Source organism: Arabidopsis lyrata (assembly GCF_000004255.2).
Source record: "Arabidopsis lyrata subsp. lyrata unplaced genomic scaffold ARALYscaffold_7, whole genome shotgun sequence".
NCBI lineage: Eukaryota > Viridiplantae > Streptophyta > Magnoliopsida > Brassicales > Brassicaceae > Arabidopsis > Arabidopsis lyrata.
Window position 1 is genome coordinate 6,364,466 of NW_003302549.1, and position 510,436 is coordinate 6,874,901.

Below are 510,436 nucleotides of genomic sequence, written 5' to 3' on the forward strand. Positions count from 1 at the left end.
TACTTCTGTGTGTATGAGATTTATTTCAAGGGTTGCGGGCTGACCTTTCCTCTTCCTGAAGCCTTAGTTTTATACCTAGCGGCTCTTGAAATCGCTCTTCCTCAATTAACCCCCAATCTTCTTCGTACTATTCTTGGCCTTATAACAATCGCGGCGGAGGCCGGTTACGTTATCGGAGTTGCTGAACTAAATGAGCTTCTGAGTGTGAGAAGTTCATCGAAGAAAGCGGGGTACTTCTCAGCATATCCTAATGCCAACAGGAACATCATTTCACATCTTCCGAACAAGGATGAAAATTGGCATCATCCTTGGTTTCTAATTAAGAAAACTCCCGCTTCGATTGGAAATCTCGCATATTTTCTCCCTTCGAAGTGGTCTGCGAAACCCGGTAGTCATTAGGTTGCCCGTATCTTTCCCGGTTGTTTCTTTATCTTTATTGACTAACACCGTTGTTTCTTTCGCAGCTTTCATCGCTTCCATTCTCCCATCTGAAGAGTTCATCGAATTCTTCAAAATAATTCTTGAAGGGGAAACCCTTTGGAATTCCTTCACTCTTGAACGATTCCTAGAGGCTAACCACAGACTCAGGATGAGTCCGCCTGGTCATCTTCACCAAATTCCTCCCCCTCCCTCAACTCAGGGAATGTCATCTCGGGCCCTTGCGGCCAAGCGTAAGTTGCTTTCCAAGCCGATGGCTGAGGCTTGCGAGGAGAAGAAAAAGTTTCTCGCGACTTCTATAGACAAGAAGGACTATAGTAGGACCTTGCTGGTTGATGATGGCAGTACCGAGGGAGCCCGATCTGTTGCTTCCTTCAGACTAACTCCTCGTCGCGACCGCCGCGACTCACGTTCTCCTCGGAGGGATCAATCTCCTCGCCGTGATTCACCTCGTCCTCCCCGAGATGATTTTAGTAACGAGCCAATTAAGAACTTGGTTCGCCGGAAGAGAGACAAATCCTCTCGCAGTGATCCTTCCCCGCAGAGGGAAAAGTCAAGGGCCCGGACTGACCGCTCACCTCGGTCATCCCCTCCTTCTGAACCAATGGGTCCTCCACGACCGGTTGACATGTCCTCCTCTTCCCAGCCTGATAGTGGAAAGACTGCCCGGAGCGCGTCTCCGAAAAAGGGAGACTCTGAATCTCGAGATGCTCCCTCGAGGCTGAAGCCTGCTCTTGTCCCTCAAGTCAAATCGCTTTCAGGTTTGGTGATTTACACATACTTAAACTTTTTGTCTTTATTAAAATTCCAATTTTTACAACTCTTCCTTCTTCGCAGCTATGGAGAAAGAGGACAGCGTCTTCCGATGCTTCAAGACCCGATCGGGTTCGATCTTACCAGACTTCGACAAATGGCGTCCTGCAATTCGTGAACGTTATTTGCTTCATGCGCATCACTCATCTCGGGTTAGTTCCGCTTTCTTTTATGTATATTTTTTATTGTATTGCCATTCTGCGAACTGACTCGTCATCCCGGGTTCATGTATAACGCCAGGCTCATAGCGAATTTAACGACATGATCGAACATTACGAAGGGTTGGTCATTGGCCGGGAGAAGGAGATTGACATGTGGAAAAAGAAACTCTCTGCCCTTGAGGCCGAACTCAGTTCTTCTGCCGGCTCCAAGCACGATCTGGAGGACAAAGTCGACAATTTAACATCCGAGCTAGCGCAGATAAAGGGGGAGCTGCAGGGTCAGTACGACCAGAACTTCAAACTCCAGGAAGAGTTTTCTGGTATTCAAGGTAGGCTTCAAGAGTCCGAATCAAACGCTGATTCCCTGAACAACCAACTCATCGAGCTCAACGCGAAGTACAAGGCGATCGCCAAATTGCGTGACTCCGAGTTGGCGAGGTCAGCATCAAAAGCCAGAAAAGAGGTTAAGGGACGCGGGATGGAGTTGATCCAAGGGGCCATCCGATTCATGCAGACTGAGAAGGCTAGGTCTGACTTGGAATCAGACATCAAGGAGCACGAGAGCAACCTGATCCTGCTGGATCAAATCCATGATGCAGATTTCTCCGAGGATCAAGAGAGAACCGAACTATCGGCTAATCTTTCTGAAAAGCGGAGTCGCTTGGCAGCTCTTCCTACTTCGACCTTCAACCCTCAGGACTTCGAGGAATTCTTCACCGAATCGCCTCCTATAAGCGAATCAGGTCTAGACTGGGCAGGTAATGCTTGGCTCCTGATATTTATTACCTTTCCTTTTCTTGCACCTTTGATTGACTGGAATTATTATTCCTAGGCTCAAGTGAGGCGGAGGACGTTGTCCCGCCCGTAGCTCCTATGGTATCGGAGGTCACTCCGGAGGTTGGTTGTACCGCGGAGGGTGGTCAGGGAGCTTCATCTGATCAAGCAGCTGCCAAGGACGCGAATGAAGCTTCGACTGTTGAGCCGGACTCCGAGGTGGCTGCTGCTCCGTAGTGGCTGTGTCCACTTTAAATTGGGGATTGTCCCTTTATTTTTAAGATTTAATTTCAAACTTATTTTTGCCTAAGGAGGCTTTATTATTTTCTTTTGAACAAGATATTTGCCTGAGGAGGCTTTTAAACCTTTCTAGGTTGTGACCCAAGGGGGTTTGGTTAAAATTATATGCGGGTTTGCAAAGTCCGCTTTTAACCTTTTGTGGCCTTGTGGCTATGCTTTTGAGATATTTAGGCTGATCAGACCTTTCTCTTTTAGAATGCGAGAACTGAGCCCGGCTTAAAACGAGTTCCCCACTTCGGGTTTAGTCAACTCGATAAACTTGTTGGGCTTGGGCCTTAGAAACTTTTGCAGTTAATGCGACGGTTGCTCTTTCCCTTCTTAAAGAAAACGGCTCGTCTTTTAATGTAATAATTGCCTTTTCTCGATTTTCCAAAAATGGTTTAACCCACTCGGAAACGCTACCATTAATGGATTTATGGTTCCAAGACAAACCCTAAATCATTATAAATAAAGGCTTACCTACCTCTAGGCTTTATTAAACATGACTCTAGAGTCTTACTTGAGAAATATTTTAAGAATGGAGAACGAAACAGCAGCCCCCGTTGATCCCGGCAGTCCACTCTTCTTATCCGGCGACGGCTTTGAACCGGCCGGCGTTCTCTTCCCTCACGCCGTCTTTCACTTTCCTCCGAAGGAGAAGAAAGAGGCTTGCGATTTTATTGACAAGGTAAATGTTAGAGTTTTTGGTTTAAAACTTCTTATTTCGTTTTATTCACTCATTTTTATGCTAGGTCGCCGACAAGCACCGTCGCTTGTGTGAAGAGAGGCAGCGGCTGGGACTCAAAAGGCAGACGCTCGAGGCTCGCATCGCTCGGGTGGAAAGGAAGATACGGGCTTTGGAGAGTGATCCCTTTCAATGGGAGTGGCGGAACTTCGATTCTGTTGCTGAGATCCCGAAGATGCTTCAGATGTATCTCCGCGCTAGAGGAGTCCCGGGTCCCGTGAACGCCCCTGTCTTCGCCGTTCCATCCGACAGTGAAGAGGAAGAGGACTTGGAGGAGGAGGCCAGCAACTGCCGGAAACGCGTTCGGGATCGCTCCGAAGTGGATGCCAAAAACAAGGCGTCCACTTTGAAGACTGAACCGGCGATGAAGGAGCCTGTTCCTGAGCCTCTCCCATAAATGTTCTCTAATTTCTTCACTTCTTCTTTTTTTTTTTTTTAAACTCGTAATGGGCTTCGCCCCCTTTTTATTTATGGAAATATTTGCTACTTTCCTTTCTTTCCAAATATTCTTGGAGATGCGTCTTTTAATGCAGGATCCGTTCGAGGGCATAAATCTCTCCGCGAATCATTCCATTCCTTGGATAGAATCCGCAGCTTGCTAGGGATATGGAGTTCCTATAAATTATAGGTTCAATTCCCCTTTACTCCTCACCACTCTTTTTTTTTTATTTTAGCAGGTATGGAGTTCAATCTACGCTGTTCAGAATCTATGCCCGACTTCTCCAGAATCGGAATGATGAATGAAGATGTTCCAAGTGAGCCCAACAGGCAGCCTCCTCCACTTCGTGGCTTCTTGAGATCTCAAATCCGAGCCCCATGTGCTTTGATCAGGGATCTCCCAATCAGAGACCAAGGAACGGCGACGGTGTTCATTGAGGCGCTCAAGCTTCAACACCGGAAGCTTACGTCGGAAAAGAGGAGACTTCGGAAGAGGATTAACCGAATGCAACGCAGGCTTACTACAGTGTCAAGAAGTCTTCACATCCTTGAATCTCACCCCGGAGAGTGGATTGAGCTTGGAATTTCTGACTTTGCTCGAATTCCGGACTGCATGATGCCGATCCTTGATCTTGCTGGTCAAGGAGTTGAAGTGTTCTGCTCATCAACAAGATTTCCATAATCCGAAGTGTACGATGAAGGACATTCTGTTTTTTTTTTTTTTTTTTTAAATAACGCTCTATTTCCAATTCCTTGTATGTTCGTTTAGCCGAACCTTCTATTTGCTTCACTTGTTCGCACAGTCGAACCTTTCTCCTTTAATAAAGAAATAAAACAAATTTTTATTAATAGCTGAACTCGTTTTCGAGCTGCCTACGTACCCATCTTGGGATCAAGCCACACCGTAGTTCATGTACATAAACAATGCATGTAGCTTTAAACATAAAATTTCTTTAGGTTGATCACATTCCAAGGTCGCTTGACTGGATTGTCTTCTAAGTCTTTCAACCTATAAACACCGTTCCGAACCACTTCGGTAATAATGTAAGGTCCTGCCCAATTAATACCGAGTTTACCGGCGCCTTCTTCTTTTCTGTTATCAAAGACGCGCCTTAATACATAATCTCCCACGAAGAACGGCCTACTTTTAACCTTAGAATTGTAATACCGGGCTGCTGCCTGTTGGTAATTCTGGATCCGGACTAGAGCTTGATCACGCCTTTCATTTATGGTATCCAGTGAATCATTAAGCATTGCTGAATTTTCTTCCTCATTTAACGGTGCTTCTGTTCGACGAAGTCCGGGCACATTGAGTTCAGCTGGTACTACCGCCTCCATGCCATAAACCAAAGAGAATGGAGTTTCTCCTGTAGGTCGCCTAGGAGTCGTACGATAGGCCCACAGGACGGGTTGGAGTTCTTCATACCATCCTCCCTTTAGATGACTTAAGCGTTTCTTGAGATTGCTTAATATTGTCTTGTTCACGGCTTCAGCTTGTCCGTTCCCTTGCGGATACCGTGGAGTAGAATAACTAACTTTGATTCCCCAGTCCGCACAAAAGGCATCAAACTCGTGTGAAATGAATTGTGGCCCGTTATCAGTGACTATTTCGTATGGAACTCCATGTCGACATATAATGTTTTTCCAAATAAAGGTCTTCACCGCCGAATCCTTGATACCAACATACGCCTCAGCTTCAATCCATTTTGAAAAGTAGTCCGTAAGGACTAAAAGGTACTGTACACCTCGAGTTGATTTGTGCAATGGCCCAATGATGTCCATTGACCATCTCATAAACGGGTATGGGGCGGAAATGGAGGAGAATAATTCCGACGGTTGATGGATCAATGGTGCATGGAGTTGGCAGCGCTTGCATCTTTGGGCGAACTTAACACAATCTGTGATCATAGTGGGCCAAAAATACCCCATTCTTTTAACTTTAAAAGCCATAGCTCTTCCTGATGAATGACTCCCACATAATCCTTCATGCACCTCGCTCATGACGATTTCTTCGGGCCCAAAAATGCATAATAGGTAAGGGTCACTGACACCTCGTCTATACAACGCATCCTTTGACAGACAAAATTTTGCGCTAACGACTTTCATTTTCCTGGCCTGTCATTTATTCTTTGGGAGCTCACCTGTCATGATGTAGTGCTTTATTGGCTCCCTCCAATCAGCCCCCCAGTCTTTAGCCGGAATTTGATCAACTTTTTGGAATATTCGTGGCTCTGGTTCGGGATGCTCGTTTGGTTCAAGAACATCTTCCTCGATTAATGGCTTGGTTTCTAACATCGTTTCTGGAACCACTTCTTCAGCTAAGACAACGGGTTCCTTGTTAGATGTATTTGATCCCTTTGACTTCCTGCGTTTGTTGGGTGGCGGTTCGATCTCTGGTTCGCCACGGTTGCGTGCCGCTGCTCGAGACCTTGTAACGACGAGGGTTTCCTTGCTGTCTTGAATGCTTCGCTCCGAGATGCACTCTACTGGAATAACTCTCTTTAACTCAGGATATGATGTTGACGCCAATGCGGCAAGTGCATCTGCAGTTGTATTCTCTCCCCGAGGTATGCGGATTAACTCGAATTTCGAGAAATTTTTAGATAGATCCTTCACCACTTCGAGGTACGCTTCCATTCTTGAATCTTTGGCTTCATAGTCTCCATTAAATTGGTTAACTACTAATTGCGAATCGCAATAAGCCAATATTTCCTTAGCTCCAACTCCTTGTGCTAGTCGAAGTCCGGCAATAAGGGCTTCGTATTCTGCCTCGTTGTTGGAGGCATTGAATAACAATCGGAATGATTGTTCTAGAATTTCTGATGTCGGAGATTCCAACCTAATTCCCACTCCGGATCCTTGCTTTGTTGAAGACCCATCTACGTGTAATTTCCAAGTTTGGTTCTCCGGTTGATCTATCGTTCCAGGTATTGGTAGTTCGGTCAGGAAGTCTGCTAAGACCTGAGCCTTCATACTGATCCGGCTTTTGAACTCTATGTCGTACTCGCTTAATTCCACCGCCCATTTCGCCAAACGTCCGGATTGACTTGGACTATGAAGTATTGTTCTGAGTGGTTGGTTAGTTAATACTTCAACCGGATGGGACTGAAAATATGGACGCAGCTTCCGAGCCGAAGTTACCACCGCGAGTGCAAGTTTTTCCATCATTGTGTATCTGGTTTCCGGATCCGTCATTGACTTGCTCACGTAGTAAATTGGTTTCTGCTCCCCACGGTCTTCCCGAACCAAGACTCCACTAACCGCGTGGTTTGAAACTGAAACGTACAAGTAGAGTTTTTCATCCACTTCCGGTTTGGACAGTATAGGTGGAGTGGTTAAGTATGCCTTAAGCTGCCCAAAAGCTTCTTCACACTTCTCATCCCAAAGAAATCCTTTGTTCCCTTTTAGAATTTGGTAGAAAGGCAACGACTTATCTGTTGATCTCGAGATAAAACGATTCAAGGCCGCAATCCGCCCAGTCAACCGTTGTACTTCTTTGAAGTTTCTCGGAGATGGCATGTTTAGAAAGGCGTTAATTTGATTTGGATTGGCTTCAATCCCTCTTTCTATCACGATATAGCCAAGGAATTCTCCGGATGGGACTCCAAATGTGCACTTCGCCGGGTTCAGCTTCATTTGATATTTATTGAGAATATCAATACATTCTTCCAAATGTTTAACATGATCTTCTTTCTTCAACGATTTAACCAACATATCATCTATGTAGACTTCCATAGTCTTCCCGAGGTGATTGTGAAACATTTTGTTCACCAACCGTTGGTAAGTCGCTCCTGCATTTTTCAATCCAAAAGGCATTACCTTGTAACAGTAGATACCTCTATCTGTGATAAATGACGTCTTTTCTTGATCGTCGGGGTTCATCATTATCTGATTATAACCCGAGAAGGCGTCCATGAATGTTAACAGCTCATTTCCAGCGGTGGACTCTACAAGTCGATCTATATGCGGGAGCGGGAAACTATCTTTGGGACATGCTTTATTTAGGTCTGTAAAGTCGATGCAAACCCTATCTTTCCCATTCTTTTTCTTGACAACGACAGTGTTTGCTATCCACTCCGGATATTGCACTTCTCTTATGGACCCCATCTTCAAAAGATTATCCACTTCGTCGTTTACTATTTTTGCCCGCTCCACTCCAAGCTTTCTTCTTTTTTGTTTCACCGGTTTGAAGCTTGGATCTACGTTTAGTTCATGACAAATTATACTCGGATTTATGCCCGGCATGTCCGCTGCAGACCATGCAAATGATGCTTTGTTTTTCCTTAAGAGTTCGATCAAAGCTTCTTTTATTTGGCCAGTCAAAGTTGCTCCAATTCTAATTTTCCGGTCCGGCTTGTCTTCTTCCAGTACCACTTCGACTACTACATCCTCTTTTTTCTGCCCACTAGGAAATTTTGTTTTTAGTCCTTCTTTTGCGGGCTTCGTTAATTGCTATTGAATCTTCATACGGTGGCTAGCTAAGTAACAAGTCCGCGAAGCTTCTTGATCTCCCCGAATCGTTTCCACCCCATTTGATGTTGGAAATTTGATACATTGATGGTATGTAGAGGGGACTGCTTTCATCCGATAAATCCAGGGAGTCCCGAGGATGATGTTGTAAGCTGCGGGCTTATCGAAGACAACAAAGTCCACGATCTTCGATACCTTCTTGGCAAGGACCGGTAGCTTGATTGTTCCGAGAGATATGGCTGACTCGCTTGTGAATGCAACTAACGGAGATGGGGGTCCTACTATGTCTCCTCGGCTGATTCCCATTTTTTCTAGAGTACTTAAAAAGATTAAGTCAACCAAACTGCCTGTATCTATAAGGATCCTCGATACTTCGAAGTTGGCGACATCAAGGGTAATGACTAGAGCATCATCATGAGGCCTTTTGAGGTACCGCGTTTCTTCTTCATCGAATGATATTGATGCACCTTGAAAATCGACTTCTTCGCTTAAGCTTGCTTTGAGTAAGACATTTCGTCTATGCTTTTTGATTGAACTTATTGAATCTCCGCAAAATCTGGATCCCCCTAGAATCACATTGATCTTACCCTTAGAACTCCTTGGTTCTTCCTCGTTGGACAATCTTGGTCTTTTGGAATTTTGATCTTTGGAGTTTTCCCTTGCTTCGTGGTATTCCTTCACAAAATCTTTTATATCGAATTTAGAAAGATCGCCACTAGCCCAAAGCTCTGCGAGGTGCTTTTTAAGAACGCTGCAATCCTTAGTTAAATGTCCGGTTACTTTATGAATGTCGCAATATAGACTTTCATCACGGACCCAAGTGTTTGATCTCCCTTTCCCTTGGAATTGCTTTCCAACGGTACTGTTGAAGGGTTGCGACCCAAATTTCCTTGGTCCTTTGCTTTCCCTAGGCTCGAACTTCTTGGCAGGGACGGTGATTGCTGGCTTTTCTTGCTTACTTCTTTTGGCGAAACTTTCTTTTTCGTCCTCTACCTCCATCCAATTGTTCGCGCGAAAGAGTGCATCCTGAATTGTGTCTGGTTTATGAAGTATTAAGTCTTCTTTAAACTTTGAATCATGTCGCAATCCTTTTCGTAGGGCAGATAAAGCTGATTGCTGTGAGATTCTTGGGAGTTTTGACAGCACTCCTTTGAATTTGGTGATGAAAACTCGAAGTGACTCACTAGATCCTTGCGATAAGTTCCAAAGATCAGCATCCGAAACACTTTTATCCATAAGAATGGAGTATTGCTTTAAGAATACGGCTGATAGTTCGTCGAAATTGCTGATCGAACCTGGCTCTAATTGGGTGAACCACATTAGAGCTTGGCCACACAGATTCTCCGAAAAAAGCTTGCAGTAACCTGCATCCTCATCAGCTTCATCCAATTCGACTCTTCTAGCAGCAATCAGAAAAGCTGCGAGATAGCTTTTTGGATCCTCCAATCCGCTGTAAGGGTCCAACTTGAGTTTCCGGGAATCTTTGATCCTCAAACTTGCAATTCGCGGGATAAAAGGGGTTCGCCTAGCTTCTTCAATGACTGGATTGATGTCTGGCTCCGAACTTGTAGCCTGATAAAATTTTGATTTCATTTCTTTTAATTCCTGGCTAACCTTCCTCATGGTCTCGAACTGGTCGAGGTTCTCCTGCTCGTACTGAGCTGCAAGTTGTTCTTCATCCCCGAGCTGCATCTCTTCTTCCGACGTCTGAGCTACATTATTAGTAGCACCGGGAGTTGTTTGTCCGCTGGTTTCATTTCGTGCAGCGGAACTTGGCGAGTTGAATATCCCTCTTCGGGTTCCCACCGGGTTTCCTGCACTTAAAGAGCGAACACGAGTTTGTATATTATTGACGTTTTGACTAAGAGATACCTGGGATGTTTGCAACGTATCGACGGCCTTCTCCACATCCGAGAACTTTTGTGATATGTCCGACATGGTTTGCTGCATAGCTTTGAGGGTTTCGGCCAATGATGTCTCAACGGCGTCTCCTCCGGACATTGTCGCTTATCTCGGAAATGTAGAAAAGAAGAAATCTGACCACTCAAGAATCCTGATATCCCCACAGGCGGCGCCAAAATGTGGATGTCGGATTCACACACTCAAGTATTTTGTTAAGTGGGAAAGATTATTCTTGAGGGATAAAAATGAATATATAAAAACTTATAAATTGATACGAAAATTGCTATAGTATTTCTCTCTTGAGAGGAAGATCCCCTTTTACATGGCCATTGGCCTCTATATTTATACATAGAGAAACGACATTAAAATGAATAATTAAGTACAATTATTCCTTCTTAAATGTGTCCGTTTTGATTCTTCGATTTTAATGCTCAACGTTTGAATTTGAGTTGACTCTGATCTTCATGGGCCTCGCCTTTTTGGCCCAAGTGTCCTTGAACCGACTTACCCGTGTCTTCTACACTGAACTCGTATCACAGTGCAGTCACTTCGGATTCTCGATGTGGTGACAACCACTTCGACCGTCCCCTCGGTTCACGGGTCCAATGGGCTTCATCCTTTATGGGCCACCCACTTGACTATGTGGCAATCTTTGGTTGGTCTCGTACTTCTGGTGCGAGATCCGACACCAACAACATACAAAAGTATTAATAAAATAATCAATATTCTTATTTAAATATAAAAGTCTCTTAAAAAAGTCGAGATAGTCTCTCACTTGAAATATTATGAAAGACTTTCTTTACTTTTTTGAAAGACTCTTGTATTTAAATAATAATATTGATTATTTTATTAATACTTTTATATGTGAAAAATTTTGGTGAGAGACTTCTATTACACATGCTTTTAGGTTTTTATCGCGATTAGGTGTTGGAAGAGAGTGACAAGTGACGAACAACTCCAGCCTCTGCGTCTGCATGCTATATATGTGTGATTTGTAGCTCATGTTCTGACGTGACATCTTGTGAACGATTTTTAAGAAGAAGCCAAAAAGATTATTAAAACAGAAATACAGAATTAATTTGGTTTCAGCGGAATATGTGAGAGTCAATCTTTTGGTGGTATAGTGCAATTGGAAAATATGTTTTGGGAGCTTAATCTGAAATGTAGATGTTAGAAAATGATTCTATATATATAGTCACGGTGCACGACCCAACAGTGTTATAAATATGTAAATGATCAGGGAATACAACTCAGAAGACTAAAGTATTATTTTATAGAGAAATTGGCCAAAATGGCTACAAAATATAGTGAAATCGAAAAAGAAAAAAAAAAAAAGAAATCGAAATTATAGCATAGTGACAAATTGAGACTTTTTTTTAGAACAAATTGACTCATATCTCTATAACATTAACAATTTATAAAAAAGGTTGTGTATATACTATATAGTAGTTTTCAATGTGTTTATCGGTGTTTAATTTGTAACCTGCGATGCGAATGTCTAGTAAAATATTTCGGGAATTATCTCAATTTGTTCTTCTCTTTGGTTCAACTTTTATCCGGTATTTTTTACTCTTTTTTGACTACACGTTTTAGGTCCATTAGACCATCCTTATTGCAAGGTTCTTAACATGGTTCTTAAAGAAATTGAGATTAAAATTAAATGTTTAATTGTTGATTTTGGTAAGAAATGGCTCTTAACTAAGAGTCAAAATTAATGTTAAGAGACGGACACGTGTCGCGTTTCTCTTTCTTCTCCTCCTCTCTCTCTTTTTCGAGATTTTTATTCTTTTAGCGACAACGGAGGCAAAATCCGGCTCTTATTTGGGATAAGACAAAAATAGGCAATATTATGCAAGCATGTATAATACTTCATAATATGATAGTAGAAGACGAACGAGATGGGTATACTCTGTTTAATGTAACCGAATTCCAACAAGCGGAATCTGCCGGAAGTTCACAGGTGGATTTCACCTATTCTACAGAAATGCCTACAAATTTCGTCGAAATGATGGCCGCTAGAACTCGAGTTCGAGATCGAGGTATGCATCAAGAATTGAAGAAGAATTTGGTCGAGCATATATGGACTAAATATTCCAGAAATCAAACTTAAATTTTTTGTGCTTTATGTTATGTATGTTTTAAATTGTATCTCATGTATGTTTTAAATTTTTAAATTTGCAACAATTATTAAGTTTTATAAAATTTTAGTTTTGTTTAAAAAAAAAAATTTCTAAGAACCATATGCTAAGAGACTACCATTGGAGATAAATAAAATTTGAAAACAAAATACAAGCTCTTAAGTAAAATTTTTACAATTTTAATACTAAAAAATTACTAAGAACCATCGGTGAGCTACTGCCTTCAAAAAATAACTAAATTTTTTCACTACGAAAAAAATCTCATCAAATCATTTTTCAGATGGACTATTCATAAACCAATCTCAAACTCTAGTTATAGTATAGTCGTTTATGGTGTCATACCATTCATAAACAAACTGTATACCATTCTCATATAGATTATCAATCTCAAATCGAAGATTGTACATCATTTCGTTTATGCAAGTTATAGTTTTTTGTTCATTTATATGCTTCGTTATAGCTTTTTAAAGAAGAAATTTGGACACCAGTTTTTTAAAATGGTACTTTTAGCCACAAATTAATAATTAAAAACATTTTTTTTTTTTTGACAAAGACATGTATACCATTTGTTAAAGTAGCAAGAAAGATCAAACTGCAAATTCATTCCCTTGGTCTCTACGCACTTGAAGTCTTAATTAGTTACAATTTACACATTATATCTCTGATGAGTAGTAGTCTATGATCTTTCCGTGGAGCAGTAGCCTATGATTTTTCCCGTTCATTGTAGTAAAGTTATTTTTATCTAACCGTCATGAATTTTTAGAGAGCAGCAGCAAATTAAATTTAGCAAACCAAAAACATAAACAAAACTCTTATTTATTAAGGAGTAGTGCTAATTACATTAGCCTCAAACATACTAAAGCTTACATTTTCATAAAACACAAGATGAGGTGTGGTATCAACAACCACACTCTCATACGCTTTGAGAGTTTTGTTTGGAATTTAGTAGTAAGAAGGGAATGAAGGGATCTTGAAGGGGCAAACATCAACTTGCGGGATGTTGCAAACTTTAGGCAAGTTCTTAGCTGTCTGGAAAATTTTCCTAACTTGCATTGGTTGGTGCTGTCCCTGGAGTCTAACGGCCCTGGCAGCTTGTTTCAAGGTGGGGCAAACACAATATGGCTCTTCCTGGCGAAGCTCGTTGCAGCACTGCTGGAATAGCTTCTCTTCCTGCTGGGGGCCCTGTGGGTTCTCCATGTCGTCTTCGAAATCGAGCTCATCGTTACGGCCTTGCCTTGCTTGCCGGCGCATCAATTGCTGGCAAGCTCTTAGGTGTTGTTCTTCCTGAAATTCCTTCTGGCATTTCCTTACTTTTGGGCCTATGGGGTTGGTGGCGTCATCCTCGTCGAACTCGACGATGGTGCGGTAGATGGAAGCGTTGGTGAGGAGGAAGCAGAGGGCGAGAGCTGCGCAGACGAGGAAGAGTTTGTTTGCCATTTTTTTTTGCTAGTTGTGTATGTTTTCTTGTTTTTGGTTTGAGTGAAGAGTGTAGTGAAGGTTTGGTTGGTATTTATGGGTGAGAAAGGGGACTTGCATGGAGATCACGTGTAAGAATGCATGCATATGCTTGTTGAACTTGGTCTGCGGCATATAGAAGCTATATGATTGTTGTCGTGATTAGGTGTTGGAAACTCAAATGTGGAGGAGTGACAAGTTTCCGCGTCTACATGCAATATGCAACCATGCATGTATGATGTGTAACTCATGTTCTGACATGTCAATTATTTGGAAATGACCGGGTGAGAGTCAATTGTCAATATCGAAAAAGTTGGCAGTCTTTGGAGTTTGTAAATAACTGTTTTTTGGAGGTTAATTCTGAAATGTACATAAGGTTTTAGCATCTTGAAGAATTAGTATTTCACTAATAATTTCTTATACCCGCAGGTCACGGCCCATTGGAATATTGGATGATGTTATGACAACATATGGGGAAAATGTAAGCTTGATAATTTTCCACTCCAAAGTAATGTATGTCTAGCAGAATTTAGCGGACGATTGTGTAAATATCCTCTTAATAGCCTACACAGCTGTGGTCTAGTGGTAAGAGAGAATTGGGAAAATGTTGGAAGGAACTAACCCAGGTTCGATCTACCCTGGAAACAAAAATCACATTTGTGTGAGAAGTCTGGGTTTGGGCTTTGGCCCAAGCAATTCACATGGTATCCGGGATTAGGCTAACTGGATACCCCGGGCATTAGTCGGACAGCATTCCAAACTCGGGGTTAGGCAGTGTGGTAGTCCAACACCTAGGTGTTGGCGACGAGTCCACATGGTATCACTTCGGTGCGTTTCCGCCAGAACTGACCAGATCATCCGATCGGGTATATATATATATATATATAAAATATCCTCTTAATAAGGCAAACTAGTCCTCTCACGTCTCACAGTGACAAAACATTTCTAAACTAGTCCAACTTAACTTAGTAGCGAGTGTAGTACGGATACGAGTAGTTGGTTATTCATTCAGGTATCAAATGGGGTACTTTTATGATTCACATATTTGAATACACTATGAACTATCGCTAAATCGGATAAAAGTTAGATTTTGATTAAGAAATCTCATATTTCGGAACACTAATTTTTCCACAAATGCTTAACAATCGATTTTTTTTTTATCGAAAACGAACGAATCTTGGTTCAATTCGGTACCAAAAATATCATCTCTGAACCGAACCAAAATCTACCACATCGTAACTAAAACAAAGCTTTGTTTCGTTCGAACTGGTAAAAAGAAAAAAAAGTACCAAACCGAAAATTGAAATTCCAAAATTTCCGATTAACCGGAAATCCTAGCTCTAACCATAAAATAAAATATATATAAAAAGTTGCTAAAGAGACTGTGAGACAAAAATATATTTTCCTCTTCCTCTCTCATAAACAGAAGTTGCAGACTTTATCCGAATTTAGGGTTTCATCAGCTCGTTCTCTCTTCTCCGATAATCAGATCCACGAAACTCTACTTTTCGGATCAGGTATAATTTGTTCTTTTTCTATTCGCGTTTGTTATGTTCTTATAAGCTGATTACACGAATTGCTTCTCGCTGTTTCTTCGATTTCGGTATTTTCGAGGTGAAGTTTGTTTTCATTTTCCGATCCATAATTTTGGAGTTTGTGATTGATTTGTTTTCGTTCATCAGCTGGGTAATATCGTTTACGAATGTCCCTGTAGACTGTACGCGAGATTTTGTTTAGGATCTCATCGGATTTGCGGCTGACTTTAGAAAGTTGGATCTTGCTTTGATCTGCTGTGAAAATTAAACGTCAAATCATGTAATTGAGCTAGATCTGCTTAATTAGAATCCTGGGATTTGGACGACGAATCAATTTGATGAAGATGATATCTTGCTCATTTCGAATCTTATGTTGCAAATGGTACTTCTGGAGTTGGTTTCTTAGTTGGGGTTGTAGTTTCTCATCTGGTTTATGTATCATTAGTCTCTAGATGAGCATGGCTCGTATTGGAATTGTGTGTGTTTATTGGTTGTTATCGTGTTATGTGTTTCCTTCAGTTCTTTGACTGTTTTCTAAGACCTAGTTAATAATCATTTTGCTTGTATGGACGTTGTGGTTTAATACTTGCATCTTCTATTATGTGTGCTTTATCCTTCTGAGTGTGCCAAATTCTTTTGTGACGTTGGCTTTCTTGTTCAGGTCTCAGCTTCTTTATCGTTTGCCCCTCAGATCAACAAAGTTTCATGTCTGAACTTGATTCCCAGGTCCCTACTGCCTTTGGTAAGTGTCAATCATACCAATGCTTTAAACTCGATCTATAATACATCAAAGTAACTTTGCTTATTTGTCTCAATAGTTCGTATAGACATATTTCAGATGTTTGGTAGCAGTTCTGAATTTTGATATTTGGAACATGGGCTTTTGTAAATTTGTTTAAGTCTTGGATTCTTCAGGTTGTGATTTGCCGTATCTCATGTGGGAACTGACAGGAGCTAATCAGTTTCTTTGTGTTGCTTGCAGACCCGTTTGCTGATGCGAATGCTGAGGACTCAGGTGCAGGAACAAAGGAGTACGTTCACATTCGTGTCCAGCAGCGGAATGGTAGGAAAAGCTTGACAACGGTCCAGGGGCTAAAGAAAGAGTACAGCTACAGCAAGATACTTAAGGACCTCAAGAAAGAATTTTGCTGCAACGGAACTGTGGTTCAGGACTCAGAGCTCGGACAGGTACATGCTTTGAAACACCATGGTGCATCCATGTGGGTAAATTACTGTCGGTATAGTTGGCAATTGGCATGTTACCATTCGAATAGTGCAACAAAGGGATAGATATACAGTATGTGCTGTCTGTCTCTGGCTACTGTCCATTGCTTATGCGACTGTGCAAAATGTGCAGGTTATTCAGCTTCAAGGCGATCAGAGGAAGAACGTCTCCACATTCCTAGTCCAGGTAAAAAAAATACACAAACAGGTTAACAAAAAAGATTGTTGCTTGATCTTGTTTCTCATACTTGTCATGGAACAGGCTGGCCTTGTGAAGAAAGATAACATCAAGATCCATGGTTTCTGAGCTGCTTCTGTTGCATTGTCCCTAGGACGTTTAAGTGGATCGTTACTGTGTTGTGCAGTTCCAAAACAAATCTTCACCTTTCTCTTTGATTGCTTGTTGGTGATTTTTGTTGTTGTTTTTTTAAATATCTTTGGTATGATACTAAGAGACTATCATCGTCTTCTTCCACATGCTACTTGTGTAATATGAAGCATTCTCTCTCTATTAATGTTTGCCTCTTCTCTCAATATCTTGTTACCAAGATGGATCACACAATACTTTTACTATTATTATTCTTGTGTTGTGCCAATCTGAATTTGGATCCGGAAAACAGATAATACCTCAATGAAAGCAAAAACATGAGGCTATTTTTTAGCTAAAAAAAACATATGAATTTGATATCGCCAATGGATTACATTGACCAGAGGACTTGAATACTCTGACGGGTCCAGAGGTTTTCAAAGTCGCAGGAAATTACGAATGAACCAACCGCTTGTCTTCTCTATCGAGTCCAAAAAGTGGAGCTCTGCAAAATCCTCGGGGAAGACGATTTTAGGTTAAAGATAAGAGAATTTGGAAAACGCAATTAGGTTAGAGTTTGGACTAATCTGAATCGATATTCTTTGAATTCGTAATCGAAGTAGCGTTTTCTCTACAGTTTCCTCAAAATCCGCTTTAGAAATCGCAGGTAAAAGATGGAGGAGATTTTCGCTTTGATAGTCTCAATGATTCTCATAGTTGCGGTGATTCCTTTGTTCTTTTGGAAACGTCGGAGAGATGCTAGATCACGGGAGCAAGTTGCAGAACCGCCACAGGTAAATATGCGAAAATGGATTTGAATTTTTGATCAATCTGGGGCTTGATGTTGGTTGTTCGTGTGAAATTGAAAGGTTCAGGCTCGTGAAAATGTGGCACGTGCTACTGGTGGACGTAGGATGCGTCGGAGACCTGCAGCAACTTCTGGTGCTAGCTCCTCCTCTACATCCAATGTTCAAGGTTGGTATTTGACAGGACAGCTTTTGTTTCTCTTTTTCGTTGTTTTTATGTCAGATTCTCTCGAAATAGTGTGTGTGTGTGTGTGTGTTTTTAGCTGCATCAACTGGATGAGTTTTGAGGATTGAGTTTCTGCTATCTTTGTAATTTGAGGCAACCTTATGTAAATAGGTGTGTTATTGGTTAGCTAGTGAGAACTCAGAAACCATTTTTATTCAAGATTAGTCAATAATTTTTTTTAGTTTCATTTTGTCATCTATCTTGCTGTGAATGTAGTTTAAGATTAGAAGCGGCTTGGAATTAGGTGAACTATTGGCTTTGGAATAATTCCTTGGGTATATGTGAAACAGAAAACGTCAGTGGGAGTGAAGATGAAGATGAAGATGAAGATGAAGCTGGTGGATCTCAAGCCAGAGCATCAAAGAAGAAAGAGAAGAAGCGACAAGAGCGGGAAGCACAAAGACAGGTGACCAACATTCTCTATTTCTGCTTACTTCTTCTATTAGAATTTTTGGTATGATTAAGGATGAGAAATTCTAGGAATATCAGTAAGATGTTAACTTAAGGATAGAGCATTTTGTTTTGAGCTCGGAATAGTACATCCCTTTTTGGCAAGACTTTCCTGATTAAGTTCTGTTCTTATTGTCGAGTAAAGGCTGAGGAAGCTACACGCGAGTCAAGGAATACAAAACAAGATTGGTATGCAGAAATGCGGAGGAAGAAGGATGAAGAGCGCGAGGCAGAAGAGCGGAAGTTGGTGGGTCAATTAATTTATTTCAGATTTCGTTTTGTTTTAGGCTTCCTGCTTTTTATATACTGGGCTTGGCGAATTGTGACATTGTTGTGTAGGAAGAAGAAGAAAAAGCGCGACAAGCCAAGGAAGAAGAGGCAGCTGCGTTAGAGTTTGACAAATGGAAAGGGGAATTTTCAGTTGATGCTGAAGGTACTACAGAGGAAGTGCAAGGTGGAAATCAAGATTTGCTTTCAGAATTTGTTGAATACATAAAGGTATATTATCTATCTTGAATAACCCTTTACCAAAGACTTTTTGATCTCCGATTCTAATCGTTTTTCTGCGAATATAAACAAGCTAAGAATAAATTATAGGTACAAATGTTGCGAATGAAACAAATTAACAATAAAGTATAGATGCAAATGAAATGTTGTCTCAGCCCTATGAATGTACCGACATGTTGAGCCTTCCTTTTGCTGTGTGATGTGATTGCAGAAACAGAAATGTGTTCCACTTGAAGATCTCGCTGCAGAATTTCATCTACGAACTCAGGTATCATCTGGCTACATATTCTATGTGGAAAATAAATGAATACATTTTGTCATGGTTTTCAAGTCTGATTCAACTGTTGGTCTTCTTAGGAATGCATCAACAGGATCGCCTCTTTGGAGAGCATTGGTAATATTCTCTCTGTCCAATATAGCATTCCGCATTCATCTCATCTTGTAGTCTGTAATCTGCTATGGGTATAGTAAGCCCGAAGCTATATGAATAAGCAGATGAGAAACTGATGTGAAACCGTAATGGGACACGTTTAAGATCTGAAACCCTTCTCTTTTATTCAGGACGGCTCTCGGGGGTCATGGATGATAGAGGGAAATACATTTACATATCAATGGAAGAGATGAATGCGGTTGCGGATTACATCAAACGTCAAGGGAGAGTTAGTATCTCACATCTAGCAAGCAAGTCAAACCAGTTCATCGACTTGGAGCCCAAAGTACAGCATCAGCTGACCGAAGAAATTAGCGGCATGGAAGAGATCTCAGTTTCTTAGTTGTGTTTCTCGGGTAAAATCGTTTGTCATAAACAAGAGTTAAAGCCTTAGGGAGTCACTGCAACATGATGGTGTTTGGGTCATATACCTTCTTCTTTTTTACTACAATAGTTTGAGATCCTTAGGCTTGCATCCATATACAGTACATGAAAATATATAATCTTATATATCATCCATATGTTAAATTTGTTGTTTGTCTTACCATTAAATTTTATTTACATCGTCTGTCTTACCATTAAAAATAAAATAAACACAAAAGAAATGGATGGTGTTGGTAGATCACAAAACAATGGGTGTACTCTGTGTCTGCAAACTTAAATTCCTCTTCTTTTATTTATTTCTAACTCCATTCTCACAACCACCATATCTCTCTCTCTCTCGTGGTTCCTGTATCTTCCATGCGTGCCATTGGTGTGTGCTTCCACGATTCTCTAAAGTTTAGCCTGTGAATTGAGTTGACAGTAAGATTCTTTCTTTATGCGTATAAACTTTGAAGAAACGAGGAAGCACATACCAGTGGCAGCGCATAAACTCTCTTTGGGTTTCTGTACCCAGAGAATTTTCTTGAATAAGTTTCTTGTCAAGGATGGAAAAAGAGTTTGTTCACTTGTCTGCTTCATTTTGTGTGGTTAACATAACCTTAATTGCTTAAACTCTTATTTTTTGCTGGTAATCAAACACTCGTTTGCTTTAAGAGACTTATGTAGTTATGTATGTAGCCGTCAACAATTTCGGAGCCACCATTAAGTCAAGTATTTTCCATCTTTTAACTGGTTCTCGTGAACCAATTTCGTCCAACCACATTTCCAAACAAATACTACTCGCGCTTCTCGTTGAATCTGACCCATATAACTAGATTCTGAGATCTCACCTTAAACAATGTTTGTGCCAACAAGGTGTTCACACAAGTCTTGTGTAAGAATAAGATCATGGTTGCTTATCTTGGTAAGCGGAATTTTTGTAAAAACTTTCATACAAATTTTCTAATGAATTAACTTAGGAATATGCGGTTTGTCTAATCCAGATTTTCGGTAAAATATATAAAAAAATAATAAAGAAACTAGTAGTACGTATACATTTATTGATTTACGTTATTATTTTGTTCTCTTTTGTATTATCTCTGTTTCTCCGGAGAAACAGGGAAAAACTAGAGGGAGAGAAACCGTTATGCTCTGCCTCTCTAATTCGCTTAAGTTTTATTACCAATTTCTCTCTTCTTCTCTGTTTTCTCTTTCTTGCGTCCTAAGAAACTTGGGAAACACGATAGAGATGAAGAAGATACCTTACGTCCATCTAAACCTCCTTCTCCTTCTATTACCTCTGATCAATCTTCAGTTTCCGACATTATCATTGGCTCAAGACTACGATGAACCAAAGAAGGATGATACTCCACCGCCAGGCCTTGCCCGTTGCAACGGAGTTTACATGTCTTACAGTTCCGGCGGCCGCGAAAAGTTGTATCCTCGCACCACAAACGCGACGGCTCAAGCTTGGTCGTTTAAATCAACGGCCATGATCGTGAACACCGGTATCGAAGAGGTCAAAGGTTGGCAAATGTTCGTAGGGTTTCATCACAGAGAGATCATCGTTTCCGCGACCGGAGCTGTCTCATCTGACGGTGACTTTCCTGTCGATGCAACCAACGGGACTACGTTTATAGGGTCTCCGAACACGGATCTAAAGACCTCAATCCTGACAGCTGGCGATTACACTCAGATCTCAACCAATATCGAGATAACCGGAACGGTTTTCGGCGGGAAAGGTACGGCTACGCCAATGCCGAAAACCATCAAGCTCACAAACGATGGATGGCAATGTCCTGCAGCTACTTCTAAAGGTAACGAGACCTAACTCATGAAAAAACCCTTAATTTCTTGTCCGGGAAGAAACAATAGGTCATGATCGGTTTTTCGATTTGTTTGGTATGTTTTCATCGGCAGGTGATACAATGCAAGTTTGCTGCAAGAGGAACCCAAAGTTTAAAGCTAAAGAAAAGTTGAAAACCAAGTTCATGCCTAGACAACACGGTGACCTGAATATAATCTACGACGTTCTTCAAGCCTATGCTAGCAGCTACATGGCGCAGGTGAGTCGCCGGATCCATCAATTGTATCAATATAACCTCGAGAGATTCATATATACATAAAGTAATCCAAAATTGATTTGTTTTGGACAGGTGACTATCGATAACACTAGCCCGCTGGGACGGTTGGACCATTGGAACTTGACATGGGAGTGGATGCGAGGAGAGTTCATCTACTCGATGCGTGGAGCCTACGCGGCCGAGAAAAACACGTTGGAATGCTTAAGCAGCAAGGCGGGACAGTTCTACGGGGATCTTGATTTCTCCCAGGTTGCTAATTGCCAGAAGAAACCAATTATCAAAGATTTACCGGCTGAGAGAAAAGACGATAATGTCACCGGGAAATTGCCTTTCTGCTGCAAGAATGGTACTCTTTTGCCCACTCACATGGATCCTTCTAAATCCAAAGCCATTTTCCAGTTACAGGTTTGCCTCAAAACGTACCATTTATAGTTTTTGGTGACTAAATTTAGGCGTAAAGACTATTAAACCGGTTTTGATGTTTGGTTTAGGTGTATAAGGTGCCACCTGATCAGAACAGAACAGCATTCTTTCCTCCTCGAAACTGGAAAATTGACGGTATAGTGAATCCGCAGTACAAATGCGGACCACCTATACGGGTAGACGCGACCCCGTTCCCTGACCCTAGCGGTCTCCAAGCCACAACCTACGCTATCGCCAGCTGGCAAGTCATCTGCAACATAACCAAGCCTAAACCAAAAGCTGCACGTTGCTGCGTCTCTTTCTCAGCCTTCTACAACGACTCAGCCATTCCTTGTAACACCTGCGCTTGCGGCTGCAAAGATATAGATACCGACACTTGCAACGCCAATGCCCGACCGCTTCTCCTCCCTCCAGACACGCTCTTGGTACCGTTTGATAACCGGACACTCAAGGCAAAAGTATGGGCAAAGCAGAAGCACATGGCTGTTCCAAAGAAGCTTCCTTGTCCTGACAACTGTGGAATCAGCTTAAACTGGCATCTTAACTCGGATTACGGTAATGGGTGGTCCGCGCGAGTAACGTTGTTTAACTGGGGGAATAATGCAGTGGAGGATTGGTTTGGGGCATTGGATTTAGGCAAAGCTGGTTTAGGGTATGAGAATATTTACTCCTTCAATGGATCAAGAGTTCCACCAAAGAACCAGACCATTTTCTTCCAAGGACTTCCCGGTATGAACTACTTGATTGGTATCACAAACGGAACGAATCCTGCAAGAGACCCGCAGATTCCCGGGAAAATGCAGTCGGTTATCTCGTTTAAAAAGAAGAATTTGGGGAGTTTGAATATCATAGGAGGAGATGGATTTCCTAAAAGAGTTTTCTTCAATGGGGAAGAATGTGAGCTTCCCAATTATTTCCCTAAAAAGAGTTCCGGGAAGAGATTATCCAGTACCCGATTCTTGCCCTCGATTCTTCTCGCGATCACAACAGTTCTTGCGATCACTGATCGCTTTTTAACCGGTGTGTAGATGCTTTAGTTAATTATGTAAATTGATTTTTGTTTAGCCATGCCATGATCAAGAAACTTGAAGAGAACGTTTTGTATATGTATCTCTCTATTCACAGTTTTGGTTGACCAAGAAACTTGTATATATAATCGAGAGGAACTAATGCAGATTGATTCTCCCTTATTAGTTATTATTACACTCTTGGCCTTTACTACAAAATTGTGCTTCGTTCTTGAGGATACGATTATGCAAGTCATTTGGGCGCCAATTTCTTTACTTCATAAACCGATTTCCTCTGTTTTTTGTTCTGTTTCTGGTACAATAAACACGAACCAGATATTATTACCTGAAACACTTCTTACTCCTAGTTTCAAATATTTCGACTTTTAGAACAGAAATAATCATTGTAAACTTAAGAACAGTCTCTTTCCTTATTCTGTTTATTTTTCCAGTTGGTAAATACAAAAAAAAAAAACTTATGTTTGTTTGTATATAAAGGGATTCAATGTCAACTTTTATGAACAGCTTAAAAAGTATATTTTTCTTGTGTGTGTGTGTATGTGTATATGTATTAAGGGTGATTCAAGGCTCCAAGATTCATCCAGCTTACTTTTCACCCATAGAATCGTTAGAAAAAAAAGATAGAGAGCGTCGGTTCCTCCCCAGATCTTTTCATATCAAAATGTGGAATATAGCAAATCACAAAGCTTCTCATGATTCAGCAGCAGAATCATGAATGTTCACCAATGCTATTTCTTAGCCTGCAATAAGAGAGAAGACAACAGAAGAGAGAACTTTCAGGCCAAACTTTGAGAGAGACACAAGCCCAGACAGATCAAAGAAACATAGAAATAACCTTTCTTAGATATCTCTTGTGAATTTTTATGGCCCCAGAACATGTTTTCTTGGCATCCAAGTTCCCAGTCATGTCGTTAAGTATCTTAACAACATCGTCAAGTCCACGAGCTTCAGTCATTAGCTTATAACTCTTGTCTTTCAAGACACTGGCCACTAGAAATACCGATATAGGCAAAGGACCTTCCGCACTTTTCCCTCCATTCCTCATGTTTTGCCTCTCATACTTTCCACATTGCTTAATTGACTTCGGTTTACCTTTTAACCCTTCGGTTTTCTCACTCCCGCATTGATGTGCCTCATATACGTAAAAAAGATCGGGGTCATACTCGAGGGCCCACATCATCTGGAGGAATAGGGTTTGGCATGAGATCAATCCAAGAAAGAAAAAGACTATTATACATATAAGAGACAGTGAGACACAAAAATCAATCATTACCTCCCAAAGGTACAGAGAGTCGCAAAATGAGAATTCTCTTCGGAATTGAACCATTAGCATCCGAATAGCAAAGAGATAGTCACCTCCCCCCAGTTTATCTGCATTTATGACTCACAGCTCGATTAACCGCTGGATATATACATATAGGCAAAGAAATTGCAGTAGTAGTAGTAGTAGTACCTAGATGTTGGTGAAGTTTGGGGTCAACAATCTGAGTAATCGAAGACAAATGAGTAAGTTGAGCTTCAACTCCAACAGATCTCCCGGTGCTACGGAAATTTCCTCGCTTTTCAATTCGAAAAAATAAAACACGTTTAATACATCCTGATTGCAGAGAGATAGATGTAAACAGTCCATATCAAAAACACAAATACATTGAGAATATGCATAAGGTAAGTACCAATCGACGCATAAGCCGTTCAAAACACCAAAAGGCATCAGCTTCGTCTTCAAGAAGAATAATCATTGGGGAACAAAGATCACTCATTCCTGATCAGAGCACGAGTACATAGATAAGAATTTCTCAAGTAAAACTGGTTTTCAAACAAATTATACAATGATATACACATTCGGTTTTACCTTGACAATACCCGACATCGTTGTCTATCCAGGCGTAAATAGACAGAATATCCCAGAGCTTCGATAAGTTCTCCTTTTTCTCATAAAATACCAAGGCCCTGTCTGTACGGTTCACATCAAGACCTGAAAAATATAAATTAAGCAACTGAGTGAACCAGCAGATATTCAGTATAGTCTAGCCGCTGATAGAGGAAGCCATGACCAGTCACTAACCTATCTGGTGAAGTGTTAGTAGCCACTGGGTAACTTTCTTATCGAGAGGTCCACGACTGGTGAGCTCTTTAAAAAAATCTGAACCATTTGAGTTTGTACCTGAGAAACCCACATGAATACTTCAAATGCCTATTACAAGTTTATGTAGAGTTCAACATTAAAATTTCCGTTATAGAAAGGCAAAATTTTACCTAAATTTATTTCCTGAAGTACAAGAGGATCATAGTTGGGTTGGCCATTTTCAGAAATTACAGGTGCGGTCATAAATCTTCCACTTCCAATGACAGGAAACATTTGCTTACACTCCTCCTTCCAAGAAGCATACTGCAGTCTGACAGAAGAGAAGTAGCGGTAGGATTCACAAAACTGAATTGATGGTTTATGAATTAAAAGTAATAACCATGTAGTTATGCCAAATGTGATACATATATAGAGGAAATGTGGACAAAAATCTACCTTCTGCGTTGCCGAATTTGCTCTCTTTCTTCGAATGTGCTCATCGGGTCATAACAACCAAGTAGGAATTCCCATACTTCGCCTCTAATTGATGGATGGATTCCCTACAGATTGATTGTAAAGGAATTAAAGTAACAAATGAAACGATAAATGAGTTGTGACAAAGACTTATTCAAACTAACATACCCCTCTTCGGATTCGTCTTAGAGTCTTGCCAATATCGAGAGACCCTTCTTGTACAAATACAGCCCGCCATTTTCTTACACTTAGAGTTTTGCCAGGCTGCACAAACATCATAAAATTGACCCGTGTTGTCAGCAACAAAGCAAGAAATTCATGGCCCCAACATGATGCAATTATTCATGATACATTAGTTATGACCACAAGACATGGAATGATACAGGCTTTTCTGGCCTGTAATGTTAAGGTTCAACCAGAGAAAATGATTCAATCTAGTACCAACATAGTAGCAATGAAGCACATAACCTATCTTCCTGTGTTATATGTATCTTCCTGGAGTCGAGAAGTTAAATCCCCTCAAGCTTCTTTCAGGAAAAAGTGACAATCTCACTAAACAATCATGTGATGCTACTGAGAAAAGATCCAACGAGATCAAGAATAGATTAGAGAGCCTTAAACAGCTCCTAAGATCAATATGTCCTAAGTAGGAAACAGATTTCTGAGCATAACAATGGCAATAACTTTCGTTCAAGGAGAAATCAAACGCTAAGCTGATGAGGCGATCGATCTTACAGAATCAAACAAATTCACAAGAGGGACAAGTGCAATCACCAACGAAGAAGCAAAATGAGGATGAATGCATCGGAAGAGGTGGTAACCTTGATTCTGAATCTGGTCTTGGGGACATCGGTGCACTCGGGACGAACTTGGTAATAAGAATCTGCTGGCTCAGCTGCGCCTCCCCACATTCTATCAAACTTTTTTCCCGGGAAAAAAACAACCAAGGAAAAAATCCAGAGGAAACCAGATACAGTGGATCGGGATCCCCTCAAAACTCAAAAGATCGATCAACGATTAATGAAGAAATTAAAAGATATTTAGGGAAATTTTTTTTGAGAATTTAAGGAGGACCCAGCTTGGAGCTTAGTGGATCGGAGTCTAAAGACAGAAACTTTTTGTGTTTCTTTCTTTCTGTCTTCGTATATTTATTTTTTTGTCGTGTCTATCTATCAACTAAGTTTCTTGTATCATTCTTTTTCTGGAGATGATGATTGATGAGCTGGTCTCATTACACAATAGTTGTTGCCCACAAATAACGGAGTTCCTCCATCACTTCTCTCTATCTTCTCCCACATAGAGAGAGAGACACAGAGAGTCTTTTTTTCATTCATTCGTTTCCCAAAAATATCCAACATAAAACGACGCCGTGTTATTGATTTTCTATATTGGGCTTTTAGTCCTCATGGGTAGCTAATGTTTGTGGATCTTATCATGTTGGGCCTTTTTGATATTTATTTACTAATATCAAAAATACCAAACCCTAAAAATGATGGTATATATATTGCAAAACCTAAGCGCTTTCTTCCTCTGCTGTCGCTCGTCTACATTTACACTCGGAGCTTAGAGACCTTCCAATCTACCGGCGGCGAAAATGGTGAGATATACTTTCTGCCTGAGCTTATATCTTGGTTTGTTCGTCTGTGTTATACGTTATTATCTCCTGCTTTAGCTCGTGTTCATAGCACATTTCTGATTTCTGTCTTCTAGATCTTTTTGGTGGGGATTAGGCTTTAGATGTTTTCAATCAAGTCGCGTTTGTGTATTAGACAGAGACCAAAGGGTTGAGATTTAATATTTTGTGGTGGTTGTTCAGGTTTTCAAGAGGTACGTTGAGATCGGGAGAGTAGCACTTGTGAACTACGGCGAAGATCATGGAAAGCTCGTCGTTATCGTCGACGTTGTTGACCAGAACAGAGTAAGTTCATTTCATTTCAGCTATTTTACTGCTAGATTCCGCAATCTTACTGTGTTTGATTCGGTAAATTGTTTTATTAAGGAAAATTTTGATTTAGCTTGAGACTTTGGTTGCATATTTGGTTGAATCATTGATTGGAGCCGATTGCATTTCCTTGGTGATTGTTGGGGCTTAATATATTGACTTGGTGCTATTGAGTTCTGATTATGTTCTCGTCATTTAGGCTTTGGTGGACGCCCCTGATATGGAGAGGATCCAGATGAACTTCAAGAGGTTGTCTCTTACCGATATCGTGATTGCCATCAACCGAGTGCCAAAGAAGAAGGCTTTGATTGAGGCAATGGACAAGGCTGGTGAGTACTGTGCAATGTAGTGTTTGAATTTGTCAAGTGTTCCAATCTAAACCGGAAAGTCTTGCAGATGTGAAGAACAAGTGGGAGAAGAGCTCATGGGGTAGGAAGCTTATCGTGCAGAAACGTAGGGCTAACCTCAATGATTTTGATAGGTTCAAGATCATGTTGGCCAAGATCAAGGTCAGTGTGTTAAATTGTCAGATGTGGGAAAATCTGTGGTCGTGTTGGTTTATGTTAGAACTGAAATGCTAATGGCTTTTTTGTTTGTTTGCAGAAAGCTGGTGTTGTCAGGCAAGAGCTTGCAAAACTCAAGAAGGAGATCACTGCCTGATCAAATATTATCTACAATTCTGTTGTCTTTCTTTTTTAATTTTGGATTCGGAAATTAGTGTTTTTGGAACTATCATCATCAGTATGTGCTCTATTATCCGACGTTATTCAAGTTTGAAACCTTGTTTGAAAAACTCAAAGTTTTTGTTCTTTTGATCTTAGTCTTACTTTCTTTTCTATGGTTCTATGTTAAGTTTCGATACCAAGCTTAAAATTGAATCAAGCTAAGCTAACTAAACTAACCATTAGTTTGAAGAGAACTCATAATTGTTACAAGAACAAGATTTTCTTTTACAATTGGTACATACTTAACGTAAGTTAGTAGAGGATGGGGAAGGACCTTCACAAGTCTAGTTTCAAACGTTGAAAGTTGAAGTTATTGGAACGAACTAACACACAAGAAGCTGTATTTTGTTATTGGAATTTGGAAGTAAATTCCCCTGATTTAAGTGATAACAATTTGTTTTACTAAAACTCCCAAAGACTTCAGAGACATCGCTAATACTTATATATGTTCAAAAGGACAACAGTTTGCGAAAATATAACTGAATTATTTTGGTGACGTCTGGTTGTGTATATATGGCAAAACTTTCTGACTCGTTACAGAGGAAAACGAAATAAAACCCTTAGGAGAGCTTCAGAAGTTTTTACCAAGTTCTATCTTTTTCATCAGTGTCATGGAGTGGTGGAGAATAGAATCCAAGATTCCGGCCACCTGAAAAGAGGCAAACACACAGAGTCATATGGGAATACATTAATGAATAGTAACAAGAAGAAGAGGCTTTCAAACTTCTTTACTAACCGTGAAGACACCACCGATAATGGCGCATACGTTGGTGATGAAATGTGAGAAGGACTTGGAGTTTTCCGTTATGAGAACCTGCATAGAAACAAAGAGAAAGATAAGCAGAGTGTAATTTTGCCCCACCTTACCATCCCACACATATGTGAGTAAGGCAGTAAAAGAAAATGTTGAAGCCTACCTGCATCGGTGATAGCTCAAAGTGAAACTTGGCAACTGGTAAATAGTAACTATGAGCAACGCTGCTATGTGCTGTGTACTCATACGCCTCAACCAATGCCTGTCCATTGCTTTTCACTACCTCAGTCTTTACTATTTGAAGATAATGCTCGATCTGTCCATGGAAAACAACACCTTAAAGCATGCTAGAAAGCATAATTAGACGATTTGAATACTATTTTCTGAGTTATACAAACTTACGGTAACATTTGGGCCGAGATCGCGTTGGTTTATGAAGGGCCGGCCGTCCAAACGGTCATGGCTTAGGCCGAGATAAGGTGACAAGCGCTTTAACTCAGAAAATTTCTGAGGCATAATCCTCTGCCCAAATGATAGATGGTTAACAACATGGGACATATTCATCTGAGAAGAATCAAAGGAATGAGATCCCGAGCGAGCTGAAACCATTAAGTTGCCTGGAACCTGCAATGACCATATAGTAGTAACTATTAAAGTGTTTGAGCGGTCAAAAAAGCCAGACAGACAAAGCAATAGTAGTTTCTCCCATTCAAATGCTTACCTTCTTTACACGTATGTATCCTTCAATTCGACATCCTCCTGTAGAAGGTGCCTTTTTTAGAGTTCTCGATGAATTGTCTGATTTGTCCTCCAATGCTAGATTATGGGGCTCTAGATGGATTGGTTCAACCACACTAACCACCATCTATAGGAGAAGGAAAATATTCAGAAACAAGCTACCAATGAGGCGCAAACAGTGACTCTAGTCTAACTTTTCTAAGGGGCACGGAATAGAAGTTGAAAAGAAACTTAGACCAACAGCTACCTTCACTAAGCTTTCCGTATCACGATCTCCATAGTAGGATTCATGGTCGTGGTGTGCATTGTCATCCCTATTAAGCAAAGGAAAGAAAAGAGGAGAAAATAAATTTTAGGAGAATCCAGTAAATGATGGTCATGCATTAGATGAACAATTAAACTTTCTCTTACTTAAGATCACTGCCTTTGCGGAAAATACGAATGGATGGATACCCTTGTATGTGATTCCTGGATATTATTCGCAGAGGACATTTCTGAGCCTGGAGCTAAATAAGAGGCTGACCCTTTGAAATCATAATGGTAAACCGGGAATATGTTTTTTCATTCATGTTCTTACATCTTTCCCTATGTATGGTATGTCTTTTTTTTTTTGGTTTGACCATAACTATCTTTTGACGAGGTACATGCTAATATATTACATAAAAAAAGGGTGTTTATACGAAGCCAATACAAACTTATAAAGTAACTGACAATCCCTCCCTCTATTTACGAATAGAAAATGCATCTTAGACTTAAGTTACAGACAAATGAGTTAACGACACCTCATATCCACATAGTCACCAATACATTACTGGCATATTAGCCCACACTCTTGAAGACCCTACAGTTTCAATTCAAATTTTTTTGCACAAATTCAAATGACATATTCGGTGGAAAGGACTCTAATAGCTTCTCTTGGTTATTACTTTTTGCATTGTAGTGGATATTAGTTAAGTTTAGTAGCTTAAGAAGTCAGGATGGAAAACCAGATAAAATGTGATAGGATATACCTCCGACAGAGATCACCTTCTTGGGTGCAGTCAACTTTTGCCAAAATAACACGTCCGTCCATTTCTGGATCATATCTACCAAAAACAAAAAAGTTATAAGGAGAAATAGTATCACATATTCTTTCTCTAGAGAGAGTGTAATGGCATACCTCTCTTTTATTTGTTTCGCTGCTTTCTCCCATGATGGTTTCTGACAATGGAGACTAAAGTTAGAGTCTTCGCGTAAAGATCAGCAAAATTATCACTTTATTGTGCATAAATATCACCAGATACTAGTCTACTTCATAAGTTTGATATTCAATATCAAATTGATCCTTAGATAAGTCTAGTCTTTCCATGAGGAAATTATTAAGACTACAGGAAAGATTGACTGAGTTACTGTAAATTGCAATATTAGCGCGTCTAAGGCACCAAACATGTAGAATTTCCTCAAGTGAGAAGGCTAATATGAGTCATATAACCCTTGCCAACAGGCACCAAAATATGCTTCTGGACGGAAAATATGCTGTGACATCTAGAATTTGTAGGAGACGAAGACAGAAGATAAGGGAGTTACCAGGAGATTACACCAATAGCACCACGGAGCATAGAAATTAACAACCAAGATTGGAAATCTGCAAAATGTATGCTTCATATGTTGTCACCAGAAGCAAACAAGTACTTACTAGAAATACATTCCTAGTATTTTTGTATGTACGTATAAAATGCACAATACAGACTTAAACTCCTTACTGATGTGTAAATGTGTCAAAGTTGCGCCCAGTAAGTGGTACCGAATCTTCAACTACTTCTTCACCAGTTTCATCTCCATGATTAATGAGCGATAAAACTTCCCCGACGTGAAACTCAGAACCAGTGGGTCTCATATTCGAATCAATAGAAAACTTCCGAATTGTCTTTGTTACATTTAGCCTGTTCTGAAAACAAAAGTTAGCAAAATCAGGAGAGGGAACAACCGATAATTTTGGGTGACCTAATGGACAAATGTTCAGAAAGAATAACATTAATTTCAAAGCCCACATATACGATAGACTATCTTTCACAGTTTGACATTTTCGGATTTCCCTTAAAAGAAAATATTGTACAGTCCAAACTTGTTGGACGTACATGACAGAAATTTAAATACTTTAAAAACAAAGAATTTTCAAGAGCAATAGGAAAAAGATAGAGACTTAAAATGAACAAATTATGAAACCAAACTTACAGTTCCTAATACGTCACTGACATCCACAGATGCGAATTCACATGAAAGTGACGGGAAGCTGCCAAAAAATAGAATCTGTATCTGGTTAGCAATCAGATAGATGCTGAACTTTGCATGACTTTGATTGGGCCACACATGACATTCTGAAGAGATAAGGTATGCACTCAACAAACAATGGTTGCACAAGATAACATAACGTTCTATCATACAGAAGAGTAACATTATACATACACTCTTTAACCTGTTAGAATATTGAAACTATAAGATTTGTATTGAGAAACAAAGTTGAGTATAATGTACCTTATGTTAAAATCTAAGCGCAAGAAGTCTCCGTCAGCGCTCCTATCAACAATGACCGATGTGGAAGTGCTGACAGCCAAATAATTATTCAATTCCTGTAATATGAAACTTGCAAAATCAAAATAACATTCATTTTTGCTAATAGTAACAAATTGAGCATTTATCAAAATTAACGATAAAATGAAACTTGAACAACGCCACAGAATGGTCAAAACCAGCAAGTCCAAACTTACCATTCCAAATAAAAATATCATAGAGAGGGCTGCTATAATGGACAATCCAGCACCAGACAGAGACGCTTCTGTCAAATCCCTCGGGATTTTCCTGCAGGCACAGAAATTCCAAAGAATATATATGAAATTTCTAGCATTATCGTCCAGAATCACAAATCTCAGATTCTATGGAACTTCGAAACAATTTCCCCAAAAATCTAAACTTAGCAAAAAAAAAAACGAAATCGAAGTGACTAATGATGATCTTAAACCCCAGATAATAAAACACTTTTGACAGTCCAATTTCACTAAGATAAAATGACAACTTGACAATGCACATAAAAAAACCTACAACTTCAGGATCGCCTGTTCACAGCTAAACCCTATCACTAATGAGCAAGAAAATCCAGAAAATGAAGATACTCCCCAAGTAAAATTCAGAGTAAACTATCACTACAAATCCTGTCACTGCCTAGATCGAGGAAATTCGAAATCTATGTAACAGGAGAAGGAAGCTGGAGGAATCTAGGAAACGAATACACAAGCAAACAAAGAAAGAAACCTATAGAAATCAACGGATTTGATCTTGCTCGTGGACACCATTATCGTCGGAGAAGGAGTCAACTGAGAAACAAGAACTGCTTGGCTAGTTCTCAAAGCTCCGAGGACGAAGCACCTCCCTTGTGATTTATCTTCAGCGTTCAGATTTGAAACTCCTCAACAATTTACTAAATTACAACACTAGCCCCCTCTGCTTTGACTCCATTTCCCATTTGACCCAAATACTTTTATTAAAGCGAATTAGGACCTTCTCAGTTCTCGCATGTTTCTATCAAACCCATTTATTATATCTCTATATTCGGCGCAAGACTGCAAACGAATGTGCAACAAACAATACACAAGTTTGAATTTACAATGATCACCATTCGAGAGCAGAGTTGTTTTTTTTATGCATTGGTGAAATTAAGATATGAAAGGGAAAACAAGCTAATTAAGTCAAGAACAAAACAGTTCGAATTGCTTATAAGAACATCATACGTTCCATAGAACATTCTTATTATTTATAGGATACATTCATAACATTTATTCTCTTCTTTTAACCCTCTGATCCAAACTTTTGGATTCCCGACCATAAGCAAGAACTAACAAACTACATGTAGAAGAAATATCACTATGTGAAAATGAAAGTAATCTACTCTTTAAACTTCGAGATACTTGATTGCAGTCTGAACATCCTTGTCGCCTCTCCCACTGAAGTTTAAGACCACTCTGGTTCCATCAGATAACGTCGGACAAAGCTTCTCTAGATGGGCCAACGCGTGCGATGTCTCTAGTGCCGGGATTATTCCCTCCAACCGAGACACTCTCTTGAAAGCTACAAGAGGAGATAAGGAAAACACGAATGCAAGTTCTCATGAGATGTGAAAGAAACATATAAAGTAAGAAAATGATGTGCTAAGTAAGTACCTTCTAAGGCTTCTTCATCGGTAACGCTATAGTACTCAGCCCGTCCCATGTCTTTAAGGAAACTATGCTCAGGTCCGACTCCAGGGTAATCCAATCTGATAACATGAACTTTTACTCTTTAGATACAGGTGACCAAGTAAATGTGGTTTAAAACCAACTTTGAACAGAGAAGAATCTCTTACCCGGCACTGATGGAGTGTGGTTCAATGATTTGGCCATCATCATCTTGCAGCAAGTAACTCATAGCTCCATGGAGTACACCGACATCTCCTTTTGTCAATGTGGCAGCGTGTTTGCCGCTGTCCAATCCAAATCCAGCGGCTTCCACACCAATCATCCGAACCTCTGCGTCATCGACAAATTCATGGAAGAGTCCCATGGCATTTGAACCACCACCGACACAAGCAACCAGAACATCAGGCTTCCCGCCCCATTTCTCCATAGCTTGTCTCCTTGTTTCTTTACCAATCACGGCATGAAAGTCCCTGACCATCATAGGGTAAGGATGAGGACCCGCAACGGATCCCAATATGTAATGTGTAGTCTCCACATTTGTCACCCAATCCCTTATAGCTTCAGAAGTTGCGTCCTTTAAAGTGGCTGTTCCAGAGTGGACTCCCCTTACCTCAGCACCGAGAAGACGCATCCTGAACACATTAAGAGCTTGTCTCTCCATGTCTTGAGCACCCATGTAGATAATGCACTGCAACCCGAAACGTGCACACACTGTAGCTGTGGCTACGCCATGTTGACCAGCCCCTGTCTCAGCAATAATCCGTTTCTTTCCTAGACGCTTGGCGAGAAGAGCCTGAGCCACAGCGTTGTTGATCTTGTGAGCACCGGTGTGGTTCAAGTCTTCCCTTTTGAGGTATATGAGCGGTCCTTCCCCGTTTTCTCGGCGGTAATGCTCTGTGAGCCTCTCTGCAAAGTAAAGAGGACTTTCCCGACCCACATAGTCTTTCAAGATCTCTGCCAATTCTCTCTACAGTTTCATCAGAACATTAATTGGACATTGTATAACAAACGAACTAACCAAAAAAGACTTCTAGATTACATCACACAGAAGCATGTATTGATGAAGAAACTATGAATATGAAATGAATGTCGTTTCCAGATTTCTGGGTAAATTACAACTCTTTCCCAGAATTACATCCTACATCCTACATCGCAAACAAATCGATTTGGCCCAGAAGCCTTAACATTGATTAGTTTTTCGAAAAAATCCGCTTTTTAAACATTTTCATCACTCATGCCAATGACAACGCTTGAATCAGATACTCACAAAGCCAAATCATTTCGAATCAATCAAAATCGATGAACAAGATGGAAACAAAATCAGCCGACATACCTGGAAATCTTCGTCGGTGGCGAGCGAATAGAAAGCCGTTTCGAGTTCAGAGAGGGCGTGCATTAGAGTTTCGGGGACATACTTCCCGCCAAACTTCCCGAACCGACCGAATGAATCGGGTCGTTGCCACATGGTCGGATCAGATCCAGCGGCCTCCGTATCCGCCATGAAAACAGTCGGGTCCTTAGCGATGGTGCAAGAGACGGAAAAAGAAGAAGAGGACCGTGAGCGAGACGATGGCAGAGGCGTAAATTTGGGGCGTTTGGAGGGCGATCTCAGACGGGTTGCTTTGGAAGAAGCTGAAACGGAGGGTCTGAAAGTAGCAGCGGTGCCTGCGGTGGCCATTAGTGAATCTTTATCTATCTCTCAAACTCAAAGACAAATGTTTTGCTGACAAAAACCTTGAAACTGTGGTTTTGTTTTATAGATTCGTTATGTGACACTTACCTTTTTTTGACCAGAAATTCAATAAAAAAAAATAGAGGAGGAAATCAGTACCACGTTAACTTATTTGCGAACAACAAAAAAAGGTTGGTGAGAATATGGCGGTGTAACATCTTTGGGGGTTGGATGTGTTTATCACATGCCTAATTTGGTGTTATCTAATTTTTTTTTTGGTAAATGTCCTCTTTGGACCAAAAGACGTATATCAGTTTTTGCAAAAATGATCAAGGCTTTCAATAGTGCAAAAACGACGTACTATTACTCCATTTCGAACTAAAATCATATACTTATGGCTAAATTAATACAAGTAAACTAACTATATAATTTTAGTTTCATTTTATGATTTTAAAAACTTTTTTCAATTTTTTTTTATAAATTTCCTATATTTTCACTTTGTATTTAAAATGTGGTTGATCTTTTAATGACCAACATGAATATTTATGAAAGTAAAACACTATGGAATTGGAAAATAGCCAAAATGACATCCATCGATGTAAATATTCGAACTAAAAAATTCTCAAAACCGGTAAGGTTTTGTCTCTCATCGAACTCACCGTCTCAAGACAAGTCAAGAACTTGACTTTTGATTTTGCATGACCCCTGTTGGTCCGATGAACCATCAGCCTCTCATCCATTTATGATTGACTCACGTGCATTAAACAACAGACGACGACCTTCGAGTCGTTGAAGCTACATGAATCCTATAAGCACGCGGACATGAGTTTTCAAAGTTAACACTCACTGAGAAGTCTCTCACTCGGTTGGATTGAGCTCAGAAAAGTCTAATCTTTTCTATCAAAATGTCCATTGCTCGACTCTTTTTTTTTTGTTCACAAGTCCATTCCTCGACTCTAACTCCGGACTGTTGATCTTAAAGACACCAACAGCTAAGAGCAATTACAATTCCTTATAAGCATTCATTAATCATTAAAGTACTGTTGTAAATGTTGTACCATGTAAAATTCCTTAAACCATTCAGTAAACTACACGTATATTATTAATTAAGCCATGTTTTTTTTTATATACAGTTACGTCAACACAAGAAACCAACTTGACATTTTGAATAACAAATTCTTTACTTATTTTGAGGTTTTAATTAAAATTTTGAAATAACAAATTCACAATTCATATTGTAGAACGTGTTGTCTCTAAATGTGAAAATGTTCTAACTTATTTGCATGTATGTTTATATATTACACGAAATCTCGTAGCAGAAGATTAAAAAATCAAGCAATCACACAAGAATCCTCATATTATTACATTTTTTCGCCGCGATTATTAGTTTAAACTATTTTTTCATACTTTTGTCTTTCACACCCGATTTTCCGCGACCAATGGGAAAAACCAGATACTGAAAATATATTAATTATTTTATGTTAAGAATTTGAAAAAACTTGAAAAAGTTAATACTGATAAAATTGAGCGACACATTTCTTTATTATTCCAGTCTTAACTGTTACACTTTCGAGTGACAGATCTCGTCTATCTTCTCCAATTCGTCTATCTTCTTCTCCGATTAATCTCATCTCTCGTCGGAGATTTCGGAATGAGCACACCTACAACTTCCGGTTCGGCGGCGAAACCGACGAGACCAGCAAGGTCGTCGAGTTTAGCAACTAGGTCATCTTCCAATTCCGGTTCCCTCACTTCATTCCAAGCAATGGTGGAGCTGAAGCAAAAGATCCTTACCTCAATCTCTAAGCTCGCCGATCGAGATACATACCAGATCGCCGTCGAAGATCTTGAGAAAACTATTCAATCTCTCACTCCCGAAACCCTACCGATGTTTCTCAATTGTCTCTACGATTCGTGCTCCGATCCGAAACCTGCAGTGAAGAAGGAGTGTCTCCATCTTCTCTCTTGCGTTTGTAGTCTCCATTGCGATTCGACGGCTGCGCATCTCACTAAAATCATCGCTCAGATAGTTAAACGGTTGAAGGATTCTGATTCTGGAGTTAGGGATGCTTGTAGAGATACGATTGGTGCTTTGTCTGGGATTTATCTCAAGGGAAAAGAAGAGGGGACTAATACTGGTTCAGCCTCATTAGCGGTGGGTTTGTTCGTTAAGCCGTTGTTTGAGGCAATGGGAGAGCAGAACAAAGTGGTACAATCTGGAGCTGCAATGTGTATGGCTAGGATGGTTGAATCAGCAGCTAGTCCTCCAATTACTTCTTTTCAAAAGCTTTGCCCTAAAATTTGCAAGCTATTGAGCAATTCTAGTTTCCTTGCTAAGGCTTCTCTTTTGCCAGTTGTTTCAAGTCTCTCTCAGGTTTGCGCATAATCATTTTAATCTCCTTTTCAGGTTATAGACAGTGCGCACTATGTTTGTTGTGTTGGATGGAAGAATATGTTGCGTTTTGATATTAGTGTGAGTAAGTAGAACACAAAGTTTTAGTCTATAACACCTGACCTCACTACTTGAGGTTTAGTCTTAATCCGACACTTTTTCTTTTAGTTGTTGCTGAAGTTTAGTGTTTTGATTTGAGCTTACAAGTTTCAGTGATGGGTTTAGCATCGCTCCCTCTTTACTTTTGGTAGTTCAATGCTAGTAGGTTCATTGGTTTAAGTTGTCTATGAAAAAGAGAAGTAAAGAGTAATAAATTTGATTCAGGTGGGAGCCATTGCACCTCAGAGCCTGGAGTCATTGCTAGAAAGTATCCATGATTGCCTTGGAAGTACAGATTGGGTAACACGAAAGGCTGCGGCTGAGACCCTGACTGCATTGGCATCACATTCAAGCGGTTTAATTAAGGAAAAAACCGATTCCACTATTACCGTGCTTGAGACCTGGCGGTTTGACAAGGTAGCTATCTTCTCTTTCTCTAATTAATAAAATTCTACTATTACTGTGTTTGAGACACATTTTATTTTACAAGGTAGCAACATTTTTCAAGTAATCTAAAGTCGTCCTGTTGTGAAGTAAACTTAAACCTCATAAGCTCTTCAATTCCGTGTGAATGTCATCAGACATATTTGTTAGTGGTTATAGTACTTTTGGGACTTTCTCCTCATTTGCTATGCAGATGAAACGCACAAGCAAGTAGCTTGAAATTCCCACGAAGCCTTCCCTTTTGATTGTTTACTATAGGATTTACATATCTCAAGGATTTTCAGTCATCTATAATTTTCTTTCACTACTGAGCGTTGAAATGGGTGGATGTTTTGTGAAATGGTGGATATTATTATAAACTATGATGGATAGCTACACATTCATCAAAATTCTATTACTTAGGATATTTAATGATCTTCTCAAGACAGTTTAATGATGGAATTTTCTTGGACAGATTAAACCTGTCAGGGAAAGTGTGACAGAGGCGCTGCAGTTATGGAAGAAGATTTCTGGAAAATATGTCGATGGTGCTACAGATGAGTCAAAGCTTTCATCTGGTGAGCAGCTTGGATCAGAGAAGAACGCAGAGAAAAGGTCTAATCTAGCTGATCTAATGAAAAATGAGGCATCCGATGGTTCCACACTTTCACCAGACTCTGCTTTTAAAGGAAAAGGATGTCTTCCTGAAAAAGCAGTAGGACTGTTGAAGAAGAAAGCTCCTGTCCTAAGTGACAAAGATTTTAATCCTGAATTTTTCCAGAGACTAGAAAGAAGGCAATCCGTGGAAGTAGTAGTCCCTCGTAGATGTAAAAACAATTATGAGGAAGAATCAGGACTCGATGATCTCAATGCCATGGGATCTTCCAATCACTTCAAGAACACCCAAGCAGATGATAAACAGGTAAAAGGTAGGTTTGATGGGAACGGATCACAGGCAGGGACATCTGTTGATGATAAGGCTGGTGTTGTAAACGGAAAAGAGGCACCTGGAAATCACGCTCCTGTCTCCAATACTGATAACCAATCTGAAGGATCCTTCACAAGTAATAGAGGAAATTGGTCAGCCATCCAGAGGCAGTTGTTGCAGCTAGAGAGACAACAGACAAATCTTATGAACATGCTCCAAGAGTTTATTGGTGGCTCACATGACAGTATGGTGACCTTGGAGGGCAGGGTAAGAGGTTTAGAAAGGATTGTTGAAGACATGGCAAGAGATCTTTCGATATCATCTGGTCGTAGGGGTAATCTCACAGCTGGATTTGGCAAATATAATAGCTTTGCTAACTATCCAACTGGAAAGTATAATGGTAGAGCTCCAGGGGACAGAGGCTCACAACCAGATGGAGCTATGAGGGGAAGAATGTGGAATTCGGACATGGCGGATGACTGGTTCATACCTCCACATGCTGCTTCCAGAAACGGACAAGCCGGGCCAAGAAGATCACCTCGGTCAGAACAATATGAGAATGAGCACATGGGTAATGGCAGGAGAGGGTGGGATAATAAAGCATCTGGAACTATTAGATTTGGTGAAGGCCCTTCAGCAAGAAGTGTGTGGCAAGCATCAAAGGATGAAGCTACACTTGAAGCTATTAGAGTAGCCGGCGAGGATGGTGCAGTCCCTCGTCCGACCCGAGTGGCTGTTGCCCCTGAAGCTGAAGCCATGGGAGATGATGAAAACGAAGGGCAGGAACGTGACCCGATATGGGCTTCATGGAGTAATGCAATGCACTCACTCCGGGTTGGTGACATTGATGCTGCTTACGCAGAAGTCCTCTGTGCCGGTGACCAGCACTTGATCATCAAGCTGATGGACAGGACGGGACCTTCTCTTGACCAGATGTCAAATGAGATTGCAAATGAAGCTTTAAACTTCATCGCTCAGTTTTTACTGGATCATAATCTCTACGACATTTGCTTATCTTGGAGTCAACAGGTACATCTCTTAAGTACATTGGTTGGGTTCCAAAGCATCATACCTATGTTTCGTCTTTAACCTCTCTTTCTCTCTCTTTTTTTTTTTTTTTGCCATTTGCAGCTGTTGGAACTGGTTTTACAAGACGGTGCAGACACGTTTGGAGTTCCAGTGGAACTGAAGACAGAGATCTTGTACAACTTACAAGACGCGTGTTCGACGATGGATCCACCTGAAGACTGGGAAGGTCCTGCGCCGGAACAGCTCGTGGTGCAGTTGGCATCAGTTTGGGAAATCGATCTCCAACAGTTTGACAAGTAAACATGAGCTTGTGATCAGAGCTTTAACTTGAGTACTGTTGTTGTTTATAATTTTAGTACAGACATGATTCGACATCTAGAGTTTGATTTTTCTTATTAAAATCCCCTAAAAGATGACTGGAATTGATCAAATATTGCTTTGTATTTGAGTTTAACAATATTTTGTTATTCTTCCTTTTCCTTAATTGAAAAAACCAGAACTTTGAAGAACAAATAATTAAATAAGATGAGGGAAAGTGGGAAATAAGAACAAACAAGTTTCCACCGTATGTTTCTTAGTAATTTTAGTTTATTTATATATGAATTACTTTAAAAAATATCATTAACAAATCCCTAATGTTTATAAAGATTTATTAAATAAAGTTTTGGCCAGATAAAATTAATTAATTTAAAATAGCTCTGTGGAAGCTTGGTGGGCCCATAACCACATATTTTCTTTTTTCTTTTTCTTCTTCTCTCTCGCACCAATTTTGTGAAATCGAATTAGAATTGTTTTCGAGTTGGGGAAAAGATCGAGCAAAGATCACTCTGAATCAATCGATTAGCTATTATGGGAGTTGATAAAGGAAAAGGTTTATCGGAAAACGTCTCAAGTTCCGGTGATTTCTTCTTTCGTGCTGGTCCGTCCTTGACCCGTGATAGTGCCATGACTCCAAGTAGCTCGCATGGTTAGTTCGCTAATCTTTTTTGAAATCGATTGATTTTGTAATAGACGGATGATTCCAACTAGTTCGTGTGGTTGGTTCTTGTATTGCTAGGGTTTCCGGGTTCTTGTAGATTGGTGTTTTGAGTATATGTTTTTCTAGTATTGGCTTAGACTGTTGCTTGCTTGCTTTGTGATCCTTCTTTTGGTACAAACTCTCTCTGTCATTCTTTAATAGAATTGTCAAGTACATGCTAACAAGTTTACTTTCTTCTTCTTCTTTTTCTTCTTGTTTTATCACAGTTCCCTTTCTCAGCACACGATATCCATTGCGCATGCCGCTGCGTTACGGATGTGCATTGTTCGGATGCTCATTGCCGGTGCCCACTTCAGAAAAAAGATACTGTTGCGAGAGTCATGAGATCATGGCTACTCAAATGGATGCCATGTCCGGTGCGTGCATTTTCTTCGATGGTTTGAAGACTGTGGACGTGAGCCTATGTACTGCATTGCTGCACAGAACAAGGGGTGGAACAGGTGTAGGAGTTCCAACATCTCCTGAAGTATCTTCGCTGTTCTCCCATGGGAGCTCGGCCCTGAATTCCACCTGCAGCCTCTCCCTGGCGAAGCATGTAGGAGCTGGGCGTTCTTCTGTAAAGACCCTCCCAAAAAGATATACCCTACAATGGGTGAGACTTCATTTTCCTGGAAAATGAAGGAATACTTTGATATAATGGTTGATACAGCTGAAGTGTCTGTTGTCAGACACTCCCTCACTGCCACTGCATCTTCAAAAGCTCGAGTGAAACAGGGCGACTGGGGACTTCTCCGATACTCCCACATGGGTGTCTACCTGTTTTGCCTGACTCTAAATGCATCCAGATCAACTCTTACGCGAACTGCAGCAGCAAAGGAGGGCAGTGGATTACAGGTTATGTTTGATAGTTTTGTTTCTTCTTTACTGAACATTGGTAAAAGGAAACGTAAAGAGCGAATTGCCTTGATGTCTGGCAAGCGATGGGGCTCTTTGAAGATCACTGAGGGGTCCAAAAACTCTGCAGAGTCTAAGTCTGGAGTCGAGATGTTTAAGGAAATAAGGGACTATATTGTGAAACTAGGGTCGGAGGCGCTCACTGAAGATTTGGAAATAGAAGTGAGGTACAAAATTCAAGCACTCTCAGCAGATGCAGTTGCGTGGTTTGATCAGAATGAGGCTGCAGACTTAGATGATTGGAGGGCAAAAGCCAATGAGTTCGAGACAGCTTTGCATGAACTCAAGAGGGCATGAATCAATGTCGGTGTAAGTGAATATAAACTGTAGGTGTAGGCAGAACCATAAATAGTAGGAGTAGTAAAACCAATCAGGGTGTTTCACGTTGGTTACTGCAATTTTTTTTGTTTAGAGACCAGATTGTGGTTATTTTTTTTTTAGGCCAGCCCATTATTCATTTCATTTGGAACGCTTTGAACATAATGATGTTTTGACGCTTTAATCAACTTGGGAATTGGGATCTTGATCAAATGGTTTCAGTTTTCCAAATTTTTTCCATCTCACTCTGTTTTGTTGTGTAGACAAATATGCATATATGGCTTTGGCAAACAAAATTTCTAAACTCCAACCCGTTTGTAAAATAAATAAGAAAAATGATGAAATTAGAGAGGCTGTGAGAAGGGATAATAAACAGCGGTTTAGTCTCATAAATGAGAATGGAGAGCTCTTCATTGACGCTTACCGGCTGAGTCAGAAAAGTTACTTAAACCAATACTGTCACCAGAAGAAGCTCCACTGTGTGTACATGGAACTTAAAGGAAGAATTTGGAATCCATCTTAGCATCGGGCTTAAAGCGCATGAGTAGAATGCATGTTCACTTCTCTTGTGGCTTACGAACAGATGGTGAAGTGATTAGTGGCATGAGAAGGAATGTAAATTTTATAATCTTCCTCGACATCAAGAAAGATCTTGAAGATGGGATTGCGTTCTAAATTTCAGACAACAAAGTGATTTTGACTGAAGGCATTGATGGTGTAGTATCCGTCGATTACTTCCAGAAGATCGAGAGTCTTGGCCTGATCGGCAATCCATACCTTTGTGATTCATATAATTCAACATCACCATTTTAAATGTAGAAAAAGGAATTCTCTTCTCACAAACGCAGGGATTCTCTTCTCCGACAGGTAACAACACAATGCTCTGTTATTAACTCACCAATTCCTGCAACTCTTTTTCTTACGGCTTTTCCCGAAACTTTTTTGCAAAATTCTTTTTAAAGATGGTTCCTTTTGGGGCTACCGGTGGATTTTTCAAATTCAAATAAAGTTTTAGAGATGAGGTTAAGTTTAGTTACAAAGAGTTTTAATTTCATTCTTTGTATTCTCTATTGGTAAAGTTGTTATTTCTTCAAGACAGAAATTGTAGTTTTTGTACTATGGACAAACGTATAATCTCTACAGACAAAATCAATCATCGTGCCTCTGATGAACGGGTGCGATTAGAAGATCGTGAAGGTGTGACTGAAGATAATTGTCTTGGAGCTATTAGGAAGCTAGAGGTATATGAGTTGTGTATTTCTCAGCTAATGTATAGTTATTATTAGAATTTGAATACATTAGCTAATGTATAGTTATAACTAGACTTTCTGTTATCTGCATCTCTTCTTTATACCTTTCATCCCCGTCTATTTCCTTACGTTTTAAGATAAGCATGATCTAGATGCGATGAAGTTATGCATAGGTGGTGTTTGTGTGTGAAACAATGTTTATAGTTAAAGTTAGCCCTGATGTCCAAACAAGTGATTAGCAGTCACTAGTTAACCATGGTGCAAAGAACTCTACCAAAACAAATCCATTAGAATTAAGAAACTGCAACAAGGAACAAATTAAGAACACTAATACAGTTTCACTGATTTCCGACCGTCCGATTGATGTTGAGATTGGTAGTGCAGATGACATTGAAGAGAGAATCTCCGGAATCTGTGAGGCATTGCAGGGGACGAAGAAAGCTCTGAGAGAATCAGAGAGCTGAAACTTGTCGAGGAAGAAGAAGAGAACCTGCGGTTCTTTTGCTACAAAATGAAGTCATTCCCACAATGACACACGAACCCTTTTCCGGGCGAATCCAAATACTTGAAATTTGGGCATTGTTGGGCCTTAGGAAGCCCAAACTTGTTTATAAAGCTTCTGTTATTTACATTCTGCAACGTCGTTTCTTAGACTCCTACTACCAAAAAAAAATCGTCTCTGGTTCTCTTTCTTTGTTAACAAACCCATCGAAAGAATTGATCAATGGAATGAAACTTTATTCCTCTTCTTCCTCTAAACTCTTTGGTCAATTCCTTCTTCTTTCAATTCGATTGTGTGCTAAGATCCATCTTGGGGTATAATCAGAATCTTGTTGCCCCGGATCTGGACTGGCATCATCATCGACATCCTTCTCTTTCTTCAATTCGGTAAGAGTTCTTCGAGCAGACTCTAGATTCGGTTTAAACCAATTGTTTTTTTGTTGTCGTGTTCTTGCTCTCAATTTCTGGGTAACCAAGTTTGAGCTTATTCCTTTTGATTCTGCTCGGATCTCTGATTCTTTTAGGTGAGATTCCTATACATGTCAATTACAGCTTTTTTTTTTAACATTTCTCAATTTTCTTGAGTTGGTAACGTTTTCGAGATTTTGTTGATTAGTGCAAGACGACAAGTGATGAAAAGACAGAGACAAAGGCTTCAAGTTTGTTGATAACCCTGTCTAAAGAGTTACCTTGAGAGATTCTGACATAACAGGAAAAAAAGTTAAAATACTCAACACTTGCTTGGAATTTAAAACCCTTAAAATAGTTTTTTAGTGATTTGGTTTTGAAAATTTTCTATTTCTTTTGCAGGTCATAAGAAGAAAAGACTTTATTAGTCTGTCTCTATGGATACAGATCTGATCAGCAGTCTACCCGATGATGTTCTTGGCAAAATCCTGTCTTTAGTTCCGACAAAGCTTGCTGCTGCAACGTCGGTTCTGTCCAAGAGGTGGAGGAATCTGCTTCCTCTTGTAGATAGCCTCGATTTTGATGAATCCATGCTTTTTTATCCCGACAACAAAGACGGAGAAGACGAAGCATCTAGTGACGAGAGTGGTCTACGTCGACGTCATCGCTTCTCTCATTTCGTGGACAAAACGCTTGCTCTGTTAAACAATGCTCCGCTTATCAAGAAATTCTCTCTGAAATGCTTTTATGAAAATGATGAAGCTCGTATCAACAGTTGGATTCGCACCGCTCTAGAACGTGGCTGCTTGGAGCTAAAATTAGAGGCAGCCAATTATCTATGTATAGATTCTCAGTATTTCACTAGCAACACACTGGTTAAACTCACCATTTCCGATGGATTTTATCCTGAAGGCCATCTTCCTTTTGGGGGTGTGTTTTTCCCTGCGCTCAAAACACTTACTCTCGTTGAAGTTTCGTTTGCAAGTCGTGACATGCTTGAATTCTTCATCCATGGATGCCCTGCGCTTGAGGAATTATTCCTATGCGTTTGGATGCAATACTTGTCAAGTCCAAATGTCAAGCGAGTTACCATCACTAGTGATTTTGATGATAATGTTTACCAACTTCCTAGCATTAGGATTAAGACACCGAGTCTTATGTACCTTGACTACTCGAGTTATGTCGCGGGAGATTATTATGTTGTTTTGGATTCGCTAGTCGAAGCTAGACTGGATCTTCGATTATATGAGTCAATCATCTATGATGATGATGGTTCATTGTGGAATGAAGAAGTTTTTGGCAATGTTACGAATCTGATTGAGGGGATCAGAACCATTAAGAGCCTTCACTTGTCTCCTAATTCTCTAGAGGTCAGTTTTGCTACTTCTTCTCTTGAGCCCTCACATGCAGGAGAGAGCCAGTCTAGTGCTAGCTAGCAAGGTCTATAACTTATTAGTAATATGGCTTATATATATATATATATATATCAGGTGTTTTACTTTTGTTGTGATTCGGATTTCATGCCGGTGTTGGAAGATCTCGTTAATTTAGCTATCGAAAGTGACAAGGAAAAAGGCTGGGAAGTAATGCCAAGCCTGCTCAACAAGTCCCCAAATCTACAAACTTTAGTCATCAAGGTATTATCATCTTTTGAAGAAAACACACATAATTCTTTTCTTTGCTGTCATTGTACATGTCAAATGGTGGTGTGGTTTCAGGGTCTTGTGCACAGAGTTACAGATTGTTGTGGAGACGCGTGCGCTTGCATCCGTATGAAGGACAGGGAGATAGTATCCTGTTTGTCGAGGTGTCGAGTGAAGGTGCTTGAGATTCTTGGGTACGGAGGAAGTTTTAGAGAGCTGAAACAGATGAGGCATTTCTTGGGGAAGTTGAGATGTCTTGAAACTGTGAAAGTTGGCGTTAAAGAGGACAGCAAAAAGAGTAACTACTTGGTAGCTAATGTAATGGCTCTCCCCAGAGTTTCATCAAAATGCAAAATTCAGTTCATCTGATTTTTCCCTCTTTCTCTTTCTCTCTCGTGGTTATGCATTTGTTTTATAGTTTAAAGTTTAGAAATTTGTTTTTGCAAAAGCATATATGCATTCTTTTCAAAATTTCGTTTAAAAAAGATGATCTAGAGAAACAGTAATTATGATAGTTCAAGCTGCGTTTAACAGTGAGAATAAAATAGAAGGACAATGATGAAGAAATGTCAAAAAAAAAAAAAAGAAAATAAAAGATTCGGATATATCAGAACCAGGTTTCGATCCTGGGACCTGTGGGTTATGGGCCCACCACGCTTCCGCTGCGCCACTCTGATGTTTTGATTACCTTGAAAGTAAAAACTATAAATATATTTCGTATTCTCAAATTCCAATTCTTTTCTCGAACATTATGTTCCCCCAACCGGAAGAGAAATTCAAAGATCTGAAAACAGTGAAAGATGCGACGACGACCAGGAATCGGAGGATTGCAAAAGGCCGCAGCTGCTAGGGTTTCACTCCTAAACCCAATTTCATATTTTTCTCTCGATTCTAAGTTGATTTTTGCGCTTTTTAACTCCTTATCTATCTATCAAAAACAGGATCAGTACAGGTTACTAGGAGAAAATGTAGCCAAGTTACGCACTGATATGATGAAAGAACAGCTCGCCACGTTCCGTTCCCAGCTTGAAGAGTTTGCTCGTAAACACAAGGTCGTTATTTGCTCTTGTTATGTCATCGTCTTGATTTCGTATTAAGAACTTGTAGTTCATGTTGGAATTGATAAAATTTGTGGTAATTTTGTCTTTGGTTGCAGAATGACATTCGTAAGAATCCAGCCTTCAGGGCTCAATTCCATGAAATGTGTTCTAACATTGGTGTGGATCCTCTTGCTTCCAACAAGGGTTTCTGGGCTGAGCTCCTTGGAATTGGTGACTTCTACTATGAACTTGGTATGTTTCCTCTCCTTTCTAGCGCCACTGAAGAAGATGCTTCTTCTTTTTGGTTAGCTATGATTCATAAGTCCATGTCTGGATAAGGGAAATAGAAATCTCGTGTATGGAAAATGGCATATGTGTGTAGTTATCTTTTTTTTGGTTAGCTATGATTCATAAGTTCTTAAATTAATCAAACAGGAGTTCAGATTATTGAGGTTTGCATGCTTACAAGGTCACACAATGGAGGTTTGATCAGCTTGCAAGAGCTCTGCAACCATCTTCGTCAAAGAAGGAAGAAGGATCGTGAAGCTGTGACTGAAGATGATTGTCTTCGAGCTATTAGCAAGCTAAAGGTATCTATCTATCTGAGTTGTGTTTTTCTTTTTCTTTTAGATTTTTGATAAACTGGAAATATTTGAACTGTTCTTGCTGGTATCTTGGGATTTTCTCCTCAGGTACTGGGTAGTGGATTTGAGGTTATCACAATTGGGAAGAAAAAGCTTGTCCGTTCAGTACCCACGGAGTTGAACAAAGACCATAACCAGATCTTGGAGTTGGCTCAGGTTATAATCATAATGATACATATTTCCCCAAACGAAAACAACTTTTACATGTTTTACATTATATCTTAGAAGTTCTACCTGAAGTGACTCAAGGATTTCTGTTGCTTTCCACACAGGGCCAAGGCTTTGTGATTGTGGAAGAGGTACAAAGACGCCTCTCATGGACATCTGGTCGGGTTATAGATGCTCTCGAAACTTTGTTAGAAGTATGCATTTGCATTTCATTTCCCCAATTGGATTATGTGCTTTGATACTTATATTATACTGATAGATGCAATGCAATCTATGAGAGTCCTGAAACCTTGCAATATTATAATTCATTTTCAGGAGGGCCTTGCGATGATCGACAACGGCCATAAAGACGGAAAGTGTCGGTACTGGTTTCCCTGTGTTTCTTCTGTTTACTCATCCATCGGATCTGATACTTAACCTGGTACATGCTCTGTTTTTTTTTACTTGTTTTATATTAAATACAGTCACACTTTATTACATACTGTATAAATTATGAAGAAATCTCTTCATTATATTACTTAAATTTTCTTGTACATTTATCAAGAATTGTTTATTTCATAGACCACCTTGTAAAAAAATTATTTATGCTTGGTCGTTGGAGATCTCGGTTTCTTCTGTCCAGTCAGAGTTTGGTTCACTCCATGACCTAGGTCTCACCCCAAGCTGGAAATAAAACACCATCTCCAATGCCTCAAAGACCTTACTCTCATCCAAAACACTGTTCCATGCCCCACTCACGATGCAGTAATTGTTGTTATACGGTGCTCGATGATGTTCTGCGTGCTGTCTCCGTGAAACAAGCAACCCCATGTCCTGCAACGCCACCACGAGAGGTGGAAGCTTGCTCTTGGTTCCATGTGCCCAAGCATGGAATTGCTGGCTAAACATTATGCAAAATGCAAATGTGCACACAAAGCCGTGAAAGACAGGGTCGTTAAATGCAAGGTCTAGTGGGAGAACTGTAAAGGTTATGACTTGAGCCAGAGCGTGTAGATTGTTGGCAAATTGCCGTCTGGTGATTGTCCAAGGCCACTTGTGGTGACCCTGAAATGCTTCGATTTGGCTTCCTACTACTGGTGTTGACTCATCACCGTAGTTATCAATGGCCCAGTGGTAGACACCAGAACCTAGATCAGCTAAGATGTACCCTGCACAACCGGCTAAAGCTGGTTCGAGCCAGAGATGAGAATCAAACCCTCCAATGACAGATTTAGCTAAAGAGACAAACAAAGTGGTGCAGCCTGCTGCAACCCATAACCGGTGGGTCCATGTTGATTTCAAAGTTGGGTCGTTGGACAGAGGAGGACTCGCAAGACGTTGCTCAACCACAAGCTTCTCACGGTTAGGCTGAGGCTTGGACGATTGCAGAGTGTGGTTGTTGGACAGAGGAGGTTTCACAATGTGTTGCTCTACCACAAGCTTCTCACGATTTGGCTGAGGCTTGATGGTAGTAACAGAGCAGGTGACACGTACACGGAGAAGCGACGGACGGTAGCTTGTTGGGATGTTGGTGATGGGTCTTAGAGGGTACTTGGTTTGAAGTGATACAGCCATTGAGAGAGATTGCAGGTGAAAGAATTCAAATTTTCTAGTTTTCTCGAAGCTATAACCACAGGATATGATAGAGGACGAGATTACGCATAAGTTATGTTGTGGTGTACGTTAGTGTTGCGTGGGGCTATTCTGATCGCTAGCACATTACCAAGTTGGTTATACCAACTGTCAAACTTATTTGAAATTTGGATTCTTAGTTTCTAAAAGTTACAAACTAAAACCCAACATTTCAAAAATGTTCTGTTAGCCCCCCAACCCAAAAAATAATTTTAGTTCGGTTTCTCAAAATCAGTTATTCTGGTTTAGTTTCGAATTCGATTCAGATTGGTATATTCGGATTGTGTTTGTCTTATTCAAAATTTTATATGCGAAACTGGAATATGTTAGAACGTTTGACCAACAAAAATGGTATGATGTGGAGATTTAAAATAACTTGACTTCACATCGTTACATGAATCTGGAAAGTAGACAAAATAAATAAATAAAATACGTTAAGAAAAGAAACTCATGGACGATCGCAAAATCGAGACTTGCGAATTCGACACGGAAACGAGACAGTAACCGACTCAAGGGCGTTAACAATGGCTGCTTCATCGTCTCCGTGCGTCTTCTTCACCACTACCTTACTGCTGCTTCTCTCTATTTCATCCGTGAAATTACCATTTCACCCTCGGGACCTGCTTCCGCTTTTGCCCAGGCAAGTCTCGTGGCCGGTTCTTAATTCTCTCAACACAGCCGTCGATCTCCTCCCTACTTTCATCGGCTCCGCTTCTGTTAAAAACGACGCCGTGGAGTGGAAAGGTGCTTGCTTTTATGAGAACAAAGCTTGGTTAGAGCTCAATAACAAGTCCGGTTCCGAATTCGGCGGCGGCACACTTCACATTAAGGTTACGAAATGATGAATTGGAGCTCTAAAATCTTTGCTTTTCATGTTCTGGGTTTGATTTTGAGCGAATACGTTTGAGGTTTTTGTTCATGGGTTTGTTTATGTTCTCACGCTGTTAGATTTTAGATATTAGACTTCTGAGCTCCTGAAAAATTTCGGAGAACATTTGAAAATTATAGGCTTAAGAGTTACATTTACTCTTTACCTTGGATGTTTCTATGGAAGCTCACAGATTTTAGATTATTCCATTGTTAGTTACTACCTTTTCTATATGATCCTGGGAAGCTGTTTTTCGAATGATGAATCCTAAATTGATCCAGTTATTACGTGTTTTGTGCAGGTCGATAAGGCACATAGTTGGACTTGCATGGATATTTATGTCTTTGTCACTCCATATCGTGTGACATGGGATTGGTACTTTGTTTCGAGGGAGCACACTATGGAATTCAAGGAGTGGGAGGGTAAAGCCGAGTATGAATATGTAAGCTGCTCTTCTTCCGTTGTTATCTTTTTTTTTTTCATTTTTCTGTTAATATAGCTAATGGATTTTTTTTTTTTTGCCTTTCTGGCTCACGTTTGATCAGGTTAAGCAGAAAGGAGTTTCAATATTCCTCATGGAAGCAGGGATGTTGGGAACTCTTCGAGCGCTGTGGGATGTCTTCCCTCTATTTACCAATACCGGTTGGGGGGAGAACTCTAATATCGCGTTTCTTAAGAATCATATGGGTGCTAATTTCTATGCTCGTCCTAAACCTTGGGTTACAAATATTACTACCGATGAAATTCACTCTGGAGACTTACTAGCTATCTCCAAAATCCGTGGGCGGTGGGGTGGTTTTGAGACCCTTGAGAAGTGGGTAAGTGGAGCCTATGCTGGTCACACTGCTGTCTGTTTGAGGGATTCTGAAGGGAAACTCTGGGTTGGTGAATCCGGGAATGAAAATGAAAAGGTAAAACTTAAATTTCTGGATGAATTAGTTTTAAATTATACGTGGGTTCTATTAATGATGGTATAGCCATTGAGTACTAGTTCTTGTTCTGGGTATCATTAGATGATTATCTCTGCTAAGAACAAACTAAACTGATTTTGTTGAACATCATCGAAATGCTTGATTAGTAACATTTTATATAGTTTCTCGGAACTTGATATGACATGTTCATATAAAACCAGTGACTTCTTTCCAAGCCAGTCTTGTGGAAACTGATTCTTTTAATGAAACTGCATTTTCCTTCCTATTTTTTATGCATCTCATGGTTTTTTTTGCTGTCTTCTCCTTTGAACCTTTGGGTCATAGGGAGAAGATGTAATAGCGATATTGCCATGGGAAGAGTGGTGGGAGTTTGAACAAACCAAGGATGACTCAAATCCCCACATTGCATTGCTACCGTTGCATCCTGATTATCGAGCCAAGTTTAATGTTACAGCTGCATGGGAATATGCTCGTAGCATGGATGGCAAACCATATGGCTATCACAACTTGATCTTTAGCTGGATCGATACCATCAGCGGAAATTACCCACCTCCTCTGGATGCTCACCTTGTAGGTTTTCATTTCTCAGAATTTTGGCATTGATGAATCTCTTTCTTCTTCTTTCTTTAAACAGCTTCTATCAGTTAGGTTATGGGTGACGTTGTGATTGTTTTTTTCCAGGTTGCTTCTGTTATGACAGTTTGGAGCAAAATCCAGCCTGATTATGCTGCTAACATGTGGAATGAAGCCCTTAACAAGCGACTCGGAACAGAGGTATTAGCATTTTGTTCATTCATTTCACTTTTTCATAATGCTTGATCAAACATTTTACTCTTATCTTTCGAGTTCTATGGATTAAAATAAGTAGAAGCTTTTAGAGTAGCATTGGCTCTTGGCACACGGTACCATATGCTTTCTATTGTTTTTTTTCTCTCTTTTCCGTCAGTAAATTGGTCATTGATTTCTTCTCTTTAGTTCTTTTGCTGAGATTTGCCAAAATGGCAGGGTCTTGATCTTCCTGATGTACTGGTGGAAGTCGAAAAGCGTGGATCCTCTTTTGATGAGTTGCTGGCAGTTCCGGAACAAGATGATTGGATATATAGTGATGGGAAATCAACTTCTTGTATCGCTTTTATCCTCGAAATGTACAAAGAAGCTGGGCTTTTCGATCCAATCTCTAGTTCCATTCAAGTCACGGAATTCACGGTGAGAACCAACCTGTACACACCCAAGAAGATATACACCCATACAAAACACATACACACACTGACCAGTAAAATTACTTTTTACAGATCAAAGATGCTTACATGCTCAAGTTTTTCGAGAATAATGCAAGCCGTTTTCCCAAATGGTGCAATGACAATGATGATGTGAAGCTTCCGTACTGTCAAATACTTGGGAAATACAGGATGGAACTTCCCGGTTACAACACAATGGAGCCATACCCGCATATGAACGAGCACTGCCCGTCTCTGCCTCCAAAATACCACAGACCAAAGAACTGCTAGAACCGAAAAATCAATTGTATTGTCTGTTTGTTAGGAATGACTTAGTGTTATATGCACGAATTAAATTAAAAAGGTCAGTGTCTTTAAATAGACAAAAAAAAACCTTTGGTAAGATTCTGTATATTTTTGTATATATAAATCACAGACATATCTTCCATGGTCTGTCTCTTTTGCGGAGAAATTTCCCGAAAGTAATCTAGGTCGGAAATTTGGCTGCGGCGAGATACCCTGATTTATGTGGACTCTGACTCATATAACATTTCTCATTGATACAACAAAAATCAACTTTGTTTCACGTGAATGAATCAATAACTCATGTCATTGATATAACAAAATTGTTTGATCTGGATGATACAATCCTGCAATACAATGACTAGTGTCTAGGTCTCAACTAAACTTCTTTCCCATTCGAATACATGTGACATGTCAAAACTTTTACGAGGCAACATCTGTTGAGATTCCCATGGCGTTTCTCCAAGCATATCAGAGAATATCAGCAAAAGGTGTTGGCACGCATGGAGTTCATTGATCTTATCCAGATCTGTGGCTTGTTCTGATGAAAGATCCCTCCACGCTTGATAATATGACCTGTGGAGAAGGATTCAGGTCAAGCTTTGGAGTGATAAACAATGCAAAGCTTTGGAATGATGAACAATAGCGGAATCGTTTACCATCTCCAGCCCGGAATAGCCTCAGGAGGACTACTAATTTTAGAACACAAAGATTTTATGAGCTTGTAATCGCCATCGGACTCTAAAAAGAAGAAAGAAAATTTTTAGCTTCAGACTCTAGATGTGATGGCAGAACAAGATGCAGCTTAAAACACCTAAGAACAAGCCTGAATAATTCTATAGTTTCAACAGATCATTTTTTTTATCTCTAACCAGATGAAAATTCACGCAGAAAGCTTGATTCCAATATCAAAACCCAAAGCTAATCTAGTCAAGAGCTCAATTCTCAATCAAAGCCACGTAATCCGGAGAACAAGAGTTTTGTATGTCAGTGAAAAGCAGCATACCTCCAGTCCCGAGGTCATTGTGAAGAAGCATGAGAGAAAGTGCAAATACAACAGAGGGAAGAAGAACCCTGTAGTTTGTACACAGGAGCTGTTGGAGGTGTACAATTACTTCCCCTATTATGTGCTCTGAATTTTTCATGCTGTCTTCGAGATTTCTTTTCTTAAAGTATCCTAACAATGTCAGCAAAGTTTCTGGTTTTGTTTTACTTAAGACTGTCTGGTCAAAATCACTAGCTTTAGAATAAAGCTTCCCAAGAATAACTGAAGCCGACAGCCAGCGTAGAAACTTTGCTACCAAAGTCTCCTCTTGTGGATCTTCGGTGAGTATTTTAGTATCTTGATGAGACTCAATAGGTTTAGATCCCTTTTTAAGGTCACTCTTTAGTGCTGTGGAGGTTCCCCACAAAAGAAACCTTCTCAGCTTGTCCACGTCCTGAAAAGATATCATATGATACAAACACTTTAAGCTCTTCAAAACAAAATTGGAGGGATGCTCAATAGTCAGAGAAAGGGAGAGAGATACCATGCATATTATGTCAACTGGCGGGGTGCTCATTAATATAGTAATAAGCCCACTCTCTGCACTAGCTTCGACTTGAGGAGAACCAAAATTAGCAACACCCTCAAAGAGTTGGAATATTCCCTCGATTGTGATGGTGAAATGTGGCTGGTACATTTTTCGTTTCTGTGAAATCTTTAGAGTAGCAGATAGTATCTGCAAAATTAAATCAACTGAAGTACCATTTGCTTGTACTGATACCAAGCCACCACCTAAAAGTTTGTATAAACGCGATGAGATTTCCATTAGCCCTTCGAGGCCAAATCGTTGCAACCACTCTGTAATGTTTCTGGAGGCGAGAACATCAGTTATGATCTGATACAACAATATCACAAAGTAAGTCAATTAACGAATACACTATTCTACATAAGGACTCTTGATGCAAAACAGACAACAATCCTGGTTAACCATTGAGAAATTTGATTCAATTTTGCATTCATCATCATATTTATAAAACAGAATCTATATTCTTAAACAGAGTGCACACTTGTCCATGACTAAATTAATAGCATTAATGGATATACTGTACATACCTCCAAGACAACTACCAAGTGCAGATCTTTGTCTCCAATCGGCTTTGTAGTAAAATTTGAGATAAACGATGAACACCATGAAAACAGACCACAGTTTTCAACTAGATGTCGGGCCATCTTATGGAATTTGACTGACTTTCTCACAACCTGAAAAGTGAAAGAAAGACAGTTTATGTCGCGTTGAATTAAGAGCTTGAAGGTTTACAGAAGATACCCCATAGTTTACAGACCAAATAAATACATTCTCAGCATTAACCTTATATTGATATTGAATAAGGAACTGCATATAAGTGCAAAATAAACACTAAATGACATAAAGGAAAGAAAGTATCACCTGAAGGATTAGTCTTTTAGTTTCATCATCAGCAAGAGGAGATGAGGAAAAACTAATCACTGTCTCAAGGATGGAGTTTTTAATGTAAATTTGAACATCATCATCTGATTTCAAGCCCAGACACACTAGGCGTAGTTCCCAAAACCTCTGCGATCTAAAGTTAACAGCGCTGCTCCAGAAAAAATCATGAAACAAAGGTATTCCCTAACAAAGAGAAAAATCAAAAGTCGTTTGAATGCTGGCATAGTGTAAAGGATAAAGACAAAAGTTTACAGTTTTCAGAGAATAAGTACCCTCAGTTTCAGTGTAGATGAACTCTGCAAAAGTTTATTTATGGGAACATAATGTTCGTGAGAAGGATCCAACAATATCAGAGATGTCTCAGCAGCAAAAATAGCAGAAACAGTTGGGATTCTTTGCCATGGTTCCTCAACTCCATTTTGTACATACATTAGCAGAAGCCTAAGCCCTGTTACATGCTTGTTCTTCCTACAATTCTACATCAAAATGTTCTAGTTAAACAAAGAAATTTTCACTGGTGTGTTCAGAACCAATTTAACTTTGGAATAATCGAGAACAAATCTGACCATTAAACCTCTGCAAAACCAATTACTTAACGAAAAGAAAAGCATTGGTAGGATTAGGACCCAAAACTCCCAACAAAATTAATACTTCTGCTATGTAGCAGTTGAAAATTAATATCTTTTCCCATCTTTTTGTAGAATTTAAGTTACTGAAAGTACCATTCACAAAATAACTATTACCTCAAGGGCATCCAGAAATATTTGAAGAGTTTCATAACCCAATTTTCTCATCCCAAGATCTGCTGAAGACATGCTCACAAATGCAACTGCAAGCAAGCCTAAGCTGGCGAATTCCACAGGTTCAATGTAACCCACGGACAATGAGTCTATCGAGAAGTGCAGGATGAAAGCCGGATCATATCGTTCAATGTCCTCAATAACAGGTGAGCATTTCTACACAGGGAGGAGGGATTAATTTGATAGATGTTTAAAAATGCAAGTATACGAACTTTTAACTGAAAATTAAAACTAAAGACGGGTACCTCGTTTATTGGATCATCATATAGGTAAAAATTGTCCGATTTCTCTGTAGTCCGTTGATAAGGAAAAAACAAAACAGTTGAAGCACAGATTTTGGGATCAACACAAAGATTCTCTTTAAAAAGACTCTGCTGGACATCTTCCACTAACTCAGCTTGACCAACATTAGATGCATCCTGTTTGAAACGCAGTCCCTCTCTTAATTTCAAGGCAGCTTTACCCCACAAATCTGTTTCAGAAACATTTAGTGTCTGTTCGGCATCAATCAACTTGATATCATGCATCAGCTTGTAGATCTCCAAGTCGATTTCGCTCAGAGTTGCACCATAAGAACACAAAAGAAAAAAATGCAGTTCTTTGAGATTGATGCCTGGATCTTTTCCACATTTGAAGAGCAGCACTCTGAGAATTTTGACAATTTCTAACTGCTTCGCATAGTTAGGTGCTTCGAGACAACACCTTTTAACACCGACAGAATTCGGACTTGAGATGATAAGATGATTTAGGATGCTGGAGACAGGCCTGAATAATTCACCAGTATGTGAGGATGATATGGAGAGAGAACTGATAGTTGGTGTAAACTGAGAGTGAGATATTAAGAGTTGGATATATGGTGCATATGAGTACTTCCCTCTACACAATAAAGAGAAAATTTCTCTCAGTATCTTCAGTGTCTTCGAGTCCTCAAATCTATACAGAAGCACTGATTTCATCAATCTCTCCAGGAAGGGAAGGGAATCCAACTGAACGAGCTCCTCACACATGTTTTCCAAAAACTGTAGAATACTTCTCAAAATGAAGTTTTCAAGGCTTTTGCACAAGGACCAACATTTGTCCTGTTTTCCTTCAGAATTCCCTTTGAAAGATCCATCAGATTTCTTGACAACACATTGCCAACTATTAACTAAAGCATCTAGCAACGGGTTTGATAAAATCGCTCTATTGGATCCAATTTTTGAAGAACTTTTCTTCACACAAGTACCTGCTGCACGTTTAACTTGACACAAACTGCTATCCTCAGGAAACAAGCAAATCCTTGAAAGTGTTACTTTTGCAACCACACGGATAGCAACATTTAACATTTGGTCTACTGACTGAACGTCCACTTCCTTTATCTCGTAATCCAACATCTCCTTGCCAGTACTAGTGTGAGGAAACATGGAATCAAATACCTTAAAGAGATCATCTTCTTTAGTTGGACTTTCAGTCAAGGAAAAGTGGTACTGAAACATACGTACTGCCTTCCCAATAAGACTCGCATTAAACATAGTGTCCATATCCTCAGTCGTTGACAGAAGAATCTCTTCATACTTCTCTTCAAAGATGCACCTAGACAAAAACCTCGGCCACTGAAGAAAACCATTTATTAGTATATTTGAATAAACTGAAGTTATATCCAAACATCTATTAAACGGCTTCTCGAGTTTTGCAAAAACTGATGTCAGATACGATAGCACAGCAGGCAGGAGCATGATAAACTGATCATCTGTAAGCGCAGAGACATCCTGTTTCTTACTTAGCATGCTAAAGAAAAAGTTTCCAAAGACTAACAGATGCAAGGGACTGGACTCCACAAGGTAGAACAATATCTTGGCTCTGGTTATGCTTGCCCGGTTAATGCAATGGATAATCAAGTCTTCAGGGGTTCTTCCAACAATCAGTGAAATTTTCAAAACCAACGGGTGAACACTATAATTTTGATTATGTTTCCCCCTGAAAATACCACCACAAACTTTAAGCAAACAAATATCTGCCGAATCCAAATCAAGAGAGGTAGAAAACTTGCATGCCATGCTATATACTTTCTCAATGATGTTACTGGCATAATTCTTTTCTTCTAATTCCCACAGCAAATCATATACCCCTCTCTTAGCAGTCGGCTGGTGTGAATATAATACAAGCATTTCAAAAGCTCCACCTGCAATACCCAATCCCAAACTGAGAAGAATACTTGAATTTGGGCTTGCCAACCCTCCCTCATCAATTTTACTCAGCATGGAATGAGCAATAATAAAAAGTTTAAAAGGTGATATAAATCTTAACAAAGCATGAATCAATTGTGATGGTTGGAGAAGAGAAGCGTAACTTTGAGAACAACCACAAAGCTCAAACTTGACCCTAAATTCCAAGAGAAGCCTTTCAACCAAGTCCTTAAACGCTATAATTGACTTATTTTCCCTGAGGTCCTCTTTCCACAGATTGTGTTTCTCATCAAGCAAAAAGTGCTCACAAGTAGAAACCAAAAGATCAAGGATGTGTTGATCTATTTCACTATATACTAGCCTGCCCGTTGTCAGCGATGTTTCTGAAAAAATCTCAACATTCTGCACTGGAGGTAATGTGCCACAATCCAAGGGACTCTCTAACAGTGCCATCACAACTGGGTGGCAAAGAACTGTCAGGGCCACTTGATGCTTCCACTTTGCAAAAGAAGCAAACAACTTATTTGAAGAGGATCCAGAAACAAGCTCCGGTTCTGATATTTGAGAGAACAAGTTCTTCATGAGATGTAAGCAGATCTCAGAGAGTTGATGGAGTACTGGAGCTGGTTGAACCTTGTAAGATGATCGTATTTGGAAGAGCCAGAACATTATTAATTGGATATTTGAGTCAATACTACCACTTTTAGGCTGCGAAACTTTTAGCAGGAGTAGCTCTGATATTCTTGGAAACTCTGGTAAGCAAGATATATCCATGCTCATAATTGCGTTAAGTAATACAGGAAAAGGAGCCTGCTCTAAGAACATAGAGAAGGCAGAAGATTCAATATCACAATTGTTCATCTTACTTCTGATTTCTTCAGTTACGGACGAGTGGCCAGAAAAATCAATCTCACTATCTACTGTTGCTTCACACAGATTCCTTGACCCAGTAAATTCTGAACCTGGAGCAAACAAGTCAGGCGATAGTTTTGAAAGGTTTCCAAGGAAATTTTCCTCTAGAAAGGTGATGGACTGTAAAAATGAGAATGGTGTTCCATAAAAGGCCCAAGAAACATCCATCACAGGAGCAAAATTTTGCAAGATCGATTCAGGTGTTGCACATATCAATGCAGAAGAAAACGCTTTAACTATTCCTGCAATTTCATCCGGAGAAATGCTTCTAACTAGTCTTTTGATCTCATCAAGAGTCTCTGTAAAAGTACTATCAGTAGGAAGACCCGTTGTCCTTCTGGAATGCAAGATGATAGGTTTTTCGTTTGACAAGGATTGTGAGAAACGAAGCAACCTTCTCAATGGCCTCCATTCACATAAAGAATCCTTAGATCCATCAACCACATCAGATAAAACTGACTGGATCAAACATGAGAGTAATTTGGAATCTACCTACAATATTGAATTTATAGGAAAGATATTGGTATCTTAAGCGGTGTAAACTAGAATATAAACCATATTGCATGGTAAAGGTTAAATACATACACCTGCGTTTGCAAAGATATTTTACCTGAGTTTGCAAAAGATATTTCAGTGTGCTGCAGACGTACAGAGATATTGCTGACTTCTCCGGTAAAGACGTTTTAGATTCAGAATTTAGTAGCCTCACACACTTCTGTAGTAGACAAATAATTAGGGGGCTAAAACCAATTGATACACCTGCAACCAACGCAGAGAAGATACACACAAGTCAAAAAATACTTCTAGGTCTATAACAAGTAACTAGGATAAAACTTGCATGAGATTAATTGAATCGTGTTTGATAATCAACAAGTTTTCATCAATTCTATACCAAACCATTGATCTCGGGGGCAAAAATACATATACCTTTTAAATGGGACAAGCTACTTCTGACAATGTCCCAGTGCTTGAATAAATTATTTCCAACAGTCGAAACTGCATCACATAAAAAGGAGATGACAACTGATGACATGCTCTGTACAGCCTCCTGAACCTCATGAGGTAGTTTAATCTTTTCAAAACATGGTAGAAACAAGAACCATGCACCAATTTCACTTGGATTGTTTTCAAATGCACCGGTACTGTTCATAGCTGCCACTGCTAAATTGTACGCTAGATCCTTCACCCCGTTGTGTGGTGAAGAAAGTAACAAATTCATGAACACACGCAAATGCTTGTGCATAAGTGGTGGAATTCTTGTAGGACCTCTGTCACTTTGAGACTTTGGCGTCCAACTGATGTACTCATTTAGCAAAGACAAGAGAGCTCTCTGCAATTCAACTGGCAAACCTGAAGAATTGCTCAGAAATTTCATGAAGACATCAAACGATCCTTCAAGCTCATTAGGTACAGCACGCTGCAAAGATGAAACATGTAGCTTAAAACCAGAACTCATCAAGTACAGATGAGGAACGTTTAAGCCACCAATAATGCATAGATATCTTTACATTAATAAATAAACTATAACAAAGTGACACAAGAAAGAGACATTTGACCAGAACTGGATAAGCAACGTATGAATATTTCCAGTTCTCTAGCTGTCAACTGGACAAACCACTACAACTCAAAAATCAAACTTCAATTGGTATACATTACAAAGACTTCAAAACTAATATTTGACAAGGAGAATTTTAAAGGACAGTGCAAAACAATAGACATCCTGTCACTGGCTATATATCATTATAGCTAGAGGATTTTAAACTAATAACTTTTCTGTAAAGGTTCGGCTTTTTCATTTTTCAACAACACAAACAAAAATAATGATAAGAAAAATCAACGTACCACATAAATCTTGAGGGCATCCAGAAGCTTTATGTGAAAACACATCTCTGCTTCTTCGACCGAATCAATAGGCTTAGAACAAAGCTCTGAAACCCAAATTTCTGAAACAATCCCAAGATATTCTTTTTCAGCATCTTCCTGATCTGTCATATGAGCATCCATATTATCCTCTGCCAAAAAGATATCTTTATCAGAACCTACCCCACCAATGACAATATCACCAGCCTCTTCTTCCAAAACATCCTTCTCAGATCGCTTAAAGCGTTTTTTTCTGCCTACTAATCCACTATCCAACTCTGCTTCTCTCTTCAATGACAGCTTTTGAGTTCCACTAGAACCGTCCAAAGACTTCAGTACAATCAATAAGACCTGGGAATCTGGAAAAAAGCTGCTCACTTCACCCATGACGTTCCGCTCAACAGAGCATCTATGAGATGAACAAAGGTTCCAAGCAGTAACAAAAGAATCCAACAGCCTCAGCGTCTCCAAGAGAAATCTCAAGGTCCCATGTTTCACAAGAAAATCAGAATGGAGCATTCCTTTAGTGATCAGTGACCGGCTAAATGGTCGGGGGCATATGCATTTCATGATAGTCTGAACATCCGAACCACCAGAAGGAAGTGTAGCACGTTGATCTGGATTGAGAAAGTCAAAAGAACATGAAGTTCTTACTGACGATACCAAATTTGCTGCCACGGAAATAGAAGAAAACCTGCAATGACTTCAGTTACTATGCAAAAAGAATGACAAAACAGCAAAAATTGCGTAGTAAAATAAAAGATATATACACTTTCGTGCTCTGAAGAAGACTAACCAGGATGGTGATGCAAAATCTTCCACATTGTATGGAAACTCGTCCAAGAAAGCTGAAGCTAAAGACGGTCTACCCCTAACAATGGCTAGAAGCAAATCCCTGTGATAACCAATTTCTGCTGCTCTCAACCTCTTCATGAGCATTAGTAGTCTGTCTGAATTGCCTCTCAAATTTCTCTTTGCATCTGGCATCAATCCATTACAGGGGTCTGTGCAAACTTTAACAAGAACATCATGGGCCAACTCATTCACAATCCCACCATCCTCTCTTGCTGAAATGCTGGCTAGCTGCTCTAGCGTCGCACTTCCAAAAAGAACACTCCTTAGACCAGGAGAAATCAATGATTCTTCAACAAGGATCTTATCCTTTAACGTAGACAAGACAGAAGCCACAGTGTCTTCATCGTCTTTCCCAAGGCCCCGCAGGACTTTCGAATACATTTCTTTCTGCTGCAAAACTGATCTTAGCAATCCAGGCTTCCCAACTTCAAGGAATGATATTGCAAACCCAACAAAGGCCTTCCTTGTTGAATGTTTCTTAACCTTTTCAGTCCCTCGCGTTTTATACTCTGCTAGTTTTGCAAAACTCTTAAAATCAAACTTCTTAGCTATTTCTGATGCCATGCCTGGACCACGTCTAACAATCGAAGCTAACAATGAAAGTGCAGCAGACTGTTGTTTTCCCTCTTTTCTGTTCAATTCTTTGTAAATGTCATCCAGTTTATCTTCAATAAGTAACCTACCAAACTGGTCTATAGCTCTTCCTATATCAGTTGATCTATCTTTTCCATCTGGATGACTCAAAATCGTCTGGATAAGCGAGAATATGTAGGACAGTCCTTGTTTTTCATGTCGAAGCTTCCATGCCTCCAGAAGCTCAGCAAAGTTGGGTGAGCTCTGGAAATAAAGACGCAACAAATCGCCACCAGTTTCTCCCTTGAGTAACTTAACAAATTCTTTTGCAGCATCAGAACATAGCTTAATCTCATGTAAGCAAATCTTATGCAACAATTCTCTAAGTTTAGCTTCGTGGGATGGTCTGAAAGCCATCACTGGGATATTTTCCACCTCAACATCTCTATTCCCTCCGTCCACCATCATTCCTGATATATCAAACAAATTATTCAATCAGAGAGTAAAAACTACTTCTCCACCAGCCCACACTGTTCAAGAGAATTAAAGCTACTCAAAGACAAAAACTTTACAGGGAAATACAAACAAGAGATACAAGTCTTCAATATAATTGACTCAAAGATCCCAACAAGTAACAGTTTTTACTACTTTTCCGCAATTTCCAATGGTTAGTTTTTTTTTTTTTGGTTGGAAAAAATCAAACAGATATTGCTAAACGAGTCTGCACATGTCAAGCTCTTATCGTACCTTGATCTTCCAAGTCTGATATTGATTCCGCCATTAAAAGAACACTACAGAGAGTTCTTCTCTCTTCCCGGGGTTTTAGGGTTTAACAGGACAAAACATTTCGGCGACGCTGAGATGTTTTGAAATTAGGCATCTCAATCCCAAACCGATCCCGATCGGTCCGAATCGATTAGACTTTACTTAACCGGGTTGTTCCAGTGCTCTTATAATGGGCCGAGCCCAAGCCTTTTTTATTGGGCCATGAGAGGTTCATATCACAAGCAACTTTTGACTATAAAAAGGAAACAGAGACAGGAAATCTTTCTCTCCCTCTTTTGCCCTTTCGTCCTCGAGCTCATCCCTTAAATTGCATCGGCGACATTCGTCCCTTCTGCTAGGTTATCGTCGTCATGATGCAGCAGCCACCTCCAGCTTCTAACGGTTCTGCCGCTGGGTCAGGTCAGATTCCTTCTGACCAACAAGCTTATCACCAGCAGCAGCAGTCGTGGATGATGCAGCACCAGCAGCAACAGCAAGGTCAGCCGCCTGCAGGATGGAATCAGCAGTCTGCACCGTCTCCTGGTCAACCTCAGCAGCAGCAATATGGTGGTGGTGGTGGATCTCAGAATCCAGGATCAGCTGGTGAGATCCGGTCGCTGTGGATCGGTGACTTGCAGCCATGGATGGAGGAGAACTATCTCATGAACATCTTTTCTCTTACTGGCGATGTAATTTTTAAAATCCTGTTAATTCGTTGCTCCGAGTTTTTGTTTTAATCTCTTGTTTTTCTGTTAAATGTATTGAAAGTTTCATCCTTTATGGTTGCAGGCTACATCAGCTAAAGTTATCCGCAATAAACAGAGCGGATATTCAGAAGGTTATGGGTTTATTGAGTTTGTGAACCATGCTACAGCTGAGAGGATTTTACAGGCTTACAATGGTACTACAATGCCCAGCAGTGACCAGGCCTTCAGGTTGAACTGGGCTCAGCTTGGAGCTGGAGAGAGACGCCAGGCTGAAGGGCCTGAGCACACGGTTTTTGTTGGAGACTTGGCGCCTGATGTTACCGACCACATGCTTACTGAAACGTTTAAGGCTGTGTATTCCTCTGTCAAGGGAGCTAAAGTTGTGACAGATAGGACTACTGGACGGTCCAAAGGATATGGATTTGTCAGGTTTGGGGATGAAAGTGAGCAGATTCGTGCCATGACTGAAATGAATGGTCAATACTGCTCATCAAGGCCTATGCGTACTGGTCCAGCTGCCAACAAGAAGCCTCTTACAATGCAACCAGGTATGTTTTGATATTAAGGAGCCTGATATCTGATCACTTATGAATATGTTTAGTGGTGATATGACTCACATTGTCCTTAACTTTCTATGCTAGTTGATTGTCTTTTCTTTGGGTTATTCTTTACCACTATCTTTCTGGTTAGTGAAGCTTTTTCTGTTAGTTGGTGCTCTAAGATTAAGAGAATGTGTCTACCCTTTTCTTCCGCTTCTTGCCTTTCAGCTCTTCAAAGAATTTAATATCGCAAAACATCCTAAAACTTATAAGAAAAAACTCATGTTGTCTTAAAGCAGGAGAACAAGGGGCTCTCTTTGGGGGGGGCCTGGAACTGACTTCAGCTGAAAATGATTCCACCTTATTGCGTGGCCTCATTTAGGTCAGTTGGTTATGTTTTCAGAAGAAGTTAATTACAAAGCTTTTACTCCATTCGCAAATTATTTTCCAGTTCCTTACTTATCAAGCATAAGTCTTTCCTTTTAATTTTAAGCCCTACCTTTAAGTTAATTCTTTTCATGTTACAGAGTTCATTACTCCATTTGCTTTTTATTCCAGTTTGAATCCTTAAAGAGTGTTTTGTTATCTTTTTCATACCTCTCAATTCATCTTTTTCCAGTAAATAGTGCTGCAATTTTTTTCCTTCTTTCAGTTACATTGCGCCTCTAAATTTATACTTGCAACCCTTTTTAGTGTTACTTTTCTTCTTTCCTGAAAAGTTGATTACAATGGTAAGGCAGTCAGACTTTCGCAGGAATTTAGGTTACTTGATACCCTAGAGAATTTTAGTCCCATTCTCTAATTTCTCAAAGTTGGATCGTGCAGGCACTTTCCCCTAATACATCTTTAATGATTTTTGTATCAATTATCAACTAATTTCAGAATCACTCTTCTAGTTGTATCATATATATGTCATTTGCTTATATGCTGATATTTTTGGGTCTTGATTTGGATAAGTTCTGCAACTGCTATTGTTGTGTTACTTGTGTATGTGTGTTTGCTTTAGTGTCTGTTTCCTTGCACTGTCAGCTGGATTATAAGTAAATAGATGTTTGAGTTTTTTTTCCTTACTGTCTCTTGACTGCTTTCTTGCAGCTTCATATCAGAACACTCAAGGAAACCAAGGAGAAAGTGATCCAACTAACACAACAGTGAGTACTTTGTTTTGGTTTCCCTAAGCCTTTTTTTTTTGACATCGCCTAAGGCTTTTCTATGTGGGGTATATTGTTGAATTTAAGCATTATGTTTCCTATTCCAGATTTTTGTTGGAGCTTTGGATCAAAGTGTAATAGAAGATGATTTGAAGTCAGTTTTTGGTCAATTTGGTGAACTAGTTCATGTGAAAATACCAGCAGGAAAACGTTGCGGATTTGTTCAATACGCCAATAGGTAGTGTGAATTTGGAGACGAACTTCATCATATTTTGAGAATGGTTTTTCACATATTTTATATGTCTGTGTGCTTCAGGGCATGTGCAGAGCAAGCCCTCTCCTTGTTGAACGGAACACAACTGGGTGGACAAAGCATTCGTCTTTCATGGGGTCGCAGTCCTTCCAACAAGCAGGTTTGTATCTGTTAGACAAGGCACCAAGCTTACTATGCTCTCAGATACGTTATGTGATCTGATGACTTGATCCATGGATTTCACAGACTCAACCTGATCAAGCCCAGTATGGTGGTGGTGGTGGTGGAGGATACTATGGGTATCCTCCTCAGGGATATGAAGCATACGGATATGCACCTCCTCCTCAGGACCCTAACGCCTACTACGGTGGTTATGCTGGGGGCGGCTATGGAAACTACCAGCAGCCTGGTGGCTACCAGCAGCAACAGCAGGTAATTCTTTGGTTTTTATCTGAAAATCTTCAAATGAAAAGTATCCATGACATGCTAAATGTTATTTGCGAGCTTACTGATTCTTGTTTATCCGAATTTGCAGTGAAGCATGATGTGTAAGTCGTGATCGACCTGAAGTTATAGAAAGCTGTCACCGTTTGAAAATGGTGAATGAATGAATTATTGAAGTGGATGTGTATTAGCTCTTCTCGTCTCAGATTCTCTCTTGAACTCTTTTTTCTTTTGGATTATTTTTTCGTTCGCGTGGCTATTGTTGAGTGTCCTTGCAAGTCATAACAAGAGGCTTAACCAAAGTGCTTTTTGTCATTTGACTTGACCATTATGTTTTCTTCCTACTCTTGCTGTAACATTTCTTATTGTATCACCACCCTTTGACTACTTTTAACACTCAAATTATTCAGTACTACTAGCTACTACCCTCATAAATTTTCAATAATACTCATTTGGTGATTCTATTTATAATTTTACAATGATAATTGATTTTAGTAATTGTGTGTGTTTGCTTTAAGCTTTAAACTGTAAATATAATATTTTTAGTGCTAAACGTAACAGTTTGTATTGAGAGCAATGGAGTTTTTAGTCTCAAGTCTATTGTCAAAGACTGGAAAAATCGACGTGGGCCGTGTTATACCAAATAAGGGCCCATCAAGCCTCTGGAGAAGAAAAAAAAGAGAGGAGAGATTTGCTGTTACCGGTTCCCTCGTATTTCTAGATCTGTTCTTTCATTTTCTTCACCTTTTAATTTTTTTTTTTCTAAGTAGGATGATATAAATTTAGCTCCGAATAGACCGTGATTTGATAGAAACTTCTAGAGATTTGAATTCTTTTCAGAGAAAATCGAACATTGAAAGGTCGTCAAAAAAAGGATGGGAAACGCAAGGAAAGTGGAAGACGACGACAACAACAACTCTTCATCATCATCATCATCGCTGTTAATAGCAGCAACCATGTGCATAATCGGATTGCAAGTTCATGTTCACGTCAAGGATGGTTCCGTCTTTTCTGGGATTTTCTTCACCGCTTCCGTCGACAACGGCTTTGGTAAATCTTTCATTCAGTTTCTGTTTCGTCGATCATTATGTTTCGAATTGATTTCATATGTTTTGCGTGATTATGTTTTCCTATCGGAATGTGTTACCTGTTAGAGATCTGAATGGAATCTTTTACTATTGAATCCTCCTAGGTTTTGTTAATTTCAATTCAAATAGACAGTTTAAAACAGATCAAGGACATGTACATTTTTTGTATAGTTTCTTAATATGTCTGTGTATTTATCGGTGTTATTTCATATTATTATGTGATACAGGCATTGTTTTGAAGAATGCAAGAATTACTAAGAAGGGGACAAGTAAATCCAATGTAGCAAGCGGGACTGTGGTCGATACACTTGTTATTCTGTCTTCCAATATTGTTCAAATTGTTGCGGAAGTGCGTTCTTTTGTCCGTAATTTACTTACTTCTCTCTTAGAGGTTCATTTGTAACAATCTGTGTGACATGCTTCTGGATTTGTTTTCATAGGGAGTCTCGCTTCCATCGAATGTTAGAACATGCAATAATGAGGTCGGATCAGCCACAGAAACATTACCTTCTGAGCCTCGTTTATGTGCTGCAAATGTTTCCACTCAAGGAAGGGGATATAATCATAAGAGGTAAATTACTTTTAGAAATTTCTGAAACAGAAACTAAACTACTGGTGAAGGGGTTATGGGTTTGAAAGCACCAGATGATAATTGGGATAATCTCTTAAACTTCCGAAAACAGGATTACTTACAATTTATCTGAAAAAATGAAGTAAATATGTTAACAGAATCCTGATTTCCATATTGATATTTTCATTCTGTTACCAATTTTCTATTTCCATGTCAATCTTAGAAATCTAGTTTAGCATCTGCATCAAACATATCAATACTGGCACAAAGCACTTACTATCTTGGGCATACCAATTAAACTTTGCCTAGATAAATTTATTCATTTTCTCTGATTCTTGTATGCTTTTGTTGACAGGCAGGCTGGAGCCAAGATTTTGAAGCCTAGTGTACAAATTCCAGACATTCATCAAGAGGATAATGTTAGTCTTGTAGAAAGATAGTTCATTTGTTTATTTCGGTTATTGCTTAGCAGCTGCTTACTTGTTAGTTTCCTATTGCAGATTGATATCCAAAGCTCAAGTTCTAGCTGTGAGTTCATTGTCCCTGGAATTGTTTGTTTTTTTATCTTTGTTATAACTATGGTATACTTGTTTCTTCTTCATTTTGATGGTGAATTGTTTTCTAACATGCTTATCCTCAACTTTCATTCATGTGAAATAACAAACATCCAGTGGATAGCATATCCGAACGAGTTAAACCCATAGAAGAAGATAACTTGATGCCGGAACCTTTTAGTAATGGTTTTCACGATGCTTCTGAAAGGCCCTCTTCAACTGACAATTCATCATCACAAAGTACAACTTTTGATGACACCTCGGAATTGTGTCGGGGTAGAATGGCATCTTCAACTGCATCAGTACCTATCCAGGCCGTCAAAAAGGCTAAGGTAATTCCTAAGTACAGTTTAGATTGATTGTAGGGTCCTAAATATTTGTTATCCATTCTTTCTCTTATATTCAAACTAGGCGTGTTCATTGGAATCGTTGTTATGTTGTCAATCAGTCTGAGTGTTTACATTACTTTATCTGTTACTCAATTACCAAGTTTCTATTTCTAAAACTTCTACCACATACAGGAGTTCAAGCTGAATCCAGAGGCAAAGATTTTTTCTCCGTCTTATACAAAAAGGCTTTCACCGTCTCCAGTTGCTGTGCCTGATGTTGGAAATATTGCTTATATACCAAGCAACACTCCCATGCTACCAGTTCCTGAAGCTATTTACCCAGGAGTTGGAAACAATGCTTATGTGCCGCAAGCACCTCCACCTTCTAAGTTTGTACCATATGGTAATTTGACTGCTGGACATGCTGTCAGCGGATTTCAATTTCCTCAACACGTAAGTATTATCTTTTCAATATCGTCCCTGCCTATCTTACACTCTTCAGGCATGTTATGTCAAAGGGCTTTTATCACCTAGTAATTGAGGATACTGTTTCTCTCACCAGTAAGCGCTTGCATGGTTAACAACCATAAATGTTAGTATTGAAGACCAGATTGATCATTTTGAATTGATATGACTTAGTTTGTAGTGTTAAAATGCTTCCATTTACTTTCTACCACCAACTTTTGTTTCTTTTGCCATCGATGAATCATACTTCCATTTGCAACCCATTTTCTTGCAGATGATTGGACCTACCGTTAACAGGGCACAGCCTCAGAGATTCACCTCTCAGTACCATTCTGTTCAAACTGCACCGATGCTTGTAAATCCAAGTCCTCAGGTTATATTTCATGGAGGTTCCCAAAACTTACTTTTGTTAAAAGCGCAGTTGTAAGAAAATTTGCTCTGTATTGAGCTATATTGGTGTAATTGTTTCTAAAGACTCTTTTTACTGTCCTACAGGTGATGGTTGCAAGATCGGGGCAGCTTGTATATGTCCAATCAGTTTCTCAGGTTAGAACTTGATGTATATAGTTTCTTGATTATTTGTTTCTATTTTAAAATATATGCAATTTGGTGAACCTTTAATGATGTTATATTAATCGAATGTATGTCCTGTATTGCTGAGTGAAAGAAGAAATATTATTACGCAGTCAATTGGTTTAAGTTTGGTCGAAAATCTCCTCTTATTCATATCTTTATAGTCATTTTTAGTAATCGTCTTTCTTATTTTTCCAGGATCTGGTTCAAGGAACACCGCCTCTCTCACCTATGCTCTCTCGTCCTCTACCTACTGCACAACATGTCCAATACCTGAAGCATCACGGTAAATACTTGAGTCTACCTTGATTTGCCTTTTTGGGCCAAACCAAAAGGGTGGGTCGTAACTAGAATGAATTATTCTGTGATGCAGGTGTAGTAGCAGCTGGCCAGCTGCTACCGCTATGTGTCTCCCAACCGTTCACGACTGGTGGACCGCAACCTTATGGCATTCCCACCCAATTCCCGGTTATGGAGCAGCCTCCTTTTCCCACAAATCAGCCAATGACATTTGCAGTTGCTAATGGTTTCTACACAAAGTTTCCATAAACAAAGTCTCATTGTTTTTGGTTTAAATACCTTTATTCTTTACCTCTCCAACCTAATAAGGGTTAAGAAGGTCCTAGTTTTTTCCTATTTTTGGGTTTTGTATTATTTTGTTTTGGGTGTTTTGCTCTGTTTTGGCTTATTATATTGGGGGGGTTTTCATTGGTCTATCGATTTGAATTGGGTAAAAACAGTTGTGGAATGTGAAAACAATATGATTCTTTGGAAAAGTATAGCAGATCACATATTGGTGATCTCAATAAATTGCACTGGAAGAGAAATTACGTCTAAAACAGAGCAAGACTAATCATGTAACAGTTACACGAGAGAGAGAGAGACAAATGAAACATTAGAGAGGGTACATAACCGTAAAAATTTGATTTAGCCCATAAAGCAACGTTAAGTCGGTTTATTATTTTAATTTTGTTTTTGTTTCGGTTTCAGCTGACCAAAAAGTTCTCCGTCCGCAAAATATTCACCGATTCGAATCTCCGGCGATCAGAAATCTCGCGGTGAAATTTGATGGAAGAACAGCTGCCAAAATCGCTCAAGAATCTCGACTTGAATAGGAATCGTGGACCAAAGAAGAAGATTCTTGTTTCAGCTTATCTATCCTCCTCACGTAAGCCTCTCTTTCGACGTTCTTTTCTCGAGCTGGGTTAAAATTGAGAATGGATTTGCGGGTACTGAATTTGGGGATAAGCATGGCTGGTGATGTTTAGGAGTTGGAATTTGACAATGTTTTTACTGGTTTGCTTCAATCGCAGGAATAATGTCTCCACTGAAATCAAAACCTCCATCTCTTGTGAGCTTATGTCTTGGTGTTATTGGGAAGCATTTGGAGGAAATGATTCCTTGTTTAGCTGATATCTCTGTTATATTTCCTGCCGACATCAAGGTTAATTTGGTTTCAGTGTTTTCTTCTTTCAAGCTGTTTAGTACTATCTTTTTTGCTAATCGAAGGCATAGTCATGTGCAACAGATGTCGATTGCAGCAATTGCTAGAAGAAAAAAGCTACTGGATGATGATGTGATTACCTCTTTGGCTGACAGTTCCTGGGAAATTCTAGACGTTAGCGGTTCAGATGTTACGAATTCTGGCTTAGCTAAAGTGGCGGAAATGTGCAAATCTCTCCGAGCTGTGGACATTAGGTATTATAGTTGCTTACTGAGAATTCAGTTGACGTATGAGTTGGGCTCTTGATCTTTTGTGCTCGTATCTCATGGTATGCATGACTTTTAATTGGTAGTACTGACTTAGCTGAGTAGCATGATGCTTTCTCTATGTTTATTCTTAAGTACCGTTGATCGAATTTCTGTATAATCTGTTTCCCTTGAGATGGGAAGAAGATAAGCTACCAACACATGGGTTTCGTTCGATTTTTGCAGGCTGGAATGGTTATTTTATTTGTAGTTATGGTCTTCCTGGTTCTTTAGTTAGGAGCTTCTCTATGTTGTTTAAGTGGTGCTCGTTAGACCGTAAGTATCATATAGTTTCCTTGTTTTGTTATGCAGCCGGTGCAACAAAATCTCATCCATGGGCGTCTTAGAGCTTGTACAACACTGCCGTTCATTGGAGACTCTTAGATGCGGGTAAATTTTTCTTCTCCAGCTAACTGCAGTAAACTGGCCTTTTATGTGTTGTTGTTGGGGTGGCTTGTCTGTTTATTTATGACTTAATAAGTGATCATCTGGGTAAAATAAGATATTGAACCCATAGTGTGTGGGTTTGACTAGGGCTAACAAAGTTTTAAAAACATGCAATGAGAGAAAATTTAATTTTGCAGAGGATGCCCAAGCAGTGAGTCCACCGCACGCAGATCTTTGAGTTTTTTTAAGCCAAACTTGAGTAATGGTGAAGGAGAAACATGGGAAGAAATAGACACTTCAGAGATTGGCCATGGTGGTCAATCATTGCGTTGGCTTGTTTGGGTATGTATCGTCCCTCTGACAGTCTGACTAATAAGCTACCAGTAAACAAAAAGAATCTACTTTCTCCACCTGTGTCTTTCGCCACTCAGTGTACTCATTTAATTTGCTTTTTCTGCAGCCACGAATTGATAAGGATTCATTGGAGATGTTATCCTTGGAGTGTCCAAGAATAGTGGTAAATCCCAAACCATCACTTGTCGCGTACAGAGCAGACGAGGTTCCTCGAGAAGCACTACCAGATGTTGCAGTGGACGAACCATTTGTCAAAGATATTGATCCTAAGACGTGGGTTGTAACTGGAGTTGTGCAGAAGCCCACATCTTTCCTGTTATGCAATGAACTGCCAATAGCAGAGAAGTTCAGACTAGCATTTGCAGAGAGAGATGCAAGATTGGCCCCTAAACGTGCAAAGAATGCAAGGCAACGTCAGCGTCGTGCTGAGAGGGATTGGATGATGTCAAGCGACGAAGCCAAAGCAATGGTTTTGGCATCAAAGGCCACCAGATCTTTGCACAAGAGTTAGCAATATGAATTCTCTTCATCAAATATATGTCAAAGAAAATATAGGAGGAAGATGAGTGGATTTTCTTATGAGGCATGCCTCTTCTCTACTGTGGTCGAGTTGAATTAGTTCACAGCAGTTTTTGGGAGGAAAAGTGAATAGAAAAGAAAAGTGGCTGGTTACAGAAAAGTGTTTGTAACAGTTTAATCTTGTTTCCAGATCTTTCAATTGGTGCTACAGTCAAAGATACGTTAAACTGTTTATAGAATGAAGTGTGTAATTTTGCATTTTCTTATAGCAACTCTTGCCGATAAAGGTTTAGTGTAACCTGAAAGAAAAAAGATGCTCACAAAACTTGCTTTATTTGGATCTTAACATAAGAAGAAAACAGAAGGCGAGAAACACTCTGAGATCACTTGGCGCTCAAACTCCGGATGACGTATGGTAGAATACCGCCGTGATCATAGTATGCCAATTCGACCTGTGCAACGTTCCCAAGAAAACAAGTCTCAGATCAATTGAAAGTTTTGATTTTACAGATTTTGTTTGCTATATAACCAGTTTACCTCTGTATCAAAACGCAGGGTGCAGACAAAGGATTTGCCAGTGTCAGTGGTTACAGTGACGTCTTGACCGGGTCTAATGTCACTGACTTTTGTAGGAAGGTGGACTGTGTAGCGTTCATGACCGGTCAGTCCAAGGGTTTCCGCGTCCTCCCCGGACTTGAAACACAGAGGAATGATCCCCATACCAGCCAGGTTGCTGCGGTGGATTCTCTCAAAGCTCTTGGCAATTACAGCTTTTACTCCCTAATTTGTGCTTAACTGTTACGATCACAAGACATAACCAAAATCTGACAACTGTTGTAAACAATGTAAAACTTACCAAAAGCAAGGGGCCCTTTGCAGCCCAATCGCGAGAGCTACCACTTCCATACTCAGCACCAGCCAGGATGATCGTATCCTGTTCAGCGGTCTTGTATTTCTGAAAGCATATGTGAATTGAGTTAGCGACTTAAAAAAGGATCTATATATATATATATATATATATATGTTGAAGCTGTCTGACGATTCTACTTACACTTGCTGCATCAAAAACGCTAAGCTTCTCTCCAGTCGGAATGTGAACAGTCTTGGGGCCAACTTCTCCTTTCAAGAGCTTGTTAACAATACGGATATTGGCAAATGTACCACGAGCCATAACCTCGTCGTTTCCCCTTCGACTTCCATATGAGTTGAAGTCTTCTGGAATCACACCACGGTCCATTAGAAACTTTGCAGCAGGACTAGTTTTTTGAATGTTTCCTGCTGGAGAGATGTGGTCTGTTGTTACGCTGTCCCCAAAGTTCAACAAGCAGTAGGCATCCTTCACTTGACGAGGACCAGGTGGATTTGCGGTCATATTCTTGAAATACGGAGGTTCATGAATGTACGTGGAGTTTGGATCCCAAGAATATAACGTGGAACTCGGTGCAGAGAGTTCATTCCACAAGGGGTTTCCCTCTGTTATTGTTTCGTACGAGCTTTTGAACATGCTTGGTAGCACGCTATATTGAACAACCTATGGAAGAGTATGAGGAATTTTAGCAAGGAACATTTAAAGGTGAATAACTTATCCTCTAAGCATGTCACCAATGTACCTGAGCAACTTCCTCATTGCTTGGCCATACGTCCCTCAGGTACACACTTTTGCCATCTCTTCCGGTTCCTATAGGCTCTTTCTCAAAATCAATGTCAACCTGTATTCATAGGAGATCAATATATAGAAACAAACTCGAGATTGATGAGACTACTTAGCGAATAAATACTCAATCTTGTTGATGATGAACTATGATGCCAGACCAATTAAGGATATCCAAAGGAGACAAACACAAACATTTCAAATTTGAACTGAAAGTTGAAAAGTACAAACCGTTCCAGCAAGGGCATAAGCAACAACTAATGGTGGTGACGCAAGATAGTTAGCTCTTGTCTGTGGATGAACACGACCTTCAAAGTTTCGGTTTCCAGACAGCACAGCAGCCGGGATGATATCTGTGACACAGAGAAAGCACAATGGATCAGCCAAAAAGTGACCTTCAATTTGACGATGTAAGGCACTGATTTATCGGTGGAGAAACACAATTGATGAGGATTCCAGGTGAAATGGAAATGAAAATGGCAGAAGGAGATGCTTAGAGAAACAAAAAAAAAACACGTTTTGACAATTTTATAGTATGTTCGTATTGATGAGGATGTTGTTACCAGTTCCTTCTATAGCAGATGCAACTTCTGGGTCAAGGTTTCCAGAATTCCCAATGCATGTTGTGCAGCCGTAGCCGACAATTTCGAATCCTTGCTTGGTCAAGTACTCTCGGAGCCCACTGCAGAGAAGGTAAACGTTCAGTATGGATGTTCCATGATCAGATAAGTTATCCAGATGGAAATAGCGTTGACTCCAACACACCTTCGATCCAAATATTTCTCGACAACTCTAGACCCTGGAGCAAGACTTGTCTTAACCCATGGTTTTACCTGAATTGAAAAGTCAACTACAGTCAAAACAGGATTCATAACCCAGTGATCTCAGGGCAAAGAGAAAAGGTGGAAAACTCACCTCCAGGCCAAGATCCGAAGCTTTTTTTGCAACGAGTGCTGCCCCGATCATGACACTAGGGTTTGACGTGTTTGTACAACTGGTAATTGCCGCAATAACAACACTACCATGCTTGATCTCAGCAGGTTGTCCGTTGTACGAGAACTTCACAACTTCTTCTTGTTTTTCTTTTGGCACTGCAAAACCCTTGAACAAAAAGCAAAGTCTTACCAATTATCCAAAAAAAAAAAGAAATCAACGTCATTGGTTGTTTTATGATTTTTGTTGTAACCACATCTTGCATCTCACCTTGAATCCAACAGGATTGTCAAGGCATGCATGCCAGTCAGCCTTCATGTCTTTCAGAGGCACTCGGTCATGAGGCCTATTGAACAGAAAATATAGTAATTAATGAAACCTTAGGGAGGTACGGGCGATGGATCAGAACGTTCAAAAAATATCAAAACGAAGTGAAAGTATACCTTTTAGGCCCAGAAATACATGGTTCAACATGTCCCAAATCCAACTGCAAATAAGATGTGTATGCTCTTTCTTGCTGGGGCTGCAATAAAGTCCCGATATTTGGAGTTAAGAATCTTGTCGACATAATAAAATACAGTAAACTGATCAAGGATGTCCATACCTCGTTGTAGTCAACAAACATATTGTTTGCGCGTAAATATGATTCTATCATTGACACCTAAAATAAACCAAGTTGGCGATCATGTGAGTCACAGAAACCAGAGGAAACAGGATAGATGTTTAGGCATAGGATACAGAAAAAGTAAGCCACGTGATAATGCACACTGAAGAACATAACAACCTAAGTCTACAGATAGCTTGCTAAAATGTTTTGAAACAGATTATGCAGCAATAGTCAGCCGCAGCACACGTAAACCACAAGAACCAGAACTTGAAACTAAAAGCACATTTTATGCATGATGATTCTACTTTACCAAAAAAGAAAGAATGAAAAAGTAGAGAAAGTGGAGAGAGAGAATTCACAGTTTCGTCGCTTCTTCCTGTCAACTTCAGGTATTCCAGTGTAACATGATCCACTGGGAAGAAACCCATAGTTGCTCCATACTCGGGAGACATATTTGCAATTGTGGCTCTATCAGCCAGTGAAAGTTCACTCATCCCCTCACCTTCATATCAAAATAAATAAGTTAAAACATGGATACTGACCAAATAATAGTCCATCAGAAATTCAAAGTTACGCAGCCATGGTTCTCACCATAAAATTCAACAAACTTGCCGACAACACCATGCTTCCTTAATATTTGGGTCACAGTGAGAACTAAATCAGTAGCAGTAACCCCTTCCTTCAACTTTCCATCCAACTTAAATCCGACCACGCCAGGTAACACCATGCTCATGGGCTGACATTGAAGTACCATATGACTATATGAGTGGCAAAACAAATTTGACACTTACAAATAAACAGTGAAGGTGTACAGACGAAATGAGCTCACCTGACCAAGCATTGCTGCCTCTGCCTCAATTCCTCCAACACCCCACCCAGCGACTCCTAATCCATCAATCATGGTTGTGTGGGAGTCGGTTCCAACAACGCTATCAGGGTAGAGAAATCCATTCGAGTTGAAAACAACACGTCCAAGGTATTCCAAGTTGACCTGCAGTATCAAATAATAACAAGCTATCATAACAGAACCCTTAGACAGCATTATGAGATTCATGCACCCTTGAAAATCTAGTAGTCTACCAAACAGATTAAACAGGCTAATACTCTAATCACACTTATGTTTTAGAAAACCTGTTCAAAATTTTCAACAAGGCAACCAGAATTTACTGTCATCACATGTTATACCCTAATTATACATCTCTAGATTAGAATGAAAGTGTCATCTTGTACCTGATGGACAATCCCAGACCCAGGAGGAACGACCAGCATGTTTTGGAAGGCCGTTGAACCCCACTTAAGGAACGTAAATCTTTCTTTGTTCCTTTTGAATTCAAGCTCCAAATTTTTCTGTGCGGCATCTTCTGACCTTGCAAAGTCAACTTGGATCGAGTGATCAACGACAAGATCCACAGGAACCTAGATATATACAGGAAAATATGAGAACTGCAGGATTAAACATATTACAGCCGCAAAGCAATGAGAAACTTCACTAACCAAGGGGTTGATCTTGCTAGGATCACTACCAAGATTCTTCACTGCATCCCTCATAGAAGCAAGATCAACTAGAACTGGTACTCCAGTGAAGTCCTGGGCAAAAATTACAAGTTAGGATAGAGCTGAATCAATCGGTACCGGTCTTAGAGGCCTGGAGAGGGGTTTTTGGTGTAGAACGGTAGAAGTAAAGAAAAAATATGCTACAAACCTGTAATATAACACGGGCTGGCTTGAAGGCAATTTCAACCTGCTTAGTAGATGTATTCTCCCAGTCGAGGATTTTCTCAACGTCATCCTTTGTGACTTGATAGTTGTCACAGTTACGAATCGCTGATTCCAATAGTATCCTTACAGAAAATGGCAACTTATCTGCATTATCACGAAAAGGTGTTAACTTCACCAAAAATCCATTACAATACAAACAGAGAGAGGCTCGGGGAAACATACCAACTCTTGGATCGTTTAAAGCTGGTAACGAGTAGTAGTTTCCATACTCTCCACCACCAGGTTTAGGAAGACTTGTCAATATATCCTTGTAGGCATGCTCAGAAGCTGCGTTTTTCACATCAAACGTTATAATCAAAATTCAATTGACACATACCACATGAATTTGCTTGTTCATCTAGTAGACTAAATCTACAAATATATCATAAACAAAATGCAAGAGCAAATCAAATGTTCATCTAGCTAGTTTAACATGGATCAGAACATATCAGAATTCAGTAGATCCTCATTCTAAAGCGAAATCGATCAAAGCAGATATGCGGTAATCACGGATTCTTGTAATACAAGTTAAGAGCAATCATTCTTAGAACGTCAGAGAAAGCAAACAGACATACCCATGGTTGCGTATGTCCGTTCAAATTTCTCCATAACCGGAGCGGAGTTCCTAGATTGAGCACGAAGGCTAGCAGGCGATCCCCAGCTCACACCATGGCTCCACCGCGTGGAAGCAGAGCAAACTCGAAACGAGCGGAGAGCCGAAGAAAAGCTCTTAGATCGGTTCATCTGATTGAGAAGCAATGGCGCTGAGGGAGCCGAAACCGAAGCTGTCTCGGTAGAGGCGATCTTCGTGAGGGAAGAAGAAAGCCTCGTGGAGGCAGAACGCACGCCGGAAGTGGCGCGTCGATACATGGCGGCAAATCAAAACAGTTGAAGAGATTGGAGAAATCTCCAGAAGAAGGAAGAAGGATCAAAATGAAAGCCCAGAAAATAGGATATTTGAGATTGGAAGAAGATCGTGGAAGGGACGAGGAAGAGAGAGATTTCGTCAAGCTTCTGAAAGAGGCGAATCAGAGATTTTACAGAACCTTCCAAGGACACACTCACTAATAATATACAATGCCCAAGGTCACGTCAGGAGTGTCGCGTTTAACCGTTGGATGACCTCGAGACGAACAAATGGACGGCTTATGATTCACTTTGGACCGTTGACCATTTTATAATTGCATTTTTTTATTAATTTGAAATACTTAAAAAGAAAATTTGTTCTTGCAAATTATGTAACATCTTATCTTATTATATACCGTATAAAGGTTACAGCTAAAGACCAACGTGAGAACATTCGAATAATTGGCTTTTCGTCGAAAGATGGGAATATTTTCTTTTTCCAGAAAGTAATTTTTATATTCACAAACTAAAAATGAGTAATTTAGAACTATAACATAAACCAGAATAAAATTCAGAACTACACTTATTTTGGTAATTCTACGTTTGATTGGGTTGTTTGTGTCTGGCAAAAGCCAAGTAGGATTTCTCCTCTGAACATAAAACAATTATTCTATATATATTTTTTTCTTAAATCCACTTCCATGACATGAAAATGAATACTATACTATTTTCCAATCAAAATGTATGATAAAGTCAACGAAGAAAAACGAAGGGTAGCTGCTAGGCTCTTCTTCAGCTATGAAGGACAAGGCAAGCTAAAAGTCTCAAGCATTATGCCAAGAGACAAACACCCTAAACAAAACAAAGCATAAGAAGATGGCTTCTCATTTTGACTCTTCTAAGTCCTCATTGACAGCGTGAAAGGCCACAAATTTAGGGTCTTGAAAAGCTCTCTGGTCTTATGGTTCATCGGTAAGGCTCAAACCAATCGGTATGTGTGGAGTACAACAAACAAAATAACTGGACGGAAAATTCTGTTGATTGTTTTTTCTGCGTGAAGAATGATGTGTTTAGGATGGTGGCTGCCATGTCCCAGGCCTAAATGATGATCCAGATCCTGATGGCTCTGTTGTCCTGCATCATCATCAACACCACCATTAGTTTGCATTTAAAGCATACCAAACACCATACATACAATATGTTCATAGATAACAGATTGAGCATCGTAGCAGTCAGTCTCTAACAATCGGAAACAAGTGTCATGTTTCATATCTGTGAGCCAGAATGCGAAACTTTAGGATTAAAAATATGTAAGTCAGCTAGACTTACTTTGGTTCGGGTGGTTCTGCAGAAACTATCTCGGGTTCATGTTCCTTGGCCCTGTAAAGCAATGTGAGAGCATTTGATTATGGAGGTCTTGTGAAAGATGATGTGTTTTGCATCCAGAAAAAAAAAATAGAATGTAAGAAGATTTAACACAGATATGATTGGTGCGGAAATATTATGAATCATGATGACTCACCTTGATTTATCTGCTTCTTCACTAGCTTCCTCTGGTTCACCACCTTAAAGCATTAACAAAAATAAGGAAATAAACTAAAACTGTCAGTCTTACTTCCACGAGTTTATGGTAGAACAATAATCTCTTTTACGGTTATAATCTGAAATCTAGCAACTGTAGTAACCTCAGTCCTTGAATTAACAAATGACATAAAGGATATATAATGGTGAATGTGATCAATTTTGTTGCCCTTCTAAGCTAACGCAATCATTATGGTTGGGAACATTTTACAATCAGAACTTACAAACTTCACAAGGCAAATTCAAAAGATGTTTCTGATTCACTTTCACAAAACTATTCTAATGATCAGTCAATAGTTACATCCGGAAAAGTTAAACAAGAATCAACAAATTCCCTCAAAACAATTCTTATGACACAAATTGTGTCATTCCAAAGACACTTTATCAAGTAGATTTAGCTCCCGAGCGAGAAGTTTCAGTGGACACCATTTGATGAGTCAAACACCACAACAATATAAATGCCTATCCATAATAATTTCTATCAAATTTACACAAGGGGATTTCAGAAAAAGGGAGTATACAATTCCTAAGAAGTTAGTCATCCGCATCTATGGTGACTCCCTTAATCTATTGGCTGAGAAAATGTAATACCTTTTGAATCCGGTGGAAATTGGCGAACAAAGCTTGTCAAATCTGGACCGTCAACTTTACCTTTACACAAGGAGACCGCACATTAAGCTACCAATTCAGAAATGAAAGCAAATTTTGTGGGCTATACTGTTAATTACCAATGGTGATTTTGCGTCCCGTGCCTTCTCTGGCTTTCTTCTCCTCCTCTTCTTTCTTGAGAACTTAACAAGGAATTGAAGGCAAAAGAAAAACGATAAATGTTTTGCATTGAACTTGAAGCGACATATTAAATGGAAAAATGCATACGAATTTCTTGACTTGCTAACACAGAAGCGCAAAAATAACTTGTTGACTTTGTTCATTCAGAACTTGGAAGTTTGAAAAATCAAGTCCTCAAAGTGGTAAACTGTTTGCAGTAAGGATCAATGACACCAGGAAATAATAATGTTGAGACGTTTTTAAAAATAAATAAGTTCTGGAAAATGTATTAATAATCTGGAACACCTACGAGCAACATTAAGCTTCACACGCTCACGCCTTGCTTCAAGTTCAACCATTTCCTGGACCAACAAACAAACACCAATATCAATTTAGTTGCCCTTCTATGCTGACGACAAATAATTCTGGTTAAAGAGAAGTTCATCTTACCTCAGGAGTAGGAGCCCTTTTCCGCTGCCCATTCAGCCAACATATCCATTCAACTACAACATTGATCAAACAAAAATGTAACTAGATTCATGCATGCATGCCACATATCTTATAGATGTGCTTATGTTTCAAATCTAACATCAGACAAGTAAATGAATATATGATCATATATAAGAACCCATTTTATATGTTTTTAAGAAGAGTTACCAGGAATAGAGGTTGGGTCCTCCTCTCGTCTAAAGACAACCCATCTTTTCTCCTTCACTGGATAGTAGAAAGAAGCACATCAGAACATATTACTCTACAAAAATGGAGTCTACAAGAGTCTTATTAATCGTTCTGAGCATCTAAATAAGCTCTGTTAGTTTTCATTTGGGTATCAATTACATAATTCCCCGTACTCATGACACGACCACACTTAGCTGAATCATTTCATGTATGAAAAGAAAACAATGTTAAATTTCTAAATTTATTTGCTTCACTGCAATACGCGATAGGCAAAGACAGCTGATTCATCTAATCGAACGGAAAAAAACCAAAGAAATTCAGCAACTTGACAAAAAGAAGGAATTAAGGAAAGAAGAGGTTGGAAGAACAATACTCGCCCAATCCGTCAATCTCCTCCATTCTGGAAAAGTACTTGTTACCAGTCTTGTCTACTCCAATGAAACTCTTGCTACTGAACAATCCGGCAACTCTCGCCCATAGTCTCGACATAGCTTCTCCCGCCGATTACTTCTCCGTATGATCCACAAACTCAACACCCAGAATTGTTCCCCGATCGAGTCTGCTCCGTCTGGATCAAAAATCCGACCCGGTAAACGGATATTTAAATAGTGTAGAAGAAGATCCGACCCGACTAATCAGAGGGTCTTGGTTTAGAGTATGATTAAATGAACCAGGGATTGGAATACGCCGGTTTAAGTGTCAGGAACAATGACAAACGTACGCATCGTATATTTTCAAAACAAAACCCTAATTTTAATTTTCCCACCTCTCGAATCCCCAATTCCAGTTTTCCCGCCTCTCCATCACACCCGCTCCTTCCTCTACAAAATCCCTCCTTTCATCACAATACTCTTCTTCTTCACCATGAAAGGAATCTCCAGATCGCCGGTGAGAAGAAACGACGGTTTCCACCGTTACTTGAAACCAGGGGCTCTGGCTCAGATCCGTAATTCTAGAATCAACGCTAGATCCAACTCGCCCCTGACTCGTTCTCTCACGGATCCAGTCCACCCGCTTTCATCTTCTACCGAGAGTCCTGTTGCTGCGCCTCCGCAGACCATAACTATGGACCAGATGCCCCATCTCTTGAGCAAGATCTATGGTCCGTATCGAATCGGTAGGAAGAAATTTGGCCCTGCGAGATCTGCGATGATGAATTTGAACCCTTCCCAAACTCTATACTTGAATCTACGAATGGTAATAGCAACGTCTTGAGTAATAATGATGTTTTAGTTGCTCATTGAATTAAGCTTAAGTTCATTTCCCTTCTTTATGTAGATTACTTTGTAACTGTTACACTTTGGGGAAATATCTTCAATACTCATCAGACTTATATAATTACAGTTCAAAAATCTCAATAAATAGTGTTTCTTTCTCAATCTATCAGAAGAATGATTTCACTTTATTAATTGAATTCATTTTCCCATTTGGGCTTAGTTCATAAGGGGACACAAGCTTTATCTCAAATATCATGTCTATCATTCCTCTGCTTGCAAATCTTTATATGGATCTCATTTGAGTTTCATAGGGTGAAAACATATATATGTCCTGCTTTTTATAGCCTGAGCCTCAACATCTCACTGTTGCATCTCCTTTATGAGGATGATGTTTTGTATCTATGAATGTGGACAAATTTATTGGTTAGTCAGTAATGGTGATATATGCTACTCAATTTCGTGTGAGATGTTGGATTTTTCTTGACAATGTAGTGTGGAATACCGAGTAACAGCCAGAGTGGCCATCTAAACAATTCAATATATGAACGGATGAATGATTAGCCTCAGACTAAAATGTGGTTATGGTATAGACTATACCGTATAGTAATGATATAATCACAGCATTATGCTATACCTTATCAAGATTGAGCATCCAAATTGTCTTTCACTTAAGGGATGTGACTTCTAGAAAGGTAACATGGATAATAATTGGGATATAATTCGCTTTCACTTGATATAACCACTTACGAATTGGTACAAATAAATTAGCTTTATATAAGAAAAACAGATTTGCTAGTCATAAGACTCATAACTAATAAAGATGTAATCACTATCCTTTTTTTAGTTCAACTATAATCACTACTCAAACATAATAAATGGCCTTCAAACAAATCAAAAAGTTTGGTGGTACAAATATTTTGCTTGTTGACATGTATCTGTTTTTGTACTTTGGTTGTTCTAACTCATCTTCTTTTTCATCGGTAGCAATTCTTAGACAAATCACATGAGAGAGCTTCTTGATTTTGAATTTGGACCACAAAATGTATTGTTGATGAAGGCCCAGAATATACAAAACCTTTACTTTTCACAAATCGTGGCTCAAATTGATTAGGTCAGCAAAGATAAGTTGAAATCTTGAAGTGAGTGATATTGTTTTTTATACTCCTATAAGAGAACAAGAAAGTTCGATGAATGACGGCTACGCAAAGGGCCCAAAGCGCTCGTTAACCATCGAAGAATCTTCCTTTCAAGCTAAACGTTTTGTTTGTTCTTAAAACACAAATCAAATTACTAGTTTACTACTTTCCTTCTTTTTTTAACTTTCTCAACTCTTTCATGCCTAGATTAGCCGCCATGGATAATATATATTTCCCCTAGTTCTCTTATGAATATTTACGATTTATATATGGAGATCTCATAGGATGATCTTTTTAGATGTGCAGTTTTGTAGGAATTCTACTGCAATCAAATATACGTCTATTAATTAATAGGAAAAGAAAAACAATAGCACACAAGTAAGACAACCACTTATTCTGTTTAAAAAAATAGTTTCTCAAATTGTTATAAACAAAAATTAATGTTTTTGGGTTGCTTTTTGAGTAGGATATACGAAATCCAGATTAATTTTGAGATCTAGAAATGTATGCTTCATTAAAATAAGCTATGAGCATGACCAACTATGTAAGTATGTAACATGCATGGATGGTCGCCTTTCCGTGTCAATAAAAACGCTGATGACTTGTAGCTTTGTCTTGTCAGGGAAAATAACACTATTACCAAGTCAGCCGTCTGAATTGGACCTTTGTCAAGCCACAGGCTCCAAATTTTCTATCGTTCAAGGGGATGAATCTGTGAAACTTTTTGACTAATTTAAGTAACAAAAAGTGGGATATCGACACTAATAACTTATTAGTAATAACATGTGGTACCCATTTTATAATAAAAAAAAAAAAACAAAACTTCGAGAGTAAATTCAATTCATGAATTACTTTCCGTGATGAAAGAAACTAAAAGTAAAATTGGCTACATATGCTTTAGTGAAGTAAGGTAGTGTACTTTGTTGACCGTAAAAACTCATCTTCTCATTATGACACAACGCACCAAATGTTGATGATCATAATAAATGTCCGGACGTATAATGAATATAGATTCCCGCGTCTTTGGATGATATCTATAAAGACAAAATAAGAACCAATCTACGTATTCGTTCTTCAATCCCACACCTCTTGTGTCACTTTCTACCTTTCTCTTCTCAAATTTTCAAGCTATTTTGCTTCTCTTGACACAGATTCCACTCTATAAATCTCATTATATTATTATATTCTCTAAGCTTCATTTTAATCAAACGTCAAAAGGTAGGTTCGTAGATTTTCTTACATTCTTGTCTCTTTTGCGAGTTTGTGACTACTAGCTTTAGAGTTTTTGTATAATCGAAGATCTTTCAATGGATTCTTCGTGGTCGTCTGTTATGTTTTGTAGAAGCAGCTGAGTATCAATGGAGCAGAACTACATGAGGCATGAGCTATGGAGAGATGGAGATTTTCAAGAAGATGATGTGTGGGATGTTCTTGATGCATATCAATCACCGTTTATGAATAGTATTAGTAACCATACCACTAAAACTTCTTTCTCAACCCAAACTTTACTTCCAAGCGAACCTAGAATGATTCCTGAGAGGCAGAGGATAGAAGGAATGACACCTATGAGACAACAGTCGGCTCCTGTCAATGTCCCTGATTGGTCAATGGTTCAAAGAAAAAAGACAGAGAAAGTTGATGATGATGAGAATGTGTCACCTGAGGAATATTTCCTGCGGCGCAGTCGATCATCGTCCTCTTCAGTTATGGAAGGAGTTGGAAGGAAACTGAAAGGAAGAGATTTAAGCAAAGTAAGGAATGCAATATTGAAGCAAACTGGATTTCTTGAGTAGACCAAGATTGTATAAATGTTTATTAGGTGATTTCATTTTTTAAAAACTCTAGTTTGCTAAGATGTATACATATATATGTATATAGGTGGGTTTTTTTCTTCTTTTGGTTTTGATATATGTATAGGTGATTTGATTCGGCATAGTAATATAATAAAGAAGAATCTCGAGCGGCTCTGCATCTGCAACCACTATCACAAATTCGGGGATCAAATAATTTACAAGAAGATTAGGATTTTAGAGGGAACGAGTTTCTCGACTTGAAGATTCTCAAAGAACTCTTAAGGCTAAGCAATGTTTCTTCTATGTATGTGTGTATAATGGGCCTGCGCAATAGATTTCGGCCCAATTTCATTTAACGAGAGGGTTTGTGTATGATTCAGTTCTTATGTGAGCAAGCTTTGTTTGTACCACCAGTTATTTTGTCACCTATTTTGTCAACGAGTTATTATTTTTATTTTATTTTTGGTAAACTTGTCAACGAGTTATTATAAATCGAAACCATGGGAGACCTAACAGATCTGAGTGATTCTTCTTATGATTTATTTCATTTTGTTGAGACCATGGAAAATTCCTTTGCATGAATGTTGATGAATTTAGTGTTTTTTATTCTTTCTTTTTCCTTGGCAGTGAGAAATTAAGCAATAAAGTCTTATAGAAAATTATTTATATAGGAAAGCATATAAAGTTTAAGAATTTTGAACTCTTTTTTCTCTTCTAATATGTTAAGTAATAAAGCATTAAAATTTTAGCAGGATCACTTAATTATAAAACTTAAAACCATAAATAATATATTTTTTTGTTGCAAAATTTTTTGGTATTAATACACAACGGACCATGCATAATATTCTATAAAAATAAATAAAACAGTCAAAAATTTGTATTTGCGTTTGCGTTTACATAAAGAGAACAAACTTCAGTGACATGCATTGAAATCATATAGATAATTACATAATTTTCTCTCATCTTAAAATGTCCACGTCAACAACACTATTTTTTGCATTAAAGTATATTTAAAATATTCGTTAATGAGATGAGACAAATTAAGTCACTAAAAATAACATAAAGACGATGTTAAAAGACAATTTAAGTACACTAAAAAACCATAGTATATAAGTAGAGTTTTCTCTCATCTTAAAGTCTCCACCTAAGCAACACTACTTTGTGTACACAAATTGTCCTATAACATCCACAACATCGTCTTTTTGTTATTTTTAGTAATTTTAGAGTTTTCGTCTTCTCAACAAGTTTTCATACCAAATTGTCCAATTGAATTGAACCGGTTAAGCGAACGATATGGTTATCATCAACAAAAAGAAAATAAAAAAACGTCGCATAAGCTTTTACCAGAAATTTCTAATGGCCATTAAGTTTGTTAGGTGGAGAGCATCGTCCTCACGGAGTTGGGTCCGATCACATCCATCTTCGGGAGGACGGATATGACCGCGCGTGAAGAAAGTATAAACAGCTACTTTTAGTCCTTTGTACTTCAATTTCAAGTTTTAGCTGTCGTCCTCTCGTCAAAATATTAACAGACATAATAGGTTTTGGGTTTAATTTGACTTCTTTTAAAAAAAAAAATTCGGCTGGATATGTATAAATTGAATGTCTATTGTTATTAGAGAAAAAACTCTTTGAGAAAAAAAAACAAATTATTAGATGATTTCATTCATTAAAAAAACTATTTTGCTACGATGTTTACATATATATAGGTGAATTTTTTCTCTTTTGGTTTTAATAAATAGGTGATTTGATTTGGCATAAATAAAACAAATGTCTGAACTATTGTTGAAAATGGATGATATAAGGTTAAATTTTTTACCTAAAGTTAGGTTGTGAAAAAGACTTGCAAGTAAAGATGGTATGAGCTTTAAAATTCATTGAATTACACGATTCGAACCGTCGATGACAAAGACTATTGATCTTAATAAAAAGAAAATTTCGAAAAAAAGTAGAGGTGAGTTGTTGTTAGTTGGAAATCGTTGATTGAGGATCATGTGCAGCACACGTGGTCAATGTTGATTCCCTTTGTCGCCATTCTTCGACAGCTTGGGAACATGCATGTGATTGCTAATTGAGTTTAACTTTCGTACCCAAACATATTCATTCATCATCGTTCATGTTGAGATTTTTTTGTTAATATGACTTCTTTATACACAAATATCCTAGTTACGTATCTGGTTACTCAATTTTTGTTTATAAATCAGAAAGAAAAAGAAGAATTCACCTAATATTTTGTCAGAAAAAAAAAACTAATTAAATCTAGTTGTATAATTAATTTGATTTGTGGAGTTTTGACTAGGTTCGCTGGTCAACTTTTGCGTAGAGTGGTCCTGTCGGTAGCTTCAATTTTAATTAGTTTTTTTGCTTAATCCAATCTACTTGGTATTATTACTGTAAAGTGAAAATTAACTAATAAAGCAAAAAATAATAATTTTAATTATCCCAACACAAAATAAAGATTCCATTCATCTTCTTCCAGCTTCGAATTCCGCGCACCAAAGGCAAGAACAAAGCCACGGCTTTTCTCTCTTGTCGTTTTCTTCATACATTCGTCTTTTCATAGGATCAATCTACACTTTCTCTGTTAACATTTTCGTTTCCGAGGAGAAAAGTCTCGATCTTTTGGATCTGGGAGGTTTGGTTTGGGGTTGACTCGGTTTTGACTCGGGACGAGTCGTCTCTTGAGATGGATGTCTCGTGTTTAGTAGCTCTTTGAGAGTCTGCCTTTCTGGGTTCAATAGATTATAGTTTCGCTTAGAAACACACACAAAGATGTCGTTGAAGCATCATCACAGAGGATTAGAGCTCTCTGCTTCGAAAAGTTTTGTCTCAAAGAAATGGACTTTATTTCTATGTATCGGTTTCTTCTGCGCAGGAATTCTCTTCTCCGACAGGTAACTAAACAATGCTCTGTAATTACCACTCACTAATTCCTGTCTTTATTTCTTCTGTAAATATCTCTTTTTGGACTGTCGGTGGGTATAATTTTCTCACTCTCACAACACCCAGATTTGTAAATCTAACGATTTTTTTCGTGCTGTGAAAGTTTTGCATATGTCGAGGAAGACAAAGATAATGGAAATTTTTTCTTTTTCTTTCCGGGAAAATGTCGTTAAGTTTTCCTGTTTCGATGAAAAAATTACAATGATTTTAGTTTCATTCGCTGTTGGCAAAGTTGTAATTCTTCTTCATTTAAGTAATGAAAAGTACATCCTGAGATTCATTTGTAGACAAAAGGTATATTCTTTATGGACAAAATGCTTGAGATGTTTTTGTAGTCCATGGAAGAACCAAAATCAATCACAAGCCGTTGATAGTCTAATTGTACCCTAATCAGACTGTGTTTGTTAGTAGAATGTGGCCAGAGCCTGAAGCCAATGTTGTATCAAGGGACACAGTAGCGTCAGATGAGCGGCTGCGGTTAGAGTCTGAGGACTGTGATTCATCAAAAGTAAGTTTTCTAATTTAGGTGCATTGATAGTCATGAGCCCTAGAGGAATTCTTGATTCCTGAGTTGTTCATACCATTCTTAATTGTTTATCAGAAGGGTTTGAAGCGTGAATCGAAAGACATCCTTGGAGAAGTTTACAAGAGTCCAGATGCCATTCAGTAAGTGGGAAATATATGATATGGAACTTCACTTCTTCTTTTTAATTTTTGGTTGCGGTTTTTCGTTAAACTTTATGGTTTTTCTTGAATGGTGCTATGCAGAACGCTTGATAAAACGATTTCAAATCTGGAAAACGAATTGGCGGCTGCAAGAGCTGCGCAAGAATCCATCATGAATGGTTCACCAGTTTCTGATGACTTTAAGCTTCCTGAAACTGTCACTAAAAGAAAGTATCTGATGGTTGTTGGGGTAAATACTGCGTTTAGCAGCAGAAAGCGTAGGGATTCAGTCCGTGCTACTTGGATGCCTCCCGGTATGTTGATCTAAGCAGCGGTTTCAGCCTAAAGTATCTTTTTTCGGGACTAAACATAGGTCTTCTTTAGGTGAGGAGAGAAAGAAGCTTGAGGAAGAGAAAGGGATTGTGATGCGGTTTGTGATAGGCCATAGGTAAAACTTGTACCTTAAGAGTGGCACGTTATTTGCTAGGTTGATTTAGTTATATATTTCCTGATTGAGTGTTTTCTGTGGGCAGTGCTACTCCTGGTGGAATTCTTGATAGAGCGATTCAGGCTGAAGAAAGTAAACATGGAGACTTCTTGAGGCTGGTAAGACTTTTACGGGTCATGTTTCTCATCGAATTATACTTTTTGTGGACACTGGACAGGTTCACGGCAGTCACATTTTACCGATATCCAGGCTTTCTGTTTTTTAATTGTTATGTTTGTTTGAGCAGGATCATGTTGAAGGTTATCTCGAGCTGTCAGCAAAGACTAAAACTTACTTTACCACGGCTTTTGCAATGTGGGATGCAGACTTCTACGTGAAAGTAGATGATGATGTGCATGTAAATATAGGTGAATATAAACCCTCTTAAAGTATCTGAATTGTTTTGTTTCTTGCCATCTCAAGTTTGCGCCTTTGCTCACTTCTGTTACGGATATTTCTGCAGCCACGCTCGGAGCAGAATTAGCAAGATACCGGATGAAGCCTCGAGTCTACATTGGTTGCATGAAATCTGGACCCGTTCTTGCTCAGAAGTAAGTTGTTCACCTTCAAGAGACCACTTCTCATTGTAAATGTTTGTCTCACTTCCATTTCTCTCTGAAATTTCCATTTTTAGAGGAGTGCGATATCATGAACCCGAATACTGGAAATTTGGAGAAGAGGGTAACAAGTACTTCCGCCATGCCACTGGTCAGCTCTATGCAATTTCCAGGGAATTGGCGTCTTACATATCGATAAACCAGTGAGTTCTTTCCCACTGCCTTGGCAAATCCGAAAAGTAATCTGCTTTATGCTTAAACGCTCATACGCTGATTGTGTATTAACCAAAGACAAATTGTGTATACAGAAACGTACTTCACAAATATGTGAATGAGGATGTCTCTTTAGGATCATGGTTTCTTGGATTAGATGTGGAACATGTAGATGACCGTAGGCTATGTTGTGGTACAACAGGTAAAAAATTTCAAGTTCCCTTATCTATTTCCAAGTATGGAATTTTTCTCGATTCCAATTTTAATCAATGAGAAACTGCAGATTGTGAGTGGAAAGCGCAGGCGGGCAACATCTGTGTTGCCTCGTTCGATTGGAGCTGCAGTGGGATTTGTAGATCAGCGGATCGGATGAAGGATGTTCATCGGAGGTGTGGAGAAGGTGAAAAAGCTCTCCTGGCTGCATCTTTCTGAACACAATAACTAAAGAAACACACTGAGGAAGAAGAGTACAGAGACAAATCCGCTCGACACAGTAGTATAGACACACATTCAAACTGCTCAACACTCTCTCTATATCTGTATGTATGTATGTATCTTGTGAACTGAGATGAGAAGGGTGCTTTTTGCCCTCCTTTCTTGTTTCTTTATGCCTTTTTCAATTCTCTGAAGGTCTGGAGTTCTTTGCACCCAGAAAATGCAGATTTTAGCTGCAGAAGGCAGACTCTATGAGTGCACCTTCAGAGCACTGCATTGAGGCGATTTCTCCGCCCTTTGAGCTTTTCTTCTTCATTTCTTTTTGGATTTTGCCTCTTTTGTTCCATTTTTCTTTTGCCATGATTGTGGTGAAACAAGGACTGTACTTATGCGTGTACTAAGAACACAAAACTATCCAATAAAGAGTAGACCATGTGAGAAGAAAATTATAAGCATAGAAGAAACTTTTCTTGGTTAATAGGAATGTGCACACAATGATTTCTGGCAGGTATATTCCACTTTCAGGAGATGCAAAGAGGCTGGTAGATCATTTGGGATGTCCGTTGGCATGTAACCGATGAACAATGCCAAGATCTCTATACTTGTTATATCTCAAGCATGAGGATCATAAAACTTTAATAATTACAACATATTTGACAGATATCATAATTCAGGATTTTAATTGTACAATCAAGAACATGTTTCCATTTAGTTGTCCATTGATCTTTCGCCTTTCTCTAGCAGATCCCTGGCAAGTTGTTGGTGTCATCGTCAACTGGAAACAGCAAAGCGAACTGGTGATCGTCAAGGACAAGGCTGTCCTCTGTTGTTATCGCAGAGGAATGCCCGTTTGAGATCTCTTCGCTTTCACTTCCCCAGTCAAGAAGCTTTGTTATGTCCTCATCTTGCATCGTATTCATCTGGAGACACTCGTCTTCCTTTGGTGTTAAACCTGTGTGTCAATCAAAACAAAACATTCAAAAACACTTGTTTTTGCAGATTGAAGCATTTTGAGCTGTCTGATTATTACCTTGCAAGGGAAATAGATTGTTGGAAGAACCACAATGTCCAAAACTACCCGAGAAGAAGTTGTTGTTGTTGTCCTGGAGAGCAGCCATGAGTTGTCTCCGCTTAGGAGCACGAAAGCTATCAGCTAAAGCCTCGGCCTCCTCCATAAGATCCTCTAACAGCTGGCAGGTATTTGTATGCAAACTGGTGTTAAGGTTTTGGTTACAATCACCATTGTCTAAGAACTTGCTCACTTGATAGACTCCTAAAGAGGTGGAGAATGGAATGTGGTTTGAAGAGAGCTCATGTTTCATGGAGTAAACCGGATTGGTAGACTGATAGGAGGAAAGTGGGAAATGGGTGTTAAGAAAGGTCGGAGAAGAAGTATAAGAGGCCTTGGGAGAGAAGGCAGTGTTGTAACAACGTTTGGGACACAGAGAAGGCGGTTGGAGAAGAGGAAAGGTAAAAGAAGAAGCGGGTGTTGGAGACGGGAGAGGTGAGGAGGGTGTGTTGGGCTGTTGAGGATACATTTGTTGTTGATGATTGCTTGGGGAAATATCTGGAGGGTAGAGAGGGAGGCCTTGGCGTTGGAAGCGTTTCAACCTCGTGTTCCAGTAGTTCTTGATCTCGTTATCTGTTCTTCCTGGTAACTAATAAAAAGAAACAGTAGAAGAAGACAATGGTTAAGTTTTTTGAGAGTTGGAAGAAGAAGTCGAAGCCTAGAAAACAGAGAGAAGCAATGCAGTTTTATGAGATTTATAAGTGAAGGATTGATAACCTGAGCAGCCATGCGAGCCCATTTGTTGCCGAGCTGAGAATGGAGTTGTATGATGAGACGTTCTTCCTCAGGGGTGAAGGAGCCTTTCCTGAGATTAGGTCGGAGGTGGTTAGCCCAGCGGAGGCGGCAGCTCTTACCGCACCGAGCCAGCCACGTCTTCTTCTGAACAGCATTCCAGTTCCCTTCACCGTATTCCCGTACATAAGCAGCCAAAGTCTCGTCCTCCGCCACCGTCCATGGCCCTTTCTTCAGAACCACCCGTCCACCTCCACCGTCCTCGGATGCTCCCCCACCGTATACGATCATTGCCCCCTCTGCGTCCCCGGTGAAAGGTTGAACGTCAGGGGGTTCTTAAAAAAAGATTTGGAACCTACAAAATGATATTCACCCCCTGAGTTCTTCCATACTCGATCTTTGTTACCTCCTCCTCTCTAACAAATGACAAGAGCAAGAACGTTAAAGGAACAAAGATTTAACTTTGGTAATTTACGCGGAACCTAAAAATAAAAAACAGAGGATATACGATATTAGATAAAGACAGTAAGAGAGAGAGATATATCTGCCAGAGTTTGTTTCTCTGGAGAGAACACAAAAAAGTCCTCTTGAGTATATTTGGCTTACTTTCGTATAAAGCCAACTCATCATCAAATAATAATCTCAAGATCTTTTATTTTATTTTTATCTACGTAAAACTATGTTTACCATCTATTTTAAGCACATTTTTACGGTCTTGTAGTGTAAATGCATGTGAATTGTCTTCTTTGGATTCATCAAAAAGGTATCGTTTCCTTTGGATAAAATATAATTATTTATTGTAATTAACTTTGTCATCAACACCCACGGACCACGTTGATGTTTTGCCATAATTAAGCAATAGAAAAATGAAAAGACTCGACGTCGACGGTACAATAGATAATGCCAATATATATTAAAATTAAGGTAGAATAAGTTTGCATGTGAATACATACAAGTTGATATAATATGACTTATAAGTTTCAAACTTTTCCAAACAACACAACTAAAATGCCAAGTTCATGAAAGCTCTAAAATGGGGTTACCAATTTGCTGCTAAGACATTCTCGAAATTTGTAAAAGTATCAGATAAAGTCTTCTCCACATTACTCATCATTGTATTCGCTACAATCGCTTCAGTTACAATCGCCTGAAATCCAACCGACACAACACATCCAGCTTCTTCATCGCCTGAGTTTTGGCCGGGCATTATGGTGAATCCACACGGATAGGTAATGGAGAACGAACTATCACCGTTTATAATTTTCCGAAGAGATGACTCGTCAAGAATCGAGTGGATCACCATCGACGATGATGCCTCATTGTATGCTTCTTGAAGCAAAAACACCTCCGTAGAATTATTCAGCTGCATGCATTAACGTGTTAATAATGTTTATGTTAGTCAACAATATATATAACTCGTTTTTGGTTTTTCATAAGAAATAAAATTATCTACGTACCCGGAAACTGAATAGGGAGACGTCATTCCTCGGAGTAGTGTCGTCTCTTGTGATCCGAAGCACTTGTTTTAAACCATTTCCAGATAATCGTAAGTGGTTGAATATCTCTCGTTTCTTCACACCGTAGATGAAAGGAAATAGCATTTCCGGTTTAGCATGTATTTTAGCCAAACCGCTAGCGCTAATAATACCACAAGGGTGCCTTATCATGTCTGGACTCTCTCGAGTGAAAACTCTGACGTCAAACGTTCGACCCGCACCGAGCCGCCTCCATTGGTACCCGATTACCCCACACGTACCGGAGCAAAATAAGTGAACCATATGCCTTGATACTTCGAGCAAGTTGTCACGACCGGTCGAATTGACTACTGCGTGAGTACCATGCATGGTAGTTGTGTCAGTAAGAAAACGGTTAATCTGAACTAATCAAAAACAAAACAGAAAAGCTTTTACTACTTGAGACAAGTTGGTTCGTGATATCCATTAATGGAACATAAGTAGTTTTGGAGCAGTATCGTTGTAGAGCGACGAGCCATTTCTTTGCACCAAATCCTATACCATAAGAGAGGTAAGGCCTCAACCGGTTTAGAATTGCATCCTCCTTGTAAACCCAGTGTTCCAAAATTGTTACCTACGTATGTTTAACCGATTAAATTAAGTCTTCTCGCCAACATCAAATTAGATAATAATAATAATAATAATAAAAAGTACTGTACCTTTGAATATCCATTTGGAAGATGTTGAATAATAAATCCAGAAGGAAATCTGAGAAACTCAGGTCGTAAATCGTCTGAATAGGAGCTTAAATACATGGAGATATCTGCTATAATCCATGTATCATTTCCTATACGGTGACAATATCGGAGAACTTTTATTTTTCGGGTCGGAATTACCGGGGTGATTAATGTTAGAAACTCCATATCAATCTACATGTCCACAAACGAAAGCTATTATTAAAGATAAAATGAATATAATTGAAAATAATAGGATAAATACATTAATCGAAAAACATTTTATACCATCTTAACATCGTCGTTGCTTGATTCGATTGACACATTTCCAACGAGTGATGGGAAAATACTCACCCAACGCACCTAAAAAAAGTATAGATAGAAAAGAAAAATAAAATAAATCCTAATTCTAATATACATGTAATAAGAAATTAACATGATTCATTCTAGTTAGTTGTTCTTGAAGTTATACACTTACAGGATTTTCAAGTTTTCTCACAAGCCATGAAGCATCAACGCGGATTACTGCAGAAGCTCTTGACGCCTCATGGAAAAACCTTGGGACATTTTTTGCATACCAAGGAAAGAATTGAGAGTAGTACTCGTTCAGATTCAGCATCTCTATGTTTTCACATTGTGATCTACTCCACAAAGGAGACTCGGGCGTTGCCAAAGCAATAATTTCGTTGACTATACATGCCAAGACCCCCATTAAGTTAAGCGAGTACGAGGAAAAGTTGGGTAATTGTTGTCCCAAAAAATCCGATAACATTGTGAAGGAAGTGAGTGTCTCTCTGTCAGACCGCGAAAGAGCATTCTCGAACTGCCATGGTTCGGTTTGGTTGATGCTTTCATCTTCAGATATCAAATTTTCTTGAGATGCCATGGTCTACCTTAAGACTTAAGGGTAATTCGTGTGACAAACATATAGTAAGGAATTAAATTTTTTGAATAACATAGATATAGCTACATGGCCTGTCCTTGGATTTAAAGTTACTCGAACTCTAATTTACATAACACACAACCACTAGACTAAGCAAGTGTTTTAATAATGTGGCCTTAAAAACTGGCTTAAAACATATGTTTTGGCTGCTTTATGGGTGGACTGAGCCTGTATAACTACTTTTTTTTATTCTACTTAAGAACATGTGTGAATATGACAAAGTAGATCTTATCCTAATAATTTCAAATACGCTAATTACAAATGTATGTATAATTTTCTTTCCTTTTGTATAGATGTAAGATTCAAATATAATTACAAAAACAAAAAAAAAACAAAAAAATTGCAAAGGTTGGAGATTACTAATCAAAGCCTTTGAAAAAAGTTCATTTTAAAATTAGATATAGTAATAAATATTGGATCTATATATTTATTACAGATGCTTCTAATTTTTAAATTAAAAAATACAAATTATCAAAGATCAAGGAGATGAATGAAAAGTTGTCTATATTTTACTAACCTGTATCAAATATTTGCGATGCAAGAACTGGTGTCTTTGGTGAAGCGAACTACAAAGGGTCTGATTGGCGAGGATGCAAGAAGGAATAATTTTTTTTCTAAATCTACTGCAAAAAGGAGAAGTTTCTTTGTTATCCTTTTTTTTTTTTTGTCAAACAGTTTCTTTGTTATCCAAGATTTATTTTTCAATTAAAAAATTTTCATTACATAATAAAGAAAAAACTTGTATACTCTACATCGACAGAGCCAAAAATTAGTTGGTATTTATAGAAAATATAAACCGCGTGAAAATTCTCATATCAAAATTGCATATTTGTTTCTATGGTAGTACTCTTATGATCATTTAATTTGTACATTATTTTAGTAAATAAATTGTATCTAAGAAAATAGTTAGAACTTAGTTAACTTCATAAATAATAAAATAAGTGCGACCAGAAGACAAGAATGAATCAAGTAATTGAATAAAAATTGTAAAATGGTTTTGACATTTTTTTTTAGTCATGTTCAACGCATTAAATATACAATAAAGAAAGTTATGAACTTAATTCATTTTAGATCTTCTTTTTAGGTATTTAAAAGCTTCAAAGTAAATTATTACTCAAGTAATTATTTATCAAGTAAAACTTTAGAGCATCTTTATCCATAGTTTTTCAACATGAGTCTCTCACAATTGGAAATTTAAAGAAAGTAATACTTTGGAGAAAAAAAAAAGTAATACTTTATGGAGTGGGTATTTCAAATAGTAGAGAAATTCACTCAAAAAGTTAATCAACTCTTTCTCAATTATGAGAGACTCAAGTGAAAGACCATCAATAAATATGCTTTTAGTTCTTCATTGTTTTAATCTTTAAGTAATCATGGTGATGAATAAAAAGTAGATACATTAGAAAAGCAAACACATAACGGAACAAATTGAAAATAACATGATTTAAAAGTTGCATATGTCGTTGATATTTCCATTGTTGATTAACATTGCTTATCTTATGGCACTAACTAGAACATCATAGTGATTTTTAATTGCTTTAGATCTCTAAAACGATTTAAATAGTGGTAAACTGATCTTCATTTCGATTTCATGATAACACCAAATGTTAGGCTGTATTGTATATCCTCTACTCTATATATCGACAATTCGACATGCATTATGAATTGACATAATATCATTCTACGGTCTACAACGACCCTAACTAATCTTTTGACGTAATGATTAGTGATAAGATTTTTATCTCGTAAAATTTTGTTTTATTTATTTTTTAACTACCGTATCACATTATAATTTATAATCTTGCCAATGACCAAACACCGTTCCATAGAATATAGATGTAAATCTAATTGATGCATTAGTCATAGACTCATAGAAATAGTAAAAAAAAACGACATGGTCGTAGACCAATACTCTCACAGGTTAACAGTAACCGGAACCACAATATGGAATTGAAAATCATTCAACTCAAATTGCAGATCTTTTTTAGTTTGTCAAAATTGTACAACTTTCTGTTCATACATTCATCAAAAAAGTAAAATAAAAATTCGACGAATTATAGTTGGACACGTGTAAATATTCCGGTGACTTGCTCAAAAGTCTCTCGTATGCGTTTGCCGATCTTCTCGATTCTCCAATTCCAAACCCTATCATTTTGATTCGTCCTTCCGGGTTTCCACAACGCTGCGGTTAGATTTTGTCAATTTCGCTCTTTCTTGATTCATTTTTGTTTTCGGTAGCGAGAAATATCTGTATCGGAAAAAATATGAATCTGAGTTTGGTTTTTGGTTTGAAAGTTCTTCAATTTAGCTGATTAACTATAGATGAGGATGAAAAAATCCTTCCTTTTTGTATTTTTTCCATTTTGCTGATGAATTTTTTCGACCTGTGTTCTTAAAAAAAAAAACAGAGATTCGGTACAAATGATGTTGCGTGCTGTTATCAGGAGAGCTACCACTAAAGGCTCTTCTCCTTCGGTTAGTGATCAATTGTGATCTCATCTGGTACTTACTTGATCGAAATGTGACAACTTTATCTCTATATATTTTATCAGCTATTCGGAAAATCACTGCAATCTTCTCGTGTTGCTGCATCTTCCCCAAGCTTGCTAACAGGTTCAGAAACAGGGGTACGTTTTGTTTTTGTTCTCAATCGAGATGGTATTATATGGTTATGAATCTTATCATCCAATTTCTATGTATCTGTCTTTTTTCGATGAACAATCTAATTAAGTTTCATTTGAGAATCTGAACAGGCATTTCTGCATTGTGGAAATCATGCTCGTAGCTTTCATAACCTTGCTTTGCCAGGTTACTTTTTTATATGTGACTTTTGGGTTATTTTTAGTTTCTTAAGATTTTTGTGCTCTTATATGTTTGTATCCCTCTAGCAGGGAACTCGGGCATCTCGAGATCAGCGAGTTTAGTTTCCTCTACCCTGCAAAGATGGGTCAGGCCTTTTTCATCTGAAAGTGGTATGTATCTTCTACCTGAGCTCTTTCTCTCTCTTTTAGTTGAGGTATTAGGTTTGCCATATCTGGGAACCTATGATTGTTTAGAAGTAGAAATTCAGGAGCTCACAATTTTGACTCCATTCTGATGCAGATTCTTGTGAAACTTTAGTTTTGCAATCTGCTATTACTGTAGCTTTGATTGAATTTGTAGGGATTTCTCACTCGCTTTCTTTTTAATGTTACTGAAGGAGATACTGTGGAAGCTGTTGTGCCTCATATGGGGGAATCAATCACTGATGGCACCTTAGCCACCTTTCTGAAGAGTATGTCTCTTTTGCATTATCTTTTTCGGTTCTTTCTGATGCGTAAATATATATCTAAAAGTTCTTTTGTTGGTGCATCTGATGATTACCTTTCAGAACCTGGTGAGAGAGTCCAGGCTGATGAGGCTATTGCACAAATTGAAACTGATAAGGTATCAATATTTATTTTTTCTTGCTCTTTTATCTAAAGACATTTTGGAAAATTTTGAGTTAAAAATTTCAAATACTATCATTTGATATATCTTCTGCAATAGGTGACAATAGATATTGCTAGCCCAGCAAGTGGTGTAATCCAAGAGGTAAATATGTTTGCTAGTTGTGTTGTTTTATTTTCACTCGCTATTATTATTCTCTTGTTGGTGTCTCTATAGTTAGTCTTCACTGAGTAGACCTGTTTGGATTGGTCTTCTAATGCAGTTTCTAGTCAAGGAAGGAGATACTGTAGAACCAGGAACCAAGGTCGCTATTATATCAAAGTCTGAGGATGCTGCATCTCAGGCTACCCCCTCCCAGAAGATACCAGAGACAACTGATTCCAAACCTTCTCCTCCTGCTGAAGATAAGCAGAAGCCTAAAGTGGAAAGTGCTCCTGTAGCAGAGAAACCCAAGGCACCATCCTCACCACCTCCACCCAAACAGTCTGCTAAAGAACCGCAGCTTCCTCCTAAAGAAAGAGAAAGACGGGTATGCAAAATCTATCATTTTTCCTTGCTTCCGTCTGTAAATTTTAAAATGACTGTGGTCAGAGGTTAAATAAAGTTATGTTTGTTCCCTAATGAGAAGCTTTACAGTCACATGATTGGTGATATGACATCTGACAACACTGCAGGTTCCTATGACAAGACTTCGTAAACGGGTTGCAACAAGATTGAAAGACTCTCAAAATACTTTCGCATTGCTGACAACTTTCAATGAAGTTGATATGTGAGTAACAGCTTAAACCCGTCAAGTTGATATGTCTATATCAGTTATGCGAGTCCTTTTGGTGCACTGAATTATACTAGTCAGTTTGATTTTGCTTGCTAATTGTGGAGCTCTTTTCTTCGTGAAGGACAAATTTGATGAAGCTCCGGTCCCAATACAAGGATGCGTTTTATGAAAAACATGGAGTGAAGTTGGGGCTTATGTCTGGATTCATTAAAGTATGCAGTACCTACTTTTTTCTCGATGTTATTACAATTCCAGAGTTAAATGGTAAGAAATAAAACAATGTTCTTTGGTATCTGTCTCAGGCTGCTGTTAGTGCCCTCCAGCATCAACCAGTTGTAAATGCAGTTATCGATGGGGATGATATCATATACAGAGACTATGTGGATATCAGTATCGCTGTTGGTACCTCTAAGGTTAGTTCACATTCACGAGCTATCGTTGGTTTGTGCTAAATTTCATCCTTAATACATTCATGTATGTGAGGCTGAAATTTTCTTGTTGTGGTCTCTTTTCCAGGGACTTGTAGTACCAGTCATAAGAGGTGCTGATAAAATGAACTTTGCCGAGATAGAGAAGACGATAAACACACTTGCGAGGAAGGCAAATGAAGGAACCATATCCATAGATGAGATGGCTGGAGGATCATTCACCGTTTCAAATGGCGGTGTCTATGGAAGTCTCATAAGCACTCCGATCATTAACCCTCCTCAGGTTTAAATTTATTTCCCATCTCACCGGGTCTCAATCAGAACCACTTTTTTGTTTACAAACAGCAACCTGTGGTTTTGCAGTCTGCTATACTCGGTATGCACTCGATTGTGTCGCGTCCAATGGTTGTAGGAGGAAGCGTAGTGCCAAGACCAATGATGTACGTCGCACTTACGTATGATCACAGGCTGATTGATGGTAGAGAGGCTGTCTACTTCCTGCGCCGTGTCAAGGATGTTGTGGAGGATCCACAAAGGCTTCTTCTTGACATATAAAAAAAGTCGGTTTCGGGGAGTCAGGAAGTGTATGGCTTTTTGCCAGTTATAGACCTGCAGTGTCTTTAAAACGTTTGGGAGGGTAACAACAATTTTTTCTCTTTCAAGTTTCTTTACAGTTTCCTGAATATTGCCGGATGGGAAGGCTTCAGTGTCTAAGTTCTTATTTGTTACACCATATGTTCAATTTTGACTGAATAAAATGACCCTTTTGAGGTTCTTCGACTTGAATGATTTTTCATGACTCAGAACATACCTTCGGAATTCTTCCTTTTCTTTTTTTTTTGTAGGCCTCATATGTTTTATAAATAACATCTAGACGAGAGAGAAGCAATATGCTTTCTTTGTATTAAATAGAAATTAACATTTTATAAGAGAGAACTGAAACGTAAATAATTTTAGCATACTTTGCTTTCTTACTTTCAAGGGAAAAATCCATAAATTGTATCATAGTCTTACTGTCAACAAAAGGAAATCAACTATAAGAGGATTCACTCAGATCTGTTAGATCTCCGATGGTTCCGACTTATAATAATTTATTGAAGGTAAAGATTCTATCTTCTTGTTGAATGTGACATGAATCATGGTAACACGCAGACCAGGAAATTCTCAGATCCTGACTTCTATGCGCTCCTCTTGTAAGTGTTCTTTCACAGATTGGATTGGTACCTTAATAGAATAATAGTGTTACCAGGTATAAGATTTTGCCAATAGGTTTTAACAAGAGTAAAAACGGTTACCTCTTTCCGGTGGAAAATGCCGGCAGCAAGCGCGGCAGATGCGTTTGTCTTCTCAAACACCTCGGAAAAGTGCCTGGGAGTACCTGCTCCACTGCTTGCGATCACCGGTATGCCTACTGAATCTGAGATGAGCTTTACTAAGTCTATGTCAAATCCTTTCCCTTGACCTGAAACTCGCAGAAAAGGAAGGCATCATAAGGAGATAAAATTTTTGAATACATTGATCTTTAACTCCAACAGCAGTGGCTCAATAGGTGGTTGTGTGTGCTTTTGATTTTCGTGGATCATATTTACTTCTCATTGCATGTAAAGGTGCTCCAAAATTTCAGATATGAAACTAATTCAAAGATTGAAGGACTTTTCGAGTGTACCATCACAGTCTATGCAGTTCAATAGTATTTCACCAGCACCTAATTCTTCAACCGCTTTCGCAAGCTCAAATGCTCCAATAGGCCGACCTTCTCGTCCTCCACTGACCTTTTAGTTGAGAAACCAATAGTTAAGGAATGATACAAACCGATTATAAACTGTAAAGGGTGTCTCAAATTTTACCGTGCACTGATACCAGGCATATTCTTCTCCATTTGGGCCTAACACCAGCAAGATTAAATCCCGGTTATTACATGTATGCAAACTTATGGGGAAACTCTAGTCAATGTGACTGTGCTGTTTGTATAGTTCAAGCAGCTCAAGGCTATTCAACGAAAACTAAAATAAGATTGACGCAAGATGAACCATATCATGTCCCTTAGGAAAATAAAGTTCTCAGTTGACATAGCAATAATAAGTTAATAACATTTGCCTTGTAATTTTAATGCATAAGAACGCTCAACTTTTTCCATCTAATGCATGATATGTAGCCACCCTACATAATATTCCTTTGAACCATGAAAAAGTAAATATAAGAGAGGTGGGAACACCAGCATACCTGGATTAGTTACTCTGATGACTTTGTATGGCACATCATCCGGATGGTTCACATAAACTCTACGAGGATCAATACTTACAACCACTGCCTGTGGAGAGAAAAACTCTATCAAATAAGTGCAATTTCTCACAAAAACTAGGGAACATGAGAAACAACTATCTAAACGTAGTCAATTCACTGTTTACTCCATCTGTAACTAAGATATTGATATCCTAATGTAAAGCAACTAGTATCCCTTTATTTTCTGCAAGCTGAGGTCTAAGAAAAAAGAAAGCCAATTGTTCTGAACTGTTAAGCAATTACCTGATTTCCATAAACTCTGGATATCTGTTCTAAACTACTCTTTCCTGTCTTCACCTACAAGAACTCGGAAAAAGGGATAAAATGATCCTTCCATTTTTAGATACTATAGCATGAACAACAAGTCGGATAAATTAGACGGGCAATTACAAACTTACCCCTGATTTTATGAACTCCTCTGCAGCGTAAACAGCGTCACTTCCTATGGAGATCTTATCAGCACCGGATCTGAAATACTCAGCAGCAACTTCCAAGCTAGAATAGTACCTGAGTCAAAGTAACTTGATATTAAATTGTTGTAGAGAATAAAAATTGCAAGGTCCTTGCTGAAATAAAAAAGAACATAATGCTTGCACAGACATGTTCACAGAAACATGCTGAAAAGATTAACATGTACCTGCCACTAGCATCTGTAAAGTCTCTAATACCACCTCCAACAGTTAGTGGTACAAAGACATTCTTTGATGTGTGCCTCAACACCTATAAAGTATGAAAAGTGATCTAAATCGGAAATTACAGGGAAGGTGCGGAAGTAAGACTTAAATTCTACTGAGAACGGAAAAATTTTAGGTACCTGAATCATCGGCAAATCCCCTAGAGGAAAATCGCGGAATCCAGTGATGTTTAAAAAGCTAATCTGAAAACCCACAAGCAGCACGGTAAAGCGCCAAACCAAATCTAGAAAAAGGTGTCTTGGAGCCATTCACATAATATTGCAAGGAGATCATATACTGTCAAAGTATACCTCATCTGCACCATCTTTGTAATACTGCCCCGCCAAATCAACCGGTTTGCCAAGGTTTCGAACCTGCGCAAGAAAAAGGAATGAATCCAGAGCATTGTTACAGACGTTAATAATTAGCTAAACCCAACAGCTTTAAGGTAATATAAGGACGTATCACAAAAACATCCAAATATCAACAATGTTTTATATTTTCACAAAGAACACATCCCAGGATATGACATTTAAGCAACAATTTTCAACAAACCTCATTTTCATTAGATTGCTCTCTCACATCATACTGATCCCCTTTAGTAACTACGAGATCTCCTTTATCATTCGTCCTCACATCAAGACAAGCAATCACCTAAAGAAAAACAAAATATTAATAGAAAAACTCCCTACCAGAATAGTTAAGAGAAAAGACAGCAATGTTGTAGAGGAGACAGACTTCCAATGATAACAGGACAAACTTATTACCCTCTTTGCAAGTTTTGAGGCCTTCCCTTCCATTGGCTTCTGTCTTCAAGTGAATTGTGGTTTCCATTAGACACCAAAAAATCAGGAATTACATTGTACATGTAAGGCTAGAGTGAAATCTACCTGTGTTGCAGGTAATTTTGGATGCAAGAACCTTCTCAAAACAGAAAGCCCCACCTCTGAATAGTTCCAGATTCAGAATTAGTACGATACCAAATATGAAAACAGACTCTGAATAAGAGAAAAAAGATGTCAACAAAAAATTGACTAGACTATCATACCCCCGCTCTTCTCAGGATGAAACTGGACTGCATGCACATTTCCCCTTCTTATGGAAGATATAAATGATTCACCATAATTGCAGGTAGACGAAATCCAGTCCTTATTTTCATCTGACTACAGAAATTATGGAACTATAATTATCACATGCATGTAGAAGAAGAGAAAGACAATATGGTACATATACGAAAATGAAAGAAAAAAAGAAGAGATTATTTAGATCCATACTGGAATGGCCCGGTACGAATGAACAAAATATACATGACGATTTCCAACATCATCCAAAATTTCAGAATCCTTCCCCACTTGCAACGCATTCCAGCCAATGTGGGGTACTCTTATACCAGCTGAAGAATCAAAGCGTCCAACTATTCCCGGTATCACGCCAAGACCTTTGACTGGCAAAAATATACACCATGAAAACACATACTATCATAATGTAGATCATGTTGAAGGAGAGATTCCTGAAGAAATAATATGAAGAAGGGGCAATCGAGCTAAACCTGGTCCATTCTCCTCACTAGACTCGAAAAGTAGTTGTAGCCCAAGACATATGCCGAGAAAGGGACGGTCATTCTCAATATATGTGCACAAAGCTTCAGCCATCCTGCAAACGTCAAAGAACCAAAATCGTATATGAAGAATTAGAGAAGACATGTTCATTGTAAGTTTTATGAACAACTCGGAATGAAAAGCACTTAAAATTATGAGTTAAGCATGAAATGTGGTTCCAAATTTGCTACAATTAAAAGACCTCTCTAACCTCGGACAGTAACAAGTAAGCTACTTCGAGCAAATTGATAACATACAATTAATCAAAGAGAGAAATCCACAGAGCTTAGTAATAAGTACCCAGTTTTGTTAAGTACATCCATGGCGGGTGCAAAAGCTCCAACGCCGGGAAAGATGAGGCGATCAGCATTCAGAATGTCTCCCGGCGTTTGAACCTAACATTTCAAGTTCCCAAATGTAATCACTTTCATATCATTCTTTCCCTAACGACGCATAAGAGATCACTACATTTCCCAGAAATAAAATTGGATTCAAAAGCCTACGTCTTTGATGCTGAACCCGAGATGACGAAGAGCATTGCGGATGCTTCGAACATTCCCAGCTCCGTAGTCAAGCAAAGTCACTGCTACGCAACAAAGAGACAGAGTAAAAAAAACAAAGCTTCAGCATAAAAAGACTAATCAAAATTTTAGTATAACAGGGCAAAATAAAACAATAGCAAATACCAGAATCGGAGGAAGAAGATGCACGGACGGAGAGGCTTCTGGGAGATTTGAATTTGCGATTACCATTGCCAATGTTCTTCTGGAAGAGGAATAAAGAAGCCGGAGAAGAAGCGCGAATCGAAGAAGATGAAGGAAGGTTTTGTCTGGAAGAGACAATTGACGAGAATGGCGCCGCCGTAGCCTCCATTGATATCAAACTCACTCACTGCTTCGATTGCTAATTCAAAAGGTCGTCGTCTCTCGTCACTTTGTCAACACTTCACTGACGACGTCGTTTTCCCTCGTGTAGCGTTGTTATGGGCTTTTATGAACTTCTCTTAAACGGACATAACGGGCTTGGGCTTCATTTGACTTTTACAAGAGTGAGTATTTTAGATCCCATGCTCTAGTTATTTATAACGGATAAAAAAGTGGTTACTAAAATAAAATACAAGTTATAGAAGAAACAAAAAACTTACAAGTTATGTATACGGTATACCATACATAGGAGATACATGTCTCTTAGAAACAACAACAGCAAAATATTATTTCAAACACCAGTTTGAATTTGAAGTGAAATTAAATATTGGAATGGATAAGGGCTTAGGGTCTATGTAGTACACCAACTCCAGCCATCCAATGCAAGGCATGAAAGATGAGCAAAACAAAAAAGGACAAAATAAAAGGTTTACATATGATATTACTATTATTGAGTGTGTTTGCCAACAATAACTCTTCCCATCCTTTTTCTCAAGTCAACTCTTTTTAATACATCTTCTATCTGAATCATTTCTATATAATGATTTCGTAACATGTTCTAGTTCTTACAAGACATTTATATTACATCGTACATAAATTGAAATTTTGATGTAGGTTTTTGGATCGGTTGAATTAATATATTTTGGATTGGAGAACATCATAACATGTGCTTTGTGTAGGTAAACTTAATAACCTTTTTCACCATAGAATTTAATTGCACTAGTTGTGGATATTTGTGTAATGTTGGGATGAGGTGGTCAAATTTGGGCATTCACCGGCCCTTGCTACTATCAACAATTCACAAACCACTACGCAAGGCCGGCTCTGAGTCCAGCAAAGTGACACATAGGCTTAGGGACCCCATAATTTCCAGTTGTTTTTATTTAAGAAATAGGCTCCAATTTTATAATTTTTTTTGCAAAAGAAGCCACCAATTTTAAAAACCTTTAAACTACTCTAAAATTTGTTTGGGCCTCCAAATTTCAGGACCGGCCCTGCCACTACGAAAATCAAAAGATAGAAAAAAAATGAGATGACAAGTCATTTTGGTATGTTATGCGTTTGATGAATGTCATCAGGACGTCATCAATGAGTCATCAATCATCAGCATCAACTCTTAAGTCACAAAGAACTTATTTCTACCTGTGATCAGTTTTCATTTTGTAGGTAAACTATATTATATGTTATGCGTTTATGAATATTAAAGATATTGGCAATGAGATGGTAAGACAATGGTTTGTATATTATTATTTTATTTTATTTTGTAATATTATTAGCTTACAACAGTTCAGATCAATATGTTTTAATGATTTAAAAGGAGACATATACTTAAATATAAAATAATCAATTCAAAGTAATTGTACTATACATAATACATTTATACAAGTGAAAGTGATTTAGAGCTTTTGTCGACCAAATTAAAGATATTATTCTATTAAGTGGTGTTCTTAAATTGTTGTATTTGGATAAGTACGGGAAGAAAAACATAATTTATGTTTCAACAAATTTCCACAAACGGTACCTAATAAATTGTACGGCATTGATATAAACTAATTTGTTTTGTTAGGTATCGGTGTCAAAGTAGGAATGTTCTGCTCCAATGATCATGTATATAGAGTAGAACTATCAACTATCAAGACCGACGAGATTGTCAGTGTCGGTGTATGTGTGCTTTTAGATTTCAGACGGTGAAAGTTGACGAAAGTGATTAGTCCAGTTTATTTACTTCTTCAAAGATGTATTTTAGTAAGTAAACGTGGACTTTGATTTTGTACTCCCCCAAAGAGTCGTCTGCGTTCACATAACGGGGTCTTATGCGGTTTAGGTAAACACACAAGAATTTGTATTGAAATGACTTCGCCTCTAGATAATTGTTGGACCAAATACAGATTGAATTCGTCTATTGTCAATCTCATTGATTTAAGCTCCAACAAGACAAGTTGAACAAAAAAAAAAAAGATATAATTTGAATTGTCTTACACAGTCGTACGTATAATAGTAATCGTTAGCACATACCCTAACGGCTAACGCATATGTTGCATAGGAAAGATTGAGTAATGTATTTACATATTCTTTAATTTTGAACACATGGGCATTGTTCATTGTTTCATAAGACTTGGTTAGTGGATTAAAAATGAGCTTGCAATTTGGAAAACAATTATTTTTTTTAGTATGAAACAAATTCTTTATGGATACATTTTTATCTTCATCACTAAAATAATAAAATGCAATTAAATTTCCTTGAATAGCAACATTAGAGTAGAAATTATTAATGATGTCGTCAGAGGAATATTCCGAGAACAAGCTGTCTTGATTCGAAATCCAATCTTCATCTTCTTCCATCGACGACGTTGTTTCAACGCAAATCACGTCATCGTCGCCGTCGCGTTTCTCGGTTTCTTCATATTCATCGCCTCTCACTTGAATCCATCCGTCGTCTTCTTCAGTAACCCAATCGGGTAAGCTTAAAAATTCATCTCCGGCGAGTTTCTCGATCCGTTTAGCCGGTGAACCCCAAGATTCCGAGTAATCAGCAAAAGGGTCTTCGTGATCCATCGAAATTAAGTGAGTTTTCGAGGTTTCGCATGAATCCCAGAATCGTTGATCCAACACTGTGCTTGGAGAAGAAGTCTTGTTCTTCAAACAATCGCTTGTCTGAGATTCTTCTTCGTCGTTGAGAAATGAATGTTTAAGCAATTCTTCCACAGTCCATCTCTGTTTTGGATCTTCCTTCAAACAATTATTCAAAAAGTCTTTAGCTTTCTCCGATATCCACCCAGGAATCTCCGGCGACTCACCAGAGAATCCAATCTTATACATTGCAGCAACGACGTCGTTTAGCTCCGGCCAAGGATTTGATCCAGTCATCATCTCGATCACTGTACATCCCAAAGCCCACACATCAGCCGGAAACCTCTGTTCTTCACCACGAGCAACTTCTGGCGCCATAAACGCCGGTGTACCGGAAAATCCCGACTTGCCAACTGATTTAGCACATCCCATATCGGCGATTTTCAAAACGCCGTTTTCCTCAACCAGAACGTTCTGGCTCTTCAAGTCGCAGTGAACAATCCCTCTCTCGTGAAGATACACCAAACCGTTAAGAATTTGACGCGTGTGTGATCTTATCTCCGGCTCCGGCAACTTCCCGCCGGAATTTTTGATTAAATCGTGAAGACTCCCGCCGGAAACGTACTCCATCAGTATATTGTACACCAATCGATCGTTCTCGTACGTTAAACCAGAGCCGATGTACTTGACTATGTGAGGAGAGCTCAATGTAGACAAGAATGATTGCTCTTTCTGCAAGAACGATGAAGAAGATAAGTCGGCAGATTTAACGGCGAAGATCTCACCGGAGCTTGAGATTGCTACTGAGACAGTGGCGGTGGAGCCTCGACCGATGATTTGTCCTCTTTTCCAATTAATCTCCATTGGAACAGAGCAAAAAACAGAGAAGAATTTAGGGAGTGGGGGAAATTGTTGGGACTAAGGTTTTTTTTTTTTTGACTTGAGATTTGTTTAAGCAAATGGCTTAGAAGAAGCTTATATATATATATATATAAAAGAATTATGTATTTTTGTGTGTGTGTGTTTAGGGTATGTAGAAGTGTGTGTATGTGACTTTGGCATGGGGCTTTGGTTCAAAGTCGGAGAAGACATTCTTTATTCTAAGTTCTTGATTTCTTCTCCTCCAATTATGAAGCGCCATTACTTTTAGCTTATCTTTCACTTCTCTATTTTCAGATAAATTATTTTACTATTTGTTTACTGTTTACAGCAGTTTAATCTATATGAATTATTGTGACAAGCGTCACTTAGTTTGAGTTTTGGAAATATTTATGTAGCATGATTCATTTCATACCAAGGACAACTATACTTAATAGAAAATATATAGTACAAATGGAAACTTAAGTATATGGTTTTACTAATTATTTTGAAGTATATATAGTAGAGTATACTATCCCAACATGAGGATGCTGATAATGCGTTCACTGCAATATATCATCATGTGAGTGCAAAGTCCTCAATGTTGCAAACAGCTGCATGTTAAGTGATCTGCATTAATTTATTGTGTAATACTTAATTGAGAAGTTTGTTTTGAATTTAATTGCATTGAACACACTAACCACACATATACGTTTTTGGAAACGCACTGATCAAGTCTGGTAAGCATTTTTTGTGTGGCAACAATATAAAAGTAAATGCGTGAAACAAGCACGAAGCCAGAGTGGACGGCGCCGTTACTTCAATCTCACGTGACGGAGGCGCGTGGATCAAATCAAGTTTCAGACCATTTCAACGTGGGAACGGGATTAATTCACTCTACTTAGAAAAGGATTTAAGTAACTGATCAAAGTTTAAATTTTAATTATTTGTTTATGAGGCTGTAAAGTAAAAAAAAAAATGTGTGGTCGAATCACAAATGTGAATGCAAGTGATAATGTCTTTAATTAGAATGCAAGCTGGGAATATTTATGGGAAAAATGTCGTTAAAATCCCCAACTTATTCAAAACGTTGATTTAAATCCTTAACTCATGACGAAACGAAATAAATATCAAATTTATGTTGACTTTCCAAATAAATATTAAACTTATGTTGACTTTCCAAATAAACACCAAACTTTCATTAATAAATATCAAACTTCCGTTGACCTGACCATATTAGGTACGACGTTAAGTGGGTTAATAAATCTTCAACTCATAACAAAACGAAATAAATATCAAACTTATGTTGACTTTCCAAATAAATATCAAACTTATGTTGACTTTCCAAATAAATATCAAATTTCCGTTGACCTAGCCATATTAGGTACGACGTTAAGTGGGTTAATAGATCTCGTTAACGGAGGTAATTTTCTGTTAACATATGTGTTAATTGATAACGACATTGTTTCATATAACAACAAAACGACGTCGTTTTGTCGTAACGATTGAATTAAATCCCTAAAATCAATCTTAGATCCCCAAATCGAGCAAAATCCCTAACCCTAAATAGAGTATGATTTGAAACTCGGGATTTTATTGAACAGTTATGACAAAACAACGTCGTTTTGTGTTTAGAAGGAATACTTGTTAGTATTTTGATCAACACTAACAGGTGTTAACATTGTTTGTTAACTCACTTAACGTCATGCCTAATATGGCCAAGTCAATGAAAGTTTGGTGTTTATTTGGAAAGTCAACATAAGTTTAATATTTATTTGGAAAGTCAACATAAGTTTGATATTTATTTCGTTTCGTCGTGAGTTGAGGATTTAAATCAACGTTTTGAATAAGTTGGGGATTTTAATGACATTTTTCCCGAATATTTATTCGTCTTTGCTTTTTGCTCCGAGGATACAGTTGGATTTCAGAGAGTTTACTTTTTCTTTTCTTTTTTTCGGTTATGGAATGTGTTTAATAATAGACTTTAATATATAGTTTGTGAAATATAATAGTAATAATAATATGGGAGTTTTTGGGGTTGGATGGAAAACGCGGATTCATGCATGTGATTTGGACAAAATGCGTGTCTAAGATTGAGTGTATAATGTGTATTTATTTAACGGCAAGATTAAGTGTATAAGTGGAAAACTAGGGAAAAACATTTTAAAATTATGAAAACAACGCGTATATCTTACTTACTATTTATGTTGGTATTTATGTTAGGGTCAGTTATTCATGTGACTTCTTTTAAAAAATTGTGAAGAAAAATTTGATAGGTTTTTTTGTACTTTTTACTGTTAATATACTTTACTATATATGGCGACGGGTTTATTATTAGTAAGATACTAATTAAGCTATGAAGATGATTCATATTACTGAATTTCAGGCGTAGAATACACAAAATGAACTAATTTGAATTGTCTCTTAGATCATCTGTCGAAGTAATGACAATGTGCTTTCGAACAAAACTGATAAATTGCGGTGTAAAAACTAGAAACCAAAATATATAAACTGTGAACTGATGAGAAAATTAGCTAAAATCACTGAGCAAAGGGACATATATATTAAGATAACTCAGACTTGCTGCAGATTCCTTACTAACCACTAAACTTTGCGGCATAATTTTAAAATAAAGTGGAATAAAGAAAGATATGAGAAAGAAGGGTTAGTTGCATCAACATAAGCATATTGAAGAGAACTTAGCAGACAGATTTTTTCATAAACTAAGTTTAGCTTACTAAGCTATGATTATAAACTATAATAAGCTCTTGAAATTAAATTTCTTGTTCGGTAGGAGATTTAATCATTATATCAAGCTAAAATTCTAGAAAGAACAAATGGGCTAATGTAAATACAGTTATAGTATACTACTATTGGGCCTTGAGTTTAGAAGTCAGTTTTTCTGTCTAAATTGGTTAAAGTGAAGGGTGGGGGAAACCCAGTTTATAATGTTGGGCATCAATATGGGCCTTTAAGCCAGTCTTTAGATTTCACTTCACATGATAGACTTGAAATAATGGAACCTTCAGATTTATTCATAATGAGAGGTACATGATCAACAAAACTATTGTTTTTTTCTTTTTTGGCAAACAGTTTTTGCTTTGTTTAAATAACATTAAAATGTTTACACATCCTTCGTATCCGACTAGCTAGGAAAAGTATACCACTCACTATACGCGTGGTATAAAACTTCATTATAGGTTGAGTATGGGCGTGTTCGTTTTGTTGTGTTCTTCTCTACTAAATACAAATCCAGCGACAACCCTCTTTTTTCCTTTGAATTTTGTGTTGCCGATGTGTGCCGCAGCGACACTAAAACGAACACGCCCTATATTAACACAAAAATAGAAAAATCAGAAGACTGACGTATGGTATAATTAGTAGAGGTCAAAATACAGCCAATAGGAGAATGACGTTGACTTTAGTGACGTACAGTTGAAGTGTGTATTGTGTAACAAGAGAGAAGAGTTGACCATGCATTTGACTTCTCGGCTTGCATCACTCTTATATCTTCTTAAGTTGTTTTCTGAAATTTAAATCTTTAACAGATTGTAATATTTAAAATTTGTCATAACTGAGAAACTAAATTTAAAATTTTAAAACTAATATATCTAATTTCTTATTAATGAATTATATTATTTTTCATTACTCCTCGTGTTTTTGTTCTTTTGATCAATTCAAACATTTGATATTACACACCAAAACTGATTTGTATAGTATTTATGTTATATATGTATATACAAAGATACTTAATAAACTCGTCCTTCTCTCTCTAATCCTAAAAAAACTCTCTCCCTTCTCTCTTAAAAAAATAGCCGCCGTTGTGTTTTTTTTTTCGGTTCCGGTGGCTTCCACAGCACTAGAGCCGGAGAAACTCTTCTCTAGTCTTGTTTTATCTCTTTTCTTTAGTACATCCATGTTTTTCTTCTAACGGAATCAGATCTAGTTTTCCAGATCTAGGTTTTTAAAACTTAAATCTTTTCATCCTTGTGTTCTTGCTGTTTGGCTCTTTTGTCTCCGCCTTTCTCAGCTTCCGATTTGGCCGTATCTTTCCTTGGCAGAGGCAGTCTTCAACCGGTTCTTCACTGCCTCAGATGAAGAAATTTCACCTTCGTAGATCTAGATCTTCTTCCTTTCTTCAAGAGACGATCCTTGAGTCTCTAGGTTTTTGATGTGTCTCACCGCCTCCGTGGCTCCTCTCTGGAGCATTATAAAGAGGATCGCACGACACTTTCATTCGGTTCCAAATTGTGGTAAAAGAGATTCTTGTACTGTAACCCGTTTGTGTGTTTTTCTTAATCTCAGATTTGATTTAATTTTTTAAAGTTTAGGTTTTATAATTCTTTTTTTGGGATTCTAGCTAGATTCTGATCCGGGAAGTATTGATGGTTGTAGTGTAGTTGGTTTGTTTGGGTTTTTTCTCCTTTGTTTACCTTGTTTGGTCTTTGTCTCTGGGAGTGTTCTTGTACTCGCCAGCTTATGTCTCCAGAAGTGTCTTATACTTGCCGGCTCATGTATTTTATCTTGAATCTTATCAATAAAATCCTATTGACGAAATATATATATATAAAGATACTTAATAGCGCATACACGACCTATTCGAAATGAGTGGCAATACAAAAACGTGAATGATGAAATTGAGTCAAAAGCTAACAACCATTTCGTGTCAAGAAGAGCGTATATATGGTAACTTTATCTTTTTGAATCTTACAATAGTCAACGTAACCATGCATATGCACATTCTTTTCTTCTATATAATAGTATATTTATTTTTTCGAACCTATATAATTAAAATTTCATATTTCGTGTAGATTGCTGGCTGATTAAGTTTACAAGGAGGAACGAGTTATATGATACACTCGTTAAAGCTGGCTTGTCGAATAAATTTGCGTATATTAGAAATAGAAATCAATGTTTCTTGGCTCTCACAACCAATGAAATCAATTTTAGGAAAAATAATTAAAGGGATAAATTAAAGAAATGGACGACTTTGCTTCTCCGTTCAACTCGCCTGAATTGCCTCAGGTCGTCCCATGGGGCTATGGATTCATTCATGTCTATGTAAATCATCTCTTGCGGTAAAAATCCATTTCGTTTGCTTTTATATTTGTTAGTGTATGTGTATATATATTTAAAGGCGTAACGCACGCACCATATGCCATAGCAATGTGCATGCACACAGCTCTATTCCTGTTTCCTTTCTACTTCAAATTTTTATCTTCAAGAAAACTAATCATAATCAAAAATATATATAAAAAAAGTTAAACGGAAAAGATCTAATCACCTTTTTCTCCGCATATCCTGCGTCAACTACTCGACGACAACTATATAAACCCTAAGTCCACATCTCCTTACACCAATCACAATCTCTCTCTCACTCTTTCTAACAAGAAAAAAAAGGAAGAACAATCTCCCTCTCTCTCGAACCCAAAAGCACAAAAAGAAAATGGCCCTCATGAAGCTACTCGTGTCCATCGCAATAACAACCGCAATCACAATCGCAGTCATCACAACCAGAACCAACACTACAACCACCACCATTAGAGAGTACACAAGCTTTGATGCACTGAGTGCGCCGACTATAAGGCCGAACCGGTTCCTGGCTCAAAAGGAAGTTGGCGAGCGAAACCCTAACGCCGCGGACCATTGCACAAGAACCCTGAGATATGTACCCTATATGGAGGGGGAGGAAGCAACTCGACGATGACATGCTGCAACAACAAGTGCATAGACGTGGCCAGTGACAACGATAACTGTGGCGCGTGTAAGAACAAATGCAAGTTCTCACAGACGTGTTGTCGTGGCCAATGTGTTTACGTGGCTTATGACAAACGCCATTGTGGACAGTGTAACCATCCGTGTGAGCTCGGCGAGTTATGCGTCTACGGTCTCTGTAACTACGCGTGAATGATCGATCCATCACACGAGAGCGAGGGGGTGTATATTACATTATATATTACACAAGAAACTAAAGCTAATTAAAAGTTTATTACTCTTTTATTAAAAAAAAAAAAAGAAAGAGAAGAAAAAAGACTCTAATACATACATATATATACAGATTGAACAATTATGTACTACATGGTACATGGATGATGATATGTCCAATTAATAAGTGGTGGGTGTAATTTTGAATCCCATAACGTTTATATATATTAAAAACAATTTTGATTTTGTTTATACAGTAAAGATTCCAATAATCTCGTGAAATTATGACTATATGTCTCTCTGGCTATTACTTGGAAATTTGATAAAACGAAGATAATACTAATCGACGAAATTAGTATTGAACGTGTGGACCGTGAATTATCCAATGAAAGGCCATAAACTAAATTACGTGAAAAAATTGTGGCCCGACATAATATTATTCCCGAAAAAGCCCAAATTGCTGCAAGGCGTCTCTAGCGAGTGGCGATGGCAGCTCCTGCGGTGGAGGCAACCGTCGCAACTGCTCTCCGCTCTGTGATTCTGAGGGCTCGGAAGGCGGCGGAGCAAGTTGGAAGAGATCCCGAGCGGGTCAGGGTCCTTGCAGTCTCCAAGACTAAACCCGTCTCACTTATCCGCCAAATCTACGACGCAGGTCACCGTTGCTTCGGCGAGAATTACGTTCAAGAAATCATCGATAAAGCTCCACAGGTTCTTCTCTCCTATCCTTGTTATTGAATCTAATTTTCATATGCTGATTTTCACTAGGGAATATATTTAAGCTCGAAACTATGTGTCTCTCCATTTTCTGGGAATTCGTCATCTGATATTTTGTGTTGGTTTTGTGCTTTGATACTAATGCCAATGGAGATTCTCCTTTACTTTGTTTGATATACAGCTTCCGGAAGATATAGAGTGGCATTTCGTGGGGCATTTACAGAGCAACAAAGCCAAAACGCTATTGAGTCTGACTTTTTGTCCCCATCTTTAATTAAATGAGACTCTCCAAGATTCTTTTGATTTAGGGGTTAAGTGAAAGTGAAAGTCTTTTAATCCAATGCTTGCAGCTGGAGTCCCAAACTTGGCAATGGTTCATGGTGTGGATGGAGAAAAGGTAACTTCACTCACTGTATGATAGGATTCGTCAATGATTACCAGAAAACTCAGATATGTAGATGTTCTGTGAGATAGTCTTGCTATCCCTATGCATAGCTTATTATATAGATCAGAGGTTGTTGTGGCGTTTAACTTGCACAATTCATTTTACTAAGAGGTTTTGGTTGGATGTTATTTTGGTACAATCACTTGGTATTGATTTCACTCGAATCACAGGTGGCTAACCATCTAGATCGAGCTGTTTCAACCCTTGGGAGACATCCACTTAAGGTTTTGGTCCAAGTTAACACAAGCGGAGAAGTTTGTGAGTATATTACCACTCTAAGCTTCCATTCTCCGGCTTCATCCATTTGCTAACCGTTTGTTCATGAAATTAATGCAGCTAAATCTGGAATCGAACCTTCCAGCGTTGTAGAGCTAGCAAGGCATGTGAAACAGCACTGTCCAAATCTGGTATTCTCCGGGTTAATGACTATTGGGATGCCTGATTATACGTCTACTCCAGAGAACTTCAGGGTATGCTACTGAATCTACTCGATTGGATACTTGTTTTCCGTGTTCTCAGGTTATGTCTACAACTTTTACTTACCAAGGTTTATTCTTTCCCCCATAAACCGGGACAGACACTTTCAAACTGTAGAGCTGATGTATGCAAGGCACTTGGAATGGCTGAGGATCGATTTGAACTGTCGATGGGCATGTCTGGTGACTTCGAGCTAGCGGTAATGTCTTTGTCTCTCTTGTAATACCGGAGATGCAAACAACTTAATATAGAATCATTGAATGTGTTCTTACTTTCATCCGCGGAACCAAAAATGTGGAAGATGATCTTTGACTGTGTTTCTTTGAACTTATGTAACTGCAGATTGAGATGGGAAGCACCAATGTGAGGGTTGGTTCCACCATTTTTGGACCAAGAGAGTACCCCAAAAAAGCAACTTAGCTACTATTTCCTCAAACAGTTATAGTAAAATTCATGTATAATGTTATTTTGTCGACTATTAGAAATATAATTATTCGTTTGTGATAAACTGATGTGTATTCACAAGTTACTTTATAGAAATCAATACATTGCTAAGGGCTCTGTATAGGGTTTTCACTAAGTTGTCTTTTTTTCCTCTGACTGATTGGCAAATGACTTTGCACAAGATATATAGAATTACTGATTGGCAAATGACTTTGCACAAGATATATAGAATTTGCAACACCTGATATTTGCATTTTGATATAGGACTTGTTCTCTCGAAATTGATGTTTACAGACGCATGAGTTATTGGGAATTTGAGACTTAGTGGTGTACCAATAGCATCTTAGCTTTCATGGTTACGAAGAGGCTTGATCAAACTAGGATCCGTTACTTGCACTGACTACCACCGGTCCACCGCCGTAACTATTCAAATCTTATATGCAATACTAATTCGAATTACATATCGAGGTCTTAAAACATGATAAATGGTTGTTTAAAGAAAAAAAAAACGATAAATAAAACAAATGGTGATGGAAGGAGGGACGTACAATCGTAGTCGTAGAGACTGCCAAATAAATACCGGACCACTATTATGTGGTTCAAGAACTATATCCTTTTCTTAGATTCCGAATCTTAACCTCTGTATCTTAGAGCATGATTAACAGCAATATCTTAGAGATATCTTAGTATTAAAGTTGATTAAATATAATCAAACCAACAAAATTAATCTAAGATTTATATCTTAGGTAAGATGTTTTTGTTGGTCTAAGATGTTCATACGTGTCAGTATCTAACATGTTAAAAAAACAAATAAAAGGAGAATTTTTTTTTTCTCCCGTGTTTTCTTTCTCCAAGCCAAGCGATTTCACATCTCTCTCTCTCTCTCTCTCTGTTTTGTAAACGCCGACGATTTAAGCTCTCCGACGGTCTTGTTCCGTCGAATTGAGAGTAGCACTTGAAAGGAATTTCGTGTTTGAGCAGTCGTTATGTTCACTCTTCGATGTTGTCTCACTCTCCCTCAAGTTCTTGAAACTTCCGCCGGAGAAATCTCTATCAATCGGCTTCCTCCGTCGAATAGAGAGGTTAATTGAGTGGGGATTGCAGTTTTGATCCGTCTGTATCATCATCTGCGGGATAAATGGTATGTAACTCTTTGATTTCACTTGTAGATCGAAAATCAGGGTTTTAATTATGCTTCGAAAATTAGGGTTTTTCACAATTGGAAATTGACTGTATCAAAATTAGTGTTCTCTGATGTTTGCATGTCGTTTTCAAACCAAATTAGGGTTGGGTTTTGTTAGCAGAAAGTTTTATAAAAAATTAGGGTTCATATGATGTTAAAAGATTGGGAATTCGTAATTTATCCGTTTGTTTCCATTTAACATCGCAGATAGTGTCGTTTTGAACCATAAAATTGATCTGTTTGATACGTGTTCTCTGTTATCATTGCTTTGATTTGAGATGATTTGTTTTTGATGAGTTTGATATGTTTCTCTGTTTTTGGCAAGGTCAATTGGAGAACTTGCGACATATGAGGTTTATTAGAGATGAGGTTCATTACATGGAGTACGGAGTAACAGCTCATTGAAGGTAATTCTTGTATGAACTTGTTTGTTTTAGTCTATGTGAAGATATTAAATCATTGAATGAGTAAATCTTGTTTGTTTTAGATTAGGTTAAGATCTTGAAATGCTTTAATTTGATTGTCTACATCATATTTAATTTTGTTTCATATGTCAGTTAGTCTTATTTATGTGTATGTTATTAGATCAATGTAATGCTTGAACTTGCAGTTTTTTAAAATGATTGAATTTGGTTTGAATGTGTTTCTCCAAGTGTTTATTTGGTGATCTCTGCTCAAGTAGAATACCTAATCTATCGCACAAATAACATGAGCCAATGCTAATAGAAGCATATGTTTATTTGTCTTTAAAGTTTAAGCCTGAAATGCTTTAATTTGATTTGATTGTTTTTATTGTTGTCTTTGTGTTTACTCAATGCTTGGTAGTTGGTATTGATTGCTTGTTGTGTCACACTTAAAACACCTAGCACTTATTGTCTAATTCATTTCTTATCTGTCAAACTTCTTGTCTAATTGATTTCTTCCCTTTTAATAAAAACCTAAACACTCTATCTCTCATTATGTTCTATCACGTACACTTAAACACACACCCCTACTCTTTTTTAATAATGCCCTGCCTACTCAACAACAAATCTTTGTTATCAATGCCTATAGCCTCTGTGTTTTATTTGATTAGGTAAAGAATTTAGTGTCACACTTAACACAAACCAAGCGTTTCTCTTGTTATATATGAACCTCTTCTTCTCTAACTTAATACTGATTTACACACACCAAAAACACTTCTTCTTTTTTTATCCTGCTTCCTTTCAACACCAACCAGAGAACTAGGCTATGGATTCATATCCATATAGTCATGGATCAGGCTTTGTGAACCTCTTAACTAGTCAACAAGAGGTTCACAATCTAGAAGCCAATCCGTATGATGATGTCCCTGTCTTTCCAAGCCAAGCTGACTCTCCAAGCCAAGCTGCACACAAACCCAAGGTGAAAAGAGGGAGAAGGAAATGGTCTCCCATAGAAGACGTGGTGCTCATCAGTGCTTGGCTCAACACAAGTAAGGATCCAGTAATAGGCAATGAACAAAAGGGTAATGCTTTTTGGTCACGCATTGCTAACTATTATGGTGCAAGTCCAAATCTGAAAGGTGTGGAAAGGAGAGAGCCAGATCACATAAAGCAGAGGTGGGCTAAGATCAATGATGGTGTATGCAAGTTTGTAGGGAGTTATGAGGCTGCGTTAAAACAGCAATCAAGTGGCCAGAATGATGATGATGTGATGAAACTGGCTCACCAAATCTTCACCAACGACTATGATGCAAAATTCAATCTTGAGCATGCTTGGAGAGAGCTTCGCCATGATCAAAAATGGTGTTCAGCTCCTACTACTAAACCGACTGGACAGTCTAAAAGAAGAAAGACTAAGGAGTCTGTTGAGCCTTCAAGCTGTCAGCCACTGTCCCATGGAGTAGAGGAAGCAATGCATCGTCCTATTGGTGTTAAGGCTGCAAAGGCCAACGCAAAAAAGACTGTGGGAGAAGAAGGCAATGGTCTCTCTAGGTTGCAGGGCATATGGGAGATCTCAAAAAAGAACTTTGAGTTAAAAGAGAAACAGAGCAAGCATAGTATGCTTGATAGTCTACTTGCAAAAACAGAGCTTAGTGACACAGAAATTGCCTTAAAAGACAAGCTCATAAATGACATGTTGTCAAATGCTTGAAGGATTTCTTTTGTTTCATGTATCATAAGTTCGGCTTTCTTTGTTTCATGTATCATAAGTTTGTCTTTTTGTTGTATTTCAATTTGTGTTTTCTGTCATAAGTTAAGTCTTTTGCTTGTATGAACTTGTTTGAATCAATGAATCAGTGTTTGTATGAATTTGTGTTTGTATGAATCAGTTTTGCTTGAAATAGTTGAAGTGCATGACAAACAAGTGGAGTTGTGATATTGTGATGGTAACACGTTTGTGTTTTTGTGCAGGATAGACAAGTTGCTTCACTAGCAACACGTGAAGCAAAAAGACAAGTTGACAAGAAGGGGACATGTTAAAGAGGACAAGATTCCAGCAAGTACACGGACACTACAAGTCTTGATTCTAACCACATGTTTGAATGAGTTTTCTTTTTACCACAAGTCCTCTCTGTTTGTTCACGGATACAAGTATTCATTGTAGCCACATGTTTCACTTTGCTTCTTAACCATGTATATGTTTTGTGTAGTCCACTATAAATATGACCATGTAATATCACTTTGTAATATCAATTGTCCAGACTCTTTCCTTCTTACTTTGCTTCTATTTCTTTTCTACTCTAAAAACAGTTACTTGCAACAAAAATCTCCAAGGCTTCTTTTTCTTTTCTACAACTAAAATCTCCAATTTCTTTTCTACGCCAAGGCTTCTATTTTTACTCAAAAAAATCCAAAACAATTCTACATTGTAAATGGCATCATCTTCCCATGAAAATTTAGAAGAAGCGTTGGACGAAGAATTTAGTAATATTTTACAGCAAGAAATAGATAATTCTTTGTATTCTTACGGTGATCGTCCACAAACCGCAAAACCGAGGAAAAAACGAGTCCATATTGAAAGAAATCGAGAAGAAGGACACATCCAGTTATGGAACGATTATTTCGCAGAAAATCCAACTTTTCCTCCTAATCTATTCAGACGCCGTTTTAGAATGAACAAGCCATTATTCATGCGTGTTGTTGATCGACTCTCCACAATTCCATTCTTTCAACAAAAAAGAGATGCTACAGGAAGATACGGTTTTTCTACACTACAGAAGTGTACAGCAGCAATTCGTATGCTTGCATATGGTTTAGCAGCTGATGCGGTTGACGAATATCTCCGGATTGGTGCAACCACTTCGATGAAGTGCATGGAACATTTTGTTGACGGAATTATTGATTGCTTTGGAGATGAGTACCTACGACAACCCACTGCAGAAGATCTTCAACGACTACTCCATATTGGAGAGATTCGAGGATTTCCCGGGATGATGGGAAGCATTGATTGTATGCATTGGGAGTGGAAGAATTGCCCTACCTCTTGGAAAGGACAATATACACGTGCCTCTGGAAAACCAACGATCGTTTTAGAGGCTGTAGCTTCCCAAGATCTTTGGATATGGCATGCGTTTTTTGGACCGCCAGGTACTTTAAACGATATTAATATTCTAGATCGCTCTCCGGTTTTTGATGACATCTTAAAAGGGCGAGCACCAGCAGTGAATTATACAGTCAACGGGAACGAGTATAATTTGGGTTACTATCTCACGGATGGCATTTATCCTAAATGGGCTACTTTTATCCAATCTATTTCACTTCCACAAACTGAAAAAGCATCTTTATTTGCAACCCATCAAGAAGCTTGCCGTAAAGATGTCGAGCGTGCTTTTGGAGTTTTGCAAGCTCGATTTGCTATTGTCAAAAATCCGGCTCTTCTTTGGGATAAGGTAAAAATAGGAAATATTATGCGAGCATGTATAATACTTCACAATATGATAGTAGAAGACGAACGAGATGGGTATACTCTGTTTGATACGACCGAATTCGAACAAGCGGAATCTGCAGGAAGTTCACGGGTGGATTTCACATATTCTACAGATATGCCTTCAAATTTCTTCGATACGATGGCCACTAGAACTCGAATTCGTGATCGAGGTATGCATCTACAATTGAAGAAGGATTTGGTCGAGCATATATGGACAAAATATTCTAGAAATTAAGTTTAAAATATTTGTGCTTTATGTTATTTATGTTATAAATTGTATCTCATGTATGTTTTAATTTTTTTAATTTGCAACAATTATTAAATTTTCTATAATTATAAATTTTATTTTTGTATTAATATTTTTTTTTCTAAGAACCACATGTTAAGAACCTACCATTAATCACACAAAAATCTTAACCCAAAAATACTATATCTTAACTATCACTTTTACAAATATATTACTTAAATATTCCTAAGATTTATTTCTAAGATACTACCAATAATCATGCTCTTACCTTCTTTGTTTTTCTTTGTTTTTTTTGTTTATTTTGTAAATTTGTCTCATAAAAAAAGCGAAACCCTCCAAAGAGCCATGGTCTAAAAGCTATTCACATTATTTGGGTTTTAATTATTATTTTTTTGACATCTTTGGATCGACAAGACCCGATCCATAGTCAATCCCTACTACGCGGGGTAACGTTATTTAGTGGAGTCGAACTCCGATGGAGAAGGCAAAGTCAAGTGGTTAATTTGTATTTTAATTTTATATCATACCTTCGCAAAAAACCGACCGAACGAACGATGGTCGTCATTTTGCCCAAATTGAGCCTCGTAGTAGTTGCTACGACCATACACCCACCCGTCCCATGAGTAAACACGACCATGTAAAAATTATCTATAAAAGATAACATAAAATCACAAAATAATGTTGTTGAACAAACAAACAAAATTTCACAAAATAATAATAATGCTCTATGTCTTGTTCATAAACATTTAAAAAATAAACGAAAATGTGGCATAACACACGAGACACGAGTTATGACTTATGACATGAGAAGACATATGCCGCATGAACTCTTTATGGCCTCCATATTTAGTCTCTTATTTACATGCAGAAAACTACGATCTGCGATTATATAATGAATTTCAAATTTATAACCAGTTCGTTCTGATCTATTTTTCTCTCAAAAAGAATGTAGTGCTCCAACTTTTCTTGCAAGACTAATAAAGTTTCTTAATTGCATGCAATAATATTTTTCCTACTCTAATCTTATCAAACTTATATCTCAGTAATCTTCCAAATAAGAATCTTTTTGGTGCTTTGCCTAATCAAAAACAACTAATTAAACTAGAAGAAAAATCATCTATCAAAGAAAAATACAATTAGACAAAATAATATCGAAGAGAAAAAAAATTCCACAAGAAGGACCAAAAGAAATTTCACGTCCGAATCACAACCACAGAAAAAGAGAAGAATATAATTTAATTTTTGTCGTGTGTCTTCTCTGGTTCACTCATCTCCTATCTATTTAAAGCCCATTCGATATCCTAAAACACTGTATCATCAAAAAAACACCTCAAAGAATTATTTAGGCATCTCTCAGTTTTTGTGAAACCCACATCAAAAGATCTCTCCTTTTCGTTTCGTGTCTGCTGTTTTGAGTGTCGGGTTCGTTTATCTGTAATCATTCTCCGGCGTTCGATTTGGAAAAATCCGGGAAACAGGTGATCGGAATCACGGCTATACACGGGATATCACGGGGTGTTTGCTCTCATGTCCATATTGTTCGACAGAAGGGTTGTTTAATCGAAACTAATCCTTTGCCGCACGGAGGACGTGGAGCTCTGCCGTCTGAAGGCGGCAGCCCTTCCGATCTCCTCTTTCTCGCCGGAGGCGGTTCCACCTTCAACTTCTTTTCCTTTAGGTTTTAGGAGTTAGGGTTGTTGTTAGAGTTTTTTCCTTTTTTTTTTTTCTGCTGTTGAATCGCTCTTTCTTGGGGGAAACTTTTTTATTTTTGCTCTACGAAAGTTTTTCTTTTTGGAGAATGTTGAAAATCAAGAGAGTTCCGACCGTCGTTTCGAACTACCAGAAGGACGATGGAGCGGATGATTCCGTCGGCTGTGGACGGAATTGCCTCGGCGCTTGTTGCATTAACGGTACGTTTCGAAAGCTGAATCGTCTTTTTTTATTGTTAAATTTTATCTCTTTGATTTACCTTTGTTGCGTTTGTTCAGGGGCTAGGCTTCCATTGTATGCATGTAAGAATTTGGCAAAATCCGGCGCCGTAGAGAAGCTTGTAATCAGTAATGAAGCTAAAGAGCCTCCTGTGGCTTTTCTCGAGTCCCTCGTTCTCGGAGAGGTAATTCATAGAGTACTGATTTGAAATTCTGATTGTGGATTCTGTTGCTTTGAAGATTCTAATCAAGATTATTTATGTTTCAGTGGGAGGATAGGTTCCAAAGAGGACTTTTTCGCTATGATGTCACTGCCTGCGAAACCAAAGTAATTGTCTTTCTTACCTTGTTTGACAAACTAGTGATGTTTGTATGTTACTAAGGAATCCGAGATGTGTTTTACATTGTTCTTAAGATTGTTTCTCTTGATGTTAATATAGGTTATCCCGGGGAAGTATGGTTTCGTTGCTCAGCTTAACGAGGGTCGTCACCTGAAGAAGAGGCCAACTGAGTTCCGTGTAGATAAGGTGTTGCAGTCTTTTGATGGCAGCAAATTCAACTTCACTAAAGTTGGCCAAGAAGAGTTGCTCTTCCAGTTTGAAGCTGGTGAAGATGGCCAAGTTCAGTTCTTCCCTTGCATGCCTCTTGACCCTGAGAATTCTCCCAGTGTTGTTGCCATCAATGTAAGAATCTTGTGCAGAGAGCTTGGCTTTTTTTTTCCTTTTATTGGTTTTGATGCAAAATATTAATTCTTTATTGTTGTTTTAACAGGTTAGTCCGATAGAGTATGGGCATGTGCTGCTGATTCCTCGTGTTCTTGACTGCTTGCCTCAGAGGATCGATCACAAAAGCCTTTTGCTTGCAGTTCACATGGCTGCTGAGGCCGCTAATCCATACTTCAGACTCGGTTACAACAGCTTAGGTGCTTTTGCCACGATCAATCATCTTCACTTTCAGGTATACCGAAAAGTGACCCAAGACAACATTTTTTCCCTTGCTCATCTAAGATGACTTGTTCTCATTGTTTTGATGGTGATTGTTTTTGGAAACAGGCTTATTACTTGGCCATGCCTTTCCCCCTGGAGAAATCTCCTTCCAAGAAGATAACTACCACTGTTAGTGGTGTCAAAATCTCTGAGCTTCTAAGTTACCCTGTGAGAAGTCTTCTTTTTGAAGGTGGAAGCTCTATGCAAGAGCTATCCGATACTGTATCAGACGCCTGTGTTTGCCTTCAGAACAACAACATTCCTTTTAACATTCTCATCTCTGATTGTGGAAGACAGATCTTCTTGATGCCACAGGTATAACTTTGGCTGGACCACCGTTGGATCAATAAATGTTTTGAATCCACTTAATAAAAGTGAATAAGAGTTTGAATGTATAAATTGCAGTGTTACGCAGAGAAACAGGCTCTAGGTGAAGTAAGCCCGGAGGTGTTGGAAACACAAGTGAACCCAGCCGTGTGGGAGATAAGTGGTCACATGGTACTGAAGAGGAAAGAGGATTACGAAGGAGCTTCAGAGGATAACGCGTGGAGGCTCCTTGCAGAAGCTTCTCTGTCGGCGGAAAGGTTTAAGGAGGTTATTGCTCTCGCCTTTGAAGCCATAGGTTGTAGTAACCACGAGGAGGATCTTGAAGGAACCATAGTTCATCAGCAAAACCCAAGTGGTAATGTTAACCAGAAAAGCAACCAAACCCATGGAGGTCCGATCACAAACGGGACGGCCGCGGAGTGCCTTGTCCTTCAGTGAACAATATTGTGACTTGGTGGTTTGTATGTATAATTAAAAGCCTAAATAAGCAAACTCTCTTTGTAGTTGCATTCGAAGCTTCTTCGTTATTGTATAATGGTTGTGGGCATTTTGTGCCTCTAGACTCACTGGTTCTTTGTTTTTGTTATAAGTTGGTGTTTATGAATATATATGTTCTTCGCGAGGATGATTATTATTTGTATAGATTTGATTGTTCGAACTCGTGGTTGATATATCTTAACAAGAGTTCAGTGTCAACCAATTACTTGTAACGAAGAAGTCTTTCTACAATCCACAAACATGTTAACGATTCGGAAAATGTAATTTATACAACACGAGAGATAGTAATAATACTGATCATTGATCACGGTGGTCTTGTCTATAATCACCAGAAGTTTTGTTTATTAAGCACATCGTCTATATAGACTATAATCACAAACTCAATGCTCGTTCATGGTTTGGAACTATATATGGTTGACAAAAAGAAAGTTACACTTTGCTAATTCATTATGTCAGTTAAGCTAGTTCTTGATTTAATAATGTTCTGTTTAATCGACTGGTTGGATTTTGTCTTAGTTCGCCCATTAGCTCAGTAACGTATACGTTAAGGGTCAACTTTTAATAATTTATAGCTTTTTCATCGTTACCATACCAACAAACTTTAGATAATCGGGTTAATAACACCTTTAAGCCGAAGTAGTAGTATCATAGGATCCAATACCAAACGAACAAGACAAAAAATCAACCAAAGGGCGAACTTGTAGTTTCTAGAGAGAATGGTCACAATAAAAACAAGTCTGCAATTCCTAATGCCGAATACTCCTTAACCATTCATATCACACAAGCCCTAAACCCGGAGGAAGTGTCAGGCCATAGCACCACCACCTCTGCCACCAGTCTGATGGAGCATCGCATCGATCTCATCACCGTCCTCCATGTCAAGCTGTAGAATTCAAGAATTATTAGCATCAGAAACTATAAACCTCAAAGGTAAAAAAAAAAGCATGTAGATTGAATGTTATACCTCATCGGGAGTTTGCTCAGCACGCAGACGACGGCCATCAAACAAGAAAGCAATGGAGTTCATGTCCACAGATTGCCGGTCACAGTAAGCATTCATTAGCTTCTTGAGCTGGGTGCTTCTCTTGATCCTAAAGAACACCTCGTTTCCATCCTATACACAAACATATACAAGGAACAATATGATTCTGATCTTGGTGGAAAAGACATTGTCAATAAAGGTTAGAGACATCATATGAAACAATAACTAAATCTCATGGCTCTCTTTTGATAGTAACATGAAACAGTCTTAAGTACATATCACCAGTTCATTCAATGTAAGGCTTTGTCTTTGAGAAGTCCAAGCATACACATCAGCCAAAGCATTTGAAAACTTCATCAGAAGATATATACATTCAACAAGTTGCTATATACTAAAAAAGGGTTTAGCTTGAAACATAATTATTTGACTGCATCGTTCACAATCCTTAGAACATTCAACAACAATTTCAACTTTTCCCTACCAAAACTAGGAAACCCTCAAATAATAACAGAACCACAAGTTTTATAAGCAACTTACACCTAAAACCAAACAAAAAAGACCTAGATTTACGAAACCAGAAAGCAGCCAAATTGGAAAGAAAAACCCTAATCTCTACAAGAGACCTTGAAATCAGAAACCCAAATCGTCACAAGGATGGGAACAGAGAGAGAGATACCTGTCCCTTGACTTTCAGGTTGATGTGAGCTCCTCCGTCTCCTGGCTTCTTGTCTTCTTCCTGGTTTGCAGACATCGTGAAAGATTCTCCGTCCGGTGATAAAAATACGAAATTTGAGATAACGATGAGAGATTCACACAATCAAAGAATGATGCTGAGAGACGAATATAAACAAAAAATAAAAAGACTGATGAAGAGAAGAAACTCTGAAAATCTCTAATTTATTGGCCGTGGCTTTTGTACTTGGACGCATCGGATTCCTCATTATCATCAACTCGTAGGGCATCTATCCAACGGTTCATATTCTCTCTAGGTTGCCTTTTAATCCAACGGCTGATAGTTTGTTAAAATCTAGCCTTTCATTATAATGGGCTTCTATTTTATTGGGCCATTCGAACCCATTAGACAATTTGATTTTTTGGTTTACAAGTTCCTGATCTCACTCACGTGAGTCCTTTTTCATCTGTTAAATCTATTAGAACATAAAAAGAACAAGGTCTTGTTGAAGGAACAAGAAAACTCCTTTTTTTTTTTTGGTTTCTTAATAACCAAAATTAACTATGAACACAATCAGTTTAAACATTCTTATGTATTTTTAAACACATTAAAATTTTAGAAAGTTCCTTTACCTGAATATCATGTTAAGTATATCTTTTTGCTATAAATAGAGCTTTAAAATTATACAGTTTCAGTTTAAATCTTTTTATGTCAGCTATTCTTCCGTGACCCACATCCCCCACTTAGCACTTCTCCACACCTAAATCGTATAAATACGGTAGAACAGCTCCGTCACAAAGGCAACAAAAACTTTCCTTCGTCTCCACAACTACTATCAAACGACACTGCTTTATGCGTTTCATGCTCTGTTTCTGAAGAAAAAACCATGGCCGTTTCTTTCCTACCTTGTTTAATTCTCATTGTTTCCCTCTTCTCAGCCATTGACGCACGTTAGTTTTTCATCTCTCCACACTAGTTTTCATATAAGTATATGTGTCTCTGTATTTGCCGTGTCTACTACGTTCTTCTTATTGTGTTTTGTTTCCACAGATTCTGGAATGATCGGAGTCAACTATGGCCGGATAGCTAACAACCTCCCGTCGCCGGAGAAAGTAGTGAACCTCCTGAAATCACAAGGAATCAACCGTATCAAAATCTTCGACACCGATAAGAATGTACTAACCGCACTTGCAAATTCCAGAATCAAAGTAATCGTAGCTCTCCCCAACGAGCTTCTCTCCTCCGCCGCCTCCCACCAATCATTCGCCGACAACTGGATCAAAACCCACATAATGTCATACTTCCCAGCGACAGAGATCGAAGCTATCGCCGTTGGTAACGAAGTATTCGTCGATCCGAAGAACACGCCCTATCTTGTCTCTGCGATGAAGAACATTCACACCTCTCTGGTTAAGTATAACCTCGACAAAGCCATCAAGATCTCTTCTCCGATTGCTCTTAGCGCGCTGGCTAATTCGTACCCGCCATCTTCCGGTTCTTTTAAACCGGATTTAATCGAACCGGTTATTAAACCAATGCTTGCTCTGCTACAACAAACGTCGTCGTTTCTCATGGTAAATGCTTACCCGTTTTTCGCTTACGCAGCAAACGCCGATAAAATCTCTTTAGACTACGCTCTGTTTAAACAAAACGCCGGGAATATAGATTCCGGTACCGGATTGAAGTACAACAGTCTTTTTGACGCACAAATCGACGCCGTTTACGCGGCATTGTCTGCCGTCGGATTTAAAGGCGTTAAGGTGATGGTGACGGAGACAGGGTGGCCTTCCGTTGGAGACGAGAACGAAATTGGTGCAAGCGAATCAACCGCGGCGGCGTATAACGGTGGACTCGTGAAGAGAGTGTTAACCGGTAAAGGAACGCCTTTAAGACCGAAGGAGCCACTTAACGTCTATTTATTCGCTTTATTCAACGAAAACCAGAAACCGGGGCCAACGTCTGAGAGAAACTACGGAATGTTTTACCCAAACGAAGGGAAAGTGTACGACGTTCCGTTCTCCAGAGTGAGGTCAACGCCGGTCAACGGTAACAGAGATCATGTCCCGGTGACGCATGAGGGACACACGTGGTGCGTTTCGAACGGAGAGGTTGCGAAGGAGAAGCTTCAGGAGGCTCTTGATTACGCTTGCGGAGAAGGAGGAGCTGATTGCCGTCCGATTCAGCCAGGTGCCACCTGTTATCATCCTGAGTCGTTAGAAGCTCACGCTTCGTACGCTTTTAACAGTTACTACCAGAAGAACTCACGTCGTGTTGGTACGTGCTACTTTGGTGGAGCTGCCCACGTCGTCACGCAACCTCCTCGTACGTTAATCTAATCCCTCCTCTGTTTTAATCATACGAATATAAGATTACATTTATTTTGCTTTAATTGAATTCGCAAGTATAGACTTAGCTTATGATAAACAAATTTTGATGCGTTTATTTGGTATAAGTTTATTGAAAAAAAGAAGAAACATAGTGGCAAATGGTTTAGTAGTTGGCGGTTGTGAAAGTTGAGCTATATTGGGTCCTTTTGGCATTTTAAGATGTTCACGTATCTGTAAGATATATGGTGACGTTTAATATTTTCTATAATTTTAACCTTTTTTTTTTTTATTGCACAGGATATGGAAAATGCGAGTTTCCCACCGGACATTGAGGCGGAATAGTTATCGGCATTTTTCTTCTTGCCTGATTTATTACTTTGTTTGCTAATCAGGAATATATTTTATATCGTGTATAAAATATATTAACTTTGTTGAACTATTTCATATATTTTAATTTAAAATTTATATCATCACTAGATTATCCTCAAAATGTTGCTTGAAAGTTGGAGTTTCACATTATACACAGCCCCGGCTTAGAGTGGTAGGGCGGAAATGCGACGGTCCGGGGTTTTTTTTTTTTTAAGTTTAAGGTTCAAATATTTTTTAAAAATATTATTAATATGAGAATTATATTTCAAGAGGCCTAATTATTTATAAGAACATGTATAAAAGGCCCAAAATTTTTAAAATAACAATTTTTACTATAAAAGATACGAAAAAGTTTTTAAAATTAAGTAAATTTTCTCTTTATATATAATAATAGGCAAAAAAAAATTTTTTTAACCCTAAAGCTCTCAAATATATTGAGCCGGGGCTAATTATACACAGAGGAGATAAAATGAGTTTCACATTTTACTATTTAGTCTTTTATCATTAGCATTTCAGAGTATATACTACAAGGAATGAAATCTTGTAAAATGGATAAAATCTTTAATTTCTATAATCTCAACTAGAAAAATATCTATCCTTTTTTATATCTAATTATTTTGGGGAGAGATAACATCATATAAAGTTATAAACAAGGTAAACATCATCACCACTTGCATATATAGCCCACCATGGATGATGAAATAAGCTTCGTTGAAGAGATGAATCAACGGCTTCTAATAACCGTCACCGATACCGAACAAGTCCCCGAACTCCAATCAATATCATCACGAAACGACCAAGAATCCGAACCAGCTAACATCTCACAATGGTCACTACTCTTCAAACTCTTTCTAGCCATCACCATCATGGGTGCTTGCGTAGCATGTGTCTCGTTTATCATATTGATTACACCAACTCCACCCACCGTTCACGTACAATCCATGCATATATCCTTCGCCAACCACAATCTACCGGTCTGGTCCGCAACGTTCTCTATCAAAAATCCTAACGAGAAACTCCACGTCACGTACCAGAATCCTTCGGTGTGGTTGTCTCACCGGGGAAGACTTGTGTCGACGGTAAGAACCGATTCGTTCGGACAGAAAGGCGGAGAGGAGAACAAGGTGATTGTGAATGGAGACGAAACCAAAGTTATCGATGAAGAGGCGGCTTGGGAAATGGAGGATGAAGTGGCGGTGACAGGAGGTGTGGTAGGTTTTGATATAGTGTTTTCTGGGAGAGTAGGGTTTTATCCAGGAGTTTCTGCTTTATGGGGAGAACAGTACATGTCAGCTGTTTGTGAAAATGTAAGAACGAAGTTGTATAATGTTGATGACCAGATCTATGGGACAAATAGATCGGTTTTGTCGTTTGATGGTCGACTAGATTGTCGTGTACGTCTCCCGAAATATCCTTAGGTTAATAATGTCGACTAGATTTTGTTTTTGCATTTGTTAGGGTTGTATGCTGTTCGATGAATTATGTCTGATTAACGATGTTATGTTACTTTTTTTTGACGACTAAAAGCTATTAGTGAAGATTAATGATGATGATGACAAGAGATTCAACAGTTGTGTGAATCTTAATGGCAAAACATAAAGCCAGCGGAAATTGAGCATACAATCTCTCCTATGAATTTGGTTTTAAAACCATTTTGGCTATTTAGTATTTTATCTATAACGAAAGCAAATGAATACATTAGTTTTAATGTTTTTAACTGCCTGGAAAATAATTATCACGCAGATTTGTTTTGGATTTTTCAATGGATTTTGACAAACTAAACGGAAGAATTGAGATTTTGAAGATTTGGACTCAAGAAGAAGATATGGTTAACAACCTAAATTATTGCATTACACGTCATCCACTGCAATCAATCTAAGTCACAAGGATAAAACTCGGCCCGAATGTAAAAGAAAACTCGGCCCAATATCAATCACAAGTAATCCAAAACACACGTGGCAGATGAAACTCTCTTCCTTGGCTAGAAGGTATGCTTCTGTTTTAATATGACCTTTGGCCATTTTTTCGACTCTATCACAGCTCCAGCGTTTTAAACGCCAGAATACCTACAAGGTCGAAGCGCAAAAAAACGCCAGTATTGCAGTTTAAAAGCTTCAGTTGTTTTTTACACTGACTTGTTGCTTTCAGTTTCCTCTACCATTTCCACGGGTAAGCTTTTTAATGTAGGTTCGTTTGTTTTTCATTTGCACGCCACATGCTCGATGAAATTCCCCAAAGGGACTCAGTGGTAAATAACGTTTTTTTTTTTCCTTTGCTTTCCCAACGGCAGTCGAATTTCGAGTGTTTGTGGGGTTCAGAATTAAGATGCTGCCGCAGAGGTTGAAGAAGGCTATAACGGATAATCCAAAGAAGCTTGGGAATTTGATTGACCTCGTTAATCTTCCATCGACTCTACGTGAGTTCGTTGGTCAATCTCAGATTTCCCGTCTGGGTTGTTTCATGCGTGTCTGGTCCTATATCAAGACCAACAATCTTCAGGTTTGATAATGATGTTAAGTTATTAAGTTATTAAGCTAATCATGTTTTTAATGTTTTGTATCAATAGACTGATTGGTTTTGTTTCTTATAGGATCCTAAGAACAAGAATGTGGTGATTTGTGATGAGAAGCTCAAGAGCATTTTGCTCGGGAAGCAGCGAGTGGAGCTAGTCGAGCTTCCTTCTCTTATCAAGTTGCATTTTCCTAAAGAACCAAAGTAGAATTGTCAGAATATGTAACAGAGTTCAACATCATTGGCTTCTTTGGGGTCGTTTGTTCTGTGATGCTTAAAGATATATGATTGATACTACTTCTAAGTTATGGATTCTCGATTCAATTCCCTTTCTGCTTTCTTATGTAAACAGTTTCTCCTTGTCGAGTGCTGTGTTCGTATAACATTAAAAGAACATCTTTAAGTACTTACACTTCCACGATATAGTGGGAAAATTTGGTTCTTTTACAACAATATGGAAGCTTGATTCAAACAATATCAAGCAACCTGAGAGTGATCATTGGTAGATTTGTAACAAATACAACACAGAAACAGAGTTTAATTAGTAGAAGAAAGAATGTAGCATCTTACGGAACATGTTTGCGGTATGGGCTGCATATGACGAGTCCCAAAATCCATATTTGCTTGCATCCAAACATGTGAAAAGGTCCAATCTATCATCTCCTAGTATCCAGTTGTAGATTGGAAACCTGCAAGAGAATTAAGAACACAGTGAGAAGAATTCTAGATAAAAAAGAGTAGTTGATACTCATTCAAACTTTGGCTATGTCTTTGGAGGGATACAATGCTTATTACTAACCATATACTTCAGGATTTTTCGTGGATCTAAGACCATGTCATGTGGATTGTTCCCGCTCATTGTTCAACGTTGCGTTTGAATTTTCTGGCCACACTGTTGTATTCTTCGATGCGCTGGCTTCCATCAAAGATTTGTGTTCTTGCATCCGATAAGAGGGAGCCTGAAGAGAGATATCTTGCAAGCTCCGAGTCTGTAAATGTCCCTCAAGAAAAATCCCCTAGGATACTTCAGCTGATGCGCTTTCGTTTCAGTGCGCGTGCCTTTTGGTAAAATCTATTCAGCGCATTTGCTTCAGTCCGCATGCCAGCCCTATTCAATCCTGAGATCATTGTCGTGTATGCTGCACAATCAGGCTCAACTCCTTTGAACTTGAGCTTACAGAACAAATCATATGCTTTTTCCACCATACAAGCCTTGCACATCCCATGAATCATGATAGTAAATGTAATAATATCAAGATCATTTCTAGTCTTTTGCATATGTTCGAAGCATTTCAATGCTTTCCCTACCTCCCCATTAGCAAATAGACCAGCTAACACAATGTTGTAGCTCCTAATATTGGGAGGCAGACCATTAGAAGTCATATTTCCAAAAACGCCTAGAGCGAGATCTATATCGCCTGCTTGAAAATAGCCCTGGATAAGCGTGTTGCAAGAGACTGTATTTTCAGCCACGCCTCTTTGAAACATCTCGTATAAAAGATTAATCCCATCATGTACCCTCGCCGACTTGAAATATCCATTTGCAAGAGTACTGTAAGTGACTACATTTGGGGCGCACCCCTTGCTTATCATCAAGTCAAGCATTTTTCTGGCCTCATCTACACAATTGTGCACACAAAGCCCGTTGATAAGTGAACTGTAAGTGAAAACATTAGGATCTATAGACAATTGGATCATCTTCTCGTACACAGCATCAGCCTTTAAAAGCTTCCCACATTTCACATATGCATGGATTAATGCACTGAAAGTGATAACATTAGGGTTGACTTTCCTGGAGATCATCTCGAGCAGTAGTCTGTTGGCGTCAGTCAATCTACCGGAATTACAAAGGCCAGTTATGAGAGAGCTGTAGGTAACAACGTTCGGTGAAATTCCTCTGTTTTTCATACGTTTGAAAAGCTCCAGCGCGCTATCCACAAGTCTCTTTTTGCAAAGACTATCAATGAGTATGGTGTCGACAACAACATCACGTTTAATTCCCATTTCCTCCATTTGGCCAGCCACATAAACAGCATCGTTAATACTATCCCTGAGACAGAATCCATTGACCAGAGAGCTAGCAGTTACAATATCAGGCTCAATACCAAGTTTCATCATCTTCCCAAAATAAGATAAAGCCAAAGAGGGTTGAAAGCAGCGGCAGAAACAATTCACCAAAATATTACAAGTATAGAGATCAGGTGAAATTTCAATACCTTCTGCATTTTCCATACATTTCCAGAGAGTAATCACAACATCGTACCTCTCCATCTTAGAAATAGCAGTCAATACTTTATTGAATTCAACAATTGAAGGTAGGGGATAAGAATCAGCCATGAGTACAAACAAATCAAATGCATCTTTGAACTTAATACTTTGAAGCCCACTTCTCAATACCTCTCGATAATCAGTAGTAGCATCAGAAAAAGCTCGTACCCAGAAACGAAATCTCAACGACGGAGCAAGAGCAATCCCAGGATTACTGTTCTTCAGAAAATGCTGATGAAGATGGAGAAACCCCTTAGCCGTTGAAGCAATCGCAGTCGCAATCGACCACCGCATCCAATCGTTTCGACTTCAGCTTGATTTGGGTTCGTTCCCATATACTGTCTCAGGAATTTTGACCATAAACCCTAAACCCTACAGTGTTGAAGTGTTTGAGACTTTGAGAGAACTGGGAAAATTGAACAGAGAAGAAATAAAACTTTAACCGGTTTAAGAACAATCGAGCTTTTTAGGTATTTGGTTTATTATAATCGGAAACCGTACAAAGTAATAACCAATCGCTTAAAACGGTTTTCCCAAACCGAACCGGATTGCACAAATTCGATTCGATCCTCCTCTTCTCCAACGGCATCCTCTTCTCTCGTCACGACAAGGATTTGTCGAAAATGTCGCATTTGTTCTCCACTCTCTGTGATTCTTTGATTACGTTGATCTTCTTAGCTCTTGGCCACTCCTAGCTGATTTTGGTGAGGAAAATGGTTGATTTAGAGAGTCACAAATGTCAGCGTTTTTGGTTTGTGGCTTCATGATTCAATTCCATTTCTGTATTATTTTCTTAAATGTTTGATCTTTTCCATCTTTATAACATCACAGTAGCATCTTTATGTAGTTACAAGAACACAGAGTAAGAAGAGTGGTTCTTTTACAACATTCTGGAAGCTTAATTTGAGTGAAATCTAAACAAGAAACTTACAGAAAAAAAAAATATATATATATATGTTGTAGAGGAAAGAATGTAGTAGGTTAACTAATAACTGTTGTGCTTGTGGTGTGGCACTTTTCGTATTTATCACTGAAACCGAGATAAGTCGTATTTCAGAACATGACTTGCTACGATGGCGTTTGTCTTCTCTGTTGGGTGAAATGAGTCCCAAAATACATATTTGCTTGCATCAGAACATGTGAATGGGTTCATTTTATCACACAAGTAGCTCATCTCATAGTACCCCGTTCCGCAACACGCACTCCTTACATTTTGGAAACCTGCAATGCAATTAGGAATATCATCAGAAGCATTCTTCATTTAAGAGCACTTGGTACGTATTGAAACTTAGCCCTTTGTCTTTGTAGGGTTGCAATGGCTGGGAAAAGCTTCTTGTTAGAACTTTGTACTAACCGAATGCTTCAGGATGGTATATGATTTCTGAAACCAGGTCATACGGATTTGAAAACACAAGCTGGATTCCGTCCAGTTCTCTGTTCAACTGGTAGACTTTCATTTCCATTTTGGTGTTGAAATCTCTAGCCACAATGTTGTATTCTTCGATACATTTGCTTCCATAAAAGAGCTGAGTTGTTCTTTCCAGGGGCAAGCATCCAAAAGGAGAGAGTCCCGACCAAGACATCTTTCGAGCTCCGAGTCTGTAAATATCTGTCACGAAATCTGCTGCGATTCCTATCAGGAAATTTTGGTACTCATTCACAGCGTACTTCCGTAACTTACGAGGAAGAAGATAGTAATTCTCCAGGAAATCGTTGGTTCCGATACTAATCAGGTAAAGGGCTTCACTAATAATCTCATTAGCATTCTCTTCACCCAAGTAGCTTCTTAGCCTGATCTGGTATTCTTTGTAGTACTCTACTTCCTTCCAAAGCGGCATCACAGACTTTAGAAGTCGATGGCATTTCAAAAAAACCAAGCCATTATTAGCTTAACTAGGAGTATGAAATCTAAATCCACTGCAATAGAATATATATGTTATGTTGTAAGATATATAACTATGCTTGACTTACTAACACAGCAGAGGTTGCATTGTCTAAGCCGGTTCCAGCTGAAGCGAAACAGACACCAGTGGCAAAGTCTGCAATGTTGTATGCTGGATCTAGATAGGCAGGGACTGCGTTCTTGAGTCCCAAACCTTCAGAAATGAAGTCTGGTGCAATCCGACCATTTGAGAATCTCCCAGTGGCTTTGCCGTCAAAGTAATCCCGGCCATAAGGCTGAAAATTACTCTTCAGAACAGTAGAAATCTGGTTGTTGTTGCCTGAATCCACAGTTGAGTCCCCAAATACGATAAGTGCAGGAACTTTTGCACACGATTCAGGTATTTGCACCAAAAGCTGAGCTGCTAGCAACAAGAACGCAAGAACTCTGTTTCGCTGCATGCTTTTTTACACGAGTTTTCAATTCTTTTGCTTCTGCAAACAAGAACCTCACGATTAAGAGGTATCTTCTATCAAACCTGACTAAAACAGATTTCGCTCGTGTAGTTAATAGCTTGGCCCTTTGTTAGATGAAGCTTATTAAATACTCCTTAGTCAGATTTGTCTCTGTTTACTTTTGGCCACAGAGAGTTAGTTGAGGTGAGTAATGAGCTGAATATGATTGAGAGTTTCAATAATAGTTTTGCAGCAGAGAGCCGTATTTATAGCTACTAAAAAGGAGAGACAAGACAGAATAATTTAAAGTAGAAGGATTCGTACTATTGCAACCTTCAGATATATGTAACGCATCTTCCTTTTTACCGGATTGACGCTCAAAACTCTACTCTCTGTTCGAGTCTCTTTAACTGTTTTATTTTTTTGCTTATGAGTCTGCAATGTAAAGATTGTTTGCACTTGTCAAGCAAAGCTTTAAGTCTCGGAAGCTACAATGGAGTTTCATTTGATTAATAAATTTGGGTAAACTGTGTCGCACGTTTTGGGGCTTTTTAGTTCAACCATAGTTTTGGTTGTTGCAACGAAAATAACAAGTAACGGCAAGAAAGTGTCTCTCATGCGTCAAATGTGACATTTCCGATAAAGTAACTTTGTTTTTTGAGTCTCAACTAGTAAAGATTACATTTATTGACAAGTGGTTCCTAACACAGGTTTGCGTTTTGAATTAACTAGAATACAAGTAAAAGTGTAGTACTAGGCTATTAGCAATTAAGTGGTCATTTATCGTTTGCTGAATTATAGATCAAGTAGTTGAACATTAATTTCCACATTCTCCCATCCAAATGACGTCAAATCTACACAATCCAGCAATTTTTATTACTATTGCAACTAATAGTGATTCTATTTTTTTTTACGGAGTATTTGAGAAGCAAAAGAGTAAAACTAAAAAAAGCCAAACAACTTGGCAACAGTAACATACTACTAATGCTTGTTCTGTTTAGTAGGACTGTACCAATCCGGCCCATGAGATGTTAGGACTATGTCTGTCCCAAAACATACAAGTGCCTTTGGTTCTTTCTAGAGGCTTCTCAGATTAGCTTTGAAAATCTCCCATATGCAATAATGACAGTAATACCCTCACAGACTCGCCGAATCAGTCACTGCTCGTGCACCGGTAAGGGTATTTACGTAAATCGCTAAAACCCCGAAAGAGAGCATTGAGAATCCTCTTCTCCACCAAGCACGTCTGTGTGCCTCTCTGCAAATAAGCAATTTCCTCAGAACAATTACATTTCGATTCGATTCTCTTCTCCTCTTGATCTCTGCTTGTTTCTCTGTGGATTTCCAGATGTTGGTTTCGAGAATTTTATCGCGAGTAACCCGTAACGCGGGCTTACGCTCCTATCTCTCCGCCGTCACTCTTCCGGCGAGGAATCAGATTCCTGTTTTCTCGAGCCGCTTTCACTCCCGCGATCACGAATTTTCGCATAAGGTTCGATTTTCACTCAAATTAATCAGTATTCATGCCGAATTTCAATTCAGGGTTTTGTTAGGGTTTAAGGGTTTCCCTCATTTGAGTTTTTAGATATGATTGCTATCTTCTGATACTGTTTCCTTAATCTCATATGTTTGAATCTACAGATGTATGTATAAATGAATGGATGCTCTCTCACGCTTGCCTTAGATTCTCTCTATAGGTTTTTTGCTCTGTATCATTTCACTGAGATTCACCCATTTTGCTTGTTTTTTTGGGGGCAGCTTGTTCCAGCTCAGGTGTCTATGGATTCGGTTGCACTGCAAAGGTTCTCCTTTTCTTCGACTACCTCGCCTGAATCAGATGAGAAGAAGAGCAACACTGAGGCCTCAAAGACAAGTGAAGAGAAACCTACAGCTGAGGCTAACCAACCAGGTCTTGACACTGAATCTATAGATTCTGTGACCGATTCTACGAAAAGAAAGCGGAAAGGTGCTAAAGGAGCTGCATCTTCTGAATCAGATTCTGAGAGTGATGACGATGAGTTGTCAAAGGATGATTTGGTGAAGCTCGTAGCTGAAAAGGAAGAGCTACTGTCTGAGAAGGAAGAAGAGATTAAGAAAATGAAAGATAAAGTTCTTCGCACTTATGCTGAGATGGAGAATGTCATGGACAGAACAAGACGTGATGCTGAAAACACCAAAAAGTATGCCGTACAGGTTAGTCTACTACAAGAACATTTTTTCCAGCTATTGCTTCCTTCATATACTAGTTTTCTGAAAATATATATGTACACTATATGTATGCAGAATTTTGCAAAGAGCCTTCTGGATGTGGCTGATAATCTTGGAAGAGCTTCTTCGGTTGTCAAAGAAAGCTTCTCAAAGCTTGACACCTCAGAAGATTCTGCTGGAGCAGCTCCACTATTAAAGACCCTTTTAGAAGGAGTGGAGATGACTGAGAAACAGCTAGCTGAGGTAAATATCGAGAAATGTAGTTATAAGACCTTAAGTAAGAAATGTAGATGAGCCCTGTTAAACATGTGTGCCGCTGCAGGTATTTAAGAAATTTGGTATGGAGAAGTATGATCCTATAAACGAGCCGTTTGATCCAAACAGACATAACGCAGTGTTCCAAGTCCCTGATGCTTCTAAGCCAGAAGGCACAGTTGCTCATGTCTTGAAGGTAATATACAAAGCCTGCTCAATTCTTTGTCTCTTCTTATTCCATATTGTATAAGTCTTAACCAGTTATTAATGATGGGTGTCAATATGTGCAGTATGGATACACGCTGTATGACCGAGTTATAAGACCAGCTGAGGTTGGTGTTACCCAGGCAGGAGAGAACCAAGAAGAAAAGAAAGAGTCTGATGCTTAAGAAGAAGTCAGCTGGTTTCCATAAATTTTGTTACGGTTCTATGTTTCGAGTTACTCATTTACATCTTCTCGAGTCTTTGAGTCATAGTTTTCTCTTGTGGTTTGGTTATTCATTAGATGAACAAGATCTCCCATAAGTTCCTGGATGCGGCATTTGCAGGGGAAATCCTGCTTCTGTGTCTGTTTTCTCTATCTACATGCTTTAATTGCACGAGGAAAATATCATTTTACAGTTCTTCTACTCACGCTATACCAAGTCTCTGTTTGATTAATTAATCAGATACAAATTAAAGTTTTAGATGGTCTGATGCAGCCAGAAACTAACCATAGGGAAAGAAGCTGAAAACAGAGTCACACAACTTGCACTCACTTTTTAAAACCTGCCCTGCAACTTATGTTGAAGAATATCTCCGAGCTTTACATAAAGCATTTTCTGCTCCTCGTGTCCCAGGCTCCTCGATATCTGCAGGTATGATACAATCAAATATTTACAATGCCTCTGTAATCTTGGGTGAATGATGAATCTTACCTGGTCTAGGATCATCTCGACACTGTAGTCCTGATTAACAATGAATGATTGGATGTAGATGTATGCGAAAACCGCCATAACCATCTGAATTTAGGCAACGCGATTTGGTTAAAACGGTGTCAAATATCATATTGCACTTTTCGACATTAGTGGCTCTTACTTGGCAATCCATTCTATCGGTAAATCCTCCGTGTCCTGGTATGCTGTCTCCGAAATCCTGTCAAAGCGACAGAAAACTAGTAAATATTTGTTCTTGGATCTGTGGATACAAAACCTTTTAATGTTTGGACAAATGTCTAACCTTGATCTTGAAAGCTCTTTTGAAACCGCTTGCGAAGAAACCACCAAAAGGTGCCATAATGGATGCGAACAGACCGAGAGAGAAAGCATGCCATTGGACAGGCAGGGTCGAGATCCCTTTCCATGGAGACTGTTAAGCATAGTTCACAACGGAGCTCAGTTTCAAAACGAAAGACATATAAGACAACATCATTGGCTGGTTTTCATGAGAGTAGACAATAAATTGCTTACAAATGGAGCAATCCAAGAGGGCAATGGGTAATACTCGGGCCTGAAGAGAGGGCCTGGATCACAATGAAGCCAACCAGTTGATAAATCCTGCAAAAGATATGCAACAAACCGATGAAGTTAAGGCCGAGACAAAATATTGTGATGAAGATTTTACTTTTTGTTACCTTTCTTGGACATGTAAGCCACTGGAACTGGCCTAAGACATTTGCGAACTGTAGTAAGAAGCAGATAATCTATCAGTCTTGAGACCAAAAGAAAGAGTTATGAACGAATGGATACATGATAGAAGATGGTTATTACAATAAATGCAGAGATTATAGTTGCAACTGATGCTCCAATGAAACCTTCCCATGTTTTCTTTGGAGACAACTTGATGAGTGGAGTTTTCCCGAAATAGAAGCCGAAGAAATAAGCCGCTACATCATTCATAGCAATCAGTGCTGCTGGCAGTAGAAACCTGCATATTTATCCATTAGTTAAAAAAAGTTAGCACTAATTATGCTTCAGTGGATATATATAAACCCATTTTACCAGAAGATCCCTTCGAAAATATTGGCGACGGTGAAAGAAGATTGAGTAAAGACGATGATAAGGATCATATGTGTCCAAGCGTATTGCCCAAACTGATACTTATACATCTTATTCTTCAATGTAAGGATAAACCATATGAGACCTGAATCCAACTTAAGCTGTTAATAACTCAAGAAAAAGAGTAATGTTTGTGAAGAAGAAGAAAGAAACACACAAACCTGCGATGTACAGGAAGTAGCAAATAACCATCTGGTACTTGATAAGACCACTCACAAGCTTGTAGATGAATCTGTCTGAAGAAACCGTGTTGACTAGCTGCTGTTGAATGATACGTCCATATACAAACAACATAGCGGTGAAGAAGAAGTGCCAATTCAAGAGCCAGAAACCGGGTAAGCGACGTTCTTCATGAGCTCTTCTACGAAGAAAGAAGAGCTCTTTAGCCATGAATATCTGTATAACCACAACCATAGCCCAAATGTAGAGATGACCCATGTAGATTATAAAGACAACTCCACCGAGCATCCACAGAGATGAGCATGTCCTTATCCACATGGATCTGTACTTGTTCTTATCACCAAGCAACAAATTGCTTACTCTGCTTACATTGCTTCTGTTCACCTCAGCTAAATTCTGAATATTTAAAAAGACAATCAAATCACTGATTAAACCGAAAAAGAGAGTATAATTTAACAATGTATAGATACCTCGCTTGATCGCCTGCGGTGTCGAATGCGGGCTGTTGGAGAGCTAGGAGTATAATTGTAATCCCTTGGTGAATTAGGAATGTTGGGATAATGGTTATCTCTTTGGTTATTACTACTCATTCGAGACGTTGGTGTAGTAGGATAACTATTATCCCTTAGCTTTCTAATCCGTGGAGAATTCGGATTGAGATCTTTCTCCATTGCCATCGAGATCCCTAAGAAATGCTCTCAGTTCCTGGATTAAGTCCTTCAAATTCAGTTAATCAAGATAATCTGGGTTTCTTATCGTTCCGAGGAAATGAATCAATAAAGATTCTCTGATCTATAATTTCAAAATGTCAACCATAATTAGAGCTTATAATGAACACAGACATATCCATAGAGATTACTTGTGTAACAAGCATTAACAGAGGATTTAGATTTGAATGTGTAAGCCTAGAAATCTAAATGATGTATCAAAGCACAACGAGATGATCAAATTCAAAGGATTAAAATGAATAAAACCAAATTTCTGTTATAAACAAATCGGATCAAGAGAAGTAGATTAAAGAGAATGAACTTACATTAACGAATATGTGGCGGGATGATAGTGATTGAAAATGCGAAACCCTAATTAGAGAAAGAAACTCAAAAGGTGAGGTAAGAAGGAGGAGGAGGATGAAGGAGGAAGGTGGTGGATGAGCACTTAGCGGTGAGGTTTCATCAAATCATCAGAAGACAGAACCAATAAACTATTCATGTCGCTGCTTCATGTTTACACCCGGAATGGATGACACGTGTTGTCTTAATACTTCTTGGCCTGGGTCAGATATTTAAGCCCATTAAGGCCTTTTAACCATTAACAATTTTTATTCAGCCATGAACAAATGTTCATTGAACATGATGAGTCAACGAGGTCTGTGCTCACAGTGGTCAATTCAGTAAATAACGCGAAAGAAGAGGGTCTCTTACCTTTTTGTTGTTGTTTTCTTTCTCATTAATTATTGAGTTCCGTAAAATGGGTCCCACTTTTTCCCATTTCCCAACCTCCATAACCATAGTTGGAGATTTCTCTGTTTCCTATGCTCTCTCTCTCTCTTACTCTCACAGTGACTATTCGTCGGAGAGCTTCAGATCTAAAAGAGGGAAGATAAACCCTTTGGATTCAATATCGATATCGGTAAGAAAGCCATCGTCTACTTGTTGGATTCGATTAGTTTCAGGGCTTTGACTTACTTCTTCAATGTTGAGTTCTTGCTTTGGCTTTGGTTTTATCACCAATGCTGTTTGATGTCTTTGAAGTTCATTTCGAGCTTTGCTTCAGCTTAGTTTCACATTCTTTGCTTCACCATGCTAAAAGATGTGTTTTTTGTTCCGAAGTTCAAAATTTTGTTTCTGATTCAATTTGGTTTTCCGAAAAAGATTGTAACTTTGGTTTCTTTTAGCGTATAATTAGTTTGGATCTTCACCAAAAATGTTCGTTGTTTCTATATTTGTAGGAAATCTTTTGACTTCACAAGAATGGCAGTGACAGAGGTTGAAAATCCTCTTCTTGGTGAAATCACTTGTGGCACCTTACTACAGAAGTTGCAGGTAGATTTCGCAACATACACACTTATCCTTTTAAAGTATGGTTCCACGAACTCAATGGACAAACTTGTTACAGGAAATCTGGGATGAGGTTGGGGAGAGTGATGAGGAACGAGACAAATTGCTTCTTCAGATTGAGGAAGAGTGTCTTAATGTTTACAAAAAGAAAGTTGAGCTGGCCGCAAAATCTCGTGCAGAGCTTCTTCAGACTTTGTCGGATGCCACTGTTGAACTTTCCAATCTCACAACTGCTCTCGGGGAAAAAAGCTATATTGACATTGTAAGTAAGCTCATGTCTTACAAGTGGGAAGAATGAGATGAGATGGTTATAGTGTGATTCAATGGTCTTTGTTTCAATTGCAGCCAGATAAGACTTCAGGAACGATCAAGGAACAACTTTCTGCAATAGCACCTGCGCTTGAACAACTTTGGCAACAGAAAGAGGAAAGGGTCCGGGCGTTTTCCGATGTACAATCACAGATTCAGAAAATATGTGAAGAGATCGCTGGTGGATTGAACAATGGACCTCATGTGGTTGATGAGTCTGACTTGTCTCTGAAGAGATTAGATGACTTCCAGAGAAAACTTCAAGAGCTCCAGAAAGAGAAGGTAAACTATTAGTTGGGTTATGGTGATGTGTGGCCTATGATTGCCTTCAGACCAATACTAAAACTGCTTTGTGTTTGTGCAGAGTGATAGGTTACAGAAGGTGCTCGAGTTTGTGAGCACCGTGCATGATCTATGTGCCGTCCTTGGTTTAGATTTCTTAAGCACTGTCACTGAAGTTCATCCGAGCTTAGATGAAGCAAATGGTGTTCAAACCAAGAGTATTAGCAATGAAACACTTGCGAGGTTGGCTAAGACTGTCTTGACTCTTAAAGAGGATAAGATGCAAAGACTTAAAAAGGTTAGTCAGAATCATGGTCTTTGAGATCTCTGACATGAGCTTGGTCAGTTTGGGCTGCACATATGCTGAAATCCCTTCTGATTAATTGCAACTCTTGAATTTCGAATAGATGGAGAAATTTGAAGTTTGATCATTTGCGCTGAAATCTTGTTTGTGGATTCTGTTAATGAATCTTGGTTTTATGCAGCTTCAAGAGCTAGCTACTCAGTTAACTGATCTATGGAATCTCATGGATACTCCTGATGAGGAAAGGGAGCTTTTTGATCATGTTACCTGTAACATTTCAGCATCAGTTCATGAAGTGACTGCCTCTGGTGCTCTCGCACTTGATCTGATCGAACAGGTATTGTAAATTTATAATGTATCAATCAATGCATATAATAAGTAACTGCTTTTAAAATCTCCTGTGAACTCTTGAAGGCTGAGGTGAAAGTGGATAGGCTTGACCAACTGAAATCTAGCAGAATGAAGGAAATTGCATTCAAAAAGCAATCTGAGCTTGAGGAGATATATGCTCGTGCTCACATAGAAATAAAACCAGAGGTTGTTCGCGAGAGGATCATGTCGTTGATTGATGCTGGAAATACTGAACCTACTGAGCTACTGGCTGACATGGATAGCCAGATCGCAAAGGCCAAGGAAGAAGCCTTCAGTAGAAAAGAAATTTTGGACCGAGTCGAGAAATGGATGTCAGCTTGTGAGGAAGAGAGCTGGCTCGAAGACTACAATCGAGTATGCTAAAATTGGCAATGCTAATTAACACATAACTTAATAAGCATAAGTTTCAATGTGATGATTCTTTTTGGTTTTGTTCTGGAAAAACAGGATCAGAACAGGTATAGTGCAAGCCGAGGTGCGCATTTGAATCTCAAGAGAGCTGAGAAAGCTCGGATTCTGGTCAGCAAGATTACTGGTAACTTCCAAAATTCTCTCTTAGTTATCTGTACTAATAGAATTAAACTGAGACTGAATGATATATCATATTTTGTTTGTGCAAGCAATGGTTGACACATTGGTTGCTAAAACCCGGGCATGGGAAGAGGATAACAGTATGTCCTTTGAGTATGATGGTGTTCCTCTGCTCGCCATGCTAGATGAATACACTATGCTTAGGCAAGAACGAGAAGATGAGAAGCGGAGGCTGAAAGTAAGTTTTCTCATGCTATGATAATCTGATTCTTGAACCAAACTTCTTTTAAACTAATCTTGCCTTTTCATTAACAGGAACAGAAGAAGCAGCAAGAACAGCCACATACAGATCAAGACTCCGCCTTTGGGTCAAAACCAAGCCCTGCAAGACCCGTTAGTGCCAAGAAAACGGTGGGAACACGAGCCAACGGAGGAGGGCTCAACGAAACTCCTATTAGGCGTTTATCAATGAACTCAAGCCAGAACGGAAGCAAGTCGAAGAGAGACAGTCTGAACAAGATAGCTTCACCTTCGAACCTTGTAGCCAACACAAAAGAGGATGGTGCATCTCCAGTCTGTCGTGTTGACCCAGTGATGGCTTCACCGTGAGAATTATCAAAGAAAGAGAGTTGAAATGCTTACTTACACTTTTGGTAGTTGCTAATAGTGCTGTCTAAGAAACAAACACTTGAAACAAAGACATTGAGAGTAGAATGTTACTTAGATGTTTATGTCTCTGTATTCAGTGACTCAATTGTTTTTTCAGAAATGTCGTAGTTAAGCTTTGGTAGCATGACTAGTGTTGAACTTGAAGTGAAGTGACCGGTTTAGCTAAGGAAAGTCAGGGTTCTAATTGGAGTTACATAATTATATTTGGGCGAAGTTGTAATATACTTAAAGATGTTATGGGTGTGATCTAAAATTTTGAAAAGGTTGTGAAGAGATGTAAATATTAGAGAACTTGGATTTGGGATTTTAGAGGCCCTCTCTGCGACGTCGTTTATAGTTTGCAATCAGAAGCGCGTCAAATAAAGGAAAATTTCTTGAGCTCTTGTCTGTCTTAACAAATCAATCGGAGAAGAGAGAATCTATGTCGAACGCAAACGAACCAGCCAGGGCTCTTCTACCTTACCTGCAACGTGCCGACGAGCTGCAGAAGCATGAACCACTTGTTGCTTATTACTGTGAGTTTCGTTTTCTTATCCATTATGTAACCTAGATGATCGATTGAGAGTATTCATGATCCCTCTGTGCTAGTTTTTGTTCAGTTTGACTTCGTTTGGTGGGTTTTTTTTTGTAATCGCAATTTTTGTGATTGATGATTAGGTCGGCTATATGCCATGGAACGAGGATTGAAGATTCCGCAGAGCGAGAGAACTAAGACCACCAATTCGATTCTTATGTCTCTCATTAATCAACTTGAAAAGGTATTAACTTTAAGTTTTTAATTCTGAGTTTTTTCAGCTTGCTTGATTTTTGACATGTTTAGGATTGAACGAACTGATTCTTACATTGCAATCTCTGGTCATTCTCTCTGTTCTATAGTAGTTCCAGTTTCTTATGGCGATATTTTTTGTGTAACTCCAGGATAAGAAATCATTGAATCTGTCCCCAGATGATAATATGCATGTGGAGGGGTTTGCACTAAGTGTCTTTGCAAAGGCAGACAAGCAGGATCGTGCAGGAAGAGCTGACTTGTAAGAATTTTTTTGTGTCTTATGTTTTGATTGTCATATTGAATGGCATATGACAATGGTAAGTTTCTAATAATGTTAGGGTCACTGTCAACACGAGTTGAATTATCATGTTTCCGTAGATTCATTCTCTGTCTAGTATTATTTTGTTTGCCAATACTGGACATAGCATATAAGTAAGTACACACAATTAGTATTCGGTAGACATGTTTTTAGGTGATACTTTCCTCTTACATGTGACTTCGTTACAGAGGCTTGCCATGGATAATCCATATTAACTTTGTTGTGCTTGTGACAGGGGCACTGCCAAAACTTTTTATGCTGCGACAATCTTCTTTGAAATTCTGAGCCAGTTTGGCCCTGTACCTCCTGATGTGAGTTCCTACTTTTTTCATTCACTTAACATCTCAAACCGAAAACTAGCACCTTAAGAGGCAGCTGTGTTTGGAGATTGATATATGTATATGTAATGCCTCCCATTGACAGATAGAGCAGAAACAGAAGTATGCTGCTTGGAAGGCTGCTGACATAAGGAAAGCCATTAAAGAAGGAAGGAAGCCCACTCCAGGTGATCCTGTTGATGATGATAATGATTTATCCATCCCATCAAGCGGTCCTAGTGGCTCCTATGTAAGTTTCTCTTCTTGGAAATTTATGGGTTGGAAATATCTTGATATTGGCTTAGCGTGTATTCTGTCCATTAATATCGAAGATTGTTTTGGTGCGTAAATGTTTATAGAATTTGTATTACGCTGACTTTCTAGCTAGAGACACACAAATTCACACCCACTTGTGTACTTATAGGTTTTTGCTTTCTCAACTGTCGAAACACTATGATAGAACATCTGCATCAACTTAATCGATTCATCGTTTGTGTATGTTAATTATCTACAGGATCACGGTGCAAGTGATTCCAACTCATCAAGTCATCATAGAACAGAGCCTGATCCATCCCATGACTCGAATGATGACTCCAGCCACCATCACTTCCCTGAAGTGCCACAACACCCTCTACCTCCCAGGTTTCATGACAATCCTACCAACGATTATCCCATAGATGTCCCGCCTCCACCACCTTCTTCTTACCCTTCCAACGATCTCCATCCCCCTCCCACGGGACCATCAGACTCCCCTTACCAGCATCCTTACAGTCATCAACCATACCACCAAGACCCGTCACAACACATGCCGCCACCACAAAACTACTCAGCCCATGAGCCTTCTCCAAATTCTCTCCCCAATTTCCAATCTTATCCTAGCTTTAGTGAGAGCAGCCTCCCATCCACTCCTCCCCACTACCCTTCTCACTACCAAAACCCAGAACCTTACTATTCTTCTCCGCATTCCGCACCTGCTCCTTCTTCCACAAGCTTCTCCTCTGCTCCTCCTCCTCCACCTTACTCATCAAACGGGCGTATCAATATTGCTCCTGTGCTAGATCCTGCACCGAGTCCAGCTCAGAAGTACCATTACGACAGCAGCTACCAGCCAGGGCCTGAGAAGGTTGCAGAGGCACACAAAGCTGCTAGATTCGCGGTGGGAGCTTTGGCTTTTGATGAAGTCTCGACTGCTGTAGAACATCTCAAGAAGTCACTTGAGTTGCTAACAAATCCATCGGCCGGTGCCGGTCACTGAATTTAATATTTAATCTATGAAACTTGGGGTTGTTGTTAGTGTGTGTGTGTGCTGACAATCACATCGTGGGTTTGGTTATTTAACTTTTCAGGCTCAGACTTCGTGTACAAAGAAAAATTGTGTGAATTATTCTTTTTTTTTTTATTTTTTTTTCATCGTGAATTATTCTTATTATCATAAACTTTTCCTTGCAACTTAGTGTGGATACATACATAGGCACAAACAGTAAATAATGGAGTTCCAATGATCAGGCCATCAGGGCACGAAATTAAGTTTTCTTCCTTTTGTATTACTCTTCAGTCTTCACGTAGAGAGCGAGTGTGGGACACGCACTCATGTAGCGGATGGTGTTAGTACTCGAGGTTGGGCCTATATAAAAAAAAGCCCATAGAGGCCCGAATTACTGAATTTAAATTTAGCAGACAAGAAATTGATGAAACATGGAAGTAAACGTGTCTCTAGAGTCATGTCAAGTGTAAGACAGAGGAAGAGAGAAGAGAGGTGCGTCAAAGACAAGCAAAAGAGATGTCAATCGCTGCTTTCGTAGGCGCGTGCATGTCCGCCACGCACATCAATCAAATCCATTCTTATTATTATTACCTCATTGTACTCTTTTCTCTAAACAAACACGTACATTGCATTCATTCTAGAGAGAGAGATGGGCTCGAAGACGGAGATGATGGAGAGAGACGCAATGGCTACGGTGGCTCCCTATGCGCCGGTCACTTACCATCGCCGTGCTCGCGTTGACTTGGATGATAGACTTCCTAAACCTTGTAACACCTTTCTCTCTACTTTTTATGCCTCATTGTTGTCAATACACGTATATACATATCACATATGCATGCGTAGATATTTGATATATGGTTAAATAAAAGAAACCCTTTTGGATAGAAGGAATTATCAACCCTCAAGTTTTTTGAATGCATATAGATTATAGACTCTATATGCATGTTATGATGTTCATGATCTTAAATCTTATAGAAGCTATAAATTGTAAATTGATATATATACATATATTTATTCACGTATATGATGGTAATCAATAATGTATTTATTACACATGAACGTGCATGAATAATTGTATACACACATTACACATACGTGGAAATTATACAGATTTTGATCTTTATAGATATATATACGTTATGCATAGATATGCCAAGAGCATTGCAAGCACCAGACAGAGAACATCCGTACGGAACCCCAGGCCATAAGAATTACGGACTTAGTGTTCTTCAACAGCATGTCTCCTTCTTCGATATGGATGATAATGGCATCATCTACCCTTGGGAGACCTACTCTGGTATGTCTATACTAGTATATATATAGATATTTTAACTTTCATCTTTTTTCGTTAGTGCACGTATAAAAATTTGATTTCAACCTGTGTTTAGGACTGCGAATGCTTGGTTTCAATATCATTGGCTCGCTTATAATAGCAGCTGTTATCAACCTGACCCTTAGCTATGCTACTCTTCCGGTAACACCTCTCGTCCTCTGATGACATATATCGAAATTTTTTGACTGATTTTACTCGACTCAGAAATTATTGTGATCGATCATCCAAGATCGATGTTCATTTTGTTAGTGTACGACCTGATTATGCAGGGGTGGTTACCTTCACCTTTCTTCCCTATATACATACACAACATACACAAGTCCAAGCATGGAAGCGACTCAAAAACATATGACAATGAAGGGAGGTGAGTGACCATTATCTTGAAAAATCGGTTAATTGATAGAAAATATGATGATTGATGCATATGGTTTAACGTCCGTATGCTTTTCAGGTTTATGCCGGTGAATCTTGAGTTGATATTTAGCAAATATGCGAAAACCTTGCCAGATAAGTTGAGTCTTGGAGAACTATGGGAGATGACAGAAGGAAACCGTGACGCTTGGGACATTTTCGGATGGTACAATCACAGCATAAGGCCATAAGCCTTCCTTTTCTCACCCTTTAACTAGTTTATTGAATGCATGTGCATGTTAAAGTAAAGTACTAATTAATGTTGTTGTAATTCTAATGTTTGGGTCTACATATGTTTTATGTATTAGGATCGCAGGCAAAATAGAGTGGGGACTCTTGTACTTGCTAGCAAGGGATGAAGAAGGGTTTTTGTCAAAAGAAGCGATTAGGCGGTGTTTCGATGGAAGCTTGTTCGAGTACTGCGCCAAGATCTACGCCGGTATCAGTGAAGACAAGACAGCCTACTACTAAAGGTATCCTTTATGTTAAGTAATTGATCGAGCCATTTTAGGCTAATAATCGATCAATGTGAAACTTGTGCCTATACGGTAAATGAAGGCTCAGGTAGTAGTACGGACTCTTGGCCTAAGAGATCTATGTTTGTTTTGTTTTTGTCAAATTCTGTATGGTATACTCTATAGAAAAGCTTCTGTATGTTTTGTTGCCATAGTCTCTGTTTGTACCAACCCTTTTTCAGTTATTTCCAATTTTACACTTTTAGTTATTATTGCCAACTTACTCTATAGTAGTGTAACGAAAATATGTGTTCACATAAACAAAATCTTTAGTAAGAGCCTTAAACAAAAAGAAATCTGCTTATACATTTTATTCACCAATCAGAATAATTTTTCTTTTCCAGAATACAAAATGACCAAAGACCTTAATATTTTGCTTAACTTACAAATAGTACAATGGAGCTCTTAAAGATTGAAGCATGAACGTCACTTAATCACACTAAACTAAGACTATTTAAAAGTAGTTAAAAATTCTTTACTTGTTTCAAAAGCGACCAAAAAAGTTCATACTTTTGTTTTTGATAGGAGACCAACGTCAAAAAGAAGATATTCACCTGTAGAAAGGTTTTGTTGTGGATCTTGAACTCGCAACAAACATTGCAGCTTCCCTCAACAAACATTGGTTTAGCATCGAAAACAAATATGGTCATGGTCTTTGAACAATGTTACCACATAATCTGTTGAAACTCCTGTTTGTCTAACATGGAAGTGAAATTCAACAGACACAAATCTCATTAACTCAAATTTAGCTCCACTCTATGAACATTGAAGCAGTTTTCTGAGAATCCAGAAAGGACCAATGAACCAACGCAATCAAAAGAGAAGAATACAAACTAAAACACCTCATGTCGGAGAGTCTTGAACTTTGAATAGTATACTAGTCCTTTTGGATCCTTCTAAGGTTACATTAGCAACATCAACGACTTTCGATTTATGAAAAAGCCTAGCAATGTCTCTAACATCATCTCCACCACATTCATCAACCGCAACCACACAAAACCCACCGCGTCGCACAGTCCTCTCCATTTCCTCCACGAACCGCCACGGAAACAGAGCTTCAGCTAGATGTGCAGTGAAGGCAAAATCAAAAACACCGTCGAAAAACGGAAGGTTATGAGGATCAGCTCTTTTCACAAGAGGAATCGAATCAACCAATTCAACGGCGGTAACGTCAGCTAATCCGATATTAGAAAGCGCCATCGGAGCGTGGCCTGCGCCGGCGGAGAGACAGAGAGCTTTGGTGTGCTTTTGAAGGAATCCGAGATCGCGAAATCGGAGGAAGTAATTTGAGAAGGAGGAGAGACGCGATTTCCAAGCTTTAGAGGACCAGATTCGAGCGTTCTTCTTTGGGAGAGGAAGATGCTGACGAGGCGATGAATCGCAGGTGGATCTCGGAAAATGCGTATGAGGTTTCGATGGAGCTTCTGGTGAAATACAAGTTTTCGGCGTCTGGAGAATCATAATCACCATTAACACTGTTCCGATGCTTATGAACACGACTGATACTCTGTTTAGCATCTTCTCGACGTTTCTCTCCATCGTCGCCGATCAAAAACTCCGATTGCCGTTATCTTCTCTGCACTGATGCGGTGCGCGTGGGACGTACTCGCCGTGGAGGAATTCCGAAAAATGGCCGTTTCAGTATACGTGGGCCGGGCCTTATATTGTAGGCTCATTATGTGAAGTTATAACATTCTGGGCGAATGTGTAATTTCAGAAAAGAAGTGGGGCGATTTTGAATATAATCGAAAACATAAGGAGGGAAAAAGCATTCCTGCGGAGAGGAGCTAACCTCTCTCCTGGGGAAGAAGACGACGAACTTAATACATTCGAGAGTAGAGAATTTTCAGATTTTTTTGGCGAAGTTTTGGTTGATTACTTCTGATTCATCAGATTAAGGATCGTTTCCGGTGACTGAAGAGGAATAGGAGGAGGAAGAAGAGGAGAGGAGAGGTGAAAATGTCAGACCTAGATCGGCAGATAGAGCAGCTGAAGCGATGCGAACCATTGAGCGAATCGGAGGTGAAGGCTCTTTGCCTCAAAGCCATGGAAATTCTTGTTGAAGAAAGTAATGTTCAAAGAGTTGACGCCCCTGTCACTGTGAGTTCTTGATTTACCTTACTTCTCTCGATCTGGGATTCGGATTCATCTCCAGCTAGCTAGAAAGATTTGGATTTCTTCTATCTTGAAAGTAGAATTATGAGCTTATTAATCAAGAAACTTGAAGAAATTAGGCGTGGGGATTTCGGGTCTTTGAAATTTTGATTCGTGATCTTTTATCAAATGGTATTCATTCGTAGAAAATCCAGTGAACGACTTGTTTTTGTTTCTTCCCATTGTTACAAGTCTAAAGATTTCATGGGCAGTGAAGTTATAGCGTTAAGAAGTGAGAGTAGATACTAGTATCGATGTTCTTATGATTTGCAAGAATTGCTAATCCTTGGAATTTTGTCTTTCTTTTCCATTGGGATAGTTATGTGGTGACATCCATGGGCAGTTCTATGACATGATGGAGCTTTTCAAAGTTGGGGGTGATTGTCCTAAGACCAACTATTTGTTTATGGGAGACTTTGTTGATCGTGGATATTATTCAGTTGAGACATTTCTACTTCTACTCGCACTCAAGGTATCTCTCAGGACTGTGTTTTAATTTGTTGTGGTTTATGTTACTTTTCATAATCGTTTCTGCTAAATGGGTTCTTAGAATCACTTATGTAGATTGCTTTGATATTCTTAGGTTAGATATCCAGACCGCATAACTCTCATCAGAGGAAACCATGAAAGCAGGCAGATCACACAGGTGAAGGCAGTCTCATTTGAAAATTTGCTTTTGTGTATATATATTCAGACTATTCATACAGTCTGCTTTTAGTAGGTTTATGGATTTTATGATGAGTGTTTGCGTAAATATGGCTCTTCAAATGTCTGGAGATACTGCACCGACATTTTTGACTACATGAGGTACACTCCAAGCAGCATTTCACTTTCTCTATGTTCAGTTTTTGGCTTGTCTTTGGAATGATCCGACTCTTTACTCTGTCTTTGTTATATGCACAAAAGTCTTTCAGCTGTTGTGGAGAACAAGATATTCTGTGTTCATGGTGGTCTCTCTCCAGCTATTATGACTCTTGATCAGGTTGATATTAGAGCTCTCTCTACTGATTATTAAAAGTTTCCAACTAGAATGAGCTGACTGACGGAACCATACCTTTATGGCAGATTAGGACAATTGACCGGAAGCAAGAAGTACCACATGATGGTGCCATGTGTGACCTCCTATGGTCTGATCCTGAAGATATTGTTGATGGCTGGGGATTGAGCCCTCGTGGTGCCGGATTCCTTTTTGGTGGCAGTGTTGTCACGTCTTTTAACCACTCAAACAACATAGACTACATAGCCCGAGCCCATCAACTAGTTATGGAGGGTTACAAATGGATGTTTGATAGCCAGATTGTGACAGTGTGGTCAGCCCCGAATTACTGTTACAGGTAAATAAGATTCTCAGAGCCGTCTGTTTCGGTCTATGTATCTTCTTTTCTTTTAGCTTGATTTTTGCATTTACTACCATTTCACTTATGCTCCAGATGCGGTAATGTGGCTTCGATTCTAGAGCTCGACGAGAATCTAAATAAAGAATTCCGTGTGTTCGATGCAGCCCAGCAGGTATGACCCTTTTAGTTATATGTTACTTCCCGTTCTGATTCCCGAGGAGCAGATCAGTAGACTGACATATTCTAAATGCAGGACTCGAGAGGGCCTCCTGCCAAAAAACCTGCCCCTGATTACTTCCTATAATGGACAAAACTTCGAAAACCCTATTCCCAAAGTAGAGCTAGCGTCGATTCAACTCCGTTGAAGAGAAGAGAATTACAATTTGTTGAGTGTTTAGGTCGCAGTGCAGAAGAATATACAATACAGTTGTTTCAGGCGATTTCTACCTAGGCCACGGGGACTGATCGAACTGGGGTTGTCTAAAAAAGATATTGTTGTTTCCGGTTTTGGTGTAATTGTAGGCAAAAGAGTGCTTGTGTATTGGTAGTTAAAGAGTGATTTTGCCCTGATTCAAGTTTGTACTTTCTTAGGAGATAAGACCTCAAAACAGTTTTGGAGCTCACAGTTATTTCAGTATAATTCCACAGGGAACCATTAGGACAATTTGACAGCCATGTCAGATCGAATTGGTTCATGGTTGGTCTATTGCCGTTTGATAGAAACTTGCCAAGAACAATAAGAAAATCCCAAAATTCCTTGGTAGAAGATGAAGATGGGAAATGGCGAATATTCTGACCAAATGTTTATTTCATCAACAATACACTCACTCTCTGGTTTAGTCTTTGAGTATATGAAGACTGTTCAAGAATTGAATGAGAGACAAAAGAGTCAACAGTAAAGAGGGGAAGAGTTTCGGTTGTTCCACACCGGGATAAGAATTACAAAGGGGAAAACAAATATGTTTGAAGAGGATACAGAAAGAGCAGCAGGGCTCTTACTCAAATTTGTGCATTGATTTCCTAGTTTAAGAACATGGATGGGTTCTTGTTTGAGTAGATTAGTTTCTACTCTACCTCGCTTAGGATAGGGACAATGAGAGGCTTCATCTGCGCAATGTAAACAATTGCCCACCTGCCAATGCGAAGAAAGAAAAACGATGCAAAGATAAATTAATCGCATATAAGGACATTTGCACAGCGTTTAGTAGAAGGCCAATAATGTTCATGTTTTAGAAGCTTTCTGTTAACATGAATGCTAATTCATTGACTTGAGATAAGTTCAACAGATAAAAGACTGATATCCACCTAGAACTGTCAAGATATTACATTGTTCTATCAACAAGAAAAATGGAAGTAGTAAAGCCAAGAAGGATCTCTATCCTGATAGTTTGATGGTTAATGTTGATGAAGGTGAGGCAACAATCAAACAAGAGAGGGTTGGATAAACAAATAATGGGTTGGATACAAATCAAAGGAACCATGGTTGTGAATGCAAACCAGTGGCTAGCAAGTAAAGGAAAAATAGTGCATCAAATCATAAACTTACATCATCCAACAGCAGACAGTAGCGGTGATGACCAAGGTAAGATGTAGCCTGTTTCATAGAAACAAGACAAAGACTTGAGATATTTACTCCAATTATCAAATGTGTGTCCAAGCAAAGAAGTACAGAAGAAGTAGCCGGATGAAAGATAAGAAAGAAGGCAATCATAATAAGAGAAACTTTTTCCAGCACAAGAGTAAGAATCGTGACACTAGTTGTTCTCATTGAAGAAACTATCACAGGAAGGAAATTCAGAAAAAAATTAGGAGATTCCTCAAAAGTCAATCAGCAGATTAGATTTGGTCTACCAGTTATCGATTCTAAGCGTAAAAAGATAAATTGATAATTCGAGCTACTCAATTGATGCCGGAGAACCAAACCTTTGCACATTCACCTCGACGAAGCAATCGATCAAACACATACATACCTACGGCAAAATGATGACTTAAACAAAAGAGGAATGAAGTAAACATACAGATTGGTGGAGGGGCCTTTGTTGAAGCAGATTCTAGTGCAGATTGAAGCAATGATGCCGACGACAGCGAATATTAGAGATGTTACAAGAAAAGCCATGTCTGATCCCAAATGAGATATATATATATCCTGCGACGAGAATTACAGAAATCAAAAGCGATCGGGAGATTTCGATTGAAAGAGAGACAAGTTGTTTTGCAGAGATCTCACGGGTTGGAATTGAAGCTCCTCGAGGAAGAGGATGATAGAGGATCGTCGCTAATCGTATTCGTGCGAAGTGATCTCTGTCAACAAGGCCCCAGATTTTCTCAGGGGCATTTTTGGCTTTTGTATCTCTATTAAATATCAGTTATCCAATTTCTTCATGTCAAATTTCGTTAAAATCTTGTTGATTCCAATTTGAAATTTGATAAAAACTTTTTTCCTGCTAAAGAAACAAAATTTGGAAAAATTATTGTGCAAGTCATTTTTTGCGCAAGATTTATCTTTTTTTTTTTTTTTTTTTTAATAAATTTACACCAAAAAAACCAGTGTTACATCAAGTGCATCTTTTTTTGAGGTTTTTGACATTGAGTTTACAATTTAAAACTTAGTGGAAAGCCAAAATGTGAAAAGGTCTTCATACTTTGCGTTTCCGGTTTTTCGAAGAAGAGTGATCCGGTTGCGAATGTTCTTGTCGATGGTTTTCCCAAAGATCGATGCTGTGATAGGGTCTTCTCCATGCCGTCGATTGTTCCTCTCTCTCCATAAGGTGTGGACTGCGATTTGAAAGGCATATCGCAGAAGCAAACGTGCCTTCTGTTTGAGCGTGTTACTTGAAATGAGCAACATGAGTTGATCCCACTCCAATGTGTATATGTTTTGAAGTAATCCCTTTGCCAATGTCTCCCAAATCTGTCTTGAATAGCTGCACCGGAAGAAAAGGTGGTTTCTTGTTTCTACCGGTTCATCGCAGAGTTTACACGAGACGTCTACTTGTGCATTCCACTTCCCCATACGAACCCCCGTAGTTAATCTGTCATGCATTGCAAGCCACGTGATGAAGGCATATTTTGGTGTAGCTTCGGAGAACCAAACTCCCTTAGCCCAACTGCAGATAGGTTGCTCTACTTTCAAGAGTTTCCAAGTCTCATTTGAAGAGAATTTCCTTTTAAAACCTGTTTTCCATCTCCATAAATTCACATCATCCTCCTCTGGTTTCCTCTTTAATCTTATTTCTTCTATTTCAACTTCAACCTTATTGAGATTTTCCACACGGTGCGGTCTTCCTTTGATTTTTTCTTTTTCTTCTATCGTTCCAATTTTTTTATAATTTTCTTTTTGTAAAATGTAAACATATATGGAATAAAATCTGAATTGGTCTTTGGTGTTTGTAAAGATTGTGATTCTGTTTCAATAAAACAGACTAAATCAAATTCAAGCAAACATTGAAAGATTGTACTATATAAGAAAAACAAACACATGATCTCAACTAAAGATACAAACAAAAAGAGTTTATTCAATTTCATTTTTCCAATGACTAAATTTCAAGAAATTAAAATATATATATTTTTAACTATATAAACGTATAGTGTAGCCTGCTTGCTCAGTTTGAGAAATTCTCATCAGCTGCTGCTGCTGCAGTGCATATTAGAATGTGAAGTGAGGTTCTACGTCCATTGCCCACGCAAATTTCTCCAGCAGAGACTTGTTGAATATCTATATTAACGAAAAACCAGCCATTAAAAAAAACTTTATATATAAGAGGTCTCTCTTTGTTTCTTGTTAGATCAATGCATTATTATTTAAGTTTTGTATAACTACCTTTTCAATGGGTACTTCATGGCGTTTGCACCACGCGACCGTGATCCTAGGATCCATGTAGTTGATCTTAGACGTGCCCAGCGCCACGGTTTTCAAGTCCTCCTTTGTCTGCATGTCTCCTTCCATCTTCTCTATCTTCATCTTCTGTTGAGCTATCTTCTTCTCCCACCTACATTTATTTTTACATCATACTTTAAAAACAGTTTAATCTAGTTTTCAAGTCTCTGTGTAAGTGAGAGAAGGTTTGTTTTATGTTTTACGCTTCTGGAGTTATGTTTCTTGTTTTCTTTCCATCTGAACCTTCCAATGGAGATTTTCCCTTTTTAGCCCTCTCCAAATTGTTTTTGAGTTCTTTAAGACCCTCCTGTGTCAAAAAATCAAATGATGATGAAAATCAAATCATATTTTGGTCTTCAGATCTTATGTACAGTAGGCAGATTTTTACCTTGAGTTCTTCTATTTTTCCAGCCAATCTCTGGATTTGTGCACCGTGAGACTTTGAAACGGTACGCTGGTGATTACAAATTAACGCTACCTCCTTGTTTGCTTGCTGATAAACTACTACTTTCTGTTTAACATCACCCTCTCTGGTTTCTTGCCTCAACTGTCACAGCATCCAAATAGAACACAACAGTCAAAATTGTAACACAAGACTAAGGTAGATTCGACAATCGGTTTTGGATCATACCATTACATCCAGCGTGATGGATGCATTGTAAGTACGGAATACTTTAGCTGTGAGGCCAGTTACAAGCTCCTTAAGATGAGCATTCAGTTTGCTTGTGTCTAACTCATCAAAAAGATCGTCTGAATTTGATTTACCTAAAGTGATTAAACAAAAGAAACCAATCATTGGTTAAACCATGAGATACGATCAAATACTGTGTAACACTCAAAGATCAAGTCCATAACTCACCAGCCCGGAACTGTGCAATGGCTTTGTAAACAAGAGGTTCAACTTCGACGGTATTCACATATTGGATTGAATCTTTACCAAGGAAGTCAAACTAAATACATATTGGAAGAAACAAGTAAAAGTTTGTAAGACTAACAAATGTGTCAAGACTCAAGATCAAGAGGAGATTACATAATATGCACTTTTAGGGATTCATATGATACCTTTAGCTTATTTGGAGGAACACACTCCACATTTCCTACTTTTAATGTACAGCAACCAACTGTGTCCGCCTCATCATCATCCTTCCCCAGAACAAAAAACCATATGAAAATCTCTTTATGCATACTTGTAATCATTCACTTAGCAAAAATCAGATGTTACATATTACCTTCTCATTTCCAGCTCTAAGTGCCAATTTATCAATGAGATAGGTAGCCACAGCTATTTGTCGATTTGAAACATCCTTGGCAGTAAAATTCTTGGTGTACGTTGCTCTTATATTTTCTATGTGGTCCTGAATTCAAAACAAAAATGTGTAGCGAAGAAAGGAAAGTGTGATAAACTAAACCACAAACTTCCTTCAAAAAGAAACCTGACTTATTAATACCTTAAGATTCCTGGCTTTCTCATACTTCTTCTTGTCGCTTTGACCTTTCTGTGAACTGCTAGCTGACAGAGAAACATACTTGTAGCGTCCCGGGTGAATAGGATCTTTCCAGATAGCTAGCCAGATGACTGTGTTATCATGCTTTACTTCTTTCCATCTGCAAAATTAGTAGCATCTATCATTGTTAGCATAATACTATTAACATTTTCAGAAAAAACCATGGAAGAATATGACCGACCTTTCACCAGGGATGGGACATTCAGGTATAGGAGCATCTTTCCCGATATTTAGAGTGATGTCACTAGGATATATACGCCTTTTCAATTTTCCTATCTGAACACACAATAATTGCATTTTAGTTGAAGAAACCAAAAGCAAAATGCAACTTGGTAATGAACTATCATGCATGGACGAAAAACAAAGCTATAGCAACCTTGGGATGTTCTCCTCGACCTCGGAATAGCCCGGGAGGTTCTACACTGAAATTCCCAACCTGAAAAGAGAGAAAAATGTCACAGTAACTAAACCTATCCCAAAAAAAATGGAGGACACATGCGATGAGGAAGCTTACCTTCTCTTTGACACCGTCCACAACAGCCCACATATATTTCTCCCCCTGTTTCGGGTTTTTCTCTGGCGAAGCTTTTTTCTTCTGCACATTATCAAAGAAATGATATACTGAGAATTTTCGAATGGAAAAAAGTGTAGATGAAAGATGAATTTATCTAAACAACAAGACAAGTTAAACTGAGATCATCATCCTAAAGCAATATGAATTGGTTGTTAAGTGCAAGAACTTTACCTTCTTTTCTTCCAAATGCCAATCATATATTGGTGTAAAGTCACAATCATCCAGCTTCTGTATCACATGATTCTTGCCAAGTAGTTTTCGCCAATCATTCCAGAAATTTTCCCTAAATCGAGGTTTATTATAAAAGTCTGTCTCTCTCATCACAGCAAACATCGTTGCAACCTACAAGTAAAAAGAAGCAAATCATAAGCACAAAATGAAGATTCTCCCTTCGAAGATCTTTTAAAAATCACAGAAGAAAACACTCTAGATATCGACTAATAGTACTGAGGGCATGGATGGAGGGGTAACCTCTTCTTGGTCAGGAGATAAGTTGACTGGATTCCCCTTATATAAAATCTGAACCCCATGAGGTTTATATGGAGGTGGAAAAGTGACACCATTGTGTACCAAGGTTGTCCATTTCTTTTTACCATCGCCAGTAGGTAAGGTTTTTGAACTCTTAGCAAACTTAGATTCGTTCATCACTTTCTTGGACTTTTTGCTCCTTGTCTTGGACGGAGGAGAAACTACTCTTTTCACTTTGGACTTCGTAGCTGATGAAGTAGAACTCTGTTTTACCACTTTAGGCTTTGCAGAGGGTGTTTTATACTTGGAGGATTCTGACTTGATTCTCTTGGCAATGGGAACATCATCATCATCATCATCATCATCTTCAGTTTCATCTTCTTTGACTGACAATTTTTTAGGTGATACTTCAACCTTCCTCTTATCACCTAGTTTTTTCAAAGAATCTTGTTTCATGGCAACTGACGTAGATGAAGATGATACCTTGAGCTTCTTCATAGAAGATTGATCTGCAGAACTGCTCTTCTCCAGAATTCTCTTGCCAGATACCTTGGAACATTCATGCTCAAGTGTGGAGCCATTCTTCAACTTATTAACCAAAGATTTATTTTCATCAGTAGAGTCTTGTTTGCTACCTGAAACCCCATTACCATTCTTCTTTCGAAACCTTGACGATATTGGAGCTTCATCATCATCAGACTCATCTTTAATAATTTCACTTGGCCTATCCAAAGGGGAATTCCTGAAAAGTATTGAGCTTAAAGGTCTAACATCCTCAGAATCTCCATTATCACTTCTCTTGAACACTATAGGCTTATCATCACCGTCATCACTATGCCCATCATGTGCAGCCTCAGTGGCCATACCCGAAGATATTATGTTAACAAATACTCCGACCAAACTTAACTTCTGATAAATAGACAAAACAAACAAAAATAGAAAATGTCAGAGGTTCCAAATAAAGCAAGATTTTTGACTATAGCAACGACTACAGAGCTTCAAAATAATAAAGCCAATCATAACCACAAGGGACCAAAGCAAACAATTTTCATCGTAGGTGTTCATATATCACTATGCATTATTCCAATACGCAACCGTACGCATCAAGGTAACTTATAATTCTACAAGAGTGTCACCTACGTCTTCTATGTCCCTCCATGAAAAAAATATCTAAACAGAGACTTCTCTATAAATAATTTACTACATCAGGCATGGAAATTTGATATTAGTGTGCAATAGAATTTTTTTTAAAAACCCCAAATTCATACATGAAAACCCCTATTTTGTGTTAAAACACCACAATGATGAAAATTTGTGCTGAATCAAATCAAATTGGATTTGTAGAATTCAAAGATTACTCAAGAAACGAAAATTTTTTCGATTAACCTACCTCCTTGTCTCTCTTTCTTCTCTCCTTGTAAGTTTTGTTGGTCTCTCCTTCGCTTCCAATGCCGAATAACGCTGAGAGCCTAAGGCATGGAGAGACTCTCTCTCGTAAAGAGGCTTTTATCTATTGGCGGTTTCAACTCTCCACGACGTCGTATCAACTCGCGCGCTTTTAACCTAACCGACCTATTTCAGTTGATGTACATATTTCTTAATTACACAAGGTTAAATAAATCTTCGAAATACTTGAAAAAATAAAGATTGGCTTCATGCGCCTTCATCGTTTTGGGGTCAAAATGTTTTATTTTATTTGTAAAGGGAACAAACACAAATATCCACAAATACAGATTACAGAGAAGTCACTATTACAAAAGCTACTTTGCTCTACCAAGAGATGTATATGTATGATATATCTCGCTCTCTCTATTCGATGGATGCTTCCTCTGAGATAGTGGTGATGTCTGAAACCGCATCTGCATCGTTATCATCAACGGCCAAGCTCGAGACTTCACTCCTCAATGAGGAGACTTCCTCCTCTTCTGTGACTGATGGGGCAGGGGACGCGGCTGTGCTGGTGCACGTCGTTGTGGTGCTCTGAGTTGACGACGAATCTGAAATCTCTGGTGAATGTCTCTGAAGACTCCAGTACATTATACTTGCCGTTAAGATTAGGATCATCTTCTGATTCACCTGTCACAACATCCCAAAACACATCTCATCTAGACAATTGCTGTTTCGGCTATATACCAGAGAATAATTACATCATAGATCTTGGTTCGTACCTCCACAATATCTTCAGGCAACAAGAAAACCGAACAACCGAGCTTTCTTGCGACGCTAACTATGTATGTAGCATTCAACCTTTTCTCATCATCTGTATGTTTCAATAACCATAAAGGCCAAATAAGCTTTGATTCGGGTGAACAGAGAAAGTAACTAGACCCTAGTAAAAAGAGTAGTGAACCTGTTTCACCCTTGGTGACAAGATTCCAGTTTACAACTCTGGGCTCAACCGCCCATAAAAGGTTGAGGAAGAATAGCCCGCTCGATAGACTCTTGTCCTGGAGAATTTTAATTTGATTCACTAGAAGGTGATGGGTGGACATATTTTATAAATAGTATTGTGGTAAGTGTTTGAAGTAATTGTAAAGAAAGAAACCTTGAAACTCTCGATTTGGAATTTTCGCCCCATGGTTCGTACTTTCCTGTTGGCCCAGCTGAGGATATCCGCATCAGTCATCTCTTTACCTTGTGTCCGAGATCGGAGACTCTTGAGAAGTTGGAGCATATGGAATCTCATCAACTGCCATAAGAGACCTGAGATAGACAACCATATCTCTAGTTTGTAAGGCGATCATCTTCTTGCATCAAGCTAAGAAAACTGAAACATGAGCTCTCGGGTAATGATTACCAAGAATGAGTTTCTTATTCCCTTGAACTATGTCATTTCCAGCTACATTCACAAGTGAGAATTTTAGCTGTTTCCCGATCTTTACGACTTGATTGCAGTTCTCTACTTTTCTAAACGGCATCTTAATAGGCGGTTTGGAAGCATGCTTCCAGTTGACTGAACCGGGAGAGATCTTGTCAAGAACTTCAAGAAGAATCCATCTGCATAAAATAGTAAATAGAACCAGCAAAAGGCTTCAGGACCAAAGAGCGTTTTCAGTATTTTCCAAATGCAACATCATCAACTGCAGGTACAATTTCTACTAGTTGCTTGCTTTACTATAAGCTAAAAATATAGCTTACCCATTTCTAACATCTTCAAATACATTATTGACATAACTGCCAATCCCGAGGCTGTTGATCCATAGCCGGTAGCATCGTTCCTCTCTACAAGTCTGTACATCTTCGGTCATCATCTCCGCAAATGAATACTTACCATCGGTATTTAGACCATTCCTGCAAGAGGTACAGACAGCTAGAGTAAAATCGGCTGCATAGAAAACAAAACAATTAACATCTTAAGTGGAAAAATCTCCAGGTAAAGGGATTTCAGGTAAGAAGCTTATGCGTCATTGGTAATAGCATTGTATGAAAAGTTGAAAACTATTTCCCCATTCTTTTTTCTGTAACATTCAAAAGTTTGTTCTTTGATTAAACCATCACCAGCCTAATCAAACAGGACAAGCCATCATCTACAAATTTTTTGAGAGATGAAAGTGTATCACGATACAAACCTTTCATGGAATATTTGTGCCACAAAGGCAAGATTCAAAGTTGGAGATCCTTCAACGATCTCTTCTGCAGTCAAGTATCGCTTGCAGTTCATTCTCTCTGCATGACTGAGAACCAGTTCAGCCCTTTCAAGAGGATCCTTTGCATCTAGTGTAGCCGGGTCACAGTGTTCAGGTGCCAGAACATTGAGCAGCAAGGCATAGGCTTGTGCATCCTGCAGATTTACCAGCAACACGCTTTATCATAGAGAAAACTTAATGAGGAACAAATTGCATTCGTGAAATAACGAAAACCTTGAGTAAGAATAAAATTTCTGTTTCTTTTATGGCTTATATAGTTCATATTATTTCTCTTATTCAAGAATAGATATTGCTTCTGCATGTTGAAAGGAACAGTAGCACGTAAGTACTATCTTGAATTGAGGATCGCCTAACTAAAGATTTGGATAAGCAGAGAAGAGAGGTTTCATCCAAGTTGTACTTTGAGAAGCCAAATACCTTCAAATCTGCGGAAAAGTTCGAGACAGTTTTCTTGTAACCCCCTTTCTTAAGATGGAAGTTCATCCATTTCAGTAAGACTTTCTCAGGGGGTAATCTCAGCAACTCCTCGACATCCTGCAACAGAGAGAAACTTGTTATCACTTATTATTTTACAAGACACATATACATGGCTGAAAATGTGATTGATATAAGATCACTTACATCGCTGTCCTCAACCAACTCAACAAGCTGAGGCGTCTTCTTTAAATTGAGATCAGCTAGTAGTTGAATCTGCAGTTACCAGCATTATTTAGTTAATACTCGAGCCCAAAAATGAAAACTAAGATATACAGATCGGACAAGTAGATGTGTGCGGACCTTTATCAGTTGTGAAATCAATCCAAGCACCAGGTGAGGCTGCAAAAGATCATAAAAGCTCCCTGGTCAGAACGGTGCACATTCATCTCAGCCATTAGGCCAGTAAAAACATAAATTACACTTATTGATGTGTGTCGAAATTTGTTCAAATGTACACTGAATACTAAGCACGACAAAACATACCCGTCCTTCGGCCAGGTCCTGTGTGCCAATATTAACAACAGAGCATCCAACAGCTTTAGCAGAGTTTAGACAAAGCGTGTGATTCTCATTTCTCTCCCACGGATTAAGTACCCTCTTCGTGTTGATCGCTCGTTCATCTATTGTCCCAGGAACTGCTACATTTATAAGCTTACTACGCCGAAAAAGAAAGGGAGAGAAAAACGTGAAAGGCAGAACTCAGATGCATTGAGTGTCAAGATGGACTCAACACATATTAATGTGCACCTTACCAAAGAAGTACACCATCTTTCACAAGTTCATACAATTCATTAGAATGAGGGTCAAGAGGAAGGAACTGCTTCAAAAAGGGGTCATCCTTAAGATATCTATTGATGTGCTGAACAAAAGAACCCTTCTCCGACTGATATATAGTGTGAAGAAGTGTCGTTGTACAAGATTTAAGAAACGAGGATGAGTTCTTATGACCACCAGATTTCTCAGCTGCTTTACTTAGTAAGTTGAGATATATCTGCACATAAGGATCAGTCCAAAAAAACCACAATATATATATATGTATCATATTCATACTCAGTCCAAAACTCGATTCACCAATGAAACGTAGAAGCTCCACATACCTTGAGAAACTCTTCAAAACTCACATCAGTGCTTGTATCAGAACCCAATTCCCCTAGTATCCCCTTGATTTCATCCTCCTTAAATGTTGCACTAAGTGCCTTGAGCTTTGCCAATAGAGGAGGGAGATATTCAATAGTGATCTTTCCACTCTGATTCTTCATCGACACATACTACACCACAAATCAAACGAGTTTCATCCATTGCATACAAGACATGTATATATAAAGGACGAACAGTGAAAAAGAAGAAACCTTGGAATTGAGAGTCCGAAGTTCGACTTGAGTGAACTGGCTCTGTAGCCATGGATCCGAAACGACAACACCCACGAAACCAGACATCTCTCACTGTTTTACCATTCACAGGGAAAGAAAGTTTCAATCTTTCCCCACAAAATCACGCCAAAACCCAGAATCTCCTAAAACCCACGAATATAGAAAGCCTCCGTTCGATTCTCCCAGGAAAAGGATTCACTCTAAGCTCCAGGCATCGAAGCTCAGGTAATTTGACGATTTTAATCTGTGGCCGAGAAAAAAAGAAACAAAATATCACCGATTTGACGATTTGTCCTTAATATAGCAAGAGATTGATTCATATCACAACAGGACAAAACTGAGGTAACCGACCAAATCAAGAAAGATAATAAGAACATATACGATTCCATCACGCAAACTATTATCCAACACTAATCTCGAAACATCGAAAACAATCCCAATGTACAGAAAATCCGCAAGTCTCTAACCTCGGGTGAAGGAAATTCGGCGTTGAAGACTACAACATGTGGAATGTTCAAGACGGAAGAACTAAACCGCAATGTGCAAAGTCACGTGAATCAATCAATACCAATGAGACGAAGAAGATGTTGCAAATAGATAGAGAGAGATAGAGAGACGATTTATCTGCTTCGTGTGAGCAAATTAAGAAAGCCGTGTAGAGAGAAACGTAGGAGGAGGGAAAAAAAAAAAAAGTAAATGTTTTCGTGCGGGAAAAAAAAAGGCTCACTGGCATTGAATGCTTGATTTTGATGGATCAAAGTCACGCGCGCGAGTATAGCAAACTCGCTTTGCGATGGATACACGTGGAGGTGCAGTGTGTCCACGTCGACAAAGGACGCTGACCTCACGGCGTAACGACTTGTCTACGTGTCACTTCTCTTGACATGTCATATTTTCAGCCGTATGCGTTTAATAACACTATATTGGATCATCTTCAATGCAAACATATTTTTAGCCGTATGAGTTTCCATATGCGTGAACCAAATTGTGACAAGATTTGCGGAACCTTAGAACTAAAAGGATGCATCTAAAGGAAAGAAAGAAAAAAAAAAAAAAAAAAAAGAAGAGGATGCATTTGTCTTAGCTAAGCTACCTAAGCAAAGACTAAGTTTGTGGGTTAAGAGGCATTGTTACGTTGCGTAGAGGGTTGTTTCGTTCCTTTTCCTTCGATTAGAAATATATTAATGTAACTCGTGATTCGTGAAACGAGTCTTTTGAGGGTCAACGTACGAAGTTGCTTGTGACCCAAAGAACCCACAGTATTTGAACAGTAGAAAGAGTTGTAGTATATTTAAGTATGTCCTTCTACCTAGTTATAGCATATGTGATATTAAAATTTTTTTTTGACAACAAGTATCTAAATATGTTATTGATTCAATCCAAAGAAAGAGTCTTTTGAGCTCTCTATTGCTAGATGACACTTTGATCTAATTAGAGAGTTTAGAGGGAACATTTTGCCTACGTGTTTTAGATCAAGGAAGATAGCGCAGTGTGGAGCCCTTGTTCGCATTTCTTTTGTTTAAATCTCGAAGACCTTTCTCTGTTCTCAAGCTCTCATATCTGTGGTATCTTTCGGCCTATTGTCGAGAAAAAAAAAAAAAAAAAAACTTTACAAAATATGGAAGAAGAAAATGACATGTTGCAAATCTCACTCTTTAATAACCTTTTTTTTTTTTTTGGGGCAAACACTCACTCTTTAACTATAAGTGTAAATGATGACAAAACAAAAGTCTATAAAATATAAATATTTCCTTCACATGCACATGCCCAACTTCAAGTTGTGTATATATGATGTTTCTTTAACTTTTTTTTTAGTGGTTATTTCCTAACTTGTGTTTGTTTGGAAGCAATTTCTTCAAAATTATATCAATTATTAACTGAATGTTTGTCGCTAATATTATAAAAAAAGGTAGTCTAAATTATTAAATTAGTGTCGTTTGCTTGGTTGAAACTACATCTGTGTGTTATTCATGTGTATATTATACTTCTAGCTAACAGACAATAGTCATGAGTCTCTCTATATATAATTATAGGAGAGTCGAACCTTTACAATGAAAGAAACACATATCTACGTTCTTTTACAGTTGACAAGATATAAATGAATCGTAGAATAATTATATTAACTAGTGTTATAAGGCAACATAGTTTATTTTCGTAGTTTTATTAATGTAGTATGGTGAAAGAAATGGAACCTCGCTAATTGTTATGTGTTCCGGTTTATTTGCTTATTTATATTTTCATCGTTATCGTTAAAAACAAAAACCTGTCTCCAAATCTTGTTTTTTCTCCACAAAATACCAAAAATATCGCTAATTAAAAGTTAAATATTTTTTAAACCGATCATGTGTTTCGTAAGAGTCCGTGACAATATATATACATGTTTTGTAAGGTTTCAATCATTTTGGGTGGCAAGAATTTTTAAATTTCATAATCTTAATGGACAGCCAGGTATGTTAGTCGTCGAATCGATTGAAACCATCCTAGAAGATTTGATAAATATATAATATAACTCAGAAAATAGAATGCAATACAAAAATGAACCACCCTAAACGTATAATTTACAAGATTGAGGTCAATGATATAATTAGAGAGCCTAATTAAATTAAATTAAGAGACAGGTATTGGAAATTGACCAAGTAAAAATACAAATATTAAAAGTCAAATAAAACATATATTCTCGAACATCCAGTGAGAAACTTTCCTTCTGAAATGATTTTATTTGCAAAAAGGAATTGTTAAAAAGAAAGATAAATTGTCGGAAGTGGTTTATGTATATTTTTGGGTGTTTACAGCAAACGACGGTCCCACGTATAAACGTGACTGGTTTGCGCGTTCTGGCTGATGTCATGAGTGACCACAAATAGATATTCGCCACATGTACTTTTACAGATAAGTCATGACGGCCATGTTGTGGGACCCCCCGTAGCTGTTGATCGTTCATTCACCACTTTTTTTTTTTCTGTTTGGCGCTGCGCCGAGCCGACGACCAATGCCTTTTTTTTTTTTTTTGTCTTAATGATGTGATACCAAATAATCCCAGCTAAATATATTTTCTTTAGTTCCACCTATTTTATTAACTTAACATATAGACACAAATAAAAAAAAAAAACATATAGACACAAATTTGTGAATCTTGTTAAATTGTTTTTTGTTTGAGATTTTCAGCTTTAATCTATTGATTGGTTCAGATTTCTAAATTTAAGTACATAAATGATCAAAACGCATTAACTTTTTTTTTCTCTATCAAAAAAAAAAAAAATTCATTTGGTGCTTTTGATATAACCATGAACGCCATTGCATGCAAAGGTACAACTTCATCATTTCGGTGAGGGGCCAGTTGGTAGCCATATTAATGATCTTTACAAGTACTTGAAAGTTTTTGTTAAGCATAAAGCAACACTTTGGTGATGGGTGGGTAAAAATGCTTTTGGGTTAATCGGATATCCGACCCGTTTTTTAAATTCCTTCACAAAAAATTTGTTGGGTCGGGTTATATTTAACCCAACTCATACACCGGATATTCCATATTTAATAATTTAGATATTTAGAAGATTTGATTAAGATTTATAATTATGATTCTCTTATCATCTTTGTTTGATTTGTTTTTAAATGTTTTGAATCATCATATAATACAAAAAGTAAAAAAAAAATCAATTTTTTTTCTGCATATGATTCGAAATTTTAAAAACGGACATATATTATCCAATTGACGAAAATGTGTGTTCAACGTTCTACATCGATTAAAATATTTAGATAATGATTCAGAATCATATCATAAATAAGAATATTAATAAAATAAATAAGTTTTTTGGCGGGACGGGTTTTTGAATCAACAATAATAAAAAAAATTAAAATATCAGTAATCCGCCGCTTCAATACGGATTAAATCCTTTTTTTTTTAATACCACAAATATTAGACATATTAAATCAGTCTCATTTAGAAAATATTGTATAAACCAAAAATTGTCCCGTGGTATAATGTTACTTAATAACAATATTTATAAAATTTTAAAATATCATTAACATACCGCTTTAATACATACTAAATCTTTAGTTATTAAAATACAAATCTCTTAGAGAATGACATGATTTGTAAACTTTTATATATAATAAATAATCATTAAATTTTAAAATAAAACAAATTACGGGACGGGTTAAGAAATTACGGAACGAATTATATTTCGGAAAAGATTTATATGGCGGACGAATTTGAATCAATATTTATATACCGCTTTAATACAGGTTAAATCCTCAGTTTATTAATAATTGTCTCGTGGACTCGTGGTATACCGTTACTTAATAACAATTGTAAACTATAATATAAATAAATATGTTATAAGGAGATACAATTTGCAAAATATTTTTATACTAACTTTAAAATATTTTTATACCAACACAAATCTAAGAAATAAGTTTACCAAAAAAAAAAAAAAAATCTAAGAAATAACTATAGACCAAATTAACTTAAAGTTGATAATCTTACAAATATATGACCCAACTAACTGGACTAATAAATTTTCAAACATATATAATCACAGAGGTTATTCTTCTCTCCACAATTGTTAGTAAAAAAAAAAAGGATTACCTATTTCTGACATAATATTGTCAAAGTCCGGTGAAAGAGTCCGAGGAACAAAGAGGTCAACAACATCAGCTGAAGCCGACCTGACCAAAATCTCGGCTCCTCCCCCAAAAAAATACGTGATTACGCGTAATTGTGGTAGACTGCAATATTAAATAAATAACTTGTAAGAGACATCGAAACTAATCATCAGACTTTTTTTGATAATCGATAGTTAATTTAAACTAATCAACGATCGTATAAATGAGAATCCCACAAATGAAATAGCCAGACTCTCTCTCTCTCTCTCTCTCTCTCTCTCTCTCTCTCCACCTCTCTGTCTCTCTTAAATCTCGTTCTGTCTCCGGCGAAGTCGCCGGCGGGAAGCTAAAGGCAGGTTATAACGAGTTCCCGGCGAGATAATCCGACAATGCGAGGATTACGAGCTTCATCGCTTCTACTTTGTGGTGTTGTTCTGATTCAGCTGTTTGCTGCTCAAATCAATGCTCAAAAACCTAAAAGTCCATGGCCAACGCTCACTGGTGTGTCCTCTCTCCCTTTCTCTCTTTCCAGATTTCACTTTGATTTCCATAAGAACATTCAAAAGAAAACTCGATTTTGGTTTATGGATTTTAGCCATTTGTGGACAGTTTCCAATTATAGAATCTCTCTTTTTTTTTTTTTGTTTGTATAAAAAATCTCACTATCTTGAGTTTCGTGCTCTCAGGTGATCCTCCCTTTGTGATAGCTCGTGGCGGGTTTTCTGGATTGTTTCCAGATTCGAGTTACGATGCTTACAATTTCGCAATGTTGACAAGTGTATCAGATGTTGTTCTATGGTGTGATGTTCAGCTAACCAAAGATGCTCTTGGTATTTGCTTCCCTGATTTAACTATGAGCAATGCTTCATCTATTGAAGTTGTTTACCCTACTCGACAAAAATCTTACCCGGTTAACGGAGTTCCTACTTCCGGTTGGTTCACCATTGATTTCTCCTTGAAAGATCTCAAAGCTGTCAACTGTAAGTGCTCATGGCTCAGTTTGCTGGTTTTTGAAATGAGGATTTGAGTTTGTGTGTTTTGTTTAACTTGTTTTTTTTACCTGGTGCAGTGATACGAGGTATATTATCTCGGTCTGAAAAATTCGATGGTAATTCTAACCCGATTATGACGGTTCAAAGCGTAGCCACGCAGATGAAACCATCATTCTTCTGGTTGAATGTTCAGCACGATGCGTTTTACGCGCAACAGAATTTGAGCATGAGCAGTTTTCTGATTGCCGCTTCAAAAACTGTTCCCATTGACTTCATCTCTTCCCCTGAAGTGAACTTCTTTAGGAAAATTTCTGGTCGTTTCGGGCGTAATGGACCTAGTCTTGTGTTCCGGTTTCTCCGTCAAGAAGAGTTCGAGCCAACAACAAACAGAACCTACGGCTCTATCTTGAGTAACCTGACTTTTGTCAAGACTTTTGCTTCAGGGATCCTTGTTCCCAAGTCTTACATATTGCCACTCGATGACCAGCAGTACTTGCTTCCTCCTACATCCTTAGTTCAAGATGCTCACAAAGCAGGATTAGAAGTTTTTGTGTCAGGTTTTGCAAATGATATTGATATTGCACATGACTACAGTTTCGATCCAGTCTCTGAGTATCTATCTTTTGTGGACAATGGCAATTTCTCTGTCGATGGTGTGCTCACTGATTTTCCCATAACTGCATCTGCATCCCTCGGTAAGCATAATTTCTTCTAAAGACAAGCATTTTGTCCTTAAAACATTGTCAGAATCAGAAATACTCAAAATCGAAGCATTGTTTTCATATTTTCCTCAGATTGCTTCTCCCACATTGGCCGAAACGCTACAAAACAAGGTATGAGAGTTGATTATTTTGCTTTGTATCTTGCCATGACTTATCATAACCTAATGAAGAAACCTGTAATTGACTTTATGGTTCTTGTCTCAGTGGATTTTCTTGTTATATCCAAAAATGGTGCGAGTGGAGACTATCCTGGATGTACAGACGTGGCATATGAGAAGGCAATCAAAGATGGTGCTGATGTAATCGATTGCTCGGTCCAAATGTCCAGCGACGGCACACCCATTTGCTTAGGTTCGATCGATCTTGGGAACAGCACAACAGTTGCCCTAACTGCTTTCAGAAACCGTTCAACAACTGTTCCTGAGTTGGGCTCAGTTGGTGGAATATACACTTTCAGTCTCACATGGCCTGAGATCCAGACCTTGACTCGTAAGTTTGTCTTCAAGCTTTCCACTTGCTTCAGATAAATGTTGGTCTGTTTTGTACACTCTTCTTCCTACTATTTCTAGTAACTAGTTTGAGAGCTTCTATTCCTACTCCCACTTAACTTAAAAGAGATTACATATATAGATGCAAATGTCTGGGTCAAAAGTACAGGCTCCTTTAGAGGATACATAACTTGAGAGTTACAATAACTATTCTCCAATTTTTCTTCTTTTGTTTGCAGCTGCTATTTCAAACCCCTACGGTGTATCCAGGCTGTTTAGGAATCCAAACCAGAAAAATGCTGGGAAGCTTTTTTCACTTTCTGATTTTTTAAACTTGGCAAAGAACTCCACCTCTCTCTCCGGTGTTTTGATCAGTGTAGAGGTGAGTTCTCGTGCACCTCTTAGTCTTACGATTTTATCAATCAGACCGTGACTGTCTTCTAATGGCCACGCCACTTATGTTTGTCTTTTATGTCCCCCAGAATGCGGCATACCTGAGAGAGAATCAAGGGCTCGATGTTGTTAAAGCGGTTCTTGATACACTCACACACACTGGCTACAGCAATAATACAGCCACAAAGGTCATGATTCAGTCAACAAACAGCTCGGTTCTAGTTGACTTCAAGAAGCAGAGCCAGTACGAGACTGTCTATAAAGTTGAAGAAAACATCCGTGATATTCTCGACTCTGCTATTGAAGACATAAAGAAATTCGCTGATGCTGTTGTGATCCAAAAATCATCAGTCTTTCCTCTCGCTCAGTCGTTCATCACAACGCAAACCAATGTTGTGGAGAAGCTGCAGAAGTCTCAGCTCCCAGTTTATGTGGAACTGTTTCAGAATGAGTTTTTATCTCAACCATATGACTTCTTTGCTGATGCAACCGTTGAGATAAACTCTTATATCACTGGAGCCGGTATAAACGGAACCATCACCGAGTTCCCTTTCACAGCTGCAAGATACAAAAGTAAGTGAGCCAAATTTTGCACCAAAGGTCTCACAACACAAAGTTATTTACGTCAATGCCTAACTTTTTTTCCTTCTGCAGGGAATCTATGTTTGGGAAGAAAAGAAACTATACCTTACATGGCCCCTGCCCAACCCGGTGCCCTCTTAACCCTTGTGAGTCCTACGTCCTTACCTCCAGCCCAAGCTCCAAACCCGGTTTTCACAGATGCTGATGTCACTGAGCCACCACTACCTCCGGTTACAGCAAAAGCCCCAACCTCAACCCCTGGAACCCCATCAACCAATGCACAAGCACCTAGTGGACAAACCCGAATCACTTTATCTGTTCTACTTTCCGTTTTTGCAATGGTTCTCGCCTCCCTTCTACTTCTGTGATCAACCCTTGATCTCATCTCCTATGTTGATAATGTCTTCCGCCCTCGTAAGATTTCCCTGTGTGTGACTCAGTCAAATCTTAACAGCCAGAGCCATAAATTTTTTCCGCTAGCGAGTCTTCGTGACAACCTTCTGTTTATTTGCAGTGACGACTTCTCTATGCATGTTGTCTGCTTATATTCTAGTACTGTCCAAAAAACAACAGGTTATTCTTTGAGTGTGACTTTCCCTCGGATTCATTTGAGATATTCATTTGTTGTTGTATCATATACTCTTATACTCTTGTCTTTGACAAAAAAAAAAACTCTTGCCTTGTGTCTTGTAATATTTATGAGACTGTATCCTTTATAAACACATTTTGGTTAATACATTCTGCTTCGCAGTTATCTAAAGGTTCTTGTAGAAACTTTTTCCCTTCCATCTCCTGTAACAACTCTTTCACAAGTTGGTCTTTCCCTTGATGATTAAGTCCATTGCAGACCTGATGAACAGTCCTTGAATCTAGAGGAATTGATCTTCTGACCATTTCCCTTAGCACTTGAGCTGCTCCATCAAAATCCTCATTCTTACAGAAGGCAGAAATCAATATGTTGAATGTTTGTTCATTCGGATGGCAACCGCTCCTAATCATGCTTTTGTACAGTTCAAAACCACGGTCTGCATTTCTCCTCACGCATTGCCCCATTATCAGCGCAGAGAAGGTTGACGAGTTTGGCACCAAATTCTCTTTGTCTAGTTCTTTAACAAACTGTGCAGCTTTCCTCGTCTTAGCTTGTTTGCATAGTCCCAAGATCAAAGTGTTGTACGTCAAAATGTCACGCTGAATTCCGTTGCAGACCATATCTTCATAAAACCGGAACGCCATCTCGTGATCACCCTGTTGGCTGTACCCATTAATCAACGTGTTATACGTGACAGTGTTGGGAGGCAAGTTGAGCGCTTTCATCTCACCGAAAACCTTACTAGCTTCTTGCAACTTCACAGCTCTGCAAAACCCATGGATGAGAGTGTTAAAAGTAACCACATTAGGCTGCAAGCCATTCTTTCCCATCATGTTCTTAAGCTTCAAAGCTGAGCTCAAAAGACCCTTTTCGCAATGCCCGGCTATCAAAGTATTATACGACACATGAGTGGCCCGAAAACCCAATCTTTCCATGTCTTGTAGCAACTCAATGCCCTTGTCAAGTTTTCCAGACCTACAATAACCTGACATAACCATGTTAAGAGTGTATGTGTTTGGGGAAATCTTACACCGCCGCATTTCTCTGTAAAACCTCAGAGCAATATCCACCCTCCCTTGACCAAGTAGTGAGCTCATGTAAGCATTGCAAGATTCAACGGTTGGAAGAAACCCGTAATCCTTCATCTGCATAAAAGTATCAGTGGCATTTCTGAATTTCTTCAAATGAGCAAAAGTTTTGAAGAGTGAATCAAACACTCTAGGCGTAGAGTCACATTCCCGGTACGAATACAACAAGGCATCAAAGACTTTGGCAGGCAAATCCACGCCACCATTTACAAGTACATCTCTCAAAATGGACTCTGCAGACTTGAACTTGCGGTTTTTAGTAAGAGTGTGAAGAACAATAGCATGGGTTTCAAGAGAGTGAGAAGCTGGGTTTCGGGTTTTCGCCCAATTGAAGAACTCGAAAGAAAGAAGATAATCTTTCTGAATCTTCAGTAGTACGTTCTTGACCCTAAATGAATCTAAGTGGTCTGATAGCTTATTAAGCTTATCCCAATCAGATTGAATCAGGTGGCTATGAGCGACATTGACGAAATCAAGATCTTGGCCTTTAGGTTCAGGATTGCTTCTGTGAGGAATAGGAATGTTTGCAGCGGGTGGATTTTTAGAAAGCCTAGGGTTTTCAGATCGACCATAGCCAGCAAAACTTGAGTACTGATAACACAGACGGCGATTAACACATGTGCTTACGCGGATCATCGTGATGTACAACACAAGCAGATTTCACCAGAGACTGTTGAAGCAGAAAATGAATCCGAAAGCAGCAGTGAATACCAATAAACACAATTATAAAGAAAGGGTCACGCAGATTGTCGCCGGAGAAGGAGGTAGAGAGATTAAACGATGAACCAAATTTGAAAACAATTTCATTTTCATTTGGTAGGCCTTTCTCTATGAAGCCCATTGGGCCCTTACAACAAAATGAAAATTGGAGATGCGGGGTATCGATCCCCGTGCCTCTCGCATGCTAAGCGAGCGCTCTACCATCTGAGCTACATCCCCATTGTGATATACATTGACTCGAGTTATAACAAAGATGTCTTTGCCAAATTTGTCGGAACATCATCATCGACGGTGGTAATAATCGCTGTCTGAAGATCTATGGATCCTCGCGTACTGTGCCGTACTTGTCTTTTGCCGCTGAAACTCGGGACTCCCCCTTTTATGGTAAAAATCCAAAAAACAAAAAAAGGTACAATTTTGCTTATTACTGCATAACTTGTTTCAATAAGCGTGCGATTTTAGCAAGTGAGTTTGAGTTTTAGGAAGAAAAGACAGAGTGCACACAAACTGTTCGATGAAATGTCTCTGAGAAAGTTTCTCCTCTTTCACTCTTGTGTCTAGTCTCTCTTCCTTGTTATTTCACTCTGATTACATCTTGTTTTATTGAAGACAGAAACCTTGAATTTGTGGCAAACGAAGAGTTGAGATAGCATTGAGAATGTCGTTTTGCTATCCATCTTCACCAAGAAAACTGGCGATGACGGTGGCGTTTTTTGCCTCAGGGGCAGCTCTTTTCGCTATTGGAATCCATTTTTCGTATCTTAACGTTGCTCCTCAGCAAGCTCGTACCAAAGCCCGTAATGATTTTGTCAAAGAACGCCTCAGGCAGAAACAAGGCAAGTGATTTCAGATTCACATGATATTTTCTACTTTTAATTTCTTACTTCACATTCGTTATTCTCAACTCATCTCTTACTCTGTACGTAGAGATACAATTTATAAAAAAAGAGTGTCACTTTTCTCTTGAGATTTTTGCTACATCATTTTTTGTATTATCAAATCAATCATTTTGTTAAATTACATATTATTATCAGTAGAATTAGAGATGGTGGAACAGCCTCAAGTGGCTCATCCTTATTTCTAATTTGGCAAGTAATACATATACGGTTGTGGTGGAGGATTGAAACCGGTGTTGGTGGGTAAAGCAATAAGAAGAGAGAGATCTGGGTATCAAATTGTGGCCGTAATTATATAATGTGGATCCTCAAGATACTCTGAACATGCTTCTTACATTTCCCAATCCTCAAGATAGTCTCAGGGCTGATCTTACCAGAATCGTTGGGTCGATCATGTAAGTCACATCTTAAAATTGTTCCCACCAAATAAATAACAAACATCAAGACAAGAGAAGTTGAAAAATGCAAAAGGGTTTGTAAACTTTGGTTCCACTGGTTAAGTTAAAACACACAAACCTCGGATGTCCTTAATGAGCTTATGCATGGATTTTCTTTCCCCATCGACGGGTTTTCATATTGTCTTAAAACGCATGACTGCAAGAGGAAGCAACGAGACAATCAAATCACAAAACAATTAAAAAGAATAGAGTGTGCATGCTGTGAAAAAAAGAAAGAAAGAAGAGACCATATAAGCAGAAGAAGATGTGTCCATGGCTAAGACTTGTGTCACTGTTGCTTCTTGTTGTGACTTGTGTGAGTGATGCAAAAAGTACTCCTTGTGTTCCGAGAATACTAATAATAGGGATCTTATATAGATCTTTTCAGTATACACACCCTTAAAGAAACAATGTCAATTTCTGAAAAGAAATTATGTTACTGTACACATAATTAACACTCTTATCACATTAACACTCTGTGAAGAAGACTAATCTTAACTCGATTTCTACAGCGAAAAAAAAAAAAAACTTGAGGAATGTTCAATCTCCAAAATCTAGACTATTAAGGGTTAGTCTCCTATTGATTTCTCAATGCCCAATCCAGGAAACATGTACATGTATTGAAATCAAATTAAATGAAGAAAATAGTAAAAAAAACTCATATCTGATATCTCCCTTCCCTAGGTTGAATTTCTTGAAAAAATGGGCAATATATATTTTGGAGAGGGTTTAACACTCCTTGGAGAAAGGTGGGCCTTATATATATTTCATTAAGCTAGTTTGTAATTCAGAAATAAACTCTCACAATATACTTCTGCTTGTTCAGTTGTAATATTGCTTCTTGGATCTTGTTGTCTTACATGGATACATTTCCCAACAGACAGTTTAACGGTCAAAATAGTGTTCTGATCCACCGATTATTGATTTGTTGTAGGCTCTGTCAAATAGCATGGTTGACGAACACGGGTTTCACATATGACCTTCGCAACTTAAGCAAAGTGTGTAGTGCTCTTATCCTTCTCATACTCTTTTTGTTTGCATGGTTTGGTTTCTGAGCTATTTAATAATCACGGTCAAGCAAGTCTAAGTCAGAATATTAGAATGTTACATCTGAAAGAAATAGTGTCACACAGAATATTACAAATTCTGCTTTTACTAAAAGAGAGTTCCGGATAGGATGATGCTTGCGAAATTTCAATACGTGAAACCTAAACTGGTGCATTAAGCTATATTCATCATTCTCTCTGATCTCTCTCTCTTTGAGATATCAGAAATAAGGATCCCTTGGATTACTGTTTTGCTGTGTAACTTGTTGTTAAGAATTATGATTATATTAGAGAGGCTTATGACGGTGGGAATTTTTATTTATCCTTAACCGGATTTGTGTTAGGAATCTGATTTTTTAGAGTAAAATTTTTCACTACTAAAAATTAATTATGGATGAAAAAATTATAAGCCCAATTAGTAAAGTAAAGGCCACGACACCGAGTTTCGTTCAATAAATATGCTAGCCTAGCTAGGAGGATGTATCGATTCTCCGTGTCTAGTTTCCTTGTATCGTCGTTAAAGGTCTCCAAGTCGTTCGTTCTCAACGTCACGGCGGGTTCTGTTCCTAACCGGCTGAGAGGTACGGTGTTTCTTGTCTCTCGAATCAAACGGAAAATCTGATTAGTCGTAGGACTATTGATATATCCAGGTTTATGTGGTCGAAAAAGGTTATTGAAAACCATTCTCTAGCTGGTCGAGGGATTTCTCTGGATATCCACCCTGATGATCCTCCAGCTACTCATAAGCCTCACAGTCCTGCTGATACGATCCATCAAGGCTACTATCGGAGGAATAAGAAGAAGAAGACAGATGACGTGGCAATAAATGAGTCGTGAAGCAAAGCCTTGGAATGAAGTGGAGGGTTCGTTTTGTCAAACGTCTATAAAAGAGCCGTTGCTCTGTATCTATCTTTTCTCATGCTTTTATTGTGATTGTGTGTGTGTGACGAGCCTGCGTGCTTGTGAGGGAAGATCTGTGTGAGATCGACCTCGGAGATTGATTCGTAACTTGTTGTTGCGGATTGATTGTTGATTTTCTGGTTTATCGATTTGTAAACTTCGTTATTCAAATCGATCGGAAAGTTATATTGATTCTCTGGGTTTTGAGTTATTGATCATCTCTCTGGGTTTTGTGTTTGGTTCATTCGATTGCGTTAAACCTTAACATTGGTGCGGTGAAACTGGTTCGTTACGTGTGTTGATCATGGATCGCGATGGATCTGATGTGTTTGAAGAAGATACGGGTTCTTCTGATGCAATATATGTGCAGATGAGGAATTTGCGTTTGGGTTTTCAGGGTTTGTGTGAAGCGAAGGTGGAGACGGAGTCTAAGCTTGTGTCGTTGGAAGAGTTGCTCAAATCGGTGGTGAAAACGTTGGATCGTTTGGAGATTCGAGCTGGAAAACACGTTGATGATGGTGAGCCTTCCCGACAGTCGTTTTCGGGTCAGATTCTTCCTGATCTCCACTCGTCGGAAACTCGATCATCGGGGTTACCTCTGGAAACTCGCGAAAATCTGTTAAAAAAAATTAAGATGCCTGTGTTTACTGGATCGCAGCCGTATGCTTGGATTTCACAGGTGGAGCGTTTTTTTCGGGTGGGTCGTTTTAGCGATGCGGCTAGGTTGGATTTGGTTTCCTTAAGTTTGGAAGGGGATGTGTTGAAATGGTTTAACTGGGAGGTTTCGCGTCGTGATTTTGGGTCTTGGGAGGAGTTTAAGAATCGTTTGTTGATTCATTTTGGGGGTACGATTGATGATGAACCGGGGAATAGACTATTTGCCATTAAACAGGTAGGATCAGTGGCTGCATACATCACTGAATTTCAGGATTTATCTTCTCAAGTGATGGGGTTGGATGATACACACTTGGAGAAAATTTTTTATAATGGTCTTAAGCATGAGATGAAGGAGGTGATCAAAATGAAAGAACCTAAGGGACTTCCAAATCACATTACAGCGGTGTTGAAAATGGAATCAAGCTCTTTTTGCAAATTGGTTGGTGAAACTGGTGAAGGAAAGAAGCAACAAAGTCAGCCTATTCCTCCACCTGCACGGCCAGTGTTTACTTCCAATGCTCCTAAACCAGTAGGGATTCCTCAAAGTTCTTATATTGGGAAGTCTCCAGAGAGCAGTCCAAAGCCTCTGGGTCGTCCGCGTATACGCCATAATGATGCAGAGTTGGATGCTATGCGCAGTAAGGGCCTTTGTTTTAAATGCAAGGGCAAGTATTTCAGAGGGCATGAATGTCCTATGCGTGAGTTGCGTGTGATGACAGTGGTTAATGGTTATGAATTAGAAGTGTTGGAGGAGAATATGATCGAGTGCACTGAAGAAGAAGGGGTGTTGGATATGGCACCTGTCACTGAGTTGAAGACTTTGTCTTTCAATTCTTTCATGGGGTTGCATTCTCCCCGGACTACCAAGTTGGTGGGATGGATTGGTAAGCACAGGGTAATTCTCATGATTGATTGTGGGGCTTCCCACAATTTCCTTACTCCTGCTTTGGCTCAAAAATTGAAACTGCAAGTTACACCTGATGCAAGTTTGGATATCCTGTTGGGAAATGGAGCTATTGTTCAGGGGTTAGGGGTTTGTAAAGGAGTACATTTTCAGTTGTCTGGCGTTGGATTCACAAATGATTTCATCACACTGGAGTTGGGGAGTGTTGATGTTATTCTTGGAGTTCAATGGCTGGAAACATTGGGAAAATGTGAAGTAGACTGGAAATTGCAGGAATGGCGATTTATGTATAATGGGGAACCAGTACTCTTGCATGGAGATCCTACTTTACATAGGTCTCCCCTGTCTTTGAAAAGGTTAGGTGCACCTCCTGCTGTTGGACATACTAAGACTCAGTTGGCTGTGCTGAAGGGGAGTGAGCCTCCAGCCCCTGTTTCTTTGGTACCTCCTGCAGTAGATGAGTTGTTGCATCAGTTTCCTTTTGTGTTTGCTTTGCCTTCTGGGTTACCACCATTGCGTGGTCAGGAGCATGCAATCACTCTTTATCCTGGTGTCACTTCTATCTATGTCAGGCCCTACCGTTATCCTCATGCCAGGAAAGAAGTAATGGAGTCATTGGTAGGGGATATGCTGACTTCTGGGATCATACAACCTAGCACCAGTCCTTTCTCCAGCCCTGTGTTATTGGTCAAGAAGAAAGACGGCTCTTGGCGATTTTGTGTTGATTACAGAGCCCTCAACAAAGTGACAGTCCCGGATAAGTTTCCTATTCCGGTTATTGACCAGTTGTTGGATGAACTGAATGGGTCTACTATTTTTTCCAAGCTTGATTTGCGATCCGGGTATCATCAAATAAGGATGAAGCCGCAAGATGTGGAGAAAACAGCTTTCAGAACACTTGAGGGGCACTATGAATTTCTTGTGATGCCTTTTGGTTTGACAAACGCACCAGCTACCTTTCAGGCACTCATGAACAAGATTTTCAAACCATTTCTCCGGAAGTTTGTTTTGGTTTTTTTTTGATGATATCTTGGTCTTCAGTAACAACCTCACTTCTCATGTGGAGCATCTCCGGTTGGTGCTGCAGTTACTGGAGAAGCATGTGTTATTTGCCAACAAGAAGAAATGCTCTTTTGGTGTCTCACATGTTGAGTACTTGGGACATATTATTTCTCGGCAGGGTGTGGCTACAGATTCCACCAAAACCGAAGCTATGCGATTGTGGCCAACACCAACTAATGTGAAACAACTCAGAGGGTTTTTAGGCCTGACAGGGTATTACAGAAAGTTTGTTCAGGGGTATGGGGTCATTGCTAAGCCATTGACTGACTTGTTACGCAAAGACCAGTTTGAGTGGACTCCTACAGCTCAACAAGCGTTTGAGAAGCTCAAAGTTGCCATGGTGTCTGCTCCAGTGCTTGGTTTGCCTGATTTTTCTCAAAAATTTGTAGTGGAGACTGACGCCTCTGGTGTGGGAGTGGGGGCGGTGTTGATGCAGGCAGGCAGACCTCTGGCATACTTCAGTCATGGTTTGACACCCAGGGAGCAACTCAAGCCAGCCTATGAAAGAGAACTAATGGCCATTGTGCTAGCCGTCTTGAAATGGAAACACTATCTCATTGGCAGGTGTTTTGTCGTTCATACAGATCAAAGGAGCCTCAAATATTTACTGGAGCAGAAGGAAGTAAGTATGGAGTATCAGAGATGGTTAACCAAATTGTTGGGGTTTGATATGGAGATTTTTTACAAGCCTGGGGTTGAAAACAAGGCTGCTGATGGGTTGTCTCGGATGCCTCAGCCAGTGTTGTGTTCTTCTCTGTCATTGCTAGCACTCACTGTTCCAGCAGTGCTACAACTACAAGACATCTACAAAGAGATTGAGGAGGATGCCACCATACAAGCTCAGATTGCTTTGGTGCAAACCAATCCAGACAAATATGTGAATCATCAAGTGCAACAGGGTAAACTTTGGTACAAGAAACGTCTGGTTATCTCTAAACAGTCTAAATTCATTCCATTACTATTACAAGAGTATCATGACAGTAAGCTTGGGGGTCATGCGGGTATTTTGAAGACAAAGAAACGGATTCAAACTATGTTTCACTGGGAAGGGTTACAGAAGGATGTTCAGAAACATGTATCAGAATGTGAGGTTTGCCAGACACACAAATCAACTACTTTGTCACCTGCAGGGTTGTTACAACCTCTTCCCATTCCAGACCGAGTTTGGGAAGACTTATCATTGGATTTTATTGAGGGGCTGCCCAAATCTGGAGGTGTCAATGCTATTCTGGTAGTGGTTGACCGTTTCAGCAAGTGTGCACATTTCGTGGGGCTATCACATCCTTTTTCAGCTTCTGATGTTGCTCATAAGTTTGTCACTGAAGTGGTTCGTCTTCATGGCTTCCCAAAGACTTTGGTGTCTGACCGTGACAGAGTGTTTTTGAGTTCTATGTGGAAGGAGTTGTTTAAACTGGCTGGGACCAAGCTGCAGTACAGTACAGCATATCATCCCCAATCCGATGGTCAGACGGAAGTGCTTAACCGTTGCTTGGAGTCTTATTTGCGCTGTTTTGCTTCTCAACACCCACGCACATGGGCTAAGTACCTGGCTTGGGCGGAATTTTCTTACAATACATCCTATCATTCTGCCCTGAAGACATCACCCTTCCAGGTGGTTTATGGGAGAGACCCTCCTACTGTCCTCCATTTTGAGCAGGGTTCTACTGCCAACACTACTCTGGCAGCTCAGTTGCAAGAAAGAGATGCAATGTTGGCCAAGATTAAGGTGAATTTGGAACGAGCACAACAGTTGATGAAGCGCAGTGCGGACTTGAAACGCAGAGAAGTGGAGTTTGCAGTAGGGGATTGGGTTTACTTGAAACTCCAACCGTATCGGCAACAGTCTGTGACTCGCCGGGTCTGTCAGAAACTGGCTGCCAAATTTTTTGGTCCCTTTGAGGTTAGTGAGAGAATTGGGAAGGTGGCTTACCGCCTAAAGCTTCCTCCAGCGGCGGCTATCCATCCAGTGTTCCATGTTTCGCAGTTGAAAGCATCCTTGGGGTCTCATCACCAGCTCCAAACAGACTTACCAGCTCTTACGGATGCAGAGGATTCCGTGTTACTGCCTGCGACGATCTTGGATATGCAACACAATGCTACGGGTGGTCGCGAGGTCTTGGTTCAGTGGTCTGGGTTTCCGGATGTTCCAAACTCATGGATGCTATCTAAAGACTTCGTCCAACAATACCCATCCTTCAAGCTTGAGGACAAGCTTGTTTTTCAGGGGGGGTGTATTGATACGATCCATCAAGGCTACTATCGGAGGAATAAGAAGAAGAAGACAGATGACGTGGCAATAAATGAGTCGTGAAGCAAAGCCTTGGAATGAAGTGGAGGGTTCGTTTTGTCAAACGTCTATAAAAGAGCCGTTGCTCTGTATCTATCTTTTCTCATGCTTTTATTGTGATTGTGTGTGTGTGACGAGCCTGCGTGCTTGTGAGGGAAGATCTGTGTGAGATCGACCTCGGAGATTGATTCGTAACTTGTTGTTGCGGATTGATTGTTGATTTTCTGGTTTATCGATTTGTAAACTTCGTTATTCAAATCGATCGGAAAGTTATATTGATTCTCTGGGTTTTGAGTTATTGATCATCTCTCTGGGTTTTGTGTTTGGTTCATTCGATTGCGTTAAACCTTAACACCTGCATTCACCTATTGTGTTACTAGGCTATCAGCGCTGTTTGTTGCCCGGTATGGCTGGTCTTTTGGTATGGATTTGATAGAAAAAGTGGGTAAGAACCCTCTCTTTGACTTTATGAAACGAGATAATGAAAGCTTCAGTTATAAACACTTTGTTAAGTTGTATAAAAGAGTAGTAGTACCTTGCACTGATTCTTCTATTATGGCTTCCGCTCTGAGTGCTTTTCTCGACCTTGTTCAATTTGACAAGCTGGAGGAGGAACTGGAGACGGATTTGCTTGCTTTTTTGGCCGGTGTTGACATTTTTGCCACCAACGATCATTATCACCTGTGCTCCCCTATCATTATTATGTATTTTCATCCTCGACGGGTTTCTCAGCTTACTCGTAATCAGTGTGGAGCTCAGGATATCCAACCTGATGCTTCAGCTACTCATGAAACCAATCTTGGGCCTCCTCCTATAAGGATCCCACTCAAGGAGCTTTGTATTATTAAGCTCACAGCAATGTTTGAGGTGCGTTATGGGAATTCTTTTCGTCGGGCTTTGATGATGAGAGTGCTTACGAACCCTCTGTTTGAGTTTCTGTTTTTCCGCCGGGTTTCCCTGAGCCCCCAGCTTGAGTCTATGGATCCAACTGAAATCAGGTTCAATATTTTCTATGTGCTTGTCAAGGCGTATGAAAGAGTATTACTGCCTTCCAAAGAGCTGAGGAAGCGTAATGTTGCTCGTATGGAAGCCGTTCTTGATCTTTTTTTTTACCTTCTTCAGCTGAAGAAGAAGCTGGATGGGGAAGTGGAGGCGGCTATGATTGATTTACATGCTTTTGTGTTTGGTGTTGACTGTTTTTCTCACATAGGTGTTGCTGCTTTTTCTGCTATCATGCCACCGCCTGAACGCTTTTCAGTGATGATGAAGCCTGATATGCTTGTGCAGCTTCCACTTGGATTTCAGCGTTTTAGTGATCAATATCAATGTCTTGGTGACTATTTAAGTCTTCCGCCTCCAATACACCAGCCCCTATCATTTAGAGTCCCTCCAACGGGTATTTCACTCAAGCAGCTTCTTATTATTAAGCTCACAGTGCAGTTTGAGGTGCGATTTGGGTCCGTTTTTTTCTATGATTTAATGGAGAGAGTGATGATGAACCCATGGTTTAATTTCTTGCTGCATTATGATAGCCTGTACACTTTTTATGAAGGACTTGGTGCTGCGTATTCCAGTGTATTAAAGCGTTCCAAAAAGCTGAAGAAGAGTGATGCTTGTAGAAAGACCGTTCTTGAGGATTTTTTTAACCTTGTTCAGTTGGAGAGGCTGGAAGAGGAGGCGGCTATGATTGATTTGCATGCTTTTGTGTTTGGTGTTGACTGTCTTGCTCACATGGAAAATGTCCAGTATTCTGCTGTCATGTCAGAACCTGAACACCCTTCAGTGATGATTAACCGGCAAACACATACGCAGCCTCCACTGAGAATTCCATGCCCTGTTCAGAGGCAAGGTGTTGTACCTCTCAGGCGAAGACGTACCTATAAATTTCTATTTGGATTGGGCAGGATCACACTCAAGCAGCTTGGTGTTTTGAAGTTCACAGCTATCAGCTATGTTTGTGGCGCGTTATGGTCTGCATTTTTGTCGGGATCTGATGAAGAAAGTGGGTGGGATATATGATTTTGAGTTTATGGAGCCAACTAATATCAAGTTCGCTTTGTATTACGAGGTTCTTGATGCGTATTCCCGAGTAATAAGGCCCTGCGATGATGATGCTTGTACGGCGGACGTTGTTGCGGGTTTCTTAGGCCGTCTTGAATTGAAAAAGCTATATGTGGATGGCGAATCGAATATCGATATGCATGCGTTTTCGAGTGGTGTTGACTATTTTGCTGACAAGGAGGATGTTGGCTATTGTGATTTAGTGCCACCAGCTGAACCCCTTTTAAGTATAATGAAAAGGAAATACCACCGCTGAGATATGGGTGTTCAATGGAGAAGATGCAAACTGCACGATCCGGGGAACGAGAGGCAAAGAGACGAAAGTTTGACGCTCTTGTTCCAGAGGACCAGTTTCTTGCTCAAAATCCGGTAATGTTTTTTTTTTTTTTGTTTCCTTCCTTGTGACTTGACTCGTGTATCTAACTAGGAGTAATACATTTTCAGGGTCCCTATTGGATCATGATCAGGGTTTCTGGTGCAGACGACTATGGTGGAGTCTTTGAAATCGGAAATATGGGAGAGCTGTCGTTATCAGATAAAGTGGCAAGTTTGAAGATGAGAATAGGTTTAACGATCCAGATTCCAGCACACAGACAGATGTTAAGTGGAAAAGCTGGGGTTTTAGAGGACAACAGGTCACTTGCACATTACAATGATGGAGCAGGAGAAATTCTAACAGTGTCTTGGTGACAAGGTTTCTTCTGTGTGCAAGGAAATGCTTAAGTCTCTTTGGGTCATCATCAAAGAATTGGTGGCACAATTTCCTTCCTTTGCGCTTGGAGACAAGCTGCATGGGTATTATTGATAAGTTACACAGGGTCTATTTTAGGAGAAAGAAGAGTAAGGAAGCTGTAGCACACGTGCGAAGGGTTAAGAGTTTGTTAGACGCTAGAGTTTATAAATAAGATGAGGGATCAAGGAAGAATGGCATGTTGAATCAAGTGGAGGATTAGTCGTGTGGAGAGATATATCCGAAGGAATGCTGAGGATCTCATCTCATCTTTCATTTGTTTTTCAACTTTCTGAATTTCTGTAATCTCTGGATTTTGAGAGTTCAAGTTTAATCGGAAGAACTTTATTGAGGATATGCTTTAATCCAAATATTTACATACAAATCGTATCTTTAAAGTTTATCAATGAGCTGAACACGTTTCTTACATTTCACAATCCTCAAGATAATCTCAGGGCCAATCCCATCGTTGCGTCAATCATGTATGTCACATCTTAAAAATTGTAGCGAAATTAAGACCGTGACATACAGAACAAGTACAAAATATGTAACTGATTTTTTAAAAGTAGTACACGTGTCTTTTTGTCGCCAAATTGGCTTCTTGCAAAAAAGCCTTTCATAAACATTCCTCACAAAGTACAGCAAAAGTCTAGAGAGAGAGAACCTAAGACACAAGAAAGGGAGAAATTAGAACTTCCTGGGTTTAGCTATGGACTTGCAGAAAGAAGAGAAGGCTCCTTTGATCTCTTCAGGGATCGGGAGAGCAAGAGAGAGTGGTAAAGGACGATGATGATCTTGGAACAGTCCGGTTTGGTGTCTCAACGAGACCGAGTGCGCCAAAGCTGTTTGTCTTTTGTTGAGACCCTCAAGTATAAAAGAGAATGCCCCAAACGTAAGACAGCTCTGTAGAAGAGCCTGTGGAGCACCTGTAACAGAGGCCATATAAAGAATCTATTAGCTCTCCTCTCTGTGATGATTGCATGCAGGATCTATCTTCATGATACCTAAGTATAAATCACAATGAGCATAATGGATTACCAGGGAAACTAAGAGCAAGACCAGTGCAGCACCCAGCAACTCCAACATTAATGGCTGCCAAAAAAGAAGAGCAGAATTATAAGTAAGAGAGACATCATAAGTTCATCTAAAACTAATGATATACGAAATCTGAAGAGTCTCACCGTCATCTTTGCCTCGGATTTGCTTCAGAAGGCAAACAACCAAACTGTGGACTCCAGATAAAACAGCAAAAGTCTTGAACAAAAAAATTAGCAAATTACTCAGTTTTCTGGAACAATAAGCATATATATGCTATAGCCTAAAGAATGCTGATAAGATGAGGTACCTTAGCAGACTGCCCTGCATCTGCAAATGAACCTTTAAACCCTTTCTTCTTGAACAATCCTGAACCTGAAATCAAAAGTTTCAGCAGCCAATCTTACCACATTAACACTCTTTGAAGAAAACTAATCTTAACTCGATTCTACAGCAAAACAAAAACAAACAAACTTGAGGAATGTTCAATCCCAAGGGTTAGTCTCCTAATGATATCTCAATCTCAAATCCAGGAAACATGTATTGAAAATCAAATTAAATGAAGGAAAATAATAAATCTCAGTTCACTATCAGAGAAAATGAGAAGAAGAGCACCATATCCGAAGATAGAGCCCATGACGGCGCCACCAGCAGCATCTCCGGCAAACCGGAAAAGACAAACGGCTGGAGCAGGGATAGTAGCCAATGCCTTTGAGGAATCATTATCTGTCGCCTCGTCACCGTCAGTGTTAAGGTTCGAATCGGATTCGAGGTTCCCGTTGATGTCAATAGCTTTTGAAGAATCATTGGTCGCCATAGCTAAAAGTTGAAGCCTGAAGAAGCTACTTTCGGTCTCTCTCTACCTAATCTGGAAATATCCTTTTTCCAGTTGAATTGATGAAGTGTCAAAAAAAAGAAGATATTTTCCCCAGAAGACGACGATACTAAACGACAGCGTTTTTCACTTCAGCAGCCGAGAATTGGGCTTTTAAAAAGCCCATTACAAAATGGCAAAGGAGCTATATTTGTTTATACTTTATACTAGTAGTAGTATGAATCAATCAAATGTAAAAATGTTTCCAACCGTTACAGATCCTTGTAGCGGTTCAATAATGGCAGTACAAGAGAACAACAACATGATAAAAGAACAGGACACAAGTAAGAAGAGTACTACTTAGGAGGATCACAGTAAATGACCCGAGAAGGGTCTTTTGTCTGAAACAATCAGTAATGGTGGTCTTGATATGTAGCTCCAAACTCTGCTCTCCAAGCCTGATCATCCTCGTACTCATCGAAACTGACAGCTCCGGTTCCATGTTCTGATACTTGTTCTATTTCATCTTCCTCATCTTTGTACCATGGCTGCAACAATGCAGATCCTGGTAATTTACTCTCTGCTAAGTATTGCTTCATTGTCCCTATTTCTGTCTTGTGTTTACTCTTTAGCTGCTCCATTTGTTTCTTCAGCCTCTCTTTCTCTTCTTCCACCACGCTGAATCGTTCCTGCAATGATGGTTCGAGTTCAATTTGAGCAATCTAATCAAATCAAGTTTTTCAAATGAGAGTGTTATGAGATTAGTCTCTAGTTACCTCAGAGATTTGTAAGGCTTGTTCAGATTCTCTAAGTCTGACAAGTAGTTCACCAGCAGCTTGGACAGCTTCAGCTGTATCTCGCAGCTGAGTTCTTAGGTTCTTGTTCTCCTTCTTCAAGAACTCTCTTTCTATCTCCTTCTCAGCTCTGATGGCAGAAAGCTCATCTGAAAAGGCTTTGGCAAAACGCTTTCCATGGCGACCGTTCATAGCGGCTTTGGAGGCTGCTTTCTTTACGTCTGTTATTCCAGCCATCATCATACTGTGCTTCTCCCCGAGTTCATTGTACTTCTCCTGCAGCTCCGTGTACTGCTCTATGAATCTACTGTGGCCAAGCACAGCTCTAGTGAGCGCGTCATTCAACTCTTCAGTGGCTAGCCTCTCTTGCTTGAGCTCAATCTCAAGATTCTCAGCTCGACCGCGATGGCTATCGATATCCATTCTGAGATCATCTGTTAAGGATATCCACTCACTCTCCATTTCTGTCCACATCTCCCTTTCTTTCGCTAGAACATCACTGTTCTCACCATTCTTGGTAACATCAATGCTTTTGCGCATTTGAATGGATCGTAGTAGCAAAGAGGATCTCAGATTGTCTGTAGACTTTGTAGGCTGCAGCTTGCTCTTTAGGTCTGCAATCTCCTTGAGAAGAGCTTCCTTTTCACTTACCTCCAAATTTGTTTCTCCAAACTCTTGGCTAACTTGTTTTGTCTCATATGTTGCTTTGATGAACTCTGTTCCATCACCTGATTTCCTAAGCTGCAAACAAGGCCAGAACACACTTTATTCAATTTAGATTGCCATTCAAGCTTTTTTTACACTAAACACATACAAGGTTCTTACCAGGCGAGTTAGCTCCTCAATTTTAGCTGCTTGCTCCATACACATGTTCTTGAGATGTTTTTCGTTTGAACCCGCTTCTTGTGTTACCTGACATAGAAGAGAATATAAGATAAGTTGCTAGCAGAATTACCAAAATTAAAGCAATAGTGAATGTAGGCAAATATCTCGGGTTTTGTGGACATACTTCAGCTTCTTGGTCAACTTTCTTTCTACATGAAAGACATAGGAGAATGGACGATAATCCACCTTCTGGCGCTTTATCTTTTCTAAATGACTGGACTGAAGCATTAAGATTGTCAACTTCTGCGCAAGGTTTCAATGCCATATGGCCAAAAGAGAAGGAAACAGAAGAACTTTTTGATAGTGAGCTCCCTTGATGATAGTCTATAATTTGCAACCCTCTCTGAAGACTAGCAGCTATAGAATCTGTAGGACCTGAAAGCTTCTTTGACATAGACGGGCTAATTTCATTGACTTTCATGTCTCCGATGTTGAAGCTCTCAGACACATTCCTAAGACTTGCTGAAAACTTTGTCGATGCAGCTACACTCTTCTGAACATTCTTGAACTTTGGAGATTCTGAGAAAATTGGCTCTTCTAGAATACATGTAGGAAGCTGTGATCTGATTGAAATGCTACTACCCGCTGTATCGAATCCAACATTGTCGGGCTGGCTTGGATCATCATCTACAAAGTCAGCATCTTTATGGTTTCCATGCTTGGGTTTGTCCAAGTCTTCAGAGCAGACATCATCATCATCATCTTCACTCATCGAGTCTGCTTCATAGCATGAAGCACTTGCAAATGAGGAGTGAACAGAATCATAAGAACCATGCAACTTCTCAATATGTTTATTCAATTCCAGCACATCTTCACCATCATTATCACGATCCACATTCATCTCTTTCCCTTCAGATTCATCTCTTTTTGGACTCGACATGAGTAAAGATTTGCTGATACTGACCCTCAATTGACTCAAACTGTCCCGTGCAAAGTGTCCACTCTTACTTCCATCAGGTTTGTACCCATCAGACTTTGTTCTTATGAGTTCTTCCTGTAACCAACCAAATTACAAAATAATGTGAGTATATACAACAAACTCACATCAAACATGTAATAAATGATACTTGCAGCTATATGACAGTAACCAAAACAAGACCTTAAGTTCTCGAATCTGTTCACCCAATGGATCGTCCTCTTCCTCTGTAATTTCACTAGGCATTGAATTGGTTCTTTTAGAAAGTACACTCCTGGATTCAACCCTCAATGGTGATTTCGCAGGACTTTGCTTGTCTCCAGCAAAATTGTTTTGTCCCATTTTATTGACCTGTTAAAAGTTTCCCAAAGGGTCTCTCTGTAATCAGTGGAAATCTAATCTGATACTACCACAGAGCATACAAGCTTAAGCAACTATAAAGCAAAATTTAGAAGGTTTTTGAGTTATCGAAGTGTACCTCATCAAGCTCTCGGAAATTTGTTAGGGTTTCACCATCCTTGGTGTCAGATTGCTTCGTGAAGTGAAGAGCAGCGGGATGTTTGTTTGGATCTACAGGAATCGCGTTCTCATCGTTGGATCTGGGAATCTTATTTTCTGGGTTTTGGATTGGTTTCTGCTTCGTTGAGATGGATTTTGGAAGCAAATTTCTGATGGAAGAACTTGTAATGCTGCCTAAGAACCTGCTCTCGCTTAAGATCCCTGGAGACTTCATTGTTTTTCAAAGATAGTGAGTGAGAGAGCAAGAGAGATCTGAAAAGTGTTTTGTAAGAAGAAGGAGATCGAGAGCGGCTTTTTGAAATGTCTGAATTTCGATTCGACCGTTGGGACTTTTAGCTTTTATTGTCTTTTTGTTTTAACATTTTTAAAAGGAAATATACAAAATAAATAAAAAATCATTATTGAAGATGTTGCTTAGGCTGGAAATTTACTTAGTGGGGCCCAAAGCACCATTAGCTTCTATAAAATGTACAAGTTCAACTGATGTTGTAGCTCTTAATCACAATGTTCCATGGTTAAAGATTGGTTAATTATTTGTGTAATGATCTTGTGTGATTGTCACTTCCTGGTTAAAGCTACGATTTGTAAAAAGAAAGTTCAGCCACAAGTTGTTGCATGCTAATCGTAACAGAGAGAAATCAAATATGAAGTTAGACAATAACGGATCTTATGATCGGTTAGCGAGTAAGACTACTCTTCGGAAAGCATCGTCAATCTCCCTTCTGCCGTATTTTTCTCAGTGTATGGTACATACATTTGCATATGCAATAATTGTGTTCTAGTAATTCTGTAACTGTCTTTGTAATAACTCTTTTAAATCAATGAAAGTTTGTTTTTGCTGAAAAAAAAAGAAAAAAAAAAAAAAGTCACTTCCTGGACCCCAATGTTTCTTGGTTGTGTCAAAGGATCCAATGATTCAGGCTTTCTCAAATTCTTAGGTAACAAATCCAATGTATAGTTTTTTCTGTTATTTCCTAATCAAATTTGGAAGATAAGCTTGTTTACTTTTTTTTTACCTTAATATCATAAATCAAACCACATGTACTTAAACAAACATGTTATATAAGCAGAAGAGAAAAGATAACCGAAGGCAATAAAAATATCAAATGCAACAAAATAATCATTTTGGAGCCTTTTGCACAATGTTTTCTCTCACGCTAATAGAAAATCCAAAAGTTCCCATGAACAATTCGAATCGAAAGTTTAAAAAACCAAAAAAATATCTGTAAGATAAAAAATTTCACAATTAGAGTTACAAACAGAGCACACAACATCAAGAATCTTGGAAGAAGAAGAAGAGAAACCTAAAGAATAGTGATCGAGAATCAACGATCTCTGGTTATTGCTATGGAGACGAAACGCTGAAACCAAGTCTTTTTATCATCCATGTTGTATCTTTGCAGCTACCAATCTGATCTTATCTTATGTAAGAATTTTAAAAGTAAAAAAAAAAAACTTCTCTTTTTTTTTTTGTGTTTGTGATGCTAACGACGAAAAAAAAAAACAAGAAACTCACTGTGATGAAGAAAGTTGGCTTCTTTCTCTACTTGATATTGAATAACAACTCTTCAAACTCTGCAACGGAAATGGCTGTTCTTGATCTACAAATCTCACTTCTCTTCGTCGACTTTTCTATGCTTCAATACCTGAAAACGTTAATCAGTCTAATTACTTTTCAACTGGAAATGTCAATGTATCAGATGAGATGCAAAATAAAAAAAGTTTGACATCGATGAGTGTACCTCTATGTGTTTGTCTATTTCTGACATTGTAGTTTTGGGGGTAACCTTCTGAGGCATTGGCAGATGGGTCTGAGCCTACATTGTCAATACCAAAGCCATAAGAGCGAGACAAGCCGTCTAACTCATTAGAAGACTGATGATGAGGCATTGACTGCTGCCACGTTGAGTCGCTATAAACTGAGCTGCCTCTATACAATTCCCCTATAGAGCCATCAAAACCGTTTGTGTTACCCGAGAATGATAACCCAGAAAGTCCAGAACCAGCCCCATAGGTTCTTCCAAAGCCATTGGTATCGCTCACCACAGAAGAAAGTCCCCAGTTTCCTCTGTTATTACCAACCGAAACTCCCAAGTTCCAACCGGGACCAGAAGAATCACTTCTGTTTCCCCATAAGTCTCTGTTGCTCGGGTTGTAAGCAGAGTCGCCTCTATTGTACCCAATTGGAGAGTTGTAACGGTTTGGTGAAGCACTGTTGAAGTACTGGTTGCCTGGGATCCGGCTATACCCAAGAGTGTTTCCATCAAAGCTTGAATTCAAATTTAGTTCTTGATTCAAACCAAGCCCAAAGCTAGAGAAAGCATTTCTACCGCTACCAATAGGACTAAACCGGCCAGCAGAGCCTAGATTATTATTATTATAACCAGGAGGAAAACTATTGAAGTAGCTATTAGCAGATGACCTATTAGGGACTACTCCATAGTTGTTAGCATACCCAATAAGAGGGCTTCGGTTAGGAGTAGTCGAGGAGAGCTCCTTTGGCACTGCTCTTTTAACCTCAACCATTTTTCCGTTTAGCTCATGAAAGGTCTTGTGGAGAACCATATCAACAGACTCTTCGGAATCAAATGTGATGAAGCCAAAGCCTCTTGGCCTCTGTGTATTATGATCATACATTACCACAACGTCAGCAATTGTACCAAACTGATCAAAGTAGTTCTTGAACTCGGCCTCAGTAATGCTAGACGGTAAACCTCCAACAAAGATCTTCTTTGTCCGTGCACCACCACCATTACCACCATGGCTAGGTGAGATAAGGTGCATTGGACTGGCGTGTCGTTTTAGCACTTGCTGATCATCCCGCGGGACAGCTTTCTTCGCCTCGACCTGCAACCCAAAAAAAAACAAAAGGAATTGTCATTCTTTTCTCATTGATCTAACACTAACATTGCCACTTCAACACAAAAAAAAAACAACAAATTCTCACAAGTTATAACAGTAACACCAAATCAAGAAGCTAACGACAGTCGACAAGAGAAGATTTCGAAAAGAGCATGACTACAGAAAGATCTAAACTTTGCTGCTTAAAACTCATCAATGTAGGATAATACCATGAGTAATGACACCAAACAGATCTCTAACAGAGCATGAATACAGAAAGACCGAGACTTTAGAACAATTTATTGCTCATTACTGATCAATGGATAATTTCATGAGCAGCGACACCAAATAAGACCTCTAAGACAGAATCATCACAGAAAGATGGAGACTTTAGAACAATCCTTTCCTCAAGACTGATAATCGAGATGAATTTACAAGCAATGGATCCAAGATAACTAACCGTGCGACCATCAATGATGTGTTTGTCCATGATGACTCTCTCTGCAACAGAAGGATCTGCAAAAACGATAAACCCAAAGCCACGGGCACGTCCAGTAGTACGGTCTCTCATGATCACAGCTTCAACCAAATCTCCATACTTGCCAAAATACTCTTGCAGTCGTTCTTCATCTGTATCCCATGAAATCCCGCCAATGAAGAGCTTTCCCAGATCCGATGCAGATTCCATCTTTTGCTCCTGCAAAACCCCAAACACGATCCATGAATCCGATCTTACAAACACGGATCAGATTTGCGAAATTGACGATTGCCCATTTTATCTTAATGACGTTGATTTTTACTACGATCGTGTTGCTTAAGATTCAAAGAGCTCAAGTTCTGAGATTTATGATGAATTGTTCAAGTTTTACCTCCAGATTCATCTTATCGGTGAACGGAAATTGAAAAAGAGACAGGGAAATCTACTTTTGTCTGAAACAGAATCCAAATTCTAGTTCCGATCAAATAGGAATTTGGTATCTTCAAATCTGACAGTGGATCATCAAAGCATCCAATCAAAACAATTAATTTTTAAATAAAAAAAAACCAGAAATGAAACAGAACAATCAATGGGAAGAGAAACGGAAAATGGGCAGAGACAATAAAGAAAAAACGCCAGATTTGAACAAAAACATCAAACTTGTGAAGATGGGAAAAATCACCATTAAGGAGAGGACCCAGATGATAAAATGTGGGAAACCTTAAGATCTGGAAAAAGGGACAAGGACAAGAGAAACAGAGGATGTTTTGTTCATTCTATACGACATCCATCCACTCTCTCTGTCTCTCTCTTTCTCTTTCTCTTTCTCTATAGGGTTCTTCTTCTCTTATCAAAAATATGGCCTCTCTCTCTCTCTTTCTCTCTCTATATCTCTCTCTCAAGCTTATTAAAAATCTTTCCTTTTTTATTTTGTGTAATGCTTTCTTAATTGATTTACCAAATCCATTAAGAAGGATTCCTTTTTTTTTTTTTTTCTTCAGGCCAAAGATGGTAAAAGAGAGAACAACAACAACAGTCACATATAATAATAGGGGGGAAGAATTTGAGATTTGCTTCTCTCTTTTGGTGTAAGAAATCTTATTTTAGAGTTGTTAGACTTAGAGGGAGGCCCTAAAGACAGATGATGGAAGATGATACCTCCTTTTTATTTTAAATTTATATTTTCCCACAAATATATTGATCTCAATAATTCACTTTCGAACCATAATGTATTTGCAAAAAACAATTAAAAAAAAAAATTCGCTCTTCTTGTCGATTTAATTCAATTATGGAGTCACTAAAAAATTCAAGTCACAGAAAAAAACTTTTAGATGTCAACGTCAGTAACACAACTTTTCTAAATGCTAATTAACATGAACAGAAGAAAATGTCCCGTTTATTTGAAGCCATATTTTTTTTTACAAACACTAATTTCATTGTCTACTTTTGTTCTTCTAAACTTTAAGTTTGTAGCTGAATTTTTAATTTTATGAAGATTGTCTTCTAAAGCTTTATTTCCAAATTATATATTTTTTGTGTACTCATAAAAATCAATTATTTATGTCTCCTATATGTTGCTACATTTAACTTTCTATTGTACAAATTTCTTAGGTTGAAAATTTGATTTGATATATTAATAATACAAAAAAAATTGAGATTGTTTAGAGATTTCTCTATTCTAATTTTAAGATTTATTTAAATTATATTATACTAGAATTATAGAAATTTTTTTTTACATTAATATCGAACCATAAACATACATTTTCTTTTACTTGAAGAACATAATAAGTAAAAAGAAATTTAAAAAAGATCTGCTAAAAAACTCTGCACATTATTCCTTGCTTTGGAAACAAACTAAGTTTAAACTTTATGCATATATTTAATTTTATATTATTTACTTTAAAATTGAAAGATTTTATGACATAATTTGTAGTTTAATGATTTATATTAGTTTCGTCAACATGTCGTATGAGTTTAAATAGTAATGTGTTAGTGAAAAATATAGACAAATGAAAGAATTAATCGGTTGATCCGGTCACCCCAGGTAGAAACACATCGAAATGTTTTAGAGTGGATTTCTCTCCGAAGAACCACCATATTGTTTTTCCCGAATTTAGAATGTTTTCCGACTAATACTAAGGAATAGTCAAATCGCATGTTACTGTACTATCACATAAACTGCTTGGATCAATTGGCATAAGCCTAGACTTCTCGTGTAGATGTATTTTTGTTTCCACAATTTTCATCGTTTTCTGTTAACAACATCACTAGATTCACTACACATTCTACCTAAGATAATACATTTTAATAAAACTAATATGTTATTCTACGGGAACCCATTATCAGAATATTTTGCCTACGTTTTTTTTTTCTCATATTTGATATTTCTGCGTTGACATAATTTTAAAATTGGGTACTCGATGCTATCTATTTAATATCACAAAGATAGAATCATATGCCCTACATGAAAATAAAATAATATTTTTGCATCAAGTTTACTCATTTTATATTCTGTTCCATATTGACATTTTATCTTTAACTATAAGCACAAATATTATGTTGTGTGGTGTCTTTTTTCATCCTCTCTTATGTGGGCATATTTCTATATGATGCATAAAACAATGGAAAAAATATCATTTAAATCATCAGTTTACCATTTTTGTTGGTTTAAAGCATGAATTCTAGACTTTGTGATTTAAATCCTCAATTTTATGTGGACCTGGTGATTTAAATCTTTAATTTTATGTTGACTTTCAATTTAATTACGAATTCTCGGTGACTAAGCCAATTGAGACACATCATTAACTGGCTAAACGGAATAATCAGACGAAGAGGAAGATGGAAACCATGTTGGTGTAGAAGAAAAATTATTTGATGGCTTCGAAATGCCAATTATGCGATGACATCGTCTTATTGATCCGTTTAGCCATTTAGCAATGTGTCTCAATTGGCTTTGTCATTGAGAATTCATGATTAAAATAAAAATCAACATAAAATTAAAGATTTAAATCACCAGGTTTAGAGTTCATGATTTAAACCAACGAAATGATAAACTGATGATTTAAATGATATTTTTTTCCTAATACAATACTATAGTTTTCTTTTATAACAAAAAAGAAGTTTTCAAATTATCAGACGGAGAATATAGGATCTGTAGACAGCTGAGCTTGTCTTGTGTAGAGGAAAAAGTCTACCCCTAATGTTCTTTTTGGCCATAATGATGTTTATGAGTATCCAAGGGTTGCATTATATCCATTAATTAATTTGTAGACGGCCAATAATATAATGAGTGACTTACACTTTGCCATACATTCTGTGAGTTTTGTATCAAAAAAGACACTTTTCAAGTTTTTCAAGTTTTTTCAACTGTACAACAATATTCAATACCACTTTGCCCCTGCACGTGGCATTACTCGTGAAGGATACTGATTGTATGGGAAATATTTAGTTGGCTTTACCTAGTTAGAGTGCATATATCTTTATTCATCCAAACATATTCACGTCACTTCTCTTTCCCTCATTCTTTTTTTTTTTCCTTTCTCATTTTATTCTTATTATCATTTTAGTTACTTAATATGACATATATTATTTATTTTTATATATAATAAATTAAGATTTAATTTTCCCTACATTTTAAGATCCATTGTAGCTATATTAGAAGTGAATAATTGTATTACATATTATCTATTTCTAATTGAACATTTGTTTATAACTAAATGGATATTCAAAGGTACTTGAACAAATATACTACACCAAAATTTATAACTACTGATCATCCAAACATATCTGTTAAACTCTGACCACATGGACGAATAAAGATAAGGTTTTTCGGTGTAATATACATCTGCCAAACTCTGATCAAGTGTTTGTTGTAACAACACCAAACACGTCGTGGTGTGTAAGTAACTTCGTTTAAATGAATAACACTAAACCCTAACATCTACCTTATAAATCCAAACCGATATGCTATTTTAAAAAAATTTATAACACTAAACCCTAACTCCTACCTTATAAACCCAAACTAATATGTAAATTTGTTTAAATTTATAACACTAAACTCTAACTTCCTTCCCTAAAATCATCACCCATAAACCCTAAAACACTTAACTAAAACCTAAACACTAAACACTTAACCATTAACATAATCTATCCACATGGAAGTGACCATAAGAATAGGGAAATATTCAGTCAAATTAACACTAAAATAGGACATAAAAAACTGTCCATATGAAACTTACGATGGGAGTAAGTTCCCACTACCATTCTTGTTCTATGTGTTCGAAAAAAAAAAGAAAGTGATTGGTACCACTTGGTCTATGAAAATGACATTTACTTCGAACTTATTGTTGTCGTCCACAAAACCATGTACAAATGATATAATCTATACGAACAAATATTTGACCAAAATTTAAATAACGATTATACAATTATTATCTTTCAAATACCAACACCATAATTGCTTCCGTCTCTTAGTTCTCAACTCAAGAAAAAAAAAAGATAATTGTCGAACTAAAGCACTGCTTACCAAGGAAGTAGTTGAAACCGCCACAAGAATTGGTATAGATGGATGTGTGAACATGTGGATGTGGTGCTATGACCATTTTAGGAGACGTGGTGCTATGGCCGCGATCATGTGAACATGTGGATGTGGTGCTATGACCACAAAAGAGTTTCTCCTAAGCCACAAAGACTATAAAACACACACAACTACTTGAGTCTGTGAGGAGGTAGCAAAGAAATCAACAGATTGCGGACGAGAGGATAAACCGAGAGCAACGAAAACGGCGACGGAGAGGATAAAGAAGTTCATCGTCTTTTTCCTCAGTCAGTGTTACTACGTAGCGTCCATCTTTAGCTAACCATTCGTTCACTACCATCATTATAATTTTTAAGTTCAGTTCCTCTTCTTCTATAAGTTCAGTTCCTCTTCTCCATTTTAGATACTCTTTGATATGAAATTTGGAATCTGTTGTCTTTATGATTTGTAGACTAATAGTGAAGAAGCAAATTGAAAGTAGCACACTGCTCTTTATGGCCAATAATTTTTCAAGCGACGTGCATAAAGAAAAACAATTTCTAAAACAAACAGAGTGATTTGTAACATTGAGAACGAGAAGACAAAATGGATCAGAAAGGTTTTATCATTATCAATGAAGATAGATTCATAGAAAGAAATGAAAATTCGAGTACAAGCTGATCCATCACCTTGTGTAAGAAAGAAATGAAAATTCGACTTTTCAAATCGAATTTGTCCCATATATTTATGGTGTAATATATAACATGTTTTGTAATACCAATTCTGCGTTAAAAAATTGGTTTTAAAACCGCCACAATTTTGTACATTAAAACCCACGACACAAACTTCCACACTCTGCGTTAAAAAAAAACAACTTCTACTCTTTTTGCCTGTTATATCTATCTATTAGTTCATATCCATTTAATAAAATTGACTCCAATTATTTTAGCCATCCATTTGTTCAATGCAACCACGAACAGACTTTCGTCTCCTCTCTCCAGTTAACTATTGTAGCAGGCTTGTCCCATAAGAAAAGATTATATCAAACTCTCTCGGATAAAAACCAAAATCCAGTGGAAGAGACTAGTAAAATGGTTGCACCACTCCTTTTCCATAAAAATACACATGAATTTTGTCATCCTTTTACAATCACACACATGATTTTTGTTTTATTTTTACAGGCCAATATTATTGAATGTACAAAATATATGAACATTTCGAAGAGAACAATTGTTCACAATGTGATTGATGTTATGGTTTCTAATGAACATAATTCAGACATGGAGAAGACTATAATAAAAAAGACAAGATCAAGATAAAAACAATTAATCTAAACCCAATTCATCAAATTATCGTTCAAGCCGACGGCCAAGACGTCGGTGTTAATGTGCTGGAGAAGCTTGAACAAAACACCGGGGAGAAGATTCGCCATCTCCATAGCGCATCCAACATCAATCTTGTAGTTTGTTCATGAAACTCAGCTTTTTCGTAATCTCTCATAATCAAAATGAAAAGAGATTCTTTAGAAACGATTCCTTCATCTTTCATGTGACGATAACCCTTTTGAGAATCGGTTCATGAGAACCCAGCCTTTTGATTCTTCATTGCCTGAAGTTTCTTCCTCGGAGATGTTTTTCCTAACGACATATTCGCAACAAACAAAAGCGTCATTATCCATTGTTGATTATCCAATAGGTATAGTTCATGGGTTGACCTTGTACTCTATCGATAACATCAAAGTAGTAAACTTCAGACAAATTATGTGAATAATGGATGAACATTATCACATAATTATGAACAAGATCTCCAAGCACATAATAATTTTTTGTAAACAAAGCCATTAATCTGTAGTTTAATCTGAGAAAACGACCACATAGAAGTTCCAAATCAAACCTAAAGAGAAATATATCCCAATCAAAAAAATTTTAGTAGCTAGTACTCTCCACCAGCAAAATCAACCTATCCAGATACTTTTGAAACTTGTCTAATCTGAAAAAATAACCAATTAGCTTCTCTACAAAAGTTGCTATTGATCCTGGAAAATAAAAATTGAAAATCAGAATTAGAAGTTCCAAATTCAGAAAAAAAACGCCTAGTATCAGATATGTGAATATCTTAATCGCCAAGTTCTAGTAACAACCACAAGCACAAAATCGATTTCAAAAGGAACCTGATCTGAAGCTAGACATCCAATAGAACAAATCTTCAAAATACCCATAAACAAACACTGCAAAAAGCGGTCGAACGGCGATGGTTTTCAATTAAAGGTTGGGTTTCGTTTTCTTCTTTTATTTTCTCTTTTTTGACTTTTGGTGAATTTGATTTTTTATTAAAAAACTAAATGAGATAAAAGGTGAAAAAGAAACGTATAAATAATTGAGAAGATTAGAAGAGAAAGTTTTGTTAGGTGTTGTCAGAAAAAGTGTAGAAAGAGAAAAGGGTATAAAAGACTTAACATACACAAAGAAATGTATGAGAAGCAAAAAGTGTGTTAAAATGTAAGAGAAACTTAAAAAGTGTGTGTAGTTGTAAATAACTCTAATATAATTCATATTTGGCATTCAATGGCCTCATTGATCTCATAAATAAGTCATTTGTTTTATAAGAAGGTAATATTAATTTGCGAAAAAAAAGAAGAAAAAAATGTAATACGAGTTTATAGTACTTTTAAAATTATATTAATTTTGCAAAACATCTTAGTCTATCTCAGAATACTTTTTGTATAAGCAGGTAATCATATGCCGAATTCTTAACTAATCTCAAACATAGAAAATCGTAGAATATCTTTGTTTTTGAAATGTTTAACGTCATCAAATAGAAAAATGCAAATTGAAGAGAATTCACTCCAAAAGGTCTCCAGCACTTTGAGTACAAGATCACCAATCTTCGATGTAAATGCCATATATTGTGAACTTAAAATAATTCAAAATCTAAGAGCATCTCCAAAGGGGATTTTCTTCTCTTAAATATAGGGTTCTTTGCTTTAATGGTAATAAAAATAAATGAAAACACACAATTATCTAAAGAACCGGCTCTGTGGACAGAGTTTTGAGAACCAGAGAGAGACGCATACGTGTCAATCCCTGATGATTTTTAACAAAAAAAAAACGCGTTCTGTTTCTCTCTTCATCGTAAAGTTTTTTCTCGACTCTCTTTCTCTTTATCATCTCTTGCCGGATGCGATTCACCTGAGATTTCCTTGAATCCGTTTATTGCTCTTTGCGATGGCTCTTATCCTGATTCACCAACCGTCTCTTTAATTCCCGATAGCCATGGCTCTTCTCCTCACACGATTATTCCGATTTCGTCTGAGGGAGCTAAATTGATCGATTTCGTGCTAAACGTTGTTAGAAAAGAAGCTGAGAATTGCGACTGCTTACAAGGTAAGACTCACTCACTCTCCATTTCCATGTTTCGTTATCAATCGAGCTTAATTCAGTTTTTTTCGCCTTTTAATTTTGTCAATTCGAAGTGTTTAGAGTTGTGGATTTGATGTTCTTGTTATTGATTCAAACGTTTGACCAAATTATGTTTGGTAGTGTATGATGAGAAACATACAGATCTATTAATTATGGGACTTTGGCATTGAGATGATTAGATTTTTGATTGTCAATGGGAATACTAAATTGTATCTTTCATAAACATCGTTGGCTCCTAATCTTATGTTAGTTCCACTAATCTCTCTCACCTCATTGCCACCAATTCTCATCATCTCATCATCCATTGCTTCAATGGCTTATGTTTCTGGAATCAAAGTGAGAGTCAAAGTGATGATCTTTGTTGCTTCAATGGCTTATGTCTATGGAATCCAATCTTGAGTGATGAAGAGTATGATAAGCTCAAACTGAAACTAAAGACATAGAAGTTGGTAGGAATCTTGGAAACTGGATTCTTCGTTGGCTTGATCGGATGAAACCAGCAGCTCAGATCCGTACTCGACCATTCTGGTGATGGTTTTGGCCGCCCCGAAGACATTTCTGATCAGCGGTGTGATCATGGTTCTTGGATTATGCTTGTACCCATTCTTAACACTCGTTAAGGAGAACCTGAGTTGAAATATGTAAAAACCTGAGTAAATTCATTCAGTTTTGTTGATCTCTGTCCAAACTTTCTAATTCCAGTTCTTGAGTTTTACACAGTTGCACCTTTGCCAAGTCGCTTTAGGTTTCTTGCGTCGACATCTTCTGTGCTTATCTCATTGCATATTGGACATTTTGGAGGCATGTTTTTACCATATAATGATTCTGCAGCTTTTGGTTATTAAACTCAAAGCAAAACCTAACTTAAACTACAAATGGCTACATCACTCATTACTCATTACTTGCTACTATTATGTAATGAACGTGATTCGAAACATCAAGCTCAAATCAAAATCCAAATATGACAAGTATTTGATGTATTTCTTGCTCAAATATATGACAATTTTTTGCTCAAATCAACATATGTGATAACACATGAATCTCTATTTTGCATTTAACAAGTATTTAATTTAATTCTTTGTTTTGTCAATACACTAAACACCTATTACACCAATTACTTTGTCTCAATACACAAAATTAAATACATTTAAACCAAATTTTTTTTTTTTTTTCCAAAGAACCCCCATTAGAGAGCCTACCATTGGACTATGAAAAATTAAACAAAAAAACAAAAATTCTCATCTAACATTTTTTCAAAATTTATATTAAACAACTTGAGAGAGTCTCATGGTGAGAACTCCCCATTGAAGATGCTCTAAGTACACCAAACTAAAATAGTGAACCCACCCTTTTTCTTGGTCAAATGTTTGATCAAAATTATGATGATGGTATGTGTGGTTATGTGAACGGGACAACATCTTTTTGAACTTTGAAAATTTCCATGCAAACTTTTCCGTTTCTAGATTATTGTAGAGTTTTTAAAATACCAAAAAAAACAATGGTCGAGTTTACCCTAATTACTTCGGTTAATCTATAGATTAAAGTTAATATGTAAAAATGAAAAGACTATATGAGTTTTATTTTAATAACTCTAAAATCTCTCTTAATCACATAATTTTAAATAGTTACGATACATTTTATGTTGCTTTATCAGTTTACCGAGTTGCCCACTTTCGTATTAATATCATTCGAACTATTGGTTTTATCCAAAAAAAAAAAAACTAATGGTTTTTTAATTTTTATCAAAACATGGATTACTAAGAGCAAACGCAGTGGCACACTTGTTACTCGGGTGTTAGTTATAAACAATTGAGAAGTATTGCAAAAGTTACCTTTTCAACAAAAATTGGGTGTAGACTTACACTCAAGTGTGAGATATTATAAAAATAGAAAAAAATTTCTTCTCTCTATCTCTCTCTATCTCTCTCTCTCTTTTTTCTTTTTCTCTTTTAATTATAACAATAAACAATTACTTACATCCACAATTACACATGCTCCACTGCGTTTGCTCTAACATTAATTTTAAAAGGTATGAAACAATGAATGGTATGGAAAATAGTTCTGTAGTTTTATTCAGAAACGACATTGAGAGAGATACACATGACTCTTTTAAGTTATTTCTTCTTATCTTTTTACACATTTTGGAAGTTTTACAACCAAAGAAACATGAAATTTATATTATTTTTTTGTTTTTTGAAAAATTCTTTAACAAGATTTGAGGTGGACCAACTTGGATCCAGAATGTCACCATTATAAATCCTAACTGTTTGTTATCCACGAAAATAAAATAATAAAACACAACCACTACCCCACAAGATAAACCAATAGCTTAAATTTTAACAAAAAAAAAATTCGATTCAATTCCCACATACAATTTGGCAGGTAATACCCATTTTTATCTAATTTAACTCAAGGGCCTAGGCCCATTTAAACCAACGTAAGAAACTGAGAACGCCTCAAGCTTCACACATATATCCTTTATATAATGCAGAATCACAGAGTATCAAGTATCAACTTCATTATCACCGATCAAATTAAGGTTTCTTTGTTACAGAGGTTCTCTGTTGATAATGTTTGGAGCAAAAAAAAAATACTCCGCGACCAAAATATAAAACAAGAAACAAACTCTAATGTCATAACGATGATATTAAGAAGCAGCTACACCTAGTCCTTGACTTGGACCACATGATTGTCCACACGGTTCTTGTTTCGGACCTTTCTAATCACTCGATTCTTGTGGTTGATGAGCTTAGAGTGATAATTGTGGATGATACGGTAGATATTTGGCCTCATGACAAGAGAAACTTGTTACAGATCACCAAATACATATATTTCAGCGTCGCGGTCAGTATTGATAAAAGGTGGAGATCTTACGCAGAAGTTAAGAGAGACGAGAGTCTAAGTAATGGATCATTGGCAAATGTTCTGAAATTCCTAGTATATGTTCACAAAAGATACGAAAAGAAGTTAGATTCTAAAGACTTGAGGCTGTTGATACCTGATCCTTATCAACAATACTGCTTCTGACTGATTCAATGCTACTACACTCTTAAGTCTTAAAGCTACTAAGAGATTTAGGATGTTTCTGGTTCCGACAACTCTCTAAACAAGTTCATTTAGTGATTTAGATCAAACTTATTATTTTATTTTATATAATTTGACAAATGTCCATGAGAAAAAAAAAAACAAGGTTTGTTTTACATCTATTTGTTTTTTTGTCAACTTTAACGTTTGTGGTTGCTTTACAAATTGATAAAACTAAATAAAGGAGAAAAACAAAAGAAGAAGAAGAAAATAAATTATATAAAAAGAAAAATGGGGAAAACAAAGAATGAAGAGAGAGGTGTGAAGTCAATTTCGTTCTTTCTTCTTTCACTACAATCTTCACTAACACAGAGACCAAAATCTCTCTCAATTCGCCATCGCCATCGCCATCGCCATAGCTGAGAGCTTCTTCTCCTTACTTTCCTTTGTTTTTCTACCCTTGCGATTCTCTGAAATGAACCCTCAAGCTAATGACCGGAAGGAGTTTCATGGTGATTGCTCGGCGACCGGAGATCTCATGGCAAAGCACGATTCAGCTGGAGGAGGAGGAAATGGAGGTGGAGGGGCTAGGTATAAGCTGATGTCACCGGCGAAGCTTCCGATCTCGAGGTCCACTGATATCACGATTCCTCCTGGGTTGAGTCCGACTTCGTTTTTGGAATCTCCTGTTTTCATCTCCAACATCAAGGTTTAAGCAGCTACTCTACTCTCTTTTTCTTCTTCGATTATGGTTAATGCAATCACAGTTTCACCTCATCTGTGGTGTCGATTTGAGAAATTAGGTTTTCTGATTGCATTTTATTTTAGACCTAAAGGATTTTTTTTTTCTTCATGAAACTGGATTGTGCCATTTTGCAACTGAGTTTGGAATTGGAATTGGATTCAGAACATTGACATTTTTGTCCCACTTGTTCGGTTTCTCGTTGCTTCAATTCCGATTCGGATCACTGTTCATGCTTGTGGTTAAAGTGGAGCAAATGATTCTTCTAGAGTGTTTCGTAGTGGGGAATTTCTGGGATTACTTAACTGGGTTCTATAATTTGGTGGAGATGCTTTCTGCTTGCTCACTAGGAAAAACATTGGACTTGAGTTTCCATTTTTGTTTCTTAATCCATTACAAGTGATTTAAAAACTTTGATTTGTTTGCTTACGTTAGGGACTTTGGCCAAGATTCTGATTCTTTGTGTTACTATACTCTGCATTGGTTTGTATTTGTGTCCGTTCAGATTGTTCTTTGGAATAAACCTTTTTTTTTCTTTTTTTTTTTTATCATGTTCTCTTGGTGCTGGATAGTTTATTTATATCCTCTTTGCTCTTTGTCGTTTCTTCTTCATATTGTCTATCTTTCTTTTGTTTGGTGCTTCTCTTTCCTTTTTCCATTCTTTGTACATTAGGTTTCGGTTAGCTGCGTCTGTGTGGGGATTCCTTTTACTTATATGAGCTATTGAATGATTCTGTTGGTGAGAAAAAGTACTTTACTCGCATGTTCACCATTTAGAGCTATAGAGTAATCGTTTTATCCAAATATCAAAGTGATGAATAATAGGTTATATGCTATGCTCAATTGTATTTTGCATCTCTTTGTTACATCTTCTTATCCCTTGATTGAACAAGAATTTATTTGCTTTTGTTTTTAAAAGACTGGTCTCTTTAAATACATCATGTTTATTGATAGATCAGGTTCAGGTTTTACAAAATCCGATTTGTATTATGTTTTATTCATGCCATTGATAATATGCCAACTTTCTTTAACTTTCAGCCAGAACCTTCCCCTACTACTGGTTCTTTGTTCAAGCCTCGACCAGTGCACATTTCTGCTAGCTCAAGTTCTTATACAGGCAGGGCGTTCCATCAGAACACCTTTACTGAGCAGAAGTCCAGTGAATTTGAGTTCAGACCTCCTGCATCCAATATGGTATTTTCCAAAACAGTGCTGTTTCTAATGCTTAGCATGTAATGTACTGTTCAGAGAGTAGACAACATATGAACTCCGAAATGTGGCTGAACCTTCTACACAAATTCTGTTTATTCAGCACTTTGTTGCTTGAGACATCTCAAAATCTTTCTCCTTTGCATACATATAATTGCATGCCACTCTTAAGTTTGTTTCATAAGGAGCCTTGTATCCAAAACCTCACAGTTCTTAAGTTCCTTGTATATTGTTGGGGGATGACTTTGTCTAAACATCTTTATTGATTTCAAGGTTTATGCAGAGCTTGGCAATCATAGAAGTGAGCCACCGGTACAATTTCAAGGCCAGGGCCATGGATCCTCACACTCACCTTCTTCACTCAGTGATGCTGCAGGTTCCTCAAGTGAGCTAAGCCGGCCAACTCCTCCTCGTCAGATGACACCAACGAGCTCAGATATTCCGGCTGGATCTGATCAAGAGGAATCAATCCAGACTTCCCAAAATGACCCCAGAGGAAGCACACCATCCATCTTGGCTGATGACGGTTATAACTGGAGAAAATATGGTCAAAAACATGTCAAAGGGAGTGAATTTCCCCGGAGCTATTATAAATGTACACATCCTAATTGTGAAGTGAAAAAGTTATTTGAAAGATCTCATGATGGGCAGATCACCGATATTATATACAAGGGTACACATGACCATCCTAAACCTCAACCTGGTCGCCGAAACTCTGGTGGTCTTGGTATGGCTGCACAAGAAGAAAGGCTAGACAAGTATCCTTCTTCAACTGGCCGAGATGGTAAGCATATCTAAAACTTGAGACAAATTGCACTTACTCCCTTGACAATATCTATAACTTGTTCCTTCTACTCTTTATGTCTGCATATAGAGAAGGGATCTGGCGCCTACAACTTGTCTCACCCCAATGAGCAAACTGGTAACCCTGAAATACCTCCTGTCTCAGCATCTGAGGATGGTGGAGAAGCTGCAGCGTCAAATAGGAATAAAGATGAGCCGGACGATGATGATCCATTCTCAAAACGGAGGTATTATAATTTAACAAAGGATTTAGCTGCTTGCTTTGAATCTGTGATTTGACATGATTAAAACTTTCTTGTAACTTTATGCAGGAGGATGGATGGTGCGATGGAAATAACTCCACTTGTGAAACCCATCCGAGAGCCTCGGGTTGTTGTTCAAACTCTGAGTGAGGTTGACATACTGGATGATGGTTATAGATGGCGTAAATATGGGCAGAAAGTCGTAAGGGGGAACCCAAATCCCAGGTTTGTACAGCATCAAAGCTTTTACCCAACAAATTCCTTACTTTTTTCTCGAATGAACATACATAAGCATAACTTGCAAGTTCAAGATGGTAGATAGAACAAATTAGTCTTTGTCTTCAGGGGCTAGTAATTTGTTATGTGCATAAAGTGTTGGTTCTTTTTGGAATTGGTTTTGGAATATGGAATCTTAACAGACTCAACATGTGTGCAATGGAGATATTATGTCTCATGATGTTCCTCTGCCTTTTGTAGGAGCTATTACAAATGCACAGCTCCTAATTGCCAAGTGAGAAAACACGTGGAGAGGGCATCACATGACCCAAAAGCTGTTATAACAACATACGAAGGCAAACACGATCACGATGTTCCCACTTCAAAGTCTAGCAGCAATCACGACATCCAGCCTCGGTTCAGACCAGATGAAACAGACACCATCAGCCTCAATCTTGGTGTTGGAATCTCATCTGATGGACCTAACCACGCTTCCAACGAGCATCAGCATCAGAATCAACAACTCGTCAACCAAACTCACCCAAATGGAGTCAATTTCAGGTTTGTTCATGCTAGTCCCATGTCATCCTACTATGCTAGCTTAAATAGCGGTATGAATCAGTACAGCCAGAGAGAAACAAAGAACGAGACTCAGAATGGCGACATCTCGTCCTTGAACAATTCATCTTACCCATATCCGCCCAACATAGGGAGAATACAATCGGGTCCTTAAAAGAAAAAGTAAGCAACAGTATGGTATTCTTCTTAGGTTAGGAATGGGACGAGACCTTGTTCTATATAATTCCTATTTCTTCACAGAGAGCTGATCGTGATATAAACTATTTCCACCATATATATTTGTTTGTTTCACCTGTATTGAGTTCCAAATATGTTTTGTAAAAATACCCAACAAGATGTTAATGCTTTTATTTAAACAAGAATCAGCAATATTGCTACAAACTCTTTCTTCTTCACTGTAATTAGATAGATAAGCTCCACGGAAGAAACTATAGTACTCTACATTTTTGGCATATCTAGCACTGTGCAATTTAATACAAAACCCGTTCCTATGGACAAAAAAGCCTATCCCGACCACGACGGTAATTTAGCTGCGTGGTCCTTAAGCAGACAATTACAACTGTTGCCCGTTTTCCAATAAAAGTTTCAAATCCCTTCGTTTTGTTTTAGTTGTTGTTTAAGGTTTTTTCACACAAATTAAGAAAAACATTTAATTTTCTGTTTTACCCTTTATTAATATATTTTATAAAAATTTCATTGGCCAAAACATTAAAACAGTATGGATAAAACTAGAATTTTCACCAAACATTTGCTTTGAAAACCTAAAACGACAACTATTACAAAACAAAATTTAAATCCTAAAACGACAACTAAACTGAAACGGAGGGAGTAACTTTTAGTTCTAGTTTTGTCAAAAACTCATAATAAGGAGTTATAAATACTTCCACTAGGTGATTTACCATTAGATAACACTAAACTTTGTTCAATTACTAGGTTGTTTAGCCGCGATATTCGCGGCTTGTTGCATAATTGTTATGTTTTGTGTAAACAATAAGAAAGTTTTTAAAAATATAAAAATAAAACAAAATTAGGTATTAAACAATATTTTCAAAAAAAAAAAACATTGTTATTACATATAATTTACATTTTGAATAACAATCCTAAAAGATTACTTTTATCTTTTTCTTTCGTTTTTATATTTCACATACTTTAAGTTATAGAGATAGAGTTTTATTTATTTTACTACTAATTCGAATTACCAATTATATAACTGGTTTTTGGTAAATTTATTTTGCTGGAAAAATAATAATTTTAACTACAACCTTTTAGAAATAGATATACTGATATTTATAAAATTATATGTTAGATCACAAAACTAAATATATTTACTATGATTATATTAAAATAAACGTAAGAAAATAGATGTTTTTTCTTACAAAATTTATTTCATTAAAAGATCACATAATTTTAGAAAATATATACATGAATATGTAAGAAAATAATTAAAACTCCATAGTAGAGAATAAAAATGCTAACATTTCAAAAATAATTTTAAAATAATTTCCATAATTTTGTTTCAATATAAGTATAATTAGAAGAAATTTAAACGACTCTTACGATTTGATATCTTGTATTTGCTCATATTTAGTAAAAACATATTATATATTACAAAATAATTTGTTGATATAACTCACAAATAATTTGTTTTTTTGTTGATATAAACTTCCACATAATAGATCAAACTCATATTATTTTGTAAGTGACAAACTAAATTTGCTTTCTTATAAAATAATATAAACTTCATTCTAAAGTTTTATAAAAAACAAACCCAAGGATAGAAGGTTCTTTTTTTTTGTAATATAATTCCACTCATATTTAATTATAGTTTTTTTTCTACTATATTTCACTCCATTTAAGCATGAGTGCTATGTTTCATTCTAATTTTCTACTAACTAAATATAATTTTCATTAAACATATGATGTCATATTTGTTTAATCTTAAGGACCAAATTTGTTTTTAATTTTTTTTTGTTTTTGAAAAACGCTTAAACCTCAAATTTTAAATAAAATAAATATTATAATAATCTTAATATAATTATCTATTTGATCAAAAAAACTAAATATAATGATACATATATTAAAAATGAGTTACAAAAATTTATTCAAGATAAGAAAGAGGTAAGAAAAAATATTTGATAAATGTATTAGAATAATTTATTTCATTATATATTGCATAACTAAAAAATATATGAATATGTTAGAAAATAATCAAATATCCAACGTAAATAATGGAGATTGATATTTTCAACTTCATTCCTTTGTTGTGTGATGATTAGAATTGATATTTTTAACTTTCCATCACCAATAAACCTAAAAGTTTTGTTATAGCCATCAAAACTTTTATTTTACATATGTTAATTAAAAATTAAAAATATAAAAATAAAAGACGAAATAAGTATAATCTAGTATGATGTTAGGAACAAAACAATTGAGGAAACAATTAGAATCAAATTTAGTTGTTACATAACAAGTAATCTTGTTCTCTTTGACATTTGTATATCTAGTTTATTAAGTGGAAGTTACAATTTCTAATTTCATATTTAGAATTTAGTTTTGTTGGTTTTTGTATTTCTTAGTTTTGTTAGAGACAAATTTATTATATTCTTTTAGATAATTAGTATCCGATAAACGGAAAAAATTGCCGCTATCAAACCAACGAGGCAACGACATTGTAAGTGATTTATTATCATCGTTGTCAAAATAATTTATTATTTTTTTTCACCGGACCTAGAAAATCATCTTCAATCTTTTGCTAAAAGGTGAAATCGAACTATCATGTTAAAAGTCCTGCAAAAATGACAACACCATTTTTACTAGCGGATCCAAACCGTCATCAAAATAGTTAAATATCAAAAACGGTTTGTCAACGTCATTTATTTAGCTCATTCATTTTGGATCATTTTACCTAATTTATGCTTTTTAAAATCAATCATAATTAAACATTTAACGTATTCATCAAATTTCTAAAAAAAAAGGAGTAACAAAGATCAAGAAAGAGTTTTGTTTTAATCATTTTGGTCAATCACATGAACTTCGTTTCCATATTAAACAGAAGTGAAACAATTCCATTTAATTTAATCCGTTATCGCAATTTTTATGTGTCAATTTGTTAATCATGCCATGCAAAAAAGTACCAAAATAAATTTGATTTATCCATTTTAACTTAAAATCATCTTTGTAATTAAAAAAAAAAAACTATATATAGATTTTTCTATAGGTCACAAACATTGAATATGTTAACTTTTTTTGGTTCGTAATTGAAATCCTTGAAGCCGTCATCGATCCACGAGATGCATCAAACATAAAATCTGAACCGTCGATGAACTCTCTTGAAGCAACGAAATTGGACCGCGATGATTCATCCTACACACCTGACGTGGCATTAAACTGTATTTAAAATCCGGTTTTGCGTCCGAATCCTTGAATTTCTCTCTCATAAAAAACGCTATCGAAAAGAAAAACAAAAGCTATTTGTTCTGTTTCGTAAGGAAAAAAAAAACTCAGTGCCGCCGGGTCTTGTGATACTCTGAGGTGAGATTCCAAAGTCTTGTGCTTTAGAACCCTGTGGATACTCTGCTTAAATCTTTGTGAGCTTTTATGTTTCGTGCTTTGGTTTGAAGTCGCATGTTCTTTTGGTTTGGTGTTGTGTTTGTTGAAAGTTGCGATGAGAAGTTAGGGTTTCTCATGCGCTTCTTTTATCTGCGAATTTCGATGTTTTGAGGAGTTATTGTCTTTTTGTTCATCCGATGCTATTAAGTTGTTGTCAAAATGCATGAATTTGACGTTGATTGACTTAATTTCGAGAGATTCAAGTGGATAAAAAGATGGGGTTTTGTTTTCTCTGAATCTGTGTGATGTAAGGTTAGGAGATTTCTCTGAGTTATAGGGTGTTTTTGGGTTTCATTTGTCCATCTGGATCTTTGTTTCTCCAGAATGTAGAAGAAGTGAGCATAAATGATGAACCTTTGAGATTTGAGATTTTGTTTTCTTAATGACTTACTCAAATTTTCATTTAGATCTTCTTTTTCAGATCTAAAGTGGGAGTAAGTGATAATTACGGATCACGCATGAGATCTAAATTAAATTTTGACCAGCCAAGTTTTAGATTTTGTTATCCTGGAGTTAGTTTTCTTTGTTGCATATATGCTAGTGTGAATTCAATGCGTTTAACATGTCCTTTATGTGATGTTGTTAAGTTTCTTTATAGAGAGAGCATTAATTTCTGCTATCGTAGCAATATTAATCCTCTAAACTGATTTCTCATGCACAGCCTTTGATTACAACAAGAAGTGTTTTTGGTGGAAGGATCTACTGTTTTTTAATATGGGGGAAGATACACAGGCAACCATTGAGCCAACCGCAAACAAGACTACTTCTCTTGAAAGGCCATCAGAGGCAATGGCTGGAAAAAAGGAGGAGGAGAATGCTGAGGGAAAGGAAACACAAGAACTTACGAAAGATGAGGATATTGCTGAACCAGAAAAAATGGAGATAGATGCTGAGATAAAGAAAGATGAAGAAAAATGTGAGACGGAAGAGAAAGTGTCAGAAATTAAGAAAAAGGAAGACAATGCTGAGACTCAAAAAATTGAAGATAAGGTTGAGGTCACCAAAGATGAGGGACAAGCAGAGGCTACCAACATGGATGAAGATGCTGATGGAAAGAAAGAGCAAACTGGTGATGGTGTTTCAGTGGAAGATACCGTAATGGAGGAAAACGTGGAATCTAAAGACAATAACAATGCCAAAGATGATGAAAAGCAAGAGACAAATAGTACTGAGGCGGACCACAAAAATGCTGGGAAGGAGGACATAGAAAATGAAGGTGAAAAAGCAAATGGAACAAAAGATGGCAATACAGGAGACATCAGAGAGGAAGGGACACTGGTAGATAAAGACAAAGGGACAGACAGGGATGAAAAAGTGGAGAATGTGGATGACAATGAAGAAGTGGAGAATGTTGAAGAAGGAAAAGAGAAGGAAGATACGGATGTAAATAAAACAAAGGAAGTTGAGGCGGCAAAGGCTGAGGTGGATGAGGCAAAGGTAGAAGATGAAAAAGAAGGGAGTGATGATGAGAACAACAATGAAGAGGAGAGAAATGATGATAAAGAAGATGAAAATGTAGAGAAGGAAGATGAAAAAGAAGACAGCAAGGGTTCTAAAAAGCGTGGGAAAGGCAAGAGTTCTGGAGGAAAGGTTCGCGAGAGGACAAAAAACGAGGAAGTAAAAAAGGAAGCAGAGCCTAGGACTCCTTTCTCTGATCGCCCTGTGCGTGAGCGGAAATCTGTTGAGAGGCTTGTTGCATTGATTGATAAAGACTCTTCGAGAGAATTCCATATTGAAAAGGTTTGCCAATACTTTCCTGAAATGTGTAGAACTTCATTGCTAGATATGTTTATAATAATCTTTTGGATATTATTACAGGGGCGAGGTGCATATCTCAAAGATATTCCCAATGGTATGTTCATATTCTAATTACAAGTTTACAGTTTGAGTCCGTAATTATTTTCTAATGTGTGTGGCCTTAACGTTCTTTTGTTACTGGAAATTTAAGTGCTGGATACTGCTAGTTTTTAAATTGCATTTGTACTCTGGGTGGATTCTTTGATCTATACATTATTCTGTTCTGGTTATGTGAATCTTCGTATGAAATGTTTTTCTTGGCATTGAGCAATTCCAGCTGGCTCAAGTAAGATTTCTTGTTAACCAAAATCTAATAACCACGACCTATAGATAAAATACCTTTTTTGTTCCATTTTTTCAATCCTTTTTTTTTGCAGTTGAAATGAAGTAGATAACTTGAATGTTGTTTCTTTGTAGTTGCTAACAAGGTAACAAGGAAGAAGCCTGATGAAACTTTGAAGCTGTTGCACATGATTCTATTTGGTGGGAGGAGAGGGAAGGTGAACATCTCTTTAGACCCTTTCATATTCTGCCGCTCCAGTAGTCATAATTCTAAAATTGTCAATCATGGGCACACTCTTGTAGTTTGTGACCAGTGGTTTGGACTCAGGTTCTGCAGCTTTATCTTAGCAGCAAGTCTGCTAATCATGTTTGTATGTATCTCATTCTTCTTGTTTTAACAGGCTGCTCAGATCAAGACAAACATATTGGGTTTCTCTGGTTTCGTTTGGCATGGAGATGAGGTGTGTAACATTACATGAAGATTGCTTTACATATGCCTTTACTTTGTATATAATTGTGGGACTCTTTGCTATTTGCAGAAGAAGGCAAAAGAGAAAGTAAAAGAAAAGCTTGAAAAATGCATCAAAGAGAAACTGTGGGAATTTTGTGATGTGTTGGACATACATATTACCAAGGCTACAACCAAGAAGGTCATTATGGTTATGAATTTCTAAGTTCTAGTTCTTGAGATTCATTATTTTCATGTGTGAATAGTTTATGCTAATTCACTTCCCCATTTAATCGAATATGGCAACTTGTTGTTGCATGCTTTTTCAACACAGGAAGATATTATTACAAAACTGATTGAGTTTTTGGAGAAACCTCATGTGACAAGTGACAGTGCAGTTTCTGAGAAAGAGAAGGTAATTTGGTGTTGGGAAAATTGTTTGTTTTTAATAACTATCATGCATCTTACATTCTTTTAAAACATTCTCTTGAAACAGTCAAGTAAGGGAGCAAAACGCAAGAGAACTCCCAAGCAAAGTTCACCTACAGCTGGGAGTTCATCCTCCAAACGATCAGTAAAGGTAATGCATAGCTTAGTGCTGGAGGCTTGCTAGGTCATTACTCATGTTATAACTCTGAAGAGAATGTAGCTTATTTGCAACTGTCCATCACTGGTCAATGTCTCTGGCTAAATACGTAAATCAGATTATATTATTTTGCACTTCCTTTGCAGAGCAAAAGAAAGTCTGAAGAAGCAGCAAAAGGTGTCAAAAAGAGTTTAGCTCATTCTGATGATGAGTCTGAAGAGGAGAAAGAAGAAGAAAAACAAGAGGAGGAGAAGGCAGAAGAGAAAGAAGAGAATAAAGAGGAGGAGAATGAAAATGGCATTCCTGATAAATCTGAGGATGAGGCACCTCAGCCTTCTGAAAGCGAGGAGAAAGATGAATCTGAGGAGCATTCTGAAGAAGAAACTGCAAAGAAGAAACGTAGTTCTAGATTGTCAGCTGGGAAGAAAGAATCAGCAGGGAGAGCCAGAAACAAGAAAGCAGCAGTCGCTGCAAAATCCAGTCCACCAGAGAAGGTTACACAGAAGCGATCATCATCCAAACGAAAGAAGACTGATGATGACAGTGATACAAGTCCAAAAGCCTCCTCTAAGAGGAAGAAGACTGAAAAACTTACCAAGGCCTCCCCGGCTCCTTCAACATCTGCATCAAAAGAGAAGCCAGGTTTGGTCATTAACCTGTTTTTATCTTCCAGTAAGATGGTCACTTAGGTAGAATAAAGCACATTTGGGTGTAGGGTGTCAGATGCATTGGAGAATCTTATTCCTTACAACTTCATTTGCAGAAGCAAACCAATATTACAGCGACTAATGTTTTCTGACACCATGTTTATCTCTGTTTGTGTCTATATGCTAAAAGTAAAAAGGGCTGGAAAAGGGAAGGACAAGCCGAGTGATAAAGTGCTGAAAAATGCAATCGTTGAGATCTTGAAAAGAGTGGACTTTAGCACGGTGAGGAATTTCTCAACCTTTTATATTCGATACACTTAACTACTTGGGATGTGTGCGGAATAAAACAAATTGGATTCTGCCGAACGAACTTATTGGTTACATGAAAAACCTTCGTTTTCTGAAAGCTGATTTGAAGTTTGTTGTGCAATATCTATTCAAGCCTATGAATTGTTTTCTATACCTAGATAACCTAACAAGAGCATTGTTATTCTTCTGCAGGCTACGTTCACGGACATCCTTAAAGAACTTGGTATGAATAGATTGGTTTCAGTCATTTGTTATTTCAGTGATCCTGGTTATGTTAAACACATTGTTTCATCCATCTTTCAGCTAAGGAGTTCACAGAAGATCTCACTCCAAGAAAGTCATCTATAAAGATGATAATCCAAGAGGAGCTCACCAAATTAGCGGAAGAGGAGGAGGAGGAGGAGGAGAAGAAAGAAGAGGATGCAGAGAAGGAGGAAGCAGGAGGTGGTGAGGAGGTGAAAGCCTGAACTCTTTTCTGATCACATCGCACATATCGAGTCTCTCTCTCACAGGTCGTGTTGCCGAATGCCTAGTAGTCATCTGGCTAATGTGTAAGTTAAATCTGTGGATGTAATATTTTGTTGTTGGAGTCTGAACTGCGCAAAGCAGCTTTACTTTTGGTAGAGACAAGAGGAAGAAGCTGCATAGCCAAAGGATAGGTTGCTTGTATGTCTATAGCATTTAACATAAAAGCCTCCTTGGATTGTCTTTGATTTGTGAGGCTCCCTTTTCGATACATTCTCAAGCTTTCTGTAGTTTATGTCTTTTGGTTTGAAGGAGGCCAATGGTAATAAATGAATAATGATTCCCGTTAGACTTTGAATATAGTATTTAAATATTACAGAAGTATCTTATGCGCATCACGCATCTTTGGTCCATCGCTAACATATCTGCAAATCTACCAAGGCAAATCCAATAAAAACATTCCCTTTATGGCGTAAATGGTTCTTTGATTCGGAAAGAACCGTCACACACAAAAGTAAAAGTACCGGTCCGATTGCAAAATAGAAGAATATCGGTTGACTAAACCGGAAATGGAGTAACGGAATATACTCGAGAGTTGAGACCTCAGTAGAAGAAGCAAGCACTGAGAAACTTTCACTTGTTCTTCTCCGTAGTTTCAGTTTCGATCTGTAAAGTGTCCAACTTCTGGTCGGATTTTTAAATGGGAAGTGGCAGAGATAGAGACGACCCTTTATGCTTCACCAGCAATCCATCTTCGGCGTCGTCTCCGGTCACTGTATCTGACTATCTCGACACCTTTCTCGGCGAACCCACTTCTCGCTCCGGGAGTTTTCAGAGCGAGAGCTTGCTCGGTGGAGAGAGCATTAACGACGCTGATTTCGGATTCGCTCGTCCTGATTTCCGATCGGAGCAACTCGCTGGAACCGTACAGTTTTACGAGAGGCATGTCTTCCTGTGCTACAAAAAGCCCTCTGTTTGGCCCGCAAGGATCGAGGCGGCTGAGTTCGATCGATTGCCTAGGCTACTCTCTGCGGCTGTATCGGCCAGAAAGAGTAGCATGAAGAAGGAGGTGAGGTTTTTACTCTACGATTTTCTGATTCCATCTTTATCGGATTGATTCAGCTTGTTTGCTGTTAACTTGAATCCAGATTCCAAGTGTATTGCTTGATTCTCATGAGTTTAGGTCTGATTGTTTCCAATAATTTAAGTCACCGAAATGAGCAAAAAGCACTTGCGTTCTCTGATTCAGCTTACTTTAAGTATCTGTTTAAGATCTTAATGAGTCATAAAAACTCTTGTCTTGCCTGGTGACTCTTGGGATCTCTGTATGGGTCAAATAAGGCAAAGTTTCTATTTTCGCCACGATTCTTTTATGGCTAACAACATAATCACTTGTCTATTGGCTTCAAGACGGGATCTTAGAACTTGCACCTCCGTTTTTTGAGCTATGACAGTGGTGAAAACTTAAGTGGAAATGGTGTCTCTAATCAGTTGCTGCTTTTCGGATAGTCTTATGATGAGGCCTTATGCCCTGGCTTCTTGTGATTTCTGCATCAGTCATGACTGTCTTTCGCTTTGTGCCTCATGTCTTCTTTTTTTGGCCATTGTTTTGTAGACTCGACTCACAATATGTGAGGGCCATGATGGAACAGAGACATCCAATGGTGATGTACTTATTTTTCCTGATATGATCAGATACAGGTAAGGGTTGAAGTCTTCCTAGTTGGAGATTTCTTAGATTTGGTCTCGTTTTTCTTTCAACAGTTGGGACTTATTTTTGACAGTTTTGATTTTACAAAAATATTGCAGAAGATTGACTCATTTTGATGTGGACACATTTGTGGAAGAGGTGCTTGTGAAGGATGGTGAATGGCTGCCTGGAAATCCTGAATTGCTAAAAGGCTCATATGTCTTTGTATGTTCCCATGGATCCCGAGACCGGCGCTGTGGGGTTTGTGGGCCGTCGCTGGTTAGTAGATTCAGAGAAGAACTTGAGTTCCATGGTCTTCAAGGTAACGTGTCAATTAGCCCATGTTCTCACATAGGTGGTCACAAATACGCTGGGAATGTTATCATCTACAGATCAAACATCAATAGGGAAGTCACAGGACACTGGTGAGTAAGGAATTACGGATATATTGACTAGTTTGAGGCTACATTTATCTTTTTCATGTGGTTTTACAATAATTTTGGATGATAAGATCAAGAATACATTTGAAATGGTGTTCGTTTCTTGAACGGTTGTGATCTTTTGATTGGTATCTTCAAAATTCAGTTGTTATTAGAAGATTGGAAGTTCTCTGCAATGTCTGAATCAATCATACGCTGTTTTTGACTTGCTGATTGAATCATATTTGTGTCTAGGTATGGGTATGTGACCCCAGAAGATGTACCTATCCTCTTGGAGCAGCACATCAACAAAGGCAAGATTGTAGACCGGCTATGGAGGTATGTACAAAGTTTCTTGGTCTGTCGGTTTTCTCGCAGTTTCCGGATTAGTTGGTAATAGGTAGGGTAACACATTATGGTTGTCTGGTTTTTAGGGGTGAAATGGGTCTATCAGAAGAAGATCAGAAGAAAACTCAAGAAGGGCGGTTTCAGCTAAATGGTGCAGTCCATACGGTAAAGATCAATGGGAAAGTGAGTCAAGAATCATCAGTCCACAGCGCCGATGTTTCTTGTTGCCAATCACGAGCTGCAGAACCTAATGGTTGTTGCCAACAAAATGGGAACAGCTCTTCATGTTGTCAAGACGACACAACTCTAATGTTGTCTCTGGAAACATCAGAAGGTAATCAACTTGAAAGTGAAAACAACACAGAGAAGCTTACACCAGGAAGAAAAATTGCAGAAAAGACTTTCTTTAGAATTAATAGCGACAAAGGATCTTCAACACGTAAGGTTTGCGGAATACCAACTTGGCTAGAGAGCTGGGAGCGAGAAGATACATATGCTGCCCTTGCTGTCGTTTGTGCTGCTGCTTCTGTGGTTGTTGCCTATACTTGCTACAAACAGTTGTAATGAAGAAATTCGTATCCCTAAGATGATTGTGTATTGTGTTCTTATAAGACATTGTGATTTTGTTTCAGCTTTCAAACTACATTTCCCCTTCGTTTCAAAAAGGAGGCTTCTTGTGTCAGAACTGTTTGATGATAATGTATCCATGTTAACTCTGTGCTTCTACTTCTCAAGATTCTCAGAACCGATTGTAATTGTGTAAATATCTCAGCTTCCGGCAATTTCCCATTTGTAAAAGAAGACCATCTCAGTGTGATTCAGAATTTCCCAAGAATGGCGTTGACAAAGATTTAAAAAGAGTTCACACATTTCAAAATACTAAACGTATTTGCAGATTGCAAGGAACAATTTGATAATCTATTGGCAGATTTCTTGCTGAAAGATGTCAAAAGAAATCAAACTCCAGATAATTACTCTGGTCAGACTTGACACTGGTAGATGTGGCTGCTGCTGGAGTAGCAGGCGCACTTTCGATATCAACCGGTTTCGGTATCTCTGGTGGGCTAGCGCATCGAACCAATGCCCAATTCACTCCTTCGAAGAAAGGGTGTTGCTTCATCTCGGTTGCACCACGCTTATACGCTAATCTATGCTGGGGCTCCTTCACAAGCAGACTCCTAATCAAATCCCTAGCAGCAAAACTGACAACCGGAGATTCAGGGAAACGCAGAGGCTGACCCACAACGTTGAAGAGTGTTGCTCGGTTCCCTGACCCTTTAAACGGGGTTTTACCAAACAATAGCTCATACAGAAAGATCCCAAAAGTCCACCAATCAACCGCACTCCCATGCCCTTCCCCTTTGATGATCTCAGGAGCTAAATACTCATGTGTGCCAACAAATGACATTGAGCGAGCACTTGTGGGCTCAGCAATGAGCTCGGGCAACGGACTTACCTGGTTTCCAGTTTCGTTTTTCATTTTCTTGTCTTTCTTGGATTTACTTGAGAAAAAACGTGGAGAAAAGCAAGTTGTAGGAGCAGATATGCAAGATGGCTGTTGGATGCAAGCAGGTTGCGCACAATAACCCGAGTTCCTTTGCCCTTCAGACGCAAGAACAGTTGATCTGACCACTGTGGGGCTAACAGTACATCTCAAGGAGAGGTCGAAGTCAGAAAGCATCACATGTCCATCATCTCTAACAAGAACATTCTCTGGCTTTAGATCGCGGTATATGATGCCAAGCATATGAAGATATTCCATTGCAAGAAGTACTTCCGCTACATAAAACCTGGAAAATGTAAACAAAGTCAATATGATTTAACAAAAAAATGGATGAAAAACATTAAATTGATTATGATTCAAAATGTTTTTACTTTGCTGCTTGTTCTGAGAATCGCTTCCCGGGCTGTCTTTGTCGAAGGGTATGCAAGTCACCTCCAGGACAGAACTCCATAACCAAACATGAGAACTTCTCAGTCTCGAAGTGACTATACAAAGTTGGGAGAAAAGGGTGGTCCAGACACTGCAATATCTCCCTCTCGGTCTGAGCTCTAAGAAGCTTTTTACGGCTAGCCAAAGCCCCTTTGTCCATAACCTTCATTGCAAAATAACACCTTGTTCCGTGCAACTCAGCAAGATGGACAGTTCCGATATCCCCACACCCTAACCTCTTCAGGAGCCTAAAATGGTTCAAGCCCAATACACCATGTTTCGTTCGGACAGCTTGTATTGCTTCCCATCTCACGTCATTCGCCTTGTGAGGCTTGTTGTTGCTACTTAAGCTGCTACACGTGCTCTCATCACTGATATCACTGCTTGTGCTTGGTCTACATGTGTTACTCTTCCCGCTCTCAGCGAGATCAGACTTTTCATTTAATTTAACTTCTACTCCAGTTTTACTGTCGCTGCTTGGAGCAAAAGACAAAGTTGAAGATACTTGATCTGCCAAAGTGCTTACTGAGACACTTTGACTGGAATTAGAAAGTGAAACTTCCGGGGTTTCCTTATCGCCCTTTTCCTTATTATTTTCAGGGAGAACTCCAGAACCAGACTTAGAGGCCATGAATGGATACCTATCTACTTAACACTCAAGATTCAAGGAGATGCTCTTGACTCCAGTTACCACTACTGTCACGTATCCCGTTAGTGATCTGAGGTCTGCATTGAGCAAAACATAGGGTCCGTTACTTTAGCTCAATAGAACATACAAGAAACAAAAATACATGTACTATTGGTTATCGTGTAGAAAAAGACGGCTGACTAGAACAAGAAACCTTAAAACACTTGAGATTCAGATAACATAATGTTGAGCTCGTTTATAAAAGTAGAATCATGGGAAGATCAATAATCAAGAGATAGAATCACAGCTCTCATTCTTTTCTCCCCATAAAAAAAGAAACATCCTTTACTATAGAGTTGAGCAGATCAACACAGAAACACTAAAAAGTTGCTATTTTTATAAACAGAAGATAACCACAGAGCTGATGCCACAGCTCAATCGTTGCCAAGGGATTGCAGTAGGAATCACAAGATCGAGCGTTATCCATCAAATTAAGAAAAATATTTGAGTCAAAGAAATGATAATTTCCATATAGAGAACATATCGAAAGAAAGAAGCTTTAGCTCAACCCGCGTTACGGATCCCAGTGACAATCAATTAAGAAACATAAATTTACTCAACCCAAAGTAATTCACTACTTCCAAATCAGGGAACACTTATAAACCCTATGATTCTCCAATTAACCAAACTTAGCATAAACCCTAATCACACATTTCATGCAAGTAGACTTTTTTCCCCAAGTATAAACAGATCTCAGGAAACTAATAAGAACAATCAAACAAAGCTCTTCTGGATCTAGGCAGACTCATAGAAACAAAAGAAAATGAAGAAATGAAATTGAGGAGATATACTCATAAATCATTACCTTAAGAAATAGCTTTGGGATTGAAAGATCTTGTCACAGAATTGTTTTGGTCAGGAATTAAGCAGAGAAAGAAGAAAAGGGATACCAAAAAAAAAGGAGAGGACTTTCATCAATAATCAATCAGTAAAGAGAAAACTCATCACCTTCCTTCCATGGAAATGAAGAGAGAGAGAGAGAGATGAATCAGAGAGTAAGAAATGAGAGAGTTGGGTCTACCATGAAAAGAGGAAAGAGGTGGTCAAAGCAAAAGTTTTCGACTTTTTTTTAGGGCTTTTCAATTCTTTTTTCCTCTATTTCTTACAACTGGAAGACAAAAAGCTTTCGAGTCCCCAAAAAAAAGAAAAACAATGCTTTCAAGGATTCAAATTATATGCAGAAATGTACTATATTTGATATTTTCAATGGTTTATTGAGATCTTGTTATTTCATTAATTACTCTTTGATCTTGTTTGGATCATCCATATCATAGTCCACAAAATTACTTACCATTTTGCTTAGCAAGAAATTAAAATGAACTCATTTGCTTTTATAAGATGTATCTTTTGGGTCCTGCTAAGGAATCTCTTTTCTATAATCTTTATCGGATTTTGGAATACCAAATACATAAAGTGCATACAGCAAATTATACGATGATATATATGTGATTCATGTGAGAGTGTGTGTGTATAATATGGGCTTCAAAATCTAAAAATAGAAACAAGAAGATTAGTGTGAGAGAAGTAAATGTAAAGGTCCCCAACAGAGGAGAATCTGACAAAGATGAATGAAGAATTGAATTGGATTGTCATGTTTCTCCAACACTTAAGTCCCACTTCAGAAAACCGTCACATCCCCTCCCTAACAATTAACAGCTCACTCTCAATTCCCTTAGTATTTCCATCAAATCAATTATGTGAGAAAATTCTATCTTTTAGGTTGTGTGACGGACCCAACCCTCCAAGAATTGCCAGGATCATAACAAAATCCATAGCCTTTCAAACACTTATGTGATATTTTCTGTGAGAGAAAAGTAGGGACATTTTTATTTTTTCAATTAATTTACAAGTCCAAATTGAAAACCAAATAAAGAAACAGCTTCTCTCAAAATATTGTAACGTGATTGATACAAAACTTCTGTTGGACATGTGTGGGTTAATAACTCTTTCTTTACTCAAGTTAATAACTCAAACTACAAAGCCACTGCCGTTATAGATACCTTAGCCTCAGCCATTAAAGCCTCCTTTCTTGTTTCCTTCACCACGACCACAACACCGAAAGATTCTATTGCATTAAGTTTGTTCTCCAAGATGCAACACGAACCTATATTCTTATCCCCTGTGTTTTGGCTTCTCCTTAGCATTCTCTCTCATGGCTTTTCTTTTCTCTTCTCTGCAACATATTGAACCATTTATGGGCAAATGGGCGTACGATACAACAATGTACATAAGACTGGTTCTCTTTTCTGTCAAGAAAACATTGAGTTTTTTTTTTTTACCTAGCTTGAGCAATTTCATTCTTCCATTGTGATCTCTTCTTCTTTTGCTTCCTGGGTTCTTCCACATTACTACTTCCGGTTTTTGTGTATTTGTTCCTTTTGCCTTTGTCAATCTCCTTTGACCTTGGAATTTTTTGTTTGTTCTTGTTTTCTCTAGTGTTACTCTCTCGCTTGGGTTGTCCATTGGTAACAGGTGGCTTCTCTGACTCCTCAATGGCCTCAACTTTCTCATCATCATCATCACTAGACGACACCTGAGCTTGCTCCATTGTTATATCTGGCTCAACATTTCCTGAAGGCTGCATTGCATTGCTCATCTTCTTCAGCTGCAGAACCAAAAAAAAAAAAAAAAAGTAAAATACCTTGTTGGTGTAATCACTATTGATATTTTCTTCCATCCGCATTGAATGGTTGATCTTTTGCAGGGAAAAGCTATTTATAGGTTAACCCAAGTGTATACCTTAGCAACAAAGAATCCATCCATGTTGTGTATGTGAGGATAGAAACGTCTAGTCTTCTCTAAAGAAGGGTGGAACCGGTGTTCTATAAAACTGCTAAATCTGATGACATGCAGCAAAACATTTGTGTTCAGATGACGAATTATGAAATTTTCCAATGCAGATGAAAATGTATATTACCCTGGTCGGCCAAAATCAAGTCCACATGGAACGAGTTTAACATCCCTGTTTTTCAGAGCATAATCGATGACAGCTTCGTTCTGCATAATTTGTTGAACAAATGAAAATAGTGACAAAACATGAAGATGCCAGGAAAAAAAAAAAAAAGTGGAACAGAAAAAGTATGGTTCACCAACCTCGGGAATCATAATTGAGCATGTTGAGTAAACAATATATCCACCGGTTTTGGAATTGGCGTCTACCAAATCAATCGCACCAAGTATAAGTTGCTATGCACATAAAAACGAGAGTATAGTTAGCCTTACAAACAAAATGCATCTTTCTTGATCTCCTCGCAGTAAGAGGGTATAAAAGGCGTTTATGCCATTTTCATCTTTAAATATTTGTCTTGGATGTAAACAATGTTTTTAGTTGATATTGTTTAAGGCAACAACATACCTTTTGCAAATGGGCAAATTTCTTTATGTCATCAGCACTTTTGGAAGTCTTAACTGATTCATCTTTTGATATCACCTGCATTGTGTAGAAGTGGACATTAAACTATGAACAGGGAAATTCACTTAAAGAGACTATAAGAGTGTCGGGTCCAAAATTTCTTACTCCAGTTCCACTGCAAGGAGCATCCAGCAATACTCTATCAACCGAGTTCTGACCTAAAACCTTGGGTAGCTGAAAGGCAAAGAAGATGAGATAAACAAAAAATGCAATGGAATAATAGAGAAGCTGTCTTTAAAACTTTGTTATTTGGTTCAATTAAAGTCTTGCCAGTAATTTCTAATTTGATTGAGCTGATGGTTTACAACCAGTTTGCTAATTTAACATCCTCAAGCATGTATCGTCGAGAGAAGAATAAAGGTTCAAAGAGCTAACCTCTCTTCCATCATAGTTACAAACTATGGTATTTGTCACCCCCATGCGATGCAGATTGGCAGAAAGTGACTTAAGCCTAGGTACTTTCATCTCGTTTGCATATATTATTCCTGGTTATATGATCACTATAACATTAGGATAACTGACTAAAATTATGGGTTGAAGGAACAAGGAACCAATGAATGCATACCTGTATTTTTCATTAGTGCAGCAACATAAGTTGTTTTACCACCAGGGGCAGCACTGCAGTAGTATAAAAACTAGTTATAGATATACTAGTTGCCTATGTCTCACATCACGGGGCAATCAAATTGGCTTTTCCGTTTTCACAGCACTTTGCATGATTAAATCAAAACACATATACAAATCACAAGCTACACTTGAATATCAACTTAAAGTACTGTTTGGTCATCATAAGTATAATAATTTGAGTTGAGACACAAATAAAATACATTTATGTAAGATAATTACTTACGCCATGTCCACAACTCGCTCTTTTTCCCGAGGAGCAAGGGCCATCACTGGCAAGAAGGAACTAGCACTTTGCAACTGAAAATGTACCAAGAACATACTTAAGTAAATAATTAAGAATACCCACAAAGTATTAGTCGGAAGTACAAAAAGATCAGAAAATCAAGTACCATATAAAAACCCGCCAAATATTCAGGAGTTGCACCAATCGGAACTTGGGAATCATAAACGATAAGTCCAACCTACAAATATTATGCCAGGATCAACTACAGATGGTCCACATAAAAGTTTTCTAAAAAAAAATGGAAGACAATCTGCAAATACGACTTACTTTTGACCACTTGCTTAACGGGTCAAGATTAACTCCTCTATTCAAAAGTACATCAGCCAGATCCCGTCTTCGAGTCTTAACCAAAACAAACATGAGCATAAATTGCATACCTCAAAAGTTGAGAAATACTACACTCCAAAGCACAACCAAGTTTACCTTAAGAGTGTTAGTACGGATAGATGTAGGTCTTTTCTTTTCAAAAGCTTCGATTAGTTCCATGAGTTCAACAACAGGAAACATCTGCCAAATAATAATAATTAAAGAGTATAAGTAACAGAAATCATACACATAACTCTAGATCAAAGCGAGATTAAAGAGTAAATCCAAAGACTAGGGAATAACCTCAATCAAAGTTCCAATAAGAAACTCATTATAGCCGTAGTAAGAACCAAGATCAGCTTTAAGCTGTTCAACAAAATCAGTCCTCTCGTGCTTGTCTCCTTTTGGCCTCAAATCCTTAAAATTCGACAGCACTCTAACAACTGAAACATAAATTAATACCAATAAACTAAGAAGAGAGAGGATGATTCCTTAGGAGATTTACACAATCCTAATAATAACATTACACCAGAATTCTTAAAAGGAATAAAATTTGAAAATGTTACTCACTCTCTCTTATCCTGATTTGCAAGCTAGGAAGATCTGGTGGCCTACGTGCCTCTTCTTCAAGTTCCTAAACAATGTAGAGTTAACTAAAGAGAGCCAGGAAATGAACAAATTCATAGTTAAGGAAAGGAAAATGTAACCTTTTGGGTTGGTAGCTGAAACTCATCAGGTATTTCCTTAATGTTCATCTTGAATTCATCTTCTGCATCTTTTTCCTCCTTTTTACGTTTTCTATCAATAGCTCTAGATTTCCTCTCGAGCTTGGATCCACCAAAGTCAGAACCCAAAATTCCCTCCTCGTGATCGCTACCATCGATAAAGTCGCCAGCTAAAGGTTCTGTATCCTCACCATCATCATCATCATCATCTGAGAAAAAGTCAGAACCTGATTCAGACCCTTCATCTCCTTGATCAGACAGTTCATTCTCTTCTTCTTCTTCTTCTTTCTCGTCTGTGGAAACTTCAGGCTTCTCCTCCGAAATACCTTTCCTCTGCTTCTTCAATGGAGGCTTCTGGGATTTAGGCGCCTTTTTCAATGGAGACGAGTTCGTACGCTTATACAGTGGCGGAGTCTGTGAATGTGCCACCTTCTTCTTGTTACGCGTAAGAGCATCCATGGATGCTGTCTTTACAACTTAATTAGGGTTTATCGCCGTGAGGGTTTAGCACAAGTGCAGAGGAGGAGGTAGGAGAAGAAGGTCGTCGAAGAAACTAGTAACGTTGCTTAATGGGCTTGATTGATACTACCTAATGGGCCGCACTCGAAGTTATTTTTTGTCAGCCTAATAAATTATGCTCGAGCCACTGAATTCATAAAAACCTTATAAAGTATATTCATTTAAGTATGTTCCTGACTCCTAAGAATCTGCCTATACCCACGTATGATTTACACTACTTTTTTGTGTTTTGTATGGTTGGATAATTAATTAATGATTGTGTTTGTTGGATATGAGTGATTATTTATATATTTCTTAAGGATCACTAACTTGATGAAATCCAAATGATAAAAAAATATATATTCAAATAAGTAGGTTTCCGAGAATCTGAGATACACGTATGATTTCCATTAATACAGTACTTTTGTGTTTGGAATTGGGTGCTTTGTATGATTGGATACTTAATGAAGTGTGTTGATGAGTGTTTATTTGTAGATTTCTTATGAATCACTAACTTGATGATGATTATAATCCAGATGATATATACACTTAATCAAGAACGTATGTCAGGGCCGTAACTAAGCACAACCGGGTGAAACATTTGTGTTATATATGTCCCCAATTTTTAACGAGTAATATCTATAGATTTTAGGAGTTTCAAACAGTTAAAAAAAATTTATATATAGATCATGAAGTTCTTAAACCGTAATTGTTTGTGGCTCCATAAATCGTAAGACCGGCCCTCGTATGTGTTCTGGACGTGTCAAAGTATTGTTTAACCTCTGAAAGTAATAATGTAAACTATTTAAATTGGTATGGACAGAGTTTTCTTATATCTATGGGTTATACTCAATCAATTACCTAGAAATTATAACTCATCAAACAAGTTATTGATGATAAAAAAAAAAAAATTATTATTGATGATGCCTGCGTTACGTACCCATGCATATTGAGTAACTTGATAACAAAATTTTGAATTCACGTAATTTCCTAAAATCGGTTCTAAACGATGCAGTTTCTTCTTTAAGAAAAAAAAAGTTTGAAAACACGACTTTTTTATTTTGGTGAATTCAAATCCTAACTACTGTATCAAAAATAATTTGATTGATTGATTGGTTGAAATGTCTTGTAAACCTGTATTAGAATATTATCATTTGCAGGATATATGTAATTTGTTTTTGGTGAAGTTTTGCAGGTTATTTATTACACATACAACCTAGCTAAATGCCTAAATTTCATAGATATTCACATGAAACAGATTGAATAAGACAGTGTGTCTAAAGTGGATTAGAAACAGAAACTTGAATAAAAGTGGAAACATGCGTTTAATATTGTAGAACAGATAGATTATGGAAACAATGATGCATATTGGCAATCAAAACATAAACAATGATTATTGATAACAAAAAAAATAACATAAACAATGATACAATTCTGACTACAAACAAGAACGAAAGACACAGTTCTGAGTTCTGACGCGCGTCCTACGCACAAAGAGCCCGAGTCAAACTCGGGATGTACTATATATTAAGCGGTGCACCAGCAAATATACACGTACGAACCAATTACATGTATAAAAACTTTGTAACTATCGATAAAAATTTTGTTTTTAGCTGCTGCAAGTGATCGCCAATTAAATTGAAACTCTTACCTCACAAAATTGTCTCTTACTACTAGTTTAGTTATTTATTTCTATCAACATCCGTTAATTATTGGAATGCTCAATTTCTTTTTTTGTAATTTACTCTCTATCCTAATCTTTTACTTTGAATGAGAGTATGTAACCTATTTTTGATAAGTTCTTTCTTTTCTTGTCTTTCTTTCTTTTCTTCTATATAGAAGTCTATCTCCTGTAGAACTGATTTTTATTTCTTTCAAACCAAAAAATAAAGTGAATAAGAAAAATAATAATAATTCAAGACTATAGATTAGACGGTATACACTACAAATTGCTATATCCACAATTTGTAAATGATTAAATGCCAAAAATTGCTATATTTAGTATCTGTTTATTCTTTTAGTTCAAGTACCTATTTCAATAAGATACTCGATGTAGAATCTACCTTCATACTCGAAATCAAAATTTTTACCTTTTTATCTCGAAGCTGAAAGTTTTTATTTTTCACTGAAACAACTTTAGATTTTATGAGTCAAGTAAATTTGTCGATTTTAGAAAGTCTACATAAATTCGTCGAGAAATCAAGACTTTTCACTGTAATACATATTAGAGGAAAATACTCTCAAGTATTTCTCTAATACTACATCCTCTCAAACATCTTTATTAAAATGGAGGTCTAAACGCAGAGAAAACTTCTTTTCATGTCAGGTCATTAACACATGTTGCTTACAAGAACATAACTTCTCCGGCAAGTTATCCAGAACTCTGGTCATCCTCACCCGAGCCGATCGACGTCAGGGCCTAACTAAAAATGGTAGGCTCTCTCGAAGTATCTAAGCCTCCAGATCAGAAGTTTGAGTCCAAGATCGTCATAGCCGGTAAATAAAATCTTGGTTCGGTGTGGTTTAATTCCTTTTTCTACCGTTATGGCAGAACCTAACTGATACTTGATTTGTATAATTCACATTTGTTTTTCAAACATAACTCGAATCCTATAGATTAATAGGTTAATGTAAATCATACGTACTAATCAATTTTGGCCCAGGTGCAGATGAAGAAGAAGAGGAGGAAAACGACAGTCCAATTGAAGAGGTCCGGTTAACCGTGCCGATAACCGACGATCCATCTCTACCGGTTTTGACGTTCCGAACATGGTTCTTAGGAATGGTGTCTTGCGTGGTACTCGCGTTCGTGAACAATTTCTTCGGTTACCGGTCGAATCAGCTCATGGTATCTTCAGTCGTGGCTCAGATCGTCACTCTCCCTCTAGGAAAGCTCATGGCCACGACTCTACCAACAACAAAACTCCGGTTACCTGGTACAAATTGGTCGTGTTCGTTGAACCCTGGACCATTTAACATGAAGGAACATGTACTAATCACCATATTCGCTAATACTGGGGCCGGAGGAGCTTATGCGACCAGCATCATAACCATCGTTAAAGCATTTTATCACCGGAACCTCAATCCCGCCGCGGCCATGTTGCTTCTGCAAACCACTCAGGTCTAATATATACAATATAATTCTCAGTTTTCATAATTTTTTGTAACAGTACTTAAATTATTTTTATTTTTTGTCATATAGTTGTTGGGATATGGATGGGCGGGTATGTTCAGGAAATTCCTAGTGGACTCACCTTACATGTGGTGGCCTGCAAATCTTGTTCAAGTCTCTCTCTTTAGGTTCGTGTCTTTTTCTCCAATTAAACAATTCGCATTTGAAACTGTGACAAAATTTTAAAACTGTTTACTTTTGTATGTGAAATTGTATGGATTAGAGCCTTGCATGAGAAGGAGGAGAAGCGTGAAGGCAAACAAACAAGACTTAGATTCTTCTTAATAGTCTTCTTCCTGAGCTTCACTTACTACATAGTCCCAGGCTATCTTTTCCCTTCCATCTCATCCCTCTCCTTTGTCTGCTGGATATGGACCCGCTCCGTGACCGCTCAACAGATCGGTTCAGGGTTGCACGGTCTCGGCATTGGCTCATTTGGTCTCGATTGGTCCACGGTTGCAGGTTTCTTAGGCAGTCCTTTAGCTGTACCGTTCTTCGCTATAGCCAATTCCTTTGGCGGATTTGTCATCTTCTTCTACATCATCCTTCCTATCTTCTACTGGAGCAACGCTTACGAGGCAAAGAAGTTTCCTTTTTATACCTCTCACGCATTTGATCACACTGGTCAGCGTTACAACACCACTCGTATCCTCAACCATAAAACATTTGATATTGATCTTCCCGCTTACGAAAGCTATAGCAAGCTTTACCTTAGCATTCTGTTTGCTCTGATTTATGGACTCAGCTTCGGCACCCTTACCGCAACCATTTCTCACGTCGCCCTCTTTGACGGAAAGTAAGATTCTTTTTTTTTTTTCCTACTTTGCATCTCAAAATATAGATTAATTTCTCAGTTTCCATGAAAAATCTTTTGTTGTTGTTGTTGTGGTTGTTTCCATGAAGGTTTATTTGGGAGCTGTGGAAGAAGGCAACATTGGCGACAAAGGACAAGTTTGGAGATGTGCATACAAGACTGATGAAGAAGAATTATAAGGAAGTACCTCAATGGTGGTTCGTAGCGGTTCTCGCTGTTTCCTTTGTGCTAGCTCTTTACGCATGTGAGGGATTTGGCAAACAGCTTCAGCTTCCGTGGTGGGGACTTCTACTCGCTTGCGCCATCGCCTTTACCTTCACTTTGCCTATTGGAGTTATCCTAGCAACCACAAACCAGAAAATGGGTCTTAATGTTATATCGGAACTGATCATAGGGTTCTTGTATCCGGGAAAGCCACTTGCCAATGTGACTTTTAAGACTTATGGTACTGTGAGTATGTCTCAAGCCTTGAACTTTGTCGGAGACTTCAAACTTGGCCACTACATGAAGATTCCTCCGAGATCTATGTTCCTCGTTCAACTCGTTGCGACTATTGTTGCTTCAACTGTCTCCTTTGGGACCACATGGTGGCTGCTTTCTTCAGTCGAGAACATCTGTAACACAGATAAGCTCCCAAAGAGTAGTCCGTGGACTTGCCCTGGAGATGAAGTATTCTACAACGCGTCAATCATTTGGGGAATCATCGGTCCTGGAAGGATGTTCACAAGTAAAGGTGTTTACCCCGGGATGAACTGGTTCTTCCTCATTGGCCTCCTTGCTCCTGTCCCGGTCTGGTTCTTTGCAAGGAAATTCCCGGAGAAGAAGTGGATACAGCTTATTCATATTCCCTTGATCTTCTCAGGGGCTAATGCGATGCCAATGGCCAAGGCTGTGCATTACTGGTCGTGGTTCGTTGTCGGGATCGTGTTCAACTACTATATCTTCAGGAGGTACAAAGGGTGGTGGGCAAGGCATAACTACATCCTCTCTGCAGCTCTTGATGCAGGCACAGCGATTATGGGAGTGTTGATCTACTTTACGTTGCAGAACAATAACATAAGCTTACCAGATTGGTGGGGGAATGAGAACACAGACCATTGCCCTTTGGCAAATTGCCCGACAGAGAAAGGGATCGTCGCTAAGGGCTGCCCGGTGTTCTAAAACCTTGTTGCAGTTCAACATTTTCTCTGGAGTTTCTCAGACCTGCAGGTGAAAGACTGTTACTGCCAAGTGGTTTGGTTGCCATAATAATATTGTGTAAAGACTCTGTGAGAGTTTTAAGTGATAATGTAAAAAATGATTTGCAAATGAAGAACAGCTAAATATGATAGCAAGTTCAGTCAAAGAGAGAACTTGAATATAAAAGGTAAACTAAAGCTCATTAGTGAATAATTTCAGGACAAGCAAAACAAAGGCTAAACGTTCCATCTCTTGCTAATTGAATTCCTAAAGGACACAGCTCTGTTAACAGCTGCTGTAAAATGCTTCCCTGCTTGTCAATTCCATGCAATCAAGACATAAATTTGCCATCTTCTAATGAACTCAGGAAAACTCCTAAATTGTGCAATTTAATGTACATGTCAAACGCAATCAGATCCTAAGCTTCATAGTTGGGTTTTTCAAACCTTTAAAATCATGATGAGAGAGATCTCCAGAGGAGACAAGAGATAGAGGACAAGCTTTATGTACGCATGCTGAGAGATCTCAGACCTGAGCTCGCCATTATTTCTCAAGGACCTTCAAATTTGGGTATCCGTTTACCCGAATCGAACCTACCCGACTCGGCCCAACCCTTACAAGTAATGGCCCACTGTTCAATGTTTGATGATACTTTTGAATCCAAAAAATATTTTGGCTTTGCGTAGAGGGCGAGAGGGAGAGAGGGCGTTTCTAACTAAAAAACGAGAATGGTTAAAGCAGCAGCGGTTGCTGTCGGAGTTTTGCTTCAAAGACAAAAACTTTTAAGGTTGTTAGGTTTTATAGGCCAACGGTTTATCTTCTCCTACTTCTCTGCTTTTTCTGCATTCTTCAAAAAATCCATCTTTTTTGGGTTGATTCTTCGTCGCTATCACACGCCCAACTTCACCTGCTCTGACATTATCACTACACCTTCCTTTCTTCTTCATCTCTTCTTTCTTCACTATTTTTATCAAAACCTTCTCCTCCATCTGGGTTCACACCAAAACCAACACTTTTTGGTATTTTGCTCTGTTTCGCGGAGTGAAGATAAGGTATTTGATGACATGCCTCACTGATATATCCATCCATGTGTTTTTACATGTACATTTAATTGCATATCTGAAGACTTTTCGTGACTTTCTAGCTCAAGCTTTTACTCTGTTCCTCTTTTGTTCTTGTTCAGGTCCCAAGAGAGAGATCAAATCATCAAATCTCTCTCTGTTTCCGATATGAGTACCCGTTTTTCCTCTCAGTTGCAATCATCAGCCATTAACTCCATCACTGTCTCCTCATCTTCTTCCCTCGATTCCACGTCACGGGATGATAACATTCACATGGCTCCGGAGAGCTCTCCATCTTCTTCCTTCTTGATGAGACTTGCCATGAGGGTATCTAGAGCAACGTGGTTCATTTTCTTGAGAAGAGTCTTTCATTACCAGAACGCCTCAAGATCCGATCTTGGCACCAATCCTTTCAATTCTATCACTTGGATGATTTCAGAGCTCATCGCTTTACTTGTACAGATCACTGTCATAACATCCACACTAGCTTTGTCCAAGAAAGAGAGGCCTGTTTGGCCGATGAGGCTATGGATCACCGGCTACAACGTCGGATGTCTGCTCAATCTTATGCTATTATACGGTAGGTATCGTCAGCAACATACTAGCCAAGGAAATGCATTTAGCTTCGGCGATATTGAGCTGCAACAGAGAAGCAGAGAAGAGACCACCAGGTTACTAACAAAAATCTAGTTTTTTCAAGTTTGATCATATAATGCAAAGATTTCTAGGATAATGATTTATTGCCTGTGTGTTTTAGGTGCTCGCATTTGATGAACAGATGCAGGACATCGCTGGAGCTATTCTTTGCGATATGGTTTGTGATAGGTAATGTATGGGTTTTTGATTCTCGGTTCGGTTCTTTCCACTATGCTCCAATCCTTCATGTCCTCTGCATCTCCCTGCTCGCTTGGAACGCTCTATGCTACTCCTTCCCGTTTCTTCTCTTCCTCCTGCTCTGTTGTGTTGTGCCTCTCCTTAGTAGCTTCCTCGGCTACAACATGAACGTTGGATCTTCGGAAAAAGGAGCTTCAGATGACCAAATCTCCAGTCTCCCTAGTTGGAAATACAAACTCATTGACGAAGCTTCAGATTCTGCTCAAGCAAGCAATGATCCGGTAAGAGCTCTAATCTGAATTCTGAAATAGGTCAAATAGTCAGGAATCAATATTTCTATGGATCGTTTTTACCACCTCTAAAACTGCAAGTAACATTCTTAGTATCAAAACTGAAACCCACCGGTTTCATTATTGCAGGAATGTTGTATATGTTTGGCAAAGTACAAAGAGAAAGAAGAAGTGAGAAAGCTTCCCTGTTCGCATAGGTTTCACCTCAAATGTGTAGATCAATGGCTTCGTATCATCTCGTGTTGTCCTCTCTGCAAACAAAATCTTCCTAACTAAAAAATTAAAACGAGACACGAGACACACTCACAAGTCACAATATTGGATCTCTGACCAAAGTACCATATTTTGGTTGTTTTTTTTTTACTTTCCTTTGTTTGTTTTTTTCTGTTGTCGCCTACACACGGTTACTTGTGTGAGTGTCATTTTCATTCCCTTTTTTTTTTGTGTGTGTGTGTAGTTGTGTAGAAAGGAGCTCACCAGTAACTGTAACAATACCTGAAAAAATGTAAAAAAAAAAATTCACAACATGATCAATTAATTGTTTACCAGAAGAGTTTGTTCCTCTTTTACCATAAATCAAAGTCTTATACTTTTATTTGATGGTGAATGTAATTAAAATCTTATACTGGATTTTGCTATAACATTTTTCCAAAGACAATTTAATCCGAATTCAAAACCAAAGACCACAAATCAGACCAAACCAAGCAACAGTCAGAATCAGATCACACGACACGGCGTCGTATTATTGAAACGACGGCGTTAGATACAGCGCATAATGGACACATGCTCCACTAGACGACGACGTGTGAAAGTGAATGTAATTATTTACAACTGTATCAACATCGAGTAAATAAACAAAGTTATTTAATTTTTGATTAAAAAAGTGTAAAAATGCCAACAAACAAAAATAATTTGGTATTTTTCTTAGTTTCCATATTCATTCTGCTAATAGAAAATCGTGTCTACCTTTTTCTCTCACTTACCCAATAAGAGCTTTTTTCGCGTTATCCACCGCAAACATCGTCACCTTCAACCGCCGGAGCCGCCGCAAGGAAGGCTCTTATCCTCCGTGGCGTAAGGCTTTTTCTTCTTCTATTTTCTCCTTTATCTACGATTCCTCGGTCGGTCGCTTCCTCGTAATCTCGTGTGTATATTCCGGGAAAATCGCGATGGGAAAACAAATTAAAATTTGAGATTGAGAATCAAGCAACTAATTTCTTCGCAAGCTTATAGATCCATGAGCTGATTACCAACGAGATTCATCTCGTTTCTCTGAGTTGTTGTATCTCTGAATCCGAACGATTTGGAATCTAAAACTCGCTGGATCGCCTTTTTCTCATATGCGTCGTTTCTCCTTAGCGTAATCACTTGTGTGATTCATTTCGCGATTAGATTCAGGTTTCTGACGATTGATTTCGTCTGGATAGTTCTATCTCGTTCTTCATGATGCATTTCTGATTCCTAAAATTTATTCTACTTCATGTATATTTTGGGGCTGTTTCTTAGATTTGGGTTTTGCCTATTCCATGAATACATTGGTTAATCTGGAAATGAATCTGGAGTTTAGATTAATGCATAAAGTTTAAGATATGACTCTTTTCTTTTTTTGAGTTTCATAGTATCTGGTGCTTTAGTTTACTTCAGATCTGAGAATGATGAATCTTGTTTGCTCCTGTCAAATCTTCTTTATCTGTTTTGCAATTTGATGAGCTAATAAATGATTATATCTCATTTCCTTCCCATCGCAGATTTTTTTAAGGTGTACAAAGAATTGCCTTTTTGACGAACCAGGAAATGGTTAAAAGGTACTTTATCTTGTTCATATGTATAGGTCTTTAGTTTCTTTCAAGTTGTTCGAAAGTTTCTTATATTTTTGTTATTTAACAGGCATGGGGAGTTTTGATTTACAAGAGATATCATGTCGCAGTGCATAGACGGTTTCAAGCATGTATGCTCCTCTTTCTTCCGGTGTTTTGATATCGATATTTACAAACAATCTGGAGGCCTTGGAGACCCTGAACTGCTTGCCAGAGAGACAGTTTGTATGCTCTCTGCTTCTTTTCCATCTTTTTTTGCACTCTTTTTTGTTCAGTTATATGATGATTCAAAGGCTCGCTATTCCTCTAGTTGATGCTCTCTGTTAAGAGGAATGCAAATCTTTCTTTCTGTATTTTGAACGTCGAATCGTTTGGGTGCAGTTAGCGTGAGTGAAATAGAAGCTCTCTATGAGCTATTTAAGAAAATCAGCAGTGCTGTGATTGATGATGGGCTAATAAACAAGGTAATGTAGGACTTATATGTCTGTTATGCCACTCACTTATACTCCTCACATATTGCTACTTCTTTTGCACAGCCTTTTCTGATTTTCCTTGACGTGTCCTGTTGTTCAGGAAGAGTTTCAGTTAGCCTTGTTCAAGACAAATAAAAAAGAGAGCTTGTTTGCAGACCGGGTATGTTTTTCTTTTTAAATCAAAAATACTTTGTTATCCATTTGCCAAGATCCTTTTTGAAAGATAACTTGACAGTACCAATCACAGGTATTCGATTTGTTCGACACAAAGCATAATGGAATACTAGGGTTTGAGGAGTTTGCGCGTGCTCTCTCTGTCTTTCATCCAAATGCTCCCATAGAAGACAAGATTGACTGTACGTCTCTGATCTTAAAAAGTTGATCCTAGAAACCGTCTATAACAAATGATCTGATGTTCACATGCTACATATAATCCATTAATAGTTACCGGGAACATTGTGTTGCAGTTTCGTTTCAGCTATATGATCTTAAGCAGCAAGGTTTCATCGAGAGGCAGGAGGTGAAGCAAATGGTGGTGGCTACTCTTGCTGAGTCCGGCATGAACCTGTCAGACGAAATCATAGAGAGTATAATCGACAAGGTGTGGTTCCTTCCTTTCCCTGCTCGATAGTATACTCTTGATCCACTGTAGTATAGCCAACTCATGATGGCAGTTGAAAATAAAGTAAAGAGTGGTTTCTAAGTTTCATCTTTGACAGACATTTGAGGAAGCTGACACAAAACATGACGGGAGGATCGATAAGGAAGAGTGGAGGACCCTTGTTCTCAGGCATCCTTCCCTTCTAAAGAACATGACTCTCCAGTATCTTAAGTGAGTTCCTAAAGCAAGACTAATCCGAGGTTTAGGCAATGCAACTTCCAATTTTTCTTTGTCACGTATTTAACACCGAACTCTCATATTGCGTGCAGGGATATCACAACTACATTTCCAAGCTTTGTGTTCCACTCGCAGGTGGAAGATACCTGAGAAAAACAATAGCATATTTGCAGAGGAGACAATTTGGGAATTGTGTTTGTTTTCTGATTATGTATCATGTTTATTTGTTTCATTCTCTCTGAACATTTTCAAGATTTTGTTGTTACTTGTGTGAAAAAAGAAAAGAAAACAAATCTGTATTTTTTCTGCTCCTGATTTTGGTTGATGTTTTTCTCCTCGCATCTGTAGATATACTACTAATGTCTAATCTTGAAACATGATTCCTATTAAATATTTATCACCTAAAACGTCAATTAAATATTTATATTAATCTTTTTAATAATAAATTTGTACTATTTTTGAAAAATTGAAAATTATGTGCTAAATTTTATAACAAAACCTATTTTTGTAATATTTGTGAAAATTGCCCTAATATCTAATACCACCGCATAAATAGTACACGAGAGAGCTTCGACTTGTTTGTAATTATTTTTATTTGTCTGTTTGGTAACTGGATTATGTATTTCTAGTTTATTAGTTTTCAATTGATTCATTGGGTATTACTATTTTATTTATGTTGTGGTATTAGCCATGAGGCCCAGTAAATAGAAGAGCAAAGATAAACGTAAGCCCATAAAATGATAAACGTCTAGTACTCTTCCAAAGGAATCTATTGCATCGCAGACATGATAAACGTCACATTAAAAAACCAAGTTCACGAGACCGAGAGAAAAAACCAGAAAAATACTAGTCAAAATAGCCAAAAGATAAACTGGTGATAGAGAAAGAGAAAGGAGTCGATGGCGCCAGCTTAAACTACGGGGCTTAGTCGACCTCTTCCATCTTGCTTCCTTCTGCCTCCGCGTCATCTTCAAGTGGTGGCATGTCAGCATCAGCTTCAGTCTCACCCGCATCATCGTCAATGCTGAGTCCGAGCTTAAGCATCCTGTGGATTCTGCTTCCGAAGGTGTTGGGCTCATCAAGGCTGAAACCAGAGGTGAGAAGAGCAGTCTCGAAGAGGAGGAGGACAAGATCCTTGACTGACTTGTCGTTCTTGTCTGCATCAGCTCTCTTCCTCAACTCATCCATGATCGAGTTCTCTGGGTTGATTTCCATTGTCTTCTTGCTAGACATGTACCCAGCCATGCTGCTATCTCTCAAGGCCTGAGCCTTCATGATTCTCTCCATGTTGGCAGTCCAGCCGTACTCGCCGGTGACAAGACAGCAGGGTGAGTCAACAACACGGTCAGAGACAATGACCTTCTCAACCTTGTCTCCCAAGACATCCTTGATCACCTTGCACAGACCCTCGAACTTCTCCTTGAGCTCTTCCTTCTTTTTCTTCTCGTCCTCTGTTTCCTCGAGTTTCAAACCTTCCTTGGTGGCAGAGACAAGTTTCTTTCCCTCAAACTCCTTGAGCTGACCAATGGCGTACTCATCAATGGCATCAACCATGTAAAGGACTTCATATCCCTTCTTCTTGAGCTTCTCAAGGAAGGGTGAGTTCTCAACAGCCTTCTTGCTCTCACCAGTGATGTAGTAGATGTCATTCTGTCCTTCTTTCATCCTGGTCACGTAGTCCTTAAGACTGGTCAACTCATCTCCACTCTTGGTGGAGTGGTATCGGAGCAACTCAGCAATCTTGGTCCTGTTCTGAGAGTCCTCGTGGATACCCAACTTCAAGTTCTTGGAGAAAGCCTCGTAAAACTTGTTGTAGTCTTCTTTGTTCTCAGCAATCTCGAAGAAGAGCTCGATGCACTTCTTGACAAGGTTCTTGCGGATAACCTTAAGGATCTTGTTCTGCTGAAGAGTTTCTCTGGAGATGTTGAGGGGAAGGTCCTCTGAGTCAACAATACCTTTCACAAATCCAAGGTATTCAGGAATGATCTCTTCACAGTTGTCCATGATGAAGACACGACGGACATAGAGCTTGATGTTGTTGGGCTTCTTCTTGGTGTCAAAGAGGTCAAATGGGGCCCTCTTGGGAACAAACAGAACAGCCTTGAACTCAAGCTGTCCCTCAACAGAGAAGTGCTTGACAGCCAAATGCTCCTCCCAGTCATTGCTGAGACTCTTGTAGAAGGCAGCGTATTCCTCCTTGTTGATCTCCTCGGGCTTCCTCATCCAAATAGGCTTCTGCTTGTTCATAAGATCAAACTCATGAGACACCTCCTTGATCTTCTTCTTTTTCTTCTCCTCCTTTTCTTTCTCCTCATCTACTTCCTCAACCTTTCCTTCCTCGTCTTTCTTCTCTTCCTCTTCTTCATCATCTGAGATCTCCTTCTCAATGGTCTTCTCAACCCAAAGAGAGATCGGGTAGCTGATGAACTCAGAGTGCTTCTTGACCAAATCCTTAAGACGTCGCTCTTCAAGGTATTCCAACTGGTCTTCCTTGAGGTAAAGGGTCATCTTGGTACCCCTACCAAGGACCTCACCAGAGGTATCCCTGGTGACAGTGAAAGATCCTCCGGCCTGGGACTCCCAAACATACTGCTCATCATCATTGTGCTTTGTGACGACAACAACCTTCTCAGCAACCAAGTAAGCAGAGTAGAAACCAACACCAAACTGTCCAATCATACTGACATCGGCACCAGCAGCCAAAGCCTCCATGAACTCCTTGGTGCCAGACCTGGCAATTGTACCCAGGTTGTTGACCAAATCTGAACAAAGGAAAAGGTAACGCATAAGCATAAATACAATAAGAGAACAAAAGAAAAGAGAACTACTACCGCCGATAACAAAACTTACCAGCCTTGGTCATCCCAATACCACTGTCGATAATGGTCAAGGTGTTGTTGGTCTTGTCCGGGATGATGTGAATGAAGAGTTCAGGCTGACCATCGAGCTTGCTCTTGTCAGTCAAAGACTCAAACCTAATCTTGTCCAAAGCCTATTCACCAGAAACAAGAGAATATTAGTTAGTTTTCCATAGAGAAAACAAAACAGATTCAAACAAAATTTAAGCAGCTCAAGACTCACGTAACATAAAGTCAAACAGAAGCTAGACTTAAAACTTCGATTAGCAATTAACAACCAGAAACACTTGATTTCTGAATATACACAAGATCCCTAATACTACAGGTTCTTAATCCTAAATACTCAACAATCTACCTCAACGGCAACAGATTGATAACGTAAATCCTCTCACATAAACACACCTAGTCTCTCTACATGAGATTTCTAAACTAAAGCGACAAACGACACAGGACAAACAAGTAACATAAGAGAGATAGAGGGACGCACATCGGAAGAGTTACTGATGAGCTCACGAAGGAAGATCTCCTTGTTGCTGTAGAAAGTATTGATGATAAGGGAGAGAAGCTGATTGATCTCAGCCTGGAAGGCAAACGTCTCTACGTCCGACATCACGATCCCGGAGTTTTTCTTTTAACGATTGGGAAGTCGAAGAAGCAAAGGAAAATCGACGAAACTTAGGGTTTTTTGTTTTCTCTTTAGATTGAAAAAGAGCGAGGCTGCTTAGTGAAGGAGGAACAAGGTTTATATAGTGGGTACTCGTAGGGTTTCTAGATCCTTCCACCAGCACTGGAATAAAGAAATTTATGTGTATTTAACAAAACAAAACAAAAAAAAAAAAAAAAAAAAAAAGAAAGAGGAAAATTGAATTTAACAAAAGGAAAAAAGGAAAAATGTAAATCCTCACGCGCGTATATTTCACAACAAAATTCAGTGTGGGTCCCACAGGTCCAGCAAGTTTAACGGTGGGTGCCTCCGTAGATAATCATCTCTCACTCTTTTTCTTATCCACTATCCAAAGAAGAAGACTATTGACGACGACGGCGATGGCTATGGAGATTTCTCATCGTTTCATTGGATCATCCATGGCCTTAAGGTTTGATTCGTAAACTTCGAAAACTCGTCTTTTTGTTTTCCGTCGATTTGAGAGTTATGTCGCTGGAGATTGACTTTTTTTCTTTAGCAGCGTGGGAAAATCTAGGAACGGCGTTTCTGGGATTAGTCGTGTTGGATTATCTTCGGTTTCGGCCGTACATGTACCCAGAAGGATGTTTATGCAGCTCGTTGGGTTTGGTTCGGTCTTGACGCTTCTGGATTTTCCTGGTTTAGCGGCGCCGGTTCCTCAAATGAAGGAACCTCAAGTTATCAGGTAAAATTGGCCCTTCTCTGAGCTATCTATAACTCTCTTTGGTTTGGATTTTTATTGCTGATTATCATTGTAGACGCTGGAATTGAGGAAAATCTGTAGAAGAAAAAAAAAATTGTGTTGATTTTGTGATTATATTTCTGGTCTGCTATTCAAAATAATCTTCTATTAGATTATGAATTGCAATATTTTATGGCTTCCTGTTTAATGTGCTTGATTATTGCATTGATATGCCATGTACACAAAGAAGAAGTGGGGGATATGGGAAAGCTTCTTCGAGCTTATTTTGATTGTTCTAATTGTTGCATGGAGTTAGTTCCTCATCCTAGTTTTTTTTATTTTATTTTGGTTGGCGATCGAAGAGTGCAGGACTTTGAAGCTCCCGAGTGGCGTGAGGTTTCAAGGTACTATTCTTTCGCTAGCATTCTGTCTGTTGTTCCTTCTTATGATAACAACTATGAATTAATTTGAAACATTCAAAAACTTGTAATATTGTTAGTTTTATTTGTTACTCATAGAAGTCTTGTTTTAGAGATAATTGAAGGGGAAGGACGAGAAGCTCATGAAGGGGACCTGGTCGAACTAAACTATGTGTGTCGGCGTGCAAATGGATATTTCGTTCATAGGTGAGCTTTCATGCGAAAAGTCAGATGACTTGATAGTTTCTTTGACTCAAATTTGATCCTTGAACTCTCATCGTTTTTTGATTCAGCACGGTGGACCAATTCAGTGGTGAAAACTCTCCTGTCAAACTTATTCTTGATGAAAATGACGTACTTTGATTTTGCACTCAAAACTTTACATATAACGTAGCGATCCAATCATTGTCCGTACTAACAATTTACTTGGCATGACAGGTAATTGAGGGCTTGAAGGAAGTCTTGGTGGGCATGAAAGCCGGGGGTAAAAACATGAGATAGACAAACAAGCTTCTGGTGTTTCGATGAATCTCCTGTTTCTAATGATTCGAACATAACGCTCTTTTCCTGATGCAGGGAAGCGAAGAGCACTGATACCTCCATCAGTAGGGTACATAAACGAGACATTGAAGCCAATCCCCGAGGAGGTGCACAGATCTTTACTCTTCATCCTTCAAGATGAACTTGCTACATATGTATGTCTCTAAATGATCTCTCATGTGTTTGTGGATGCAGTTTGGACCACGACGCAGCCTTCTATCGCATGCGAACGAGCCTCTGGTCTTTGAAATCCAGCTCTTGAAAGTATTATGATATTTTTCTTCTGTCACTGTTGTTAATGAAGTATTTTGGCCGTGAGCTAGTTTAATTTCTATTGTAAATCTGTAACAACAACTACATGGAACTGTCTTATGAGTTCTGCTATAAGACGGGTTAATAGGGAATTTACCAGTTGTAAACACAAATACTGTATTGTAGTTTTAAAAAATACCACAAACTATTTAAAAATCTTTTTAAAATTCACTCGAAATGTTTAGGAAAGTTTTTTTTTTTTGGTGATTTTTTGGAAAGTTTTACATAAAGAAAGATTGTACTCCCTCTATTCCTGAAAATTTTGATGTTTTAGAGTTTATACATATATTAAGAAACAATCATGATTTAATCATTTAATAATTTTTTCCTTTTATTAAATATTTTTAATAATGTAAGAACCAATAGTAATCTAAAACAGTTTATTATTTGTAATCATTACGTCTTGAAATCTACGATTTGTTAATATCAATTAATAAAAAATAAAATAAAAAGCTAGAAAATCAATCTTTGTGGAACAAACCTAAAACACTGAACGGAGGGAGTAGTATTTTTGGTCTACATTGATTTTTTTGGAAAATCACTCGTTTTACTCGGAAAAAAATGGCAAAGCTAAGTTACTTAAGAAACGACGCCGTTCACTTCTATCGACGTAGCATCGGTTCTCTTCTTCTTCCCGAGTAAGTATTTTTTTAGCTGCGGCGTTTACTGGAAACCTTATTAAACGTCCACGAAAAATCTCCGATCGCCGGCTTTCTGGTCTTTCACTGCTTGCTTCCCCTGAAGATTTCGAAACCAAGTTAAAAAAACAATATGTCACAAGGATGGTTTTCGATGGGCGGGAGTAGCAGCGGAGATCAGCAGCAGCAGCAATCGGGTTCATCTCTGCTCGCGGATTGGAATTCTTACGCAGCCTCTAGAGATTTCGAGGAAAGTAGCGGAAGCTTCGGTTTTGATATCGAATCCGCCGTTAGATCTGCCAATGACACTGTTTCGGGCACCTTCAGTGTGTAAGTCATCATCTATCTCCTTCCCCCAAAATTCGGGGTTTTATAATGCAATTAGTCACCTCAGGGTGTTTATTTCGTGACTGAATCTGAGAAGACGAGGATTTTTGGTGGTAGTGATAAGTGAATCTGAGCCAATTGAGATTTACATTACTTTGTTGATTGTGATATGTGATAGCTTGAGAGATTCATTTATGAGTTTTGCATACCAATGGATTTAGAGTTAGTGAACAAGTCTGATGAGTTATTCATATGTTTAGTTGTTATCAGGAGTCTTCCTTTGTTTCTCTGATGGAATTCTTGTTCTTCTGTTAAATTTTGCAATGTACCTGAATTTGATGACTACAGGGTTTCAAAGGGAGTTAGAGATATCCCGGGGAGCCTGCAGTCAGCAACCAGCAGTATGCCTTCAGGAAAAGCGCTCATGTATTTCGGTTTACTTCTCGCAAGTGGTGTTTTCTTCATCTTCATTGCCTTCACAATGTTTCTTCCAGTTATGGTGCTTATGCCACAGAAATTTGCCATTTGTTTCACCCTTGGATGTGGATTTATCATTGGATCCTTCTTCGCACTTCGTGGCCCAAAAAACCAGCTCGCACACATGTCATCGATGGAGGTATGTTACACTGTTATATAGTGTGTCATGCCTTAAAACCAAGAGTGAATTCCTTCCTCTCTTTTTAATATTTGTCTACTTCTCCAGAGGCTTCCTTCAACCCTAGGTTTCATTGCCACCATGGTTGGTACCATATATGTATCGATGGTTCTCCACAGCTACATTCTCTCGGTGCTCTTCTCTGTGTTACAGGTACTAAACATTTCATCTTCCAACCCTTTGGATATTCCCTTTATTTTCTGAGTTTTAAGTTTTTCAAAATGAGATATTCCTATAGCAAGTGTAAAACAAGATTGAACTTCACCAAAGTATTTAAGATCATATAGTAATTCCCCTCATCTCCACTGTTTAGCGACAAACATTAGACTCTCGAACAAGTGGTGATACATATCTGGTTCTCCGCTCGTTATCTATTTTGACTGTAGAAAATATACTTGTATAGGTTTAAGAAATTGTGCTTGCAAAATCCGCGCATTCTACTGAATCTCATAATTTCTGGAATCTGTTTCTTTTTGTGCTAATGGACAGGTTCTTGCACTGGTTTATTACTGTATATCCTACTTCCCTGGTGGATCATCCGGCATGAGGTTCCTCAGTTCTGCTCTCACCTCATCGGCGTTAAGAGTTTTCGGGAGATGAGCTTTCACAGCCAATCTGGGAGAGGGAACAATACTTTACTTGTTGGTGTACAAAGAAAGATGTCAGAGCGTTTTTGGTATACTCTTTAACATAGATTTGAATGAAAACCCCCGAAAAGACAAATGATCGTGAAGGAAATGTTTAATGAAGAACCCAAGTGATGTTATCACTATCTTTTTCGTACTTCTTTTTTAGTTGCTGGTGATTTCCGAAACCAAAACGAAAAAAAATCCATAATACAATCATAAATAAACCAAGAAATGTCAAAATGAGTTTCCTGGTTCCCAAGCAGACTGGTGTTTTGACTGATTCGTTTCCCAAAATGTGTTAGCTAAATTCTGATAGGTGACAATGTGAAACCCTAGGGGTCTAGGCAGTAACAAATTGTCTTGCAAAAGAAATTTAGATTAGATTATCCCGATGAAGATCATCAAGTGCTCACAATATCAATAAGACGTGTGTATGTTGCTCTACTTTATTACTGCTGAGCAAATATATGCAACATAAATTTTGGTTGGCCCAGTAATAATGCCCGATAAAAGATTGTTTGGCTCTTTAAACTGGGACCATCAGTCAAAAGCAGTGTGTTTAGGACTATCTTTAGTAAAAGATTATCAATGATGCATAATTATGTATTGATCATTATTTATTTTTATCAATAACATGCAATACTCGGAAAAAAAAATTGAGTGGTAACACATCGACGTACGATAATCAAAGTCAAATGGAAAATTTGAAATTTTTTCATCTATAACTTTTTTTTTTTTTTTTATTATATGACAAATAATGAATTTTATCATTCAATGGCACATGGTTGTTTCACAACGGACTGTTTTACTTTTACCTGTCCAAAGATCCATGACATATGTTTCTACTCTTATCATGTTTACGATAGAAGTTTTTTAGTCGTATCACATTGAACCACAACCAAAGGCTCTGCCTCTACATATATCACGCGAAATGTCTTTGATAAGAATGCTAAAGAAACTTCCACTTGAAAACGAAAATTTTCAAGTGTTTGTTTGTTTGTTTTGGTGTGCGATAGTGGTAAGAAAATAATACTACTATAATTCTTGATCTATTTGTTTATCTTGGTGTTGGGGTATAATGCTTAGTGAGCGGGAAACCCAATTCCTGAAAATACGGAAACAATGGAGCAGGAACATTTGACCTCTAATGTACACCTTACACTACACGTATTGTTTCTGCTATTTATTTGAAAACTAAACTTTTGAGAGAGAGAAAATATATATTAGTTGAAAGGAAAAGCTCATCTTCTCCACTAAGAATTTGTGTTAGTTAAAAAGACAACATTATTGTTTTAATCAGCACTTCAAATGTTAGTACTATATCATATCGCTTTCTCTTTCTCACATATACAAATCCGTGCAGTCGTGCAACATTTAAATTAAAAGAACTAGAAAAGGTCTTTTAAAAGGCTGAGGTCTTAATAAAAAAAGTTCATGGTTAGGCAAAAATCTAAAAGAAAAAGAAAAAAGGAGAAATTCAAGCGGAAAGTTGGAAAACAAAGCTTAATATATTAGTAAAGATTAACTAAAACATTGAAAATATATTTGCAATTGTCGGTATTGATCATTGCATGGGGATATGATAATGCAATATTTAAAGTTAAAACCAAATTCGATCTATTGAAACCAGGCAAAAGCAAAAGATTAAATTCATCTATATACACAATATTTACACATTAAATTTAGAATTCACTGGATCAAGAGACATACAAAACACATATAGATAGTTTTGGATGAAATGCCCACTTCTGTTCACACTTCTGCACTACTGCCAATACATACTTGGACTGCTTCTGCCGCTAAATTCCCACCACAAGGGACCATTTCTTTTAGTAGACAAAACAAGTTAAATCGGATTGAAAAGTATACAGACAAAACCGTCTACTATAGAAATAATTAACCCATATCATACTAATATTCTAGATTGGATCCAACACCCTTAATTAATTATTCTCACTTACTTAGAGCAGATCGATCAAGCCACTTAATTAACAAAGCTTAATTAACCACTTTTCTATGTACTCTCTCCCTCTCTCTCATGTGATGAGATCTCTGACCTAATTGAATCGTGATTAGATCTAGATCTTGTTACATTGTCTTCGTCAATTATCCGCACTAAAACTTTTCCTTGTTATTTTACACTTTTAATTAGTCTCCTCATCAGATTTTCATACGTTATAACAAATATTTCATCTTCTGTACTAATAAAGAGTACCCACCCATAAACTATTTTTTCATACACAAATGTCTTAACGTGAAGTTTCATATCCAACCACTGTCTAAAGTGTTTTGTAACGTTAACTTTCACTATTAGATACTCATCGATGTTGACCTATGTAATCATATAGTAGTAGTTATATAAATGATAATTGGTGTAGAGAATTTAGGAATAATGTTCGGATGGAAGGGTGTTGTCACCCAACAAAGAGAGGGACCATTAATAACCGATAATCATAATAAGATTTGTGAAAGAAATGTTTCACTGATTTGGCAGAAGTACAGTTGGAGGTGCTTTGTCTTTTCTCTTCTGCACCTTTTGTTCTCTTTACTTCCTTCTTGTTTGTTAGTTTTTGTTCTTTTCTTTTTTCTCCCTACCATGGACCATTACCATTCATTTCTCTCTTTATCATATATTATTTGCTGTATTTAGTTGATTTTATCATATCCTTTTTAATAATTGTGTACATATAACAACGACTTCTATCGATTTTACTCAGTTAAACCATACAAACGAAAACGAAACCAGAAACCATAATTTTGTTTTTGATTTGTTTAACGTTTAGGATCAACGTGAGAGAAAGTCGTTGTAAATATATATGGGCCGACGATACGGCTGCTTGAGAAAAATAGATGTTGTATAATCCCAGTTTTAAGTGAATGTTAAGGCAATTAGAGTAACCATAATTAAATATTCAATTAATATTGTAGGGAACGACTTTTTATTTATTCACATGCACATGACCTCTATATGTCATGTGCCTTAAGTTGCCGTGTTCGATCTTTTTATAATTTGTTCGACCCGTTACCCTAAATTTTAAATTATTTCTATTTTTTTTATTATTATGTCCAAATCTGATTTCCTTTTCAAGTCTGTTTCATATGTATATATATAACTCATTTTAATTAGATGGCAATTTTGAAAAATAAAAATCCTTTGAAAATTAAAGACCGACAAGATGAGCAAGGGACATGGTTGTAAACTAATTATTTCTTTAATTAATCAGTCACAAAAATTCCTAGCTTGCATGTGCAATTTCACTCTCTAAGATTCCATGTTTTACTTCAACTTTATTAGTTTATGATACATCAAAGACATTTGTTAAAAAAAAAAATGGTATTATCAAAGACCCAAAGTAGATGACCTGTATTCTTTATTTTATCTCTTATGCTGATAAATAATTAAAATTTAACCATTATTTACCCACTTCTGAATTCTGGTTAACTACTGAACAGAAACACTTTTTATCGTGGCTTTAATTGGTTAAAATGATCGGTGCGTTTAATGTGTTAAGAATTCGTTGAACACTTTAACACATTATTAAACCAAAAAGAAGCATTAAAGTTCATCGTGCCGCTTCTAAGATCCACAAGTTTTGTTTCTTGTTCGTGGTGAATGTTTGCAGCCATATTTGGGGAATACTATTTTCATTATAATTAACGCTTTTTTTTAAAAAAAATGTATGTAAATAGTACTTATGATGTAAAGATTAGTTATTTAAAGAAGAAAAAATTGTAATGCTCGGTCTAACTCTTAAAAAAAAAAAACTGTTTGAATGTGATTAAACCTTTCGTATCAATTTGATATAGTTTAATGGTAAAACTGGCACACATGGAACAAGACCTATATATGATCGCAACCTTTTATCGGAGTGAAGAACACTTGTCGCTCACATGTTATAAGATCATGATACGAACACGATGCTCTCTAATTAATGGATTTGAGTGAAATTTCTACAAAATCATGCAAATATCGTGAAGGCAATTTAAATATAGCAACGTAAAAGATGGCTATTTGACATGTCGGTCTCAAAACCATGAAAGTTGGTGCCACTGTAAGGGCATCCACAATGGTAAAAGTGGATGAGTGTGTGTTAGTGGAGTTTTATTAATAAAATAATGTAAGGGTTGAAGTTTAGAAACTTGGTGTTATCCACAATGGTAAAAGTGGATGGGTGTGTGTTAGTGGAGTTTTATTAATAAAATAATGTAAGAGTTGAAGTTTAGAAACTTGGTGTTATAGGTAGAACCTGTTTCTTAGTAATAGTTTAATAATATAATTAAGTAATTCATAAAACATTTTTTTTAAATTAAAAATAACAATTAAATTTTAAACATAAAAACAAACAAACATGTACTTAAAACACACAAACATTTTATTTAATTAATACAAAATTTAAAAACTTTAATCATCATTTGGAAGATGTCCAAATTTAGCCCATAAATGCTCAATCAAATCCTCTTTTAATTGGTGATGTGCTTGTCGATCACGAATTCTTGTGTGACTATCACCAAAACCGTCGAGATTGGTAGGCATATTGACTGAACCTTTAAAAACGGGGATGGTTTCCGTTTCTTCTCCTTGGTCTAATTCTTCTTCGAGAGTGTATGAATGTCGTTCATTTTCGACAATCATATTATGGAGTATGAGACATGCTCTCATAATGTATGCTAATTTACCTTTCTTCCATAAAAGAGCTGGATTTTTAATCATGGCGAATCTAGCTTGCAGGACTCCAAATGCACGTTCAACATCTTTCCGTGCACCTTCTTGACGTTTTGCAAACAATCTATGTTTGGGGTGTTGTGGTCCTGGGATGGATTTAACAAATGTCGCCCACTCGGGATAAATCCCATCCGTAAGATAGTAAGCCAAATTATACTCCCTTCCGTTGACATAGTAGCTCACTTCAGGAGCTCGACCGTGAATAATGTCATTAAATACTGGGGATTGATCAAGAACATTTAAATCGTTACAAGTACCTGGCGCTCCAAAAAACGCGTGCCATATCCAGAGATCTTGTGAAGCTACCGCCTCCAAAACAATTGTTGGTTTTCCGGTTCCTCTTGAATACATTCCTTTCAAAGCGGTTGGGCAATTCTTCCACCTCCAATGCATACAGTCGATGCTTCCAACCATCCCTGGAAAACCGCGGTGTTCTCCAATAAAGAGTAACCTTTGAAGATCCTCTAGTGTGGGTCGTCGTAGGTATTCAGTGCCGAACAAGTCAACTATTCCGACAACAAAATGTAATAAACATTCCCGAGCCGTCGTTTCACCAAGTCGTACATACTCGTCAATTGAGTCTGCCGAACACCCATATGCTAATAGTCGAATTGCTGCAGTACATTTTTGTAGCGGTGATAACCCATCTCGGAAGGTTGCATCTTTTTTTGGTTTAAAATACATAACTTCTTCAGTGAGACGATTGACAATACGCAAGAACAAGGACTTGTTCATTCGAAATCGTCTGCGAAATAGCGTCTCCGTGTACCTCGGATTATCACAGAAATAATCGGCCATCAACTGCTTGTGCCCTTCTTCCCGATTTCTATCGATGTATGTACGTTTATCCCTTTCGACCGGAATATCCTCTTCAGTAGTATCACATAGATTATCGAATTGTTCTTGAAGATATTGGTCAAATTCATCATTATGAGAGTCATAATGATAATGAAAATTATTTGAAGAAGATGCCATAAAAACCGAAAAAAAAAAAAGAAAGAGTGTTCGTAGGAGACACTTGAATTTTAGGACGAGATACTTGTTTTTTTGGATATAATCAACTTGAAATATAAAGAAGATAAGGGAATGGGTTTGTGAGAGAATTGTCTGTGCGATCGTCAAAGGAAAGACATACATATATATAGGAAATGAAGTGTTGTGTCAATTATTTGATATTTTGGTAACCCGTGACTTCTTTATCAATTGCGACAAGTTAAACCGTGACACAAAAATCCAACGTGAATTTATGTAATACAAAAACTCAAGTATACCCGTGATACAAAACACCAAAATGATTGGTTTCGGGAAAACACATGGGAAAACATAGATAGATATGATCTAGAGAAGTTGTACGATTGATGCCATACAAAATATTAATCTTACATGGATTAAATTGTCCGAACTTAAATGATTGTAAATTACAAAAAATAACGTATTTATAATCAATTATAATATTTTTCTTAAAATATGTAAAAATTCTAAAAAATACATCATTTAGAAACAGAAAAAGTATAAAATTATAATGTTGGTCTTGGTTGGGATAATTATTAATCGCATGATTCACATAGTTAGAACAAATGTTCTATTTATCTAAGTTAGAGGTCAAATGTTATTCTTAATTTCTCATAGATAGATATGATCCGAGACTAAACCCATGTCTTCTTCAACCTGAAACCAAAAACACATGGGAAAACAAGTTAGATATGTGATAATACAAGACATATGTTTTCTGAATACTTACTTAAAACAAGACAAAGACATAAGAAATTGATTCATATAGAGAACTTGGTTTAAAACAGCAAACACAGAAGGTACAAACTTAGTTAATAAAACATAGATATTGATTCATACATCATTAAAACAACACAAATTGATCTTGATTCATACATCATTAAAACAGGAAATAGTGCATAAATAAACTTGAAATCTAAAGAGAATTGTAAACTTCAGCAATTAGCTTCTTCTTAAGAGCTATTTCCTCTTCATCAAGTGTTTCCTTCTTGGCAATCAGTGTGTCAAGAAGGGACATCTGTTGGAGCTGTTTCTTTAGCTCCATATCCTTCTGCTTGGCCTCCAAGATTTTGTTATCCTCTGCAGGTGGTGCAGCCTTCTCTTTACCCTTCTTCCTCAATTTCTTCATTGCTTTAATACCCGGAGGCCTACTCACTTCCTCACCTATAGTAGATCCAACAGATGGTGAAGCATCATCAGCCTTTCTTTTGTTGCTGGTTGTCTTGCTAGTAGGATTCATATCAATCCAACTACACCATTTAGGTTCATATCTTAGAACTGTCCAGGCATGCTCAAGCGTGAACTTCTTCTTGTTGTTGTTTTTTGAGTAGGTTTGGTGAGCCAACTGCAGAATGTCATTATCATTTTGACCACTAGCTTTCGCGTCCAATGCAAAAGCATATGCTCCGCAGAACTTGCTCACATCTCGACTTATTTTGCCCCACCTTTGCTTACAACTGTCACTGTCTCTTGGCTCAGCTCCTTTGCGTACATGGTCACTTGAAGCATAGTACTCAGTTATACGCCTCCAAAAGGTTCCTGACCTTTGGTCATTGCCTACAATAACATCCTTCGATGTGTTAAGCCACCCACTGATGAGGACCAAGTCATCTGGGTTTGACCATAGCCTTTTAGCCCTACGGTCAAGTGCTGATTCTTCAGGTTGAGTTTGAGCATGAGCCGGTTCAGAACTAAATGAAAGGATTTCAGGGTGACTTGGCACAAGAGACGGCTGTGAACTAAAAGAAGGGATTTCTGAAGCTCCAGCAAGAGAAAATGAATGATAAGGAAAGTTTTGAAGGCTAACATAGGAACCGGGAGACTGATTGTATGGACCATTATGTGAATCCATATCAATCACTAAAGAAAAGAGATGAAAGAAGAGATGGAAGATGGTAAAACAGATTGGTTTGGAAAGAATAATGTGCAAAGAAGAGATAATTAGAAGATTGTTTAAAAGGAGAAGTGGTTTAGTAGTAAGTGTTTAGGTAACTATCAACTACCAAAGTCAAATCAGGTGTAAATACAATTTACACCAACTCAGCTACCAAGTACCACAAACCAGATTCATTCAATTAAAAGTATAAATGGTTAACTTTTCAGTTATGACAGAAACTGAAACAAGACCATTACCACTCATATCACAGAAACCACACAAAGAACCACTGCAAACATTTACACCAGCTGGTCCAACTACTAGTTGTCTATTGCATTAACTAAATGGAGTCTTAGACATACCTTTTTTGTTTTCAGTTAGTCGTGGTAGTAGTTGTTGCTTTCCAGATTAAAGTTTCCCTGCTTAACTCACCTAGCAACCTCAGAAAGAAAGCAAAATCAAAGTTCAGGTTCACTAACAGAGAAATATAACTGAATCAAAACTTGATGAACCAAAAATTTTGCAAACCCGACATACTCTATTCACATAATCTACAAAATATAACTTTAATCTACCCTAAAACAGATATCATGAAACATATCAGTTTACATTACATCTCAAACCCGAAATTCTCATAAGAAAATCATTTCGTCTCCTATATTTCTTCATCACTACCTCACTAATCATAACAAAAGCAACAGCTCTTCGGATTCAACAACCAAATGCTATTTATAACACAAAGTTGATGACGATTTACCTAATGTGTATCGCCGGAGACAGAGGACGCGATGAGACCCAGAGGAGACGAAAGGATTTGGGGTTTTTTGGAACAGATTCTTAGTAATTGAAAGCATGGAATGCTTGAATCGTCGAATAGAGATCGATTTTCGGGTAGTTTGGTCGGAATCAGCTTCAAATTTGATGAAGAATTACCTAATGTATTTCGCCAGAGACAGAGGAGGAGATGAGACACAGAGGAGACGAGGCGATTTGGGGTTTTTTAGAACAGATTCTTACAAATTCAAAGCAGAGAAGGAATAAATCAAAGAGAAGAGATCGATTTTGGGGTTGTTTAGTCGGAAAACGGCTAGAAATCGGACTGAAATCGGCCGTCGCTTTCTCGGTTGAAGATTGGGTCTCGAGAGAGAACAGAGACCAAACACTAGAACCCCTTTTTTCCCAAATGAAATTAATTCAGTAATTACAAAAATTCTCCCCCAACCAGACACTGCCACGTCATCGGTACACCCGATTGTAACTTAACACCCGAGTTTCGGATCTAAGCCAACATTTGCATTTTTTTTCCCTTTTTTTATTCTAACACTCGACGACTTACACCCGGAGAATTAGTCCACTGCGTATGGTCTAAGAGGGCTATTGTTGTGACATGTCATTCTCGATTCTCAGATTTCGATTTTCATATAAATTATAACATATTATTTTTGTTGCAGACTTTTAATATTTGATTATTTTCTTACTTGCAAAATCGTGGTGGTCGGCCATAATATGTTTTTCCTAAAAGAAAAAGTTTTGATCTACACAAGGTAGTTCAATTCCTTGAAACCTATATTTTAGTTTTGTCAAATCCAAATTTGAGTAACATTTCAAAATTTATAAAGAATGTTTGGGGTGAAATAGTTATCGTTATTTTAAAAAAAAAATCTGCCTAGTCTCAATACATTAGATTGTGATTTTCCGTGACAAAAAATGCTTTTATATTTATTATTTAACAAAAATCAAAAACAAAAGATTAAAATAATATGCACTACTTTTTTGGGATCAAAAACCTTCCTTTGCTACTTCTCTCTGCTCTGTGTTTATTTATATATTTCCTATAAACAAAATAAAACCAAAATCAATGGATTGGTTCTTCGCTTTACAATCCCAACGCACTTCTATCATTCTTCTTCCTCATCTTCGTCTTCTCCGATGCCACCAAATATCTACAGACTCTCCTTCTTCTTATCCCTACTCTGTTTCTTCTTCATTCCCTGTTTCTTCTCTCTCGACGAACAAGGTCAAGCTCTTTTGGCATGGAAGTCTCAACTGAACATCTCCGGCGACGCTTTTTCCTCCTGGCACGTCGCCGACACATCTCCCTGCAACTGGGTCGGCGTAAAATGTAACCGTAGAGGTGAAGTTTCGGAGATACAACTCAAAGGCATGGACTTGCAAGGTTCTCTGCCGGTGACTAGTCTCCGGAGCCTCAAGTCTCTTACTTCCCTCACTTTATCTTCACTCAATCTTACCGGAGTAATCCCCAAGGAGATAGGAGACTTTATTGAGCTTGAATTACTCGATTTATCGGATAATTCTCTCTCAGGCGATATCCCTGTGGAAATCTTCAGGCTCAAGAAACTCAAGACTCTGTCTTTGAACACTAACAATCTCGAAGGTCGGATTCCGATGGAGATTGGGAATCTTTCGGGTCTCCTAGAGCTTATGCTTTTCGATAACAAGCTATCCGGAGAGATCCCGAGGAGTATCGGAGAGCTCAAGAATCTACAAGTCTTTCGTGCTGGTGGGAACAAGAATCTAAGAGGTGAGCTACCTTGGGAGATAGGTAACTGCGAGAATCTTGTAATGCTTGGTCTCGCTGAGACTAGTCTCTCCGGTAGACTTCCGGCGTCGATAGGAAACTTGAAACGTGTTCAGACAATAGCAATATATACGTCACTGTTGTCTGGTCCAATTCCGGATGAGATTGGATACTGTACGGAGCTCCAAAACCTCTACTTGTACCAGAACTCGATCTCCGGATCGATTCCTAACACCATTGGAGGTTTAAAGAAGCTGCAAAGTCTACTCTTATGGCAGAACAATCTTGTTGGGAAAATGCCTTCAGAGCTCGGGAACTGTCCCGAACTCTGGCTTATCGATTTATCCGAAAATCTTCTCACCGGGAACATCCCGAGAAGCTTTGGAAAACTTGAGAATCTACAAGAGCTTCAGCTGAGTGTAAACCAGATCTCAGGAACAATCCCTGAAGAGCTAGCGAATTGCACGAAGCTTACGCATTTAGAGATCGACAATAACCTTATTTCCGGAGAGATTCCGTCATTGATGAGTAACCTAAGAAGCTTAACGATGTTCTTCGCGTGGCAGAACAAGTTAACCGGAAGCATCCCACAGAGTCTCTCCCAGTGTCGTGAGCTTCAAGCCATCGATCTCTCTTACAACAGTCTCTCTGGTTCTATCCCAAAAGAGATTTTTGGGTTACGAAACCTCACGAAGCTTCTACTTCTCTCCAATGATTTGTCAGGTTTCATACCGCCGGATATTGGAAACTGTACGAATCTTTACCGGTTGAGACTCAACGGAAACAGGATCGCCGGAAGTATCCCGCCGGAAATCGGGAACCTGAAAAATCTCAACTTTGTTGATATAAGTGAGAACCGTCTCGTCGGGACAATCCCTCCAGCGATCTATGGTTGTAAAAGCCTCGAGTTTCTCGATCTTCACTCGAACAGTCTCTCCGGTTCATTGCTCGGCACACTCCCAAAAAGCTTGAAGTTCATCGATTTTTCTGATAATTCTCTGTCTGGTCCTCTGCCTCCGGGAATAGGATTGTTGACAGAACTTACGAAGCTCAATCTCGCCAAGAACCGATTCTCCGGCGAAATCCCTAGACAAATCTCCACTTGTCGGAGTCTACAGCTTCTTAATCTCGGCGAAAATGCATTCTCCGGTGAAATCCCAGACGAATTGGGTCAAATCCCGTCTCTGGCAATCTCTCTTAATCTCAGCTGCAATGGGTTCGTCGGGGAAATCCCGTCGAGATTCTCCGACTTGAAAAACCTCGGAGTGCTCGACATCTCTCACAACCAACTCACCGGAAACTTAATCGTTTTAAGGGATTTGCAAAATCTCGTCTCTCTCAACGTCTCCTTCAACGATTTCTCCGGCGATTTACCAAATACTCCCTTTTTCCGGAGACTTCCACTCTCTGATCTCGCCTCAAACAAAGGGCTTTACATTTCTAATGCAATTTCGACCCGATCCGACCCGACGACCCGGAACAGTTCCGTCGTTAAATTGACCATTTTAATTCTCATCGTCGTCACTGCCGTACTCGTGCTCCTGGCGGTTTACACTCTAGTCCGGGCACGAGCCGCCGGAAAACAACTCCTCGGAGAAGAAATAGATTCGTGGGAAGTGACTCTTTACCAAAAACTCGATTTTTCCATCGACGACATAGTTAAGAATCTGACGTCAGCAAACGTGATCGGAACTGGAAGCTCCGGTGTGGTTTACCGTATAACGATTCCCTCCGGCGAGTCTCTGGCGGTGAAGAAAATGTGGTCGAAGGAAGAGAGTGGTGCGTTTAATTCCGAGATCAAAACTTTGGGATCGATTCGTCACAGGAACATTGTTCGTCTTCTTGGTTGGTGCTCTAATCGGAATCTGAAACTCCTGTTCTACGACTATCTCCCTAACGGTAGCCTGAGTTCTCGGCTTCACGGCGCCGGAAAAGGAGGAGGTGTTGATTGGGAGGCTCGATACGACGTCGTTCTTGGTGTGGCCCATGCACTTGCTTATCTCCACCATGATTGTCTCCCCACAATTATACACGGTGACGTTAAAGCTATGAATGTCTTATTGGGTCCTCACTTCGAACCCTACTTAGCTGATTTCGGTTTAGCTAGAACCGTTTCCGGTTATCCAAATACCGGAATTGATTTGTCAAAACGCACCAATCGGCCTCCCTTGGCTGGTTCATATGGTTACATGGCACCGGGTAAGCTCGAGAAAGTACTTTATACTCGTAACTATAAGTTGGGAGTTTTGGAATTTTGATTTTGATTTGTTTTGTTTGTTTTTTTTTTACAGAACATGCTTCGATGCAACGTATAACCGAGAAGAGTGATGTTTATAGTTACGGAGTGGTATTGTTAGAGGTTTTAACCGGAAAGCATCCGTTAGATCCGGATCTACCAGGAGGTGCACATTTGGTTAAGTGGGTGAGAGATCACTTGGCTGAGAAAAAAGATCCGAGCATGCTTCTTGACTCGAGACTCAATGGGCGGACTGACTCGATAATGCACGAGATGCTTCAAACTCTTGCGGTTGCGTTCCTGTGTGTGAGCAACAAGGCAAACGAACGGCCTTTGATGAAAGATGTTGTGGCAATGCTCACGGAGATAAGGCACATTGATGTTGGACGATTGGAGACCGATAAGATCAAAACTGGTGGTTGCGGAAGCAAAGAGCCACAACAATTAATGTCGACTGAGAAAATCATCAATTCTCACGGTTCGTCTAATTGTTCATTTGCGTTTTCGGATGACTCCGTTTAAAAAAAAAACAGTAAAAAATGTAAACTGTCTGAGCTATTGCTTACAAAGCTGTGTGAATATGCTTTTATTGGAGCTTTAAATTTTTTGAAAGTTTTTGTATAATCAATTACAACTACAGTTGCACTAGATTTTAGTGATTTATTCCTGTATTCTTGATTTCCAAAACGTTAACAGTCGTAAAACAAGTTAATGGGAAGAGAATGCATACCAATTTTGGGGGATAGAAATCTCATTAAAATGTCGAACAAAATGTCGTGAAATGAAAATATACTTGGTACTAAAATCAAAAAGTTCTCTATTATCTTTAACCCCTCTTTTCTGTTTTTGTTCTTTGGGTTAACATCTAATTGCCTTTTCATTTTCTCTGCTATCATTTTTTGTGTGTTTTTTCAGGATAAGCATTAAGGAATATATATCTGTATACATTACATATAGATATATTATTGGATTTATGGATGAATTTTTTTTCCTTGTCAAACTGATTATAAATATCTTTTTGATATAAATAACTACCTTATTCATTATCAAAGAAATGTTCAGTTTTGGTCCACCGTTTCTAGATAAAAAGATTAGAACAAGTCATTGTTAAATACATGTGACGATTCCAATATACTTACTCACTTGTCCTATATTGCTAATAAATTAGTTATAATCGAAGGTAATTCGAGAAACAAGTTGTATATTTTGCAAGCCATGTCAAAACTCGAATATGACATGAAATATGTGAGTTTAAGATCTTCGACTGTGAGCAGATAAACGGAAGTTTGAATGAATTTATTGTTTCCTAAAGCTTGTGATGCCCCAATGTTAATTAGAGTGGTTACTGCGATCTTGGATTTTAATTGATGTTTCATATCTTTGGATGACCAGTTGAGCTACCATGTTGATATTCCATAACGACTCTATTTGATTTAAGTGATAGAAGGTGATTAGAGTATGTGAGTTTTATCATTTTTGTTAATGTTGTTTATATCTTTGTTTGGATTGTTTATTAACATATATGCAACTCAATATAATCTATTTTATAGAAGAATGACCGATTGGGACTGGAGTATTTGGAGGCACACGCGATAAAGATTCGTATTTTGTTTTGTGTTTTGGTTGTTTGTTAATATTAATGGTTTGTGAAATCACGAAGAAGAAGAAGAAGAGAGGCTTAAGACAGAAGCGAATGGATCACGTGGACCCTTGAGCCGCCCTCATCACATGTGCTGTCTCAATAACAATGACTTCGACTTTCCAGCCAAAATAACACCATTTTTTTGTTTTTGTACGATAATTTTAAGCGTAATTGTTTCTTCATCAATCTTGTTCACATGATAAGATAATGTTGCACAAGCCTTAATCCATGGCCATCTATGTTGTAAGAGCATTAGCCTGATCCCTAATATTATGATATGAAAAGAATGCAAACATTAGGGTTTATAACCAAACTACTTTGAGGGAATTCTTAAAATTATAATTATCAAGTAAAAATATCTCTCCTTCGGACACTGGGTTTTTTTTTTTTTTTTTGTTTGATTTTGGTAATTAAGAAGAAGACAGACTTCCCTTGTGGGACCCACTGAGGGATACTACCGAACTTTTGAACGAAGCCGTTATGTCATGGCGCGAAAATATTATAGAAACCATCGCAAAAACACAACACAGTTTAAGAACATTACAAAGTCGCTAAACCAAATCGATAAACATTTAAACAGTTAAACGCCCACGAAACATTTGACATATACTCAAACCGTATAAAAGGTGACACCCGTATTAAACGCTCCTAATACTTGTATCCTTTCACATACAAGCTCTCAGAGGCGGCCGAGTCAGCGGAAGCCCCGCCGGTGTATTTCCCGAGGGTAGCGTCCGAGTTAGCCTTGCACCTTGTCAGGAAAGTGGCCTGAGCTTTGGCTAAGTTCTCGGTCTTACCGGCCCAAGCCTTGAGAGTGCTTTGTTGGAGGGCTCGTCCAAAAGAGAAAGTCAGCGTCCATGGCTTCAATACGTCAAGCTTGTTCATTGCGTTCAGATTTTGTGTTGCTTCCTCTTCACTCTGTCCGCCTGAGAGGAACAAGATTCCTGGAACCGCTGGTGGGACTGTGCGGCGCAGAGCAGTCACTGTGTATTCCGCTATCACTTCAGGTGCAACCTGTTAGAAGAATAGTTTTAGATTTAAGTCTCTATGATTCATTTGATTGTGGTTCCATAAGGAGTGGGCATATAATCCTTGATAAAATTGCATCAAACGATCTTATACCAAATCAAATTATAACTAATTTTTCTTGGTTTCAGTTTTGATAAAAAAACGAATATATAGGAAAAAAAACTGAACCAAAAAACAAACTGGATTGCCCACACTAATAATTTCGTTACCTTTGGGCTGTCAGAGCCGGGAGTGACCATGTTCGGTTTAAGCAGAGTGCCTTCGAGGAGGACATGGTGGTCGTTCAAGGCCTTGTACACGGCAGCAAGAACTGTCTCCGTCACCGCCGCACATTTCTTGATGTCATGGCTCCCGTCGGTCAGTACCTCTGGCTCGACGATCGGGACCAGTCCGTTCTCCTGGCAGATGATGGCATAGCGGGCTAGCCCCTTGGCGTTCTCTTGGATAGAGAGCTCGCTTGGCTCGGTGGCCCCAATCTTGAGGACTGCACGCCATTTTGCAAACCGGGCTCCTGCCTTGTAATACTCCTGGCAACGTGCACCAAGCGAATCTAGACCCTGAGTAGTGGTCTCGCCGTTGGTCCCTGCTAGATCAACCACACCCTTGTCCACTTTGATTCCAGGGATAACTCCGTTCTCCTGATACCAAAAAAAGAATCAGAATTCAAATTGAAACCGTAAGTTCCATTTGAGTCATATCAAGAGCTCCACTTCTGCAACACTTGAACACCAATGATTAAGACTAGAGCTGGAGTTTGGTTTTTCAGGGACGGACCATGAGGAGATCAACAAAGGGTTTGCCATCAGAGGTTTTCTGGTAGAGGGTTTCCTCAAAAAGGATAACACCAGAGAGGCAAGGGAAAGCGCCAGGGGAAGTGAAGAGGAGCTCACGGAGAGCTTGGCGGTTGGACTCAACGTTCTCGACATTGATGCTGGCGAATCGTTTCCCGATGGTTCCTGTGCTCTCGTCTGCCGCCAAAATGCCCTTTCCCGGTGTTGCAATGTACTTAGCCGTCTTAATCAGCTCATCTGAACTCAGAAAGCACATTAAAGAGAGAACCTGAAGAGACTGGAACACGAAGAGTTATACAACAAGAAGAGTGTATGTACCTGCGTATTTGCCGACAAAAGCAGACATGGTTGCTTTTTGGAGTGCAAGAGAGACGAGTTTTACTGAAGAGGACGAGGAAGCCAAGACAAAGCCTTAAGTACCTGCAACTTTTGAGAATATATAGGTAATATCTACGAGGAATATACTATTAGCATTTGTCATACGTGTCGGAAGGAGAGCCCGAGGAAGATTATCAACCTCCGATAAAGCAAATGAGTGATTGCTTCTACACTACCAAATGGCAACCAATGATCCCAGCTTTATCCCCAAAGTCTTGGATATGTGGAGAAGAGAAAGAGATAGGTACAAAACAAAAGCAGAGTGTTTTGTATAGTACCTCTCTCACACACTTCAACCACACGAGTGTGCGTGCAACCAAAACTTACAAACACAAGAGATATTTTGGATAATGAAGACAAATGTATTTTTTTTTTTTTCATTTTGTCATCATCGGCCCAGTAGCCATATACCTCCCACTAGGGAGAGAGAGACTAGGTTTGAACCTGGATTCATGAGATGACAACAGGAGGGGGTGATGTATTATGCTTAATTATGGGGTATCAAGGGTTCCAAGGATATTTATATATGGCACACGACACAATAGTTGTTATGGAGTATCAAGAGTTCCAAGGATAATTATATATGGTACACCGAATCCCGGGTTCGATCAACCCGCACTTGGGCATTTATAAATAAACAGAACTGTTCCCAAGAACTTGAGGGGGTTTAAGTGGGAAAACCAACAAAGTTGAAGGTGATTCCTTTGATAGTTTGTGTAGCCGTTGTTGTGGATAGAATGGTGAATGAATCAATAAACTGCTAGGCAGGACATGGAAGGGACAACTAATGCTGCAGGACCACAGTGGCCTAGTCATCGCCTGTGCCAAAATATCGGTCCCCAAACTCTCCCATACCAGGAATTACAACTCTTCCTTAATCCATTATCGATTTCAGATGTCACTATCTTTATTCTTGGGAATTTTCGCAGACCACATGAACATCTTGAGGTGCCTGATTGAACAAAGAAGAAAAAATATCGCAATTCAGCTGCATTATTGTGGATAAACATGGATAAGAAGTAACCACAAGGGGTGTGTGTTAGCTTACTGAGATAAGGTTTAGAAGTATGATGTTTCCCTCAAGTACGCCCTTGTTTATAAGAAGGTTGATAGCTTCAGCCGCTGAGTTTCCGGACAAGATCATGTTCAATTTCAGCAGGTGTCACTAAGCACGTCTTCAAGTGTGTTGAATTGGCAAACAGTGTGCAGTAGAGCAAAGAGAAAAATATCTGGTAATGATTGTCCTTAAACAAATTTTATACGTACAATAAAAACATTTTTTTTGCTTTTCAAAACGTGAATCTCACATGGATATTGCTGTATGTATTTAGGTGTGGAAGACCTTTACCAGTTGCTTTTCTGGTTGCTAAATCAAAATTAAATCTTTTTAATTTAGTTTAATCAACTCTGACGGATTAGCATGTATAGCTTGACAGTAACTGGAAAAATAACAATTATTAGCAATTTGCAAAACTGAACATTCGAACAGTTACAACACCAACGAAACATTAGACATATACTCAAACCGCATCAAAGGTGAACGCCCGTTCTCAAACAATCCTAGTACCTGTATCCTATCACAACCAAGCTCTCGGAGGCGGCCGAATCACCAGAAGCCCAGCCGGTGTATTTCCCGAGGGTAGCGTCCGAGTTAGCCTTGCACCTGGTCAGGAACTTGGCCTGAGCTTTGGCTACGTTCTCGGTTTTACCAGCCCAAGCCTTGAGAGCGCTTTGCTGGAGGGCTCCGCCAAAAGAGAAAGTGAGCGTCCATGGCTTCAACACATCAAGCTTGTTCATTGCGTTTAGATTTAGTGTCGCTTGCTCTTCCCGCTGTACGCCTGAGAGGAACACGATTCCCGGAATAGCTGGTGGGACTGTACGGCACAGAGCAGTCACCGTGTATTCCGCGATTACTTCCGGTGCAACCTGTAAGAAGAACAATTTTAGCGTTTTGTAGCAAATTAACGTCGCATTTCGAGGTATTTATGTCTCTGTGATTCATTTGATTGTGGTTCCGTAAGGAGCAGGCATGTAAATCTAAATAAAATAGCATCAAACCGATAAAGTTTGGTTGTGTTTTCAGTTTCGAAATATAAGACCAATAAAACCGAAAAATCGGAAACAACTGTTCCAAAACAAAACCCGGATTGCCCACACCTAGTTTCGTTACCTTTGGGCTGTCGGAACCGGGAGTGACCATGTTAGGTTTAAGCAGAGTGCCTTCGAGGAGGACATGGTGGTCGTTCAAGGCCTTGAACACGGCAGCAAGAACCGTCTCGGTCACCGCCGCACATTTCTTGATGTCGTGGCTCCCACCGGTCAGCACCTCTGGCTCCACGATCGGGACAAGTCCGTTCTCCTGGCAGATGATGGCATAGCGGGCTAGCACCTTGGCGTCCTCTTGGATCGAGAGAACGCTTGGCTCAGTGGCCCCAATCTTGAAGAATGCACGCCATTTAGCAAACCGGGCTCCTGCCTTGTAATAGTCCTGGCACCGTGCACCAAGCGAGTCTAGACCCTGAGTAATGGTCTCGCCGTTGGTTCCTGCTAGATCAACCAAACCCTTGTCTACTTTGATTCCGGGGATAACACCGTTCTCCTGATCCAAAGAAAAATCAGAATCCAAACTAAAACAATAAGTTCCATTTGGGTCATGTCAAGAGCTTCAACTCTGCAACTCTTGAACCCAATGATTAAGACTAGAGCTGGAGTTTGCTTTTTCTGAGACGGACCATGAGGAGATCGACGAAGGGTTTTCCATCAGAGGTTTTCTGGTAGAGGGTTTCCTCGAAGAGTATAACACCAGAGAGGCAAGGGTAACTGCCAGGGGAAGTGAAGAGGAGCTCTCGGTAAGCTTGGCGGTTGGACTCAATGTTCTCAACATTGATTCCGGCGAATCGTTTCCCGATGGTTTCTGTGCTCTCGTCTGCCGCCAAAATGCCCCTTCCCGGCGTTGCAATGTACTTGGCCGTCTTGATCAGCTCATCTGAACTCAAAAAGCACAAAAAATGGAGAACCTGAAGATTCTGGAACACGAAGGAAGAGTGCATTTTAAGTGTACTTACCTGCGTATTTGCCAACAAAAGCAGACATCGTTGCTGTTTGGATGCCAAGACAAAGGCCTTTAGGGTAATATCTCCTAGGAATATACAGTTAGAAAGGAGAGCCCGGGGAATATCATCAACTTCGGGTAAAGCGAATGAATGATTGCTTCGACACTACCAAATGCCAGCCAAGGATACCAGCTTTATCTCCAAAGTCTTGGATATGTGGAGAAGAGAAAGAGTAAGGTACAAAGCAAAAGCAGAGTGTTTTCCATAGTACATCTCTCATACTTCAACCACATGAGTGTTTTCCATAGTACCTCTCTCAAACTTCAACCACATGAGTCTGCAACCAAACTTTGATATTTTGGACATTGAAGCCAAATGTAATTTTCTTTTCTTTTGTCATCATTGGCCCAATAGCCATATACCTCCCACTCATTGGCCCAATGGAGAGAGAGACCTGGTTCGAAACTGGATTTATGAGATGACAATAGAGGTGGTGCAACCACTGGCCACAAGTATTTAACTTTCGAAGCAAAATGTATTATGCTTATGGAGTATCATTCCAAGGATATTGATATATGGTACACAAGAGTTGCAGATGCAGTATCAAGAGTTCCAAGGATAACTATATATGATACACCGAATCCCAAGTCCCGGGATCGATCAACCCCTCACTTGGGCATTTATAAGTAAACAAAACTGTTCCCAACACCTTGAGGGGGTTTAAATGGGAAAACCAACAAAGTTAAGGTGATTCCTTTGATAGTTTGTGTAGCCATTGTAGTGGATAGGATGGTGAATGCATCATTAACTGCTATGCAGGACATGGATGGGACAACTAATGCTGCAGGAACACAGTGGTCTAGTCATCATCTGTGCCAAAATATCGGTCCCCAAACTCGCCCATACCAGGAATAACACGAAATTCTTCGTTTAACCCATTATCGATTTCAGATGTCACTATCTTTATTCTTGGGAACTTTTTGCAGACAACATGAACACCTTGAGGTGCCTGATTGAACAAAGAAAAAAAATCTCAATCCAGCTCCATTCTTGTGGATAAACATGGATAAGGAGTAATCACAAGGTGTGTATAGATAATATGCAAAGGGTGTGTTAGCTTACTGATATAAGGTTTAGAAATATGATGTTTCCCTCAGGTACGCCCTTGCTTATAAGGAGGTTGATAGCTTCAACCGCTGAGTTTCCTGACAAGATGTATAATTTTCAGTGTCACTAGGCACTTCAAGTGTGTAGAATTGGCTAACAATGTGCACTCGAGCAAAGAGAAATAGGAAATAATTTTTTTTCAGTAAAAAGTAATGAAGAAAGACGGGTTAATTACCTGTGCCGAGAATAGGATCCAACAATAGGACATGCCTCTCCGAGATATCATTTGGCAATTTCTCATAAACAAGCTGCAGAGTGATTCAGATATCAAACAGTGATGAAATAGAACACCTGGACTGAAATAGGAGTGACTCGTTTACCTGTTGACCATTGTCGCCTTCTCTGTGAATTAGGATCTTCCCGATCTTGATACCTTTGCAACATGCTCGCAGTGCATTCTCCATGCTCTCACCACTAGCATTATTTCAAAACACCATCAAGTTGGTGAGAGAATGGGATATGAAAGGATGCGGAAATTTCTCTTGAATAATTAAAGCTAGGATATAGGAAAGTACCTCCTAATCACAGAGACACCACATAACCGTTTACAGAAATCCACACCAGAATACACACATCCTGAGACAGGCAACCAGGATATCTATGAGCTATTAGTCATGTGTTTAACTGCTACAACTATACATAATAATCTTGTGAATTCACGAACAACACTGCAAAAACAATAATCACTAAGCTTACCAGTTGGAGTAATCACTTGCTTTTCAGTAAAAGGCAGATGTCCAAGACCATGTTCTACAACCTAATAAATGTAAGAAAAAATTCAGACAACAGAAATGAGACGTGACAGGAGAATTTGCTCAACCATTTGAATAAGCTTTTAATAATCATACCAGCCTAATCAATCGATCAGAATAGAAGACAAAATCATGTTTGGTTGTCTGAGAATCTCGTATAAGGGTGTGCATCCCTCTTATCTGCAAGAGAAAGCAATTTTTTGTGGCAAACACAAGTCTTGTTTGGTAGTTAAGAGAATGTTACTCATAGTTAGATGAGACTGATATATTAATTACCTGAAATGTCGAGTGTATAACATAGAGATTAGGATATATTTTACAGAGATCATGTTGACCCAGCTTGGTGCAAATATGTTGCACAATTAAGTCAATAGCTACATGATTATCCCCACCACGAGGGATTATAATATCTGCATATTTCTTTGTCGGAAGAATGAAGTCATCAAAAGCAGGCTTCACAAACTTTGAGTACTGCATCAAAAGGTTGACATCATATAAGATATGTGTAGGAAACATAGATTTGAAAACGCAAAACTAATATGGGCGAAAAATATACAGATCAGAGCAATGGAATATGCGAAATGCAAGAGGTAAACAATTTCTTGTTGTTCTTGAAGATAATATACTGTAACAATACTAACACGGGCTAACCTGGTCAAGTACTGTGCCGATATCTCTACCATTCTCGACAGTGTCTCTTTTTATCCTTCTTGCCAAACGAACGTCAGCATCTACGCAGAAAAAAAATTATGCAATGTGAAACAGCTGAGCTGCTAATTTTGAAAAAACAAAGCATTTCTTAAAGCATAAGAAGTTGTTCCTTCATGTGAAATCTTACTAGTAGAAAAAGGCCAAGTGAAGCTACAAAAAGGGAAAAGGAATATAGTAGAAACAAGAGTTTACAGTAATTATAATGGAAAGTTGCAACAAATTACCTGTGCAAACAAAAATCTTCATGTTCATCAATTTTCTGACGCGTGGATCATGGAATAAAAGTATCCCTTCTAGAATTATTACATCCGTAGGATTTACCTGCAGAATGTTTTTCAAAATCCGAGAAATAAATAAGATAAAATTTATGTCTCCTTAGATCCCTAACCAGATAAAAGCCAGTTGTGACATCTAAGAAATTGCTATTGTTACAGAAAGAGGCAGTAAGAAAATGAAAAAGGTGTCTCAAGGTCATCAGCATCAATGAACAATAGATTATGACAATGAGTGACGCTGAGAGGAGAATGGTACCCTTCTGAAAACACTGCTCCTGTAAGTTTTGAAATCATATTTTGGAATATCTACCGATTGCCCTTGCCTCAATTTTTCCATACAGGATAATAAATGCTCTGTGTCAAATGCGTCTACAGAAACAATAATAATTCATTAGAATCCATGATAAAAAAATTAATGGAGGATGACAAAGAGTAATATATAAGACTTTTGCTCATCAATCCCAGCGACTAGTAAGGTGAGATGTCAGGGATGAAATTGCTTTAATAAAAGAGAATACATCAATTACTAAGATGGCACTGAAGAATATGGTTGTTAGTTATGCCTTAATAACCCCCCAAAAAAAATCCCAATGAAGCCAGGGAAGATATTTTAATCCTGATGACATTATGAATTGACAAGAGTAGATTACAGAAAGCAGTCACACTCCGAATATAGTCTCACCTGGATGGTCAAAGTTGTATTCATGAACTCTAGCAAGTTCTTCTTCAGTCAGATTATGATAGAACGAGTCCTGCCAAAGTATTTATCATTGGATATTAAGTGGAGCAATTTGTGGTTTATCATGATGGCAAATGTATTTGAGAATTAGATACATACACTAACATAAATATCTAAACAATGGTGACAAGGTAGAACCATGTTAAACTTCAGCCATTACACGTTATCGGCTGGTAATATTCTCCTTTTAGATCTCTAAATTGCGTGGAATTCAATTGACTTCATATACATTTGAAACACAGATCAAACCAATCACTTAGCTCTATGAAACTTTATTAGCAAAATAAAATTACCAGGTTAATAAGTACAACACGCTGATCATGCAGTTGCTGGATTATCATATCACAAACAGTAGTCTTTCCCGATGCTGCGCCTCCAGCAACACCTAAGATATAAAATCAAGACCATTGGTCAAGATTTTCTTTATCCACGACCATATATTAAGCAAAAATGAAAGCTTTTGTAAAAGAAGAACTGACCTATAACAAAAGGCTGTCTTTGGATATATTCTGATGCAGAAGTGGTATCCTTAACTGCTCTAGGTTCCAACCCATTCATGTGGCCATTCACGTGTAAACCAGAAAAATGTACCCCCGAGGCAGCTTCGATCATGTCAACAACGGACTTAGAACCCATCCCGACGACAATTCTGGACATTGAACATAGGTAAAAATATCTTAATCTCTATCACAATCATGCATAAGCAAACAAGACACAGGGAATCTTACAACTTTAGCTAGATTCTCAATTTCTCGAGAGCAAAATATGCAATTCAATTCTAGAATCCTAACTCACTATTCGTATAACAACAAATGTGAATCAAAAAGCCCACTTAATCCAGCAAAACAGAGAAGAAAAGAGTGAAAGTTTCAGCTGCAACCAAAACTGTAAATCCGAACTCTTTATATAACCATAGATCAACAAATGCGAGAAGAATCCAAAACAAACAAAAACATTTAATCAAACATGGAAGAACCAAAGCCTGTAGGACCAGAACAGCAATGATCGAACATCTCGAGGTGAAATCGTACTACATGACAAAAACAGATCGTTCAAAAGAGAAAAGTAGTAAAAATGAGATTTTTAAAATTACCCAGATTCAGCTTTGCTCTCGAGGATCTCAGGAAAATCTCAAATAAGAAAAAAAAACGGAGATGCAGTTTCTTTCTCTGGAAGTAGACAGAAACAATAGAATCTCAGATAAGAAAGGGACAGATTTTTTAATTTGATTTAAATTTAATTAAGTGTTTTAAGTTATAATAATTGCTTACATTGGGAAAAGCTGGATTCGGACATGATTGATTTGATATATTATAATGGCGGAGCGTGTTTGAGGTGACGAACGAAGAACAAGGAAGACGAAGCTTGAAGAAAATATAAATAAAAATCTAGATATCTTTTTCTTTTCCTTTTTTGTTGTTTGTGAAAATAGTCGTATACTTTTCTAATTGTTCAAAATCAGCCCCACGATTGATTTTAGATCCAATTTTTGGATTTTGGTGGACTATCTCCCTCAAGTTCTCAACGGCTCCGGTAATTTCCCGGTTTAATTGCTAAAATCGTAAAAGAAATCTGCGGTATTGGTGTTGAGATTTTTAGGCCACTCCTCACAATTTTAGCCATGACCGATGGACAACGAGGCAACGACCATACGGTCTATAGACTTTAACTCTTATTAGTTTCATGACTTCATTCATCTTCTCCAAACAGTCCATATTTAAGACAAAAGTGAGAAAAGAGTTGCGTTCAAATTTGACTGTTTATTTTGTTTCAAGTCAATTCCGAGTGTAAGTATATGTATTACATGAACATTCATGAATTTATTCTTAATTAACGAATTTGAATCGAAATGGATAGAAATATGCACGAAACGATAAAAGACATGTAACAAGTTTTCACAAGTCAAAAATAAAAGTTTTCACAAGTCTATCCCGGTCCGTCTCTATTCAAAGCATGTCACTCTCGACAATCAATTTATTGTTAAGCCCAACTTATAGCCCAACTTATTCAAAGCATGTCACACTCTCTCTCTCCCACTCGTCTTAAATTATAAGTCCACACAATAATTCCAACTCAACTCCAGAGAAAGATTGAGATTAAGGGGGTGTTATTGGTTTGTGATTTAAATAGAGTTTTGATGACTTTAATAAAATCATATAAAGTGAATAAGTGAATGATTTAGAAGAATTGTTAGAGAGTTTTCTATAGTCTTGTTGATTAGTTTTTCTATAATCTTGTAGAGTCTTCCAAACACAATAATTGAATTCATTAACAATCATAGATTGTTATAGATTGTTTTGTTTTAGTTGAATAACACAAAAATTTTAATGACTTTATAAAACTCTTAATCCAATAACACAATATTCATTAAGATTTTAAATGACTTTTTACAAATCACAAACTAATAACACCAAACTTTAAGAGAGTTTAACAAAATCTTGATTGAATAACAACAGATTCTACACAACAATTAAAGTCATTAAAACTCTATTTAAATCACAAACCAATAACACCCCCTAAGTTCTATATAAACAGGGCTATAATTCCAACCAAACAATAAATAACTAAGCCTAAACTCTCGACAAAATTGAGATTAAGTTCTATATAAACAGGGTGTATATATATATATATATCAACATGTTCTTATATTTCTTTTCAGATTCACATGAATATTGCTATTTAGGTGTGAGCCTTATTTGAAAAATCGTTAGGCGCTAGTCGAGCGTTCGGTATGGGCCTAACGATTAATCGGAAAATCGGATTAAAATCGATGATTAATAGGAGATTAGTTTTATATATTAATTTATTATTATTTTCAAAATTGTAGTAAACACATAAAAATATATTTTAAGGCAAACTTTTATGATTTTTAATTAAAAATTATGACTTATTAAAAATTTGAACATAAATTATTGTAAAACATCACAAAACTTCCAATTCAAATGTTTAAATAACAAAAAAAAAAGAGTTGTTTTATACTTGCAATAAAAAATAATCGGGATATGTAAGAATAGGCGGAAAATAATCGGATTAGGCGGGAATTAATCGGATTAGGCGGAGAGTAATCGGATGACTAATTTTTTTAAGGAATTAGTCAGTAATCGAAGCAGAGAGAATGGGCCTAGCGATTCAGCAGAGAGTAATCGGGATAGACGGGAATTTTTAGAACAAGGAGTCCGAGAAACCTTTACCAGTTTTGCCTTTTTGGTGGCTAAACTAAAATTATTTCTTTTCTCTTTTTTAATTTTTTTTGAATAGAACAGCTCTTATACAGTAGTTAGTTTTACGGATTAGCAATGAGAATTTTAGTAGTTTGCAAAAGTGAAGACTAGAAATTTTCTGATTATTATCAAATATCATAGTTTACCATAATCAGTACGTTTTACTTAACTCAATTTTTTCATGACTGTTAAATTTATCTATTTATTAAACAAATTCTTGAAGGTAGAAGCCCCATTAGTCCATTGGTTGACCAATGATTGATTAATGCTTCTACACCAAGAGGTCTGGGGTTCGAGTCCCAGATATTGCGATTTATTAACAAATTTGCAGATTAATGGAGGCAAGTGTGCAAGAGATCTCCAACGATGTACAATTATAGCCGTTCGCCAGGATTTTAAGCAGAGAAGGAAGTGTCGCCAGGTCGTGGATCATTGAAGGTATTCATCAAGATCACGAAGAAGGAAGTGTAGTCTGTCGTGAATCTAGTAAAGGTCGGAAGGAATTGTCAGTTGTAGAATCGTTTATGTAACAGTTCTTATAATTTGCAATTAATAATAAATTTAGACGACAAAAAAAAAACAAATTCTTGAAGAGGTTTGTTTTTGAACCAAAAAAAAAAAAGGAAAAGGTTTGTTTGGTGAAAAAAGTAAAGAAGAGGAGGATTGTGGTTAATTTGGAATATTCGCGACTCTCTCGAAGTTTCAAGTTCGACTATGGCAGCAGCGATGTCTTCTTCTTGCTGCGCTTCTCCACTTCGTTTAATCCCATTCAAACGGACCTTTTTTTCTTCTATCCATTACCCTGCCAAAGCCCTGATTCTCCGACCACTAAAACCGTCGGAAATTCCTTCCTTTCGCCGGACCATCATCACGTTCCAGAAAATTTCAACCGGAATTGTTCCTCCTCCATCTGCTTCATCATCATCTCCGTCTAGCTCTGGAGACCTTCAACCAATCGAAGAGCTACCTCCTAAGCTTCAAGAGATCGTCAAGCTTTTCCAATCGGTACAAGAGCCAAAGGCTAAATACGAGCAGCTTCTGTTCTACGGGAAGAATCTGAAACCTCTCGATTCTCAATTCAAGACGAGGGAGAATAAAGTAGAAGGATGTGTTTCTCAGGTTTGGGTTAGGGCTTTCTTCGATGAGCAACGCAATGTTGTGTATGAAGCTGATTCTGATTCGCTTCTCACTAAAGGGTTAGCTGCTCTATTAGTCCAGGGTTTATCTGGAAGACCTGTGCCTGAGATTTTGAGGATTTCGCCTGATTTCGCTCTTCTTCTCGGTTTGCAGCAGAGTCTGACTCCTTCTAGAAGCAATGGTTTCCTTAATATGCTGAAGTTGATGCAGAAAAAGGCTCTTCATTTGGAAGTCAAAGGTGAGGAAGATTCAAGTTCAGAATCCAGCTTTGTATCTACTCCTGAGATTGAGGACGAAGCTAGTGTTCCCGAGGTGGATTCGGAGTCCAAACCTGGTCTAGTTGAGGATTTGGGAACAGAAAAGATTGATGATTCTGATAGTGGGTCTAATGGTGTTGCTTTAGGGAGTAGAGGGATGAGGATAAGAGAGAGATTGGAGGAGGAGTTAAATCCTGTTGAGTTAGAAGTGGAAGATGTTTCCTACCAGCATGCAGGACATGCCGCTGTTAGAGGTAGTGCTGGTGATGATGGGGAAACACATTTCAACTTGCGAATCGTTTCGGATGTTTTCCAAGGTAAAAGCTTGGTCAAGAGACATAGGCTTATATATGACTTGTTGCAAGAGGAGTTGAAGAGCGGGTTACATGCTCTCTCTATTGTGGCAAAGACTCCTTCTGAGGTTTGAGGGTGTAGCAATGGAAGAAGTCAGGTCCAGATTCTTTTACTTCTTTAGGTCCATTTGCTTTTGGATTTTGTTCTCTGGACCTTTTAATAATGTTGAGAGCTTGATCAGGATCATGTTATATATATGGATTCTTTTAATGAGAGATTGCTATTGATTTTGCCAAAAGATTCAATCTTTGTGGAGGAATATATAATGTTTTCACCACATGATTCGCCATTTGCAAACTGCATTCCATTCATCTTATTAGCGTCAAGGTCTTTTTGCTTTAATATGGTTTCCTGATATTATTAAGTTTGATGCCTACGCTTTGAGAGTGCTCGAGAGATGAATAGGATCAGAGAATGCTCAAGGTTGTTCTCCATATGGCTAAGTTTGAGTCGTTAGGAAGATCCCAACACCTAGGGAAAGTAAAAGGGATTTAGGGAGAAAAATGGTATATTCATGTCCACCATTAGACATGTGAAGTTTCTTGTTCATTTCTAATTCTTCTAGACACTCAAAGTTGGTACTGTCTAATCAAGTGATGCAAGTTGGTTTGAGGGACTGCAGAAAAAAGAAAGAGATTTGGTTGCTTTACTTCTTTCTTTCTGATAAAATAAGTAAAAAATGTGAAAGGAGTTTCAGATGATCCCTGTATCAGTCTACCGTTAGACATGTGATGTTTCTTAAAGCCCCATTAGCTAAGACTTGTGGGGTTTTATATACAATCAGCTTTACATACCTGTCTAGTGAAACCAGTTGTGGTTTTAGCCAACCAATTTCTGCTTAACTTTTCTCTCCTGAGACCATTGTATCTAATATCAAAACTTTCCTGGAGAAAATATTAATTTAAGTTGAGATTTTGAATTTTAAAATCGTCTATGTTGGCATATGCTAAAAAATGGGTAAGCTGCCTCTTTATTATCGTGTGTGTTTTACTGTTTTTGATTACTTTAAGTCCTAAAGGGAGCCAACATAGGCATCTAAATGCTTTGTACCTCTTTTGCTTTTGGTCTTAAATCTTTTCTCTGGTGGTTCAGGTATGTTGAACTGTATTAATATACAACATTGGTCTTGGCACTGTGTCTGAAGGATCAATTATGAATCTGTTGCATAGAAAGATAATATCTTTCCAGTTTCTTTATCTTGGAAATAGTACAAACTCCGATCTCTGTTCTTGGATAGAGTTCACTAGGTCTTGCTCATTTATACATTTTGTGGGAAAGCAAATAGAAATATACTTGAAGAACATGCCAAAACTAGAGACTTTGAAGATGAGTACTGACTCAGAGAACCATATCGTCTTCTTCATCGTTTCTTCGTCGTACAATTATGAGAAATCAGGATTCCGGTTGGTGGACCGGTCATCTGAAGTTGGCACCTCCCGTGCAGCGAATAAGAGTAATGAATCATTCCAAAATGAGCTCTGACTTTGAAGGTACCTCTAATCTCATATTCTATCTTGTTGTTTTCCAGCTGTCTCTTGAGTTCCACCGCGTGGTTTACAGGCAAGCCTACCAAACTAGAGATCAAACGGATTGGTTCCAACCTCGTCTCACGCTTTTTCTGCGAGAATGGCTGGACCACTTGCACTGCAATCAATCTATTGAAGAAGAAGAGCTCGATCCGAAGCTTCTCAAACTTCACTTCTATCTTCTTATTAGGGTTTGTGAAATTCACCAGCATCGACAAATCGCCGTTGAAAAACACTGGCGAGTCAAAGTAGATCGTGTGTAGGTTCGCGTTTGGGATGTCGAAAACAGGTATTCTTGGTCTAATCGCAAGAAACACAATCAAAGTAGTTATCGCAAAGAAGATAAGCAAAAGGCTGAACACAAAACATAAACCGGCAACACACCATATCCACAGACTGGTCCTGCTACTCCTTAGCTGACGGAGAATCACCCTATCTTTCCTCGACTCTGCATCAAGACCGTTGAATCTAACCGTTGCTGGCTTTGTTAAGACCATTTGGCCAACTGGTGTGGACTGTGTGCTTTGTGGTGTTCTCCATGGAGTGGTTCTTGGAGTATACCATACAGAAGATGGAGTTTCCCATGATGGCGTTTCGGGCGGTTGCAACTGCGGTGGAGGAGGAAGAGGAGGTAGATTTGGCATGAGTTATGTGATCAATGAAAGGAAATTTGGAAATGTGTAATGGTTATGGGTTAAATAGGAAAATAACAAAGTTATGTGTTTTGTTGTGTGTAAAAAAAGCGAAAGCGAGAGTTTGGGCAAAAGAAGGGAGCTTTTGCATAATGGGGTTTGGTTTTTGCCAGTGTTCTAAAAAGCGGTCTAGGCGGTCGCCTAGGCCCCGACTAGGCGCTAGGCTCTCATGCGACGCCTAGATAACCGTCTTGACCGCCTAAAGTTACATAGATCTTGTTTAATGTATTTTTTTCAATTTTAATTAGAGTTATTTATATATATAGTTATACATATTTATATATTGTTTAATATAAATATAAATAAATGTTTTATCTAGTTTTGTTTATAATTTCATAATTTTTAGTTTTATATAGACATTTTATATAACTTTTATATATAATATCATATTTATAATATTTTATGTTATAAACGTCTAAACCGCCTAAAAAATCGCCTAAGCCCCGATTAGACGTTCTAGGCGCTAGGCACTGGGTCACCGCCCGCTTAGCGCCTAGCGCTTTCTTGAACACTGGTTTTTGCAATGAGTGGGACCATGCGTGTCGTTTTGAAGAACTAGTAAAGCAAATCTCGGTGGATTTAAAGTTTGAAAACTACATGGAGTATGAGTTTTTTTTTTCCTACTTAACAAGTGGCTTTTCCTAATTAAATCTGAGATTAAAGGGTTTTGATTGATTACACAGGGGACAGATAGTTATTAATTGCACATTGGTAGTATGTATTTTTGGAAAAGGGTGCAATTACTAATTTGTATAACATAAAATACCTTTTAATCGAGGACTTATTTGACATTTTAAAACTAGTAATAAATTTCATAAAAATATATAGATAATGCTATCTAAACAAAATTGGTAGATGCATGTGTACGGCTGTACGCTACTATGATGAAACAAAAAAAAAAAAATTTGGTTTTTATGTCAAGTATGATAAAATAACGTTTTTGATGCGAAATAAAATATTTATGGAACAATATTGATTAACCTATTTTTTATTTTATTTTTTGATTGAAACTTATGAGGAAAAAAACAGATATCAAAAAGTAAAAGAATACAAAATTATTCTTTAAGTTGCTTTTAGGTTTAGAAGTTTAGTCTAAGGATTGAAAAATCAATTTTCGGCTTTTATCTTTGGTTGTGTGAAGATAATCAAACTGAGTTTGTTCCTTGGATAACTGTGCTTCTTTTTTCTTCTCACTTTTTGTGGTAGTTGTAATGTGTGGTTAGTTGCGGATCCATAAAACACTTCAGCACTAAGAAAAAGCTTTTTTCCTATGAAAAAGTCATAATAATTCCATTTTTGTCTTTTAACATTTCCATACTAATTTGATAATTCCAATCTCCTGGATTTTCTTAAGAGTAATGGCAGTAAGTTAGGCCTTGTTCACTGTAACGAATAAAATACAACCATAACTAGAGAACGAGATTCTTATTACAACTCAAAAACTTGTTGAAGGTTGAATCTTTGATTGATCCTGAAATTGAGAAAGACCAATAAAAAGTTCTATTGGGCCATTAACTTGGTCAGGCCCACATAAAAAAAAAAGTTATTGTGTTTTGGTTAAGAATTCATTAGCTAAATACTAATAGCAACATTATCAATGGTCTCTTAGGACAACTCTTAAGTTAAAGATACTTCTTATAACTAACAAAAGTCTCTTAAAGCCTCTTAACTAACTAAGAGACTTTTGTTAGTTATAAGACATATCTCTCAACTTAAGAGTTGTGTTAAGACACCATCAATAAAGATGGTCTAAGTTAGAATGATTAAAGAGTTGTTAGGTAATTGACAAAAAAGAAAAAAAAGGAGTTGTTAGGTTTGAATAGTTAAGAGTTGTTGGAGTCTAAGCATAAGTAGTGTTGTTTGTATAAGTGATTCTAGTGTCTATGGGTAAGGTAAAAGTATGTGTTCATCAAGTGTGTGTAGTTAGTAAATGAAAGTCTACTAGAGGTATAAGTGTAGAGTTGTTGTAAGATTGCATTAAAGTATGATTGAAAAGTTCTTAAGTAATTATAAAAAGCGAAGAAAGTTAGAGATAAGCAAAAGAGCTAACCTGAAGCAAAGATGAGAATCATATATATGAAAGTTGGTCAACTCTCTCCATATGAGTGACACATCATTACTTTAGCATTTGACATGTCTCCACTAATAATTAATGTAAGTTAGTGGAACATATATTATTGGACTAAAATCCTCAATGATGGAGTTCTTCAGTGATGGAGTTCGTATTGTTTTAGTTGTTTTTGCAAAAGTGGCAACGATAAAAATTTAAAGATGAGAATTATTTTACATTTATGTTTCGACAAATCAATAAGGCTTATCAAAGTTTGGTTCTATTTGTTTATTTTCTATAAACTAATAACAACGTTGTTCAAACGAAACGACATCCCAATTATCAATGCTTAACATTTGTACCTAAATACCATGATCATTGATTTTAGTGCGGGTACTCCGATCTTCTTTGCATTTTGTCTTCTTCTTTTGGTTTAAGGATAATACTAATGAAAAAATATTATAAAAAGATAATGTGTAGTGAAAACAGTTTTCTATTAGGAATCTAAATGTACATGCAAAAAAAAAAGTAGATTTATATGCTTAGTATCAGGGTAATTTCGTTTATAAGGGAAATTTTGTCTTTTTGCCTATTAACAAAAACTAACCTAATATTTACATTTATATACTTATAATTATGAAATATAAAGTGAAAGCCCGCACGTAGTGCGGGTACTCACCTAGTAACAACAAAACTTCATATTTAATCTCTTCACGTGTTTGTAGATTGGAAATAATTTGATTTAACGATAGAATGACCAAGATATTTCATTTTGAATTTAGTAAACTCGTTTTGTATACCGAATTAAAGGTAATAATTTCAAGTTTCGAATATGATGTTTAAGATCCTAATTATGAGTAGAATTGAATGTGAAACGGTTTTATTAGTATACAAGAAAAGGGTATATGAAAGGGTTAAGTAATTAACTTCGATATATAAACACGCACAGAACTCGAAGAGCCGAGTATAAGATTAAAAAAAAATGAATCCAAAATTAAACGAAGCACCTTTGTGTTGTAACTCTATGAGTATATATATATATGGTTTATATAATACAAAGTCTTCATGATGTAATGGAGATTTCAGAAAAATGGATAGAACACTATAGTAGCAAACACAAAATCCTTCTTGTTGGAGAAGGAAACTTCTCATTCTCACTATGTCTAGCTTCAGCTTTTGCCTCGGCCATGAACATAACCGCAACCTCTCTCGATTCTGAAGGTATGTAAAACCCATTTTATATGAACATTTATAATACACATCTATCACTAGTATTAACGAATCAATAAAATTTTACATGTAGATGAACTGTGCACAAAATATATGGATGCGATGGATAACATAAACAAATTGGAGAGATACGGATGTGATATTCAGCACGATGTTGACGTGCACACAATGAGCTTCGATAATAGTTTGAGCCTGCAACGCTATGACCGCATTGTCTTCAATTTTCCTCACGCAGGGTCACGTTTCTTTGGTCGTGAATTTTCATCTAGGGCCATCGAGTAACTAAATATATTCTTTCATTTTCTTACTTTATAGTTTATGATTTGGACCGATCGTAATGATAAAACGCTGTGTTTTGGATCAGGAGCCACAAAGAGTTAGTGAGAGGTTTTCTTGAGAACGCTAAGGAGATGTTGGAAGAGGACGGGGAGATCCATATCACACACAAGACAACGTATCCATTTAGCGATTGGGGGATAAAGAAGCTGGCTAAAGGAGAAGGTTTGAAGTTGCTTAAGAAATCGAAGTTCGAGCTGAGTCATTATCCGGGTTATATCAACAAGAGAGGTAGTGGTGGACGTAGGAGTGATGATTACTTCCCTGTTGGTGAATGTTCTACTTACATGTTTATCCAATCCTAACTTTGGGAAATCTCGCTTTGTTTTTGGTATTATAACTATTAAAAAAAATGAATTGGGCATTACAACAACAACAAGGTAACATTAATTTGGTCCGAGTAGCAACCCTAGACGCGTCTTTTATTGATGCATGTTTATTTATTGTTCAGTGGTCAGTTCCTTCTCAAAACTTAAGACTCAAGAGCAATCGGTATACAAAAAGATCAAAAAAAAAAAAATCTATATATAATAGCAATCTAATAAATACCATTTGCACATCTGAACGGTTGCGTCTTTTTATCGTAACTTTTCGTTAATGTTTTTATTAATTAAAATATATATTTTACGGTTATGTTTTTTTTTTATAAATTGCATTCTGAATGTTTTCTACGGTTGCGTTTTTTATTGTAACTCTTCATAAACAGTTGAAACCGCTTATTCGAATCATTGCAATATTTAGTTATTTTACGAACAATTGCAACCTTTGGTTTATATATTTAGTTTATTTCACGAACAATTGCAATTTTTGGTTTATTTTATAAATAGCTATAACATTTAATTATTTGCCGCCGCGTCTCTCGGTGTAACTTTTCATAAATTATTATTTTAATTCTTAATTTTTAATTATTAAAATGTATTTAAATGAGATTGTAACTATTTAATTGAACTGTTTCAACATTTGGATTATTTGACGAATTATTGTAACTTTTGGTTTTGTGTTACGAACCATTGTTATCTTTAGTATATTTGATGAACTATTGCAACATTTGATATAATTGACGAACCGTTGCAGTTTTTGGAATATTTGATATCTACGGTTGCGTTTCTCGGATAAGTTCGTCATATTTTTAAAAAATATTTAAATACTAAAATATAGAAATGAATTGTTGTTACCGTTTAATTTAACACAATAACATTTGGTTTATTTGACGTTGAACGTTTTGGCTTATTTATCAAACCATTGTAATATTTGGTTTATTAGTTTATGCTTTTTGCAGTTGGGAATTCTTTTTTAGTTACAAATTATTGTTTTCTAATATTAATATACTTAATAAATGCTTGTGAGAGTTTTCTTTATCATATTTTTTGTAAAATATATATTGATTTATTATTAAAAAATTTCAAAATTATTATAATTCATTATGTTTTTTCGTTTGATATTTTTTAATGATTTTTGAAATATATTCCCCCGCGACATCGCGGGGGTCCTGAATCCTAGTAATAATAATAATAAAGATCTTTGAACTTTTTAATCTCAATATAATTTTTAAAACATAAAAGTTCTTGAGCTTATACAAGTTCGTGTAACTGACTTATAGTTTCATAAATTCATGTATAAATTTATAAAAACAAATTAGCCAGCTAGTAGGCTTTTTTTTGTTGTTTTCTCATACAAGTGTTAAGTGTGTATCATGTGATTGTCTATTTGCATCCACACATTTATATAGAATATATATATTTTTCGCCAAGAACAAAAAGGACGAGGAAGCTAATTAATTGGTTGAGATTAACACTTTAGTTTATTGGTTGGTCCAAAGAGTTGGTAGATTTCTTTGTCGTTTTCTCAATAGTTTAACATGCATATTCATGTGAAGTTGGACATGACGATATGCATCCATACTACATGTAGAATATATTATTTTTCCGCCACCAAAAGATATACAAAGAAGCTAATTAAACTGGTTGTAGATCACAGCAAATTACTTTAAAGGTTAAGAGATTCAATTTTAAAAGTAAAAATAATAACAACTATATCCCATTCCCAGTGTTGAGATTCGAGCTATATAATTCAAAATTATTTAGGTGATGCATGTAAGTTGTTAGAAATTTATAATCAATCGATGTCAAAGACATGGACCTACACGATCCGATAAATACCAGGGCCTTGTGAGGGTTAACAGCCACAATACAGAGGCCTTCAAAGTCTTTAAACCAGCTCAATATATCTTCATAGCGTCGGCATGGCTTGCCAAGAGACTCAATTCGAGAAGCAAATTATTGACTTGTACCACCAAATCTCTAAACACAAGAGCCTTAAACCTTCAAAAAATGTCGACACAGGGGCGGATCTACTTACATTGGGGAGGTGACAGCTGCCCCCACTTAATTTGACATAATTTGTTTTTACTTAAGAAAAATTACAATTATGATGGACAATTTGTGATTTTTCATTTTAATGATATTTACATGCGTAGCAAAAAAAATGATGGACAATTTGGATAATTCTTTTCTTATGCCCCCATTACCCATATTCGATTGCCCCCATTTACTATTTATACATCTTCTTAGTTTATGAAAAATTAAATATACTTCCAAAATTTTAGTGTAGTTAACTACAATCATCATTTATTAAATCCAAATTTCCTTACTGCCATAGTTTTGTAATCACATTTGCCTCATTACTTTTCTTAAGTTTTAGTTCTTTATTTTTTTCTAGCTATAGAGTATAGACTCTTTATTTTACGTGTGTATTTGGTATTTGCTATCTTTTTGTTTGTTTGTTTTTTTTAAAATTAATATTTATGTAATAAATTTAACAAACGACTACTTTTTACCATGACAAAATAATTAATATTTTTAAAAAGAAAAAAAAATAATATCTATAATTTTCTTAACAACAAACAATTATGTTTTAATTTTTCATATTGTTGGAGTATAATGAAAACTTAAGCATACAAATAACAAAAATCTTGTATAAGCTATGCCCCCAGTAAATAAATTTTCTGGATCCGTCACTGTGTCGACACCTTGTTCCAACAGCTCATGTCCACGTGCTTGCCGACGGAGACAAACATCGACGTCAAGAAGATGTGCCCAAAAGTCCAAGCCATCAGAACAAATCTCATCAAGCTACGTAGTGAAGCCGTAGGATATTCGGAGCAACACTTCTCTACGGTTTTAGCATCTCTCGAAGACAATCCACTTCACCATTTAGATCTCTATCCTTACTACACCAACTACCTCAAACTTACCAAGCTAGAGTTCGATCTCCTCACGAAATACCAAGCTAGAGTTCGATCTCCTCACGAAACACTCGAGTCATGTCCCGACCAAGATCGCTTTCGTGGGTTCGGGTTCGATGCCCTTCACATCCATCGTCCTGGCTAAGTTCCACCTCCCAAACACGACGTTTCACAACATCGACATCGACCCTCAAGCCAATTTACTTGCATCCCGTCTTGTATCACGGGATCCCGACCTCTCCAATCGCATGATCTTTCACACAACGGATATACTCGACGTCACGGAGATTCTACGTGACTACGATGTCGTTTTCTTGGCATCTCTTGTTGGGGTGGACAAAGAGGCCAAACTCAAAGTGATTGAACACTTGGAGAATCACATGGCTCCTGGAGCTCTGCTCATGCTTAGGAGTGCTCGAGGCCTTAGATCTTTCCTATATGTAGACGTTGATCCTTGTGATCTAAAAGGTTTCGAGGTCTTGGAAATTTATCACCCGTCCATGTCTGATGGCTTTGTGAACTCAGTGATGGTCGCACGCAAAATTAATCAGCGATTGAATAAGCACGAGTGGTGTATCGGAACTCGATCATTAAATTCATAAGAAGCAGGGCAGATGATGATTTCCTAAGAAATTAGGTCAAGACTGGAGCCATTACTTGTGGAACAAGGCAGATGATGATTTCCCTCATGAGGCCCTCTCTTCCTAGTTCAATATTAGTTCTGTGTTTTTGTCAACGTGTTGACGAAATCTAAATTAGTTGTTGTTTTCTCTCTCTGCTTATTGTTATTATTATGTCTCTGTATCAGCAAGACCATTTTCTCATATTTTAAGAAATTATTTAGCCTGTGAAGCACAAGAAGTTCTGTTAAACATAAAAGCATACAATATCCATAATATAAAGAATCCTCAATGGTTGAAGCAATGGACATGAGACATTATTACCAAATGCAAGCCATTTGATAAGAAGTAAGCTGTGGCTGAAGCACAATGTACATGAGTCATCTTTTTGTTTGTTTGCTTGAATAGAAACGCAGCGTTTGACGAATCCGGTAAGCAAAATTAGTTACAAAACCGAACCGAATCAATTCAACAAACGTGAAATAGATCGAAGCGGGCCAGGTCAAGTAGGTAGCCTCTCAATGATTAAGAGGGAACCAGCTGTATCCAGAGACCCTCTGAGTCAGTAAGAAGCTTCTAAGAGGGACAAGAAGCGGTAAAAAAAAACACGAGTTATGTCCGGTAATATCAAAATGGAAAAAAATCATTCATTTCAAGAAAGAGCAGAGAGTCCCACACAGCTATAAAGGCCCAAAAACACACCATCCACCGACGTGTATTGTAGATTTTGAGGTCTAAAAGCCTTTGTGTGCGCCAGATTAGCTCCCTACTAATCCGCCGCCGCACCTCCTCGATCTCCGCCCAGCTCCGTTCTTTTCTACATATTCCCAGTTGTTTCTCCTGTAACAAGCAGCTGAGGAAGAATAAGAAGAAGTAGCCGTCGTGGTGATGATGATGATGACGTCACTTGGTGGAGGCGGTGGTAGTGGTGGTGGTGGGAGATTTGTGCCGTATCCGCCGCCTCTTTCTGTGCCTCCGTCGGCTCCTCAGTCACCTAACTTCTCGGGTGGTCTCCGATCACAGCCTTCTTTCCTCGTTGAGCAAGAGAAGTAAATATATCAATCTCTGTTTTTTTTACTCTGTCTTATAGTTGACTTGTTTCTTGATCTCTGTTCTACTGATTTGGATCTCAAAGTCTTAATTTTTATCGCAAATCTTGTAACTTTTTTTTTGTTTTTTTTTCGTATCGTATGTTTCATTTCTGGTTCTTTGTTTCTCATACCGAGATCTATGCTTTCTATTTCTGATGCCCACATCGATTTTCAATATATATGGATGAGTTCTTACCTACCCACCACTGCAAATTAAGCTCTTTTTAGCTCAATATACTTCATTTGTGCATTGGTTTCTATAAAAAATCAAACTTTTTTAATTTGAAAACGATTAATCTAAATCTATGAACTTCGTATGTCTTTTTATCGATAGGGTAATGGATTGTTAGTGCCACAAGATGTTATAGAATCGTATGTTGTGTTCGGTTTGTGATTGTTGACTTGTGTTCATGAAGCTATAAATTCTCCACTCTGCCTAGATGCTGAATTGCTAATGTTTGGAGAAGGGGTTGCTGAAGAAATTGGATACATTAATCTAATTTAAAGATTATATTCTGCTTATTAAACGTGATTGTTGAGTGAAAATGAATGGATCTTCTTGTTTTCTTGTATGCTCAAGGTCATACTAATTTGGATAATATGCAATTTCTCTTTTTGCAGGTATCTTTCTGAGTTACTTGCAGAGCGTCACAAGCTTATTCCATTTTTGCCTGTGCTTCCACATGTTTGCCGGCTCATGAACCAAGGTGAGCCATACTGTTATTATTAGAGTTTCTTTACTTTCCTCATAAGATCTTCTGTAATTTTCGTTTCTTGCTTCAGAATTACGATCTTTGTACATTTTATAAGCATTTCATTGGTGCTTCTAAGAGAGATCATTTAGTTAGATGTTAGCAAAAAACATATGATAGAGTAATTGTACAACCCCATAAGTAAGATATCTTACTATCCAAAGAGACACTTAGTCCTCGTTCCCTTACTATGAATTAGAATATTCAACGATAGTGCAGAGTCTCTCAGTTGAATTGTGGTATAACAGATTTTAGAATTGACTTTTCTCTGATGTAGATTTTGTTTTCAAATCCTGTTACTAAGAATTTTACTTGAAATCCTTGTTCTGAGTTGTTTCATAGGGATGTGATATTGAACAGATCACATTTGTGACATTCGTAGATCATAGCAAAATTAGAGTATTGTCCTTGTTTGCAGTCTGTTACAATTTATTTAACTAGAGTGTCAACGTTAATATTCACTAACTTAGTTGAGACTTGAGACTATGATGTCTCTCCATTCCACTATCATTAGTGATGGATTTGTTGACTAATTCTAACTGGTCCGTCTTACTCTTGAATATTGACATTTTTTGAAACAGAAATTTTGCGTGTAACCACGTTGTTGGAGAATGCCTTAAGTCAGAGTAGGTTTGATCACCCTAGCCCTCTGGCTTCTGGAGGGATATTTCAGAATGCAAGAGCTGACATGAATGGATGGGCCTCACAATTTCCATCAGAAGTATGACTACTAACCATTAACATAACTCTTTTCATCTAATTCCATACTACTGCAGTAAAAGCTTTTGTTGACTTAAGTTGTTCTGACATAACCTGCTTTGACTTAATTGTAATCATAGTCTTCATTACAGGTAGCCTTTGTAACACTGAATATCAGTAATGTTGTGCAATGTTTTTGACTTAAGGTCAATGCACTAACTAATTCCATTGCCTTGAGGAGCCATATAATTGTTAGGTGCAGCAGTGAAAGATTGGATATAAATAACATGCTCTAATATTTGCAATCATTCTGTGAATATTATAATTAGGATAAGCAATTACAGGTTGCTAGCTTGCAACAGCGCGATACATTGTCCCTTTTCCATGGAAGAAACGTTTGATAAGATTTTTATTTCATGTTATTCGTGGTTTTGATGCTACAATCATATATATGTAACATGTACTTACGCATTGAGGTTGACATGGGTTCTAACAAGTTGTTGGTTTATCTTTTGATTTGTAGAGATCTGTTTCATCATCCCCAGCACCAAATTGGCTTAACTCTCCTGGTAGCTCGTCCGGTCTCATTGTCAAGCGAACAATCAGGGTGGATATTCCAGTTGACAAATACCCAAACGTATGAATCTTAATTCCCTTGTTGAGACCCTAAATTATCTTGTCAAAGTATAAACTATAATGTGGTAATTTGCAGTACAATTTTGTCGGTCGCCTCTTGGGTCCTAGAGGAAACTCCCTCAAACGAGTTGAAGCGAGTACTGATTGTCGTGTTCTAATAAGGGGTAGAGGCAGCATTAAAGATCCGATTAAGGTAGTTACTTTTTTCATTTGTTCACTTTAATAATAATACCTTAACTCCAACTGTATCTTCATTCTATAGCCTTATTTGTTGCAGGAGGAAATGATGAGAGGGAAACCTGGTTATGAGCACCTCAATGAACCACTCCACATCTTAGTCGAGGCAGAATTACCCATTGAAATAGTGGACGCACGTCTCATGCAAGCCCGTGAAATACTCGACGATCTACTTACTCCCGTGGTTTGTTCTTTGCTCTTTAAAGATCCTAAAATACATGTAGTATTTGTCCCTATAACCGTACTTATTTTATGTTTTGTTTTAGGAGGAAACCCATGATCTCTACAAGAAACAACAACTACGGGAATTGGCGCTTCTCAATGGTAGTCTTCGAGAAGAAGGATCTCCAATGTCTGGTTCCATCTCACCTTACAATAGCCTCGGCATGAAGAGAGCTAAGACAAGGGGCTAAAAAACACGTCTCAATTCATATTTTTCCTTGCCTCTCTCACCTTTCCAAGAAGGTATATATGCACCGTAACAGCTTCCTTCAGACAAGAAGGATTTGGAGATTCTGTCTCCATCCCATTCCTCCTCTTCCTCGGGCTACCGGTAGTCTCTAATCCCTGGAATAAAAAAAAAACACCATCGTATATGAATCTGTGTCTATCTTATTTATCATGTCCCGGAGAGAGTTCAGACGACAGAACTAGGGGCAATACAAAGGGATGAGTCTCTGTCGCTGTCTCTGTCTCTGTCGCTGTCTCTGTCCGAGACTATTTTTGGCTTGCTTGCTTTTTTTTTTTTTTTTGGTTCAGTGGAGACTACTAATAAGCTTTGTTGCGCTGTGTTGCTTAAAGCCAGTTTTTGGGTAAAACATCATGGTTTTGTGTTTGGTATGAATTATTCTGTTTGCGTTAACATAAACATTAACTAATATCTTTTGAGTTTTGATACTACTACATTCTGCAAACACAAAACATATATATAGACTTAGAAACTCATAACATTCAAGCCTTCTCATTGTTGTCTTCTTCGTCTTCATTCTCATCTATCCCAACCCACTGCGTAAATGCAAACAGAAACTCTTTGAAGTTCACCATTCCGTTCTTGTCCCAGTCCATTTCCTCTGCAAAAATAGGAATCAAAATCAATATTCTTGGCTCATTGAAGGAGAAAGCTTGAGAAGAAGAGGGAGGGAGTTAAAGAGTCAACCAAATCTCTTCATTGCAATCCGCCCGGAGGATCGTTCTCCAGATTCATCAATGGCTCGGACCATCTCCTCGCGGCTAACGTACCCATCCTTGTTCTCGTCCAGGAACACAAATGTGTCCACAAGCGTCTCGAATGTCGGTTCCAGCTTCGGCATTCCCATTGTCCATTTCTATTCATCATACAATAAAATCTCAGAAACCATGAACAACAGATAAACCGATCAATCTAAACCGAGCATAGAAGATCTATGATAATACATCTGCGGTTACCTTTTGGAGAGTGGATGAATCGTCTTTAAGAAGATAGACGAGGCACAGAAGAACAATGAACTCTGTAAATGTAATTCCCATATCCTCGTTAATATCACAAGCCTTGAACAAATCATTTATCTCTTCTTCATCGAACGAGATCTCTAGCTTCTTGATACAATTCTTTAGCTCTGTGTGATCGATAGACCCGTTTGAATCCTCATCTGCCCAAAACCAACCAAGTAAACAACCATCAAATCATGAGATACCCGCAATTTAGAATCTGCCACGTATGCACTCACCAAATTCTTGGAAAATGGCTTTGCAGTTTCGAAGACCATCATCGATCTTTGGGAACTTGAGAACAATGCTGTTGAAAGATTTCATTGTGGTGCCTCTCGATGCCCTGCGTTGCACGGCTTCTATGATCTTAGCCTCCAACTTTGTCTCTGGAACCCATTCTTTTTGCAGAGTTTCAGATTTCGTCACTGCACCTCCCATGTCTCTGTTAATTTGTCTGTGCTCGGAGATCAGATCGTAGATTCACCCCGAGACAAAAATCTAGTTTCTTGTAAGACAAGGCAGCTTAACGTCTTGGTTGTCCAAAATATACGAACGTTGTCTGATTCCAAGACTATCAAAACCAGATCTAGATTCAATATATGAGGGTAAAATAAAAACTAAATCGAGACATAATAGATAAAGGACACAGTATATAAATGTCACAAGAATCAGGACGAAAGCAAACAAAAAAGTAAAAGAAGAGAAGAAGAACCTGTTTTAGTTTCTTGTTTGTCTCGAGATCAAAAGTCAAAACACAATCACACAGATCTGTTTATTGTTATAATTTTTAACCAGAGAAAAAAATATATATTTGATGTTTGAGAAGAAGAAAGATTTTGTAATGGCGTGAAGAATGCTAAAGCTTCCACGTAATTGCGCATCTTTACAAAAAACGCTAATCCATTTGTCATCTATTTATTATTTTAACACAAACTCTCCATCTTCATTTGACTTTTCTCTATTTTACTACTTCCTTTAATTTGTTTCTAAAAGTTTACTTTTCTAGATTTTTTTCCTTGTTTCTTAAATATTGGATTTTATGTTTTCTATGTAATTTTTGTAATTAATATTGTTAAATTTTAGGCATCTAAGTCATTTAAAAAATTACAAAAAAAAATAATATGGCAAATTAAAAAAATATATATATATATATGTTTTAAAATTCTTCCGAATTAATAATGTTATTATAATACTTACGGTTATATCTTGTTATTCTTTAGTTTGGATTGACTTCATGCTTTTGATAGAGAAAAACAAATTTGTATTTTGAATTTAACATTAATATATATGAAATTTGATAATATTTTTTTTTTAATTTATTTGTTGTTTCTTTTTCTTTAATATATAAAGGGTTTGATAAAAAAAAAAAAACTTTTTGCCAAAACGCTTGCGGAAAAGAGCTTTTGAAATTCAGCAATTTCGAGCGGTTTAGAATGATTTCCGAACGGTTTGAAGTTATTTCTATGATTGGTTTTAAACAAGTCTGTGCCTACATGGAAATAATATAAACTTTCGCCTATGTTTATTTTTTTTGTAAGTTTGCATTATCTATATATAAATTTCTGTATATATAACAACTACAACCATAAGCTATGAGTCTACGTTCATTTTTTAATATTGAAAGTAACTTTCTAATTTTTAATATTGCCTACGTTCATTTTTTAATATTGAAAGTGACTTTCTAATTTTGGGTAACATAATTTATGAGTCTTTTAAATTATAATCTAGTTAAATTTTTTAAATTGAATTAAACATTAAAACAAAGAAAATATTAGAGTAACTAAATTCTTTACTTTGTTCTAAATCACCAATTTAAATTATTTTGATCTAATTTTTTTATAGTGACTATACATCTATCAATCTGTTATAATTACTCAAATAACTTAAATAATCAAGAAAAAATGATCAAAAATTTGCAAAAAATTAAGAAAAAGATGAGCAAAACATAAGTAATATATTTTAAAGAACTGACTAATAAATCGACCACCTAATCAAGTTATAAGATTCTTAGTTATGATTTATGTTGTTGATTCATGTTTTTTAGATTAGATTAATAAAGCTTAAGCATATTGTTAAAAAAATAAATACTTTGTTGATAAATTGTCTTAAATAGCCCTAAATCAAGTTTTTGGGACAAAAATAGCACTCAAAAGTTTAATGGACAAAAATAGCACCTTATTTTTTATTTTTTAAATAAATACAAAAAATCACAAATTCATCTTTATATTTTCGCGCCAAAAACAAATCCAGTCAAAAAAAATTTCCGACAAAATTTCCCGCTCCCGGAAAAAAAAAAGATGTCGTCAAAATATTCCCGCCAAAAAAATTTTCGTCCGACTTTTCCCGCCAAAAAAAAATCTAAGAAATTCAGCAAGGATCCACGAAATTTAGGAAAGGTTTCACGAATGAATTACGTGGAATCCTTCCTGAATTTCGTTGAATCTTTCCTGAATTTTGTGCAATCATTTAAGGAATTCTTTCCTGAAATTCAAAGAATCTTTCCTAAATTTCGTGGATTTTTTTGGCGGGAAAATTTTGACGGAATTTTTTTTCGCGGGGAAATGGTGAAAAAAAAATTTTGGCGGGAAAATATTTTTACTTTGCGGAAATTTTTTGGCCGGAAAAATAAATTTTGGCGGGAAATTTTCAAATTTATTTATTTATTTATTTTAATTAAACTAATTATTCATATTTAATAATTAATTAAAGTTTATAGTGCTTTTTTGTGAACTTTTCAAATGTCGTGCTATTTTTGGAAGAAAAACTTATTTTAGTGCTATTTTTGTCAATCTCCCAATTTTGTTTATTGGTGTAGTTTTTTTTTTACAAAACGATGATATTTTTAAACTTTGATTTTTTTTATATATTCGTCTGATCTCCATATATATTGGTATTGGTCTTGTTTTAAACGTTAGCAACTGCAACCGTCCATCAACACAGTGTTAACGGGAAAACCAATCATGTCGTAAGTATGTTGAAATGAGAAGGATGAGCTATGATCGTAAACGTCGCCTCTTTATATAGCATAATGGAAAACCGAATACTGTGTACAATACCTGGTTGATTTGGGTTTTACACTCAACCACATTAAATAAACAATTGAGCGAATAGTTTCTAGGGCTCAAAATGGATATATATATATAACTTGGTCTAAATTTGTCAATCTATGTCTAAATCGTTATAATAATCCTCTTTATACAAAGTCAACTTTAGAGTAACGTAGGTACGATGATATTATCGTCTCGAAATTTAATAGGGTTTCTAAAAATAACTAGATATTTGGGCTTCTTAATTAGTTACGAAACAAACATAAACTATTGAAGGGTTATTGTATATTTTGGTTGTTTAATTATTTTGGCGTTTTTGAAACAACCACCGTTTAAAAATTTGTAAGACATTAATTTCGCCATAAACTCTTTTTCTTATGTATTTCTTCTTTGAAAAGGTTTCAAACTCATGTAACAACAATTTCATGGAGCTGATATTATTATTCTTCCTTCTTATGGCATTATTGGTATCTATCTCCTCTTCAAGTTCCATATCGGGTATGTCTTTTTGTTGTCTTCCTTCTCCACCCTCCATAATGAATTTGTTTCTAATGGGTCGTCGCTTTCTGTAGATAGTGTGTTCGAATCACAAACCTCGGTTAGTGGAAGGAACCTCCTTCATGCCAAGAAAAGTAATAGCATCATCCTTTTAATTTGTTAGTCAGATTTGTTAATTTACTTCTGCTTTTCATTTTATGTTTTCGTCAATGGGTGAATATAGAACAATTAATGTACATATATATGATGTATGTTATGTATTCCACGTAGACTCATAACAAAACAAATTGACAAAACAATTTTTTTGAGCTATTAACCAAAAACAAAATCAAACAAATAGTTTAGTCCAATCTTGATTTCAAGGACTATTATTTTGTATCCGTACGGTTGTCAGAGTTTTTGAAGGAAAACTTCAAATTCTTTAATTTGTCCTATTTATTGAAGTTCTTAATTTAATTTGGTCATATATATAGCTTGGCCTGGTGATGATTATGACGTAACGTAGGAACATCGTACTCTTACATGAATTTTGGGCCCTGTCTATAAGCTAGCAGGGGCGGACCCACATGGTAATTAGGGGGTCAGCTGCACCGGTTAAATTTTGAAATTCTTTAATGATCCTTAACAAAATTATTGAATGCACCCCCTAAAAGTTTTTGTTTGCACCCGTTAAAATTTGTCTCACCTTTGGTTTCCATTTTTTAATGGCAATTACTTAATGCTATGAGAGAGAAATGCTCATATGAGAAAATTTCATTTATATCCGAGAGTAATTACGAGATAACTTTTGTTAAGACTAATGACAAAAAAATCTCAATTAAATAGTATAACAAATAACCAATTAACAACTATCTATTTTAAATATGAAGAATCATTTATTCATATCATTCATAAATATTTTCACCAAAAATATCATTCATAAATATATTTGGTTTTACCTTTTTGATAGTTTAGGATATTGTTGTCTATTGAAAATACAGTAGCTTTGGCAAAAGTGGATATATGATGCAATTATTGTTTTACTTAGAGAAAACAATGCTGATTAACATGAAGTGAAAAGAATTTTTAGCTAACTTTTCTTTTGCTGCAAAAAGTATTAATAAAAATGAAAAAGAAGAATAGAACTTCTATAAATTTTACTTTTCTTTCATCTATTTTTCTACCTTTTTTTTTTAATTTTGTACTTCATCGTTTATTTCAATATTTATTATCTTTTATGTTTCTGAAATATTTGTATATTTTTTTGTCATCGAAATATTTGTATATTTTTTATTTAATATATATTTATTTTAAATATATATTTTGACCCGGATAAAAATATTTCCTGGGTCCGCCACTGTAAGCTAGATATGTTTAATCTGTAGACTTCGGTTATGTTTTGGATTTTTCAGCTTTGGTTTCAGTTAAAAAAAATCAAATTGTATCATTAGTTAGTCTTCTTAATTAAGAAAAAAATGTATATATATTTTTTGTTTCGGGGTAGATTTGGATTACCAGATGAAGAAAAATGAATCAATGTCAACCAACCATCATACAATTCGGTTTGGTTCACAGATAGGTTATTTGGTTCGGTTTCAAATCTGACCGGATCAGTTATATCAAGTTTGTGTAAATATAAGCGGTGTGACACTTGACTCTTGTCTTTGTTTGCTTGGAAACAGAATGTGAAGTGAACTTTGAGTATATGGACTACAAGTCCTTGACAAAGCGGTGCAAAGGTCCAGCATTTCCAGCCAAAGAATGTTGCTCTGCGTTTAAAGAGTTTGCATGTCCTTACGTGAGTCAGATCAACGACATGAATAGTGATTGTGCACAAACAATGTTCAGCTACATGAATATTTACGGAAACTACCCTCCTGGCCTTTTCGCTAACGAGTGCAGAGAAAGGAAAGATGGAATTGTTTGCCCTTTACCACCTCTCTATTCTCCTCACCTAAATGCCTCAACCGCTGATTCGACCCCTCCTCGTCTCATCTCGCTGCTGATCTCTGCTGCGACCGCTGTTTTGGCTTTATTAGTGTTGACTTGATCAATCGAAGGAAATTGAAAGAGCTAAAGAGTGATTGCGTTTTGATACCATATTAGCTAACAAACTAGATAGAATTATCAAATTGTTCTGTTACTGACCAAGTGTAAAGAAGAAGCGAGATTTATCTTTGATTAATTTTATTACCAGTGGCAAAACTTATAGCCGAAATGTTAACAAGAAAAGCCAAAAGCCAAAAGCCAAAACAAAACTCAGTTTACATCAAAAATCAAAGCTCATGTGGGTACAACAGTATCTGGCTCTGGTAACAATTGAGACATGAGCAACAAAACTACTGTTGCCAGCAATACTAACTGTATAAGAAAGCATGAAGTGATCTTGCATGCTCTCTTCTTGATGGTTCCGGTGATTTCTATGCACTCGTTTTGCAGGTCTTGAGCTCTGTTTGTTAAATTTGCAGCCTTCGTTTGTACTCTTCCTAGCTTGTTCAGTGTCTCATGGTTTTGCTCTTCTGCCAACGACTCTTGTTCATCAATTAACTTCATCTGACTGTCTAAGTTATCGATAGATCTTGTATATATCAGATATTCAATCTCAGCCTCAATCTTCTGCCGAAAGATATCTTCAACTGCGGTCTCTGTTCCTCCCCACGAGTGTTTGTTTTGGTTCGTGGTGGATTCAAGCTCACGGATGTGTGATTCTTTCACCTCAAGCATGGACCTTGTTTCTTCTAGCATGTTCTCCAGTTGTTCAACATTGTTTACCAGGGCTACAATCTCCGAGTGAGGTGAACTTGCTTCGCTGACTTGTTCATGATGTTGTGGCATTGGTTCGTTCCCGATCTCCTGGAATTGCTGAACCTCTGCAAATGGAATTGCATAAAGAGTCACATTAAACATGATAATCATTGTTCATGTGATGTTATTAGTTGATTCCAACATGAGAATGCAGGCTTATAACAAAAAATAGGTATGGAACAGCAGTAAAAATAATGCAAGTTTAGATATAATCCACAACAAAAAAATTCAGAATGGCTACCTTTTTCAAGAGCATCTTGCAAGGCCAAGAAACCGTCGATGGCCTCTGTTAATGGATCAAGTTCCTCTGAGTAAAGATTGTTCGTGTTTATCGACTCTCCTCCTTCTCCTCCCGCATCATCTTTTCTCATTGACGTTTCCCCATTTTCTCCATTGTAGTCCATCATTTTTCCACTCTGCTTTCTTGAGTCAGATTCCAAGCTGGAATAAGAGTTTTCCTTGTCGATATCGACACTTTCTCCTCTCTGTTTCTTACTATTCTCTACACAAATTTTTCCTCCCTGACCTGAACTAATCATTGGCTTCTCATACCTAATAACCTTGGGAGCTCTTGCAGCCGTGGAGGACTTACTACTCCGATCATCATCTATCTCTAAATCCATACCAGCTGAAAAACCAATCCCTGCGACAAACCTAGAATCATAACCAGTACTCCCAAGTATATCAAAACCATCACCGGTACTTTTCAACATATTCACAGACCCAACAGATCCCTGACTCTCTTGTTCGACTTCCGGTGACTGAAACTGCATTTGTTTACCATGTGAATGACCAACAGCCGACAACACTCTCTTCAGAGCTTTACTATTCTCAATATTGGCAGACGTGTCCTTAACAAGATCTCTCCTAATCCTCCTCCATTTTCTCAAGCCTTGTCCTTTCAAAACCGGAGTGTAAGAACCACCACCACCTGGTGAATCAAAATTCATCGGTTTACCGATCTCAACAGATTTAGAAGTGGAAACCAGTTTGACACTCTCATCAGAGCAAGACCCGTTATCCAAACTCCTACCATCATCAGCAACGTTGCTGGCACTTTGTTGAATCATACCATTATCATCAACAGACTCAAGCGCAGAGCTTTCACTCTCTAAATCCATCTTCCCCCAAATTCACAATCTTCCAAAATCACATCGATTTCAGAAAATCAATAACCCAAAACCCGAAATGAAATTCAATCATACGGAATCAAAAAGTCAACTCAACAAGTTACAAATTCATTCACGGTTAAATACAAATATAAAGGTCTAAAATTTCCTACCATGCCACCATCTATCGGATCAAGAAGAGAAGAAATGATTCCAAAAATGAAAATCCAGCTCAATGGAAGAACACAGATTTCGAATTGAATCGCAGAATTTTGGTGTTTTGGAGAAAGGGTACAGCAGAGAGATGAAAAAGGAGGGTGTAAAGTGAAAACCCTAATCCGATGATCGGATTCGCAGATCTATAATTCTCTCCTTCTTTGTGGCAAAAAGTTTATTCCTTTTTTCCTCACGATCATTTTTTGTTCCATTTTTAAATTACGGTTATTTATTTTATTTAGCATAGACGTGTGGGTGGTTGGAATATAACACGTGGCGAAATCGCCTGCCTTCTCAGCGCAAACTTAGTCATTTTTGACCGTCAGATTCGACACCTCATAAAATATACCGTTGACATTCGTACATACTATATCAGTGGTATTACAATTTCAGAAATTGTTGAACTAACCTAAAACATGGGGGGACACTGGAGAATAAACAGATAGAATTACAAAGGGTACATACAACCATAAAACACCAAAAGTCACAATCTTACATCTGAGAGGATTGAGATTAGCACAAACCATATTGGGCTACTACACACTCATTACACAGATTGAAGAAACACAAAAAAAAAAAAAAAAAAAAAAGAGAATCAGAAAGGCTTCTCGTACTCTCTAGCCGGAGGTTGGTGGTCCCAAGATTGCAAGAATGCTGCACAATTGCAAAGAAATAATGAAGCCAGCTCTTTAAGAAGCTAATAGAAAAAAAGAAAGATACTAGGGTTTGATATGGCCTTACTCAATGGTATTTCTCCCAGTGACATGAAGATCGAGTCATCGTCTGTATTATTTGGTACTTGGTCATTTCCAATAGCTCCCTGTGACGTTTTCGGTAAGTTAGTAACAAAAACCAATTCTCATATGACCCAACACTTGACAAGTAGAGTTAAGTACCTCTCTGTCTTGAAGGCTAACTGCGTTGTTATTCTGTGGAACACTATTGGTCTCCTGGTTTATTGGAGGAATGTTTTCAAAGGAATCAAGAAACTCTACCATCATGAGTCCTTCATTGTAGTCTGGGACGTCATCGATGCCCATATATGGAGCAGCTTCTTGCCTGTTATATATGTCAAAAACCCATTAACCAAAATGTAAAAGGTGTGTGTATATAAGTGTAAAGCAGGACTTAGCCGTACTTTCTTCCCGGATCATTGCTGGACTTTACCACTTCAGGGGAATCATCATCCAAATCAATCACTTCTATCTCTTTACCATTGCTCATCCGAGTACTCGTACCAAACTCAAGAGACTTACTAGAACTGCTGATTGAGAGATCAAAATCAACAGCTTGACGAGATTCCTTTTTGCCATCATTCACATCCGACGCTCCCCCTAGATTTAGGTCACAGATCTTAAACGAAGCAGGAAACAGCTGATGTTCTTCAGCATACCCAGGACCTGTTTTGCCAGTGCGTGTCCTATTGTGTGTAGAGTTATTAACCAGACTTTCATGGCTGACCCTTCTTCCAGTAGCACCATCAATCAGTCTTTTGTTGAACGAGCTTGTCTTTTCTTCTTCTTCTGGATTGCGTTGCGTTTTGCTTGTCTTAAATATGTTGAAGCGTTCATTGGCTTCAGGGACTGGCAAAGGCACCCAATCTCTCTGTCTTTTTGCTTTCTCCTCCAAGTCACTGCCGCCTTCACCAACCCGTTTCTCACCTACTTTCCCCACCGAATGTGATCTGTGCAGATTAGGCAATTCTAATCCTGAATCTTTCTCACTGTTATCCCTGAGAATGCTACTAGGGAAAGAATTAGACCTATGACATTTACTGTTCTCATCATATTGAACAAGAGCCAAATCTTCAACTTGGTCATTGAAATTTTCATCACCAGTACTATCAGCCTTTCCAGATGATTGGCCTCGAGTCTCACATCGATGTTCAGTTTGATCTTCTTCTAGAAGTCCAGAATTATGAGAAATATCCTTGATAGTTTGACTCAAATAAAGCTTTGGGCCTTTTGCAGTCAGAGAAGAGCGTGTTCTCGTAGGCACCTTCTCAAATTTACACAGCGTTGCCAAATCAATACCACTCTTGGTGAATGATTCATCAGCCCCACACTGTTGATCAATAGATGCATCTTCAGAACGTTGATGGATAGATCCATCTTCGATAGCAGACTGGTTCTCATTCTCTCCACCATTACCACCAGACCTACCTTTCATCTCTCCTGATCCAGCACTCAAACTAGAAGAGCCTTCTGATACTTTTGAGATTTCACAATCGTGTACTATTTCTTTCCCGGCACTCGAGGAACCTGTCTTAGACTGTGCCTCATCTTGGAGATTGTACTTTTCCAACACAGACTCGGAATCACCAGCTCCTTCACACTTTCTCAAAAATTCACCGGAGGCTGACCGCTGAACCGAGCTAGCAATATCTTCAGCAAGCGGCTGCTCTTCTTGATGCCCAGACACAGAGTCGTCACCAGTCTCAGTCTCAAAAGCTTTAGTTCTCTCTGACCAAGATCCGCTCCTCCCGAAATCCGAGTCATAACGGTTGGATCTCCTTCCTTTCAAGCTATTCCTGGAGCCAGCTGAGCTATAGCCATCAATATACCTCCTCTTATCTGCGGCTGGAGCTGAAACATCCATTCGAGCTGCTTCTTGTGACCTGGAACTCTGAAACTCTCCAGCTTGCTTCCTAAAATTAGCATTCTGCCATTTACTGGAAAGCACAGTTGGTGGTAGAACACCCTGAGAAACCAAGTACTCTGTTGCTAGACGACCAGCCTCCATGAAAACGTCACCACCACCGCCACTGCTTCTACGCTGCACCGGTGGAGGAGGCAGAGGCGGAGGCAGCTGATTGTGGTATGATTTAGAGCGTCCCCTTCCACGTCCATATCCACGGTTAAAGCCACGGTGTTGGTGTTCATAGAACCCATGTCCTCTCATAGGACGCTCAGGGGAAATTCTAGAACCAGACATCCCCATTCCAATTGAACCAGATCTGTAACCATTCCCAACATTGCGTTGCCTAGCATGCATCTTTGTCCCTAAATATACAAAAACCCTAATAACAGCTCTGATTTCAAGGAAGTCACAATAGTAGTGAAACCATTTGTCTCAAAAGAAAGTTATTTCAGAAAAAATAACAACTTTGAGGTTTTTGCAGCAGCTCAAATAAGTTTCACCAGACAGAAACTAAGAACACAACAGCTTCAGCTTGAACTTGTTCTTTTCGGACCAACTCTTGTTCAGTCACAACGAGACATAGAGAAAATCAAACAAAACGAAGGATCTCGAGTTCCAGATTTCGGTGAAGATCTAACCTTCTCTCTTACCGAATCCGACGATCATTCGATTCCCTTGTCCGATTTCGAAGAAACATCATCTGATCTGATGGGAGATTTTAATGGTCATTTTCACTTCAGTTCTTCTTCATCAAATAAGAACCCTAGAATTCCCCCACAAACCCACAGTCAAATGTTACGTCAACAGAAATCAAATCGAGGTAAAATATTCCGATCTATGGTATCTCCGATGAAGAACACGAACAAGTGTGTATTAATCAGTCTCCAGATTTCAGCGGCGAAAATCTCGATCGCTGCTGATTGGGATTTTGGGGTTTTCGCATTTTTATTTGCGTCAAGTTTTTTCTACCATATATTTTAGCCCAAAGACTGGAAAGCATGAAAACGCCACGTCAGCTTCATTGGTAAACTAGCACTAAGTTCATTTCCACCTCACGCGTCTTCCGCCGCGCCTGAGTTACACTCTCCTTCTTGTACTTATGTCATGTCCAAATTATGTTATGGTTATGAGATTACAATTTTTTTTTTAAATGGCATGTTCGAACTGTTTTATTTGAAGATACAAAGGGCGAAAATATATATATATATATTCGAAGATACAAAGTGAGATGGTGCAACCAGAGGAGAGCTATCATCCTCGCTTACAATGCAAAACCATACGGAAGCTAAAGAAACCAAAAATCTAATGTACAACCAAATACATGTAATACCAATCAAGAAATTCTTTGTGCAACTTCTTATCCAGTAATTCAAAGTTATGATTGCTAGAACTTAGAATATAAAGAACAACACTTCTTTATTAGATTTAGAAACTCTCACAAAATTAAATCTCTTCTCTCTAAATCTCATGGAACATCCTTCCATTGACCCTTGTATTATATAGAACTTGGACATCTCCCAAGTCTATTAGGATTAGGTCAAACAGAAACTCTAACTAGATACTTTATCATTATCTAAAACATATTTGTGAATATCCTTACTTATCTCTATAAGCTTCTTCTTCTAAGAGATAACTTCTTCTTTTAAGTCTTGAATTATCCAACAGTAATATTATCATAAACAATCTAAATATTTACGACGAAAAAAATAAAATAAAAATCGCAAATCATCGTTTTGTCGTTATCATCTTTAAACGTTAGATGGAAATTTAATGGTACGAAGCCTAAAATATTTTGTTTGGTTTTCCAAAAATATTGATTTTTAAAAGTCACCTATTGTTAGTTTACTAATTCTTTACAAAATTAAATTATTTTCATATTTATCTTTATAATAGAATATAAATTTTGAAAGATATTTGGTACATTCCATTTGAACTTTCATTATTGTCCATATTTTAGCTCCACGACTTGTTGACTGAAACAAAAACTAAAAATCCACGACATGAACTGAAATGATAAAATGTGGATATTCATGTTCTACAAATTGTCGGCTTTTACAGTTTAGTCTCTCACAAAATCAGAAATATTGGAACATTATCTAAAAATTCATAAACAAGATATGTCTCACCAAAAAAAATTCATAAACAAGATATGTAGGTAACAAACTGGCTAGAGTTTCTAATTTCTATATATGAACAAGAACTGAACTAAGCTACTGCTAGTTCGTTTTTTAAACTAGCGAAACCAAGTTTACTGGCCAAAATGATAGAAATGTTATTTTTCTGTGGTTGGAATATTTTTGACAAATTTATTTCCTTTTAACTGATTATTGTAACTTAATCACTTATATACTAAATATAGTTTGCAATTTAGATTTGTTGTTCCATGTTTTTCTAACAACTAGCTCTAGCTAGTAAAGCCAACAACAACCCGAGTGGTGTTTTAATTATTCTATATCATTCCGTAGAAATAGTACTATAGACTATGCTCGTTTGATCTAATAAGTAAATGGTAGAAACATCAATTTGCCAGTTTAATATTCAGCTCTTGGTAATAGTTAAAGAAAGGCTCATGTCATGCATGGTATTACTGATGGACATGCACTGATTAGACTAAATGAAGGATATAGCTTACGATATACAAAAGAAGACTAAACACAAATAAATTGTATCTCTCTCTAAGAGACAAAAGAAGATAAAATACAAGTACTTTTTCTATATTAAAAATAATAATAAAAAAGGCTAAACAAAAATCGGTATGTGGAGAACAGTAATCGTCGTCACGATCGGAGTTAAAATTTAACTATGTGATCTAAAAGACTCCAAAAAATAGGCCATTATCCACAATCCTCTATTTTCATCTCATCTTCACTTAAAATTATATATATAAAAAACGCTGATTATTCTTTATAAAAAAAAACACTGATTATATTTAGATATTTTTTAGAAACGTACACGAATATTTTAGATTTATAGAAAAGCACGCAAACAATGTTAAGTTCAGTTTAACACTCAAAGCTTCACATTTTTTATACACAATTAACTTAACAAATGTTTATTTAATTAGATATCTTTTGTTATTGTTGTTAGTAGTTAATAATGTTTCCAATATGTTAATGCATGTTAAGCCGACGGTGTAAAACACAAGAACTATGAGTCTATGACAAGTTTGAGTACTAAAACCGAACTAAATGTTTTATAGGTGTCTGTTTAGAAAACAAAAAGAATAGTGTATATGTCTAAAAATAGTTAAACTGTTGGTGGTTTTTTTGGGAATTAATTAATTACACATTGTAGAAAAGAATTTGAACTTTTTCGTTTGTTAGATAATTAAGGAGAAAATTTATCAACCAAGCTGTGTAAATCTCTTGTAGTTTTTTTTATACATCTTCATTGTGTTTAGGGTAAAAGATAACCAAGAACGAGAGAAGAAAGCAAGAGATTTCTACTACAGAAGATTTATTGTATTCCTTTTGATCATTTTGTGTGATCAACCCATAAGAACAGAGAGCAGAGATAGGAAGAGGAACAGAGAAATGTCCCATGTTTCGATCTCTCTTACTGTCTAAACGGCGAAAAATAAAATCTGATCGGTGTCATTTACTCCATGAATATTAATTAATCAGGTAATAATCACTCTTTTATCTCCATTATTACAAGTTTTCACTCTTTTATCTCCATCGTTGTAGAGTTACGTTGTGTTTTTGGATGCGAGACGCATAATCTCACCTTTTACTTGAAACTTATTACAAAAGGCTACTGTTCTGTTTCCATTTTTAATTAATTTTAAGTGTTTTTATGGTACATAATGTCATGTATCACCTGATCTCATTTCAGGTTGAGCCCAAGTTAAAGCTGAATCTTGGGTTTGTAATGGCTGGTTTTGATAATGAAGCTGGTGTAATGGGAGAATGGTTTGACTGTAGTATTAACCACAGGAAGAGATCAAAAGCGGAACTTGGTAGAGACTTTTCTTTAGAATACATCAAGAAAGAGGATTCTTTGCATACCAGCTTTCAAGAAACACCGAGTTGTTCACGAGGAGCTCTTCGTGAAAGGATTGCTGCGAGATCTGGGTTTATTGCACCAAGGTTAAACACTGAAGATATTCTTCAGTCGACATATTTAACCATCTCTTCTCCTGGTCTTAGTCCTGCAACTCTGTTAGAGTCTCCTGTTTTCCTCTCAAACCCTTCGGTAACTTTTTCTTTTCAACATTTCATTATCGTGTCTCTCTTTCGTGGATCCGTGTCTGAAATCTCTTATCACTTGTAAGCTCAGCTATCTCCGACAACCGGGAAGCTCTCATCACTACCTTCTGATAAGGCTAAAGAAGAGTTATTTGACGGCATTACCACATCCTTAGCCTTCCAATCCATTTCAGGAAGTAGCCTTGATCCTACAAACATCGCTTTAGAAACCGATGATTCCCAAGACTATGAGGAAAGACAGCTCGGCGGTTTAGGAGACTCGATTGCTAGTGGTGCACCTGCAGATGATGGATACAACTGGAGAAAATATGGACAGAAGCTAGTTAAAGGAAGTGAGTATCCGCGGAGCTATTACAAGTGCACGCACCCGAATTGTGAGGTCAAGAAGAAGGTTGAACGGTCTCGGGAAGGTCATATTATAGAGATCATATACACAGGAGCTCATAATCACCCCAAACCTCCACCTAATCGCCGCTCAGGGATTGGATCATCCGGTACAGGCCAAGACATGCAAATAGATGGAACAGAACAAGAAGGTTATCCTGGAACCAATGAGAACATAGAATGGACATCACCTGTATCTGCAGAGCTGGAATACGGAAGCCATTCTGGATCAATGCAGGTTCAAAGCGGGACTCAGTTCGGATATGGTGATGCAGCAGCTAATACCTTATTTAGAGATGAAGATGAAGATGATCGCACGTCCCACATGAGTGTTTCCCTGACTTACGACGGAGAAGTAGATGAATCCGAATCAAAGAGAAGGTGAGAAAAGTTGCCCTAAACAACCATTAAAATACTTAGAAAGACAAGACCTTCTGACTTCTGATGCCATTCACATATCAGGAAACTCGAAGCTTATGCAACAGAAGTGAGTGGAACAACCCGAGCTAGCCGTGAGCCAAGAGTCGTGGTGCAGACCACAAGTGACATTGACATCCTCGATGATGGTTATCGCTGGCGCAAGTATGGGCAAAAAGTCGTCAAAGGAAACCCGAATCCAAGGTTCTTGTATTCAAATACTCTGTTCTGCTGCTCTTTCTTTGTTGCAGCTTTTGTCCATGAATTTCATCACAATCTGTTTTCTATGATATGTATCAGGAGTTACTACAAATGCACAGCTAATGGATGTACCGTAACAAAGCATGTAGAGAGAGCCTCTGATGACTTCAAGAGCGTACTAACGAGTTATATAGGCAAGCACACCCACGTTGTGCCAGCAGCACGCAACAGCAGCCATATCGGTTCAGGCAGTTCAGGGACTCTCCAAGGTGGTTTAGCGACTCAGACCCATAACCACAATGTGCACTATCCAGTGCCACACAGTAGATCTGAGGGACTGGCCACAGCCAACTCATCACTATTTGACTTCCAGTCACACCTGAGGCCTCCTACAGGTTTCTCCGCTTACATAGGCCAATCTGAGCTTTCTGATCTTTCAATGCCTGGTCTAACTATTGGGCAAGAGAAGCTTACCAGCCTGCAGGCGCCAGACATTGGTGATCCAGCTGGCCTAATGTTGCACTTAGCAGCAGAGCCAAAGGTTGAAGCAGTGTCTTTACAGGGACTTGATTTGTCACCGAGCTCATTGATATACAGAGAGATAATGAGTAGATTACCACAGATATGAAACAAATCTCTTTGTTCACTGATTGTTCTAATTTTTGAATAAATGGTTCTGAAATTTGAGGGAAGGTAAAAGCTGAATTGTTTTTAAAGTCTTGTCGAAAAATTTAGTTAGGCCTAAACTTAGCTTCTGAGTTCTGTCTAAACAAAGCTTAAGCAGAAGAACTTCTTTAGTTGTTTGGTTCCGAAAAGGAAATGCCTTAAAGAGTATTAAATTTTCACTTAGGGACCAGACCACAAAAAAGAAAAAAAAGGGTTTTACACTGAAACTAATCTTTACATGAACACATTCCTACCGCCGCCTCTTCGGCTGTGTTTGTCGTATGCAGTGTTGAATTTGTCAACCACCTCGTTCATGTTGCTGCAGTTTGGAAAACAAAAAGTAAGAGATCAAATATACAAAGGATTCTTTCAAGATTGGTCAAGGTATAGCACAAGATTAGTTTTTTTTTTCAAAAAAGGTTTATATTCCCTTAGTTCCTACGTCTCACTATCTTAATTATAACAAGGATGGTTGAGCAAGGTCCTAGATTTAGTTCTTAACCTAAATAACACAAACTATCTCAGTGTCTACCTAAACCAAGTACTTGTGATCTTATCTGTCTTGGTATCGTAAAACATTACATTGTATCAAGCAAAAGACAAACATTTGCATGTCTGTCCATCATTGTTCTTCACATAGTTTAATGGAATATCATGTCGAGTACATACCTGGTACAATTCGTGATCATTGCTAGGTAAGACATCAGCAATTTGTCGTTGTACTCCTGCAAAAAAAGAGAACATCATATATATAAAGATATCATTCACAACAACAAGTTACATTAAGAATTTAAGAGATTCGAATGCCACTTTTTTAACCAACATTGCTAGAAAAAGGTAAGGCACTACTTACCATCAAGAAATTTTCATGAAACTTCTCTGATTCTGCGGCAGGCAAACTTCTGAGCAGACTAGATACTTGTCGAAAAAGTGCGTTGTCGCAAGGAATATCACCTAGATGCAGAATCACATAAGTCATAAGTACCACATTACTCTTGCTCAATATCATCTTCTAACCCCCTTTTTATTCCTTCTTCCCCGTAGGAAAGAAATATTTCAGGTAAGATCAAGGGACAGGTCACAAAAACGTGATAAACAAATTGAAGAGGAGACTGGAGAGTAGGGACTTGAGCAAGAATACAATATACCTTTCTGCATAGCGACAATATACTGATAGAGCACTCTGATTCTGCTATTAAGCATCTTGATGGCACTATGTATTCCAGTAAGATGAGCAGCCACTGCACAACATCGAGGAATCAACCTAAAATTCCACGCAGATGAAAAGAAAAGAAAAGATTGTGATAAATATGGAGGGTATAGTAAGTCTTACATTGGGTCGCTGCTGAGCCTCCATCAGATGGCTTGAGATGTGCAACATGATCAACCGATATTCTTTCAGCTTCAACTGTCTGCACGCGTTTACAATCATTGCTATGTTATTAAAAGTCCACTCTCATATCACATAGATAGATTACAGATCAAGTGACATTAAAACACACACCTCAATAGTGTAGCTTGTATGAACGAAAATCGACTGAGGAACTCCATCAATGACATGGAATTCTTCAAGTTTTGAAGACAATCAAAGACAGGATTAAAAAGGTTACAATCTTTAAAAGAAAAAGATAATCAATGATGCAAATAACCAATTTACCGCTTTCGTAGATAGTCACAGGAAGATCCTTCTGTGCATGATTGATAGCAGGATTTAGAAGAACATACACAGGAGATTCGTTAATGTCCATCAGCTGTAGATGAAAACCTCACACAATCAGTACAATGAGACCCCAAATTCAACCATTCATATTAAACAAAGAAGCTACACTCACAGCTTTGTGGATATGCATATCAGATTCCGTAGCGTCGCTTCCCGTCGAATACCATCCCAATACGTAGAAGTCAGGGAACACCTTCTTGTCTAAATCCGAAAAAAACTCACAAATTAGCATAGCAACAACAGAGAACAAAAGTGAGACGATAAAGAGAGCGAGTGTCAGCAAACTTACAGAGTTCTTGCTTCTTCTCGAGGAAGGATCTGTCGAGAGTATCAGTAGTAGGATCGAACAATAGCTCGAAACTGTTGAAGATCTCAACCGTACGACCTCTCTGGAGACCGATCACGCAGCCATAAACCCTAGGGTTTTGCAGGAACGTCGCGTCGGCGTTGCTGGAGCCATTCCCGGTGGCGCAAGAAGCGGCGGGAGGACTAAGCTGAGTTTTAACCCTAGTGAAGTGATCGGATATGTTAAGCATCACCAGAGGATGTAGCTTGAACGTGAGACCGCTCGACGAAGAAGGCGCCATTGTTGTCGCTCTCGATTTTTTCCCGGCGCTTGTGATCGTCTCCTTTAGTCCCAAATTCCCAAATCGGATCTTAAAGTCGGGTATGAATCTTTATATAGTTGTTGGGCTTTCTTCCTAAGTGTAGCCCATTTAACCTTTTTTGTTAGAAAAAATAATGGCAAGGATTATAGCATGATAAGTTTGTTGTCAAAAAAAAAAAAAAAAAACTTACATATATAAAACTTTGAAAGAAATCTCTATTTTTTTAATATGAAATTTCTTGTATTTTAATTAATTTTTAAAAATAGACTGATTGGATTTTGAGTCATTACTCTTTGTTGTTGGTTTAAGTGTATAGAAATAAAATAAAGATCATCATGACTTGATTTTATTTAACATTATTGGATATGTTTGTAAGGTTTAATTTTCATATTTTATTATATGTTTAATCTGCTTTAATTATTATTTTTGTAATCTATTTTATTTTAAGTTTCATTCAATAAGAAAACTATTGATATTTTAAACTTGTTTTATTTTAGATATCGCAGATAATTATATATTATGAGTATTACCTATCAATATTTGACATAAAATAACAGTTTTACGTTCTTAATGAAAAAATTTAGAATAAATTTTCATGTATTTTCAAAAATTAGTTAAAACTTTATTATAATCTATAGTAGTTCAATTTATTTATTTAATCAAAAGGAAAATTGTATATAGTGCATGTGTGAGAAATTCCACATTAAAAATGAAAATAAACTTCAAGTAATATACAAGAGACATAAACTTACTCATAGACAATTAGTGTTAATAATATGTTATTTTAGATTTTATATCTACTATAACTCCTATGATAAATCTGTCATTACATCGTAAATTGCTTATCACTAGACACCAAACGGCCCCGTATCAGCGCACCGGCCAGCCGGAGCCTCTCCACCCTTACTCATATCAGCAACACACTTTTTTTTGTGTGGAAGTACCATTTTATAGATTAAGTACGGTTACAAGATAAGAACTAACAAAAGGTGGAACAAGAAGAACTACAACAAGCTTGATACACATCTAAGGCTGAAATAATTCAAACCAAGTAGATAAATAAAACACTGATGAAGGAAGGTTTCGTTGAGCCCTGAATTAAAAGAGGATCGAGTCGACACCGGACTGTGTTTTTGATATCATCAACACATTATTGGCTTTCAATCCTTACTTAGTTAATTGTTTGTGGTTAAATCATTCAAGCCTTCCTACAAATCATATGCTTCTTAAAAGCTTAGTTCATTTTACGGTAGATTTTTTCAACCTTATTGATCAAAGAATATCCGACAATATAATCATGCATGGGATCTCGTCAAACTCAAACGACATGCTTTTTGACTTATGGTTACTTTTTTCTTTTCTTCAGTCAACATCATCAAGTCATGGTCTCCGTTCTTTTCCACCATAGCCTTGACTTTGAAGAAGCGTGAGTGTAGTGCTATATGGAAAATTGGGAATCTTTGGGTGTATAGATATATATATATATATATATTTGGGTTGGATATGTAACATATTAGTATTACTATGATTCTTTTTTCAATTTATATAAACTAGTAAAGAGCACGATTCAGTTTTCTCACTGATTATTAGCAGATGATGGATTTGGTCGGTATTTAAATAACAGACCTATATATGTTCCGTTTTCCCGAAATCAACTGCCAAAAGTTTTCAACAAATTAACGATTAAGAAATATGAAAGTGACACATTAACACGTTAGATAATGCATTAAATATTCTTTCTTTTAATTTCTCTTTCTTCATTCTTTTTTCTTTTTACCTTCTTGTTTTTACCAAAATTTTGTTGATATTGGAAAAAAAATTGGAATAAAGAATCTACGAAGTGATACTATGGGTGTGACTGGAAGACATTAATAGAAGAAAAGAAAAAAGTAGAATTAGTTTTCTTCTACATTTACACCAGTCAAGAAGAAAATGTTTTCTTCTCAATTCTTCTGAAAAAGCCAAAAAGTAGATAAAACTTTTCCTCTACAAAACTAAAGTAGAAATAATTCTTCTAAAAATTTATTTTCTTCTCTCCTTATAATTCTTCTCAATTCTACTTAAATTTTCACCAGTCACACCCTATACTAAACTCGCTCTATGGTAGAATGTCTTTGCACCCGATAGCAAAAGTTTTCCTAGAAAACTAATTTATGCCTAAATGTATATCAAAAGAAGAAAATAATCTTTAGTGGACACTGACAGACAACGACTAGTTCTATTTCTATATGTAACCATCAATTCATCTTTCTAGATAAAACCAAAGTTAAACGCAACTGCTAATCTCTTCTTCTTTTCTTTTGTCAACCACCAACTGCTAATTTCTTTAGACTCTAGAGAAAGCGACATATCTTCATTATTTCATAATATAAATACAATTTTATTAATACTTAATTCAAATTGCTTGGGAAACATTGATGAAATTAATCTAAGCATCTACTAACAGAAAGTTTTGTAAATTTCAAAAATTTTCTCCTAACGTCCCTCTCAGAAATTTGGGTTCTCTATTCTCCTGATGCTTTCTGCTTTTGCTAAAAGTAAATGTTTCTTTTTTTTTTCACGCTATAACCCATGTTAGTAAAATCATATACCAATCAACTAATTCTTCCATGGAGACTAGCATTATTAAAACTAATGGCCACCAATTTATGGAAAATCTCAGCTCAGAAGTTTCATTCAACTAATTTAATATCCAACTTGTTCCACACTTGTGCAAGTTTCAATGGTTACCACTAACAAGTAACAACTAGTAAGACTTTTTCATTAAAATTCTCTTCTATTTTCGGTTTTAGGAAGAGTTTTCGAAAGTCTATAAATAACACAAACCAAACCACTAGTTAAGTTATATATATATGTCGAAAGTCCACCTAGAATTTTAGGATTTTGGTTGTAATTTTTTAAAAATAAGGTATAATATTTTTTTAAAAATTGTTCATAAATTAATGCAGTCCAATATTTCTAAGTTATTTGAACTTTGAAGGACATGTTATGTCTTAAATTGAAGTTAAAATAAGCCCTTTAACAAAAAAAAAATAAAAAAATTTGAGGTAATTAAAACGACGACGCAGTATACCTTGATCCTTATTGTTACCGAGTGTATATATAGAGACGTTACGTTTGATCCTTATTGAGCCATCAAGATTTAAAACCAAATAGATACTTATTTAATTTACTTAATTGTTAGTATAACGTTCACACATTTTCTTACACATCTACAACTAAATATGGAGTCGTCACAGAGCCTCGAGCACGTGCTCTCCATGCAAGGTGGCGAGGATGACGCCAGCTACGTCAAAAACTGTTACGGTCCTGCCGCAGCTTTAGCCTTGAGCAAACCAATGCTGACGTCAGCCATCAATTCCATAAAGCTCACCGAAGGTTACTCCTCTCACCTGAAAATAGCAGATTTAGGCTGCGCAATCGGAGACAACACGTTTTCCACGGTGGACACGGTGGTTGAGGTGTTACGGCAGAAGCTTGCCGTGATTGACGGTGGAACCGAGCCGGAGACGGAGTTCGAGGTCTTCTTCTCTGACTTGCCTTCCAACGACTTCAACACGTTGTTTCGGTCGTTAGATGAGAAAGTGAACGGTTCGAGCCGGAAGTACTTCGGGGCTGGCGTTCCCGGCTCTTTCTATAAACGTCTGTTTCCGAAAGGAGAGCTCCATGTCGTTGTGGCTATGACCGCTTTACAGTGGCTCTCTCAGGTATATATATATGTATCATCCACTGATTAGTTCAACATCTTTTGAATTAAGTTTACTGTATTCACTTATGTTGATTTTGATGAATATATGAAGGTGATGAATAATATTTGGGTATATAACATGATTTGAAGATTCTGTTTAAAAAATACTTTACTAGACTAATGAAACTGTATAAAACAAAATTCTAAATTATCGTTTCTTCTGATGTTAATGAACAATACCTCGAAAACAACAATTTAAAAGTCCGATTCTGATACTCGTTTACATATGACCGAACCAACTTAGTTTCTGTACCTGATTTTATTTTTGTTGTATCTATGGATAGAAAAATATTTCATCTTTAGGTAAAAAGAAAAAAAAAAGTTCATTTCCTTGTATTGGATATGATGATAGATACCCGAAAAAGTGATGGAGAAAGGATCGAAGTCATGGAACAAGGGAAGGGTGTGGATTGAAGGAGCAGAGAAAGAAGTCGTGGAGGCATACGCGGAGCAATCAGACAAGGACTTAGTCGAGTTCTTGAAATGTCGCAAAGAGGAGATTGTGGTAGGAGGAGTGTTGTTTATGTTGATGGGTGGTCGACCTTCTGGGTCAATGAGCCAAATCAGTGATCCTGATTCGAGTCTCAAACACCCTTTCACAACTTTGATGGATCAAGCTTGGCAAGATCTAGTAGATGAGGTAATCTCATGATGACGCATGATGTTACTACTTTTTTTTTTACGGAATTGACAAAATTAAACGTCCCCTTCTTTTTTAATTGGTGAGCTTGTAAAAGGTTTTGATAGAAGAGGAGAAAAGAGATAGTTTCAACATTCCGGTGTACTTTCGAACCACGGAGGAGATAGCTGCGGCGATTGATCGTTGTGGTGGCTTCAAGGTAGAGAAAATGGAGAATCTGAAAGTAGCTGACCACATGAATGGTAAGCAGGAAGAGTTGATGAAAGATCCGGATTTGTACGGTCGAGATAGGGCTAACTATGCTCAAACCGGTTTAAAGCCGACGGTTCAGGCCTATCTCGGTCCTGACCTGACCCGTAAGCTCTTCAAACAGTACGCAATTCGAGCTGCTGCCGACAAAGAAATTCTCAACAAGAATTGTTTCTATCATATGATCGCTGTTTCAGCGGTTAGGGTTTGATGTTATCTAGGTTACCACTTACCAGGTACATGCGTAGTGGTTTGGCATGGTGAAATAAGTAATTATCTAATTATCACACTAGGACCCTTGTATTTCAAATAATATTATAGTGTTTCCCATAACTTTTGAAATCTTACAATCTTTCCCCTATTGTGTAGTTTTAGTGGACTGGAGAAATATGTGGATAAATCAAATAATATTTGAGGAAACAAAAATTATACAAAGAATTGATCGGAAAAGTGAAACAAACCATTTATATATCACACAGTACGTGAAAGATGAGAAAAAGAGAACCTCGTGACCACCAATGACACTTTCCCACGTGACACTCATTAAAACGTCAAAATAAACTTAAAACTTTTTTTAACCCAAAACTTGAAGAAACTAACTCCCACCACCCCCGTATTCATTCCTCTCACACCACACACCACACACCACGATGGCTTCTTCTCCTTCACCATCAGTTTCAAATCTTTAAGACAGTAATATCTCAAATAAAACAAATGAAAGATCTTTCTTTCTTCCTCAAAAAATACTCTCTAGCCTCGAGAATGCGAGGACGAGGTCCACGAAGCGGCTTCGCAAGCTCTTGTGGCGGCGATGGTTCAACTTTGACACTAAACCAACATCAAAAGAACGATGTGGGGCCTTCTGTTACACCTGAAAACACTCCTTTCGGTGGAGGATCGCCGAGAACTCTAGAGGAGATGATACTTCAGCTAGAGGTTGAAGAAGATATTGTTCGTAGAGCTAGACTCCGTGAATCTTACTACGGTACTTATGATAATTGTGATGACCATGATGATGTTAATGATGATCAGTTGTATCATCAGCCCGTTCGGATGTCATGCGTTAACAGTTCCGATATTTTAAGGTGCACATGCTTATTTATATTTATACTTAGTAAATACTCTCATTAGTACTCATGAGCTCTTCCGTATAATTAACTTTTTTTTAGGTGGTAGTAATAAAGATGAATATAATAACGTTTTCAAGAGAAGAAAAAACTTTGGTTTCATGATCGATTATGTGAGATATTCACCGGTTTAGATTTAAATGTACGAAACAAGTTATATGACTACATTTTAAAGTGTGTTTTTTTTTTGAATTTTCTAGATTTCGTATCTGCTGAAATTTGTAGTGATGATAAACGAACTACGGGAAGAAATAGAAGGAATTTTATTGTGTATGATCAGTACTGATATCAACTTATGTTCGTCTGCTGTTAAGGTCGGCGAGGAACGCGTTGAATCAGTATCCACGTTTCTCACTGGACGGTAAGGACGCAATGTACCGGTCGTCCTTCAGGCGCCAGCTTGGTACCAGTGCTGACATGACGATACAGGGTGGACGGAGATCCCACTGCGGGGACCAACGGACCTCAAAGAGATCGAGCCAGATGAGCTTGGAGACAAAGCGCCTGCCACGGACAGTGGCCGGAGAAAGTGTGGTTTGGTGCAAGACTGGGGTTGTTGCAAAGCTGATGGGCCTGGAGATGATACCTGTTCCGGTTAAGGGGAAAACGGGAAAAGATAAGTTAGGGACTCTGCTCAAGAGGGAGCGTCTAAGGAGGAGAGAACGGACGCTGGACATTAATGGTCGGACCGGTCCGACAACAGAAGCTTCTTGCTCGTCTGGAGGGTTTAACATTACGAGACCAATCGGAGCAGTTGGGTCGCCTAGTCGCGTGGGTGGATGGCCCACAGTCCGTCTCCCATAGAAATACGTTTCAAAACTAGCCCATTTAAAAGACTTCATGTTATCTATAACTTTTCATTATGATTGATCAGTAACATTTTATGTTTCTAATAAATCTTCTAGACTAATAATAATTAAGGATTCTCCAAACCAAGCACACATATTTTTCTGACTCAATTAATTCTCTCTGAGCTAGAAATCTTAGGAATCAGGCAGAAAACACAGTATACAAGTTCTGTCTCAAGCTCAGGTTTTGGTTTCAGACAGAGTAAGATGTTTTATGGACGAGAGTACACTGCGATTCAATTGGAAAATACCTAATAAACTTTGTTTGAGAAAACCCAAGAAATTGTGGGTTTGTGTTGGATATATCAGACGGGAACTCCTAGCTCAGACATACTCATGATCCTTTTGTTCAATGCAATCCTCTTTTGTCTCAAGAGCGAAGTCATGGAAGCCACCTAATGATTTAAGACAAGAGAATTTGATGAGACGTTCATTGCAATGAAGCTAAAACAATGAGAGAGAAGAAAAAAGTCAAGACTCACTTCAGCTCTAAGCTTGATAGCTTCCCTTCCAGGAATTTGCCGAAGTCCGTCCATCAAATCTGCAGAGAATAGAGATCTCTGTGTGAATTGAAATCTGACGTAGTGGCATTATCAAAGATACCATTGGAAGGGAGAAGGGAGTAAAAATAAATCTTGTTCAAGATTACCTGCAGCTTCACATTCAACCTTGTGGACGGACTTAGCAAGACGATGTATATCGTTTCCAGAGTTCCTATTGATATAACAGTAGTAGCCATATTAACACAAATGATATCAATAACTTTTAATAAAATAAGTGGGAGCGTCGATGTAGGGGCATACATGAGTTCAGAGAGACCGCGTTTCATATCCTTCTCTGCTAAAGCCGTCCTCTCAAGCAATTTCCTGCTCTCCTTTTTCATCAAGTCTACAGACATGTTTAACTCCTGAACATGCTTCTCAGCTTTCAAGAACTGTGCCTGAAGAGATAATTTTGAAGTGGATGTAAAAACAAGAGAAGGGACACAGACCAGGGCAACTAAGTATAACAACGCTAAGAAATAAATTTGAAGCTAATGGCATGGTAGATACCTCTTCGCTCTGAAATCGGCCTAGTGTATGACGAAACAAGAATCTTCTTGGGCCTGTAAGTAGAACAATGGAAAACCAGATTCAGACAAGACACATCTAAGTAAAAGAAATGTAGTACTATTTGGATGCTCCTAAGTAAAGGTATCTAAGTTGTAAAAGTGATAAGAGAGTAGAGGTTATACCTCGCATCAGAACGAGACCAGCAGCGACACCAATCCCAACAGTAGCAGCCGGATGTTCTTTTGCGTATATCAATTCTTCTGCAAAGAAAACAAAAACAACAGAGGAGGATTGATCATTCGAAATGACAAGAAGATTCTAGTATCAGAACATTGTAAGCTGCACTACAAACGCATATAAAAGTTATGGGCAACTATCTGTTATATCTCAATGGTTTGATCTAAATACTCGTTCCTATGCATTACTGTAGTCTACAAGTACAACTTTTTCACGAAACTTGGCTGCAAGTTACCTGTTACTTTACTGAAGAAAGCATTCTCATAGGTCTTATATTGAGTCAAAGCATGTGGAATGAAATCCTGCAATTTCAGAAACAAAAGTAAGATTGTAGAAGAGAAGACGGAGACATATGCATACAGGCACAGCTAATGGAACTGTGATCTTAGACAGAAAAGGTCTACTACATAGCATATCTATAAGCTACATTAATAGACTATAGAAATAGTTTCTTTGAAGAGATAATCAAGAATGCCTCATCGATACATTGCAGACTTCTAAAAACCATTTGAAAAAACAGAATCAGAATCCAGGAGAGACTCAGATCACTGCTAATTACTTCTAATCCTATGATTCAACAAGATTTCACCCAAATGAACAAAACCTAGCACCATTCAATAGATAAAACAGATAATTGGAGCAAAATCTGTTTTGAATCGAACTCATGTGTAGAAATTATAGCTTATGAGATATTGAATACCAAATCCATGGTTTGAAATCATGAAAATTGTTGCTAAAGAATCTCGACTCGCAAAAGAGAGATTATAACCTGTATAGAGCGGAACTGAGAGGTAGAGTTTTCACGGAGGGAACGAGCAGAGCGCATGGCGGAATCCGTCGATTCCTTCACCGTCCGTTGGAAATCATCCACCCATTTCTCTGCTCCTTCTATGGCTCCTTCCACCGATTCAACCACTCCGATCGCTGTATTCACCGTCGCATCAGCAGCAGTTTCACTCGCAACCGCTGGAGCCGAATCATCGGTAGCGCCGGTTGCTTCGGTTTCGCTCATCGTCTCCGATTTGCCTTTCTCGCAACGAACAAACGCTTTCTCCTCTTCTTTCAACTTCACCCTTCACCGGTTCGGTTCGGTTCGGTTTGGTTCCAAATTAGAAGTTGGTTTAAAACGGTTAAGTTAGACCCAGCCCCTTTATATATTGTTTGCGGTTAATGGGCTTTAAGATTGGGTCTGCGTCTCTGCGATACATTACATTCTCTTTTCTCTTCGTCTTCGTCTTCGTCTTCCTTTCCTCCTCCATTCCTCTTTTCTTCTTCTCCCACCATTTCTGCAGAAGAAGACAAATAAAGAGCTCTCATTTATCTTGGTGGAGATCTAAAAAAAGGGAGAAGACATTTTTTTCCTCTGGATCTCCTAAAAGTAAGAACATTTACAAGGTTTGTTTTTATATTTGTTTTGTTTTGATTACTCCGTGAGAATTGAGAGTTTTCTTTTCATGGATTAGCTCTGGTTTCTATTGTTCTCTCTTTATAGAGACAATTTTGGTTGATCAAGTCTTTTTTTGTGGGTCAATTATTGCATAGAAAGCTTACGTTTTCCTGTCTGAATCTTGAGCTAATGATCTTGATGAAGATGATAATATCCTCTTTTTATTGAAACTTTTGGGAATGCCATTCTCTCTATTGAGATCTGCTGAAACTGAATTCAAACGGATGAAACAAAGGTGGAAACTTTATAGGTTTTTCTTCATCATGCATTTTTGTGTTTCTTCTGGTTGTTTCAGAAACGAGATATTTAGGTGGGGAAGGGAAGGAGGGAGAGGCAATGGCAGCTAGGTATTGGTGTCATATGTGTTCACAAATGGTGAATCCAATCATTGATGCCGAGATCAAATGCCCCTTTTGCCAAAGCGGGTTTGTCGAGGAAATGAGCCGTGAGATTAATGGCGGCAGCAGCAGTAGTCTAAGGGAGGTTCAAGACCCAGAGATTGATTTTGGTACAGACCGAGCATTGTCTCTATGGGGTCCAATCTTGCTTGGAATGATGAGTAATCCTCGGAGACGTAGAAGGTTTAGGAGGACAGAGTTTGGTGTGGATAATGATGAGGTCAATGGTGTTGCTGATGTTGATGGAAATGACAGCAATGTCGATAATGATCGACATCATCATCGTCGTCAGCGCCACAGGCAACAAGGTAGAGAGATTGATTTAGACAGAGAGTTTGAGTCTATCCTTAGGAGGAGACGGAGAAGCTCAGCTTCCATATTGCAGTTGCTTCAGGGGATTCGTGCAGGGATTGCTTCCGAGTATGAGAGCTCGGACCGAGACCAGTTTAATCAATCAGCTGTTGTTCAGGGATCGACTAGTTTGAATCAAAACCGGAACAATACTTCTCTTTCTGCAATTGGAGATTACTTTGTTGGACCCAGTTTAGACCACTTGCTTGAACATCTAGCTGATAACGATTCAACCAGGCACGGGAGTCTTCCAGCACGGAAAGAAGCCGTGGAAAATCTCCCAACGGTTAAGATAAGTGAATCATTGCAGTGCTCGATTTGTTTGGATGATTTTGACAAAGGAAGTGAAGCTAAAGAGATGCCGTGTAAGCACAAGTTTCACATCCGGTGTATAGTACCATGGCTTGAGCTTCACAGTTCGTGTCCCGTGTGCCGATATGAACTTCCTCCTGATGATGAGACCAAAGTTGATCCGGTAAGACCGAGAACAAGAACTCTAGAGATCAACATAAGTAATGAGAATGTGGAAGATAATGCAAGGGACAGTAATGTGAGTGAGAGAAGGTTCTCTTTTCCATGGCCGTTCAGCGGGTTATTCTCTTCATCCTCTTCGTCATCCGCATCGGCCTCGGGGTCATCTCATCTCGGTGAGAACTCATAATCAGGATAAAAGAAAAGATCAGTAACAAAACACAATCTCTGCGTTTCTCGTAAACCACTATTCCTCAGCTTATATAGTACATAAAATCTTGTTCACTCAGATTGTTGAATATACAAATAAACACTTTGGAGGAATGGAATCTTTCCTTTGATTGCTTTATAAGTTTATATCATCTTGCTTGATTTCATGTGTTGCGGGAAAAAAAATTATAACTCTCAAGATATTTGCATTTTGCACAGATGAAGCTGATGATCATTTGGGTTTGTTTGTGTTTACATTAGTTTGATAGTTTCCGTTAAAAGTATCCTTTATTTATTCTGTAAAATTTTAAAAGATGGACACAGGTATTTATGTTGAGAGGGAGAGGCATGTGACTGTGAGTATGGTTGTTGACTGCATGCATCGCATTATCTTCAAATACGAATCCCAAAGTTGTATGATCACGAGCCAAATGACTCACGTCACACATTTTTGAAAAATCTATTTAAAAATGGGCTTTTTAGTAAAGTAGACACTTTTATAAAAGTAATTTGAAAAATAGGTAGTTTTTTTAAAAATTTGTGAGATAGACACTTTTTCTTTCTTTTGTGAGATAGAGGTTGTGTGTAATAGAGTAAAAGACAAGAAATAAGTCAAATACTATTTTACCCCTTGTCTTTTGTGAGTTAACTTTTTGTGTGGGTCCAAATCTTTTATGTTATTGGATTAAATTATATTACATCATTACTTTTTTTTCTTAATTTTTTTGGTTTTTTTTTTTAAAAAAAAATCTTAAAAAAAAAATGATTTGTATATATTCTTCTACCAATCTCGTACACCAGCATTTTAAACATAGTTTTGTACACTAACTTGTACACCAAGTCATTAAGTACATCTTTTTGTTTCATATTTGTAAGTTGAAATAATTATTGTTCATAATATTAATACAAACACAATGGTAATATAAATCATATGTTATACTAAATATAATGGTGTACACCATCATGTACACCAATGAATATGATGGTGTATACCATTAAATTGAAATAATGTTTGTATATTTCTACTTAGTGTACACTAACGTTTGTACACTCCTCTGTACACTAATCTCGTACACTATTGTGTAAATATTGTTTTGTCCATTATCCCTTGACAAAAATGGTTCTTTCTTTGTATGTGGTGTACAAGTACAAAATAGGTGGGTGTACGATATTGTAGATTACACACGAGGTGGTATATGGTGCGACATACTATCTCATCGTTTTATGTACACCATATTTTACATCATCTCTGTACACCATCGTATTATGTAGGTGTACACCACTATCAATTGTCGTTTGTACACCACTATCAATTGTCGTTTGTACACCACCTTGTATACTGTTTACAAATTATATACCATTTTTTATTAATAATATACATTAATTTTTATATTATCGCCGTACACTACAATTTGTACACCACTTTTTACATTATTGTGTACACCGACGGATTGAAATTAAATTTAAAAAATATAAAATATAGCAAAATTGAACTTTTTAGATTCACTTAAAAATTTTAAAGATTAATATGTTTATGTAGTAATTTTTTATGAAGAATTTTTAACAAAACAAAACAAAGTAAAAGTATTTAAGTTTAAATTAAAAGAAGAAAGAGAAAAAATAATAGTATTGAAATTAGTTTTGTCTTTATCTTTGAAATAATACTACAATTTGTACACCACTTTTTACATTATTGTGTACACCGACGGATTGAAATTAAATTTAAAAAATATAAAATATAGCAAAATTGAACTTTTTAGATTCACTTAAAAATTTTAAAGATTAATATGTTTATGTAGTAATTTTTTATGAAGAATTTTTAACAAAACAAAACAAAGTAAAAGTATTTAAGTTTAAATTAAAAGAAGAAAGAGAAAAAATAATAGTATTGAAATTAGTTTTGTCTTTATCTTGCTACATACAAAACAACAAAGGATATATAAGTCATTTACTAAAATCTCTATTAGAGAGAAAGTTGTATTAGAGAGGAAAGAGAAAAGTACTTATTCTTCTAATTTCTAAAAAAATTACCTACTTTGCAAATTATTTGTAAAAAAGTGTCTACTTTACATAATTTCTCTTTAAAAATAGCCTTTGATTATGCAATTGCACTCGTACCAAACTAATGTACTTTGTAAGCAGAGTATGATCCAAGAACATTATGTAGTGTGTGTGTGATCCACACAAAAAAGGAAACAAAAGAGACTTTGAGTTTTCATCTCAAGACTAGTCACCGTGATGAATAATATCCAAAACGCTAAGAAACACCGGAAAACGCAAATGGGATCACTTGACTGTCAAGATCTTGATAACAATGGCGTTACCTGTTCGGAAGAGAGCCACAACAGAGTCTCCGGTCTTGCACAGTTGCTTCTTTTTCCCGTACTCTGTCGCGAACTCGATCGTTTCTTCAGTTGACTCGTCTATCGAGGCTCTAGCCGAACCAGCGTACAGAACTGGGACTAAACCCCGGAAGATGAGACTGTGTCTTGCTGGTGCCTCGTTACTACACGACCAATCAAAAGAGTCGGACGTGATTTCAGGAACCACCACCGACAGAATGGGTATCCCTGGTCTATACTTAGCCACCAGTCTCGCCGTGCTGCCTCCTCTGGTCAAGACCATCATGAGAGTGGCTCTTGAGGAAGTAGCGGTTCTGACCGCAGAGGAAGCAAGTGACTCGATCGGGCTCATAGGGACCGCAGCGTGAAGCATTATCCTCTTGAAGATGTCTCCATAGTCCAATGTGCTCTCTGCTTCCACACAAATCTTGGCCATTGTACGGACAGCAAGCTCTGGATATGCTCCTGCTGCGGTTTCACCACTGAGCATGACACAGTCCGTGCCATCGAGTACAGCGTTTGCAACATCAGTGGCTTCTGCTCTTGTTGGTCGTGGGGATTTGATCATAGACTCGAGCATCTGAGTCGCTGTGACCACTGGCTTCCCCATGAAATTGCACTTGTAAATCATCACCTTCTGAGCTAAGAATATCTTCTCAATTGGGATCTCCATTCCAAGGTCACCTCTCGCGATCATAAACGCATCCGAGTTTATCAAAATATCATCAAAATTCGCTACACCTTCTTGGTTCTCAACCTGACAATATCAAAAGTAACATATCATAAAGATTTGAGTATGAAAATGTGATACTAGTTTGAGTGGTATATGTATATATACCTTTGACATGAGAAGAATGGTTTTTGCATGTTTTCCGAGTAGCTGCCTAACTTGTACCAAGTCTGAACCTTTTCTGACAAAAGACAGAGCAATCATATCGATTTGATTTGGAACTCCCCATTCAAGAATGTCTTGCTTGTCTTTTTCAGTTAGAGTTGGGAGATCAACCACTACACCAGGGAGATTGACGTTTTTTCTCTCACCGAGCATTGAAGTGTTTTCACAACGACAACGAACGGTACCCTTTTCTTTGTCACAAGAGAGGACCTTTAACGAGATGGTACCATCGGCACAGAGTATGACCATGCCTGGATTCACATCTTGCGCTAACTTCTTGTAGCTCATGCAAATCGTTTTCTCATCACCCTTCATGTCATAGTCAGTTGAAATGGTGATTTCTTGGCCTTGTTTGAGCTGGATAGGTTTCCCATCCTTCAAGAACCCAGTTCGAATCTCTGGTCCCTGCCAGGCAAATACAAAATCCTTATAGCATTAGTCAGAAACCAAAAGGGTCCCCCAAAACATATATATAATTTTCAAGGCCTCTATAAGAAAGAGTGTCTCAGCTAACATTAAGCTACATATTCACTTCACACTTTTATTAACTTTCCTTGCCATAAAGCCAGGTAACAGACGAGAGAGTGAGAATGTGAAGCATATACTCTATTGACAGAATCTTCATCTTCAAGACGACAAAGGTATCCAGGATGCATCAAAATTGTATTAAAGTTCTGGTCTAACAACCAAACATCAGTTCTCCATTTGGTTTCTATAACCAGAAAAACATTATCCACATATTCTGTCTAAATCATGCTCGGACTAGAAACAACGTACCATACCACAACTGACAGAGACAAAACGAGTATCCTCAGATCAACAATGAAATAAACCAATCATAACTCAAATAAACCAAGAAATATGAAAACGCTAAAATCAGGTAAGACATAAAAATGATGGAGAAACGATCAGAATCATGCGTGAACAGAGACCAAATCAAAAGAAAACGCCTCAATGGCATTGTTATACAGACATACATGATACATGCACATATGAAAAGTTTTTATAAGATTGACCTTGGTATCGAGCATGACAGCACATAGCATGCCAGTGTTAAGCATGGCTTGACGAAGATTGTCGAGAGTCTCCTGATGATATTCGTAAGATCCATGAGAAAAGTTGAAGCGAGCCACGCTCATCCCCGCCATAAGAAGCTTCTCGACCATTGAGACAGATCTGGAAGCTGGCCCGAGTGTGCACACGATCTTCGTCTTTGGCCTCTGTTCCATAGCCATCGAAGTAGACTAACAGATCTCGATACACAAAAATGATAACAAAAGACGATCACGGAGTGTGATACTGCGTCCGAGAGATCTGGTTTAGAGGACAAGGCAGTGACAGATCTCTTCGTAACGTTTGATGTGGAAATGCAAGGCCGTTGGTTGGTGGTGGAGGTGCACAGGCAAAACCTAAACGCAGGTTGCTGCTAAAAACTACTTGGGGGCTAAAATGAAGTAATTTTTTTTGTGAAAATGAAAATAAAAATATTTTTGTTATTTACGATTACCACGTAATAATAAAAGTAAATACACGTAATATTCAAAAATAAATTAAATTAACCATTAAATTTTATTATGAAAAAAATACTATTATTTCCGTTTTTTATTATAGAATCTAGCTAGTATTTTTTTTTTTTTTTTTTTAATCTAGCTAGTATTTTTAGTGGAAGAATAAAAAGAACAATATAGTATTTTTCTAAGATTTTGTAGAATAAAAATTTATACAGTAATAAAGAGTAAATCGAATAAACTCCAAAAAATCTGAAATTTCTGAACACTTGATATTTGTAATTCTTGAATAAATTATACTTCAAATTTGTAAGCACTTGATACTTGTCTTGAAAGAAACCTGCCACAGAATCGCAATCTAAAGCAATTTCATTACTAGTATTTAACCGTACCACTTAAGAATGTGATGGCCTATTAGCTCAGTTGGTTAGAGCGTCGTGCTAATAACGCGAAGGTCACAGGTTCGATCCCTGTATAGGCCACTTTTTTAAAACTTTCATTTTGGTCAGACTAAAACGCCGTCGTATGTTTCGGCTTCTTTCTTCTTCTTTGTTTTTTAATCCTTTTTCCTGAGATATTTCTTTTTTTTTTTTTTTTCAATTTTACGGATATCGTTATCTGCTTCTCACACTAACACGACGAAGCAGAGAAACAGCTCGAAACAAAAATGGAGGGAACCATCTCGCCGCTTTGCTTACGTTCTTCTTCGAGTCTCTGTTACTTCTCCAGTAATATCTCACCAGATTCTCACCGTTCTATAGGCTTTACATTGGTTGATTCACTCCGGCCAACGAACTTGGTTTCCCTTCGCACGGGAAATAAACGGTCGTCGTCGTCTCTACGGCTATTTCTCTCTCCGACTAGAAGCGCTCTCCGTACGCCGACTATTTCCGCGGAAGAGGTGAAAGATGTCCCGATGCCCAAGATTGATAAGAGCGGCCGATTAAGCAGTCCTCGAGCCGCACGCGAGCTCGCTCTGTACGTATTACCTCTTTCTCTTTGGTTCTCAAATAGTATTCGCTTCGTTGATTTGAGAGGAATTGGGGATTTTAGCTGGAAATGAAAATTCGCTTTTACTAGAATTGGAAACGGTTCAGTCATCTATGCGGCTTGGTGTGACTAAAATAAGGCTCAAATTAGAGTTCCATTAGCTTGGGTTTAGTTCATGCTTTTACCTAAAACCCTAAACCCAGAACATAGCCTCTCTCAAAAAATCAATTTTCTTCAAGTCTAGAAATATTAAGCCATTCGTTCTCTCCAAAAAAATCAACTTGTTTATGATTCTTTGCTATTAGTATGAATGATGAATCTGCTCTCTCTGATCCATGTTGCTGGATGATCTTGACAGTGTAATACTCTATGCCGCATGCTTAGAAGGTTCTGACCCAATTCGTCTCTTTGAGAAGAGAATAAATGCAAGAAGAGGTAAGTGTATCAACTAAACATGTTTTTTTCAAAAAAAATCTTGTTTTGTTTACTTCTGCAACACAGTCATGAATGTAGGAATCTCATTGTAACTTCTGTGGTTTTTGTCACTACTGTGGATCAATTGCTTGATTCTTCTTGATTTAAATGCTTCAATGTATATTGATTGGTTTGTACAGAGCCTGGATACGAGTTTGACAAGACTTCTTTGTTGGAATACAACCACATGAGCTTTGGAGGACCCCCAGTTAAAACTGAAACAAAAGAAGAGGAAGATGAGCTTGTGCGCCATGATGAAAAAGAATCGAAAATCGGTAGGTCTCTTATTCTTAAAATTAAGTTTTCCTGTTCTGCTTTACTCATATATGGCAAAGAGACTCTTGTTTGGATGGGCTCATGGAAATTTCCCATCTTGTAACAAATGAATTGTTGTTTATCCTCCCTTTTCTGCAGAAGCCGAAGTGCTTTCAGCTCCCCCAAAGCTGGTGTATAGCAAACTTGTTTTACGGTAATCTATAAAATGTATCAGTGGATAGTAATTGCTGCTTACTCTGAAATAAATTGTGTATACCTTATTCCCACTTTGTGTTTTTACGAAGGTTTGCAAAGAAACTCTTGGCTGCAGTAGTTGATAAATGGGATAGCCATGTCGTCATCATCGAGAAAATTTCCCCGCCGGATTGGAAGGTATAAGTTGATACGCTTAAAGTTCAACTCCGGTCAAGTACTAGATTGTTGAAAATTAAGGAACCACCAAACTCAAAGCTTCGTTGCTTACTATTTTCTTCCGTTTTCTCTTTATTGTGATAGCTCACATAAATATTAGCTGTCGGCATTCTGAGCTCAACAGTTCCTTTTGAATTAGCTTGACCATCTAGAAGCAGTTTCTTATTTTGGCTGTGTTATTGTTTACATATCTTTTCATCTCTAAATAACTTAAGGATGTTTTGGCACCTATTTGCAGAGTGCACCAGCTGGAAGAATACTAGAGTTTTCAATTCTTCACTTAGCAATGTCTGAAGTGGCAGTACTTGAAACTCGACACCCAATAGTCATCAACGAGGTAACATACATACATTATACATACATCTAAAGTTAGCGTTGCAATGTGATAACCTTGCTCTTGTTGTGAACTAACAATGTTACAAAAATGATGTGAAAAGGCTGTTGATCTTGCAAAACGGTTCTGCGATGGATCAGCGCCACGCATAATCAACGGATGCCTAAGGACATTTGTCAAGGATAGAGCAGCGACATCAACACCTCAAGCTTTAGAATTGAAGCAAGAAGTGTCAGTTTAAATTAGAACAAAACCTGCATCTTCGTTAGGAGGCAGGCAAACCTCAGGAATTTGGTCGTCGGAAGTCGCTAGTAGGCAAAGTGTTGATCCGACGATCTTATACATGGACGGAGTCGCTCTCTGTCTTCACAGGCCGCTTCAGGTCCAAGCTTTTGATACCTGAGACTGAATCTATCTATTGCAGGTCAACATGATTATTGATAAGAACACAACATAGTCATGTCTGTATTAATATATTGCCCCTAAGATAGTAGTATAATTTATGTAGTGGTTTTCATGTTTCTGTCTTTGTATCCTCCTCCACTTGTGTCCCATATTTGAGAACAAAAAAAGCTGTATAATCAGGTTTTTCGTATAGATGTTTTTAACTTATGGTTCCAATTTCAGGATTAGAGTGGTTTTGCCCAGCTCCTCACAGTACTAATCAGAAAGAAGAGTAGAATAAAGTAAATAGCCCGGCCCATACAGAAAGATAAAAAAAAAAACCATGAGAGCGAGCTAGTGCTGATACGGCAGCGTATAGAGATTAGGGCTTCTTCTCGTAGTCAAACCTCTTCGTGGCGCCGTATATATATAACTTTTTCTCTCTTCGTTATAACAAACACTACACGGCCTATTCGTATCTCCTCTCCTCTTTAGATTAGCGTTCTTATTTTTTCTCTGAAATTCGATTTTGGTTACCTCATTAGCAGAGCTCAACTCTAGTTTTCTTCTTAGTCGTAGATTTTGAATGTTTCGTGAGTATTGATAATGATGTGAGGATGACGAAAAAAATCATTCGGATTCCCTTTGAATTCCTCCGGGAAACATGTGATTATATAACCAGCTACTTCTGACTCATCATCATTATCATCGCAATCCTTCTTGTTTTTTTTTGTTCTTCGCCGATTTGGAAAACGATTTTTGATGTCTTTTATGAAGTTTTTTGGTTGATAATCTTTTGATGGTGAAAGATGACGAAAAAAATCGTTCGGATTCCCTTTGAATTCCTTGGGGAAAGATGTGATCACAAACCAGCTACTTCTGATTTTACCATCATTGATACAAAATTTTCCAATGTTATTTTTTTTTTCAACTTTTGATTTTTCGTGAGGCCAGTGATGTAATCAAAATATTTGCTACTCTTGATGGAGAACGCTCTTCTTTCAATTGATGATTGGTTAACCACCAAGATCTCTGAGGCCTTTGTTTTCTACTTTATTTCATCTATAAACTTGTCTCGTTACAGGATTTATTAACTCAACCGAAATTAATCTAAATGAACCTAAAGATTTCAAACAATAGTAAATAAACTCTGTTTCAGTACGTCGAGCCAAACCGAAATAAAACATGAAAATTAACAGTAATATCATTCTCTAAAACATATGTTGTGGAATCCAATCATCAAAAGTTTCAAAAACTCAGAAACAGAAAAATTTGGCCACTTACAGCAATCCGAGGGTTTTGAACGACCAATTAAGAAAATCATAAAATTTAGCATCAATCATTGGGAAAAATCTTTAATGAGTATAGAAAGATAAAATTTGAGAAATTGTAGTTTATGTGAAATCTTGGAGAATATGAGTAAGAAAATCAAGGTCTCTTCTAGACTTGTACTCTCCATGTTTTGGAGAAAGACTTGTGGCCACAACAACTACTCCTGTTCGGGACAAATGATATTCGGAAGAGCAAATCATCATCGGGAAGTTGACTGATGATGTCCATCTGAAAACATTATCCACTGATCAGGTTTCCATCTCATAATCGATTCTCAAATACAAATGTGAATTAGTAAACCGAACTATAAATGTTATAGGTTAAAAAACACACAAATTGAACCAAACCACAAGTAAACAGAGCCATTATAATCTTTCTTTAAAATCTATCCTTTTCATCACTCCTGTTTTTGGGGTTCAAATATGGAGAGCAAGAAAGCAAACATCTAAGAATCAACAAGATCTCTGATATATCTTCAGACTAATTTGTTCGGTCGAACAGAAGCCGACATGATAGCGAAGGCTTAGGTACAGATGCTAACTCCTGGAGCATCCGAAACTTCTCTCTAAAATCAAATGTTTGTGAAGAGAAAATCATTTTCTTCAAACCAGTAGCATTCCTCAGGATATATGTTGCAACTTCTTTATCTCGTTGTCTCCCATTATACCCACTCCACTTGAAACCTTGAAGACTGGACAATAAACACGCGGGAACAGCACTCGGCCGCTTCCAGCAGGGCGGTGTCTCTAAACTAGGAAGTCCATAGCAATGTTCCTAAAAATACCATGTAAGAACAACTTAGTTATCATCACGATCAAAAGCATACTTACAATAAAGAAAAAGACTACATACATTGGTGAGTGTGAGAAAACGTAGTTTTGGGGAATCTTGGAGCATCTGAGTAAGAAGATCCCACCAACCATGAGTACATGTACATATCTTAAGGTCAACAAGGTTACGGAAGATCACTCCAGAAGGATTCGTAACCTGTTTTATGTACAACAACATAAGTCAAAATATTGCGAGGAACAATACAAAAAATATATATATATATATATATATATATATATATATATATGCAAATCACAAGGTTTGTTGTTACCTCTGAAAGTGATAAACATAGATAAAGGCTTCCGAAATGAGTATGCTCTTTCAGAAACGTGTATGTTCCATTAGTAAACGCAACACGTAACACGTCCAAATCAGGCATTTTTTCAATCCCACGGATGTTGTAAATATAATAACCATTAGAAATAGAAAAGTGTTGCAAAGGAGCATTGATCACATTACTACTACCCTTTCCAAACATGTGATCAAACATACTCTCAAATATTTTCCTTCTTCTAAAGGAAGGCACATCAACAGTGTAATCTATAGTATGGCCTGCCTTATGTATCATAATATAGTCGCCATCATCATCAGGTCGTGCTAAACACAACTCTTCAAGATTAGTGCAACCGGATATAAGCCTAAGAAGAGATGCGTTGTCTGCCTTACCAATACACCTAAGGTGTAGTTTCTTGAGGGAAGGGAGACAACCCGCAAAAGGAGCAACCACAAGAACGCAATGTTTAATGGTGAGTGTGAAGCTTTCAAGCGTTTCACATGTATATAGGCTACTAGGCAATCTGAATCTTTCATCAGAATAATTAATAGAAATTTCCAGCTCACGAACACGCCGACTAACTGCAATATCAATCCATCCTCCAATATCTACGGCACGACATTCAGGATTAAGGCTAAGATTCTTGAGATGCAAGCTCTCGAGAACTGGAGCTTTATTTTGTAGCAAAGACCTGTAAACAAACTTTATGTTTTGACTTGTAAAATCATATTCAAGTTTTGGCACCCATCTCCAAAGAGATACCCATCTTTTGGATAAAAGACTCGTGACAATGACATCTTTTGTTGGAATAGATGACAGTATTCGCAAGAGCAAGTGATCCGGACATTGACTGATGATGTCCATGTCAATTCACTACAAAACCAAAAGATGAAATACCAGAGGTTATATATATATGATCCGAATCAAAGACACAACAAAAGAAAACAGAGAATCACAGAAAATTACACTGATTGTTTGGAGATATGGGTAGTTCCTTGTTTGTTAAGCTTTCTAGGTTTGTTTTTTTTTTTTGTCGGCGACTAATTAAGGACTAAAAAATAGACGAGAGGAATATTAAACCCTAGAAGAAAATAAACCAGGAGCGCAAAATCGCGAACTAATGGTTAGTCGGTCGAAAACCTCTCTTTCTTTCGCCATTTACCCTGTTTCAGTGAAAAGTAAAACCCTAATCTACATTCAGATTGTGCTAATTTTGAAGTCACCAATCTTTTGAGAACGTTAATATTCTGGGTCAAACATAGATGAGAAGAAGGTAAAGCTGTGTAATGTAATGTAAAAACAGAGATGATCATGCTTCGTTTGAGATACCACAACCATTCGACGCCACACTTTTTGAGTTACATGAGAGAAGCAAACTGGGTTTGACATGGTTCATCATGACTTTTTTTTTTTTTGTTAAACCAGTCTTGACAAAAACTAAACACAAATCATAAACGAGATACCAAGAAAACTAAATATAACTATTCTCAGTCGAATAGAAGCTTAGACGAAGTTGAAGCTGTAGGTACTGATGCCAACTCCTTGAGCATATGATACTTCTCTCCCACATCAGTAGATTCTGGAGAGAACTTTGCTGTGCTCAAACAAGCAGCATTCTTTAGGACATAGGTTGCCATCTCTCTATCTCCTCGTCTCCCTTTGTACCCAATCCACTCAAATGCCTCAAGACTAAACAACAAACACTCGGGGACAGAACTCGGCAGCTTCCAACCAATTGGGGTTTCTTTCCCACAAAGACCAGAATCATGTTTCTAAGACCAACATCAGACAGAGTTATCAGTCAATAGTATTGGGAAACTAAACCAGATAAAGGCATATTATGGAGACCACGTACATCAATGAGCTTGAGAAATCTTAGTTTGGGGGAATCTTGGAGCATATAGGTAAGAAGATCCCACCAACCTTGAGCAAATGTATACAAGTTCAGATGAACAAGCTGATAGAAGATCATTCCAGAAGGACACATAACCTGTTTTTCAATATGCACAACAACACAAAGTAATTCTTGAGAGGAATAATAATATGAAAAAAAAAACAAGATTATATTCAATATTACCTCTGAAAGTGATAAACATAGAGAAAGATGTCGGACAGTAGTAAGAGCCCTCAGAAACTTGTGAGTAACTCCTTGAGTAATCTCAACATATGCCTCAGTCAACTCAGGCATGTTCTCAATTTGACGGACGTTGTAAACTGCTTCATCTGTAATGTTCAGGTACTTCAAAGAAGGGACATCTATCACATATCGACCACATTTTACATAATTTTCGTCCATCATAGATAACCGTCGTAAGGAAGGCACCACGACAGTGAAATCCATTTCTGAGTCTTGATCATGTCGCTCCAGACATAATTCTTCAAGATTTGGACAGCCTGATAAAAGATTTGGAAGAGATGCGTCGTCCTCGTAATCAACAGTCTTAAGGTGCAGAACTTTGAGAGACGGGAGACAAACTGAAGAAGGAACAACCAATAGAACGAAATTGATCACTCTCAAGGTCTCTAGTGTATCAGAGGTATATAGGCTACTCGGCAAACTGAAAGACACATTCTCGAAAGAAGAACGAATATTAATTTCCAGTTCACGCAGACGGCGACTAAGAGCAATACCAATCCATAGTCCAATATCTATAGCGGGACACTCAGGGCCAAGATTCAGATGCAGATGTTCTATAACAGATGCCTTATTTGAAAGCAAAGATCTGTAAACAAACTGAGAGAAGTTCTTATAGTCACCACTGTGATTGATATCATTGTATTGAAGTTGTGGCACTAACATCCAAAGAAACTGCCATCTTTTGGACAAAAGACTTGTAGCCACAACATCTTTTGTAGGAACACAAGACAAAATCCGCAAGAGCAAATCATCCGAAAGTTGACTGATACGGTCCATATGGAAACACTATCCCTGAATTCTCAAAGTTTCAGCTAGTGGCCAAAGGAAAAGTCTACGATTGGAGCTTACAGATTAAAGAGGCTAAAGAGTTTCATAAATCCGAGTGGAGAAAAGTTACAATAAAACAACAAATTAGTGGTCACAAAAACTTACAGTTGACTGTTTGGAGGTAAACTTGTAGTTCCTTGGTAAACTTCCTGGAGGAGACCAGAAGAGTAAGGAGAGAGATGATTCAGGAGCTGACCAATGGCCTAGGCCTCGTTGATTTTACCCTATTTCTCTAGTCGCAAACGCAGTTTTACAGAGAAAACCCTAAATCCAAGGTTTGTTTATTTTCTCAGGAGAGGATAACATAGGAGCTAAAACAACCCTAGATTATATAGCCACAAATACCAAAACCAAGACGATAATAAACGTTGCCACAGACAGTGAATGAAGCAGCGAACAGCGAAAGGTCTCAACTTTCAATTTAGACTGTGAAAATGAAATGGGTTCATCAATCGTACCAAGTAATAATCTATGTTGCATGGAAACGGGAGCGGATACGCGGAAACGGAATCGTTTAGAAGCGCTGAAGCGATTTTTTAGAAAATTTTACGGAAGCGGTACGCGATAGAAGCGTATAATATATATAAAGAATATATATATATGTATATATATATATATAACTATATATTAAACATTATATGATATTACAAGTTATATTAACCCCATAAATCTAATAAATAAATTTTAAAAACTAAATTTAAAAATTAAACCAATTTTTACAACAAACAAAATCAAATAATTCAAGAAAAAAATTATAACACTATATTCATTCTTTTTTTAAATAACATCAAACAAAATCGTTTCAAATTATGTATATTATAGGTAAAAATATGATCAAACTCAAGTCTCTCGAAATTAATCTAAATTAATTAATCATTTATAATATCTCTCACATATTAGATTCATGTCATTGCTATTTTCTAAACATGATTTTGTTAAAAATAAAATACAAAGATTAGTATGCAAAATTTTTAGTTTGAGTTTGTTTGATTAAAAATAATAATTTCATGTTTTATTTGTAAAATTGAATTTATAAAATGGAAGCGCAAGCTTCCAAACCGGAATCGTAAGCTTCCAACGAGCTTCCAAAGTTGAATTTTTGGAAACGCGATGGAAGCGAGATTCCGAAAGCTTCCAAGAGCTTCCGATTCCGACTAAGATTCCGAAGCGGGAAGCGGACCTCCGACGAAGATTCCGTGCTTCCTAGGTAATAATCAATCTCAATCGTAAACCGGATGTAAACCGACCTACAATTTCATAGTAGACGGTTTCAGTAAAAACCAAAACCGAACTTCAAACGAAATCCAAAAAAACAAACCAAACAAAGATCATCACAATGATCGTAAATTGCGTCTGTGAATTACAAATGCTTAATCACAGTACAAATTTTCTTTTTCATTGCGTCTATTTTTACATTTTTCTTCACTTATTGTTCCCGGGGAACTTTGGTTTGAACCAGAGTATATCTTCTGATAAAACGATGACAACACATCCATCTTTCAACGTGAGCCCAACATTACATGTCTTTCTCAACTGCTTGCAGAAGGCCTAGCGTTGCTCAAGAACACAACCAACGGACTTCTAACTCGATGTAACCCATCTGTCCACATGATCTCCCCAAATACATACCGACCAGAGTAAATCTCAGTGGGCTTGAATGTAACATAATATGAGTGTTCTTGTTGGCACTTCGAGAACACCAGAATCCGCGGCCAGATCACAACTTCCACTCCCATGGGTCTAATGATGTCCACGAAATAAACTGTGTTTTTGTTTGGACCAACGTTGCTTAAAGTGCGTTTTATTGTCCTGGTGAATCTCAAGCTCGGTATGGTAATAGACGGATAGTTGAAATCTGCATTTGTTCGATACAAGTGAGACGGAAGACATGTTGTGGAAGGCTCTGGGTGGAGAACCATGGACTTAATTTGTTGGTCCGTGTAGCCAATGTTGCACATGAAGAGCACATACTCTTCGGTTCTGGTAGTGTAAACCAGACCAGGGTCCATGGCTTTTAAAGGGTTTATATGCCCGGCACCAATATCAAACGGGTCAGTGGACTTCATCGACCCACCAGAGAGGATCAAGTCATAGGTTGTGTCTCTTGTATACGCTGGAAACGGAATGAAGAAAGATCAATATCAGATATATGTTTGTAAGAACAACATGTGAGAGGGCCTATTAGAAGTAGAACCTGTGGTCATGATAGCGCTTCTGATTGCAGAAGGTGACCAGTCAGGATGAGCTGACTGGAGAAGAGCCATAATTCCAGCCACATGAGGACATGACATTGACGTTCCCGACTGGAAATTCCACTCAATAGATCGGTGGTCTCCTGGTAACAGTGTAGGTGGAGTTTTATGAGGCCATGCTGCTAATATCCCAATACCGGGCGCTGTAATATCTGGCTGCACACACCAAAAACCAATATTCACTAAAGTGTCAAATCTGGTTCTTGTTTAAACGTACTATATCTCAAATACTTCAACACAATTGCATTCTCAAACATACAACTTAATGCAACAAACTAAGTGAACCAAAATATTAGATGATTGTACCTTGAGAATATCAGGTGATAGTGAGCTAGGTCCTCTTGAAGAGAAATATGCAACGGAGGGTGCTGTAGTCTCTCCAATAACCGTTTTGCTCGGTCCAATTTTCAAAATTGGCACTCTTCATTTTTCACCAAAGGAATCTAATGAGTTTATTTTCTATAATCATATATCAGCTTGGCGCATGGAAACAAAATGCATAACCGAGTAGTGTCGCTTACGTAGGCAAACGAGCAAGATAGTTCCTGATCATTGTCCCGTGAAGAATATCCACACGAACTGTTGGGATCATGTCTACTTCTTCAGCGAGCTGTCTGGTTGGTGAGGCTGCAAATATTAGCGCTAATGCGTTCGCTCTTATGGCAGCAGCTTGTGCCTCTTCAATGAACTGAACCGGACCCAAAGTAGAGAAGCACAGAATTATTGTCCCATTGGCCAATTTCTTCAACCAGTTTTCCCATTTGCAAACCCTGCACATATCAGTCCTTATAGTCATACACCAATGCTGCTAATAAGCTACGAATTTGCAAGTATCTTCTAAAACTGTATAGAAAGTGACATGAATTGAATTTTGAATACAAATTTTAAAGAATTTTGAGCAAATACCCTCCATTGAAATACGTTGTTGCAAGAGCTAATGTACCAGTGATCTCCTGAGAAATCAAGCTCTGACCCTGAAAGATTGATTAATTCAAAGTTTTGTTCTTTTAAATTCTGTGACTAACAAGAATCAATCTTTCAGTAATTTGACTTTGACTTCAGGATTTAAGGTGAGTACCGTGAGAGTGAAACTGCCGTCGATAACAATTCTAGTGGGAAAACTCCGATCAACTGTCGAAGCTGCGACGGAAACTGCCCAAGGAGCGACATTCTGAACAACACCGGGATCAGGGCCATCGTTTCCGCCAGAGAAAACCACGCTGATTCCTCTCTCCGCCGCGTGAAAAGCCCCAATGTCTGCGCTCGACTCGAAAAACGGAGATAACGGCGGCGAATAGCCAAAAGAGGCCGAAATCACGTTGACACCGTTGTGGATCGCGTCGTCGAAAGCTGCCAAGATATCAGCCTCCGTGCAAACACCTTCCAGATCCTTCCCCCAACACGTCTTGAACACTGCTAGCCTCGCCGACGGAGCTCCGCCACGAGCAGTGCCGCGTCCCAAACCGGAGAAGCCGGAGACGTTGCGAACAACGGATCCAACGGCGGTTGAAGCTGTGTGTGTGCCGTGACCGAGGTAATCTCGCGGCGATCGGTATTCAGGATCTCGCGTAAAGTCAATCGGTCCATATGTCTCTTCGAATCCTCTGAGGTAAAATCGAGCACCGATCAATTTTCGATTGCAATGTACGGAAGGATTGAACTCTTCTCCTCCGACGCAATTTCCTTTCCACGACGAAGGTATGGATTTTGCCTCCGGCGGTTCCCTGAAACTCTCCGATTCCGGCCAAATCCCTAAATTGAAAGTAACAAAAGTATTCAAGGAAATGCTAACATCGAGAGCCCTGAAACAAAGAAGAGTTGGGGAAAAACAAAAGACCAGTATCGAATATTCCGACGACAATGTCGGATCCATAGGCGAGCTGCGGCGGAGGAGTACGACGGGGATAGTCAACGGCGAGACCTAAGAAATCCCAGCTCCTTGTTGTGTGCAACTTCAAGCTTTTGCTCTTGAAAACCGTTATGACCTGGTCCAATTCTATAACAATTTCCCGGTTAACAAAACCGGTCTCCGTTCTAATTTTCTTATTAATATCGATTTTGTAACCGGTCCTAGTGTAACTGAACGAAATGGAACTGGTTCCGCAAAAACGATCGTTAGTCAAGGATAACCAAAACCAAACCGATTTCTTTAAAGATGAGAATAATTTTGCCGCCATAATGTAAAGATGGAAGTATTACTTGCTAAAGAAGTAGCTTGTGATGCGTTGAGTTTTGCAGAGAAGCCTGAGAAGCCATTGTTGTAACTGTACAACATCGATTGTTTCCCATCTTCTTTGCTACAACAACATCTCCAAATATTTGCGGACGAGATTATTGACCGAGAAGAGAAAAGGACTGTTAAAGAGATGAGTTTTGGTTCAAAAAAAAAAAAAAAAGAGATGAGTTTTGAAGAAGGTAACCTTGTGAAGACTTTGGAAAGAAGATGAAGGTGGTGGTTTGAAGCTAAAGCAGCGTTTTTTAGCCGGTTAGCGCCTAAATATACAACGTAAACCTGGAAAACATGCCAAAGATAATCAAGAATATAGTCTGCAAATGAATAGATATTCATGCACAGGTTTAGGTTTTTAGTGATTTACATGAGAGATTGATGTTGTTGCTTGAATTGAGTGAAGTATTAATGTAAGAGCAAGAAAGTTGCGACCAAGAAATCTTTCCATTGATGTTATACTGCTTGAGAAAGATCTAGCTTGACATATTGCTGCTACAAATCACTCGGATTCTTATAACTAACTAATTCAAACTCAAGCTTAATTATATTAATAATAATGTATTGCATAGTCAATCATTGTGACAAACTCAACAAGACATAGGCTCACGAGCCACATCATTCTCACTTTAAGATCTATACGTGTTACTAGATAGATGCCTAGATTGTTTAATTACACTAACAGTATAGGCATGTATTGAAAGATGTTTCCATTTTTGTTAAATAGTATAGCTTACCTTTTATCATTAAAGCTATAACAAATTTTTAGGGATCAATTAGAGCTAAATGTACGTTCCTTTGTAGTGTTGTAATTAGAACAAAGAGTAGTAACTTGCGACTGAGGTGAAACCTATAGAGAGTGTAGCTCAATGGAGTAAGGTGAAATCTATAGAGACGGTAGCTTGCGAGTCCCATCATTCTTACTTCTACTAGAAGTTAAACATTCCTACAAAACTTTCTTCCAAAGAATTAATATTTCATCAATTCACTACAGAACAAAACCCAAAAATACAGGAACTAATATTGAGAGATCTCTGGTAGGTTTACTTATAATAATTTGCAATAATTCTTATTGTTGAAGAATCGAAACCAAATATGGTGTAGAATGCCTAAATTTTTGTTCAACCACTAACACAACAAAGGCTTCATTTTTTATTTTTTAGTTGTTTAATCAATAAAATACTAAAAAAATGGATTAGCTAGGCACTATTCGATCAATGATGATGTTGATTAAACATGGAAGTCAACGTGGCAAGATCTAGAAAAAACCCCGACCTTTGTGCATTTGTATACACAAACACAGACAAATCCGACGAAAATCACGGAATCATCATCCAGTTACAGTTTTGTGTGAATAAAAACAGTGTACAAACATGGTGTTCAACGGCCATACGGTTATGTCCGTAGCTCATTTGTCGGCGGAGATTTGGCAGCGATTACGACGGATCCCACCGTCCGATCGTATAAGCAGCCGCGAGATGCTTGAGCTAGTCTGCTTCTTCCCGCTTCATCAATTGGGTCGATTCGCTTTATGTCTCTTGACTTTTCTATGTCTTCCTTCTCCAGGTTTGCTCTATCCTGAAACCGACGAAGACGATCGTGATCACGCTTTTGTTTATGGTTCCTCTTCATCTTCCATTGCTACATATCAGCATCACTTTCATCTGCATTTTGAGTGATCAAAATCAAACTCTATCCTGTTCTCTTCTTTGTATAAGTTTTTTTTTTTTTTTTTTTTTCCTTTTGTAATCACTCTGTTTTTTTTTTTCCGGTAGTTCTTGCAATTTGGCGAAAATCGAATCTTGTTTCTTGATTACAGTTTGTATGCATGTGAATATGTCTAGATTTTTTTTTTTATAGTCTAGTCCTTGATGAATAGAGCATCATTTTTTTTGTTTCATTTGCATTTGAAACATCGTTGAATAGGTTTTACCTAGAAATGTTTAAGACAAATGGTGTTGTCTTTGATTTGTTTTGCGTTTGTTCATACCTTCTGGGGGAAAATTGAGTAAAGACTAAGAGAGTTTTGGGTTAATCATCAAGTTTAGGTGGTACTGAAAGTAGCTAACTCGGTTTTGGTGTTAAAATTTATGTACTCTCAGAAACTTGAGGTTCTACGGGAGAATAGTCAATTAAACATTTATCAAATCTCCCAGCTTTCTTTCCACATATAATAAAATCGAAGATCAAGGACGATGTTGTTTAAGCTAATTTTCTTGGGTCTCTAGTTTGGTGAGTTTTTGGTTTCTTGGCTTCCAAGAAAGAAGCTTAATTGTTTATTGTTAGTGTGAATGGGAGAATTTCATGGTTTTCCATTTCTCTTTTTCTTGCTCAAATATTTGAAGAGTCTTGCTCAATACCTAATTCATATGTTGACTAACAAAATGAAAACTCACACTTATAAGTTCTTGTTTCATCGAATATTGAGCAATAATTGGGGCCTTGGGGGATAAATGGATTGAGTCAATTATATAACTGAGCGCACATGGAAACATCAATCAAATTCCATATTCTTTACCTACAAAGAAACAACCAACCAAACAGCTCATTGCTTCTCTTATCTATTTTCTATTCATTTCTCGACCGTCACAGAAAAAACCAAACAGTTTACTATTTCTTTCACTCTTTTTAGTTTTTATTAAAGAAAACGTTCCTAGAATGAATTGTATTATTTGAAAAATACTACCTTTTGAACTGTAATCTTTGAACCAACATATTATATCCATTTCTCCAAGAAAAACAAAATACAATATCACAACTTAAATCGGCTGCACTATTCTTTCCAACTGTTTATTTTTCTTTATTTTTCAACTAAGATCTCAGTTGGCTTTACAGAGATTAATGTGATAGTATAGTACTTTTATTTACCAACTACAAAGAATTGGAACAATTCGAAAATGATTAAGTGTTGGTGTTAATCAAACTGTAAAGTGCTAGTTACACAGTTGGCCTTACATGCATCCATGTGTATATATAACTCACAGTCACAACACATCAGAACACACCACAAAATACTAAACATATAATCTCTTTGTGCTTTCTCAAGAACCACTTAGAGATAAATCAATGGAGGCAATGAAGATGAGACTCTTTGTGGCGGTTTTGGTGGCGGCGATGGCTTTTTCTACTGTGCAACAGGTTGCCGCGGTGGAGGCTCCCGCTCCGAGTCCTACCTCCGACGCTTCTTTGTCCATCCCGGCTTTCTTCGCCTCTGTAGCCACTTTGGCCTTTGGGTTTCTCTTCTAGACAAATTTGTTTTTGTCTTTTTGATGTGATAAAAACCATATTCTTGATTTTTTTTTTGTTTTTCTTTCTTATGTACTGTTCTAAGATTTTCCACATTTGAATATCAATAAAAATATCTCTATCACTTTTTTTAATTCACCTTAGCTTTGACAAAATCATAAAAAAAGGAAAAGAAATTAGTTTGACAATCATAAGTTGTTGTTAGTGGTAGTCATATTAATTCAGTAGCTTGGTGATTAAATAAGAGATTAAACTAGTTGAAATCTTAATCTGAAAGCATTATAGTGGGAGGGGACAACAAGCAAACAACTTGTAAGCTTTATAATGATGACATCTTCTAAGAAAAGTAGTATGAATATAATTTTAACTTCAAGGTATTGATTTTTCTTTTGTTCATAATAATTATGGGCTTACAATAAAAAAGCTTATGAGTGAAATGGGCTACTTTTAAGGCCCATTACATTGAGAAGGCCTCGTCCGTCTTGTCGCTCATGAAACAACGCCGTTGCCATTATTTCTCTCTTAACGGCGTGTATGCGATTTATATCATCAGCATCAAAACGACGAAGTAAACCATAAGTTCTGTCTTAACGGCGTCCTTGCGACAGCATTTTAAACGACACCGTCTTGTTTTTTTTAATTGTTTTCTCGATCAGTTCCCGATTGCAAGGGTTAAACGGAGATGAGAGGGCTGCACCATTTGAAGAGAATCTCAATAGTTCGATCTCTCTTCACCTTCTCTAATACCACTTCTCCCGGAGCACTAACGACTAGGAGATCACTGTATTCTTTGAGCCGGTTGTTGTCATCAACCCCTAACGCCGCCGGTGGATGCTACCGAGAAACACCTTCGCTTCAGTCCCCGTGGTCTGCTGTGCAACGCCGCGGTGTTAAAGTTAACGCGATTCAGGTAAAGTTTAACTGCGGAGATAAAAAGTTTATTGCTCATTTGATTAGCGAATAATTATTATTGCGGGCTCTTGAACTGTTTTGAGCTCACACGAGTAAAGATTAGCTGTGTCCTCTGATTTATTGGGTTTTTAATTTTTTCAGCTAAGGGCAGGGAATGTGATTGAACGAACAGGTTTGGTTTTTGAAGTTTACTCCTTTTGATTATACATGTCAACGTTTTTGGATTAGTATATGATTTCACTCAATTTTGATGGATCGTTGCACCTTCAGGACGTACTTTTCGGGTTAGTCATTTGGACATTTTGTTTTATATCTTGAGTTTTTTAGTTCTACGGATTGAGAAACACCAATTATCTTTTTTTTTTTTTTTTTTTTTTATGTTGTAGGTTGTAGAAGCAGAGCATAAGCAACAAGGTAGAGGAGGAGCTTCCATACAGGTATTAATCTCTACTCGAAATGTCGGAATTTTCATATTCTATGTGAGAGTACCAACTACCAACTTAGGAATCCTGATTTAGTGATTATTCAAGTGAGTTAGAATTTGATTCATGCTGAGAACCATATTGTTAAATACGGGTCTCCCTTTATCTTAGCCTCTGCTTCTTGACTTGTTTTATGCGATCAACAGTTTAATGTTTTGATCGTTTATAACGTATTTTTTTTGTTGATATTCTGTCTCTTAGCCTCAACATTTGCATCTCTCTTCTTTTGGGGAAACAGGTTGAGCTTCGTGATGTTGACACTGGGAATAAGCTTAACTTACGGTTTGGATCTGAGGAGTCGGTTGAGAGTATGTTGCTTATTCCATAGCATTCATAGCTTAGTGTTAATTAATCTCTTACCTACTAAAATTTGTTATTTTTGGGTTTTCTAACCATTTTGCTATTAGCATTGTAGGATAGGTCGATTATTTTGATGTGGTATTGATTGCTTGCATCAATTTCCTGCAGAAGTTTTTGTTGAGGAGAAATCTTTCACGTGTTTGTATACAGAGGGAGATACTGCATTTCTGATTGAGTGAGTCCATTTTTTGTGTAATCTCCTTACCTGTTTTATATCATCTTAAACATTCGGTAGGACCTTGAGTTTGCTAAACATTATTTCTTTAATTATGTATATCCAACAGGCCTAATACGTTTGAACAAGTTGAAGTGCCACTGGACATATTTGGCAAAGCTGCAGTATATTTAAAAGGTTGGTATGATTTCATTCGTAGTGCATGTCATGCTTTGAATCCTTTGTTGATGGTTGTCTACACACCAATATAGAAAATCTGAGAGCAATGCAGTCATTTTTTGAGGATTTTCTTTTCCAATTTGGTTTGTTTTGCTGAATCCTAGCTGGCATGTGCTAGAAATACTTAACATATTTGCTATTTACTCGTGATTGACAGAGGAAATGAAAGTTCAGTTGCAGCTGTATGATGGAAGAGCTTTATCTGCATCTATCCCTAAGCATATTACATGCACAGTTGTAGAAACACAAGATCCCATGAAAGGCCTAACATCAGCTCCTCGGTATGTGTTTTAAAAACATCAGTAACGCTATTTATCTATACAGTATATGCGTGTAACATATTACTGATTTGCACATGTACCATTGTTTACTCAACACCATGAATCAATCTTTTTTATAAGTTATATGAGAAAACGCCTTATTAAATTGTAGGTACAAGAGAGCGCTCCTGGATAATGGTTCCACTATTCAGGTAAGTACTCATTCTGGGAAGTTGCAACTTTGATCTCCAAACTACATGCGATCAGGAACTAGTCTGGTTCATCTAACTACCAAAATAACAACTCTTGGTTCCACCTTGAATACCTCAGGTACCATCTTATCTCGAGGCAGGTGAAAAGATTGTGATAAACACTGAGGATGACTCTTTTGTTAAGAGGTATTAATTAAGTCATGGCTTTAATTTATTACACAGTTTGTTGTTTGCTCACATTAGTTTTCTTCTTGCATTCTTACAGGGACAACAAATGAAACTCTTTTGAGTAGTCGTTGAATGCTTCTCTTGTGGAGGTGAAGTTGAGAAGCATTTGATAGAAAGATTAGGGGTTTAGTGTTTATTATTATTCCAGTTGTCATAATCTCGGAGCTTCTGAGACTTGCGTTGCTTAATGTGTTACAAATTATACGTGAAGTTTTCCTTCCAGATTACAGATTCATAAAAGGTTCTTAGAAAACCTTTTTGCGTTGTAGAACGCTTGGAACGAACCTAAGATAGGTGATATATAGTGTTAGCACGAATCTGGTTTTACTAAAATAAATATTTTGAGTTTGAATCGAGGATCGGTCCGGTTATTCAGAGATTAAGCGGGTTGAATAAGTTTAATCTAAATCAAATTGCTGACCAGATCGCAAGCATTTATTGGTCGGTTATAGCTACACTCACAACCGCCATCAATAGCCAATTTGCCGTAAATCGTGCTTTTATTGGTTTAGACCAGTCGGGTCGACGACTGTAAGTAAATTTCTCGTTGGTTTGTTGAACTTTCGCCAAATGTTCAACGATTTGTCGATCGCAGACACTATCTTGGGCCTTCTATTAATTTTCGGCCCAGCACCAAATTTTTCCTTACAAATTTTTTTTTAAGTAAAAAAAAAAAAAAAAAAAAAGGCCGAGAGATAGAAAATTGGCAATGGCAATATTAAGCCAAACCCTTTTTCCGGTCACAGCAACACCGCCGTCTTCTCTCTTCTCCTTGAATCGTTTTTCTCGGTCCCATCATCACTTTGCTTATTTCTCTTCTTCTCCGACTGGTAAAATCCTCTCTCCGAGCTCTTATCTCTCGTTCCATCTACTTGTTGTTATCTGTGCTCTGCCTACATTTCTCCGTTTGCTTCTTAAGTTTTTAGGTCACTGAATAACATTTCTATTGCAATATTTGTGAGATTAGATTGTTGTTATTAGCAGTGCAAGTCCATTTTTCTTGTAGTTGTTTTGTTGCTAGCATATTCTGATTTTGTTTTCCACTTGAAATGATACTTTGTTTGCTATTTGCGTGTACTGATTTCGCTATGTGGTTTTGTAACCTAGTCAGAAAAATTGAGAGCAGCGGCTTGGAGATTTGCTTTCGCAACCAAAGCTAAGTCCGTAGCAACCATGGCAGCTGTAAGTCAGCAGTTTTGTTTTTATATCCACGAGAAAGTTTTGAAATATAACATGACTGATTTTTTGAGTGCTAATGACAGAATGAAGAGTTTACGGGAAATCTAAAACGCCAACTCGCTAAGCTCTTTGATGTGTCTCTAAAATTAACGGTTCCTGATGAACCTAGTGTTGAGCCCTTGGTGGCTGCCTCCGCTCTTGGAAAATTTGGAGATTACCAATGGTTCTCCTTCTTTTATTTAATTCATTGAACTTCAATTAAACTCTTTTCCGTTTGTTGAATTTGATTCTTTCATCATATTGTTGTCTGCAGTAACAATGCAATGGGACTATGGTCCATAATTAAAGGAAAGGGTACTCAGTTCAAGGGTCCTCCAGCTGTTGGACAGGTTGGTTTATATGGATTGTCTTTTGAATTTCGTGGCTTTTTGTATCTTGTATGTCGTGAAGCAGATTCTTATCCTATTTTGTATTTGTTCTTTAACTCTTATTCTGTTCTCACATAGGCCCTTGTTAAGAGTCTCCCTACTTCTGAGATGGTGGAATCATGCTCTGTAGCTGGACCTGGCTTTATTAATGTTGTACTATCAGCTAAGTGGATGGCTAAGGTACTCCTGTTGTATTTCTATAGTCATTTTCTAGTGCTCATATAAATAATAGTATATGTTAAGCATAACTGTTTTCTTATCTATCCGCAGAGTATTGAAAATATGCTCATCAATGGAGTTGACACATGGGCACCTACTCTTTCCGTTAAGAGAGCTGTAGTTGATTTTTCCTCTCCCAACATTGCAAAAGAAATGCATGTTGGTCATCTTAGATCAACTATCATTGGTGACACGCTAGCTCGCATGCTCGAGTACTCAAATGTTGAAGTTCTACGCAGAAACCATGTTGGTGACTGGGGAACACAGGTAGCTACTTTTCTGCTCTTCAAATGGTTTTTTAACCTTTTTTTTTTTTTTCTTTTTTTGTAATTATTGTATTCCAAATATTTGTCAGAGAAATAAAAGCTGCTTTTATTCTGCAGTTTGGCATGCTAATTGAGTACCTCTTTGAGAAATTTCCTGATACAGATAGTGTGACTGAGACAGCAATTGGAGATCTTCAGGTCAGCTGCCTTCCATCATATGACCTCTCAAGCTTTACAATTTTATTATGTAGCAATATTGGCATAATATGCTTGTGTGAATAACCAAAGCAATATAGTTTCTACTAACCTTAGATGTCGTTTGATAGGTGTTTTACAAGGCATCAAAACATAAATTTGATCTGGATGAGGACTTTAAGGAAAGAGCACAACAGGCTGTGGTCCGTCTACAGGTAAATAAAAATTCTCTTTACCAAAATCACTGGTCTGTTATTCTGTTTCGCAGTGTCTCAATTTGCAGCTGCCTTTGGTTGCAAGATCTAAATTATTCACTAGTCCAATATTTTCCTTTCTACTGTGCAGGGTGGTGATCCTGTTTACCGTAAGGCTTGGGCTAAGATCTGTGACATCAGCCGAACTGAGTTTGCCAAGGTTTACCAACGCCTTCGAGTTGAGCTTGAAGAAAAGGTAAAGAAATAGCTGACCTGTACTACATTATTTGAGATATAATGGAAAAGAGATGCATGGATGGGTAAAGAAAAATACATTGATTCAATTCATGACAGGGAGAAAGCTTTTACAACCCTTATATTGCTAAAGTAATTGAGGAATTGAATAGCAAGGGATTGGTTGAAGAAAGTGAAGGTGCTCGTGTGATTTTCCTTGAAGGCTTTGACATCCCACTCATGGTTGTAAAGAGTGATGGTGGTTTTAACTATGCCTCAACAGATCTGACTGCTCTTTGGTGGGTTATCTTTATGTTAATTATTCCATGAAATTCGGATTTTAGTAGCGATATTTTGAAAATAGAACTCATATATAATGACTCTCCGTTTCTATATTTGCTGAAGTTTGATCTGAACTTGCATTTTGTTCAATTGATTGTCTGCTTGTGCTGAATTCTGTCTGGCCCAGGTACCGGCTCAATGAAGAGAAAGCTGAGTGGATTATATATGTGACCGATGTTGGCCAGCAGCAGCACTTTAATATGTTCTTCAAAGTAGGTTTGATGTATATTTTATTGTTTTTGACGTCTTGTGAAATGTTGTGTCTTGATTGAAACTGTCAGTCGTAACTGTAGCTATCATGTTACTCTGAATTAGGCTGCCAGAAAAGCAGGTTGGCTTCCAGACAATGATAAAACTTACCCTAGAGTTAACCATGTTGGTTTTGGTCTCGTCCTCGGGGAAGATGGCAAGCGATTTAGAACTCGTGCAACAGATGTAGTCCGCCTAGTTGATTTGTTAGATGAGGCCAAGACTCGCAGTAAACTTGCCCTTATTGAGCGCGGTATCTAACTTTGTCTCAGCACTCTCTAATTGTTGAACCATTCACTTGTTCAGTTATTATTTGGTCTATTAATCCTTATATGCTGTTTCTCTGTTTAGGCAAGGACAAAGAATGGACACCGGAGGAACTGGACCAAACAGCTGAGGCAGTTGGATATGGTGCGGTAAAGTTAGTATCATCTCTATTCTACTGCTGATGATAGTGAATTCTATTCAGTATCTTCTGGTTTTCTGTGACGTTTGTAATTAAGGCCGCTCAATTATGATGGAATTATTTGCCAGATGCTTTGACAGTTGGCTTATATTCATTCTACAAGCTAATTTGCGGTTTTGTTTAATTTTCTTCAAGGTATGCTGACCTGAAGAACAACAGATTAACAAATTATACTTTCAGCTTTGATCAAATGCTTAATGACAAGGTACTGGAATTTGCCACCTAGTTTACATATTTGCATTATGCAGTCACTTACACAACCTTATTGATCACATGTCATGAGCAGGGAAATACAGCCGTTTACCTTCTTTACGCCCATGCTCGGATCTGTTCAATCATCAGAAAGTCTGGCAAAGACATAGATGAGCTGAGAAAGGTATTTTAGCTGCATGAACATGAATCACTTAATTTTATTCTTTGTTCCTCTTGGCTGCACCTGAAACTTCCCATTGTCTCTATCAAGGAAATGCGACATTATAATCTATTTCTTTTGAAATTGAAAGCTTAAACAATTTCCAGATGTGTTTTAACTTTTAACTTAATACCAGTGTCTTAGTGAGCATTTAAATCTGGGAGTCTCAAGATTCATTTATATACACCCTGAGCCTTATTTTGTCTTTTCTATTTTCTTGGTTGTACTATCTTTCACATTTTCATAATAAATGGATCGTCGAACATCTACGGAGACTGTTATTAGTTCCTACCGTACGCAGTATGATAGGAGTTCTTATGTTTCAACATCTGATTCATTGCAGACAGGAAAACTAGCATTGGATCATGCAGATGAACGAGCACTGGGGCTTCACTTGCTTCGATTTGCTGAGGTAACACATGCTCTCTTTAGATACTTGTTTCATATTTGGTTTCATTTTTCTCGGCAACAAAATGAACAATTGCACAATTCATGTGTTAACGATTTGCAGACGGTTGAGGAAGCTTGCACCAACTTGTTACCGAGCGTGCTGTGCGAGTACCTCTACAATTTATCTGAACACTACACCAGATTCTACTCCAATTGTCAGGTGTGCATTCACAAGATTCTACATTTCTATTTAAAATCTTGATATTAAACCGCATAGCTGCATAATCAACCACCATTATTTTGATCTCACTTAAAAACATGAACTTTCGCAGGTCAATGGTTCACCAGAGGAGACAAGCCGTCTCCTACTTTGTGAAGCAACGGCCATAGTTATGCGGAAATGCTTCCACCTTCTTGGAATCACTCCTGTTTACAAGATTTGATGCATCACATCGCAATTGAACGACCTAAAAGACAAGTGTTTTTTTACTCGTTTTGACAATTTTTCTGCACAATTAGTGAAAAGGTGTTATTTAGCCCTAAATTATCTCTGTTCTCATTTAGCTTGGGCAAACTTGTATACAAATGAATACAATGTTAAATTGAACCCAGAAGGTTGTTTTGTCATGTCATTGAACTGATTTTGGTGAATCATGAAATGGTTTTAAAGTTAATCTTGAATTGGAATGACTTGAGGATGTTCTTGTGGCTTTCATGGAGATTGTGGCCTTTGGTCCATATAAATAATCCCTTTTGCAGCATGACTTCGTTCTTGATCCTCTCTTCACAAGATCCTGTAAGCTTGTGACAGTTGCTAGAGATGTGAATGACTGAGATTTGCCTTTATAATACTTTGAAAGTCCTCCTTTCTTGACGTGGCTGTAAACCAAAAAAAAAAAAAAAAAAGACAACAAGAAAACAAATTGTTAAGACTTTGAGTCAATGGAGATAAGATCGATCAAAGAGGACAGTGAGATAAAAGATCAAAGTCATTACGTGAAAGGGAGCTGAGAGATTAGGTCTGATAGGTCGTCAAAAGGCCCATTTGGAGAAGAAGAAGAAGCATCCTCTGTTAAATCAGATGAATAAATAGAGATAGACGATGAAGATGAAGATGGTTCTTTTTCCGAGGATTTTGAAACTCCTACAACACCACCTTCTTCTTTTGTTGTCGAAATCAGATTACCATCTCGAATGATCATTTCTTCTGCTTCTTTTGTCAATTATGTTTGGATTCTGAATTGATCTTTTTTTTTAAGTCTTAACCAAAAGGAAAACAAGAAAAGGTTTCTTGAACGATAAGAACAGAACAGAGAGTTCTTGTCGAGATGTTTTGTGTTTTGTTCTAGTTTTTTTTTTTTTTTTTTTTTTGATTAAGGTGTGTTTTGCTATCTATATAGAAAGAAAGAGAGGATTACATAAATGCTTGTAGATAAGCGAAGAGATACGGTTTAGTAAGAGAGAAAAAAAGGATAACGAATAAACGATAATAATGTATAGGTCTTACTTACGTGCAAGCTGTGGCCTATGGATAACGTTTTACTCTGTTTCTTCTATCAAACTTATCAATTATATGTACTCTATTTTTCTATGGCCTTGCATAAAAACATAACGTTGACTCTTTTATCTTGATCCCGTATTCGAATTGAATAATAATATTATGAACGACTGAATTCGAATTTCGGATTGGGCTTTTTGATCAATTATCTTGATCACATAAAAATCGGTTTTATATAGGGTTTTGTAAATTTTGGATTGTCTTTTTTTTTTTCCATTTAAATTCGAATTCAGTCATATATAGAAAGAGTAATTCATCTAAATCCTATTTGGTTTGGCTTTTAAAATTGGTTATTTCGGTTTGGTTTATTTGAAATCCAACATTCCAAGGGTGAGATAATGTAGAATCGCGATACTGTTCTCGAAAAAAGGGGAAAATGGTTGTGCATGATGTCTAGTCCCAAGTCTCTAAGTCTTGGTCTTTCGAACAATTACCGCACATTATTAAGACCATGAAGATGAGTTTAACATTCTGAAATGTGAGTCGATGTTGACCATTACTGCATTACATTATTGATCTGAAATTGTCGTGATTACTTTAAAGGTAAATGCTGGTAATTATGATGACCATTGAACGTTATTACTTTAGCATGTTTTTTTTATGCTATCAATGATGTCATGTAAATAATTATTCTCCAAGACATGCCTACGTTTTCCGTGAGTTCTAATTGCGATCCAACAATCTAGTCTTAATTCTTCTGGTTTAGTACCGTCGCATCTACCCTAACATGTTATGTATGGTCATCTATTTATTTTTAAATGATGGTTTAATTATAAATGATGATTTTATGCATTTGTGGTGTTGTATAATTCTATGAATATAAAAATTGTAAGCTAATGATAAATTCTATATACACGTAAATTTTACAAAATGTTAAGTAAATTTGTTCCCTCAATTTTGTATATTTTCTTATGAACTGTGTCACATCTATATTTGTTTTTCAAGCTCTGGTTAAATAGCAGAGAAGTGTAGGCCAATAAAATTACCCTTCCCGCCAACTATTTTAGTAAGGAACCAACGTTTAGTAGTAACACACAAACTAAAATGGAACAATTCTCTTATGGTTACGTCACACTTAAACTAGCCAGTAACCACCTTAAAAATAAAAATGAAAGCTGCAGATTGCTAGAACCTGTAATCCAACTAAGACATTATCTTGCGATAGGAAATGATCTATGATATAAAATTCTGCATTATTAAAAAAAAAATGTTTCAGTGATTATTTATATTAATGCTGACATTGCTAAGTCATGTACGTTTGAATATAAACACTCTCGATTAAAGTGATATAGGTCTGGACACTGTATATTCTTGAATCATCAAATGACCATTCGGGCAGGCTGAGACAAAGGCTGAGGTACTTAGATAAGAATCGATGGTAGATTCTAGTTGGAAAGTGAATGGAGTCCTTCGCAGCAGGAAAAAAAAAAAACACTTTTAGAATCTTTAGATTTTAATGTGCTATTATCTTATAGACAAACAAGAGAGATTTTATTTTAAAATTTTAAATTTATAGCTATCGTAAAAGGTATAATTATATGTTGTTTAAGCTAGTTATAGGAAGACATACTTTTGACGAGTAGAATAAATTAATTTCTTGTATGTATTACACTTCTAGTATAAGAATACATGCACTCATAATTTCTGATTTATTTGCCCCTACCACGTTCTCTCTCTCTCTTTCTTCCTTTTACGTCATTGCCTCTCGATTCGTGAGATACATGTTCGTAACTATACAAAATAAATATCTTAAAACTTAAAAGTGATGTGTAAACGTTTTATTGGATCAACTATTTTAACATTTTAATATAAATAGTGATGCTAGCCTAGGGGTTTTGAAGCAAACACACAATTTGTATTCAAAAGAAGTAGCTAAAAGTAAAAACAAAAGAAAAATGGAGAAGTGGATGAACTTGATGAGAGACGAAGACTTAACGGAAGAAACAAAGACTCTAATCTCTTCACTTCCTTCAGAGAAAGCCTACCTCGGTCGAAACCTCTGCAAGTACCAAGGTTCTTGGTATTACTACAACTTTCTCCAAGGCGTTCTCAATTTCCAGAGAGGTTTTAAGCCTCAAGACACCGATGCTATCGTCGCATCGTACCCAAAATGCGGCACCCTGTGGCTCAAGGCACTCACAGTTGCGCTCGTTGAGAGATCAAAGAACCCTTCGTCTGATGATCCTACGAGCCATCCTCTTTTATCCAACAATCCTCACAACCTCGTACCTGTCCTTGAGATGAATCTTTACCGCGATACCCAAACACCGGACTTGACCAAGCTCACATCATCATCTCCAAGGCTGTTCTCTACTCACACGCCTTTCAATACGCTCCAAGTAGCTCTCAAAGACTCTCCTTGCAAGGTACTTTACATTTGCAGGGACGCGAAGGATTCTCTGGTGTCACGTTGGCATATCGTTTGCAGGAGTCTGAATAAAGAAGAGGACAGAACCATTCTTGAGTCTATGTTTGAGTCCTTTTGCAGCGGAGTCTGCTTGTTTGGTCCGTTCTGGGACCATATCCTGAGTTATTGGAAAGCTAGCTTGGAAAAGCCAAAGCAAGTGCTTTTCATGAGGTACGATGAAATAAAAACAGATCCTCATGGTCAGATCAAGAAACTTGCAGAGTTCTTGGGTTGTCCATTTTCTAAGGAAGAAGAAAGGAATGGATCAATAGATAAGATCTTGGAGATGTGTTCTCTGCCTAACCTGAGCAGTTTGGATGTGAACAAGACAGGAAAATCAATCAATGGCATAGAGTACAAGAACCATTTCCGCAAAGGGATAGTTGGTGATTGGAAGAATCATCTAACTCCGGAAATGGGTAACAAAATCGACATGATCATGAAGGAGAAACTCAAAGATTCCGGTTTGGAATTCTGAGGTTTGGTTTGAAAATGCATTGTAATAAATTAATAATTAATAAGTGACCCTTTTGATGCATGGCTTTAAAATTCTGAATGATGTTGTGTTGTTTGTGTTTTCCTTTGAAATGCATTGTAACAATAAGTACCTTTATGGCTTTATCCTTTGATCATGTAACCAACAGTTGGAAAAAATCAATAAAAGGTAACAAAATAGAAACCAATATCGACCAAATGACTTGTACTAGTCGTCGTCGTTACACACACTCTCCAATATTATTGCGGCAAAATCCGTCAAAGCCCGCCACATGTTTGATCAATAGTCTCCAAAGCAGTGACCAAAACCACCATTTCCGTACAAATTTAATACCTTTAATGGTTTTCTCTCGCTCTCTCTCTCTCTCTCTCTAGCTGGCTTGATTTGTTTTACCGACTCCAATGGTCAAAATTCTCTAATCCTATAAAAAAGGGTCGCCTTGTTTTTCATCTACGGATTTGATTCATCTTTCTTCCTGATTTCGTATTCAATTTGTCGTTGACGAGTTCAAAGTCTCTATACGAGAAAAAAAAAATTCGATTTTTAATTAAGTTATAAGACTTTTCCCCTGAAGTTTGTTGTTCCTCTGTTTCGTGAGTCGTTATGAGTACTGTGGAAAGTAGCAAACCGAAGATCATCAATAGTTCTTGTGGTTATGTTCTAGAAGATGTTCCTCATCTCTCCGATTACCTTCCTGATCTTCCTGTATGTTAGTTAACTCTTGATCTCTTATTCTGGTCTTTTTCTTTTTTGATCTGATTTGACTAAAACTTTAGCTTTTGAGCTTTACTGTTGCAAAAGATTGAAACTTTAACTATATAGGTAGATATTTGTGCATGTTTGTGTATCAGTTTCAGCTGGTTGATAACTGTTTAGTTTTTTTTTTTATTTGGAAACTTTAGATAGACGAAATGAATTTCTCAGATTCTGATTAGTATAAGATAGCCCAAGGAAAAAAGAGGGATCTTTTGTATCTGGGTCTCAAAAATTATGAACTTGGATCAAAATCTGTGACATGGTTTTAGACTTTTAGTCATTATCATGTTAGAATCAAATGATGGTTTAGTTTGATTAATGGTAAATTTCTTTTGGCTCTATGTTATTGCAGACTTATCCTAATCCATTGCAAGACAATCCAGCATACTCAGTGGTGAAGTAAGTTCTTTTCACAGATGTTTTGGTGACTATGGTTCCTAATTATGTTCTATGGTGATTCAATCATTAGCTTGCAGTTGTTACATGAGTTTTTTTTTTTTTTTTGGAATTTTCAGGCAATACTTTGTTGATGCTGATGATAGTGTTCCTCAAAAGGTATATTTGGTTTGGAGCTTTCTATAATATCCATGGCAGCCTGAGAATTTAGAGCTCATGTTTTTCTTATTGACTCTTCTCCTTGTTGTTTAGATCGTTGTTCACAAGGATGGCCCAAGGGGGATTCATTTTAGACGAGCCGGGCCACGTCAAAAGGTTTTTTCGTTTGTCGAATTGCTATAAAGTCCTTTTTCCATTTCAACAGGATCTGTTGTTGACTTAGTTCTCTGTAGGTATACTTCGAATCTGATGAAGTGCATGCTTGCATAGTTACCTGTGGAGGTCTTTGTCCTGGCCTTAATACCGTGATTAGAGAAATTGTGAGCAGTCTATCTTATATGTATGGAGTGAAGAGAATACTGGGAATAGATGTAAGTTTTTGTGATTGTAATCTCCTTTATACCAAAACAAACACGGTCTTTGTTTCATTTTCTCATGCTTGAGACTTTTTCAGGGTGGATATAGAGGCTTTTATGCTAAGAATACTGTCTCCTTGGACTCTAAAGTCGTAAATGATATCCATAAGCGTGGAGGGACTATCCTCGGGACCTCGCGAGGTGGTCACGATACCACAAAGATAGTTGACAGCATTCAAGATCGAGGAATCAATCAGGTTTGGATATCCACCACCTCTTTACACAGTGTTCTGTTCCAAAAGTATATAAAAACTCGTTCTTGATGTAGTTTTTTTTCATCGTTCAGGTTTACATTATAGGAGGAGATGGAACTCAGCGAGGAGCATCTGTTATATTTGAGGTAAATTCCATTTATACCTTACAAATTTGTACAATTTCAGCATTTACTGATCTTTTGGTGGTAACCATGTAGGAAATTAGACGACGTGGCCTGAAAGTTGCAGTTGTTGGAATCCCGAAAACAATCGATAATGACATACCTGTATGTATCCCTTTCTACTTCATCTCTATAGAAGAGCTGTATTTTTTACGTGAAGAAATTGAGAACTTGACTTTTGTGTTTGTGCAGGTGATAGACAAATCATTTGGGTTTGACACAGCTGTAGAAGAGGCTCAACGAGCTATTAACGCAGCACATGTGGAAGCGGAGAGTATAGAGAACGGTATTGGCGTTGTCAAGCTTATGGGCCGCTACAGCGGTGAGTGATTCACTCTTCTACTTCTTCTTCTTCGCCTTTTCAAGCTCTCTTATTAGATTATCTCACAAGGGCATGCACTCTTTTAACAGGTTTCATAGCGATGTACGCGACTCTAGCAAGCAGAGATGTGGACTGCTGTTTGATTCCGGAGTAACCATTTTACCTGGAAGGTGAAGGCGGGCTGTTTGAGTACATAGAGAAACGGCTCAAGGAGAGTGGTCACATGGTGCTCGTGATTGCAGAAGGTGCAGGACAAGATCTAATGTCGAAGAGCATGGAATCTATGACACTCAAGGATGCATCTGGTAACAAACTTCTTAAAGATGTTGGTCTTTGGCTGTCACAAAGCATCAAGGTAAACCATATATTACAGAGAAAGCATCAAACATTCATGTAAAATCAGACTAAACTCACCTACTTTTAAATTTTGGTTTTGCTCGGTTGTAGGATCATTTTAATCAGAAGAAGATGGTGATGAACCTCAAGTACATAGGTACAACTCATATCTCTTGCATTTCATTCTCTCCACCATGAGTTTCTTGATTGTTTTTCTGATTCTTAGATCATTTCTCTTGTCTTAATTTCAGATCCAACATACATGATTCGAGCTGTTCCCAGCAATGCGTCAGACAATGTTTATTGTACACTTCTGGCTCAGAGTGCAGTGCACGGTGCAATGGCTGGATACACTGGCTATATCAGTGGTTTAGTGAACGGACGACAAACCTACATACCCTTCTACGTAAGTCACAAAACCGATTTATATTTTAATGATGTCAAAACATCGGTTTGGCAATCGAAAAACAGAGCACCATCATAATGTCATCTCATCTGTTATCATCACCGTTATAATCATTATCCTTATACCTTATTACTATAAAATTATCATCATCATCAATTTATCATCATTTGCATGTAATTCATCATCATTGTGTCGATTCGGCTGTGATGTTGCAGAGGATAACGGAGAAACAGAACCATGTGGTGATCACAGACAGGATGTGGGCAAGGCTACTATCTTCGACAAACCAGCCGAGTTTCTTGGGCCCCAAAGATGTCTTTGATAATAAAGAGAAGCCGATGTCAGCTCTCCTGGACGATGGCAACTGCAATGGCACGGTCGATGTTCCTCCAGTCACCAAAGAGATCAACAAGTGACCTGAACATAGGAACAACGACATAAGCTTTGACGTTTTCAAATGGTGTTACAAGTTTTAGGTAGGAGTAAAATAAAAGGGTTTTGACGGTTTTACCCTTTTTGGCACAACATAGATGCCTCATGTTGTAATTTTCCACGTCATGATGAAGCAGATATATAAATAAGTTCCATCTATCCGATTTTACATTCTGCGAATACAAAAATAAAAATTAATAGCTTATATTGATTATAATCATCTAGGGTCCATAGTATTTGTCAATGCATGATCATCATGTGAATGTGATTATGATTATTTTTCTATTTAAAACATTAAAAATGTGCGGGACTAAAATCAAAATGCAAATATTCAAATTCTTGCTTTCAACTAACATGGTGAATCCTTCATGACAGTAAGAAAATTATCATCGTCAGATAGAAAATTACGTACCAAACATGCTTGCTATGTAGCTAAGGATCATCATCATCCATGACCAAGCGAGATTGCAATAAAGGTCTTTACCGAGATAAATTTGAACATTCCCTATCTGAGTGTGTATGAGCTTTTAAGGACATGACATTGTTCGTATTGATGTATCAGTAGTACTGTTGTACACTTGTGTGTTTTCTTTCAGTTTTTATTCCATTCACACGATTAGTTTACTTTACATTGCACAAAATTTAACTTTGTTTACTTTACATTGCACAATTTGTATACCATGGGTCCATGGATTATAAATAAACTTCATTATTTAAGATCTTATATCACCCCAACGGACAAACTCTTTAGCATTCACGAGGGTTGATTGTAATTACAATTCAGAGACAGCCTGAATATATAATTAACATAAGATATAATATAACAATTACCATAGATTCAGATTAACTCGACAATGTGTAAAAATATTTATAAGTAGATAAAACGACTACTCCTTCATAGCCTCTTTTCCTCCACCGAATTCACCACCTCAAGTTTTCCGGGAAATACTGCAAATCAAAAAAGAGAAGAAAGAATATATAGTCAGCTTTCAAATAAACGATTAGTTTTGCATATGTTTCGCATATATTTCGCATATATTTTGCATAATTAAAATATTTATCACAAAATTAAACTTGATTTACCAACAACAGCCCATTGAGGAAGTCCTCCGAATTGTGGAAGAAATATATATATATGAATGCTTTCAAATAATTATTAATATACTTTCATTATGCAATATATACTCACTTTCTTGATAAGAGACATGTAGTAGGGCTTGACCTTCTCCACATCAACATGAACTTTGCTCTTACTGTACAAGTCGTACTTGCTGTAATAAAAATCATATATACCAATTAGAGATCCTATTTAGAGAAAGAAGAAATCACTTAATCATGTTTGAGATAATGTAATTACTTGAAAACGTGTAGCCACTTCAGGTTCTCCTTGTCTTCCTCGTTCATAAGATGGGTGTATTCTCCAGCCGTGTGCAATGCTGCATATATTCGATTAATTTATAAAATAAGCTTTACTCATAGTTACAAATTTATAATGTTGCTAAAATCATATATTTTTAGTTGAAGTGCTTACGGTAAAAGGAATGGTATCGTATGATAAACTGTCCAGGAGACGGCAAGGTACTTCCGTTTTCTTTAGCAACCTGCGAAAATATTAATTAACACTTATAAATAAAATCACTTGATCCTTTACAATAATCAAGATTGATAAAATTTGTAAGAAAATCATTACTAAACAATGGAAAGGTATTAATCAATTAACTACCAGGTACATGTAGTCGTCATGGCCCCAAGACATCATGACATTGTTTAATCCACATCCTTCGGAGTAAATCCCATTTTTAGTGTTGTAGGCTTTGTTGTGAAAATCTGGGTTATCTATAAAGTACTGCAGAAAAGAGAAACAATGTAAATATATGATTTATGTTATTTAATTGTTGCTTGTTTTGGGTATAAAACTCATGAGAAAGTAATAAAAATCATATATTTTAAGTATGTAAAGAACGTTTAACAAAATTAATAAATTAATTTTTATCAACAATTTATGAGATTGTATCATTTATGTACCTTGTGATGTACGTTAGATTCATCAAAGGCACAGCCAACAGGGAATGTGTCACCTGTAAGTTTTTGTGAAAGGAAATAAACGATTAGTTTCGCATATGTTTCGCATATATTTCGCATAATTAATATATTATTCACAAAATTAAACTTGAATTACCAACAACAGCCCATTGAGGAAGTCCTCCGAATTGTGGAAGAGTAATAACCTTTCCAAGATCTGAAAAATTCAATAAATTCTATAAATAAGCTTATCAGATTACACAACTAGGTGTATAAAATTCAATCGCTTAAATAAATAAATAAAAAAGCGATCTACATATCATATTTCTTTTAAAATTTTCTATAATACAAAAAGTCTAAACACTTTAATTCATAGAAAAGACCATGAGTTACATTATAACAAAATTTACCATGAATAAGAGCGGTTAGATGAAGCCAATCCTCATTAGGGTAATCTTTGCGGATTGCTTCCGCGGATTGAAGCAAATGCTGAATCTGAGGCTCGTCGAGATCTGGATCACTCTCATCCACAACCTCATTAAGAAGCTCACAACATTCCCAAATGCTCATCACCTTTTTATCTAATTTTCCATATTCAGCCCTCATCTTTGTCACCTACAGAATTCACAATTATTTTATTTTTCTTTACTAATGAAATAGATTATGACACAGACACATATTCTACGTGGATCACATAAGTTTTAATAAGATTGTCATTAAAAACATAAACCCTAGTTTTAGTATTTAAGAGTTCTTACAAAGTCGACAGTTTGGTTAATGTGTTGTAATCTGTAAAACTCTTCGACGCCCTTTTGCCTCTCACTCTCAACATCGTAGTCCCTGCGACCAAATACCAATGTACACGTTATGGATCAAGTCAAGGTCTAGATCCGGCCAAATACTAAAAAAAAAAAAAAACTCGATTTGATTTAATTAAATATTCTTGAATTGAATTTATAGATTTGGAAGAAAATTAAAGAAAAAAACCTGAATTGACGTCCAAATGCATTCATCTCAGGTGCCAAAAAAGCTTCATCGTCTTCGGTGTCCATTTTCGGCATCGAAAATCCTCCGTCCAATTTGAACTCTCCGATCTTGTCCCCACTCTTCTTGAATGCAGAACCCTCCTCTACTTGGAAAAACAAATCTTTGTAAAATATAGTATATAATTTCGAAAAGAAGAAAAAAAAAGATTCATGAATATTTTCCCCAAAACTTATTGTGGTAGCCCAAAATCCATTATTTTTGAGGAAAAAAACTTCATTGTTTTCCTAGAAAATCGTTGATTTAGCCGGAAAATAATACGTATCTTGATAGAGACATTTTTTTCCCAAATATCGTGGGAATAGATTCTTACCAAAAATCGGCTTCTCAACAGAGATCGTCATCTTTTCGAAGAACGGTTTTTTAAAGAGAAGAAACGAAAACGAAAGAGAATGGTTACGACGGTTTAGATTTAATTGAGAGAGAAAATAACTTTTGATTATATATACTTTTGCGATGAAGACTTTACGAGTTTATTTATGACTTACGGTATTTATAGTGGTGGATAAGGATTATGAGACAATTCCCCTCCTTGATATTTGGAGAAAATCTAAGTCCTTATTGACGAATTATGTATTTTCCCTAAACAACTACTTTTTATATTTATCCAAACCAGAAACGACTTTCTGTTTTTTTCCTTTTTTTTGTATTGTCTAAAGTTAACGATAAGGAAATTAATGATCAGTCAGTGATTTGATTTTTCTGGTGTAATTTTTGCTATTTTTGACTGATTTTGTGCTATTGTTTTGACTGTGTTTTAATCAATTTAGATAAGAATCGGTAGTTTCTATTTTTGCTTATATGGATTGAATATACGTTGTGATTTGGGATTTAACTAGATGACGTTTACCAAAATATCTTTGAATAGTTTTCAGTCTAGAAACTGATTTATGGTTGATAAATATAATTCTAAACGGACATTAATGTCCAAAAAAACACCTCCACAGATCAGAATAATTATTTAATCAAGAATTTTTCATTTTTTGTTGTACATTTATTTGAATACTCTTTCTTAAAATGTTATGTTGGTTGAACATAATTATAGATTTATGCAGAGAGTTTACTTAAAATTGAGAGTATATAAGATAAGGTTTGTATCCGGTCAACAGCCTTACTTGACCAAGAACCAATGTTAGTAATTTGCTAACACTATCATAATTTAATAGTTGAGAAATCAGTAAATCTGTTTTAATATGCCAACAGTTTATAAAATGAACAATTAAGTTGTCCTTAATCTTAAATAAGCATGAGCTTAGTCCTCAAAAAGTATGAAAAAGTGTTAGCTTGATTGTAGCTTGTACAAGTCAAAATGTTCTTAAAATAAATATAGGATTTGAGTCAGCATTACGTGGCCTTCATTTATATGTTATCTTAATTATACCGGTTTGCTTTTCCACACATGCATGACGAAATATCTACTCATCATCTATTCAAATGCGTTTCTTTTAATTTTAAGGCTATCTATAATTTTCTACACATTCAATGTTACAATATAATTGTATACGTCAACTATATACTGAGCGTATATATAAAAAAAAAATATATATATATATATATATATATATATATATATACTGTGTAGGTAAAATATCTCTCGTATATATACAATTACAATTACAATATATCGCATCCCTTGACATGCGATAGCCCATAATATTAAAACCATTCATGGGTGGGTAATTGGATATTGACTTATTTTGGGCTTATAATTTTATGGGCTAGACTCTTAAATGGAGCTAGAATTAAAGAAAAATCAAATGAAGAAGTTAGCGAGAAAACGGGGGAGAATTCTTCGACAAGAAGAACAAGTACTTCTGATCTGCTATGGAGCTTTCCTCTTCTACTCTATTTTTTAAGCAGTTCATATCACCATGGAAACTGGTATATGATAATTTCTCACTATATGGATTACACACTAATTCTCCCTGTTTATGGAGTTATATTAACTTATACATATACAAATGTCTTTTTATTTAAGATATTGTACCGTCTGTATTTCATGAATTCTTCTCAAGTGATGCCATTTTTTCCTGTGTATTATCATGCGTTCATTAATCATTATTTATGTCTCGCCATTCTTAAGGTGGTATGGCCGATAGTGACCTTGTGTTGAATGGTGTTTAAGCTATTGTACCAATATGGGAAAATAACAAATATGTGACTATGTTTAATGAATATTAATCTCTCCCCACTTTCATAGAAAACTCTGTCTGTAGTTCTTTGAGTATCAAATGTCATAGGAGATGATGATAGATTAATGTAGAGCGAGAAAGAGTGTGTTCAGTTTTAGTTTCTTGGACCTTAGGCACCTAAAAATACTTCTTGATACATGGTTAGTAGAACCATATATTATGGCCATACTTTAACCTTACTACCATCAGAGAAAGTTATGCTGCTTGATCTTCAATTCGATTTTTCTGTTTTTCGCATATTTTCAATTTTTACATGCACACCGGTTTTTTGGATCAGAGTGGATTGCTATCTTGGCTTGCTCCCTCTCAGTTACTGGGCCAATTAGATAAGAAGAATGGTCACAGACGACGGTGGTTCTGGTACTCGTTTGTTATTGTCTCTGTATTGACAATCTTTTGTTTTATTACTTACTGAGGTAAAACTAGATTAGTCCTCGACATATATACATTTCACTAGTATCACCTACCATCTTACAATTGATCTACCTTCATTATTATTACCGTTACTAGATTTAGAAGAAAGCTATAGCAAACATATAGAATCATTGTTTCATACCAATAGTGATGTTTCTCTTCAGTTCCTTTCATTCGTGCTCTCTGTAGATTTGTGCTAATAATCTGTTCTCACACTCGTGTTCTACGCTTCCACAGTTCCAGTAGGATGCTATCTGGCTTCCATTTGGGCCCCTTTTAGTATGTGTATCTATCGCGTATATGTACCCGGTGTCTGTAACACTAATGTTGTATCAACTTACTATACTTTGAAATTGAAGCGGAGCTGGAACATGTCGATGTGGACCACCTACTGAAGGCAAGGAATCATCTGAAGAAGTGAAAAGCCTAAGCAACTGTATGTATCCGTATAAAGCAAGGTAGAGAATAGAGATAAAGGCCATCACAGTACTCTTCAGAGTAAATTTGTCATAGCAAGAGTGCAAGTTTTGACTCTATCATCCCTCTTAATAACATCCGTCTGTTGCTAAATAGTCCATTTGTATAATGAATCCGTGATTGATTCACACAATTCACTTGAAAAAGAAAAAGAAAAATGAAATTGGTGCCTTAAAATCAGACTCATAGATGCATATATATGCATGTGGTCATGAATCGAATATTGCCAGATGGTCAAACTTTAATAGAAAAAATGAAAGGATGGTAAAACAGAAGTTGTCATATTGAATCGCTCGCAGTTCATGAAACATGGATCAAGGATTTTTAAGAAGATAAAATGGATTGTTCAATCCTGATTAGAAGTCACTCCAACGTAAAAAAAAAACCAAAACTTGAAAAATACAAGATTGTTCAATCCTCTTCTTCAATGAGTTAAGTGCCCCGGCCACTAAGTCCTTTGGCAAATCCTGCATGGCCACTTATTTTCTTCTCCACACTCCACCACCACCTCCGGAATAATACTGTAAAAAATCGAAAAAACAATTAGTTGAAATTCATATTTTTCTTTAAAAATAGAGAGTACTTACTACTTTTTTTTGGTAAAGAAAATGCAATATAAACTTACCTTCTAGATCAGAGACATAAAATAGAACTTGACCTTCTCCACATCAACGTGAACTTTGCCCTTGCTGTATAAGTCGTACTTGCTATAATACCAATAATATACAACAATTTAGAGACCGTAGTTATTAGGATCAATACATGATTAAGTCTTGCTCCTAATATCTACAACCTCTAATTGCTATATATTATTGTTAATACAGTAAGGGCGACTTATACAGCAAAAGCAAAGTTCATGTTGACGTGATGAAGGTCAAGCCCTAACTATATTTGTTTAATCCACATCCTTTAGTATAAATTCCAGTTTTGGTTGTCAGTCTTTAAATTAATCGTGCTTTGGTATCGGATCTTCTTTAGTTTTGGTTTTGGTTTCAATTATTGAAACTAAATTAATCTAACCATGAACTAGCTGAGATACTCATATACATTGTTCTAATTCAAAAAAAAAAGGCACTATATATTAGTAATAACAAATTACCATGAATAAGAGCGGTTAGATGAAGCCAATCTTCATTAGGGTAATCTTTGCGGATGGCTTCCGCGGATTGAAGCAAATGTTGAATCTGAGGCTCATCAAGATCTGGATCACTCTCATCTACGACCTCGTTAAGGAGCTCACAGCATTCCCAAATGCTCATCACCTTTTTGTCCAATTTTCCAAAATCAGCCCTCATCTTTGTCACCTGAAAAAGTACATTGTCTTACTTATATAGATATAACACATATATATATATTCTACGTGGATCACATAGATTTTATTTAGATGTCTCGTATAAATATATAAACCCTAATTATTATTTTTGTCAAAAAAATATAAACCCTAATTAGTTTAAAGAATCTTACAAAAGCGACAGTTTGGTTGATATGCTGAGCTTTGTAAAAAGCTTCCACGCTTTTCTGCCTTTCAGACTCAGCATCATAGTCCCTGCGACCAAATACCAATCGTTATGGATCAAGTCAAGGTTTTAGATCCGACCAAAAATAAAATAAAATAAAATAAACTCCAATTTTCAATCCTTATTTTTATATTCATAATGTCTTTTATAATTCGGTGTATATAGATGAAACAAAATAAGAACCTGAATTGACGGCTGAATGCATTCATTTCTGGTGCCAAGAACGCTTCGTCGTCTTTGGTAGCTAGATGTGAATTTTTTGCTTTTGCTGTATAACTCGAATACTTGCTGTAATAATTAACAAGAATATAAAGAAAATTAGTGATTCAACTTATAAGGATTCAAGTCAACCAAAAGAATAACTTAAATCATGTTTAAGAAATGTAATTAATTACTTCGAAAACGTGTATAGCAACTTCATGTTCTCCTTCTCTTCCTCGTTCATACCATGGGTGTATTCTCCAGCCGTACGTGTGCAATGCTGCGGATATGTAAGTAATTAATAAAAATAATCTTTGCTCTTAATTTAGTACTATTAATTTAGAATGTTGTTTAGACATATATTTAATTGAAGTGCTTACCAGTAAAAGGAATGATAAACTGTTCTTTGGACGGCAAGGTGCTTCCGTTCTCTTTAGCCCACCTGAGATTATATGCTTATCCTTTTGATTATATAACTTTTGTGATGAAGACTTTAATTTACGAGTATTTATAGTGGTGGTGTGGAGAAAATCCTCCGCCTAGTCACTTCTTTTTGAAGGGTTATACATATGCACACTGCAGATACACATGTGGGTTTTGTATATACTTTATACACGTGATAACAAAAATAGAACAACATAGGTACAATTATTGTTGTCCTTATTCAATTACTCTTATCCATTTTTGGGTATTGTCATTTAACATGTAGAAATAGACGTGAACCTAACGCCACTAACCAAAACAACAACTTCTTTTTTTTTTTTTGCATCCAAAATCACAACCTTAATTTTTAAAAAGATATACGTACTCAAAACCGCATAATTTATAATTGCAAAGAAAACCACTATATACGCACACTTCGCCCATCTTTGGCATCGAAAATCCTCCATTTAACTTTAACTTTCCGGTTTGTCCAAAAAAAAAAAAAAAAAAAAACTTTAACTTTCCGGTCTTGTCCTTGCTCTTCTTCTAAAATTAAAATGTAGAAACCTCCTCTACTTCGAACAAAAAAAAATGGAAAATATATCATGAATTTTGTTGAATCCCTAACATTTAATTCATTTTAATCAAAAAGGAAAATAAAAAATATTCATTGTGTTAACTAAGCCAGGAAACCATGTAAATTACGAAGAATAATAAGCTTCTCAAGAGAGCTTTACATCTTCAAAGAACGGTTTTAGAGAGAAGAAACGGACAAAAGAGAACGGGTACGAAAGGGTGACGAGTAATAAAGAGAGAAAATATATGGTACATCCTTTGACTATAGTGGTGGTGCAGAGAAATCATGGTCTTCACTAGAACATTTTATGGAATAGAAAGAGAGACGAGACAAGAGAGACACGCGCTCGTGGTTCTCTTTTTTCCCATGTAAGCTCATCAGCAACATTCTGAATTCATAACCGCAATTCCCTTCAAGTAGATAATAGATTAGGATTGGGAGACATTTCCTCTCCTTGACAATAACAACATCGGGGAAATATATTAGCTTACTTGTAGAAGCTTATACAAGTCAAAGCGTCCATAAAATAAAGTTGGGGTTGACTCAGCAATACATGGCCTAAGATGTTATGATCTTTGTTTGTTTTTTTTCTTTTGGGGAAAACAGAGGCTAAACAGCTTTGGTTTCTATGGTTGTTGAGTAACATATGTTTATGATCTTAATTCTACCGATTTACTTTTTTACACATGCACGACGAATTATCCTTAATATAAAAAAAAAAAAAAAAAGTTCATTTAATTATAAAATTAGTTTTTTGGGTAGCTTCATCTACCATATAGAACTTGGCATAAACCTGACTCCACTAATCAAAACTACGTCAATTTTTTTCGGCATCCAAAATCACACCATCAAAAATTTTACGGCGAAGACACACATACTTGATACTTCAAAACTATTAATAATTATACTTAAAAGAAAACCAGCATAATAAGACACAACAAACGACGATGAGCTAGGAACGCATGCAATAACTAATATTGAGCCGCAATTATATATACTTGATTCTAGAGCAGTCTACTACCGGATACAGTGATTGTATATTAAACAAAATCATTTACGCTAAACGACACAATGTGTCCGAATGAAGCATGTATAAAGAATAAATCCAAACTCCACTTCATCTTCTATATGCATTGGCTATAACAAGATTAGCTAGTCAATAGTATACTTGTACTTGTTGCAAGTTTAATTTTATTATTTGTAAGTTCTCTCAATGGTATCTTTTATAGGGGAGAAGAAAAGAAAAGATGAATAAAAAGATGTTTAATTTTTTTTTTTTTAACACAAGTTAATTAAAACACATATGGCTTATGAATTGCGTATTCTAATATTTACACAATTACACTCAAAAGAATATAAACCGATGTAAACAAACAATATGCTAGGAACGTAATAACTAACTGAGATTTGCCTTTCAATCCTTGTATTATGTTGTCAAACTTTGTCTTTTTATAGGGTATCGATGACTAACTGATCTAACACAAGTTAATACACATGTGGCCTATGGATTGTGTATTATTACAATCCTACTACTATATCGTTGGCATATTGTTCTAGTCAAACCAACGATATAGTAAGAACAAACTTTGATAAACCAACGATATAGTAGGAACGTAATGACTAATTGAGCGGCAATTATAAAGATTGATATGCTTATAATAAATTCATGAGCAATTTTTTATTTGACATAAAAATCCGTAAAAATGTTTGTATATTTATTTTTTATATGGATCAAGTACAATAATTGGATATTAGACAAAATCATTTAAGCTCAACGACCCACTATGTCTGAATGAAGCATACATAACGAATAAATCCAAGCTCTACTTCTCTTTTTTATGTAATGGCTATAACAGGAATAGCTAGTCATCATTTCAAATTTTAATCTTTTAAATGGAAAAACCATGTTCAAGCGATGGTGACATATTACAGCGACGTCGTCTTATCAATCAATACTAATGTAAAATTTCAACAGTTAAAGTATCCGAAATCAATATCGGTTCATGACGATCAGACCGATCAAAATTATTTAAGTATGGACAATATTTGGTCAATGCATTTACTGAAATTAAAGAATATTATAGTTTTAAACCACACTAATATATTGATTTATGAGGTATAGGTTTTGTTTGGTCAACTGTTAATTAGTTATTCATTAAATACGCTAATATTATGAGATACCGTTTCCATATAAAATCTAGTTGGATACTGGAGGGAACGATTCATAAGTAAGATTCATATTTTACGGATTCTTTGATTAGATATGATTCATTGTCTTAGTTATTATTTTCTTACCATATTGGTAGGACTCGGATTGTTTCAGAATCGGAAAATTTTAACTTATATGGAATAAGTAATAATGTCCTTGGGATCATTTTGTTTTAAATTATACTCTCCTTTAATTTTCTTGTATACTAAAATCCGCATTAATTTTCTTGTATCGTATAATCTCTATATCCTTTGTTTGATTATTCATTTAATCCAGTGTCATAAATAGTAAGACTTTAATGTATCGGATTACTTGCTGAATGTAATATAGAATTACATCAAGAAAGAGTCATTTTAATACGTACCCTCGAGAAGCTAAACTCCTTACCGTTTAACTTCGGTAACCAAAAATTTGAAGCTCCTTAGTCCTTACCGTTTAACTTCGGTTTTGATGCATCGGTGTTCTTTAGGAAATGTGCATACTTCTTAGCCTTTAACCAAAAATTTGTTAAAACTAGTTCGGTAATTACATACACATCGAATGGTTAATTTATACAAATTATCACTTATATCATTTATCATCCATTCGTCAACTACCATTGATGTATAAAAGTTATTGTCGAATAAAAACATAATTAAGTTGTTATACAAAAAGCAAAAAAAACGAATGGAAGAATTAAAGCCAAAACAACATTCTTATTATTGATTAAAAAGAGAAGTAAAGGGGTGGTCAAGGTCGACATTGACACAATAGTCAAACACAAACACAAGACCAACCATTCTAATCTCACAAACATCAAACTCAAACGAGGTTGCTATATATAATTATGATAAAATTATATATATAGCTAAACCTCTCATTAAAACCAAAAAAAAAGTTCCATAATAAAGTCTCCACGTAAAGGATTGGTTATGCGGCAGATGGGGCAAGGCTCGTAAGGACATCGCCAACAGATTCCTTGGAAGCCAAGGTTGCTGTGATCGGACTTAGCTTAGGCTCAGTCTCGACAAAGTTCTTGTAGTCTAAACTCGCATCTTCGTAAATGTCCCACCATTTCTTCACCAACATTTTTATGTCTTCACGATCCATATGCTCTTCAGCTTCATCGAATTTCCAAGGCTTCGAACCCTATACAATTGATTAAAATATAAAATTTTAGTAACAAGAATATATTATATACGTTAATACATATATGTAGAGATGAAATTAAGGATTTAAAACGAAATAAAACGTACATTAGCACAGTAATGAACAACACTGATTTGGTCAAGGTCAACGTGTTCAGGATGACGCCAAAGCATAGCCATTACGAGGTTATAGGTCGAAGGGATTGGCTTGTAAATGTCTCTAAAGTAATCATTCAGAAAATCCTACAAAAAATAAGCAATAATATTAGACTGTATAATAAAGAAAACTCAAATCAAATAATGAAAAATAAAACAATATCATATAATGAAAAAGCAAACAAAATCGTACCTGTTCGGCAAAGTAAGTTGGAGTGGTGATTTGAACAACACGAAGAAGATCCTCGTAAGTGACGAGATTTGGTTCAAAAACCAACATACCGGCGTTGAAATAAACCGGCGGTGGAGAACCAAGGCTTTCGACAGGCCAAGTCACCTTTTCAGGACACTGTTGGCAGTAACCGATCTTGTATTGAGGAGTTTTGGACCAAGAAACCTCGCAAAAACAATCTTTGACAGCGTACAAATAGCCACGAGGAGTATCAAAAAGATGATCGATATTACTAAATACTTGAATGTCTCCATCTAGATAGATCATCTTCTCATATTCCACAAACTGCATTTAGATATATTAATAAGTCGTTAGATATGGCACATATATCATGTGTAACGATTATTGGCGAAAAATATACACAGCGACTTTTTGAAATATTAATTATATATATTTGTGCAATGTTATTTGATAGATCTACATGGGACATTAACGTTCGACACGTGATTAATCAAAAAATCGTCCACAAGTGATATTAGGCGGTATTGTGTTTTTCTAAACTAAGGTAACAATCAAAGTAATTGGTAATAACAATCACACACAAAAAAAACGATACGGTCATATAATGAATAAATATAAATATATAGTTATAAAGATTTTTACCTCCCAAATACGAAGCTTGGAGTAGTTGATAACATAATAAGCCATAGAATAACCGGTTTTGTTTTCTGGGGGATAGACTGGTTCGATCTCACGGATGATGCATCCCTGAGCGACCAAGATTTGACGGTGTTCTTCAGGCACGTCCGGGAGAATAGCCACCACAAGAGGATAAGCAGATTTCACCTTACGAAGTCCTTTGGCTAGACCAACCACACCCATCCAGTAGTCTTTGTTCCCGGCAAGGAAAGTGACATAAGCTCTTTTATCACCATCAGGGCTCATCATCACGTCATCTTCGATCTTCTTCTCGATCATTTGGGCCATCTTTAGAAAATTAGTTTCTTTGAAAGATAGGAACTCTTTTTTTTTGGTTGTGATTATAAGTGAATGAAAGATATGCGAAACCATCTTATTATATAAGGGAGCGAGAGAGAGGAGAATTAAATGAGAATAGAGAATTAAGTATGGACTTAATTAGAGAATATTTGAAATCTTCATCGTTTAATAACGTTTTTGAAGGAAGTGATTGTTTACCAAGATTTAAATCGGAGAGGATAAAGAAAAAGGAATCGAAAATTGTAATCAATATGGAAATGAGGATAATTCATCATATTTATTAGCGCATGTGGATTAAGTCGGAGAAGATAAAGAAAAAATGAAAATCTAAAAATTCTTAAACTAATATGGAAATGAGGATAATTCATAATATATTTGCGCAAGGATTAAATCGGTGCATTGAATGTTTTTGTGTAAATGGCATAAATTGCCATGTGTTGCCTTATTGAATTATCTCTTAAATTATTCGTTATAAAGTCTTGCAGTTTCTTTTTGTGTAAATTCTTCTAGTTTGACCAACTGTTGGGCTTACGTTGAATCTAAAGCCCATTTTCTTCAATACACTAAATTAAGCCGGAGATAAAAACCGAATCAATATTGCTTAAATATGGGCTGGGCTTCTCAATAGACTTTTTTGGCTGGAGACACTTTCGTTGAAGAAACGGTGTTGTGTAACTAAATCTCATTGAAGGTTTCCATTTCTCTGAGTTTTCTTTTTGCAATCTGAAGAAAAATCAAATGAAGAAGTTAGCGAGAAAATGGCGAAGAACTCGTCGCGATGAAGATGATGATAAGTTCGTTCTTCCTACTTCCGACGACGTCGATTCTCGGCCTATTGATACGCAAGGTTTTGTTTCTTACTCTCATCCTGTGAAATAATTTTTTGGCAGATTCTTAAAAGCAAGTTGGTAATATTTTCTCGCTATCATCGTTGTTGTACAGAGCAAGAAGAGCACGTTAGGTCGCTTGAGGAAGCTCATGCTCAGCAAAGTCGGCAATGGAGGGTATGGTTGATCGGAGAACAGTATCCAATTTCTTCAAAATTTGAGACTTCTGTTTCTTAAAACAGTTTGAATTACTCTTTTGTGTAGAGTGTGTTCGTGGTTCTCCTGATATGCTATGGAGCTTTTCTCTTCTACTCCATTCTCCAGCAGTTCGTGTCACCATGGGAACTGGTAATTGATAATCTCTACCTAAGTGTGGCTTTGTTCGTGCTTGTTGCAATTCGATTTGATCGACTAGTTTTCAGTCTAATATTGATGTTGTTTAAATGATAGATTTCGGAATTAGAGCTTTGAATTTCTTGTTGTGAGCTAATAATTTAGAGAATTGAGTACACTTGCAATCTTTATATGTGATACACTAATTCTACCTGTGTATGGAGTTACATACTTATACTACATATACAAATGTCTCTTTATCTAAGGTATGTATATTGTACGTTCTGTATTTCATGTATGCCATTTTTTTCTGAGCAGCGGTATCATGCCTACTTCATGGAAGATCTCAAGTCATGGATGGTCATTTCAGCTGGTTTGTCTTACATCTATATGTGTGTTTTATACTTTATAGTCATGGTTTATTAGATTTTTCTTGTCAATCTGTATGGTAGTACAGCCAAGACTGAGCTTGTGTGGAAGTGTCGTGTAATTTCTTGTATCAATATGGGAAAAAAACAGATATGTTAGATGCACAGTAATCTAATACACACATTGACATGTTCAACCTCTGGCTGTAGTTCCCGAGTATCACTGTTCATAGGAGATGAACTGAGAGATGAGAGCATATCGGTTTGTGGAATAGTGTAGTAGAAATAGAAAGAGTGATTTGCATCTTAAGTGTTTTAGACCTTAGGTATTGAGTGATTGCATTTTGAGTGTCAAACTGCTTTTCTGCTAGTATAATTGTTAGAACCAATTTACGGCCATACTGAAACCTTAAAGCCGTCAGAAGACTTTGCTGTTTGATCTTCAATTCATTTCTTTAAAAAAGAAAGTCGCATTTTTGATTCTTGCAACTATAATACTTTTTATCATTGGATTTTGGATCAGAGTGGATCGCTATCATGGCTTGCTGCCTCTCCATTGTCGGGCTACGAGATAAGAAGAATGATCATAGACGATGGTTCTGGTACTCATGTGTTGTTGGATCTGCATTGACCATCTTTTGGCTTTATTACTTGCTGAGGTACACTAGAGAGTATATATTTCATTACTTCGGATACCATCTTACACTTCACAAACTTTCATTATTACTACTATTAGATTTAAAAGAAGCTAGAATGCAATCAATCTCATTGTATAGCTCTAGAGATACCGGTTCACTGATTATAAAGCCATTTTTAGTAGCATTAATCCTTGTGCTAGTCGTTTATGCGGTATCAACGTTAACGACATCTCTTGTCTATTCCTTCCATTTGTGCTCTCTGTAAATGTATGCTTATAATCTATTCTCACTCATGTTCTAGGCTTCCGAAGTTCCGGTGGGATGCTATCTGGCTTCCGTTTGGGCCGCTTTGGTATGTGCATCTATCGCTTAGATATAACCCTGTGTTGTATGCCCTGCGTATGTAACACTAATGTTTGCATCAACTTTTCTGTCCTTCGAAATTGCAGTGGAGCTGGAATTTGTCTTTACGTGGACCATCTACTAGAGGAATCATCTGAGGAAGTGAAAAAACTAAGGAACTATATGTATGCATATAAAGCAAGGTAGAGATGATCACTACTTTGAATACTCTTCAGAGTGAATTTGTGATACCTAGAGTGCAAGTTTTGACTCTTTCACTCATGATTGACTCGAACAAGATTTATGAAGCAGATTCCAGGTATTGATTGATTCAAACAATTCACTTGAGAGTGGTGCATCATAATCATATCCATAGCTGCAGATGTGATCACGATAGAACAAGATGGTGTCAATCTTTACTGAAACAAATGCAGGGATGGTTGAACAGATACTAGTTACGACCCAAGACTGAGATTCTGTCTCAATGGCATTTCATGGATCAAGGATTCAATAAGATAAACGGTCTCTCCAATAAGTGATTTAAAAAAAAACAAAACTCAGAAATCTGATAAGATGTTGTTAATACAAGATAGATAGTTCAATCCTCTTCTTCAATGACCTTAGTGCCAAGGCCAGAGAGTCCTTCAGCAGGGATTTCGGCAACAGTGACAAGAGAGAAGAACTCTTCCTTTGCATCTTCGTCATCGTTTCTCTTACGCGCAACTCGGACTCTGATTCTCCTAGGAGGACCTCTGATACCTTTGCTCCAAATCTGCTTGTTCAGTTTGACATCCACTCTCACATCCTTTGTCCCCATTGCCTTCTCAGCAAACTTCCTTATCTCCTTGATCGCATTTGGAGCCTTCTTCTTAAAGGTACTGAAACATTTCAAGGTCACAATTCCATGTAGAGCTTAGTGCACAAATCGAATTAACACATTGGCTTAAAGCTCATTATTATAGATTCCGATTCCACTATCTAACAGCTAAAGATTTAAAGCAGTAAGACAAAAGTGATTTGGTTTTGGAAGTTACCAGCTATGAAGACGTCTGTGGAGATTGATGGTGTACTCTCTGGTCACCACCTCTTCTTTCCTTCCCTTCTTCTCCGACATTTTGTGTCTCTTATATGTTCCTGCGTATATCGAAAATAAATCTGTTCAGTTCTGATATGTGATCTTAAGCCGATTAGCTCACTTCACTTCATTTGATTACCAATAAAATGTAAGAATACGAAGACAAATCCATTGTCATATTTTTTTAACGGAGATTAGGACAAAGCAGAGAAGAGAGTACCTTCGTCTCTCCACGAACGCCGAAATACAGAGCCGGTGGTGACAGAGATGGAGAAAGCTTATATGCGGCGCTCAACAAGAAGAAGAACTAACCCTAGTCGATTTGATGGGCTTTTTAAATTTACTATAGACCTGTCATTTTATGGCCCAATCAATAGTTTCTGAGCTCAAAACAAAAATACTGTATCATTTATGTTGTAAGCTAACGCTAACGATTTTTAACATTGGATAATTTTAACAAACTTTTGATGAAAATATATATTGTCTTGTACTCTTCTTGTTCAATGTTCATTTCATTGGAGGACAAACCAAATGATTTGATCTGCCTTCTATAAAAAGATAACAAACTATATATTGAAGTGGGCGTTTGGTCTAGTGGTATGATTCTCGCTTTGGGTGCGAGAGGTCCCGAGTTCGATTCTCGGAACGCCCCTTTTCTTTCTTAATACTTGGTAACTTTTATAATCTTGAAATTGGAAGAAATCCACAAACTTGATAGAAAAGGTTCACATTCACATGACCCAAAATATCACAAAGAACAACACTACTATAGCATCACTATACCTCAATATAAAGATGACATTCTGAGGACCCAAAAGATCTCAAAGAACAAAACACTCTAGCATCACTATACCTCAATATAAAGGGTTCACATTCACAGGACCCAAAAGATCACTCAGAACAGCTCAATATAATCTCCTGCAAATAGTGATTCCATCGCCAAGCGCAGCTTGCGAGATCTGCACACGCTGATCAGCCGAGAGTTTCTTGTTCAGCTCGAGGGTTGCTTTCTTGACTTCTATTCTCCACTCGGGCGTGGAGGAGTCTGGCTCAGCAACTGATCCTCCCCAGAGAGTGTTGTCATACACTATTATCCCACCAACCTTGATCAGTCTAATAAGCCTCTCATGGTAGTTCCAATAGTTCACCTTGTCTGCATCCACAAATGCGAAATCGAACCCACCCTCATTCGCTTTCTGCTTCAAAAAATGAAGACCATCTGAGGATACATACTATTTATTTTTTTGAAAGACAGAGAAGTATGAAGTTTTACATCGTTTAAAAGCTCGTCGAGGGCTGGAAGAGCTTCAGACTCTCTGAAATCAATTTTGTGTTCAACACCAACTTTCTTTATAACCGGCAATCCTATTTCATACGAGTCTCTATTCACATCAATGGCAATAACCTGCAGAGCTCGTGTACCGAATCAGTTGCAGAAGCGGAACAGCGGAAAAGCTCACGACACTTTTTCTTTTGGTTTGGTCAGATATATGTACATACCTTGCCATCTTCTGGTAATGTAAGAGCAGTGAGGAGAAGAGAGTATCCAGTGAAAACCCCGACCTCGATAGTCTTTCTTGCATTTACCAGTTTAAGCAGCATCCCCATCAACTGGCCAGCGTCCGGTGCAGTAGCCATCCCAGCTTGAGGGTGGTTATGAGTAATGTTCCTAAGCTCCTTGAGAACCTCCGGCTCGCGTGGGTACACACTGGTCTCCAGTATATACTGCAACATTTTGCAAAGAAATGTATCAGAGAAATGGAGAGTGAACTATAAAAAAACGTAGAGATAAATGTGTAGGGGCACACTTTATAGAGCTCTTCACTTTTCAGCAATCCCTTGGAAAAATCTGATGCCTTGGCTTCATCCTTAGCCATTGTTATCACAGTCTTCTTTCTCAAACACACTCAAGTATCTCTGCTCAAGGAAAAGAGCATAATTTATAATAGCCATGATAATTCAACCAATCGTGCTTGCACAATTAAAAAAGCTACTGGCTATGCAGAAAATAAGTGGTTCTTTATTGATTATGGGTTGGTGAAATTTACAATCTTTTTTCTGAAAGTGAAGATCTTTCAAGTTTTGAAGGAAAACAGCTTCAAACACCATAAGCTTTGCCTTTGATTAAGACGTGTGAATTTTATGTGATGTTATCTTATCCAATTGCTTGATTATAAGAACTAACTTCTTCAAAAACCAATTGATTTAGCAAACAGTTGACTTCTTAATCAAGTTAAGGTTCACTATCCAAACACTCATAAGAAAAGAGCATAAACGTACGATCCAAAAATTATCACGCACGTTACAGAGAGAAAACTTATAGTGAGGACCTGTCGAGAGAGAGAGAGGAGAATACCTGAGGACTGAAGTCTCAGTTTTCGATCTTCCACTACAATCTTGTGTGATGCTTCTACACCTACAAGGCTTGCTTTTATGCGAAATTGCGATAGACAAATGACAGAGACAAGACAACGTTGAAATACTCTGAACCTAATCGTATTTTCAGACAATTGTCAAAAATATAGGATTTTTCGTCCTTTTTTGCGATAAAACAAGAATCTACACGGAAGAGCTGGCATAATGTCGTTTTACTCTTCTCTGGTAAGGTTGGTAAGTGCTGAGGTTTCACGAATGACATCTTACCAAACGATTTATAGAGTCTAAGGTTTCACGAATGAAACATCTTACCAAACGGTCTATAGACGACTTTAAACCCAATTGAAATAAGCGGATGTTTTTGATAATCTTGTTTCTGTTTCCTCTATTATGAGCAAGAAAAATGGTTGTTCTCATCAATGAAACTGACAAAGAAAAAAACAAACGCCAACATGTAGTCAACTGATATTATTAGAGCTACCATGAGTGATGATGCCTCAGCTTCAAAACTTTTGCGTATTCATTATCCAGAGAAAAAGAAATTAACTTTGCTTCTAATGTGAGCCGTGAGATAGATAATAAGCCGCTAGTTATGATATAAAAGGCTTTTCGGCATTCAATGGTTTTAAAAACGCATGTTTGTTTATGACGGGTTTGCTTTCTTTCTTCAAGGGTAGTAGCCGGTGAAAGTGAAGCCCCTTCCTACGATCTCTCCAGCACAGTACCACGCAAAGCATTCCAAACCAAAAAGTGCAGCAATTCCAGCATCTTCAACCTTCAAATCTGCTCGATTTTTCCATAAGCCCTTCACGTGATCGACTTCCTTCCAAAATGACTCAGAACGCCCAGGAATACTGCGATCCATTTAAAACAAGTCAGTCATAGCAACACCGAAGACACAAAAACCACTCTCTATAAGCAGGTGATTGTTGGTATCTAGTTCAGATGCAGCAAAGTAGAGACTGTAACTAGGTATGTGAAGGGTTTCATGGTTCAGAACCATAAAACTTAGAATGTCAAAATTCTTTTATCCCACAGAACACTACCAGTCTATCACTAACCCAATTGATAAAGAACCAGGATTATCTACATCACTAGCAGGATTTCACGCAATTTATATTCTAACAAACATAATAAACGGAATCCAGGACCGTCGTATAAGAGAGTAAAAGGAAAAACAACCTAGCAAGTCGAGTGTAGAGAAGCTGCTTAGACAACTCATTGCATTTCTCTACAGTGGCTGGCTCCTGGATATACTGCTTGTTCTTCTCCAGCAACTGTTTGTAGTAAGTTGTGCCGTGCTTCGACACAAACTTCGATGCTTCACAGGCCTTGGATTTCAATTGTAGCAACTTCGATGCCATCTCTCAAAACTCTTCCCTAAGCCATAACACAATTTGGAATTACAAATTAAAAGAGGACCTGTCTATCTAAAGAATCCAATTCCAAAATCAAATTCTTAAAGAATTAAGAACACAAAAACTAAATCAAAATAGTTGGACCTAATATCAGTGTCGACCAAAACAAAACCCTAATCATCAAAAGTTAAGATCATCCCAAATTCCCAGAACTAATGAAAAGTTACATTATCTTTCGTTGGTCCATAATCAATCAAATGTCGTATCAAAGCTAGCGACCTAAAAGTGTAGATCTAGCAGACAAATTCCCTCAAGGGAATAAATTGGAAAAAAAGAGATGAAACTTCGAATCAAACGAGAAAAGGTCTCTCACCTTGCTGATGTTATCGGCGACGGAGATTGTACTACCGGAGAAGGAGGGCGCGAGCTAGATCAACACCAGAATCTCTAGACTTGTGAGTTTTTTGGGGTTTTGTTTTGTTACCACTCTTCTTCTTCTTGAGGTTTTTCCGATAATAAGAGAATGCGGAAAAAAAAAACAGCATGGGCCTTATATGGGCCTTTATTGACCCAAAATAAAATTATGTCGATCAAACGTAAGCGAATCTTAAGAAGCAGGGCCAGGCCCAATAATATCGAATTTGAATTGAATTGATAGGTCTCGCACTCTCGCGCATAGAATATTCATTTGGTGTAAGTTTTTTTTTTTGATAAAATTATTGTCACTCTAAATAAAACTATTGAATACCAATCAGCTCATGAGTATTATTCAATTAAATTGAAGAGGAATAAAATAATACAAACACTATATGTACAAAGCGAGTAACAACTAACAACAGTATATATATATCTCACCCAACACCGTATTATAATTATATATCATCTTTCATTAAACACGCTAATCAAATATATTAATTGGTCATTGGATCTCATTCTTTGGTTAATGATTAGCTAGCTATCATAACACCAAATGCATAATCTGACTAGATTGTCATCAAATAATACTCTGGACCACTGGCATGTGATATCATGCATATTTATCTTCTATTCTTATTTCGTCTCACTAAAATCATCTAAACAAAAAAGATCATAATAAGCAATAATACACGTAACGAAATCATTTAAAGAATTTTTAGTAATTCAGTTTATTTTTTGCCCATTTGTTTTTCTAGTCTATAACTCCAACACATGCTTACAGAGTTTAATCAACGGATACGACGTGATTACTAGCTAGTAGTAAAAACCACTTGATTACAAGTATTTTCTACAAGAAATTCGAGTTTAGTAAATAATAAGTAAATGTACAGAAATATTTTTATCATTTGAATTAGAAGAAATTTTTAGCATTTTTTTCAATAGCAATGATATATCTATCATCAATCATCCAACTAATCTATATAATTATTATTTTTATTTAAGTGTGATCAATCTTGGAATGATAATGCAACACAAGGTTTTTTTTCTTTTCAAAGTTTCATATCAAGGAATTTCTGTCCATACTTTTAACAGAATTAGAATGGATGATATGAATTAGCATTTAGAAAGAAAAAAACCGAACTACCAATATTCAAATTAATCTAGTAATTATTAGAAGTTCTAATTTAGAACTGATATATACTAAGCACTTTAAACCTAACCAGTAACCACATTTGGGTCCAATATCTATATAAGTACGTGTATTCCTTTTGACAAATCAATAAAAGATTTATAGATTTTCGGGTTGTTGTAACGATAAGAACATAATTGTGAAGCAGCTCGATCGTAATACGACACGAAGACGAGACCAATGTAAGTAAAATTAATGACGACGTTGAGTCGTTGATGATTGGTTCACACGTGGGACGTGTCCAATGATTTTAGGCACCAGCCTGTCAGCATGATACGCGTGTGGTGTGGGGACTGATCTGACGGCTAAGATTCTTCCAGCTGTTCTATTGACTTTTGAAAAAGGTAGTAGCATTGAATTGGAAAATCTTAACGACCACGACACACGTGTGGATGCGGCTTTTTATTCTTCACATTTTGATTCTAAAAAGTAATATGAGGAATAAAAAGTAATATTGATGTTTGCAATGTACAAAGTATATCATCACCATACCAAAAAAATGTACGGAGTATATCATAAATTCATAAAACAAAAGGAGAGAATCAACTTTTCGTTTAATAGGCAAATAAAAACACTAGTAGATAAGAATGCTAAAAAACAAAAGAGAAATTAAATGGCCTCTTAATTCTTAAAAGAGGTCGTAGGTTTGATTGTATTCCTGTCATTTTCGGGCGTTTAGATTAGATTCAGCATGAATGAAAAGCTATATATATATATACCTCAGGAATTTGGGAGTCTACTGCTAAAGGGATTCTCAAAAAAAGGTTCACTACAGCCTGGTCACAACTCATCGATCATGTTTCCAATAATCAATAAGGCAGAGTGGAGAGTTTCTAACTCGATACGCCCTTCAAGCTATTGTTTACATGATTTGGCGGGAACGGAATGGTCGTAGGCACGGCGAGGATCAACACTCGGAAACACTCATCATAAGGTGGATAGATAAACAAGTCAGAAACCAGATCACAACTCTTCGACGCATGGGAGATAGAAGATACGACGAGGCGTACCAAATGTGGCTAGCTACTCGGAGCTAATACTTTCAAATTTTCATAGAATTCTTTTCAGCTAATTTTTTCAACTCTATTTCAAATTCAAGAAGCACTTCGTTATAAAAACGTTTATTTTTCTTTTGAATATAATTTAACATTAAATTAAAAAAAAACTATATATATATTTCACTCGTTAAACTTACATTGTATGAAAATAAATTATATCATATTCTTTTTTATTTTAAAATATCATGGTTTTGCATGTTGCATGTTGACAAACAAAAAGAAAATAAAAGTCCATCTTTGCATTTGTCACAAAACATTTTTGGTAGCAGTTGTCACAAAATTACAAATTTAATATTGAATCTTTTGACCATTTATAGGTACATTATAATATACAAGAACATAAAGTCAAAAGTATTCACGTACAAAGCTTTTGGAAAGCGTGTAAATGAGAGGCACCAAAATTCGTAATGTGTTAATTAAACAGTTCGAAGACGCCTATCAGGTTATCACGTAGCCGATTTTGAGTCTCATAATTAATCGGTTAAGGAATTTGGTTAGTACGTACGTGTATCTGTTTTCTAATGCTAATGAGATTAATGATCAATTCACAGTGAATACAGAATTGGTCACTACTAAAATTAACAAGGGGAAAAAGGTAATTAGTTTTGACCCAAAACTTCGAGTACAAGAATTGTATTCGATACGTAGATAGAGACATGTGTATGTATAAAGTCAAAAGTAGTAAAGTACAAAGACATTAATGAAGCATGCAAAATGAAGAGACTTAAGTAAGTGTCAAATCGGTGATTAATTTAAAAAGGATTATGCATGCAAAGTCCACTAGTCTTAAATTCTTAACATTTCCTTGACGCTTTCGAAACTCAATTTAATAAATTTAATCAAGGGGTTTCCAGTTTCCTTTTGGAAGGACTAGTCAAATCAAATACTTCTCCTAATTAGCTGTAAGTTGAAGTATTATAACATTATAGTGTATATAGTTTATATAAGTCAAAGTATGTCCACATATGTTTGTTATTTGTGCATGACATAATGAAAGCCGTGTTCAAAAAATCGCTAGGCGCTAGTCGGGCGATGAGGGTGTGCCTAACGCCTAGCAAGAAAATTAGAGATTACACGGGGATTAATCGGGGATTAGTTTTAGGGCTATTTAATATTTTAAAAACATATTAATCCATTATAATTAAGAAATTTATATAATATTGTTTTTAAAATTGTATTAAACACATGAAAACAAGATTTTAATTTCAAATTTATGATTTTTATACAAATTAGAACATAAGTAGGAAGTTTTGAATTTTAGATGAAAAAAAAAAGTAAAAAAAAAAAAAAATGGGCTAAGCGCCGTCTAGGCGGGCTGGCGGTCTAGGCGGCCGCCTAGGCGGTCCAGGCGGACAAAAAATCGGATCTCCGATTTTTCTCACCGATTTGGACAAAATCGCCGCGGTGCTCCTCTTATCAGCGCCTAGGCGGCTAGACGGCCGATTTTTAGAACAAGGAATGAAAGTAACAAATATTCATAACATAAGAAAACTAATTAAGTCAAAGTGTATATATATATATATATATATATATATATATCATATAAATTTGGAAAATTTGGTGCAATTGAAAAGCATTCAGAATTTAGTTGTAAATTTAGAGTTCCCAAAGTTCGATAACACTTATTGAATATAGTCCTGACTTTCGATCTAGTGATTTAAAAGCAAGTTTTAATACTTCTGTTATGAATTGCTACGAAAATTGCTATAGTATTTCTTTCTTGAGAGGAAGATCCCCCTTACATGGCCATTGGCCTTTGTATTTATACATAGAAAAATGACATTAAAATGGCTAAATAAGTATAATTATTCTCTCTTAAATGTGTCCGTTTTGATATTTGGCTTTAATGCTTCAACGTTTGAATTGAGTTGACTCTGATCTTCATAGGCCCCGCCTTTTGGCCCAAATGTCCTTAAACCGACTCAACCGTGACTTCGATGCCGGACTCATGCCGAAACGCAGTCACTTCGGATTCTACTTGTGGCGATACCCACTTCGACTGTTCTTTTGGCTCACTGATCCGACGGGCTTTATCTTTTATGGGTCTTCCTCTTGTCTACGTGGCAATCTTTGGTTGGTCCCGAACTTCTGGTGCGGGATCCGACATCAACAGTCCTGACTTTCGATCTAGTGATTTAAAAGCAAGTTTTTTTAAAAAAATATTGAATCAAATATTCCATGATTGTTTTAGTACTAGGTGCATGAGACCATCATTAACAAGAGGATCTTAAGATTTTCTTAAATGATCTTAGCAATTAAATAATTAAAATTAATTCTCAAATAAGCTTTAAAACTAAGGTGAGTTGCTTACCTAAGAAATAAATACACACTTAAAAACCATTTTAAAATTTATTATTTTAATATTTCTAAGAACTATTTTTAAGACATCCTTGATAATCATGCTCTGATATAAGAATTGCCTATATTTTCGTTACATGCAACCTCTAGACCATATAGCTACCATTCCCTGTCATTAATTGTATAGATGAACTCATCAAAAATATAATAATGTATATTTATACACTTTTTAGAAATAAATAAAATTACCTGTAAATAACCCATAACAATTTGCATTATTTATATTACTTATAGAGACCGTTGACAATGGTCAATTGTCTTGCACTTAAATTGATTTGTTTTTTATTCAACCAAGTGGTGTACGACCTCGACTTGGCCAAGAAAACGAAATAACTTGGAGACTTTAGCTACGAATGAACCAATTGTTTAAAATTTAATTATTGAAAATAATTCACTGCTAGATCCAACTTTCCAAAAGCTTACCGGAAGATATCAAAACAAATAAATTAGTTCTAGCTAATTGTAACGTACGTCGAAAACTCGAAATCGGGATCTTAATGTGCACTTCTTTTAGAAGCTTATTTGTTTGAAATTTAGATATTACGAGTGATATGATTAGTAAGGATTATCTTATGTTAATCTAGAACAAACATCGAAATGTTGTATATAAAGAATATTTGTTACTAGCTTTATTTGGTCACAATATTCGAGGATTAATTAGTCAGAGAGTTATGACATTAAATATCTTTGGTTAACAAAATACTAGAACTATACATGTTACCCTACAATATAGTTGTTTCAGAAAATTTGTTATAAATCGTCACATATACCTCTTGGTACTTGGTAGCCACAACAAAAAATTAGTTCGATTTCACCGAAACCGTGTGTGTTTTCGGAAAAATAATATTAAGAGAAGGAAAGGAACACATTTCTTGTTAGAGTTGTACAGTGTGACCAAGTCAAAAAAGACCCGACCGTATAACAACACTAACCTCTTTAGAAAATTACATCAACAATGACATAACCTTATTGAAATATATTATTTAGACCCATTTGCTGTATACGACAACAAATATTAACTTGGACAAAAAAGTCAACAAATATTACATATATACAGATCAATGACCTTTAAGATCAATATGTGAATTTGTATATACTGTCTATAATATTTTCAAGGTATATCATTATCTTACCAACATAAACAGAATTTTTACTTGCCGTAAACAATTTTGTTTTGATCAGTTGAACAAACCATACTCAAGTTATAGAGATAATTTTGTGATAGGATATTTCTGCAATATTTTATTTAAAAAACAAGTCGTTTATAACAACAAATATTACAGATCAACCTTGATGAGTATGAAATTAACTTGCTTCGTCCAAAGCAAGAAAACAAACAATAATATCTAGAAAAGAGAAACAAATCAAAACCCATTTTTCATCAATGATTTTCAATTAATCATCTTCTCCTTCCTAAAAAATTAATTTTCCCTCCCCCATATATTAACCACCAAAAAAAGGGATTTACTTTACTTTTTTTTTTTTTTTTTTCTTTTTCATTTCAAAACCTCCTTCGTCGGTCCATGAACTCATGTATTCTCTTCAACGCAATCTCCAAAGTGTTTTCACTCATATTAGCAAAACAAACCCTAAACCATCCGACCTCCGAGCAGTGGCACGAAGATCCAGGAGATATATTCAGCTTAAGCTCCTTCAAGATCACATCCCAAAGCTGTAGCTCACCGTCTTTAGTTTTCTTTTCGAGCAAGAAACCCAAATTCATCCAACAAAATAGCCCTGCGTTCCCCTTCAAACACTCAATCCCTGCCTTCTTAAGCCCTTCCACAATGATCTCGTACCGTCTTCTAAGTCTTTCCCGGTTTATCCTGATGTACTTCTCCGTAAATTCCTCATCCGACAACATAGAAGCCAACATGTGTTGTGTCTGAGACGAGACAAGCGTGAAGCTCGACATCCTTCTCGCTGTCCGCACAACATTATCGTTGTACGAATATATAGTTCCCACGCGGAAACCAGGAAGACCAAGATCCTTGGAGAGACTGTAGACGATGTGGACACGTTCCTTGACTGACACGTCATCGATGCTCTCTACGATCTCGGCAACGCTGGTGAACTCGGAGGCATGGAAGACGGAGCCGGAGTAGATCTCGTCTGAGACCAAGTGAATGTTCTTGCGTACGCAAAAGTCAAGGAGATCTTCTAGAACCTTCTTTTGGACCGTCGCGCCTAATGGGTTCGATGGGTTGGTTATGAGCACTCCTCGGACTCTAATGTTCGCGTCACGAGCTGTCTGGTACGCCGACTCAAGCGCCTCCGGGGTTATCTCGAAATGGTTCGAGCTGTCGCAATGGATCGGTACTATTTTCACTCCGGTTCTCCATCTCAAATCTCTATCGAATCTGTAATGAAATAAATAAACGGTTTGGTAAATACAATGCATTAAAATACTGAAAATAAAAGATATGCTAGATTATAATTTCTTTTTTAAAGGTGTTAGTTTGTTGCAGCTATTTCTTTGTTGTTTATCTTCAAATATATGAATGACCATATTTAAAAAAAAAATTATTTCATTATATATCGGTATCTTATTACAAAGTCTGACGTACCCTGGATAATACGGTGTGGGAACTAGAAGGGCGTCGTTAGGATCGGCGAGAATGAAAGTTAAGAGTTCGTTAGCGGCCGTGGCTCCGGCGGTGAGGACGATCCGGTCAGGATCGAATCTAGCTTTACCTCCTCGAATCTGCTCCATGAAGCTAGCCATGGCTTGTCTGAAAGTTTTGAGACCGTGGTAGTCTTGGAACAGTGCGTTTTCACGGAACCCAGGTGCTCCTTTTGATCCCCACATCGAACCTTCTGGATTCTTTTTCTCCAAGTAAGTTTCAAGAAGATCAAACGAGACCTATTTGTAGAAAATGATGGAGAGGCAATTAATACATTTTTTTTTTTTGGTTTTAAAGACAATTAATACATTATCGCAAAATATATTTATTAAAAAGAAAGTTGATTATATGAAAGAGTTTATTAATTACCTGATTCTCAGCGAGACCCATTTGAATGACACCGGAAGGGTTATGAGATTCGTCGTAAGGGTTTTCATCGTAAGCTTTCCAGCCGGCGAAGTAGGGTGAGTCTTCGCCGTGAGTGTCTGAAACCGCAACTCGAGAAAGCTCGACAACGTTGTTGTTGTTGTTGTTGTTTGATGATCTCTCCATCATTAGAGGAAGACCCATTTTTTCTTAGAGCTGCGAACCAGACACGTGACACGTGATAGCTTTAAAATACAATCGGAGCTAGAGAGAGAGAGAGATAGAGAAGTTGAGAGAAAGAGAAGTGTGTTGGAGATAAACATTTGTGTGAATGAAGGACAAGTATATATAGCAGACGTGACCAAGAGGAAAGTCTTTGACAAATTCAATTTTAATATTAGTTTACTTACATAACATACATAGAGAAGAAGTTTGTGTACAGAATAAGGAAGATTCGATTGTGGAAAATTACGTTGTCATTGACCTGCAAATGGATGAATAGATAAGAGTGTTGGCTATTTTTATTTTTTTGTTTTTATCTTGAAACTTCTCGGTGGTTCATCTATAGGAGATCGCCAGTTCTATAAAACGTCGATTATCAATTTCTAAACGTAATGTTGTTTAGACTTTAGTCCGGTTAAAATAGTTTAGTTTCTATTAATTAATGAGTTTCACTCTTCTTCTATATTGTGTGTTTTTGGAAAACTTTCAAAATATTTTGGTTTAGTCGGCTGCTACGATTTAAATCTAAAAGGGTCAATAATACATTTTAGATAATAGTTTCGTAATAAATAATCCTTCAGTAATACAATAGTGTCACACAGGAAAAAAAAAATATTATCGTTTACGTATTTTTTTCACTATTTGATATTCTTATATATAGAAGGCTCACTAAGAAAACTGTATAAGTACTTAATTCTTTTTTCTTTTCATTTCTTCTTAGCAAAAGAAAAAAAGCTACTTAAATTTTTTCTTTGCGAATACAAATTTACATAACAAAAACTTATACGTAAACAAAGAGTCATCAGTAGTAGTATAGTAGTTTTTAATAATATATAGTTTCTATATAAAACTATATACGTCTGTTTCACATTATGTTTTAAATATAATATTAAGAGCTGGAATAAGTAACTAATCAAATTTATTGGGTATATTAAACTCCATAGATAGAAGAAATGGGGAAACAACTAAATTAAATGTTCTGATTCGATGTTGTAAGCAAAATCAAAGATCACCTTTTGCCAAAAACAATTTCGGACAACTTATGTCTTTTCCTTCCTAATCTCTTGTTGATACATATATATATATATATATATATATATATATTTTGATAATAATACATATTTTTTCTGCATAATATATTTTAATTTGTTTTTTTAATTTATTTATTTATTTTCCATAACTTTAGTTATGAGATCTATAGCCCAAATACGGTGGTTGAAATTCCGATTATACGAGAGGAGTGGGTGGGTGGCTATCCATATTCACTTTCTTATATCTACACATTTCTTTTTTTATTAATAAAAATCTATACCGTAGTTGTAAACTTTATATTAGAAATTAGTTTCGATCTTTTGCTTGATTACCATGAGAATAACTTATCTCTAAGTATGAGTATTATTTACGAACCAGAATTTGGATGGATTATTATACTTTTTCGTATGAGTTAATATGATTATATTTACATTTATACATATTAAAACCTACTGGTAATCGAACTAAATCACATTTCTCAAATGTTGAGTGGTTGAGCACTTGAGCTAACCGGTTAGATCGTAGGTCATTGCATCGGTATGATTTGTATTTGTAAGTAAACATATAAAGAGAAGAATTTGTAAATATTTCATTATGGAAAATACGATATATTTATAAAATATATTTGTGGGAAAAAAAATTATATACTGTATTACTTTTTGGCACGCATAATTAGTCAAAAAAACACATTTATAATTTTCCCTAAGTGGTCAAAGTATGCTCCCTAATGGCGGTACGTACGGCTAATCGAAACCTTTGTTTAATTAAGGCAGAATTTAATTCTCTCGTACTTAGAAACCCGCTTACACATGCTATAATATAGTAAATCTCTACTTACACACTTTAACATATGAAGATAAACATGTAATAAAAATAATTAATAAAATTACAAACAATATAAATTTCTACACAATACAAGATTTAAAAGTTTAATCAAAATTACACTTATAAAACCACATATTTATCTATATTAAAATATATTTAAACCCTAATAATATGAAGAATGAAATTATTAATTTTAGGTTGCGAAAATTTAATCGAACTGCATTGATTCCATCCCAAGCTAGCTTTACTTTTTTTTTTATAATTACATAATATAAAAGATTTGTTGTTAATCTCTAGAAATATACTCAAATATCAAATATAATACAAAGTCACTTTTAAAGATCTCATAAAGAAAAAAAAAATTCTCACCAAAATAAAATAAATATAAAGTGTATACATGTTCAAAAGTCACAAATTTGATCTTTTTACAAAACAAAACTGAAAAAGAACATATTTTTACCATTAGATTGTAATATGTACTAGATTTTAACCCGCGGTACACCGCGGGGCTATATTTTCTTAAAAAATCAAAATGTAATTTGTTTGATAGATTATTTTGATTGTTAATTTTAGGATTTCACCCGTAGTATACGATCTTTTATAAATATCAACCAAACCCGTCCCATCATATTATCCGTCCCGTGAAATTAAACATTATTTAGTTATTTTTCTTTTTAAAAATACTTTTATTTAAAAGCTATATAATTCAAGTCAATTTAAAAATTTCTTTTAAATGGTTCACATAAGATATATATACATATATAATAAATTTGTATAGAGTCGAAATAATATTAATATTACAAATTTTTTATATAATTTAAATATTATAAATATTTTTTAAAATATGTAATATATATTTTTTGTTATTGAATAAGAGGATATTATGTGTAAGAAATGTAGAAAATAAGAGTTTAATATATTTATTATGGAGTCGCAAAAAAAATCTTTTATTTCTATACATGTTATTCATTTATTAATAATAAAAGAAAACAAATCCTTTAAATTAGATATTAACTAAAATAAACGCACCATAATTACTTATTAAGTAACAACCAATAAATTTCACCAAAAAATAGGTAACAACCAATAAATTCTAAACGCAGTAATTAAAGAATGAGATATTAAAAAAAAAATATCAAATAAGATATAAGAATCTTAAAATAATTGAACATCTAAATAATTTAATTGTCAGTGTCGATTTTAATGCCTTCATTAATGTGGATTTTTTTTTTACAGAGAAATATTTCCTAAAGATTATCACATTAATGACTCAGAAAATTAAGGAAGATATGAATTTATGATTCTCGAAATCGTATTGGTAATATCTTTAAGTAATATTTTCAAATTTAAATAATTAATGCCAATGGCATTCATCCGTAAATAAGATCCAACTCCAGGATTTATTTGCTAAAAGTCATTCAAAAATGTATATATAGATATATAAATCCATAATGTATTTTTCGATTTAATTAAATATTACCATTGCCCATGGTTTTTCTCTTCAATTCTTAATTTTTGCAATTTTCACTTATATCAATTTAAAGCTGACATGTCAATATTTAAATACGTTTATGCATATATCTAAATCTTATAGTATTAATAGTTGTAATTTTCCTTCATGTAAAACTCTTATAAAGCTCAACCAATTTTATATATTAATATGATAAGATATGTGAAGCAAAAAGATAGATAGAGAAGGATATTTGGAAAATCTAATAGTGGTTAAAAGTCGAACTACGTGACACATATATATACAATCATAACATAAGATTACGATTCCAATGTGAACATTATTATGTTCATCAAGAATATAAGTTCTTGAAGGATCTTAGGTGACCCCACATATCGCAGTGATAAAATCAAAATTTTAAAACTTAAAAAAAAAGTGGAGTACTAATTAACAGAAAATCGTCGAGGATTAAAACTAAAAGCACGAGTTTCTCCTATATTAAGTTAATAGAGTATTGTTGATTCCATTTCGTGTTGTATGGTCGAAATCTTTAAGGAATTGTAACCAAGGAAATAACCAATTTCAGATCAGATTTAATAATGGTTAGGCATAATTAAAAAAAAAGTTGTATGGTCGCAATTTTGCCCGCACACCGAGATTAAGATTTTGTGTAAAGATTTGATGTTTGTATGTTTGGACTTAGAACATCAGACTAAAGGGTATTAATCGACATAACAATATATAGGACGAATTAAAATTAATTAATTTACGTAGAAGATAACGAAAACAATGTACGTATATTGGAGATTTACACAGTTATACACACTTGTTCTTACATATGGGGTGTATATTTGTATTTACGTAACAGTAATAGACAAATGTAATTTGCATGTGATCGAACCCACCAGCTTAAGACTCGGAAATAAAACTGTAGACTGAATCTCAATACATGACCAACTCAAAAACAAAAAAGATAATGCTGATAAGTATGTTTTATATGTTCTTATATACATTAGAAATTACAATAACCTAGATTTTAAAGGGGAAAAAAACTACTGTATGTGAGAAAATTTTAGGATTAGTATGAATATCTATATATATTGCAGATTTAATCTTTATTTCATCCGTAATATCTATATTGCAAAGACAGGATGGGTTAGAGTGTTTATAGCCATCCAAATATAGAACCGTGCTTTATTTATACATTAATTGTTTGTTAAATTTCGAAACATTTTTTAATTAATATAATATATTAAAACTATTTTCAGAGAAGGTGATCAGAAATTTTGGATACAACGCCGGAATTGCGACCGGAAAATTGTATAAACGACAAAGCTAAACTTGTATCAAACATATTGGAGAGGTGAACTTCAGCCGGGTTGGTAATTAAAGAAGTTTATTGCCCAGGAGCAAAACTTTCGGGAAATTAATTAATGGTTCATTTCTTCTAGTTTAATGTCATAGATTTGCTTCAAATCATGCTGGATTATGTTGTTGAGTTAAGCTTGAAGAGTTAGTTAACTTGAGGGATGAGTTAACAAAATAAAAGGATATAGTTTAAGAGATTTGGAAGTTATCCAAAAGTGTTTAGGAGTTATCTAAATGCTAAACCTAGTTAGACTTAGATTAGGTCTTTAGGTTTTCTATATAAAGAGATACCAAAGTTGTGGTAATCCTTAAGAGTTGTTTTTGAGTTTAAGAGTTTGAGAAAGAGAGATTGTAAGATTGAGAGCTTGAGATTAATAAAGAGAGTTATTCTTTATTCTTGTGTTCTTAAACTTGTTTGATTCAATAATTGGTATCAGAGCAAGAACGTGAAAGCAATTCACGATGTCAGATTCGTCAGGAGAAGAAGATGAGAAACCAAACACGAAAACACCTTCAAAAGAAATCGGATCCTCTGCCATAAAGTGTCCGATGCTTACTTCCTCCAATTACACTGTTTGGGCTATGCGGATGAGAATTGCGCTTAGGGTAAATAAGGTGTGGAAGACCATAGATCCGAGAGATCCAGATGAAGAGAAGAACGATGTGGCAATAGCCTTATTGTTCCAATCCATACCAGAAGCCTTGATCTTACAAGTTGGAGACCACAACACTGCAAAAGAAACTTGGGACGCAATAAAAGGAAGACATGTTGGAGCTGAAAGAGTTCGAGAAGCTAGGTTACAAACTTTGATGACGGAATTTGATAGAATCAAGATGAAGGAGACAGATTCAATAGATGCTTTTTCAGGAAAACTTTCGGAGATCTCCTCTACTGCAGCATCCCTTGGAGAAACCATTGAAGAACCGAAACTTGTGAAAAAGTTTCTCAAAAGTTTACCTAGGAAGAGATATATACAAATCACTGCAGCTCTTGAACAGGTTCTTGACTTGAACAAAACAACTTTCGAAGACATTGTTGGACGATTAAAAGTGTATGAAGAAAGGATTGTTGATGAAGAAGAAGAGCAACACGAAGATCATAATAAGCTGATGTATGCGAGTACGGACTCACAAGCAACCTATACTGAAGGATACAGAGGAAGAGGCAGAGGAGGTCGGTTTAATTGGCGAGGTAGAGGCCGCGGGCGTTTTAACAACTATCAAAACGGATCATACAGACAAAAGGAAAGAGATGCGTCAATGATAACTTGTTACCGATGTGATAAATTAGGGCATTATGCATCGGATTGTCCCGATAGGTTGCTTAAGCTACAAGAAACTGTTGAAAAGAAGGATGATGCAACACATGAAGCTGAGGAATTAATGATGCATGAGGTGGTTTATCTTAATGAAAACAAGGTAAAGCCAAGTTGCTTTGAAACTGACCTAGACTCAACTAATGTGTGGTATCTCGATAATGGTGCGAGTAACCACATGAGTGGGAATCGATCCTTCTTCTTAGATCTTGATGAGACAATCGTGGGAAAGGTACGTTTTGGAGATGATTCACGCATTGATATCAGAGGAAAAGGATCAATTCAGTTTGCATTCGAAGATGGTAAGAAAAAGGTACTCAAAGTCTTGAAGAACATATACTATATACCCGATCTCAAGAGTAATATAGTAAGTCTTGGTCAAGCCACAGAAGCAGGATGTGAGGTACGTATGAAGGAAGAGTTCTTGACACTATGACCGGTCTGGACACTTACTGGTAAAGACTACAAGATCAAGAAATCGTTTATACAAAGTAACTTTACATGTGGAGAATCCAAATTGTCTACAATTGATCACATCGACCGAGTCTAACTTGTGGCACTCACGGTTAGGACACACTAATCTGGAGACAATGAAGAAGATGATCAACAAAGAACTTGTGACCGGTGTACCAAAGCTTATAGTTGAAAAAGAAACTTGTGTGTCGTGTTTACTTGGAAAACAGACTAGAAAATCCTTTCCCCAAGCAACCACCTATCGAGCTGATCAAAGACTTGAGCTTATCCATGGGGACCTTTGTGGACCTATCACACCTTCCACTCCGGCTCAGAAACGGTATGTCTTTGTCCTCATTGATGATCACTCCCGTTACATGTGGACAATCCTCTTGAGAGAGAAGAGTGAGGCTTTTGAAAAGTTCAAGAAATTCAAAGTACGTGTGGAACAAGAAACAAGAGAAAAAATCAAGACACTACGTACGGATAGAGGAGGAGAATTTGTGTCAAATGAATTTCAAGCCTACTGTGATGAGCATGGAATCATGAGACACTTGACTGCGCCCTACTCTCCTCAGCAAAATGGTGTTGTTGAGAGACGTAATAGGACTCTCTTGGAGATGACTAAGAGTATTCTAAAGCACACGGGTTTACCAAATTTTCTATGGGGAGAGGATGTTAGACATTCTACCTATTTGATCAATAGGATTGCAACAAGATCTTTGGTACAATCAACCCCATATGAAGCGTTTAATGGGAGAAAACCAAATCTTGAGCATCTTAGGGTCTTTGGTTGTGTTTGTTATGCAAGAACAGAAGCTGTGGGAAGAAAGAAACTTGATGACAGGTCAAGAACATTGATACATTTAGGAACAGAGCCCGGGACCAAAGCATATCGATTGTTTGATTCTGAAACCAAAAGGATAGTGGTGAGCCGTGATGTCATATTTGATGAGAGTAAAGGGTGGAGCTGGAAAAATAAAGAAAGAGAGGATCACAAAGAGTCTGAAACATTCTCTATTAGCTTGGGAGAGTTTGGTAACAAAGGCTTAAGAGAAACTGATACTCTTGAAACAGAGGAAGGCACGCGGATTACTCAAACTACAAGTGAAAGTATCGTAGAAGTGGAAGACGATACAGAGGAAGAAGAAGATAGTGAAGCTATGAACAATGAAGATGGTGATGATGAAAGTGAACAAGCACCACAACCGCAGCTTAGAAGATCGGGTAGAACCATTGTGAAGCCGGCATATCTAAATGACTATGTTCTTATGGCTGAAACAGAGTGTGAAAGACTCTTGACAGTGATCAACGATGAACCGTGGGATTTTAACGAAGCCAGAGAACTCAAAGTATGGACAGACGCATGCAAAGAAGAGCTTTCATCGATAGAAAAGAACAAAACATGGAACTTGGTTAGTCTTCCCATTGGTGTTAAGGCAATTGGCTTGAAATGGGTCTTTAAAATTAAAAGGAACGCCGATGGAAGTATTAACAAGCACAAGGCACGACTCGTAGCCAAAGGATATGTTCAGAGACATGGCATTGATTTTGATGAAGTGTTTGCTCCAGTGGCACGTATTGAAACTATTCGCTTTATCATCGCATTGGCGGCTTCTAATGGTTGGGAAATACATCACCTGGATGTTAAAACCGCGTTCTTGCACGGTGAGTTGAAAGAAGAAGTCTATGTTAGTCAACCAGAGGGATTTGTAGTCTTGGGAAGTGAAAACAAAGTTTATAAGTTGAATAAAGCTCTTTACGGCTTAAGACAAGCACCTAGAGCTTGGAATGACAAGTTAAATGCTATCCTCAGAGAATTCAAGTTTCATAGGTGTTCTAAAGAACCGTCATTGTATCAAAGAGAAGAGAAAGGACATTTACTTGTCGTGGCCGTGTATGTAGATGATCTACTTGTTGCAGGATCTTCCTTGAAGTTGATACGAGAGTTTAAAAGAGAAATGGGAACCAAGTTTGAGATGAGTGATCTTGGTAAGCTGACATACTATCTTGGAATCGAAGTGCATCAACATGAGAATGGTATTAGTCTAAAGCAAGAGAGGTATGCATCAAAAATACTAGGAGAAGCAGGGATGGAAAGTTGTAATCTCTCACATATCCCAATGGAGATGAACCTACAACTCTCTAAATCTCAGAGTGAGAAGAGTATCAGTGAAAAAGATTACAGAAGAAGCATAGGATGCCTCCGGTACTTGATACACACACGCCCGGATCTATCTTACAGTGTTGGAGTCTTAAGTAGATATATGCAGGAGCCTAAAGAGTCACATGGTGCAGCCTTAAAGCAAGTCTTGAGATATGTACGTGGAACCACTTCACTTGGTCTTTTCTTCAAGCGGACAGAAAAGGTGAAGCTGGTAGGTTATAGTGATAGCTCACATAATGTTGATTTGGACGATGGAAGAAGCACAACAGGCCATGTATTCTTTCTTGATGATTGTCCGATTACTTGGTGCTCACAAAAGCAAGACACAGTCGCAATGTCTTCATGTGAAGCAGAATTCATGGCGGCTACGGAAGCAGCAAAATAAGCTATATGGCTCAAGGAATTGATGAGTGAATTATTAAGCGTCAAAGGCGAGAAAGTTTTGTTGAGGATTGACAACAAGTCAGCTATAGCTTTGACTAAGAATCCGGTGTTTCATGGGAGAAGCAAACACATTCATAGAAGGTACCATTTCATTAGAGAGTGTGTGGAAAATGAGCAAGTGGAGGTAGAACATGTTCCCGGTAATGAGCAAAGGGCGGATATTCTAACCAAACCACTTGGAAGAATAAAATTTAAGGAGATGAGAAGTCTCATTGGAGTTCAAGATGTGAAGAAGGATAACTTCAAGCTTAAGGGGGAGAATGTTGAGTTAAGCTTGAAGAGTTAGTTAACTTGAGGGATGAGTTAACAAAATAAAAGGATATAGTTTAAGAGATTTGGAAGTTATCCAAAAGTGTTTAGGAGTTATCTAAATGCTAAACCTAGTTAGACTTAGATTAGGTCTTTAGGTTTTCTATATAAAGAGATACCAAAGTTGTGGTAATCCTTAAGAGTTGTTTTTGAGTTTAAGAGTTTGAGAAAAAGAGATTGTAAGATTGAGAGCTTGAGATTAATAAAGAGAGTTATTTTTTATTCTTGTGTTCTTAAACTTGTTTGATTCAATATATGTCTTCCACAAACGTGACAATCCAATGGATTGTTTACATATTGTGTGTAATTTCATAGGAACATAGAATCAAATTTAGTCACCAATTGATTGATTGATTCCCATAAGTGTACGTATAACAAATTGCAATCACTAATTCTAACACGAAATCTTCAAGCAGAAGTTCATGATATCTTACGGACCAATCATTGAAGTAAGTACTAATTCAAATACTAATAACTCGATTAGTTTAATATGAATTTAAAATAAACAAAGAAGCAAGTTGTAATAGAGAACGTGAAAGAGAAGTGGAGTTGGGGGACTGTTTGTGCGGCTAATAAGGAGAGCATCTTCATGCAAATATACGAGACATGCATCAAACGATATTGCGATATCTATAATCTTTGTTATTAATTAAGTATATTATCTAGCTAGTTATATAGCTATGAGTCTATGACCTTTTTCTGTTAGTGTAAACTATTGTCGTAATATGTGGATTTCACTAATATATACTATATAGTATGTGTGTTGTCTGTGGATAGTATGTATTTATTTTCTACCACTGGACTATTTTCATTAGATAACCAATTCACATAGTTAAATACACAACTTAAGTAAATTGTTTTTTAGAAAACTATAAGTTCTATCGATATGTCTTGTCATTCACTTACACATACTAATGTATATTGAAAATCATTGTACAATATGTCATATACGGTATCATATGCTAATTCTAAAAGTTGTTTTAAGATGATTTTATTAACGTGATTTAATTATAGCTAAGAGGTCCCACTTTCAAGGAGTTGAGGATCGGATGAGCTACGAATGCAAGTGTTTCTCTCGAGCCATAAATTATGTTCTTGCTTTCATATAGGTTCCGGATTATTAGTATTTACATAGTTTGTTAAGAGTACGATCAAACGAAAAAGTCTATATATGGACTTAGCTAAAACCGCACTGCTATACTACGTATATAATATAGTTTTTAACATGTTAACAACATTATCACTAATATAGGGTACGGTGTCCATTCAAATGCATTCATAATCAGTCAAAAGAAATAAAAAAAAGATCAAGACAAAACCATGAGATAATTATAGCAACCAAACTGAGAAGGATGATGATCCTAATCCTAATGATTTGCTGTCAGCAAAAATAATTTTATAAACGATTTTGTGAAAAGTCGTATCTTCCACAGTCTCATGAGACCAATGAGAAGAGACCACGAGGTACATGTTTCATTCTTCTTGTCATTTGTCAGAAATAGATTAACTAAACATCTTGAGTTGGTAAGTGTTTCATCCTTCCAACCAAACCTTCTGATTCCACCGTATATAGTTTGCTATATCTTTATCAATATATACTACGACTCCTAGCTTTTTTTTTTTTTTTAGTTGGAGATATTAAGACCATCTTCAATAGGGATGTCTCATCCAATGTTTTACAATTAAAATAATAAAAAAAATAGGAAAAAAGGAGAGAGAAAGAGACACCTTTTTCCTGCCAGAAATCATGAAACACTCTTAAAAAGCCATTTTTCCAAGTGTTTTAATTTGATTGGTGTAATTTAATTAATTGTTTCAAATTTAATTAAAAAATAAAATCATAATAACAATAATATTTTTTATTCCTCAGACACTCTTTGTTTAGATACTCGCTGATGGAAATGCTGTAATATTTGAGATTTCTTTATTTACTTTTTGTTTTGTTAAAGATTGATATCCATGAAGTATGTGAATATTGAATAACCTAATAGTTTTGTGATTTAAAATGTTTTAAAAGTAAAAGTATGATTCTACACTTTATTACGACATGTATGCAGTTTAGGTTTTGTTTTTTTGTTTTGTTTTACATCGACCTAATTCACGGTGTTTTTTATGCATGTCGGCAGTTCAAAAGCGTTGAAAACGTTCAACGTACGTAGAATTTCAAAAGGATTAAGACTCTTAAAAAGAATTCTAGCTAATAATTAACAGGAAAAAGTAAAGTATTATCTCGACTTCGGCATGGATCATAATCATAAAATCACGTACCTTATCATTTGGCTTGATCAGCGTGTGAATGCACATATAGTTAACCGGATAAACATATTTATATTCATGAAATTGTGTTTTTATTTAAAGAGGTTCTTGATTTCTCCCTTCGACTGTTCATAGTTGGGAAAAGGAAAAATAATAATATATCATGTTGGAGCAATTATGTGCCTAAAACTTTCAGCGAAAAGGCAAATTTTGGCTTCACATGCATATAGATATACAAAAATAATAATATAAATATCTAATAAGTTTTTTTTTTTGTCGGCATATATGCCAAAAATATTAACGTCGGGGCGATGTTAAGTCACTTTAATAACTGATGCAAAGTTTTTTGAGTCAATTTTAAACCGACGTCAACTCTACTTATAACCAACGTTAAATCCCGTTTCTGTTGTAGTGATATCTAATAAATTAAGTACTCATGGGTAATTTCAGTTATATTATTACCATATACCATAGAAAACTAGTAACGACGCACATATTCTTGCTATCATATGCTGACAAATAGAAATTAGACATGAATAGTATGTTTTGTTTCAGTTGAAGAGTATTGACTTTTTTAACTAGACCCGAGGATCAGGATGCATGTATATCACTATATTGTGTATATATTCACATGAGCTTATATGAAATACCCTTAATCCTTGTATGAAAAGAATAGTTTTTCCTTAATTTTGAACATATAAGGATTTTAAACTAATAAAGAATAATTGTATCCTTAATTTTAAACATGACAAGGAAGCAAAATAAAAATGTTATATACGAGCAAGTAAAATTTTCAAAATGAAAATCAAAAGGTGTCAAGATTATATATTTAAATTTATAAATAAGTCTATTCACAGCTTGTTTTTTTAGTTTATACTACTTTATATATATAGAAAATACATAAGAAAAACAAATTAATACTTGAAATGATAAAGTAACACCGGCAGTGGAGAACTTGTGTTGCAGAGTACGGCAACGTGTTCGTACAAACAGGTTTGGAATATTCTTGCATGTCATAACGCATTTTGAAATATTATACTACTACTTTGTTTTTGTCTCACTAAAATCAAGAATTAGGAAATTAAAATGCCAAAATATAAATGCAAGTCTGAAATACGTATTTGGTAACTCGTTTAGTCCTTTTTTTTTTAATGTATTTCTTGTATCGTGATATCACTCGACCAAATCTTCAAAGTTTAATTGCGACTTCCTCAGTCCACACTCCAAACTCTGTTTAATACAAAAGTAAATTGATAATTTTTAACCTGTGAAAAAATACAAAATGGTGAAAACCATATCAATAAATTATTCCTTTTTCCCGAAAAAGGAATTTAAGAATAATTAGTTCATCTGGAAAAAAAAAAATATTTATAATTTGGTTGGACTGGAATTTGAGTAAAAATGTAAAACAATACATTGCATATTTTGATTTAGAATTGTTTATAATTGGTTTGATTTAAAAAAGTATTAATTTATATAGAAGATATTGCATGTTTTGCTAACAAAACAATTAGAGAAATAAAATCATTTATCATTAGGTAATTTCCAACATAAAATTTGATTCTAACCCTTGCATTATCAGTCCAAACTGAAGCAACTGATTAGAATTATTATACACATCATATACGGTCTTGGAACTTGTGAAAAATGGATTTGTATATACAGTTGGGGACTTCATTAATTTTTCAACAGAAATGGTTGTATTTTTATATGTATAAATGGCTGTGTAATAATTGTTAGATTAGTTGTAAATATAATCAAGAACACAAAAGTGCCTCGAGAATTAAAAGCACACATGGAGTATGGTCAAGTTGTAAATTTTGTAATAATATCTTATAATTAACTAGTACACTTTATTATAATCTTCAATCATTGCTGAATAATGCATGAATGGGTCTCATATATATGAAGCTTTACTTTTGCACATACTATACAAAAATGAATTATCAACCAACATAGCTAATAGGTTCCACTTGGACACTGATTCTCATGCCCAAAATATAAATAAAAAATACGAAAGAAAGAAAAAACAAATACTTTAATAAACAAATGTAAGAAGGTAAAATACGACAGTCTGTCTATTCCTATATATGTATAATCTACTCACTGATTGATCGATTAGTTTTTATTGAACGGTTAATTATATATCGATATATGAAGCTCTAGAAATGAGAAGAATTACCAAAACGATTTTACCACAAAAAAATAAAAGAATCACCAAAACGTTACGATTAGCTGTGTCTAGTTTAAGAACATCAACGTTACGATTAGCTGTGTCTGGTTTAGAGTAACTCCAATTTGCCGAATTGTGTTTAAATGTGGTTATTATACAGATGCAGATAAAGCATGTGCTAGATTAAAATTGTTGCTACGCGTGCAACTTAGTTTTAAATGTTCAAGTTGCTTTACAGATTTATTGACAGATAATTTCATATACCAAAGTTATACAATAACCCATTATGATACTTAAATAAACATGTGTTTTGGAGCATTTCTATATAGAGAGATAAGGGTATTTTGTTACCTTTCTTCTTCAGATATACTGAAGACTCGAAACACAACTCTCATGGCCTTATCAAAATCTTCAGGGTTCTCTCTTTTAGTCAAATATACAGTATGCAAGGAGCTTAAACCAAAACTTTGTGGGTTACAAAAAGATAACTACTTTGCGGCTCTTAAACCGATTTTTGCATGCTTGGTTGACAAAAAATACCATTTAGTTGTATGAATTAAACGTGAGCCACGAACTTTTAGTATAACTTTAATTTGAATTTGATTGTCAATATTATGAGAAATTTTTTGATTCGATGAACATAACCAACCAAGAAAGATGTTAGTTTGCTCATTTTGAATCAAAAAATTACTCGTAATCAAAAAATTACTCAAAAAAATATCAAGAAAGATGGTGTCTTCTCTAACCGAATGACCGACTTTTTCAGTATATTTGAAAGAATTCAAGAACGACAAGGAAAAAATTTCAATCTTCTCTTTATCTTTAATTTCTCATAGTGCAAATGTTAAAGCGGATAATTTGGCACGAAAAGTTTGTACCGAACTACATCATATCACTTATTTAAACAACATTCCCAATAAATAGTTTTTATTTTTTATTTTTTATAATTAAAAGCTGTTGATTAAAAAATAAAAATTACTCAGAATCAAAACTATCATCTATTAAGAAGCTAAGTCCAAACTGTCTATTTCTAAATGGGCCAAATATACGGGCCAAAATTAAATTTTAGTTGTGTGATTCACAAACCAATAAACCTGGTTTAATTTGGAGTCATTCTAGTAAAGCTGAATGGTTATCGATAATGTTTTGGTTTTCAATGTAACCGGAGCGGTTTATTTGGTTTAACACAAACGAAGATTCAGTTAACCCTTGCTTATCGAATTCGCCGCGCCTCTTCGTCTTCTTCAGAGAGACACTCTTGGCCAAATTTGAAACTTTCCAGGTAATCTAATCTTCTTCTTCTTCTGCTCTTCTCTGTAGTAAGCGTCGCATGAGAAATCTCCTGGTCGGTTTTGAGACATTACCCTGGGCTCTAATTTCGGTTGATACCTTGACATGTCCGTCTATTCTTCGAGGGTGAATTTTGTTTTCCAAATTCAGATTTAAGATCTGACCCAGTGTTGAAAAGTTACAAAAACTTCTGGGTTCAAGGTTGCGGTTGCGGTTGGGTTGCCAATATTATTTATGTGGAATATCCTCAGTGGCAGTGTTCGTTTTTTCTCTCTAGTTAATGGTTTTTGTTTAGTAGCGTTTTGGTGTTTTAGGGAATAAGGACACTGCCACTCATCTTTTCATGAACAATGGTATTTGAATGTGCATATTTTTCCTGGAATGGTTTGGTTCACATTTAATACATAGTCTCTATGGCTTAGTTTTCAAATAGGTTACTGGGGCTCTGTTGAGGTTTATTTAGCGCTCGCGTTTGGTGGATTTATGTGAGGCATCTTAATTTATCTGTTCTTTGCGAATCATCACTTGTGCTAAACTTAAAGAAAACGTTTCCATGGATATTTTTGAATTGCAGCTGATTTCCGATTAAATCACAGGAATCATGGAGAGTGTTCCAGTGGAAACACTTTCTGAAACTGGTGACTGTCAGACGAATCCAGAATTGAGTGATAAGCAGAAGAAAAGATCCGGGAAAAAGAAGAGAAAATCGAGGAAACCGGAAGATGAGTTGAAGATTAATGATTCTCATATCAGTAGCCAGATTGGGAGCGCAGATGAGGCCTTTTCATCTCATGAGAAATCCACCAGTGAAGATCAAGTCCAGTTATCCGAGAATCTTTTGTCTTCATTACCTGCAGAGTCCTGTCAACGAGATTCAATCTCATGTGGAGAGCCTGGAGCTACTTTACATCATAAAGACCCAATCTCATGTGAAGATTCACTACCAGATGCTAATAGGAAGGGTTCCAGTAGAAAAAAATCAAAAAGGAGAGAGAAGAAGGAGACAGAGGACGCTTCCTGTGACGAGAAAATGTTGGATGATGCACAAAAAATCACCAATGAAGACCAAGTTCATCCACCCAACAATCCTTTGTCAAACGGTATAATACAAGAAGGATCACATGAACACAATCAGGATTCTTGTGAGAAGCCTGGAGCGGCACAACTTTGTACAGATCCAAATCTGTCAACCTGGGAAGATTCACAGCCAGATGCTACTAATATGACTAGTTCCCCGAAAAAAAAGAGAAAAAAGAAGAGGGGTAGAAACGCGCTGAAGGAAAGTGGTGTTGATACAAATACTACCAATGCAGAGGTTGTTGTAAAATACAATACTATTACTGAAGCTGAAGGATCAAGATCGATGAGTATAGAGGAAAACTCCATTACTAGTGTTTTGATAAATAGTTGTCCTAAATCCAAGGTTGATACTGGGGAACAACTAGAGGGCAACGACGTCAAAATCAATGAAACTGTGTCCCAAACTGAGAGTCCTAAAGCCAAGAAAAGGAAGAAGAAAAAGACCAAAACAATGGATGTCTGTGACCAATTAGGAAATACTCTGCCAACCTCCATGAAAAGTGGGCCAGTAGAGTGTGTGGAAAATAATGATGGGAATAAGGAAACAGATGGAACCACTGAAGTTAAAGAGGACGTTCTTGAAGTTAAATACGATATTATTTCTGAAGCTGAAGGATCAAGATCGATGACTAAAGAGGAAAAATCCGCTGCTAGTGTTGTGATAAGTAGTTGTCTGAAATCCAAGGATGATACAGTGGAACAACAAGAGTGCACAGATGTCAAACTCAATGAAACTGTGGCCCAAACTCAGAATCCTAAAGCCAAGAGAAGGAAGAAGAGAAAGACTAAAACATTGGAGGACTGTGACCCGTTAGGAAATACTTTGTCAACCTCCACGAAAAGCGGGCCTGTAGAGTGTGTGGAAAATAATGATGGGGATGGTGGCCGAGAGTTAATTAGTTATTCAGCAAGTCAGAGGGAAAATTCTGTAACTGGGGAGGAAAGTGGTTTTCAGAATCTCGGAAAAACTAAAGAGAAGGAAACAGATGAAAACACTGAAGTTAAAGAGGACATTTTTGGAGCAGGTATATGTGATGTAAGTAGCAAAAAACAGAAGAGAAAGAAGAAAACATCATCTGCTGATCACAAAACTGCAGATATCGAGGTCTGTGAGCCATCAGGATCAGTAGAGTGTTTGTTGGATCATTCAAACGAAAAAGTCATACAAAATTGTGATGAGAATGCCGGAAAAGAGTTTAGGGGAGAGGATAAGACAAGTAAAATTGAAGAATCTGCAACGAGAGAGAAAAGCAAAGTTCAGAAATCTGGAAAACGTAAAGAAATGACAAAAGATGAAAATATTGAATCTAATCAGGATGCACTAGGAGCAGACGATGTTAGTGATGTTGGGGGCAAAAGACAGAAGAGGAAGATGAAGAAGAAAACAAATTGTGAATCAGTAGCCACCGTGGATAGCGAGTCAGTACAGTGTTTGTTGCATCAATCAAGTAGAGAAGGTGTGAAAAATTGTGATGGGAATGCTGATGTGGAGATTGCCAGTAAGGATTTGGCTAGTAACATTGAAGATTCTGCGAGTAAGGGGGAAAGTGTTCAGGGTGTCAAAAATACCAAAAAGAAGAAAAAAGATAAGAAGGGAAAAGTTGATCAGGATGCCTTGGGAGCAGAAGGTGTTAGTAAGGTTGAGGTCACAACAAAGAAAAGCAAGAAGAAGAAAAATTCGTTAGATCATAAAACTGACAAAATGGAGGAGGACAGTCAAAAGGAAAATGAGAATAAGAGAGAAGTTGATCAGAATTCTTTGGGAGCAGAAGGTGTTAGCAAGGTTGAGGTCAAAACAATGGAGAGCAAGAAGAAGAAAAATTCTTTAGATCATAAAACTGATGATATGGAGGAGAAGGATGATGTTTCCTTACCTAGTAAAGATGCAGAACCAGAATTTGATAGGGAAAAGCTTGAAACGTCTTTGTCAAGTTCTGTCTTAATACAAAATAATGTGGCTCAAGGAGTTGCTTCATCAGAAACTGGAGATGTACCTAGATGCTCATGTGCAGGTCAACATACCAGAAAGTTGCTTGTATTTGATTTGAATGGAATCCTTGCAGATATTGTTCAGGGTTTTACAGGTCCATTTGTTCCAGATGGTAAAGTATCATACAGATCAGGTAAGAAAGAATGAATTTCAATGTGGTCACTTGTAAGACATACTTCTTTGACTGTAGATTAATTCATTTGTCCTTTTTCTATAGTCTTCAGGAGGCCTTTTGTTTCTAGTTTTCTCGACTTTTGCTTTGAGAGATTTCATGTTGCGATATGGTCCTCCAGACGCGTGTAAGCTTCTTGAACTGATTAAAAACTCAAATGCATTGTTTTTTGCTGTTCTTAGTTACATGTATTATACATATAGAAGTTTAATTCGTCAATTAACTCCATCTCTCCTTTTCCTCTTTCTAGTGGGTTGGATTATATGGTGAGCATTGTCATGAAAAACTATTCGAGGAATCTGTTGTTCTGTTTTGTAAGTGATTTCTAAACCTCTATGAGCTATTTTCTAGAATTTGAGAGTTGATGATGAGAAATGCAGTTTACATATGCCAGAACTAAATTATGAGAAATGCAGTTGACATTGAGATTGTAGTAACACAGTCTACAATCTTTTATAAGCTATGTAACCTGCATTTCTTTGACTATGAGATATGTAGTGTACATACGAGCAGAACTCAATTCTAAATTTTGGTCCAAAAAACTAGCTAATGAACTCAGCAATCCTAGTCTTGATAATGTACACAGGATCAGAACAAGTGCACTACAACGAAGTTTAAAACTCAGGAGAAGAACGATAAACCTCTGTTCCTCAAGGATCTACGAACAGTATGGGACGGTTTTGGGACATGCACCAGTTGTGGAAAGCGAAAGTACGATGAGACAAATACTTTATTAGTTGACGATTCCCCCGACAAGGCCTTGTGTAATCCTGTAAGTACTCGAGCACTCGCAAATAGGCTTATGCATTCAATGTCACTTTTAACCTTAACATCGTTTGGTATTGCTCTTCTTCTCTTTTAGCCACACACTGGAATCTTCCCTTCCCCGTACCAATACACAGACCGTCAAGATTCTGCATTGGGTTAGTCTTTACATTATCAAATTACTCAACAGCAAAGCAAACATATTGGTTCTCAACATTCTATTTCGATGAAATACTAAGAACAATGGCACACTGATGTTTCATTTCTTGTGACAGGACGTGAGGGTGAGCTAAGGAAGTATCTTGAAAGATTAGCAGATGCAGAGAACGTTCAGAAGTTTGTAGCGGAGAATCCATTCGGTCAGACTGCCATAACTGAGACACACGAGTCATGGGAGTTTTACTCTAAGGTCGTCGAGGCACATAAGTAATTCGTCCACAGGAGTTGTGACTATGTAATTGCTCTGGAGCTAACAACAAGTATGTGAAGCAGATGCAGATGCACACATAGATGAAGTTCCTTCTGGAAGTTTACTTTAAACTCTTTCACATTACAACTGATATTGTATCTCTTGTGTTTTAAAGACTAACGTCGATATACATTTATCCTGTTTATGGTCATCTAGATTCAGATTTGTAATTTGTCTTCAAAATAAGTTTGATTGGTACTCGTTCAAAGATACAAAATCATTATTTTAAATATGTTTTGATGGATGTAGAGTAAACCATTCAGAGTCTAATCGTCACAACTTGGAGACATTAAAAAAGGAGCATAATCGTCTCAACTTCGAATCTTCAAGAATCAAGAATGAAAAAAAAATAACACAAAAGTTAATATTAAAAAAAAAAATCATAGTTAATAATAATTTCCACTAATTAAAGGAGAATAATTTGCATAACTTGGAGGGGAAGGTCAGAATCAGACATAAACCAAGTCTTTATTGATCACAAAGAACAATTCTGTTTTCCGCTTTCTCAATTTTATTTTCTTCTTCTTCTTCTTCTTCCTCCAGCTTCAGCTTCAGCTTCAAGTGTACAAAGACAGGTAAAAGGAGGAGAAGAAGAAGATCCATTAAACCGTATCTATCTTTTCTCTCTCCACCTCTATTTCGATGGCGGAGGGCGAAGAGAAGAACGGAATTATTGATTCGATGCCTTTGTTTGCTAAGGAGCTTATTGCCGGCGGCGTCACCGGCGGTATAGCTAAAACCGCCGTTGCTCCACTCGAGCGAATTAAGATTCTTTTCCAGGTACCAAATCATTATCCAGCTTGGTATTGTTTCTTCTACAGAACTAAGATTGATTTGTCCCCTCGGGTTCAAGCATCGAAATTAGAGAGCTTTAGTGTTGTATTCTCAATTCGAATCTTTTTTTTTAAAAAAAAAATTCTTGTTACACAATTGCTGAATTATAAGAAGCTCATGATCATTCATGTATTGATCTCTTTGTCAGACCAGAAGGGACGAGTTTAAAAGGATAGGACTTGTTGGATCAATCAACAAGATTGGCAAAACTGAAGGTTTGATGGGTTTCTACCGGTACGTTTGTCTTGAGTTTTAGATGCGTTTTGGGCTCTAGTTCAGTCATATGTGATTCTTAACCTCTTTTTCTGTTTTCCAACAGAGGGAATGGTGCAAGTGTTGCTCGGATAGTTCCCTATGCAGCCCTTCATTACATGGCTTATGAGGAATACAGGAGATGGATCATCTTCGGTTTCCCCGACACTACTCGAGGCCCTCTACTTGATCTTGTAGCTGGATCATTTGCTGGTGGTACTGCGGTTCTCTTCACCTATCCTCTTGACCTGGTCCGGACAAAGCTCGCTTATCAGGTAATCCTGCTTCAAATCTTGTGTTTATGTGTCTCATCTAGAGATAAAACATTAGTAAGCTCATAGAGAGTTCAGCAGTGCAGGTTGTTGGTTCAGCAAAGGCGCAGGTAAAATCTTTTCCCATGGAACAAATCGTTTACAGAGGAATTACCGATTGTTTCTCGAGGACATACAGAGAATCTGGATTCCGTGGCCTATATCGTGGTGTAGGTACATCCTAACCACATCGTTGGATTTTTAGATCGTCAACTCCTCGAAGGCTCAATTAAGATTTGATCTTTCTTTGGTTGCTTGTGATGCAGCTCCTTCTCTGTATGGGATCTTCCCTTATGCTGGTTTGAAGTTCTACTTCTACGAGGAGATGAAACGCCATGTCCCACCTGAACATAAGAAAGACATTTCCCTGAAACTCATATGTGGTTCGGTCGCTGGATTGCTTGGTCAGACCTTAACATACCCTCTCGATGTTGTCAGGAGACAAATGCAGGTTTGATCTGGTTCTACTTCTATCGAACAAATCCTTGAACCCTCATATAATGATCCTGGGTTATTATAACCGAAACTCCCTGCAGGTTGAGAGACTATATTCAGCCGTTAAGGAAGAAACAAGAAGAGGAACAATGCAAACCCTTTTCAAGATTGCAAGAGAAGAAGGTTGGAAGCAACTCTTCTCAGGGCTTAGCATCAATTACCTTAAGGTTTGTGAGTAGTTTCATTGATCTATCTTTGTTTTCGGACTATGGACAATTAAGTTACAAACACTTTTTCTTTTGGGTTTCTTTAGGTTGTGCCTTCCGTCGCAATCGGATTCACAGTGTATGATATTATGAAGCTGCACTTAAGAGTCCCGCCGCGAGAGGAACCTGAGGCAGAAGCTGTGACAACACAGAAAAGGAAAGTTTTCACCTAATTCTAAGATCATCATATGATCTGATTTTTTGTGGTGTTTAAAACCACAGATTATTATAAGAGATTGTACATTCCATTTTTTTCGTAGAGGAAATTGAAGCTAACATTCCTCCAAATAAACTGTCAGAATTCCAATCGAATACTTTAGGACCTCTATGTAAATACAGAATTGCTTATAGGTTTTGTTCATTCAGGAATTTTGTTGAATACTTAATGCATCTTACCTTAAGAAATAGTGAGAGACAGATTGTTGATTCTAAGGATTTCTATATATTTTCATGCTCATCGGTTTCTTAACCCAAAAAGACAAGTTGCAGAAGAAAATTTCCCAGCTGTTCTATCTTGCAGGTTGAAACAGTGCATACACATCATCTCTACTATTTCTGCTCAGGATCCTAAAGTAACCGAACCCCCTCAGATTGCTAATGCGCTATGAATTAGAATGGTTCTGCAGATGATTTTCAAGTAGACAAAAGCAGATGTGGCAAACAACAAGAAGGCGGTCCATTAAGTTCTAGGGTGATGCTTACTTAACAAATGTGTATCAATGTTGAATATTGATGAGAAAGAAGACAGAAGTTGATAGGCTGAAAAACTACACATATGAGTATTGACTATTGAGCTTGTTTGCGGGCAGCTTCTACATTATGGCAGAAAGCAGCAAAGTTTATTACAGAGACATTGATGGAGAACAATAAAGCTGCTCTTACAGAAAAGCATATTAGGTTCGATTAACTTGCATCTACTTAGTTAATTCATAGAACCTTATTATCTAGAGTTCAAGTATGATACGGTAAGTCAACAGATTTTACCAATACCAAACCGGCTCGGTACATAACATCCTGGTTAGGTACTTACAAAAGGATTTACTCTAATGCTTTGAATTTAAGATGTGATTCTCATCCCCTTGTGCTCCTCACATCTCTTCCGCCCTTTCACTGGAGATTTCTCGCATACCGATCCATTGTACAGCTTAAAGCCACAAATTACTTGACTTACAGTTGCTGACTGAACATTTTCGGATGATCCGTGGTTCAAAGTTTTATCTTTGTGCTGCCAACATCTTCTGCTTCCTTCAGGAGCACTTCTTGTACAAGGCAAACCATTCTTTGTTGTAGCTTCACAAAAAAGACCCGGACTTGGATCCTCTTGGTTCATGCCTGTACATGTCTCGGATTTGGATTTATCCTCTTTGACGGCCTTATCACGTTCTGTTGGGTTCAGCAGAAAGAAGAAGGCGTTAACTCTCATTCCCTTGTGATCCTCGCATCGTCTTCTCCTTGAAACAGGTTTTGTTCTGCAACGTACCATGTCAGGTAAAATCACTCCACATATATTGTCAGTTTCTTCGCATTCTCTTACAGTAGGAGCTTCACACGGTATGTGTTTTTCGGGGGAAACACGTGAAAGTCTCTTCCCTTTATGCTCTGAGCATCTCTTTCTTCCTTTGATTGGAGTTGTAGAGCAAGTAGTACCATCTTCTAGTAAGACTCCACAAACAGAAGCAGAGTCAGACCCATCAACTATGTCATCATGTCTGTCTGAAACCGGTTGAGGTCTGGACCGACTGAGTCTAAGTAGAGATGGAAGAGAATTACCCTCCTTCTCAGCAGCATCAGAACTGACCTCTCTCTCTTCTGCAGAATCAGACTTCTTCTCTTCGGTTCGGTTGCCACTTTTGTTCTGAGTAGTAGGAAGAATTGTTTGAGACAAACCCTGCTTAAGAAAGTCATGATGAGCAAAAGATCTAGTATAAGACCGGAGCCGAGATCTAATGCTTTCACTTTCAGCTTGACCAAGATTAGCCACAAGAACATCATCTTTTCGGCCATGGTCATGACCGAGCTCAAACAGACCCGGGAAGGCTCCTTGGACTCTGTATCTACCTACACGATCTTTCCCTTTTCTGAAATTTTCCTTATCGCTGGCTCCTATCAGAATCTGTGTTCAAGTATAAGTTTTGACGTTAAAAAAATGCGTTTTTCCAACTTCGAGCTTATCTTGATGACAAACATGAGATACTAAGCCACTATCCAACAAAATGTACAAGTTATAATGTGATGAAGGAGATTAAAAATGAGACCTTTGGACCTAAATCTCGAGAAATTAAGGAGTAGTCCGCAAAAATCTTGCGTAATTCTGCAGTTTCTGAGACGGGTTTACGCAGAAGCATGGATCGGGCGAAACCCTGAAAAAATTCCAGAAATATTGAAGAAAAGTGTGGTAGGCGTTAAAAACGGGATCTTTATATCAAATATCCAAGAGAATTCATTCGAAATTCTGTTGATATCGAAAGGGTTTCAAAGGAATGCAAGATGGAGCAAAACCCTAAATTTCTTGAAATCCGAGAGGAAATTCTTTAGAGAGTACCTGCCACTTGGAAGAGACGGCGTCGTGATTAGTTCGAATGTAGTCGTCTCTCTTGAACATCGTTTCTGATCGGACTTCAGAGTTTGACCGTTAAAAATGGAGAATTTACAGATTCCTTTTTCAAATTTGAATTCGACACTGCTAATGAATAGTTGATGGCGTTGGAATCAATAGTCTCAAATTTGACCACCGTTGGATACTACTTGTTCAATAGTTTTCTAATACTATTGGTTCAAAGTTATTAAAAAATGTTTAGTATAAAAAAGTAATTGACAAATGATGGTTTTTTAATATATGTAAAAACTCTAGAACATCAATCTTCTAGGAACAAAGGGAATATGATCTATTTAATTAATGATGTTGACAAAAAAAAAAAAAAAAAAAGCAAATCCCACGTCTATAATTTATACATACACCATATTAATCTATTTTGATAAAGAATTCTTTAAACTCGAGAAACGGAGAAAGACAAGAAAAATAAACATAGATGAGTAGATGAACTCGAAGTTAGACTATTTTTTTTTTTATATACAAAAATTAGAATGCACCATATGCAAAATGCATTCAACATATATACAAGGAAGCGATTTAACAAAAGAATCTTTGATCAATCAGAACCAGACATTGATTATTCACTTGAATCTTCAACTTTCTCAGAAGCTGAAGAAGAGATGTCACTGAAACTTCCTACATTGTGTCTCTCTATCGCCTCTCTCAGTTTCTGGAACTGCATAAATGTTTGCAGAAGCTTATTAGACTTATAGGTCGCCATTAAGACTATATACAATGCAGTGGCTATACTCTGCTTTCGTGATAGACAAGTGACGTTTGAAATTAAAGAGAGCTGGGGACAAGAGGAACTAACCTTGGCAAGAGAGCATGAGAAGGATTCGACTTGGCCATCAGCACCGCTGTAGAAGTGGAAGTATGGTAACACCTTGACGTTCAAGCTTTTGCAGAGAGACTTGTTCTCATCAAAGTTTACTTTAAGGAACAAGATTTCAGGGTGTTCTTTCGCCGTTTTGCAGAGCTGGAAAAGAATAAGAAATAAGCAAGCCAATAATTTGAAAAAACTTAAGAAATTATGGTTCAAGACACCCGAATTGAATGAAATGAGAGATGATATACACGAAGATACACAATTGTTAAGTAGCTAACGGGAAATTACCTTTGGGAACATTGCACGGCAAGAACCACACCAAGTTCCATAAAAATCCACGATAACTAATCTTTCTCCGGCATCTTTTAACGCGTTCAGAAACTGCTCAGTTGAGGTAATGTCAATCATGTTTGGCCCTGCTTTCCTCTCCCACCATTTTGGCTGTTCGGTTTCAGCAGCTAAAGCTTGGACCTATCCCAAAACACACACATACATTTCATCTCTTATAATAACACAATGTATTACCACACTAAACATTCATAAAGATAGATGTTATTTAAAAGCCCTTTACGCAACTTGGCTTCAAATACAGTGTGAACTTAAACACAGGACTGATGTAATCGTCTATGTTACTGAGAGACCTAACTCAAAATATCTCCGAGTGGACCAAAAAGACCACATAAAGAGCAATCACAATCAATGTCGCAAAAGAAAACCCTAAATTCCCAAGCGACTACAAGTTGACATAAGTTTTAGTAGATTCTCAATAAGTGGAACATGGGTTCTCGAATTTAGGCCACAAAGTTGAAATCCAGCACAAAAAGTTACGAAATTGAATACCTTTACGGAGAGAAACTGTTTCCTTGATGAGAAAACTAGATTTCCGATCGGAGAAGAAGTAGTAAGGGAGGAAGAGGACAGACCGTAGAATCTATTGCTTGAACTCAGTAACTGTCGGATCTCAATTGGTGAAGGACTCGGATTAGAATTAGAAGAAGCGTAAAGCGAGAAGCTTAGGGATCGTAACGATGTCGTCGTCGTCGTCGTCGTCGGAGACATTTTTGTTTGTTCTGTTTTCGCTTTCTAATTTTCCCCGGAAAAAGTATCAAACGAATTTCAAAACAACCCCTTTAGTTTTGGTGATTTTCTCATTTTTCCGAATTTTCTATTTTCTTACAATTGTATCCAGGAGAATTGAAAAAATTATATGCATACATCACGTAAGTAGTTAAGTTAGTTATATTACAATAAATAAATAATCATCTTGTTCGAGTTTAATATCAATCTATATAATATTAGATCCCAAAAGAGTTAAAATTTGACGAGATATTGACAAATTAAAGTAATTCTTATATCAACTCTCAAATCTTAGAAATACAATTAACATGCGAATGAACAAGAACAAACACATTCTCGGGATATCAAGTTCCGTAAAAAAAAACCACAAGCCTTGCATACAAAATCTATTAAACTCCAACATTCTCTTATTATAAAGTTGGACTGACTGATATATATATCACCGCAAGAAACAAAATTTTCACCAAACTAATTAATATTCTAGATATTATTTGGTATCAGGGATTATGGTATGGTTTATAAGAGTAGTAATTAACTCCCTAATTTCTTAAGCAGGTGAGTTATAATCAGTGTTCTAAAAAGCGGTCTAGGCGGTCGCCTAGGCCCCGACTAGACGCTAGGCTCTCATGCGACGCCTAGATAACCGTCTTGACCGCCTAAAATTACATAGAACTTGTTTAATGTATTTTTTCAATTTAATTAGAGTTTTATTTATATATATAGTTATAAATATTCATATATTGTTTAATATAAATATAAATAAATGTTTTATTTAGTTTTTGTTTATAATTTCATAATTTTTAGTTTTATATAAATATTTTATATAACTTTTATATATAATATCATATTTATAATGTTTTATGTTATAAACGTCTAAACCGCCTAAAAAATCGCCTAGGCTCCGATTAGGCGTTCTAGGCGCTAGACACTGGGTCACCGCCCGCTTAGCGCCTAGCGCTTTCTTGAACACTGGTTATAATTAAAACAATCACCCGTGAACCATTCCGTGCGATAGAGCCATTAGCAAAATGGCAGCCTCCTTCTCATCTTGAGGGAAAACTTGCTGGTAAGCTGAACTTTTGCTCAAGATTATTGCTAGATCATCGAAATAAATCTTGTCTGAAGATGAAGAAGGTGATAACATCGTGGAGTTGCTCTGAGTCTCCAAATCCTCGGCTGCTTTGGTCTCATCTAGTGTGATCATTCTCTTACACATGTTTACCTTTAGGGCCGAAGGAGAGGAGAGTTTATAAACTCCATTTGATATCTTGTTCTTGTTTTGCATTTTCTTCTTCATGAGCCGTGGCGATATGTCAGAGACTGCGGTTGCAGTTGCCGTGGCCATAGCGGCCCGCCTCGCCTTTCTTTGCCTTATTCCACAAGCATTACAAAGAGACTGTAATAACAAAACAAAAAAAATGATAATTTAGTTAATTATCTTGTAACATTATTTTTAGAAGATCTCGAAGTTTAAGAGATCTGTTTAAACCTAGTTAGAATACTACATGAAACTGTTTTTACCAGTTAGAGATTTGTAGATTTATTTTTTATTTGCTATTAATTAACTATAAAAAAGGACATTATTTCTTCGTGAACTTCTACTTATCAATATGACATTAAACTTAGGCATATATTTTAACATTAAAACCAACAAAAAAAAACTTAGGCATATATGTTTAATTAACAGACCTTGGGACCTCTCGGACCACTTCTCCAAAGAGGAGTCTTGGTTGTGTTACAATCGGAGCAAATCCTAATCACGCAATCGTTGTTATAACCATGCTGTCTTTCCAGATAGCTTAGGTTTGAGGATTGGTCGTTATTAGCGTGCTGTTTGTTGCTGTCGGTGGTGGTAATAATCGCCTTTTTCTTCTTCATCAATCTCACCTTCGAAGATATCCACTTGAGCGAATTAGTTCCTGCCTTATCTTTTGTCGGGGATTGAGGAAGATTGGTTTGGTCTTGATGATTATATTTCTTCTTTATCGTCAATTTTAGTCGTGTCTCCTTCTTTGGCACCATTTGATCACTTGATGATGAACCACCATCAGATACAAACTTGGTCTGAAATTTCCATATGAATATAAACCATATACAATTAGAGTTTTGTTCATTATATTTTGTATAAATTTCTCTAGGATCATCAAGAGTTAATATTGACATAAAATTTATTTGAACTTATACCTCGAGAGGTTGAGAGAGATGGGTATCAAGAACATCATGAAAAGTGTTATTGTTGTACCCAACTTGATCTTGGTGAGAGTTGATCAAGAAAGGAAAGTAGGAAAGAGACAGTGACATCGAAGAAGAGGGATTAGAAGAAGCTTGGTGATGAAAATGTTGTTGTTGATGATGATGATGAAGAGAGGATCCAAGAGAAGCGAAAAAAGGTTGATGGTTTTGATCTTCATTGAGATCTATAGTGTAATGAAAATTCGAACCCATGACCGATAGAGATCGATGAAACACAAAAGAGAGGGAAGACGAGAGATTAGGAGAGATCAGGGACAAGTAAAGAAGGATCCAAGCTATACTATGTTTGACCCTTTTTTAAGGCAATATATAGACCACGAGCACAAACAAATGTTTGTGTATATGTGTGACTATATATGTGTGTATATATACACATATTAATTCTAATAATAATTAATTAGAAGAATTTAAAATATGGATAAACCATTATTTAATTTGTGTGCCATGTTTAATGTATAAAATATCAAAAAAAAATCTAATATGTATAAAAAAGAAGTACGGTATTAAGCAAAAAAAAAAAAAAAACAAATCAAGAGATTATGTTATATATATGAAGCCAAATGTATTCTTAATCGTCTTTAACATTTAGGGATATTGTTGCTACATACAAATACCATTTCTCAACACATAAACAAAAAAAAACTACTTTTCTGAAGGGAATTGATGAGTAGTTATATTTACTTCTTGTATTTTTTGGGGGTTCAATTCTTATTTTATGTTAATAAATTTGAAAAAATGAATCATGTAGAACATATCATTATTATTAACAAGTGTCTTGGCGTCTTGCTCACTAAAATAAATCTCATATTTATTAGGGTTTTAATATAATATAACCTTTTTTAGGAAAATGGATCCCTATAAAATTTAGGGCAGATGCCAGTGTTATATACTTACGCAAGGAAGTAATAAATGGCCATGTCTAGAGACTGATGAAGAGCAATCAACGGTCTGAATATCGGTGCTGCTAAAAAAATGATATGGTTGGAAATTGTAAGAGATAATGGTAAATAATAGAATTATAGTTGAGATCTATACTGAAAGTTTAGATAGTCGATTGAGCTACTAGTGTACTGCTGGTTAAATTGCTTAATTCGAACTACAACGGTTGAGATCCAAAACTTATTCATAGTTATTTTGTGAATACTTATTTATCGACGTTGTCAAACTGTGGAGAAAAACACAAACCAAAAGTAATAAATTAAGAGGTTCACGTGAGTCCATCTGAAAACAAACACATGAGACAAATGAGTGTAGGAATGGTAGTGGACGACCCCAAACACAAGTAATCCGATCCTATCTGTAATATTTCGTTACCATACAAAAGAGAGAAAAACAACCATATAACATATAATAAGTAGATAATAATTGTAATTACTTGAACAAGAGCCACACATATCATGATAATGATCAAATGATGCGTTGCAACCGGCTCATCTGGATGATCTAAAAATTTAGGGTAAAGTTAGATCAGGTCCTAAGTGATCATGTGATGAATAAAGAACTATGCACGAAGATAAGAAATTCTTTTGATTCCCGGTTCAATAATACTACGTACATGTGTCGTCAGTATATGATCGAGAACTCCATTGTTTTTTTTTTTTTTAAATTGCTACTTAGCCTTTTCATGATCTAAAAATGATTATTATCGTAGTCTGGATTAACCAAGACGACAAAAAGCATTTGGTTAATGACTACTAGATCTACAAGTTTAACAAGTAAAGTAACTTTTCAATTCGGTCGTTGTTTAGAGGTATATATTTTCTTAAGAAGATAAAGCTGTGTACGTACTTGAATGATCAAGATCTGTTAATTGATCAACCTAACGAAACATAATCGTGAATCCATTCACTATCGTCATTGATTCGTTGTTTTCTTAATGGTTAATCATTGCAAAGGTTGAAAAATGTTCGATAAATACCCCCAAGGAAATTATAAACAGGACCTTCAAAATAGATTCAATGAGGTTGATCGGTCATTTCTATCAAAAAGTTTGGTGATTAGTTAACTATATTTGTATACTGTATATCAATCATATGTTAAAAGACCACAGACAAATTATACTAGCTAGTATATATAATATATGTATATCAATATCTTTAACACTTTATCTTTCCAAGGCATGTGATTCATCAATAATCATTCTTAGAGAGAGAGGCAGTCCTGGAGAGAGGGGAATCATAATTGAGCGGAAGAGAACTCAGAGAAGACAAGAGATAGGTTTAGAATGGCAAAGGAAGAAAACATCCCCACCTTAGCATTCGCCAAAACCATTCAATTCCTTCTGATCAAGTTTTACAGGTCACTCAGGACCCCTCCTGCACATATATTTTCACTTTCATGAGTTTAGCTACTAAACGTTCTAAAAAGTTGTTTAGTTTCCAATTTGCTTTCGAAGTTTGATTTTATGTGCAAATAATGATTGATTATCGCTTAGGATTCATTCCCGCAAACTCGTAACTCTACTATTTCCAAATTTCATAAATTGAAGTTTGCTATAATGAGCATCAAGATTCGAGTAAAGTTCGGTGAAGATGAAGGAGATTTGATCAAAAAGAAGAATAACATTCTAAAGATTAAGGGCTTGATAGATGATTTAGACAACATCATTATTGTTATACAATGTGAATTATGATCCATGTCTATTTTTAGAGCAGGGACAAAAAGTCTAAAAATCAATACACGGATCAAAAACAAACAAAAGAAAAAAAGCGAGGATCTATCACCTTTGAAAGTTCCTTAGCTACAACTTGCTTTATGCACATACATCCAATTATCGCAGCTAATACGTAGCCCCACCACATGTTCAAATTTTTATAAGAAAAAACTTAATTATAATTTTTACCTTTGGGTAACTAAATGGTAAAAACAATAACTAAACTTTAAGTTACTTAAAAGTATATCTAAAGAAGTTCAGACAGACTTAACATGTAGGCTCTAGACCTTTCTTCTGACAATTATCATGCGAATTAGTTTGGATGTCTTTTCTTACAAACTCTCATATTGAACATAAAATAAAATCTGAAACGAGCGAGGAAATAAAAGCTGCCTATTGTAAGATCAAACATGTATGAATTTGGACCAAGTAAAAGTAACGTATGTAATTTTCAGAAGCAGGAAAAACTTAATAATTTTTCTAACTCCGGTCCGTTTCAACGGGTGTCCATCAACAACTATAAGCCCTAGCTAGTTGCAACCATTGAAACACAGCTAAGGGCAAGAGGGAAACTTACACAAAGAACAGAATCTGAATCACAATAAATGAAGTAAGAAGGAATCAGATATATACATATGTATTTAGGAAAAAAACAGAAGTGGCATGAGAAAAATAAACGATAGAGAGATGGGATACGTATGCCGCATAGGGATCACAAATTCTCACCAAGTGACAGTTTGAGAGGAACAAGACACATATTTAGACATACATATGAGACTGAATGTACATCTATATATATGAATGTCAGTAAAATTGGGGTTATGTCCAACATTTTGGTACTTTTCATGACTTGTCTCTTTTTTTTTGGTTTCTTCTATATAATAAAATTTCCCAAAAGGGACCATTACCTCTCTGATATATCTTCACCACCGTATCAATCTGTCTTGTGACATATATTGATCTGTGTGATGTGAGCTCTCTTTCTCTTCGATATTATCATCTAATCTTTACATCATTGTCACATATATACTTTTCATCCATTTAAAACGGATTTTCTAAGATTTTCTAAGTTATATAGTCCAGACTAATCTTCAACATACGTATAGAGAAATATTAATTATGTGGTGGCCAAGCATATACGTCCCCAAACCCAAACCCTAGAAAGCCTAGAAGATAATCTCTGAAGAATAAATGCGTCGCGATCGCTATCTTGTTGTCCACAGAGGAAACGGTTTAGTACAGCCGATTTTATCCTGGTTTGGTTCGGTTCGGTTCGTTTAATGATCCGGTTTTGTCCATTGTTTCTATTCCATTATTATGTTATTGGGCTGAAAACAAACTGGACTTTTAAAAGGGCATCTGTATGTTCGAATTCAAACATAATTTTCCTTTTTTTTTCTCCCATTTAGGTTCACTTGTTTATGATTTCTCATCTTTTCCTCTACAACATTGCAGTAGAAGTAGGTTCGACCACTTGAAAAAAAAAATATGTCAGATAGCAAAATTACAAGTTACAAGGGGGAATTTGAACCGGACTGTCTTTCAAATTCTTAGGACTTTACTACAAGGTTGAACCAAATTTAGGACATGAACAGGTTAGTCTAATTTAACCTACTAATTAGTTTTAGTAATTTGTTTCCTTTATAACACAGATTAACTAAGTAAAAAAGAATGAGTTGATGATACTAACGGGCCTTTGAACAAAACGTGAGCCCGTTTGGACTTAAAATTTGGATGGAGAAAGTCCAATTTACCTAGAAGGAATCGAGTGAAGAGAAACAAAAGAAGGCAAAAAATAAAGGTAGAAATGGGACAATATATTTTGTGTTGTAAAAGTCAAGGAAAGCTGCAACATCAAATACACATGCGTAAACGATCGTAAAATAATATTTTGTATGGAGTCCACCGTCACTATGTATGCATAGTAACTTACTTTTTTCTGCCTATATAAACGAACGAATTCGTTCGTTGTAAATCACAATTGATACTTCAACAATAAGAAGTTATAAGAACTCTCTCTCCTCCTCTCATCTCTTTATTTTCAGTATCCCGATCCTTCTGCGGGTATAATTTTCTCTTCATTAAATATTTATATATCTACCATAAAATCAAATACTCTTTTATAACACGTTATCAGCACGATCACTCTATGATCGCTGAAAAAAAAAATACGGTATTATACTGGGCGGTATGTCGCCTCGTTAAAAGAAAAAATATGAGAAAAAAAAAAAGGAGAAAAGAAAATTATATAAATAAATAAAAGAAACTATATATGTATATATATATATGTTACTTCATGCACCATAATTAATTATTTTCTGTTAATGGTTGGCTGAGCCACCTGAAATTTTATTCACTGCTTTAAATATTTATTTCTGCTACCGGTCGGCTGAGCCGCCTTAATTTTATGTACTGCTTTAGATATTTATTTATGTTGCCGGTCGGCTGAGCCGCCGTAATTTTATGCACTGCTTTAAATATTTATTTCTGCTACCGGTCGGCTGAGCCGCCTTAATTTTATGTAGCTACTTCTTCAAATCATGCTGAGATCATCGCACTCCATGAAGCGAGTAGAGAATGCGTGTGGCTAAGATCAATAAGTCGACATATTCAAACCAGTAGTGGAATTAGTCTGAATACAGAGCCAACTATCTTGTATGAAGACAATGCTGCATGTGTTGCTCAGACAAAGGAAGGATATATCAAAAGCGATAGAACCAAACATATCCCTCCAAAGTTCTTTTCATACACCCAAGAACTCGTGAAGAATAAAGACATTGAAGTAAAATATGTCCGATCATCCGAGAATTCTGCGGATCTCTTCACGAAATCATTACCCACCTCTATATTCAGGAAACATGTTCATAACATTGGAATGCGTCGTCAACAAGACTGTAAGTTATGATCCTGATCATTCGAGGGGGAGCTTGCGCGGTTGCACTCTTTTTACCTACTATGGTTTTTCCCACCGGGTTTTCCTAGAAAGGTTTTTAACGAGGCAACATAAAATATTACGCAAGAGACATAGTGACACTGGTCTCCAAGGGGGAGTGTTGTAAAAGTCAAGGAAAGCTGCAACATCAAATACACATACGTAAACGATCGTAAAATAATATTTTGTGTGGAGCCCACCGTCACTATGCATGCATAGTAACTTACTTTTTTCTGCCTATATAAACGAACGAATTCGTTCGTTGTAAATCACAATTGATACTTCAACAATAAGAAGTTATAAGAACTCTCTCTCCTCCTCTCATCTCTTTATTTTCAGTATCCCGATCCTTCTGCGGGTATAATTTTCTCTTCATTAAATATTTATATATCTACCATAAAATCAAATACTCTTTTATAACATTTTGTACTTTAACTAGATTAAATTCGTTTTTCGAGCACCTAACCAAGTTTGAATTTACAACAATGTTGATAGTGTGACACTATACCAACACAAAACTTGTCTCTTTTCACTTTTCCAGCAAAATAACTTATGATTAGTTAGAGCATTGTTATTTCATTTTTAGATTTTTGAATGCTCAATGACCTCCCTTGCTCTGTCTTTTCATACAGAACGCGAAACATAGGAGACGTCAAAGTATTAAATTTAAAAAACCACTTTGTTTGTTTTTTGTATTGTGAAAATCGCAATTTTCGTATGCTCCTATCTACTCTTTACGTCGATAAAAACGTATTGAAGATACGCTATAATAAGGTGATATTTCTTGCGTGTTCCAGTGAGACAGCATTATTACAACTCCCGTTCCAATTTCAATTTCATAACAGATATAGGTTTAAGATAAAACAACTTTCAATTTTATGTGATTTTCCTTTTGGAACTCTTTACTTAACATGCGATTTGTTTTTGGCAAAATACATAAACAGTTTTTAATAAACAAAGTGCACGGTATTATCTGTCACAATGGTTAGCTGGTGAACGTTGGGGGATTGGATAGGGGTGTTAGTAAGATTTGATTAATAGAGCCACGTGGTATTCTTTGAATGGTTAGTAGGCCGTCGAAGGTAAAGCTTTGTAGTCAACGATACTAAGTCATAAGATGCGGCAACTTTGATTTGCTCAACGAACCAATATTGTCAACTAAACCTCATTTCACAACTTCAATTATTGAATTTAATTAATACAATATCCTAATGCTAACTAAAAGCCTTTTATTTTAAAAAGGTGTTGTTCACTTTACTGGAGCATATAGTTCGGGTAGGCTTTCTCCCTAGATTGTTCACTAGGCATACATTTTTTATGAGAGTGAGTAAATATTTAACCTTTAACAGTCAAACAAAGAGTGTCACCAATCCTAATTTCTTAAACTTTGCCTAAGATCTTTAAAAGTACTAAGTAAGGTCATACCAACAACTAGCTGAACTAATTTGGTTAGGTATATAATATAACCAATCAAAAATTCATAAAAGAAAAATATATATAGCTTGCCATCATTAATATGCATTGCGCAATCGACTTTTACTATGGTCTTCCACATGTTGGCTACATAGGGTCACGGACCACACAACTTGCAATATATCCCATTTCAAAGATTTCATTATGGTCTATTAAATGTTTTCAGATGATCTATTAAATGTTCAAGAACAATAATACATACAGTATGTTTTAACATATAAGTCAACATAAAATCTAATAATATGAAAAATCAGTATGTTGAAAATCTACATACTTAAATTTTATCTCTCTAATTATGATGTTTAATACTCAATCTTGAAACCAAACAGATTTTAGATACAATTATTTAAATGAAATTTGATAGATTTCATATTTAAGTTGAAGTAAGTGTGTTTGGTTATTTAACTACTCAACAAGAAAAAAAAAATTAGAAAATGGGAAAATGGATCTTAAAGAAATAGGAAAATTGTAAAGTACTCAACTGGTAACTGGCAAGGTACTAAGCCAAGGGTTTAAAGTCACCCGCCCAAATGAAGTAAACTGGGTCCCTCTAACTTCCGACTAAAATTTGTAAATGGCAATGAGACAAAAATAATGCTTCCATAATTCAAAATCATTATTGGCAATAGGACAAATTAATCAAATGTTGTTTATCCATTGCTATTTTCCTAATTACTCTTCCAAATGTTCTCATTTGGTGCAAATACTCAAAATATATAATAATAAGATGACATGTGTGTCAACCTTAATCTATAAATAGCCTCAAGAACCTCATAACCCCAAACCCACTAATACCCCAATACTAACATTTTTGGTGGAATCTTCTTCTTTACCAGTTTCTCCACACACACAAAAAAACTTCCAAAGGTTTGATTTTGCAAATTAAATAAGTGAAGAAATGGGGTTAAATTTCAGGGATAAAGCCTGGATACTTCTGGGGATTCTTTGGTGTTCATCTTTGATTTATTCAGTTAAAGCAATGGTCACTTACGATCGTAAAGCTGTGATCATCAATGGTCAGAGAAGGATCCTTCTCTCTGGCTCCATTCACTACCCAAGAAGCACACCTGAGGTACTCTTCAATTTCTTCAACACATAGAAAAACAAATCTCTTTTGTTTATGGCTAAGCAGAATCTTAATGCAATTTTTCTTCTATGCATATTTTCTGCGTTCTTATTGGATCTTTGTTCCCAAAGTTTTTCTGCACATGGACTTTTCTTGATTTTGCTTATAGTCTACACTATTTCATTACAAATTCTGTTGTTTTTTTGTATAAGATAAAAGTATTTATAAAAATATCTCGTGAATGCTCTGTTCTATATATAGATGTGGCCTGACCTTATACAAAAGGCCAAAGATGGAGGTTTGGATGTTATACAGACTTATGTTTTCTGGAATGGGCATGAACCTTCTCCTGGACAAGTAAATTTACAAAAGCATTATTGATTTTTCTGCTAACTCATAAATCAAAGTTTTTACTCTTAACTAATGTTTCTTATTTTTTTCATCTGCTTTAGTATTATTTTGAGGACAGATATGATTTGGTTAAGTTCATCAAACTGGTACAACAAGCTGGTCTTTACGTTCATCTCAGAATTGGTCCTTATGTTTGCGCTGAATGGAACTTTGGGTAAAATATATGTTTTAATACAAATTAAATTTGTGAACCTGTTTATTTTTTCTAAACCCAATTATTGATTTAAAATATGTTTAAATGGTTTTCAGAGGGTTTCCTGTTTGGCTCAAATATGTTCCCGATATGGTATTTAGGACCGACAATGAACCTTTCAAGGTCTAAAGCTTATCTAATTTTCTTCTCATATGTTATAAAGTTTCCATTTTTTGCGGTAACTAAAAAATAATTGATGTGATAATGAAAAGGCTGCAATGCAAAAATTCACTGAGAAGATTGTGGGGATGATGAAAGAAGAAAAATTATTTGAGACTCAAGGAGGACCCATCATTCTGTCACAGGTTTGTATGTTTTCGTATTAGTTATTACATTATGTCAGTAGACAGTAGTACCAAAAATGAATCTTTGTTTTTAAAATACTAATTTCATTGTATGTGTATGATAAAATTGATAAAATGGGCAGATAGAGAATGAGTATGGACCAATAGAGTGGGAGATAGGAGCACCAGGGAAGGCATACACAAAATGGGTAGCTAAAATGGCACAAGGACTCTCCACCGGTGTCCCATGGATTATGTGCAAGCAAGATGATGCTCCTAACTCTATTGTATGTTCTTCTTCCCTTTTCTCTCTTTAATTATTACATATTTGCTTTCTGGTTATTTTCTTTAAGCAAAAGAAGTAATTTTGTTTATTACTTTTCTGAGGTGTTTTTTTTTGTATTTAAAAATATGTTATTGTGTTCTCTTAAATCTTTTTTTTCATAATAATACAAAAGGAAAAGAAAAGTTTTGTTGAGTACTTAGTTTTTTTTTTTCATTTTGTATTGTTTATTTTCTTGTCTTCTCTTACTTTTACATCTTAATAATACATATACCCTATTAATTGGTTTTATTATACCCAACGATTATAATATATGTTTTCTTTAAGCAAAAGAAGATGTTTGTTAATTCATTTAAATTTTTTTTTATAGAATATCCTTTGTGTTTGTGTTCTCTAATAGCTCGAATCATCTTTCCTTGTATACGTTCTTGGTAGGTTAGTCATTAATATTCTCTGTCTCTTTTGATTTAAAATTCTCTTCATCACTTTCTTGTTACCAATTGACGTTTTTATCAGGCTTTCTAACTTGGGAATAACGATACTTCAGTTAATTTGATTTCCTTCTCATATTTTCCGTTACATGGACCTATCGATCAAAAGGAGAAAATTAGTGGAATCCATATTGCTTTCATATTATATAGTCCTTTTTAACACATGACAAAAACCAACTGTAATTGTTTTTTATTTGGTCGATAGATAAACACATGCAATGGATTTTATTGTGAGAATTTCAAACCAAACTCGGACAAGAAGCCGAAAATGTGGACAGAGAACTGGACTGGTTGGTAAGTCACACAACACAATTGTCCCTTCCAAAAATATTACTGTTCAATACAAATCTTTAAGACCCAAAAATAAAAATTTAATGGATCTTTTATTTTTGTAATAAATATATTTTAAGTGTGTGAATCTGCAAATAATTTACCAGGTTCACAGAGTTTGGAGGTGCGGTACCATACAGACCAGCCGAAGACATTGCCTTATCCGTGGCTCGCTTCATACAGAACGGTGGCTCCTTCATCAACTACTATATGGTAACTTCATTCATATTCTCTATTGTTGAAATAATAAATATAAGATTTGATAACTAAATAGAGTGAGGAAATGTTGCTAAATAGTACCATGGAGGAACCAACTTCGACAGAACAGCTGGCGAATTCATCGCCACCAGCTATGACTATGATGCTCCTCTTGATGAATATGGTAATTTAACTCTCATCACCTGCAAAACAAAATGGTAACAAACGATATTGATCTAACACTTATTTGGTTTATTTGTCTAAAAGGGTTGCCGAGAGAACCTAAGTATAGTCACTTGAAAAGGCTGCACAAGGTCATCAAGCTCTGCGAACCGGCATTGGTCTCTGCTGATCCTACGGTCACATCGCTCGGCGATAAACAAGAAGTAATGGACGCAATGCATAGCAATAACGATACACATGAGAAGAGAAGGAAAACTTTCAAAAAAAGTTATTCACCTTTTTGTTGTGTGTTTTGTTTTTCAGGCTCAAGTGTTCAAGTCTCAGTCATCTTGCGCTGCTTTTCTCTCAAACTACAACACTAGTTCTGCTGCAAGAGTCTCGTTTGGCGGATCTACATATGATCTGCCTCCTTGGTCTGTCAGTATTCTACCCGACTGCAAAACTGAGTATTACAACACTGCAAAGGTATATAAACCTAAGGAAAAAACTTATCAAACACATTACCTTGTTGATATGTTAAGGGTGATGGTATCACTGAAATTGACATCTGTGTTACAAGGTACAGGTCCGTACATCAAGCATACACATGAAGATGGTTCCCACAAACACACTATTCTCTTGGGGATCATACAACGAAGAGATTCCTTCTGCAAATGACAATGGTACCTTTTCACAAGATGGGCTTGTGGAACAGATAAGCATCACCAGAGACAAGACAGATTATTTCTGGTATCTGACAGAGTGAGTAATACTTGAAAACTCTTGACTTGGGGAAATCTCACTATCTATCTTACAGTCTCAACGAGAGAACTCACGGTTGGTTTTGTCTACGAATACAAATCAGCATTACGATCAGTCCTGATGAAAAGTTCCTGACTGGTGAAGACCCTCTTCTTAATATTGGGTCAGCTGGGCATGCTCTTCATGTATTCGTTAATGGTCAGCTAGCAGGTAACATTAAGATAGGCCAAACTCATCCTCATGGTAGCTTGTATTTGTCTTCTGTTAAACTTTTCATTGTTTCAGGAACCGCTTATGGATCACTGGAGAAACCAAAGCTAACATTTAGTCAGAAGATCAAATTACATGCAGGGGTCAACAAACTTGCTCTATTGAGTATTGCAGCGGGTCTGCCGGTTAGTTCCCTCGATCTAGTTTATCTCTGCGCTTTTTTCCCATTCACTGATTACGTTCTAAGCTTCCTGGTCCTTCATTACTCACAGAACGTTGGTGTGCATTATGAGACTTGGAATACTGGAGTTCTTGGCCCAGTGACACTGAAGGGAGTTAACTCCGGAACATGGGACATGTCTCAATGGAAATGGTCTTACAAGGTCCTCCTGAAATTCAAGAGAAACGAGTTTGACTTACCAATAATCATAACAATGAAATAAACATGTGTTCATTTGTGTGTTTCAAGCAGATTGGTACAAAGGGTGAAGCTCTGAGCATTCATACCGTAACCGGGAGTTCCACCGTGGAATGGAAACAAGGATCATTGGTGGCCACAAAGCAACCTTTGACCTGGTACAAGGTAAGAGAAACAGAATAATCAATGAATCATGCCCATCAACAAAGTTAATGAAAACGGAAAACCACAGGGCAGGATTCTTACCATCTCTTTTTGCAGTCTACTTTTGACACACCAGCAGGCAATGAACCATTGGCTTTAGACATGAACACAATGGGGAAAGGTCAAACATGGATAAACGGGCAGAACATCGGACGTCACTGGCCAGCATATACAGCTCGTGGGAAATGCGAACGCTGCAGCTATGCTGGGACTTTCACCGAGAATAAATGTTTGAGTAACTGTGGAGAAGCTTCACAAAGATGGTGAGGAAAAATGCCTAAACTCTACTCCTATCTTCTTCTTTAGAACAAATTTGATTCAAAGGGGTTTGAACTTTTTCTTGTTTTCAGGTACCATGTGCCTCGTTCATGGCTAAAGCCAACTAATAACCTTGTAGTTGTACTTGAAGAATGGGGTGGTGAACCCAATGGGATCTCTCTTGTAAAAAGAAGAGCCAAATAATAGCTTTATGTCTCCATTTTTTTCAGGATAAAAACTGTTTCATTGTGTCTCTGCTTTGAAAATTTAAGGTTATACAGATTAAATGTACATATATACTGGGAACTATTGGCTCATGTAGATGAACATTATCTCTATCTTGCCTATTAATATACTCACTGCAAGTGTATAATGTATTTTTACAGAATAAAAAACAAAACCAAAGCTTGTGAATTCCATTTTCTTCTCTATCTTCATCTAAGTCTTGTGAATGCTTTAAACAATGTGATTTCTAAGTACACTACAGTTGATTGAATTTGAAGATCATAAGACACGACAAATTGTCTCCATCAAATATTCAATAATCAAATCCAAAAGCTATAAGTAATTTGACAAAATCACAAAAATAGGAAAGCACTGACCTGTGCCTTGAGCAGATTAGACCAAAAGCTCAACTCCAGAAACCAGAATCATCGCCAGCTCCGAGATCGCATTGCTCTCTTCTTCACTATCAGAAATCTGTTGGGCCTTTCACAATAAAGCCCATATAAAAAAAAAGGGAAAGCTGCCATTTTACGGTAGACTACTTTGGACTACTTTGCATGAACATGTGAATTTTTATAAAAATTGTTCCTAACTTCCTATCATAGCAAGATATCAAGGTTTTTTCCGAAATTCTAAATAAAGAAACTTATTGTTCTTATCTACGATCGTTTATTACTAACATCTCATTGATGGACAATAAAGTATTCTTGGTCACTTACAAAAATATCAGTAGTGGACATTACTTAGCAGTGTTCTTTGTCCCTTTGGGCAAGTTCATTATCAGCAACTTTGTCGTTAATTATATCTTCATTGCAATATTAGCTACTATACGACTCAAACAAATGTGATATTATTAATTTACTATACGACCCAAAACGAATTGTGATATTATTTTAATCGTTTGACCACCCACACAAGTAATTAATGCTTCACGTTGCTTGATCACAAAAGAAGAGAGAAGTCGCGCGTGGATTACACTCGCGGGTGATTTCTCTCCCAACTCTTCTTCTTCTTCTGAGCACAATCTCTTGTGTCGTTGATGGGGTCTCTGTTAATTCCGGCGACGATGAGACCCCGTGGCTCATGGTTCTTCAACCGTGATCCGCTACATCTTTTCGGTGAAGCTATCCATACAAAATTAAGGGAGCAGTAGAGAGGAGCAGATTCCGCGAGACAACGCCGGTATGAACTCTATCGGTGAAGTAGCGACGCAGTGTGGAAGAGAGTCTTCACGGCGACGAACGAGGGAAGACGACGGTTAGATCTAGGGATTGGAGATTCTGGAAGATTCAAGGGGTCGCCTCGTGATGGGGGAGGTCGACTCCGGCCCAGTGAAGCTAAGCCACCGTCGATGGTCCTTAGATCTACTCCCTACTGCCTTCAACTCTCATGATTGAGCTTGGAGATTCACGACAAATGATGGTCGGATCTCTTCTTCCTCCTCAAAACTGCTCTACGGTGGCGGGATGGCAACGGATCGTGGATCACTATCTCCGTTCGGCACGCGTTGTCCAGGCTCACCGGAGGTTTTCTGTTCCGGCGAGTTTCTGCAGTTCTTGGACGGCGGCTCTATCGTGTTCTACGATTAGAGATTAGGGTTTTTCTTTAGCTCCGGTTCAGATCGGTTAAGTAAAACCTAGTCGGTTTTATAATAGATGGTTTAAGTCGGTTAGATGCTAGTGGATCGGGTCCTAAAGAAAAAATGTATGGACCTAAATCCGGAAATATCTCAATGGACCTTTTATTTATAAAATTTGCATACCCTTTAACAAAAAAAAAAAAAAATTGCTTGATCACCATGTCGTTTTCTTTAATCCCAACTTGACTTTCTGGAAAGATTAAAAAGCTTGAAGATCCTCTCCTCCACTTGAAGAGCTGCATCGACAATGTAGAAGACAAACACACACGATGTCTCTCTTGCTTTCTTTTTTTTCTTCACTTTCTTCACTTTCTTATTTATTTTTATCTTTTTTTTTCCTTTTTGTGTCTTTTTATTTCTCCCACCTGTTTTTCGTTAACATATAAAATAATTCAAAGAAATCGATACATTAAAAAATACTATATGACAATCACTTAGCCAATTTTCTAATACCGAAAATTCAAACTCGTTCTTACGATTATCTGTAAAAATATGCATAAGAGTAAAGATGTAACAATTGTTGCATGATCGAAATATAAAGCTTATAAGTTACTGTGAAACAGCGAACACCACTATCTAATAATTATTCATTGTAGCCAAGATATAAAAAATTTAGGCTTATCATGTTATATTCTTAGATGTGTTGTTTAATATTTATAACTGATATCATTTATAATACAAGTCCCTGTGATTATTAGTTATTTTAGGTTTGTCAACTATATGTTGGTTTTATATCCATTAACAATAAACAAAACAAAAACTAGATTTGTTTTAATTTGCAAATGCAAGTGTTTAAAGTATCTTTAAAACAGAAACTAAAAGTGTAAAGACAATGAATAAAAGCTCAAGGAATAAGAAAGGAAAAAATGTAAAGGATGCATGATTTATGTAAAAGTAAGCAATTTTAAAAATAGAAAGAAAGAAATATAACTAAAACATGTGATATTAGAAAACTATAATATTGTCAAAAGAAAAATGTGGGCTCGGGGTAGAGGATCATTGTGAGCCGATGAGACGATGGAGTCACGGGGTTAAACCTTGGTTCTATGGGGTCAATGTAAGAGTTTTGTAGCCATTTATCTCTATAGTTCAATCATCAAAGACTAGACGTGCATATATAAAATTAATGTAAGAAAACATTGAACCTAATAGGATTAAAATTAACCGGGCCTTGTGGCCTAGTGGTAAAGGGGTCACAGCTGTGACTTCCGCCACCAGGGTTCGAGGCACGGCTACTGGCAGGTTTACATAGGGGAATTGCCAGCCTCGTGGGATTAGTCATTGGGCCTAGGAAGCCTTTGGGAGACCCGCGGTTATTCAAAAAAAAAAAAATAGGATTAAAATTAATTTACTTAAATTATCTGTTAGAAATAGATTTAACTATTTCAAATGGATGATTATCTTCTCTACACAGCTACTAAACTAGACGATTTAACTGATATTACGTTAAGACCAAACATATATACTGTTTAATATCTGACTTTGTTTTAGAAAACAATCAATATAAAAAGACAAATTAATAAAAAAAACAAAGACCCATAAACCTAACGCAAGGTCATTAATGAATAACCAAGACAAAAATATCTCTAATATAAATATTATCCACTACAATGCATTCTTCACTCTGCGACACACAACAACAATGGAGCTACTCACAAGCTTGACCAACTGGTTAACTCCGACGACTCTCTTCCTCCTCCTCAACTTCACGATCGGCACTATCTTCATCACCAACCGGTTCAGTTCCGGTTCAAGAAAACACAACCCGAATCAAGATGGTTTCGGGTCGGGTCATGACCAAAATCATGCACGGTTTGGCAGACCTCCTTCGCTCATAGACAGAGTCAAGTCCATCAACTTCCATCTCTACAATTCTCCTTCACCAGAATCCGAGATCCACTTCTCCGGGTCGGATCCTAACCAGAATCCACCTCCTTCTCTCTTGCAACGGGTCAAATCCATCAACGTGCCTTACTTCAAGTTCCCACAACACAATTCTGAAGGAGATTACGCTGCTTACGAGCTCATGACCCGACCCGAAGAGACTAACAGGGTCGACCCGATCGATAAGATCCCGGAAGATGACGTCATGACCGAACCTAGATTCGGAGCTCCATCACTCTTGCAGCGGGTAAAATCCATAAAGCTTCCTTCTTTATACAGATCCGACCCAGATCCAACCCCAGAAGAGCAAACACCGGCGAGGACGAAGTCGGAGTCGAGTAAACCGGCGACGAAGAAGAAGAAGAAAGCTACAAAGAAGATGATGAAATCTGCTAGCGAGAGACACATCGGCCGGGAAGAGGAGACAGTTGAGGCCGTGGAAAAGAGAAGGCCGGAGACTATGAGAGTTGAAAGAACGACGTCGATCGGAGACGGAGGAGAAGAAGGTGTCGACGATAAAGCTTCAAATTTCATCAACAAGTTTAAGCAGCAACTTAAGCTACAGAGGCTAGATTCGTTTCTAAGGTACAGAGAGATGCTCAAGAACGACTAAGTGAAGATTACGCTTTTACCCTTATTCGGAATTGTCTTTCCCCGGCTTTCCAGTTTGGAGTTTCGTGGTAAATACTCCCTGAACCTGAAGGGCTTTTAAGTAATTTTGGATCATATTTTATAGTTTGTGTCTAGATTTGGTGATGACTGGATGACAAAACTAGTTTGTGTCGTGTGCGTAATTGCTGGATCTGGACGTATGAGTTCCACTGCACTTTTTTGTTTTTACTCGATGGTAAAAGTAAATTTTATGCTGTTTTTACGTGGAAAAAGTATTCTAAAATAATCTTATTTTCTTTAAATCAAACATTCATCGATAGTTGCGACAGAAGAAAAACATTCATCTATAATTAATTCTCTCGTCAGATTAGAAAAACTACAAAATCTACTACTTTTTCCCAATTTTTTTCAAAATCTACCACATTTCTTCTCTTCTTTCAACTCATACCACATTTAGATATAGAATTACCATTTTGTCCTCCCTATTTATCTTCCCTATTAATCTCTCTTCTCTATTTATCTTTCCTCTATATTTATTTTCTTTCCCTATTTATCTCTCTTCTCTCGAAACACGTGCGCTTTAACCAAGAAACATTAAATCTCATGAAACTAAACAATTAAATTTCGTTCTTGTCTCTAGATCTTGTCCCCGATTTCATCATCTTGCTCTATTATCATCATCTTGGACTTGTCCTCGATCTAATTCTATTACCCATTCGATCTGAACTTGTCCTCGATCTAATTCTATTCCAGTTGTCCCCGAGTAAATCCAGATCTCTGGCGGGCAAAACTACACCATCTGGCGATGGACAGTCAAGAGAATTGGATGATAAAAATCATCATGCTCAATTTTTGATCTAATTATATTACTCATTCGATTTGACTTGTCTCCGATCTAGTTCTATTACCCATTCTATCTGAATTTGTCTCTAATCTAATTCTATTACTCATTCGATATGAACTTGTCCCCGATCTCATTCTATTACTCATTCGATCTGAACTTGTCCCCTCTTTTATCTAATATATTAAAAGAGCAATTAATGGTCTAACCCTACTCTATTATCATTTTTATTAATTAAATTCAATTATCTAGCAAATGTAAATGTGCAGCATTTATTGCAGACCTACTCCTTCTTTGGAAGCGCCGGACGAAACTGTCTCTGTCTCTGACACAGACTATGTCCCTGACACAGACTCTGTCCCACTCAGGGGTATTTTGGTCCACAATTCCGCATGTGCTATTGGAATGTGGTAGATTTTGAAAACATTTTGAGAATATGGTAGACTTTGAATGCCACTTGTTGAAATGTGGTAGATTTTGCAATATTCCCCGTCAGATTCTAGTTTCTTGAAGTTTTTTAATACTAATATACTACTAAATAGTTTGATTAAGAACAATATTTGTTAATGTCAACTGGATTTATTGGTCTATCTGTTACTTTCTTATGGCATGGAGTTGTTATCAGTCTACTATTTTTATTGAACCACTAATGACAACGACGGTTCTCACTCTCATGAAACGTGCTTATGTCAACATACATTTTATGAAGCTATTAATCATCTGCCAAAATATCTTGTGAGTGGATAATTACAAGAATATTTGTACTATTAGATTGAATTTAGAAGACGTATTAGAATTTAGAAGACGTTAGATATCATGTAATTAAGGAAAAAGACATTGCTATTTTTCAGTTTGTCATTATTCATGATTTTGTATGAATGATAAAAAAAAAAAAAGTCTTCAGTTATTATCATGAAGTTTGTTTAATTTGAGATATGACTACAATGTCTAATCACGGTCGACGAAGATATTTTTCGTATAGATATTTTTCAAGAGTATGGGCAAATATGAAATATCTCAAATTAGAAAGAGTGTTATATGATTATAATAGTTGAAAACTTGAAATGATCCATATGTTTCAGTTGACATGCCTCCTTTATACCGATTTGATAAAGTTTGTATGAACATACACTATATGTGAATGTTTTTTCTCATAGCTTCACGACGATACTAAATCATTCATGCATGACATTTTATGGTATGTAACTTAGATGGGTGGGTAATCTAATTTGCAAAATTTTTGGTTCTTAAAGCCCGACACAGGAAGGTACTCAGGCACCGGTTCCCCACCAATGCCTTTTTGTGTCGAAAATCTTGGTTGAAACTTCATTCAATCGTGTGAAGGGAGTACTATCAAAACCCTAACTTAATGACAAATAGAAAAGTGACAAGTGCTCTTTCAGGTCACTGTCTCTAAGATTCAAAATCAGTTGTACTTGATGCTCCTTTGCAGCCCTAGAGAACCTAAAGGGTTTTGTCCTGTCCTAAGTTTTGAAGAATGGTTCACGGTTCACGTGAAGGGAATCTAAAAGTCACGTGAGTCTCACATGGTTTGAGAGTCTCTTTTTGAGTTAGAGTGTCTTTTCTGTCTTCTATAAAGGCAATCGTCTCATCGTTTGTCTTATTCGGTTTTGTGGTGGAACAGAGGAACGGTGCGATGATGTTGTCAATGACTGACCAACCTCGAAAATCATTGTAAGAGTTTAAGATACATTATGCTATTTAGATTTGTTAATCATCTTAAACCTTTCTCTCATTAACAGTCGATCGTTATTTACCACACTAAAACAATCTCTTGAGTGAACAAGCCGATCACAAAAACGTATATCATTGGCTAAAAATTTATTATATTTGTTTGAAACGCACTAGGAGCTAGAATACACATGATGCAAAGTGAAGAACAAAACTACACGACGTAGATGAAAAACAGAGAAAATAACAAATATGAAAACAGATAATATGTACATGTGGTAGTAACAACAAAACTTACATAGGGTGGCCAAAAATCTCATAATTTGAAGAGACATCATTTTTAGTTGCGGGAGTGAAATGGGATATGATTTACTATTCCCTAATCCCCATTTCCGCATGGTCGTTTCAAAAAGTCCCGTTTGTCCACTCTTAGGCGCCGGTGAGAGAGTTTTCTATTAGACCTCATCGCAGAGGTTGGTTTCGCTGTGGAAGGCTTTCCAAATTCCTCCTTGTCCTCACTAAAGGTCTTCATCAGCGTCTCTTGTAGTTCCACGTACCTTTGCTTCTTCTGTAACCGTTTCTCAGGAGTGTCTTCTTCTACGCTAGCAAGATGATTCAAGTCCTCGGTGTCCATAAAGTGATCAAGCGAACAACGTCTGAAGTAGCGTTTCCCCAGTTCCACTGATGATACAAATTAAAGAAATAAACATCATTTCTTTGTTGGTTAGAAAAGAGATGACATATACGAATCAATCCATACCGGTTTTACAAACTGCTCTTAGTCTACTCAAATGCTTCTCATGGATTTGGAAAGGCGCCATATTTAGGTCCAGTGATGTCCGCTTTTCACCAATGCGATGATCAGGCTCGAGACTAGAAGCTGTAAACTCGCATGTTTCGTCCAATTTGGCAATATCCTGTACAATTTCAGATTCCACTGGAAAGAGAAGTCGAGCAAGTGCAACTGAACAGTATAGATCATAGTTATCATTAGTTCCACTCAGTTTCCTATCCGAAATTCGATTTTCAAGTGAAAGAAGAAACCATACCTCGATTTTCATAATAGAGCAACATCATCCGCAACTCCTCGGGAGTCACTGGAAGAGAAAGTGAAGCTTCTCTAGGCAACACATATTCTAGTTTTTGTTCATGCTCAAGTACCTCTATGCATAATCCGCCTTTCAGAGAATGTGTGCCGTCCTCCATACTAGTTTTGTAGTCATCCGTTTTAGTTAGTCGTTTTGCAATCACGAGAGCGGTTCTACCATCCAATAATGTATCTAATACATTTGCCCCTTTCATTAACAAAGATATTATCAGTTTTGGCTCCTTCCGCATCGCAGCAACATGAAGAACAGTGTATCCCCTTGGATTTCTATGGTTAACATCCGCAAGCTCAAGCTCAAGGAGATCATACGCGGTCTTCACATCACAATGCGCGATAGCAAAATGAAGAGCATACGCCATATCAAGATTGGTATGTCCCTCTAGCAAAAGCATCTTGACAAGCTCAACATCATCAGAGTCTAGTGCCTTATATAAGTTCTTGACATGTATTTGTAGTTCAGGTGGCTCTAGACCAAGCGCTTTGCGGATACCAGTGATTTGCTTGACAAAGTGTTGAGGCAAAGACTTCTCAAGACTAACTAGTTCTATATCAGACTTGACGATAATCTCTATGCATCTATCCAAAAGCTTCTTGTATGTTTGACCACAAAGAGTATCAAGCTTGAATATAACCAAGATGTCTTCGACCACAACTTTGTCTACAATTTTCAAGAATTGTCTCTGAAATGCATAAAGAAGAGACTTAAAATGAAATTGCTTTTTTTTGACTGATGTTATGAATCAATGAGAATTTAGCAGATCGTATTTTTTTACCTCATACATAGTAACTAGTTCCGGAATCTGGAAAACGAAAGCCAAATAAAGAACCTCCACCATGAAATCCACCTTTGGCCGGCAAGCCACGTGGCAGCAATCGTCGTCTACGCAATCAGAAGCTCCCTTCGGCGGCGGCCTCACTCTGCCGCTGTAAACAAACGCCAAAACCGCCGCCACCGAATCAAAGCCGACTTCGTAATCTGTGGCGATCTTCTTCATCTCGAGCTTCACGGTGGTGGATTTTTGTTCCTTCACGGTGGCTAACGCACTTTTGAAGACAGGAATTCTCGCCGAGAGAATACAACGATGGAAAGAAACTTCCCGGCCGCCAGCGAGAACTAGCTTAGCGTCGCTGTAGAAATTTTCCGGTGAATCAAAAACAGACTCAAGGCAATTTGACAAAAGCTGAAGCGCTGATACCTCCGGTGGTGTGAGAAATTCCGACGGGTAATCAATAGATGACTCGGCGGCGAAGAAACTATTACCGCTTGTGTTGCTAAATTCGTAAGATGAATCAGAGAATCTAGCGGTGGTGGTAGCCATCATCACAAAAATTCGAGATCGGCGGGAAACAGAGTCAGAGACTCAGAGGCTAACAGTGGAATTTCAAGAAACAACGACCGAATCGTCTCATTACCAAATAAAGAAACTTATTATCAACAACGGTCTTACTCAAGCACCTTTTGTAAATTTCTTGGAAACTAGAATGAAAGGCTTGTGTTTGTAAACGGAATATAAGTTAAATAAATACTCTGAATGGTAAACCAAGCGGTTTTTTTGTTTTTTCCTCTCTCCTCATTATGATGGGTCCCCTCTTTAGCATGTCTCCAATTTACTATTTGGCTCTAATCTTATGGATTATGTGACTAGACCAAATTGTTGTTGTTCAGAACCTCAGTTATAATAGATAATTAGTGTTGAACAAGCTGAGCCATTGGTCAAATTAAGCATATTATACTCATCCATCATAACTGATGTTGACAGATTTTGACTTGACTAAAATATGGTCATAGTCCAATTATTCATCTTTTTAGTCTTAATTCACAACAAAATAGTTAACATTGAATATCGAAAGACAGTAAACAAAAGAATAATGATCGTTCCCACTACCCAATAGGATCAAATAAAAATGGTTAATGAAATTGAAACCTCTCTTTCGTCGACAAAGTTTAGAAAGCTAAGGAAAAAAAAACAGCTAAACAAAAATGCATGTTTGTTTCTACAATTTCAACTCCATGTTAAAAACATTTGTCCCTTCCCAAAGAACAAAACAATGAAGTAGTGATGGCGGAGACTGAGAAGGGGATGGTGATTCATTGATTCTTAAATTAAACACGAAGGTTTACTATTAAAGTGATTTAGAAAAAATAAACACACCGATAGAAAAATGATCAAAACTCCTACGAGCATCATCAATATGGAGATGAATTTTACTTTAAAAAACCCAAAACTTTTTCTCAATCGTCATTCTTGATGAACAGACACATATTTTTCACGCAGTCCTTGTTTGGTAGAGCGTAGAGATTACTGTTGCTTGCATTCGGGTGGCCTCTCACCTCGTTCACCATCACCAACTATCTGAGATCTCCCTCCTTTCTGCACTCCAAGCGGAAAAAAGAAGCAGATGATTCTCACATTTATGATTTATCACAAACATAGACACTGATTGCTACTATAGGAATGAAATGAGTTCACAAACATAGACACTGATTGCTACTATAGGAATGAAATGAATTCATGAGAATGATTATGCTCTCGTACTACCCATGCCATGATTAAAGATCTTGTTAAGTCTCTGCTGCGTCATTCATGTATCCTTCTCAGAGTCTTATACATAACGACCTCGTTACTGACTCATGCTTTTTAGGCTTGCTCGGTGACTTTCAGAAATCTGTATGATTCATGGGCTTCTAGAGCCTCTGGATTTCCTATATTTATTCTAAGGTTTCATGACCATGCTCAGCCTAAAACTTCTTTAGAAGTGAAAAGTGACGGATACATACCTTGTTTCTGATTGATGGCTGCAAAAAGAAATTAAAACGATTTCATAGGATTAGTAAGAACTAACGTGGCAGGAAGAATTAAAAAACAAATGAAACAACTATACCTGGGGCACTTTATACCTTCTTTTTGGTCTTGCTTTCTTCTTCATCCTCCTCATCCTCATCATCATCATCCTCCTCATCATCTTCGTCTTCCTCATCCTCTTCATCATCCTCCTCAATGTCATCTTCCTCATCGCCGTCTATTTCAAAATCCTCTGCTTCCATAGCCTCACCAGTAAACCATGAGACAGCACGAGGAATAATCTTGTCCCGAATAGTAGATCTGCAGAAAGCAAAAGGTGCTTGTGATCAGATAATGAAAGGATAACCACCTAGTTTGCAGTGATAAAGTAGATCCATGACTTAAAAGCAAACCCATAACTCAACAGAGAAAGTGTGTTAAGAAAAAGACGAACCCAATGTCATAATCTTGTTCCATCAGATTTTGAAGATCCTCAGCCTGCAAAATCGGGGAAGAATTACTAAATACGTTAACTAAATATGATGACAGGTTATCCTAAAGACCGTTATCTTACTCTTTCCTCGTCGATATCTTCATCTTCATCCGGAACTTCTGGAGGACTAAAGAAGTTGAAGAAGCTTTCACAGTCTTCGGTTTTAATGATTGGTTTAGCATTCTTTGAACCTTTCTTAGGCTTCTTCTTAAGAATCTTCTGAGTTAGACACTTTCCAGGATACCAATCAATTTCTGTCCTGAAAATGTATGGAAAGAGTCAGAATCCATTTGCAATTTAAGTGAAGCAAAAAATTCTACAGCTCAATGCAATCAGCTAAGCAGAATATACTGAAAAGTATACAACAATTGCAAGAGAGCATAAGCAGTTACCCCGTAGCCTTCTCAAGCAGTGGCTCATCTTCATCAATCATGTGATAAGACTTTGTCAAGACAGTGTTCTTAAAATACGGATTCGTATCAAAGAAAAACTCAAGTTTAAATCCTTTAGGTTCTTCAATCTTGCACCACTTAATATCTTTAAGATATTTGAGAGCCCCTTCATCACGCTCTGTGACCTGAAATAAATGACAATAAGCTAGGCCCATTTTCCATGGTTATGATTGGAGTGTTTATAAAATGAACACCAAAACCGCATATAGGATACCTCCTCGGAAATAACATCATTGTTTTTCAGGGCTGTCAGCCAGAAACTTGGAACTCCTTTCTCTGCAATGAAATGCATAGAAACATGTTAAATTGTTTTTGTTTTTCCCAAAAGATTAAAAACAAACAAAGAAGACATTATGTTCATGTAGTTACCTTCTGCAGTTTTTTCCTCTCCTTGGTCCACCTTAATATCCTCTGCAGCCAGTTCAACTTCAGTAGTTCCGTTTACAATCTCATAACGCTGTCCATTACAAGATGCCAAGTAGAATTCATTAGGAATTTTTAGATGCATATATAAGTAACACTGCTGCAGATAAGTAAACATAAGCAAAAAGAGTAGACACAGATCTCCATTGATTTCAGTAAAATGGTTTGTGATTTAACAGAGGAAGTAACAGAAAATAAAACTTTCTCACTAAAACAATTACCTTGGTATACAAAGGCTGATACAACTTTTGATACTTGGCTTCAAGAATAGCTCTCTCTTCACGGAATTTTGCCTCTAGTTCATCATGTTGGCTCTGAGCGAAAAGAAGCCATCAGTAATCACTTAATCAAAACGCAATTAACTTACTTTGAAACTAAGCAAGGAGAGAAAACTCTCACAAAACAAAACAAATCCCCATTAAACGAAGGAAATTTCTCTAACCTGTATATCCCTCAAGGCATCGACACGCTTTCTCACAATAGGAGTCAGATTCTCGAGCACATCAGAACGCTGACCCGCCAGATTCTGCAGCTTGTTCTGTGAATTAACACATATTAACAAATCTCCAAGGAATCTATAAAGTATCATTAGATTGAAACCAAGACACCAAACCAATGTACGCCTTATTATAGTGTCTAAACAACAAGAAAGATACTCTAATAGAGAAACTCCAGAAAAGTAACTCAAAATCCTTCAATAGCAATGCTTTCGGGAATTTTATTTCCAGAAGGAAAAATAAAAACTGACCTTTAGAGCATTGACAAGGTCAGCTCGATCCCCATCTTTAAGAGCTGCAAACGAAAGAACAAGAGTAAGAAAGTAGTGATAACAGAGCAAATTAGGGCTTAAGAGGCGGAGAAATAGATAAGAGTAATCGGAGTGGGGAAATTTTAACCAGCAGTAAGATCGGAGACGTTGAAGTTGTCCTTGTCGTTGCTCATCTTCTGAGGATTTGGTGAAGAAAGTGAGAGATAAGAGAGAGATTTGAAGGAGAAGAAGCAGAAGAGACGAGGGTTTTTGGGGAGGCGACTCTTAACCCTTAAAATCCTCTTTCTTTTTTTCTTTTTTTCTCTCCCACCAAAATTATAAAACCTAGCAACTGCCATTTTAGTTTTTTTTAATCGTTTTATACAAAAAATAATATTAAAAAATATTTCTTGATTATCAAAAACTAATTAGTGTTTTATTAAATTAAATACATTACATGCAAGACTTTATTTTTAGCTATATAAAAATAATCAGTTCTCATTATCCAAGGATTTTGAACTTTAGGAAACCAAAATATATATGAAGGGTTTATCAAAAATATATATATATATATATATATGAAGTTCAAGTTGGTAAGCTACATATAAATAAAGGTTTGTTACATATAAAAAAAAAAAAAAAAAACAAACACTTCCTAAACTGAAAATACCGAATTTAAAGCCCAACCTATAATCATAGAAACTTATTACACCTCTGCAAATAAATAACCAACTAAGATTGAAATTTATTAGAAGATGAGATGCCAGATAAACCACTTGACTTGATTCTTACTGAACTTCAATGGGATCAGATAGAAGATTTCTAAATCTTTTGTTACTAAGGTCCATCCCAAGAATGAGCCTTCCCAGCCCAATACACTGATTACTTCTTTTGTATACACACACTAATTAAAAACAAAAAAAAAAAACAGTCCATAACAAAAATGTCACATCCCAAAGGCCCAGAGATCTTAAGATTGGTTTAGCTCATCTCGAGTTCAAACGAGTCCGAGGCTGGTTTGCCACTAATTGGAGAAAATGAATCCGGCATGCCATTTTGTGATCTGAATGCCACTGTAAATGTGATATTCCCAAATTACCCTTAATGAAATAAGAGACGATTGGTACAACTAAGAGATAATAGTACAACTAGTACAATTAAGAGATAATAGGAAAACTGATACAAATAGTATAACTGAGAGATAATTGGACAACTGGTACAAATGGTATTACTAAAAGATAATATTACAATTGATACAATTGGTATAACTGACATATAAATAGGTACAACTGGTATAAATAGTTAGGTACAATGGTACAAATAGTTAGGTACAACTGGTACAAATAAGTAGGTACAACTGAAACGAAACAATTGTAATTCTAAACCCTAGCGTCGTCACACTTACTAATTCGCCTCTTCTTGCTTTCTTCATCGTCGTCGTCGCCGATTATCCGCCGTCAACCTTCTTTGTCGAAGTTTGTGAACCGTTTTTCTCACCAAACGATTGCGCACTTCAAAGGACGAAAGCACGAGGAGATATCCATGGAGAAGAAACATGAAGAAAGATTCAATCTATGAAGAAACGCAAAAAGATATCTATGGAGAAGATAGATCTAAAGTTTCATTGATGATGATGATGATGGAGAAGAAGAGATATAAAGTGAAAGATCCAAAAAAAATCTAGAAAAAATAAAAGAAGAAGAAGAAGAAGAAGCGTGAAAGAAGAAGAGGAGTGAGTTAGATTGGTGGCAGGGATACGTAATTATCAAATTAGGGTAAGAGTTTTTGGCCCTTTTCTATTTATTTGATTTAAATTCTTTTATTTTTATTATTCTAAAAAATTGGGTGGCTTTCCAGCCTTTTTGTTCCCATATAGTGGCATTCTAGGCATTGTTTCAAACGAATTAAACGTACTCTAATCTAAGTCCTAAGATTAGCTCATCACGACAATCTCAATTTGAAGTTTCAACCTCTTGTACGGTCTGACCAGAAACACAATAAAGAAGCATCATGCGTAGACAAATTTAAACTAATCAGATAACTGTAAGAATATTCATTCATCCGACTAAAAGCAAAAGAGAAAAACTTTTTTTACCTCCAGGACTCCCACTTAGAAGAAACATTTTGTATAGCTTTCAAGTCATGCATAGCAAACACACCTGGTAAGTGGCCAATTTTTTTATATCCTGTAACCATTATAAGGATAAAATAAAGTTGTCCTATGTAAAAGCAATGAAATGAAATTCTCAAAAAACCTAAGTGGTTGTAAGCGTGCTTGCTCAAACTCTAAAGTAAACCGGATAATTCTAAAACCAGTTTTAGTTTAGTTGGATGATTCTGCTCAAACAGTAGTGTTTTTGTGGCTTTAAAGATGCTTCATCATATTGTTTTATAGATGTTTGACATATATTTATTTCTTACATCTCGCCAAGATTATTAGATTGTTTTATAAGCTTTCGTGAAATCTAACAAATCTATTTCAAACGATTTCTACAATGCAGTAAAGTCCATCAATTGGCTAATAGAATTCTAGTAAACTCACACGTTAACAACGTATTATTGTGTTTTTCGTTCCAAAATTTGTTTTAAGTTAGTTATTCACTCAATTCAAATAGTGGCGTCTGTGCATTAAAAGATGGTTTATCGTATCTATTAGGTAGATATTTGAATAAATTTCATTAAAAAGCGTTTATATTTGTTTGCTAAATCATTAGATTGTTTTATCTACTTTCGTGGGATCTGATCTATCTATTACTCCACTTCACACGATTTCTAGAATGAAATGAAGAAATGGATGATTTGGGGAGAGTTTGGTTAACCGATTAGTAACCGAAGCATAGAAACCAAACCGAACGACACAGCAACAAAACCGGAATCATGCAGAGGTGAATAATTTTTAATTTTTTTTTTTTTACATTACCCGCAACTGCAAGGAAAGAGGAACCCAAACTTTGAGAAAAACATCCTCATCGTTTTCTGTCCATCGAAGCTCTTTCTTTCTTTTTTTTTCTTTATCTTCGTATTCAATTCTTGAGAGGAGAGAGAGAGAGAGAGAGAGAGAGAAGCATCCCAGAAAACGACATTCTGTTCAAATGGAGTTTCACCAGATCGAGAGCATGAGGAAGATGATTACTGGGTTTTGATTCGTATATCCACCTCTAGTCGGCGTAAAATCTGTTTTTTATTCCGTAATCTCATTGTTCGTGATCTCTGGGTTGTTTCTGGATTGTTCCCGAAGGGTCGTTTTTGGGCCATTCTTCCTTCCTTTTGAATCTGAGATTGTAATTAGGGTTTCGTGTTTATTGATGGAACCTCGTGTGGGGAACAAGTTTCGGCTCGGACGAAAGATCGGCAGTGGTTCGTTTGGGGAGATCTATCTCGGTTCGTCACTCTCTCAATCTTTTAATTCTATGGATTCTCGAATTCGCCACATTGGTGTATTTCGCATCTCTAACATTCTTTGTGATTTCTCAGGTACTAATATTCATACGAATGAAGAAGTGGCTATTAAGCTTGTGAGTTCTTCTTTCTCAGTTTTTTCAGTCATCCCTTTTTAATAATTTGATGATCCATGTCGTAGATGTTGCTAATAAGTCTATATAGTAACATTGTCACAACATGTTTTGTTTGATCAAGTCCACTATGTTCAAAGCTGAAATTTTGATTCTCTTTGTTTTTGTTTTCCCAGGAAAGTGTGAAGACAAAACATCCGCAGCTGCTCTATGAATCAAAGTTGTACAGGATTCTACAAGGGGGAAGTAATGATTCTTATCTTCTGAAATCTTCATGTCTGATTATGTAAAGTTTGTGATTCTTACCACCCTTTCTTTTGCCTTAACTTTGGTAGCTGGTGTTCCAAATGTCAAATGGTTTGGTGTTGAAGGGGACTATAATGTTTTGGTCATGGATCTACTCGGACCAAGTCTTGAAGATCTCTTCAATTTTTGTAGCAGGAAACTTTCCTTGAAGTCAGTCCTCATGCTTGCTGATCAAATGGTATACTTCTTCATGTGATCCCTTTCTCTCATTTGCTCGTCTATGTTTCAGGAAATATTGACTTCTTTCTTCCTTTGGTTTTTGTGATAAGATCAATCGTGTTGAGTATTTTCATTCAAAATCTTTCCTTCACCGAGATCTCAAGCCAGACAATTTCCTAATGGGCCTTGGAAGGCGTGCAAACCAGGTTTATCATCTTATGTCCTAACTATATCCTTTTGGAGACATCATTGTACTGACTAAGTTTAATCCTTCTCTAAGGTATACATCATTGACTTTGGTCTTGCTAAGAAGTACAGGGATAGTACAACACATCAGCACATTCCCTACAGGTGAGGCGATCATTGTATCAGCTCTTGAATGTTCTTCCATTGTGCATGATGCCGTCGTTATGTGATGATTGAAAATGCTTGTTTTCCCCATGATTATCATTTGCAGAGAAAATAAGAACCTGACAGGAACTGCGAGATATGCTAGTATGAACACTCACTTGGGAATTGGTAAGCTCGACAAGACCTGCTTCATGTTAATGTGGTCCAGTCAGTCTCCTTATGTGTTTGAGTATCAAGGTTTGACACACATCTGCTGTTATTTGTTTCCTGGCATTACGAACCTGAAGAACAAAGCCGAAGGGATGATCTTGAGTCTCTTGGTTACATCCTTATGTATTTCCTCAAAGGAAGGTGAGTTTATGCTACATGTCTCGCTTCACTTTATTTCCCTAACTCGTTCATTTTGATAATGTGTGGAATATCTTGGTTTTAGTCTTCCATGGCAAGGACTGAAAGCTGGAACCAAAAAGCAAAAGTACGAAAGGATTAGCGAAAAGAAAGTTTCTACATCCATTGAGGTAAGTCCTTTTCACAAGTATGCTGCTTTTTGACTCAGAATTTTGTTTTCCTCAGTCTGATTCTTATATGATCGCCTTGCACTTGCAGGCATTATGTCGTGGTTACCCGTCCGAATTTGCATCATATTTCCACTACTGTCGGTCGCTTCGTTTTGATGATAAACCAGATTATGCTTATCTCAAAAGAATATTTCGGGATCTCTTTATCCGTGAAGGTTTGAGATTTTCTTCCCTTTGAACGAGCCAGTCAACAATTTTTTTGTCTAATTCATTCTCTAACAGGAGTTCATTTGTCTGTTGCAGGGTTTCAATTTGATTACGTGTTTGACTGGACAATCTTGAAGTATCAACAATCACAACTAACAGCTCCCCCATCTCGTGGGCTCGTAAGTAAAATTTGAGTTCTTGGTTAATCTACCTCTTTTGGCTGGACATTTTCTGATGGAGTCTCTTCTGCTGCAGAATCCTGCTGTTGGAACTAGCGCGGCGTTGCCTCCGGGCATTTCCAACATCGAGAGATACACAGGTAAGTTTCCCTGATAACTTGAAAGTTATTCTCATTTTTCTGCACAGAAGTTATTATCATTCACATTGTTTGTTGTTAATTGTTGCATCCAAGGCGAGGAAGAAGGGCGACCGCATATGGAATCATCTCGACGGAGAGTTTCAGGTGCTCTTGACAACTCTGGGAATATTTCGAACCAACAGACATCCTCAAGTGCTAGAGACTCCATGGTATGAATCACTCTGCATTTGGTATTATATCTCTCACATTCAAACATGAGTTGGGGAAATATGTGGTGAAAAAGTATTAAAACTTTGTTCAACTTTTTTGGATGCAGATCCCGAGCTCCTCGTTGTTTGCACAATCAGCAGGATCATCGAGGAGAGTAACAGCGGTAAGTGGCAGCCGGGACAATTTTCCAGGCAGCGAGGAGTTGTTGCAGAGAAGCCGTACAAGTGACGTAAGCCGGGGCGTGATCCCGAGGAACTCTCCGGTGGAGGTTGGGAAGAGGTCTTCCTCCTCCACAAGAAGACACTACGAATCAGCGGTTAAAGGCATCGATAATCTTCAAGTCTCGGACGAACACCACCCCCACTGAACTGATACATTAATTGTACTACTAGGTCAATGGACCTTTTGTTCCTTTTGCCTTTATATTACACTACGAAAATTTGAAAATACAATTTGATTGATCCACATGAAATTTCTAAATCACTACGATATCAAAAAGGGATTGGTTGGGGAACTATCTATGAATATTGGGGCTCAGACGCAATAATTAAAAATAAAGATGCACAGATGCAATTTCATCCGATCCGGTTCAGATAATCTCAGTTTTGTGGAAGATTTTGACAAATATGCATTGATGACTTTTCACTGGAACAACCTTCCTACTACTTATGAATGGACATATTTGTACAGAGTGCTCTTAATTAGCTCTCATATCAATTTGGAACAAACCGCGGCAAATAACAAAGCTCTTTGTTTGGTTCATCTTTTTCCAGTGCATTCCACCATTTCTCCTCACAATAAACTCTTGGCATGTTCGTCTCCTGAAACGGCAGTTTCTTAACTTTGGGGCAATTTGTGATGACTAAAGTTTCAACTTTTTGGAAAGAAAATCGAGATGGGAGGATGCTCTTTAGTTCTGGGAGATCCCTAGTTTTCAAGGTCTTCAGGCTTGGGAACAATGTTGGATCTTCAACGGATGGACTCTCGTGTTCACTTATCAATTCCTCTAGCTCTCTGCAGTCGAACAGGTCAATCACCTCTAGCTTTGGGAGTTTCGGAACCCATGACACATTCTTCAGCTTGTTGCAGTGTGAAATATTTATGCAACGGATATTCCGCAGACACTCTTCTTCGCTTACAGGATTTCTCCACACTCTGCTTAATTTATGAAGGCTGTGTAACGTCAGAACCTCTAGTCTTGGAAGCCAATCATTTTCAACAACATCTATTGGTGTGACCAGGTACTCCAAGTCATGGCAACTTCTAATGCTAAGTCTTCTCAGGTTCCTGCCATGGTTAGTGAGTGATGGGAGATTAAAGTAGAGGAGACCATTGCATTCTTCAATGTGGAGGTGCTGTATATGTTTATGCAAGGCGCCAAATTCGTAGAGAGTTTTTAGGGTCTCCAACGAGAGAACAGTGATACCGAGTGTGGTTAGGTTTTCCAAGTATTCCAAGTCATCAAATCCGAGTTCTTCTACTTCATCTTCTCCAAAGCTCTGCAGTTCCCAACCCGCGTAACTGTAGTACAAGTTCAGAACCTCGAGCTTGCTCAGCCAACATATGGCATCTCGAGGGATCGTCTGGAGAAACTGAGTTCTTTGTAGGTCCAGATGCTTCAGCTTTCTAAGATTACCAAGCTCCTGGGGCAATATACTTATCTTTGTTCCTGACATAGACAGATGACACAACTCCACCAAATACTTAATAGACAACGGAATCTCAGTGATACTTGTGAAAGACAAGTCCAAGACCCTGAGAATAGGCATATGCATGAAAAACCCTGTTGAAATCTTCTTCAAAGAGCTGTTCCGTTGGAGCATCAGTGTTGTCAGTTTAGGGCATATGGGTTTTTCAGGCAAGGTCTGGATTCTGTTATCTATCAATGAAATCACCAACGCTTGTCGCCAGTTTTCTGCTTTAGGAGCTTCAGTATGTCCCATGTTAGGCTCAACTAGGATCAGCTCCTTATAAGTCCCCTGTTCAGATGCCATCCACAGTGCAAAGCTTCTTACCACATTATGCATCTTCACCTGTGTTTTCTCATCTCCGGTTTCCAATAAACATGCAGCTTTCAGATCCCCAATCAGAAAATATCCCTTGTAAATGGTGTTAACGCCATGGGAGCTGGTGAGAAACCCTTCGCCCACCCAGTACTCAACAAGCTGTTCTATCTCTATAGAATGTTCTTCCGGGAATAAAGCGCAGTACAAGAAACAAGACCGGAGCAGATCACTCTCGAGATTGTCATAGCTGAATTTTAAAAGAGCAAATACATAGTTCATACCCTTCATCTCTGCTGGAAATCTAGTCAGAACTTCACTAGCGTGGATCCACTCTTCTTCGGTCTCTCTGTGAGCCATGGCTCCTCCTAAAGTGATCAACGCTAGCGGCAATCCTCCACATTTACTCACTATAATCTCAGCGAGCCGGCGAATTGATGATGACTCCAAGAGATCTTTTCTCCCTACCTTGCTACAGAACAGCTCCCACGCGTATTTCTTCTCCAGAAACTCCACTCTCAACTTGTATTCCGCACCCATATTGCTGCATAATGCCATAGACCGTGTCGTGAACATCATCTTGCATTTGTTTACCCTGTCAGGTCGAGGAACTCCAGTTTTCTCCAAGTCTATCTCTTCCCAGACATCATCTAGCAATAACAAGAAACGTTTCTGTCTCAAAGCTCTGTATATCTTCAAAGCTCTATTTTCACCAGTGTCCTTCTCGTCCCAAGATAAACCCAACTGTGCTCCAACAGCTTGCTGAATTGTACACTCGCCGAATTCTCGGGACATTTGAACCCAAATCAGTACATCATACTGATGTCCTTTTGTGATCAGCTCGTTGTTAATACTCTGCATTAACGTTGTCTTCCCAACCCCACCAGGTCCGTAAACCCCGATGATTCCTCTTTCTTCTTCTTCACTGAGAAATCCCAAAACCTGTTCCATCATCGTGGTATTTCCGACCACGGACTTGATGGGTATCTCCCTACAAGTTTGTTGAATTGACCCGCCATCTGTTTTAATATCTTCAGAGCGTTCTCTCAGCTCACCAATGCTCTTCAATGTGGCAGAAACCTTATTGCACAGTTTGTAGTCGGCACAACCGAAACAACCAAGGCATCTCCTCCGCATTCTCGTCCTCTGTTCCCGACGCCTAAACCTCACTAAAATGGAGGCTGCTTTAGTCTCTGTTGCTTGCACCGCGCTAAGCCACTCTCTGGCACGATTGGAGCAGCTTCGTCCCTCTAGATCGTCTTGTTGGATCCGTAAAGACAGGTCATCACGTATGGCCTTCAAGTCACCGATGGCTGTTTCGAGATCAGTGATGGCTTGTCTAAGATCAGTGTTATGTCCTCTTCTGTCCGCCATATTCATAGATTCACACAACACCTGAGCAAAGCCCACGATTAGAGATGAGATGAAATCCATTTCGATGAATTTTTCGCTCTTCTTTGCTTGTCTGAGCAAACTAACTATTATTAGTTGATAATTCGCTTCTCATAGAAATTGAGGTGTTGACTCGTAAAGTCAAGTCAACTGTAATAAAGCCGTCTTGTGTGACATTGTCCAAGAAAAGAGGATTTTTGAAGCTTCTTAATCACTTCCTCGAACTGTGGTTTGCATGTTGTAATTTCCACTGGCCGAGTCAAGGCCCGATAACAGACTGGCCCTCTAAGAGTCTTTTAATTCCTATAGGCTTTTTTTTTTTCTGAGGGTCCACAAAAGTATATGTTGTATGTTGCATATTAAAGACTCATCAAGCAGTATGTTTCACCAAAAATGGGAGAACTTTGAATTGATGTAATCATACACTACTTTACACTTAATTTATTTATTAATGGTAATATAGGTACAAAAAAAATATATATATATATATAGGTACCGGTCTTTTGAATTAGTTATGTTTTTATTACGATTTACGAGTTGAACAACGCTACTACTTCCATTAACCACATTGCCCGCAATCGCAAGGAAAGCTAACAATTAAATTTGAAGTATCACACATAAAAGAATTAATTTTTTTCTTTCTACTTTTGTGTAATAATTTGTAAAAAAAGTGTAGATGATTGGTTCATTGTATTTGAGGTGGCTTGGGTATTTTGTCTGTTGCCCATAATCCAAAGCCCACTTTCACACATTTCCCATTTGAATAACATATCATTACACATTGTCCAAAGAACACCGCACAAGTGGCATCTAACATATGGAACTGAATAAATACTTCTTTTATCCTGTCTGTTGACGAATAAATATTAAATAATTATTTGAGATATTAGAGAAAATAGAATAATGAGGAGAGAAAAAAAAAAAAAAAAAGGAGTTTAAAGACAAGATATTTACGGAATTTAATGGGACGAAAGAAAATAAAGAATTTAAAAGGGCTGTCTTTGTCAGTGCAATGAACCTTTTTTCTTCTATAAAATCTCTCCCGCCACCCAACTAACGCATCTTAAACCGTACACGTCACCCTCTCTCCTTCCCAAAACCGGACCTTTTCTTCGTCTACGTGTCGCTCATCCACCGGTTTTTTCCTGCTAATCGTGGGACCTATTATTATTTACATTTTATTTTCGTTTAAAATATTTGACGGATTCTTTCATGTTCTTTGGGTCGTTGCATAATTATTATGTCCATGAGTCTTATATATCAAAATACCTTCGGAATCATCTTTTTATTTTATATATATATATATCGCGACAACAATAATAATATGTTTTGTACTACTATTCTTTCGTTCTTTTTTTCATTTCTCTGGTCAATAATTTTGATCGAATTATTGGAACCTTAAACTCTTCTTTTCCCTTAGGACAAATTGAGAAGAAAATTATATATTGGAACAAGCTTTTATATGATTTTAACGTATTTTTATAATTGCACGATCAATCTAATTTCTTAATTTTTGTATGAAACTATAAAGACCATTTTTTAAAAGAACTAAGATTCAAATTTTTATTTTTGTCAAACAAATAAATGAAGCGACTACTGCATAATGGTTTTGGTTTCCTATGATTAACATAAACAAACAATGGTTTTGGTTTTATGTTTGACCAAAAATGGTTTTGAAGATAAATAGTTTTAAATTATCAAACGAATAATGAAACAATTCCCCTTAGATAATAATTATTTAGATATTTTACCGGTGGTCTTTTATTTTTTCAGAATATAAAAACATTCAATTCTTACTTATCTTTTCTGTGGATAAAGTATTGTTCTTATTCTGAAAATGACAGAAAATTTTAAAATTTATTTTAATCTATTAATATCTAAATGGTATATTATGTTTCGTTTTTTTAGTCCAATGATTAGAAATTACGAATAATGTTTTTTTTTCGTCAATTACGAATAATGTTTTGGTATTTAAAACTCTGTTTATTAAACAGTTTTGAAGTGTATATGACAAATAAAATAAGAGAAATTGCACTAAATAACCTAAAAAAAAACAAAATTAAATATTTAACTTCTAATATCCCTATTCACTCTCTTTTTCTTCCTATCTTTTTCTACCCTTCTTTCTAAAAAACTAATTTTTTTTTTTTTTTGGATTATTCACCTAAATTACACATAAAATAATTGCAAGAAATACAAGATTTAACTCCGACTACGACACGTCATTTAATGAAAGTCATCTTTAAGAAAATATAAAATTCATTAAACCGATGACCTAACTAAAGTTAAAAGCAAACATATTTTGTTTGACAAACAAAAAAAGAAATATTTTATCTTGTTAAAAAACAGAAATGATAAAAAAAAAAAAAAAAATTGTTGAACATAAGAAGTTCGAAGCAACTGTCTTTCTATCATTTTATGATTTAAAATTTTTAAAATTTCAAGAACGAAACATTGCCCCTTATAACAAAAAAAAGATCACTTTATAAAGTTTTAAATAAAGTAAAATCTATATAAGTATACATAAATAGTAGATTCGAAGCAATTGTTGCATTAGCCATTTAGCCTACCCATTTCCTCTTTCTTTCTCTTTTATCTGTGAACAAGACACAAGAAGTTTTAGAAGAAGAAAGAACTCTTCTTTCAACTTTTAGGTGTATATAGATTGATCTAGAAATAGTTTTAGCTGGAAATTAATTGAAGAGAGAGATATTATTACACAAATCTTCTCAAGAGGTCCTAACGAATTACCCACAATCCAGGAAACCCTTATTGAAATTCAATTCAATTTTTTTTTTTTTTTGCTTTCTGTGTAGTGATTTTCCCGGGAATTTTTTTGGGTATATCTCTCTCTCTGTTTTTGCTTTCCTTTTTGAGAGGAGTCATGTGTCTCTTGTCTTCCTAGCTTCTAATAAAGTCTCTTCTCTTCAATTTCTGTAGAAATCTGTCGAATTTTCATTTTTGTTCCATTGGAGCTATCTTTTATAGATCCCAACCATCTTTACCTCAGAGAGAGAAAAAAAGATCAAAGCTTTACCTAATTTCTGAGTCAAGAGTTAAGTTTTTCCATTAATGGAGGAAGTATCTCCGGCGATCGCAGGTCCTCTCAGGCCATTCTCCGAAACCCAGATGGATTTCACAGGGATCAGATTGAGTAAAGGTTACTGCAATAATAACCAATACTCAACTCAAGATTCCGAGAACGGAGATCTAATGGTTTCGTTACCGGAGAGTTCATGCTCTGTTTCTGGGTCACAACATGGTTCTGAATCTAGGAAAGTTTTGATTTCTCGGATCAATTCTCCTAATTTAAACATGAAGGAATCAGCAGCTGCTGATATAGTCGTTGATATCTCCGCCGGAGATGAGATCAACGGCTCAGATGTTCCTAGCGAGAAGAAGATGATCAGCAGAACAGAGAGTAGGAGTCTGTTCGAATTCAAGAGTGTGCCTTTGTATGGATTTACTTCGATTTGTGGAAGAAGACCTGAGATGGAAGATGCTGTTTCGACAATTCCAAGATTCCTTCAATCTTCCTCTGGTTTGATGTCAGATGGTCGGTTTGATCCTCAATCAACCGCTCATTTCTTCGGTGTTTACGACGGCCATGGCGGTTCTCAGGTAAGATCCATCGCTGTAAAAGATTCAATCTTTCGATTTGGGTTTTGCTAATTTGCAGAATCTGATTTTGTTCTTGGTGTTGTTGTTGTTGTGTAGGTAGCCAACTATTGTAGAGAGAGGATGCATTTGGCTTTAGCGGAGGAGATAGCTAAGGAGAAACCGATGCTCTGCGACGGTGACACGTGGCTGGAGAAGTGGAAGAAAGCTCTTTTCAACTCGTTCCTGAGAGTTGACTCTGAGATCGAGTCTGTCGCGCCGGAGACGGTTGGGTCAACGTCGGTGGTTGCTGTTGTTTTCCCGACTCACATCTTCGTCGCTAACTGCGGTGACTCCAGAGCTGTTCTTTGCCGCGGCAAAACTGCACTCCCGTTATCCGTTGACCACAAAGTAAGCATATTTAGACTCAAGATCTATAGTTGGATCGGTTGTGATAGGTTTTTGATCCTCAATTTGTGCTCAAGATGTTGTTGAATTTGAGAGTTTTATGAATTCACTTTCTAATGTATGTTTTGTTTATGTGTGTAGCCGGATAGAGAAGATGAGGCGGCGAGGATTGAAGCCGCAGGAGGGAAAGTGATCCAGTGGAATGGAGCTCGTGTTTTCGGTGTTCTCGCCATGTCGAGATCCATTGGTAAGCTTTCTTTCTATTTCTTCCTAAGGATTCTCAATGGTTCTTGAAATAGAAACCTTTTTTTCTTACAAACATGTATCATTGTTATAGGCGATAGATACTTGAAACCATCCATCATTCCTGATCCGGAAGTGACGGCTGTGAAGAGAGTTAAAGAAGACGATTGTCTGATTCTTGCGAGTGATGGGGTTTGGGATGTAATGACGGATGAAGAAGCGTGTGAGATGGCGAGGAAGCGGATTCTCTTGTGGCACAAGAAGAATGCAGTGGCTGGGGATGCATCGTTGCTCGCAGATGAGCGGAGAAAGGAAGGGAAAGATCCCGCAGCGATGTCTGCGGCTGAGTATTTGTCAAAGCTGGCAATACAGAGAGGAAGCAAAGACAACATAAGTGTGGTGGTGGTTGATTTGAAGCCTCGGAGGAAACTCAAGAGCAGACCCTTGAACTGAGGCAGAGAGGGTCCTTTTTCTTAATTTTTAAATGAATATGGGTCTCTCCAAGAAAAAAGTATTTACTATTATTACTTTGTGCTTATTATTTTTTGTAACTAACAAGTTAATAACCATATGAGAAATGTAGCTTGATGTGTTAAGCTCTTTTGTCTTGACGACGTTCTAAAAAGCCTCTTGTATTTTCTTCCCGGGCTAATTGTAATATGGTTACAACAACATACATTAAGATGTAGTATTATTGTTTACGCAAATACTTATCAAAACTTTGCATACGAAAATGGAAAGATATTTTACGGACGAAAAACCAAAATATGAATATATCCACTAGCAGAGAAACATATTTGATAGATGTGTGTGATGTATAATAGTGATATGAAAGTACACAAGTAAATCAAATTTTGCAGACTAGTCTCTCAAGTCATAACATCTGGTAGATTTATCTTTCACAAAATATCTTCTAGTGGATATGAAGTAATAACTTGGTAGTAAAAGGATTGTTCAAACTCGGTTCTAGTAATTAGCAAGTGGAGGAATCAAAGATCCTGCGTTGGTGAAGTAAGCAGAGAGATTCATATCCGAATCTTCAAACATGTTTACGAACTTGTGTTCCTATTCACCAGGATGGAACCAAAAAGAAAGTCGTTAAAACTAGTCCGAGACAGTACAAGAAGAAAGACACAGAGTCTTATCTGATTACGCACCAGAAGTTCCTTTGCTGATTTTCTGTCCCTTGGTTCTTTTTGTACACTACACAAGTTAAAGCATCATTTCAAATGCCTACACGTTCCGTGAAAGAATGACATGAAGCGGTGCGAAGAATATGTCTCACCATTGCGAGATGAAGGAGCAAAACTCTGGAGAAAAGAGATGGGAAGGTGCACAAGGAGGCGGGTTTTCAACAATGGCATCCACAAGCTCGTACACGCTACTCCATCCCTTCTTGTGTTCTGGAGGAATATACGGGAATTTACCCGTTGCACATTCGAGCAAAACCAGTCCCAAGCTCCAGATATCGCTCTTGTTACTGTACAAACTCCCGCTAATTCTCTCTGGCTGCAAAACATGATATATAATACCGGTAATTTCTATAAAACCTTTTAGGAACTAAGAGGTGAGTGGAGGATACTCACAGACATATAGGGGTATGTGCCCACGAAAGAATTAGCTAGACTACTTGTGCTTGTCAAGATCTTGCTAACACCAAAGTCAGTGATCTTGACTTCACCTCTATGATTGATTAGAAGGTTCGAAGGCTTTAAGTCCCGATGAATGATTCGCCTCTCGTGATGAATATAACAAAGGCCTCGAAGGACCTGCGTTTAGGAGAGAAGAAAGAGCTTTGTTATGTGTTTTTGTTAGAGAAAATAAACAGAAACAAATAGAGATTTTTAAAGATTTTGCGTAGAGTACTCGCTTGCAGATGGCAGCGAGCATGTTTTCAGGAACTTTTTCGACTTTCTTTAACAAGTCAGCAAGGGATCCACCATCCATGAACTCCAATATGATTGAAACAAGACCGTTATGGTAGAAAGACTGATAACATGAGACTAGATATGGACATTGTGAGCTCAAGTTTATTCTCAGCTCCTGAGAAATCGCCCGACATGTTGATTCTTCTGTGTTCAATTGAATGACCTGAAAATGATATCATACATCTTTTGTTCAACCAAAGGAAAGAAAACACTCGAAAAAGAAGCAAAACATAGATAAACAAAAACATCCGACCTTAAGAGCGAAAAACTGTTGAGTGAGTTTGTGTTTCACCAACTGGACATTACCACTGCCTCCTTTGCCAATGACTTTGATCACTTCTAGATCAGCCAAACTCAATTGGTTGTCCAATGGCTCAATAGGAGGTGGCTGCAAACAACCAAACACACAATGTAAGAAAGGATAGCGAGATCTCGAATTCAAGTAAGCATGAAATAAACAAAGTTACAGCTCCTGGCTCGGACTGAGACACGGTCTGGATTCCATCTTTGTTTACTCGAAGATCTCCATCCTTGAACGTTCCACTCTGTGTTCTAATCCAATTTTTTCAATGTTAGAAAACTCATCACTTGTGGTATGAACACAAATCCTAAAAAACAGAGAACAGTGAACTCTGATTTGCAGAATAAAACAGAGTGATCACTAGAAACACCAAACTATAAATCTAAATCTGAAGAATAAAAACAGAGTAATCACCAGAAACATTTATGGATAATGCCCTAAAAACCGACATTAAAAAGAATCCACAGAGAGAGATAGAGAAAGAGAGTTACAACTTACAAGAATTTGGAGATGGATTGCTCAAGAGGAGGGAGACAGATGGGATTAGGGCATAAGCCGCCTCTGTTCATGTCTGGTTTTTGGAGATCAAATCGACCAAACACAGAACCAGATAAACACACACACAGAGAGAGACAGAGACACAAGGTCAGAGATCACAAGGATAAAGCTTTAGAGGAGGAATGACGAACAGTCGACGTCGTGTAGCTAATGACTATGAAGAAGAAGACGACGACGAAATGGTCGTTGACTTGTCCTTGACTCATCTCTCCTTTGAATATTCTTCCCCCTTTTTTTTTTTTTTTATTGTCAACAATATTCTGGATCAAAATCATTGCATTTTAACCTCCCCACTTCTCAATGTTCATATTAAGACTAGACTGATAATCCCCTTATATATATATAGGGTAATATTAGTGAATAACCAAATAAAACACATAAATAAATTAGGAAACTAGCAGAGAGAGAAAATGCTGTCGGAAAACAGCATGGACCCACCTTGTCTGAAGAGGTGAAATAACAAAACCATCCTCCGTTTGTTTTGAGATCTACAGTAGGCGACATTGTTTCGTGATATTTTTAAAAATAGCACGTAGGATCTAAATTTCACATGTTATATTTAACTAAAATACATGCTATTTAAAAAAATGTAGTGAATTTTTAAGAAAAAACATTGTTACGCAGTGTTTTTTTTTTAAAAAACATTGTTACGGAAAAATTAAACTTGAATAGAATCTTTTTATAAAGAAATAACATGTGATCTTAATAAAAACCGTGAATTACTAGAAAATAAGAATCGTTTTTTAAAGAGATTACATGTGATCATAATAAAAAACGTGTATTACTACAAAATAACATGATAGCGAAAGATATTAAACTGAATAGAGTATTTTTCCAAAGAAATAACATGTGATCTTAATAAAAACCGTGAATTACTAGGAAATAAGAATCTTTTTTAAAGAAAATCACATGTGATCATAATAAAAAACATGTATTACTATAAAATAACATGATAGAGAAAGATATTAAACTGAATAGAGTGTTTTTTCAAAAAATATCATGTGCTCTTTATAAATAACGTGTAATACCGGAAAATAATATGATAAAAAGAGATATATTATTCTATCACATGTAATTCGAGAAAAAAACATGTTATAAAAGGCATGTGTGTAATTACATAAACTTTCCGACATCCAACAGACAAAGTACTGTAGCTCATGGCTATTTTCTTAATTCTTTTTGAATTCATGGCTAGTTACTATAAATTCTCATATATATATATATATATATATATTAGTTCTAATTGTATAGTCTTGTGATTAATTTTCTTCGAGGAATGGTCTTCTCTTTTGATTGTGAAGTATTTGTAGAGCATGTTGATTTTAATCAATTCTAATAAATTGTTACACTCGATCGTTCCCGAAATAAAATAAGGTGTCATAATCATTAGATTGATATCACATGTATGGAAGAAATCAACTAAAATGATCAAATGTGAAGAGTTGGTATATGGTGTCCAGTTGGACTAAAGTTAACATTATTATTTTTTCTCTCTTTTTTGGTCAAACATTTTTAAATATATTACATCATTTTGTTTTATTAAAATAAAACAAGTAACATTTGAAAATAATTATATAGACAGATTCAACTATTGTAAATGGATGATTTGATCCAGAATATATGAGATTATGATGGACAGTTTATAAATGATATCTAACTTGTAAGAAAAGAAAGAAAAAACTAAACTCGTAAATAATGAAACAACAATAGATTTAGAGCAACAGTGTTTTCGGTATAATTAAAAGATCTGAATTAGTACTGCTTATTATGTGGTTACTGGTAACGTATCTAGAATGGTCTAAATCTAACAGTGGAAGCTTTCTGAATTACAAAAATAATGTTTATATCATTTTGAAAATGTGTTGTCTAAGAAAAGTTGGTTAAAAAAGGTTGAAGAAACCAAAGAGAAATTTTTTCTATTATATCCAAATTTTTTTTTTGTAATTTTATTTCTTAGAGCTATTTCATTACAACTTATCAGTGTAAAAACATCAACAACCCATATAATTCATGAGAAAAAGGACAAATAGAATGGAAGAAATAAATAATAGTACTAGTTGATTAATTCATTGACAGTAAAAATAGAAAAGAGAAAAAAAGAATTCATTTCTCATCTTCCGCTCTCTACGCATTTAACACGCTGACGAAGTGGAAGAAGACGAAGCACGACGACTCTCGCGCTTACAGATTTCTTGATCCGATACTCATTTTCTCTCCTCCCTTTGAATCAATATCTTCTTGAAATTATATAATCTAGGTGAGTTATTATTAATTTCCGTCGATTTCCTTTTACTTCCTCGGAGCTTCTACTTGATGGAATTGAAATTCTTATTGTTAGACTTGTCGTATATCGCTGATTTCAGTTTCTTGTTGCTCTGTTTTATAGACTTTGTTCGATTGTTGTATGGTTTTCTTGCTGAAATTCATTCATATTGTTGATGTTCTGTTCTAGGCAATTTGAAGATCTTGTGGTTCACAAACTCATTAGCAAGAGCTTATCATTTTCATCATCTACTTGAAGAACGTATGGGGGAAAGTAATCATCTTCCTCCCTTCTTTGATCATATTAGTCCTCAAAACATATCTGCTTTGTTAGTTCTTGTTACTAGATTAGAGGGTCATCAACAGTCAAAGATCATGAATTTTGGTTTTAGGAACAAGGGTACATGGTTTTGAGATGAGATAACATTAAGTTAACTCTGTCCCCTTCTCATGATTTCCAAGTAGAGTCATGAGTTTTCACCTCTCTGGATTAATCTTATCTATTGTTTGCAGCTGTTAAAGAGCGTGGTGATGGAAGTGCAGAGCTGGTTAAATCCATGGCTGATAAGCATGTCGGTCTCGTGAGACCAGCTGCTAAATATTACTCTGCAATAAAAGGTACTACTACCACCATTCTCCACAAGCCTTCTCTTTAGAAGATGTACACCGTTTAGTTTGTTCATGTGTGGAACTCCTGCTATTTGATTTTGTGCACCTTCTTCTTGAACTTATAGACATATTGGATTTGTATGATAGATGCTATGGTGTGTGGGAAAGGAAGATATACGCTTGTAAAAGATGTGGACGAGGTGGAAAATGGAGTGTATGACAAGCCTCTTCCATGCTTTGGTTGTGGAATCGGATGGTTTTCGTGAGTAGAGAGTATTGGTTTTTTTGAGTTAAGTCAAGGCAGCTTCACTATATCCAGTTCGATTTACCTGCTACCTCTTGTTTTGCAGCTTCCTCTTGGGTTTTGTGTTTCCTTTCTTGTGGTACTATGCGACATTTCTATATTTCGGGAACTACTACCGCAAGGATCCTAGAGAAAGAGCCGGCCTTGCTGCTTCTGCAATCGCTGTAATAACTCTTCTTCTCACTTCACTGTATGCGTTTTTATGGAGAGAATGATGAATTGAAATCGATCTGGTGATGTTTCAGGCGATGGGATTCTCCCTCATGCTACTGGTGATTGTTGTTTTCAGGTGGTTCTAATGGGTTCGCTGACTTATACGCCATAATCTTGAGATATATAATGAAAGTCCCATCCTTGTCAAAAGGAAAAGAGGAGGGACTTAGATATATATAAACCCTAAATTACACAGATGATTATAATACCTCTCTCAAGCTCTGTATCATTTTCTTTTCAAAAATCTACAGTTTGTGTACAAAGAACAGAAAGTAAAAAAATAAATGAGTAAATGGTTGTTTCTTTCTTGAGCTCATATGAGAATGTTTTTGCTTCTTATGAAACCAATGTTTGTCAAGTATTTTGATTAAGAGTGTTCCATTGATTACATCTGATCTAGATGATGATTATGACTTCGCTTCCGTTGACCAAATTTTGTAAGTATATAAATTCAATTATTTAACAACGTGTATCGGATACGCGCGACGAAACTGTTACTAATTTCCTGATTTGCCCAAAGCGAAACAAAAAAAAAAAGAATCAGAGAGACAAAAAGATGAACAATAAATTTGGCCGGAAGAAGCCGACGGGAACACCGTCTCTAGCGTGGTCTACCGTCGTAGTTGTAGCCTCTCTGCTCGCTGGAGCCTCCGTGGTTCACAATATATACAAGCCAGATCTCGTAAGTTGTCTGCCTTTATAAATAAGCACGTAAGGTGTTCGATAAAATGTCTAGCTGAACCAAAAATTTGGTTTTGTCCTCACTTCTCATTAATGATCTGATATTTAGTTCCCTTTTTTTTTATTTTGCTTTGGTTGCAGAGATTACCTCAGATCGAAAGCGATGAAGGAGACAAGGAGGAGTCTGCAAACAAAGGTTAATTCTATTTTTGTGGTTTGGTTAGTTACATTTCTGGCATTGATTTCTCAAACTCCTCTGGGTTTGAGTTATTATGTCATTAGACCTCTGTCTTACGTATGAATAAGCTCACTCATGGAGCAATACATTTTGATCCATTTAAGATTCTAAGTGATTGGTTGCAATAGATTGCTAATTGTGGATGTGTATTGCCCCCACAATGTTTAGTGGCTGCAAATCTGCAATAGATTCTTAAGTTTTTAATATTTGTAAACTACAGTAAAATGGTTACGGTGATTAATCCAGTTTATGGGACTAAGCCAGCGAAGGGAAGGATAGTGGAGTACGATTTTCAAAATGCCATCTTCCGTATTATACATGGACTACACTATTAAGTGTGTCTATATCATAAATTACAAATGTGTTCAACAAAATTTATCTAAAATACAACGAAAAGAGAAAAGCCATAGAAAAGTCTATGATACAGATTTTTTAAAAAACGTATACACAAATTAATACGATTTAACCCTCACACCAAGCATGCAGAAAACAACGTAAAAAGAACTTTAACAATTTAACACTACATGGATATAACAGTGAATTAGAGGTTTGAAATCGTATGTAGAAGATGAAAAAGACAGAAACACATCGAAGCTAATACCTTGGAGGAGAGAAATACGCAGAGAGTGGAGACAAGAGGCGTCGCGGGTTGAAGAGGGACACGTGTCGCGGGGAGGCGATTCCATCGATTTGGCGATAATCGGATACATTGATGAAGCCTTCCCTCCCGTCTCCACGGCCGGTTCCTCTCCCCGGAGAAGAGCTCAGGCCGTACTTGACGAGCTTACCAATGCCCCAAGACTTTTTCTTGGCCGGAGTTTTTTTATAAGACTCGGTCATTTTCTCGCTCATGTACTGCTTCAATGCTTCCAATCCCTGTTCCACCTGTTGTAGCATATCATCAGATTTAAACTATGTCACAAACGGATGACCAAGAACAAGACTTTTTAGTTCATATGTCTCTCAAGTTTCTTCCTTTAAGGTCAACTTTTTAGTTTACAATGTTTTCAATTAAAAATCGTATCTGTGTTGCTTCCTTTAAGGCCATAACACACTCTATAAATCAGAATGCGTGTGGAAGAATTTACGTTGCGTACCATAACACTACTTTAGAATTAGATCATGATCATAATGCTTGTGCAACAAGTTATACTCTATATTATATTAATTTTTGTTCAATGCATTCCTAAACAAATTTTTTTTTACGTTTTGTTACATGTAGCCTAATGAATAATGGTTTGTACGTGTTTCCTCTTACTACCGCATTTAATAGAATGCATATTGTTGACACAAATAAAATAAAAATATTTTATCATGAAAAAAATTTGTACATACCACTTCAAAAGGTGGGGAAATGAGGGGATTACCCTCCACAGAGAGCTTCTGAATCCGGCGAAGACAGCCGAGGGAGTCCGGTAAAACCGTAATTCCGTTATAACTAACGTCAAGCTCGACGAGAGATATCAACAACCCAACGGAGTAAGGTAACGTCGTCAAGTGCTGGAAGTTCTGGCTAACGTTAAGGACCTGAAGGTTCACGAGGTTCTCAAGATCCTCAGGGAGGGAACTAAGCCGGTTTAGCCGCGCGTCGAGGACACGCAGCGACGTCAAGTAGCTAACGGAGTTTGGTAACAGAACAAGCTTGTTCGAGTTGACGGAGAGCTTCGTCAGATTCTTTAGCTCGAACCCTATCGCGTCTGGGAGCCTTGTAAGCTCGTTGAAGTTGGCGTTCAGCTCTTCCAGCGATCTGCGTTTTGGTTGCGTTTTGCGTTGTTGTACATTACTTGGAATATAGATACTATGCAAGGAAGTGGTCTTACCTGCAATCTTCGATAGTTTTGGGGAGAAATTGGAGATAATTTCCGGACACATTAAGAAACTTAAGTTTGGAAAGACATCCAATGGAGTTTGGAAGAGTTTTTAGCTGATTGGATTGCAAATCCAATGCCCACAAATTTAACATTCTCGCTACTAGAGATTCCGGAATTTTCTGCATCAGAAAATTTATAAATTAGTGATAAATTTTAAGTTCTAAGTGATACACACATACATAAAGTTTAAGAGAATCAAAGTCTACCACACTCTCTTATCGCTTCTAGTTGTTATAAAAAAATTTTACCGTTTCATGTCGTTAGTCGAATCCAAAATTTATCTTTTGATAAAGGGTTATATTTTTTTTTTCCTAGTGGAAAATACAGATTCCAAAAGAGAGAAGTATGTAAGTATTTATGGATAGTTAATGCTATTTTGATATTTTATGTATATAACAACTATGTAACGTAAAATTTGAACACTTGTGGCTCAATTGCTTATCCACTCAGACGTTGAGAAAATAAAAACGAATATGCTTTATAAGGTTCGAGTTGACCAGAAGAAATTTTGTGCAAAGTGTTGTATACATTTATATCATGATATATAGATGCATATAGATGCATCACACCTATATAGCAAATAGTGATGATTTTAAATTTCTGGTTAGTACTTCTGGCAAAATTTGTTTTATTCGTAACCTTTTTTTTGTCTTGTTGCGTTATACATAATACAAATATAATAAAGTTTATCTTTCTTGAAACAAAATAAGAAGTGACAAAAAATTCACAGATTAAGGAATACAGCATTGCCAACAACATTATCTTCGTTGTTTATTGATATGGAGTTTGTGTGTTCACATTAATTCATCGTTTAGCAACTTTTTCCAATTTTGAATCATGCATATGCATGAGGAAGGGCTACAATCTTTATAATTTCTTTATTTTTAGTTAGCAACGATCTCTCATGATTAAATTAGAGCCCACAAGGCCACAACTTTATTATACTGAATTAGACCAAAAAGGCCCCTATCAAATTGTTATATCCTTGTTAACCTCTGGAGTCTCTGAAAATCCAAAAAAAAAAAAAACACTCTGGAGTCTCACGTAATTTGCTTTGTCTCAACTTAAGAGCTATATATATATATATATATATATATATATATATATATATATATTTAATTTAAATTTTCAAGAGCTATATATATTATTCTCACGTATTTTAAATTGCTAATTAATATATTATTGTCTAAAATAAATTTATAAGTTAATTATGAAAAGAAAAAGACCATGTTTTCAAAGGTACTGTGAAAACTGAAAACAATCACTTTCTTAGAATTCAAGTACTTTTTTTTAATAATAAATTCAAGTAGTTTTGGATATTTTGTAGTTTTAAAAATTCATTTGGGTTTACATGTTGTTGTTGGGTTTTAATTTTTTAAAATATTAATGAGAAAATGGTTATTTCCATAAGATAAATGAACAAGTGTTTTATTTCTAGAATATAGTTATTGAAACCTGAATATTGTTGTTGGAGAGATCGAGTTTGGAGATTGAAGCTAAGTTGATAGAAGAGGCCGAGAGAGAAGCCAAGGACATGCCGCTAAGATCAAGAGTCTTGAGATTCCGGCGGCGTTCTCCTTCTCCAGCAGTCGCAGCTGCGGCCGCCGCACCACCATCAATGGCCGACACACTTCTCCTCGTCATTTTCTTATGTGGAGTATTGATCGGTCCCCTCTTATTGAAATTCTTCATCATCGCCGTTGTCGTCATTGTCATCTGATTCATCTGCTCGTAACCCATCATATCTTCCTATGTGTATGTGTATGTGTATGTGCATATAGTATATACACACAAACTAGAACCCAAAAGCAAAGAGAGAGCGATGAGGGGAAAGAGAGAGAGAGGTTATGAAGAAGATGTGTTATAAATGATGAGTAGAAACTATATCCTATTTATATATGATTATAAAGATATTGAATATAGAGAGAGTACTTGAAGATTGAAAAGGAGTTGAAGATCGAAATGAAAGATATGTACGGATGATAAGAGAGGGCTTGGCGTTGAAAACTTGAAATGCTCTCTCTATCTCTCTAGATTTTTGTTTGGTTGTATTAAGTATCTCGTTATCAATTTACTTACTCTGGCTCTATATATTTTATATTATCATTTATATATACGGAGTAAAAATGAATCTAACTTTCTGGTTATATAATATTTTATAGTATTTTACAAATATGTATGTTAGGATGATATGTAATTATTGTTTATTTAAAGATATTAAAATTTCAAAGTATTTTAATAATTTGTTAACATATTTTATATATGTAGTAAAACTATATAAGCAAATAATCTCATATTGCATGTTTCATATTTTATATATCTGTTTCAGTGAGCGAACTACTTTAATTGAAATATATATAGCCTAATATTCAATTTGATTGGTTGCTTTGAAGTTTTAATTTGTTAACTTTTTGGCGCACGAACTAGACAGAAAACATTTAAGAAAAAAAAAAAAAAAGAGAAAAGAGAACGTTGATGGACCAAATAATAATTACCATGTGCCAAGTAATTAATGGATGATTAAGTCGAAAAACACAAACTAAAATAGTCAAATGATTATATTAAAAAGAGTCACATATTAGTTTATTAGTATTGAACTCGTGACACAGAAATCAACTCAGAGAATTTACCACACAACAAATTACATACAAACAAAAAAAAAATCTATAGATTTTACAGGGGTCACAGGTCACTTGACCCCACTATCTCTAAAGTGACTCAGCCACTATATGTCTGTCAATATTTTTTTTTTTGATAACTTAGGAAAATCCTGGTCCATACTAATTTTCTAGGAAAGTTGCAACCCACAGATAGACTCTCTCTCCGGATATGCAAATGGGCTGAAAGCAAGGGATCATATCCATGTGGCCAAGTGGAGATCTAACAATTGCGCGCTTGCAGAGAATCGATCTCTGGCCTAGATCAACAGAACAACTCCTCCATAAATGGCAACCATTAGACCAAGAACACTTGGTTAAAATGTCTGTCAATATTTATATAACCTTTTTTTTTTCCTCGTATTTATATAACCTATGATTTAATTAGATAACTAATACAATATAAGAATAGACACAAAACATAAGTTAAAGGATTTGTTAGGAAGATATTTGTTAGAGACTTGTCATCCATTTTGTCGACATTATAATACAAATTAAATTATTATTAATAGTATATGTACGAGAAATACATTAAAAGTAAGATAAAAGATATGTCCAAGAAGGGAAGCGAAGGTACGCCCCCGTAAAAGCTGTATGCCACGTCATCAATTTGGAAAAAGTCAACTTTTCTCAAAAGGGCTGACTTTGTTTTTTTGTTCATTTTCATTTGGGTACCCGCGAATCTCGGAAATCGCCCGCCACCTGATTTCCTTCGTTTGTTAATCATATTTAATGAGGTTTTCGTTGCACCGTCTCTATTCTTAAGTGTTTTTTTTTAATTGATAATTTAGTTAACAAGCTAGAAGAAACCTATAATTTTTATTGATTAACATGATTTTTTTTTTTGAGTTTTGACAACTTCATGTTGCATGACTAGATTTCTAGATTAATGTACGAAACGTAAAGAGAAACCCTTTTCTTAGTATTAAAAAAAGTTATATCTGGTGGATATTTCATATTTGGCCGATTTCAAGATATAGTATTTAATCTTATATATATAAATTGGTGAACACTTTTTAAGATATGTCCACACACAAACACGTATATATATCGACTATCCAAAAAGCAAATATATTACATGGACATGTCCATACGGCGTCTATATAACACGTACGTACGTTCACTGGCCGTTTATGTTTTCCAGTTGAAGATAATCTTCTTATCTTTTGGTGAAAAGAAACAAATCACCCTATCTTTCATTTATGTCTTCGTGAATTACGTCAAATTTTGAAATTTGGAATTGAACCAGATAAAGTCTCAGTATGACTTCATATTCTGGGACCAAAAGTTCTTCTCAACAGAAAAATATGGTAGTTTCATAACCTTATCTAATATTCACTCCGTTTTACAAAAAGTGTTATTCTAGAGTTTGACTTTTGTTTCACAAAAAATATCATTTTACATTTTTAATGTGACTTTTCCATATAATTTTCTGATTTACCCTTAACTTAAAGCTACTTTTTATTGAATTTAAATCATTAATCATTTATTAAATAAGGACATATATGTATAATTCAATGTTTTCTTAATTTTTGTGAAATATGTCAAAATAACACTTCTTTTGAAAAATGAAAATAATTTATCTAATACTATTTGTTTGAAGTTCGAATTACACATCTTTAACAAGCTGCTTCTTTTTTGTTATCTTCCATCACAAGTCTTTTTTAATTGATCATATCATCAAATATGTAATAGTCTGTCTACTAGAAACTCGAAAGCTAAAGACATGCGATGAAGCCTTTAAAACACCTTTATTAATTATTTTTTATGGTATCTTTAAATATAAAACTAATAGAAAAAATAAAAAAATTAGTGGATGAATAAGAAAGATTTGTGTTTTCTTATAGATACTTTTAATAGCCATAAAAGAGTGTGTCTTTAATTTTAATACTCCCTAATAAATATTTCAAGACACCCATAAAAAATTTAGAAAGGAGAATGGTCTTAATTATACCACAAAATATACTCCCTCCGTTTCATAAAGAGTGTCGTTTTAAGGTTTTATTTTTGTTTCACAAAGAGTGCCGTTTTAGGTTTTCAATGCAAAATTTAATGATTTTTTATGTTTTATGACTATTAGTATTCTGCAGATTGTTTTACTATTGGGCAGATTATGTTTAGGTATATAGTTAATGATGTTTTTGTTTAAAAAAAACAAAAAATTTAATATTTTCTTAATCTGTGTGCAAAACTCTAAAATGACACTTTTTGTGAAACAGAGGGAGTATAATCAATACTTTGTCTGTTTCACAAAGAGTAAAGAGTGTTACTTTGATACATTTTACACAAATTAAGAAAACTTTGAATTATACATGTATGTCTATTTAATAAGTGATTAATGATTTAAATTCAATGGAAAGTAACTTTGGGTTAAGGGTAAATCAAAAAATTTAGTGTAAAAATCACATTGAAACAAAAATAAACTCTAGAATAATATTTTTTGTGAAACAGAGAGAATAATAAATGATTAATTTTCGAATTAATTTTTTTTCTATTTTCTTTCTAACACTTATAAAAATTGTTTTTTGTATGAAAAATTTAAGTGTACCAAATTTATTTATGAGCACATATGGGAAAGGTCCAAGCAGAGCTACCATCAAGGTTTTTTTTTTCATAAAAATTAGTATTTTTTAGTTGTATATATAGGAAAACAAATATATTTCTTTTAATTTAATATATAAAAATTTCGTTATTTGTTCTTATTCAATTATGATGATCTACTTTGGACTGTGTTTCCTCCTCGAGAAGATTCCGATTAAAATAATTCGTGACATAATATTCTTCAACAGCTATGGAAGTTGACCGTAACTTTTTAATATTTACGAAATTTAAAATATTAGAAATTTAATATTTGATAGGAGAGAGCTTATAGCTAAGCTGTTTTTCTGTTATCTTAATCAATAATATTTAATTACCTGTTGTTTATCTGCTACTAGCAACTTTGAAAGTATATTTTGCTTGTAAGACATACCTACCACAATATATTTTTAGCCATTACTTTGTACTCAAATTAATTAGTTTATACTTTATAGATAACTTATTTTGATGTCATCTCTAAGCTATGATTAATAAACTCTTGACACAAATGTTAAAGAAACTATTTCGAAATTAAAACGGTATAAATCAAGTAGAACGGATATCAAACACTTCTGTCCTATCAGTTTGGGCTGGGCATAAAACGAGTTTTGTCAGTAAAATCTATAAAACTTATTTTGATGTGATCAATATAGAATTTCGTTTTACCTTTCAAATGTGGAATTTTATTTTGTTGAAAAATTGGAATACAATAGCGTATACTGAGATAGCTCTACACACTAGTCGGTCGTAGATGAAAACATAGAACATAGACGGTTTAGACAAAAATTACGATGAATAGGCAATGTGTATAGTTAGGAAAAATTCAATGTTTCATTATATTCTATGATTTAATTTATACGTTGTTTAAGTTTTTTGCATATAGATTAAAAAATTACAAAAAATTTATTTAACATATTTTTTAGAAAATATATTATTAATTACAACTAATTCAACTAATAAAAATATATTGTAAAATATAATTGATCGACAAATATCAATGTCAGTTAATTTTTGCATAAATAATTAAAAACAACACTTACTTTGCAACAAAAGTTTCCTTAAATTACAAATAAATTAAAACAGAAGGAATACCAATATTTAATATTTAGGATATGACCATGTTCTTTTAAGGATCGTGCGACACAAACCAGCGACTCTTATTATTATTATTATTTTTGTCATGGTGAATTTTGTAATTACGAGTATCTTAAGGGCTATAACTATAAATTTGGTAAAACCCAGCGATTATCGCTGCTTCAAACTAAAGCTGGGATTGTGTCGCTGGAATCGTTGCGACAGAAATAAGGAGAAATGAGGAAGAGATGAAGGAGAGGTAAGGCAATTTTCTGATCGCGGATGGGTGTCGCTGCGACTCACTGCCGAACATAGCCTAATGACATTTAAGTACTAAAGGAGATGAATGAGAAGACAATTTTCTGATCGCTTATTGTAAGTATATTAATATACTTACAATAATGTTGAAAGTTTTTTTAGCCTAGTGGCATTTAAGTTTGATTCATTGTTTTGAAGAACATGGTTCGATACGTAGTTGTCACACACAATTGTTTAACTTTTAGAAAAACTTAAAATAAAAGGTCAAAATTGTAATTTACTTACATGTCATCATCTTCCCCAAAACCCTAATCGCCGCTCGCTTTTTTGAAAGTTTTTTTTTCCTTGTTTTCCGTATTATTTTTTATAATTAGTTTTTCACTTTTCTTAATCATGAATTACATAAATCTATAATTTTTTGACAAAAAGTAAAGTTTTAAGTGACTTTTAAATTTGACTTTTGAAAACTAAAGCTTGGGTTGTGTCGCTGATTATTTTGGCGACTCTGGAATCATTGCGACAGAAATAAAGGAGAAATGAGGAAGAGATGAAGGAGAAGTAAGGCAATTTTCTGATCGCCCATGGGTGTCGCTACGACTCACTGCCGAACATAGCCTAATGACATTTAAGTACTAAAGGAGATGAATGAGAAGACAATTTTCTGATCGCCTATTGTAAGTATATTAATGTACTTACAATAATGTTGAAAGTTTTATTAGCCTAGTGGCATTTAAGTTTGATTCATTATTTTGAAGAACATGGTTCGATACGTAGTCACAATTGTTTAACTTTTAGAAAAACTTAAAAGAAAAGGTCAAAATTGTAATTTACTTACATGTCATCTTCTTCCCCAAAACCCTAATCGCCGCCCGCTTCTATGAAAGTTTTTTTTTCTTGTTTTCCGTATCTTTTTTTATAATTAGTTTTTCACTTTTCTTAATCATGAATTACACAAATCTATCATAAATCTATAAATTTTTGACAAAAAGTAAAGTTTTAAGTGACTTTTAAATTTGACTGATTTCTTCATCGCCTATGGCGAAATCACCGTGGTTTACCATCGTCTAACGCTTATGCGGTGTGTTTAAATGGCCACCAAGACATATTGTTAAAGTATTGGTAGAATACATTTAATGATGAAAGTTAAACACCAACAAAATTATACATTTTTCCACGATTGCATATGGCTTTGGTGACTTAAACAGTTTTAAATCATCGACGACGACGAAGAAATACAAAAAGAAGCTGTTGAAAACAGAGAAACAAAACACTAATATATAAAGCTGATGAAAGAAAAAACATTCTGAAAAGCCAAATCCTAAATAGATGCTTCTTCACCAAATACTTAATTCGTCTTTATTGCCTTAACTTTCTTCTGCAACTTTGTCCTCCAGTTTGATCTTTGTTGATCTTATGAGATTTACCATGGACCTCTTGATGATTTACTTTGAGTCTTTTCTTTCCCCCATCATTAGTCTCATTCTTAGAATGAACTAATTTTGTATGAGCAGCCAATATTTGTGAAGTATCAAACACACGGTTGCACTTTAAACATATAAATGAACTGTCTTTCTCATAGGGTAGGCTATATATCCAACCACCGTCTTTTTCATAATCAATATAGTCATGAATTTCTTCAAGGACGTCAGCTGGTTTGTGGATATATTTCACTGGCCGACCATCTTTATGAACATATTGTTCATGAAGGTGTTTTGGAGACGATGAAAATCTATCTAAAGGCTGACAAAAGAAATCGATGGGTTTGGGTGTGAAGGTTTCGTAATGATTATCAAAACCATTTGGAGGATGAACTGTAGAGTTCAAAATTGGTGGATAAGAAGGCATGACACGCTTGACATGATCATTATCGTTTTGGACAATGACCATATTATTGGTAGGAATAATAGCATGATACCTATTTGTGATAGTGTGAGTGATAGAAACTTGAGAAAAGTTAACAAAACCACTGATTTGAGCAGTGCAAGGCATACTGAAAGGAGAAACCATGTTGCTTCTTGTTTGAAAAGCCACACGGGTAGTATTGTTGACTCTCAAGGAAGATGAAGAAATTTGTGAAACATGAGAACTAGTCAAAGCAGGAGATGAATATAAATTAGCATGGTTTTTGTTGTTAGAAGTAAGGAACATTGATGGTACCATTTTGGAGTGGTGGATCCTCGAACTTGGGTTCATTTGGATGGGAACAAAATCACCATGATTTATAGGACAATCACCGTAAGGATTGAACTCATTTGGGATTGAAGACATCTTAAAATGGAGTGTGTGTGTGTGTTTTAAACATTGGCATATCTATCTACTTATATTAGTACACCTAAGTAAAAGGCTAAATTGGAAATTTTCAAAAGAAAAAATTTATTTATACACATAAGGAAACGAGGATTTCATTTTGACTGTTATTTAATACTAATATAGATTACTATGTGAAAAAATCTTCAAATATTTATTTCTATATTTTAACTGGAAAACCTCTATTTGGTAATGTTTGGCTGTTATTTCAAAATTTTAATTTATTGTTTTTACTTATTTTGAGAGTGTAAGTTGGGAATCGTTTACTATGTCGTTACCCTATTGATTTCCATTTACCTCTCACAAAAAAACAATATTGAAATTAAATTTTAAAAAATCTAGTTCAACAGCCTTTTATGTTTTAGTCAAAAGTCATATATAGTAGTAACAGAAGTCCACTTAATAAATTTCAGTTAATTCATGTATTAAGTTTGGATTTATACGCTATATATATTTTTTTACTTCTTTCTTCCAAATGTGTACACTTCGAAAATATTAAAGGAGAAGTAAAAAAATAAAAAAAGAGGTATAATATAATGTTTGTTCAACGAAACGAGTAGTTTACATTTGATTAGTTTAATAATTGTCAGATGTTAGGAAAATGTTATTTTATCTCTATTAGCAAAAATTAATTTCCATCGCAAAAAAATCCGTTCAGAAAATGAAATAACGACATAGTCTTGACATTCACGGTTTATAAACACTTCGTAGATGTTGGTGTAAACAAATATGATTCAAAATGAAAATGTGGAGGCAATGTCATATACTTTATGAATTTTTCAAAAATGAAAAACACAATAGTTAAATAAAAGATAAAACGACTGTGTTCTACTTTGTATTTGCAATTTAGCACTATTAAAATAAGTTAACTTTTGAAATATACACCTTAATTAAGCTTAAACTTTGTCAGAAGTTTTTTCTTTTTTTTTGTTCTTTCAGTTTTCCCTTGAAAACAAACGATGGCCGTTGGATTAAGGACGTATAGGTGAAGCACAACACGAGCCAGACGATGACATCGACGGCACAAAAATGCTGGGCATATTTACCAAAACACCCTTTGAATTCGACATTTTTTTTTAATTAATCTCCCTCGCCTTTACGAATTCGAAACTCAAAAACTCGAAATCATGGCGGCAACAAGCGATGAGCAGATGAATTTGCTTCTCTCTTGTTTCGATCAGATCTACGAGGTGATTCTCTCTTCCTATCTCTTCTTCTTCTTCTTCTTCGCTCGCTGCTTCCATTATTCTGGTTTCGTTGCTCGATAGGAGAAACCTAAATCTATCCTCGATTGAATTCGATTACGATTATCTCGTCATCTGGAATCAAATCGATTCGATCTCCTTCTCTAATCGAACCGATTGAAAGAGATATTCGGAAATTTCAGAAATCATCTGGTATTCAGAAGTTTCTGGGTTACTAGTACTGCAAAATCCATCCAGATTTCGAATTGATTTCTCACAAATTTTTGAAGGATTAGATTGTTAAGAGTAATCGGAACATTCATAGTTCGTTTTTGTTTCTCTCAGGATTTTAAAATCGGGTTAAATGAGATCAATGTTTACAGATCTAAGAGCAATGTTGAATCAAGCAGGAGAGAGGTTCTTGAGATTAGTAATAAAAATCTTAAACAAGGTTTCGTTGATTTTTGTTTGATTAGTGTTTAGTTTAGCTTTGTATTCTTTAAGTTTTGCTAGTCTTAAGTGGTTTTAGAGGTATCTGGAATCTGCAGAGAATGAGAGGCTGAAGAAGCTTTCTACGGAATCGCTGAACAATTTTGCTGATCAGGTTGTTTCCGCTTGAGTCCGAATCTTTTATTAGTGTTTCTTATTTGTGAGAAAACCAGTAGTAACATAACAACATTCTCTGTTTCTTGTGTTTAATACAGCTTGAGCATCGAACTAAGTGCCACAGCTTGAAAGAAGAACTGAAGAGAGTGATTGATGAAAACAAAAGCAAAGAACTTGTGAGATTTGAGATCTCCCTTCATGTCAATTCTTTGTCAGTATTTTCCTTGTGATTTGAAACTGAAGATGATGCTTGGATCGTTCATAGACATATAGGCATGAGTGTTAAGATTTACTTCTTAAAACCCATCTGCTTTGATCTGTGGCAGGAACTTGGGAATGCTTTGGAATTGCTTAGGCAGAAGCATGTAACAAAGGTTGAAGAGCTGGAGAATAAAATCAGGTAAAAAGCCCATTCACTACTTCTATACTAACTGATATGTATCTGATCTTTTTGGTTAACAACCACCACTTTACCTTACAGAAGCCTTTTGGTTGAAAAAGCAACAAACGATATGGTAATTGATAGGCTTCGACAAGACTTGACAGCTAACAAATCTCATATTCAAGCAATGTCGAAGAAACTGGATCGAGTAGTTACTGAAGTGGAATGCAAGTGTAAGACTCAACCACCTGACCTTCAATTGTACTTAAGTTTGTGTTTTCATTACGGCATTCACATGGCTTCCTAATGCAATCATTTGATAGATGAGCTCGAGATTCAGGAGCTAAAAGACTGCCTTCTGATGGAACAAGAAGAGAAAAACGATATCAGTAACAAACTTCAGAGTCTGCAGAAGGAATGTAAGAGTTTATTGAGGCAAATCTATTTTGGTTTCAGGTTTCATTAGCAAGACTAAGAGTTCACATAACTTCTTACGACTATATTGAAAAACTAATTGCATGTCCTTTTTTTATAATTTGCAGTGCTTATTAGTAGAACGTCAATAGCTGAAAAGCAGAGGGATACAACTTCAAATCGACAGGTCGAGACATTGAAACAGAAGCTAATGAAACTGAGAAAAGAGAATGAGATCCTTAAACGGAAACTATCTTCTTCATAGAACAACCAGGAACCAGACTTTGCTTGCACAAATCACTTACTGCTCTGTCCCACAACGAGTAAGTTCCACGAACCCAAAGCATTTTAAAACCCATAGTTCTCATCTTAGAACACATATATGAAATTGAAAAGGAACCCTGCATGCATATAGTATATATTGCTGGTCCAAAAGGCGAAGTTCTTGTCTGTTAACAAAGAAATTGGAGTTTTAGAAACGGGTTGTTGAGCCATTATTCATTAACCATTGTTATCCAAAACGTAATAGGTTTAAGAAGAGGGTAAGCACACAAAAACACAAGAAATTAAAACGCCACAGAGCCGAAAAATCAAGTTAGTATCAAAAACAAAATATAGTCCATGCAACACGCGAATCAATTTTAAGGGAAAAATAAAACATAGATACCGGAACAAAGGACACTTTCCGATTTGATTTGTAAGAAAAAGCAAAGAAAAGAAAAACGTAGGATTCCGCAATAATTATAAAGAATGTGTAGAAGAATCAACGTCCGTTGTTGAAGACTCTGCAGTTTCTCCTGATCTCTCCAGAGCGTCCAGTAAGAACCTTAATGGTACCCATTTTCACCATGGCTTGGGCAAATCTCTGTCTGAAGAGTGTATTGCTCGATGCAAAACTTGACACAATTCCACGGGTTGATCCAGCGAGACCCAAGTTTTGATCAATTCTTAGAATTCCTCTTTGTCTTCGGATCTCTCCATAAATAGCGTTATCCACAGTAAATGGAGTCCTTTGGTCCAAAAAGACTGATGGGTCATTTGGGGCACGACATGTGTTCCTCAACCTAGCATTCAATGACCTGTCCATTGCTGGGTCGGCAAGCCTGTCCCTGAAGAGACTGCAATGTGCAACACCAACGCTGTGTCCACCACCAATAAGTGTAACCATATCGTTGGTATTCATACCTTGAGCTGCAAACAATTGGATAGATGCGCTAACCGGAATTGTTGGTCCGGGTAAGTTCACATCACCAGGGTTTGACCTTAATCCATCACGTCTTCCTGTTGGTACTGAGTATCTTGGACCGCCGGCTAATGCGACCGAGTCTCTTGTGGCTAGAGTTACAATGTCTGCGCATGAGACAGTTCGGGGACATGCAGCCTCTAGTTGTCTCTTAGCCTCATCAATGACCTCGTAGCCTCTCACGCTTGCGTTTGGTCCAGTGCTTTTCTCTGATGGCCTTCCAGGTCTTGGGTCGATCAAGAGGGAAGCATCACAACCCTACACAACCATTAAAAACATTGCTTGATCAGTGTTATGTCTAGATGATAACTAGTTTACGATATACATATACACACATGCAAGGAGAAGCTTACGAACCCTGACAAAGCAATCATGAAACTGCATACGAAGAAATGCAGCAGTGATGGAACGGTCACGGCGGAAACGGCTGGCAACAACATTAGCAACGATAGATTCAGCTCGAGGGCATGAGCGGCCGTAGAACCCTTGTCGGAGCTGCGCCAAAGCAGAGGGAGCAACGAAACAGAAAAGGAAAAACAAAGCTGTGATTGCCCTCATTTCGTATGATCAGCGCTTTTACTGCCCTCTCCTACGAAAACTTAGAAATACTTTTGGATTCTGTTATTTCCAAGTTTTGGTGATGAAATTGTTTGTTCCCGTTAAATGCATATTTATATGTAAATGTGGGGGCGTGGCATTGGCAAAGAGAATGTTTCATTTAGAAGACGTGCATAGGGTAAATGTGGATACATTGGCAATTGATGGTTTAAAGGAATATACATTGTAGTAGTTGTGCTTTATTAATGTCTTTAAAAAAATGTTAAAGTTCGTCCTCCACACGTCAAAATTTTGATTATGGCCAACTTGAAATATATTTGAACAAATTGCGTTCAATATATTCTGTCAATTTCGAAAGAGTATAATTTCTATTTCGAGATGCTGACTCTCATTAAGATATGCTATTGTTTTGTGATATACCTTTTTGGATCCGTTTCAGGTTATATAAAAGGTGTGAAAGAGAATAAAAAGAAATTTTGCAAGAATTGGTTCTTGCAATACACGAAACAAAAAATAAGATAGAGAAAGAGTAATGGAAAAGGCAATGAAGATTTGTAGAAAAAAATAGAAAATCATATATATGAAAGTTGGTCATCTCTCCATATGAGTGACACATCATCACACAAAAAAATGATATGTGTCATTCAACATTATTTAAATTAAAAAATCAGCAAAATTAATTGAGGGAAAATAAAAAATCTTCTATTGTGTTAAATCCTCCATTAATCTCATTCTTAAAAATAAAATTATAAAATTATAAAATTATTTTCATAAATCAAACACTACTTTCATTTTACTTTTCTTATTTTTCTAATTTTTTAATTTAGTGGTCAATGGTTATCACTCGATAATAACTAAATAATATTTGTGTTGTAGTTTAGTTGTTTGCTACCTAATATCTTATTAGTTTAATAATTTTACCTTGAATATTTTCTCATTATTACGTTATGGTTCATATCTTATTATATGACATTCTCTCTTTTCATTTTTTTGTCTTATGGTAAGTTCGTAACGTTGACATGCAAATTTTTTCAAGTAATGAGCTTTTGAGGCGTTAGACATACCACAAAATTCAAGACAAATCCATTTCTTTTATATGGATATATGCTATAGCATAAAATCTAAAAGTGTTACTTAAATAACTCTTTAATTTTTGTTTTTTCTTCTTCTTTTCATACGACAACTCCTGAGATCAAAATATCTTTTTTATTCTTGTTGTGTGTATTCATGATAGTAAAAATAATAAGATTATACATAAAAATGTATAAATTGATATTTAGAGTCAAAAACGAATCTAACCATAAAAATTGTAAGCACATAAGATGAGTCTAATTTTATTAACCATAAAATAACAAACAAAAAAATAAACATAAATTAGCGACAAAAACAATTAACATATTTTTATATTAACAATTTTTAAAATAAACTCACGCGTAGCGTGGGAATTCATCTAGTAATGTTTAATTGTTTGATGATTACACTTCATTAGTACATTCAATTTATACACGCGCATAATGGGAATTTTGTTGCCCTTGGTATTCTTTCTCAGCGGTGAAAAAGCTAGTGAATCATCCTTCTCCAGTTTGTCTTCCATTGATACATAATGTGAAACAATAGCTTAATATCACTCCTTATTGTAGTACACTAGGTACCGATTCTACGTGCATATTTAACTTACAAGACAAATATAAGTATCTTCTTAAGCTAAAGATATTACAGGTGAAGATTTGTGAATCTCGAACTAAACAAAAGCAAAATGTAGTAAGCAACCAAACATGTAATGCCCTTGCCCAATTTTCTTCATTTTCTTATCTTAGGTGTCTTAATCTCTTAGGATTATCATGTTTCAGCATCACCTATATATAAGCGTCTTAATGATTGCATGGGTATATTGGGGTTTCTTTCACATTTTCACATATATGTTATATATATATATATATATATATATATATATATATATATATATATTCAAAATGAACCATCTGAATGCAAACTAGCAAATGAAGATGAAAGATCATGCATGAGTATCATATTTATCACATATTATTGAAAGGCTTCTCAGTGTTTGGTAATGCCTAAATTCGGATACCAAACCAAAAAACAAATGAAGTAGCTAGTAGCTTACATTTTTGTGCTAGATTTGGACTGGTGATAAGGAAGATATCATTCTGCAATTTTGATGAAACATATCATTCTGCAATTTTGATTCGGTTGACAATCTTCCTAAAACCAAACCAATTCAAATTTGACTTAAAGCATCTGAATAAAAAAAAATTATGAAAACCAGTTTTTAAATTATAGAAAATGTACACTATAGAATAAAATGAGTGATCACATAAAATACGAAAGTGCAACTTACAAGTGAATTTTAAGGAAAATACAAAACACGTTACCGAAAACACAAACTTCGGTTGATTATTTAACAGAGAAAAAAAACAAACGAAAGATTAAAATGAATAATGCTTTTCAAAAAGTGTAGAAGAATCAACGTCCGTTGTTGAACAGTCTGCAGTTTCTCCTGATCTCTCCGGACCGTCCAGTGAGAACCCTAATGGTGCCCATTTTCACCATTGCTTGGGCAAATCTCTGTCTGAAGAGTGTATTGCTTGATGCAAAACTCGACACAATCCCACGGGTTGATCCAGAGAGACCCAAGTTTTGATCAATTCTTAGAATTCCTCTTTGACGTCGGATCTCTCCATAGATTGCGTTATCCACAGTAAATGGAGTCCTTTGGTCCAAAAAGACTGTCGGGTCATTTGGGGCACGACATGTGTTCCTCAACCTAGCATTCAATGACCTGTCCATTGCTGGGTCGGCAAGCCTGTCCCTGAAGAGACTGCAATGTGCAACACCAACGCTGTGTCCACCACCAATAAGTGTAACCATATCGTTGGTATTCATACCTTGAGCTGCAAACAATTGGATAGATGCGCTAACCGGAATTGTTGGTCCGGGTAAGTTCACATCACCAGGGTTTGACCTTAATCCATCACGTCTACCTGTTGGTACTGAGTATCTTGGACCGCCGGCTAATGCGACCGAGTCTCTTGTGGCTAGAGTTACAATGTCTGCGCATGAGACAGTTCGGGGACATGCAGCCTCTAGTTGTCTCTTAGCCTCATCAATGACCTCGTAGCCTCTCACGCTTGCGTTTGGTCCAGTGCTTTTCTCTGATGGCCTTCCAGGTCTTGGGTCGATCAAGAGGGAAGCATCACAACCCTACACAACCATTAAAAACATTGCTTGATCAGTGTTATGTCTAGATGATAACTAGTTTACGATATACATATACACACATGCAAGGAGAAGCTTACGAACCCTGACAAAGCAATCATGAAACTGCATACGAAGAAATGCAGCAGTGATGGAACGGTCACGGCGGAAACGGCTGGCAACAACATTAGCAACGATAGATTCAGCTCGAGGGCATGAGCGGCCGTAGAACCCTTGTCGGAGCTGCGCCAAAGCAGAGGGAGCAACGAAACAGAAAAGGAAAAACAAAGCTGTGATTGCCCTCATTTCGTATGATGGCCTTTTCCTTCCCTCTCCTGTGAATGGTACTTGTAAGTTTTTGTGATGAAATTCTAAGCGCCCGTAAATGCATATTTATATGTAATTTTGGGGATAAGACATTGGCAAAGTAGAGAATATTTCAATTAGAAGACGTGCATAAATGTAACGGTCGATGCATTGACATTTGACGGGTCGTTAGAGGAATATATTAGGTATTACCTGTTCTTTAAATTTTAATAATGTTTCATTGACAATAGAATGATTCCACGCGTCAATTATTTGATTATGGCCAACTTGGAATACATAATAATACTGTTGATATCGAAAGGGTACCACTTCTGTTTCGATGGGTGGAATTTTTTCTCCAAAGATACCAACTTTTTTTTTCTTCAAAAAAACCAACTTTAAATTAATACTAAGAACTTTAAATCAATACTAAGAAATTTAAATTAACATACCAATGAGATAACAACTTTTCCTTTTCAAACATACCAACTTTAAATGAATACTAAGAACAGATACATTGTTTCTCATAGTCATAGTTCACCAATGAGATGGATTTTGTTTAAGTGCTGACTCATTTAAATATGCAATTTTTTTATACATATACCTTCTTTAGTCGTCCTATTTTATTATCTTTGCTCTCTAAAAGAAACAAGAAGAAGCTGTAAAAAATGAAAAAATAGCAAGGATTTCTTTTATAACAAGAAACCATAAACAAGATAGCAAAAGAAAAAGCTATGAAGATTTGAAGAAATAAAAACATGGCTTACGGTTAACCTATTAATATTTTATTCTTAATTCACCTATACCAATTAGGCAAATACAATCAATGAAATATAAATTGATAATAAATATAATTAGTAGAGACATGTTATAAAAATGTGTAAAAATCATGAAATATTCAAGTTTAAAACACCGAGAGAATTTTATATCATAGAAAATTATAAATATAGAATATGACAAATTTATCTTCTCCATTTTGGTTACACTTACTAGTTATAAATTACAACTGTGTACCTATCGACATTGAAATCAAAACTCTCATGGGGTGGTTCTTCTGAGAATGCTTTCAGATGAGCATCATCATATGAAGACATATAGATTCTTCCCACCAGACAAAGCTATGTCGACCCCGTAGGTTATGTTTGCAAATAGATTCTTCCGACCAAACAACGGTTCTCCACTTAGCAATAAAATTAAGAGAAAGCTCCAACATTAACAGGTGATTGTTCGTTAAATTAAATAAAATTCTTAAAACTGAAAACCATTCTGATTTCTGACAAATATCTCTCAAACAAATCCATACAAAAAAAGAAAAGAAAATAAAAAAAAAACAGTTCTTATTTGACTAGAAACGTAGTGTAACAGATATCGAGATATGAAAAGAAAGAAAAACAAAAAAAAAAAGGCACCTAGATTTACATTACACATTCAACTACATTGGCTCTCTATTACTTGGTTCTTTTTCCCTCTCTATTATAATAAAATAAGCCTTTCTCTAAACAGAAATTAATCTGCAGATAAACTGAACCTCGTAAACCACAGCAAACAATTCAAAGATTATAACTGCTATAGCCACCAACATCAGAAGCTGGTCTATATTCCGAACCATAAGTTTGCCCATTCAGGGACGGCGTGTAGGTCGAAGGACCCCCCAGCTGAGAGTATGCTGTTGGTCTGTACTGCACCGTCTCTGTGCCCATGTAGCTGTTCGAGAGCGGCTCTTGACGGTTACTTAGCTGAGGAGGATATGCAGGTACATAGCCAGTGTCGATTCTGGCATATCCCCCTGAAACCGAAACTGGTTCCTTGTGATTGCTGATGAACTCCTACACGCACGTAAATGAAAGAATACGGTTTTATGATGAAACAGGCGGTAGCATGTAAAGGAAGCGTAATCTTCGTATTTATACCATGTCATTTCACATAGAGTATATATATATATATATAGATGGAATGGATTGTGTTCTTACTTGAATTAATTGCTCAGCAGTTTGTACTTGAGAAGATGTGCCTTTGATTTCCACTGTGATTTGATCAGGATGTGGACTCTCTTTAATGGTTATTGTAGCTCCGCTTCTTCGACGGATGTAGGCTATATTAGCTCCTTCTACACCAATGATATCCTCTGCATAGGAGAATGGTATTTGCATCGTTTGAGATACCTAGTAAGAGAACCCATCATAAAAACGTCATTACTAGTTCAGATGTGATAAGATCAAAACCACCGGTAGAAGACTAATCATAACAAGTAAGAACGGTGATACTGCTAAACATTTTCAGGAGATGATGTTATATTTAAGGGAATCTACCTGTGTCACAAAAGCAGAAGAAACCCGAGCAAGACCTGGAGAGTGTCTGGCTGACAGTACAGGATCCTGACTGTAGATAGAAACTCCCGTAGGCTGAACACGTGATTCCACCCGAGCATCGCGATCCAGAAACAAAGGATCCCTCCGTGCTAAGAGGGAGAAATCAGGCTCGATTACATTTGACGAAATAGTATGCAGAGATGACTTGCTTTCAGCTAACGGTTCTTCCTGACGAGTTTGAGAGACTCTAGCTAGATACTATAGAACAACAAAATAACAATAATTCAGAAAGGAAAAAAAGAGAGAGAAGGGAATAATCGATTGAAACAACCAAGCTTACTTGCTTCTCGAAGAGTGGGACCACAGTGTGGTCGACTAGAAATTTCCTTAAGTGTCCAACAATGGCTTCTAATGCTTTGAGGATCTTTAGAGCTTCCCCCTGCAAATCCACTATCCTCTCATCCTGTGCAGCATAAAACGGTGTTTCCTCTGGCAGCAAAAAAGTAGAGAAGTAAGAAACTGGCAACAGAGGCACCGTTTTTAAAGGATGACAGACATGAATTGAAAAAAGAGATAACCAAACTTTAACAATAACAAACAAAGAGATCCACTAGCTAAAAAATGAAATCTGCAAAGGATAGTACCTTCTGATAAAATACGAACGGATGCACCAGAGTTCTCTACTATTGACTTAATCAAAGATCCCTGTTTTCCAATCAAATTTATGGCCTGCGTAGATGCAACTAATAAACGCACTGAACAGAAGGCACTTCCAGCGTTTTGAACATCATCATCATCATTATCTGGCAATCCTGAAACTCGTCTAAACACCCTTAAAACTGCGTCCATTGCCGGTGACATGTAGGCCTCTGGTTCTTCTTTACCAGATATTAACACCTAAAACATAACATTAAGTTGAAGATCAAGTAAATTAACTTTAAAACTATAATCGAAACCATAAAGTAATCAAATTGCAACTTTTGTGTTCCTCCAAAAGCTAGAATTTTACAACTTTCCCGGGAAAATTCATCACAAGAACTGAATGTTAAGACAAAATTCAACCAGAATCAATGATCACATCCAAAGAATCTTACTACTTTATGATCAAGAAACCCTAGAAATAGAAACAGAAAATCCCCAAATTCGAATAGCTTTGCATAAAGTAAATCACGTAGAAAGAGATAGATACTGACGATGCGATCGGGAGTGTTGACAGGACCATCAAGGACTTTGATACGAGCACGAGTCTCTTCACACATCTTCTTTATAAAGTCTCCTTTGCGTCCAATTATAGCTCCGACTTTACTCACCGGAACAATCATACGAAACACGCAATCCCCAGGCCAACCTGGCCACCTCTCCGCCGCGAAATCGTTCGTATCAGGGGCGGTAGTTTCAGCAGCAGCTAAGCTATCGGGCTGATTCAATTCAGGGAAGGCGCCAGAGTTTTCTTCAGGCAATGCGGTGACACTGATTCCCGCCGGCATAAGGTTTTCAATCTCGGGGAGGTTTAAAGTATCATTGTTCTCAACGGAATCTGCGACGGCGGCCATTAGAACCGGCAACACAAAAGATATCGAGAGAGAGAGAGAGATTTAACCTCTGGTAGTCTGGTTATAGGAATCGGCGCTGTCATATCGTACGATGTCGTTTCGTGTCAATGGTTTTGGGCCTTTGGGCTTTTCGCTAACAGTTTTACTTTGACCATTTAAGCCCATTAGCTATAATCTTTTTTTTTTGTCGACACGTAGTCCATGAGCTATTTTTTTTTTTTTTCCCAACGTCCATGAGCTATATATAGTTATATACCAAAGAATGAATAATCGAACTCTACTTTGAATATATGTTTGAAGCATAGGATCTTAAGAAAAATTGTTCCATCATATATTTTAGTGTTATGTTATAAGTATCTATATATAGTGTTTTTCTTAAATATATGTTTGAAGCTTACTACATAGTAACATACTAGTGAAGTTTTATTTTATACTTTTTCCCCTAAACTCAATCATGTGGATTCAACTTTTCTAAACCATTCACTGTTTTACATCCACCATTTTTATATTAGAAAATATTTATAATTACTATCCACAGTCATAGCCGCAATCAATCAACAATAATATATATGTAAATAACATTATACCGTAAATTTGGAAGATTTTAGTTAATATCCGTTGTCATCATATGCAATATGCAATGGGGATGAAAGAGACGTAACGTAAGAATTATCTGCTGGCCCGGAAGATACTTTATCTCTCTGCGAGTCCCTTTTGTATTTTAGTTTTTTAGACTTTCTTCATATATATTAAAGAACATTTTGTTTCTATCTAAATTTTTTATCTTTGATCAAACATTTTTTTTGGATCAGAAACTAAAATGAGATTTTAAACCGAAAAAACAAAGTGAAAGACGATGATGTTGAATGAGTCCGTCCCCATGCTGAATTAAAATTGGGAATTTTGGGCAAAACATATATACGTATACACGTACGCTATGGTCCCCTCCTCAATACACATAGATATGTAAGAGAAGAGAGTTCACTTGTAGTTTGTAACTATTTGGGTCAATCTTGTACAGTGACCTAATCGATTCTCAAGGGTCACATGCTTAACATCGTCATACTTATACATTTATCACATTGAATTTGTCTAGTTGCATGAATTTTTTTTAGTTACTTTCTAACAATTTCATACATATTTATTAGCACTAATTATCTCTAACTAATTACATCATTACTAACGTCCACAATCTGTCTATTCAACACCTATGAAAGGTAACATCTACCGTGATGTCAAAAAGAAAAGGTAACATCGATCTACCGTTAATGAGCATTAAAAACCTCTTTAAATATTTTGTTTATCCAAAGGTAAATAACAGTAACATTAATCAGACATATACGTCATGGAACACAAACAATCTTCTATTCCCTTCTTCCATCTCCATCGACCAATTAGATTGATGCTCCTAAAAAAAGTTTAACGACGATGTGCTTTACCACTCCAAAAATACATTTTTTTTAGATTCAAATCTTTTTAAATTTCTGCTTTTCTTTTATAGTACAGAACTCAGATATGAATTCGAAAAATAGATTAAACATTATGCTTTAAAGGAGAAAAGCTGAGGAAAATAAAGAGAAGAAGACAGGTCACATGTTATCATAACAAAAGAAAGAGTAGTAACATAAGAGGATTCCAAAAAATAACTGGGATGGACTTTGGAGACGGTGGCAGTGTTGGCATCAGAGAGGTTTATCCTCACTTTTCGCTATATAAATAAATCTCATATTTCCTTCTTACTTAGGCTATATATATATATATTTTTCTCGTATATACACATATATATATATATATATATCAATATATATTCAATGACTGCTGAGAATATAATCTAAAATACATTACTCAAGTACTAAAATTCTCATTTTCTACGTCTTGTCTCGTTAAATACATAGGAAAATGATTGATGGGAATATAATCTAATATATGACAAAGACAAAACTACATATATTCATCTGGTTGTGGAAAAGAAAAGAGTACATGGATTGGATTTATCGTTGTGAATATATGTTAGAGCAACATTATTGGTTGGTTCTTAACTTTGGCTCTTAACATTATTTAAAATTAAAATGTTGCTTTTTGAAAGCTAAGAAAAGTTAGAGAGTACCTTAACAAAAATGTCCTCCAATGGTTAAAGAACCAATGGGTTCTTAAGAAAAAAAATTCAAATTTTGGCAAAACAATATCTTCCATTACAAGCATTTATACAACCAAACTCATACAAGCATTCATACAATGACCTATTGCTAAGCATCCATACACACATTCAATATCATGGGTTTGGAAATTAAGTGTTAAAAGTTACCAAAGTAAGTGAGAAATTCATACATTGTAGTCTATGATAGTGAGTTTGTTTAACCGATAATCCTCACCGCGGCTGCACTCAGTCTCACAAGCCAGTTCCTTGGACAGAGAAAGACAACATCAATAATAAAACAAGAATGCAGAAAAATCAAGCAGTGCCATGTCAAAAATGCAGAGAAATCAAGCAGTGCCATTAACATCTTGTCCATTGTATGCTTTCGCCATTTTCCGTGTCCTAGATGTTAAACGTATTGATAGTCTGGGCCGAGAGTGCGATGACCGTGTGGATGGTGCTACCAGATACATGATCCTGGATAAGATAACTGAAAAGCAAAACATTTCATTTAAAACTTCACCAAACAAAACAACAAAAAAAAAACAACCCTTCATCCAAAAAGCAGTGTGCACATAATACACGGTTCATAGTCCATCACCAAGCAAATCAGTCTAAACCACAAGAATTTACCAACAAAAGATCAAGATGCTTTCCCATTATATTGGACTTTCGACTTTTCTAACATTTAGATTCATAAGACATGAGAAAGTCCTATTCAGTCAACTAGTCGAGATAATTTCCCATAACATCAAAGTTTATATAGTTCCCAGCTCGGCACGTCTAACAATTCATCAAATAACCATTATACTAAAGTTTATCAGCATTACTTTGTAACCATGACATTGCACAATTTGAAGGCATGGTTACAAAATTCTAACTGCAATCTACAAACTAGATTCCAAAATGCATGATCATGGCTTATTCTGAATAACGATTTCAAGTCTGATTTACAAAATTCTTTTTATACAAAGAAAACGAATTACCCTTTTTCCCCAATTCGACGAACCCTAATTTCTCAAATCCGAGGAACCCTAATTTTAAAAACAGAAAATCACATCAATTCACACAATCAGAGAGACATTCCTACCTTTACAAACCGATTGTCACCGATTTCGAATCGAAACTCGAAGATCTGTTGAATTTATCCCCGATTTCGTAAGCCACGATTCGCCAATTTGGTGAGCTATTGACGCCCTCGACAACCAGCGTCGGTGGGGATGATAATCTGTAGCAAGAACGATCGCCGGAGGTAAATAACGTCGGCTGTTCCTCCGATTTGCTTGAAATCGACTTCAGTTTCCATTTCATCTTTGAAATCGCGAAAAAAAAGAGAGAGAAGAGAGAAAGAGATAAAGAAGAGAGAGAGAAGGGAGAAATAAATTAAATTTGCTCTGAAACACAGACACGTGTATGGTTCTTAACTATTTTTTGTGTCTTACCTAAGAAACGATCTTAGCATTAAAGCTTGTTTGAGATTTAATTATAATCATTTAATAGCTAAGATTTCCTTAAGAAAACATTAAGCAACTGCCGTTAATCATGGTCTTATGGATACATGAGAAAACACTGTTCAATTGCAGACTTTGCAGTAACGTACTAAACTCATTTGTGATACAAATACATAAAACAATCGAAATAATCTTAAGAAACTGTAAGAAAATCTAACGCTATGACGAAAACGTATGATTGCCATCTGCCACATATCACTTCCGAATGATACTAAACGGGTCCAATCGCCCAATACCCACGCGACTCTCTTTCTCCCTCTCCCCACATATTCATTTTAAATTAATTTAATATTGACACTTTTTTGGGTCAACTTTATTGAAAAGATACGTAATTTGGAAAATTAGATTGAGTATCACATTTGGCCCAAAATCTAGGTTCAGTATCACTTTCGAATCGCAGTCAGCATCTATACCACAATTAAGGTGTGTAATGATGATTTTGCTCTTCCTTTTGTTTACTCAAATTTCGAGGACAAAATTCTTAGATTGAAGACACAAAAAAAGTTTACATACAGTTGTCTTCGAAGTTTGAGTTTTTCCATAATTTCATCTTATTTTTGCAGGTTTGCTAGTTTTTGTCCATCAATTTTAATTCATTGTTATTGGATTTTAGTATGTAAACTCTAATTGCGGTTTTTTTTTATTTTGTTTAGTATTTATATTTTGTTTGATTATTGTCTTCGAATAGATTTTTTGTCCCCCAAATACTTGTCCTAAATGTTACACTTTATCTGCCACATCAACCGAGGGCAAAACCGTCTTTTTCATACCACAATATCACATGAATGTGGTACAAGTGCTAAATCATTCTCAATTGTGGTAGAGATGCTAAGTAATTTGAAAAATGTGGTAGATTTGGCAAAAAATCCCGTAGTTAAAACTATAGTCAATAATTTTATATTGGATATTATTCTATCTATAATAAGTCTTGTTTTAGTGGTTGACGGTTTTAGTCCATGGTACTCGTTGGGTTTCTAGGGATGTATGACAATAAACTTAATTCGAATTGTTATATCCAAATAAGAAACAACACATTGTGCTTTTGTTATAAAAATTGGAATAAGTTGGGAATTAGTACATTTATGAAACATAATAGGAGAATTAGTACAGGTGCTATTCAATAATCAAGACATAGTCGGGTCCCACTGCTACACAAATAAGCGTTCTCTCTGATAGAAAAAGAGTGGGGCCTTGAGGTTGTTGTGGAAATTACGTCTGAGGGCTTCCTTCTTTTTACAGGGAAATGAGGAAGCCTCTAGACGAGATGGCATGTTTGGTTTGTTGGACATATGTGCCAACTTTGAATAACAAGTTTGTGTTAGTTTTAAATGGGCCTTAAAATTCTGACCCATTTTGTCTCCAAAATTAAACCGTACCCGAAGTCAATTATCAAACTAGTCGTCTTCATCAGTGGCGGCGTGGGAGCAGTCAGAAACCCCTGCATTAATGAGAAGTTTATGTCAACGAAATTAGTTGCTAGGTTGGTGTGAGAAATCATATAATACTCAGATTCTCTTTAGATTTTTTTCGAAAGTAGACAAATTTTTTGGAGGGAAAATTATTTTACCTTTTTTGATGGAAAATTTATTATAAGATAAAAAGAAGAAGATGATTGTCAGTTTCGGTAGGTTTTCTAAGTTCCTGAGGACGTACAGATCAGAGATCAAAGAATGGAAGGTGGAATTCAGAACTGAAACAAATTTCGAAATTTTCTTTTAATGTTTCCTACTGTACTGGCCTAGAAACTGATTCTAATTGAATTTCCTTTGCAGTTGATGATATTGTTGTTGTACAGGCTGGAAGATGGATCTTGTTTAGCACAGGTGATTGGGAGTTCAAGATGGATTCTTATCGGCAGGGGAGGGCGTTGAGTTTGATGGGGTTAAAAACTTTCAGGGATTTGGAGCTTAAAGTGAGGCAACTGTACAGAATGGAGAGCAGCTCAATATCAGTAGAGCTTAGCTACATGTTTGAGGACAATTTAGCACTGTTAGCTGGTGTTCAGCCGGGCCCAACAATGATTCGGTGTGATAGGCAGTTTCGAAGCTTTAAATCTTTAAGCATTGATGATAAATCTGTGAACCTGTTTGTGTGTTTTAGAGAAGGCGATGGAGTCTTAGTCGGGCCTACCTATGAAGCTCGAAGGATCGGGAGTTGTTTTGCAATGGGTAGGCAAGCTGGAGAATCATCTTCAGGTATTGTAGAGGCTGGAGGTAGTTCAAGAGCGACAGAGGGAGTAGGATTTTTTGCTGGACTCTTATCTTCAGTTCAAGACAATAACAGTGTCTATCCTCCAGTTCAAGGCAATAACTCCCAGTTAGCAATCGCCCAGAGTACAGATGTTACTGACTGCTCCGGTGGGTGGGACATAAGCGATGAAATACTGTTAGAAGCCGTAGAAGCTGTGGAGAAAGCGTCTAAAACAGATTTGGTTGTTTACACAGGTCTAACCACATCTGTAGCAGTGGAAGATGGAATGGAGAGCAGTGGGGATGAAGAGTGTTCAGAAAACTCCGATGATTCTTATTCTTACAGTGGAGGGAGTCAATCAGAAGATGATGATATAGATTACGAGAACAACACGGTAGGTAGGGTTGAAGCTGGTAGAGAAATTGTGGCAGATGAAGACAGTGGATGATGATTTTGTTGAGCAGCCCCCGAAAAAGAAAGTCAGACAGAAAGAGAAAGGGATAGGAATTGAAGAAAGGACTGACAATCTTGCATGTGTAGGAGGTGTTATGACAGAGTTTCTTCACACTTTTCAGAAGGGGATAAGAATTGATGAAGTTTATGGTTATGAGGACATTGAGCCAATGTTTGGAGACGATGATATGGATAGAAAATCAGCTCATGTTGACTTGAGCAAAGAGGATGACAATATGTATGTTGGAAGGACGTTTGAGTCCAGGGAAGATTTCAGGACTGCATTGTCAATATATGCTATAAACCGTGTATTCCGCTTCAAATTCACTAGGTATGAGAAAAAGTACTTGGTAGCTGAATGCTATGATAAAAAATGCTGTGACTGGCGAGTTGTAGCACACCAAGTTGGACAGAGTGAAGAATACGAGGTGACGAAGGCCAAGTTGGAACATATGTGTAATGTTGAGACTAGGAGTAGGTTTTCAAAACATGCAACTTCCAAGGTTGTAGCCGCACTCCTAAGGGCTAAGTATGCGAAGGCGTTTTGTGGTCCAAGAGCAAGAGACTTACCCGATTCTCTGCTGAGGGAGCACAATGTTAGGATGTCCTATTGGAAAGGTTGGAAAGCTAAAGAGCTGGCTGTTGAAACAGCTCAGGGCACAGATGAGAGTTCTTTCACCTTGTTGCCGGTATATCTCCATGTCTTACAACTTGCAAACCCTGGGACAGTTTATCATTTGGAAACAGAGTTGGATGAAACTGGGGATGAGCGATTCAAGTATGTGTTTCTAGTTTTAGGTGCATGTCTTAAAGGGTTGAAATATATACGGCGAGTCGTTGTAGTAGATGGCACCCACCTGTTTGGGAAATATCTTGGCTGTCTTCTTACAGTTAGTTGCCAGGATGCGAACTTTCAGATTTATCCAGTGGCCTTTGCTATAGTGGACAGCGAGACAGATGAATCATGGACTTGGTTCATGAGTAAGCTTTCAGAAATAATTAAAGATGGACCAGACTTGACCTTTGTCTCAGATCGGAATTCATCAATAATCAAATCTGTCGGACTTGTCTACCCTGAAGCACATCATGGAGCTTGCTTAGTGCACATAAGAAGGAATGTTAAAGGAAAGTATGGAAGGAAGAGTGGGCTTCCAGCCCTAGTATGGAAAGCAGGTAACAAGTTTCGTCTCAAAGAGTTTAATGTTGTTTGTGAAAGAATCAAGAGAAGGAATAAGGGGTGTTGGGAATATTTGGAAGCAATTGGGGTTTCGAATTGGAGTAGGGTTCATTTTTCAGGGGAGAGGTATAATTTGATGTCTAGTAACATTGCTGAGTCATTGAACAATGCTTTACTACCAGCTAGGGGTAGTCCTGTTGTAGCATTGCTTGAATTTATAAGGAAAATGCTCGGGAGGTGGTTTGAATCGCGTCGGAAGAAAATCGCTAGAACTGTCGGAGACATTCCAATTGCTGTTGAAAGGGAGCTGCTGAAACGTTTCAAAGGTGGTTTGGGGATGACAGTTTTGGCTGTTGGTAGGTGGGATTTTGAAGTAGTCGCAAAGGATGGGGAACAGTTCCTCGTCTCCTTGGAACAACAGACTTGCTCTTGCTTGGAGTTTCAAAAAATTAGAATTCCATGTGTTCATGCGATGGCTGCAGCTCATGATAGGGCTTTGGAATTCAGAACGTTGGTTGGAGAGATGCATAGGCTGGAAATGTGGTCACCAACGGTCCAAGAATCGATCCTCCCAGTACGCGATCCATCTGAGGTGGAAGTTCCTGAGGAAATAAGAGTTCTATGTTTAATGCCTCCGAAAACAAAAAGACCCCCGGGGAGACCGCCAAAGCTGCGGATACATTCAGTTGGGGAATATGAGGTTAGTAAATTTGAATTTATTCCACAGGTTCGTTGATAACTCAAGTGTAACAATTCATCTTAACCAATGTAGGGGAATAATAAGTCAAAACAGCCTAACAAGTGTGGAAGATGTGGAGGTGTAGGTCACAATCGGGTTACGTGTACCAACCCACTTGGTTGACGCTATGGAATGTAGAAAGATGTGTAATGCCTTTTTGGGAGTTTGTCTTATCAATAGAGGAGGATTTTGGCAGGGGTCGTTTTTTGGTATGTTAAAATGTATTGTTTTCGGAATGGGTAGACATTCATATGAAATATGTTGGGAACAAATTTCAGATAAATGTCTCCTTTTAGGTATGTAAATATTATTAAAACTTGTTCTGAACTGGGAAGAATTAGTGATGTCTTTGTATGGCCAAGTTTTATTATTTGAACTTAATATTTTGGCTAAGAAGTTGATCTTTTTAAATCACAAGCTATTGCTGTACGGATCGTTAAGCCCGTTGTACAGATGTAATAGTTCAGCTCCGTCTGTACAACAAACATACACACGTCTCTGTACAGTTCAACAATCAAGCTGTATTCAGTGTACGTTTACTGGAAAGATATTTCTGTACGTTTGCTGTACAGCCGTAGTTGTTGGAGTGCTGTACATATAATTTGTTGTACAGTCGTTACTAGAATTGGAACTGTACAGATTTTCAGATTTCAAACGTAATACGTCTACTGTGCATATATTGTTGTATGTTTTCTGTACAGACGTACCTGCAGGAATGCTGTACAGATATTGGTTTACGTTTGGTGAACGGTTTTAAATACGTTTGCTGGTCAGATTTCCCTCAAGCAGATGTTAAAGGACTCTAAAGCCACATGGTTTTTAGTTGTGACTAGCTAGTCATCATGTTTCTTACTATATATAATTAATTCGCCACTAATTCATATTTTGTCAATTATTTTCGTGAATGATATATTACAATTTACATTGACAGATCCGTACAGTTATGGGAGGTAAGTAATTTACTTAACTTGTTGAATTATAAAAAATTCAACAAGTTATAAATATGTTTGACAGGAGGATTTAATTCATCTCAACCGTAATTTCCTTAACTACTACACCTAACGCATTATATATACAACAAAGCTGCAATCAAAATAAAAATCCCAAAAGAAGAAAACTACTCTTAATTTTTTTTCTCACAAAAAGGAGAAAAATGGGAACCCAAATGCCAGATATCCCTGATGAGTTGTTTGCAAAAATCGTTAAGCTTGTGGCTGATGATCGCTGGTGGTTGCTTGGCCCTATATTGATGGCCGGTCGAAGGGGAAGAGATGTGGTGTACAGAGACGATGTTTTGAGGGATGCATGCATTTACTCCCTATGTTCTAACCCAAGCGACCTCTACACATTCCATAGTCAGATAACATGCCGTCTAGAGCAAGGCCGGCACCGCCCTTTTTTTGAGAGATGTCTCAAGGCTGGTAACAAGACCGCAATCTACTATGAAGGTCTAAGGGTGGTGTGTGAAGGTTGTGACATCAAGGCGGGTATTGAACTTCTAGCTCAGTTGGTCCCGGAGAATGGGTTGGCAACTCTAGCATGTGGTGTGTTCTCCATTTGTGATGGAAACGAGGGTATGGCTGTACACTATCTTGAGCTATTTGGGGAATTTCATGCTGCTTTGGGGACGGAGGCTGTCAGACGGTGGGGAGAGGAGTTGCTTAGTGATTTGCGTCCATATCGAAGAAGGAGCAACAATTCATACTGGAGGACGTATCTCTATCCTATTTGCAGGGCCATCCCATCGGCGAATTGTGCCATGGACTGTCGCCTTGCATGTGGAGGTTATGAAAACTTGTGCGACGAGTGTTATCTATGGTGGATGTCTAGGAAGGTATGTCAAATGCTATGAAATCATCCTCGACAATTTTTCAAGTTGTAAGATGTTTAAATTATGTTAGGTTTTGCCGATGTAATTTTCTTGTTTCTGTATTATTTGATTTGTATAATTATAGCGCTTTTCATTTTAGCTAATTACTATATGCTAGAAATATTGCCTCTCCGTTTTAGGGTATTGTGATGTATAATATTAAAGATATTGTTTCAAAAAAAATCCTGTTGTCTTTCCAACCACTGTTGTGGATATTATCTCAATGCTTTTGTGATAGATTCTTGTGTTGAAATGAACAAGTTGGGGAAGTAAAAAGTTATTTATTGGATGATATGATTGATACTTTTGACTTTTCAGCCACTTGAGTATTTCTACACTGATAAACGATTAGACTTGTACTTAGAAAATTATTAAAAGATGTTAGCCTTACACTCCCTGACAGTAATAATTACATTTGTAAGAAAACACAAAGATATATTTGATTTTGTCTGTTTGTTTTATAACTTTACCAAGGTCACATTCTTATGTCTCTCATTACTCTCTCATTGTATTAATTTCTTATGTCTGTCATTGTATAATTATGTATAATTAAATTATTATGTCGCATTGTATTAATTTCATAAGTCTCATTGGCAAATTAATTAAAATTCGGAGGGATTGTTTAATTAAATTATTAGGTTTCAACATATGACTAGCATATGACTATATCCCCTTTTTAATCAGATTTTTTATAAACATTAGATAACAAAAATATGGTTGGAAGATTATATTGTTGATTTGATGCCAAACAACTCTCCTTACGAGATTTACGAATCTTACTCGTTTTATTCTTTATGTCATCGAACCTTGGCTCTCCTTTTTTGCAATTTTACTTTCTTAAAAGCAACACCTTGGCCATGCAGACTTATTCATTATTGTTGTGTCAGAGGAAGAAAGACAAAAATCTATTTATTTATATCAATAGAAGTAGTCATTTATGAAAGACTAATGGGGGGTCATTGATACAACATTCTTATGTCTCTCATTGCATAATTATGTATAATTAAATTATTATGTCTCTCATTGTATAATTATGTATGATTTTAATTAAACTGACATAAGAAATTAATACAACATTCGTTACAAAATGTTACATAATTATACAATCACAGAATTTTAAATATTAGTTTTTAACATTAAAAGGTTTCTTGAATACATGAAACGCTAGAGAAGTTCACATATACGTAATGCTGCATTGTAGATGTAACATCCTTCGCAATAATAATCGTACCCATGCCAATAAGCACAATCAGGCATGCTTATCTTCTTAGAATAAGCAAACTCCCAAATTGGCCCAAAGGTATCTTCACCAGGAGGGTCAAATGATAATAGTGTGTCAATCAAAGCTTCACACTCATCTTCCAATTCGGGAGAGTAATTATCGAACCAAAGACGCGTACCCAAATTTTCAAAAATTGTGTCGAATGTTGCCCCAGCAATATCACCCCTCCCAGCACACATTTGAAACATTGCATACGTGAGAGTGGCATGCTCATAAGTAGGCACAAGTTGGTTTAGCAAAGCAAGGGACCCGTAGATATCACCCTCTCGGGTTATTAGACGCAAAGATTCATAATAAATTGCCTTAGGATTCTCAACGTCCAAACAACGGGTAAAGAAGGTCCTAGTAACCCCACCTGGATATATGTTGACGGGGTCCAGGGTTAGAGGAGTTATGTTTGCTGACTGTAGGATCTCCTTTGATAACGCATTGTCCCTTCCGCGTTTGTTTGTGAGCAGTAGCGGGCCTAGGTGTCTGGCGTCTTCATCTCCAAGCTTCTTCGTAATGATATGGAATATATCATCCGGTAAATCACTCAAACACATAATTTTGAGTTAAGTGAAGCAAGAGTTTGATGTGTGCTAAGCGTGAGAAATAGAGAAAAGGAAATGTCTTTAACCTATGTAGGAAATGTCTTGTCTTATTTATAGATAACTAAATAAGGGGTCCGCTTATCACTTTAACCTAACTCAAACCGAAACCCTCATAAATAAACTATACAAATATAAAGGAAATCCAACACTACCTATTTAGAAAACAATATTGTTTGCTGTACAGATAGCTTTCCGTACAGCAATGTTGCACTCAAAGCTTCTTCGTAATGATATGGAATATATCATCCGGTAAATCACTCAAACACATAATTTTGAGTTAAGTGAAGCAAGAGTTTGATGTGTGCTAAGCGTGAGAAATAGAGAAAAGGAAATGTCTTTAACCTATGTAGGAAATGTCTTGTCTTATTTATAGATAACTAAATAAGGGGTCCGCTTATCACTTTAACCTAACTCAAACCGAAACCCTCATAAATAAACTATACAAATATAAAGGAAATCCAACACTACCTATTTAGAAAACAATATTGTTTGCTGTACAGATAGCTTTCCGTACAGCAATGTTGCAGTTTAGATATCATTCCGTACATCAGTGCTGCTGTACAGAGAGTATTCTGTTTATTCTGTACACATGTTGCTGTACAGCGATAATTCCGTAAAGCGATGTTGCTGTACAGATAGTATTTTGTTTATTCTTTAAACAAACAACTACAACTCGTCTTCGCCTTTACCAAATGCGTATTATAAGATAAAAAGTTCAAGGCAATAACCCCCAGATCAAGTAAGTACAGCAGTGTTGCTGTACAGATAGTTTTCTGTTTATTCTTCAAATATGCTTCTGTACAACCATTCTGCTGTACAGATATCGTTCCGTACAGCCATCTTACTGTACAACTAGTACTCTGTTTTAAGTTGTCTGTACAGCAACATGGATGTACAGATGTATATCCGTACAGCCGTGTTGCTGTACAGATAGTATTCTGTTTACGGTGGTTGTACAGACTTTAATTTCTATAAACTTTTGCAAATCATAATTGATATATAACATTTTTGTGGATAACTAAATATGTTAATAAATCAGGAGATCGTTCCATACAGCTATCTTGCTGTACAACTAGTACTCTGTTTTAACTCGTCTTCGCCTTTACCAAATGCGTATTATAAGATAAACAGTTCAAGGCAATAACCCCCAGATCATTCCGTACATCAGTGTGCTGTACAGATATTATTCTGTTTAAGTTGTCTGTACAAACATGTTGCTGTACAGCTATAATTCCATACATCAATGTTGCTGTACAGATAGTATTCTGTTTATTCTTCAAATATGCTTCTGTACAACCATTCTGCTGTACAGATGTCGTTCCGTACAGCCATCTCTGTTTTAAGTTGTCTGTACAGCAACATGGCTGTACAGATATATATCCGTACAGCCATGTTGCTGTACAGATAGTATGATGTTTAAGGTGGTTGTACAGACTTTAATTTCTATAAACTTTTGCAAATCATAATTGATATATAACATTTTTGTGGGTAACTAAATATGTTAATAAAGCAGACGATTGTTGCAAAATTCCAGAACTAGTACCCACAACACACATAATATCCTACCATTTCAGATTACATCAATATTTCACAACTTATGTAAGTACTCTTTAAACAAACAACTAGAACTCGTTTTCCCCTTCAACAAAAGCAGCATAAGTGTCCATAGCATAAACCTTCCTAATACGAGTGACCACCTCATCAGTAAGAGCTGCCATGTCGCTGTACTCCATGCCATGAGCATGCATCTCAAGAAACTTGCATGTTACAGGCCCACAGTCTCCATCACCTTTGTTGTCGTACAATCCGTATATGCGTGAACAAGTGAACGGCTCAGTTGTGAGGTCCGTAGTCAGAGTCGGGCAGCAAAATCTCTTCAGAAGCCAGGTAATTGTATCCATGATTGGGGTCATTACGAATGACAGTGCTTCATCTGGAGTTGGAGCGATGAAGGGGTCTAGAATATCAATGGTCCGCAGCTTCAAGTTGATTACCAATCCAACCCAGTGAGAACATCCCCAGTTCATTGGGACGTAGACCACATCGACATGTTTTAGGAATTCAGACTTCATGTGTTTCCCAGTAGACTTCCCTGTTACATACGCCTTGATTGATGAACCCCACTCGTAGTTTTCCTTGTCCTCACATTTCATAAAATCCTCATGGTGGGTGGTCAGAAGGGCTGTAAACCAGGTATCAATTATCGCAACCCTCCTTAAATTGTATGCTTTCCCCCGGCGTCTCACCAGCATTCCTGTGATGAGCTGCATATGCTGTGTCATATAATAGTCCAAGTCATGTACAGGCAAAGTATTATTCAAGTTGAGGGAGTCATGCAATACTATGTGATTTTTTTAATTTTACCTCGGTTGTGATCCATCTCTCCTTCGTTGCAATGTCTAAGAAGTGGCCATTGCTGAGTTTGTGACCAGTGCAAATGGTGAAGACTCTGTATTAATGAAAGTCAAGTAATTAACAATTTATTGATAACCAATTGATGAGAGATAGAAGGTACCTACCCGTCAACATCATCTCCAAGCAACTCTTTAAATTTCTCGAACACTCCATCCTCCAATTTGGGTAGGGGTGTGTATGCAGGTTCCTTTGTTCGGCTCTTAAACAAAGCACTAATTCTGGGATCTACGCTATACTCAGCTCTGTCGAGGAAGCGAGAACGCCTAGGAACACGCTTTCCCAAAAGCGGCTGACGAGGGTTGGTTGACTCTATAACAAAATAAGCTGGTGATGCTGCAACAATGGAAGAGAGATTGCGGTATTTACAGTCAGCTTGGGCAGAAGCTTTAGGCGTGTCAGGGATAACCTGGGATAAAGCATGAATTACAAAATGTAAAACCATGTGTATATAGATAATTCTGTAATGGGAAAGTTGATGACCAAGTGATAATTCAGGTTTGCTAATTCATTACCTGAGCGAATGGTGTTACCGGTGTAGAAGGAGTTTGCTTAGGCGAACCTTCAAAAACTTCCTGGCCACTGGTTTCCTTCTGAGTGTCATTTGCAGCGCAATCTGTTTTAGGTGACGCTTCATGCGTCTCAGGGATTCCATGCTTTACAAATGTGTTTCCAAATGCAAAACCATGCGTCTCAGTTAGGCATATAAAACTCTGGAATTGGAAATTGAATGTTGATAGGTTCAATTCTTGTTTGCATAAAACTTTACCTCAGCAATTGGTGTTACCGGTGTAGAAGGTGTTTGCTGAGCCTCTCTTCCAGATATTTCCTCCTCAACGGGTTCTTTCTCAGGCTCTCCTGCAGTGGGGTCTGGAATAGTAGAGTCCGGGATATCTGATCTTATTTCCTGTAATTTGCAAAATCAAACATATGAGGGTCAGCACTGATCAACATTTGAGGAATCTGTTTGTATTAAACTAATACCTTAGCAATAGTTTTTGCAGCCCCATAAAGATCCCATGTTCTTTCAGAGGACTCAAAATTCATAGTTGGTCCACCTTCTTTTCCAATGGGAATTTCTCTAGATAAACCTTGCTTAGAACCAGAGGATGAGCTTCCAGAAGATAAAGAAGTAACCTCTTCTCTTTTTCTTTTCCTGGATGCAGGCTCCTCCTTCTTCTTCGTCCTCTTACCTTTTGATGTCTCTGTATGAGGCTGCCTTGGTTTAGGCAGCTCACTCTGATTCCCTAAATTCTTCAAAAGATCTTCACCTATGTTGGAACGGAGCTCTTCAAGCTGTTGAGAGATCCAAGACTTCAAGTCAGACAATTCAGCATGCGTAACAAACTGAGTAGAGGAGCTTCCTGCACCAGGCTTCGCTGCATCACCATGAGTCTCTACTTTTTTGCCTGTCTTCTTAGGGCCAGACTGTACTACAGGTATTGCTGCAGCCGAGGTTTGGGGTTGATCCTTACTTTTATGTGAAGTAGCTTTCTTGCGAGGAGGCTGGGGATCAACAAGATCTTCTTCAAGCCTGGCTGACCGTGTGAATGGCTTCCGACGGGGAGGGTATTTCTCTTGTTTCGCCTTCTTCGCAGCTGTCCTTGGTTCACATGTCTCATCGTCCTCTGGCCCATCAGATTCCAGGCCAACAAACTGTTTACCTTCAGTATTAACAGGATCTCCACCAATCTCTTCACCTTTTTCTGATGGAGCTTCCCTTGGTTCAGCTTCTTTTTCCCCAGGTGCCACAGTGGGAGAGCTGGTAAAGCCGTGTACAGGCCATGTCTCAGGCTTGAATTGGTGCTTTTGCTTGATCAGAGAGATAATCAACTGCACCCCTGGGTCTTCATCTTCATTTGGCCAAGAGATATCATCCTTCACAGGTGTTGACTGGTATAGTGTGTATTCAACTGACAACTGCAAAATTCAAATATTGACATAACTGAATTGATTAGGCTTCAAATGGCTTTATCATCCCACATAAATCTCAAAGGTAAACAGATTTTATTATGAGTTATTATAGTATACTGTATTTCTTACATTAGCAGTGTTTTCAGCGTCAACAACATCTGACTCACGGAGAAGAATGGTGCGGCCAAGATCCTGTGCAGGCCTTTGGATAAAATTTCTGAAATCAGCAGGGTCTTTAATCCTACTGCAAAGGGCAGGAATTGAGTTTAGAACTTGTAGTTGGAGAGCTAGAGGAAATCCGTAACAGCAGCTGCTTTTTTGTGATAGGCGGGTCTTCAGCTCTGCAACAGGATCTTTCTCATTTGCAAGAGGGCCAAACCTTTCCATTGTTGCTTCAAAAGCAACTCTACCCCAGGGGTAACTCATGAAGAATTCTATATCATGAAGCATCTCAACAAAAGTGCTAGTCACCCGATGTGGTTTTTTGCTGCTGCAAACAAGAACACCATCAATAATCACTATTAATGCGAGACTCAACTTCTTCCAAGTTGAGAACCGCTTATGACGATCTGCATTAAGATCTGCATTAAGACATGCATTACAATCTCCCCTTAGCATGTCAATAACTTCTGGAACTGTAACTACCCTCTTCTCCCCAAAGAGCCGATTCCAAACAGACAGAAATGCATGGTCTTGGTGATCTTCTACCTCAGACACCGATGGAATCTTATCACAAATCAGGCCAGTGGTGATTTGGAATTCCCGGAGAGAGAAGCGGAGTGGAAACCCACCATATACAGTCCACAACTCATGCTTTGATTGAGTCAAAAGTTGTCTAGAAAGCATACCATGAATCAACTTGGCAGAATGAGAACACCTTGCAACAGGAAGTTCAAACAATCGTTTGAACTGGGAAGCAAGTAGCAAGTCCCAACTCTCTGAACCCTCCAGTAGTTCCACCAGAATCCCTAGATATTCCGGCTTCGAGTATATGTTAAGGCGAGTCCAATCTGGTAAGTCGTCAGGATGCAACAGACGGCAAGGTAGGCTAGGGTTTGGAACCTCATCCTCTCCGGCTGTTGTTTTTGCCGGAGAATGTGCAAATCCTCTTGCATCTCCTATTATTCATTTCAGAAACCCAGAATTTTCAAACAATTTGGGCCGACATCAACAAAATCAACAAAATCAGAAATGATTAAGATTTCGGTTACCTTCTTTAGTGTCGTTTCTGTTGCCTCGTTTATGCTCCTTTTTGATTCCTCGCCGCGTGGGTTCTTGATTCATATTGTTTGTCGGCGATTTGGCCGGAGATTTCGCCGGAGATAGACGGGACCCAGATACAGTACCTGCCAAAGTAACAGAATCTTCATAGGAAAGTCTCAATTTTACTCAGATTAGACGGGAACTAGTACATTTTCGTCTCTTGATTACGACTTTGAAGGATTACCTTTTTTAGAATCAGAAATCTTGCTTCGCCGACTGGTTTTTTGTTCTATACTCACTGCAGGGCTTTGAATCTTCGATTTAACTGTTTTCTTCTTCGTCATTGAAGATTATATTTTCAGAGAGAGTTGAATCCGAAAAGAATTGCGATTTTTTGGGAGAGAGTCTGATAATATGAAAAGTCCCGAATAAAACTACATTTACACTTTTCAGTGGCATGGAACTGTAAATATCAGTGGTCTTCGGTGGCAAAATGGGTCTCCCAATAAACACAACAGTGACACCATGTATGCCAAAACGATTTATAAATAGTGCCTGTACTACAAACCCAAATATGTTTCATAAACGTACTATATCTCTAACAAACCCATAAAAATTCGGGTCTAGAAATTCTTATTTTTATTTGAAAACTATGTTAAGCAGATAAAGTTACTTTAGCCCTGTTTTACATTTCAATGCCAATTTGAAGTTTCCTAGTGTAAAAGAAAACACCACGTCATCACAGAAATCTAACACATGCAATGAGATCCAGCCACGTACACGGATAAGGTGACCTGTTAAGTTTTGTACATACGTCCATTGACGAAAAGTTTTACAGGTGGTCGGTTATAATGTTTTCGAAATTTAGAAATGTCCAGAAGAATCCCATAATAAATTAACTAACCTAATTACATTGCCTCACGGAAACGTCTGATAAGTAAAATTAAGTTACTCTAAAGCTGCGTTGAACTTGCTTTTTTCTCAAAACTCATTAGGTCTCTCTTCCCCAAGTCCCCCCGCTACTCTCTCTCACTTTTTCACTTTTTCACCTCTCTGTTTTCGCATCAAGAAAGTGGTGATATTTACAAATCAATCAAACAGAGACTCAATTTATTTGACTATATAAGTTTGACAAACCCTAACGGATCTTTTCTCTTTTCTTTCTTACACCATTTCGTGCTTCTCCCAATCCAATCACTGCCCTCTCTCTCTTTCTCTCTTTGGGGAATTCTTACTTCCATGACCTCTCTGTCTCTCTCTCTAATCTTAAATGTTCGTTGTTTTTTATGTAGGAGTTTCCTTTTTAGAATACTGAATCTTACTTTCTTCCCATTAAAGTCTTAACCTTTTTGCTATATTTAGTAAACAAGATTTTTTCATAGGGTTTAGGGTTTAACAGTATAGACTTCGTACGCAAACTTTCTGACTAAAACTTTTTCCTTTTCTTTTATTTTTTTAAAAACATAATTGAACAGTCATCGAGATTTATCTACACTGAAGATTTCAGTCTAGATTTTTCCCAGATAAAACATAGCTGAGATTTATTTTCACGGATTTTAATCAAACGTCCACAGATAAATATGTCGTCTTGCGTAAGCGGCGGAGCCGCCTATAGCTTTGAGTTAGAAATGATGAAATCGCCGCCGTCACACAACACTCCTTCACCGTCATCTACAATCTCCGAGTCAAACTCTCCTCCGTTCTCAATCTCCACGAGAAGGCCACGAACTCCACGGAAACGTCCGAACCAAACATACGACGAAGCTGCGGCTCTTCTTTCCACCGCTTACCCAAAAATCTTCTCTTCCAAGAAAACAAAAACTCAGATTTTCGGCAATAACAAATCTCCTTTAAGTGCTTACGACGAAGCTTCTCAGTTGCTTATTCCGTACGCATCCATCGAGGAGAACGATTTTCTGTTCAATCCCACCATTCCAACGAAAGCAGAACACTTCTCAGAGCATAAGGAAGTCTGTTTTGATGACTCGGAGGTGATTAGGATTGGGATTTTCGAAGATTTCGACGCGGAATCGATTTTAGATGAAGAGACTGAAGAAGGGATCGACAGTTTTATGGGGAATATTGAATCTAACCACGGAGATTCTGGCAGAATCGGTCGATTAGAGGAAATTATGAAGAATGCTTGGAACGGAAGGTTTCGTTTAGGGCTAGGTTTGAGGAGTTCTCTCCGAGAAAACGACGACGGGAACTGGTGGAAATTTCCCACCGTGGAATTTGATCAGATCTCGCCGAAAATTCAGACCACCGCCGCTGCAACTGATGATGGTCAATCCAATGTCCTCGATAGTAATAATAATAAAACCATCGTGACTGCGGAGGGAGGCAAGAGAAAGAAAAAGAAGAAGAAGAAAACGAAAGTGGCTCCGCCGACGGCGGAATTAGAAGTTCCGGACTCGAGTCCAAAGATGGAGCAGAGAGTGAGTCCGTTGTTGAAGCTCGACTACGATGGAGTTTTAGAGGCTTGGTCAGGTAAGGAGTCACCGTTCTCCGACGAGATTCTGGGTTCCGACGCCGCCGGAGTCGATTTTCATGTACGTTACTTCGATTCTCTAATTTCTCTTTCCCGCCGCTGAAATCAACATTTCAGCCCTTTTTTTGTTTGATTAAAATAATTTAAGTTAGTCTTATCTTAAATCTTGTAACGAATTATTTCAGAATGTCCTAAATCCTCTTAAACTATACCACACGCCACTCAAATTTTGCATCTGAAAAGAGTGTTGTCTTTAAAACTTTTAAAAATGTATTGATAACCAATTGTTAGCAACAAACAATTCTTGTCTGAATTTTGGATCTGACAAGAATTGAAAGTGGTTTTTAACTAGTTTTTGCCATTTTTGTCTTAAAATTTTTTTTGTTAGAAGTAGATTATCAATTTAGTGAGTGAATTTGATGTAAGATGAATGATGTTTGGGGACAGGCAAGGTTGGGTGAGATAGATTTGTTCGGAGAAAGTGGAATGAGAGAAGCAAGTGTGTTAAGGTATAAAGAGAAGCGAAGGAACCGACTCTTCTCCAAAAGAATCCGATATCAAGTTCGCAAACTCAACGCTGATCAACGCCCGCGTATGAAGGTATATATCTATATTATTGTCTTGAAATGTAAACATTGAAACTTACTTTCAATTAGGGTAGAATGAAAGTATTGTTGATACATTTGATTTGAGCTACGATTTAGGTGAAATATCGTCATTATAATATTGTGGTTTTCTCATGGACAGGGACGATTTGTGAGAAGGCCCAACGCAAGGAATTTAAGTGGGCTACGATTATAAGAATAAGAGCCGAAATAACTTAAGCTCTTTGATTCTCTTTTGGTTTTGTTTATTCACGTTTAGTTGTTTTGTTTTTGCAGACTTTTGCAATTTCGGTCTCCATTTTTGTTCCTTTTTACTAGCCCCCTCTTGTTTTTTTTTTGTCCTAAGGGAATGGGGAAGACATTAGTTGATTCGATACAGTTAAGAATCATAACGAATACAACTATATTTTGTCTTATGGAAAAAAAACTACGTGATGAGACTAAGAATTTATACATGCACACTATTTACGCCAAGGATGTGATGATTTAGTGGAAAAATGTTTTATAATGCAGATGTTTTTTGAATTGGATTCAGACGTCGCTATGCTTTTGAATCGAAATCGTACATTCATTCTCTTAATTATATAATTGGTTTGCGTCTTCTTTAGAATTTTTATTTTTTCACTTCTGTTGGCTCGCATTTCTCATAATGTAGACCATGCATTAATAGTTTAATACTCACTTTGTTTTTAGCATTCACTGAGTTTTAGGCTTTTGCCTATACATATTTTGGAGTCAAAGATCAAAACATTTTTTTGAGCATAAGAAATTACACGGTTTCAATTTCACTGATACTCTCTCAATTGAAGGCCGAGCAAACCCGTCGAATTTCCCCCTTGAAACCAGTCTTCACACCAATCTTCCCCATCTTTACTATTGCCTTTACGAAATCGGACTCAAACGTTGGCCCAAAGAATGGATTTAGCATCCCAAGATAGGAATCCACGACCTGTCGAGTTATAACATCCTCGTAAAGACCTGCGTCGGTCTGAAGCACAGCGAAACCATCCTTTATGTTGTGCAGAATCTGCTTGTCGAATAGCCGTTCACTGAACCGGTCAATTGGTAACCGGACGTTTATGTCACCATTTTGTGGGCACTGAGTGGTTAATTCGGGTAGGAATGTCGGATTGATAGTCGGGTCAGGTTGACCACCGGGTAAGAAATCGTAGAGACGTTTGGACATGAAGAAGCAGGCCGTTGTTCCGATAGTGTGAGCAGCTGATACAGAAAGTAGACCACTCAAGTTAAGATCTTTTGATTTCTTAAAGCTAGAAACAAATAATTTTTTTATTTTGTTTTTGACAAAGTTTTCTCATATTGAAACATGTGAACTTGAAATTTAATTATGTAAAATGACAAAAACTGAGCCTGACCAGGTTTAAAACGCATGATCACTACTGTATTAGACTCGTGCATGTTGATGGTTTCTTACTTTCTTCTTTGTTTGGTCACACGTGCAAGTTGATAATTTTCTTACTTTCTTCTTTGTTTGGTCACACGTGCAAGTTGATAATTTCACCCTGAAATCTAGTCTAAAGAATGGGCCGGTAGATATTTATGATGTTTTGTGAGATTTACTGCCGAACGTATAACAGGCCTATTTTCGGGGTGAATTAACATTTCTGGACCATGCCAGATTAAGTGGTTAAGATGACAGAACATCAAAACACTTGTTGCTACTATAACACACTCAATTTAGTATTAGTCTATTAGAACTAAAATACCAAATTCTTGAATAAGTGCATATAGTAAGTTGACCAAAAAAGCCTAAATTTTTTTTTTACAAACGACTTTTCATTTCTCTTAAAATTTAGCTAACTAGTAAATCTGACTATTTTTTTTTTTTTTGGTTAGAAGAAAATTTTCACAAATTTAACATTCAATTTTTCACGAAAACCTTTTTCTGCGCAAAAAACACTGCTGGCTTAGCTGGAAAAATTTCCTATAATGTTTTCTATTGGTCTACCGGAGTTTCGTAACGCACGTGACACTTAACACACGAAGAAGAGAGGTAACGGACGAAACATGCGAAACACATCACGGATCCGGGAAATGAAAATCATATAACTTGAACTTCGAACCAAAAACTTTGAGAGATTCGAAACCACCAAACAAACATGAATGAGAGAGAAAAAAAACAGAAGAAGAGATGCATACCACTGAGAAGCACGAGGTCTTTGGCGTTGAGTCCCTTCTGCATAAACTTATCCTTTAGTATCTGAATCGAGTCACTCACCTCCGGCATGTCCTTAGCCAATGACATGTCCGACACCCGACCATCTCTCCGCCCAGTTGGCACCTCATATGCCGGTCCATTTGCCTGTATCATGAATTGATCACAACGGAGAAGAAGATAGATAAAGATCGAAAGGTTTTTTTCTCTCTAATTTACTCTTTACCAAAGATATGGCATCACGTGCAGCCAAGGCAACAATGTCTGAGCAGGAGACAACACCGGGGCATGCAGCTTCAAGCTCGGCTTTGGCAGCTTCTACAATCTCAAATCCTCTAACGCCTTCATGCCCAAATGCATTCTTTTCAGAGATTGCTCCGTTGTTCACGAGGATCGAGCCATCACATCCCTGAACGTGTGGTTAAATCTCTAAGAATAGCAAGCAATAGTAGAAAGCACAAAGAGGAGGAAGTGCATTGTACCTCAACAAAGCAATCATGGAAATGGAGCCGTAGAAGTATGGCTGGGAGGTTAGGGTCGGAAAGAGCAGCTCCCAAGACAACTCTCCTAACGATTGACTCGGCTTGAGGACATGTATTGGAGTAAAATCCAACTTCAAGATCAGCAAGAGAGATGCCGAGGAAAACCGTAATAAGAGACAAAGCTAGTCTCATCCTAGCCTTTGCCCACACCATTTGTGCTTTTAGTAAGTTCAACTCAACAGAGAACGAGAGAGCGAAAGAGGGTGAGGGAAAGAGGTGAAAAAGATAAGAGAGAGAGTTATACAGACAAAGTCTCTTCATTAAGACAGGAATAGAGACAGACATGTGTTTAACCTTATTTGCATGTAAAATTGTCACCTAGCAAAAACACTCAACAAAAAAAGCGAAATACCGTAAACATTAACAAGTATCACTGCCCGGGACATATTACTGGTGTTTATATATACAGAGCAAAGTCATAGTGTATCAAACAGAGAGGAATTGAGTTCTTTCTTGATAAAAAGAGAAAACTAAATCAAATCAAACCAAACCAAACCAAAGAAAATCATCTGTCGTTTCGTACTAACTCACATAGTTTGAAGCAGTTCAGGGTTCAATAACACAGTTTTCTATCTTTGGAAAGGAGACACCTAGTTGCATTCCAACAGTAACTAATGTCTCCAAGGACCTAGCACTGTTAGCTAAGAGATCCTCATCAATCTTAATCGAGTCCTGCAACATGTCACGTGAAAGGTAAGGTTGATGCAAACGCAATAACTCATCCAGGGACAGTATTACAAAAATGTAAGATATTTTGTCACCAGATTTTCAAATCAAGACAATTGATTTCTAGGGTACTGTAAGAAAAACAAAGTTAAAAGCTAACCTTTTCAAAGACGCTTATAACTGTGCTTCCACCAAATGAAAAGTAACCAAGCTGGAAAAAGTGGAATGTTAAATTAGAGGCCGCTTGCATAAGAAACGATTACATATCTTTCAATTAGAAAAAAAGGTTCAGCAGAATTAATTACCTCGTCCCCTTTCTTCACATGGTCTCCCTCTTGCCTAACAAAGGTGATACTACCAACCATTGTCGCTCCAATCGCAACAAATGCGACCTGTTACATATAATAAGCTGAGATCAAGTTCTGTGACAATATCAGATTTTATCATACAGCTTCGTTTGTAAATTACAGTTTCAATTTGAGTTCATAGTATCAAGCACAAGAGACAACTGAGAAATACTTTGCATCAGCAGACCGAGAAAAAAAAGATTTCAATGACTTATACGAGATGACAAACCTTTCCAAACTCTGCTGTTGATATAATTACGACTGTCCGTTTATTCTCAGTGAACACATTACAGTACTTGCTATTGACAGCAATCGGATTAACCTGAGAAGCAACGTAGATCAGCAAGGATACAAAAGAATCTTTGATAAGAAAATACGGAAGAGAAGAATGCTCTTCAACGTAAAAAGGTAGATGGATCAGTACATACTGTATATAAGCTTCCAGAAACATTGACAAACTTTTCAATGACACCAGAGACAGGAGAATGAAAACGATGATAGTCCTGTAATAGATCAATAAATGCATAATGAGAGGGAATAAAAACGAGTGTTCTGTTTTAGCTTTTGATCAAACGACAAGAAGCATGGAGTCCTGTTGTACCTGTGGAGCCAATCGGAATATCACCAAAGATCCATCAAGAAAAGCATCTGACTGCACATCATTCCCAAGGAGGCCTTTGATTGAAAACTTACGGCCCTGACAATATTGAAATGAGTTGAAAAATTTAGAATATCGACTAACATTTGTACGGTGTTGCGGGTTATCAGCTGCATCACTTGTGTTAAGAGCTATTCAACGTTTCATATGCCTAGCTTGCAGAATTACTATATCGTAGATACTCTAGAGGTTGCTTTACCTTGATCCAGAACCGCGTGCTATCATCCACCGATTGAAACGACATTAATCGACAATCAGCAGCAGATACAGCAACATCATCCTGATCCATGCACGCAATTGGTCTTGCACCAGGCTTTAACTCCCGTACGAAGAATTCATTGAACGTCTGCAAGTAAAATGACCATCTTTCAAATCCATGAAAAGTACACAAGCTTTATAGTTACTAAATTATCAAGGTTTTCTCCCATCTTCGATAAACCCGCAAAGGACTTAGCTTAGATTTACCTCATTGTCACTTAAATATTTATTTTATACCTAGCCACAGACTATTATGTTTTAATTTGTAGAAAACCATACCGTGAATTCTCTTCAGTTAGACTTAGATCTGAAGTCCAACAACTAGTAACACTTTTATTGTAATATCGTGGTTGGAATCATACCATGAGTTGCCTTTGCATACCTTAAAATGGTCCAGAGGATACTTGACTTCGGCCATGTTTATTTGATCCTGCAACGAGCAAATAATTCAATTTTTGGCGTTCATGTAAACTTACAAAAGGAGGGAGATCCTTTATAAAACCTAGGAGATCTACCCATTGATCTCTATAAAGCATACGAGAGGACTGTTTCCTGATCCCTATCGGGAGATTTCACACAGTATTTCAATTCCCAATAGCAATATAGATTTTCTGTTAATATTCATCGAAGTTTTTCTAAGATATTCTGTGCTGTATAGCAATATATCAATATCCCAAGCCACAAGCCAAGTTGTGTCAGGCTTAAACTCAGCAGCCATTTGACACATAATAACTTAACAAAAAGAGAATCTACACCTTGAAAAACTCGAGAAAGCTGGGTATATTTTGGGCAGATTCAACTGTGTTCATCTTCTTCCCCTGTTTCTCAGAAAGGTTCTGCAAAATCTCTTTTGCTCCTGCATCAAGGATATCAATCCAGAATGAAGACTTGTTGCTTTGATACAATGGCAAGAATGTGTAGCTCTTTATCACAAAGGCACTATGGCCAGGTGCATATTAGAGGTGAAGGACCCAGTTCGTTACCTTGGTCCATAAGCCGGAGTCCGATTTTTGACTGGTAAATAGCTCTCATCGACATAACAATCTTTGAATCAATCAACTCTTCCATGAGCCTCTTAGTCTTCCGATCAATCACCTAAAGCATATTGAAGTAAGTACAGTTTTAGTGCATTTTCTCACCATTAGGAGATACTCAAACGAACCACAAAAAATGATAGGAGGAATGCAACAAATATCAGGCATCTCTCAAGCATTATGAATGTAGAAAATCAAACAACTTGATAATTGGCCGCCAAACGAGATGTTTATCATGACATAAACAAAAGTAGTCAGAAAGGAAATATACCACAATATGTGAAGCACTTGAACCAGTATTCAAACCAACATCATAAGTTGATAGATGAGTCCATTCACTTAGTTTGAACATCCATCTGACAAAATGTTAAAAAGTTGAATGCCGATCAAGCAAAGAAAACATATAAGTTATTTAGGATGTCAAATTAAAAGCTAGTAAAAACGAGAAATCTAACCCATATGAAGCCTGCCTATCAGTCAAGAACCCTCCGGTCATCGTTTGATTACCAGTTCCTTCGTCAAAACAGAGAGTCATATGGATCATTGCATTGAGCTTGTCAAGTTGAAGAGCCTCACCGCAAACCGGACAACTATTTATAATTGGCTCCCTGCAATCAATGCATGTAAATTACTGGGATTCAAGGATGTATAAATCAATATATATAAACAGAAGTTCACATAGGCAATGTATATAATGTTATTACTGTTCCTGTTGAACGGCAAGAAGTGCAGCCAACTCATCAATTGTAACAACACCATCCCCATTCAGGTCAGCGGCTTTGAACAACTCCTCTTTCTGGTAATCAAGTCAGTGAAAACATATAGAGTGCCTTCAGAAACAAATGCAGCAATCTAGCAATATCTAAAAAAACTTTTGCCCAGGAGACAACTTTTGGTACTTGAAATTTCTCAGAGTAATTGCTACTTCACAATCGGAAACAAATACATATACAGAAGCACGCAAAACAGATAGAGGTGACAAAGCTGCTGAAGGTCAAACCTTGTTAGCAGCCACT

The 510,436-nt window shown here is 37.2% G+C and overlaps 131 protein-coding genes, 5 long non-coding RNA genes and 4 other non-coding genes across 192 annotated transcripts in view; 71 read left to right on the top strand and 69 right to left on the bottom strand.

Moving 5' to 3' along the window:
• Positions 1-12,954: 12,954 nt before the first annotated feature.
• Positions 12,955-13,654, bottom strand: LOC9305649 (2S seed storage protein 1). Its single transcript, XM_002869532.2, has one exon. It carries the CDS (start codon positions 13,593-13,595, stop codon positions 13,101-13,103), a length of 495 nt encoding a protein of 164 aa, XP_002869578.2. The 5' UTR covers positions 13,596-13,654; the 3' UTR covers positions 12,955-13,100.
• Positions 13,655-14,944: 1,290 nt separating this feature from the next.
• LOC9305650 (protein translation factor SUI1 homolog 1) lies at positions 14,945-16,906 on the top strand. The gene is made up of 5 exons (XM_021018168.1): positions 14,945-15,130; positions 15,810-15,890; positions 16,131-16,336; positions 16,506-16,559; positions 16,635-16,906. Exons 2-5 carry the CDS (start codon positions 15,854-15,856, stop codon positions 16,677-16,679), a joined length of 342 nt encoding a protein of 113 aa, XP_020873827.1. The 5' UTR covers positions 14,945-15,130; positions 15,810-15,853; the 3' UTR covers positions 16,680-16,906.
• A 174-nt stretch (positions 16,907-17,080) lies between these two features.
• Positions 17,081-19,629, top strand: LOC9303593 (DDRGK domain-containing protein 1). 2 transcript variants are annotated; one of them, XM_021017981.1, is made up of 9 exons: positions 17,081-17,248; positions 17,347-17,473; positions 17,549-17,654; positions 18,002-18,117; positions 18,307-18,408; positions 18,501-18,659; positions 18,880-18,936; positions 19,026-19,062; positions 19,230-19,629. In XM_021017981.1, exons 2-9 carry the CDS (start codon positions 17,354-17,356, stop codon positions 19,439-19,441), a joined length of 909 nt encoding a protein of 302 aa, XP_020873640.1. In that variant the 5' UTR covers positions 17,081-17,248; positions 17,347-17,353; the 3' UTR covers positions 19,442-19,629. The 2 variants fall into 2 exon arrangements, with proteins under 2 accessions (XP_020873640.1, XP_020873641.1); XM_021017982.1 differs by having other exon boundaries at positions 17,115-17,248; positions 17,338-17,473.
• Positions 19,630-20,487: 858 nt separating this feature from the next.
• Positions 20,488-23,148, top strand: LOC9303594 (COBRA-like protein 11). Its single transcript, XM_002867476.2, has 4 exons — positions 20,488-21,278; positions 21,382-21,527; positions 21,618-21,950; positions 22,037-23,148. Exons 1-4 carry the CDS (start codon positions 20,609-20,611, stop codon positions 22,994-22,996), a joined length of 2,109 nt encoding a protein of 702 aa, XP_002867522.2. The 5' UTR covers positions 20,488-20,608; the 3' UTR covers positions 22,997-23,148.
• A 225-nt stretch (positions 23,149-23,373) lies between these two features.
• Positions 23,374-26,925, bottom strand: LOC9303595 (TBC1 domain family member 15). Of its 2 annotated transcripts, XM_021017829.1 has the most exons (11): positions 26,357-26,925; positions 25,704-25,799; positions 25,518-25,621; positions 25,253-25,392; positions 25,062-25,160; positions 24,849-24,971; positions 24,670-24,758; positions 24,450-24,555; positions 24,270-24,367; positions 23,832-24,176; positions 23,374-23,736 (listed from the first exon to the last, which is right to left on the bottom strand). In XM_021017829.1, exons 1-11 carry the CDS (start codon positions 26,444-26,446, stop codon positions 23,725-23,727), a joined length of 1,302 nt encoding a protein of 433 aa, XP_020873488.1. In that variant the 5' UTR covers positions 26,447-26,925; the 3' UTR covers positions 23,374-23,724. The 2 variants fall into 2 exon arrangements, with proteins under 2 accessions (XP_020873488.1, XP_020873487.1); XM_021017828.1 differs by lacking the exon at positions 23,374-23,736 and having other exon boundaries at positions 23,796-24,176.
• Positions 26,926-27,037: 112 nt separating this feature from the next.
• LOC9305651 (60S ribosomal protein L14-2) lies at positions 27,038-28,292 on the top strand. The gene is made up of 5 exons (XM_002867477.2): positions 27,038-27,132; positions 27,352-27,453; positions 27,677-27,806; positions 27,874-27,986; positions 28,081-28,292. The coding sequence occupies exons 1-5, from the start codon at positions 27,130-27,132 to the stop codon at positions 28,135-28,137; spliced, it is 405 nt and encodes a 134-aa protein (XP_002867523.1). The 5' UTR covers positions 27,038-27,129; the 3' UTR covers positions 28,138-28,292.
• A 238-nt stretch (positions 28,293-28,530) lies between these two features.
• LOC9303596 (protein disulfide-isomerase 5-4) lies at positions 28,531-33,223 on the bottom strand. The gene is made up of 15 exons (XM_002869534.2): positions 32,983-33,223; positions 32,442-32,532; positions 32,209-32,303; positions 31,909-31,966; positions 31,437-31,621; positions 31,261-31,318; positions 30,854-30,894; positions 30,705-30,779; positions 30,106-30,162; positions 29,942-30,008; positions 29,678-29,821; positions 29,359-29,580; positions 29,120-29,272; positions 28,939-29,016; positions 28,531-28,851 (listed from the first exon to the last, which is right to left on the bottom strand). Exons 1-15 carry the CDS (start codon positions 33,021-33,023, stop codon positions 28,774-28,776), a joined length of 1,443 nt encoding a protein of 480 aa, XP_002869580.1. The 5' UTR covers positions 33,024-33,223; the 3' UTR covers positions 28,531-28,773.
• A 188-nt stretch (positions 33,224-33,411) lies between these two features.
• Positions 33,412-35,857, bottom strand: LOC9305652 (tryptophan synthase beta chain 2, chloroplastic). Its single transcript, XM_002869535.2, has 4 exons — positions 35,236-35,857; positions 34,070-34,869; positions 33,888-33,982; positions 33,412-33,795 (listed from the first exon to the last, which is right to left on the bottom strand). Exons 1-4 carry the CDS (start codon positions 35,578-35,580, stop codon positions 33,620-33,622), a joined length of 1,416 nt encoding a protein of 471 aa, XP_002869581.1. The 5' UTR covers positions 35,581-35,857; the 3' UTR covers positions 33,412-33,619.
• Positions 35,858-37,097: 1,240 nt separating this feature from the next.
• Positions 37,098-40,958, top strand: LOC9305653 (microtubule-associated protein TORTIFOLIA1). The gene is made up of 4 exons (XM_002867478.2): positions 37,098-37,948; positions 38,291-38,482; positions 38,964-40,445; positions 40,548-40,958. The coding sequence occupies exons 1-4, from the start codon at positions 37,226-37,228 to the stop codon at positions 40,743-40,745; spliced, it is 2,595 nt and encodes an 864-aa protein (XP_002867524.1). The 5' UTR covers positions 37,098-37,225; the 3' UTR covers positions 40,746-40,958.
• Positions 40,959-41,156: 198 nt separating this feature from the next.
• LOC9303597 lies at positions 41,157-42,904 on the top strand. Its single transcript, XM_021018099.1, has 2 exons — positions 41,157-41,412; positions 41,691-42,904. Exon 2 carries the CDS (start codon positions 42,073-42,075, stop codon positions 42,673-42,675), a length of 603 nt encoding a protein of 200 aa, XP_020873758.1. The 5' UTR covers positions 41,157-41,412; positions 41,691-42,072; the 3' UTR covers positions 42,676-42,904.
• A 1,695-nt stretch (positions 42,905-44,599) lies between these two features.
• Positions 44,600-47,012, top strand: LOC110226363 (F-box protein At4g27050). 4 transcript variants are annotated; one of them, XM_021017803.1, is made up of 5 exons: positions 44,600-44,971; positions 45,064-45,168; positions 45,258-46,225; positions 46,346-46,492; positions 46,574-47,012. In XM_021017803.1, exons 3-5 carry the CDS (start codon positions 45,293-45,295, stop codon positions 46,865-46,867), a joined length of 1,374 nt encoding a protein of 457 aa, XP_020873462.1. In that variant the 5' UTR covers positions 44,600-44,971; positions 45,064-45,168; positions 45,258-45,292; the 3' UTR covers positions 46,868-47,012. The 4 variants fall into 4 exon arrangements, with proteins under 4 accessions (XP_020873462.1, XP_020873461.1, XP_020873463.1 ...); XM_021017802.1 differs by having other exon boundaries at positions 45,064-46,225; XM_021017804.1 differs by having other exon boundaries at positions 44,600-44,834; positions 45,064-46,225.
• Positions 47,013-47,103: 91 nt separating this feature from the next.
• On the bottom strand, positions 47,104-47,175 carry TRNAM-CAU. Its single transcript has one exon. It is a non-coding gene; the product is annotated as a tRNA-Met (tRNA).
• Positions 47,176-47,238: 63 nt separating this feature from the next.
• LOC9303599 (vacuolar protein sorting-associated protein 22 homolog 1) lies at positions 47,239-48,950 on the top strand. The gene is made up of 7 exons (XM_002867481.2): positions 47,239-47,349; positions 47,440-47,550; positions 47,655-47,790; positions 47,974-48,128; positions 48,231-48,338; positions 48,455-48,544; positions 48,666-48,950. The coding sequence occupies exons 1-7, from the start codon at positions 47,299-47,301 to the stop codon at positions 48,765-48,767; spliced, it is 753 nt and encodes a 250-aa protein (XP_002867527.1). The 5' UTR covers positions 47,239-47,298; the 3' UTR covers positions 48,768-48,950.
• On the bottom strand, positions 48,764-50,100 carry LOC9303600 (fatty acid desaturase 4, chloroplastic). The gene has a single exon (XM_021017956.1). The coding sequence runs from the start codon at positions 49,902-49,904 to the stop codon at positions 48,933-48,935; it is 972 nt and encodes a 323-aa protein (XP_020873615.1). The 5' UTR covers positions 49,905-50,100; the 3' UTR covers positions 48,764-48,932.
• A 246-nt stretch (positions 50,101-50,346) lies between these two features.
• Positions 50,347-53,431, top strand: LOC9305654. The gene is made up of 7 exons (XM_002867482.2): positions 50,347-50,791; positions 51,131-51,271; positions 51,375-51,740; positions 52,086-52,331; positions 52,443-52,535; positions 52,767-52,967; positions 53,054-53,431. Exons 1-7 carry the CDS (start codon positions 50,486-50,488, stop codon positions 53,267-53,269), a joined length of 1,569 nt encoding a protein of 522 aa, XP_002867528.1. The 5' UTR covers positions 50,347-50,485; the 3' UTR covers positions 53,270-53,431.
• Positions 53,432-53,520: 89 nt separating this feature from the next.
• Positions 53,521-63,856, bottom strand: LOC9303601. Of its 2 annotated transcripts, XM_002869537.2 has the most exons (14): positions 63,647-63,856; positions 62,268-63,369; positions 61,454-62,165; positions 60,539-61,028; positions 60,222-60,370; positions 56,780-60,103; positions 56,478-56,690; positions 56,007-56,210; positions 55,714-55,917; positions 55,380-55,526; positions 54,811-55,161; positions 54,288-54,720; positions 53,941-54,022; positions 53,521-53,857 (listed from the first exon to the last, which is right to left on the bottom strand). In XM_002869537.2, the coding sequence occupies exons 1-14, from the start codon at positions 63,678-63,680 to the stop codon at positions 53,650-53,652; spliced, it is 7,653 nt and encodes a 2,550-aa protein (XP_002869583.1). In that variant the 5' UTR covers positions 63,681-63,856; the 3' UTR covers positions 53,521-53,649. The 2 variants fall into 2 exon arrangements, with proteins under 2 accessions (XP_002869583.1, XP_020873222.1); XM_021017563.1 differs by lacking the exons at positions 53,521-53,857; positions 53,941-54,022; positions 54,288-54,720 and having other exon boundaries at positions 54,817-54,954; positions 55,029-55,161.
• An 82-nt stretch (positions 63,857-63,938) lies between these two features.
• LOC9305655 (polyadenylate-binding protein RBP45C) lies at positions 63,939-67,209 on the top strand. Its single transcript, XM_002867483.2, has 7 exons — positions 63,939-64,353; positions 64,454-64,919; positions 66,006-66,061; positions 66,169-66,299; positions 66,378-66,474; positions 66,561-66,746; positions 66,850-67,209. Exons 1-7 carry the CDS (start codon positions 64,036-64,038, stop codon positions 66,850-66,852), a joined length of 1,257 nt encoding a protein of 418 aa, XP_002867529.1. The 5' UTR covers positions 63,939-64,035; the 3' UTR covers positions 66,853-67,209.
• Positions 67,210-67,317: 108 nt separating this feature from the next.
• On the top strand, positions 67,318-71,165 carry LOC9303602. 2 transcript variants are annotated; one of them, XM_021017798.1, is made up of 11 exons: positions 67,318-67,808; positions 68,074-68,195; positions 68,287-68,417; positions 68,773-68,836; positions 68,918-68,945; positions 69,089-69,303; positions 69,493-69,753; positions 70,040-70,154; positions 70,261-70,311; positions 70,537-70,624; positions 70,712-71,165. In XM_021017798.1, the coding sequence occupies exons 1-11, from the start codon at positions 67,634-67,636 to the stop codon at positions 70,860-70,862; spliced, it is 1,401 nt and encodes a 466-aa protein (XP_020873457.1). In that variant the 5' UTR covers positions 67,318-67,633; the 3' UTR covers positions 70,863-71,165. The 2 variants fall into 2 exon arrangements, with proteins under 2 accessions (XP_020873457.1, XP_002867530.1); XM_002867484.2 differs by having other exon boundaries at positions 67,324-67,808; positions 70,040-70,138.
• On the top strand, positions 71,159-73,605 carry LOC9303603. Its single transcript, XM_002867485.2, has 7 exons — positions 71,159-71,242; positions 71,329-71,506; positions 71,652-71,782; positions 71,867-72,036; positions 72,400-72,477; positions 72,672-72,816; positions 72,935-73,605. Exons 2-7 carry the CDS (start codon positions 71,407-71,409, stop codon positions 73,337-73,339), a joined length of 1,029 nt encoding a protein of 342 aa, XP_002867531.1. The 5' UTR covers positions 71,159-71,242; positions 71,329-71,406; the 3' UTR covers positions 73,340-73,605.
• Positions 73,547-79,349, bottom strand: LOC9303604 (aconitate hydratase 2, mitochondrial). The gene is made up of 20 exons (XM_021017596.1): positions 78,872-79,349; positions 78,480-78,584; positions 78,241-78,401; positions 78,033-78,125; positions 77,769-77,954; positions 77,368-77,529; positions 77,130-77,274; positions 76,898-77,040; positions 76,536-76,592; positions 76,375-76,454; positions 76,202-76,277; positions 75,914-76,099; positions 75,764-75,831; positions 75,562-75,680; positions 75,230-75,351; positions 74,958-75,056; positions 74,399-74,878; positions 74,204-74,302; positions 73,885-74,127; positions 73,547-73,799 (listed from the first exon to the last, which is right to left on the bottom strand). The coding sequence occupies exons 1-20, from the start codon at positions 79,164-79,166 to the stop codon at positions 73,731-73,733; spliced, it is 2,988 nt and encodes a 995-aa protein (XP_020873255.1). The 5' UTR covers positions 79,167-79,349; the 3' UTR covers positions 73,547-73,730.
• Positions 79,350-79,793: 444 nt separating this feature from the next.
• LOC9305656 lies at positions 79,794-82,866 on the bottom strand. Of its 2 annotated transcripts, none has more exons than XM_021018106.1 (9): positions 82,547-82,866; positions 82,149-82,205; positions 81,942-81,994; positions 81,802-81,853; positions 81,452-81,514; positions 81,315-81,374; positions 80,665-80,707; positions 80,472-80,522; positions 79,794-80,276 (listed from the first exon to the last, which is right to left on the bottom strand). In XM_021018106.1, the coding sequence occupies exons 1-9, from the start codon at positions 82,656-82,658 to the stop codon at positions 80,213-80,215; spliced, it is 555 nt and encodes a 184-aa protein (XP_020873765.1). In that variant the 5' UTR covers positions 82,659-82,866; the 3' UTR covers positions 79,794-80,212. The 2 variants fall into 2 exon arrangements, with proteins under 2 accessions (XP_020873765.1, XP_020873766.1); XM_021018107.1 differs by having other exon boundaries at positions 82,543-82,752.
• LOC9305657 lies at positions 82,863-83,550 on the top strand. The gene is given in 2 exon segments (XM_021018109.1): positions 82,863-83,334; positions 83,337-83,550. Coding segments are annotated over 2 exon segments (534 nt in total). The 5' UTR covers positions 82,863-82,877; the 3' UTR covers positions 83,414-83,550.
• A 1,935-nt stretch (positions 83,551-85,485) lies between these two features.
• LOC9303605 lies at positions 85,486-86,758 on the top strand. Of its 2 annotated transcripts, none has more exons than XM_021018141.1 (2): positions 85,486-85,744; positions 85,865-86,758. In XM_021018141.1, the coding sequence occupies exon 2, from the start codon at positions 85,881-85,883 to the stop codon at positions 86,313-86,315; it is 435 nt and encodes a 144-aa protein (XP_020873800.1). In that variant the 5' UTR covers positions 85,486-85,744; positions 85,865-85,880; the 3' UTR covers positions 86,316-86,758. The 2 variants fall into 2 exon arrangements, with proteins under 2 accessions (XP_020873800.1, XP_020873799.1); XM_021018140.1 differs by having other exon boundaries at positions 85,487-85,740.
• A 2,012-nt stretch (positions 86,759-88,770) lies between these two features.
• Positions 88,771-92,062, top strand: LOC9303606 (probable beta-1,3-galactosyltransferase 4). Of its 2 annotated transcripts, none has more exons than XM_002867488.2 (11): positions 88,771-89,209; positions 89,670-89,766; positions 89,860-89,924; positions 90,027-90,238; positions 90,309-90,372; positions 90,458-90,530; positions 90,659-90,779; positions 90,875-90,962; positions 91,046-91,171; positions 91,277-91,383; positions 91,465-92,062. In XM_002867488.2, exons 1-11 carry the CDS (start codon positions 89,088-89,090, stop codon positions 91,611-91,613), a joined length of 1,224 nt encoding a protein of 407 aa, XP_002867534.1. In that variant the 5' UTR covers positions 88,771-89,087; the 3' UTR covers positions 91,614-92,062. The 2 variants fall into 2 exon arrangements, with proteins under 2 accessions (XP_002867534.1, XP_020873520.1); XM_021017861.1 differs by having other exon boundaries at positions 88,775-89,209; positions 89,667-89,766.
• Positions 91,763-94,185, bottom strand: LOC9303607 (transcription factor MYB97). The gene is made up of 3 exons (XM_002869540.2): positions 93,403-94,185; positions 92,647-93,274; positions 91,763-92,568 (listed from the first exon to the last, which is right to left on the bottom strand). Exons 1-3 carry the CDS (start codon positions 93,706-93,708, stop codon positions 92,354-92,356), a joined length of 1,149 nt encoding a protein of 382 aa, XP_002869586.1. The 5' UTR covers positions 93,709-94,185; the 3' UTR covers positions 91,763-92,353.
• Positions 94,186-94,304: 119 nt separating this feature from the next.
• Positions 94,305-96,605, bottom strand: LOC9305658 (homeobox-leucine zipper protein ROC5). The gene is given in 6 exon segments (XM_021018188.1): positions 94,305-94,510; positions 94,512-94,780; positions 94,875-95,250; positions 95,601-95,800; positions 95,894-95,968; positions 96,084-96,605. Coding segments are annotated over 6 exon segments (1,368 nt in total). The 5' UTR covers positions 96,492-96,605; the 3' UTR covers positions 94,305-94,470.
• Positions 96,606-98,531: 1,926 nt separating this feature from the next.
• LOC9305659 (dihydrolipoyllysine-residue succinyltransferase component of 2-oxoglutarate dehydrogenase complex 2, mitochondrial) lies at positions 98,532-101,988 on the top strand. 2 transcript variants are annotated; one of them, XM_021017800.1, is made up of 14 exons: positions 98,532-98,735; positions 98,957-99,023; positions 99,101-99,175; positions 99,302-99,356; positions 99,437-99,520; positions 99,748-99,822; positions 99,919-99,974; positions 100,077-100,121; positions 100,240-100,506; positions 100,652-100,746; positions 100,874-100,964; positions 101,055-101,165; positions 101,269-101,463; positions 101,544-101,988. In XM_021017800.1, exons 2-14 carry the CDS (start codon positions 98,970-98,972, stop codon positions 101,733-101,735), a joined length of 1,395 nt encoding a protein of 464 aa, XP_020873459.1. In that variant the 5' UTR covers positions 98,532-98,735; positions 98,957-98,969; the 3' UTR covers positions 101,736-101,988. The 2 variants fall into 2 exon arrangements, with proteins under 2 accessions (XP_020873459.1, XP_020873460.1); XM_021017801.1 differs by having other exon boundaries at positions 98,533-98,735; positions 99,440-99,520.
• A 129-nt stretch (positions 101,989-102,117) lies between these two features.
• On the bottom strand, positions 102,118-106,680 carry LOC9303608 (imidazole glycerol phosphate synthase hisHF, chloroplastic). 2 transcript variants are annotated; one of them, XM_021017737.1, is made up of 19 exons: positions 106,422-106,680; positions 106,239-106,321; positions 106,036-106,130; positions 105,687-105,790; positions 105,412-105,581; positions 105,186-105,300; positions 105,028-105,083; positions 104,905-104,943; positions 104,693-104,791; positions 104,449-104,511; positions 104,278-104,340; positions 104,101-104,183; positions 103,862-103,970; positions 103,707-103,760; positions 103,404-103,491; positions 103,028-103,065; positions 102,847-102,952; positions 102,476-102,642; positions 102,118-102,404 (listed from the first exon to the last, which is right to left on the bottom strand). In XM_021017737.1, exons 1-19 carry the CDS (start codon positions 106,606-106,608, stop codon positions 102,345-102,347), a joined length of 1,779 nt encoding a protein of 592 aa, XP_020873396.1. In that variant the 5' UTR covers positions 106,609-106,680; the 3' UTR covers positions 102,118-102,344. The 2 variants fall into 2 exon arrangements, with proteins under 2 accessions (XP_020873396.1, XP_020873397.1); XM_021017738.1 differs by having other exon boundaries at positions 106,239-106,318; positions 106,422-106,651.
• A 1,883-nt stretch (positions 106,681-108,563) lies between these two features.
• Positions 108,564-110,514, bottom strand: LOC9305660 (mitogen-activated protein kinase kinase kinase ANP1). Its single transcript, XM_021017776.1, has one exon. The coding sequence runs from the start codon at positions 110,091-110,093 to the stop codon at positions 108,579-108,581; it is 1,515 nt and encodes a 504-aa protein (XP_020873435.1). The 5' UTR covers positions 110,094-110,514; the 3' UTR covers positions 108,564-108,578.
• Positions 110,515-114,225: 3,711 nt separating this feature from the next.
• On the bottom strand, positions 114,226-114,608 carry LOC110226420. The gene has a single exon (XM_021018184.1). The coding sequence runs from the start codon at positions 114,322-114,324 to the stop codon at positions 114,226-114,228; it is 99 nt and encodes a 32-aa protein (XP_020873843.1). The 5' UTR covers positions 114,325-114,608.
• Positions 114,609-115,500: 892 nt separating this feature from the next.
• LOC9305661 (stigma-specific STIG1-like protein 1) lies at positions 115,501-118,203 on the top strand. The gene is given in 7 exon segments (XM_021018129.1): positions 115,501-115,735; positions 115,738-116,720; positions 116,908-117,123; positions 117,342-117,429; positions 117,508-117,641; positions 117,749-117,847; positions 117,991-118,203. Coding segments are annotated over 2 exon segments (459 nt in total). The 5' UTR covers positions 115,501-115,533; the 3' UTR covers positions 115,995-116,720; positions 116,908-117,123; positions 117,342-117,429; positions 117,508-117,641; positions 117,749-117,847; positions 117,991-118,203.
• On the top strand, positions 116,402-118,203 carry LOC9303609 (proline synthase co-transcribed bacterial homolog protein). The gene is made up of 7 exons (XM_002867491.2): positions 116,402-116,720; positions 116,908-116,974; positions 117,077-117,123; positions 117,342-117,429; positions 117,508-117,641; positions 117,749-117,847; positions 117,991-118,203. Exons 1-7 carry the CDS (start codon positions 116,499-116,501, stop codon positions 118,066-118,068), a joined length of 735 nt encoding a protein of 244 aa, XP_002867537.1. The 5' UTR covers positions 116,402-116,498; the 3' UTR covers positions 118,069-118,203.
• Positions 118,204-118,994: 791 nt separating this feature from the next.
• On the top strand, positions 118,995-123,409 carry LOC110226367. The gene is made up of 3 exons (XM_021017840.1): positions 118,995-119,233; positions 119,601-119,682; positions 121,651-123,409. The coding sequence occupies exon 3, from the start codon at positions 122,112-122,114 to the stop codon at positions 123,399-123,401; it is 1,290 nt and encodes a 429-aa protein (XP_020873499.1). The 5' UTR covers positions 118,995-119,233; positions 119,601-119,682; positions 121,651-122,111; the 3' UTR covers positions 123,402-123,409.
• A 1,267-nt stretch (positions 123,410-124,676) lies between these two features.
• Positions 124,677-127,315, top strand: LOC9303610 (GDP-L-galactose phosphorylase 1). Its single transcript, XM_021017821.1, has 7 exons — positions 124,677-125,323; positions 125,402-125,526; positions 125,610-125,669; positions 125,782-126,024; positions 126,113-126,298; positions 126,394-126,642; positions 126,733-127,315. The coding sequence occupies exons 1-7, from the start codon at positions 125,212-125,214 to the stop codon at positions 127,090-127,092; spliced, it is 1,335 nt and encodes a 444-aa protein (XP_020873480.1). The 5' UTR covers positions 124,677-125,211; the 3' UTR covers positions 127,093-127,315.
• Positions 127,316-127,705: 390 nt separating this feature from the next.
• LOC9303611 (small ubiquitin-related modifier 1) lies at positions 127,706-129,046 on the bottom strand. The gene is made up of 3 exons (XM_021018175.1): positions 128,811-129,046; positions 128,117-128,266; positions 127,706-128,035 (listed from the first exon to the last, which is right to left on the bottom strand). The coding sequence occupies exons 1-3, from the start codon at positions 128,883-128,885 to the stop codon at positions 127,958-127,960; spliced, it is 303 nt and encodes a 100-aa protein (XP_020873834.1). The 5' UTR covers positions 128,886-129,046; the 3' UTR covers positions 127,706-127,957.
• Positions 129,047-129,416: 370 nt separating this feature from the next.
• Positions 129,417-131,685, top strand: LOC9305662 (glucan endo-1,3-beta-glucosidase 12). The gene is made up of 3 exons (XM_002867493.2): positions 129,417-129,757; positions 129,858-131,129; positions 131,432-131,685. The coding sequence occupies exons 1-3, from the start codon at positions 129,694-129,696 to the stop codon at positions 131,464-131,466; spliced, it is 1,371 nt and encodes a 456-aa protein (XP_002867539.1). The 5' UTR covers positions 129,417-129,693; the 3' UTR covers positions 131,467-131,685.
• A 475-nt stretch (positions 131,686-132,160) lies between these two features.
• Positions 132,161-133,023, top strand: LOC110226390. The gene has a single exon (XM_021018039.1). The coding sequence runs from the start codon at positions 132,193-132,195 to the stop codon at positions 132,919-132,921; it is 729 nt and encodes a 242-aa protein (XP_020873698.1). The 5' UTR covers positions 132,161-132,192; the 3' UTR covers positions 132,922-133,023.
• Positions 133,024-133,080: 57 nt separating this feature from the next.
• On the top strand, positions 133,081-134,342 carry LOC9303612 (upstream activation factor subunit UAF30). The gene is made up of 3 exons (XM_021018176.1): positions 133,081-133,672; positions 133,794-134,002; positions 134,094-134,342. The coding sequence occupies exons 2-3, from the start codon at positions 133,829-133,831 to the stop codon at positions 134,220-134,222; spliced, it is 303 nt and encodes a 100-aa protein (XP_020873835.1). The 5' UTR covers positions 133,081-133,672; positions 133,794-133,828; the 3' UTR covers positions 134,223-134,342.
• Positions 134,343-134,394: 52 nt separating this feature from the next.
• LOC110226359 (pentatricopeptide repeat-containing protein At4g26800) lies at positions 134,395-136,721 on the bottom strand. Of its 2 annotated transcripts, XM_021017764.1 has the most exons (3): positions 136,412-136,491; positions 134,814-136,305; positions 134,395-134,703 (listed from the first exon to the last, which is right to left on the bottom strand). In XM_021017764.1, the coding sequence occupies exon 2, from the start codon at positions 136,283-136,285 to the stop codon at positions 135,041-135,043; it is 1,245 nt and encodes a 414-aa protein (XP_020873423.1). In that variant the 5' UTR covers positions 136,286-136,305; positions 136,412-136,491; the 3' UTR covers positions 134,395-134,703; positions 134,814-135,040. The 2 variants fall into 2 exon arrangements, with proteins under 2 accessions (XP_020873423.1, XP_020873422.1); XM_021017763.1 differs by having other exon boundaries at positions 134,814-136,721.
• A 325-nt stretch (positions 136,722-137,046) lies between these two features.
• Positions 137,047-138,904, bottom strand: LOC9303613 (GDSL esterase/lipase At4g26790). Of its 2 annotated transcripts, XM_021017929.1 has the most exons (4): positions 138,703-138,904; positions 138,254-138,658; positions 137,637-138,126; positions 137,047-137,503 (listed from the first exon to the last, which is right to left on the bottom strand). In XM_021017929.1, the coding sequence occupies exons 2-4, from the start codon at positions 138,623-138,625 to the stop codon at positions 137,310-137,312; spliced, it is 1,056 nt and encodes a 351-aa protein (XP_020873588.1). In that variant the 5' UTR covers positions 138,626-138,658; positions 138,703-138,904; the 3' UTR covers positions 137,047-137,309. The 2 variants fall into 2 exon arrangements, with proteins under 2 accessions (XP_020873588.1, XP_020873589.1); XM_021017930.1 differs by lacking the exon at positions 138,703-138,904 and having other exon boundaries at positions 138,254-138,695.
• A 798-nt stretch (positions 138,905-139,702) lies between these two features.
• LOC9305663 (protein GrpE) lies at positions 139,703-141,702 on the top strand. Its single transcript, XM_002867495.2, has 5 exons — positions 139,703-140,111; positions 140,378-140,812; positions 140,903-141,070; positions 141,150-141,278; positions 141,373-141,702. The coding sequence occupies exons 1-5, from the start codon at positions 139,968-139,970 to the stop codon at positions 141,469-141,471; spliced, it is 975 nt and encodes a 324-aa protein (XP_002867541.1). The 5' UTR covers positions 139,703-139,967; the 3' UTR covers positions 141,472-141,702.
• Positions 141,654-144,541, bottom strand: LOC9303614 (phosphatidate cytidylyltransferase 3). The gene is made up of 11 exons (XM_021017797.1): positions 144,332-144,541; positions 143,769-144,003; positions 143,280-143,694; positions 143,062-143,203; positions 142,831-142,987; positions 142,695-142,742; positions 142,531-142,617; positions 142,301-142,429; positions 142,160-142,216; positions 142,000-142,083; positions 141,654-141,933 (listed from the first exon to the last, which is right to left on the bottom strand). The coding sequence occupies exons 2-11, from the start codon at positions 143,973-143,975 to the stop codon at positions 141,844-141,846; spliced, it is 1,416 nt and encodes a 471-aa protein (XP_020873456.1). The 5' UTR covers positions 143,976-144,003; positions 144,332-144,541; the 3' UTR covers positions 141,654-141,843.
• A 163-nt stretch (positions 144,542-144,704) lies between these two features.
• On the top strand, positions 144,705-148,006 carry LOC9305664 (65-kDa microtubule-associated protein 2). The gene is made up of 10 exons (XM_021017744.1): positions 144,705-144,927; positions 145,247-145,340; positions 145,414-145,617; positions 145,701-145,946; positions 146,029-146,244; positions 146,432-146,587; positions 146,665-146,976; positions 147,070-147,157; positions 147,243-147,391; positions 147,469-148,006. Exons 2-10 carry the CDS (start codon positions 145,269-145,271, stop codon positions 147,760-147,762), a joined length of 1,737 nt encoding a protein of 578 aa, XP_020873403.1. The 5' UTR covers positions 144,705-144,927; positions 145,247-145,268; the 3' UTR covers positions 147,763-148,006.
• Positions 148,007-148,089: 83 nt separating this feature from the next.
• LOC9303615 (protein HOMOLOG OF MAMMALIAN LYST-INTERACTING PROTEIN 5) lies at positions 148,090-150,619 on the top strand. The gene is made up of 6 exons (XM_021017851.1): positions 148,090-148,337; positions 148,480-148,580; positions 148,741-148,850; positions 149,146-149,221; positions 149,334-149,477; positions 149,742-150,619. The coding sequence occupies exons 1-6, from the start codon at positions 148,244-148,246 to the stop codon at positions 150,480-150,482; spliced, it is 1,266 nt and encodes a 421-aa protein (XP_020873510.1). The 5' UTR covers positions 148,090-148,243; the 3' UTR covers positions 150,483-150,619.
• Positions 150,620-151,059: 440 nt separating this feature from the next.
• Positions 151,060-152,966, top strand: LOC9303616 (peroxygenase 1). Its single transcript, XM_002867498.2, has 6 exons — positions 151,060-151,258; positions 151,639-151,788; positions 151,880-151,965; positions 152,094-152,188; positions 152,276-152,401; positions 152,544-152,966. Exons 1-6 carry the CDS (start codon positions 151,141-151,143, stop codon positions 152,704-152,706), a joined length of 738 nt encoding a protein of 245 aa, XP_002867544.1. The 5' UTR covers positions 151,060-151,140; the 3' UTR covers positions 152,707-152,966.
• A 493-nt stretch (positions 152,967-153,459) lies between these two features.
• On the bottom strand, positions 153,460-154,433 carry LOC9303617. The gene has a single exon (XM_021018050.1). The coding sequence runs from the start codon at positions 154,287-154,289 to the stop codon at positions 153,594-153,596; it is 696 nt and encodes a 231-aa protein (XP_020873709.1). The 5' UTR covers positions 154,290-154,433; the 3' UTR covers positions 153,460-153,593.
• LOC9305665 (serine/threonine-protein phosphatase PP-X isozyme 1) lies at positions 154,410-156,864 on the top strand. Its single transcript, XM_002867499.2, has 8 exons — positions 154,410-154,850; positions 155,224-155,376; positions 155,488-155,550; positions 155,626-155,711; positions 155,811-155,886; positions 155,970-156,238; positions 156,335-156,413; positions 156,495-156,864. Exons 1-8 carry the CDS (start codon positions 154,710-154,712, stop codon positions 156,543-156,545), a joined length of 918 nt encoding a protein of 305 aa, XP_002867545.1. The 5' UTR covers positions 154,410-154,709; the 3' UTR covers positions 156,546-156,864.
• Positions 156,865-157,022: 158 nt separating this feature from the next.
• Positions 157,023-158,585, bottom strand: LOC9303618 (V-type proton ATPase subunit e2). Its single transcript, XM_002869548.2, has 4 exons — positions 158,469-158,585; positions 158,260-158,387; positions 157,788-157,835; positions 157,023-157,373 (listed from the first exon to the last, which is right to left on the bottom strand). The coding sequence occupies exons 2-4, from the start codon at positions 158,355-158,357 to the stop codon at positions 157,307-157,309; spliced, it is 213 nt and encodes a 70-aa protein (XP_002869594.1). The 5' UTR covers positions 158,358-158,387; positions 158,469-158,585; the 3' UTR covers positions 157,023-157,306.
• A 1,155-nt stretch (positions 158,586-159,740) lies between these two features.
• LOC9305666 (DNA topoisomerase 1 alpha) lies at positions 159,741-163,818 on the bottom strand. The gene is made up of 14 exons (XM_002869549.2): positions 162,669-163,818; positions 162,369-162,539; positions 162,138-162,218; positions 162,000-162,059; positions 161,805-161,899; positions 161,567-161,723; positions 161,348-161,473; positions 161,181-161,261; positions 160,978-161,068; positions 160,750-160,883; positions 160,507-160,665; positions 160,322-160,425; positions 160,062-160,230; positions 159,741-159,956 (listed from the first exon to the last, which is right to left on the bottom strand). The coding sequence occupies exons 1-14, from the start codon at positions 163,527-163,529 to the stop codon at positions 159,888-159,890; spliced, it is 2,358 nt and encodes a 785-aa protein (XP_002869595.1). The 5' UTR covers positions 163,530-163,818; the 3' UTR covers positions 159,741-159,887.
• Positions 163,819-164,334: 516 nt separating this feature from the next.
• On the bottom strand, positions 164,335-168,832 carry LOC9305667 (fimbrin-1). Its single transcript, XM_002869550.2, has 15 exons — positions 168,627-168,832; positions 168,139-168,403; positions 167,887-168,057; positions 167,542-167,780; positions 167,273-167,444; positions 167,090-167,128; positions 166,934-167,002; positions 166,730-166,846; positions 166,235-166,446; positions 165,804-165,956; positions 165,463-165,662; positions 165,211-165,368; positions 165,016-165,112; positions 164,834-164,925; positions 164,335-164,741 (listed from the first exon to the last, which is right to left on the bottom strand). Exons 2-15 carry the CDS (start codon positions 168,223-168,225, stop codon positions 164,475-164,477), a joined length of 2,073 nt encoding a protein of 690 aa, XP_002869596.1. The 5' UTR covers positions 168,226-168,403; positions 168,627-168,832; the 3' UTR covers positions 164,335-164,474.
• A 4,097-nt stretch (positions 168,833-172,929) lies between these two features.
• Positions 172,930-176,610, top strand: LOC9305668 (glycerophosphodiester phosphodiesterase GDPDL3). Its single transcript, XM_021017644.1, has 8 exons — positions 172,930-173,262; positions 173,448-173,741; positions 173,831-174,448; positions 174,548-174,586; positions 174,680-174,964; positions 175,203-175,345; positions 175,446-175,929; positions 176,011-176,610. Exons 1-8 carry the CDS (start codon positions 173,151-173,153, stop codon positions 176,304-176,306), a joined length of 2,271 nt encoding a protein of 756 aa, XP_020873303.1. The 5' UTR covers positions 172,930-173,150; the 3' UTR covers positions 176,307-176,610.
• LOC9303619 (pentatricopeptide repeat-containing protein At4g26680, mitochondrial) lies at positions 176,594-178,398 on the bottom strand. The gene has a single exon (XM_002869551.2). It carries the CDS (start codon positions 178,249-178,251, stop codon positions 176,635-176,637), a length of 1,617 nt encoding a protein of 538 aa, XP_002869597.1. The 5' UTR covers positions 178,252-178,398; the 3' UTR covers positions 176,594-176,634.
• An 83-nt stretch (positions 178,399-178,481) lies between these two features.
• Positions 178,482-178,554, bottom strand: TRNAA-AGC. Its single transcript has one exon. It is a non-coding gene; the product is annotated as a tRNA-Ala (tRNA).
• An 8,325-nt stretch (positions 178,555-186,879) lies between these two features.
• Positions 186,880-188,474, top strand: LOC9303621 (the record flags this gene model as incomplete). Its single annotated transcript, XM_002867503.2, has 1 exon — positions 186,880-188,474. A coding segment is annotated over exon 1 (1,527 nt), but the record flags the coding sequence as incomplete, so codon positions are not given.
• On the top strand, positions 188,456-189,670 carry LOC9303622. Its single transcript, XM_021018041.1, is given in 3 exon segments — positions 188,456-188,820; positions 188,823-188,954; positions 189,030-189,670. Coding segments are annotated over 3 exon segments (723 nt in total). The 5' UTR covers positions 188,456-188,475; the 3' UTR covers positions 189,276-189,670.
• A 132-nt stretch (positions 189,671-189,802) lies between these two features.
• LOC9303623 (mitochondrial import inner membrane translocase subunit TIM22-2) lies at positions 189,803-191,305 on the bottom strand. The gene is made up of 5 exons (XM_002869552.2): positions 190,966-191,305; positions 190,661-190,725; positions 190,497-190,569; positions 190,354-190,407; positions 189,803-190,241 (listed from the first exon to the last, which is right to left on the bottom strand). The coding sequence occupies exons 1-5, from the start codon at positions 191,165-191,167 to the stop codon at positions 190,003-190,005; spliced, it is 633 nt and encodes a 210-aa protein (XP_002869598.1). The 5' UTR covers positions 191,168-191,305; the 3' UTR covers positions 189,803-190,002.
• An 87-nt stretch (positions 191,306-191,392) lies between these two features.
• Positions 191,393-194,809, bottom strand: LOC9305670 (kinesin-like protein KIN-12F). Its single transcript, XM_021017619.1, has 6 exons — positions 194,238-194,809; positions 193,943-194,110; positions 192,968-193,837; positions 192,784-192,870; positions 191,941-192,699; positions 191,393-191,853 (listed from the first exon to the last, which is right to left on the bottom strand). Exons 1-6 carry the CDS (start codon positions 194,490-194,492, stop codon positions 191,575-191,577), a joined length of 2,418 nt encoding a protein of 805 aa, XP_020873278.1. The 5' UTR covers positions 194,493-194,809; the 3' UTR covers positions 191,393-191,574.
• A 563-nt stretch (positions 194,810-195,372) lies between these two features.
• LOC9305671 (heterogeneous nuclear ribonucleoprotein 1) lies at positions 195,373-198,756 on the bottom strand. Of its 3 annotated transcripts, none has more exons than XM_021017807.1 (5): positions 198,280-198,756; positions 197,989-198,105; positions 197,580-197,816; positions 196,021-197,125; positions 195,373-195,924 (listed from the first exon to the last, which is right to left on the bottom strand). In XM_021017807.1, the coding sequence occupies exons 2-5, from the start codon at positions 197,998-198,000 to the stop codon at positions 195,911-195,913; spliced, it is 1,368 nt and encodes a 455-aa protein (XP_020873466.1). In that variant the 5' UTR covers positions 198,001-198,105; positions 198,280-198,756; the 3' UTR covers positions 195,373-195,910. The 3 variants fall into 3 exon arrangements, with proteins under 3 accessions (XP_020873466.1, XP_020873468.1, XP_020873467.1); XM_021017809.1 differs by having other exon boundaries at positions 195,373-195,942; positions 198,280-198,752; XM_021017808.1 differs by lacking the exon at positions 197,989-198,105 and having other exon boundaries at positions 198,280-198,748.
• A 4,579-nt stretch (positions 198,757-203,335) lies between these two features.
• On the bottom strand, positions 203,336-204,452 carry LOC110226448. The gene is made up of 2 exons (XR_002330487.1): positions 204,284-204,452; positions 203,336-203,750 (listed from the first exon to the last, which is right to left on the bottom strand). It is a non-coding gene; the product is annotated as an uncharacterized LOC110226448 (long non-coding RNA).
• An 863-nt stretch (positions 204,453-205,315) lies between these two features.
• On the top strand, positions 205,316-206,213 carry LOC9305672. The gene is made up of 2 exons (XR_002330465.1): positions 205,316-205,496; positions 206,036-206,213. It is a non-coding gene; the product is annotated as an uncharacterized LOC9305672 (long non-coding RNA).
• A 2,513-nt stretch (positions 206,214-208,726) lies between these two features.
• Positions 208,727-212,729, top strand: LOC9303625 (probable WRKY transcription factor 20). 2 transcript variants are annotated; one of them, XM_002867507.2, is made up of 6 exons: positions 208,727-209,265; positions 210,337-210,492; positions 210,781-211,291; positions 211,382-211,538; positions 211,623-211,778; positions 212,031-212,729. In XM_002867507.2, the coding sequence occupies exons 1-6, from the start codon at positions 209,032-209,034 to the stop codon at positions 212,500-212,502; spliced, it is 1,686 nt and encodes a 561-aa protein (XP_002867553.1). In that variant the 5' UTR covers positions 208,727-209,031; the 3' UTR covers positions 212,503-212,729. The 2 variants fall into 2 exon arrangements, with proteins under 2 accessions (XP_002867553.1, XP_020873408.1); XM_021017749.1 differs by lacking the exon at positions 208,727-209,265 and adding an exon at positions 209,291-210,037.
• A 3,035-nt stretch (positions 212,730-215,764) lies between these two features.
• Positions 215,765-220,847, top strand: LOC9303626 (glutamic acid-rich protein). Of its 2 annotated transcripts, none has more exons than XM_021017647.1 (12): positions 215,765-215,879; positions 216,619-217,697; positions 217,776-217,809; positions 218,172-218,254; positions 218,438-218,497; positions 218,576-218,686; positions 218,819-218,899; positions 218,981-219,064; positions 219,217-219,712; positions 219,908-219,999; positions 220,219-220,249; positions 220,330-220,847. In XM_021017647.1, exons 2-12 carry the CDS (start codon positions 216,672-216,674, stop codon positions 220,491-220,493), a joined length of 2,262 nt encoding a protein of 753 aa, XP_020873306.1. In that variant the 5' UTR covers positions 215,765-215,879; positions 216,619-216,671; the 3' UTR covers positions 220,494-220,847. The 2 variants fall into 2 exon arrangements, with proteins under 2 accessions (XP_020873306.1, XP_020873307.1); XM_021017648.1 differs by having other exon boundaries at positions 215,806-215,935.
• Positions 220,848-221,086: 239 nt separating this feature from the next.
• On the top strand, positions 221,087-223,682 carry LOC9303627. Its single transcript, XM_021017824.1, has 5 exons — positions 221,087-221,560; positions 222,107-222,192; positions 222,301-222,606; positions 222,856-222,939; positions 223,035-223,682. Exons 1-5 carry the CDS (start codon positions 221,192-221,194, stop codon positions 223,510-223,512), a joined length of 1,323 nt encoding a protein of 440 aa, XP_020873483.1. The 5' UTR covers positions 221,087-221,191; the 3' UTR covers positions 223,513-223,682.
• Positions 223,683-223,760: 78 nt separating this feature from the next.
• Positions 223,761-226,683, bottom strand: LOC9303628 (serine/threonine-protein kinase D6PKL1). Its single transcript, XM_021017765.1, has 3 exons — positions 226,375-226,683; positions 224,824-225,607; positions 223,761-224,738 (listed from the first exon to the last, which is right to left on the bottom strand). The coding sequence occupies exons 2-3, from the start codon at positions 225,510-225,512 to the stop codon at positions 223,895-223,897; spliced, it is 1,533 nt and encodes a 510-aa protein (XP_020873424.1). The 5' UTR covers positions 225,513-225,607; positions 226,375-226,683; the 3' UTR covers positions 223,761-223,894.
• A 658-nt stretch (positions 226,684-227,341) lies between these two features.
• Positions 227,342-231,681, bottom strand: LOC9305673 (25S rRNA (cytosine-C(5))-methyltransferase nop2). 2 transcript variants are annotated; one of them, XM_021017685.1, is made up of 16 exons: positions 230,905-231,676; positions 230,768-230,831; positions 230,501-230,640; positions 230,315-230,398; positions 230,159-230,233; positions 229,998-230,069; positions 229,832-229,905; positions 229,547-229,599; positions 229,357-229,466; positions 229,087-229,155; positions 228,925-228,999; positions 228,663-228,755; positions 228,487-228,566; positions 228,309-228,408; positions 227,849-228,174; positions 227,342-227,742 (listed from the first exon to the last, which is right to left on the bottom strand). In XM_021017685.1, the coding sequence occupies exons 1-16, from the start codon at positions 231,379-231,381 to the stop codon at positions 227,682-227,684; spliced, it is 1,953 nt and encodes a 650-aa protein (XP_020873344.1). In that variant the 5' UTR covers positions 231,382-231,676; the 3' UTR covers positions 227,342-227,681. The 2 variants fall into 2 exon arrangements, with proteins under 2 accessions (XP_020873344.1, XP_020873343.1); XM_021017684.1 differs by having other exon boundaries at positions 228,487-228,755; positions 230,905-231,681.
• Positions 231,682-233,512: 1,831 nt separating this feature from the next.
• Positions 233,513-236,819, top strand: LOC9305674 (oligopeptide transporter 5). Of its 4 annotated transcripts, none has more exons than XM_021017637.1 (5): positions 233,513-233,916; positions 234,090-234,541; positions 234,623-234,720; positions 234,816-235,388; positions 235,496-236,819. In XM_021017637.1, the coding sequence occupies exons 1-5, from the start codon at positions 233,850-233,852 to the stop codon at positions 236,565-236,567; spliced, it is 2,262 nt and encodes a 753-aa protein (XP_020873296.1). In that variant the 5' UTR covers positions 233,513-233,849; the 3' UTR covers positions 236,568-236,819. The 4 variants fall into 4 exon arrangements, with proteins under 4 accessions (XP_020873296.1, XP_020873294.1, XP_020873293.1 ...); XM_021017635.1 differs by having other exon boundaries at positions 233,674-233,916; positions 234,623-234,762; positions 234,804-235,388; XM_021017634.1 differs by having other exon boundaries at positions 233,681-233,916; positions 234,084-234,541; positions 234,623-234,762; positions 234,804-235,388.
• Positions 236,820-237,378: 559 nt separating this feature from the next.
• Positions 237,379-239,321, top strand: LOC9303629 (E3 ubiquitin-protein ligase At4g11680). The gene is made up of 4 exons (XM_021017948.1): positions 237,379-237,637; positions 237,769-238,317; positions 238,404-238,761; positions 238,900-239,321. Exons 2-4 carry the CDS (start codon positions 237,815-237,817, stop codon positions 239,044-239,046), a joined length of 1,008 nt encoding a protein of 335 aa, XP_020873607.1. The 5' UTR covers positions 237,379-237,637; positions 237,769-237,814; the 3' UTR covers positions 239,047-239,321.
• Positions 239,322-239,627: 306 nt separating this feature from the next.
• Positions 239,628-242,249, top strand: LOC9303630 (calcineurin B-like protein 3). Of its 3 annotated transcripts, none has more exons than XM_021018053.1 (9): positions 239,628-239,844; positions 240,519-240,575; positions 240,658-240,812; positions 240,969-241,051; positions 241,161-241,220; positions 241,308-241,416; positions 241,528-241,661; positions 241,780-241,892; positions 241,991-242,245. In XM_021018053.1, the coding sequence occupies exons 3-9, from the start codon at positions 240,689-240,691 to the stop codon at positions 242,046-242,048; spliced, it is 681 nt and encodes a 226-aa protein (XP_020873712.1). In that variant the 5' UTR covers positions 239,628-239,844; positions 240,519-240,575; positions 240,658-240,688; the 3' UTR covers positions 242,049-242,245. The 3 variants fall into 3 exon arrangements, with proteins under 3 accessions (XP_020873712.1, XP_020873711.1, XP_020873710.1); XM_021018052.1 differs by having other exon boundaries at positions 239,707-240,168; positions 241,296-241,416; positions 241,991-242,249; XM_021018051.1 differs by having other exon boundaries at positions 239,707-239,844; positions 241,296-241,416; positions 241,991-242,249.
• Positions 242,250-242,636: 387 nt separating this feature from the next.
• Positions 242,637-245,476, bottom strand: LOC9303631 (heat shock protein 90-2). The gene is made up of 3 exons (XM_002869557.2): positions 245,244-245,476; positions 244,749-244,890; positions 242,637-244,660 (listed from the first exon to the last, which is right to left on the bottom strand). The coding sequence occupies exons 1-3, from the start codon at positions 245,364-245,366 to the stop codon at positions 242,823-242,825; spliced, it is 2,103 nt and encodes a 700-aa protein (XP_002869603.1). The 5' UTR covers positions 245,367-245,476; the 3' UTR covers positions 242,637-242,822.
• Positions 245,477-245,735: 259 nt separating this feature from the next.
• LOC9305675 (peptidyl-prolyl cis-trans isomerase FKBP16-1, chloroplastic) lies at positions 245,736-247,550 on the top strand. Of its 2 annotated transcripts, none has more exons than XM_021018094.1 (8): positions 245,736-245,850; positions 245,941-246,123; positions 246,490-246,524; positions 246,653-246,746; positions 246,833-246,893; positions 246,978-247,023; positions 247,116-247,186; positions 247,275-247,550. In XM_021018094.1, exons 1-8 carry the CDS (start codon positions 245,801-245,803, stop codon positions 247,350-247,352), a joined length of 618 nt encoding a protein of 205 aa, XP_020873753.1. In that variant the 5' UTR covers positions 245,736-245,800; the 3' UTR covers positions 247,353-247,550. The 2 variants fall into 2 exon arrangements, with proteins under 2 accessions (XP_020873753.1, XP_020873752.1); XM_021018093.1 differs by having other exon boundaries at positions 245,741-245,850; positions 245,938-246,123.
• Positions 247,551-247,992: 442 nt separating this feature from the next.
• On the top strand, positions 247,993-249,794 carry LOC9303632 (protein transport protein sft2). Its single transcript, XM_021018070.1, has 4 exons — positions 247,993-248,359; positions 248,705-248,972; positions 249,060-249,164; positions 249,501-249,794. Exons 1-4 carry the CDS (start codon positions 248,163-248,165, stop codon positions 249,609-249,611), a joined length of 681 nt encoding a protein of 226 aa, XP_020873729.1. The 5' UTR covers positions 247,993-248,162; the 3' UTR covers positions 249,612-249,794.
• Positions 249,795-254,009: 4,215 nt separating this feature from the next.
• On the bottom strand, positions 254,010-255,257 carry LOC110226401 (putative nuclease HARBI1). The gene has a single exon (XM_021018096.1). It carries the CDS (start codon positions 255,159-255,161, stop codon positions 254,043-254,045), a length of 1,119 nt encoding a protein of 372 aa, XP_020873755.1. The 5' UTR covers positions 255,162-255,257; the 3' UTR covers positions 254,010-254,042.
• A 3,722-nt stretch (positions 255,258-258,979) lies between these two features.
• On the top strand, positions 258,980-262,696 carry LOC9305676 (probable LRR receptor-like serine/threonine-protein kinase At4g26540). The gene is made up of 2 exons (XM_002867515.2): positions 258,980-261,988; positions 262,081-262,696. The coding sequence occupies exons 1-2, from the start codon at positions 259,180-259,182 to the stop codon at positions 262,545-262,547; spliced, it is 3,276 nt and encodes a 1,091-aa protein (XP_002867561.1). The 5' UTR covers positions 258,980-259,179; the 3' UTR covers positions 262,548-262,696.
• Positions 262,697-264,145: 1,449 nt separating this feature from the next.
• Positions 264,146-266,075, bottom strand: LOC9303634 (fructose-bisphosphate aldolase 5, cytosolic). 3 transcript variants are annotated; one of them, XM_021017918.1, is made up of 5 exons: positions 266,005-266,075; positions 265,806-265,907; positions 265,471-265,724; positions 264,906-265,334; positions 264,146-264,681 (listed from the first exon to the last, which is right to left on the bottom strand). In XM_021017918.1, exons 2-5 carry the CDS (start codon positions 265,831-265,833, stop codon positions 264,316-264,318), a joined length of 1,077 nt encoding a protein of 358 aa, XP_020873577.1. In that variant the 5' UTR covers positions 265,834-265,907; positions 266,005-266,075; the 3' UTR covers positions 264,146-264,315. The 3 variants fall into 3 exon arrangements, with proteins under 3 accessions (XP_020873577.1, XP_020873578.1, XP_020873576.1); XM_021017919.1 differs by having other exon boundaries at positions 265,806-265,868; positions 265,971-266,065; XM_021017917.1 differs by having other exon boundaries at positions 265,806-266,065.
• An 88-nt stretch (positions 266,076-266,163) lies between these two features.
• LOC110226442 lies at positions 266,164-267,270 on the top strand. The gene is made up of 2 exons (XR_002330478.1): positions 266,164-267,097; positions 267,197-267,270. It is a non-coding gene; the product is annotated as an uncharacterized LOC110226442 (long non-coding RNA).
• Positions 267,271-267,305: 35 nt separating this feature from the next.
• On the bottom strand, positions 267,306-269,347 carry LOC9305677 (fructose-bisphosphate aldolase 7, cytosolic). The gene is made up of 4 exons (XM_021017922.1): positions 268,931-269,347; positions 268,598-268,851; positions 268,036-268,464; positions 267,306-267,791 (listed from the first exon to the last, which is right to left on the bottom strand). Exons 1-4 carry the CDS (start codon positions 268,956-268,958, stop codon positions 267,426-267,428), a joined length of 1,077 nt encoding a protein of 358 aa, XP_020873581.1. The 5' UTR covers positions 268,959-269,347; the 3' UTR covers positions 267,306-267,425.
• An 86-nt stretch (positions 269,348-269,433) lies between these two features.
• Positions 269,434-274,063, bottom strand: LOC9305678 (uridine kinase-like protein 4). Its single transcript, XM_002869561.2, has 16 exons — positions 273,834-274,063; positions 273,656-273,731; positions 273,042-273,211; positions 272,856-272,947; positions 272,506-272,575; positions 272,080-272,192; positions 271,773-271,869; positions 271,489-271,568; positions 271,114-271,308; positions 270,934-271,017; positions 270,782-270,842; positions 270,601-270,661; positions 270,406-270,499; positions 270,261-270,333; positions 270,041-270,123; positions 269,434-269,927 (listed from the first exon to the last, which is right to left on the bottom strand). The coding sequence occupies exons 3-16, from the start codon at positions 273,196-273,198 to the stop codon at positions 269,778-269,780; spliced, it is 1,410 nt and encodes a 469-aa protein (XP_002869607.1). The 5' UTR covers positions 273,199-273,211; positions 273,656-273,731; positions 273,834-274,063; the 3' UTR covers positions 269,434-269,777.
• Positions 274,064-276,430: 2,367 nt separating this feature from the next.
• On the top strand, positions 276,431-277,808 carry LOC9305679 (sufE-like protein 1, chloroplastic/mitochondrial). The gene has a single exon (XM_021017910.1). It carries the CDS (start codon positions 276,498-276,500, stop codon positions 277,602-277,604), a length of 1,107 nt encoding a protein of 368 aa, XP_020873569.1. The 5' UTR covers positions 276,431-276,497; the 3' UTR covers positions 277,605-277,808.
• Positions 277,809-278,679: 871 nt separating this feature from the next.
• LOC9303635 lies at positions 278,680-279,872 on the bottom strand. Its single transcript, XM_002869562.2, has one exon. The coding sequence runs from the start codon at positions 279,699-279,701 to the stop codon at positions 278,892-278,894; it is 810 nt and encodes a 269-aa protein (XP_002869608.1). The 5' UTR covers positions 279,702-279,872; the 3' UTR covers positions 278,680-278,891.
• A 2,972-nt stretch (positions 279,873-282,844) lies between these two features.
• Positions 282,845-283,670, top strand: LOC110226425 (uncharacterized protein At4g26485). The gene is made up of 3 exons (XM_021018199.1): positions 282,845-283,020; positions 283,103-283,307; positions 283,394-283,670. The coding sequence occupies exons 1-3, from the start codon at positions 282,873-282,875 to the stop codon at positions 283,668-283,670; spliced, it is 630 nt and encodes a 209-aa protein (XP_020873858.1). The 5' UTR covers positions 282,845-282,872.
• A 3,234-nt stretch (positions 283,671-286,904) lies between these two features.
• On the top strand, positions 286,905-287,461 carry LOC110226427 (nicotianamine synthase 2). The gene is given in 3 exon segments (XM_021018202.1): positions 286,905-287,180; positions 287,247-287,262; positions 287,264-287,461. Coding segments are annotated over 3 exon segments (261 nt in total). The 5' UTR covers positions 286,905-286,989; the 3' UTR covers positions 287,318-287,461.
• A 220-nt stretch (positions 287,462-287,681) lies between these two features.
• LOC9305680 (KH domain-containing protein At4g26480) lies at positions 287,682-291,524 on the top strand. The gene is made up of 7 exons (XM_021017983.1): positions 287,682-288,278; positions 288,942-289,027; positions 289,654-289,793; positions 290,295-290,408; positions 290,484-290,600; positions 290,685-290,828; positions 290,911-291,524. Exons 1-7 carry the CDS (start codon positions 288,118-288,120, stop codon positions 291,055-291,057), a joined length of 909 nt encoding a protein of 302 aa, XP_020873642.1. The 5' UTR covers positions 287,682-288,117; the 3' UTR covers positions 291,058-291,524.
• On the bottom strand, positions 291,381-292,885 carry LOC9303636 (probable calcium-binding protein CML21). The gene is made up of 5 exons (XM_021018056.1): positions 292,824-292,885; positions 292,351-292,682; positions 292,070-292,272; positions 291,801-291,969; positions 291,381-291,714 (listed from the first exon to the last, which is right to left on the bottom strand). The coding sequence occupies exons 2-5, from the start codon at positions 292,547-292,549 to the stop codon at positions 291,596-291,598; spliced, it is 690 nt and encodes a 229-aa protein (XP_020873715.1). The 5' UTR covers positions 292,550-292,682; positions 292,824-292,885; the 3' UTR covers positions 291,381-291,595.
• Positions 292,886-295,437: 2,552 nt separating this feature from the next.
• Positions 295,438-297,744, top strand: LOC110226426 (GPI-anchored protein LORELEI). The gene is made up of 3 exons (XM_021018200.1): positions 295,438-295,656; positions 295,731-295,790; positions 297,318-297,744. The coding sequence occupies exons 1-3, from the start codon at positions 295,536-295,538 to the stop codon at positions 297,683-297,685; spliced, it is 549 nt and encodes a 182-aa protein (XP_020873859.1). The 5' UTR covers positions 295,438-295,535; the 3' UTR covers positions 297,686-297,744.
• Positions 297,745-297,805: 61 nt separating this feature from the next.
• LOC110226361 (WPP domain-interacting protein 1) lies at positions 297,806-299,969 on the bottom strand. Of its 2 annotated transcripts, XM_021017788.1 has the most exons (3): positions 299,723-299,969; positions 298,682-299,580; positions 297,806-298,505 (listed from the first exon to the last, which is right to left on the bottom strand). In XM_021017788.1, the coding sequence occupies exons 2-3, from the start codon at positions 299,559-299,561 to the stop codon at positions 297,919-297,921; spliced, it is 1,467 nt and encodes a 488-aa protein (XP_020873447.1). In that variant the 5' UTR covers positions 299,562-299,580; positions 299,723-299,969; the 3' UTR covers positions 297,806-297,918. The 2 variants fall into 2 exon arrangements, with proteins under 2 accessions (XP_020873447.1, XP_020873446.1); XM_021017787.1 differs by having other exon boundaries at positions 298,682-299,969.
• A 221-nt stretch (positions 299,970-300,190) lies between these two features.
• Positions 300,191-303,431, bottom strand: LOC9305681 (uncharacterized protein At4g26450). The gene is made up of 4 exons (XM_021017665.1): positions 300,904-303,431; positions 300,662-300,824; positions 300,507-300,585; positions 300,191-300,419 (listed from the first exon to the last, which is right to left on the bottom strand). Exons 1-4 carry the CDS (start codon positions 302,757-302,759, stop codon positions 300,361-300,363), a joined length of 2,157 nt encoding a protein of 718 aa, XP_020873324.1. The 5' UTR covers positions 302,760-303,431; the 3' UTR covers positions 300,191-300,360.
• A 2,118-nt stretch (positions 303,432-305,549) lies between these two features.
• On the top strand, positions 305,550-308,261 carry LOC9305682 (probable WRKY transcription factor 34). 2 transcript variants are annotated; one of them, XM_002867518.2, is made up of 5 exons: positions 305,551-306,028; positions 306,240-306,599; positions 306,684-307,378; positions 307,460-307,618; positions 307,715-308,261. In XM_002867518.2, exons 2-5 carry the CDS (start codon positions 306,276-306,278, stop codon positions 308,241-308,243), a joined length of 1,707 nt encoding a protein of 568 aa, XP_002867564.1. In that variant the 5' UTR covers positions 305,551-306,028; positions 306,240-306,275; the 3' UTR covers positions 308,244-308,261. The 2 variants fall into 2 exon arrangements, with proteins under 2 accessions (XP_020873390.1, XP_002867564.1); XM_021017731.1 differs by having other exon boundaries at positions 305,550-306,028; positions 307,460-308,261.
• A 43-nt stretch (positions 308,262-308,304) lies between these two features.
• Positions 308,305-310,757, bottom strand: LOC9303637 (COP9 signalosome complex subunit 6b). The gene is made up of 9 exons (XM_021017964.1): positions 310,291-310,757; positions 310,114-310,202; positions 309,939-310,032; positions 309,786-309,847; positions 309,615-309,693; positions 309,430-309,522; positions 309,135-309,235; positions 308,951-309,006; positions 308,305-308,600 (listed from the first exon to the last, which is right to left on the bottom strand). Exons 1-9 carry the CDS (start codon positions 310,586-310,588, stop codon positions 308,516-308,518), a joined length of 957 nt encoding a protein of 318 aa, XP_020873623.1. The 5' UTR covers positions 310,589-310,757; the 3' UTR covers positions 308,305-308,515.
• Positions 310,758-313,757: 3,000 nt separating this feature from the next.
• LOC9305683 (gibberellic acid methyltransferase 1) lies at positions 313,758-315,593 on the top strand. The gene is made up of 3 exons (XM_021017904.1): positions 313,758-314,316; positions 314,710-314,997; positions 315,095-315,593. Exons 1-3 carry the CDS (start codon positions 313,834-313,836, stop codon positions 315,455-315,457), a joined length of 1,134 nt encoding a protein of 377 aa, XP_020873563.1. The 5' UTR covers positions 313,758-313,833; the 3' UTR covers positions 315,458-315,593.
• A 77-nt stretch (positions 315,594-315,670) lies between these two features.
• LOC110226383 lies at positions 315,671-317,309 on the top strand. Its single transcript, XM_021018001.1, has 2 exons — positions 315,671-316,331; positions 316,688-317,309. The coding sequence occupies exons 1-2, from the start codon at positions 315,961-315,963 to the stop codon at positions 317,175-317,177; spliced, it is 861 nt and encodes a 286-aa protein (XP_020873660.1). The 5' UTR covers positions 315,671-315,960; the 3' UTR covers positions 317,178-317,309.
• LOC9303638 lies at positions 317,288-319,628 on the bottom strand. Its single transcript, XM_002869566.2, has 8 exons — positions 319,280-319,628; positions 318,746-318,812; positions 318,456-318,533; positions 318,274-318,326; positions 318,025-318,161; positions 317,871-317,935; positions 317,704-317,762; positions 317,288-317,616 (listed from the first exon to the last, which is right to left on the bottom strand). Exons 1-8 carry the CDS (start codon positions 319,520-319,522, stop codon positions 317,527-317,529), a joined length of 792 nt encoding a protein of 263 aa, XP_002869612.1. The 5' UTR covers positions 319,523-319,628; the 3' UTR covers positions 317,288-317,526.
• A 61-nt stretch (positions 319,629-319,689) lies between these two features.
• On the top strand, positions 319,690-321,549 carry LOC9305684 (E3 ubiquitin-protein ligase RNF115). 2 transcript variants are annotated; one of them, XM_021017827.1, is made up of 2 exons: positions 319,690-319,905; positions 320,253-321,549. In XM_021017827.1, the coding sequence occupies exon 2, from the start codon at positions 320,294-320,296 to the stop codon at positions 321,365-321,367; it is 1,074 nt and encodes a 357-aa protein (XP_020873486.1). In that variant the 5' UTR covers positions 319,690-319,905; positions 320,253-320,293; the 3' UTR covers positions 321,368-321,549. The 2 variants fall into 2 exon arrangements, with proteins under 2 accessions (XP_020873486.1, XP_020873485.1); XM_021017826.1 differs by having other exon boundaries at positions 319,715-319,888.
• Positions 321,550-323,497: 1,948 nt separating this feature from the next.
• LOC9303639 (probable pyruvate kinase, cytosolic isozyme) lies at positions 323,498-326,061 on the bottom strand. The gene is made up of 3 exons (XM_002869567.2): positions 325,641-326,061; positions 324,568-325,029; positions 323,498-324,486 (listed from the first exon to the last, which is right to left on the bottom strand). The coding sequence occupies exons 1-3, from the start codon at positions 325,857-325,859 to the stop codon at positions 323,674-323,676; spliced, it is 1,494 nt and encodes a 497-aa protein (XP_002869613.1). The 5' UTR covers positions 325,860-326,061; the 3' UTR covers positions 323,498-323,673.
• Positions 326,062-326,540: 479 nt separating this feature from the next.
• TRNAI-AAU lies at positions 326,541-326,614 on the top strand. Its single transcript has one exon. It is a non-coding gene; the product is annotated as a tRNA-Ile (tRNA).
• Positions 326,615-326,723: 109 nt separating this feature from the next.
• LOC9305685 (N utilization substance protein B homolog) lies at positions 326,724-329,238 on the top strand. The gene is made up of 7 exons (XM_002867521.2): positions 326,724-327,110; positions 327,481-327,557; positions 327,737-327,871; positions 328,011-328,065; positions 328,157-328,244; positions 328,522-328,620; positions 328,721-329,238. The coding sequence occupies exons 1-7, from the start codon at positions 326,800-326,802 to the stop codon at positions 328,856-328,858; spliced, it is 903 nt and encodes a 300-aa protein (XP_002867567.1). The 5' UTR covers positions 326,724-326,799; the 3' UTR covers positions 328,859-329,238.
• A 1,456-nt stretch (positions 329,239-330,694) lies between these two features.
• LOC110226424 (putative F-box/FBD/LRR-repeat protein At4g26350) lies at positions 330,695-332,333 on the bottom strand. Its single transcript, XM_021018191.1, has 3 exons — positions 331,436-332,333; positions 331,186-331,320; positions 330,695-331,107 (listed from the first exon to the last, which is right to left on the bottom strand). Exons 1-3 carry the CDS (start codon positions 332,300-332,302, stop codon positions 330,814-330,816), a joined length of 1,296 nt encoding a protein of 431 aa, XP_020873850.1. The 5' UTR covers positions 332,303-332,333; the 3' UTR covers positions 330,695-330,813.
• A 389-nt stretch (positions 332,334-332,722) lies between these two features.
• LOC9303640 (F-box/FBD/LRR-repeat protein At4g26340) lies at positions 332,723-334,767 on the bottom strand. Of its 2 annotated transcripts, none has more exons than XM_021017818.1 (3): positions 334,509-334,767; positions 333,294-334,367; positions 332,723-333,210 (listed from the first exon to the last, which is right to left on the bottom strand). In XM_021017818.1, exons 2-3 carry the CDS (start codon positions 334,350-334,352, stop codon positions 332,926-332,928), a joined length of 1,344 nt encoding a protein of 447 aa, XP_020873477.1. In that variant the 5' UTR covers positions 334,353-334,367; positions 334,509-334,767; the 3' UTR covers positions 332,723-332,925. The 2 variants fall into 2 exon arrangements, with proteins under 2 accessions (XP_020873477.1, XP_002869614.1); XM_002869568.2 differs by having other exon boundaries at positions 333,294-333,428; positions 333,516-334,763.
• Positions 334,768-335,398: 631 nt separating this feature from the next.
• Positions 335,399-339,378, bottom strand: LOC9305686 (subtilisin-like protease SBT3.18). Its single transcript, XM_021018185.1, has 8 exons — positions 338,855-339,378; positions 338,493-338,651; positions 337,734-338,407; positions 337,562-337,629; positions 337,177-337,425; positions 336,962-337,076; positions 336,598-336,811; positions 335,399-336,516 (listed from the first exon to the last, which is right to left on the bottom strand). Exons 1-8 carry the CDS (start codon positions 339,222-339,224, stop codon positions 335,933-335,935), a joined length of 2,433 nt encoding a protein of 810 aa, XP_020873844.1. The 5' UTR covers positions 339,225-339,378; the 3' UTR covers positions 335,399-335,932.
• Positions 339,379-341,270: 1,892 nt separating this feature from the next.
• On the top strand, positions 341,271-342,262 carry LOC9303641 (arabinogalactan peptide 13). Its single transcript, XM_021018180.1, has one exon. The coding sequence runs from the start codon at positions 341,949-341,951 to the stop codon at positions 342,126-342,128; it is 180 nt and encodes a 59-aa protein (XP_020873839.1). The 5' UTR covers positions 341,271-341,948; the 3' UTR covers positions 342,129-342,262.
• Positions 342,263-342,678: 416 nt separating this feature from the next.
• LOC9303642 (elongation factor P) lies at positions 342,679-345,330 on the top strand. Of its 2 annotated transcripts, XM_002867524.2 has the most exons (11): positions 342,679-343,038; positions 343,182-343,212; positions 343,311-343,324; positions 343,427-343,477; positions 343,761-343,830; positions 343,991-344,057; positions 344,167-344,234; positions 344,434-344,557; positions 344,709-344,748; positions 344,867-344,934; positions 345,014-345,330. In XM_002867524.2, the coding sequence occupies exons 1-11, from the start codon at positions 342,811-342,813 to the stop codon at positions 345,024-345,026; spliced, it is 774 nt and encodes a 257-aa protein (XP_002867570.1). In that variant the 5' UTR covers positions 342,679-342,810; the 3' UTR covers positions 345,027-345,330. The 2 variants fall into 2 exon arrangements, with proteins under 2 accessions (XP_002867570.1, XP_020873680.1); XM_021018021.1 differs by lacking the exon at positions 345,014-345,330 and having other exon boundaries at positions 344,811-344,903.
• A 319-nt stretch (positions 345,331-345,649) lies between these two features.
• LOC9303643 (arginine--tRNA ligase, chloroplastic/mitochondrial) lies at positions 345,650-350,182 on the top strand. Of its 2 annotated transcripts, none has more exons than XM_002867525.2 (18): positions 345,650-345,806; positions 346,088-346,158; positions 346,239-346,378; positions 346,469-346,544; positions 346,662-346,763; positions 346,854-347,069; positions 347,186-347,266; positions 347,395-347,478; positions 347,609-347,713; positions 347,812-347,990; positions 348,161-348,245; positions 348,349-348,535; positions 348,634-348,703; positions 348,884-348,953; positions 349,035-349,124; positions 349,504-349,572; positions 349,672-349,770; positions 349,883-350,182. In XM_002867525.2, exons 1-18 carry the CDS (start codon positions 345,686-345,688, stop codon positions 349,991-349,993), a joined length of 1,956 nt encoding a protein of 651 aa, XP_002867571.2. In that variant the 5' UTR covers positions 345,650-345,685; the 3' UTR covers positions 349,994-350,182. The 2 variants fall into 2 exon arrangements, with proteins under 2 accessions (XP_002867571.2, XP_020873369.1); XM_021017710.1 differs by having other exon boundaries at positions 345,675-345,806; positions 346,084-346,158.
• LOC9303644 lies at positions 350,012-351,098 on the bottom strand. The gene is made up of 2 exons (XM_002869570.2): positions 350,547-351,098; positions 350,012-350,429 (listed from the first exon to the last, which is right to left on the bottom strand). Exons 1-2 carry the CDS (start codon positions 350,750-350,752, stop codon positions 350,180-350,182), a joined length of 456 nt encoding a protein of 151 aa, XP_002869616.1. The 5' UTR covers positions 350,753-351,098; the 3' UTR covers positions 350,012-350,179.
• Positions 351,099-351,735: 637 nt separating this feature from the next.
• On the top strand, positions 351,736-354,165 carry LOC9305688 (cytosolic sulfotransferase 3). The gene has a single exon (XM_021017952.1). The coding sequence runs from the start codon at positions 353,004-353,006 to the stop codon at positions 353,991-353,993; it is 990 nt and encodes a 329-aa protein (XP_020873611.1). The 5' UTR covers positions 351,736-353,003; the 3' UTR covers positions 353,994-354,165.
• Positions 354,166-354,265: 100 nt separating this feature from the next.
• Positions 354,266-357,830, top strand: LOC9303645 (ATP-dependent 6-phosphofructokinase 3). Its single transcript, XM_021017786.1, is given in 13 exon segments — positions 354,266-354,716; positions 355,120-355,166; positions 355,283-355,322; positions 355,416-355,478; positions 355,556-355,693; positions 355,777-355,935; positions 356,025-356,078; positions 356,151-356,219; positions 356,307-356,436; positions 356,526-356,791; positions 356,884-356,929; positions 357,024-357,178; positions 357,394-357,830. Coding segments are annotated over 13 exon segments (1,470 nt in total). The 5' UTR covers positions 354,266-354,614; the 3' UTR covers positions 357,595-357,830.
• Positions 357,831-358,299: 469 nt separating this feature from the next.
• LOC9303646 (inositol oxygenase 4) lies at positions 358,300-361,244 on the bottom strand. The gene is made up of 11 exons (XM_002869571.2): positions 360,990-361,244; positions 360,620-360,761; positions 360,391-360,472; positions 360,043-360,247; positions 359,790-359,849; positions 359,636-359,688; positions 359,334-359,456; positions 359,142-359,211; positions 358,968-359,046; positions 358,800-358,881; positions 358,300-358,558 (listed from the first exon to the last, which is right to left on the bottom strand). The coding sequence occupies exons 1-11, from the start codon at positions 361,018-361,020 to the stop codon at positions 358,532-358,534; spliced, it is 954 nt and encodes a 317-aa protein (XP_002869617.1). The 5' UTR covers positions 361,021-361,244; the 3' UTR covers positions 358,300-358,531.
• A 2,777-nt stretch (positions 361,245-364,021) lies between these two features.
• LOC9305689 (inositol oxygenase 4) lies at positions 364,022-366,187 on the bottom strand. Of its 2 annotated transcripts, XM_021018113.1 has the most exons (7): positions 365,858-366,187; positions 365,672-365,757; positions 365,460-365,564; positions 365,224-365,305; positions 364,859-365,063; positions 364,385-364,466; positions 364,182-364,280 (listed from the first exon to the last, which is right to left on the bottom strand). In XM_021018113.1, exons 2-6 carry the CDS (start codon positions 365,719-365,721, stop codon positions 364,393-364,395), a joined length of 516 nt encoding a protein of 171 aa, XP_020873772.1. In that variant the 5' UTR covers positions 365,722-365,757; positions 365,858-366,187; the 3' UTR covers positions 364,182-364,280; positions 364,385-364,392. The 2 variants fall into 2 exon arrangements, with proteins under 2 accessions (XP_020873771.1, XP_020873772.1); XM_021018112.1 differs by lacking the exon at positions 364,385-364,466 and having other exon boundaries at positions 364,022-364,280; positions 365,858-366,186.
• A 3,229-nt stretch (positions 366,188-369,416) lies between these two features.
• LOC9305690 (galactinol synthase 6) lies at positions 369,417-371,333 on the bottom strand. The gene is made up of 4 exons (XM_002869573.2): positions 370,805-371,333; positions 370,163-370,486; positions 369,922-370,056; positions 369,417-369,814 (listed from the first exon to the last, which is right to left on the bottom strand). Exons 1-4 carry the CDS (start codon positions 371,210-371,212, stop codon positions 369,596-369,598), a joined length of 1,086 nt encoding a protein of 361 aa, XP_002869619.2. The 5' UTR covers positions 371,213-371,333; the 3' UTR covers positions 369,417-369,595.
• Positions 371,334-371,815: 482 nt separating this feature from the next.
• Positions 371,816-374,206, top strand: LOC9305691. Of its 3 annotated transcripts, none has more exons than XM_021018078.1 (8): positions 371,816-371,987; positions 372,083-372,144; positions 372,232-372,315; positions 372,619-372,673; positions 373,192-373,327; positions 373,608-373,658; positions 373,756-373,851; positions 373,948-374,206. In XM_021018078.1, the coding sequence occupies exons 1-8, from the start codon at positions 371,879-371,881 to the stop codon at positions 373,976-373,978; spliced, it is 624 nt and encodes a 207-aa protein (XP_020873737.1). In that variant the 5' UTR covers positions 371,816-371,878; the 3' UTR covers positions 373,979-374,206. The 3 variants fall into 3 exon arrangements, with proteins under 3 accessions (XP_020873737.1, XP_020873736.1, XP_002867574.1); XM_021018077.1 differs by having other exon boundaries at positions 373,961-374,206; XM_002867528.2 differs by lacking the exon at positions 373,948-374,206 and having other exon boundaries at positions 371,819-371,987; positions 373,756-373,941.
• Positions 374,101-375,048, bottom strand: LOC9303647 (60S ribosomal protein L31-3). The gene is made up of 3 exons (XM_021018162.1): positions 374,944-375,048; positions 374,683-374,782; positions 374,101-374,526 (listed from the first exon to the last, which is right to left on the bottom strand). Exons 2-3 carry the CDS (start codon positions 374,760-374,762, stop codon positions 374,247-374,249), a joined length of 360 nt encoding a protein of 119 aa, XP_020873821.1. The 5' UTR covers positions 374,763-374,782; positions 374,944-375,048; the 3' UTR covers positions 374,101-374,246.
• A 255-nt stretch (positions 375,049-375,303) lies between these two features.
• Positions 375,304-375,375, top strand: TRNAP-UGG. Its single transcript has one exon. It is a non-coding gene; the product is annotated as a tRNA-Pro (tRNA).
• Positions 375,376-375,384: 9 nt separating this feature from the next.
• Positions 375,385-377,440, bottom strand: LOC9305692 (probable caffeoyl-CoA O-methyltransferase At4g26220). 3 transcript variants are annotated; one of them, XM_021018043.1, is made up of 5 exons: positions 377,080-377,440; positions 376,532-376,638; positions 376,224-376,448; positions 375,997-376,128; positions 375,385-375,922 (listed from the first exon to the last, which is right to left on the bottom strand). In XM_021018043.1, the coding sequence occupies exons 2-5, from the start codon at positions 376,598-376,600 to the stop codon at positions 375,629-375,631; spliced, it is 720 nt and encodes a 239-aa protein (XP_020873702.1). In that variant the 5' UTR covers positions 376,601-376,638; positions 377,080-377,440; the 3' UTR covers positions 375,385-375,628. The 3 variants fall into 3 exon arrangements, with proteins under 3 accessions (XP_020873702.1, XP_002869621.1, XP_020873704.1); XM_002869575.2 differs by having other exon boundaries at positions 375,385-375,919; positions 376,532-376,640; XM_021018045.1 differs by lacking the exons at positions 376,532-376,638; positions 377,080-377,440 and having other exon boundaries at positions 375,385-375,919; positions 376,220-376,306.
• Positions 377,441-377,539: 99 nt separating this feature from the next.
• LOC9305693 lies at positions 377,540-378,948 on the bottom strand. The gene is made up of 3 exons (XM_002869576.2): positions 378,831-378,948; positions 378,282-378,479; positions 377,540-377,953 (listed from the first exon to the last, which is right to left on the bottom strand). The coding sequence occupies exons 2-3, from the start codon at positions 378,461-378,463 to the stop codon at positions 377,767-377,769; spliced, it is 369 nt and encodes a 122-aa protein (XP_002869622.1). The 5' UTR covers positions 378,464-378,479; positions 378,831-378,948; the 3' UTR covers positions 377,540-377,766.
• Positions 378,949-384,724: 5,776 nt separating this feature from the next.
• On the bottom strand, positions 384,725-387,298 carry LOC9305694 (1-aminocyclopropane-1-carboxylate synthase 7). Its single transcript, XM_021017814.1, has 3 exons — positions 386,473-387,298; positions 386,047-386,342; positions 384,725-385,839 (listed from the first exon to the last, which is right to left on the bottom strand). Exons 1-3 carry the CDS (start codon positions 386,671-386,673, stop codon positions 384,981-384,983), a joined length of 1,356 nt encoding a protein of 451 aa, XP_020873473.1. The 5' UTR covers positions 386,674-387,298; the 3' UTR covers positions 384,725-384,980.
• A 14,371-nt stretch (positions 387,299-401,669) lies between these two features.
• Positions 401,670-406,490, top strand: LOC9305695 (transcriptional regulator ATRX). 6 transcript variants are annotated; one of them, XM_021017582.1, is made up of 7 exons: positions 401,673-401,766; positions 402,349-404,977; positions 405,062-405,143; positions 405,267-405,330; positions 405,603-405,788; positions 405,879-405,939; positions 406,057-406,490. In XM_021017582.1, the coding sequence occupies exons 2-7, from the start codon at positions 402,376-402,378 to the stop codon at positions 406,209-406,211; spliced, it is 3,150 nt and encodes a 1,049-aa protein (XP_020873241.1). In that variant the 5' UTR covers positions 401,673-401,766; positions 402,349-402,375; the 3' UTR covers positions 406,212-406,490. The 6 variants fall into 6 exon arrangements, with proteins under 6 accessions (XP_020873240.1, XP_020873245.1, XP_020873241.1 ...); XM_021017584.1 differs by having other exon boundaries at positions 401,688-401,766; positions 402,371-404,977; XM_021017583.1 differs by lacking the exon at positions 401,673-401,766 and adding an exon at positions 402,039-402,259.
• Positions 406,491-406,674: 184 nt separating this feature from the next.
• On the top strand, positions 406,675-408,780 carry LOC9303648 (mitochondrial substrate carrier family protein P). The gene is made up of 7 exons (XM_021017950.1): positions 406,675-407,030; positions 407,233-407,318; positions 407,404-407,611; positions 407,695-407,821; positions 407,914-408,098; positions 408,184-408,309; positions 408,396-408,780. Exons 1-7 carry the CDS (start codon positions 406,893-406,895, stop codon positions 408,519-408,521), a joined length of 996 nt encoding a protein of 331 aa, XP_020873609.1. The 5' UTR covers positions 406,675-406,892; the 3' UTR covers positions 408,522-408,780.
• A 336-nt stretch (positions 408,781-409,116) lies between these two features.
• LOC9303649 (protein EFFECTOR OF TRANSCRIPTION 1) lies at positions 409,117-411,096 on the bottom strand. Its single transcript, XM_002869578.2, has 3 exons — positions 410,891-411,096; positions 410,604-410,708; positions 409,117-410,461 (listed from the first exon to the last, which is right to left on the bottom strand). Exons 1-3 carry the CDS (start codon positions 410,948-410,950, stop codon positions 409,406-409,408), a joined length of 1,221 nt encoding a protein of 406 aa, XP_002869624.1. The 5' UTR covers positions 410,951-411,096; the 3' UTR covers positions 409,117-409,405.
• Positions 411,097-411,293: 197 nt separating this feature from the next.
• Positions 411,294-412,946, bottom strand: LOC9305696 (thioredoxin-like 2-1, chloroplastic). The gene is made up of 4 exons (XM_021018068.1): positions 412,611-412,946; positions 412,059-412,241; positions 411,756-411,920; positions 411,294-411,617 (listed from the first exon to the last, which is right to left on the bottom strand). Exons 1-4 carry the CDS (start codon positions 412,827-412,829, stop codon positions 411,519-411,521), a joined length of 666 nt encoding a protein of 221 aa, XP_020873727.1. The 5' UTR covers positions 412,830-412,946; the 3' UTR covers positions 411,294-411,518.
• An 829-nt stretch (positions 412,947-413,775) lies between these two features.
• Positions 413,776-415,457, bottom strand: LOC9305697 (putative GATA transcription factor 22). The gene is made up of 3 exons (XM_021017938.1): positions 415,032-415,457; positions 414,537-414,911; positions 413,776-414,243 (listed from the first exon to the last, which is right to left on the bottom strand). Exons 1-3 carry the CDS (start codon positions 415,290-415,292, stop codon positions 413,836-413,838), a joined length of 1,044 nt encoding a protein of 347 aa, XP_020873597.1. The 5' UTR covers positions 415,293-415,457; the 3' UTR covers positions 413,776-413,835.
• A 7,209-nt stretch (positions 415,458-422,666) lies between these two features.
• LOC9305698 (beta-galactosidase 12) lies at positions 422,667-427,847 on the top strand. Of its 4 annotated transcripts, none has more exons than XM_021017650.1 (18): positions 422,667-423,230; positions 423,486-423,581; positions 423,677-423,789; positions 423,885-423,951; positions 424,041-424,133; positions 424,256-424,399; positions 425,092-425,180; positions 425,324-425,429; positions 425,514-425,598; positions 425,682-425,800; positions 425,901-426,062; positions 426,157-426,338; positions 426,442-426,548; positions 426,624-426,733; positions 426,821-426,931; positions 427,021-427,131; positions 427,228-427,433; positions 427,521-427,847. In XM_021017650.1, exons 1-18 carry the CDS (start codon positions 423,057-423,059, stop codon positions 427,630-427,632), a joined length of 2,187 nt encoding a protein of 728 aa, XP_020873309.1. In that variant the 5' UTR covers positions 422,667-423,056; the 3' UTR covers positions 427,633-427,847. The 4 variants fall into 4 exon arrangements, with proteins under 4 accessions (XP_020873309.1, XP_020873308.1, XP_020873311.1 ...); XM_021017651.1 differs by having other exon boundaries at positions 422,909-423,230; positions 426,163-426,338; XM_021017649.1 differs by having other exon boundaries at positions 422,907-423,230; positions 426,442-426,733.
• On the bottom strand, positions 425,321-426,188 carry LOC110226438. 2 transcript variants are annotated; one of them, XR_002330471.1, is made up of 5 exons: positions 426,102-426,188; positions 425,874-426,031; positions 425,697-425,768; positions 425,517-425,617; positions 425,321-425,419 (listed from the first exon to the last, which is right to left on the bottom strand). It is a non-coding gene; the product is annotated as an uncharacterized LOC110226438 (long non-coding RNA). The 2 variants fall into 2 exon arrangements; XR_002330472.1 differs by having other exon boundaries at positions 425,344-425,422.
• Positions 427,848-430,723: 2,876 nt separating the features above from the next.
• On the top strand, positions 430,724-432,090 carry LOC9303651. Its single transcript, XM_021018002.1, has one exon. The coding sequence runs from the start codon at positions 430,854-430,856 to the stop codon at positions 431,787-431,789; it is 936 nt and encodes a 311-aa protein (XP_020873661.1). The 5' UTR covers positions 430,724-430,853; the 3' UTR covers positions 431,790-432,090.
• A 2,364-nt stretch (positions 432,091-434,454) lies between these two features.
• On the bottom strand, positions 434,455-436,946 carry LOC9303652 (regulatory protein NPR2). The gene is made up of 4 exons (XM_002869581.2): positions 436,203-436,946; positions 435,371-436,109; positions 435,082-435,285; positions 434,455-435,002 (listed from the first exon to the last, which is right to left on the bottom strand). Exons 1-4 carry the CDS (start codon positions 436,749-436,751, stop codon positions 434,701-434,703), a joined length of 1,794 nt encoding a protein of 597 aa, XP_002869627.2. The 5' UTR covers positions 436,752-436,946; the 3' UTR covers positions 434,455-434,700.
• Positions 436,947-437,497: 551 nt separating this feature from the next.
• On the bottom strand, positions 437,498-440,643 carry LOC9305699 (nucleosome assembly protein 1;1). Of its 4 annotated transcripts, none has more exons than XR_002330418.1 (13): positions 440,477-440,642; positions 440,329-440,372; positions 440,023-440,118; positions 439,802-439,894; positions 439,527-439,614; positions 439,372-439,433; positions 439,098-439,282; positions 438,787-438,964; positions 438,667-438,710; positions 438,329-438,533; positions 438,209-438,226; positions 437,970-438,133; positions 437,498-437,801 (listed from the first exon to the last, which is right to left on the bottom strand). XR_002330418.1 is itself a non-coding variant. In XM_021017921.1 (12 exons), exons 1-12 carry the CDS (start codon positions 440,520-440,522, stop codon positions 437,730-437,732), a joined length of 1,131 nt encoding a protein of 376 aa, XP_020873580.1. In that variant the 5' UTR covers positions 440,523-440,643; the 3' UTR covers positions 437,498-437,729. The 4 variants fall into 4 exon arrangements, 2 of the variants coding, with proteins under 2 accessions (XP_020873580.1, XP_020873579.1); XR_002330419.1 differs by having other exon boundaries at positions 438,313-438,533; XM_021017921.1 differs by lacking the exon at positions 437,970-438,133 and having other exon boundaries at positions 440,477-440,643.
• Positions 440,644-443,309: 2,666 nt separating this feature from the next.
• LOC9305700 (casein kinase 1-like protein 1) lies at positions 443,310-446,393 on the top strand. The gene is made up of 14 exons (XM_021017811.1): positions 443,310-443,709; positions 443,803-443,843; positions 444,017-444,086; positions 444,176-444,324; positions 444,416-444,511; positions 444,586-444,656; positions 444,763-444,824; positions 444,944-445,007; positions 445,090-445,174; positions 445,263-445,389; positions 445,478-445,560; positions 445,637-445,700; positions 445,794-445,909; positions 446,017-446,393. Exons 1-14 carry the CDS (start codon positions 443,634-443,636, stop codon positions 446,275-446,277), a joined length of 1,365 nt encoding a protein of 454 aa, XP_020873470.1. The 5' UTR covers positions 443,310-443,633; the 3' UTR covers positions 446,278-446,393.
• A 148-nt stretch (positions 446,394-446,541) lies between these two features.
• LOC9303653 (disease resistance protein RPS2) lies at positions 446,542-449,689 on the bottom strand. Its single transcript, XM_002869583.2, has one exon. It carries the CDS (start codon positions 449,345-449,347, stop codon positions 446,624-446,626), a length of 2,724 nt encoding a protein of 907 aa, XP_002869629.1. The 5' UTR covers positions 449,348-449,689; the 3' UTR covers positions 446,542-446,623.
• A 2,142-nt stretch (positions 449,690-451,831) lies between these two features.
• Positions 451,832-454,272, top strand: LOC9305701 (protein phosphatase 2C 56). The gene is made up of 4 exons (XM_021017833.1): positions 451,832-452,926; positions 453,023-453,313; positions 453,452-453,557; positions 453,648-454,272. Exons 1-4 carry the CDS (start codon positions 452,378-452,380, stop codon positions 454,004-454,006), a joined length of 1,305 nt encoding a protein of 434 aa, XP_020873492.1. The 5' UTR covers positions 451,832-452,377; the 3' UTR covers positions 454,007-454,272.
• Positions 454,273-454,334: 62 nt separating this feature from the next.
• On the bottom strand, positions 454,335-456,663 carry LOC9303654 (mitogen-activated protein kinase kinase 1). The gene is made up of 8 exons (XM_002869584.2): positions 456,281-456,663; positions 455,949-456,033; positions 455,735-455,869; positions 455,420-455,644; positions 455,140-455,322; positions 454,839-455,062; positions 454,711-454,756; positions 454,335-454,618 (listed from the first exon to the last, which is right to left on the bottom strand). The coding sequence occupies exons 1-8, from the start codon at positions 456,349-456,351 to the stop codon at positions 454,520-454,522; spliced, it is 1,068 nt and encodes a 355-aa protein (XP_002869630.1). The 5' UTR covers positions 456,352-456,663; the 3' UTR covers positions 454,335-454,519.
• A 1,781-nt stretch (positions 456,664-458,444) lies between these two features.
• On the top strand, positions 458,445-460,044 carry LOC9305702 (60S ribosomal protein L18a-like protein). Of its 2 annotated transcripts, none has more exons than XM_002867536.2 (6): positions 458,445-458,597; positions 458,793-458,876; positions 459,116-459,220; positions 459,359-459,473; positions 459,562-459,679; positions 459,761-460,044. In XM_002867536.2, exons 2-6 carry the CDS (start codon positions 458,867-458,869, stop codon positions 459,812-459,814), a joined length of 402 nt encoding a protein of 133 aa, XP_002867582.1. In that variant the 5' UTR covers positions 458,445-458,597; positions 458,793-458,866; the 3' UTR covers positions 459,815-460,044. The 2 variants fall into 2 exon arrangements, with proteins under 2 accessions (XP_002867582.1, XP_020873810.1); XM_021018151.1 differs by lacking the exon at positions 458,445-458,597 and adding an exon at positions 458,612-458,673.
• A 121-nt stretch (positions 460,045-460,165) lies between these two features.
• On the top strand, positions 460,166-460,906 carry LOC9303655. Its single transcript, XM_002867537.2, has 2 exons — positions 460,166-460,410; positions 460,551-460,906. Exons 1-2 carry the CDS (start codon positions 460,285-460,287, stop codon positions 460,608-460,610), a joined length of 186 nt encoding a protein of 61 aa, XP_002867583.1. The 5' UTR covers positions 460,166-460,284; the 3' UTR covers positions 460,611-460,906.
• Positions 460,907-460,957: 51 nt separating this feature from the next.
• LOC9303656 (plant intracellular Ras-group-related LRR protein 8) lies at positions 460,958-464,582 on the bottom strand. 2 transcript variants are annotated; one of them, XM_021017883.1, is made up of 5 exons: positions 464,451-464,555; positions 463,974-464,313; positions 462,468-462,637; positions 461,983-462,394; positions 461,095-461,532 (listed from the first exon to the last, which is right to left on the bottom strand). In XM_021017883.1, the coding sequence occupies exons 2-5, from the start codon at positions 464,259-464,261 to the stop codon at positions 461,242-461,244; spliced, it is 1,161 nt and encodes a 386-aa protein (XP_020873542.1). In that variant the 5' UTR covers positions 464,262-464,313; positions 464,451-464,555; the 3' UTR covers positions 461,095-461,241. The 2 variants fall into 2 exon arrangements, with proteins under 2 accessions (XP_002869631.1, XP_020873542.1); XM_002869585.2 differs by having other exon boundaries at positions 460,958-461,532; positions 463,974-464,582.
• Positions 464,583-470,232: 5,650 nt separating this feature from the next.
• On the bottom strand, positions 470,233-471,741 carry LOC9305703. Its single transcript, XM_002869586.2, has one exon. It carries the CDS (start codon positions 471,350-471,352, stop codon positions 470,441-470,443), a length of 912 nt encoding a protein of 303 aa, XP_002869632.2. The 5' UTR covers positions 471,353-471,741; the 3' UTR covers positions 470,233-470,440.
• Positions 471,742-472,495: 754 nt separating this feature from the next.
• LOC9305704 (protein At-4/1) lies at positions 472,496-474,478 on the top strand. Its single transcript, XM_021018028.1, has 8 exons — positions 472,496-472,581; positions 472,921-473,026; positions 473,124-473,179; positions 473,280-473,357; positions 473,508-473,581; positions 473,663-473,796; positions 473,887-473,982; positions 474,106-474,478. The coding sequence occupies exons 1-8, from the start codon at positions 472,519-472,521 to the stop codon at positions 474,240-474,242; spliced, it is 744 nt and encodes a 247-aa protein (XP_020873687.1). The 5' UTR covers positions 472,496-472,518; the 3' UTR covers positions 474,243-474,478.
• A 65-nt stretch (positions 474,479-474,543) lies between these two features.
• On the bottom strand, positions 474,544-475,859 carry LOC9303657 (peroxidase 44). Its single transcript, XM_002869587.2, has 2 exons — positions 475,578-475,859; positions 474,544-475,478 (listed from the first exon to the last, which is right to left on the bottom strand). Exons 1-2 carry the CDS (start codon positions 475,776-475,778, stop codon positions 474,741-474,743), a joined length of 939 nt encoding a protein of 312 aa, XP_002869633.1. The 5' UTR covers positions 475,779-475,859; the 3' UTR covers positions 474,544-474,740.
• A 2,193-nt stretch (positions 475,860-478,052) lies between these two features.
• On the bottom strand, positions 478,053-479,359 carry LOC9305705 (peroxidase 44). The gene is made up of 2 exons (XM_002869588.2): positions 479,100-479,359; positions 478,053-479,000 (listed from the first exon to the last, which is right to left on the bottom strand). Exons 1-2 carry the CDS (start codon positions 479,298-479,300, stop codon positions 478,263-478,265), a joined length of 939 nt encoding a protein of 312 aa, XP_002869634.1. The 5' UTR covers positions 479,301-479,359; the 3' UTR covers positions 478,053-478,262.
• Positions 479,360-480,526: 1,167 nt separating this feature from the next.
• LOC9305706 (RNA-binding KH domain-containing protein PEPPER) lies at positions 480,527-483,377 on the bottom strand. The gene is made up of 6 exons (XM_021017779.1): positions 482,803-483,377; positions 482,254-482,506; positions 481,950-482,098; positions 481,610-481,867; positions 481,271-481,462; positions 480,527-481,126 (listed from the first exon to the last, which is right to left on the bottom strand). Exons 1-6 carry the CDS (start codon positions 483,160-483,162, stop codon positions 480,851-480,853), a joined length of 1,488 nt encoding a protein of 495 aa, XP_020873438.1. The 5' UTR covers positions 483,163-483,377; the 3' UTR covers positions 480,527-480,850.
• Positions 483,378-485,349: 1,972 nt separating this feature from the next.
• Positions 485,350-486,526, bottom strand: LOC9305707. The gene is made up of 2 exons (XR_002330464.1): positions 486,390-486,526; positions 485,350-485,789 (listed from the first exon to the last, which is right to left on the bottom strand). It is a non-coding gene; the product is annotated as an uncharacterized LOC9305707 (long non-coding RNA).
• Positions 486,527-489,457: 2,931 nt separating this feature from the next.
• On the top strand, positions 489,458-491,739 carry LOC110226354. The gene is made up of 2 exons (XM_021017719.1): positions 489,458-491,330; positions 491,403-491,739. The coding sequence occupies exons 1-2, from the start codon at positions 489,549-489,551 to the stop codon at positions 491,490-491,492; spliced, it is 1,872 nt and encodes a 623-aa protein (XP_020873378.1). The 5' UTR covers positions 489,458-489,548; the 3' UTR covers positions 491,493-491,739.
• Positions 491,740-501,298: 9,559 nt separating this feature from the next.
• On the top strand, positions 501,299-504,153 carry LOC9305708 (protein CHLOROPLAST IMPORT APPARATUS 2). Its single transcript, XM_002867539.2, has 3 exons — positions 501,299-503,195; positions 503,582-503,734; positions 503,882-504,153. The coding sequence occupies exons 1-3, from the start codon at positions 502,224-502,226 to the stop codon at positions 503,933-503,935; spliced, it is 1,179 nt and encodes a 392-aa protein (XP_002867585.1). The 5' UTR covers positions 501,299-502,223; the 3' UTR covers positions 503,936-504,153.
• Positions 504,154-504,402: 249 nt separating this feature from the next.
• Positions 504,403-506,760, bottom strand: LOC9303658 (peroxidase 43). The gene is made up of 4 exons (XM_002869591.2): positions 506,398-506,760; positions 506,142-506,324; positions 505,900-506,062; positions 504,403-504,960 (listed from the first exon to the last, which is right to left on the bottom strand). Exons 1-4 carry the CDS (start codon positions 506,740-506,742, stop codon positions 504,539-504,541), a joined length of 1,113 nt encoding a protein of 370 aa, XP_002869637.1. The 5' UTR covers positions 506,743-506,760; the 3' UTR covers positions 504,403-504,538.
• Positions 506,761-506,796: 36 nt separating this feature from the next.
• The window catches only part of LOC9305709 (phosphatidylserine decarboxylase proenzyme 3), a 5,330-nt gene continuing 1,690 nt past the window's right edge, over positions 506,797-510,436 (bottom strand). The window contains exons 8-21 of the mRNA XM_021017715.1: positions 510,421-510,436; positions 510,125-510,216; positions 509,876-510,028; positions 509,692-509,776; positions 509,370-509,481; positions 509,142-509,242; positions 508,769-508,816; positions 508,328-508,474; positions 508,072-508,167; positions 507,899-507,973; positions 507,700-507,792; positions 507,429-507,515; positions 507,284-507,334; positions 506,797-507,129 (exon numbers count right to left, since the gene is read on the bottom strand). The exon at positions 510,421-510,436 is cut by the window's right edge and continues 68 nt beyond it. Coding sequence (XP_020873374.1) covers positions 507,004-507,129; positions 507,284-507,334; positions 507,429-507,515; positions 507,700-507,792; positions 507,899-507,973; positions 508,072-508,167; positions 508,328-508,474; positions 508,769-508,816; positions 509,142-509,242; positions 509,370-509,481; positions 509,692-509,776; positions 509,876-510,028; positions 510,125-510,216; positions 510,421-510,436 — 1,282 coding nt within the window. The 3' untranslated portion in view covers positions 506,797-507,003. The remainder of the gene's footprint in view (positions 507,130-507,283; positions 507,335-507,428; positions 507,516-507,699; positions 507,793-507,898; positions 507,974-508,071; positions 508,168-508,327; positions 508,475-508,768; positions 508,817-509,141; positions 509,243-509,369; positions 509,482-509,691; positions 509,777-509,875; positions 510,029-510,124; positions 510,217-510,420) is intronic.

What these genes read in the sequence shown, in the direction of transcription:
- LOC9305649 (XM_002869532.2), bottom strand. Translation starts at nt 13,595, where the DNA reads ATGGCAAACAAACTCTTCCTCGTCTGCGCAGCTCTCGCCCTCTGCTTC.
- LOC9305650 (XM_021018168.1), top strand. Translation starts at nt 15,854, where the DNA reads ATGTCTGAACTTGATTCCCAGGTCCCTACTGCCTTTG. An exon ending in CCAGGTCCCTACTGCCTTTG is followed by an intron (nt 15,891 to 16,130) that starts GTAAGTGTCAAT and finishes TGTTGCTTGCAG; the next exon opens with ACCCGTTTGCTGATGCGAAT. An exon ending in TCTCCACATTCCTAGTCCAG is followed by an intron (nt 16,560 to 16,634) that starts GTAAAAAAAATA and finishes GTCATGGAACAG; the next exon opens with GCTGGCCTTGTGAAGAAAGA.
- LOC9303593 (XM_021017981.1), top strand. Translation starts at nt 17,354, where the DNA reads ATGGAGGAGATTTTCGCTTTGATAGTCTCAATGATTCTCATAGTTGCG. An exon ending in AGCGGGAAGCACAAAGACAG is followed by an intron (nt 18,118 to 18,306) that starts GTGACCAACATT and finishes TGTCGAGTAAAG; the next exon opens with GCTGAGGAAGCTACACGCGA. An exon ending in AGGCAGAAGAGCGGAAGTTG is followed by an intron (nt 18,409 to 18,500) that starts GTGGGTCAATTA and finishes ATTGTTGTGTAG; the next exon opens with GAAGAAGAAGAAAAAGCGCG.
- LOC9303594 (XM_002867476.2), top strand. Translation starts at nt 20,609, where the DNA reads ATGCTCTGCCTCTCTAATTCGCTTAAGTTTTATTACCAATTTCTCTCT. An exon ending in TCCTGCAGCTACTTCTAAAG is followed by an intron (nt 21,279 to 21,381) that starts GTAACGAGACCT and finishes TTTCATCGGCAG; the next exon opens with GTGATACAATGCAAGTTTGC. An exon ending in CTAGCAGCTACATGGCGCAG is followed by an intron (nt 21,528 to 21,617) that starts GTGAGTCGCCGG and finishes TGTTTTGGACAG; the next exon opens with GTGACTATCGATAACACTAG.
- LOC9303595 (XM_021017828.1), bottom strand. Translation starts at nt 26,446, where the DNA reads ATGTGGGGAGGCGCAGCTGAGCCAGCAGATTCTTATTACCAAGTTCGT. An exon ending in AGACCAGATTCAGAATCAAG is followed by an intron (nt 25,800 to 26,356) that starts GTTACCACCTCT and finishes ATGTTTGTGCAG; the next exon opens with CCTGGCAAAACTCTAAGTGT. An exon ending in ACTTCAGGAAATAAATTTAG is followed by an intron (nt 25,161 to 25,252) that starts GTAAAATTTTGC and finishes TGGGTTTCTCAG; the next exon opens with GTACAAACTCAAATGGTTCA.
- LOC9305651 (XM_002867477.2), top strand. An exon ending in TGAGGCAATGGACAAGGCTG is followed by an intron (nt 27,807 to 27,873) that starts GTGAGTACTGTG and finishes AAAGTCTTGCAG; the next exon opens with ATGTGAAGAACAAGTGGGAG. An exon ending in TCATGTTGGCCAAGATCAAG is followed by an intron (nt 27,987 to 28,080) that starts GTCAGTGTGTTA and finishes GTTTGTTTGCAG; the next exon opens with AAAGCTGGTGTTGTCAGGCA.
- LOC9303596 (XM_002869534.2), bottom strand. Translation starts at nt 33,023, where the DNA reads ATGGTGTCCACGAGCAAGATCAAATCCGTTGATTTCTATAG. An exon ending in GCTATTGGTGTAATCTCCTG is followed by an intron (nt 30,895 to 31,260) that starts GTAACTCCCTTA and finishes CTCCATTGTCAG; the next exon opens with AAACCATCATGGGAGAAAGC. An exon ending in TTATCGGTGGTGTCTTCACG is followed by an intron (nt 28,852 to 28,938) that starts GTTAGTAAAGAA and finishes GCCTCTTTTCAG; the next exon opens with GTGGCCGGAATCTTGGATTC.
- LOC9305652 (XM_002869535.2), bottom strand. Translation starts at nt 35,580, where the DNA reads ATGGCCACCGCAGGCACCGCTGCTACTTTCAGACCCTCCGTTTCAGCT. An exon ending in CCACACTCCATCAGTGCCGG is followed by an intron (nt 33,983 to 34,069) that starts GTAAGAGATTCT and finishes TCATGTTATCAG; the next exon opens with ATTGGATTACCCTGGAGTCG. An exon ending in CGATGAAGAAGCCTTAGAAG is followed by an intron (nt 33,796 to 33,887) that starts GTACTTACTTAG and finishes CTCCTCTTGTAG; the next exon opens with CTTTCAAGAGAGTGTCTCGG.
- LOC9305653 (XM_002867478.2), top strand. Translation starts at nt 37,226, where the DNA reads ATGAGCACACCTACAACTTCCGGTTCGGCGGCGAAACCGACGAGACCA. An exon ending in TTGTTTCAAGTCTCTCTCAG is followed by an intron (nt 37,949 to 38,290) that starts GTTTGCGCATAA and finishes AATTTGATTCAG; the next exon opens with GTGGGAGCCATTGCACCTCA. An exon ending in AGACCTGGCGGTTTGACAAG is followed by an intron (nt 38,483 to 38,963) that starts GTAGCTATCTTC and finishes TTTCTTGGACAG; the next exon opens with ATTAAACCTGTCAGGGAAAG.
- LOC9303597 (XM_021018099.1), top strand. Translation starts at nt 42,073, where the DNA reads ATGGGTGAGACTTCATTTTCCTGGAAAATGAAGGAATACTTTGATATA.
- LOC110226363 (XM_021017802.1), top strand. Translation starts at nt 45,293, where the DNA reads ATGGATACAGATCTGATCAGCAGTCTACCCGATGATGTTCTTGGCAAA. An exon ending in TGTCTCCTAATTCTCTAGAG is followed by an intron (nt 46,226 to 46,345) that starts GTCAGTTTTGCT and finishes TATATATATCAG; the next exon opens with GTGTTTTACTTTTGTTGTGA. An exon ending in TACAAACTTTAGTCATCAAG is followed by an intron (nt 46,493 to 46,573) that starts GTATTATCATCT and finishes GTGTGGTTTCAG; the next exon opens with GGTCTTGTGCACAGAGTTAC.
- LOC9303599 (XM_002867481.2), top strand. Translation starts at nt 47,299, where the DNA reads ATGCGACGACGACCAGGAATCGGAGGATTGCAAAAGGCCGCAGCTGCT. An exon ending in AGTTTGCTCGTAAACACAAG is followed by an intron (nt 47,551 to 47,654) that starts GTCGTTATTTGC and finishes CTTTGGTTGCAG; the next exon opens with AATGACATTCGTAAGAATCC. An exon ending in CTCTCGAAACTTTGTTAGAA is followed by an intron (nt 48,545 to 48,665) that starts GTATGCATTTGC and finishes ATTCATTTTCAG; the next exon opens with GAGGGCCTTGCGATGATCGA.
- LOC9303600 (XM_021017956.1), bottom strand. Translation starts at nt 49,904, where the DNA reads ATGGCTGTATCACTTCAAACCAAGTACCCTCTAAGACCCATCACCAAC.
- LOC9305654 (XM_002867482.2), top strand. Translation starts at nt 50,486, where the DNA reads ATGGCTGCTTCATCGTCTCCGTGCGTCTTCTTCACCACTACCTTACTG. An exon ending in GTAAAGCCGAGTATGAATAT is followed by an intron (nt 51,272 to 51,374) that starts GTAAGCTGCTCT and finishes ACGTTTGATCAG; the next exon opens with GTTAAGCAGAAAGGAGTTTC. An exon ending in CTCCTCTGGATGCTCACCTT is followed by an intron (nt 52,332 to 52,442) that starts GTAGGTTTTCAT and finishes GTTTTTTTCCAG; the next exon opens with GTTGCTTCTGTTATGACAGT.
- LOC9303601 (XM_002869537.2), bottom strand. Translation starts at nt 63,680, where the DNA reads ATGGCGGAATCAATATCAGACTTGGAAGATCAAG. An exon ending in GATTTTGCATCACCATCCTG is followed by an intron (nt 62,166 to 62,267) that starts GTTAGTCTTCTT and finishes AAGTCATTGCAG; the next exon opens with GTTTTCTTCTATTTCCGTGG. An exon ending in ACTTGGTAGTTGTCTTGGAG is followed by an intron (nt 55,162 to 55,379) that starts GTATGTACAGTA and finishes TTGTTGTATCAG; the next exon opens with ATCATAACTGATGTTCTCGC.
- LOC9305655 (XM_002867483.2), top strand. Translation starts at nt 64,036, where the DNA reads ATGATGCAGCAGCCACCTCCAGCTTCTAACGGTTCTGCCGCTGGGTCA. An exon ending in GCCTCTTACAATGCAACCAG is followed by an intron (nt 64,920 to 66,005) that starts GTATGTTTTGAT and finishes GCTTTCTTGCAG; the next exon opens with CTTCATATCAGAACACTCAA. An exon ending in GTGATCCAACTAACACAACA is followed by an intron (nt 66,062 to 66,168) that starts GTGAGTACTTTG and finishes TTCCTATTCCAG; the next exon opens with ATTTTTGTTGGAGCTTTGGA.
- LOC9303602 (XM_002867484.2), top strand. Translation starts at nt 67,634, where the DNA reads ATGGGAAACGCAAGGAAAGTGGAAGACGACGACAACAACAACTCTTCA. An exon ending in CCAAAGCTCAAGTTCTAGCT is followed by an intron (nt 68,946 to 69,088) that starts GTGAGTTCATTG and finishes ACAAACATCCAG; the next exon opens with TGGATAGCATATCCGAACGA. An exon ending in AGGCCGTCAAAAAGGCTAAG is followed by an intron (nt 69,304 to 69,492) that starts GTAATTCCTAAG and finishes TACCACATACAG; the next exon opens with GAGTTCAAGCTGAATCCAGA.
- LOC9303603 (XM_002867485.2), top strand. Translation starts at nt 71,407, where the DNA reads ATGGAAGAACAGCTGCCAAAATCGCTCAAGAATCTCGACTTGAATAGG. An exon ending in CTCCGAGCTGTGGACATTAG is followed by an intron (nt 72,037 to 72,399) that starts GTATTATAGTTG and finishes TTTGTTATGCAG; the next exon opens with CCGGTGCAACAAAATCTCAT. An exon ending in CATTGCGTTGGCTTGTTTGG is followed by an intron (nt 72,817 to 72,934) that starts GTATGTATCGTC and finishes CTTTTTCTGCAG; the next exon opens with CCACGAATTGATAAGGATTC.
- LOC9303604 (XM_021017596.1), bottom strand. Translation starts at nt 79,166, where the DNA reads ATGTATCGACGCGCCACTTCCGGCGTGCGTTCTGCCTCCACGAGGCTT. An exon ending in ACAATCCTGTTGGATTCAAG is followed by an intron (nt 76,100 to 76,201) that starts GTGAGATGCAAG and finishes TTTTTGTTCAAG; the next exon opens with GGTTTTGCAGTGCCAAAAGA. An exon ending in GCAATGAGGAAGTTGCTCAG is followed by an intron (nt 74,879 to 74,957) that starts GTACATTGGTGA and finishes ACTCTTCCATAG; the next exon opens with GTTGTTCAATATAGCGTGCT.
- LOC9305656 (XM_021018106.1), bottom strand. Translation starts at nt 82,658, where the DNA reads ATGTCGAGACTATGGGCGAGAGTTGCCGGATTGTTCAGTAGCAAGAGT. An exon ending in GGAGGAGATTGACGGATTGG is followed by an intron (nt 82,206 to 82,546) that starts GCGAGTATTGTT and finishes TCTACTATCCAG; the next exon opens with TGAAGGAGAAAAGATGGGTT. An exon ending in GCAGAACCACCCGAACCAAA is followed by an intron (nt 80,277 to 80,471) that starts GTAAGTCTAGCT and finishes ATGATGATGCAG; the next exon opens with GACAACAGAGCCATCAGGAT.
- LOC9303605 (XM_021018141.1), top strand. Translation starts at nt 85,881, where the DNA reads ATGGAGCAGAACTACATGAGGCATGAGCTATGGAGAGATGGAGATTTT.
- LOC9303606 (XM_021017861.1), top strand. Translation starts at nt 89,088, where the DNA reads ATGTCGTTGAAGCATCATCACAGAGGATTAGAGCTCTCTGCTTCGAAA. An exon ending in TCTTACATATCGATAAACCA is followed by an intron (nt 91,172 to 91,276) that starts GTGAGTTCTTTC and finishes TTGTGTATACAG; the next exon opens with AAACGTACTTCACAAATATG. An exon ending in GCTATGTTGTGGTACAACAG is followed by an intron (nt 91,384 to 91,464) that starts GTAAAAAATTTC and finishes GAGAAACTGCAG; the next exon opens with ATTGTGAGTGGAAAGCGCAG.
- LOC9303607 (XM_002869540.2), bottom strand. Translation starts at nt 93,708, where the DNA reads ATGATCGTATACGGTGGGGGAGCATCCGAGGACGGTGGAGGTGGACGG. An exon ending in GGGCTCGCATGGCTGCTCAG is followed by an intron (nt 93,275 to 93,402) that starts GTTATCAATCCT and finishes TCTTTTTATTAG; the next exon opens with TTACCAGGAAGAACAGATAA. An exon ending in CAATCTATTTCCCTTGCAAG is followed by an intron (nt 92,569 to 92,646) that starts GTAATAATCAGA and finishes ATTGACACACAG; the next exon opens with GTTTAACACCAAAGGAAGAC.
- LOC9305659 (XM_021017800.1), top strand. Translation starts at nt 98,970, where the DNA reads ATGATGTTGCGTGCTGTTATCAGGAGAGCTACCACTAAAGGCTCTTCT. An exon ending in CTAAAGAAAGAGAAAGACGG is followed by an intron (nt 100,507 to 100,651) that starts GTATGCAAAATC and finishes ACAACACTGCAG; the next exon opens with GTTCCTATGACAAGACTTCG. An exon ending in TTATGTCTGGATTCATTAAA is followed by an intron (nt 100,965 to 101,054) that starts GTATGCAGTACC and finishes TATCTGTCTCAG; the next exon opens with GCTGCTGTTAGTGCCCTCCA.
- LOC9303608 (XM_021017737.1), bottom strand. Translation starts at nt 106,608, where the DNA reads ATGGAGGCTACGGCGGCGCCATTCTCGTCAATTGTCTCTTCCAGACAA. An exon ending in CCTCAAAACTTGCAAAGAGG is followed by an intron (nt 104,792 to 104,904) that starts GTAATAAGTTTG and finishes GTTTTTCTTTAG; the next exon opens with GTGATTGCTTGTCTTGATGT. An exon ending in GAACTGCATAGACTGTGATG is followed by an intron (nt 102,643 to 102,846) that starts GTACACTCGAAA and finishes TGCGAGTTTCAG; the next exon opens with GTCAAGGGAAAGGATTTGAC.
- LOC9305660 (XM_021017776.1), bottom strand. Translation starts at nt 110,093, where the DNA reads ATGGAGATTAATTGGAAAAGAGGACAAATCATCGGTCGAGGCTCCACC.
- LOC110226420 (XM_021018184.1), bottom strand. Translation starts at nt 114,324, where the DNA reads ATGAAAGTGTCGTGCGATCCTCTTTATAATGCTCCAGAGAGGAGCCAC.
- LOC9303609 (XM_002867491.2), top strand. Translation starts at nt 116,499, where the DNA reads ATGGCAGCTCCTGCGGTGGAGGCAACCGTCGCAACTGCTCTCCGCTCT. An exon ending in CTACTCCAGAGAACTTCAGG is followed by an intron (nt 117,642 to 117,748) that starts GTATGCTACTGA and finishes AAACCGGGACAG; the next exon opens with ACACTTTCAAACTGTAGAGC. An exon ending in CTGGTGACTTCGAGCTAGCG is followed by an intron (nt 117,848 to 117,990) that starts GTAATGTCTTTG and finishes ATGTAACTGCAG; the next exon opens with ATTGAGATGGGAAGCACCAA.
- LOC110226367 (XM_021017840.1), top strand. Translation starts at nt 122,112, where the DNA reads ATGGCATCATCTTCCCATGAAAATTTAGAAGAAGCGTTGGACGAAGAA.
- LOC9303610 (XM_021017821.1), top strand. Translation starts at nt 125,212, where the DNA reads ATGTTGAAAATCAAGAGAGTTCCGACCGTCGTTTCGAACTACCAGAAG. An exon ending in CGGCGCTTGTTGCATTAACG is followed by an intron (nt 125,324 to 125,401) that starts GTACGTTTCGAA and finishes GCGTTTGTTCAG; the next exon opens with GGGCTAGGCTTCCATTGTAT. An exon ending in AGATCTTCTTGATGCCACAG is followed by an intron (nt 126,643 to 126,732) that starts GTATAACTTTGG and finishes TATAAATTGCAG; the next exon opens with TGTTACGCAGAGAAACAGGC.
- LOC9303611 (XM_021018175.1), bottom strand. Translation starts at nt 128,885, where the DNA reads ATGTCTGCAAACCAGGAAGAAGACAAGAAGCCAGGAGACGGAGGAGCT. An exon ending in ACCTGAAAGTCAAGGGACAG is followed by an intron (nt 128,267 to 128,810) that starts GTATCTCTCTCT and finishes GTTTGTGTATAG; the next exon opens with GATGGAAACGAGGTGTTCTT. An exon ending in CTGAGCAAACTCCCGATGAG is followed by an intron (nt 128,036 to 128,116) that starts GTATAACATTCA and finishes TGAATTCTACAG; the next exon opens with CTTGACATGGAGGACGGTGA.
- LOC9305662 (XM_002867493.2), top strand. Translation starts at nt 129,694, where the DNA reads ATGGCCGTTTCTTTCCTACCTTGTTTAATTCTCATTGTTTCCCTCTTC. An exon ending in CTTCTCAGCCATTGACGCAC is followed by an intron (nt 129,758 to 129,857) that starts GTTAGTTTTTCA and finishes TTGTTTCCACAG; the next exon opens with ATTCTGGAATGATCGGAGTC. An exon ending in CGTCGTCACGCAACCTCCTC is followed by an intron (nt 131,130 to 131,431) that starts GTACGTTAATCT and finishes TTTATTGCACAG; the next exon opens with GATATGGAAAATGCGAGTTT.
- LOC110226390 (XM_021018039.1), top strand. Translation starts at nt 132,193, where the DNA reads ATGGATGATGAAATAAGCTTCGTTGAAGAGATGAATCAACGGCTTCTA.
- LOC9303612 (XM_021018176.1), top strand. Translation starts at nt 133,829, where the DNA reads ATGCTGCCGCAGAGGTTGAAGAAGGCTATAACGGATAATCCAAAGAAG. An exon ending in TCAAGACCAACAATCTTCAG is followed by an intron (nt 134,003 to 134,093) that starts GTTTGATAATGA and finishes TGTTTCTTATAG; the next exon opens with GATCCTAAGAACAAGAATGT.
- LOC110226359 (XM_021017763.1), bottom strand. Translation starts at nt 136,576, where the DNA reads ATGCGGTGGTCGATTGCGACTGCGATTGCTTCAACGGCTAAGGGGTTT.
- LOC9303613 (XM_021017929.1), bottom strand. Translation starts at nt 138,625, where the DNA reads ATGCAGCGAAACAGAGTTCTTGCGTTCTTGTTGCTAGCAGCTCAGCTT. An exon ending in ATGCAACCTCTGCTGTGTTA is followed by an intron (nt 138,127 to 138,253) that starts GTAAGTCAAGCA and finishes CGACTTCTAAAG; the next exon opens with TCTGTGATGCCGCTTTGGAA. An exon ending in ATACCATCCTGAAGCATTCG is followed by an intron (nt 137,504 to 137,636) that starts GTTAGTACAAAG and finishes ATTGCATTGCAG; the next exon opens with GTTTCCAAAATGTAAGGAGT.
- LOC9305663 (XM_002867495.2), top strand. Translation starts at nt 139,968, where the DNA reads ATGTTGGTTTCGAGAATTTTATCGCGAGTAACCCGTAACGCGGGCTTA. An exon ending in CCAAAAAGTATGCCGTACAG is followed by an intron (nt 140,813 to 140,902) that starts GTTAGTCTACTA and finishes ATATGTATGCAG; the next exon opens with AATTTTGCAAAGAGCCTTCT. An exon ending in CTGAGAAACAGCTAGCTGAG is followed by an intron (nt 141,071 to 141,149) that starts GTAAATATCGAG and finishes GTGCCGCTGCAG; the next exon opens with GTATTTAAGAAATTTGGTAT.
- LOC9303614 (XM_021017797.1), bottom strand. Translation starts at nt 143,975, where the DNA reads ATGGCAATGGAGAAAGATCTCAATCCGAATTCTCCACGGATTAGAAAG. An exon ending in ACCGCAGGCGATCAAGCGAG is followed by an intron (nt 143,695 to 143,768) that starts GTATCTATACAT and finishes TTAAATATTCAG; the next exon opens with AATTTAGCTGAGGTGAACAG. An exon ending in CTATAATCTCTGCATTTATT is followed by an intron (nt 142,743 to 142,830) that starts GTAATAACCATC and finishes TTCTTACTACAG; the next exon opens with TTCGCAAATGTCTTAGGCCA.
- LOC9305664 (XM_021017744.1), top strand. Translation starts at nt 145,269, where the DNA reads ATGGCAGTGACAGAGGTTGAAAATCCTCTTCTTGGTGAAATCACTTGT. An exon ending in AGATGCAAAGACTTAAAAAG is followed by an intron (nt 146,245 to 146,431) that starts GTTAGTCAGAAT and finishes GGTTTTATGCAG; the next exon opens with CTTCAAGAGCTAGCTACTCA. An exon ending in GGCTCGAAGACTACAATCGA is followed by an intron (nt 146,977 to 147,069) that starts GTATGCTAAAAT and finishes CTGGAAAAACAG; the next exon opens with GATCAGAACAGGTATAGTGC.
- LOC9303615 (XM_021017851.1), top strand. Translation starts at nt 148,244, where the DNA reads ATGTCGAACGCAAACGAACCAGCCAGGGCTCTTCTACCTTACCTGCAA. An exon ending in TCATTAATCAACTTGAAAAG is followed by an intron (nt 148,581 to 148,740) that starts GTATTAACTTTA and finishes GTGTAACTCCAG; the next exon opens with GATAAGAAATCATTGAATCT. An exon ending in TTGGCCCTGTACCTCCTGAT is followed by an intron (nt 149,222 to 149,333) that starts GTGAGTTCCTAC and finishes TCCCATTGACAG; the next exon opens with ATAGAGCAGAAACAGAAGTA.
- LOC9303616 (XM_002867498.2), top strand. Translation starts at nt 151,141, where the DNA reads ATGGGCTCGAAGACGGAGATGATGGAGAGAGACGCAATGGCTACGGTG. An exon ending in TGATAGACTTCCTAAACCTT is followed by an intron (nt 151,259 to 151,638) that starts GTAACACCTTTC and finishes CGTTATGCATAG; the next exon opens with ATATGCCAAGAGCATTGCAA. An exon ending in GCTTGGGACATTTTCGGATG is followed by an intron (nt 152,402 to 152,543) that starts GTACAATCACAG and finishes TTTATGTATTAG; the next exon opens with GATCGCAGGCAAAATAGAGT.
- LOC9303617 (XM_021018050.1), bottom strand. Translation starts at nt 154,289, where the DNA reads ATGGAGAGAAACGTCGAGAAGATGCTAAACAGAGTATCAGTCGTGTTC.
- LOC9305665 (XM_002867499.2), top strand. Translation starts at nt 154,710, where the DNA reads ATGTCAGACCTAGATCGGCAGATAGAGCAGCTGAAGCGATGCGAACCA. An exon ending in AAAGCAGGCAGATCACACAG is followed by an intron (nt 155,551 to 155,625) that starts GTGAAGGCAGTC and finishes TGCTTTTAGTAG; the next exon opens with GTTTATGGATTTTATGATGA. An exon ending in GACATTTTTGACTACATGAG is followed by an intron (nt 155,712 to 155,810) that starts GTACACTCCAAG and finishes TATGCACAAAAG; the next exon opens with TCTTTCAGCTGTTGTGGAGA.
- LOC9303618 (XM_002869548.2), bottom strand. Translation starts at nt 158,357, where the DNA reads ATGGCTTTTCTTGTAACATCTCTAATATTCGCTGTCGTCGGCATCATT. An exon ending in AAAGGCCCCTCCACCAATCT is followed by an intron (nt 157,836 to 158,259) that starts GTATGTTTACTT and finishes TCTATGAAACAG; the next exon opens with GCTACATCTTACCTTGGTCA. An exon ending in ACTGTCTGCTGTTGGATGAT is followed by an intron (nt 157,374 to 157,787) that starts GTAAGTTTATGA and finishes TCGCATTGGCAG; the next exon opens with GTGGGCAATTGTTTACATTG.
- LOC9305666 (XM_002869549.2), bottom strand. Translation starts at nt 163,529, where the DNA reads ATGGCCACTGAGGCTGCACATGATGGGCATAGTGATGACGGTGATGAT. An exon ending in TGTCCCATCCCTGGTGAAAG is followed by an intron (nt 161,724 to 161,804) that starts GTCGGTCATATT and finishes CTAATTTTGCAG; the next exon opens with ATGGAAAGAAGTAAAGCATG. An exon ending in CATTGCACAGTTCCGGGCTG is followed by an intron (nt 160,884 to 160,977) that starts GTGAGTTATGGA and finishes TAATCACTTTAG; the next exon opens with GTAAATCAAATTCAGACGAT.
- LOC9305667 (XM_002869550.2), bottom strand. Translation starts at nt 168,225, where the DNA reads ATGTCTGGTTTCGTGGGTGTTGTCGTTTCGGATCCATGGCTACAGAGC. An exon ending in GTTTTGAAGAGTTTCTCAAG is followed by an intron (nt 167,781 to 167,886) that starts GTATGTGGAGCT and finishes CCTTATGTGCAG; the next exon opens with ATATATCTCAACTTACTAAG. An exon ending in TTTGAAGATGTTAGAAATGG is followed by an intron (nt 165,663 to 165,803) that starts GTAAGCTATATT and finishes TATTTTATGCAG; the next exon opens with ATGGATTCTTCTTGAAGTTC.
- LOC9305668 (XM_021017644.1), top strand. Translation starts at nt 173,151, where the DNA reads ATGCGAGGATTACGAGCTTCATCGCTTCTACTTTGTGGTGTTGTTCTG. An exon ending in AGATCTCAAAGCTGTCAACT is followed by an intron (nt 173,742 to 173,830) that starts GTAAGTGCTCAT and finishes TACCTGGTGCAG; the next exon opens with TGATACGAGGTATATTATCT. An exon ending in TGAGATCCAGACCTTGACTC is followed by an intron (nt 174,965 to 175,202) that starts GTAAGTTTGTCT and finishes TTTTGTTTGCAG; the next exon opens with CTGCTATTTCAAACCCCTAC.
- LOC9303619 (XM_002869551.2), bottom strand. Translation starts at nt 178,251, where the DNA reads ATGATCCGCGTAAGCACATGTGTTAATCGCCGTCTGTGTTATCAGTAC.
- LOC9303623 (XM_002869552.2), bottom strand. Translation starts at nt 191,167, where the DNA reads ATGGCGACCAATGATTCTTCAAAAGCTATTGACATCAACGGGAACCTC. An exon ending in GGGCTCTATCTTCGGATATG is followed by an intron (nt 190,726 to 190,965) that starts GTGCTCTTCTTC and finishes TTTTGATTTCAG; the next exon opens with GTTCAGGATTGTTCAAGAAG. An exon ending in AATCCGAGGCAAAGATGACG is followed by an intron (nt 190,408 to 190,496) that starts GTGAGACTCTTC and finishes CTTTTTTGGCAG; the next exon opens with CCATTAATGTTGGAGTTGCT.
- LOC9305670 (XM_021017619.1), bottom strand. Translation starts at nt 194,492, where the DNA reads ATGAAGTCTCCAGGGATCTTAAGCGAGAGCAGGTTCTTAGGCAGCATT. An exon ending in AACAGATTCGAGAACTTAAG is followed by an intron (nt 193,838 to 193,942) that starts GTCTTGTTTTGG and finishes GGTTGGTTACAG; the next exon opens with GAAGAACTCATAAGAACAAA. An exon ending in AAGTTGACCAAGAAGCTGAA is followed by an intron (nt 192,871 to 192,967) that starts GTATGTCCACAA and finishes CTTCTATGTCAG; the next exon opens with GTAACACAAGAAGCGGGTTC.
- LOC9305671 (XM_021017807.1), bottom strand. An exon ending in ACATCATTGATGGTCGCACG is followed by an intron (nt 197,126 to 197,579) that starts GTTAGTTATCTT and finishes TTTGGGTTGCAG; the next exon opens with GTCGAGGCGAAGAAAGCTGT.
- LOC9303625 (XM_002867507.2), top strand. Translation starts at nt 209,032, where the DNA reads ATGAACCCTCAAGCTAATGACCGGAAGGAGTTTCATGGTGATTGCTCG. An exon ending in TTTTCATCTCCAACATCAAG is followed by an intron (nt 209,266 to 210,336) that starts GTTTAAGCAGCT and finishes TTTAACTTTCAG; the next exon opens with CCAGAACCTTCCCCTACTAC. An exon ending in GACCTCCTGCATCCAATATG is followed by an intron (nt 210,493 to 210,780) that starts GTATTTTCCAAA and finishes ATTGATTTCAAG; the next exon opens with GTTTATGCAGAGCTTGGCAA.
- LOC9303626 (XM_021017647.1), top strand. Translation starts at nt 216,672, where the DNA reads ATGGGGGAAGATACACAGGCAACCATTGAGCCAACCGCAAACAAGACT. An exon ending in GAGAATTCCATATTGAAAAG is followed by an intron (nt 217,698 to 217,775) that starts GTTTGCCAATAC and finishes ATATTATTACAG; the next exon opens with GGGCGAGGTGCATATCTCAA. An exon ending in TCTCAAAGATATTCCCAATG is followed by an intron (nt 217,810 to 218,171) that starts GTATGTTCATAT and finishes GTTTCTTTGTAG; the next exon opens with TTGCTAACAAGGTAACAAGG.
- LOC9303627 (XM_021017824.1), top strand. Translation starts at nt 221,192, where the DNA reads ATGGGAAGTGGCAGAGATAGAGACGACCCTTTATGCTTCACCAGCAAT. An exon ending in CCTGATATGATCAGATACAG is followed by an intron (nt 222,193 to 222,300) that starts GTAAGGGTTGAA and finishes AAAATATTGCAG; the next exon opens with AAGATTGACTCATTTTGATG. An exon ending in ATTGTAGACCGGCTATGGAG is followed by an intron (nt 222,940 to 223,034) that starts GTATGTACAAAG and finishes TCTGGTTTTTAG; the next exon opens with GGGTGAAATGGGTCTATCAG.
- LOC9303628 (XM_021017765.1), bottom strand. Translation starts at nt 225,512, where the DNA reads ATGGCCTCTAAGTCTGGTTCTGGAGTTCTCCCTGAAAATAATAAGGAA. An exon ending in TTCTCAGAACAAGCAGCAAA is followed by an intron (nt 224,739 to 224,823) that starts GTAAAAACATTT and finishes TACATTTTCCAG; the next exon opens with GTTTTATGTAGCGGAAGTAC.
- LOC9305673 (XM_021017684.1), bottom strand. Translation starts at nt 231,381, where the DNA reads ATGGATGCTCTTACGCGTAACAAGAAGAAGGTGGCACATTCACAGACT. An exon ending in TTATTGGAACTTTGATTGAG is followed by an intron (nt 230,399 to 230,500) that starts GTTATTCCCTAG and finishes ATTATTTGGCAG; the next exon opens with ATGTTTCCTGTTGTTGAACT. An exon ending in ATTTGGCGGGTTTTTATATG is followed by an intron (nt 229,906 to 229,997) that starts GTACTTGATTTT and finishes GTACATTTTCAG; the next exon opens with TTGCAAAGTGCTAGTTCCTT.
- LOC9305674 (XM_021017634.1), top strand. Translation starts at nt 233,850, where the DNA reads ATGGTAGGCTCTCTCGAAGTATCTAAGCCTCCAGATCAGAAGTTTGAG. An exon ending in GTCCAAGATCGTCATAGCCG is followed by an intron (nt 233,917 to 234,083) that starts GTAAATAAAATC and finishes ATTTTGGCCCAG; the next exon opens with GTGCAGATGAAGAAGAAGAG. An exon ending in AAACAATTCGCATTTGAAAC is followed by an intron (nt 234,763 to 234,803) that starts TGTGACAAAATT and finishes TGTATGTGAAAT; the next exon opens with TGTATGGATTAGAGCCTTGC.
- LOC9303629 (XM_021017948.1), top strand. Translation starts at nt 237,815, where the DNA reads ATGAGTACCCGTTTTTCCTCTCAGTTGCAATCATCAGCCATTAACTCC. An exon ending in AGCAGAGAAGAGACCACCAG is followed by an intron (nt 238,318 to 238,403) that starts GTTACTAACAAA and finishes TGTGTGTTTTAG; the next exon opens with GTGCTCGCATTTGATGAACA. An exon ending in CTCAAGCAAGCAATGATCCG is followed by an intron (nt 238,762 to 238,899) that starts GTAAGAGCTCTA and finishes TCATTATTGCAG; the next exon opens with GAATGTTGTATATGTTTGGC.
- LOC9303630 (XM_021018052.1), top strand. Translation starts at nt 240,689, where the DNA reads ATGTCGCAGTGCATAGACGGTTTCAAGCATGTATGCTCCTCTTTCTTC. An exon ending in GCTTGCCAGAGAGACAGTTT is followed by an intron (nt 240,813 to 240,968) that starts GTATGCTCTCTG and finishes GTTTGGGTGCAG; the next exon opens with TTAGCGTGAGTGAAATAGAA. An exon ending in AGAGCTTGTTTGCAGACCGG is followed by an intron (nt 241,221 to 241,295) that starts GTATGTTTTTCT and finishes ATAACTTGACAG; the next exon opens with TACCAATCACAGGTATTCGA.
- LOC9303631 (XM_002869557.2), bottom strand. Translation starts at nt 245,366, where the DNA reads ATGTCGGACGTAGAGACGTTTGCCTTCCAGGCTGAGATCAATCAGCTT. An exon ending in TCATCAGTAACTCTTCCGAT is followed by an intron (nt 244,891 to 245,243) that starts GTGCGTCCCTCT and finishes TCTGGTGAATAG; the next exon opens with GCTTTGGACAAGATTAGGTT. An exon ending in TATTGGGATGACCAAGGCTG is followed by an intron (nt 244,661 to 244,748) that starts GTAAGTTTTGTT and finishes TCCTTTGTTCAG; the next exon opens with ATTTGGTCAACAACCTGGGT.
- LOC9305675 (XM_021018093.1), top strand. Translation starts at nt 245,801, where the DNA reads ATGGCTATGGAGATTTCTCATCGTTTCATTGGATCATCCATGGCCTTA. An exon ending in AAGGAACCTCAAGTTATCAG is followed by an intron (nt 246,124 to 246,489) that starts GTAAAATTGGCC and finishes CGAAGAGTGCAG; the next exon opens with GACTTTGAAGCTCCCGAGTG. An exon ending in GGTGGGCATGAAAGCCGGGG is followed by an intron (nt 247,024 to 247,115) that starts GTAAAAACATGA and finishes TTCCTGATGCAG; the next exon opens with GGAAGCGAAGAGCACTGATA.
- LOC9303632 (XM_021018070.1), top strand. Translation starts at nt 248,163, where the DNA reads ATGTCACAAGGATGGTTTTCGATGGGCGGGAGTAGCAGCGGAGATCAG. An exon ending in CACACATGTCATCGATGGAG is followed by an intron (nt 248,973 to 249,059) that starts GTATGTTACACT and finishes CTACTTCTCCAG; the next exon opens with AGGCTTCCTTCAACCCTAGG. An exon ending in TGCTCTTCTCTGTGTTACAG is followed by an intron (nt 249,165 to 249,500) that starts GTACTAAACATT and finishes GCTAATGGACAG; the next exon opens with GTTCTTGCACTGGTTTATTA.
- LOC110226401 (XM_021018096.1), bottom strand. Translation starts at nt 255,161, where the DNA reads ATGGCCGATTATTTCTGTGATAATCCGAGGTACACGGAGACGCTATTT.
- LOC9305676 (XM_002867515.2), top strand. Translation starts at nt 259,180, where the DNA reads ATGCCACCAAATATCTACAGACTCTCCTTCTTCTTATCCCTACTCTGT. An exon ending in ATATGGTTACATGGCACCGG is followed by an intron (nt 261,989 to 262,080) that starts GTAAGCTCGAGA and finishes TTTTTTTTACAG; the next exon opens with AACATGCTTCGATGCAACGT.
- LOC9303634 (XM_021017918.1), bottom strand. Translation starts at nt 265,833, where the DNA reads ATGTCTGCTTTTGTCGGCAAATACGCAG. An exon ending in TTTTGTCGGCAAATACGCAG is followed by an intron (nt 265,725 to 265,805) that starts GTACATACACTC and finishes TTCTGAGTTCAG; the next exon opens with ATGAGCTGATTAAGACGGCT. An exon ending in CCTTTGTTGATCTCCTCATG is followed by an intron (nt 265,335 to 265,470) that starts GTCCGTCCCTGA and finishes TTTTGGTATCAG; the next exon opens with GAGAACGGAGTTATCCCTGG.
- LOC9305677 (XM_021017922.1), bottom strand. Translation starts at nt 268,958, where the DNA reads ATGTCTGCTTTTGTTGGCAAATACGCAG. An exon ending in TTTTGTTGGCAAATACGCAG is followed by an intron (nt 268,852 to 268,930) that starts GTAAGTACACTT and finishes TTTTGAGTTCAG; the next exon opens with ATGAGCTGATCAAGACGGCC. An exon ending in CCGGTTCCGACAGCCCAAAG is followed by an intron (nt 267,792 to 268,035) that starts GTAACGAAACTA and finishes TTCTTCTTACAG; the next exon opens with GTTGCACCGGAAGTAATCGC.
- LOC9305678 (XM_002869561.2), bottom strand. Translation starts at nt 273,198, where the DNA reads ATGGGTTCTAAGTCCGTTGTTGACATGATCGAAGCTGCCTCGGGGGTA. An exon ending in ATACAACTTTGACCATCCAG is followed by an intron (nt 272,193 to 272,505) that starts GTGAGACTATAT and finishes TTGTTTCTGTAG; the next exon opens with ACGCATTTGACACAGAGCAT. An exon ending in TCGGCACAGTACTTGACCAG is followed by an intron (nt 271,309 to 271,488) that starts GTTAGCCCGTGT and finishes CTTTTGATGCAG; the next exon opens with TACTCAAAGTTTGTGAAGCC.
- LOC9305679 (XM_021017910.1), top strand. Translation starts at nt 276,498, where the DNA reads ATGGCAGCAGCGATGTCTTCTTCTTGCTGCGCTTCTCCACTTCGTTTA.
- LOC9303635 (XM_002869562.2), bottom strand. Translation starts at nt 279,701, where the DNA reads ATGCCAAATCTACCTCCTCTTCCTCCTCCACCGCAGTTGCAACCGCCC.
- LOC110226425 (XM_021018199.1), top strand. Translation starts at nt 282,873, where the DNA reads ATGGAGATTTCAGAAAAATGGATAGAACACTATAGTAGCAAACACAAA. An exon ending in AACCTCTCTCGATTCTGAAG is followed by an intron (nt 283,021 to 283,102) that starts GTATGTAAAACC and finishes TTTTACATGTAG; the next exon opens with ATGAACTGTGCACAAAATAT. An exon ending in TTTTCATCTAGGGCCATCGA is followed by an intron (nt 283,308 to 283,393) that starts GTAACTAAATAT and finishes GTTTTGGATCAG; the next exon opens with GAGCCACAAAGAGTTAGTGA.
- LOC9305680 (XM_021017983.1), top strand. Translation starts at nt 288,118, where the DNA reads ATGATGATGATGACGTCACTTGGTGGAGGCGGTGGTAGTGGTGGTGGT. An exon ending in TTGCCGGCTCATGAACCAAG is followed by an intron (nt 289,028 to 289,653) that starts GTGAGCCATACT and finishes TTTTTGAAACAG; the next exon opens with AAATTTTGCGTGTAACCACG. An exon ending in ACGATCTACTTACTCCCGTG is followed by an intron (nt 290,829 to 290,910) that starts GTTTGTTCTTTG and finishes GTTTTGTTTTAG; the next exon opens with GAGGAAACCCATGATCTCTA.
- LOC9303636 (XM_021018056.1), bottom strand. Translation starts at nt 292,549, where the DNA reads ATGGGAGGTGCAGTGACGAAATCTGAAACTCTGCAAAAAGAATGGGTT. An exon ending in AGCCATTTTCCAAGAATTTG is followed by an intron (nt 292,273 to 292,350) that starts GTGAGTGCATAC and finishes GGTTTTGGGCAG; the next exon opens with ATGAGGATTCAAACGGGTCT. An exon ending in GATTGCAATGAAGAGATTTG is followed by an intron (nt 291,715 to 291,800) that starts GTTGACTCTTTA and finishes CTATTTTTGCAG; the next exon opens with AGGAAATGGACTGGGACAAG.
- LOC110226426 (XM_021018200.1), top strand. Translation starts at nt 295,536, where the DNA reads ATGTATTTCTTCTTTGAAAAGGTTTCAAACTCATGTAACAACAATTTC. An exon ending in CTCTTCAAGTTCCATATCGG is followed by an intron (nt 295,657 to 295,730) that starts GTATGTCTTTTT and finishes CGCTTTCTGTAG; the next exon opens with ATAGTGTGTTCGAATCACAA. An exon ending in CCTCCTTCATGCCAAGAAAA is followed by an intron (nt 295,791 to 297,317) that starts GTAATAGCATCA and finishes GCTTGGAAACAG; the next exon opens with AATGTGAAGTGAACTTTGAG.
- LOC110226361 (XM_021017788.1), bottom strand. Translation starts at nt 299,561, where the DNA reads ATGGATTTAGAGAGTGAAAGCTCTGCGCTTGAGTCTGTTGATGATAAT. An exon ending in GCAAGATGCTCTTGAAAAAG is followed by an intron (nt 298,506 to 298,681) that starts GTAGCCATTCTG and finishes TTCCATTTGCAG; the next exon opens with AGGTTCAGCAATTCCAGGAG.
- LOC9305681 (XM_021017665.1), bottom strand. Translation starts at nt 302,759, where the DNA reads ATGCATGCTAGGCAACGCAATGTTGGGAATGGTTACAGATCTGGTTCA. An exon ending in TTAGCCTTCAAGACAGAGAG is followed by an intron (nt 300,586 to 300,661) that starts GTACTTAACTCT and finishes AAAACGTCACAG; the next exon opens with GGAGCTATTGGAAATGACCA. An exon ending in ACTGGGAGAAATACCATTGA is followed by an intron (nt 300,420 to 300,506) that starts GTAAGGCCATAT and finishes GCAATTGTGCAG; the next exon opens with CATTCTTGCAATCTTGGGAC.
- LOC9305682 (XM_021017731.1), top strand. Translation starts at nt 306,276, where the DNA reads ATGGCTGGTTTTGATAATGAAGCTGGTGTAATGGGAGAATGGTTTGAC. An exon ending in TTTTCCTCTCAAACCCTTCG is followed by an intron (nt 306,600 to 306,683) that starts GTAACTTTTTCT and finishes TTGTAAGCTCAG; the next exon opens with CTATCTCCGACAACCGGGAA. An exon ending in GAATCCGAATCAAAGAGAAG is followed by an intron (nt 307,379 to 307,459) that starts GTGAGAAAAGTT and finishes TTCACATATCAG; the next exon opens with GAAACTCGAAGCTTATGCAA.
- LOC9303637 (XM_021017964.1), bottom strand. Translation starts at nt 310,588, where the DNA reads ATGGCGCCTTCTTCGTCGAGCGGTCTCACGTTCAAGCTACATCCTCTG. An exon ending in ATACAAGCTACACTATTGAG is followed by an intron (nt 309,694 to 309,785) that starts GTGTGTGTTTTA and finishes AAACGCGTGCAG; the next exon opens with ACAGTTGAAGCTGAAAGAAT. An exon ending in ATGATCACGAATTGTACCAG is followed by an intron (nt 308,601 to 308,950) that starts GTATGTACTCGA and finishes TCCAAACTGCAG; the next exon opens with CAACATGAACGAGGTGGTTG.
- LOC9305683 (XM_021017904.1), top strand. Translation starts at nt 313,834, where the DNA reads ATGGAGTCGTCACAGAGCCTCGAGCACGTGCTCTCCATGCAAGGTGGC. An exon ending in CTTTACAGTGGCTCTCTCAG is followed by an intron (nt 314,317 to 314,709) that starts GTATATATATAT and finishes ATATGATGATAG; the next exon opens with ATACCCGAAAAAGTGATGGA. An exon ending in GGCAAGATCTAGTAGATGAG is followed by an intron (nt 314,998 to 315,094) that starts GTAATCTCATGA and finishes AGCTTGTAAAAG; the next exon opens with GTTTTGATAGAAGAGGAGAA.
- LOC110226383 (XM_021018001.1), top strand. Translation starts at nt 315,961, where the DNA reads ATGAAAGATCTTTCTTTCTTCCTCAAAAAATACTCTCTAGCCTCGAGA. An exon ending in AACAGTTCCGATATTTTAAG is followed by an intron (nt 316,332 to 316,687) that starts GTGCACATGCTT and finishes TCTGCTGTTAAG; the next exon opens with GTCGGCGAGGAACGCGTTGA.
- LOC9303638 (XM_002869566.2), bottom strand. Translation starts at nt 319,522, where the DNA reads ATGAGCGAAACCGAAGCAACCGGCGCTACCGATGATTCGGCTCCAGCG. An exon ending in TTTCTTCAGTAAAGTAACAG is followed by an intron (nt 318,534 to 318,745) that starts GTAACTTGCAGC and finishes TTTTCTTTGCAG; the next exon opens with AAGAATTGATATACGCAAAA. An exon ending in TGGTCTCGTTCTGATGCGAG is followed by an intron (nt 318,327 to 318,455) that starts GTATAACCTCTA and finishes TTCTACTTACAG; the next exon opens with GCCCAAGAAGATTCTTGTTT.
- LOC9305684 (XM_021017827.1), top strand. Translation starts at nt 320,294, where the DNA reads ATGGCAGCTAGGTATTGGTGTCATATGTGTTCACAAATGGTGAATCCA.
- LOC9303639 (XM_002869567.2), bottom strand. Translation starts at nt 325,859, where the DNA reads ATGGCTATGGAACAGAGGCCAAAGACGAAGATCGTGTGCACACTCGGG. An exon ending in CTGTCATGCTCGATACCAAG is followed by an intron (nt 325,030 to 325,640) that starts GTCAATCTTATA and finishes TTTGCCTGGCAG; the next exon opens with GGACCAGAGATTCGAACTGG. An exon ending in CCATTCTTCTCATGTCAAAG is followed by an intron (nt 324,487 to 324,567) that starts GTATATATACAT and finishes TGATATTGTCAG; the next exon opens with GTTGAGAACCAAGAAGGTGT.
- LOC9305685 (XM_002867521.2), top strand. Translation starts at nt 326,800, where the DNA reads ATGGAGGGAACCATCTCGCCGCTTTGCTTACGTTCTTCTTCGAGTCTC. An exon ending in GCCGCACGCGAGCTCGCTCT is followed by an intron (nt 327,111 to 327,480) that starts GTACGTATTACC and finishes TGATCTTGACAG; the next exon opens with TGTAATACTCTATGCCGCAT. An exon ending in TGAAAAAGAATCGAAAATCG is followed by an intron (nt 327,872 to 328,010) that starts GTAGGTCTCTTA and finishes CCTTTTCTGCAG; the next exon opens with AAGCCGAAGTGCTTTCAGCT.
- LOC110226424 (XM_021018191.1), bottom strand. Translation starts at nt 332,302, where the DNA reads ATGGACATCATCAGTCAATGTCCGGATCACTTGCTCTTGCGAATACTG. An exon ending in TATGTTTATCACTTTCAGAG is followed by an intron (nt 331,321 to 331,435) that starts GTAACAACAAAC and finishes TACATAAAACAG; the next exon opens with GTTACGAATCCTTCTGGAGT. An exon ending in GTTTTCTCACACTCACCAAT is followed by an intron (nt 331,108 to 331,185) that starts GTATGTAGTCTT and finishes TGGTATTTTTAG; the next exon opens with GAACATTGCTATGGACTTCC.
- LOC9303640 (XM_021017818.1), bottom strand. Translation starts at nt 334,352, where the DNA reads ATGGACCGTATCAGTCAACTTTCGGATGATTTGCTCTTGCGGATTTTG. An exon ending in GATTTCTCAAGCTCATTGAT is followed by an intron (nt 333,211 to 333,293) that starts GTACGTGGTCTC and finishes TGTTGGTCTTAG; the next exon opens with AAACATGATTCTGGTCTTTG.
- LOC9305686 (XM_021018185.1), bottom strand. Translation starts at nt 339,224, where the DNA reads ATGAATATCTATTCATTTGCAGACTATATTCTTGATTATCTTTGGCAT. An exon ending in ACAAGCTACTTCTTTAGCAA is followed by an intron (nt 338,652 to 338,854) that starts GTAATACTTCCA and finishes AAATTGTTATAG; the next exon opens with AATTGGACCAGGTCATAACG. An exon ending in AAGCGCTATCATGACCACAG is followed by an intron (nt 336,517 to 336,597) that starts GTTCTACTTCTA and finishes TTCCGTTTCCAG; the next exon opens with CGTATACAAGAGACACAACC.
- LOC9303641 (XM_021018180.1), top strand. Translation starts at nt 341,949, where the DNA reads ATGGAGGCAATGAAGATGAGACTCTTTGTGGCGGTTTTGGTGGCGGCG.
- LOC9303642 (XM_021018021.1), top strand. Translation starts at nt 342,811, where the DNA reads ATGAGAGGGCTGCACCATTTGAAGAGAATCTCAATAGTTCGATCTCTC. An exon ending in GAGGAGGAGCTTCCATACAG is followed by an intron (nt 343,478 to 343,760) that starts GTATTAATCTCT and finishes TTGGGGAAACAG; the next exon opens with GTTGAGCTTCGTGATGTTGA. An exon ending in ATCTGAGGAGTCGGTTGAGA is followed by an intron (nt 343,831 to 343,990) that starts GTATGTTGCTTA and finishes AATTTCCTGCAG; the next exon opens with AAGTTTTTGTTGAGGAGAAA.
- LOC9303643 (XM_002867525.2), top strand. Translation starts at nt 345,686, where the DNA reads ATGGCAATATTAAGCCAAACCCTTTTTCCGGTCACAGCAACACCGCCG. An exon ending in TTTCTCTTCTTCTCCGACTG is followed by an intron (nt 345,807 to 346,087) that starts GTAAAATCCTCT and finishes TAACCTAGTCAG; the next exon opens with AAAAATTGAGAGCAGCGGCT. An exon ending in GTTGGATATGGTGCGGTAAA is followed by an intron (nt 348,704 to 348,883) that starts GTTAGTATCATC and finishes ATTTTCTTCAAG; the next exon opens with GTATGCTGACCTGAAGAACA.
- LOC9303644 (XM_002869570.2), bottom strand. Translation starts at nt 350,752, where the DNA reads ATGATCATTCGAGATGGTAATCTGATTTCGACAACAAAAGAAGAAGGT. An exon ending in ATCTCTCAGCTCCCTTTCAC is followed by an intron (nt 350,430 to 350,546) that starts GTAATGACTTTG and finishes TTTGGTTTACAG; the next exon opens with CCACGTCAAGAAAGGAGGAC.
- LOC9305688 (XM_021017952.1), top strand. Translation starts at nt 353,004, where the DNA reads ATGGAGAAGTGGATGAACTTGATGAGAGACGAAGACTTAACGGAAGAA.
- LOC9303646 (XM_002869571.2), bottom strand. Translation starts at nt 361,020, where the DNA reads ATGACGATCTCTGTTGAGAAGCCGATTTTTG. An exon ending in TGTTGAGAAGCCGATTTTTG is followed by an intron (nt 360,762 to 360,989) that starts GTAAGAATCTAT and finishes TTTTCCAAGTAG; the next exon opens with AGGAGGGTTCTGCATTCAAG. An exon ending in TCCTCAATGGGCTGTTGTTG is followed by an intron (nt 359,689 to 359,789) that starts GTAATTCAAGTT and finishes AAAAACTTACAG; the next exon opens with GTGACACATTCCCTGTTGGC.
- LOC9305689 (XM_021018112.1), bottom strand. Translation starts at nt 365,721, where the DNA reads ATGAACGAGGAAGAGAAGGAGAACATGAAGTTGCTATACACGTTTTCG. An exon ending in GCATTCAGCCGTCAATTCAG is followed by an intron (nt 365,306 to 365,459) that starts GTTCTTATTTTG and finishes ATTTGGTCGCAG; the next exon opens with GGACTATGATGCTGAGTCTG. An exon ending in TCAACCAAACTGTCGCTTTT is followed by an intron (nt 365,064 to 365,223) that starts GTAAGATTCTTT and finishes GTACTTTTTCAG; the next exon opens with GTGACAAAGATGAGGGCTGA.
- LOC9305690 (XM_002869573.2), bottom strand. Translation starts at nt 371,212, where the DNA reads ATGGTTTCGCATATCTTTCATTCACTTATAATCACAACCAAAAAAAAA. An exon ending in CCAAGCTTCGTATTTGGGAG is followed by an intron (nt 370,487 to 370,804) that starts GTAAAAATCTTT and finishes ATCTAAATGCAG; the next exon opens with TTTGTGGAATATGAGAAGAT. An exon ending in CAACTTACTTTGCCGAACAG is followed by an intron (nt 370,057 to 370,162) that starts GTACGATTTTGT and finishes TATTTTTTGTAG; the next exon opens with GATTTTCTGAATGATTACTT.
- LOC9305691 (XM_021018077.1), top strand. Translation starts at nt 371,879, where the DNA reads ATGAAGAAGTTAGCGAGAAAATGGCGAAGAACTCGTCGCGATGAAGAT. An exon ending in AGCAAAGTCGGCAATGGAGG is followed by an intron (nt 372,145 to 372,231) that starts GTATGGTTGATC and finishes TCTTTTGTGTAG; the next exon opens with AGTGTGTTCGTGGTTCTCCT. An exon ending in TGGCTTTATTACTTGCTGAG is followed by an intron (nt 373,328 to 373,607) that starts GTACACTAGAGA and finishes CTCATGTTCTAG; the next exon opens with GCTTCCGAAGTTCCGGTGGG.
- LOC9303647 (XM_021018162.1), bottom strand. Translation starts at nt 374,762, where the DNA reads ATGTCGGAGAAGAAGGGAAGGAAAGAAGAGGTGGTGACCAGAGAGTAC. An exon ending in CACAGACGTCTTCATAGCTG is followed by an intron (nt 374,527 to 374,682) that starts GTAACTTCCAAA and finishes GAAATGTTTCAG; the next exon opens with TACCTTTAAGAAGAAGGCTC.
- LOC9305692 (XM_021018043.1), bottom strand. Translation starts at nt 376,600, where the DNA reads ATGGCTAAGGATGAAGCCAAGGCATCAGATTTTTCCAAGGGATTGCTG. An exon ending in AAAGTGAAGAGCTCTATAAA is followed by an intron (nt 376,449 to 376,531) that starts GTGTGCCCCTAC and finishes AAAATGTTGCAG; the next exon opens with TATATACTGGAGACCAGTGT. An exon ending in CATTACCAGAAGATGGCAAG is followed by an intron (nt 376,129 to 376,223) that starts GTATGTACATAT and finishes CGAGCTCTGCAG; the next exon opens with GTTATTGCCATTGATGTGAA.
- LOC9305693 (XM_002869576.2), bottom strand. Translation starts at nt 378,463, where the DNA reads ATGGCATCGAAGTTGCTACAATTGAAATCCAAGGCCTGTGAAGCATCG. An exon ending in CTCTACACTCGACTTGCTAG is followed by an intron (nt 377,954 to 378,281) that starts GTTGTTTTTCCT and finishes AATGGATCGCAG; the next exon opens with TATTCCTGGGCGTTCTGAGT.
- LOC9305694 (XM_021017814.1), bottom strand. Translation starts at nt 386,673, where the DNA reads ATGGGTCTTCCTCTAATGATGGAGAGATCATCAAACAACAACAACAAC. An exon ending in TGGGTCTCGCTGAGAATCAG is followed by an intron (nt 386,343 to 386,472) that starts GTAATTAATAAA and finishes TTCTACAAATAG; the next exon opens with GTCTCGTTTGATCTTCTTGA. An exon ending in CCCACACCGTATTATCCAGG is followed by an intron (nt 385,840 to 386,046) that starts GTACGTCAGACT and finishes ATTTCATTACAG; the next exon opens with ATTCGATAGAGATTTGAGAT.
- LOC9305695 (XM_021017581.1), top strand. Translation starts at nt 402,376, where the DNA reads ATGGAGAGTGTTCCAGTGGAAACACTTTCTGAAACTGGTGACTGTCAG. An exon ending in GGAATCTGTTGTTCTGTTTT is followed by an intron (nt 405,331 to 405,602) that starts GTAAGTGATTTC and finishes TAATGTACACAG; the next exon opens with GATCAGAACAAGTGCACTAC. An exon ending in ACAAGGCCTTGTGTAATCCT is followed by an intron (nt 405,789 to 405,878) that starts GTAAGTACTCGA and finishes CTTCTCTTTTAG; the next exon opens with CCACACACTGGAATCTTCCC.
- LOC9303648 (XM_021017950.1), top strand. Translation starts at nt 406,893, where the DNA reads ATGGCGGAGGGCGAAGAGAAGAACGGAATTATTGATTCGATGCCTTTG. An exon ending in GAATTAAGATTCTTTTCCAG is followed by an intron (nt 407,031 to 407,232) that starts GTACCAAATCAT and finishes TCTCTTTGTCAG; the next exon opens with ACCAGAAGGGACGAGTTTAA. An exon ending in TGGCCTATATCGTGGTGTAG is followed by an intron (nt 407,822 to 407,913) that starts GTACATCCTAAC and finishes CTTGTGATGCAG; the next exon opens with CTCCTTCTCTGTATGGGATC.
- LOC9303649 (XM_002869578.2), bottom strand. Translation starts at nt 410,950, where the DNA reads ATGTTCAAGAGAGACGACTACATTCGAACTAATCACGACGCCGTCTCT. An exon ending in CCGTCTCTTCCAAGTGGCAG is followed by an intron (nt 410,709 to 410,890) that starts GTACTCTCTAAA and finishes GAATTTTTTCAG; the next exon opens with GGTTTCGCCCGATCCATGCT. An exon ending in CTCGAGATTTAGGTCCAAAG is followed by an intron (nt 410,462 to 410,603) that starts GTCTCATTTTTA and finishes ACTTGAACACAG; the next exon opens with ATTCTGATAGGAGCCAGCGA.
- LOC9305696 (XM_021018068.1), bottom strand. Translation starts at nt 412,829, where the DNA reads ATGTCTCCGACGACGACGACGACGACGACATCGTTACGATCCCTAAGC. An exon ending in AACAGTTTCTCTCCGTAAAG is followed by an intron (nt 412,242 to 412,610) that starts GTATTCAATTTC and finishes GTTTTGGGATAG; the next exon opens with GTCCAAGCTTTAGCTGCTGA. An exon ending in GCCGTGCAATGTTCCCAAAG is followed by an intron (nt 411,921 to 412,058) that starts GTAATTTCCCGT and finishes ATTCTTTTCCAG; the next exon opens with CTCTGCAAAACGGCGAAAGA.
- LOC9305697 (XM_021017938.1), bottom strand. Translation starts at nt 415,292, where the DNA reads ATGGGTTCGAATTTTCATTACACTATAGATCTCAATGAAGATCAAAAC. An exon ending in ATCTCTCTCAACCTCTCGAG is followed by an intron (nt 414,912 to 415,031) that starts GTATAAGTTCAA and finishes TGGAAATTTCAG; the next exon opens with ACCAAGTTTGTATCTGATGG. An exon ending in GTGGTCCGAGAGGTCCCAAG is followed by an intron (nt 414,244 to 414,536) that starts GTCTGTTAATTA and finishes TTGTTATTACAG; the next exon opens with TCTCTTTGTAATGCTTGTGG.
- LOC9305698 (XM_021017649.1), top strand. Translation starts at nt 423,057, where the DNA reads ATGGGGTTAAATTTCAGGGATAAAGCCTGGATACTTCTGGGGATTCTT. An exon ending in TGCGCTGAATGGAACTTTGG is followed by an intron (nt 423,790 to 423,884) that starts GTAAAATATATG and finishes AATGGTTTTCAG; the next exon opens with AGGGTTTCCTGTTTGGCTCA. An exon ending in TATTTCTGGTATCTGACAGA is followed by an intron (nt 426,339 to 426,441) that starts GTGAGTAATACT and finishes AATACAAATCAG; the next exon opens with CATTACGATCAGTCCTGATG.
- LOC9303651 (XM_021018002.1), top strand. Translation starts at nt 430,854, where the DNA reads ATGAATAACCAAGACAAAAATATCTCTAATATAAATATTATCCACTAC.
- LOC9303652 (XM_002869581.2), bottom strand. Translation starts at nt 436,751, where the DNA reads ATGATGGCTACCACCACCGCTAGATTCTCTGATTCATCTTACGAATTT. An exon ending in AACTAGTTACTATGTATGAG is followed by an intron (nt 436,110 to 436,202) that starts GTAAAAAAATAC and finishes TATGCATTTCAG; the next exon opens with AGACAATTCTTGAAAATTGT. An exon ending in GCTCTATTATGAAAATCGAG is followed by an intron (nt 435,286 to 435,370) that starts GTATGGTTTCTT and finishes TATACTGTTCAG; the next exon opens with TTGCACTTGCTCGACTTCTC.
- LOC9305699 (XM_021017921.1), bottom strand. Translation starts at nt 440,522, where the DNA reads ATGAGCAACGACAAGGACAACTTCAACGTCTCCGATCTTACTGCTG. An exon ending in CGTCTCCGATCTTACTGCTG is followed by an intron (nt 440,373 to 440,476) that starts GTTAAAATTTCC and finishes TTTCGTTTGCAG; the next exon opens with CTCTTAAAGATGGGGATCGA. An exon ending in ATGATGTTATTTCCGAGGAG is followed by an intron (nt 439,283 to 439,371) that starts GTATCCTATATG and finishes CATTTATTTCAG; the next exon opens with GTCACAGAGCGTGATGAAGG.
- LOC9305700 (XM_021017811.1), top strand. Translation starts at nt 443,634, where the DNA reads ATGGAACCTCGTGTGGGGAACAAGTTTCGGCTCGGACGAAAGATCGGC. An exon ending in GAACACTCACTTGGGAATTG is followed by an intron (nt 444,825 to 444,943) that starts GTAAGCTCGACA and finishes ACGAACCTGAAG; the next exon opens with AACAAAGCCGAAGGGATGAT. An exon ending in CAACATCGAGAGATACACAG is followed by an intron (nt 445,701 to 445,793) that starts GTAAGTTTCCCT and finishes GTTGCATCCAAG; the next exon opens with GCGAGGAAGAAGGGCGACCG.
- LOC9303653 (XM_002869583.2), bottom strand. Translation starts at nt 449,347, where the DNA reads ATGGATTTCATCTCATCTCTAATCGTGGGCTTTGCTCAGGTGTTGTGT.
- LOC9305701 (XM_021017833.1), top strand. Translation starts at nt 452,378, where the DNA reads ATGGAGGAAGTATCTCCGGCGATCGCAGGTCCTCTCAGGCCATTCTCC. An exon ending in ACGGCCATGGCGGTTCTCAG is followed by an intron (nt 452,927 to 453,022) that starts GTAAGATCCATC and finishes GTTGTTGTGTAG; the next exon opens with GTAGCCAACTATTGTAGAGA. An exon ending in CGTTATCCGTTGACCACAAA is followed by an intron (nt 453,314 to 453,451) that starts GTAAGCATATTT and finishes TTATGTGTGTAG; the next exon opens with CCGGATAGAGAAGATGAGGC.
- LOC9303654 (XM_002869584.2), bottom strand. Translation starts at nt 456,351, where the DNA reads ATGAACAGAGGCGGCTTATGCCCTAATCCCATCTGTCTCCCTCCTCTT. An exon ending in AACAGTTTTTCGCTCTTAAG is followed by an intron (nt 455,645 to 455,734) that starts GTCGGATGTTTT and finishes TATCATTTTCAG; the next exon opens with GTCATTCAATTGAACACAGA. An exon ending in GCACATACCCCTATATGTCT is followed by an intron (nt 455,063 to 455,139) that starts GTGAGTATCCTC and finishes CATGTTTTGCAG; the next exon opens with CCAGAGAGAATTAGCGGGAG.
- LOC9305702 (XM_002867536.2), top strand. An exon ending in ATATTACTCTGCAATAAAAG is followed by an intron (nt 459,221 to 459,358) that starts GTACTACTACCA and finishes TTTGTATGATAG; the next exon opens with ATGCTATGGTGTGTGGGAAA. An exon ending in TGTGGAATCGGATGGTTTTC is followed by an intron (nt 459,474 to 459,561) that starts GTGAGTAGAGAG and finishes CTTGTTTTGCAG; the next exon opens with CTTCCTCTTGGGTTTTGTGT.
- LOC9303655 (XM_002867537.2), top strand. Translation starts at nt 460,285, where the DNA reads ATGAACAATAAATTTGGCCGGAAGAAGCCGACGGGAACACCGTCTCTA. An exon ending in ATATATACAAGCCAGATCTC is followed by an intron (nt 460,411 to 460,550) that starts GTAAGTTGTCTG and finishes CTTTGGTTGCAG; the next exon opens with AGATTACCTCAGATCGAAAG.
- LOC9303656 (XM_002869585.2), bottom strand. Translation starts at nt 464,261, where the DNA reads ATGATGGGTTACGAGCAGATGAATCAGATGACAATGACGACAACGGCG. An exon ending in TCTCCAACAACAATATTCAG is followed by an intron (nt 462,638 to 463,973) that starts GTTTCAATAACT and finishes TTTCTGATGCAG; the next exon opens with AAAATTCCGGAATCTCTAGT. An exon ending in TTTCCCCACCTTTTGAAGTG is followed by an intron (nt 461,533 to 461,982) that starts GTATGTACAAAT and finishes ATGCTACAACAG; the next exon opens with GTGGAACAGGGATTGGAAGC.
- LOC9305703 (XM_002869586.2), bottom strand. Translation starts at nt 471,352, where the DNA reads ATGTCTTCAATCCCAAATGAGTTCAATCCTTACGGTGATTGTCCTATA.
- LOC9305704 (XM_021018028.1), top strand. Translation starts at nt 472,519, where the DNA reads ATGGCGGCAACAAGCGATGAGCAGATGAATTTGCTTCTCTCTTGTTTC. An exon ending in GTTTCGATCAGATCTACGAG is followed by an intron (nt 472,582 to 472,920) that starts GTGATTCTCTCT and finishes TGTTTCTCTCAG; the next exon opens with GATTTTAAAATCGGGTTAAA. An exon ending in AAAACAAAAGCAAAGAACTT is followed by an intron (nt 473,358 to 473,507) that starts GTGAGATTTGAG and finishes GATCTGTGGCAG; the next exon opens with GAACTTGGGAATGCTTTGGA.
- LOC9303657 (XM_002869587.2), bottom strand. Translation starts at nt 475,778, where the DNA reads ATGAGGGCAATCACAGCTTTGTTTTTCCTTTTCTGTTTCGTTGCTCCC. An exon ending in TTCATGATTGCTTTGTCAGG is followed by an intron (nt 475,479 to 475,577) that starts GTTCGTAAGCTT and finishes ATGGTTGTGTAG; the next exon opens with GGTTGTGATGCTTCCCTCTT.
- LOC9305705 (XM_002869588.2), bottom strand. Translation starts at nt 479,300, where the DNA reads ATGAGGGCAATCACAGCTTTGTTTTTCCTTTTCTGTTTCGTTGCTCCC. An exon ending in TTCATGATTGCTTTGTCAGG is followed by an intron (nt 479,001 to 479,099) that starts GTTCGTAAGCTT and finishes ATGGTTGTGTAG; the next exon opens with GGTTGTGATGCTTCCCTCTT.
- LOC9305706 (XM_021017779.1), bottom strand. Translation starts at nt 483,162, where the DNA reads ATGGCCGCCGTCGCAGATTCCGTTGAGAACAATGATACTTTAAACCTC. An exon ending in TCAACACTCCCGATCGCATC is followed by an intron (nt 482,507 to 482,802) that starts GTCAGTATCTAT and finishes GTTATGTTTTAG; the next exon opens with GTGTTAATATCTGGTAAAGA. An exon ending in CTGCTGAGCAATTAATTCAA is followed by an intron (nt 481,127 to 481,270) that starts GTAAGAACACAA and finishes ACGTGCGTGTAG; the next exon opens with GAGTTCATCAGCAATCACAA.
- LOC110226354 (XM_021017719.1), top strand. Translation starts at nt 489,549, where the DNA reads ATGACAGAGTTTCTTCACACTTTTCAGAAGGGGATAAGAATTGATGAA. An exon ending in ATTCAGTTGGGGAATATGAG is followed by an intron (nt 491,331 to 491,402) that starts GTTAGTAAATTT and finishes TAACCAATGTAG; the next exon opens with GGGAATAATAAGTCAAAACA.
- LOC9305708 (XM_002867539.2), top strand. Translation starts at nt 502,224, where the DNA reads ATGTCGTCTTGCGTAAGCGGCGGAGCCGCCTATAGCTTTGAGTTAGAA. An exon ending in CCGCCGGAGTCGATTTTCAT is followed by an intron (nt 503,196 to 503,581) that starts GTACGTTACTTC and finishes GTTTGGGGACAG; the next exon opens with GCAAGGTTGGGTGAGATAGA. An exon ending in ATCAACGCCCGCGTATGAAG is followed by an intron (nt 503,735 to 503,881) that starts GTATATATCTAT and finishes TCTCATGGACAG; the next exon opens with GGACGATTTGTGAGAAGGCC.
- LOC9303658 (XM_002869591.2), bottom strand. Translation starts at nt 506,742, where the DNA reads ATGTCTGTCTCTATTCCTGTCTTAATGAAGAGACTTTGTCTGTATAAC. An exon ending in TCCATGATTGCTTTGTTGAG is followed by an intron (nt 506,325 to 506,397) that starts GTACAATGCACT and finishes CCACACGTTCAG; the next exon opens with GGATGTGATGGCTCGATCCT. An exon ending in AGACCTCGTGCTTCTCAGTG is followed by an intron (nt 504,961 to 505,899) that starts GTATGCATCTCT and finishes TTTCTGTATCAG; the next exon opens with CTGCTCACACTATCGGAACA.